The 454,492-nt window shown below is 42.7% G+C and overlaps 2 protein-coding genes, 1 long non-coding RNA gene and 1 pseudogene across 9 annotated transcripts; all 4 read left to right on the top strand.

Moving 5' to 3' along the window:
* The first annotated feature begins 41,722 nt into the window (after window positions 1-41,722).
* Window positions 41,723-366,079, top strand: TRIO (trio Rho guanine nucleotide exchange factor). 7 transcript variants are annotated; one of them, XM_045566321.1, is made up of 57 exons: window positions 41,723-41,897; window positions 158,435-158,509; window positions 163,966-164,080; window positions 170,384-170,576; window positions 173,389-173,901; window positions 175,427-175,549; window positions 179,126-179,317; window positions 186,825-186,956; window positions 195,065-195,295; window positions 209,124-209,246; window positions 219,864-220,055; window positions 235,620-235,789; window positions 236,840-237,014; window positions 240,456-240,651; window positions 241,435-241,601; window positions 243,456-243,575; window positions 245,326-245,517; window positions 245,997-246,146; window positions 250,017-250,131; window positions 253,329-253,444; window positions 255,463-255,585; window positions 258,963-259,157; window positions 259,258-259,373; window positions 260,165-260,231; window positions 260,844-260,953; window positions 261,843-261,912; window positions 262,531-262,620; window positions 264,525-264,617; window positions 266,843-266,954; window positions 268,645-268,835; window positions 270,792-270,893; window positions 274,357-274,499; window positions 275,082-275,181; window positions 287,002-287,245; window positions 320,220-320,512; window positions 321,980-322,150; window positions 324,730-324,825; window positions 329,134-329,282; window positions 330,428-330,494; window positions 331,910-332,013; window positions 334,004-334,073; window positions 336,059-336,148; window positions 336,711-336,803; window positions 337,547-337,597; window positions 337,819-337,896; window positions 338,842-339,033; window positions 341,183-341,360; window positions 344,121-344,872; window positions 348,867-349,114; window positions 354,544-354,682; window positions 355,541-355,568; window positions 355,779-355,941; window positions 356,212-356,333; window positions 359,550-359,628; window positions 361,347-361,547; window positions 363,025-363,163; window positions 363,758-366,079. In XM_045566321.1, exons 1-57 carry the CDS (start codon window positions 41,741-41,743, stop codon window positions 364,304-364,306), a joined length of 9,255 nt encoding a protein of 3,084 aa, XP_045422277.1. In that variant the 5' UTR covers window positions 41,723-41,740; the 3' UTR covers window positions 364,307-366,079. The 7 variants fall into 7 exon arrangements, with proteins under 7 accessions (XP_045422277.1, XP_045422280.1, XP_045422282.1 ...); XM_045566322.1 differs by lacking the exon at window positions 41,723-41,897 and adding an exon at window positions 89,537-89,548; XM_045566323.1 differs by lacking the exons at window positions 41,723-41,897; window positions 158,435-158,509; window positions 163,966-164,080; ... (1 more) ...; window positions 173,389-173,901; window positions 175,427-175,549 and adding an exon at window positions 177,400-178,819.
* On the top strand, window positions 214,064-214,178 carry LOC123648763 (annotated as a pseudogene).
* A 36,597-nt stretch (window positions 366,080-402,676) lies between the features above and the next one.
* On the top strand, window positions 402,677-429,446 carry OTULINL (OTU deubiquitinase with linear linkage specificity like). The gene is made up of 8 exons (XM_045565950.1): window positions 402,677-402,822; window positions 420,785-420,944; window positions 421,032-421,063; window positions 421,169-421,260; window positions 422,029-422,178; window positions 424,211-424,339; window positions 427,420-427,689; window positions 428,493-429,446. Exons 1-8 carry the CDS (start codon window positions 402,759-402,761, stop codon window positions 428,664-428,666), a joined length of 1,071 nt encoding a protein of 356 aa, XP_045421906.1. The 5' UTR covers window positions 402,677-402,758; the 3' UTR covers window positions 428,667-429,446.
* A 1,901-nt stretch (window positions 429,447-431,347) lies between these two features.
* Window positions 431,348-445,841, top strand: LOC123648384. The gene is made up of 3 exons (XR_006738600.1): window positions 431,348-432,831; window positions 436,882-436,923; window positions 445,811-445,841. It is a non-coding gene; the product is annotated as an uncharacterized LOC123648384 (long non-coding RNA).
* Window positions 445,842-454,492: the final 8,651 nt, after the last annotated feature.

Raw genomic sequence — 454,492 nt, forward strand, 5'->3', positions numbered from 1 at the left:
CGGAAAATGTCTTTCATACATCAATTACAGAAAGGTTTGAAATGAAATCCACCTCAGTCAGTGATACCACTATTTAGCTCTACGCTAAGCATAAATTATGTGTAGCTCACCATATACCAAGAAAGAAGGCAAGAGGAGAAAGAAATTCAGTGCCTGCAGAGGATGGGGGAAGAGAATATTCTACTAGATAATTGATTTCTTGAGTAATTTCTCAAAATTACTTCCTTATTGTATATGGGCTCAATAAACACTTTTTGAGTAAATGAAAGTTGAATGAAAAATAGAAAAATGGGAAAGGGAAAATGAAAACTAACTCTATTTACTTCTATGTTTTACAAAGGTAATTAAATGGTACTTGGACAACAAACTAGGGATAGAAGGGAACTTTCTCAACCTGATAAATGGTATCTCTGAAAAACGCACAGCTAGCGATGCTTGGGGGTGCATCAGTCATGTGATAATCGTGAGAACAGAGAAGCTGCCCCAGAACCACACCTCTGGAACCACCTGCCTCCAGGCTTCTCATAAGGTGAGATTCCTTAATAAACCCCATTGTTCAAACCACACTCTGTCAGACATGCTGTTTGTTACAGCTGAAAGCCTCCTAATTGACAAATTTTCTCTTAAATAGGTATATTTGTGAATTCTCACAAAATTACATGCTCAGTCCTGTATCAATGTTCCTCTTTAGAAGATGAGATAAAATTGATCAGAGGACAGGCCTAGCACCAGTCAGTTAAAGGTGTAAGAAGGAAGCACTGTGCTCCACAGGAGAAACAGCCTTCTGTCTGTGAAATGGGGCACAGGGCGGGCCAGCCTTTGCCAGGAAGCAAAGGTGCTGATGGGCATCGCCTGTCAATGATGCCAGGCAAGCATCAGGTGGGGCCTAAACTAGAGCGTCTATAAAATTCTAAATTCTGTGTCTTAATTCTCATGCAAAAACTTCTAAGATCGTCCACTCATTTTCATACAGAAGATTAAATCAAGCAGCTCTGCTTCCAGATATGTTAATATTTTATTACTTTGTCAGCTTGGGCTCGAGCTAACAACCAGGAATGAGCTCTTAATTGGTTTTATATGATTCTTCGTGAAAATTTGAACTATATCGTAGTGTTCACCATTTAAGGTAATTTGATAAATTATTTTAGAAGTGAACAAGAAATAAATCGTGCTAGAAAAGCAGACATAATAGTTCTGAAAGGAAATTATCATTTTTCTTCTTTAAATTGTTTATCTTAATAGAAACCAGGAAATGTGTGAAAATACCTACAATTGTTAATGCTATGATGGAATCTCTTTATAAACCTGTAGGTGTGGGATTTACACTTGTCTCATAATTGTTATATAATTCTTTATATATATAATTGTTTTAAACAGCATGATTTGACCTAAATCAATGTAAAATTTAGCTATGAAATAATAAGACAACTTCAAATCTTTATTTCTGATAGAATTAATGCCACAGAAGCAGGTTTAACTGCTGCTGTTGTTTAATGTTCAGATGTTATGGTCAAAAATAGTTAAAAAGCAATCCACTTCAGAATAGTGATGTGAGCTCCATGTACACATTTATTAGTGCAACAATTATACCTGATGAAAAATTATTTTTAAAAAAACAAAAGAGCCATTTAAAGTCTCAGGAAATTTTCATAAGGAAATGTACTAAGGAAATGAAGAACTATGAACATATCCAATGTATCTACTCATGGTAAGAATAGCAAGAATCTGTGGCACTTAAGTCACAATCTGCTCCCTCTACCCATCTCAGCATGATGAAAGCTCTATTCCCAGTGGGTATGGCCAAGAAGATGGAGCTCACTCTCTCCTCAGCTCCCACTAAATGGCTTTGATATCTTGCTAGGAGGGGTTGGCCACCAGCATTTCACATATCTGCCCCCAGATCTGTGTTGAAGAGGCTGAATCACAAGTGAATATGGCTGAGAAGTCAGAGGCTCCTTTTGCCCATGAAGCCCCCATTTGTAGGTAGGGTAGAGGTTCTAACCCAAGTGCAACAGGCTGAGAACATAAGAGCCCCAATTGTCCTCATCCCAGTTCGCTCATGGGTCAGAGGTCCACACCAAGAAATGCAATCTGAGAGGACCAGAGGCTAGCACCTCCACCCAGCACCCTGCTCCTAAAGCAGGGGTGTCACTCAGGGAGAAGCACACCATTGCCCCTGCCTTCAGCCTACAGCCAAAGCCCAGAGATTTTGCCAAGGAGGAGAGACAGGCTATAAAACAGAGCTCTAAAATATTCCCCAAAAGAACTAACTATATTGGAAACAGAGGCTGGGAAAATTCAAGCCTAAGGGTATCCTTAAAAAGCAATGGGGATTTTGGTGGTAAGCAACTAAGAGAAGACTGGTAGCTTCATGAGAAAGAAAAGCTAAACCATAGGCCAGGTATTTCCCAGAGAAAACCAGAAAAGAGGTAGTTAATAACAGAACTCTTGGGGTCAGAACAAACTTTCAAAGACTGGCCTTAGAAACTACCCCTGGAAAGAGGTCCAAATTTAACTGGATTTGACTGTGGAGCCATTTATGCCCCTAAGACATTGTCAAAACAGTAGAGTAATCAGCCAGCTATTAGTGGAGTCTAAAAACTGGATGTGATACCAACAGAGACAGTTTAGCTGAGCAATCAGGAGAAATGGCAATCAAAGAGAGCCCTCCTAAAACTACTGTCATCCCAGGGTGACTATGTACATGCCCAATGCTGTGCTGTCTGACATCAGATGCTTCTCACTGCAGGGAAAGTAGGCTTCACTTTAAGGTCCAGCCAAGACATTAAACAAATAAATAAGCAAACAGCAACAATAAGCCCTGGAGTTGGAAGGAATTGATATCCAAAATTGCTACAAGATATTAACTAAAATTTCTCATTTTCAACAAGAAACTATGCTATGTGAAGAAATAGGAAAGTCTGACCCATACATGAGGGTGCTGGGCGGAAGGAGGCAACAGAAACTGCCTATGAGAAGATTTAGATGTCATACACAACAGAACAAGACTTCAAAACTGTCATTACGAATGTGCTCAAAATGCTAAAGGAAACCATGCTTAAAGAAGTAAAGGTACGATGATAATGTCTCATGAAATAGAGAAAATAAATACAGAGAAATTATTTTTTTTTAAATTTGTTATTATTTTTTTCTGCTAGCCTTGGATTTGGTTTGTTCTTCTCTTTCTAGTTCCTTGAGGTGTGACATTACGTTGTCAAACTGTGATCTTTCTGTGTTTTTGATGAACTTCCTTCTTAGCACTGCCTTTTCTGTATCCCAGAGATTTCAGAAGCTTGTGTCACCTTTGTTGTTCAATTTGAAAAAATTTTTTATTTCCATCTTGATTTCATTCTTGACCCAAGGGATTGTTCAGCAGCAAGTTGTTTGATTTCCATGTATTTGTGTAGTTTTGAGAGTTCCTCTTGGAATTGATTTCTAGTTTTATTCCACTGTGGTCTGAGAAGATACATAGTATGATTTTTGATTTTTCTAAATTTGTTGAGGCTTGCTTTGTAACTTAACATATGATCTGTCTTGGAAAATGTCCCATATGCTGATGAGAAGAATATATATTCTGTAGTTTTGTGGTAGAATGTTCTATAAATGTCTGTTAGGTCCATTTGTTCTAGAGTCCCATTTAAGTCTAGTATTTCTTTGTTGATTTTCTGCCTTGATGATCTGTCTAGTTCTGTCAGTGGAATGTTGACATCCTCAGCTATTATGATGTTGCTGTTTCTTTCTTTCCTTAGGTCTAGTAGAATTTGTTTTATGAATCTGGAAGATCCTCTGTTAGGTGCATGCGTATTTTAGAATTATTATATTTTCTTATTGAATTGATCCTTTTATCATTATATACTGACCATCTTTATCGTTTTTTACCATTGTTAATTTAAAGTCTATTTTATCTGGCATAAGAATAGCTACTCCTGCTTGCTTTTGGTTTCCATTTGTATGGAATATTTTTTCCACCCCTTTACCTGAGTCTATGAAAATCTTTTCTAGTTAAATGGGTTTCTTGGAGACAGCATATATTTATGTTGTTTTTTTAATCCGTTTTGCCAATCTATACATTTTAAATGAGGCATTTAGACCATTTACATTCAATGTTAGTGTTGATATGTGACATACCGTTCTGGTCATTTTGTTGCTTGTTACCTAGTTTCTTTGTTGTCTTCCTATGTTACTGTTTTATAAGAACTCTCAGTTTTAACTTTGCAGTGTTTTTACACTGGTGGGTATGGACTGTTCTGTTCCATGTATAAAGCACTTTTAAGCATTTCCTGTAGGGCAAGTATAGTGATGACAAATTCCCTTAGTGTTTGCTTGTCTAGGAAAGATTTTAAATCTCCTTCATTTTTAAAACCTAGTTTTGCAGGATACAGAATTCTTGGCTGGGAGACTTAATAGGAAGACCCCAATCCCTTCTGGCTTGTAAGGTTCCTGCTGAGAAGTTTGCCATTAGTCTGATGGGTTTTCCTTTGTTAGTTACTTGATGCTTTCATCGTGCAGCTCATAGGATTTTCTCCTTCACTTTGACTTTGGCTACACGATGACTATGTGCCTTGGTAGTATCCTGTTTGCCATCAATCTTCCAGGTGTTTGACAACCTTCTTGTATCTGGATGTCTAAATCTCTAGCAATACCATGGACATTTTCCTCCATTATTCTCTCTAATAGATTTTCCATGCTTTTTGCTTTTTCTTTGTCTCCTCCAGGGATACTTATGATTCTTATACTTGTTTGCTTTACCTAATCCCATATTTATTGGAAGGATTGTTCACTTTTATTGATTCTTTTTTTTTTTTTTTTTTTTTTCACTTTTGACTGACTGGGTTAATTCTAAAGCCTTATCTTCAAGCTCTGAAATTCTTTCTTCTGCTTGGTCTAGTCTGTTAAAACTTTCCACTGTATTTTGAAATTCCCTAAATGACTCTTTCATTTCCAGAAGTTCTGTTATAGTTTTTCTTAGATTATCTATCTCTTTAGTGAACTTTTCATTAATGTCCTGATTATTTGTGTGTGTGTGCGTGTGTGTGTGTGTGTGTGTGTGTGTGTGTGTTGGTTTTCAACTGTCTCATTGATCTTACTTGCAATCTGTATTCTGAATTCCATATCTGACATTTCCTTTTGGTTGGAATCCATTGCTGGGGAACTAGTGTGATCCTTTCAGGGTGTTACAACAGCCTATTTTTCATGTTGCGAGAGTTCTTATGCTGGTTCCTTCTCATCTGGTTCCTTCTCTCAGCTCCAAACTAATAGCTTTGTGGTATACCTGGTCTCCTCTGCTGGGAACACTGTTGCTCAGTGAAGAGAGGGAGAAGTCCCTGGATGGCATACCTGAGTGATGCTCCAGAAGGTTGACCAGACAGGAGAAGGGCAGATGCACTGTGAGCCTGTGATACTGCTGCTCTCCTGCATCTCTCTGTTCCCCTGTGGTTGTCACAATCCAAGCAAGTGCTGGGAGATATTCGTGTGGAGGAGTGGGCTGGTCCCCAGGCCACTGCTGAAAGCTCAGATGGGGACAGAGTCAGTCCCTCTCCATGGAGGCAGGTGGTCATGGGGTTTTGCTTTTCCTGGGTTCCCCATCAGCAGCAGCAGTGGTGGCTGGGTGGGGCTACCTAGGTGGTGGCAGTGGGTGCCTGGGCTCTGGGCCTCCACTCCACCCAGGCCAATGGCAGTAGCAGTCAGGCAGCACATGGCAGCATTGGTGTTCACCCAACCCAGGTCTGTAGTGACAGTGCTACCCAGGTGGCAGACACCAGATAATATCTTGAACCCACAGAAACAAATGAAAAGAACCAGAACTGGTAAACAAGAAGGTAAATATAACAAACTATAAATATTATATATGTTTGTTTTCCTTTCTTCTCTCAGTTTCTTTTAAAGACGTGTAATTATATAAAGTAATAATTATAGCACTGTACTTTTGGGTTTTTACATTGTTGAATTGTTATATATTATTTTATAAAAACAAGCAAGAGGGAGCAGAGCTATGTAGGTATAGCATTTTTATACATAACTGGAATTAAGTTAGTATAAATCTGCAATAGATTCTGATAATATATATGTGATCGCTAAAGAAACCAATTTTCAAAACTCAAAAAATTAGAAAAAAGTTGTTAAAGGCATTAAAATATTGCACAAAAAAGTACTTAATACAAAAAAAGAAAAAGATAGTTGGTCACATTTAGTAATGCAAATTGACACTGGGCAACCCAGCTCCCAAAAAATTGAAAAGTAATTAATGAGAAGATGCTTACCAAAATTTTGGTCCAAGATCCTGATAAATTCATGTGTATGTTTTACAGTACTAAAGGAAGGTACATTTCTTTAAGGATTTATCCTTAGGAGGGGAACCTACTGTTTATTCACATCTTACTTGTCACCAAGGGGATGATATAATTATGTGAATTTCTCACAATGACACCACTCATGAGCAATGGAAGTGGAATTCTTGAACAGGAAGTAAGTAAAATGACTCAAGACCTGTGATAGTATGGAGCCTACGTGAGCTTCTTCACACAGGATTCAGGACTTCTCCGTCTTGGTACACATCGCGTGTCTGTAAACAAGCTGCACTATTCAGGGAAGAGAAATTAACCCCACACGCTTTCATGGAACTTTTGGCCAGTTCAAAGGCATGTGGTGCCCCAAAGCTCTAATTGTTTTACAGAAAAGGAGCAAGCATTCTCTTTTAGAATGCTGAATGACCTTGATAGGCACCTTAACCTCAGCAGAGCTTTGAACAGATAGTGGAAATTACCACATTTCTTCCAGATTAGACATAACCAAAATCCCTTTTTGGAGTCATCAGTAAGGAATTTGCTTAATAACTGAACCTGTGGCCTCTGGTTTCCCCGTCAGTGGCAGGACTAAATAAAGACAAAGATGTGGACACAGGCAGGGGACAAGGGAGGCTACTTTGTCCCTGACTTTATTGTTCTGTCTCTTTTTTTTTTTTTCTCTTTCTCTTAGCCCTTCTTATCTATTTATAGAAAACAAAATTATCCCTTAAATCTGAATGCATGAAAGGAACATGTATGAATGCATATCTTAAGCAGACAGTTATGCAAATGATTACAGAATAATACAATCAGATGTCTGAAGCAAATTATTTTCATTACCACCAACCCATGGCAAGATTCCCTATTCTACTTTTAGATCTACTTGTGGTCTTTTATCTCAATTTCATTTTTATAACGTTTTTCCTAGTTTATAGAGAGCTTGCCTTCTGTATGTTTCTTATACAGAAGAAAAAAATCTCCCTCTGTATCTATTTCTATAGCAAGATTTTGTGGGAAATTTTGCCTATCAAGAAATATCCTTTCAATTTTCACTCAAACAGAAAATCAAACTGCTCTACAGACCTACTGTAACTCCCTTTACAATTTCACAGTCTCATTCGAGCTTCATTTAAGAAGTGACTTTTTTTAGAGACCAGAGAAAACCTGACTCTGCTTTTCAAATAAAAGTACCATGAATAATGAAAATGTAGGCACATTCAGGAAGCATTTGAAAGGTTTAGTTGGAGAAACTATTGATCAATCTTCATACTATTTCCCTGAGCTTCCCTCAGTTACCTCAGTTCGTCTAGTTTTGTTAGTTTCTTTTTCATTTCCAGTAAAATCCTTAGTCTTTCTCATTTTTCTGTGGTAGATTAAATCTATGAGTGGAAATGAGCACTTTTACTTATCTAGTTGGTGTATGTTACGCTTTCTGTATCTGTAGAATCATATATTTCACCAGTTCTAGAAAATTCTCCAGCCATTATTTCTTTTTTAAATATTTCCTTTACTTCATTCTCTCCATTCACCCCTTCAGGAAATATGGGAGAGTGACTCAATTTATCTATCAGATCTCTTTTTGTTTTGAAAAAACACAATTCTCTACTAGAGTAGGTTTATTTACCTTACTGAAGTAAACTATATTTTAATTATTAATTAACGCAATTTAGAAATGACCAATTGCAAGTTCAGTTCCTTGCTGACCAAACTAACTAACTTCTTATGCTTTACCATTTCCTAATTTTAGGTAAACTTTATTGTGGTATAATTTATACAGAATAAAATTCACAAATTGTAAGTGGAAATAGATAAATTCTTATAAATGTGTTCATCCATGTAACCAATGCCCCATGTAAGATATAGAATATTAGAAAGTTTCCCATGTCCATTTGCAGTCAATCAACCTCCACCACCATGCTCTAGTCAACCACTGATGTGATTTCTATCAATATAAATTAGTCTTGTCTGTTCTTGAATTTCGTTTTGTAAAAGAATCATACAGCCTTCCTTCTTTTGTCTCCAGTTTTCTCTTTTTCAGAATAATGTGTGGGAGATTCACCCATATTGTTGCATGAATCAGTAGTTTGTTCCTTTTTATAAATTAGTATTCCGTAGTATGAACATAACCACAATTTGTTTATCCACATACATTCCATGTATCATTCCATACACCTAAGTAATCTATATTGTTACATTGTAAAATTACATATATTCAATATGAGAAATGTTATACAAAAAATTCTGATAGCTTCTAACTGGCTTATCTTGCTCCAGTCTCCAGTACACTCTTACAGCAAAGATCAATCTTCCCTTCACCCTGACAATCTTCTATTACACTTTGCCCTTGTTCCCTGCTGGCAGCAATCCCTCTTGCTTCTCAGTTTTTATGTCATATGATATACCACTTTCTACTCTGTGTTGTGGTTACTTACATACATGTCTAATATCAACTACTAGACTCTAAGCTGCTTGAAGTCAGGATCCAAGTGATACGTACCTTTGTCTGGTGCACAGCACTTACCTGCTGCGTAGGTAAGTCAGCAAGTGAATTTCTCTATTCAAAAGTAGCTTCAGTGGCTCCCCATTTTTAGCTTGTGTTTAAAATCTTCCACAACTAGCTCCAACTTAGCTTTCCAGCTGCATTCCCATGATTTTTCATGCATAATACCTCTTCTCCAGTTAAATTCATCTATTTACTGACTTCCATGCCTTTATCTATGATGTCATTCCAATACACACACGCACACACACACACAACCCTATTCTCCTCACCTCCCAAACAAAGTTAGAATCTGCAGGCTCGTGTTTCCAGGACACCCCTCCACCATCCATCACCTTGGTCAGCAGGGACCACAGGAATAAGCAGTTGCAGATTGTGCCCAGGAGGGGGAGGCGTGCCCATAATCTCTCACTAAATCTGAGGCCTTTCTGTAGCCCGGGGAATTTTAAAGAAGCCACATGTTTAGAAAAACCTCTTATAGATTAAAGAAATAACAGAAGTTCAGCTATCTCTTTCCTCTAATCACAAATTGAGTAATCTCTACTAACCAAAGCACAGTAATTTAAACCCAAATAACAAAAACAAAATCCTTTGACCATTTTTAATTTCTAAGAACCCCAGTCCATTTGCATCCTTTTTTTTTTTTTTTTAATCAATAAGATGTAGTCACAGGTTGAGTGTTAAATCTGTGTTGTTGAATCCGGAACCAGTAATGGGAAGTTGAATGTCTTGCCTTTCTTAAGCAGAGATCAACCTTCTCCGGTTGTCTAGTGGTTAGGACTTGGCACTCTCTTAAGCAGAGATCAGTTTAAAAGAAAATAAACATCTGTACTGCCCACCTCTTCCCTCCATTTAGGTTTTAAAAATATGTTTTATAATGGTTTACCAAATGGCAGTTATTTTTTATGTACTAGGTTTAAGATACCACGGGATTCGGATTGACTTGGTGTTAATCATTGATTCACACTGATCACAACCCAGAAGGGAAGAGTCGTGAAACACACAAACTGTCACACCACAGGGAACAGAATGGTGGCCCAGCCTGCTGTCTGTCACACAGGGACAGATGGATTTCACAGAGAATTAATAGAGTTCAGCGTTTTGTAAGTTTCTAAATTAATGAAACTGGAAGAGATCGTCCCATTTCATAGATGAGAAAATTAAGATCTAGAGAGATCAAAGTGCCTTTTACAAGAGACCACAGCCAGTTAATGCTGAAACAGAGACTGGAATCCAATGCTTCAGACCTGTTTTTCCCAGGGTGTTCGTCATCTGCAAACACCATTCATTGCTCTTCCTTGCAGTGTCAGCAAGAGATAATATCTGAAAAGGATCATTTCTGTGCCCGGGTCCTTTAGAGACATACTAAGAAGGTGATGTGAACACCAGATCAGCTTGAATAATGCCTCTCTAAGGAAGCAGCCAGACTGACAGCTTCCTATAGCCGCCACATTGGCACCTTTTAAAACGGTACTTGTGAGAAGAATCGTCAAGGAAGAAAAAGCAAAATCCATCCACAGTGAATACTGCACGTGTCAGCACACAGCCTATTCACTTCTCCTACAATTATTTATGGGTGGAATAAGCAGCCGGAGTGTGTCATTATACTAGGCAGTTATTTGTCCCTTGAATCTAAAGAGTATGCCTACAGGTCACATTGCATCAGAGGTAGGATGTAAATGCTAAAATCTATGTTAAAATGACAGTCCTTAATAGCAGTGACATTCGAAGCTTACAACACTTTTCGTGGTGGATCTCAAAGCCCTTGGCAAATGTTCGTGACATTTCAACACAGTGTTGCTCTGAAGGAGCAATTGTATTGTGATCTCCTTTCTGTAAGTCAGAGAAAAGAAAGATAATTGCGTGTTCAAATCTATCTGGCAAGTTTGGTTTTTAGCCCTAACATTTTTATTTTTAATTATGTCTTATCTTATAAATTAGCTAAAAAACTTCTCGGGAATAAGTTTATATAAATTCTAATTAAATAAATAAAATGACTGACTTGGGATCCAAACTCAAAAGTCCTGTGCTCGTTCAGAGGAAGCACTGTCTGTCTTTTCTGGCTTCCTGTCATAGAATTCGTACCAAGAACCCCCATAAAGCATCATCTGAAGTGCCAGGGGTGGAATGTGTGAAGCAACCCACCAAGGAATATGGCAACTTAAAGAGAAAAAATACAGAAGCTAAAATTCCCTTCCCTGAAATATCACTATTAAAAATTAATCCAGGAATTCAGGCTTGGGATGAGGTAGGAGGATGGGTGGGAGGGAATTAGACAGGAAGGAGAAGCAGACAAAGACTGTTTAAATATTTATGATTTTTATTTGAAATCAGAGAAAGATTCCCTACTTTCAAGACTTGAAGTGTCATGATAATTAAGCACTTCATATATTTTATATTATACCTGATGGGTTTTGACTTCAAAGGCTTAAAGGGCAAAGCGTCAGATGACACACAGCTTTCACTGCAGCCCCCTGGAAGCATTCAGCCTCATCACAGAGTGTTCAGCCTCATCCTTCCAAAGGAGTATAACACCCTCGGAAGGCAACAGTTTCTCATCTCTAAAGTGGTCAGTGAGATGTAAGTGGAACTTGTTGGGTAGGGCCTCTGGAAAAATTTCTAAAAGAGGGCTGACTCAGCTATGAAAGAAGCTTTTGTCATCTCACCCATGTCTCCTTCTTCCTGCCTGGACTGTGGACATGATGGCTGGAGTTCCAGCAGCCACTTTGTATCTTGCAGCACACCTTGAGAAAGGAAGCCACACTCTGAGGGTGGTAGTAAAAAGATTTAAAAAAAAAACAACTTACATACCTGATAACCATGTTGATGTCATGCTCACCCTGAACTACTTAATTTGGTATTTCTTTTACTTTATAGAAAGCCTCTTACTTGAGTTTTTCGTTATTTATTCACTGATACAGCCAACTCAATGGGTTTAGAGTGTATATGATCTTACTTTCTCTTTAAAACTGTCTTTGACTCTGGAGGAAGCACAGTCAGTACTGTTTTCCTTGTACTTCTAAGATAGGTCCACCAAGGCCTCCATTTTAGATAACTTCAGAGGACATCATTTATATTGTGGGTCATTGGACACCTCTTGCTTAGGTGACAGTGTGAATAGGTCCTCAGGACCCTGTGGTCCTGTCTCACCCATTTTCATGGAATTCCTGCTTACTTTTAATCTTCTTGGGGTTACATCCTCAGGTAAACAAGTAAAAATGTTACTTTAGATTCAAGTATCAGTTAAACAATCTTTAATACAATCTGTGGTTTTATACTCTCATTAGGGGCTAATTTAAACCAGATTTCTCAAATGTGCAACCCCTGGACCACTTTGGCACATAAAAGAATACCTTGAACTATTAATATTTATCACGCTTCTTTCCACAGTGCAAAAAAAAAGGTAGAGGGAGAAAGAAAGAAGGGAAAAAGGAAGGAAAGAGAAAGTTACCACATTGAGTGGAATGGAGCACATGTTATTGACCATAAAATAAGAGATATAGGGAAATTATTTCCCATCAGAAACAAAACAATAATGATGGCAATAATAATAAACAACATTTATTGTGACACATAGCTTACTCTATGTAGCCATTGCTCCAACTTCTTTATGTGTATTAACTCATTTAATCTTCAAAACAAGCCTCTGAAGTAGGTATTATTACCATTATTATTATTGTTATTACAATTATTATACTTACTGTACAGATGAAGGAATGGTGAAACAGGAAGCTTAAGTGACTTGCCCAGAGTCTCACAGTTGGTCACTTGTGGAGTCAGGATGTGAAATCAGGTCTATCTGACACCCCCTCTAGCCCTCTGAGCACATGCAATTATCAATAACTACCACACCATACTGCCCCCAGTAGTTTAAAACAGGCAACGTCGTACCACAAACACTAGGACTGGAAGATCTAGACCACACACTCCACAAGGAAAAAGGTATTTGTGTTTTGTTCACTGCTCTATGCCCAGGGACTAGAACACTATTTGGCATGTAATGGCACTCACATAATTACTCAATGAATGAAGAAATGAATGAATGAATGTGGAAAACTTGGCAGTACGCCCAGGTGGGGGATCTAGTATATGATTATGGCTGAAGAATTGCTTTTTGGAGTTGCTATAAGCAGATCTATCCAAGGAGAGACACACCCATGATAAAGCTGTGTGGGGTGCACCATCTTCAGGTGTAACAAATCCTTAACATCCAACCATCTGCAGGAAATCATTACGATACCTTCCAGGGAAGGCTTATAAAGGACTTTCTATTACACTACCTTATTTAATCCTCACAACCACCCTGTGAGGATTTATTCCCACCTTATGAGTCAGAAAACTGAGGCTCTAGTGACAGCCAGAATCTGGACGCATGTCCTCTCACCCACCCCTGCACCATGGGCATTTACCCTGGACGGTCTTGGCGGTCGTGGGGTCAGATGCCCTCTGACCACTCACATCTCACTGCCCCATCCCCTTCGTATTCATGGCCTGCATTTACAGCTATCCTTGGCTCACAATCTAACTTCAAATCTTAGCGTTCCAGGTATATCTTGTGGAGTAGCAAACCACCAAAAAAGTTGGCTTAAACAATAATTTATTTTTATTTATTTTTATTATTTATTTATTTGTTTTTATTTATCTCGCACGGTGCAGTGGGTTGACTGGGGTCAGCTGAGTGGTTCTTGCTCGAAGGACATGAGTGGACGTGGGTGGACATAAGTGGACATGAGTGGATGTGAGTGGACAGTAGTGGACATGAGAGGACAGCAGTGGACATGAGTGGACTCGAGTGGACACAAGAGGACAGTAGTGGACACCAGTGGACATTAGTGGACATGAGTGGACATGAGTGGACAGCAGTGGACACCAGTGGACATTAGTGGACAGTAGTGGACATGAGTGGACAGCAGTGGACACAAGTGGACATTAGTGGACACGAGTGGACGTGAGTGGACATGAATGGACCAGGGTGGATGTGGTTGGACATGAGTGGACATGAGTGGACTAGAGTGGACTAGGGTGGACATGGTTGGACATGAGTGGATGTGAGTGGACATGGGTGGACATTAGTAGACGTGAGTGGACGTGAGTGGACATTAGTGGAGATGAGTGGACACGAGTGGACATGAGTGGACTCGAGTGGACACAAGAGGACAGTAGTGGACACCAGTGGACACCAGTGGACATTAGTGGACAGTAGTGGACATGAGTGGACAGCAGTGGACACAAGTGGACATTAGTGGACACGAGTGGACGTGAGTGGACATGAATGGACCAGGGTGGATGTGGTTGGACATGAGTGGACATGAGTGGACTAGAGTGGACTAGGGTGGACATGGTTGGACATGAGTGGATGTGAGTGGACATGGGTGGACATTAGTAGACGTGAGTGGACTAGGGTGGACGTGGTTGGACATGAGTGGACATAAGTGGACATGAGTGGACATGAGTGGACATTAGTGGAGATGAGTGGATGTGAGTGGACATGAGTGGACATTAGTGGAGATGAGTGGAGCCTGATAGCTGGGCAGCGCTGGGCAGCCCGTTGGTCTCGCTCACGTAGCCTGCAGGGGGTGACGGCTCAGCGAGGGCCACGTGAGCCTCTCCCTGTGGCTTGGATTTCTCATACGCAGTGTCTGGGCTTCCCGAGGAGCGTCCCAGGAGCAAGTGTTTCAAAGGGCGGGAAGCTGCCAGGCCAGCGAAGGGCTGCGCTCAGAACGGTCACAGCGTGATTTCCGCTGCACCCTATCTAACAGAGCAGCCCTGCGGCCCACCCAGATTCCAGGGTGTGGAGACATGCATTCCCTTCTCCTGATGGGCGAGTGGGAAGGTCATTTTTCCAAAAAGCATGTGGGATGGGAGGTGTTGTTGCAGCCATATTTGGAAAATATGATCCGCCACATTTGGCTTCATCATTAACCTGAAACTAAGCCACGCAGTTGCAGATAAATTTCCATTTTCACACTGTTATTCTGTGTGTAATTGGGCACGGAATGATGTTCAATTTATTTTTTTTAACTGTTGCCAAGGTTACATTTTGGGCCTTAACTGTAATTAGCACATATACTTTTATGCCTTCCAAAGCTATTCTAATCCAAACAGGTATTTTTGCCCAATGATAAGAGAGCTTGTGGGGTCCAGGGCATGGGTGAAGCTGCCATCATTTAATTTACACTCACGGTAGTCATGCGTACCCCTGGTCAGTTTCCAGCCTCTCAATTTGGCAAAAATATATAAACCAATCAATACAAATTCATCATAATAATAAACACTGTTTTTTTGTTTTTTTAGTTCAAAACAACCTCTCTTTCCCACCTTAGGGTCCAATATTTCTCACCAGCACCCATGTTCCAATCAAATCAGACTTCTCACCCCACACATCCTGGCCTCATTGATTTTGCTTTCTCGACCTCCACCTTCCCCCATCCCAGCTCTGATTCTACTCTTTCGTCCTCATTTATTGAAATATTAAAATATGACTTCTTTCATGGAAGATTCAAATTCCTCTAGATTGCCTTTCCTAACGTCCCTGCCAAATGAGCCTGACCTTGCTTTTTTTGAACCTCTGTAACCCTTACCTGTCACCTCTGATGACTCCTACCTTGTCTACTTGGAGTCACAGTCCTGTCTGGGCTTGCCTGGTTCCCTCCCGGCACTGCTGCGCCAATTCCCTGAACGACTCGGCACAGCCCCTCCCACGCCACAGGTGCTCCACGAATATGCCTCGAATTGGATTGAACCGCTGGGAATGTCACTCTCATTGTACTGTCAATTTCTCTAACGGCCTAGGCTTCTAAAAAAAACTCACTCACCCTCAAGGAACTTTCTTCATTCACACTCATCCACTCATTAATTCAGCAAATATTGACGTGCTGTAGTCTGAGTGCCAAGACAAAAGAATGTTTTAACATAACTCTGCATTTATTTTAAATCATCCCTTTTGCTACAAGCAACATTCTCTTACCAAAGGAAACAGGCATCATATGTCATATGTTTACTCCAATTTCTGCTCCTTGAAGGCCACAAGAGATGTCCCTTGGAGCTAGACCAAGGGCTGTCCACAGAGGCTGAGTGCAGCTTCCACCGCAGGAGCCGGATTTCCCACCTTCTGCCAACATGCCCTGGGCAGGCCAGACTTTGGGCTGCCCCCCAGTGTTGCTTCCTCTGATCACATCCACAACAAGGGGACTTGCTCACTGACCCCTCCTGATTCTGATTTTGCTCCATCCACGCTGGTGACCCCCAGTGTTCCTCACAGGGCTCCTAACCCGCTCCCCTCCCTGGGTTGGTCTTTGCTGCTTTCTCACAGGCTGGTCTTTTACTCCAGGGGAAAGGACAGCAAGAAAAGTGCCAGCTCCTTCATGGATACACCGGGTTCTCCAGAGAAGCAGAGTCAAGAGGCTAAATATAGATATATGCGAGGAGAGTTTTGTTTTGTTTTAAGAGAGAGGGTATTGCTTTGTTGCCCAGGCTAGAGTGCCCTGGCGTCACCATAGCTCACTGCAACCTCAAACTCCTGGGCTGAAGTCATCCTCCCACCTCAAGCCTCCCAAATAGCTGGGACTACAGGTGTGCGTCACCACACCCAGCTAATTTTTCTATTTTTCATAGAGACAGGGTCTTGATATGTTGCTCAGGCTGGTCTAGAGCTCCTGACCTCAAGCCATCCTCCCACCTCAGGATTATGGATGCTGGGATTACAGGCATGAGCCACTGCGCCCAGCCTAGGATGGTATTTTTTTAGGGGAATTGCGATTATGGAGGCTAAGAAGTCCTATGACCTGCCATCTGCCAGCTGGAGGACCGGAAAAGCTGGTGGTGTGATTCACTCTGAGTCCAGAGGCCTGAGAACCAGTAGTTCCAAGTGCAAGGACAAGAGAAGATGGATGTCCCAGCTCTAGAAGAATAGAAAATAGAAAAAGTAGATTAGTAAGATAGAAAAAAGGTGAATTCATTGCACTTTCTATGCCTTTTTATTCTATCCGGGGCCTCGGCAGATTGGCTAATGCCATCTACATTGGTGGGGGCAATCTTCTTTATTCAGTCTACTAAGTCCAATGTTGATCTCTTCCAGAAATTCCCAGAAATAATGTCCTATCAGTTGTGTGGGTATCCCATTATCCAATCAAGTTGATACATAAAATTGACCATCACAATGCAGGACAGTCAGAAAGGCCCAATTCAAGGTGGGACGAAGTATTCGAGTATATAAAGGCAAGTTATTTCGCTGCTCTGGGCCTCCAATTCCTCAAGTGAAAATGAGGATAATAATAGTCCCTGTTTCTTACTGGTCGGGTTGTTGAGAGCACTCAGTGGGATAATGCACTAGGGCATTACAACCAGGCCTGGTGCATAGTAAGCAGCCCATAAATGTCAAATTTTCTTCTTGTTGTTAAATTATCGTTGTCTTGGGTCATGTTTCTCAGAAGCAGACCCTGAGAAAGGGAAGATGTGATTTTAGAAAAAGTCCCAGGAAGGGCAACTTCAGTCTCATCCCCCAGGGGAACTCAGGAGAGCAGGGGAACCCTGGGGGAAAGAACTGCCTGGCATTGCCAGCTCTCTTCCTCGCCAGCAAGTCAGTTCCAGCAGCCCGAGGCAGGCCTCTGAGAAGAGTGGCAGGTGTAGGGGAGGGACAAGCAGAGGTACAGCGGGGACCCAGGAAATCTGGTGAGTGCTGTGATGGGCATCCCAGTTGTCAGCTGCAAAGTGGTACTGGGAATTCTCTTCTCGGATTGGCTTTTCACTCTACAGCCTCCATTCTCTGTTCTACGTCCTTGCTCCTTTACCATCAACAGCTTGTTTATTCATTCAGCAAATATTTCCTAAGTCCTGCCATGTGCCAGGCACCGTGGTAGGATTTGTGACCATCTCTCTGAACAAAATAGGCAAAAATCCCTGCCCTCACAGAAATATTCAGTGGTAGCAAATTTTACCACTTTTTAAAGTAGATCTGGTTTTTAGAAATAGCCAAAAGTCAGAGAAGATGCAATTAATTCTATAATAGCAATTTTCACCCAAAGTAAGTTGTAATTATGAATTAACAAGACTGACTTTCCCCTAAGCCTATTAAATTAATCTTTTCCAGGCAATAATTTTCAGAGGACTTCTTTAAAATAATACATTTTTTAAAATTACATAGGTATATAATCACTCTGCCAGAAACTTGGAAAATAGAAAAAAGTAAATTAATCGCTTATAATTTTCACTGGCTTTCCACAACTACTATTAGCATTTGGGGGTATTTTCTTCGTGTCTGTTTTTCATGTCTATTTTTTTTATTTGAAATCATTTATGTATATTCATGTCTTCCTTTCTCACTTCATATTTTACCATAGTGCCACAGTCTTTATAAACCATATTTTAATGACCACATAATATGATAATACGGCATTCTTTATTTACTCGTTCCCCATTGCTAGCCTTTGGGGTTGTTTGTAGTCTTTTCACTATTAATTAGTGAATTGACTAATTTGGAAAACAATTCCGAAAAGGGAGTTCCAATTATGTGCAGAGAAGTGAAACTATAACTGAAATGAGTTCACCAACTCCCAGGGAACTCTCTGGAAGGATGACTCTGATCTGGATATATCAGGTTTGTCATGTTGGTTCAAAAAAACAAATAATCTTACCCAGCAGTTTCATATTTCACGTGTTTGAGGCGTTCTTTACACGTTCACCGGGCGGCCTCCAGAAGAAGAATGCTCGGAATTTGATTTTTATCTCTACCCCATTGCACCACAGAGGTGACCTCCTAAACCTCCCTTAAAGTCCTCGGCAACCCTTAGAGGCAAAGGACCCGGGAGGCAGGGTGGGCGAGTGGCCTCCCGCGATTTGCCAGCGTTATTCCTGCCAAGGCCTCAGCTGACCCCTGAAGGGCCCTTGCTGCGGTTTTCCCGGAAGGGCCCCCAGGTCTAGATGTCACTGGTTTTTCGGAAGACTCTCCAAGGCTTCAGACATCTGTTAGACAAGACCGAGGACAAAGACAGCTGGGAGAACCCACAAGGAAGGAAATCCCACTGTGAAAGGAGCTGCCTGGAGTTCCTTTGAAAGCCACAGTTAACTATTGTTCCGTTACAAAAGGCTCAAGTTGAAAGCTGCTGCTGATTCCGGGGTCAGTCTCTTGGCCCGTGGCAGAGTTAGAGGGAGGGAAGGGACACAGAAGTGTCTGTGTCCCCAAGAAGGGCTGCCAGCGGCTGACGGAGCAGCTGATGGGCTGCTGCCAAGAGCCAGGGCCCCCTCCGGAGAGGGCCCGGCCCCCAGGAGACCACGCCAAGGCACAGACAATGGCCATTAGCTCTCTGTGGCTTCTGCCTGCCTGGCATTGGCATTTACTGCAGGTCCCACACTGGTGGGTCTAGATCTCCCTGGAAACTCTAGTAAATCGTGGTGAAAACTTTGCAACAGCCACCTGCGCACACTCTCAGACTGGATGAATAAGCAAAGCGTCTGACGTCCACTCTCCCTCTTATAAAGGCCTAGGAAAAAAGAGGACAAGTTTTAAAAGTATTTAATATATGAACTGTTCAAAATTGGGTACACACTTTCGTGGCCGGATGCCTTATCATTTTCTCTGGCAGATATGTGGCTTCGACGTGCATAGCACTCTAGGCGAAGAGAACAAGTGTTTAGTGGAGAGAAATGGGCATCATAGGAGTATTAAAAAAGGAAAATAATCTCCAAGCTGCTGTCTGCAGCACTCTTTCACAGTTTCTGCGACTCATCAAAAGGCTTCACGTGACAAGTGATACAGTCCCCAGAGTGGGCCACGAGGGCAAAGGGTCAGCCTGGGTGTTGGCATCGAGGAGAATACAGTTAGCGTTGTCCAGGATTAAAACTGGGAATGACCTCACGCTTGATGGGTTCAGCCTAATATTTTTTATCTTTACTCTGGGTTGAGAGAGAGGGCAGTTCCTTAAAAAGCACCTCCTAAAAAGAGACAAGGGAAATCAGGTTAAAACAGACACTAACACACAAACCTTTTCTATACCACCATGCGTAGAATTCTAGGGCTAACATATCTTACCACCTCCTTTAAGGAAATATGGCTAAAGAAACACCCAAAGGACCTTGTGATAAGAAAATCTGATCCGTGAGAAGCTGAAGACCACCTTGCAGGGAGGGAGGCACACTAGAGCTTGCTCCCTGCAGCCGCGGCCAGGGGCTGTGTGTGCTGTGAAGGGTTTGGCTCAGCGCTGGGCATCCGGAATGCAGCAACTTGCAAAGACATAAAGGACATTTAGCATGGAAGAGTCTCAGAAGGTGCCATGATATGCAGCTGAAATGTAGAAAGCATGCTCTGGTGAAGGTACATCTGTTGTTAAGATGCTCTTTGCAAAGGGCTGCTCCCTCATACTCTCCTAATGTTGCTCCTCTTCTTTCCAACCATCCCAACCCTCCCGGGACTGGAAGCCAAGGGTGTGCATCTCCAGGGGCAACCTGGCCCCTGCCAGCCTGCAGGGGCATCAGCCAGTTCACTCAGCAACTGCCACACCTGAGTTCTGTCCCCGTGCACCCCCCAGCCAGGGACGGCCCAGACAACAGCACAGGACCTGCCAGTGCCTGAGGGTGCAGAGGCAGCATTCTCCCAAGGCATCCTCAGGAGGTCACTCATGGGAAACACAGCCCCAGTGGGGTAACCTCTAGTCGTTATTACATATCAAGATGTAGCTGAGAACTGAACATCCTTCAAACCCCTCAGGAAGAACCAGATCTTCCAATGAAGGACTTGTTGGAAAATTTCCCCTCCTCTGTTGTTTCCAAACAGCATTGAATCTCTTAACTGTTGAGATTCTTTGATCAAAAAAGGCATGGGAGAAACAATACTTCCATGCAGGTGTGCCAAGCTCAATGCTAGGTGTTTTCTGCCCTACAGTGGAAGTGAAAGGCTTTCCCATGGCAAGATTGCCAAGCAAGAGTGAGCAGTGGCGCTAAACGGGCTGCGATCACACTCCCTCAATTGTGATGATTTTTTTTCCTGAAAGTTCTGCATTTCTACCATTTTATTTTTTTGATAACTATCAGAAATATTGTCATATTGCCACCTAAAGTATTTACTCCAGATAACAAATTCTCAGACTGTATCTGTTATGATAGAACTCCAAGGAAAATGAAACTCAACCCCGGTGCAGTCAGCTCCCTCTCTGTCATGAGCATTACCTTGTTTTCTAGTTTCCGGACTTGTTTTCATTTGTTTTTTCTTTCATCTGATAGGAACTTGTTGCTTTTTTAAAAGTAACAAGTTTTTAAAAGACCTGGGTTCAAATCAAATCAAATCATCACTTTTAATATGCCAACATCTGTTATTTCATTATGGCGCTGTGAGCATAATCATCACCTACAAATCTCTGGGAAAACAGGCAGTTGCAGCATTTAAGTAAAACAGATATTAGCCGGCCTGATACTAGTCCCAGACACGAGTAGGAACAGCTTCCTTGCTCTGAAACTAGCCTGTGGAAACACGGGAGAACAGGTTTCTATTATCTCACAAGGGTATTGCTTAGTGCAGATTTAATTCAATTTAAGCGTCCCATCATGGTTGTTGTAATACAACTAGTTCTTCATTTCCATCTTCATATAGTAGGAGTTCAGAGAGAATGACCTTTGACATCTGAGTGGATGGCCTGTCTGTCTGTTCATCTTTTAGTAACATGAAGACAGTCAGATATTCGTCAGCTCCAAGACAGGCTCAGTAACAGTCTTGGCCAACCTCAGGGAGCTGGATCAGCGTGGATCAGAGGTTTCTTGAGTGTGGCTGAGGAGGCCAGGGCTGTGTGCTCCCAAATCAATGTGTATGTGGCCCCAGGAGGGGGCAAGACCTCGGGCAGGTGACCGCTGAAGGCTGTCTGCTGACGGTGCTCCCAGCAGCCGGGGCAACAAATCTTTCACTGGAGGGAAATGAAAGGGTGCCACGCAGAGGCCACCATAACTGTACCGTCCATCTGGGAGACACACACAAGAGCAGAGGTTGTTACAATACACTGTGACGGGAATAGGACAGAATTAAATACGGGGCTCTCTGGGGACGTCTAAGAGACTTGTACGCAGTTTGGGGGGTGAGGGAAGCTTCTGGAGAAAGTTTCATGCAACTGGGCCTTGAAGGGTGCAGCGGGCTGCAGAGGGAAATGCACGTGCTGAGGGCCGGAGCGTAAGTCGCTGGGTGTGATGGGGAGACGGGGACGGCAAGGCCGAGGGGAAGCGTGGTCTGCGGACTGGAGATTAAGGCAGTCAGTAGGGAGCCACTGAGGGACTCCGAGCAAGCTGGTGGCAGGCGTAGGGGTGCACTTTGTGAAGTTGTGACAGTCACAGTAGGGTGAACAAATTGGGGGTAACCCTAGGGGAAGCGTAACACGTTTGAGTGTTGTAGTAACCCAGGTAAGGGAGGACGGCAACCTGTGGGACGGAAGGATGTGAGCAGGTCAAAGAGAGATTCGGGTGGTAAAATCCAGACGGTCAGGTGCAGGTTGGGATCCAGGGGGTACAGATGAGGGAGGGGCGGGCTGATGGCCAGTTGTCTGGTGGGGACCATGGCATTCTCTGAAATGAGGTTTGGGGAGGGCTGACGACTTCAGTTTTGGACACATTGAGTTGAGATGCCTTTCAGCTGTCCAGTAAGCAGCTGCCACGTGTGCCTGAAGCTCAGGAGTGACTCCTGCCCTAAAGATGCAGGCTGAGCAGTCACAGCATCTACACGGAAGAGAAGTCCAAGGCACGGATGGGGTCTCCCACGGGTTTATGTAGACAGTGAGAGGAGACGGGGGTCTAGAATTCCCAGAACTACAAGGAGCACTGATGTTTAAAGAACGCTTGCAGAGGAGAAGAGTCTGTGAAGACTGGAGCATGCTGGGAGGAAAAGCAAGGTTTAGGATAACACACGCCAAGAGAAGAGAGTAATAATTAAGGAAGCCTGGTAAACCATACTGGGGTTTGCGGGGGACTCAACAAATCCTTCCTGTTTTCCCTAATTGCATTCTGACTTGATTGAGAGATAAATACGGGAGCAGGTAGTTGGAGAAATGACTACCCACCTTTGTTACTGATAAAGCTGATAATGGCGGCTGTGGCTGAGGTGCGTGGCAGGAACTCCCCAGTACTGGAACCTGGACTCCCTCCTGGGCCGCCACAGGCCCCCCCACATGGGGCATGGACGAAGCGCAGGGCAGAATGCCAGCTCCCTGCAGCAGCTGCTCCCAAGAGAAAAGGAGGGAGGCAAGACTAGGCCTGCCCATTTGCTCCTCACAGAGTCACCAGTCAGGGAAGTCGACCCACACGGAAGGAAACACCAGGACTGGGAGGAAGCATCCCCCACCCTCCCCTTCACACACATACAGTTGAGGACTGGAGGGGTCCGTTGGGTGATGCTGGTGACAGTGAGCTGCATGGAGGGGTGGGTGGAGGGCCAGACTGCAGCAGGTGAGAGAGCAAAGGGAAGGGAGGAATGGAGACAGCCAGAGTGTTGTTGTGATGATGACTCCATAGCGTAGAGCTAATGTCTGCAGAGTTTAATTTCACTAGCACATTTTAGGATCATCCAGCCTTGAGAAGCTGAAATAAGGTCCAGATGAACTTTCTAGGGAAAGATACAAGAAATAAAGCCATGAAAATGTGTTTCCTGGGGCTTGGGCCGGTGGAAACCACCTGGGGTCAGACCATGGAAAGCCGATGAAGAATTGGGAAAGAGCTCCGGTGCCTACAGCAGGTGTGTTTCTCCTCAAGATGATTCATCGTGTCAGAGCCATGAAAGGAAGAAAGAGGACACAGAGCCCTTTGGGAAGTATTTAAACCAACCAATCCACCAAATAAGCAAACCAAAAAACCCCGCTAAATTGAAGAAAGAATATGTATTGGTAAAAAGGCTGTGCTTGCTCACAAACAGACCCCCAAATTTCAGTGGCTTAGCAACAGTAACAGTGTGATTTACCCATGTCACAGTCTGCTGCAGGTCGGGTGGCTCTGCTCCATCTCGCAGCTTCACTCTAGGACATGTGGCCTCCAAGGCAGATGTGATGGGGAACGGAGAATAGAGGCTCTCAAACAGGGGTGTGTCTACCCCAGCAGAGTATAGGCGCATGGCCTCACCTGACTGCACAAAAGTCTAAGGACTATAGCCTGTGGGCCTTTGGAGGGGAGAAAAATGGACACTGATGAGCACCTGCAGAATCCATCACAGAATAAAAAGCTCATGCAAATAAGGTGATTCCTCACTGGCCTTGAAGAAGTTTTTTTCAATAGGCATAAATGTTTAAATAAGTAAATACCACTGATATGGGGACTGTGGCCCACAGCATGAAATCATTAGCAGCACGGTCCCCAGCACACAGGGGTCCATACACATCTACTGACCAATTTAGCTAATGCCTGATATGTCTTGACACGTAACAGAGAAAACAGCAGAAGCAACAACACAAGGCTTTTTCCCTCCAAAGGTCAAAGCGTTCAGGTTTTGCCCTTTTCTTGCTCAAGTTTTCCCACATCCTATATTTTTGGCTGCTGGTTTCTAGGCCATAATCAGGGCAAAGAAAAGAGATGCTTAGATAAGCAGAGTAGCTCAGCTGGGTTAGATTTCGCCACTAAAAAGTCTTGGTTGGTACATTTGACTTTGCCGTTTCCTTTCTTTTCGGAGGGGAACGTTAGGAACGGAATGTGGCTTGCAGGGATGTGTGACCACACTGGTATGGCCTGGAAAGGGCCTCAAAGGCCCCTAAAACCTCTTCCATGTCTGCTAATGTGGGAAACCTCTTTATAACACTGTTGCATAGGGGAAAGTAATTGAAGAAAAGGTTTAAATCATCTTGAGGGAGGCAATCGCTTGATTAACATCCCTGCTTAAAAATAAATGACAAAAATCAGATTTTGCAATTTCAACAGACATTTATTGAACATTTACTAAATTTGCAAAGCATTGTACCAGACAGAGTGAAGGATATACAAAATAAATAGGCTAGTCCCAGCTCTCAAGGAGCCAGTGGGAAAGACAGTCATTTAAACAGCTCATTAGATTATAAAGGAAAGTGATTCTGAGCAGAGTGAAGAGAAAGTCAACATAAAGTGGGGGGAGATGGGTGCTCACCTCAGACCACCAAGAACAAAGGCCCAGAGGTGGCCACAGGGTTGGGGGAAGACTGTGGGACAGTGGGTGCTCTGTGGCTGCCCCCCACCAGCCCCATATGTATGGGCTGAGGTCTTGGTCTGCCTGGGTCAGGATGTTCCAGGGACATTTCTGTCCAGGTCCCATACCAGGTGTGGATCAAGTCCTTGGAATTGTGGTGCCCCCGGGACATCCTCAGACATTCTGCCTGGAGCAGGCTCCAGAATGTGGATTTAAAATAAGGGCCCCCAAGAGATACTGAGGTTTGGGACATTAACATGGTGGATAGTTAACGTCAGCATAAGGAGTCTGAACATCATTCTAAATGGCAGGAAGTAAATTAACATCTTTTGAGAAAGGGTGGCACAACGCAGCCTGTCCTTTGGGAAGCTCACTGGCCGTGGTCAGAGGAGGAATGGTTAAGGTGGACCTGCAGTGTGGAGAAGGCCCAGGGGAGCAGCCCTTCCCTGAGAGACAGGCAGCCTCCCCATCTTCCCCCATGCAATTCTCCCAGATCTCCCTAGCCTCAGGCACCTGAGGAGACAAATGACATCACATGACTGAATATCAACTTTCACTGGCTGGTCAACTCACCACTCTAACGCAGCATCCCACGTTCTTGCAAAGCAGCCTGCAGCCCCAAGTACTTGAAGGAGTTCCAGGCAATCTCACGGGTGTGTGTCCCCACCCACCAGGCTCAGCAGGCCCTGCCTCTGTCCAGCGCACCCCACCTGCTGCCATGGTCCATCCTGAAGCCCCACCCCTTAAGCACCCAGCCCAAGCCCTGGGGAGGCCAGTGCCAGGCTGTGGGCTGCATAAGAATGAGGACAGAGGACCACCTTCCTTTTGCATTAAGGGGTCTCAGACCCACATATTACTTGAACCCAGATGTGTAGCAGTTTGGTGACCAGCTCCTTCAGTTTCCACTCATGGTTGACCCTCTCCTTGGGATCCAGATTTGCATCCGGGAGGCTGGACTGAAGCTCATTCTCTGCTTCAAATCTGTATTCTCTGCCTACAGTTTTACTCCTGGTCCAACCTCATGGTACCTGGATCTCTCTCCCTTGTGGATAAGCTCTGGTATCAGAGGCTCCTCAGATAGGCTCTGCCAATTGGGCACCCTACCTCTTTTGTCAGAAATACCCTAGCAGTGGGCACAGCTTGAGTTCTCTTTCCAGGTGGTTTGTTAAAGATGTAAGGTGTCCAGTGAATCACCTAGATGTGACTACGTGACTAAGCCTTCGATATGCTGAAATCTACATCATCTGACCAGTCACCATTGGCACCACGTGTCTCTTGTCAAGGATTTCCAGTTTATATTCATAAAATGGGGGTGTTGAATTAGGTAATCCCTCTCAGCTGTAAAATTCTTAACAAATTAGAAGGCTAATGCAACATTCCAGACATAAGATGATGAATACCTGGAGAGAGATGTATCAAGGAAAACAAAAGAAAAGTCACATAATTAAGTAAAAACAACAGGCAACGTTCACTGAATCTTCACTACGTGCTACATAGGCCGTATTCGGCTGTTTAATTGAAAACTCAGAACAACTGTGTGATGTAGGACATGCTGTTATCCCCATTTTACAGATGAGGAAGCTGAAGGTAGGCTTCTATGTTTACTCAGATACAGTAGTTAAGTTGGAATTTGAACCCAATTGTGATTTCAGAACCATACTCTTAGTTGCTATGCTACACAGCCTCTCAAGATTTTGGTGAAAATGGAAAGCCCTGAATCCCTGAAAGACAAAGTGGGTTCATGGCATAAAGGAAGTTCAGGAAAAAACAGGAACCGTGCTGGAGTCTGTCTTTCCCTTGTTCACAAGTCAGTCCGGTTGGTTTGTGTGTCTATCCGTCTGCCTGTCTGTACATCACCCAATCACCTGTCAATCTCTCCATCCGTCCATCCCCCACCTTCTTCAGAAAAAATCCCGAGGAGACTCAGGGTACACAGAGAAATAAAAACTTTTAAAAATAAGGACAAAATAATAAAAACCACATAACAAAGGGGAGTATATTATTGTAAAACTGGATGCAAATAAGCACATAACTTACTTCTGAGCATCTTGACTTCTAAGGTATAAAAAGAAACATGGTGAGTTACACAGTTTGCATTCGCTCATAAAAGGAAGCACAGCCATCTGTCAGCAGAGACAAACTTTTCTACTACCAAAGCCTGAAACGGCGAACACATGGGTCTTTATTTATTAAAGGAAAATTAAATAACATAAGGCCAGCATCTTCAAATGCAGATGAGTCCCAATAAAGTCAGAGCGCCTAATGTTAAATCTTCATTATTCCTGTCGGACTCCAGGGTAATATAATCTGGACATGCTCTGTCTGGAGTAGTTTCTACAGCCCTGGATGGAGGAGGCCCAGCAATGTGTGACCTTGTGCTCCCCTGGAGCTCAATACAGTGTCACCTTCTCCTTCGCACTGGCTTCTCCTTCCTCCTGCCTACCTCAGGAAAGAGAACCACCTGGGGACGCCAATTAGATAATGTCAGAGAGAATGAAAGAGACAAGAAGGCAAGACAACAAGGGAATGTCAGGGACTCGGGTGGAGAGGAGTGCATGAATGAAAGAGCATGGCTTGGGAATAGTTTCAAATGCCAGCCCCACCACCTTGGAAAAATCACATTGATATTCTTGCTTCTCCAAGGTTGTGAAGAGCTGGGAAGAGCTGAGCAGAGGAGTCTTGCTGAAAGGACATAGCCGGAGATTCCCTCTGCAGGTGGAAGGTACCTTCCTGAGTCTCTTCTCAGAAAAGAATCTTTGCACCAAAGAGCAGGATGGAAGGGAGGTGCAGGGAACATCTCCTCCTACCTGGGAAGGTGCAGCTGCTGGCTATTTTGTGTGACGGCTTTTGCAACGTGAGAAAGGTCAGTTCCTCACAGTCAAGAAGTGTTATCCAGGCACACTTCACCTGCCCTCAGTGTCCCAGGCCATTGGTAGGTGTTAGAAGCTCATCTTGAAACCTGAAAGTTGACTTGATCCACTCTCTTTTGGAGTCTCCTTTTCATGAGATGTTGCAGGTTTCCAGCTATCATCCCTGTTTTGCCTCCTGGTGGTATCTTTTGAATACCGGTTTGAAAACCAGTATTCCCGCCATTGGACAGCAATGTGGATGCCTGCTTTCCCTTTCTGTGGGGAGAGTCAAGTACCAGCAGTTCCTTCCTACTGCACCTCTGCCAGCCATTCTTTCTTTGCGTTGCTACTGTTGTTGGCCTATGTGGACCTTCATTACTAGACTAGTGCTCCACAACCGTGTTCATGGCATGGCACACATAGAAAATAACATTAGGTACTCAGTACACTGGGCTTATCCAGGCTGGACACAAAGGGCTCTGGCCACCCAGGCCCTACCAGGCTGCACTGGTAGGTGCAGGAGCCAATATATTGACATGCTTGCCACCCAGTCTAGGACACACCAGTTGCAAGCTCTGATCTGGAGCACAGAAATAGCTACTTGATTCTCTCCCCTGTCACTGGTCTCTTCCTTCCATCCACATCACGGACATTGGCCAGGCTCATTTTCCCCAATTCAGCACATTCTCTGTGTTGTGTTACTGCTCACCTCACAAGCAGTGGCTCTCCACTATCCACTGGGGCTTTAGAGGTCTTGACCTGGCAGTGAAGACCTGCCCCAGTGTTGCCCGGATTTGTCTTTCCCAGGCTCGTCTGATCTAGATTTGAACTCAGTGCCTCCTCCATACTAATGCCTCTGCCTTCAGCATGCCGCTCTCTTGGGGAGTCTACGCCCCATCTTCGTCATTCTCACCTACCCTTCAAGACCTGGATCAGATCATGCTTTCTCCATGATGCTGTCCAGTAACTCAGCTTCTAAAGGTAATCAACTAGGACTTCATTTTAACTTCTTTTTGAACTTTATGGACCAGTGCTCCCCAAGTCTTCCAGTCTTTCCAGGTGTCACCCCTGTTCTTCCTCCTGGTGGTATCCCCTGGGTTTGAAAACGGTGATTCTAGCCATTGGACAACAGAAAGGTTTAAATAGTCAAATAAATTCAGGAGGTGCTGAAGCACATATTCCCTTCTTGGGGATGCTAAGCACACATCTACTTAAAAGGAATTTGTTTAATTTGTTTTAAACCTCAGTTATTCACACTTATTTCAGCAGGGAGCTTTTTAACAATAACACTTATTAACTTCCTGTGGAATGTGCTCTAGGGAGCAGACTTTGGGAAACACAGCTGAGACCTCGAAGGTCATATCCAAATAGGCTCCAGTTTCAAATTTAGTTAGCTCTTTTTAAGTTCCAGGTAGTAAGAGCTAATTAAATCTGATCACTAAACTAGGCAATTTGACCTTCCTATAAATAGCCTCTTTCCCAGCCACACTTGATACTGGAAGAGAAAAGAGACAGCAGTGGTACTCCTCACTCAACACGACCTTACTTTCAGCTCTGTGTTTGGAACTCTGGCAGAAGTTTGCTAGGATGGATGTGAGTACTCAATTCCAGTAATAATAGTAGTAGCAATAATAGTCAATAATTTGCACCTAGAATGTGCCAACACATTGTAAATGGGCTTTTTCAGCCCTCACAACAGCACTATCAAGTAGCCAATATTTTTATCTCTTTTCTACAGACAAGGAAACTGAGGCACAAAGAGATGAAGTAACTTCTCCAAGATTGCGCATCTAGGGAATAGCAGAGCCCGCATTTAAACCCAGACACTCTATCACCAGAGTCTTGCTCAGAGCCACCTGCTATGTTTCCTCCGCGAGAAAATCAAAGTCCTTCTCTGCCTCACACAGGGAGGGCGCACTTGCAGGGGTGCATAAGTTAAAATGACACAGCGATGGGGTGATCTGATGCCTTCGTTATGAAACTCTGCCTAAATGTTTACGGATGTCTATGCTCAGAAGTCCAGGTTCTCTTTATTACACATGGGTAGCTTTATCTTCATCCTTTATTTAAAAGATCCCAGTGTACTTATTCTTTGTGCTGTGAGTCTTGGTCTTTGGACAAAAGCAATAAAATTCTGACCTAGGAGTTCTTCCCTCACCACCCCACTCCAAGAGGTGTTTCCTGCTTCTCTGAGATCCCTTGGCATTCATTTATTGTGTCCTCTACTCATTTGAACATATATTCTGTTTTATAATCATAATTGTCAAGTGACTGGGTCTTATCTCTCCAACTCGGACTTGTCATTTAGAGCTCCACGCACAGTGTCATGTTCAGAGAGGTGCTGAGTGTCTGTTGACTGGTTTATTACTCACAAATGCTGGAGCCATTTCATGATTGTACCGAATGTCCTCCTTTCGCTCATGAGATCTGCTCTCCGCCGTCCTCCCCCTGCCCTGTCCTCAGAGGCTGAGCGGTGGGGCTTGTCTGCAGGCTCCCTCGCTCTCTGGCTCCTGCCTGCTGCACCCTGGCAGGAGATGCAAGGCTGGGAGGAGAGAGGTTGGGGTATTTGTTTCCCTGGCTTCCTCCCTTGCAAGCTATAGGTTGTCATGACTAAACCACTGTATCCAGAAACTGTATCAAGCACCCTCCCAAGAGCCATTTGTTAGCCTCATAGTCCACAATCTCCAGGAATGGCCATTCTTCCTCAGGTTCTGTTGTGATCCTCTTTTGCCATTCTGCTACTTCTTGGCACTAGACTGAAGAGTGAATGTAACCACCAGCTGCACACCCTACAGAAGGCTGCAGAAACAACTGGAGATACTTCTCCTTTGGGACAGGTATCCCTACACTCTTCCTGGCTATTGGAGGGCTAGCACCACACATTGCAGCGGAACAAGGACAGCCTTGGTCATGGGAGAATCCCAGCTGGCCCCATGAGCCCGTCAGTGAGTGGTGAGGTCCGTGATGAGACGTCTGAATCTCATAGTTATTGGCATATTTTGCCCACTGGGAGGGATCCCTCAGGAGAGCTTGTGTCACTGCTGCAGCCCATTTATGGCCAGTTTGACCTTTTTGTCACATATTTTAGGGCCTGAGAATTTCCTGAGACCCCCTGACATTCTACTGCTTTGTTTTGAATTAGCCAGAGCCAAAATCTATCAGATTGGATTTTTATTTACTTATGTTTAAAGAGCTTTATTGAGATATAATTTGCATACCATATAACTCACCGATTTAAAGCGTACAGATCATTAGGCTGACATGGTGGCACAAACCTGTAGCCCCAGCTACTCAGGAGGCTGAGGTGGGAAGATCACTTTAGCCCAGAAGTTTGAGATCGCAGTGAGCTATGATTGCACCACCGCACTCAGCCTGGGCAAAACAGTGAGAGCCTGTCTTTAAAAATTAATTAATTGATTGATTGATTAAATTAAGGGTACAGTTCCATGCTTTTTAGAATATTCACAGGGTTATGCAACCCTCACCCCAGTCTAATTTTAGAACATTTTCATCCCTTCTAAAAGAAACACTGTACACATTGGGAGTCACTCTCCTTTCCTCCTGACCTCAGCCCCCGGCAACCACTAATAAACTTTCTACGTCTATGGATTTTCCTATTCTGGACATTTCATATAAATGGAATCCTACAGCATGTGTCCTTTCCTGTCTGCCTTCTTTCACTTCACATAATGTTTTCCTGGTTCACCCACATCTAGCATGTATCATGCTTTTATGATTGGATAACATTTCCCTGTATGGGTATACAGCATTTTCTTCAAACACTCACCAGTTGATGGGCAGTTGGATTGTTTCCACTTTTTGGATATCATGAATAATGCTGTTATGAAAATTTGTTTACAGGTTTTTGTGTAGATATATGTTTTCATTTCTCTTGGATAAATATCTAAGAGTAGAAAAGTTGGGTCATATCGTAACTCTATGTTTAATTTTTGAAGAACTTCCAAACTATTTTCTAAAGTGACTGCACCATTTTACATGCCCACCAGCAATGAGTAAGGGTTCCAGTCTCTCCACAGCCTTCCCATTGGTTACTGGCTGTCTTTTAATTGTAGCTATTCCAGTGGGTGTGAAGTGCTATGTCTTTGTGGTTTACATTTCCCTGGTGGCTAATAATGCTGAGCAACTGTTCATGTATGTATCGGCCATTTGTATGCAATCTTTATGTCCACAATTCCCTGTCCAAAACCTTAGGAGCCAGATGGGTTTCAGAATTCTGACCCTTTCTGAAGTTCATTAAAATTAAAAAATTTGTCAGATATGGAAAGGTAACACAGTTCATAGACTCTAAAATGTTTAATATCCCCAGTAGGCTCTAGGGCAGCAAACCATAACCACACTGTTCAATATTTCTGCTGCAAAAATACTATGATTCAATCTGGGATAAAGTGTATATAGCCTCACATGTTGTTAAGTCAGTTTTACCATCCAATGAATTACCAAAAAAATCTGCTTTTCAGAACGTTTGGATTTGGGATTATGAAGAAGGGCCTGAGCACTTGTGCCTGCTCCCGGGTTCCAGTGAAGACTGCACTGTAGGCAGCCACTCAGATGCACCATCACTGCTTCCCCATGACTCCCACAGGCGTTGTCCTCTTTAGTGCAACTCCTCAGGGACCTGCCTTGGGGTCCAGTGGGGAGATGAGTACAAGGACAGGGCCCCAGGTCACCCCTCCTCCCTGATCTGACTTTGCAGGTTGCTCCACCCCAGGCCTGAGTGGCATTCTCAGCCCAGCCCTGTGATTGCCTGAGGATCACCGAGGTCACCTTGTTTGTCCAGAGACAGAGATGCAGCTGGTGGTGTTCCCAGGCAAGGGAGGGGCTGGGGTTGTGGGGAGGGTCGTGATACATAGAGCAGGGGTGGGTGTTAATCCCTGCAATTATGCCATTGGAGATACCTCCATTGCACTTTCTAGAATCTTTACCCCTCTTGTAGAAACACAGAAAGGCAGAGAATTTGGCTGATGCTGAAATTTGGCGGATCAACAGTGTGCGAGACAATCAGAGCTAGGAGAAGTGTTCTTCAAATGCTTGGTTAAGCTCACATTCATAATCCCCTGTAAGTTGCTCTTGGTCCTTGGCTCCCTGTTGCCTCAGCTGGCCCAAGGGCCAGTCCATGAGAAGCAGAGATGATTAGCTCATTAGCTGTCTCCACACCGCTGACTGTGAGCCACATGAGATCTGTCCCAGGATGTGCAGAGGGGCGCTCTGCCGTCTCCCCAACTCTGTTCCTAAGCCATAGCCACTTGCACAGTGAGAGTCTGTTTGCCCTGAACCATCCCCTGGAACTGATTCATGTTCTAGTGAGGTGCTTTTAGCTAGAGACCACCCCCCCCAGGTGATTCAAGGCAAAGGGAGCTGGAGTGGGGGAGATGCAGGCCTGGTGCTCAGGCCAGAACAACGGCCATGCTCCTGTCTCCCCACTCCCTGCTCCCGTCCGCCCCTGCTCTTCCCCTGCCGCCCAGCTGCTCCAGGCCGTGCTTCCTTTCTCCACATTTTCTAATTCAGATAGGAACAAATTCGGTCTAGCTTGTCTTGAGGGGCTTTCTTGCCCCTTGATGAAGGGAGGTAGGGATGGAGGAGGGGGCAGGTAGGGGTTATGTGATAGAACCAAAACCTGGGAGCCAGGGGAGCCGCTACTTTCCCTGGGGAGGTGGTTTTCTTGAAGGCAGCAGTCAGGCAGGCAAGATTCATTTCTCTAGCTCACCTGCCCAGGATTACACAGCTGGTCAGGGTCAGAGCTGAGACTGAAAACCAGCTCTTATTGGGCTTCTTCTCCCTCCACAACAATATCTACCCTGGCATCTCTAGAAGAAGATGTCAGCTACACTGGTTTTGGAAAGAAATCCAATCCACTCATTAGGTTTTCTTGCTGCTTTTCATAGCCCATCATTTATTTTACCCTGGGGCCAGAAAATAAATGAACAGAAAGTAAAAAGAGGCCTGAGGTTCCACCCTAAGAAGTGATTTTCAGATTGTGCCTATATTCTCATCTCTTGGTCCCTGTGACCTGGCAGGTAGGTGGGAGGAAGGGGGAAGTTTGTAGGCAGTTCCTCTCGGTTTATAAGGGAAGAAGTCCTATGGGGTGTGGCTGCAGAGCATGTGGGGTCAGCTCTGCGGGCAGTCAACAATGACCAGGCCAATTCCCAAGGGTCATTACCTTGGCAGGGGTATCCTTGTTCTCCTAGCCCTGGTAGGGGTCCCATTAGTTGGTGTGGTGGTCCTCAAGCATCTTACAGAGCCTTCCACCCTGGAAGATAACAGCAGCTGGTTTCCAGGGAAAGCCCCACTACTATCTTTTAAAAAGCTTTTATAAACTTCTGCTTTATTTCCTAACATTCTGATGAGTGCACATAATCTCCTACTTTCAACCTAAAATCACTTGGAATCTTCCCACACAGCAACTCACATCCACGATCTCATTCTGATTAAAAGGCAGAGTCCTTACAAAACACCTAGGAGGTTTTATGCGATAAGGTTCCTGAACCTCACTGACTGCAACTCCTATTTTCCCCCATACCCAACCACAGTGGTGTCCCCTCTGTTCTCCACATAGTGGGACATGCTCATACCTCAGGGCCTTTGCACTTGCTGTTTCTGCTCCCTCAAGTCCCCTTCCCCCAGATACACACTCGTTTCATTCTCTCACCTCTTTCTGATCTTTGCTCAAATGTCCCATCAAATGTTGCCCACTGTCCTGTCCCCCACACATCTCCCCTTTTCCTGTCTTATTCTTCTTCATTGCACTTATTATCATTCGGCCATGATGCATTTTATTGTTTGCTTGTGGTCTGTTGCACCTCACCTAACCTCAGCTAGCAAGTAAGCTCCGTGCGGGCACGAACTATGGCCTGTCGTGTTCACTCTTGCGAACGTAGCACTTAAAAGAGTGCCTGCCACATAGCAGGGGTTCAATATGTGTTTATTGCATGACTAAATCAGGACTTCTAGGACAGCCCCAAACTGGACGTGGAGTCTTTACATGGCTTCCTGTGTGCACTAGGAGGCCTTACGTGAGTAATCAGTGACTCTAAAATAGAAAAATCCTCACTGCTCCTGCAAATGCACCAGGGTAGATTTTTCTCAGGTTGTACCCTGGATAGAAGCAGTTAGACCAACTCTAGGCACAAAGTCAGTGCCTTTTTTACTGGTGCCTTCCATTGCTCTTTTCCTCCTTTTATCCCTCATTACCCTGGGCCAATGCTCGGCTAATCCGCTAATCTTCTCTATAAGGTATTAAGTGATAAAGGTTTAAGGCGTTAACATTCCCAGGAGTATTTATCCTTTAAAGAGAAATCCAGAAGTCCAAAAGTTGGCCAGGATCAGAATGAACGAATCTCACCAGGTAGAATTTCAGGTCCTGCAGATTTTGGGCTGGGGGCTCAATCTGGATTTCTTTCAATTACTGGCCAGGAACAGAAAGTCAGCAAACAGTTCTTAAGCAACAAGCCTGGAAAATTGTCAATTTGAAGACAAGGCAGCAAATATAGACATTTTTCATTTTCCTATACACCCCTCTCATTTATATACTAGTAATAATAAAACCTTGCAACTTCCAAATTTTAGCTCATTTCAAAGCTAAATCTATCTATCTTTATCTTTTCTTTGTTTATTCCCAAATTGCTGTGTTTCCTTGTTACCAGATCAAGAACTTTATTAACTCCAATCCAAAATGCAGGCTGGCAAAAGCACTGGTACACACACACACACACACACACACCCCTTTTGTCCTCTGTTCACCTCCTGCCCCCTGTTGCTTTCCCAGGCTCATTCCACTTAATCTCCTCTTCCACCTGTCACCCAGTACTCTTTGCTTGATTTGTGTAATTCAGATTTATTTCAATAACTAGAAAAAACAATGGTGTGAAGGAGCCCAAAAGACTCTTTACCAATTAACCCTGAAGGCCAGTTGGCAATTTGTGGGGCTCCATGCCTGTGAATAGGGGTCCAGAGCAGAAACACAAGGCTCTGGCTTGGACTTTTCTAGCTTAGTTGTCTCCCCAAATCAAGGAAAGCCAAGAAGTTGATTCATTTGAAGTCATTTGTGAGCAAACTTAGCATGGCCTGGGCTGAATTAGACCCCGCTCCCCTCTGTGGGGCGGGGGGGTTCCTCTCCTTCCACATGCTTCTTAATCTGGCCCAGGACCCACCAGGGACTCTCAGGGCACCTCAAGTCACACCTACACCCAGAGCTGTTTGGCATAAAAACCCAGCCCTGGCCCCAAGTCCTGCTTACTTTTTACACTCAAGTCCTTGGTAAACTAGTCAAGTCTAGAAGTTCCAGGTATCTTTATGTTCTTTAGCTCAAATTTAGAGTTAAATTTCCAAGTTCTGGCCAGAGGTCAAGCCCCGTATCTCGAGTTATCATCAATACATTCCCATGGCACGTCCTTACCCCTCTGTTTACTCCTATAGCTACTCAAGCTAGAACTCTCCGCATTCCTCTGGATCTTTTCTTTAGCTTTATCTTAAGCACCTATCAAATGTCACCATAATCTCTCCCAAGAATGACAGTTTCACCCAAGAATTTGGAGGACTAGATAAATATGTTACCTTGTGTATTAGTTTCCTACGGCTGCCACCACTGTAAGTACCACACGCTGAGTGGCTTACAACAAGATAAATGTATCGACTCAGAGTTCTGGAGGCCACAAGTCTGAAATCAAGGTGTTGGCAGAGCCATGCTCCCTCTGAACCCTGCAGGGAAACCCTTCTTTGCCTCTTCCTTGCTTCTGCTGGTTTGCCAGAAACCTTTGGTGTCCCTTGGCTTGTAGATGCATCAGTCCAATCCACCATCTTCATGTGGCATCCATCCTGTGCGTCTGTCCTCACACGGCCATCTTCGTATAAGGACACCAGTCATACTGGATTGCTCCAGCATGACCTAAGTCTCAACTAATTACACCACAATGACCCTATTTCCAAACAGAGTCACATTTGAAGGTATTAGGGGTTAAGACTTCAACATAGCCTTTTTTAAAATTTTTTGCAGTGTAGGGGGCTTTAGGAGACACAATTCAACCTACAACAACTTGTAAATGAGTTAAGATATTGTTTTTATATTAAAATAAATACAAATATATGAAGACAAGGAAAATAATTCCCATGCATTTCTAAGAAAAAAACAGCAACTTCAAGGACATGTTCATCCTGTGGTGGCTACTCGAATCCCCTCCCAGACCATCAAGGGTATAATTTTCACCTTTTTCTTCACTCTCCCCAATCTTCAGGGTTTCTTTGGTGGGAAAGTTTGAGAAGCACTGATAAAGAACTGTGGCTGTCCTATCAGTTAGGAACGGGTTTGCCTGAGTATAACTGACCATCCAACTTACAGCTGCTCAACTGAGTAAGGGTCTTCTTTTCCTTATGTAGCCAGCAGTCTGGCAGTGGGCTGTTCACTGAGCCACATGCACCACATGCTCTGTCCTCATGTTCACTCTCTCAGGGTCATACAGTGGCCTTTCCATCTCCAGTGTCTTGTCGGTGTTCCTGAGAGGAGAGGAAAAAAACCAAAAGGCATGCACACGCTGCCCAGCCCCTTCCACTTACATCTCATTGGCCAATGCCCTGTCCCATGGCCACCAGAGCTGGGAAATGTAGTTTTTTAGCCCAGCATGGATTCTGATAAGGAGAGAAAGGATATCGAGTAGACAACTTGCAGTGTCTGTTCCATCTTGTTTTCCACATTTTGCTTTGTGCCTTACGGCCTGGTGCAGCTCTAGGCACACAGGAGGCATGCCAATCCCTGTGATTGCAAAGGATCACCTCATCTTGGGGACAAGATGTTAAATGCAAAACATGTGAATAATATAACGTGGTAGATGATTAAATGCCAAAATGACTGGTGCTGCAGAATGCAGAGAAGGGAGAGATCAATTTGAGTTATGTAGGAGCTTCATGAGAGGAGATGAAATTCGAGCTGAATTTTGAAGGTTGGGTAGGATCAACAGCAGCTGTCATGAAACCCTGTTTAGATCCCCTACACATGCTCAGATGGCAGAAGGGAAAAACCTGTGTGCAGCCTCTCTCTCTTATTGCAATTTGGGTGAGTCTGCACGTAAGTCCCACACTCCAACACAATTCTTCTATATTGAGTTCTTGGAACTGACTCTACCTGAGATATAAGAATTGGTCAATATCTGGGTCTCAACATTAGAGAGCTCTTCTTGCCCCAATACATGGCATTCCCTGCACAACCCAATTACCAACACCCTTAACAGTCATTACCACTCACCACATTCCCTTTCAGGCCAACTCCCATCACTCAGAACTTGCCTCCACCCAAGAATCCTCCAATATGAGTAGGCCTTTTCCAGTTGTCACTTCCCAGATACCACCACTAAGGTATCGCCAATCTTTCTGTAGCTGCATATCATCCAATCTGTCCCCCTTCTCCAAGCAGTTTTGAGTTTTTCAAATTCCTGACCTTTCTCCACCATTTTGGCAGCAGAGAAGGGACTCTGTATTAACTGTCTGCAGGGTAGGGTCATTATGGGAGGGATGCAAAGAGAAAGAAATAGTTGGCACTTGGCTTCTGAATTTTGAGATACTTTTGGAACCTATGGCAGAGGGAATAATTGTTCTTGAACAATAATTGTTGAACATCAAGAGCTGAGTCTATTGAAGAACATAAATGTTATGCAAAAACAAATAAACAATAGATTTAGAAGAAAGCATAACAAAACTGGGGTGAGTTTTTCTTCTTGGAGAGGACATAAATATTCTTCAACCTAGGGGGAAGGGAGGTGGATAGCATTAAACCCCGACAAGTCTCTGAGAAAAGAGCCTGTGCCCCGATAGGCTTGAGGGCTCTGACAGCAGAGACTTTGGCCCTGTTTTCTAAGGCTGGATGGGGAGGAAAGGGCGGGTGGTGATGTTTCAGCACTTCAGCAAGCAGCTGGATACTTTCCTGGGAATAGCTCAGGAGGGGCACTGATGGCCAGCCAACCTCCAGAGTTCCCATGGTTGGGTGGAGAGGAAGCAACAGCAGAAGGCGAAGCCTTAGCAATGCCTGCAATCCAGACATGGTGTCAGGGTGGAATGACAGACATGGGGCACACATCTACACTGGTGCCAGCAGAAGCCCATGATGGCCAGGGACCAGGTACAACCTCCCCACTGCCACCCCGAGTGAAGCCTCTGGGAGCTTGGGTACAACCTTGGGGACATAGTGAGGGGGCACTTAATTGACAAAGAAAACCCCCAAGGACTGAGTTTTCCCTAAACTAAAATTAAGCTTTCTGCCAAGGGGGAATGGGAGCTGGAGACAAATTAACATAGAGAAAAATAAGAAAAAGAAATATTGTCAGCACACCTGGGCTGATGGCCTGTAAAATTTGGATCTATTACATTTTTTTTTGGAGATACAGAACATCTATTTTTAAAATAACCTTTTAAATAAACTTTTATTTTAGAACAGATTGACATTTACAGAAAATTTGTAAAGATGGTCGAGAATTTCCAAATACCCCACACCCAGTTTCCCCTATCATTAGCAACTTTTATTGGTGGGGTACATTTCTCACAATTAAGGAAACAATATTAATTTGTTATTATGAACTAAAATCCGTATATTACAGATTTTCTTAGTTTTTACCTAATGTACTTTTTGGTTCCATTGCATTTAGTCATCCTGTCTCCCTAGGCTCCTCTTGGCTGTGAAAGTCTCCCAGATTTTCCTTATTTGTAATGACCTTGACAGGTGTGGGGAGTACTGGTCAAGATGTTTGTAAAATATCTCTCAACTGGGATTCATCTCATGTTTTTCTCATAATTATACTGGAGATGTGGGTTTTTAAGAGGAAGACCACAGAGATAAAATGCCAGTCTCATCACATCATATCAAGGGTACATACTATCAACATGCCTTGTTGTTTCTCATGCTCACCTTGGTCACCTGGCTGAGGTAGTGTTTGTTTCCAGTGGAAAGTGACTCTTTTCTCCCTCCTTTCCATTTTGTGTTCTTTGTAAATGAGTTACTACGTGTAGCCCACAGTTAAGGAGAGGGCAGTTCTGTTCCATCCCATTGAGGAGGGCACAGTATCTACATAAATTATGTGGAATTCTTCCACATGGGAGATCTGTCTCTGCTTCCCCATTTATTTTACTCAATCATTTATTTATATCAGTACGGATTCATGGAGGTTTATTATATACTTTTGGTTATAATCAAATATTGCTTTATTTTCTTGCTCAAATTGTTGCAGCTTTGGACACTGGGAGCTCTTTAAAGCGGCTCCTGTGTCCTTTTGACATATTCCCATCATTGTTGTTGATTTAAAAATTTTTTTGGGGGTGGGGCCTTCCTTACCTTCTGGTAGAACAAGATGCTCCAGGCTCATCCTGAATATTTCCCATTCAAGTCCTAGAATTAGCCACTTCCTCAAGGAACCCTGGTTCCTTTTATTGGAGAATGGTATTAAAAACAAGATCTGAGTGTCAGCTGTGTTTGTGGTTATAAGAGTGCTGTTTCTAGACCCACTCAACTGGCAAAGCAAGGAGATCCATGTATGTGTACTACCCTGTTATCTAGAAGTCTTTGTATATACCCACCTATGTCTATATTAAGCCAAACATGAGTTCATAGATGTCTCCAGCACTAACTCAGTACCACGTGCATCACTCCAGCCTCTTCTTGTCTGTAACCTCCCACTCCAACTGTGAAAGACCTGGTGGCCGTCACCCACCATTTATTTATTTCCAGTATTGTGTGTAGCGATTTCGTCATCCAGTTGTTTTCTCTCTCTTGTTTCTGTTTTCCCCAGCATTTGATCCTTTAACCTCTGACACCCACCCCTTTACTCGCTTTGTAGCCAGCGCACAGGCGTTTTGTACTTGAATATTCATCCAGCGCTGATTTGACACGGATCTTCCGTAAAGGTGCATTTCCTTTGATCTCCCAGCCCCCATACATTTTGGCGGGGTAAGGATGGAGGGGCTGGGAATCCGAGGTCCGGTAGCCCGAGGTCACTTGGGAGCTGGGGATTCCCAGAAAGGAATCTCTTTTCACTGAAGAGGAGACTTGCACCCACAGGAGTACTGTGGCCTCGGGGATGCAGCCGTTAACATGTTTTCATAACCTTTGTTCATTCAACAACTATTATGGAGCCCCCGCTGCGTGCCAGAGCCGACTCTGCGCCAAGAGGGACACAACACCCCAGCGCCCGAGTCTCCCGGCCCCGCGGGAGACAGAAGAATGAAACGGCGGCAGCGTTTGGAGGGCCGCGCTCCGACGCTGGAGCCAGCGCCCCGGCGAGGGGCGCAATGCCGGGCCTGGGACGGTCCTCCGAGCTGGCTAGAGCGATCCTGCTCCTCTCAAGGCTTGCAGCTGCCCAGGCGAAGGAGAAGTAGCCAAGCAGGACGCTCTCGGGGCCACCCAGCCGGCCGCCCGGCGCGGCCCCACCCATCCCCGCCAGGCCCCGCCCCTCCCAGGCAGGCCCCGCCCACCGCCGAGCCCACGCTCGGGCCCCTGACGAGGTTCGCCGGAAATTCCCGAAGCCCCTCTTTTTTTCCTTCCTCTCCTTTCCCTGCTCTCCCTTTTCCTTTCACCCGGGTTCCCTCCGCCGTGATTTCCCCCTCCCCCTCCTTCCTTCCCCATTTGAAATCAAGATGGAGGCTCGCGGCTGCCGCCGGCGCCCGTGATCCCGGAGCTCCCGCCGGCCACGGGCCCCCGCCCTCGCGACTGCGTGTCCGGCGCGGTGCGCGCTGCTGCCCGCGCTCCGGCCGGCGACGCCGAGGCCGTGGCTCCGCGCCCCCGCCCCGCGGCTGGCTCGCGGCTCCCGGGCGGAGTCCTCGTCTATGTGGGCGCGCTCCTTGGGCCGAGCCGCCGCTGCCGGCCCCCGCCGCCCCGGGGCTCTGCGTCCGCGCGCCGGGCGCGGGCAGCTGGGTGCTCGGCGCCGCCAGGCCCGGCGCGGAGCGGGCGGCGCGCGGCGTTAGGGGCGCGGGGCCCCAGGCGGGCGCGGCCGCGGGCGCCGCCGCAGCCATGAGCGGCAGCAGCGGCGGCGCTGCCGCCCCTGCCGTGTCCTCCGGCCCCGCCGCGGCGTCCAGCGCGGCTGGCTCGGGCTGCGGGGGCGGCGCCGGCGAGGGGGCCGAGGAGGCTGCCAAGGACCTGGCCGACATCGCGGCCTTCTTCCGATCTGGTGAGTGCAGCTGCGGCCGGCTGGCCCCGGCGGCGCTGCCCGAGCGCTCGGCCGACCCCACCGCGGAGGCGCCGTCCGCGGGCCCTGGCGCGCCGGTGCTCGCCGTCTGCCCGCCCGCCGGTCCATCGGGGCTCGCGTGCGCTCACCCGCGCCCTCTGCACCCCCGCGCTGGGGCTGCCTGACCCACCCCGGCGTGTCCCGTTGCCGGCGCAGCCCCTCGCGCAGCGGCTCGGCGAGAACGCCGCGACTCGCCTTGCCTGCGCCCGCCCCTCGCTCCAGTGTAAAATCCCCGGTCTCCCGCCACGGCTCCCAGGGTTGGGCGCCGGCTCTTTGTCTCTTTCGCTGGAGGGCCGGGGAGGCGGCGGCGGGGACGGCGTGGGCGGAGGGCCCTGCCCCGGAGGCCCGGCGGACCGGGCCGGGGCCGCTCCCTGGCACGGGAAAAAGCGGTCTCTCATCTGTGCCTGCCTCTGGCCGATTTGTACCTGGACCCTGCTCGATCCCATTAGCAGCCAGGTTTCCTTACTCGGTCCTCTAGCCTTTTACCTCACCGGCCCTCTGTCTACACTTCTGTGAAACGGGGCAGCCATGGCACCCGTTGCCCAGGGAGGGGAGGACGGTGGCCGAGCTGAAGCTCGGCGGGCCGGGCGGCGAGGTGAGCCATTGTCTCCGGGGGCGGCCCGGAGGATCATCTGGGAAGCTGGTGGCCCCGGGGGGCGGCGCGGGGCCGGGGCACGGCGTGGGTGGCTTGGAGGCGAAGGCAGTGCCAGGTGGCCCGGTGTCCACCCAGGCAAGGAGGGGGTGGCCCTGGAAGAGGCGAGCAAAGCGACCAGCCTGCGGGAGGGGCGCGCGGCGCAGGGGGCGTGACAGGGCGTCCCCGGTACCCCGGCGGCGGCGCCTCCTCCCGCCCCAGCCCAGATCCCGCGCGAGCCAGGCCCGCGTCCCCGCGTGCCGCGTCCCCGCGCCCAGTCCCGTCTGCTCGCGCGTCGGCGGAGCAGCAGCAGCAGGAGGCGGCGGCGGCGGCGGCCTTGGGGCCCGCAGCTCGGAGCGCAGTTCCGAGCGGGTGGGGAGGATGCAGACTCCGCGCTGGAGAGCCGAGGAAGGCGGGCCAGGTCGGGGCCTGAGAGGCCTGCGGGCGGGTAGAGGGCGTGTGCGGGGGTGCTGGTGGCGACCCCTGCGGGGACGGCCGGGCTGGGAACGCTGACGGGCCGGGGTACCGGCCTGCTCCCGGGCGTGCGCGGGGGAGGCCAGTGGCTCGCGGTTCTCCATGGCCTCTTTCAAAATCAACTCCCCAGATTCGGTGAGGTCAGTTCGACATTCCGGGTCACAGGGAACAATTGAGGCGGGAGGGCGATGGTCAGAGCCAGAAGTTAGCAGTGCCGGTAGATAGCTGGTTTAGCACTGTTTTGCATTGGTTTTCTTGATCTTTGCCCACGTGAGGTTAATTTTGACTCATTTTAACAGATTGGTTGTGTCTGGGAGTGACACACTGCAACTCTCCAGTGTCAGCTTGAGGTTAATATACTCTCCAGTGCTCACTCTCCTTGTGAGGTCCCTGCAGAAAGCATAGGTTTAGGAAAACATGAGCTCTTTCAACTGAAAGCCTTTTTTTTTTTTTGGTGTGACTGGCCAGGTAGAGCAGCCCTGTCTTACCTCTTAATAGCAGAACTGGGATGTATTCCCTTCATGCCCTGAAGCTAACTAAAGTCTAGCCTGCCTTTTTCTCTCTCTGCCACCTGTCACAGAATAATAGATTCTGTGCAGAATTCAGCTCTCTGTTAGAAAGGCTCCTGTGCGCTAGAGATGGAATTTTTGGTGCTTGTGATTTCTTACATCTTTGTTATGCATAGTAGAAAAATCACTTCTTTTGCCCCTAAGAGCCCCAGAAGACATCAGGTTGGACTGGATGGACACCCACAGAAAACTTGCTCCCTCTCAGTGTGGCTTTCCCCAGGAGTTATCAATTGCTCTTGGCTTTGCCTAGGCCTGGGCTGCCCCTGCTGCCTGGGCTCCTGTTCATGTTCAGTTTGGGGCAGAACCAGGTAATGTTGCTTATTGGCTTGCTCCTTTCTTCAGTCCTCCAAAATGACTTGACAAGCTTCTCTTGTAGTTGTTTGACTTAGAATCAGGAGCCAGGGCAGAATTTAAGTAGCATTATTTTGCAATGTCCCATCACAGAAGCAGACTGGAATATCTCTTTGAAGTGCTTTTCCCTCCTTTGGGCAGCTCTGAGTCCCTGACCTAGATCTTGGCTCTCACTTATGGGCCTGTGATGTCTAGCAGGGGGCAGAGAGGGGCTATTCTTTTGGGTGGGTAGGGTGAGGGTGGGGTGTGAATAATTAGGGCAGACCGTCCAGGAGGACCCTGGGTGGGGACTTCATCTAGGAGAGCAGCTTAGGAGGAGGACTCAGTAGAATAGAGCAGCCCAATCCATGAGTAAAATCTGACTTTCTTTCCTAAGATGCAGAAACACAGGAAAGTAGGTTCTCATTGTGTGGGGAGGACAGATCAGGGTGTGTGTTTGAGCTTGCTACTAAGATTGCCAACGTGACCTAGACAAGGGCTTCCTATTGGCTGCCTTTCCTTTCTGGGCCCTGAAAGTGTGTTTGCTTGGCTGCCTAATTTTCTTTCCTTCTCGCTCCTCCTGCATTAAACTTTATCTTTGTAGCTGCAGATTGAAAACTGATACCAGTGGTGGAAAGAAAGATTTCAGTTTCATAGAACTTTTTAACTTTTAAAAGCAATTCAAAAGTAGAATTAGCTGCCTGGTGATTTCTCCAGTACTGGAAGTGCTCAAGCAGAGGTGCTGCCACCTGCCAAGGTTTGGAGTTGGGCGCTGGGGATAGGACTCCTGCCTGGAGGGGGATCTGGGTACATGGCCTTGGGGGCTATTTCTCTTTCTCTGTAGACTTCGGGGTTCCCTCCAAGCCCCCAGTGCCTAATCGTGTTCTCCACTTTTCTTTGGGTAGTTTAGGGCTCCAGAATGGTGGTGACCTTTCCCCTCTGCTCTGTGTCACCCATGGCCTGCCTAACCCAGGATCTCACCTTCTATGCTGTCATTTTAGTCTACACTCAAGACCTTGGCACAGAAACTCCCTATTCATTTTGAAGATCCTGATCACCCATTTATAGACTTGGCAGGTAGTATGCAGGCCAATTAGTGTTAAAGTGGGTTGATTGAGTTGAAATGTGGGTAAAATTGTGGTAATGTGTGTTAAAGAGCAGCTAAAAGACTGTGCAAGTGTTAGTGAATTTCAAAGTTCTCTTTTCTCCTTTGCACAGAGCTCAGCACCAAAAAAGATAAAGCAGATTTCAAAGCAAAAGGGGGAAAAGGACATCCTAGAAATTAGCTAGTCTAGTCTAGTATTTTTTTATTTTATAGATGAGGAATCAGAGTTCTAGGGAGGTTGCATGACTTGCCCCCCACAGTAGAACTTGGGTAAATGTGGGTTCGGGGCTGGGAAGCTTGCCCTAATCTCTGGTGCTCTTTCCCGGATGCCTATCATTGCCAGGATGTTGCTTACATTAGTTCTCAACCCTACTGGGACCAATCACTTTTATTGCCAATCTATTTTGGGGCTCTGTTCTTGTGGCAATAAATCATTCTTTCAGAGCTCCCTATTTAGCCTTGTAAGAGTGTGTATATGTGTGGAGGGGGTGCTTACATAAATGCATTATTTTTAACCTGCCTGATATGCTTTAGGTTGGCGTTAAGTGAATATGTGGAGAATAAAGGTTTGTGGTTATTCTGAAGCATCATGGCCTGTCATGCTGGATTTCTTTCATTATTAAATCTTATTCTGCACTCCTCACTGCAGCCTTTCTCTTTCCAAGGCATATATGGAGAAAATCAGGTCTGTTACTTAGGGAGCAGCGCACATACCTTTATATGTTTTAATATGTTGGTTTCCTCGCGGAGTATCAAGGGAAGGTTTTCTTTGTATTTATGCTTTTAACCACACTTAAGTAGCTGGTCTTCAAGCTTGCCATGCTACTTCTGTTGACGTTCAGAAGCCACTTCTGTTGGCATTCAGAAGCCTGGCAGCTTTGGTCATTGTGAGCACCAGTAATAATTACTGTATTATGAAGTAGGTCCTTGTTACCCTCAATATTTTGAAAAGGAAAGCTGAAGAAAATGTAATTTAGTAGTGAATGATGGTTTCTCCTTTTTAGGTGGCACAGGCAGTTTTAGAGGAAAGCAAGATTTCTGAAAATAATTCTGTAAGTGACTTTCAAGACATCAAAGAAGAACAATAAAATAATCACTGAAAGAAACTTTTCATTGAGACCTCATAAACTGACTTAATGATGTAGGATATTGTATTTTTTTTCTTTTTGCAATTTAATCATCAAAGATTCAAATGAAGATTTCAAGAAGCCATTTTAATCATTTAAATGATTAGCCAAAATTTAAATGAAGCCAGTGATGTTCAAAATGAAACGTGGGGTATGTGTTTGTGTGTGTGTGTATATATATTTTAAATTTCTTGAGACAGGGTCTCACTGTGTTGCCCAGATTGGTTTCAAACTCCTAGGCTCAAGAGCTCCTTCTACCTCAGTCTCTGGAGTGGGACTACAGGCCTGCACCACCATGCCCAGCTTTTGTTCTTTAAATGTATATTAAAAATATGTAATTAGGATTGTCTTTTTTAGACCTTTTAAATGTGATAAATTTGGAATTTGTTCCTAATTGCACTTGAAGCTGTCGTAATCTAAATCAGCTGTATTTGGTATTTATTTTAAGTTAATTTACCTGACTCCTCCACTGAGAAGATAAAATTTTATCTCATTTCCTTGGCAGAATTCCAAAGAAAATTCAAATTCTTAATCAATAGCCACACTTTACTGGCTAGTAAAATCACTTATGTTGCTAGGGATGAGCTGTGTTTTACTATAAAAAGCAGTCATAACAACCCCCCTCAGTCCTCAGTTCTGTAATGAATTGGTTTTTATTTCCTCAAGTGCATTGTCTTGACTAAATTTTAATAGTGCCACTGGCAGGAAATGGTAGCCACTCCACGGACAGTGAAGGAATGGATTTGAGTGAGAATCCCACCCTATTTTGGTGGGAGGCAGTTGCTCTGACTCCCTTACCTCATTTCTTCCTCCCCCACGAGGGTGAGCTGACGAAGGTGCTGCTGTGATTGTCTCGTGGGTGGGGACGCTGTCTTTTAGTCCCCCCGCCCGTTTAGGCTGATGGGCTGCAGTGACCAGGATGGGCCCCCAGCTGGAGCAGGTGAAAGTGGGTTTATATGGTGCAGCCACAGAGTTCTCTCGTCCTACTCTAGATTCTCTGATGAGCTGTTCGGTGGGGCGGTAGGAATGGGGAAAAAAGCACGATCGGGAGACTTCTCAGCGACCTGTGCACTTGGAAATGTGGCTGCTGCATCATGCAGCTGGAGCCATTCTGGGAATTCCTGTGGGATGGGGGGTGGTTTGGGGAGGGAGGTGCAGAGGGGAGTGGGAAAGGCCCCATGAGGCCCCTTGCCCTGTACTGGGCCCCTGGTCTTACACCCCCTCCCCCAAAGAATAGGCCTTTGCGCACCTCCTCGCGGTGGTTCCCAGTTCCCTGCCAGTGACGCTCAGAGGGAGGTGCTGACGGGGCTCCTGTGTGGTTTCCCGGCTGTTTGACTGTATTAAGCCTCACGCAGAAGCTCTTGGTCATGGGAATCATGCTCTCACATTTAGTGGTTAACAAGTAAGTACGTTCTCATTTTCACCTCTCCTTCACTAATGGAAACTCTTAATTGCTTGCTGAATAGCTGTGTTGTTACCCTAATTTCCTCTTTTCTGCTCCCTCTCCAGGTAAGGCAGCCCCTTGAAACCCAAATTATTAACCACCTGCCCTCTGGGGAAGGTTATACGCTGAGGGAGGGAAAGCCAGAGCCAGGCTTTTCAAGCATGAGGCTGAGGGCGCTGAGGTTTCCCCCTTCTGCTCACGTAGTATTTGGTCTGATGGCACAGGGGCCGTGGAAATGTAAACCTCATTTTGGTGATAAATGTACTTGAATGTTAGATTATTGACCATTTTAATTAGCTGCATGTCTACTCTTGTCTGGGGTGGGGAGTATGGCAGAGTAATTTGTAGTGCACACCTGGTGTTTTGGAACCATCACCCTGTTTAGGCTTTGTCATAAGTAAGTACAACATATTTAGCAGTTACAGTAACAGAAAGCTTTTGTGAAAACGTAGTCAATACAAAGACTGGATTCTAGATCGAGGGTACTGTGGGTTCACAGTGGCCAGGTGAGTTCATCAGGCTTATTTTCTTAGTCTGTACCCCTGTTATGGAAGGGGATGAATTGTAAGAGGTTTCTCTTAAGGAGGGGTTTCTGTAAGCAGTGGCAGATTTATTTGCAGCTCCGTGGACCTCCCTTCCCTTCAGTTCCAGGAAAGAGGTACATGGGATGCTGCTCCACTGCCCTGCTGCTGGGGGCCCTCTGCTGTCTGCTGTTGTTAGCATTAAAGCTATACAGGTGTGAACAGATAAACTGTAGTACATCCTTGCAGTTAATGCTGAGAGAAGAAGGTGGTCTCAAAAGCTACATGCCATATGATTCCATTTATTAATATATGATGTTGTCAGAAAGAACTGTAGTAACAGAGAACAGCTTGGGTGTTGCTTGCCTGGAGTTGGGTTGGGGGAAATTGTGGCTACAAAGGGGCAGTGGGAGGGGTGGATGGAGAATGGCAGAACCGTACACTAAAAAAAGCCCATTTAACTGTATGTTATTTTAAAGTAAAACATTAAAAAATGGCTGACAACAAACTGGGAGAAAAATCTTCATTGCAGACCAAAGAATTATATATATATATATATATATATACACACACACATATATAAAATTAATAAAGGGCTTCCTCAGATCAGTAAGGAAAGACAATACAAAAGGAAAGTAGGCAAACAGACAATTCAAAGAAGTACAAGTGGCCAACAAATAAATATTCACCCTTATTTGCAATCAAGGAAATGCAAATAAAAACAGATACCAACAAAAACCAAAGCCAATAGAAGCCATGTAAGTAAACTTCAATGAAATTGAGTTATCCTGGAAAGATTTTCTATTGATTTGAAAGATGGTAATAATTGCACTCAGATTGCCCTATGTAGGACCAAGCTTCCTGTAATTGCTCGGGGTAATCTAGGGAAACCCCAAAGACAGAGATGGAGAAATAAAGATCCTTTCCTGGGATTCTGTAAGAAGTGTTAACTTGGGAATCCATCTGGCATACAAGTTAAGTCTGCTGACTTAAAAGACAAACAGTCTTTAGATAAAGGATAGTCACCATTTTTGCTGCTTCAAATTTTCCTACTTAGGATTTTTGCTGCTGTCCAGACAGAAAAAGACAAGTAGCAAGTGCAGGATGGTCTGCAGTGCCTCACCATTCATTCCTGGTGTTAAAGAAGGAATTTCTAGGGATAAGTTTCATGTCGGGGTAGGGCTTATTCTTGTATTAGTATCTATATGATGTCATTTGCCCTTTGTTCTTGGGCCTTCATGTATATAATTGACTAGCAACTACCTATTTCATAGTATTGATGATTAATTAATGAATTTGTAAAGTGTTAGTCCCCCCTATTTAAGACTCACAACCATAAAATAAAGCTATTCTTGAATTTGCAAAAAACAATTCAAATGTGAAAGTATAATCCTCGAATATTTTTAGATAGTGTTTGTTGGTGCTTGGTTTTTCTTGGGGGGGGGGGTGCATGCATGTGTACATATCTTAGAAAAGTCATAAACCACCCCACTTTGGAATTCTGTGGAATAGGTGGTTTCAATGCAAGAAAGAATGAATATATTGGAGACTAATACTTGAAATCAATTTTAAAAGAACTCTTGTTTCCTAGTATATAGGAAATGATATGTGTAAATGACATGAATGCTTTAGGGCAAATGTTTTAATTGGAATTTGCAGATTATACATATGAGATGTCTTTAAGATGTTGGTCAAAGGTGTCTGTGTGTGTGTGTATATAAATTGGTTTTCATTGTTTATTTTTTTCTTCCTCTTATCACACTGATCCATCCACATAGTCAAGATCACGGTGATTCCTTTCTTTCTTTATTGCTGCTGCTGTGGATAGCACCGCTGAAACCTGTGAGAGGACACTCCTGGGTAATTTGGACTCTGAAAGTTTTACATTTTCTTACTTGCGTTTACTTTTTTAGTTCATCCTTGTTCTGCATGACAGATATGCCAGGGTCTGCAGGAATAACATAAAAAATACATATTTTTAGTAAGCTTCATTGGCTTAACTTTTAAATGATAAGGGCCAAAAAGTGCAATTCCTCAATTTTTTGATTCTGAAGCTACCATGCAAATATTGGGAAGCAATACTTTGACTAGAACGTTGTTATAAATATTTCTGCTTAAGTAGTCAAACACACAATGGAATCTCTGCAGTTTAAATTGCCTAGTATTTTGACATCCACATAACAAACAAATTCATCATTATTCTAATTCTAAACAAACAGATTATTCTTGTTTGTAGGTAGCTTTTTTAAAAATTAAAATTCATGACTATGAGAAATTCTTCCCCACGCCCACTCTCCTTTCAGTACCACAGTGATGAAAGCTGGCACGCAAGGGAGCATTATGAGCTCAAAAACCAGATTGTACAGGGGCAGGATGTATTTCACACTTTTATTTTGGAGTCACTTCACCTCCATCTAAATTTCTGTGCACTTGTCCTAATATATCTTGTGTCCAGGAGCCTGGACAACTGGTGCTAATTTGATAGTTTCAGGCCATACATTTTCTTCACAAGTCAGTTCAGGTCAGTGTACCCTGATAGGTTGCCCATTTGAGAGCAGCTCTTTATGAGAGAGGCTTCACTGTAGGGTCATTTAGTGCCAGCATTTTTGTTAGCTGGTCAGTGTATTTCTTTTCCAGTATTTAATTGCAAAATTTGCAGGATTCATTGTTAGGCATTTCTCTCATATCTCATGGCATTGTTTATTAGGTCCAGTCTCAACTGCTGAATGCCGACTTCACAGTGGGGTTCAACCTGTTTATGGGGGGAGCCCTGTCTCCTGAACCAAAGAGCCAGAAACCTTTGACTGTGAACTTCATGTAGGATTGAGGTAGAATCACCATAGATTTCCTTTGACAGCCTACAGTGTGGGTATGGAGCCTGCCTTTTGGAAAGTAGGATGACGGGAAGTCTTGCAGTAACCTGCCCCTTGCCCATGCTGGCTGCATTCTTGCTATACTCTGAAGCTGTAGCAGTAGCGACCAGGACCCCTGTCATCAGGGATGAGATAACACTTTGGGAATGCTGATCTGTAAGCCAGTAAAATAAGTGCACCCAGAGTGTAGTAACCTGCTTGCAGTGCCACAGGATGAGACTTAAAATATCATGTTTCATTTCCTTTTCTTTCAAAGCCATTAGTGCCAATACTGTCCTCCAAGGAAACCTGGCAAAATCTTTCTCTTAACTGTTGTCCCTTCTGTTGCCACCACTGGTTACCATCTGAGTGCCTATGATTTGCCAGGTACTGTGCAAAGTGTTTTATATACTTTCTCTCCTATAGACTCAAATCCCCCCTTCAGCAGGTAGATGCTATTCCCATGTTGTGTATGAAGATGTCAGCTTCTCGTGAGGGTAAATGACAGGCCCCAGTTGGCTCCTCTTATTAGCGCCCGCATGGGATTTACTCCCAGGGCTGCCAGATCACAAAGCCCCCCTACCTGCCTGTCCCTGCCTGATGGGAGGAGAGAGTAGACATGACCCCAACTCTGTACAGCATCCCAGAATGCCCTGTATTGTCATTTTTAAATCTTTAACGTTGTATATGTATATTCTCGTCTGCTGAGGATCAAAGCTATAATTTACAAGTCTCACACCAAATAAAAATTGTGTGAAAGATTCCAGGATTTAGCAAGTATTTTTCTCCTGTTGGTTTGGGCCCTGTATTTAAGTTTTCTGTGCCTTTCCTTTTCTCACCTAATTAAAGCTGATGTTACTTTTTACATAAATAACTCGAGTAGCCCCAGCTTTCCAATTGAGGCGTGTTGGCTATGTTGAGTTTTACTGAATCTCACTGTCTCATACAAAATCGTGGTTGAAATGTTGGCCCTCTGTTTTCTTGGCTGTCAGGACTTGGACTTAAGTGTTGGATAGGAAATCTCTGTGGCCGTTAACGGGGAGTACGGGAAGGGTGGGGAGAGGCTAGCCAGGGAGGGACGTTTCTCAGCCCATTGCTGTGTGTGTGACACATTAGATTTCCAGGGCTTCCTTTCTAACTTAGGAAAGGAACAGGGCTGGGGTGTGGGAGGGCAGGAGGGAGGCTGCTAAGCTGCTTTTTTGAGGACAGTTTTGTAAAGTGGGTGTGGTAACGCCTGGGTTCTCTATATATAGCTATTTTGTTGCAGCCACTCATTTCTTTGCTATTATTTATCAAGATGTGCAAGTAGATGATGCTATGGTGGGCAGTAGGGTTTTTTCCTTCCCACTACTCTCTTTTAGCTTAGACAACTCTTAGGCACGTGTTCTAGGTTTTTCTATTCGTGGGATGCATTTTTGTCAGTCATACCTCATCTGGTCCCCCTCATAATGGATAGCACGATTTTAGAGGATGCTTTCTCAGGCTTGTACCCACATAAAACTTCTAAGCTATGGTTTTCCAGCATCATTTCCACATTGGAAGCATGTTTAGTTTTTCTGTGTGTCTCTGTAACTCCACATTTACCTGGGAGTTTTAATATTTCAGTCAGAGGATGATTGAAATGCTGGTCTCTTGAACGTAGGCACTGTATAATCAAAAGATATATTACATTCTAAAAATTTACACGTTTCATTTCCTCCTGTTTTACCCTAGGAGTTTCTGAAAGTTTCAGTTTTTTTTCATTTTTGTTTAATTCTTGCCTTTTGAAAATTTCTAGAATTAAAAGAATAGGATTGGCCTACTGTGTAATGTGAGATTGTGGGCTGCTTTTTACTTGATATATTTTACCTGCTATTATAATATATCTTTTATTTTAAACTAATAAAAGTAGCACAAAGCTCAGATCCATATTAACGTAGTTGAATTGTGATTTTGCTGTATTATTTTTGGCTGTTTAGTTGGTTCATGTCTTCAGTGTTGATAACATTTAAAGTTATTTTGGGGAGGGGCTTGACTTGGAGAAGTCAGATTTCATGTTCAAAGAAGCAAGAATGCAGACTGAGTTCTGCAGTTGTTGCTGTTTCCCTACATTGGCTTATCTTCCTCCCCCTCCCTCTCTCCTTTTCCCCTCAACCTCTCTGGAGATAGATAGATAGATAATTTACATACTTTCTGATTCTGAACCTTTTGAAAATAAGTTATAAATGTGAGGATGTCCCTTACATAGTTTGTTATACATTTTCTAAGAGTGAGGACATGCTCTTACATAATGATCAAAATTGGGAAATTAATTTTGATACAACATTATTATACAAATCTACTAACTTTAATACAGTTTCATCAGTTGTTCCAGAAGTGTCCCTTTTGGCAATTAAAAAAAATGTGGTTGAGGACCACATAATGCATTTAGTTGTTGCAGCTCACTGCAGTCTGGAACTCTGGGCCTAGCTATCCTCCTGCCTCAGCCTCCAGAGGAGCTGGGACTACAGGTGTGCATCACCATGCCCAGCTAGTTTTTAAATTTTTTGTAGAGAAGAGGTTTCACTATTGCCCAGGCTGGTCTTGAACTGGCATCAAGCAGGCCTTAAGCAGGCCTCCCACCTCAGCTTCCCAAAGTGCTGGGCTTACAGATGTGAGTTGCCACGGTGCTTAGCTGTTTCCTTTAATTTGGAATATCTTAGCCTGTCTGCCTTCTTACTTTGATGTTTTTGAAGATTATAGGGCGGTTATTTTGAAGATCCCCCCTCAGTTTGGGTTGCATGGTTCATTTTAGCAGAGAATGGTATTTAGAAACACGATCTAGGCACTAAGTGTGCTCATTGCTACAGAGGTGTCATTGCTTCTAGAACTTCTCAGTGGACAGAGCTAGGAAGAGTGTGTGTATGTACATACACACAGATACATGCACATGTACAGAAATTACACATGCACACAGATTAAAATCTCTCTCTGCACCTATCTGTCTATAATAAAAACCAAGTGTTTATACTACTCATGTCTCCAATTCCGGTTCAACACCACAGGGTGCATTTTAGTCTTCCCTTTTCCATATTTGTAATTCTCTTCTCTGACAGTGAAAAGCCTGGCTCCCTTTATCCTCAGTATCTTAACTTATGTACTCAGTCCTAGAAAATGCAGAAAATGATTTCAGAATGCTAACCCAATACGCTGGTGATAAATGAACCTCCATCTTCAAGTTTAAACTGTTCAAATCAGCAGTTAGTGGTCAGCTTCTGTTCAGCTCAGTGCCTTGTCAGTTAGTCATCCAAACAAAACAGATGAAGTCATGCTCTGCAGCTCCCCAGAGGCGTGTTTAGGAAAAGAGCTGCCAGACTCCATCAACAGCTTACTTTCTGGTGATGCTGAAGCACCACATTGAAAAACCAGGAGTTACCAGAAAAGAAAAAGATTAATTTCTAATAGGTAAAGTTTATGAACAGGACACCTGTTGTGGGAAAAACAGTTTATCATCTTTATCTCAATGTAGGAATTGCTGAAGAGAAGCAATGGAAAGGAAAGTGTTGAGCTAATGACAATGAATAATGAGGTGTCTGCGTGTGAGAGATGGGATGGGAATGGGTGTGTGAGAGAGAAGGATGGGGTGGGAACATCTTTTCTCAGGAATCCAGAAAGTTCCACAACTAGGGAGAGACGCTGAGTTCACATGTTGGAGTAAGTCATGAGTCATGACTTGAAAGAGTGTTGCTGCCCTTCATTGACTAAATAGTTCTTCCCAGAAACCACCTGCAGTGAATTTAATGCGGCTATGTCTCTGCTTCAGTGTGGGATTTCTGGGAAGTGTGTTTGTCTACACTCAGTTCCAGAAATTGTGGAACAGTGGGTGAGATTGTATGGGTCAGGAAAAGTGTTTGCTGTTCTGTGTTTTTTTTACATTAAGTGATGACATGGAACATAGGTCCCTGATTTTGGGAGACAGTCTCAATTTCATATATTATGTTTTGTACTTTCCACGAATGTTGTTAAATTGTGTTCTGGAAACTTTGGTCTCTGTACTTCTAGAAGCCCTTCCTTCAACTATACATTTTAGCAAGAAGAGTCATAATTTGCTTATTAATATTTTAAGGGGGAAGGCTTTTGATATTTAGAAAATTTGGAGAGTAAATAAATGGTTGGGGGAGTGGGAATGACTTCTGTGTCAGACGTCCTGGGGAAAGTGTTTAGGCTTGATGGAGATGTTCTGGAATCAGTGGTGATAGTTGTATACATTGTGAATGTACTATAAACCACCGAATTGTACACTGTAAAGGGGGTGGATTTTATAGTATGTAAATTATTTGTCAATAAAAAATGAAAAGGTCATGGCTAAATTTGTAACACATTTCAGATTTTGAAATAGCTTCAGCTGTTGAGTGTTTACTACATATCAGCTACTTAATTTTCATACCTCTCGGCACAGTAGGCAGTGATATCCAATATTATACCTAAGGAAATGAAGCTCAAAGGGATTTTTGACTTGTTCCAGATCAGGTGGCTATTAGGGAGAGATACAAGGTTATTAAGTGCACAGCACTAAAGGTGGGCTCAGGGCTCTGGGTCGGAGCAGGAGTTTGCCTGTTGGTTTCTCCTCCTCTGACATGCATCTCGTACTGAGGTCTTCTACTACATTCAGGGGAGTTTTCTACTCCCCCCCACCTTTTTTGTGGTGTCAGGAGAAAATGAAATCACTCCTATTTGAAGGAGGGGGGTTGTGGATTAGATTTGATCAGGCTTCAGTTGTGATTTGATGGCATTTGGACATTTTGTAGAAAACCTTGGATTAACTTTTCAGGAAGTCTCAGTCAAAAAGAAAATGAGAAACTTTGCTTTCCTATAGATTGTTTCAGATCTAGGGATGTATTTTGGGACAGTGAAGAGCACAGCTGAAAAAGTTGAAGCTGATGATACTTCAGTTTTGTTTTGTTTTTAACAAATATTCTGGGAAAGTTGAAGGGAGAGGCAACTTTCTGCTGTGCTCCTACTGAAAATGATCTTAACATTAAAAATAGAAGCCAATTTTTTTTTGCTAGTGTGAGTTTTATATTCTTGAATATTGGAGTCACCTCTGCTCACTAGCGTATAGACCGAGACATAGAGTACGTTGTTAAGACTCTAAAACAGAATTCTATTAATTTGCATAAAATCACATATGCTCTGTTGCAAAAATTTTCATTGTGCCTGTTTTAGAATTGAGTTGACACTTCATACAGAGTATTCTAGCTTCACTTAAAAAGAGACATCTCAGAAAGAAGAATTTGTGTGGCTTTGAAGTTACTTTTGGGCACAGTCCTTGAAAGAAATGAACCACTGAAGACTTTTGTTCTTTGTAGCATTTTGAAACCTTCTCTTCTGATTATATACATTAAAAACATAAAGCAGGTTGAGGGTTGTCTGCTGTGTAGAAGGCCTGCAAAGGGACCAGAGGTTTGGCAGAACAAGAGCCTCTTAGCAGTGTCTCCTGCCGGGTTGGTAGCCTTTTTATGATGTTTGGTTTGTCATCTTTGTTTCCGAGTTTCAAATGCCTAGCTCAGAATTACTTAGCACTTGAAGTGGTTTTCGCCTTCAAAGGACTTTATGGGCATTATTTAATATACATGACACTGTAATGAATGAGCTGTTTATCCTTTGAGCAGCGTCAATATGCCAGGTGGCATACAGCTGGATAAGATAAAAATAATACTCTGTCCAGTGGGAGTTTGTAGTCTAAAGAGGCAAGATGATTAGGCAGATTCTCTCTTTTGGCCTCTTTTAAAAATGTGCCGGGGAATAATGTAGAAATTAAAATGATAACAGATGATCAACTAGCTCAAGTCTACCTAATTGAAATTGCCCTCAAGGTGAAAATGAAATTTGAGATGCTCTTAAAAAGACATAGAGTACTAGCTCCCATTTATCACACATTTATTGATAACACACACTATTTTTTGTGTTACAGGTGAGGATTTTGGTGAGACTAGGTCAGAATCATTCTTTACTGATCGCTTTCGACTACTGAAACTCCTCTTTTTGTTTGTATGGTCCAAGAGATGGTGCTTTGTAACCAAGTCCCCACGTAAGTCCCAGACTCAGATTTCTCAGTTGCAGACCAGATCAGTCCATTCTCTGTGGCTGGGCCAGCCTGCAGGGAAACTAGGACTTTGTGCCCCGTTGGCCTCTGCAGCCCCCGTCACACACCCTGCTGTGTCCCATGCTCTTGTACCTGTGTCTGTGTTTGCTGTTCCCTCTTCTTGGGTTCCCTTCCTGACTCAGCTCAAGCATCACTCCTTTTGGGAGGCGTCACTTGTTCACCTTGTCCCAGCCTCCTAGGGCTGGTCCGTGTTGGCGTGGCACCTCATACAGGACTGGATTTGGGCACTGATTCGGTTTGGTTGTAATTTTTCCTTCACTTGTGAGTGTGAGCTGCTGGAGCCTCTGACCTCAGTTGAGGCACCAAGTAGAAGCAAAGTAAATGCTTGTTATGATTTACATCTATGGTTCCTTAACTCAGACTTTATCAGAATCACCTGGAAAGTTTTAAAAAAATACAGAATCCCTAGAGATTCTGATTTAATAGTTCTAGAATAGGCTCCTGGAATCTGCAGTCAAATGCTCTACCCCTGAGCTATTCCCCCAAGCCCCTGGAACCTGTATTTTGAAAAAGCATTATTGGTAATTGAGATGCACAGCTGGGTTTAGGGACCACTGAGTTATGCCAAGGCACCTGTGTTAGCTGTGGGTTATGGAAACATGGCCAATTTTGAGTAAGGTGAGATAAATGTAATTTCAAGAAATCATTCCATTCACATATCTGAAGGAAATGGAGAAGGAGAATGCAGTCCACTTATGACGGATATGCTTTTTGGAGGAGACAGTCCTGGCTCGTGGAGAAGCTTCCTACTCTGTGAACAGACTGAAGACAGAATTGGCCCTCCAGACTCTCATTTGAAGTCACCGTGTTGCCATAGAGATGTTAGGTAGTGTTGAAGGAGATCAGAGAGATCCTATCGTAAATTATCAGAACAGATGGCTTGTAATTTAACACTCTCCTAGCCTGTAGTCCTTGTCCTGATACTTGAGAACATCGAAAATATCAGTTTTTACTTTGTTCTTTTACCTGTAAAAATGGCAGAGTTTGTATTTTGTAAGACCTAAGATGAGTGTTATATATGCCACATAACTCAGTGTGACGTAGTGGTGGTGTAGGTGGGGGTTAGTTAGAGCATTTTAGGAGTGGCCAGCCTAACTCTGTTTTAGAACCCATGTGTAATTTGTTACCTTTGTTCAGTTGTACTTACAGATTTCATACTCTCCCTTACTGGTTTAATAGCACCAGACAATTTTTATCTCCTGGCTTGATAGTAATTGAGATGTGGTCTCAGATCTTTGCTTGCAGGAGGAATATTATATGGTCATGTAGATTTGGGCAACATACTCACTTCCAGGTTGTTTTTATATGTGATCAACCAAATAAAGGGTATTTAGAAGGAGATCTCTTTGTAATTTTTTCTGTTTTTCTGTTCTAGCCTGGGACTGATGTGCAACTTTTAAAGATGGTATCCTTTGTTAAGGACAATCATTGTGTCTTGCTGGGAGCTGCATCTTGATTGCAGCTCTGGTAGATACACACACACACACACACACACACACACACATGTTGCTTATCATTAACATTGTGCAGATGCCCAGAGTGGGCATGTACCTCAAACACTTCAAATTAAGGAAATGATTAGTCTATTAGTGTAATTAAAAAACTCAGTAAAACTTACCATATTTTTTAAGTACTTGTGGTTATGTGTATATTAACATAATTATTTCAGATTGTTTTATTCTCACATGCTTAAAGTATTCAAGAATCTTAACAGGCTCTCCCTACATACATTTTCATAAGCCTCATTTCTCAAGTGTCATACATTAACAGTTATTTGCAAAGGAAATTAACCAGTAACTTTTACAATCTCCAGACAATTCCTGGTTGCCCTTGTGTGAATGTATGTTTTAAACCGAATCTAGACATTCACAGAAGTGAGTACTTCCCTTTGACTCCTCAGCCCACATAAATACTTTTTACTAGCCTATGCTGAGGGTGGTTTCTGAAGCCACTCAGCAGTGGGACACAGAGGTCAGTTGTGAGCCTGACTCTGTTGTACGCAGTAATTCCTCCATTATGATGACTCATTCGGGTGACTTAAGTCCTTTGACACTTCTGTGTCAGTGCTAGAGATTTTTTTGGCGAAAAGTACCTGGTAATTATATCAAAAAGCATCTGAAAAATGGTCTTATCAGAAGGGCTCAGAGCCTTCATAGGAGCAAGGGAAAAAATGTGGGAATGAGCCATAATTTCTTTGATGAGCATGTCATGTGGTACAAGGTTGGCTTGACCTCCTGTCCTGAAGCAGAGTGGGCTAGGTCCAGCTTGGAGAATGGGAATCAGATTGCTCCGTTACTGAAACACCTGGCCTGAGGATAGGCTGTGTGGCTCTGTGAAACCATGCGTCGGTGGTTGTGGTAGTGAGGAGAGACCATGTCTGCTCAGGAATCCGATTTGTATAGAGGGCAGAAAGGCTCTGTTGTGCCCAATCCCAGAATCTCATTTTCCTGAGATTGCTTCAGACAGTTTTGAACAATGACCTCTCAACCTGCTAGATTTAGAGTCAACAGGTGTAGCTCTCTATGATCTTAGTTTTCATTACTCTGAAAGTCTAAACTTTTACCTTTGGTTAGAGTTTTGTCCTTCTCAGCTAACCTGCTGACAAGTGTTGGTGTGATGGTCTTTTTTTTCCCCTCTGTTAATTGCCTTGTCAGGAGGAATTTCCTCATTGGAATGTCAAATTCAGCTTTTCACATGTAGGCCCTGAAGTGTCACTGTCATTTTGCCTGTTGAGTTACTTTAAAAACACCAAGGGCGTATGAGGCCCCTGGGAACCATGGATCTGGAACTCATACTGGCTGCAGGATGGATGGCCCGAAAGGGAACGGTCGGTTCGTGGACACACGGGCTGTGGAGCTGGCTGTTTCCCGGTACAGAAATGGCATTCGCAGGAAAATAAGTGCACCAGAGCAGTCTTCCCCATCTGCACTGCCCCTTTAAGCTTCCCTGTAGCTATATTTTTGTTTTATTCTTCCTCTGGATTCTCTTTCTTTCTGAGTCTCTGTGTCTCCATGGACCCTTCAGAGGGACTTTCCTCTTGTTTAGGAGAGTGACTCACCCAAAGGTCAGTGTCAGCCCCAGCCCTTCCCAGAGAGAGCCAAGTCTGCCCAGAAGTAGGCTCTTCACAAAGGCCTCTGAACCCTATAAATAGCTGCTACAGATGCCCTCCTGCAGAGCTGTGTTAACGCTACGTGGTATCTTTCTTAACCTTGTGTATCTGGGTTTCCCAGCCTCCAGGGGCCCCTCACTCCATCCAGACCTGCTGAATTAATGAATGCCTTTCTTTCCTAAATGGACTCCTTCTAGTTTTGACCCCTCTTTTTCTTATTTCTTCCTTTTTCCAGCATTTTTTTTTTGTTTCTCTTTCTTGTTTGACACTTAAGAGTGACAGTGCCACTCAAGGCCATTGCTGAAGTTTACTAGAGACAGTCAGAGATACGTTTGATTTTGGGGGCAGGAATTTAGGGGGCTGCTCCCTGTGGAAAGTCTACTAGATTCTCCATCACACTTAACTGCAGACTTAAGCTGGGAGGGAAGCGGACCTCTCGTCGGCCCCCCTTCCTCCTCCGCCCCAGGCCCCCAAGGCTGAGCCCCGTCTTCTGCAGGTCCCTTCTTGTTTCTCTCATGGGCCTCTTCTCTCTCTTTCTGCTTGATCCTGCTCCCCTTTAACCACAATTTTTATCTAATTTAAAATTTGCATTTCATGATGATTCTAATAAAGTTGGCTTAGGAAATAAACCTGATGGTTCTATATTGGGGGTAATTTAATCCATTTTCCTAAGCTGTGTGGTATATCCTTCGAAAAACAATTTGGCTCATGGACACCTGAGCATCATGTAATTTATTCTCAGTGTTTTATTTTCCAAGCTGTGATTCACATTGAGGGTAAATCTCACTCTTAGTTGTGTCCCCAGCACCCAGCACACGCTCAGTGCTTAGTGTTTGCCGAGCGAATGAATGAGTAGATGCTGCATCCCCAAACCCGGTGGCCAGTTTCTCTTTCTGACAAAGGACGTAACTATTGAGTCAGCACATTTGGGCTAGAGGCCCGGATGTTTTTATGGTATAATGTTCTCTCCGGTAGAAATTTGTGAGAGGGGGAAAAAAAAAAGAGGAAAGGAGAAACAGGTTTTTGCAGACGGGGCATGTGTGTGTGTGTGTGTGCATGCAGGCGAGCATGCTTGTGATATGGACATGGGCCGCAATGGAGACAGGAGGTTTAAGTAGAAGAAACTGCCCCTTTTCTCGGTTGGCTGTGTTCACGTTGCTATCAATCTGTTTACTGCTGTTTACTGTTAATAATTAGTTCAGTCCTCGAGCTTCCTGCCTCTGGTGCTTGGACTTGGGTCTTCTATGTAATCTCTCAGTCTCTGGATTGACCAAGCTCACCGTGGACCCTAATCAATATTTGCTGACTGATTACTGGGTCTGTGTGGTCACAGTGGAGGGTGAAGAAGCATCCATGATCAGGTTTCCTTTGAGGTTTCAGATCTAGTTGCCTCTGAATATTCATACGTTAACAATTCTATTTCCTAATGAGTAGATTGTGGAAGGATAACCTAGGGGGAGCAGAGCATTGGTAAGATTTTCTAAGTTCTTGGGAGTATTTTTATAGGTATGCTTTCCATAAGCCAGTTAAGAATGTTCCAGATCCTGCCCTGTCCCCCATGTCCCATATTTCACTGCCATTTTTTGGGGATTTCTCCCCAAACACCACCAACCCCCCACCCCCAGCTTTATTTACATGAATCTGAAAGCAGGCCGCAGGGCTGTTTAAAATCAAACACATCAATATGAGGCCAACCCAGTTTTTCATAAATAGGTCAAGTTGTTTCTACAAAGTAGAATTTCAAAAACACTCTCTTTAAAGGAAAAGTATTTTAAGGAAATACGCCCAGTGTTTAAATCTTAACCCTGCTGGTAGAGCCTGTGATAACACTAGCCCTAGAAAATGCTGATTTATGGGTCCTGCCTTGGAAGAACTGAAGCTTGCCCCAGACATTACTAAGGGGGAAGCCTGCTGCGGGATGTGGTGTGAGGCCCGGGATCGGTGTGAGCGAGAAGGCCTGGGTGCCTCTGTAAGGAGCTCTGGGTGCCCTAGAAGCAACTCAGTCTGACCTGACATCTGGAGGAGCCATGACTAGCAAGCAGCCTTTGCCTCAAGCACAGTTTTTTGTCCAGTGGAACAGGTATTTTTGCTTCACCTAACTGTAGGTTTATTTCTTACTTAATAGAGAGAGACTTAAATCTCTCCCCTAAGTTCTTTTTATTGATGATTGTGCCTTTAATCTACATATGAGAATCCACTGATGATCGTGTGACACTGGCAAGTTAACTCAAGCCATAGCAAATCAGGAGGGGAAGATGCCAAGGTGGGGTTTACAAGGTAGTTCTTCAGATGTATCTGAGAATAGATACCCTTAAAAAATGTTAATCATTTCCGGCATGATCCTTGGAAAAGTTTCTAGAACAGTTTGAAAAGAAGCCTGAATAGCTGTGAAAACTGGCTGTGTTCACAAGTGTAAACATTCACAGTCTCACACCCAAACATGTCATCCTGAAATCAGTGAAATGCTTTATCTCTGATTTCACAGGCCTTATCTTCCATGAGAAGTGGATGCACCATGTGTTTAATTCATGAGCAGGTATATTTATGTGCTGTTCTTGCAGCCTAATGCAAGAAATACATTTTAAGAAAAGTTTACCCTAAAGCCCCCCAAATAGGGATGGTCCCACATAGGTGAACTAAATAGAGACTCTCTGCAAATATATTATTAAAATAGGAGATTTAAAAATATATTTTTTTAAAATAGGAGATTCCCCAGTGAATCTGAATATTTGGCAACAGAATGTGACTTACACAGCCTGGTATGAATGTATTCATTTTTCCTTGTACTGTGGTTGATTTTCAGGAGGATTGATGTCCAGTTTATTGTTTCTCTGTAGCAGAATAACTTGCTTTGTATTGCTCTGGGTATTATTTTCTAGTGCTGGAAGTGTTTACGCATGCATATCTTCTTCCTGTTCCTTCTGATTTGGAATTCTGCCCTTTGAGGTAGTGTTCAGTTTGTCCAACTTTATTTGGCTTTTTTGACTTGGTGAGTTGATGGATTGATTTATGCTATCATTTGCAGTTTAAACATTTCAATCCATGTTACTATATGTCCCTCTGTGGCCATCTTTTTCATTTTAATTACTGATCTGTGTTTCAGGCTGCGTTTTGGAATAACAATGTTGAGATGTGAATTTATTGTTGGAAGTGCCAGCAATGAACCCAAGTCTGTCTGGTGTTCCCCTTGTCCACACGGTGGGAAGAGAGCCATGTAGCAGGGAGGCCTGGCCGACTTTCCCACACATCTGACAGCCAACTCTGGTGTGACCTCTGTGGTCACAGTGTCCTCAGAGCCACTACTTACAGGGTTAGTTTTTTGACTATTACTGTTTGATTTTAACTTTTTAATTGGGTTATTTGAGGTGAATGCATGGTTTAAGTTTCTTGTTCTTTGTGTTGGACAGAAATAAAGGGAAATTTGAGAAGTCCTACTCTGCTTTTGTTTATTAACTCCATTATATTCTTAATGGGCAGTAAGACTGCCTTTTTTGCCTCTTTAGATGGAAGGTTCCCCATTTTTATTTTTACATTATGTTCTTCCTTATACAGTTTTCTTAAACAGTACAAGAGTTGTGTTTTTAAGAATGTATTCCCACATTTCCATTTCCTTTACTTTTGTAGGACAGTATCGTTTCTGATGATCACTAATTGGTATGTCTGAATACCTCCCCTTTGATTCCAGGTATTATCAATAGTGACTGAAATAAATAATTTTGCTTCAAAGATGGAACATTTGGGTTACCGTTTGGGCTTTACCACTGAGTCCCAGGAAATAACTTGCCTTGTTTCACAAAATCTTATATTAGTTTCCCTTGTGGATGATTATCAAGTCTTTGGTGTTCTTTGTTTTAATCAAATGGAGCGCTTGAGTTATCATAAAACACATATCAGTGAAATGCAGTGTAACTTCTTTGCCATTTTTCTGTGCAGTGGTGGTAATAAAATTGTTTTTTAAACCTCTTGATTATGATTTCTTGTATTGGACTCATCATGAGTTCTCAAAAGAAGGGTCACCCCCTAGTAGATTCAAATCTACCTTTGGAAAATTAAAAGTAATAAGTACTTGCATTTTAGGATTAGCTTGAAAATATCTGTAAGTTGACAGTACTTGGATCATACAGTTTTGTTGTGACCAGCTGTAGAGTGATTCAGTAATTAGACAAAGTGTTTTAGAAAGGCTGTATTACTAAAAACAATGGTAGCCAGGCAGGCAAAGGAGCAAGTCTGTTAGAAAAGCAGGGTTCCAGGTGATGTGATGGAAAGCGGGTGAAGTTGGAGAGAGGAAGAGGTGAAGGAGGTAGGAGGGTGTGAAATCAGGCCACTTGTCATGCACTTAGGGAAATGACTTATAGACCTCATTTATACTCCTCCTGGGATGAGTTTTCTGTATTTTACCCAAACCAGCAATCTCTGTTGTTATAATGTATTTCTTTTTTTTTTTTTTTTTTTTGAGAGGGTCTCACTCTGACGCCCTGGCTAGAGTGCAGTGGTATCACCATAGCTCATTGCAACCTCTAGCGCCTGGCTCAAGCGATCCTCCTGCCTCAGCCTCCCGAGTAGCTGGGACTACAGGCATGCACCAGCTAATTTTTCTACTTTTTATAGAGACTCCATCTTGCTATGTTGCTCAGGCTGGTCTTGAACTCCAGGCCTCAAGTGATCCTCCTGTCTCAGCCTCTCAAAGTGCTAAGATTACAGGTGTGAGCCACCATGCCTGGCCATAACATGTTTTGAAAGACTAGTTTTGCATTAGACATATAAAAGAGAATAATAGAAAAGTTCCTTGTGATAGCTTTATAATGTAGATAATAGTTAGCTTTTTTCTTTTTAAATTAAAAATACAATGGAGAGAGTGTAGTAGCTTATATATACTGTGGTTAGAAAGTTTTGGTTCTGTTTAAAAATTTGATATGTATGTTTTGCTTTCAGTAATCTTTAGTTAGTCACTGAACTCTTCATCCTTCAGTTTAACCATTATTTAAGACAATCTTTGGTGCTCAATCATGCATCATTTACTGAGCATCTACTATGTGCTAAGCAAAAACTAAAAGTAAAGCTCTTAAAGTTGATTTCAGGTTTCTGAAAGAGAATATTATATAGAGAGAAATATATTTATCACATTATTCAGCCATTTACATTGAAGATATTTGAACAAAATGTAAGTACCTATTCAGTTTTAACTTAATATACAATTTCAGTATTAGATAAAACAGATGAAGATGGGATATTAACAACTCCAAATAATGAAAAATCATTGAAACTTGACCCTATTTCACCATTCCAAGTCTTAAATTATATCTAGCCTAGCCCTAAAACCAAATATCCTGGGATATTTGGCGGGAGGATAGAGAATTGGAAATTTTTACAATCCTAGAGTGTTAAAGATACGAAGAATGTTCAGAAGACTCAACCAAGCCTGACTTGCTCAAGAAAATAAATAAATCAAACATCTAGTTTGTCACTATTTTTATTTACGTGATCTCAAATAACTAATTTATATTCAGCAAAAACTGTAACCATAGCGAACTATTACACTGTTGTAAAAAGAAGCAAAATATATGGCAAAAAAAGAAGCAAAATATATTGACCAAAAATTTCTTGCCATCATGAGAAAAGCCTATTGGCTAAATCTCTCATCGTTCACTATAAGTAATCACTACTTTTGACCAAAACTACAGGCATGCAAATCTAACTTTTTCAATGTTTGAAAGACTCTAAAATTGCACCATTTAAGGTAATGCTGGCTAACTAAACTTCGTAACATTTGAGTGTAGACCATAAGCTGATGAGCCTGAGGTCAAAGTTAGGCAACTGTAACTTACTTAGGATAGTGAAGGACATAGGTAGAGACTAGCCAATAGCTGTTCTGCTGTCTTATCACTGGTAGAGGGGCAGATAGAAATCTGCAGAGATGGGGCAGGTAGCTCCGGGATGACATTCTAGTGGATCTGAACCCCACTGTGTTTAAGGACTACTTAGCTGCTGTTCCTGGGTGTTTTCCAGTTTTAAACTTCCCTGGTTATGAGATTTAAAAAGCAAGAGAGAGGGGAAGAGGACAAAGGGCAGGGGGAAGATGATTGGTCATAATTAGATATGTGGGCCTAGAGTAGCCTTTCAGCCAATTTGGGTTGTGGAACACTGCTGAGTGTTTCTGTGGCCAGTTCTGTAGCTACAGGAATATGTTTATGTATGCTCTACTTTCCATTTTTCAAAAGTAATGAAAGATTTTCTTGCAAACAAGGTGTGACAGTCCTCTAACTTTTATTTTGGGGAAAAAAATCTTTGCAGGCAGCACAACCCTTTTCCAGAAAATGCTTGTTTTGGAGGAAACCCATCATCATCCATAAGGAATTATCAGAACTGTTACGGCCAGGTGTGGGGTTGGTGGTCCCTCTTTTCTCCTTCCCCTCAGCCCTTAGGAGATCCAGGAACATTGTTTAAATTACTTGAACACTTGTCTCTGATGCTCACATTGGCTACATTCTTAACTAGCTCTAAGAACACTAATAAAAATCACTTTCTTCATTTAAAAAAGCAGTAAGTCCCAGGTTTACCCGCTGGGACACTAGGAGACTCAATTAGGAATAATTAGATAAGGATTGGGGGCACCCTTCATTTCAGTAAGAACAGGATTGTAGCACTCCACACTTACGGCAGACTAAGAGATCAACTTTGCCTATCTATACTGATATTGTAATTTCGGTTTTCTCTGTTTTGCTTATTGCTAATTATTAGTAAATGCAATAGCACTGAGACAAAAGCACAGAGGTTTTGTTTTGCTTTGTTTTCCACATATGAATTAGAAATGTTTGTCTCTGTGACTCGTCCTCCTGTAGTGGTAAGTATAAATATAGAGCCACATGCTGTTTGTATGTCTTGGCTGTGCCCTTAAAATACAGTAGAATGCTGCCAAAATAGCCAGCAGTGAAAACCAAGGGCTACAAGTAAGCTTACAAAAGGCTGTTGTAGGAGAGTAAGACAAAAAACATGTCTGCTGACATTTAGGGTCACTAAGGTACTGATTCTTCATGTACTTTTTAGAAAAATCCATTTTATAGTGCTGCTGGCTTATAGAAAAATGAGCTCGAGTTGCCATCCAGCCTACTGATTTAACCCTCTGTGGCCGTGGTTGTTAACAGTTCCCACGCTGAGTGGTACATGCACAGTTTGCCCTGTGTTTTAAGGGCCTGACTTAGTTAAGCCTTTTTTGGCTGCTGGAACAAAAAGGAGAATTTATTTTCAGAGTATAGGAGCCTCTCAGTTAACCCAAGGGAGGTGGGTGGTATAAACCTGCCTCACCCCAAGAGGAACTGCTGGGAGTAGAGACCAGCAACCCCCAAAATAGCTGCTCTAGGTTTGTTTCTGTTTCCTGTTTCTCCCTAGGGATCTACTTCATGCCTGCCTATCTACCCAGTCAACTTCACCTCACTTTCACAGTTCAAAAAACGGACTGACTGGCAACTCTGAAAAGTTTCAGATTTCTGATGGTCACATTTTGGGTCAGGAGTCCATGTGGTCAGCTATGGTCAGAGGCACACACAGGGCTGCTGGCCTGAACCCTTGCCCGTGAGAAGATTCTATGGTCCTGGTTAAGAATTTGTTCTTTGATGGCTTTCTTAAGACCTTTTCTCCAAAGATAGAGATCTGAAAGCCAAATAGGTAACAACGTGTCCAGAGTAAGAGATTTTAGCTGGGAGTCAAGACTGATGAATTTGGATGGGAAAGAAACTAATTCCATCTTTATTTTCATGTAACAAAATACAGTTTCCCTCAATTATGAATGTAATACAGTGGTTCCAGTAAGTAGCATCCATGACTTATCCCCCATGGATGCCCACAGGTATTTTCACATTACACTTGTTATTGCCGATCTCTCAAAATATCATTCATGCTCCCCACTGCATCAAAATTTCCGTACTTACTAGACTGACTGTTAGTTCTTTTTATATATAATGTGTGGTAAAGATTCATACTTACTTTTAAACCTCTTGATTATTATTTTTTAAAGTATAATTGGCTTTTCTGTTTGTTTATTTTTTATGCACTTAAAAACAGAATAATTTTCTGCCATGAGTTAGAAATGTACCACTCCCAAAAAATTGCTAGTTGGAATTTAGATCACAGTTTTCTCTGTCTGACCATCAGGATTCAAATGTTTTCTAGTTTTCCAATTTCATTTTAGTTTTCTCCATTCTTTACTTAGAACTTTGTTCCTTTCCACAGTCTCTATTTCCTTTTATCCTTTAACATCTTATAGTAGTTTTCATTTTTGTTTGTCCTTTGCATAAATTGTATATTTTTTGGAGCTGAAGATTCTAGATAATTATAGTATTAACATTTAAAGATATACCAGGATAAAACTAGATCTTGGAGTATAACCTCAAGATGTGGAAGCACGATTATGATTTGCAAGCCTGTTTCTCAATGCTTAGGAATAATGGTACTCAGGTAAGATTAAGTTCACTTAAATATACCTGGGCATCTTAAATAAAACTAATTTTATCACATTAAAAATTACACAAATATTCTGGAAACTTCCTTGTATAATGTAGCCTATTTTTAGTGTAGCTTACTATAAATCTATTTAGTATGAACTTAGCAAAATTTATGAGAGTCATGGAAGTGTATAGGATACCTAGACTATTGTGTGCTGGGTTGGGGAGACACACCTTATGAAAGAAAATTAATTCACAAAATGTCATGTTACAGTGAAAGTGTGTCGTTTGCATTGGAAATACTGATTTGTGAAGAGTATCTAGAGGTTAATGCATTTTGAGTTAACAAATATCAAGCATAGTTCTCATTTAAAAATACATTTTATGCCAATTCCTTATAAAATAGGGCTTAAAAATTTCAGCTCATGCTTTTAAAGATGATTTTAAAATTTGGAAACACTGAACTTTTTAAAAGTAACGTTCTTTTACTTACTGCCAAGTAAATGGAACAAGTCAAAACAATTTAATTCTTCTTTAAAGCATAGTTACTTGAAAATTTGGTTTTAACTTCTGTCTTTGTGGCTATTGAATATTTAATGCACACATTTACAGAGTTGATATTAGTTATAGTCGTTTTAGAAATCAAACACTTGACCATTAAATTTAGTTTTTACAGAATTTTCTTAGATAAGCACAGCCTGTTCCTGGATACTTTGTGTGCCCAGCTTTGCATACCATAGATTTTGTTCCAAGGACCCTGCCCTACAGTTTGAGAGACCTAAGCACTCATGGTTTGACAGTAGGGAGCATACGAGTGAGCCTGTGTGAGGCAGGGGATTTATTCTGGAATTCACTTGAGTGTTGATTCATGTTAAATACATGAGAAGATTTTTTATCAACTATCACATTGAAGTTTTGCTTACAGTGGCTTATATGTCACAAGTTTAAAGGGCACATTTAAATTTTTTTGGGTAATAATTGGGATATGAACAGATGTAATGGAAATTTTCTTCTTACAAGAATTTTCAAACATTAGAGGTCTTTTTACTGCCATGTGCTTCTGACATTCATGTGAATTTCATGATGCTTCTTGGTGTCTGCCCTGAAATATGCCACACTAGGATCGCACCATCCTTGCTGGGAGATTCCAAGGACAGCCCAGGATCCTTTACACTTTTAGGCCTGTTGCCTGGGGTTTACTACCAGTTAGGCAATTTAAACATAAAAACAAACAAACAGTTGACAGAGGGAGAAGGTGAGGAGAGAGAGAATGAATATTGCTGGACTGACTGCCTTCCCTTCCTTGGCCGAGTCCCAGAGCCAAGGACCCCTTGCAGAGGAAGAATCAATCACTCCTGTCTCCTGCCAAGAACTCTCCTGCTTCTCCTGAACTACCACGCTTGGGTCTCGTCTTCCTTTTGATTTTTGATTGCTGAGTATACTGGCTGCACAAACAAGAGGCTGCTTTGCATCTTTATGCAAATTTAAGACTTTCTTTGGAATGCCACAAGCCCATTATTTCAGACTAAGCAAAAAAACCAAACAGCCCTGGCTATATCAACATTATCTACTTTTGCCATTTTTATTATTTATATTTATTATTCACCATTTAATTTAGTATTGTAGATTATTGTTTGTGTGCATGGCTTATTTTGTTTTTAACAAAATAATACGGTTTTCCTAGTTCATGGAGAAATTCTTCATTTTCCCACTTCTTTTAACCATTCTTCCTTAAAAATACCTCTTTTAGGGCAGAGATTCCATTTGGCCCTTACTGCTTTAGAGTTGCCAAACAGATGCAGCCAAATTGTATGTGTGGTGCTGAGACCACACAGCAAGGACTTTTCTTTCGGTGCCCGAGTTGAAAAGGGAGGTCATTTGTAGGTGATGCTTTCACTTAAAAGGGAAGCAAAAATGAATAATGTCCAAGTTTACTGCTGTAGAGATGTTTGCTAAGGTTCAACCTTAGAGGCCCAGGGCTGTTAATCTTGTGTTCTGGGCACGTGTTAAGAGGCCTCCTGTGGTGTGGTTAAAAAGCCCCATCTCTGCTTGGTGTTTGAAAAGTGACAGATGATGCTGTCAAAGGTTGATGCTTTGCAAGCTTGACATTCTTCATTGATAGGCTGACCATATAATTTATTGTCTAAACAGAGATGCTTTCGAGAGTGAAAGAGGGTGTTACTAAAATTATTCTAGAACACTAGGTGTAAACTGCCCCTGTCAAGCCAGGATGTGTGGTGACTGGACTTCCCTGACCACGGTTTCACAATTTCAGTATAAAGAGGGTGAGAGTCATGTTGGTGACTCCCAATGATAATTTTTTGTGGCTTATCCCTAACTTGGATAAAATGGTGTCTGATTCAGTACTGGATCCATAAAGGCACAGACAGCCAGGAAGAGTGGTCAGAAGGGAGGTGCTGAGGCAGCAGCTCCTGTCAACAGTGGGCTGTTTAGAAACAGACCTACAGCACATTCAGAGAAGCCCCCTCCCCTTAGCCCTTGAGTGGCTGAATCTTTCATTTTGTGTGTGAGCTAAGTGTGACTCGAGCTGTGAATCAGGATTTGTCAGCCCTCGGGACCTGGCTTGCATCCTAACCTTCTTTAGAAGAGCTCAGAAGGGGGTCTTTGTACTTCCCCCATCCCCACTGAATCGCAGAAAGAGGGGGGTGAGAAAGCCTTTGTCACTGCCTTCCCCTGTGGAGTGAGGGAAGAGTTTTTGGTCACCCCCTCCCCATCTGCCCCCCTTCCAGTAGGGCTGGTGTCTCAGGATGAGGAAAGAAATCCTGTTTAGCAGTTAGACCCCCAGAATAAAGCCCTGGTGACTTCTTTACCATGTGTTAGAGGAATTGTTCTGTATTTGTTCTTAATTGTTCTGTAATGCCAGGTTGCAATTTTAAAATATCTTAAAAATATATTCTTTTTACTTTTTCTGCCCTCAGAATTCTTAATAGTAGTATAAAGATTTAAATAAATCAATAGCAGTGTGCATTCAAATATGTTCACATTCTCACAATCTGGAATTTTATACATATTTTAAATTCACTTGATTTTCGAAGACATGATGGGTAAATTAATGATTAACTATAATATCGATATGGTAGAGCATATGCATTAAATTCCCTAGTTTTCTGGCACAACCTCTTGAAATAACCTAGATAAAAAGCTGGTTACATGCTGATATTTTCAGTCTGCGTGGCCTGAATTTCCAAACTGATCATTACCTGCTGCCTGGAGCTTCCTATTCTCATTGGATTAAAAAAGATTATTTTGAAGGGAATGGGGCAAAAGAGGATAAGTGACTTTACCATTCATTTTTTTAACTGTGCTAAGAGTATTGTGTTAAATGAAAGCTCTCAGTATTTTTACCTAAATAAATAAGATTTGTTCGCTTTCTTAAAAATATAACCTAAATTGTACTTTTGTAAGAATCTCATTTTTAACTTTAAAAAAATAAAAAAGATAGGACGTGTGTTAGAACTTTCTGATCTTTGAATATGAAAATACAGGTAGATAGTTTTAATTTTCTCATGAAATTTATGGTTTGAGTTGGCTTATTTTCTACATGTGCTAAAATATTTAATTTTGTCTTGTGAAATCTTTCAGAAAAAAGTTAAGGTACAAAGAACATGCAAGAAAATGGTGTTCATACACATTCACATTTAGAATTTTCCTTGGTTTCATTATGTGGATTATAAAAAATAAATCAAGAATGGAATATTACAGTGCATTTTTTTGGTTTGATTCTTCTATTATCTCTAGTTCTTAGGCTCTTACCTTTTTGTGGGACATACAGCTAACATTACATCCTTTTTCTTAAATAATAAAAGACATCTTATTTAAGGGGTATAGAATGAATGTTGGTATTTTCTACAGATACCATATTTTTCTTGGATGCCTTAAAATGTGTTAGAGAACACTGAAAAGGAAAAGCCCTTCCAGATATTGGTCTGGTTGAAATTCTGTCAGTGCTTCTCTAAAGGTTTTGGCATTTTTTTGAAATGAAAGTTGGAGTGGGCTGCTTCATCCGGGCACAGACAAATCTATGCAGTTAGTTATCTGTCACCATCGCCTGTTGTTCGCTGCCCAGGAGATTCCTGGGCTGGCCCTTAGAACCTCAGAGTCTTTCTGTGGTCTGACCCATCTCAGAATCTGGGATTGTCCTCGTGCCAGGTTGTGAGTGGGTATGGGCAGGCCTGTGATCTGACTTGGAGTGTTTCTGGAGGGTGCAGTCTGTGAGGTGGCACTTGGGACCACTCACACAGGACACGTGTCTGCAGGTGCTCCAGGGTAGATGTGCTGCAGAAACCCCTTGCTGAGGGCTATTTCAGCGCCCTTTGAACTCTCTGGCTTCCCACTCCTCACTTTACTTACAGACCAACAGCAGGAGTATGTAAAGACAGATTAGAGGATTGTGGCCAAGTTCAGAGTCTGAGTGGATAGTCAAGAAGTAACAAGGCACAGTGGAAAGACAAGAAAGTTAGAAGAGTGAGTTTCATGTTCTGGCTCTGGCACGTGGGCTCATTGCTTGGCATAGTGGCTGCTGTGTCCTGGGTGTGCGCTCCGTGTGGGATAAGAATGAAGGAGCTCGGCTTCTGTGGTTTATATCCGTGCGGAGTCCACTACTTAGCCTTTCCTGCAGATTATCCCATTTGATCCTCCTACTGTCCCTCTGATGTGGAGGATACTGTTTTCTCCATTCATAGATGAGGAAAGTGAGTCTCAGAGACTTTAACCTACTTAATTTGCTTATGGGTCACAAGGCTTGTCGATATAGAAGCGATGGGGTCTAGGCCTCGCTCTAACTCTGAACTTAATGTGTTCTTTTCTTGGTATTGCATTGCCTCCCTTAAGTTTCAGTGTTTCTTCCAGCTAAGCTGTCAAATCATGGGGGGTGTGTGGAGAGGTATGAACAAGGTATGTAGAACAAAATATAATGACATATACCTGGAGCTTCCACCTGGTTAAGATGGCACAGAAAAGAGGAGATTCTGAGTATCAGGCAAATTGGGTAGGAGAAGAGGGTGGTTTAGGGCTGCCAGTGGAAACAGTCGCCAGGGACCTGGCGTGGGGGACCCCTCCCTAACCAGAGTGTGACTTTGAGTTTACCAGGACACAGCCTGTCTGCCCCTGGCTGGAGCTGGCTGGTGTGTGGTGGCCCAGGGTGGGTGGGCACCGGGGAGAGGTCATGGGCAGATCCACACAGCCAGCCTGTTCCTTGGTCCATGACTTCCTCGGCCTCCATCCGTGTGTGCCTAGAAGTGAGTGTGCGGTCAGTGTCTCATCAGGCAGACTCTGAGGGACTGACTCCCTGGCACAGATAAGAACCCTGAAGTCGAAATCCCTTTTGGGATTTACCTGATCATTCCTGATGTGTATTGATGTGTTTTGGTCCATGAACTTTGGACTGTGTATACATTTTTATGTTTACAGCCTTTTAGGGAAAGTTGTCTAATTTTGGCTTCATTTTCAAGAAATGACGTGTGGTTTCCTCTTTCTAGTCATATCCTTAACAGTTTTCTAGGGCTCATGGCAGTCATATAGCTTAAAGTTCAGTAACTGGAACACGTTAGCTTACTATTTATGAGAAAAAGGCCTTGGGATGTTTCTTACAGAGCAGTAGAAAAGGTGAGTGGAAATAATTGCTGGAGTCAGTTTTGTAAATTGTAGTAATTAGCAGTTTCTTCAGCCCAAGTAGAGAAAGCACCTGTGAACTGGGGTGACTTTGTCCTTCTTTCCCTAGACTTGAGGTTTATAATTTGATGGCCATGAATGTACTTTATGGTATCTGTTACCCCCTGAAATTACATGCAGAAACACCTATGTATGTGGGCATTTTCTGAGGCAGCGGTTGAAAGCGCAAGTCAAACTCAATGTTAAGAATAACTGCCACAGGCCAGAGACACCTCAAACTGGAAGGGGAGGACTTTTCCTAAATATAAACATAACCTTTTATTTTTAATCACCATATTCCTTATTTTTAGTCTCTTCTGTCCTTATTCCTCCACCTCCACACTCTTTAGAGGTTGAAATCTCTTTCTCTAAAACTTTATCAGTTTATTCCAATTTTGGCTGTTGGCACCAAGCATCCAGAATTGTTAAAGCTCTTTCTGCTGAGCTTTTGAAATGTGTGCTGAGAGTGATCCTGCCCCTCCTGGCTTAAGCCCTTCAACATCCCCACTTCCCCTCAGTGTTCCTCCTCTGCTGCTTCCACCCTGAGCACTGATGTGGACCCAGAATTCTAGGTCTGACCTGGTAGAACTCTCCAGAGTGTTCAGTTCCCCCTTTCCTCTTTATCTTCTTTTTTACACGTGAGTCCTTCCTGATTTGTATTTAAGAAATTATCATTTCCTACGTTAAGCATGACTTCCCACATGCCATTGAATTTCATGTTATTACTTTTCAGTTCTTTCTGTTCAAATCTTTGGATAGTGGGTTTTTTTTTTCTTTTTATCCAACACAGGAATGATTTCACTGAGCTGTGTGGCCTGAAGGTTTGGTAAATGGGACTCTACGAATTTACATGTAGAAGCTCAGTGTATGAGAAAATGCCATTGATTCAAAAGAATAGGTATTATACTTTGACATACCTTTCCTCTGATGAAATCTTACCGTTTTTCTGCATTTTGGTTTTCTTTCTAAGACATTACCTATTGGAACACTCACTAGCATTTAAGAGTTAACTTTCTCCTGACAGGTGAAGTGCTCCCTAGCTGTGAATTTGGAGTTCTGGATTCTTTTTTTTTTTTAATTCTTCCCTGATTTTCTAGGGGATAAGTAAGGAAAATGGGCCCAAATACAGCTGAGAACCTCCCCTTTGCCATGTATCTTGTTCCAGAGCAGGGATGGCAAATATCGCCATTTGTGTCCCCCGCCCCAGCACACTTGTCCTTTGTAGCACCTTTCCTCTGAGCTGGGCCAGGCCCTCATCCTCTCAGCAGGCCTCCAGGCAGCACTGGGGCCAACCAGAACAGTCTGCAGGGCGCAGGCCAGAGGCCCCCAGGAGCTGAGGAGGTGGGGAGTCCTCCCCAGGGTGAGAAGGACATCTGCTCCTCCCTTCTGCCCAGGTCTCACTCCTTGTCGCTCCAGGTTTGCTGCACTCACCTGGACTTTTGCAGGCGCTGCAGCTGCAGTGAGCGTTCCTTAATTGCCAGTTCTGTGGTGCCTGTGCTGTGCCTTGTATAGTCCTTTCCTGTGGCTTGTCCTTTCTCTCCCAAAGAGAGACCTAAACTGGATGCTTTTTTCTCTTCTTTCTTTCATAGTAGACATCCAGTAGATATAAATAATGAAAACATATGTCCTTGGAGACTTGTTTTTTTAAAAGGATGTTTAAAAGGCATCAACTTATTTTAAAAAGTACTCATTCAGAATAATTAGTGTCCCCTAAAACTTGAAACAAATTATTACTTGTTGAATATTTTTCTTTTACCAAAACCAAAATAAAACAAACCCCCCCAAAACAACCCCCCCCCAAAAAAACCCCAAAGAAACTCTAAATAATTAAAAATAGAGGGAGAAAAAATATTCAACTCTGGTACTTGACCATCAGAATCTCATTTTTTCCCCTCTATAATGGGCTTGATTTCAAACTTGGGCTGAACAAAACCTTTTGTGTTGTTCCCCCCTTCCCTGTTGCTGAGGAGGCACAAGGCACTTACCATTCCTGGCAGCACCTTTGGGATCTCTGGAGGTTGGTTGTTGGTCTCCTGGCATCTCAAGTGACAGTGCCAACTGTTAACCTTTCACAAACAGTTTCTGTTATACTTTGATTTTATTTTCATGGTAACTTTTTTTTTTTAATTACCCAAGAGGACATGGTTTCTAAGGGAAAGACAGATGCCAAACTTTAAAAATACACAGTTTTTAATCCCAGCTCCCTGATGTGTGGCTCAAGGGTTTCTTAAGGAGGACTGCTAATTGACCCTGACTTCAGACCTCCTAAGCCAGGTGAGCAGCGTCCCAGAGAATGCTGTTTTGTTCAGATGGTTGGGTCCCACATCTACTGAAAATGAGTTAGTAACCAAATGCCTTACAGAATTTATCCTGTGGGGATTTTGAAATGTTTTTGTTAAAAGAGCTTGTGCTCACCTTAGCAACAGCAGTTGTGGTTTGAGAGTTGAAGGGAATACTGTGCACTGTTTGTATGTCCTCTCAACGTGAACACAATGGGCAGCTGTCTGAAATGGTGTGTCCTAAGGCTGTGAGGCTTCCCGTTGCATGGTTTCTGTCCAGTCATTGGATCACGGAGTTTCGATTCTGCATGGTGCCCCGTGCTCTACTAAGGGCATTTGGCAGTGTTGTTGAGGCTTTGAACATACGCGCGCGCATATGTGTGTGTGTATGTGTGTGTCATATTGAGAAAATCATAAGGCTTCAGTGTGCTAGAAAAGTGATTGCATTTGCTTCCTATTAGCTCTGTTATATTATAGTTCAGGACTTCGTCGGTACGGAGGAGTCTCGTTTCCCTTGATAATTGTTTATATCCTCGTATGATCCACCCCCATGTTCTTAGAGGACAAAGTGCATCTCAGCGTCTTTTATATGCTCTAGAGATAAAGTCTCATTGTAGAACTGTGGTCCCCAACCCCTGGGCCACAGACCAGTACCAGTCTGTGGCCTGTTAGGAACCAGGCCGCACAGCAGGAGGTGAGTAGAAGGTGCGTGAGTGAAGCTTCATCTGTATTTACAGCTGCTCCCCATTGCCCACATCATTGCATAAGCTTTGCCTCCTATCAGATCAGTGGCAGTGGTGGCATCAGATTCTCATAGGAGAGCAAACCCTACTGTAAACTGTGCATGCAAGGGATCTACATTCTATGCTCCTTATGAATCTAACACCTAACGATCTGAGGTGGAGCTGAGGCGGTGATGCTGGTGCTGGGAAGCAGCTGCAAATACAGATCATCATTAGCAGAGAGGTTTGGCTGCACAATAAATGTAATGCACTTGAATCATCCACAAGCCCCTACCCTGATCCGTGGAAAAATTGTCTTCCATGAAACCATTCCCTGGTGCAAAAAGTTCGGAGACTGCTGTTGTAGAACACTTGTTCTATCATGTTTCTTTTCAGTACATACTATATGTGGGTAGTTCTTGGTATTTGCAGAAAAAAACTTAAGTGTGGTTAGTGGGGCAGACGCCCTCTGGGTGTGGTGCTGGTGCTGTGTGTCTGCGCCCTTTAAGCATCGCTGTGCTCTCCTTGGGGATTCCACGCTCTTCTGTTGCTCACTACTTGTGCTCTCCGTTCTGCGTCCTAACCAAAATTGAACTCCTTCTTTGAGCAGCGTACTCCGTGCAGTATCTGTGCCAGGCCTTGTGTGGCTCCGTCCCAGCCCTCTGTGATGTGTGACGGTGATGTCAGTTGTAAATGGGCCTCCATATTGAGTAATGCAAGTCACAGTCTGTTTGTATGAATGTGCCCTGTCGCCTTTGGCGGTTCAACATTTGCATTTAATAAAGCTTATTTGTAATTTAAATATTCTACATTTTTTTGGTGAACCATTTTGTCCTGTTGATGAGTATAGTGAAGGGACAAATAGAAATAGGAGATAACTGAGAGAAAGATCATTTATTTAAAACTATTAGTGATCTGATCTTACCTGAAATTATTTGTAGTAGAACTTGCCGTGATTTTAGTCCTGATTTTAAAATTATGAGCTTCTTTGGCTATTGGTACTTAATCCTTTTTTGCCCAATGTCCAGTACATGGGATTTTTACACTCGGAATTACTGTAAACATTCGTGGCTTTAGTCAGGAGGTCCTTTGTGTGAATTCCAATGATTATAAACCTTACTCTGAAAATGTGCCAGTGCTTTCATGAGTCCAGTGTTTGTATCAGTATCTGAGGTGAGGAGTAACTGTAGATGCTGTAACTTTCTGAAGTATTTGCACATCTTTCAATGGAGATGTGTATTTAACATGTTGATCTCTCTCCTCCCTCCAGTAAAAAGCTATTATTAAATCTGCAGTGTGTCGTACAATCTGTAGCATTCTAAGTCAAGGAAATAAAAAAAAAAAGACGATTCCCTGACATGCTTTAGGGAAAAATTGAGCAATTTTTAAAAACTCACATTTGGAAAGGATTCTTAGGCAAATGCTCAGTAGATTTTGGTGTGGCAAGGTAGCCATAAGTAAAATTATGGTTGGGGGATTGCTGGGGTGGCTGGATTTTCCTAAAATTTAAGGGGACTGCCATATCTCAAAGACATTTTAGTCACTTTCAGTGACTCTGAATCCTGAACACCTGGGCCTTTCTACTTCCCCCCATTAAATTAAGTGCCCCCCGCCCCCGCCAGCCCCTTTTTCTCTGTCCCTCTGTCCTTTCCTTCCTGCCTCTTTTAAAGGCTAATAGTGAGTGTTCTTACCCCGAAGCCAAAATAGGTAAAGTTACAGGGGATTACAGGAGAACTTGGTCCTTATTTTTTTCACCCAAATTGAGTCCTACAGACTATTGATGCAGACTAAGAAGAAAATACATAAACGTGTGTCCTTCCCCATCCCCAAGTGGGGTGGACACCCTTGCTTGGCTGTCATGGAAGACGTGTGGTTATGGAACATGGCAGCCACAATGGGTCTGCTGACTCTGAGCAGCCTCCCTGGCCCAGATTGGCCACTACACCCACAAGCACTGGAAGGACCCTGTGCCGCCTGCCCCTGTGCTCGGGCAGAGATGGCTCCCTGACTGAGGAGCAGGGAGAAACTGGGGGCACTGTTCTTGCGCCGGACACCTAGGAAAGGGTGAGAAGGGACAAAGGATAAGTGGAAATAATGACTGGGAGAAGGCAAAGAGGGAAAAAAAGCCAAATTGATGGGAAGCTGGTGGGTGAGTGACTTTTGGGCACATGGAGGATGTTTAAAATATTTTGAAGTTGATTTAATTGATGAGAAACAAGCCCGCCTGAATTTGTCTGGTTTATGATGTGGGTTTGCATACCAAAAATTTAAATTAAGTATTTTCTTACTGCCAATTGAAAGTGTCTATTTAGAAGACACTTATGTCAGGCAAGTTTTTAAGTCTTCCATTTAATAAATATCGCTGTTTTATGTTGTCTTCCCTAAAATTGTGGGTGTGTGTTAAACAGTTGGTGGCCAGTGAGCAGTTTTCACAGGAGACAGAATTTCTTTCTATGTTTATTTGATAGCTTGTATAGGGCTTGTCCATAGTTCTGTAAATTGCTTTTCCCACAAGTGATTTGGTTTAGCAGAAGGAGAGGTGGTGTGGCATTTGTATTTGACATGTATTTGGAATGCTCTGACAGAATAAAGCACGCTGTGGACAGTTGGGGAGTAACACCATGGTCTGCAGTATCATTTGTAGAAAATCGAGCTATCACATTCAGATCTGGCTTGCCCCTCTTACAAATGGGTTGATTCTTCTCATTTGTAAAGTGAAATAGACAACTGTGACTTCCTTGGTGACTCATTGGAACTTCTCAAACCTTCCCCAGTGAACCGTCCAGTTATGGGAGGTGTACATGGGAAGGGGGTGGTGAGTGTGGACCTTTTCATCTTCCAGTTAGAGAAGACCGTTTTGCTGCTCTGAGTACCTCAGCCTTCCACTGCAGGGAAGACTGATTCCTGCTTGTGCCCTAGTAAATGTTTTCAGAATATTTTTCTAGGTAGCTTGGGACCAGGGTGTTTTGAATAGCTTGTTACACAGACTTTTAAGAGGCAGACCCAATTAGCACTACTGAGTAGTGTTTAAATGTTGACTAGACTCACGAGTCTATGCTGGAAGATAAATTGCCCACTTGAGTCAAGTGTAACATTTTAAACTAGCTTTTGGTCCTTAAAACCACTTTGGGCTGGAGACAACCAGCTTCTCTCTTGTTTTTCTTGCCTAGTCACCAGCCTTTTGAGCTCTAGGCCAGCCTCCCAACACTCAAACATATTCCTTTTTTAGAAATAAAAGTACCTGGCCTCTAGGATACATGACTATGAGTCATCCAGTAGATATTAAAGAACTATAAAAACATGCTTCAAGATAGTTTTTCACTTTGTTCCAGAGCACAGTCTAAATTTGGACTCATTTGGAATTGAAGTAGAAGGCTGTATCCTTGGTGCCCCAACAGAACATTCTGGTTGATGCTGTCTTTGAGTTGCTGTGGTGGGTGGGCAGGGTCAGCTTCACCTGGACAGAGGCACGTGGGTTTGCTTGCCTTCAGTTCCGAATCAGTTGGCCTCATTTTTGCATTGGTAACCAATATTGAGACTCTTGGACACAATGCCCTGTTTTTTTATCATGACAGTGTGAAACAATACCCTGCTTTCATGGTGGACAAACCTGTGTTTATATAAAGTTTTATATTATTGCTTTGTAATATTTGGGCATATTAGACAGAGCATGAGTGCTTGGTGATACTAAGTTGTGCTAATGTGGGAAAGTTGTAAGATGAAAAAGTGACTTGTCCAGATAGCCTCAAGTGATGAATGGGAACCTGATGGTAGTATTTTATGGAAAGTCAGTTTTGGTCTTTCTTATATGTCTAAGTATAGTGTCAACTACAGTAAGTTGATAAGTACTAGAATGTATTATATCTCCCCCCTCCCGTATTTCAAAATGTAGTATATAGTATTAACAAGGGCTACAAATCTAATGCCTAGCCAGCCTAGCCAACAGTTAACAGAGGTAATAAGGATTTTTAAGAAAAAGCAGAAGTTACCAGGTGGTTTTTTGTTTTTTGTTTTTTTTTTTTGGTGGTTAGGGCTCTAAGGTTCAAAGAGAATTTCCATTCTTCTGTGTTACCATAAAATTGTAAACATTTGGGTCGTGTGCTTTTATTTATTTTTATTTCCTATAGTCTTTAGCATGATATCTGGTCTGTAGTTGGCTCTCAGTTAAGGACCACCTTTGAATTTATGTTTTTGAAAATCACTGTACCAAGGAGTGTATATAGCAGTCACCGGCAATCTTATTTAATCTAAATAAGTTAGATGTCTCCTATTCTTAGATTTTTGAATGTATGAGCTAAAATGAACGTTGTAACAGGATTTGACATTTCAATTTTTATTTTAAGTAGATCCACATAGAACTCCAATTGAATAAAAAGGTGATAGGTGATATTCATATCTGTTTTATATGGAGTATTTAAGTGGTTATTGTTATTTAGGTGTTACATTTTGTGCAGTTTCCTGATAATTAAAGTGATGAATTTGCTTATAAAACAGTGACAAATGAGTTACATGGGGAGAGAGGGAAGATGGAATTATTAAAATATTAAAAGGCCTTTCTTACAGGGGTAAATGTGGTTTTTTTTAAATTTAAGAATATTATGGGGGTACAAATGTTTTGGTTACATGAATTGCTTTTGTACAGTTTGAGTCAAAGTTACAAGTGTGTCCATCATCCATAGAGTGTACATTGTACCCATTAGGTATACCCATCCCCTGCTCCCCCCTCCCACCTGCTTGATTTCCATTGAATTTTACTGCCATATGTGCACGAGTGTTAATCTGTAAATTTCAATTCAGTAGTGAGTTACATACAGTTTTTGTTTTTACATTCTTGTGATACTTCACTTAAAAAGAGGGTCTCTCGTTCCATCCAGGTTGTTACAAAAGGTATTAGTTCACCAATTTTTTTTTTATGGCTGATGGTATGCATATACCACATTTTGTTGATCCACTCATGTATTGATGGGCACCTGGATTGTTTCCACATCTTTGCCGTTGTGAATTGTGCTCCTATGAATATTCAAGTGCAAATGTCTTTTTTATAGAATGTTTTTTTTTCCTTTGTATAAATACCCAGTAGTGGGATTGCTGGATTAAATGGTAGGTCATTTTTAGTTCTTTGAGGTGTCTCCAGACTACTTTCCATAGAGGTTGTTCTAGTTTGCAGTCCCACCAGCAGTGTATGAGTGTTCCTATCTCTCCTCATCCATGCCAGCATCAGTTGTTTTGGGATTTTTTTAATAAAAGCCATTCTCACAGGAGTTAGGTGATATCTCGTGGTTTGGATTTGCATTTTGCTGATGATTAGAGATGTTGAGCATTTTTTCATATATTTATTGCCCATTAGTCTATTTTCTTTTGAAAAGCTTCTGTTCTTGTCTTTTGCCCGGTAAATTTGTTTTGTCATTGAAGTTTTTATTTGTTCTGCCACTGAGCCAATCTTTGCTGAGTTGGGAGCAGACTCTGCTCTATTAGACTCACAGTAGGAAGCCTGGATCTGTCTGTGCCTTTTTCATTGTTATAACCTCACTTTTCTCCTTGCCATCTACGAAGTTAGACTGCAGCATCATCAAGATGGACTGTAACTTATGAATTGTGAACACAAATTTTATAAAATCACTAGTGTTTTGTTTGTAACATCTTGCAAGTTACCCAAAATAAAAATTTTGAAAAACATTTTTGGGAAAAGGAGAAACTGTGCACTTGTTGGAGTTCTGGAGTGAATATTTTGTGACGCAGTTTTCAGGTGATCTTAGAATAATCATGATAGCTGTTAGCTGCATTTGAGTGCCACCTCTATGCCATGTACTGTTCTTATTGCCCATATTACTTATCTAATAAGGGTAATATTCTGTCCATTTTACAGATGAGGAAACTGAGGTACAGACAAATTGGTTAAGTAGGCCAAGATATAGAGTTAGTTAAGGACTGGGGTGGTTTGAACCTACTTTTTGGTCCATGTTCTTAACCATTTAGCTGTAACTGCTGTGAACTAAATAATACAGTAGAAATGAATATAAATTAATACAGTTTGCTTGTATGTGGCTTGTAAAATCAGACCCCATTAGCTTATTTTCCGTGCCTTATACAGAGTCTAATGTTATGAAAGTATTTCTATTTTTGAATGATTTTTCTTTGCTTAATTTCATTGTTTTCCCCTGTACCATTGCTGGTAACTTACAAATAAGGATCAGAAAGGAAAGAGAAGAGTTTATAAGCCCATCAGTCATAACTTTTGGTTCTGTACATTTTTCTTCCTTTACCCAATGATGCTTTTCAGCTTTCTCAGTGTAATTCCTCACCAATTTCCAGGTTTGTCCTGTGGATCATATCCACAGTGTAGTGTTGTAGTGTAGTTTCACGCTTTTTAGCCTGGGAACTTTTGGGTGGAGAGAATCTGGTAATGTAATTCAAGTTGAAATACTATGAAATTAACCTTTCACGAGCCCATACACTTGTGTGCGTATTAAATATATTTTTAGCAGTTGAGCTCTGGCTCATTGTAGTAAAAATGTTTTTCCATGAATAATTCTTTAATGTTGGTCTTGAGTTTTTACCACAGATGTTACAAGTTTGGCTATGCTTCTCCGTTGAAAAACTCATGCAAATTGCCAGTTTGGTATAAGAATTATGGAATCACATTACTTCTGAATTGTATTTATTTCTATTTTTAGTATGTAAGCTATTTTTTTGTATTGTAGTATTATAAAAATGAATCTACAGGTATAAACTATTCTTCGTTAAACGTAAGCTTTAATAGCAAGTAAATGACCACCATTTACTTGTAGCATTTATCTACTTTTGAATATGTTTATAATTTTGGTGCTTCTGCTTCTGTGGTTTGAAGCACTTAGTACATATAATGCTGTATTTATTATCGAATTTTGAATGAAATCACTAGCCTAAATACAAGGGGAATGTTTCTGAAATTATCACCTCTGAAATACCCAGTATTTCTGTAGAATTGCATTGGGGAGGGTGGGGAGAAGGGTTAATCCTGAAAAACAAAAATAGCAGTCCCCCCCCCCCCCCTTTTTTTTTTTAAGACAGAGTCTTGCTTTGTTGCCCGGGCTAGAGTGAGTGCCGTGGTGTCAGCCTAGCTCACAGCAACCTCAAACTCCTGGGCTTAAGCGATACTACTGCCTCAGCCTCCCCAGTAGCTGGGACTACAGGCATGCGCCACCATGCCCGGCTAATTTTTTCTATATATATTTTAGTTGGCCAGATAATTTCTTTCTATTTTTAGTAGAGACGGGGTCTCGCTCTTGCTCAGGCTGGTCTCGAACTCCTGAGCTCAAACGATGGACCCGCCTCGGCCTCCCAGAGTGCTAGGATTACAGGCGTGAGCCACCGTGCCCGGCCAGCAGTTCCTCTTTATCATGATGTAAGTGCGTGGCATGGGAGAGCGTGTTGGATAATTCTCATCTAAGGTTATACCTGTGACCAGAGCACTGGATAAATGCATGTATCGGCACAGTTCGTTTTCATGCCTTAGGAGTGTGTTTTGTACTGCTTCTGCCAGTCTAAGCTTTAAAGAGGCCCGTAGCTCATCTGGGATCGCAGAGAGCTGCGGAGCCGCTGTTCTGAACATCTTCAGAAGACCATCCATATCTGGCACAGATGATTAGCCTTTTTTAGTCAACAGAGCTAATTTGCATAGTAGATAGTAAATGGACTGAGGGAGAGAAAAAGTTACAGGTTTGACCTAATATAGGCTACTAATTTTTGAATAGGAAAAAAATCTATTCCAGAGGGGTTGCTTCCTTAATCCCCTCTGGCCCTTGCTAACACGGCCTTGCTGGGGTGCCCGGCGCACGGGTGCACTGCACAGGCAGACGGTCCAGCTGGTGGCACAGGAGTCTGTGTAAGGAAAGCCGACATAAGGACAGAGGTCATATCAAATTCAGACAATGTGACAAAAATCCCTAAAGATCAACCACATTGGCAAATATTTAAAAAATATTTTCGGTGGGCCAGGTGTAGTGGCTCACGCCTGTAATCCTAGCCCTCTGGGAGGCCAAGGTGGGTGGATTGCTCGAGGTCAGGAGTTCGAGACCAGCCTGAGCGAGACCCCATCTCTACTAAAAATAGAAAGAAATTATTTGGCCAACTAAAAATATATAGAAAAAATTAGCCGGGTATGGTGGCACATGCCTGTAGTCCCAGCTACTCGGGAGGCTGAGGCAGGAGGATCGCTTGAGCCCAGGAGTTTGAGGTTGCTGTGAGCTAGGCTGACGCCACGGCACTCACTCTAGCCTGGGCAACAAAGTGAGACTGTCTCAAAAAAAAAAAAAAAAATTTTCGGTGAACCTGTGTGTTTTTAAGAGGTCATTTACAAAAATATGTGTGCAAGATAGATGTATTCCTATAAGAAAGCTGAGTCAGTCCGAGGGGACAGTAGAGTTGGCTCCAGGGAAGCGTGGTGCTTGTGGCCCTTGCTGCCTGTTTAATGATTCAGGCACTTGAAATCCAGTGTAAATACTGCTTAATTGAAGAGGGACTCAGATGCCTGGGACAGTAACTTGCAGAACTTCTAGTCCTTTGCAAATACCTGTCTCCTCTATCTTAGAAGAGCTCACTAAAGTTTAAAAAATTCCTGCTTAAAAAGAAGTCAGTGGCTGGCTTAGTCTACTCAGAAGTATCTGAGGACAAATTTACATACACACCCCTTCATTTGACACCTGTGGCTTTTTAAAAAAAGCCAGATAACACTGTTGCATAGTCATTTAATCAGTTTGTATCCACACAAGAGCTTCTAGGATTTCCCTCACGCATTAGGTAACAATACCCTTCCCCTGAGATTGAGACATATATAATTAATTAAGTAGCCCAATGTGTTCTCCTCAAAAGGGGGCAGCAGCAGGAAGGATATCACAGCCTCTGCGGTCACTGCTCCGCAGTCTCTTTGTCCTTGTTGGAGTCCTCAGTAGGAGGGATATAGGACACGCTGCCCTACAGTACGTTGACCATGGCCCCATGCATTGTGTGGCCGCGTCTGGGTCCCACCTAGTGGGTCAAGGCTGATATATTAAGGTTTGGATACTGTTTATCAAAAAGGCCAATTTGACCTAGTTGGTGTGCATATATAAAAATATATTTATTTATTTTATATGTATGTATAGCACTCTATATCCACAAACATTTAAATAATTTTTCTAGGAATTTATAAGAAGTTATTGCCCACAAATAGCTTGCTGGCCCTGCAGTGTACATTCAGTATTCTTTTACCACTGTTTTCAGAATGGGCACAGCAAACTGTCCACTTATTTTCATCATTAATATATAGAAGATAATTTATAATATTTTCTTAAAGAAGTGATTAAAATCAGAGTTAAAATGAGTAGGGAATTTGGTTCTGATAATAAAGTAGGTGGTAATCTGGATTTAGAGAAGTTAAGCCAACAACAGGAATGTTGCAGACTGGAAAAGATAAATTATTTGTAGAGAGTTCTTGTGGTATCTTCCTGAACCCAGTAGTTCTGCTTCTTCACCATGAAATCCTGATTTTGTTGATTAGCCTTTTTGTGTTCAATAACAACCCTAAATAGCTCATTTATTGTTTAATGTTCTCTCTTTTTTCTTTTTTATACCAAACATATTAGGGGATGTTGGCATATCAAAGGTGGAAAATCCAAGTAAAAGGAATTCAGAGAGTGATACATCTAATCTCCAGGAGATAATGTGGTTGCAGTGGTTGTATTGTAGAGAGGAGGAACATATTTAGCATCCATAATGGCAATGGCAAAAAAGGTGATAACAATAATAAAGATTGCTTTTATTTATTTTTTCAGTGGTATATGCATTATCTTATTCATATATAAAATAAATGCCCCCAGCAACTTCTTGGAAGCCTAAAGTAGGTTACCAAATTATTTGTTTTACAAACCAGAATATTTTTAAGAATGAGAGGAAGTGCTGTTAATCACTGTGCTGGGACAACAGGTGTAAATCTAAGCTGCCTATCAGGCAGTTGATAAAAAGAATATAATAGGACCCTACCTGTTCACTACACTGATGTCTTTGAACATTTACAGATCAAGAATAGAAGAGAGCAGGGTCTGCTTACTAAAAGGAGTACATCAGATCACTGACTTTATCTGGGTTGCTATTAATATTAAATTGATTGGCCTAAAATTCTATATAGACATTATCCATCCTTAGAGCTGAATTTTGAATGCCCTTACAATCAAAATTCTTAAATCTTTAGTGTGGTATCAGTTTATTTTTATGATGATTTATAATAAGTTAGAAATGGTTACTTTGCAAGGCATAGTTTACTTTGAAGATAAAGGAGTGATTATAGTTAAGGAAAAATGCCATATATGGCATTGTTCTTTTCTTAACAGCTTAGGAGATTTGAAGGACTCTGGATATTTTCGAAAGCCTTCTGTTGGTGGCTGGAATGAAATGGAGATCCTGCTGGGGTACAGCTCAGAAATCTGTTGATAATTGCTCTAATTATGAGAGTTCAGATTTGGAAAATTTGTCTGAAAAACTGCATTTCCATGGAGCTTTTATTAGTAATAATTTTGAATTAATTTTTATTGTGTGATACATATTTTTGATTAAAATATTTCTATGCAGCCATTAAATGCAGTAGAGTAATACTATAATAGTAATCTATTGTGACACAGAGGGATATTTACTATAAATAAGTGAATGAGGCAATTCACAAAACACGATTGCTATTTGCTTCCTTTTTTTTTTTTTTTTGTGACAGAGTCTTGCTCTGTTGCCCAGGCTAGAGTGCCGTGGCATCAGCACAGCTCACAGCAACCTCAAACTCCTGGGCTCCAGCAATCTTTCTGCCTCAGCCTCCCAAGTAGCTGGGACTACAGGCATGCGCCACCATGCCCGGCTAATTTTTTCTATGTAGATTTTTAGTTGTCTGGCTAATTTCTTTCTATTTTTAGTAGAAACAGGGTCTCACTCTTACTCAGGCTGGTCTTGAACTCCTGACCTCGAGCGATCGTCCCGCCTCGGCCTCCCAGAAGTGCTAGGATTACAAGGCGTGAGCCACCGCGTCCGGCCTTGCTTCAATTTTTTGTTTTGGAAAAATGTACCTGTGGACACACATACACAGATAAAATAGTGCAAGCATATATCACTAAATTTAACTGCTTATTTGAGAATTGGTGGAATTGAAATTTATTTTCTTCTAATTGATAACAAATTGACCATATTTTCTGTTTCATGTATACTTTCAAAATATGAAAACATAAAAATTAACCTGTATCCTGTTATAAAATTGGTAGTGTGTATTCTGAAGCTGGCCAGTTCTTTATGTTCAAGATAGTATTTTCAAGTAATGGAATCATTCATTACCATCTCATTCTTGTGGTTGAAAATAAAAACTAAGTATATATTGCACAGAAAATGCTTTGTAATCAGTTAGGCAGTCATTTGGTTGGCAAATGTTTTAACCATTCAGGTCCATCATTGTTTTTCAGGTCTTTCACTCTCAGGTGTCGGAGTGTATCTCATCAGACGCTTGATTATTTTCCACATACATTTATATGAATAATTCATGTGAAACTGGAGAATAAGACCTCACATTCATTCTTAACAGCCTCTATAAATACTGTGATGAGGATGCTGACCTTACTGAAAATAATAGTGATCCTTTACTGTGTGTTCTTGTTATGAAGTACCTGGTACAGACTCTAACCCCAAATCCTCGTGTGCCCCTTCACTACTGAGAATACCGAAAGACTCTGCTTTCTCAGTATTCTCAGCAAGAATGTTTGTTCTATCAGCAGTTCTCTTGGCCTGTCCAGAGTTCAGCAAGCCCTTTAGGCTCAGGAAGATAAGCTTAGCTTCTGTCCATTCAAACGGCATCCCTGCTTTGCCAAACCAGCAAGTAATTGTACCCATTACTGAGTACTTTTCTACCTATCAAAGTTCCTTAAAAATACCAGTTGTCTTTTTACTTTATGGCATGTGATTTTATGAATTGATCTGATTCACATCATTTTTATGATATAGCTTGATGTTTCCAAATATGTATAAGCAGGTAGGAGTAGTTTGTTTTTCTTTTGTATTTCTTCTTTCTTTTTCTCGTTAAAGTCTTTAAATGGAAATGAAATAAATGACGTACATATTATGTGATCTCTTATTGGCAGTATAAATGGTTTTACAATAATTGTTTTCTTTCTTTATTGTTATACAGGTGCCCTGTTAGGTGGAGAGGTGGAGAAGGGTAAGAGATTTAAGGACTTGATTAATTTTTAAATTAAAATGTTTGGTCACTAGATATCTCTAGATATCTAGCTAGTAACTTAGCTTTTTAAATTCAGGTTTCCAGGGAGGGATGTTATTCTAGGAATTCTGGTGAAATAAACAGTATGCACAGGCATATACCTGAATATTTAGGTGTTGTCAGGGGCAGAACTGGCAGTGCTAAGTAACTTAGGGTATATTCGGTAGAGGAATACTGTATAGCCTTTATTGATAATGATTTAGGTCTGTATTTATTTTTACAGAAAGTTATCCACTAGATACATGCATATATGCAACATACATATTTAACTTTTTATTTTGAAATAATTTCAGACTTACAAAAAATTGCAAAAATTATACAAAAAATTTCTATTGCTTTTCACCCAGATTTCTCAAATGTTAATATTTTACCATACTTGTTACATAATTCACGCTACCCTTTTTCTGTATTTTTATATGTCATCTAAACATTGTTTTTCTGAAACATTTGTAATTAAGGTAAACATAATGCCTTTTTGCCTTTAAATACTTCAATGTGTGTTTCTTAAAACTAAGGATATTCTTTTGCCACAATAAATGATCAAAATCAGGAAAAATCATATTGATTCAGTACTATTATCTACCTTATAAACCATATTCAGATTTTGCCAATTGTCCCAATAGTGTCCTAGTGTAGGGTCCATTCCAGGATTACACGTTGCATATCTCTTTAGTCTTTTCAATCTGAAAGAGTTATTTAGTCCATCTCTGTCAGAACTTTGATAGTTTTGAAGAATATAAGCTACTTAATTCTAGTTAATGACCCTTAATTTGGGTTTGTGTGATATTCCTTGTGATTAGATTCAGACTCTGCATTTTAGGTAGGGATACTGCAGAGGTGTTACTTTGTGCTTTGCATTTTATCAGGAGGTGCAGTGTTGATATGTCTGTCCTGTGACTGGGGACATTAACTTCGGTCGCATAGTTAACATGCCAACTCCATTGCAAAATTAATTACTTTTTTCTTTGTAATTAATAAGTATCCTGTGAGGATTTTCTTTGAAAGTGTATGTGTGTGTGTATATCTTATTTCTCATCATACTTTCATCCCTTTTTTGTACCCTTTGATGATTCTTTCCTGAAACAGTTATTACTGTGGTGTTTACCAAATGGTAATTTTCTGATTCTTTCCTGTATTCTACTTTTATTAGTTTGAATTCTACTGTAAGAAAGAGCTTTCTATTCTCATTGACTTATTTTTTTTCAGAAGGGCTCATAGATTCTTCCTTATTAACATTATTGATTTTATTACTGAAATTATTCCAGGTTGGCCAGTGGGAGCCGTTTCAAAACCTTCACCTTGTTCTGAGCACTCCCTTACTGTTTTGTCCAATCTACTTTAGTAGGGGGCGGGGGAGTTGTAGAATCATTGTTTTACTAGATTTTATCTAAACTTCTCTCCATGTCTGTATTTACATAAATTTTTAAAACTCTAAGTGAGCATTACAGAAATGTTCATGATGGTTGCCTTTGGGTTGTGGTATTACTGATTACTCTTGGGTTGTTTTCTTGGAAAAAAAATTGGCCATCTAGCATGTCTATTACTTATGACAGGGAAGAAAGGCTTTTGAAAAACATAGCAAAGATTTGTTGTGATTGGAAATCATGTACCTTTAGTCTAACTGAAATTATCTTGCATTTTGTGCCTCTCATCAGCGGGGAGCATTCATGTTTTTCAGGGTACATTATATGTGAAATGGAACACTGCCACTAAATGGCAGTCTAATGACTTGAAATAATTATCCTACCCTTAGGCATCTGGTGCCGCGAGGTTAGGTGACTTGCCCAAAATCACAGAGAATAAATTGAGCAGATATTCTGTCTCTGGGTCCAGTGTTCTTAGAAAACCCTTAATACTGTTTTTGTTTATTAACTGCTTTCTAACTGCCAAATACATATGAAATGTTAAAGAGCCTTTAGCTTAAATGTGCCTGTTCCATTCAGTGAATAATCTTCCAAAGCTTTATATCCAAAAGTTATCAAAGTCCATTTGGCTGTGGTTGAAGATTAACAACTTCAGGTGACTCTAAATTGATTTCTTGGTAGACCATAGTCATGAAATTCTGTGATCAGTCTACTTTCTAGTGTTCACCGTGTAGTTACACTATTATTCTATACTTACAAAAACATAGTTGGATTGAAAACACCAAGGCCTGGTAAGTTTGTGCCGATTATTTAAACTTGTAAACTTTCTCTGTAATGAAGACGTGTCTGTTAGGAGAAACAAGTCTACTTGTATGTGACTAAGTGACATCTGTAGAATGTCAAGGAAGCCTTCCTTAATCCTTTGACTTGCCTTGAGTCCCCTCTCCTGCCCCGTCAGAACACCTTGTACTGGTCTGTAGTACCTGCTATGGTGATAATTATGTGAAGTATGTATTGAGGTGCTGCCTCTCTGTCTTGTCCCCAGTTCTGTCCTTTGCTCTAGGCACAGAGCCTTTTTCGCACCAGGAGTGCAGGAAAAAATGAGAATATCCTTTGTCCTTTCCGAGTTGTCCTGTAGAGGTGGGGCTTCTCTTGATACTTTTCCCTTCCCCTTCTTTTCTTTTTTTTTGAGAACATTTAAAGATTGATTTCTAAAGCAGTTTTATATCATTAGTCAAGGCTTTGGTTGCAAGCAATAGAAACATCTTTAGCCAATTATAATCCTCTCAGACAGTAACAGTAGCACATATTTTTCAAGAACTATGGAGAGTCTGAGCTTCTTTACCTTATTTGCAAGCCAGAAAGTTAGCCTGCCTCAGTTGGCTGACAAAAGATATGAGACTTCTGGTCACAGTAGTCATGGTAACAGCATTTGTTTTTTGCACCAGTTCTTCAAGGCATAGGGCAACTTGCAGAAGGCCAGGTGAGACTTGCACACACAGTGGGCTGCATTGCAGGAAAGGAACCCTGAACTTAGGGGTTCCCAAATCTTTTATGCTGGACTGTAAGCATGCCTGCTTTCCTGCTCTGAAGACACTGTCTCTTTCTTCCAAGGCGGTAAGCAAACCTGCTCTTTGTTCTGGAGGAAGGCACTATCTCTATTTTCTAAGTCTTTTTGCTGTAAAAGTATCCTTGTAATGATAGTCCAAAACAAATAGTGCCTCTGCTTGAATGATGCACAGAATTGCAAGAGACCTGTGGAGAATTGTTTATCAACAATATGCATCATGGAAATTGAGAAAATGAAAGAAGAAAATGTCACTGCAATTCTACCATTCTCACTGTTAAAGTTTTGAAATATATACTTTTTGAGTTTGATCTCTATAAATATAAATGTCCATGTATACCATATGTTTTATAAAAATTGGATCAAACTGTACATTCATTCTACCTTGTGACGTGATTTTTTTCACCTGCTACTGTATCATGCCCATTTCCCTCTCCCTGCTGCCTCTGTTCTTGATGTGGTGAGGCATATTTGCTAAATCTTCTTTTTCCTTGAGCCCTGCCCTCTGCCTAGCATTTAATTGTCCTAAATCTAGACTCAGTTTTGGAGATTGAAGAGCAGAGATTTCAGATCATCTGGCTCAAGCTTTCAATTTAAAGTGTTAATTTTCTCATTTAACATAATTACATTTTACTGAAACCTTCTGAAAGCAACAATAAAACCTTAATATGGAACTGTATGGGTGGGGATTTGGGGCATTATAAAAAGTTGCTGGGCTAGCTGCGTTGCTCGGGTGATCCTGCTCCTAACTTTGTACCTTACGTGTGAGGGCCTTGGTGTCAGACACCACTAGAGTGTGCAAGCCCAGGGCCTGGTTCTTACGGCCACTTGGGCCCTGGGTGTTGCCAGTCAAGCCCATAGTTGACTGTAGTGGGCTGAACTCCAAGGGCCACTTTTGCTTTTTACCGTCACCCAAGAGCCCCTCTGGAGTCAGGCTAGTGTCAGGGGGCTAAATGACATAGAGTCTTGGGAAGTACTTGTTCAGACAGGAGTTAGTTTTTATTAATAAAATTATTCTTCCAATCAGACTCAAGTCCTTGTGAGCAGTAGCAAAATAGTTCATTTCCAGACATGTACTTTCTTGCAATTTATTAAAAGTGACTGAAAAATCTTACCTTAAAAGCACCTCCCTAAAAGTGCCCATCAGTACATGAGTGGATTAATAAAATGTGGTATATGTATACCATGGAGTACTACTCAGCTATAAGAAACAATGGTAAATATAGCACCTCTTGTATTTTCCTGGATAGAGCTGGAACCCATTCTACTAAGTGAAGTATCCCAAGAATGGAAAAATAAGCACCACATGTACTCACCATCAAATTGGTTTCACTGATCAACACCTAACAGCACATTTAGGAATAACATTAATAGGGTGTCGGGCAGATGTGGGGAGGGAGGGGATGGGTGTATACATTCATAATGAGTGTGATGTGCACCATCTGGGGGATGGACACACTTGAAGCTCTAACCTTGGGGAGTGGGGCAAGGGCAATATACATAACCTAAACTTTTGTACCCTCCTAATATGCTGAAATTAAAAAAACCCCCGCAACTCAAGGTTTTCAGTATTCTTATTTCTAGGTTCCATTAAAGGCAGCTGTGAGGTATTTATATTAATAGAATTTGCCTTGCTTTAAAAAAAATTTAGTACCATTAGATTTTGGATTATTAAGTCAGAATTGCTAAATATTCTTTTGAATGGTGTCTTTCTTGCTAAAGGTACAAAGCTATCTTATCTAGGTTTCAAGAAAATATTATTCTTTGTTGAATGGTTTAAGCTTATTAGTTCTTGGAAAATTATAAGGACGTGCTGCCTTCAAACAGTAAAACAAGTTCCAGCTTCTTGTACTGAGAAGAAACTCTTGTTACTAAGGATCACCTCCGTCCCCAATGTCATTCTGTTGACTGGGCTTATGGAGAAGAGATCACAGAAGCTTGTTGGGCCTGTGACATTCTACATCCTTTAAGACCATCTCTTTTGTCTGTTCCGTGTCGCCTCTCCCTCCCTCTGCCCCTCCCCCTTTGATCTCAAAGCTGGAGATTTGTAGAGGGATGACATGTTCACTACCAAAGCTTTGCTGGCCTTGAAGAGAGACTGATTTCCAGGTGGCATCTTGAGATGTATCTGACCTTGGGTCCTAAACAGTCTCCTTGCTAGACCTTGGTTTCTTAAGTTTGGATATTATGCTGTACCTGTGCCAAGACAGAGGTGGGACCAGGCCTCTTAGAATGAGTCGAGACAGACTTGAAAGAGGGAATGTAGCCAGTATTGGGTGGCCATGGAGTGTCCAAAGTCAGAGGCCCGGCTGAAGAGTGTCAGCCAGGGGTCTGGGCAGAGTTCTCTACTGACTACAGCAGGGTTGTGATGGCAGTACTCTGGCTGTTAGATGGTGATTTAGACTGAGATTCTACCCTGCAAGAGGGCGGGAGAACCAGCCATGACAGCAGTGTCTTCTGGGTGCCAGTCATTGTATACCAGGGGCTTGGCATACCGTGCCATTCACCCAGGCCCTCCCCTCCTCGCCCCTCCCCTCCCTGGGATCCCTTCATGCCTCCATTCTCCTCAGGGCCCTGCCTTCCCTTCTGCATCTGTCCCCATCCTTACATCACAGCGTGTCACTTGATGCAAGGGAGAGGGCTTCTCTGAACCCTCTGATTAGGTAACTCCCTCTTGGACACTTTACACCGTCCAGCCCCTAATCTTCAGTTGCACTTGTCACTTGAATTGAATACTAATTGTGCTGATTATACATTTAATTTCAGTCTTCCCTGTAAGACAGATATACTTCTTGGGGCAGGCACTAAATGTGAATTATTCACATCTGTATTTCTAGGTGCATGGTAAGTGCTCAGTAAATACTTGTTGGGTAAATGGATTAGGTTTAGTATTTTCCCCCACTGGGCCTGTATTGACCTGAAAATTGGTGGGCTGGGCCTGCAAGTAGAGATGAAAGGACCTGACAGCTGTGGAGTTGCTGAGGAAGGCAGATACAAGTGCAGTAGGGAAGGTCCTAATTGAAAAATATTGCATTTTTCAGTTCATAGTGCAGAGACAAGCTACTCCATCCAATCAGAATGCCCCTCCTCGCAGTTTCCGCTTTGGTGTGGTTATTGATGTTCAGTAATATTTTTAGTTCCACATATGAACAATTCACTCATTTTAGTGGATTAAAATCTTCTTTGTTAAATGGCTGAGTTTTTGCTGGTTTTCAAAGTTAACTAAAATTTCCATTTTCATGTTTAAATGTTTTGGAAAATCAGTATTCTTTCCAAAATAATTGTATTTAAAAGGAAAACTTATTCTGATCTGTTTATTTTTTGGAGTAAGAAGATTCTGCTTCTTGTTTTACCTTATAACAAAAGTACAATAGGAATTGAAATTATACCTAAGCCATAGAAGTTTTTTTTTTTTTTTTTTTTTTATTAAAACACACTTTTAAATAGGACTTTTTTTGGGGGAGCGGGGGGTGGGGGAGACAGAGTCTTGCTTTGTTGCCCGGGCTAGAGTGAGTGCCGTGGCATCAGCCTAGCTCACAGCAACCTCAAACTCCTGGGCTTAAGCGATCCTACTGCCTCAGCCTCCCGAGTAGCTGGGACTACAGGCATGCGCCACTTAAATAGGACTTTTAACACTAAGTTGATTACATATAACTACATTGCATTTTAATTGTAACACTTTGCTGATGTTTTATCCTGTAGTGTTTATGGATGTTTGGCAGCCTATGACTTTGAGGACTCAGAGTGGCTATTCTGATAACAGAACCTGCTCCAGGTGGGTGGGTGGGAGGGGCTGTGGTTTGAGAGGATCCGGTATCTGGGTAAAGGGAGAGCTTTTTTTAATTACCTCACTTAGATTTACTTTGAAAATATTAATGAATTAATTCTCATTTGTCACACTTGAAAACACATTGCTCATTTTTCTTGAAATATAACTTGTCTGCAAATCAAAAGGTCTACATTAAGATAAAAGCAAAACACAGAAGTGATTGATAATCTGGGCCCAGAAAATAGAGGTGGACCCGCGTAGCAGTCACATTTACTTTGCTTTGACAGTTTCAGGAAAAAAGATGAAAATAAAAGTTCTGTTATCATCCTATGAAAGTAGCATATAGACAGCTCAACATTTCTAGACAATTCTGAGGACCTGTGCAATATACAAGTTGAAGTAATTTTAAGTGCGATGGCTCGTGTTGTGATTAACCAATATCGTACCAGGTTTATTCATAACTTTTTTTTTTTTTTACTGGAGTAACCAGGTTTGATTGTCCTGTTTATGTATGCTCAGCACTGAATAGTTATTTCCCAAATTCTGATCTGTTCTCAAAGAATAACGGTTTACTGCATTAAGGATTTTCCAGAGAGTGTGCCACAGGCTGTATAGCAGGCAATTTGGAAAGAGAGATTCCAGATGGCTTTGAGTCCTGGCAGCATTCCTGTGGTATGTGTCGAAAAAAGTCTGTAGCATCCCGAGGTGATCACTTTGAAGGTAACCCAGCTAGAGTATTCATTTTGGTGTCTTTGTTAAGAATAAATAAAAGGAAAAGAAAAACAGCTTTTTCCCTTGTTTTCAGAAACAGTTTCCCCACAAGGACTATAAAAGCCTTGCAAACATCTTAATTTTCACAGTATTCTTTACAATTGAGTAGAAAGGTGATTTTTTTACACAACATATTTTCTGGTCAGATGTTTCTGATTTTGCAGTTAATAGCAGAATAAGCATATCTTGTATTCACTTGTTTTATTGAAATTATCTTTTTATATTCTTAGAATAAAAAGTAATAAATTCTAAGAAACAGTCTTTAAAAAAATACATTTAACTGTACGATGTGATGTCTGGTATCCTCAAGCATGTGAGCGGAGCCTTTGACGGGGCTTCTGTGACTGACCCTTTCCTGTTCTCTGCACAAGAAGGCCTCTGCCGGGGAACCCCACTCCCCTTGGGCTGGGCGGTCACCTGCCCCTTGCTGGGTGCTGAAGCTGTCTAAAACCTGTTCGCTTTCTCAGCAGGCTGAGAAGGGGGAGGGTGCAGGCTCATGGCTTATTGGAGAAACACAGCAGGAATGGTGTATAAAGTGCAAGGGAGAAAGTGAGCTCTTGATGATAAACTAAAACTCATAGGTTTCCCCTTTTTATTGCTCTTTTATCGTTACATTGTACCTCAGAAAATGTCTGGTACTTTTAAAATAAAAGCAACAAATGTAGGAAGACTTGCAGCTCTCTTTTAGGATCGTGATGGATGTCTTGGATATTTCTAGACCTTGATAAAAGTACTTGAACCTGTCAATAGCCTGGACTTTTAAAAGCTGCTTATGCTTTTTTCTTGGAAATGCTTGTTTGGAGTTTTGTGTCCAATTTTAAGCCAAACAAGTGTCATCTGTGGTTGTGCTGCTACTACATTTCTCCTTGACCTTGCAATAAAATACTGATTTTGAAAGCACCAGCCTGTCTTACCGAGAGGTAATTTGGGAGAGGCATGGAAGGTGCAAGGGGAATGGGCTTCCATGGTGCCAGCCTTGGGGAGCACATGAGAAAAGGGGAGCCACTTTTCTCCTTGGTCAATGGGCACAGAGGAAAAGGATGTATGACATCACTCCTCTTCTGCAAGTTGTCTTGGTCTTGATGGTCGGCAGCTTAGTGACAAACAAGGTCGTGGCACCGCAAATTACACACATGGACAGACACTGTATGGTCAGTTTCGCCCTACATGTCGTGTAGGAATGTGTGCTCAAGTGCAGTGAAAAAATATCTAATTAAATAGAGATTTAGAGAAATGAATGAGAGAGTGGTTATTTCAAGCAAAGAATTTGGAGAAAAGATTGCTTGAAACAAGACTATTGTGTATTGTTATTCCATGAAGTCCTGAACCCTGTCTCCCATTAGAATGCCATTTGGCTTTTGGAGCACAAAGGTAAAATAATGGATACAGTGTAATGTGGAGAGTTAACTAACTTAAGGGTGTACTGGTTTAGAATAGTGACCCTGACCTGGGCAAGTTACTTCACCTCTCTTTGCTTCAGTTTCCTCACCATAAAATGGAGATAACAGTGGTACTCACTCATAGGTTTGTTCTGATGATTCAACAACTTAATATTTGTAAGGTGCCTGGGACAGGCCCTGCTGCCACATAAGCATCATATACATTTTAGTGGTAATATTTGTCAGACTTGGTAGAAATCTCAGGGGCATGGTGTTGTAGCCTCCTTTTCAGTTCTTCACTTCCAATCTCTTCTTCCTGCTCTCTGTGTTTTCTCCATGGCTGCAGTAGAGACAGATGCCAGTATTTGTGGGGCAAAGCACAGTGCTTACGGATTAAGAGGGGTGTAGGGTTTTATTGTCCTAAATCATCAGCTATTGCCAGAAAAACCCACAGAACATCGTTGTGTAAACTGCAGCTGCAGGAAGTGTCTGCTTTCTGGCCTCAGCTCCGAGGGCGTGGAGTTGACTGAGCACGTCCATTGCATGCTTCCTTGGCTATTTTTTCTGTGGATTGGAAATTCTTTGGAAAATAAGAACATGTGATCCAGAGAAACAGAAATAAAAAAAAAAAATCAACATAATGAGCAGCTGTTTCGTTAGAAGTACAGCAGTAAACAGTAGCTCCTCAGCATTTGAAGTAACATTACAAGTAAATCTGTAGTTCATTACATTTGGTGCAAGATGAAGATCTATTTTATATCTGAAGTTCATTGGCCAAGGAGAGAAGGATAAAAGCCCCTAGCAAAAAGAGGAATCTTCTAGCTGTACTTGTAATTAAATTTAATTCTTGAGAAACTACATACCACACTCCATAATAACTTATTTATGTTTACTATCTGGCCACTGTGTTGTCAGAAACACAACATATAAGAATTATTAGTATTCTAAAACATACTACTGTTTCCTTCTAAAATGTACTTTTTAGAAAAAGAAACTTCTTTTTAGAAAGCTAAACATATTGCTTCGTTCATCCAGATTCTTGCTCCCTTCTTGAGGACTTTGCATTCTCTGAACCCAACTTGTAGTCAGATTCCCCAGATATTTCTTGTTCGCATAAGTTTAACTTTAAGTCTTCTCCCCATGACACTCTAAGAGTCTCTGAGGTCCCAGTAGTCCCTTTTACCTAGTGTCCTGCTACCCTTTCTTTCCTGGCATGCTTGTAACTTAATAGTTGCTGCGTTGCTCCTGAGAAATTTGTCATTCCATTTGGATGGTATCTTTGTGTTACCTGTACTGACTAAAGTCCATATTTATTGTCTGGGTGAGACGGAGACTACAGTTTGAAGTATAGTATTTTAAAGCCACTTTATTATACGTTATCCCACGTACTGCTTAGAGAATAAAATAAAATATCCTAGAATTTAAGTACCCGTTGTTTCGGTATATGTCTGTTTGGGCTTCTCTTTCTATTTATGTTTGTATGCATGTAACTCAACATAAGTATATATAATCAAATTTTACATATTTTTTAAAGATCATTTTGCAATAAAGTTTTATCACTAGTTTTTTTCTCCATCAAGGAACATATTATGGAAATGGATCATGAACCTAAAAGTTAAAACTATAAAACTTGTAGAAGAAAACATAGGAGAAAATCTTTCTGATCTTGGGTTAAGGAAAGATTTGTTAGATAAGATACAAAAAGTACAAACAACAAAAGAAAAACCTAATAAATTGTATATCAAAAATTTTAAATTTTGCTTTTCAAAATAGACCATTTGTGATAAGCAGACGTAAATTCTGGTCTCTCCAGTTAGGCGGAAGGCCAGAGTCCACCTTAGATGTAGACAAATTCCCCGCTGGAGAGCGTGCTGCTGGCCAGCTAATAAAAACTCAGTAAGTTTCAATCAGTCTTTCGTGGTTGACTTTCTCACTCTGGTCCATAATACATTAAGAAAATGAAAATACAAGCCCACAGACTAAGAGAAAATATTTGTAAACCATATATCCAGTAAATGATTTGTATCCAGAATATATATGAAGAACTTTTACAACTCAATAATAAGAAAACAAATAACCAAATTAAAAATTGAGCGCAAGAATCGAATAATCACTCAACATAGAAGATATATGGGAGGGCAAATAGACACATCAGAAGATGTTCAGTATTATTAGTCACTAGGAAAGTGCAAATTTAAACCACAGTGAAATACCACTACTCACCTGCTAGGATGGCTATAATAAAAAACAAGATTGACACCGCCAGATGCTGATGAGGATGTGGAGAAAATAGAATCCTTGTCAATTGCTGGTGGGAATATAAAATTGTATAGTCATTTTGGAAAATGACTTTCAGTTTCTTAAAAAGTTAAACATACACTTACCATATGAACCAGCAGTTGCACTCCTGGGTATCTGCCTTAAGACAAACTAAAACATACATCCACACAAAGACTTCTGTGCAAATGTTCTATTACTCCTAATAGCCAAAAACAAGACAATCTAAATGTCCATCAACTGGAATGGATGAACAAGATGTGGTAGATCATATCCATACAATTAAATACGATTCAGCAGTAAGGAACAAACTTCTGACACATGCCACACACAACCTGGGTGAACCTCAATGACTTTATGCTACGTGAAAGAAGCCAGACACAAAATACTACGTATTTTGCAGTTTCATTTATGTGAGATTTCTAGCAAAGGCAAAACTAGAGCGACCAAGAGCAGATCAGTAGTTGCCTTTGGGTCGGGATGGGTGAAGGGATTGACTGCAGAGGCACAAGGGAACATTTTGGAGAAATGCAAGTGTTAAACTAAACATGGCCTGAGGATGTCTCTATTCTTGGAGTTCTTTTGTAATGAACTGTAACCTAACTTAGTGTGTAAACTGACAGCCTAACTATTAATAAGTGTATACTTTCGTAACAAATAGCTGAGTCTCAGCCAGTCACAGCAACGGAGTCAATCACAGGTGGCCAACTGACCAGAACATGTTCAAATAAGGCAGAGGCTGAGCTGTTAGCACTTGAGCTGCTTGTGTACCTCACTTTGGTTTTCTGTCCATAAATTTTGCCTGCTTGAAGAGGAGCTCCCAGAACCTTTGCAGGTTCTGAAGGCTGCCCGACTCTCGAATTGTCCTTTGCTCAGTTAAACTCTTTTAAGTTTAATTTTTCTAAACCCTTTGCCGTTTGCTGTTCCTTCCAAGAGTTAGATGACATACTCGTTTCCAGAAGAGGAAACTGGGACCAGTGTTGGTAAGTGACTTACCGGTCTCAGAGCCAGGTGGCCAGTTCCCATGTTATGACCCTAGTACCGTCTCTGCTAAAATGAGTAAATTTTATGGTCTGTAAGTGACGCCTCAATAAAATACCTCAGGACATGTGAAGAACATGCTATGAACATCTTTTATGTCAGGTACTATGTTTGCTATCATTTCTTAAAATTTATGTTAGGCTATTTTAGATATACACAAAAGTAGAGATTAGGTAATGCCACCCATGTCCTCCTCACTCAGCTTCAACGCTCATCATGTTGTGGCCTTTCAGCTCTTTTCCCTTTGCCTCAGTTACTTTGAGGCACGTCCCAGTCATTATACTGTTTTCTGTGAATAGTTCAGTGTATATGTTTTTGAATGATTGCTTACTGTGCGAGTGCTTCTATCATGTGGGTTAATGTGGTTGCCATTGCTGGGTCAGTTAGGTGGGTCGATACATGCTGCTTTGTGAAGGTGCTGCAGCAGGTTATCTTTGTGCACGGTCTCCAGAGCGGCCACTTTTCGGTGGAGCCCCAGGGCCCGCCCTGGAGCAACTCTGTGTTGTTGGAAGTGTTGTGCAGCAGAGCTTTTTTCCCCTTTAAACAAACAAACAGAAACCTTTAAAACAGTTTTCTAAGAAAAAAAGGTTTAACAAAATTCACAAGAGAAGTAGCCCTTAGGTAGTTTTGCCTGTCTACCAAAAGCCCATAATGAAATATCCCAACTGTTTCTGTTCCGTGGAAACAAAAAGTATCAGTATTCGGAATGGGTTCTCCCCCCAACCCCACATTTGTGATTAGTTTAAGCATCTTACGGGCAAAGCTGTAGGTTTTATGGGCAAAATCTTAAGGGGGGGAAAAAAACCCACAAACCTTACTGGCCCTGAAGGCAGTATTTTAAAGTTGTCAGAAGACTTAATCAAGTTCAGGTCTTAGAGTGAGAGAAATTTGGGAGAGATTCTGCACAGAGGGGCAGGGAGGGGCAGAACCTTACAGTGTCCCCAGAGAGAGGTCCTGCCTTCCTCCCTGCGGGCAGAGCTCCCTGTGTGCGGGCCCAGCACCCAGCAGTGGTGTGGAGCTGCCCCCAGTTGGCCGAGGAGCCCAAGCCCAGCTGGGGCACAGAGGGCCACAGCCAGGCCAGGTGCATGCAGGGTGTGGGACCAAGGAGGGGCAGGTCAAACGGGAGGAGCAGGCCAACCCTTTGGTTGAAGGAAGATTAGAAGTTAGGTGAAGGGGAGGTTCTGTGTAGAAGGTCTGAAGCATGAAATGGCGCGATGTAAAGAAGCCTGGAATCACTTCTGAGGGCACTGTTTTGCCTGACTTCCTTGTTGGCAGTTGTAGAAACTGAGTTAAGGGAAACTGTGATTTGCCTGAGGCCACTGAGGTATTTGTGGAGTGGACCCAGCTGGGAGTCAGGAATGTCTTGCTTTCCCCAGGCCTTCTGGGGGCCCATTTGCAGCCTGTGGTTTGGTGGCCTGTGTTTAGCCTCTGACTCCCTGTCTAGGGTCCTTTAACTTCTGGGATCATTTATCAGAGCCCACTCAGGGGTCTCGCTTTCCCAGATCTGGGGAGACTGTTGAGGGCAGGTTATTTTGCAGTATTTGTTTCCTGTAAATCTCCTTTCAAGCCTTTTTTGCAACAATGTTTTCTTGTTTTATGATTGGGGGGAAAATCATGAAAGAAAAATGAAATAGTCAAGTTTTTATTTCAGAGTGAACCATAGATATCTCCTTTATTTTTCAACAGTTGTTATTAACATAATGGCATGTTTTTAAAGTTTCTACTTATTCTGTTCAGCCTTATTTATTATCCAGGGGTTCTAAATTCAATTAAAACCAAAATTTGGGCTCAGCAAAAACGAAGTAGATGTCAAAGAATGATACATACACAAAGAGCCCTTCTGTCCTTGTCCTTTAACCCTTTTCCTCTCTCCTTTGTCTCTCTCCTTTCTCTCCCCCTCGTCCTGTGCTCCCCACTCCCTTCCTTGGAAGTTGGCCATGAGCCCTTAGGTCAAAACTTGGGTCTATTCTCATGACAGTTTTGAGAATTGCTGAAGTTTATTCACGGTCACTTGTAGCCATGCCCCCAAGGGAATAGCCAGAGCTTTTGTGGATTCCTTATAACTAGGGGGAAAAAGTCACATTAACATTATTTTTTTGGTCTGACTTTCCAATGAGAACTATAGGTTGTAATTAAACTAATGATTTGTATTTTTAACAACTGCCAAAATATTTCCTCAGAAAAGGGAAGAGTCAGAGATGCGGGGTTCAACTGTTTCAAAAGGAACCATCTTAGAGATACGATGTACAAAGTTCAGCTGTTACTATGTATTATTAATACTAATATTAATAATTTGGGCCTCCAAAATGCTTAGTATGAATAGTGGGTAATTTAGACCTATTTATGAACATACTCAGTACAAAGCCTGTATTCTGAAATGGTTTATTACTAACTTTAAATGTATTAACATATGCAGGCATTATTATAAACTTGTCCTTGCTAGGAATTAACCTTTAGCAGAACATACTTATGTAATAATTTAAGATATGAAACAATGAAATATTTTGCCACGTGTGCCTGAAAGTATAAAATATTAGAACGTTTACCAGCTGAAGTATATATAGAACTTTCCTGTGCAAACTTGGTTGTGTCCCTGTTCTTTGTAAATTTAAGATCTGTCCTTTAGAAATAATAGCAATTTTTTTGTCACATATGCCCTCTTGGCTAGATCTGCATGCACATATCAGTAGTGTGTTCTTAAGAAACAATATGGAAATTTTTGTAGTATTCTGATCAAACAGTACTATGAAGGAAACAATTCTTGATGAAACAAAAAGAATAAAGAGAAATGTAATAGGTAAAATAGTGGTTGAAAGGTACTATTTAGGCTTATGCAGAACGCTCAGAAAGGATAGAATTATAACCAGGTGGTGTGGACCAGCTTTCATTCCCTCAAGGACCGACAGGCAGGTTTCTGAGAACCAGAAAGATTCCGGCTCACCCAGGTGTGTTGATTGGTGCATGGGCTGGTGGCACCCCCTGAAGTCACATTCCAGCTCAGCTACTGGAGCTGCCTCCTGAACCCTTTGAGAGCTGCAGCCAGCTTCTCTGTGCCCTTCTTCCACCCCAGGTCCCCGGGGGAATCTCCCTTCTGCCTCACTTGACTACTACATTCGAAGAGGGTTGGAGTTGTATGGGCTTTATCGGAGACTTTTTTTTATTAAAAGACTCCCAGTCAGTAAATTACTGCATTTGTTGAGTCCTAGGTAGACTGTGTGTGTGTATGGGGGTGGGGGAGGAGTTGCCAAGAAGACCAGTATGTGATACCTGGAAATAGAATTGTCGTGAAATGCAGAGATGCTTTTGATGCCATTTTTTCCTACCGTCAAACAGATTACTAATAATATAGTATTGTTTCTGTAAGAAGCAGCTTGACAATAACAGTATGTCTTTAATCCTTGACCAGGAAAAAAAGGAAAAAACAAAACTTTCTCCCCAATTGTATATAACCTTTATTCTTTCATATGTATTCTCTCTTATTCCTTCAATATGTATTCTCTGTGACATAATTCAATATTTGAACATGGAATGCACAGAAATCAATTATATAGGAGGAATAAGCTGATTTTTCTGGATAAAATTATTTTTTAATTCACGTATTCTGGATTTTAAAATATTAAAATCTAATATTAAAATTTTAAATATGTGAAAAAAAAGCAGTTTTAAATTCCTTGTTTTAAATGCTATTTTGCTTGCTACAGTGCACTCTTTTAATGTGCTTGTGATATTACTTTAAATGTAAAGGTACCATCGTTTCTTAAGATTATTTTTAAAAAAGTATAAATCTTCTTCTTGGTTTGGTTGCCTCATACCTTCACCTTGAAAGGAAACCAACTACTCTGTGAGAGCTTGTGTCCACAGTTCTCAGAGTCCTGAAGATGAATCACTCCAGCACCAACTCACAGAAGGTCCTGGCGGGTGTTTTCCTCTCCAGGCAAGATTCCCACACGTGCTCGGACATGTGCAGGTGCTGCTTTCATTGAGCCTTGGATGTCTCATGCATGTGGGGTGTTTTACAAAACCTGTCCGAAATTTAAATGCCAGCCTGTGCCAGTACAAATAGCAGGAGTGCCCGAGGAAGGGCTGGAATGGTTGGTTAAGAATTGTTGGCATCATTGAAGAAAAAGGAAAGAGCTGGTACCGCCCACCCCCACCCCCCGCCCCCCGCCGCCAACGACTGGGAGAGCAAAGCAAATGGCCCTCTGCTGACCAGGACAGCAAGTCCCCTGATTATAGCCGGGAAGATGGAGTTTGGCATCTTATTGCTTTATTTTTTAATTCACATATTATATTTGAATTTGGTCTGGGTCAACTTCTGAGGTAATGATTCTCATGACTTATATTATTCATTCTCTAGTTCTTTTATTTTCTACCCATCAAAAGACCATATAGGGCAAGCTGTATTTTGTCCGTGTTTATGTGAAGAAAACCATGTGCAATGAGTTGGAACTTGTGGCCTGGCCTCCTCATTTCTAATTTCTTGCTTCTGACCTGAGAAAAGTTTGCTTGCTGTTGAACAACACTGACAGTGTATGTTAGGGGAATTCAGAGCAAATTCGAGGTCCTTCTTCCTCCTAGGGGGGTCTGTGTGTGTATACACATAACTTTACAAACACTGATGAGGATGGGGAAACAAGTCTGTTTTGTACTTAAGGACAGAAGGATTTCTTTGTTGGAATGAAGGGGAAAGAAAATACAATTTTTTTCTCCCTCTCCTTCTCGTCCCTCCTCCCTTTTCTTATTCTTTCTCCCTTCTCTCTTTTAAAAACATAGATATTAACCTGGTAACTCTAGCAGCTAGCAGAGGCGAGCAGGCTACTGCAGCCTGCCTGGACACTGGTTCTCGTCAGTTGGGCACTAAGCTGTCGCACAAGTTAGCTGTGTTTGTTTCGAAATCCATTTATGCCAGGGGTATTTTTACTATATGATTTGAATATTATCTGAGTGTTATAAGATACAGGTAGGAAAAGAAAGCATTTCTATAAACACTAAATTGAATGATTTGGGATGACTTGATAAAGGCAATACATTTGAAATAAGCTGTCAGATTAAGCATGGGAGGGAATTGTAAAGAGTCAAGGAAAATTTTGTGAACATCTGTAAGCATTCTGCCCTTAGGTTTCTTCTGGAGTGTGTCTGCATTCTAATTCCATTTTAATGAGGACGACTACCAGAACTGGCATATTAGGGTTCATGCCAGTAAGATGGTGAAGAACTGTCTAGGGATTCATACTCTAGAAGAGAACCATGGTCCTGCCCTGCGTCATAAGACTGGCAGTGTGGCACCCAGCTCCTGTTGAGCAGGAGGAGGAAAGAAAACATTTAATGCATGTCTTTCTAATGACTCTCTGCTTGTAACTGACTTAGTTAAAAATTACCTGACCAAACTACTAGTGATCACTGGAGAAAGAGGGCTCTGTGCAGTCAGGCAAGCCACAGGTGGGGCTGTCACTGCTTGGGTTTTAACCATCACTGTGCTCCTACTGTAAATTGGATAGGTTCTTTATTCCTTAAATTAGACACAGATTTAGAAACTTTGAGAAGGTCTGGGTTTTAGTTGTCCTCTGCCACCCAGACAGACCAATAGGCCATGGCGTTCATGATCAGAGGCAAATACCTACAGGCCCTAAGGAAGGGGATGCGGTTGATCACCTAGGGAAGGCTACTGGAGAAGCCTTGTTTCACAGGCAGGGAAACTGAGGCTGTTTGTCCAAACTGCACAGAAGTTTGGCCATGCTAACATAAATGCAGACTCCACTATTGACAGCTCAGTAGGCATTGCCTTAACTCTTGTTTTCAGAAAGGACAGAGGGTAATCTTGGTTTGGAAATAAAGCTTTGTCTGACCAACATAGTTGTTTGCAAAGATTAGGAAAAAACACCTATTATTTAAAATTTACATCTACCATAGAGCACCAGAAAGTTTGGAAGAACATAGCAGAATGGATGAAAACCTATTATAATACAAACCAGAAATGAATTCCATTGTCATTGTAATTCACCTAATTATTTTTTAATGGATGAATTAAACTGACTGTTATATTTCAATTTAATGATATAGGACTTCATTGATTTGTCTGTGACATCAGTCAATGTACGTGTGGAGACAAGGGTATGTTCTGTTTATTTCTGACCAAGGTGAAGGAAATACCTTAGGTAATAAAACACATCTTAAATCGTTTGAACTTACTTATTGATTTCAAATCAACAGTTACGATTTTTTTCCTTTTACAGTTTTAAAAAATTGGTGTGTTAAATGTAGTGCCTTTAAAGCTTGACTTGGAGGAAGAAAGTAAAATGATGAGAAATTTATTTTGGATGAAAATTAATCTTTTATATATTTAGTTTTTACTATAGGTAATTTAAAAAGGAAGTAGAATGTCCAGTTCAATAATAAGAATGACGGAATGAATCTAGATAAAATATCCTAGATTTTCTGCACTTCTATATTGTCTTATTGGCTTTTAATTTTGGGATCCCATATCTTCCTCATAACTGTTTTAGGTTAAAAAAAAATTCCATAACAAACTTAGCTGTAAAGCATACATTTTTTTGATGATGCTAATTAAGAGGGTCCTGAATTATAACATTTGTTTCTACTACGTTTCCTTGTCTTTTGTAGTGAATTTGGTGTTAGTATTTGCTAATACATACTGTTAATGCTTTTTGGTGTATAATGACAAATTGTGATTGTGATCTGGAAGCATGTCACACTGTATTATGATTTTTATATTTTACTAATGAATATGCTAGTGATAAAGACTTGATTTTTTTCCCTTTGGTTTTATTTATTTAGACTTAAGTTCTTTATATGTGACCTTGAGAACATTTTCAACTTCTGTGAATGTTGGTTTTTCATCCATAAAATGATTTTGTACTAAATGATCTCTAAAGTTTCTTGAGCTCCAAGATCCAGTGATTCCATGAAGTGTGAGATCTTACCTGTGTACACGAAATCTTTTGCAGTTTCTCCAATGGCATGGGTTAAGTTCTACTACTCCAGAGTGTGTAGGAATTGAGAAACCAAATATAACAACTTTCTAAACAGACAACCGAGTTTTGATAATAGAAGCAAATTCTGAAACTTGGTCTTTAACTTATGCTGATTTAATTATTTTTTTATTTATTTAGTGATTAAGAATTTGTGTTCTGGAGTCAGGTGTGAATTCCGTCCCCTTCACACAACAGCTGTTTGATCTTAGGCATGTTACTTACCTTGTCTGTGCTTCAGTTTTCTCATCTGTAAATTAGGAGTACCCGTATTTACTTCTTGGTGTTATCATGAGGCTTCAGTGAAATGATCCATGCCAAGCTTGGCACATAGCAAGAACTTAACAAAGGCTGGCTCTTCAGATCGTGATTAGGAGTTTCTTTTCATGGTTGTATCAAGGCTATGTAAACATCTTTCCTTCCATAAGTTTGTCAGAGTTTATTGAATCTGCCCACAGCACCTATCCCTACAATCAGTTTGACTATGGGAACACTTCACACTCTGTTTTCTCTTAGGGAGTTTATAAGTGGGCGTGGTGCCACTGGAGTTTCATTTGTCCAGAGCCAGCCATAGAATTCACACTTGTCCAGTCATTGTTGTTAGTTTTGCCTGCTCATTTATTTATATGCTTATTTGAAAAAGGAAGTGGCACTTTAAACAATAAGTGGTTTTTCGTTTTTGTATTTGTTTCACCTTCTTTGGATTGTTAGAGCTGGCGCTGAGTACCCAGCCATTCAGGGAGACCTGAGTGGGCATTGGAGTATTGATCACTGCTTAGAGGTAACTTGTGGGCTAGTATTCTCCTCATGTTACCAACATCTAGGTACCTTATTTCAGTGCATATTGTAAGCATCTGTACAGGAGATTTACATCATACCTCTTGGTTTTTAAAGACCCTGTGTATTGTATTATTGCTTGTGTAATTCCATTCGGCATGTGCCAGTGTGTGAGCAGCATTATAAAGGCATGTGTATTTTTTAATGTGATTCAGTGATTTGGGGGAAACTACCTTTGAGAGTCCTGAACTTGGTCAGTACATTTGTTTTGCTCTTTTCTTATGACTTGTCTTGCTTAGTCAAATCCTTCCCATAACTGCATGGTAGGTAGCCAGACCAGGGTCTCATGGCTGGGAAGGGGGAGGTAGCGTTGGAATCCAGCCCTTAGCCCAGAGCCAGGCTCTTCCTTGCTCTGCCACCTCTTGCGAGAACTGTGGATGCAATCAGAAATCTCCTGTGGGGTGAGGAGGCATGCCGAGGACAGCCCGACTTCAGAGAGCAGGGCCAAGTGGTCTGGGTACGTGGGCAGAGGACCAGATTGTGAATTCTCCTCCGCTGTTGTGCACCAGCATGTCAAATGGTATAGATACATATATAGGGTCTCTGGTGATACATCCATTTTAGTATCTTTTACATACTTCATTCCTCCCATTTTTGACTTAAGGGTGTTCATTACTAAGAGTACCTAGAGCCAGGAATTTAAAAGACAGAACAAAACAGAAATCATAAGCGTCCTAACAGCCACAGTACAGTGTGTGATCCCTACACCCAGGTCGTTCTATGTCTGCATTCTTAGGCATCTTAACTGTGTCCCATCACGTAAGTACCAGGAGAGCTCATAGAAAGGAAGCCCCATGTCTGTCTCTTTCTGGGTTTCTTTCTTACCTCAGTCACAGCTCTAGTCTTCAGGAGGTGGGAGAGTTGTTTCATTTAAATGGCCACAGACCTTTTCTTCCCCTCTTTCTTGCCCTCCCCCACGCCTGGGTATAAAGTGTTCAGAAGGTTGGGAATTAGGATTCCGGTACTTTCTCTAGCCAGCCAACCGCAAATGCAGTTTGCTGCATCACTGACACACTGAATTGTTAAAATCAGGTTTCTGATTTACAGGAAAATTATCTTTTCTCAATGATGACAAGTGCACCCTTGACTAAATTAATGAAAAAATGGTAAGGGTAAACCCTGAGCAGCCACGTACATGTGGGTGCCATTCCAGAAGCATGTGCAGTGGTCGCCGGGGCCCCGGGCAGCTGTCCTTGCGTTCTGGGTCCCCAGTGTATGGTTGCCAGGGCAGTGGTGGGGCTGAATGCTCAGTGACATGCGTTCATGACACAGCATTGTAGGAGGTTATAGGAAAGTGTCTCTGTCTTTTATACTGTATTGCTAATGCTAGTGATGTCAAACAGTCTGAGGTTTGAGAAAATATTAAAAGAATAACATACAGTTTGAAATCAGGCCTTTAAAAACATTCAGTAACTTTTGGAAAGACTTGTTTTTCTTATTAAGGAAATGAGTGTTTTTAATGAGCTGATTTTTAATATAACTATAGTTTATGTATGTTCGGGTGAGTCTCATTTACCTTCTCAAAACAACTTGGATTTTAAAATAACTTTTGAAAAGTAAGATTTGCCGTGGGGGACATGTTTCCACCTTAGCACCCCAGTCATCAGCCATCAGCTTCAGTGAGTAATTAAGTGGCACAGACCCACCTTGACCCACCTTGGCAGGCTGTTAGGATGATTCAGTGACGTTGTCTGTGTAAAGAGCTTAGGATGCTGCTGGAACAGAGTAAGTGTCTAGTGACTGTTAACATAATTTTCATAGTTTTATTATGAAACCATAATGACCCACATAGAAGGCTGATATTAGGACTACAGAAGAAATATTGTTCCAGTGCTCTAGTGTCAGTTAATTTGAAAAAATTCTTAACTTTTCCAGCCATTAGCATCCAAGGGCCTGAGCTAACTGACTCCCTGAGAATCTGCTGTACCACAAAATTAATATTGAAATTAAAAACACAAAAAAGAGTAAAAGAAAAGAAAGTCTCAGTTGAGTCTGGAACGGCAGGAGGGGGAGAGGGAAGGTGGGCTTGGGCAAGGCTCTGCCTGGGGTGCTGACAGCAGGGGTCCCTGCCCCCTGCCTCTGGCAGTGCATTGCCACCTGGGCTTCTGGGCACCTCAGGGTTTCACAGCTGTGCCAGGCTGGACTCCAGGGCGATCCCCAGCCACAGGCCATTCCCCGCTTCCCACAGTGGATGGAACACCCATTATATGACACTGAAACGTGGCAGAAGATAATTTCCAAAGGCTGTGACCTTTGTAAGAGCAATAAAATCCTAAAAAGAGGACTGGAGCTGTTGAAGTGGGATCCTTGTGCAGTTGGCAGTGCCAGCAGCCACCTTACGTTCTTGGGCGTTGGAAACGTAAAGCCTGTTGCTGAGTTACGTAGCTGCTTCACCTGGGAAGCTGTTGCTTTGCACCTTCCTGTTTAGATTTAAAACAGAGTACCTCAGTTTCTGATGCTGTCAGAGGTGAATAGGCAGACTTGGTTCAAGGTGAATCAGGTGGCTCAGAGTTTGTAGAAATACAGCAAGGCCAGTTTGGTGACGTGGCATTGGTGAATGTTTGCTAAATGGAAAAGTACTACTAGGATTGTAGCAGAGCTGATGGCATGCGAAATCGAAGTGTGGGGCCAAGTGCTCTGTGGGGTGGGGGGTGGGGAGGGGTGAGAAGGATTTGCTTTCTGTACCTATAATTTCTTTCTTCAACTTTTTTTTCTTTTTTGGTTTACTCTGCAAAAAGCTGACCAGACAATTGTTTTCCTTACTCCCTTTCCCATCCCCCGCGGAGTAGGAAAGCTTCTTTAAGAGCCCTGCCCCGACTTTGGCCCCTGCAAACCACGCTTTCCTTATTCATAATGCCCAGCCAGAGGGTCTTTAGTGTCTCACTTCAGTGCTGAAAGGTTTGCTTCTTTCTAAAGTGTGCCGGACTGTCTTGCCAACTGCCATCGGAATGCTGTCCCCCGTGTTTGGATGCTTCTGTCAAAACTCGAGGCTGTCTCAGGCTGTCTTCCTAAAAGACACTCCTGGTTTGTGAATTCCCAGTTTCAGTACAGTGTCCTCACCACGCAGTGTATGTGAGACCTGGACAGTGCTGTCCTACAAAGAGTGCCCTGGCGTCCACGTGGGCCAGGTCTTCTATGGTGAGGATGGATCGCTTGGAATACCTTCAGAAATGCACGATCCTGACCACCACCTGAGGCATCAGAATCTTGGGGGTCAGGTTCCGTACTCTGTGTTACACAAGAACTTCAACTAACCTTGAACAACCATTTCTGGAGGAATTAAAATAGATCGGTTTTTCTCAAGCAATAGATTCTGACTAGCATTTTTTTTTTTTTAAATAAAAGGCGTACCAGAATAGCACAGAACATATCAGAGTTCACTGCGCATACCAAGAGTTACTTTATGAGACTGTAAAGTCAGTATATATAATTTATGTTTGTTCATGTACAGGAATACCTCATTTTATTGTGGTTTGTTTTATTGTGCTTTGCAGATATTACATTTTTTAGAAATTGAAAGTTTGTGGCAACCCTGCATGGAGCAAGTCTGTTGGCACCATTTGTCTAATAATGTGTGCTCACTTCCTGTCTGTGTCACATTTTGATAATTCTTGAAATATTTCTTACTTTTTCATTATTGTATCTGCTGCAGTTATCTGTGATGAATGATCTTTGATGTTACTGTTATAATTGTTTTGGGGGGACTATGAACCATGCCCACGTAAGACAGTAAACTTAATAAATGTCGTGTGTGTTCTGACTGTTACACTATGACTGGTTATTTCCCATCTCTCTCTCTCTTCTTGGGCCTCCCTATTCCATGACACTCAGCATTATTGAAATTAGGCCAGTTGGTAACCCTGTAGTGGCCTCTAAATGTTCAAATGAAAGGAAGAGTCACGGGTGTCTCACTTTAAATCAAAAGCTAGAAAAGATTAAGCTCAGTGAGGAAGGCATACCAAAAGCTGAGACAGGACAAACGCTGGGTCTCCTGTGCCAGACCTTTAAGCAAGTTGTGAAGGAAATGAAAAGTGCTGTTCTAGTGAACACACAAATGATAAGAAAGTGAAACAGCCTTACTGCTGGTGAGGAAGTTGAAGTGATCTGGAGAGAAGATCAAACCCGTCACAACATTCCCTTAAGCCAAAGTGTAATCCAGAGCAAGGCCCTAATTCTCTTCAATTCTGTGATGGCTGAGAGAGGTGAGGAAGATGCAGGAAAAAAGTTAGAAGCTAGCAGAGGTCAGTTCATGAGGTTTCAGGAAAGATGTCATCTCCAAAACAAAAAAGTTCAAGGTGAAGCAAGCAAGTGCTGATGGAGAAGCTGCAACAAGTCATCCAGAAGATCTGGCTAAGATAATTGATGAAGACAGCTATACTGAACAACAGATACTCACTGTAAACAAAAGAGCCTTCTGTTGGAAGAAGATGGCAATCTAAGATTTTCATAGCTAGGGAGAAGAAGTCAGTGCCAGGAATCAAAGGACAGGCCAACTCTATTGTTAGTGGTTAATATAGCTGGTGACTTTAAATTTAAGCCAGTGCTCATTTACTATTCTGAAAATCCTAGGGCCCTAACCATTATGCTAACTCTACTCTGCCTGTACTCTAGAAATGGAAGAACAAAGCCAGGATGATAGCGCATCTGTTTATAGCATAGTTTACTGAATATTTTAAGCACACTGTTGAGATCTACTGCTCAGAAAAAAAGATTTTCTTCCAAAATATTATTGCACATTGACAATGCACCTAGTCAACGAACAGTTCTGATACAGATGTACAAGATTAACGTTTTTATGCTGCTAAGATAACATTTATTCTATGGATCAAGGAGTAATTTTGGCTTTCAAGTCTTATCCTGTAAAAAATACATTTTATAAGGCTAGAGCTGCCACAGATAGTGATTCATTCCTCTGATGATGCATTTGTGCAAAGTAAATTAAAGACCTTCTGGAAAGGATTCACCATGCTAGATGCTGTAAGAACATTTGTGATGCTTGGGAGGAGGTCAAAATATCCACATTTGTTAACAAGAGTTTGGAAGAAGTTGATTCCAACCTTTATGGATGACTTTGAAGGGTTCAAGACTTCAGTGGAGGAATTCACTGCAAATGTGCTGGAAATAGCAAGAGAACTAGAATTAGAAGTGAAGCCTGAAAATGTGACTTAATTGTTGTAATCTTATGATCAAACATAAATGGATGAGGAGTTGCTTCTTATGGATGAGAAGAAAGTGGTTTCTTGAGGTGAAATCTGTCCCTGGGGAAGAGGCTGTGAACGTTGTTGAAATGATAGCTTAGGATTTGGAATATTACGTAAACTTAGTTGATAAAGCAACAGCAGCATTTGAGAAGATTGACTCCAGTAAGTTCTACTGTGAGTAAAATGCAGCATCACATGCTACAGAGAAATCTTTCATGAAAGGCAGATTCAATGTTTGTGGCAAACTTCATTGTCGTATTTTAAGAAATTGCCACAGCCATCATCCCAGTCTTCAGCCAGCACCACCCTGGTCAGTCAGCAGCCAGCCCACATCGAGGCAAGACCCTCCACCAGTGAAAAGATTGCAACTCATTGAAGGCTCGGATGACCATTAGCATTTTTTAGCAATAAAGTGTTTTTTAGTTAAGGTACGTACATTGTTATTTTAGACATAACGCTATTGAATGTTTAATAGCCTACAGTGTAATGTCAACACACTGTGTAACAGATAGTGTAAATATATGTACTAGGAAACAAAAAATTTGTGTGTCTTCCTTTATTGCAAATACTTTATTGCGGTGGTCTGGAACAGAACCTGAAATATATCTTCGAGGTGCACCTATATTGAGTTGCACCGTAAAAGGTATTTCTTATTGTGGGTTAAGGTGAAAAACGTTTGAAAGCCATGAGGATACATGATGTCCCTCAGTTCCTTCTCATCATGGCCTCCTTTTCTGTCACTTGTAGTCCTTAGCCCATGCCCCAGCCAGGAAGTCGTGTGCTCAGAGACAAGCACTCAGAGTAAAAGACACTGGAAGCTTGTAACCTGCCCTTAGCAGTGCCTTGGAATCTCCCAGGGAACTGAGGAAAATGTGGTTCCTTCCAGACCTTGTTTCTCAGTGTCTTTAGGGCAGGGCCTTGGAACCTGCCTTTTAAATAAGTGTTCCATAGGATTCTGATGCAGGTGTTTAAAAGGTTCTTAAAAGGTGGATCACCTTTTAAGAAATACTGGCCTGCCGTTTGCAGGTACTTTACATGGTAAATTTTAAACCTTGTAACAATTCTGTGAGGTGCTATTTTCTCCGCATCCCCACCGCCCCCCCCCCCCCCCCCGTACTCATTTTACAAATAAGGACATGGAAGCCCCAGTTTATTAGACCTGGTGAATTCCATAACATCACAGAGATGTAGGGGAGGCCTGGGCTCAAGCCTGGTCAGTATGGTCAGTATGAGGCTGCGGTTCCCCTATCCCTTCCCTAGTGGAGGAGATCAGATGGCACGAGATGTTAAAGACACAAGTTCCTGAATGAGGATGTCTCCCTGATCGGAAAAAAACAGAATTGTTGAAAATGACAATTTGAGAGAGAATCCTGGGCATGAAGATGAAGCCTTTCTTGGGAACAAGTATTGTTATTGCTGCTTCTGGGACAGCCTTTGAGCCCTCTGCCCTCCAGGAGTGCAGCTGGAGGTGACAAAAGAGGCTGATAGCCTGAATCCCTCCACGTGGGAGTTTTAGTCCTAGCTCTGCCCCGAACTTTGGAATCGTAGGCAATGGCTGCTTCCTGTATAAAATGAGAGTGTTATGTGACAGCATCTAGCCCCAAGAGTTCTTCCAGGTTTTAAATTCTGTGATTCTGATCTTTTGGTAAAGTAATATTTCCTGTCTTTTACCTTGATAGTGATTCCTAAATGGCTCAACAGAATGTATACAGGTCTTTTGAGCTCCTCCAGAGAAACAGTGTAGACAGAATCACATGTTGGTGCTCTGCGGTTCGGTTTAGATTTGGTTTGGGATGCAGCGAGTTTCAGCGTTCACTTTGAGAGCTCCTCCGGGGTGCAAGCCCTGCTTTAGGTTGGGAGGCCAGAGTAAATCGCCTTGCAGCCATTTCCTCTGTCTCCTAGTCACCAGGCCCAGGATCCCGGACAGGGAGGTGGAACAGCTAGCCTAGAAAACCCTGCAAGGCTTCAAGTTAATCTTATTATGTAAAGAAAGAGAGAATGATTTTCTTTCAAAACTGGACAACCCCTTCTGTTAGCGTGTAGGCGGGAAGTCCTATCCCGTGGGATTTGTAAGAACAAGAGGAAACAGCCATGTTTCCGGGAAGCTGGGCTAGTGTGCAGCTGTGCAGTCTGTGGCCCTAAAGAGGGGCTTTATTTTTAATTTGAAGGTTGTCGTCTCTCTCTGGCACATGTGCTTCCTTCGCTTTGTAAATGTGTAAAATTTTTGCCCAGATTCCTATCTAATTTTAGTCTTAATCTAAGTCAGATTATGGAGGGACATATCCTCTTACTATATTTTACAAGTATTCATTGCTTAATATTTCCAGGCCCTTGGCTTAGATCTGTAAGTGATTAAATTTGTTATGCTTGATATCCTGGAGGGTATATAAATGGAGGCAGAAACCACATTTGGCCTGAGAATAATGTTAGTAGAGATAAATGTTTTTTCAAGCATAGGTTTATTTCATATGTCACTAAATCATATCTTTATTTTGAGAATTTACATGTCTGATTTTATTTAATGTGAATGTGTCCATTTTCCATTTCTTGATTTTTTTTAGTGGAAGAAGAAACACATTATTATTATCAATTATTATTTTTTGTCTTAAAATATGTGAAGCCAAACCCTACATCATCTTCAGGTTAATCTTATATATTTAACATATTGTTTGTTTTAAATAGAAATTCTAGCATATACCTTTTTTATAATTTTTAAGGTAGAGCAAAGCTTATCAGTTATAAGCTATTTTAGAATCATTTATAAGCTATTTTAGAATATCATTCTAAAATATTTTAGAATATAAGCTATTAAAATCTATTTTAGAATTTTAGGTTACTCCTGGAGTAAGGAAGAACTCCTGTTACTTGAGGAGACACAGCTAAGTTAACCTAAGTTCACCTCTTGGTGAACACAGAATAAAGTGAAGAAAGAGTACACTAAGGGTTACACTGAGGGTGACGTAGTCTGTGATATTAGCACCATCTTAGACATTTTAATTTTATACATTTTTTAAAGCATAGAGAATAACTTTGGCAGCATGGATGGTTGTTTTCTTTCATGGAGGAGTTATTTATAAGGGGTAGTTCTAAGTTGCTAGCAGGCAGGCAATCCAAAACAAATATTAATAAATAGAACTTTATAGAAATAGCAGAGTGGAAGAACTCAGTAGCTAAAATACATTTCAACTGAGGAAAATGATTGTCTTTTAGTTGTTTTTCGGGGGCTCGACCCTGATGGATCTAGGCAGATTTATAGATACTATAAACATGGGAGAATAATGAAGAACTGAGAAATAGATACCACCAATTTTTAAATGAAATAGAGAAAAAAGTAGGATACCAGAATGTTAAACATGTATATAAGTTAAGATACTTAACATGATGTTAAATACATAATATGTATTTTTAGTGCCATGTGTACGAATTAAAGGCTATTGATCTTTGAACACTTAAATGCTGTGAGCCTGGGTCACCTCGTTCCTGAGGAGGAAAGGGTTGCCCTGTCTTGTTGGATCTGACATAGAACCCCTGAGCAGTTGCCGTGATTGTCAAAAGCCTGATGGAAATGATATGCTTCCTGTGACAGGACCCCACAGGCCACCCAAAGCATTGCCTGTCCTGAAATTTTACCTAAGTGATAGAGAACCACTGTGGAGTTGATGGCTGTAACACCCTGACCACAAATGTTAATTGGCTATTTTGTGGGTTGGAGTGCGGTGGGTGGTGTAGACAGGAGGGAGGAGATTTGGTACAGCTCTGAGGAAAAAATAAAAAGCAGATGAAATTAAACCCGTGGAACCCAAAACTAATGTAGGTGCTTGTATTATTTTCTGTTGCTGCCTAACAAATTACAGCTCACTTAGCAGCTTCAAGCAACACCACTCCTTTCTTGCCTCACAGTTTCTGTGGGCAGGTGTCTGGACCCAGCATAGCTGGAGTCTGTTCAGGGTCTCACAAGGCTGAAACCACGGGGTCGCTATTGGGGTCCTCTTCAGGTTCGTTCAGGTCGTTGACACAGTTCAGTTCACAGCAGCTGTAGGACTGAGGTCCAGTTTTCTTGCTCTCTGCTGGCAGGGGTCACTTTTACCTTCTAGAGGCTACTCTGGGGTCCTTGCTGCCGGAGGCCCACTGTACCATGTGGCATTTGCTCATTCGAGGCTGCAGATCAGTCTGACACTTTATCCTCTTCTAAAGGCCTCACCTGCTGAGGCCAGTCCCGCCCAGGACATCTCCGTTTTGATGAACTCCGAGTCAGCTCATGAGTAACGTAGTCACAGGAGTGATGTCCTGTGAGAGTCACTGGTCCCACCCACCTTCAAGGAACTAGGATTATACAAGAGACGTAGCACCCGGGGTGGATGTCATAGGGTCACCTTAGATATCTGTCCACCATGTGCTCGGTACGTGCTGGTTGAACTAATGAATGGAAGGGAGGAAGGAAGAGGGAAATTAATTAAAAGTCAGCTTTGCGTTGCTCAATGGCAGGGCCAGTGCTTCGTGCTCCTTTACCTTCGTGTCGTGCAGCACAGTGAATTTGAGTGGGTGGGGTGGGGTCGGAGGGATGGTGCCTGCAGGGGGCAGTGGGCAGTGGTGGGTGTGGGCTTTGGGCAGAGGCAGTGCAGACTGGAGATGGGCCCTCCTGCTGGGCAGGTCTTCATGGGACCAGCATGGAACGTCCCAGTCCCTCAAGCTTAGTGACGGTGATGATGTTCCTGACTGCCTGTCTGATCAGCGTCACCAGTTCAGGGGAACGGAACTTCTCCTCCTTTCTCCTACAAGATCCCAGCATTGTAGGCCCCACTAGTTCAGCTGTGTTTTAAGAACAACCCTGTGGAGGTTGGAAACTAGGTGCCAGGTACATGCAGTTTTCTGGTCATGGAAAAGACTTAATGTGGGGTGAGGGGGTCATGCTAAGAGCAGACCTTAAAGGGTCTATAGAAGTAGTTTTCTTTTGCACAATATTGTTTTATTCCATATTATGTATTTATAAGGGGCTATAAGATGTGGAATTTCTAATAATCACAGCATTATAGTTTAACATTGTCCCTGCAGCTTAGTGAAACATGACATCTTCACTTACACGACTAACCTGTTTAGGCAGTTGCCTTGGTGATCCAGTATCCTGAAAGGCTGACACACTCCCGGGAGAGGTGCTGGGGAGCGTATTTCCAGATCTTCCCAGTGACCTTCGGCTGGGAAGTCAGATGAATGGGGAGGAGAGTGGCCTCTGTAGCCCTCCACCACTCTGGCTTCTGCATTACCCTGTGCTTAAGGTAGGAGTCAGGGATGGAGAAATCCAATCTGAAGATAAGTGTCCTCAAAATGGGGAAAAACTTAATAGGAAAACTCTCAATAAACTCAAAACTCCTGGGATGTGAAGAGTTGAGGCAGCTTTGGGGAGAACATGCAGAAATAGGAAACACTGAGTTATTTTAAGAACTCAGTTTGCCAGCCAGATCTGTCTTGTTCCAAACTCCTCAGTCCTTGAGGTATTTCAGGCATTTTGGTCATTCCACCCTTTGTGGCCTTCAGGAAGTGCATGGACTCCAGCAGCTCGTACTGTGTCCCAAATGTTAAGAGAACTCTATGTGAGGACACCACTTGGAGGGTTAAAATGAGAACATTTTCTATCAGTTACAGCAGGAGGAGAAAGTGGAGGAACAACACATTTTTCACGTTTGTGATAAAGGGCGGGGCATCCTTTCGTGCCTTTCAAAATTGGATCCCGGAGTAGATCGTTGGTTACAGTGTAACCCTAGATGCTTGTTGGCTTGCCTCATTTGTGGTTGTCAAATTGAAGATTTATTTTACTAAGTGGCATACTCCAGTTTTTTATTTAAAGCAGTCAGCGGAGGAGTACTTTCTTAGTATCTATTGTGTTCTCAGTACTTTGTTCCTCTCAGCTCTGTTGAAAATGGAAAATAAAAGCTACCACCTGTGAGGAATTTGGTTGGGAAGGAAGGCCTGTGTATAAGAGATACACCTAGAGCCCCAGAGTGTTTTCCACCAAGTACAAGTTAGCAAATTGTGTTGCACTGGATATGATGAAGTCGTATTGGGAGGGTTTATGTCATCTGATAAGGATTCTAACTCTTAAATTGCTTATTAATTTAGATACGAAATTTAGGGAAACAACTTCAGCTTTGTTCTTCAGTCCCAATGGAAGGTTTATGGGATAAGAATAAAGTTAATTTTATTGTGTGATGGAAAAGTCTCTGATGAGTAAAATTAGAATCTAGTTTTGCTGATATGTAGTTGTAATATATGAAATTCACCATGAGTACGGCTCATCATTAACGCTTAGCAAAGTATTCCGTAACAGAGGCCCTAAGCATTTATGCCTGAGCTCTCCTGGGGTTCAGTGGGCGGGATTGGGGCCCTGTGTGAAGAGGCCAGGGAGCTGGGCCCATTCAGGGTTTCTCATGGCCTGTTTCCTAGGGAGGAAACCGCACCCCCCACCTCCACTCCTAGTAAAGGAAAAAGAAAAAAATGGTTTGTTTTCAAACCAAATCTAACTGCCTGGTTAGTTTGGGGGGAGCTTGTGTTTGAGTGTTTTGATGCAGTTTTCTGCACCTAGAGCTTTGATTCTGTGGGACAGAAACCCATTCTTGATGGCTGTGACAATGAGAAACCCATCCAGGGTTTGAGAGTTTATTCCCTGCTAGGTGTTCCCAATGTTCCATACCACATTGGTGAGCTTAAGCTATTTTTGAAGTGGACAAAATGATCTGCAGCCTTGAACATGTGAGCCTGTGATTGACAAAAATATGTCAGGCGTTTCAGAGTGTATATTGGGAAACAGAGGACAAATGGCTAGGGAATGTTGGATAGACAATGCAAAGCATAACTGCAGCAGCACATGACTGTGAATTTCCTGGGCTCCAAAGCTGTTGAGGACTGAAAAAAACCCTCACTGTAGTCCACCTCATTTTTTGCAGTCATGTGAACTTCTACAGTAGCAGACAACATCATGGAGGTTACATGTAGATTTAAGCAGATAATTTGCATGAGCATAAATCACATCATTTTGACTTAAGTTCTTTAGAATGAAATTGATATCTGCTTTATCACCAGTTATACTTATAGAACTGTTTTGACTTTATAGGAATTTACTTGATAGAAAGAAAGCTTTCTCTTATTAAAGTTGTTTGTATCCAATTATAATTGATAGAGTCAAGCCATCTTAATTGTATACTGTGATAAACCAAAATTAGGCAAATTTTAGATATATGTTCATGAAATGAAAGAGACTAAAATTCAGAGATATTTATTGAAGCTCAAACTATCCTGCTAATCTCAGACATCCTTCATAGTGTTTAAATTTGTAATATTGATTATGACATATGGGTTTTATATATTTTAAATTAAAAATAGATTTAAGACAAAGCATATCAAGCTATGTCTGATCTAGAATAGGAGTCAGCAAGTTTTTTTGTAAGTGGCCAGGTAAATGTTTTAGTCTCTGTCATAGCTACTGAGCCCTGCAGTTATAGTGTGAAAGCAGCCATGGAAACAGTAGTACGTAAAGCATGAGTGTGGCCAGGTGCAGTGACACGTGTCTGTAATCCCAGCTACTTGGAAGCCTGAGGCAGGAGGATCACTTGAGCTCAGGAATTTGAGACGAGCCTGAGCAACACAGAAAGACCCCTTCTCAAGAAATAATAAGTAAAAATAAAATTAAAAAAAAAAAAAAAAGAATGAGCATGGCTGTATTCCAATGAAACTTTATTTACCCACACTGGCAGAGTGGATTTGGCCCGTATACCTTAGTTTGCCAGCCTTTTCCTACAGTATTGTTGTAAGGCCTGGCCCTGGGAGGAGAGGCATCTTTTTTTTTCTTACTACTTTTGAATGAAGTGAAACTCTAAAACATGAGCAAACAGTGTCTAGCATCTATCCCAGGAGTTTAACGTAGGTTTGGGGTTATGTAATTTGACCATCTTGCAATAGTCCAGGTCAAAATGCACCTCTTGATAGGTTTCCCCAGACCTTTTAAGAAGGCACTTACACGTCTGGATCCAGGTGATTCTTCTTTCTTTATGGTAGCGGTAACTCTGTCAAACCCAGCTCCCCTGCTTATAATGTATTGTGTAAGGCTCTGTGCAATGTCCTGAAATGTAGTTAACATGTACTTAAAAAAATTAAAATGATGCTTTAACTCACAAGGAAAAACTGAAAGGAAATGTCATTTTGTAAACATTTATTTGAATGTTGGAATGCTTAGGTATGACTCTGTGCTAGAACAGGGGTATTGGAAGTGCTGGTCTGTATGAGAGTGTCGTCTCTAAATCACCCAGCAGCTGCTTTCATTGACAGAGTCTTGCTGTGGGGAAGAAAAAAAAAGTCAGCTGAATTAAAGAGGTGCAAACTCCTCTGAGCACCAGACGGTGCTAATGAATTTGTGGATGTGTGGCTAGTCTGCAGATCTGCTTTGGTGGCTGAGCTCTAGAAGATGTAATGTTTCCGAGTGCTTGTACCCATGCGTAGAATCCCCATGGACGCGAGATCCACGGAGGTGGACGGCTGATGTGTCTGTTGTATTGGTGACTTAGGCATTGTGAGCTACCTTGCTGTTGGTGACATGATTTTCTGAAGAGGTGAACAGTTCTTGGTACATTTCCAAACCAAAGTAGAGATTTCCTCCATTTATGTGATAGTTCCTTTCCTGAAAAATGTAGTGAATAAAAACTGTGCTAAAAAATGGTTTCTGTTTATGCATAAAATGGAGGTAGGTTCTAAGCTCAGGATTTTTACTTGCTGGAGAATGTCTGGCAGGATGTTGAAAGTCAGGCGAGATGTTTCATGAGAGGGTGTGGGGGGGGGCAGTGGGGGCTGCCACACACAGTTGTGGCACACACAGCCCCATTGTTGTGACAACTACAAGTGCCCCCACAGATTTCCAAATAAAAGGTGGAAGGAAGGAACCTGTAGATGAGGCTCTGCCACGGGGACAGGTGTCGGGGTCCGTACTGTCCTGTGTACTCCTCATGCAGGTGGACCCCAGAGGCCACAGAAGCAGGGTGCTCGCTGTCCGTGCTTCCTCAGGACTTTGAGTTGTTTCGCTGGATTCTTTTTTCTTCTCTTTCATTTTTAATATTTTCCTTTTCCATCTTTTCCTTTTGCCTTCCCTTCCCCTAATATTGCCCCCCATTTATTTAGTTATTTCTCTTTTGTATCATTCTCTAGGCCAAAGTTTCTCATTTAATGTTCCAACATACTGGTGAGTCTTAATCATTTTGTAAGATGTATTGAAAATAGTTTATTACCAATTATAATTAAAGCACTGGAATTTGCAGTGTGGTTTTTCTAATATCACTCACTTGCCTATTGATTTTTTTTTTTTTTTTTCATTTTTGAGCTAGAAAGTGAGTGATAGTTTTGGCTCTTACAATACTGTGATTTTGCAACTGGGGCTATTGTTAGTACCTTTCTCAGAGCGTTGTTTGAGGATTAAATTCACAATATAGTACTTGCCAATTACTCGCCAAATGCCTAGCACTTGTTTTTAGTCATCCCAATGGTAGATGTTACAAAGAAAGGGAAAACAAAGAAGTATTTTCCATGTTGCTATTGCATGGTATTTCAGCAATCCAAAAGTTTAGAAATTTTCTTTGCTTTGACAGCTGTCTCGCTCACCTTGTGACCTGTCACACTCAGTATTGCTGGGCACTTTTTAAATCGCGGCACCTACCACGTCCACTTTCCCCCTTCAGGCCAGACCCTCTGATTGGCTACGGTGGATATGAGTATTCAAGCTTGCACGGGCAGTGGGAGTGGTGTTATTTTTGTGGCTGAAACAAGAGTTAAGGTTATATTTTATGAAGCAATTTTGGCTATTTTCAATAGACGTTGCCAGTTGACCTTATGGATTTCACAGTTGAGTAGTCACGTTTACTGGCTTCTGCATTACCCTGTGCTTAACTTTCTCAAACCAGAGGGTAGATGCATTTTGTTCTTGGAGCCTCCAGGCTGTCAGCGAAGAGAAAAACTTTTCTTGGAGGTTGAGTTGAAAAGTCTGTTAACACCTATTCCTGGGCCTGCCTTGCTCTCCTGAGCAAGTCTGTTTCCAGAGGCTGCTTCCCCCCATCCTCTCTGCAGTAGAGGTATCAAGTCGTTTACCAGCTTCGTTCCTACCTTTATGAGTTTAATTTAATAACATAGTAGAACATGTAAAGTATGCAAGAATAAAATGTGTCACTGTGACCCAGTTACTTAAGACTTTTATTATGCAAAGTGATAGAAAATTATATATTTTAGTGTAGACTCATAATAAGGGATCCTTTCTGCTTTTGGGACTTGTATTTCCTTGAATTCCTGATTGTGTTCTCATGCTTTCATAGGTCATTGGAGGGTGAAAAGCAAACACTTGTTGGGAATCTATATGTACCAGATGATTCAGGCAAAAATTCTGGCCTTGCAGGTGTTTAAGTTTAGTGGGAAACATAAGGATTTAATTATAACAGCGGCAGCCACCAGCCCATGATAAAATCGTACATATTCTCTCCTTTAATCTTTATGAAAGTCCTTTGAGGGTAGATCTTGTTATCCTCATTTTGTAATGCTAGAGATTGAAGATGAAAGAGGCATGGTTGCTTAAGGTCACATGGTGGTAGGGATAGAGTTGGTTTTGCCACTGTCCTTCTTGAGTGTGCATTTTTGCTGTACTGAACTTCTCTCAGTTCCTTGAGCAAATGAGGCATACCTGCCTCTGCCCCTGCTCCTCTGGCTTCAGTGAACATGCCTTGAAGACACCCCCTCCCCCCGTTAGGTTCTGACCAACTTAGGTGTTCTCAGGCACTCCTGTTGCAGACAGGCATTTCCTGGCCCCTGTGCCAAGTCAGCATCGCCCCCCACCCCATGCTGTATGTGCCTTTAACTTCTAGTAATCCCTGGATACTCTAAATTGCAATAATGGTATTTGTTGTGTTACACGTATCTGCTTTCCTACACCGCAAGCTCTGTGAGGGCAGGAATTGTCTGTGATCGTTGCCTAAGGAGGCACGTGGCACATGGTGGATATACAAGAAATATTTGTTAAATGAATAAATGAATGGATGTTCGTACTTTTGTCTACCATGTTTTATGCTATATACCCGAAGCAGAAATTGAGAGATGCTTTGAGATAGAGGTGTGCATCCTTTGAGCGGTGGACAACAAACTTTTAAAAAATTGCATACTTAATTAGAAAAGAAAATTGAGTATATATTTTTAACATGTTTACTTAATATACATGTCTAATATATGGAATGTATTGCAAAAATTCCTAATACAGGACTTTTTAAAAGGATGAAAAAATGTTAAAACATGGAGTTTCTAATAAGTTTTCCTGTATGTCAGAGAATCAACTGGTATAGAGGACCTGCCACGCTTGCAGCTGGGGAGCTGTAGAATGTCTTAGTAACATTTCCAAGTAACCTGTTTTTGTCTGGCAACTTTATTGAGGTGTAATTCACATAGCATACAATTTGCCCGTTTACCATGTACAGTTCAGTGGCTTTTAGTATATTAATACACAAAATTGTGCAGCCATCATCACAGCCAATTTTAGAACATTTTCAACACCTAAGAGAAACCCCACTTTTAGCCTACATCCCTCCGGTCTCCCCATCCCTTCCAGTCGTAGGCAATTGCAGGCAACTTTCTGTCTCTGTGGATTTGCCTGTTTCCATAACCTGAGAGAGACGTCCGCCGGGACGTTTCTCCGCTTCTCCTGTTGCACTGAGTGATAACCTGGTGCACCTGTGCAGGCTGCTGGCCGAGGAACAGGACGTGCTTGCGTGTCAGCATTACAGTTATTCTTCCCTGTGACAGTAACCAAGAGCTACTTTCCCGTAGTACTACAGTTTGAGTATCCCTTATCCAAAATGCTTGGAACCAAAAGTGTTTCAGAGTTTGGATTTTTTCAGATTTGAGATATTTACATCATACCTTCCCCCAGTTTAGCGTCCCAAATTTGAAAATCTGAAATCCAAAATGCTCCAGTGAGCATTTCCTCCGAGTGTCATGTTGGCACTCACAATGTTTAGAATGTTGGTGCTTGGATGAATGTGGTTGTCAGGACAGTGGTAAAGAAGTACTGAGGTCAGTGATATTGAGTGGCTGCTCTGGGAGTGGTGTGACAGGGTTCATAAGAAACGGCTTGCATGTTGCCTGCAGCATCAAAGAATCAGGATTAGTGGAGGCCCGCAGCCCGGCATGTGTGCCTATGTGCTTTTGTGGTGCACTGGAGATGTTTGTGCACATGCTGTATGCACACACCTGCTGCCACCAGCAGTTGTTGGGGTGGAAATCAGCAGTTGTAGCCTTCACACAGGTGGAAGTGAACATGGAAACAGTTGAATATGAGACAGAAAACCCTCTGCATCATCACTGAAGCCATTGACCAGTGTTTAAAATGCCTTCAGTGATGCGCAAACTTAGCTTCTGCCTCTACCTCCTAGTAGATCTCTTGACTGATAGATAATCAGCTGGCCAATAGTATTCATCAGGATTTGATAGCTAGGTATTGAAAAGAGAAAATGAGTTACAAGCTGAGCCAAACCCTGCTTGCTTGGTTTTAATTTGGAGGTTGCTACTCTTGGAAGTGGAAATAATGACTTTCCTCTAATTTTTATTAGTAGCATTATTATTACTTGTCGGACAAACTTAACTTTAAAAAATATTACTCTGAGCAGTTAGATAGCTACTGGCCTCATCATGCCTGACTATGATCCACCTGAATGTGTAGGAAGTACTATCTAGGACACATTTTCCTTTTTTTTCTTAGAAACAGAGTGTCACTCTGTCACCCAGGCTGGAGTGCAGTGGCACCATCACAGCTCACTGCAGCCTCTAACCCCTGAGGTCAAGTGATCCTCCTGCCTCAGCCTCCAGAGTAGCTAGGACCGCACGGGCACCACCCACCACACCTGGCTAACTTTTACATTTTTATTATTATTTTTAATTTTTGTAGAGACAGAGTCTCACTATGTTGCCCAGGCTGGTCTTGAACTCCTGGCGGCCTCAAGCAATTTTCCTGCATTGTCCTCTCAAAGCACTGGTATTACAGCCATGAGCAGTCCAAACATCTTCCTTCTTATTTTTTGTAAATTTTAAAGTGATTATAATGTTTAGATGAAGTTAGAGTGAAATTTGCACATGAGAAAATAGAGTTTATGTCAGGTCTCTTGAAATAGTGGGCATGTAGTAGATTTTAGTAGGAATTAAAGAAAAAGGCACAGTGATTGTTTTTGGAGGGGCAGGGTGCTGGAGGTGAACTGACTACTATGGCATGCTGCGAAGAGCTTTCTGCAACTAAGGAAGTAATTAGGTGCTGAAGAGAAGCATTTCAGTGTTTTCTTTGAACTTGGGTGTTAATTTGCTCATTACTTTAAAACATGTATAGTGTCAGTGATAGTCTCTTCCCTGCTGCATGTCCCATCTTTGTGACAGAGCATCCCCGGCCTCCAGGGCTGCACCAGCCCACGTGGCTCTCGTGTGCTGCCTGCCATGATTCCTGCCCCTTGTGCTTGGGACACTTGGGGAGAGAAGGGGTGTGAATCTTTCTCCTTTATGTTCCTGTGCATTTAATTTCAGATGATATTAAAGAGAGAGTTCAGTGTCCATCATTTTCCTTTAATGTAACGTTTCATATTTAATTATTTTCTTTAAATAATTTATGAAGTGATACTTTAAGTTAAAATCTTGCAATGTAGGATCTTAATGGATTGTTCTTTACACATAGAAAATAGTTTTGTAAAGAACCTGGGAGTGCAACTGAAACGTTTTCTGCTTGGTGTTGAGTAGTGTTGTGCAGAGCTAAGAAGTACCTGGTTTCACATGCCACTTCTTTGGTACCTGGCTGCCTTGTCACCTGTTCAAGTTAATTAACCTGCATTTTCTAATGGAAAATAGGTATATTGTAGGATTAGGGGAGTTGCCAGCTTGTGGTATAACTGCAGTGAATGGTGATGCTGATGATAATGGTAACAAGGCTTTTGTTGTCGGGCTAATTTTCTTAAAGGATGGTGAGATGTTACATATAATCTGAATTTGTTGGTCATAGACTTGTGAAACAGAGCATAATGCCCAGGATGTTTTGCACACATAGTCAGTAGAGTTCAAAATATTGAAAAATTCAAATATTAAAATACTAGGAATAGTTTCAGAATATATAAATGGTATTCTGACATGTTACGCTTAAATAGTTGTTTTTGATAGAAAGTCTAACAATTATTTTGTAATTTTCTATTCTGGTTACCATTACAGACCCCCACCCCCCACCCCGTGGTTTCTCAGTGCTTATGTAAGTGTTCTTCAAAATACCACTAGTTATTCTTCCTTCTATACTTAGTTGAACTGTATTGAATAAGAATTAAATGCAGTGAATAAAATCTGCAGTGCCAGCTTTCTGTGTTCAAAAGTTTGAGTCCTTGGTCTCTTTATTGAAAAGAAATTCGCAAGCACAGCCACATGGGAGAAATAGCATTGGCCCCTAGACTCCTAGAGCTGTTGTTCACATAATGACTTATATTCAGTGGACACATGACTGGGAACTGGTTGCCAGATTTGATCCTCACTAGCCTCCTCAGGTGATGCCGCCCCGCTTTACAGATGGGAACTCTGAGGCAGGGAGCGTAGCAGCCTGCCCAAGGTCACCTAGTTGCAGAACTGAATTCTGATCAGCTTGAGCCAACTCCAAAAACCCATATTCTTTCCACTGTTGTCTGCCTTCTCATTTCATGGAGAGGATGATACAGTAACATAAGTGATTCTATGAAATTCAGAATAGAAGTACAAAATTCAGTTCAACAAACAATGAAGAATGAACAGAGAATTGTATAGGATCTGAAAGGAGAGCATTTATTTTTGATTACTAGGAAAGGCTTCATGAAGTTTGAGACTGGCCTTAAAAGAGGGATGCTTTTCAGAGGAGGGAACAGCCATAGGAAACAAAAGGAATATTTTCTTGAATTTAAAGTATCCTCACCTAATTTAGAAATTGTTTGAGAATATCCCCTTTTTCTCATCTAGACATTCCCTAAGAGGTTTTCTTGTCTCTTTAATCTTTCCTTCCTAAATTCTTTGCCTAGCTTTACTTCCTTTGCAACGTAAGTTTAGCTGTTTTTCAGGATTTTGTCTTTAGTCTGTGACTAATGATTTTTCAAACAACAATAATAATAAGTTAATGGGAATCATACAGGTTTCTGGAATAAGGTTGGTTTGAAACTAAGTGAAGCATGATGTTTATTTGCTTTTATGAACACAGTATAGTAACATTGGTTTATTCTAACAGATAAATGGTTTCTAAAAATGGGGTCGGTTATTATCTACTAAATACGATTCGGTAGGGAGATACTTTCAAATCATGAGCTTCACAGTGGGGATAAATGAAGAAAAGGGGTTCTTGGTGGTGAAAAGATTGGGAAGGACTGATGTATTTATGTCTGTGAAAGTCACTGTGAAATTTGAGCTAAGCTGTTATCCTGAGGCTGTTTTCCCCTTCTTTTACATAACAGCAGATTTTCATTCTTCTCACTCTTTCTCTTGCCCTGAACAGTTGCATTTAAGCATTATCAGCATTAAAAACATATTTGAGAGGAAATCTAAGCCAAGCATCTGTTAACCAGCCAGCCAGTCAATTTCCAAAACCCTTTCAGCTGCAGGAGTGGGTATCATTCCATGTGGTATGAGTCTGACGTCCACGCGGCCTGCCTGCCTGTGCTCTTCAGAGAGGTCCCTTCCTTTTGTAGACCCTCAGACAAGAGGGAAACGCTCCTTACATTTCACTGAAAGTGGATAGTTCTAAGTCATAGAAAATAAGATCCTAGTTATCAGTATGTGATAAAATCCTGCAAACCTCCTAATTGGTAGGTATGTATTTGAGAGGATATTAAATTTGGATTTTCCTCTCTGCTTTCCTCCTCTCTCTCTCTCTCTCTCTCTCTCTCTCTCTCTCTCTCTCTCTCTCTCTCTCTCTTTCTCTCCCCCCCCCTTTGGTACCATTGAGATGGGATTTCTTCATTAAAGCTGTTGGCAAAACCCATTTCAGAATGTAATACGATAAAAGATTGAAATTTACATTATTTTCTTGTGAATTGTGAAACAAGTTTTTCAGAGTAGCTCATGGGTCCCTAGAGTGAGTGATTAAATGACTGGTGATAGTTTTATAGGGAAGTAGAATTGCATTTCAAAATATTGAAAAAACAAAAATGCCACTTTCTATTTTTTGTCATGTATCAGTATTAGAATTAAGGCTTTTAAATCCTACTGACCTTGTTTTTGGTGAAGACTGCTAAAGCAAGTTAAGGGTTTTATTCAAAGAAGGATATTTTCCAGCTACCTTTCTTCCATATTAACTACAAATATAGGCCTTTTGGGGGGCCTGTCTATATATTCAAATTCATAATGTGTCCTTTGAGCATCATAAAGTTGCCTGATTTCATAATAGGGAATCAAATGATACTGATTTAGGGAAACGAGGTAGAAACTATGGGGTAGGCAGAAACTTCTGTAATCTTTTAGTAATTGTTTAGTATGATTGTAAAATCTGCACATAGTAAAACAAGCTACTGAATTAGGCTTTTCTTTATCAGCTGCTGTGGGAACAGTCTGAGAGGGAGTATATAGAGTCAGCTGTTGGTCCCTACTTAAGGCTAAAATATGTACTTTAAGAAAGTTCTTAGAACCTTTTAGTTAATTGAAATATTCCTATTATAGGCTAAATTTTATGTTGTGAATATAGAAACATTTTTAGCTCTAAAACTCTGATTTTAGGATGCTTTATATTATATGTCATCATTTTAAATTGGATAGTTTTGAAGAAGGCAAAACAGTAGCAACTCAAACATGGATTTGTTCACTTTTGGTTCTCGTTTCATGTCTCTTCCCCCAGACGCTCTATAATTGGATTTGCTTCTAGGTTTACATGTTAGGGTATGCCAGTTATATTAGCAATGCAGCTTGTCAATGCCAAAGATGTGGCACAAATTACATTCCATTGGAAACTTGGAACGTTTTTTGTGGCAGTTTGATACATTTGAGTGCTACAATTTTTAGTAAAAGTAAATATTATTCGAATAACGCTGTAAATAGTAATAATTATATTGACCACAGTCACTATGTGCCAGGCGCTGGTCTAAATTCTTACCTGTATTAACTCTAATCCTCATTACAGCACTAATAGGCGGATGTACCTTTTTTTTTTTTTTTTTTTTACCAATGTGGAAAGTGAGATACAGAGAAGTTAAGTAAATTATCCAAGACCACACAGCCCCTAAGTGGCAAAGCCAGGCTTTGAGCCCAGGTAGGGTGACCTTACTCCTGCTCTCTTGCATGGCCTTTACTCCTGCTGCTCTGCTAGGTGTTTCCAGTTGACTAATAGTTCTTTTCTCCATTTCTTTAATGTGGCCTCAGACATGAATATATGTATCATATGTATATAATAAAGACATGCTAAATCATTATCGTTACTTAACCGATATATCTGAGCAGGGGATAAAGGTTGTTTACATAGAACACAAAGGAGACCAATTTTATGCAGGTCTGAAGTCTTGTCAGTTCTTATGATTAAGAATATTATTAAAATTGATAGATTTTTCCCTTTGGGAATCTTCACAAGAAGACAATAAAGTGTTGTCTGTCAGGCATAGAAGACATTCTGGTTTTATAGCCATATTCTTTCACAAGTGAGTGTCACCAGAAAAAGAGGGAAACGTGGGGCCTTTTTATCTGCTATTTGATTGCCCAAGGTCAGCCAGTCCTTACCTTCCCACCATGCTTTGCATTGCTGGAGCATCAACCAGAGATGGGAAGCACAGTCCCGCCCTCTGAACGCTCCTCTACTCGGGAAGGTAAACCACAGGTGAGCCTTGTTTGTAGCACCTTGCTGGTAAGTTCCAGCAGAGGGAACTTTCAGAACAGACGCGCGCAGTGGTTGATGAGTGGAGCCGGGAAGTCCCTTTCCTCGCAGCAGGTCTTGGTTGGAGACCATGAAACCCTCAGTGTGAAGAGCTTAGTAGGAGCTCAGCCGTGTGTTGAAGGAGCAGGTGAAGAATTCCAGGGCCCTGTCGTCACTGCGATTGCTCCTCCTTTCAAGCTGCCTTTCCTCCTCTGTCTGCTCCAGTTTTCCAGGTGTGTCCCCTGCCTCTGCTGCTACTCCCCCTGTCCTCTTCACTCTTCCTCTTCACTCAGTGTTCAGACCATACCTCAGAAATGGAAGTGTTTTTTTAAAAGTCAAATTTAAATTTGATTAGAGGTTATATTCCTTAATGCCTGGAAACATCTCCCCCATTAAGTTGTTTATAGCTTACAGAGACCTTGGTTGAACTTTTTTATATTTGTGGTACTTGATTAAAAAGAGTTTCTATATCTGCTAATGTCTACTTTTATTATGAGTCTTTTGAATTAATTAGAAAATGATTTTTGGAAAGATGTTTCCAATAAAGATGATAATGATAAAACATTGTATCTTATAATGAATGTAGTATTCTAGATTCTTAAAACATTTCAGCAGAGGATAGAAGCCAAATTAGTTTTTCCCCAGCATTTGTTTTGTTTTTTTCATACATTTATAAGGCAGACATGCCCTGAAAATAATCAGATGCATTAAAAGACCATATTGACTTTTGTGTGGTGGCAGTTTTTTCTTTGTGTACATTTTTCATGAGTTTTTGTGTAGTTATTGGTTTTTGGTATAGGCATGCCAGTAGCCTAGAGCTTCCTAATTCATCAAATAGAAGGTACTTCTAGAAAAATAGCAAGGGCCTCATATGAGCTTTCTACTTGCTGTTCAACAAACTATCTCGTACAATAACAACGCCATATGCGGAGCCGTGCCCGGCAGAAGGGCTCTTCTTGGGGAGGGTGACTCAGATCCTGCAGCCAGAACTGCTTGGCTGCACTGCTCACTGCCCGACTGAGGGGAGGCAACAGCATTGTGTGCTTCAGGTCCATTATTTAAAATAAGGAAAATAAAACATCACAGGAAAATTCTGAGGTCTTTGGATAGAACACTTTAACAAAGGGATTTATTTTGCATTCATTTAAGTAGATTCCAAAACCTTAAAACTTAAAGGCATTTACAGTAAATATTGTGTGATATTTTACATTCGAAGTTTTCAGTTTGGGGAATGCACTTTGACATTGTGATTTCCTTTTTAATTTACAGCATTATAGAAAACATATAGGATTTCTGATTTATGGTTCAGCAGTATCTGCCATAAGTGGGGCAAGCATCATAGAAAAAAGGCTGTCTCTGAAGTTACAGAGAATTTAGAAATCAAATTATTTGTTCTAAGTCTATCAGAGATACTGGCTTTTCACAGTTGTATGTAGAATACTTACAAGCCAGTTTTTCTGAATTGGTTATTTGCTTTCTGTAATGTGTTTTCCTATAGAATTGTTACCGATGGTGGCTGGGCTCTCAGGCCAGCCCCAGAAATTGTCCTATCCCAGCAGTCTCCAGCCTTTGCGGCACCAGGGACTGGTTTCAGGGAAAGCAGTTTTTCCACGGACTGGGGAGCGGGGGCATGGTTTCAGGATGATGCAAGCACATTATATTTGTTGTGCAGCCAAACCTCTCTGCTAATGATAATCTGTATTTGCAGCCGCTCCCCAGCGCTAGCATCACTGCCTCAGCTCCACCTCACATCATCAGGCATTAGATTCTCATAAGGAGCGTGAAACCTAGATCCGTTTGCATGCGCACTTTACAGTAGGGTTCGAGCTCCTATGAGAATCTAATGCCGCCACTGATCCGACAGGAGACGGAGCTCAGGTGGTGATGCAGTGGGGAGTGGCTATAAATACTAGCTCTTGCCAGCCACATACCTCCTGCTTTGCAGCCCTAACAGTGCCTAACAGGCCGTGGACTGGTACCAGTCCGCAGCCTGGGGGTTGGGGACCATGCTCCTATCCTATAATGTAACTGAACTATAGTACTAGGACTATTAGAGAAAATAAGCATTGATTATTAAAATAGATTAGAAATTGTGATGAGCTTATGGGTCTATACTTGCCCCCCACTGCAGCCCACGTAGCAAGAAGCAGCTCTGGGGACTCTATGCATGCTCTGTTGCTTGTCATCAGCCTGGGTTGCAGCAGGTCCCTGGTGGATTCAGGTGGGGGCAGTGAGGAGTGGGTAGGGCTCTAATGGGAGATTAAAACCACCAGAAATGGGAGTGCAGGGAGAATGAGCTTTGGGCCTTGCAGGAGGCAGGGGCAGGGGCAGAGGGTGGGGTGTATAAGGGCAGCCAGGGTAGGCGTAGCCACAGCAACAGAGGATCTGAGGCAGCTCCAAGTTGAGTACTTTAACATCAGGAGCTTTGCGTCCAAAATTCTCTGAAGCAATCACTGAGATATTACTGACAGAGAGTTGGAAAAAGCCAATGAGTCTTTTCAGTTAGTGAAAAGATAGCAGTTGCTGTGATAAAGCTACTCTAATACCTGAGAGTTTTAACAAAAGACTTAACCTGCCTCAGGGATGCAGGCCAGGCCATAGTTCCCAAAAGAGTCGGGAAAGTTTTCCAGGCCATTCCCTCTGTTACACTATGTAATTGTTTCACTATTCTCAATTTTGGACATCTACTCACCATTCTGTAGTATATCCATTTGTCCTTAGTATTTAAATTAGATTATTGTTAAAGTGCCTTTGCACCTGTTGAAAATGCTGGCACAATTTCTCCCTTAGTAAACCCCAGAAATCTGAGCCCTTCTTTCACTGAAGTTTCTTATTTCAACTAGAACATTCTTCTTGAATGTGTGTGATAGGATCAGTATACAATTTTCAAATGGTTCAGTCTTTTTCTGAACCACAGAGTTCCTTATTCAGGGGAGTACTTGCAGTTTTCTTCACCCCTCCTCCACTTTTGAATTAAGAAAAGAAAGGCTTATATTATGTTTAAGGCAGCTGCCAACAGAAATCTCGTTTTCATAAGAGCTGTGCTTGTCATTGCTTAATGATGGTATATGTCAGGCCAAGCTGGTGACAGTTCTACTGTGATGAATTGGAGATGCCTCGGCATGGAGGGCCTTCTCTGTGTGGATGAATGGCCTTTGCAGTAGATGCCCCCTTAGTGACCATTTCTGCGCCCTGTGTGGGCTCATTGTGAGGCAGCCTCCACCTGTGCACGCTCAGGTCCTGGAGAAGAGCACAGGGGTGAAGGAGCGCAGGGGGGTGATCTTCTGACCCAGGGCTTCAGAGCCAGGCAAACTGGAGACCCCTAGTTTTGTTGTCACCACTGCCGGCCAGGGATTTGACCTTCCTGAAGCCCAGTTTGCAAGCTATGCCCGTTCCAGGTAAATGATACAGGCAGTGGAAGTAGATGCCTGTTTTGAGTGTTGAATATTTTTGGTGTCTATTTCAAGCAGGACAAGATTGAAGCTAAGCAGGGTTAGAATGTATATTGAATATTACTTGATTCTTCTGGAAAGTAACTCTTAGTTAATGGCACAATGAGAAGAACATCACTCACTCTCCAGCCCCTTGATTTACTCAAATCCCTTGTAAATTTTACTTCCCCTCTCTCCTTAAACCATTTATTTTATCTGATAAAGCAGTACAAACACTGTTTCATTGTATCCTTTGAAACAATTTAATCAGAAGGTGAAAGCTCAAAATAAATAGAATGCCTTCTTAAAATAGAAAAATAAAGTTTACATTACAGGATCAACAGTATTAACGTTCTGATACCTCATTTCTCTTAAATTTAGAACTTGATGTACTAGACATTAAACCAGGGGGAAATTCTCAGGTTTAATATCATTCAGGACTAGGAGGTATATGTGTCTGTGGAATTTACTTTGTTAATATTTTATAAGATTAAGTCTGTGAATGGGTCACATAACCACTTAGCATTAAATGGACTATTGGGATGTGGAAAGGTTCAACCAGGAATAGATTTTTCTTTTCCCACCTGTCTGTACCTCTTGACTTTCAGACCTAGAGCTGTCACTTTCCTTGTGGGTGCTAGAAGAGTCATGCTGTAGGTATTAGGAGCCCAAACCACTCTCAGCCAAAACTTCCCTCTTTCAACCCACTCAGAGCCCTCTCCCTCCCCAGGCCAGGGGCAGTGGTCTGTTTATTCTTCAGCTCTCCTCTCCCCACTCTCAGCTACACTTGCCCCCCAACCCCCGTTCCCCTTGGCTTCTTCAGCTGAGGGGTGAGGACAATGGAAAGGAAAAGGGTGACGTCTTTTTGATGGGCTGTTGTTATCTGCCATGCTCATATTCTGTCTCTATGTTTCTGTCTCTGCATCTGTCTCTTGGGTTCTTCAGAGGACCCACTCCCCACCTCCTGGAATGTTCCTAGGCCCAGTGGTGCACTCTCCTGGTGAGCTTTTACCACTTCTCTTCCGAGTCCTGCCCTGGAGGTGCCCCCAGCTCCGTCCCTATGCCCAGGCTCCTTGCCTTGTCAGGATGTGTGCCCTCCCACACTGGACCAGCACGCCAGGCCACTGCTGACGGAGCTGTTCCCCCTCCCTCCCCACACCTCAGCCTGTTGAGCAGGGACTGACACCAGGGTTGTGCTGGGTGGGGTTGACTCTCATTAAGCCTGAGAGATGTGCCCTGCTGACCTCTGCTTTGGAGCAGAAGCCAAGTCAAGATACAGAAATGTCCTGTCACTGTCACAGTTGGGGATTTGGATGCTGCTGCTATAGTTGGTTGTTTTGATGTGTGGATGTGAACCTCAGAATTATAGGGAAGACTAGTCTGAATTATGAAGAATTTTAATAATGTATAATTCAGTTATTTTCAAATGTAGCAATATACTTTAAAATGAAGTTTTCAGCATTAAGTGAAGTCTTATTAACTGCTATATCCTATTATGGTAAAATACAAAAATCTTTTAAGGAGTTTATTCTTTTAGGTTAACTTAAAAATTGAAGTTATGTTGAAGATATTCTTGATCCTTATTTTGGAAACATACTGAATTTTATGGTAGATTTCTTATAGGAAACACATATTCAATCTGTATATGACATATAAGATTTCCCATTATATCAGTTAAAATAGATCTTAATTTTGTTTTAGGACTTTATAGTCCATACTGAGAAAGCACAATATTTTGACAATAAAGTTCATAAATTAGAATCTGTGGGCTTAGATGTATTAGTAATGGAGATGGACTGTTGGCCATTTTTTTCCTGCCTCACTTTGTTTTTAGCTTATGAGTGTGGGGAATTTTAATGGATCTTGTACATCATGGTATATTGGGAAATCATAGGGTTAAAACTTGGTGTACATAACAAGTTACAATGATCAAAAGTAGGTTTTGAGGGAATCATGCATTTGTGTTTTAGCCTTCCCACTTAAATTATAGATTGTCAAACCTTTGGCAGTAGGTAACTGATACCATATGTTGAACCCTTTGTTAAGACAGTTGCTGTTGAGAAGTGTGTTGAGTGCATTTTAGTAACATTCACTGCCAATTCAGTGAGTCTTGGGAATACTAACCTTGGCTGGCAGCAGGCTGACCTAGCTGTTGTTTTGTAGAGGTAGACACATGGCTTCTCTCTCCAAGAAAGCAGTGGAAATGTACAAGAGAGGGAGGAATGGAGTCTTGCTGGTAAAGCAGACTTGGAAAGTCCTACATAGTTGATTTCTGGGGTGAGAGCGATTGTCGTGTTAGGAAGCTGATGACAGCCACCTGTTGGTTAGGCTTACCTGTTTGCTGGCCACCCATCACTTGAGGCAAATGCCAGTTTACAGAATGGGCGGAGGAGGAGGATGGCAGGCACCTTCATCATTACTTTACCTGGAAAGGTAGCTGAACTCTCTGGGCTTCAGAGGAGGGAATTGCCAATGAAGAATGTGCTTGTGTGGTTCAGGCTTCATTTAGTCCTTTCCTTATGTTCAGTTTGCTTGTGCTGAGGTTATGCAGCTGGACAGACCCCTTGGTACAAAGACCTTGTGGCTGTTGTGGCTGAGGCCGCATGGTGAGATTTATAGCAACTGTGAAGGGCAGGCATATTTGCTTGCAGGACACATTTTTTGAGCAGGTTTCTTGGTGATAGCGTCATTCTGAGCTGACTTGGCTTGCTTGTTTAATAGAATCATTTTTAAATGAGCGGAACAGCATTCTGGTCTTAGTGACAGCCCTGTGTGAGGACTTGTTTAAGAACCTGCATGCTCAAGCTCAGCGCCCTGACGCCCCGGAGCAGCTTTATTCTGTGGTCGGGGAGGACATGGAGACTGGGGACAAGTCACCTCTCACAGAACGGAAGGCTGAAGTAGCTGGATGAGAATGAATGTTCTGCTGATTTTCATACCTAGTTCATAAAAAACTTATCTTTCCCTTTTCATTTTAGCAATTATCCTGTTAAGAAACAGTATGCTTGAAAAGGCACAGAGAAGTGACGAATATGAATTTGTTAGAGAAATCCAAACTGCTTGATTGTGTCATCTTTTGGAGCATGTTTTATTTTTTGACACAAAGGAGAAATAAGGGCGATTCGCACCGACAGAAACTGCTGCGTCTGTAGCGCAGCTCTGTGTGCTGCTTAAACTAGCAGCAGTTGCTCCTCCCGCGGTTCCTCTCTGCACAAAGGAGGTGATGTAATCCCTTTAGTTGCCGGCCACGTGGCCAGCATGCCGTCACTGTCTTCACCGATGCCTTTGCACTGCCAGCACTTCATCGGCGGGGGCAACTGTGCCTTTGTAATTGAATTGCATTCCCCTTGTCCTGCCTGCCCCTCCTGGCCCAGGCAGTCCGCTTACCTGGGCACATACGCGTGTTAACGAGGACAGCCTGGCTTCACAGCTGAATTGTACTGGTGATTTTTACGCAGAAAAATGAGCAGAGTAGCCTCTTTTACAGCGCTGTGGAGCCTCCCCGTGCCCACAAATTAACAGTGGGGGAGGAGATGCTCTGTTGCCATTAGCAACCACTTGCCTATTTATTGGAGGATTGAAATGCTCAAAGCTCAGGCTTTTCCGTTCATTCCTCTGCTTTCCCATGAGTTCTAAGAGCAGCCTGTACAGTCAAGAGGGATGAAGAAGACTACTGAGTTCAGCTGCGTGTACATAGAAGCACATCCTTTGCAGCGAGGATAGGGACCCACTGTGGGGTGCTGCTGGTTTGCCTTCCTTCACTGTCAGCACTGCATCCCGTCGGGTTCAAGGCAGTCACGGCCACATGATAGCTGCCAGGAATTGTGCCCAGATTTGCTCAGCTCTGGGTTCAACACCTGACTTGCATTTTTGTACTGAATTTTCCAACGGCCTTCTGAAATGCATGACATACAGAAGAGTAAATTGCAGCCAGGAGAGGTGAAATGATTTGCTCAGGTCCTTCTGCATCACAAAAGGTGACCCTCCCCTCCCCCCCAGCACAGAAGACAGAGGAGCTGGGGGAAATACTTCAGATTTGATCCCCAGTTATTTTTTTCTTTAAAGGAAACATTAGGTTTTGAGCCTTCTTTCTCAAGAGATCCAGGTGATTCTCTTGTGAAGAGTCCCTGGGTGTGTAAGCCCCCAGCCCCTGAGGCTTAGTGACGCCAGACAGCTTTGTACTCTTGGGCCTGGCATTCTTGGAATGTTATTACAGTGATTACGTGCCGCTACCTGTAAGATTTAAGAAATCACAAGATTTCCTTGATTTCATGGTTGATGATTTTCAAAGTGAAAATGTGATTACATTAACAGAACCACCTCTTAGTGACACAGTGAAGTGGCCCAGGCTTTGGGCCCCATGCCTCTGGGGACCTCTCTGTCAAGCTGCGTCAGTAGGCTGCACACAAGGTGACAGAGATAACTTCTGCATAAATAAAAATCATAGTGCCTGAATCCCAGATTCTTAAAGTGCCTTTTCCTTTGGAGATGAAGTGAATTGGAAATGGCGAGGAGCGCTGGTTGAGGTGCAGCCTCCACGCCTGGCCGTGCACCTGTTTCTCCTTTTCCACAGCCACGTACAGCCTTGAGGGGTCAAGGCTGGACCGCCTCCCTGAGAGGGTCCCCCTTTCTTCTTCTGGGCAATGCAGGTTCAGGACTGGGCTTGGGGGGAAGAGGTGGGGCATCTTTTAATTTTCTGAGGCCTTGCCATTGCTGAGCAGTCATTGGTGCTTACATGGATCACCCCAAAGCTGCCCTGGGAGGTGGGGATGGCTGGGGCCTGGAATTCACCTGCAGGGGGAAGGTATAAGGAGTAGGGGAAGCATAATTAACAGGTGAGGCAGGTGGCAACAGAAGCCACGGGATCAGGGACAGATGATTTGAGAAAGATTGTGTCCATTTCCTCTCTAAAATTAGAGGGGAAGTTGGCCTTAGAGGTGATCAGATTTGTCAGGGAAGTGAAGCAAAGAACCGTAACACCTTGGTTTTTTTGGTGAAGTAAGAGGCAACTGTGAGGTGCGAGTCTAGGGTTGGGGAGGACAGGCGGGTTGGAGCAGCCTCAGAGGCCCGAGTGCCCTAGTGGGCTGCTAGTCCACGGCCCGTCTCCTAACCAGTACGGGATGGTCCACCAGGCCCTTGACCACCTTTGGCCAACCTGTGAGATGACAATGAAGGCTTACCAAATGATTAGGAAGGGGCTGATATATTATAAAAAAAGTCCTTCCCAAGCTGTCGTGTCTTTAGCCTTAACCAGATCCTGTAAAATATGACATTGAAATAATCAGTTTGGTATTATTTATAGTTGTTTACAAAAGGAAAAGGTTACTTTCTTGCTGTAAACTCACTTGTGGTAATTTTGTATCTTGTTCAAGATTTTGTCTCATTAAACGTTAAGCATCTTTTGTGCAGGACTCTTTGGAATTACTTTCAATATGTCCAGGCCTTTGCTTTACAGATCATGTCCATTGACAGATCTAATTGCTTTTCCTTCCTGCTAATTCTCCATTGATTCCTTTCTCAGCATCTCTCTAGCCGTGGCCTAACCAAGTGCCTGGCCACCTTACTGGACTTGCTGCCCACAGGTTCACCACCTTCTCGGAGATTTTGGTGTGTCTGCTCAGACGTGTTGCAGTTATGTGCCCACTGAGAAATGGGCCTTGTAACTAGCCAGCCACAGGATGCAAGAATGTTCCAGAAGGCTGAATTCAGATTCCTCAGGGGGTTGCGCCTGTCTCCCTGAAAGACTTCACCTGTGTTCTTGATGCAGGTCCTGTTCCGAGGTGCAGCTTTCAAATAGTGTCCTGTCTTTCTGTTGTTACCTCTTGTAAAGAGAACAAAAGATGGCAAGAGAGCCCAAGAAACTATTAAAACAATTCCTCAGACAACTGAGAAACTGACCTTTCCAGATCTGAATCACTCCCTTAAAATTGGGTTACTGTGTATGAACCAAGAATGTAGGTTTTTATTTTATTTTTAAACCAAAGGCTTTGTCTCTCTGGAGCAGATGGACCCCCAGGCTTCCCTGTAGCACACTACCAGGGCAGCAGAGAGAAGAGGCTGTGGAGCCTCACCTCAGCCAAGCACCCCTTGCGGGTGGTGTGTGGACAGGCACAGCATGGGGTGGGGGGGAGGCTGACTCCAGGGCAGACCCAGAAAGACTGGCCTGCGTGCTCCGGGCTCCTGGACTCGGGACATGGCCGTGCACGCTGCCACTGCTCCACCTCCCTGGGGCGGCCCCAGAATTACAGTCATTAGGTCAGGGAAACACCCTCTGTGTCAGCACCATCTTTAGTCACTGATGCAAACTACCCTGGTCATATCACTGTCTTTCCAGTGGTAGTTAAGACAAACATTGCTGAGGAAAAAAGGAAATGCTGATGCCACGGAAGACAGGAGCTCTGTGTTCAACAAAGGGGTAAATGTGTGTGCTGTTACCTCCTGGGTGTAGGAAGAAAGTATCAAAATCTTTTTTAAAGTACCTATTTATGGCTTCTTATTTTTTAAATGTCCATTTGGGGACATCTGTCATTACATAAAATACTAGTACAATAGTGCATATATAGTGTAGAATTGAGGGACATGTAATACAGTTCTTTAGTGATGGGATTCTTGATCAAAAGTGTTTGAAGACTATTGCCCTAGGGGAGTGGTTCTTAAAGTTTGGTCCCAGGGATCCCTTGGGTTCCCCAAGACCTTTTCAGGGAATCTCTGAGTTAAAGCTATTTTCACAATAGACATAGACTTAGCTCATTCCCACTCACTCCCTCCAAAGTGTATGTTGAAGTCCTTCGGAAGCTTACATGACATGTAACGTCACAACAGATCAAAGGCAGAAGATATGTTCTGTTAAGCCAGACATAAAGGAAGTCTCAAAAGTATAAAACAAATGCCAGCTTTCTTTCTGGCATTTTTTTGAAAATAGATATTTTTTAGAAACATTATTTATGTTAACATGTAATGTATTTATTATTTTTGAAGAAATTATTCAGATTTTTCTCAGGTTTAATTTCTAATATGGTAAATATCCATATGAGATATCTTAATATTTTATGGATAGAATTGTAGGTAATAGATAGAAGCCACATAAACCAAAGCTCTTTGGGATCCTCAGGAATTTTTAAGAGTGTAAAGGGGTTGTGAGCCTCAGACTTTTGGGAACTGCTCGCTGCCCTGGAGGCTCCCAAGGCCTTGTCTGGGCAGTGCAGCCCGGCAAAGTGCGGCCTGGCGCCTGGGACGGAAGGATGCAGGAAGTGGGGAGGACTCTGGACGGCCATGCGATCTTTCTGCTCTGTGTCTTGGTGCTGCCCTCCTTGAAGAAGGGCAGGAAGATTTTTAACTCCTGGTCTCCATCCTTCTCGTCCTGTTTCTGCTCCAATCCATGCCAGTAGCATAGGTGGGTTATTGTATATTAAATAGGGTTTGGTGGGCTCCTGTGAGACCCCGGTAACAACTTGTAGCTTTATTTCTGTGGGACAATCCATTCCTGAAGTTGAGAAACAGCAGACTTACTAACAAAATAACAAAGTTTTTGAATACAGGCCATTTGGAGGTTAGAGACTGAATTTACGTGCAGGTCTCCTCAGCAGTTCCTTTTTGGCACTTACTCTTAGGGAATCTTAATAGGAGGACTATTAGGGGAATTCGGTTCAGATAGAAATAGAAAGGGAAGCGTCTGGGGTATCCTGTTCTTTCAGTTTCAGACCTTCAGAGTAAAACACCAAAATCTAGTGAACTGTTCTATTCAGAGAGTTTAGAATCCAGAGTTGATTTCAGATTAGTCTCTTGTCTACTAATGTGCTTGTTTTCTTTTCTTCTTCAACTCATTTTGGTAAAAGGCTGCCAATAATTGCATCCTTTGAAAAAAAATACATAGACTGATCTGACAGATAATACAAGCTTTAGAGAGAATGTGGAGTACAACCATTTGGGAAATAATTTGGTATAAACTGATAAACTGACCTAGCAGTTTCATCTGTAGGCATCTCCCTAGGCCTAAAGTCAGTGGCAGTTGTTCAGGAATACATGTACAGGGCTGCTCATTGCAGCATCATTTATAGTAGCAAAAATAGGAGACAAATCAAATATCCACTAACAAGATTGCTTAAATAAGTTTATGGCATAGTGATAGAACACTGAACAGCAGTGAAATTGCACTAACTAAAACTCAGCATGCACATCAGGGTGGATGAACCACACAAACTGGGGCAAGTAACCAGAGAATGCAAGTGCAGGCCGAACATCTATCTCCTGTCTAAAGTGCTTGGGACCAGAAGTGTTTTGGATTTCAATTTTTTAAAAAATATTTGCATATATACAATGCAATATCTTAGGGATGGGACCCAAGTCTGAACACAGAAATCATTTATTTCATGTTTCACATACATCTTATATACATAACCTGAAGATAATTTTATACAATAGTTTTAATAATTTTGTGCATGAAACAAGGTTTTGACTACATTTTGACTGCATTGCATCACATGAGGTCAGGTATGGAATTTTCCACTTATGGTATCATGTTGGCACTCAAAAAGTATCAGATTTTGAGGTACTTAGGATTTCAAGTTTTCAGGTTATAGATGTTTAACCTGTAATAGGATTGCATTTACATAAAGCTAAAAAACAGGCAATGTAGCAATATATTTTGTAGTAATTGATTCATAAATGGCAAAACTGTAAAGAAAAGCAAGGGAATGAATGGTTATCCTAAAAATCAGCACAGGGCCTATGTGAGGAGCCAGGGAGGAGGCACAATTAGGGAGAGGCATGGGGGAGGCTTCTAAGGTGTTGGTAGTGTCTGGTTCTTAAATGGGGTGGTGTTTTCAAACACATATATGTAATAAATATACATGCCTTCATACAGGTCAGTCTAAGATTTTCTTCCAAGTCTGGGGCCTGTTTTGCTGAGGCTTTCATTTTAGTAGTTGAAAGAATTAAAGGAATTGATTTAAAAGCCTTTTTGTTTTACCATAAAGTGAATAATTGAATATTTAAAACCATCAGAGCTCTTAGAAGTTATTTACAATAATAGCAACCACCAGTCCTCCTCTTGTTTTGAGGTTTTGAAGGTGGTGCAGTGTTTTGGTTGGAGAGTTGACTGATGTCATACTGTGAGCTTCCACAAAACCATCTGGTCTGGCTTTTGCAAGGAACAAAAAAGGAACACTTAGTGTGGTTTTCATCACTTTAAAAAATTATTTTCAAGTGAGTTCTGCCTTTAGCAGAGCTCAGGTCAAGGGTGTGGCACTATGGGCAGTGTGCATATAAAGGCCAGCATCTTTGTCTACGTCCAGGGGCTGTTCAGTGCGGTGTTTGCCTCTGTGTCAAGGTAGAGCGGGAAGATCCTGTTTTTGATCATCTGTCATAATGAGAGATGATCGTCTGTTGAGAAGAGACCCAAAGGTAGAAGCTGAAGATGAGAGTGTGGTCTGTCTGTGCCTTCTGGCCACCTCCGCTGTCCACGTACAGTCTTCCAGGGGGAGGCCACGTGGGAGCCATGCGCCCTCTGCCCCATGGGCACCAGACAGGTTCACCCTGGCGTCTCCGCCAGATCCAGTGGTCACTAGCAAGTTCCAGGACTCAGCCGTAAGCGGCCGTGATAGCACACACCCTCTTCCTTCCCACCTCCATCCTCCAAAGGAGAAAAGGAATTCTTAACACCAGTGGAAAGGCTCCAAGGAGAGGGATGTGAAGTAGAGAGATGTCAGAAAGGGAAGGCACTTTTGGGCTATTGAAGTTTTGTTGCCACTATTTTAGTGAGAAGTGGTGGTCTCTCCTACAAAAATGAAATTTGTTCCCTTCAGGTGATTTTATGGCTCACCTGTTTCCATTCTGATTGTATTCTGCTTTGCCCTTTTCCACAGGAGGTGCCAGTGAGGGGGTAGGTGCGATAAAGGGGTCAGGGTGAAAGATCATAATGAGTGGTCCGACTTTTGGGTTGCCATACGGTTCCTTAAATTATTTATAGTCAGTTTGGGAGAAGGAAATTGCCAAGGTTACTCTACCATGACTGGGTTGACTTTTTAAAAATAGGTCTGTTTTTTGTGGCTTTTGATAATAACTACATGTCTCAGTTTTTTTCAAAATTTTTAACACACTGACTGACTGACTGCCATACAAGTTGTATTTAACTCGGGCTAGTTTTGAGCCTGGGGCTGCGTGAAGCAAAACCCTGCAGTTGGTTCGTGAAAATCTTACTTGTTGATGTTCTTATCGTTACAATTAATATTGACAATTTAATTCTGAAAACATGGATTATATTGCATATAACTCATGCACAGAAAACAATAAAAAATAACAAATTAGAAAGGATTTCCTATGGCCCCAGGAAAAATAATTTTTTTTCTAGTGTGGCAATGTGTTAAGTAAAGATTTCTTTCCTTATAGAATGTAATAATTGCAGGTAAATGGGGCAAAATTTCCAAAAATCTAGTTATTTAAAGCACTTACCAAGCTTGTACAGCTAAGAATACGCTTCTTCCTCAGATATTAATAATAAAAATAATGATAGCATTCTATGCCCTGTTTATTACAGTTCTGTGAGGTCATGTTTTAGGCTCTCCACGTTACAGATGAAGAAAGGGAGGTGTGGAGAGACAGCACGCCTGCCTGGGTGAGGTGGCTGACCCAGGCGCCCGGCTTCCAGAGCCCACGCTCCTAACCAGTCACCTAAGTAGCTCTTGACACAGAATTTCATTTTGAGTTGTGGTGCCATTGTGGCTTTCAGGTGATGTACCTGAAACTTGGAATTTTAGTGAAAATGAGTTGTGATGTGCAGTGTTACCCCTGCCCACCATGTGCTGTTCTCCTGGGTCTCCTCCACGCCTCACCTCTTGTGTGTACATCACAACTCCTTTGCGAGGTGGTTGTCTGTAGCCCTGTGTCACCTCCGTTGCTGGGTCCCTGCCCCTGGGGCGGCAGTGCACTGAGGTCTCTGTGCAGAATACTGTCAAGGTGCTCCTTGTGCCGGGAGCTGGCCAATGAGTGAGTGCCACTCACCTTATCTTAAATGTCCTTATTGCATTGCCATTTTCATTACTATACTGAGTTTAATTTGGAAAAAATGTCCCCTGTGCATCCTGGTAGATGGGACTTGTTGCCCTGTCAGGAACGTAGCGATTAAGAGATTGGAAAAAGGAGAACAGATTTCCCAGCCCACAGGGCAGTCAGCTTTGCAGAGTCCATTTGGCTCTTACTGCCCTCAGATTGGGTGCTGCAGGGCGAAAGTCTACAGATGTAAAACTGCGGGACAGTGTGACCTCCCCCACCCCCATTTCTTACTGCAGGACCCCAAGTGGCCCCTGCTTCCTGTAGCAGTGAGTGGCAGGAGGCTGTGTGCCCTCAGTGCCGGCCCAGTGCCAGTCCAGTGGCCTGCCTCATGTCCTGCCGCTGCATTGTCCCAGGTGGACTGTGAGTGAAATGGTCACCCAGTCAGAGCTGCTTCTGTTGGAGCCTTTGTGATAGCTGGATTAGCTGTGCCCTGTCCTTTCAAGACAGTGGAAGCAGATGAGGATCGCAGTCCTGCCAGGTAGGTGGGCTGTGGGGGCACTGGGGGCACATCGCTCTGAGCCTGTGCTGGCGTCCGCTCACTAAGCTCCAGCCTCCTGGGGGTGAACCACAGGCAGAGAGGCCACCACGTGTAAGCAGGTCATTTCCTCAAGTTCACTTGGGTCCCCATGCAGTGATTCCCTCCCGAGCCGGCTTCCTGCTGGTGGCTCCCAGAGATTCCTCACACCTCTGTCAGACACCTCTGTCCGCGCCACCTTGTGCATCTGCAGCTTTCTCTCTTGGCCAGTGAATGAATGTGAATAAAAATACCAAGAGGGAGACGAGCCAGTCCACATTAAATCAATTTTTATGTCAAAAATTGTTTTCTGGCAAGGTGTTGTGGCACACACCTGTAGTTCCAGCTACTTGGGAGACTGAGGCAGGAGGCTCGCTCGAGCCCGGGAGTTCAAGGCTGCAGTGAGCTGTGATCGCACCACTGCACTCCAGCCTGGGCAGCTGAGCCATACCCCATCTTTGAATTTGGGGGGTAGGAGGTAGAGGAGTAGATAGAGAATTGAAATGAATTTTTCTCTTTTTAAAAGAGATGGGGTCTTGCTATGTTGACCAGGCTGATCTCAAACTCCTGGGCTCAAGTGATCCTCCCATCTCGGCCTCCAAATAGCTGAGGCTGTAGTTTTGTGCCACTGTGCCTGCCTATTTTCTTTCTCCCCCTCCCCCTAGCAGATACTTTACTTTTCTCAATCTTCTTTGTAGTTTCTTAAATTTCTCATTAGGAATTCAGTAGGAAGGTAAATGATAGGGGCCTATCTACTAGATTTTTTTTTCTTGCTTGAAATTGAGAAATGAGCGTGTAGGGCAGGACAGAGACACCAGAGTTCATGTAAGCAAAAGAAAATACTTTAACCTTCAAAGCCAGTAAATCCTTAAAGGCTTTGGTTGACCGAATCAATATAATCTTAAGACAGTTGAACAAGGATGTTATCTTTGACCAAAGTTGGGTTGGCCCTGCTCCTTGGACGGGAAGCTGCCGGCCGCCACCCTGGTGTGCAGGCTTGCACACTTGTTGGGCAGTCAAATCTTGTTACACCGAATTGAAGGATTTTGAAGAAAACTTCCAACCTAACTGTAGGTTGCATTCAGAATTAGCTGAAAAAAGATGTTACAAAGTGCCGCTTTTGCTTTTTGAGTTTTTACTTAACTGTGACAGGATTGCTCCTACTAGGTTTCTTACACTGTTACAGGCCCTCTGGCCTCTGCTGGTCGGTGAACAGCGTCAGGTGCATCCTCACAGCATCAGGTGTTGTGCAGGTTACATTCAGGAAAACAAAGGAACAAAATCAGCAAAGCAAAGAAGGTTAACTGAAGTAACTTAGGCAAAGCAGTTATATTTAAGCTATAATGTGGATTTCTAATGATTAAACCATTGCAGTATTAATCTTTGAACATGTTATTTATATTATTATTCACTTCCATGCTTTGTGTTTTTAGTCCATAAAGCAAGGGTTTTCAACCCTTTCAAAATGGTCCAGAACACCCTTTTTTAGCTAAGGACTTATTTCTTGTGCCAGTGACAGATACGACATTTCAGTGACAAAAGTAACACTTTTAAGCGACTTTGTCTAATTAATCATAACAGTATCTGTATCGCTTTTTATAAATAACTGTACATGTATTTGCAAGATGTATTTATTTGTCCATCAGGTTTTCCTTATTGTGTACACATAGTTAAGGCTACTGTTCGGTCTAATGTGTGTTTTATTTTGCTTTAGATTATAAGCTTCTTAAAATGAGGAATGTGCCATTTAGGGAGAAAATCTCTAGGGCTTAGGAGAGCACCATGTGTAAATGTGTCCTTTATGGATGCCAAGTGATTAAAAACACAATTCTAAGCCTTATCAAGGGACTAACTAGCAGAAAGTTCTGCCAAGTTCTTTGATGTTATTAAAGATATATCTTTCTAGTGAGTTTCATGGTAGAATTAAACCCATGCTTAGTGAAGTGAAAATCACTTTTCAAACCTTCAGTTAAAAGTCCTGATGTTTGTGGCATTTGCCTTATATGATATATTAATAACAGTAAAGGAATTAACTGAAAAATTTTAAAGTGGAAATGAACCTACAGTATCTTAACTTTGCTGAATATATTAGGAGAAACTTTGCTATTTTATATATATGCAATCTAATGATTCTAAAAGCTGTATTTTAATTTAGATATAATTACTGGTCACTCAAGATAATTGATAGCTTACTAAAACATTCAGCTGTAATTTACGTTTTCCCCAGGGATGGAAAACTCATCACCATGGTGTGTATGGAAGTAGAGGGATTGATAGGCCCTGGGAAGCCTGGGAGGGAGTCCCCTGGGTGGAGACTGTAGCTTCAGTGACTAGTGCTGCCCCCTGCCCCTCCCTAGCCCCCTTCTTACCTGTCTGGTAGGAGGAGGGACTCATTCAGGGTCAGCCTTGGTGTTTTAGGGTAGGGAGGAGGTGAGTCTGGGCTAGGGGATGTTGATGTAGAGAGAGATAAGCTGGAAAAAGCCAAATTTTAAACCCTGATCTTGGTTGAGTGATGGGAATTAAGTCCCTTTGTCTCCTGGAAATTTATAGATGACTGGAGAGCTTTGGCCCAGCCTGCCCGCTTTGTAAAGTTTGTTCTGCACTTTTTATACCCACGGTCAGTGCCAAGGCAAGCTGTTGTGGGTGAAGTAGTGCAGACATCCTGGGATGTTACTGTTTGTGGATAAGGCCCTCACAGAGGCTGAACTTGTGTTCGGTTAACGTAGGGCAAACGTGGTCTTGTTGGGTGTCTGGTACTCTGCCTCAGGTTGGCCTTCTGGTACTGAGGGACTCGAGACTTCAGTATGGGCTGACACACGAAAGGAAGAAAGAAAGACGTTCAGTTTTGAGTTGTATGAAGTTAACTTGCCTTGCCGATTCCATCAGGGAGGTCTGTTTACAAAAATGTTGTAATTAAAATACTTCAAGGTAACCTTAAATTCTTGGGTGAAAACGCTACTGAATGCAGAAAGGCAGAGCTGTGAGACCTGTGTTTCCTGTTTAGAAACCACTTTGCTGAATATATTAGGAAAATATATTCCCTGAATATCTTGCGTTCCCTTTAGTAGTTGAGGTGCTGGACAAAAAGCCTCCCAGTTCTCCTCACCCAACACGCACAGTCTGTTCTTTCCAGCAGAGGAGGTTTTGTTTTGCTTTGTTTTGGTGGTGGTTGGAGCAGATAACTTTTTAAGAAGATTGTAAAAATCTCAAGGTAAAACTTTTTTCTCCTTTAAAATATAGATTGAGAATATGTAAATACAATTTTATTTAGTTACCAAATATACTAGACATAGAATGAATGCCGTCCCTTTAGCTGCTCGAAGGAATTTGTACAGCTAGTTGAATGCTTCGGAGCTGTCGCTGACTGTTGGTGACTAGAGAGATCACTGACTCTCAGTGAATAGACGGAAACTCTGCTGAGAACTCCACATTGTAGACTGCCACTTGAAACTGCCACTTGCCTGAAGCATGTGGATGTCAAGGTTTAACCAGCTCGGTGTTAAGTTCTTACTCTGTGCTGGGTGCGATGGCCACCATACAGTCGGACACAGGTCAGCCCCTGCCCTCAGGGAGCTCAGCTGCTGGTGGGGACACTGACAAGTCTTTAGGTAATTTCTGTGCATTGTGATACGGATTTCAGGTGCTGTGGGAGTGTGGAGTAGGCGTGTCTGATCCAGCAGTGGGGGATTCAGGAGTGGGGGAAGGTGAAGAAGGGTGTGTGTGTTGGGAGTGGGAAGGAACGGGGGTGTTTTAGGCACGTGGAGGAGCAGTATGTGTAGAAGGTCAGTGGAGACTGGGGATGGGGTGGGTTGGTGATGATTAGGATTCCTGGAATGAGTCTGGAGAGAAGGTAACTAATGGTGAACTGTTGAGACTATAGAGGTAGCAGATACCAGATCGTGAGGGACTATTCGAGGGCACCGAGAAACCATTAAAGAATTTTTGGAGAGTAAAATGATGAGATGTTTGTTTTAGAAACATCATTCTGGGGACAGTGGTCAAATGGATTTGAGGGAATCATGAACATCGATTAGGAGATTGCTGGAATAGCCCACATGCAAGAGATACTGGCCAGTGGGGGCAGAGAGACATAGGTGCTTCAGCTGAACCGTGGAGCCTGTGGGACTCTGCCTCATGAAAATAGGGAGTGCGAGAGAGGATGGAGGGCAGGGAGAATCCTGGGTCCCTGGTTTGGCCGTGGGGCGGATAGTCTGTGTGGTGTTCTGGGACCCACACAGTGGGGAGCAGGCTTAGGGGTAAGCATGAGGTCAGGGTTAGCGGTCAGGTGGTGACTGTCCCGGAGGCATGCAGGTGTCTTTTCATCATGGCGCCTCTTTGTTCCAGTGATGGACGGTTTCCTGCCTGACAGACAAAACCCGTCATAATCACTGCCCCGTACCTTGCCTTTGTTCTATCCCATGAACGTGTTGTGTGTTCGTTACTCTGCTTCTGCTGATGCTGTTTGCTCTGGCTGGAGTGCGCTCTCTTCTCCACTTTGCCCACTCATGGACCATGTATTTCTTCTACACTTTGCACAGATCCTTCATCTGACAGTGTGTCTTCTCTTTCCTGTCCTCATCCCTCTGGCCCCAGCATCTGTACTGCAAAACTGACCCCTCACATGTGTTGCTTCCCCGGACAGGTGGAGTTCAGGCAGGGTTCTAGATGACACTTTGTACACAGGCCCTCCCCTGCCTCTGTGCGGGCTAATCCATGCACACTGAGGAAGTCCTCACGTCACCAGTTTATACCACTTCTCTGTGGTTGAAAGCCTCTTTACCTGCCTCTTCCTTATGTAATAATCAAAAAGATACTCATATAAAGGAAAAGAAGTAGAATTATAGCTTTATTTTCCAAAGCCTTTTACGGAGTATGATTGTGATCTGCATTAAAAAGTATATCTGGCCACTGAGTTCAAAATAAGAAAAGTTTGAAAGAGGACAAGAGTGCTGAAATGCGAGATGTTTGACATGATTAAACAGGGTTTCTTTTAGTAGTCAGCCTTGTTGATTTGATATATATCAAATCATTTGATACAATGATTAAATTTTATGCCTTGTATCACTCTGGTTCATTTGATACACACTAAACTTCTACACAGCTTTCCTGGGAGGCTTCCTCTGTGCAGCAAGTTTTTGGAGTCACTCAGCATCACAGAGCCATATACATGCACACGCATGTACAAGTGTGTGTGATGGATGTATGTAGATTAGGGTGGGGTGAGTTGGGTCCCAGATTACAACCTCTTCTCCCAGAAGCATCACCCAACAGGCAGTACAGGCTCAGATAGACAGATATATGTGTTCTTTATTCTGCCATTAGGCAAACAGGATAAATTTTCTCTGTGCTGGTCCCTTGGGATGCAGAGATGAATGACACATCTGGGCACATGGTTCTTTTTTGACTTATGAGATCGTAAGAAAGTAGAACTCCCTTTATAATAATACCATTTTTTTTTTTTTTGAAACAGAGTCTATCTCTGTCCCCCGGGTAGAGTGCAGTGGTGTCATCATAGCTCACTGCAACCTCAAACTCCTGGGCTCAGGTGATCTTCTTGCCTCAGCCTCCTCAGTAGCTGGAACTACAGGTGCGTGCCACAACACTTGGCTGATTTTTCTATTTTTAGCAGAGACAGGATCTTGTTCTTGTTCAGGCTGGTCTCAAACTCCTGAGCTTAAGCAATCCTCCCATCTTGGCCTCCCAGAGTGCTAGGATTACAAGCGTGAGCCATTGAGCCCGGCCTAATAATACTACTTTTTGACTGTTAAAATATTCCCTTCTATTGATCTATTAGTTATGCTTTAAAATTAACTTCTAGTGTATGATTAATACATAATTAAAACATTAAACCAGAACAATTCTATAGATTGTTTCATTTACATTAAAATATATGTAATTGCTTAAAAAAACATTTTTTGTTATGGTCTTTTTGGTTATTTTGGCTTGTCCTTTGTATTTTATGGTTGAGACATTAAAAGCCAGAGCTATTTTAAATGGAAATTCCTTTAACCCCCTCAAATCAATCAAACTTAGGCTGCTCTTTCTTTCTTTAAGGTATAATATTATACGCTATTTTTTCTAAAATTATGTGAAGGGATAAATTAACCAGTCTGACAGTTATTATAACCATAAAGGTTATAAGTAAAAATTATAATGGTATACCAAGAAACCTCATCCATACTCTTGTGTGGTCTGGTCTGTGAACATGTCCATATTCTTGATATAAATACTTCATTTTATATGCATTTTATGAGTGTGATTGTGGTTATGTATTTATGTAAAAATAATATAAAGCATTGCATTATATGTTTTGGTTTTTTATATATTAGTAAAAATGACAGCTATATCTTTTGATTTATAACCTTGTATCTTTCTCCCCTTTAATATGTTCATAGAGGATCTAGGCTAGTTAAAATGCTTCCTTCCTACGCATCACTTCTAGATGCTTGCACAACTAAAACTCTTGATAGCGCAAACATTGTGCCGCCCGGGGCTGCAGCTGCCTGTGCTCTGTGTAGTCCTGCAGGTCCTGCAGTGAAGTGGCCTGCCTGGAGAGGGTGACGTCACCTCCCTGTGCGTGCGCATGCCAAGTGCACCAGCCACGCTGATGCAGAGACTTATCACCCTGCTCTTTGTGTTCAGGGGCACTTGTGCCCGTGAGAAGTTTCCCCTCAATTAACTAATGAGTAAAATTCGGTAATTACCACCAAGAGCCAGTACTAATAGGAAGCTCCAGCTAACTGTTTAATTTCTTTTTGGTTGTTTTAAAATACTGCTTTGTTTATTAACATACTTTTATTACTGCTACAACCTGTGTTTTTATAAATATAGAGTTTTTTTCAATCTCTTCCCATGGACAATTTTCCCATTTAGTAGATACTAAAGTGGAATAGCTGATAGGCAGCTGAGACCTCTGAAAATGGATGAGGAACACAGTTTGTCCTGAGGGCTGGCTGCCTTCTAAGGAGGTGAGGCGGACAATTCAGAACAAGGCACCAGTTCATTTTGTTCAGCAGCCCAAATGATCAAGAAATAACTATATTTTTTTCTAACACTCTTCTTGATTTAAAAAAAAAAACAACATATGTAATTTGAGGATTATGTAAGATTGCAGATTACTAGTATCTACCAGTAATCCTCTTCTAATTTTACCAAAATTATCTTTGTGGCATCACCTTTTACCTATTAGTAGCATTGGGAGACTCCTTTGTTAGCCCTTAGAAGTAAAAATATTGCTGACTTCTGGTCTGTGGCATAAAGATGAGGTTTGGGGTCTCAGAAGCATCTCTCCAAGATGTCATCTGCTGTTCCTTAGCCTCTCTGTGACCTTGGGAAGAGTGTGTGCTTCCAGGTGACAGTCATTTGGTGCAGCATAAGTTTGCTGTTGTTCAATAAGTTTGGGAACCACAGCTAGATCCTTTAATGCATGAATAAAGAAAGCATTAGGAGTTGAGCCTTATCTGCTGTGTAATCTAGAATCACTGGAATAGCACAGAAGCCATTTATTTTTAATTTTTAAAAACATTTTTTATAGTCACACACTGTTTTCATAAATAGCTCTTCAGAGCATGGAACACAGCCTGTCTTTTTGATCTGAGGAACTTTCATGGTTGGGTTCTTCCTGCTTTTTATAGAAAGTTACATGATATACTTAATCTAGTTTTCGTATTTATACTTGCTTCCTGAGTCCTTTGCTTATTGAGTGTGTTTTTTTAAGATGAAAATGGATTTAAAATAATACCTAAGTGACCATCATAATAGCCACAAACTCCGTTTCTTTATGTAGTTTTATGTTTCTGCCCTTTTTTTCTGTTTTAGAAGTATTAACTAACAATTTTAATATAAGTAACATCTTTTTCTGTGACATATTCAGCAAAAATATAGTAAAACTGGTTAGAATTTATATTCTAGTCTATTTTGGGGCATGTACATATATGACAATAAAAATGTGACACCTTTCCACACCAATTTGTCATTGACTCATGTGCTTTTCCTCCTCTAAAAAAGTTGTGAATCTTATTGAATTTGGGGGGAAATTGAGGGACTGATAGGCTAAGGTAACTACAGCTCTGAGAAGCTAAAGATCAGGTCACAAGAAGTGAGTCTGTGGCTCACAGTGGGAAATAATAGGAAAATGAGATATTCACTGTTAAGTTTTGTTTTCTGCACCCCGTTTTCAAGTCAATATGATGTTCTTCCTGTGGGGTAGCTTGGAATGTGGCCGCTCTGACTTCCATCATCCACACCATCATGGGTGTCAGAAAATAGGATTGATTCAGAAAGTTAGCAGTAATTGTCAAGAATGCTTTGGAATAACGATTCAGGTCACACAGTCCTTCATTGGGGTATCAGCTCTGGGATCAGGACATTCTTCTTGGTGAGGGCTGTGTGACTCACAAGTGGGACTCTGTTTTCCTAGTGTAGGAGCCCAGGACTGTAGGAAGTGGCATGTCTCTGAGGGCTGCGCTGTGTCCTGGCTCGTGGGAAGGGTAGGAAGCATGCATTTTCTTATCTCTGAGCAACAGAAGGGCAATCCTCTTTTCAAATACCTACAGATTGGGATCTACAGCTGTAGCTTAATCTTTCTCATGTTTCTATCTTTCATGTGATCTGCTGCTGCCTCATTTGCCTGGGTCCCATAGCTCTTTGTCCTGCCTACAAAACTTTCCATAATCTGCCTTGTTTTATAGGTATTTATAAATTTGTCTCTTTAGGGTTGCTGTGGAGCCTTGGTCCTCTTTGCACTTGCCCCAGCGCCTTCTGTGTCTCCCTCAGATGGAATCTTATTTCTAGACAAGTTCAGTGAATTCCAGTGACTGGCAGTGAATTGCTGAGACTAGATTGCATCCATTCAAGAGTTTTGAAGGAACCTGAAGATGAAATTGCAGAACTCTTGGCTCAGATGTTTTTGGCTTTTATAAATAGCCACCGTTTTAATCACTTGGTGGGTTGCCAGCACAAAGCATGGTGCATTGGAAAGGAAAACAGTCTGGGGATCTGGAGGCTTGAGCTATGTGTTGAGCCCACCCATAACTGGCTGGGTGGCACCATGCAGCCTTCCCAGGACCTGGAGGTCCTCAACAGGATGTGTCTGCTGCAAAATTTGTGGTGATTGTCAGTGTTATAGCTAAATTCCACTAACCAGGGTTCTTTGCACATGTATAAACGTTCTATGAACAGAAGGGATTTACTTAAAAAAAAAATTACACCATAAATTTACTTATTCTCTTTGCTTCTATGAATGATGTGTTATAGAGACTGAATTCTGTTATATTCTTCTTGAAGGTGTTGATTTTGTTGTTGTTTGCTTGCTTACTTTAGCAGGCAACTAATTTGGCTGGACCTAAACTTCAAACTCTCTCTCCTTTGCAGTGGATAACAGCTTAAATCTTGGTTCAGATCTTTAATCCTTAGCAGGGCTGCTTGGAATTTGCCTGGTGCTTGCTTTGGTTCATGTCCTGGTTCTTGTTTTAACATTTCCATGTGGCTTAGACTAGGCCCTGCCCTCAGGCTAACAGCCCTAATGAAGGGAAGTATACCCAGTGTCATTCCCTTTTTCCAGGTGGATCTCCCAGCTTTTGATCACTCTTCAGTGCCTTGAGAGAGTCATTTTTCATAAATGTTATCTGTGGCAGGTCTAATAGGAGCTATTCAGGCACAGCACAAGTGGAATGTCAATTCATTTTCTTTCAGTACTTTTCTTGCTTTCTAATTCCAAGTCTACCTTGCATCGGTTGTGTTACCAGACTAAAATTTTGATGTTTTTCTTGTATTATTTTAGCAAATACAAATAGAACAATTGGGATAGGGGAGTGGTCTTTTATTTTTTGTAGAGATTGTTCTGCTAACAATGATAGTTACTAGCCTTGATGAGCATCCCTGAACCTAGATTACCTCTGTGAGAGACCCCCAAGAGAAATATCTCGAGTATAAACATTTTGGACCCCAAATTCCCATGTAGGCGTTCACCCTGGTGACCTGGGCCAGACACATTTGGACTGCAAGAATTCCTTTTGCTTAGATGAATGTTGGCTTGGCCTAAATTGCGTGCTGCATGCTTCTTTTCCCACTTGGCCTTCTAAGATATTGGGGGTGGGGGAGAGTTGGTTTTTAGTGAGAAGAGGGACTGGCCACCTCTGAAGCTGGAGCAGCAGTGGGCCATCTGACCACATTAGCCATTGACATTCCTCCGGGGGGCATGACCCAGAAAGCCTAGAAGGAGAGAACAGAGAGAGAGAGCATAGCCAGTCCCCGGCTATTTATAATCCCCTCTCTGCTCTCTGCCACCGTGTATTTTTAACCAGACTCTGAAGTCTAATAGAATGAGGCTTTGAGCTCCCCCTAGAGGTTTTAGTATGCCACAAATAGCAGTTTTTAAAAAGCAATGTTGCCGTTTTCTTTGTCAGTATTTAAATTAATCTACAGGATTAAAATGAAGATTTGGTAAATGATCTGGACTGATTTGATATCCTGTCTTTTTGGGACCAAATCTTTATTGCCAGAAATGGCTGAGAGCCTTTTGGGGACATAAGCCGCCTCTGGGTCTGTGCGCAAATCATTGCTCAACGTTAAAATAGAAGATAGTTCTGTGATCATAGACTGGTGCTTTATGGAATTCAGATGTCGCCATAAGGTGATGTTACTTACGTTGATTTAATGGGTACAGAAGAAGCTACTGTGTTGGCATTGGATGGAATGGTTAAGGAGTAACTGCCACTCAAGCAACCCAGTAATTTTATTTTTTCTTTATATATTTCAGGGTTTCGAAAAAATGATGAAATGAAAGCTATGGATGTTTTGCCAATTTTGAAGGAAAAAGTTGCATACCTTTCAGGTAAAGACTAACTTTCTAAGCTTGTTTTTTTTCAGCTGCCCTGACACAGTATCAGAGTTTCAGGTACTGAATTACCTCACCTGCCACAACATGTAAAAACATTGGCATCTCAATGGATTGTTAACTGCTTTACTCTTGTAGCAGTTTTCCTGAGAAATTAGTGCCCGGAGCATTTTCTTCCAGCTAGGAGGCACAGGGAGTCGGGTAGTGTTGGTGATCAGACTGTGTTTGTATCTGTCATTCAACAAACGTGGATGTTTTGCCCCAATCAGTTAAGTAAAACAACTGAGTTTTAAAAGTCGATCATTTCAGCAAAAGTGGTGGGAAGGTGACGGTATGTAGATGTGTCCTGAATTTCTTACCTGTTTCTTACCCTGCTTCTCCTCAAGAGCTCCTCCTTTGAGGCCCTCTGGCCCTGGAGTTACTAGAACCCATGTCATGAACCATAAAGTCCCAGTGAGTCTCCACCTCCCTGTGGAAGCCAGTCCTTGGGGCCCAGGCCCTCCTGCAGTGTGGTGACCACTCTGGATCAGTCCCCTGGGCTTTGGGACACCTATTTACCCTCTCCTCTGCGCATAGACAGTTACGTTTGGGCCTTCTCTGGCTGTCTCCTTGGCGTCTCCCTCCTACACGAGCAGAACGGTAGTGGGTATTATACCTTTTGGGCACCAGTTCACCGGTTTCACTTATTACAAAAAAAAGGTTTGCAACATTTTTCTGCTCTGCTTTATCAGGAAGTAAATCTGTAGGTTGTCATGTGCTTTTAGGCTGTCTTCCTGGATGTGTTTCCCTTGATAAATTTTTATATTTCCAAAACAGGCATTTTATGCTGATCTAATGTATCTTCTTGAACACATTTCATTTTTAATTTATAACACTGCTAGCTGTTTTTATAGGTTTTGTGTGGCCTTTGGGCATGTGGTGCTGGTATATATTTAGGATGCAGCTTCCTATGGTGTTTTTGCTAATCTTGCTTTGCTTCATGTCCAGCAGTGTGTCTTGTCCCGTGGTACATACTGTCTGATAATTTGTGGAAGTAAATCTAAATCATAATGTATTTGGAAGGTTAATAGAGCATAAGAGTTTCATGAAAAGACAAAGGTCTTTCCTCTTTCCTCTCCCCTCTCCTCTTTCCTTTCCTCTTTCCTTTTTCCTTTCCCCTTTCCTTTCCGAGACAGGGTCTCACTGTGCTGCCAGGGCTAAAGTGCAGTGGCATCATCATAGCTCACTACAGCCTCAAACTCCTGGACTCAAGTGATCCTCCTGCCTCAGCCTCCCAGAGTGCTAGGATTATAGGTGTGAACTTCCACACCTGGCTTTGGGTTACTTTTTTAGAATAACTTTTTCTGAGGTGAGGTGAACATTTACACTTAGCAATTGGGAGTATTGACAGGAATGTGGGATTTGGTGCCTTGAGGTTTGCCTGGTTGTATATGGACCTTAGTTCTTCATGTTCTCGTTTTGTAGACTCTGCATTTTCCGGAAAGGGAAGGGGGCATCACCTATCTGTTTTGTGTATTCTAGCACAGGGTGAGGCAGCAGGGACTGCTGAGGCCTTCCAAGCAGGCTGTTAAAGGAGTTCTCTTAGAATCTCATTAGAAATCTCCCATGAGCCAATTTCTGGTTCTCAGGACTGGGCAGCAAGAAGTGGGGATAGAAAGTGCGGGGCTGGCGAGGTGTTTACTTTGGTTGCTCTTAGAGTGGGGGCCCAGTGGGCATCCTGTTAACAGTTTTATTGTTTAATAGCACACTTAATAAACATTAGCCATGATTTCTCTCTTACAAACTATGGTTTTAGAGCTTTCCTTTGTAAAAGGCTGCTTTTCATGGTCAGTGTGAGTTAGACTGTTCTGCAGGGGGCATAAGAGAATAGTTTTCAGTAATGTTGTAATCCAGAAATTGAAACGAGGTCTATATAGAGAAAAATATAGTTGGTTCATTGAAATTTTACTCCTCAAATCCCGTATGCCTTCCTTGCAAGTTCATTCTAAATGAACAAAAGGTGACTTCTTAAGTCATTTAAAGGACAAGAGGGGACTCTGAATCTGGCTGCTTCTGTGGCCATCCTGGGGCACATTGCTCAAGAGATCAAGTCCCCTGGAGGCTTACCTTTGAGACGAGGGAAATGAGGTTGCTGGGTTTGAGGAAATCAGCGTCACACAGACGTTTGTAGCTCTGATGTAGGACTCTTTTAACCTCTTTCTATTACTAAAATAAACCTCAGTTCATTTAGCATCTATGTTTCTATAGCAATATTCATCAGACATTTCCATTTCTAACAACTGATACCTGATAGTAGGTATTTTTAGTTAATGTGTGAAATATCAAAGGAGAATCCATTCAGCAGATACTTACTGAGTACTGTTTATGTGCTAGTCTACTGGGCAGCAGGAGGACTGTATAGTCTGGCTGGAAATAAGATGGGGTATGGGAGAGGAAGGGAGAGAAGATGCATAGTTTATACGAATAGAAATAGAACACCCTCATTCCTTTTTTTTTTTTTTTTTTTTAACTAAGACAGCATTTGGATAGGCAGATAATCCTTAATGAGCTGTAGGTCTTTGGTTGCAGGCATGAAGAGGACCATACATAGACATCCTGTGATGTTGGCAGGTGGAGGAAATGTATTTCCTGCTTTTTTCCATTCCTTGTAGAAGCTAAGGCACTGAGTTTCCCATCTATAAATCAGGGCTGACGTCCATCCTGCCTGCCTCACTGTGAGGCTGAGGGCTGACATTGGACACATACAAGTGTACCTAGTTGATGAAGTTTTTATGAGCTGCAGTGTTGTTATTTTTTATTAGTTCATGAGCAGGAATAAGAACTTTGAGCTTGTAACTTTTCTGCTGTATACCCAGACGCTATTTTCATTTGGGTGCCTCTTGTGACATTGGCAACCAATCTAAATCTTGGGGAATGTAATTTAAACAGACACCTGTGGAGTTAATTTTAAGCTCCTCAAGGTTCAGAGACCATGTTCCTCTGAACTAATACCAATTTCATCCTTTCTGAAGTGTTTTTCTTTTCACCTCCCTGGGGAGGATCAGCAGGGGGCCACTGGCACTTGCCTGTCACTGACTAAGGCACACCATCTGTTGCACCCATTGTTGAGGTTAGCATGTGAAAAAGATTCTTTGACTCTTTAAGTAGAGAATATGCAATTTTTACTTCACAAATGATTTTTTTAATGAAATTGTATAATAAAACTACCCTAGTGAGTTTTCTGAAGTTCTTTTCTAGGAAAAAGAAAAGTGAAAAAAATTTTTTTGTATCTTAAATTCAGATTCAAGTTTATGTAAGTTTTTCTTAGGACATGAATGAGAGCCTGTTTGGTGTATGTACTTGCTAGCAAGTCTTAGAGGACTTCTTGTTAGTCTACCAGCCTAGGGAAAAGTAGGAAACATACAACAGAGGTGATTGGAACTTCTGCACACAGTTGCCTTTAGTACTTAGGCCTGGGGTGAATAGAATGGCTGTGTGCAATGTGCATACCTACTGACTCCCATGCAACTGTCCTTGATTAGCAGATTTGGGATTTTACTTCTCACACCTATGTGTGCCTTGCTTTGATTGTGATACACAGTGACCAAGAGGGAGAGACTAACATGGGTCATTGGCATTTATTCTCCCTATGGAATTAAAAATTGTGATGCATTTCAGAAACATTTTAAAAATTCAGAATGATAGTCCATAAAAAATGTTAGATGCTAGCTTTCTGTTTACCAAAAGTGGGCGGAATGTTTTAATTTGGATATCATATACTATATTTTTAAAAATTAAAATTTCTGTAATGTCTTGATCTATGATATTTCTGATCAAGAAGGTTGACTCTTTTTTTAAAAACATGAAAGATGTTGGAAAGTAAAAAAATATTGAGACTGTTGTCTGTTTTATCTTAGGAATAAGAGGTATTCTGAAAAAATTAGAGCTATTGATATTACCCTAGAAATAATACCTGATGTTTTATAAGATTACTTGGTGATGATCAGTACTGCTCCTCACTTTTAATAGTACCTTTCGTTCATAAACACGTTACCCCTTAAAAAGGCCCAGGAACCCCTTATTTAGTCATCCTTTTGACATTTTTACTACTTTAAAAAAGAACTAAAGCCACTAATTTGAAAGATTATATAAGTTCTTGTCAGAGCGAAGGACCTAACTGCGAAAATGTTGCATATACGTTTTTGGAGCCTCAGTATCTTTCTTTATAAAGCTGGAATGATAACATTTCCTAACAGGGTCATTGTGAAGGTCACATCCTAAAGTGCATGTAGAGCACATGATTCCCTGCCTCGGTCTGTGGAAGCTGTAATTTGCTGTTCTCTTTTAATACCTGAATTACTGGATTTCTAAACAATGTAAGACTTCTCTAGATTGCATGACTGAACAGCACATGTGGAGTTTTAAGTATTCACAATCAGAATTAAGTTTCATTACTATTTAGCATGAGTGTGTAATCATTCTAGGAAATTGTAAAAACCATGTTGGTAAAATATGTTTTTAAAATACCATCATCTTCTGCATATCTTTTTTTTTTGGCTTTTCTAAAAGAAAAGACTCTTGTTTGTTTGCTTGTTGTTTGTTTGCTTTTTAATTTTAACTCTGCTGACAATTTTTGGTGTGCAGAAAATAATTAAGAGTTTCATATCATGACTTGAATTTTGAGATCTCCTGAAGGGAGATGATCAGAGTTGTAAAACTAAATGAAAGATCCACTTGAGAAGGCTAAATTTTCTTTCTCTAGTTTTCTGACAACCCTGACGGAAGTAATAAAATAAATGTGACAATTTCACCAAAAGTATTCAATGATAGTGATACTGTTCAATGATAATGAAGTTCAATGATAATGACTTCATTAGGGTTATATATGTTAATGAGAAATCTTTCTGCCTGCCTGTCTATCAAAGTCAAATACTCTGAGATTTGTACTTCTAGTGTATAATACAATTTTCTCAAATCCTTAAGCTAACTAACTAAATTAGTTTTAAAGTTCCTTTTAAAGTCTTGTATGCCAGTGTTTCTTTTGTGTATGTATGTGGCTTCGTGTAAGAGATGGGCAAAGCTTGACCACTGGGGGTCAGATGCCATTGATCCCAGATCATATAAAGTAGTGACCAGTGTAGTTTGAAGAACATTCGTTTCTTTTTCCTTTCAAGACTTAGAACCCAATTTGGTTGATAGAAAAGGAAGAGCTTAGAATGTAGGGGAGGGGAGAATGAAAGAGAGAGAGAAGGCATGAGGAGGGAGGTGGCAGTTTAAGATGAATGACACACAGATACGTGAAAACTTTTTTTCTATCCAAACATAAAAACTGAAGATAAAACAAAGACTCTTGCTTTTTGCAATTTCCCATTTGTGCAGTTGACTTAGGAACAGTTTTGAGTGAGTGAGTGAGTGATGACAGACTTGTTTTATCCTGTTTTTGTCTAAGTTTCTTCCCAATGTTTGTTTTTTAGGTGGTAGAGATAAACGTGGAGGTCCCATTTTAACATTTCCAGCCCGCAGCAATCATGACAGAATACGACAGGAGGATCTCAGGAGACTCATTTCATATCTAGCCTGTATTCCTAGGTAAGTTCCTTGTGGCTTGTCACTTTTTTCACACTTCCAGGAGATGTGACACTATATTCTTTAGAAAATGGCTAAACAGTAGCTTGAATTCCAAGCAAAATAGTATAAAATTAAAATCATGATCTTTCTCCTTATTTCTATTTTGTGACCGTTATTGTTGTGTGTAAAACACTTCTCAGTACAGGGACAAGAAGGTAGGTATCTTGTAATGAAGAGCTTTGTGTGTTGGCAATGAATCTGGGATACTCAGCTGGGATTTTAGGATGTTGGATGACTATCATTGATGATTCGTATACCAGTACACAGTGGGCTGGATGATCAGAAATTGGGTGCTGTTTTTGATTATACATTTTTGTCTTCATACTAAGCTTCAGTTCCTTAAAAGTAGCCTATTGATTTGTGGCATGAAGTTTGTGGGCATTAAGAAGTCTTACTACCTAATATACTGGACATCAGTTTGGGAACCTCAATCAAATTTGAGACTCTGTTAGTGACAGGGAGATTTTTAGCATGGATGCTGAAGAACACCAAGATCAAGCAATGTTTTATTTTCTGGAGAGCCCTAGAGTGGGGACTAGAGGTAATAGGAGTTGATTTGTGTGTATATTCGAGGAATTTAGAATCTTCATTTCTGCCCTGGGAATGTATTATTTGGGTTTTGTTTATAGAGCTAGCTGACCACTGGTGGAGGAAATTTCTTCCCTACATTAATATCTCCATTTAATTGTTTCAGTTGTTTTTTTTTGAAAATAGAATACTGCTCTGATATAATCCAAGGACACAGTTATGCCTGGATAAGAGATGGGGCCTGTGTTCTTGGTTGGAGGGGTGCTTTCCTATGAGGAAAGGGTAAATCCGTAGGTGCCTCCTTCATTCCAGAAAGGCACATGCTAAAGGGGACATCAGTGGCTTCCATGGTAGAGTGAGAGAAAGCATTTCCTAAGAGACTGAATTAGGATGTGTAGAAGAAAACTTGGTCATATCTGGGCTAGAGTAGTAGATAGTAACTTTAAGGAACTTGTTATGCAAGAGAATAATATAAGATGGTCAGTAACAGTGTAATGGGTTTCAAAAGGTTAAGGCAAATGTGATAGACCTACTGCGGCACATGGTTTGCAACACTGTTACCTTATTTAGGTTGACACTGACCAGGGAAGACAGCCATACCCTTTTGTAACAGATCCTTGCTGTGGCTGATGAAAGATAGCTTTTGGTCTTAATGGTTGGACCTGCTGAGGAAGTTCTTGAGTTTTTGGCTCAGGTAGCCTTTATGGGAGAAACTAGCACTGTATGGCATCAGTGATTAAGTCATGGAGCCTTACTTACACAGATGGAAACAGCCTTCCCTTTCTTCCTACTCTGGTGTTTTCTTAGATGGCGGAACTGTTGAAATCATATAATTGGAAAGGAGTTTAGAGGTTATTTACTACTATCATTTATAAATAACAATATAGTTTATAGCTCCCACTTCCTGAGTTCTTACTATGTGCCAGGTCTGTGCTCATGATGGAAAAAGAAATAGAGAAATACAAGGGACAATGTCAAAAAAAAAAAAAAAAAAGTCCCTGCCAATCAAAATAATACTTGCCATAGTTTCATAAAAACCTACCGTTGAATTTGGTATGTATTTATGTGATTTTTTAAAATGTATATAATTGAAATACTATATGTAACTTCAACAACTTTCTAGTTTTTAAACATGTTAATAAATATAAAAATGCTTTTCATTTCATTGATATAAAAAATCACTTCAAGTACATTTTGGATAATCTAGATGACTCAGGAAAAAAAACCTCTTGTGGGAAATTGTGAGAATACGCAAAAGTAGAGAGAATAGTATAAGCACCCATATGCCTATCACCCAGCTTCAACATTTATCAAATTTTGTAAATCTTGTTTTTCTATAATTTTTCCTCTGGATTTTATAATAAATCCCAAATATCATATCATTTCACTCATAAATTCTTAAGTGTGTAGGGTGACCCTCCGGCTATGAACACAGGCACTTCATTTCATTGCCTAGATTTGCTTTTGTATTTACAATCCCAAGTGATGAGAAATGCCATTTAGCTTGTCCTTGATTAATGAGCAAATAATAGAGGTGGAATTAACGTGTGAATGATGATGCATTTGCCGGGGGATAATGGAGATGGATTTCCACGTTGCCACATACGAGTGGCGACACAGCAGGTCCTCTCTGTGCGCTTCATGGCAGGAGGCTGTTTGCCTTTAGTCAGACAATGGGATCAATAAACTTCATCCACAAATTAATCGTGTGTGAACTTTTTTGGCCTTGGTGGGTTTGCTTTTATATAATTGGTAAGTCTGATTCTATGTTGTAGTTTCCGAGTGGCATAAACACAAGGTACACTCGTGTGTATATTCTGGGGCCTGCGAGAACTTTTTCTCTGTCCACTACGCCTGATGTTCTTCTGAGATTTGTCCTCCAGCCAGACAGAATCAGACTGGCTGTGGCCTGGGACAAGTGACTTAATTATTTTTATTGGTTTTCTGATCTACAAAATGTGGTAATGATCTGTACATCTTGGGGTCATTGTGAGTATTGAGTAAAATTGTGTACATACAGCACAGTGTTTGCCATGTGGTAGCTGCCTCAGAAATAGTATAATAATTTCTTTCTTTCATATTCACTCTTTTATTTTCCATCAGTTATTTTCCTTTTGGCACGCTTTCTAGAGGCAAATCAAATTGTTTGTTTGCTTCCACATGCCCTCTGGAGTTTCTGTCCCCCTCACAGTTGAAAATAAATTTGACCTGAGCAGCTGTAGGTAGTTTTGAGTGTTTAATATTACTTGGGTCACCCCTGCCCCCCTTTAAAAAACAGCTGGAATAGTAAGGTGGTGAGTTCATGTGATTAATTTGCAGTGAAACTTTCCGTTAAATGTGTGTAGGAGAAACAATAGCAATAGTTCCTGCTTGTGTCATTGGAAGTCCTGCACAGCAACGAAAATAGTATTAATCTTGAAGCATTGGTAGGTGGTTATTGCTTGAATTATATTTTATACTAATTATATTCTAGAACTTTTTGCCTTTCTTAGAATGATTTACAGTTGCTAAATGGATGAACCACTCTTATTCTCTGTTGTTTGCTAATGAAATAATATGAAGAATTTTAATTGATTTCTTAGGGTGGAAAGCTTAGTAGGCGTTCACGGTGCAGGTGGAGGAAGATTTCTCACACAGAGATTAAAATATAAAAAGTTAAGATAAACTTTTTGTCTTTTAGAAGGGCAGAGGATGAGAGAGAAAAGGGGGGCGGGAGAGCAGAGACGTGGCACAGCATCCCAGAGAAAGAGAAGGGAGTTGCCAACAGCCAGGCCAGGTGGATTGCTGCTTTTATGGGCACAAAGAGAAAAATAGTAATTGTTGTGAAGTAATGAGCAGGCAGTCGCAAGACGTCAAGTTGTCCATCTTTCTTGTTTCTTCTGTTCCTGGAGACTTGGTTATCTCTGAGAGTTAGTCAGGCCTGTCACAGGGGATGTGATTTTTTGCCCCTGAGATACGGTTTTTGGCAGGAAAGGAAGGCCTGGAGTTTGCCCGCCTGCTGTCTGGTCTGGGAGCTCCTCAGGAACACCTTTAGGCTATAGAAACAAATTGTACTGGCTGCAAGCTGGTGAAATGTAAGGAGAAAGATTTGCGTTTCCTTTCTTTTGGCTCTTTTTGGATGTTTGTGAAAACAGAGTTCCAGCAGGTTGCCTGCTAGCTTGGGAGAGAAACTAGCAGCAAAGGGTAGGGCAGCTCAAGATTGAATTTTAGCCGTTATTAGAAAATCGGGAGATTCAAGGCCGCCCTAACAGATCCATGCACGGTCATGCTTACAGAAAGATACTTTCTTCATCTAAGAATTAAAGAAAGCAGTTTGTCTTTTTTAGAGACCTGTGTTGAGAGAGGGGACCTTATTATTACGTAAGTTTTCTTTATCTCACAGATAAAATGAGGCAGTTTTGGAAAAACTGCTAAAATAACTGGTTAAGGAGTCACATTTTCCTAAGAGCAGTACCTGTGAGATAAAAGACTTGGAGCCCTTCTCCTGTAGGCAACTTCACATGTTCATTACATGCTTATAAATAGGAACCAGGTTTGGGGATGTTTGCAAGTCACCGTTCTCTTAGTGATGACTGGCCTTGAACCTGATAAAACAGATGCATTGAAAGGCTGTGCGCTCCCAGCCCAGTTCATATGCTGTTTTTATTACTTGGGAAGCCACTGGGTGGTAACAGTTTGATCATGGAGGAAGGCGAATAGTTAATCCTTGTGTAAACTAGGCAGGCTCAGTGTTCCTTTTGGTTTTGTTGTTCTCCTGCTTGTTCCTGTTGTTAAGCCTGAGTTACTCAGGATTCCGTTTAAGCTTCTTTCAAGTGGAGGGGCTTTGTAGTTTATATGCGTACTGCATAAGGCCACCTTAGGAGAAAGACAGGCTGCAAGGGAATTTATTTTGATATGGTGAAGACTGATGCTCAAAGTGCAGTGTACCAAACAATAACTAGTAAAACAAAGAAAACATTGCTGCGGTTTTATACTCTCCTGTCTTTGGCGTATGGGAGCAGAACATGTGAATCTGGAGTGGAATGCCTGCCTTGCAGGGCCGCAGGCTTCCTCCACAGAGCGCTTGGCATCCCGGCACCTGTCTCTTCCTGCTTAGGCTGTGCTCTCCCCAGTACTTCTGGAGCCCTGGAGTCTTTAAGGAATAGATTTTGTAGGATTACATGTCCCATTCGAGCCCAATGAGATCCAGAATGCTTAATTTCTGTGCCTTGGGAGACATTTCTGGGAGTCCTGTTTGCTTCTAGGTTTTGTGAAGGAGGCTGAAAACAAATGACATTTCTGCCTGTGATGTTACCTGAATAGTAACCCACGGTGGCTTGGGATGGGGAGCAGAAGTGACAGCATGATGAGTGTTTGAACTCAGTTTCAGTTCCTGTTCATATGAGGGTAGTTAGTTATCAGATGTTAATCACGTCGTTCCTGAGCAGTTTTCAACATCTGGGTGATACATTGGGCTGCTGGATTAGTCTGTCTTTTCAGGGTGATTCCCAAGGCAGAAAAAAGTCAAATGTCTTTCCCATCCTGGCAGTCCATTCCTGTTTGGGGAAAACCTCGCATTCTCGTTGAGTACACATAAAGTCCTAGGTGTATTTCCAAAGACCGTGCAGGCAGGCGTTACCTGGTTGCTGTCTGGTGCTGGCGTCAGTAGGCAGCACAGACTGCTGGGGTCCACGGTGCAGCAGTGAGCGTTGCAGTGTTGCTTCGCTGTAGGGCCACTGGGAAGCCAGTACAGGAGCTTCTGTCTGTATCACTGGTTGTAACCTGGTGAGACTGGGTGTTATTTAACCTGTGTTTAAGGACATCTTGACTCTTGTTCACTCTTTGTTGCAGATGCAGACCTGCGTTATGTGTATTTCCCACATAGTCAGGAGTTAAGACTTAATAAAACTTGAAGCTGGCTTTTTTTTTTTTAACTGTACGAACGTGGAAAGGAAGAACACAGTGGCTCCTAGCACTACCTGGATTCATGCCAAAGCCCAGCAGTGCCACCCACTGTTGCTTGCACACCATCAGTGCAACCAAGGGAAAAGGCAAATAAAGTCCCAATACTACTGTGAAACTGGATTTACCACAGAGCCCACCAGAAGGGTGTCGGGAACTCCCAGGGATGGTGAACTGTACTTTGAGAACTGCTGAGATACCTTAAGGGCCAGGGACAGGGTAAAGGGGGAAAAAGGGACGTTAGAAAGCTCTCACCATTGCCATCCACTCTAGTGGGGGGTCATTTTCAGTGCCTGTGATTCTGGGAGTCCAGGGGTAACTGCTGTCCACAGATGTCGGGTCTGTCCCTGGCCTGGGCTCTCTATACTGTCAGGGTTTTGTGCTGCTTTGTGCTCCTTTTGCCCGTTGGAGTTACTGGATGAGTGTGTGTGATCGGCCAGTACACAGAGGTGAGAGGAATGGGCTGGATGGGCGTTATTTTCTTCTGAAGAGAAGACAGGATGCAAAACCATAAATACAAAATAAAAATTGTGAAGATTTTTGAAGTTGAACCCTCTTTCAGTGTGTCACTGTTCCTCAATGCACATATAGTCCAGTTCCTTTCTTTTACGGCACAGGGAGGGGTGAGACAGAGCTAAGCTCCACAGGTGAGAGGGCAGCTCTTTCTGGTCACATCATGCAAGATGCAGGAAGCGGAGGCTGCGGCACCTGTTGGGACTCTGGCCAGACAAAGTGGCAGGAGTTGCATGCGCTGCAGTTGCAGCCTGTGTCAGCCTGTGTTTTCTTTCCCTGCAGCGAGGAGGTCTGCAAGCGAGGCTTCACGGTGATCGTGGACATGCGCGGGTCCAAGTGGGACTCCATCAAGCCCCTGCTGAAGATCCTGCAGGAGTCCTTCCCCTGCTGCATCCACGTGGCTCTGATCATCAAGCCAGACAACTTCTGGCAGAAACAGAGGACTAATTTTGGCAGTTCTAAATTTGAATTTGAGGTAACTTCCCCCAGGGTAGCCAGACCCACTGAACCAATTGGTGTGGTTTATTAAAAGCTGACTTTCTCACCCCTCAGGCTGATAATAGATTTGTAAAACCACATATTAAACAAGAACTACATATCTTAGCATACACATGATATGTTAAATTAGTTATTGCGTAAAATATAACAAAGTTGCATTCTGAGTGGATGGTTTTACCCAAGGGGATGTTAGGTTTCAGTTCTCTTGGATTTGGGTGATGGGCTGCTGAGGTGTGAGGTATTTACCTTAGAAAGAGAAGCCTGTTCCCTTGTACTTCACTTGATAAAACAGCTTTTGCCACTCAGCACAAGTGGCTTTGCACGACTACAGAGTCATTATCATTGCCTTAGTCTCGGAGATGGGGAATGTTAGGAGAAGCGCCCAACTTTAGAGTTCCTGAGGGAAAAATACAGAGATGCCTGAGTTTCATCCTGTCACAGATAATGGAGAGAATGGCCTGTCATTTGTTTCATGTATTAGGCCTGTCATTTATGAAAATGGAGATATTCCATTAAAAACTGTGCAGAGTACTGAATTCAATTAGGCACAGAAGATAGCTGTCTTTCAGACAGTGGGATAAAACAAACCTCAGTCTGCTAACTTATTCTCCTTCCCACCATAACCTCCTCTCCTTCAGCTGCCAAGGTTCTGACAAGGCTTTCGATGCAGTTAGTTGGATGAGATGATTATGGGAAGAAAGTATTCCTGCCAGCTTGAAACTTGACACATGCCCCCATTTTGGAATAAAATTGGAAAATAATTTTAATTTTCTAATAATAAATTATAATAATTTTTGGTTGAATAAATTGCTTCTTCTGGCAACTGTGCCCAAACATTAGGTTTCAGTGACTATCTTCATATATTTCAAGGCAAATTGTAATGAAAATATTAAACACATGAGACAATATTAATACTTAATCTTTAGGTTATGTGCTATACTTTTCAAAGTATTTTCACATGTGTATTACTTAAAGTTTTAAGTCTCTTTCCACAGTACTGATTTTTCTATCTGAAATCTGAATTTAGTTTTAATTTGAATTTGAGACCATACTCGGGAGGTTTAGGTGAAAGATGAAACCAGTAAGCCACAATAAGAAGTAATTTTGGAGAACAATTTATTGAGTCTTAAACTTATTTTCTTGATGCAGGATTTAAAGTGTGCTTTATTTAATTATATGTTTGGCTGAGTGCAGTGGCTCTTGCCTGTAATCCTAGTGCTTTGGGAGGCCAAGGCGGGAGGGTCACTTGAGGCCAGGAGTTTGAGGTTACAGTGATCTATGATTGTACCATGGCACTCCAGCCTGGGCACCATAGCGAGACCCCCATCTCTACAAGAAATAAAAAAATTAGCAAAACGTGGTGGCACATGCCTATAGTCCTAGCTACTCAGGAGCCCAAGGTGGGAGGGTCCTTGAGCCCAGGAATTCAAGGCTGCAGTGAGCTATGATTATGCCCCTGCACTTCAGCCTGGGCGACAGAGCTGCGACCCTGTCTTTTAAAAAGAAATCATACATATACATACATATGCACACACATTTTAAGTAAAAATAGTTCATGCAGCTTTTTGCCAGTCTAATTTTGATGTCTCCCTCTGGGCTTTTAAAGGTACCTATACCAGTTTTTTCTACTAAACTTGTCATCTTCCTTGTTACCAGCCTCTCTCTGGAAGTGATTGCCTCCACGGAGGTTATTAAAAGTCCAGCAAATGAGACAGGAATGGGCCTACAGTAACATTGTAAGCCAAAGTGCTGGATCAAGCAGAGCCCCTTTGTAGCTCTTTCTAACTGTGCTGCTTTTTGCTGTTTCTTATGCCAACCAGCATGCAAACCAGCCCTGCTCTGTTTTATCTTTTGGTTCTAGTCCACAGCTCTTGTTCCTTTACCTTTGTCTTGTCATTTAATCACCCTCCCCCCATGCTGTCCTTGAGGCATAATACTAATATTAATCTGCTTCACATTCTGGGTGAGGTTAAGAATTCTTCCTGAGACTGTAATTGACTAAAGCATTGTCACTGTTAAATTGGAAGGTAGTGCCGATTCAGTACAACACCCAGACTGCTCGGAATCGCAGTGGATTATTACAATGAATGAAATGTTCCCTGTGTCTTTAGCTCTGTGACGTGAGCCTCTGCCAGCTTTCTTGCTAACCCTTGGATATTTTCTAAATTTTTAAAAAGTCATTTGTATCCTGTCATCTGTTGCTTGGTGGGAAGTGAGGCAGGGAAGATGCATGATAAGGGTGGTCTGGTCAGAGCAGCATTCATCATTTAATAAGCAGCCCACACGCACGCCCGTGAACAAGACATTAATGTGATAGCAGAAAATAAGGAGGCTCTGCAGAGTTCTCTGCTGGGAATGAGGAGATAGAATGGCAGGGATGAGAACGGGTAGGTAGAAGAGCTCATTGATAAAAATGAAAATTTTGAATTGTCTGCTCTGGACTTGCAATTTAACATGTTTCCTGGTTTAATGTGCCTAAGATAGTGGGTTAATCTCCACATTCTTGGAAAGAAATCTCATTTCTTTAGTTCTTATGAAATACACATGGTTCTATAATTTTAGGTATTCCAACTAACATATGTGTTGCTCTCATGGATTTATCTTTCTTTCTACTGATAATGTTCTTTCATCCATATTTATTTTTATGGGGCCGGAACGAGGTATGTTACGTTTTCTGTGAATAGACTACTTTAACTTTGAACACCTGTGACTAAGCATTGCCCATTGCATTATGTTAAGACTATATAAAATTGGTTCATCTTCTCATACGTGATTTTTTTTCCCTTAAGACAAATATGGTCTCTTTAGAAGGCCTTACCAAAGTAGTTGATCCTTCTCAGCTAACTCCCGAGTTTGATGGCTGCCTGGAATACAACCACGAAGAATGGATTGAAATCAGAGTTGCTTTTGAAGACTACATTAGCAATGCAACGCACATGCTGTCTCGGCTGGAGGAACTTCAGGACATCCTAGCTAAGAAGGAGTTGCCTCAGGATTTGGAGGGGGCTCGGAATATGATCGAGGAACACTCCCAGCTGAAGAAGAAGGTGATTAAGGCCCCCATCGAGGACTTGGATTTGGAGGGACAGAAGCTGCTTCAGAGGATTCAGAGCAGTGATAGCTTTCCCAAAAAGAACTCGGGGTCAGGCAATGCGGACCTGCAGAACCTCTTGCCCAAGGTGTCCACCATGCTCGACAGGCTGCACTCGACACGGCAGCACCTGCACCAGATGTGGCACGTGAGGAAGCTGAAGCTGGACCAGTGCTTTCAGCTGAGGCTGTTTGAACAGGATGCTGAGAAGGTGAGAGGGGAGATGAGTGCCTGCATGTGGGATGGGGGAGCTACTGGGTCACTGGGTCTAGGCAGCCAGGGCTGAAGTGGTCAGGTGACAGGAAAGAGAAAAGGGGGAGAATGCAAAGCATGTACTCACCGCGTTTGCTGTAAACCAGGAGGGTCCGTTCAGAGATGACATTTAAACCTGTTTTCCAGTTTTACTCATGCCACTTTAGAGATCTTGAGTTAAAATTACTGATGATTTGGCCTAGAATGCCTGTAAAATAGACAAGAATGATAGTTTCAGTTAAAAGAGTGAAAATTTCATAGTGTTGTGTTACTGAAACCAATAATTATGTATGTGTTTTGCTAATACCTGCTCTTTTGCTCATACAAAGCCAGTGACAGAACAGCATTCTGATCTATTAGTGAGTATGGTTTTAAAATAAAAAGTGAGTAATGTGTTAAAAGTAATAGTTTCTGGAGAATACAGGCAGTAATTACCTGTGGACTCAAGTTTTATTCTTGTGCACCAGACAGACCAGCTGGTCAAAGTGAATTCTTGTCAATTACTGGCTAATTCAATCTTAGCGGTGTGAAAACAGGACACTTATTTATAGGTATGTGTTGTAAGCCATGAACATGGGTGAATTAATCACTTTTTTGTTTGAGCTCATTGAATTTTATTTTACATGGACAGGAGAATATTTTGTAAACTAAAAGACTGCATTAGAAATCTTTGATATAAAAGGACCTTTTGAAAGGTGACAATCCAGTGTTTTTATTTGGTAAGCTTTTAACATTTGTCATTGTACTGTTGTGCCTTGTCAAAGACACTAGAAAATCTTCCAGTTACTAGAAAAACAGGTTACTGTCTCTGGGATTCTGGCTCAAGTCATGATAGCAATGCTAATTGATAGTCGTTTCTATTTTCTTAAGTGTTTTCCTCGAGAGCATCCTAATTGACTTCCTTGTCGAAGTAGAAGTAGCGTCTATAAACTTCGAGATGTTACTGTTAAGTTTTTTCCCAAGTCCTTTTTATTTTTACAGTGGAATTTTATTATTTGCATATGCACAGGTTTCTGTATACTTCTCGTATTAAAGAGTGTAATCTTTTAGTCATTGGGATTGCTGTCAGTAATCTGTGGACCTAGCAAAACCCTTCCAGAGACCTATGAGTCCCTAATTTTACCTAACAGTTCTCGAATGCAAGGGTGATGTGGCAAATTAAGCAGTTTAGCATAGAAGGGAGGCTGAGCTGAATCAGATCAGAGTTTTTAATTAGCCTGGGTGATTTGAATACCTCTCTTTCCTTATGTGCCTCTGGATTCCTCCTCTGTTAGAGGAACATGTTAGATAAGATTTTCTGGTAGATCCTGAAAGTTCAGAACTGCTGACTTTTTCTTAGAAGTAAAGACTCTTCCGAGTCCAAACACCTGCAAAGTTGTCACAGGAAGGAAGTCGCCCTTTCTTTGGTTCAGCCCCATCCGTGGGCCTGTGTCAGCCTTTTCTCTTTCTGGAGTGATTCTAGGTTATCTTTTTCCTTCCGGTAGATGTTTGACTGGATCACACACAACAAAGGCCTGTTTTTAAACAGCTACACAGAGATTGGGACCAGCCACCCTCATGCAATGGAGCTTCAGACGCAGCACAATCACTTTGCCATGAACTGTATGGTAAGAGCCCGTTGGAACAGTCGACCCCGGCGTGTGAAAGTGTTTGGCCGTGGAGGGGTTTTCTGCAGACTGTGTGCTGGCACACTGGGAGGAGGCAGTATGGGGCCTTGAGAGTGGCTGTTTTGATTGTAGCAGCTAACGTCCACATGTAGGAAACCTCTAGTGTTAGAGTGTCTAGGTATCCTGTTTTAAATTTTAACAAACAAAAATGAAAGCAAGCAAACAAACCGAGTTAGACTTGAACCAGTTACTTGGATAGTTCACGTGGAAGCTTTTGATGCCAGCTCCTGTGCTCTGCTTCAGAGGAGCCCACGGGGGCTCCAGAAAAGCTTCCCTGAGGCACAGTGAGTCTCCGACCAGCTGCTGTCCCTGCGAGCTGGCCGCTATTCATGAGGATGAAAGAAGCCAGCCCGCTGCTTACCTCAAGGGCACGCTCCACTTCTCCTCAAACAGGAGATGTCCTTGCAAGTTGAACTGGAGCTCTGAGGTGTGGCCCTCGGGCTTGCTGGAGTCCCCTGGCTCTCTGAGGTCCTTGCATTTTATATTACACCCTTGGGCTGTTGTGACTCCTTCAGAATCCTGGAGGCCAGATAGAAGTCACTGTAGGACTACATCGCAAAAAACCAAAAACAAACAAAAAACCAGAATTCTGAATAGCACTTTCGTTACAATTTTATAGTTAATGTAGCCAGAATAAAACTTATGTTTCTATAGGATATGTACTTCTGTTGACTGTTAAGCTTCTAGAAATCTCCTCTTCAGGGACAAGAAGTTTTGGCTTGGACTTTAAGCCAGCCTTGTGAGAATTAACCACTCCTAAACCTTGGAACATTTGTCACAGAGCACTAATGCAATATGAAGACAGGATCTTGTTTAAATTAATTCAGTAAGATGCCATTTAATTAAAGTTTGGTCAACTAGGTGCTATAATTTAGGTCATTTCAAAGAAAAGATTTAGCAATATAAATTTTTGTAATAAATGCCATCAAAAAGTTTTATATCTGTTCTAGAGTTGGAGGTGAGAGAATTCTGGTTTAAATCATGTGGGCATAGATAAAAATTTCTTCCTAAAAAATTATAAATTTTTCAAAATCTTCTGAAACTTCAACTAATGAGAAAAGACACCTTCAATCCACTAGAAATACTAAAATATAGTCTAGAAATGAACAGAAAAATATGTTCTCTCTTCCTCTCCTCCTCAGTATTATTAGTGGCAGATTGAAGAATCAAGAGAACAGGAGGCATAATGTGCAAGACAGGAAAGTGGATGGATTGAGAGGTTTTTAATTGACTCTTCCATTTACCATGTGACCTTGGGAAAGCTGTTTAATCTCCTTGAGCCTCAGTTTCCTAATTTGTAAAGTGGGGATAATAGCTACCTTCCATGGTATTACATTATTTTATTTTCTCCGTATATGTAAAACACTAAACATAAAGCGTGACACATAGGCAGGACTCGATAAATGGTAATTATTACCAGTGATGCCATCAATATAATTCAAAATACAGTTGAAGCAGGTAAGAAACCTAAAGGTATGGGTTATATCTATTTTTTTTAGGTTTAAGTATATTTTCTTATTTTCTGCAATACACTTTTATTGCTCTTGTAAGTTAAAATTTTAGTTGAAATTAATGTGGTAGCTCAGTACCACACTCGTGATGACGACCGGGGAGCTTTCTGCACCGTCCTGCCCCTGTGCTCAGCACTTCTGTATCCATCATGGCGTTTATCTGCAGAACAAGGGCTGTTAACTGCCAGCCCCTCCTCCTGCTGTCCACAATGTTTTGAATAATTTTTGACAAAATAAAAATACCGAATACCAATATGCAAAGTTAACAGTCTTTAAAGTGTATTAGGGGATACCAACAGTTGTGCTCCTTCTACTATAACACGTTTATGAGACCTATGATGATAAGAATCTAGGTGTAGGCACTTTTAAGTGCAGGAATTGCACCTTGCCGTATGTGTGTGCAGGATACATATTTAGGCTGTGTGCCACCACACACAATTACATATGTTGTTAAGTGATGGAGAGATGGGAAAAGTATAATACACATACTGATACAGTCTCTTTGGGATATAAAAGTAACACAGGAAACTAACAAGTATGAATGAGTAGGATCAGTGGTACCTGCAATGGAGCCATCCAAAGGGATGGTCCTTCTTCAGATCCTAACAAAGAGCATCTTCTTGTGCTCTTCCTAACAGACCTTACGGATTGGCTTTGCCTCCTTAAGGATACGGAGAAAGCAAAGTTAGTAAATCTGGTCACCTGTCACTTTACTAGGGCGGAGAGACAGAGAGAAAGAATGAATGTGAGAACAGGAGGCCTTCATTTTAACTTGAAGGGTGGCAGCTGGAGCCACTCAAGCCAGGGAGGTTATCTCCAGTGAGCGTGGCCTGAGTGTCACAGCTTCTTCTTGCTACTTGACAAACGCGATGGCTGTTAGCTGATCCAGCCTGCAAATGCAGCTCAGAAGAGTAACTCTGAGGCTGGAGTCCTGTGGCTCTATAATCCCAGACGGGGGTGACTCCGCCAGGTTCTGGTTTGTATCAGAGATAGAGGATAAGGATCAATAAAAGAAGGTACGAAGGAAGAACGGACTGCAGGCACCCAGGGGTCGGTGAGAAGGCAGCCGGAGGTTGGCTCAGAGGGGGAGGGAAGGCAGAGAGGGGGACAATGTAGAGGAACCTTGGCAGGTTGGTTAGTCAGATTGGGGGACCTACAGAGCAGCGATGGGTGACAGTGGCACAAAAATAATAAATACATGAAGCATAACAACTTGGGATTTGTTGAAGGTTCGCAGCCCCCCTCCTCCCAGTGTGATACTGAACCAAAAGATTGGAGGTGGAAAGGGAAGCTCCATAGTGAGAACTTGTTTTGCAAAAAGGAATGGATTTTTTTTTTTTAAAGCTGTGCATCCCTATTTTTTGCAGTAAACTGGTGGGCTTGAAGATAGGAATTTTGACAGAGTAGAAAAGCTTTATTTAAAATTTAAACGTAGCATTGTTGTGTTTCTACCTCAATTCATATTCCTGGGAGAAAGCGAATCCATTTACAGAATATTTTCTGTTGGCACCAGAAGATGACTTGGGCTTATGTAGAAAGGAGAGCTTGTTTTCATACAAATAGCCTTTGGTTGCTAAGTACATATTTTTTAGTTTCTGGGTTCTAGTTAAAAACTGAAACATTAGGTTGCTTCGGTTCTGCGTGACTGCTTGTCAGGAGGCCTGCCATCTGGACCCTTCTCGGTGCTGGAAGCCACGGAGTGAGTAATAGTGTATTTGTGTGCACCCACTTGTGTATTTGATTGCTTTGTGCTTCACAATTATGCCATTCGGCTAGTTGATTTGTAATTTTACAGTTTTAAAAACAGAAATTGAAACCAATACTTTGAGTTTATGGAAACCAAGAGAGAAAATATGTGTAATATTATATACCAGGTGATCCTCCTGTTAAAAATACGATAAATTGTAGTAGGCTGTGTTTTAGCAGGTGCTCCCTGGGGTTCTGAGAAGGGAGCCCCCTCTTGCTTGCCTTCCCCTAAGGAGCCCTCTCGTCCTGCCTTTTGCAGAACGTGTATGTGAACATAAACCGCATCATGTCTGTGGCGAATCGCTTGGTGGAATCTGGCCACTATGCCTCGCAGCAGATCAAGCAGATCGCCAATCAGCTGGAGCAGGAGTGGAAGGCGTTCGCCGCAGCCCTGGACGAACGGAGCACCTTGCTGGACATGTCCTCCATTTTCCACCAGAAGGCTGAGAAGGTCCGTGCCTCCAACCCCCAGCCCACGAGGTGGTAACGTTACCAGAATGTTTTCTCCTCCAGTAATCCTGATGAGTGCACCAAACCCGTGGAGGACTGTAGCGTAGCACATACGGAGCGCTCGGAAGTCACTCAGCCCTGAGTTTAAATTCCAGTTTTCTTAGTCCTTATTGTGCAACCTTAGGCAAGTTATTTAACTTGTCTTTAGTTTTCTCATTTGTAAAGTAGAAATGAAAGTATATGCTTGGGTGGATTGCTTTATCACATAAATGTGGTAAATTATGTTAGGTGCCCTGCACAGTGCCTGGTATATCATAAGTGCTCATAAGTGGTAGCTGCTCTTCTGTTTCCCCTCCTTCCTCTCCTCCTCCTTTCCTCTTCCTGTTTGTTGCCTTTTTATTCCAGTTAGGATGCTTTGGCAGCAAGTAACAATGCCTACCAGTAGTTTAAACATCACAAAAGGAGAAGTTGCAAGGTGTGGGCACTTCTAGCTGCGCAGGTGTCAGGGCTGGGGTCTGCTTCTCTCAGGTTTTCCTGGCCGTGTGCTCACGGTCACAAGGTGTAGGCCCCAGCTCCAAGCAGCAGCTCCTCAGTGGAAGTGTCCACCCTGGGCAGGGAGGGGAGGCAGGGTTGGCAGTAGCTGTCTCCACCTGTCACTTTATAGTGGAAACACTGTTCCAGAAGGCTCCACCACCCCCAGCACACTTCTCCTCAGTTCGCATTGGCCAGGATTGGGGTTCACGCTCATGTCCTGCTGCAAGAGTGGGGGAAAGGGCAGATCTAGTTTTGAACCTCCTTAGGGAGGCTCTGCCAACAAGTGCAAGGATGGAAAAATGGCTTTTGGTGGGCACTTTACAGCGTCTTTCCCATTATGAAATTATATACATGGATTCTGACTTGACTTTGGCTTCACTTACTGATGTACGCTTTTAAAATTTCTTAAGAGGCGAGGCATTGGGTAGATAGAATGAACAATATTTGATAGCACAGCAAAGTGACTATAATCAACAGTAAGTTAGGGTATACTTTAAGAGTGGAAATGGAATGTTCCTAACACAAAGAAATGTTAAATGCCTGAGGTGATGGATACCCTAATTACCCTAATTTTATTAATTCATATTGTACACTATCAGAACATCACATGTACCCTAGAAAGATGTACAGCTATTATGTACCCATAATAATGTTAAAAAACAATACAGATAAATCTTGTAACTGAAGGATATAGACTCAGTTTTTCTAGAGTAGGGGTGTGTTAACTGCTTCTGATGTGTCAAATCTGGTCTGCCAGATTGATAAAAAAAAGTTCTAACAGAACTACAAAAGAAAAAGAGGTAATGGGGAATGTATGCCCCAACAGTCCACGCACCTCCACTCAGGCTAACCTGTTTAAACAAACACTGAAAGTGGCAGAATGTGAGGGATTTGCATGTGCCTTATGCTATTTGTGGAAGGTGTGCTGCACAGTGGAATATCTTTTCAAGATGTGGAGAAAAAGCACAGGTACTTTGAGCCACTAGGAAGACGTACATATGGGTAAGAGTTCTTAATTTAAAATGCAAAATATTGATATAACTTTCTCAGGGTTAATTCTGGGGGAAAACCGGATTCATAGAGATTTGCACTGACACATCTAAAGAAGGAAATAGTATCTCTTACATTAGAAACAATCTCTGTTGGAGTGAAGAAGTCAATGAAGGTAAGATGGAGGCTCCAGCTAGTCTAGGATTTTGGCAAGGCAGTCTGAGTGTTGCACAAGACACTAATTAGCAATGATCTCAACTCCAGAAGCCTTTAAGTGTATAGCAAGAGAGGAAACTGAGTGTAATATAAAGAGAAAAAAATCTCCTTAGCATCATGTAAAAGCTGTGAGTGGGGACTTGCAGGTTTCAATGGTAAGGATTTTTCTACTTTCTAACTTCATGCATTTAACTGTTAATAATTTTATGATAGGCCGGGTGCGGTGGCTCACGCCTGTAATCCTAGCACTCTGGGAGGCCGAGGCGGGTGGATCGCTCGAGGTCAGGATTTCGAGACCAGCCTGAGCAAGAGCGAAACCCCGTATCTACTAAAAATAGAAAGAAATTATCTGGCCAACTAAAATATATATAGAAAAAATTAGCCGGGCATGGTGGCGCATGCCTGTAGTCCCAGCTACTCGGGAGGCTGAGGCAGTAGGATTGCTTAAGCCCAGGAGTTTGAGGTTGCTGTGAGCGAGGCTGACGCCACGGCACTCACTCTAGCCCGGGCAACAGAGTGAGACTCTGTCTCAAAAAAAAAAAAAAATAAAAAAATAATTTTATGATAAAAGATAGACAAAAGCCCACACACACACAAAATTTTTTAAAATAACAGGAACTTCCTTCAGCATAAAATAGAACAGTCTTCATGACCCTGTGGCCACCTCTGATCCTTATTGTACGAAGTGGCAACATACTTGATCATTTGACGTTAAGATAATGTGAATAAATTTGAAGCAGGACAAGCCCCTTGGGTGAATGCAGATAGCTGGTACATAGCACAAAGAGAAAATCTCTTTCATGAACATGGTGGGATTCAGAATTGTAAATAAACCCAGGAGATTAATTGCTGTTCTGATCTGCTGGAAAATAATCTAGAAATGTGGGTGCCATGGGGCATTTATCCCCACCCCCCATGTTTTATCAAAAATTTCAAACATGCAGCAAAGTTGAAAAAGCCTCAGGTGTTCTCATTTGGGTAAAATGAGTGGGTGTGATTTATGGGTTTGAAGGAAACTGCACTAGATGAATACTGAACAGGGAGGAAAAGCCAAGTACAAGCTTAGGGCAGAGTAGCCTAATGAAGAGGGAGCCCAGCGTGTGTTCTGGACCTTGATGAAGCCATGAGGCCTGCACGAAGACGGCTAGACTGTGCAGATGGGACATTAGGACGTCCTCAAAAAGGGTTTCCTTACTGGCAAGTAAAAATGTATTGTGTCTCTTCCCCCTCACTGAACAAAAGTAAGATCTTTGAAATGCTGATGCGTGGACGAAGTTCACATCTACTAATGTAATTTCTTTTTCCTGGGAGACCCATCCCAGGAAGAGGTCAATGTTGCTCCCCCTTTTTAAATCCTTTGCCTTCTAGTTATGCTTAAGTTGTTTTCATAACTCAGTCTGGAAAAGACCAGAAACCTGAATGTCATAAGTTAGGTTTCCATCTTAGCCACCTCCTTACACCCCACCCAGTGTTTTTATGAGGAATTTAAGTCTGGTTGGGGGGACACAGGACACAGACAGGTGACCCCATGGTGAGCAGCCTCGCTGAAGGGGCAGCCTTCTCTTCTCTCACACTCTCAGCTCAGCAGCCCGGCCCTCTGTCGCCCTGGGTGTTCCTGGTGTTGGTATTTGCTTACGGCCTTATAAACATAAGTCTGGAAGTTAATGCTAGATGAGAATGACGTCTCACAGATGTTATGCCTTGCAGAGCTGTCTCTGCCCTTCTGTCTCCTGTCCTCTTCTCCAGCGAAGGTGGGATCAGAGTATCAGTTTGCGAATGTGGGACACACAACTGCATGTTAGTGAATTTACCAGTAGAGGTTGTTTAGGGACTCCAGTCTCCACTTTTCTTGGTCATGTGGTATGTCCACAGGACAGTCCCTTTATAGTAGGAAGCTTCCACAGCAAATTTTATTAGAATCACATTTTTATAAAACAATTAAAGTGACTTGATTTTGCCACACCTTAAAATCTCCTTTTTCTGTGACCTAGCTACACGGCCCAGTGTGGTAGCCAGTCACCAAATGTGGCTATTGAAGCTAAAGTTACATCAAATTAACTGGATAAGATAAAATAATTTTTAAAATGGAGTTGAATTAAATTTGGTTGCTTACTCATAGCATCCACGGTGCACATGCTCAGGAGCAGCATGTGGCCAGAGCTGCTGCCTTGGTGCAGGTGCATGTTGCCGTCACTGTGGGCAGCCTGTCTGTGCTGGCCGAGGCTAACCTTCAGAGCGAAGCATAAATCTGATCACCTTGTTTTGTCTATGACTTTAATGGCTGCTACACTTTGATAAGAGCCAAAAATAAAGTGACAACTAGTATTTGTAGAGTTCCTTAACATTTGCAGGGCTATTTAACAGGAAATCTCATTTCATCCTAAATCAATCCTACCAATACGGTAGATGGGGCTGGTGGTATTATTGCCCTGATGATCCTTTTTGGGAGTGATTTGCCCATGTTCCCAAAGCTGGAACTTGTGTTGAGGTCTATGGCTAAGTTAGTTCTTAATAATAGACTAGCACTTCCATTAATATTCTTATAAAATTTCACTTTCCATAACAATTTTAGAAGTAACATTTACTATAAACATGACTTATAGATGAAAGAGCTCATTCTAGGACGTTTCAGTCCCTTGGTCTCCTAACTCGGGCTAAGCACCTGTGCTCAGCTGAGGCTACATCCGGAGGCAGTGGGGCGAGAGATGGGTGGGACTAAAGTTCATGAGCCAGGAGGACCCTCGCTTACTCTGGATGGTGGGAGCCAGGTTGGGGGCCCCTCTCAGCAGGTAGAGAGTTGTGGAATAAATGCTTATGGGAAAGTGCTAATTAATTATTCAAGTTCTTCTCTTAAGTGTATATATATCACTCTTCCCTCATCTGCTTGCCTCTAGTTTGCAAACTGGCTGGCCCAGACTTCTTTCATCTTATTCCATTCAGTAATACTTTTAAAAATTCACCATTCTGCTCAGTATCCAAATGCCTAGTCCTGAAGCAGACTCCTGATCTGAATTCATGGAGCAGCGTGTAACGCTCCTGTGCTGTCCTGTCTTTGCCCCCAGCCTGCCAGATGCTGTATGTTCACTTATTTTGATCCACTGAGCACTTACAGCATCAGGTCCTGGGCTGGCTGCTCTGGCCTTGTTAGACTACAGAGAGCCACCTTCTGTCACTGTCTCCTAAGTGTTAGGCTGTCACTATCTCCTAAGTGTTAGGCTCTGTGCAAGACGTATTCCCCAGGTGTTGCCATCTCCATCTGGGTTTCTCAAGGTGGTAGTAGGTGTGTGAGTATGTGTGTAGGGGGTGATGTATGGTAGAGTGGTCAGGTAAGTTTGGGAACCAACATACCAGCCCCCACCCTCATTCACAGTGTTCATTCAGTGTTCATTATCATATTAAAAGTCTTAAAGAGGTTCTTTTATATGGAGACCTGTTGCATTTTGACGCTAAACTTGACCTCTGGGTGCTTTTATTTGTGAAATAACTGTTAACATCCTCTTCCTTGGATCTCTAAATGGGAATTGCTCTGCAGGTGGCATTGGGTTCAGACCCTTTGGGTGTTCAGCCTTCCAGAAAGCAGCCAAGGCCTAGAAGTTGCCCTTTGAAGTCCAGGGTTGCTGACTTAGAAATAAAGACAGAAAAATGATGCTTGTGCAGAACTTCCTGTTAAACCATGGCCAGGACTATTTCTCTCATTGGGCTTTGTTAACCCAGAAAAAGAATCCCTTTTGTACAAGATTTCCATGTGGCAAACCGTCTTTCCCTAGATATTTAGAACCTGGCTGTACTTTTTCAGATAAGTATAATTAATGCCCTCTCAGGATACTGTAAGAAATTATAAGTTACTTCTAATTATGGGAATACATAAAGCTTCTTGAATGTTTTTTCTTTATTACTTGCTTTAAAAATTGGAATTGAATATATTTTAATGGTGACTCTGATACAGAAATATAGTAGTCTGACACTTCTCGTTAAATTGTAAAATATAATTAAAATGTGTTTTCATCTTGTTCTGTCAGAAGCATTTTGATCTTTTCTTAAAAATATGTTGTAACTTTTTGTTTTGAGTGTTTTGCAGTGGAGCAATTAATTGCTCACTTGGACCTGATGATTTATTAATGATGATAGTTAAACTCAATCAATTTGTATTTGAAGAAGGTTTATAATAATTTAATAATTGGTATTAAAAGCAACAATGGAAGAAGATGGAGTGAAGTAGAGTTTTAAAATACTTAGAATCATCAAACCTAACCTAATTGACATTTATAAAACTCCCCACCCAAGAAATACTTAGAACCACTTATCAGGTGATACTTAAAGTCATGTGAATTGGTTATAAGCCCTAAGATTTTCATACAGATATTTTTTCTGAGCTAATAAATACATTAATTATAAAGGAATTTTCATAAACAATTATCATTATTAATACATTTTTTTGAGACAGTCTTGCTGTCACCTGGACTAGAGTTCCGTGGCATCAGCCTAGCTCACAGCAACCTCAAACTCTTGGGCTCAAGCAATCCTCCTGCCTCAGCCTCCCGAGTAGCTGGGACTACAGGCAGGCACCACCATGCCTAGCTGATTTTTTCTGTTTTTAGTAGAGATGGGGTCTTGCTCTTGCTCAGGCTGGTCTCGGACTCCTGAGCTCAAGTGATCCTCCCACCTTGGCCTCCCAGAGTGCTAGGATTACAAGCGTAAGCCACCTCGCCCAGCCAACAATTATTATTTGGGTGACTTGTCTATTTTAGGGTCCTAAAAATGCTGTAAGTAACTGGGAGGTTATTCTCATTATATTTTAGGAGAATTATAGTGCATTTCCTTTCTGGGCAGTTACTACATTTTAAATACTCATCCTCTGTACTCCCTGCTAAGTATAAAGACATGGAAGGAACTGGAGTAAAAGAGATTAAAACCCAGGGAAATCTGTTGATGTCTGTTTGGCCTAATTCAATTAGCTTTTTAAATTGGGCTTTCTGCACTTGCCTTTGACACTTAACTGTGATGGATTCCGATAGGCTCTCCCTAGGAACTTTGGCAGTGATTGATCAGCTATTGATAAGTCCTGGAGATGTGAGTGGCAGTGGAAAAGACAGTAGCCTGGACTGTCAGTGAGGCGCAGACTTTTCTTGTTCACGGTCAAATTGGGAAAGACCTGTATGATTCTACTGCCTCCCTAAGCCTTTCCTGAGGTTCACAATGGAGAAGTTTAGGCTCCCTTTACTTGGTCTCCTTTCAATTCCAGTGTTAATTTCCTTTTGAAAGGGTAGCAGAATGGGCTGGCTGCCCTTCCTAGTATTAGGTAAATGATTTTCCTAGACTTTTTCATTAGCATTTTAATGTCAGAGGAAAGAAGTAAGGCTGGAAAACAGCTCCACTGGGAAGTTGCATCTGCTGTTGAGGCTGAGCATTGCTGGGCAGGTAGGTGGAGTGCAAGTGAAGATTCACTAGGATGCCCCAGACAGACCCTGCAGGTTCTTACTGCTCCAGGGACATGCCCAGACCTGGGCAGCAGTCAGCCAAGGCATTCATTTTAAATGCAGGTTCCTCGGCCCCACCCCAGTCCTGCCAGAACCCACTCTCTGAGGGGGTGGAGTCCAGGAACCAGGTTTGAGAACTCACATTAACACCATTTGAGGTGGAGATTAGGCTCTGCTACATTCTTAGAAGCTCCCTCAACTACCCTAGTTTTCAAAACCATGTTAAAAAATATCCACTTCTCAAAGTAAATTGTCATTGATAGAAATAATCTTTTCTTTTAACCTTCCAAGTATATGAGCAACGTGGATTCATGGTGTAAAGCCTGCGGTGAGGTAGACCTTCCCTCAGAGCTGCAGGATCTAGAAGATGCCATCCATCACCACCAGGGAATATACGAACACATCACTCTTGCTTATTCCGAGGTAAGTGGCCAGTTTTACTTGAAATTGCAAGGCAGCATTACTTTCACATCATAGCACCAAAACCTGAAAAAAATTTCAATTTTTTCAAGCCAGGTTCTGGCTACCCATAAAAAGCTTACTGATTTCAAGTTAAACTGCAGTTTAGTTGTTTACCATGTGAACTCCAGCGTGTGTGGACAGTAAGTGATGCAGGGTGACACACAGCTGGCAGCTTGCCATGGCCCCAAGACGTTTGTGAATCTCCTTTAGGGTGCTTGTATTTTCATCTGCTAAAATAAGTGGAAGTCTGACCTTCTTGTCTGCATGTATTTAAGAAATATGTATTTTGTGTGCTATTCAGTCTAGTCCAACTCAATTTAATCTTCCAGAGTGGAACTTTTTAGAAAAAATAGTGTGGATTGCAAAGTGCACCTTTTCTGTAAGTAATTAAAGCTACTTGCTGTCTATTTTAAAAATCTAAGTCTAAGGGTTTTTTGTTAATTTAGGGTATATTACATCATTTACTGAATGTGTTCCTGTTTAATTTTCTGCTACTTTATTCTGTGCTAGGCTTTGTTGTTACAACGTTATGTAATGATTTATTTAACGCTCAACAACTCTGAGGCAAGTACTGTTACTATCCCCGCTGTTACAAATGAAGAAGTTGAGGCACAGAAATCTAACAGGTCAGCGGCTGGTGGAGTGGGATGTGAGCCCAAGCAGGCTGGCTTCATGTCCTCTGTCACCTCTTTGCTGCCTCTCAGCCCTACTACATGGTAGCTGCATGAGGACCACAACTCTAGACAGATAGACGAGTGCCACTTTGCCTGTGCCTTGCTCATCAGGCCCTTGGAGCTAGTGATGACTGTAGCTACAGACAGGTTGTCTAGGTTGTTGAGTGCCTCCCTTGCCTGTGTCTTGTTCATCTGACCCTTGGAACCAGCCTGCCTTTGTGATAATGGTTACAGTCCTGGAGGCACAGTGGGGCTGGGGAGAGATTCTGTGCGCTTGCTTTTTTTTTTTTTACAAGGTTTTCCCCCTTAACAGGAAGCGCCTAGGGCTATAATGTTCTGTGTAAATGAGAAAGATTGTTGTGCGGCTTCCAGAAGAAAGTGTTTCAAAGCGCCTAGCAGAGTACTGGGCATAGAGTAGACGTTTAATAAATGCTTGCTGTATTTAAATCTAAATCTTGATCTGAACCACATCTACACTTGTCAAAGTTTTTGGGAGGAAATTAGCCATTTGCATTTCATTCTGACAGTTCCTTTTGTGCTTCATTGCCCAGCTGTCACTCTCATGTCTTTGGGCATGGATCTCTTGACCCATGAGTGAATTAAATGGACGTGTGATTTGCTACTGCAGACATACGTTTTGGTCAATGACAGACACATATGACAGTGGTCCCATAAGATTATAATACCATGTTTTCACTATACCTGTTCCTATGTTTAGATACACAAATGCTTACCAATGTGTTACAGTTGCCTACAGTATTCGGTATAGTAACATAAGGTTTATAGCCTAGGAGCAGTAAGGCTAGACCATATAGCCTAGGTGTGTAATGGTTTCTTCTGCCATCTAGGTTTGTGTAAGTATGTTCTATGATGTTCACACACAGAGGAAATCACCTAATGACACATTTCTTAGAACATGTCCCTGACACTAAGTGATGCATGACTACATATTTGCTTCAGAATGTGGGCAATCCTTCTTCCCATGAAAGCTGGTATTTAATTGTGTGTTCCTCTAGCCACCTTTTTGCCTAACAACATCCCCCCATTTTTAAAGCATCATTTCATGTTGCTCATAGAATTAAAAAATAGTCAACTCCACATTATGTTTCTTAATTTTGCATCCAGTGTTTCTTACAACTAATTTGGTTATCTAGTTTATTAGAACCTGTTTAAATAACGATAGCCTTTTTGTAGTAAAACTGAAAATTGAACAAGTTTGTAATTTTTTTATGACATTGATTCATGAGGATACGTGATTTCTAAAAATCATCAAGTTCTTTCCTCCAACGTGCTACCTCTATGCATTGTATAATTTCAGCCTGTAACATAGAAAGTAAATGACCCTGTCACTCACTCGGGTAATGAAGTCTTCACTCATCTGCATGAATCCTTTACTCCGGAGCTGCTCTTCAGTTGCAGTGGTGGGCTTGCACCCAGCCATCTGCATGCCCTCGCCCCACCAAGATAGAACTGAATAGCCTTCGTTCACAAGATGATTGGCAGGAGCTGGGTTACAGTCTCTGCTTGTGCTTGACTTACATTGGAATAACCTTGACCTGACCAGTGTCTTCTTCCAGCCTAGCTGCCTGTTGCCCTGGGCACTTTTAGTTAAATACAGAGTCTCTAACTGTTACCACTGCATTCTATAAAAATGGGGCATATTGACCTAGGAATTTATGTTTACCTGTGATGTAGTTTCATTTGATTAACACTGGTACTAATAATTTAAAATAATTTGATGAGAAATAAACCACCTCCCAGGCTGAGATCTTAAACCACAATTTTAGCCTAAGGACATGTTTCCTGCTGAGCTATAAATTCAAGGAGACAATAATATGAACTGGATGAACTGAAAGGATCTTCAGTAAAACAGAATGAACTTTTTTGCCTTTTAAATTATTTAAATTTTGAAATGGTTTCAGGCCTGTAGGAAAGTGGTAGAACACCACAGAGAATTCCCACATTGCCTGGACCCAGGTTTCTCAATTTTTAGCATTTTTACCACATCTGCTCCTCCCCCCCTTCAGTCGGCAAATCAACACTGATACACCACCATCCTAGCCACAGACCCCACTGCTATTTCCCCAGCTGTTCCAAGGATGTCTCTTTCTCTTTCCTGGTCTGGGACGCCATCCAGCAACGTGTACTACGTTTAGTCGACATGTCTCATCAGTCTCCCTCAAGGTGGAACATTCTTTAGTCTTTCTCTGCCTTTATGTCTTTGACATTCTTAAAGAGCACAGGCCTTCCATTCTATAGCATGACCCTCGACCTCCTGGGCACATGTAGTTCTCCTCATGGGCTGGCTCAGGCCGTGCCTTCTTGGCCGGTCTGTGTTCTCCTCCAGGGGTCACAGTAGTGGGCGCGGGATGCCGACCTCTCCTCAAGGGATGCCACCCCCAAAGCCCCTACCACCCACCTCCTGCAAAAGCCTGGGACGGGACACCTGCACCCCTCCCTGCCTCATTTTCTCCATGCCAGAAGGAGAAGAGGGAGGAAAATGCTTTTATTTTTTATTTATTTTTCCTTTCCCTAAGTCAGTGTTTTTAAAATATGAGTGTCCTGGTTAAAAATGCAGCAATACTCCACCCCCAGAGATAGTGAGTCTCCATTTTTAATGGGTATCCCTAGAGATCCAGCAACTCTGATTGCAAATGATTTTACAGGACATGTTGAGAAACACTTGTAACCTTGTTATAAAGAGTCCTGGGTCCGCTGATGAGGTGTCTGTCCCACAGGTATTGAACTTCTCCTGCCTGTGAGGCGTGTAGCTGGGTCAGGGTCCTTACCGTGGGCACGTTTATAAGCAGGGCTTGCTTTTTCCTTCCCCCCCTTTCCTTTGCCTCCCTATTCCCCTCTTTCCCTATTCTCTTTCTTCTCTCCTCCTCTTTCTTCTTCCTTCCTTCCTCCTTACCTTTCTTTTTCCTACAGTGTTTTTCTTTAAACAGTGCTCATAATCTCTAATCTCTGATGATAATAAGTTTTGTGTGGGAAACCTTCCCAGCATTTTTTTTCAGGACACAAACACCTGCTTTACTATGTTTTAATTAGACCTGTCCCATGTTGCTCCTGTTTGTGTTTTAGCAACAGGAGCAGACTTGCGCCTCATAAAACGCTGGCTTGTTTCAGCTTGCAGCTCTGGGGCTAATACTGTCTGCTGTAGGTGATCAGAGGAGAGTGGTGCGGTGTAAACGTCTGAGATAAGCTGTGGTTTTCAAAACAGCATGTAGAGTAGTTATTCTTAACATTTTAAGTAGGGCAGCTCATCTGCTAGTTTCTTGACAAACTAAATTCCTAAAAATGATTTTCATCTCAGTATGCCGTGTCACCTTGTAAGCCTGAATGCCAGTGGTTTGCATCGTGCAGTGAGACTGCCTGGTAAGCACAGCTCTGGGACAGGAGCAAGGTGAAACGCCACAAGGCCTTGCCCTGCCCTGATCCCGGGTGACTTCAGGGTCTAGTTTCTGCATCAGTTTTTCAGTTTAACAAGTGTGCTGACTTAGTGTGCCCCTCACCAGGGCCTTGCGGGAATGACTGATTTGCTGCTGTGAAGCTGGTCGAGCTCCTTTTTAAAGGCACTGTATGAATGAGTGATGGCATGATCAGTTCCTAGCATGAGAGGGAAACAGCAAAACGAGTCAGCTGGGTAGAAAAGTGACTAAAACCATCTCTCTGTGGTGTGTGTGGAAGCTCAGTTCCCTTGCTGTAGGGTCCCTCACAACGCGTTGTTTGAGGGCTGCAATATTGCTGTAGGTGGCATGGAGCGCTAGTGAGCATCTGCCGCTGCATCAGAGCCGGCGGTCCACACGAGGGTTGTCTTCTCCTTACTCCAAACTCGGCTTGGGGCCTTCCTTGCAAGCACTTGAAATACAGGAGCAACAAAAGTAGAGCCTAAGTGCGATCTAGAGAACACAGTATCTGGCTTACACCAACTGGGCTGCTCCAGCATCCTGTTTCCATCTTATTTTAGTCTTTCCTTTCTGATAATCCCAGATAGAGGTGCCAGAGAGTCAAACAAGGTTGGACTGATCTGATTTTGAATAAGAAACTGAATAGGCAGAAGAAATAGAAACCAGCTTTTGGAGGTCCATCCTATAAGAACTTTGTTTAGAGAAAGAACCAGCCAGTCCTTTACTGGGGGGCCTCCCTGGGGCCTGGGAAAATAACTGTTGCTGCTAGTACATGAACTCTTGGGAGGCGACTGGCCTGCATTATTGGTGGGAGCTTCTCAGCGTAGCCATAGGAGCCCAAGACAGGTTTGACCTCCTTACCCAGAGACACAGCGCTCATCTATTTGGGTGAGGAGTGTTAACTAATGCTACAAAATAAGCTGGGTACTCACTCACTGACCCTTTTCCACTCTTTCTGCTTTATTAGAACCTTGATATGGGAATAATTTCATCAAGAGCTGGAGAAGAGAGAGGACTCATTCCCAGGCTTTCTGTGGAAGTCGCACTCTGCAGGCCATGGCAGGCCAAGCCTGCAAAAAAATTAAAGCAGTGTGGGCCTTAATCAGTGCAGACGGTGCGATTCATTTCATGTCTGTTTTGAAGGACCACCATTTCTTTGTGACAGGCTAAATGTTTTTGTGTATTTTGCCTATTTTTGTTATATCTTGGGAATACCATTTCCTAGCTCTTCTAGATCCAAAGCACTACATTTAGACCTAATTGACATATCTGTAGGTCTTTGGGTGGTTGTTGCTTTTGTGATAAAGTCTGGGTACTATTCTCTTTCCTTAGATTAGAGCAACATCTGTCCTTTGTGCAAGTGAAAAATATTCCTGCTGGAAACTCTTAGCTCTAATCTGAGTTAATGGGAAATGTAGATATCCCAGTACCAGAAATAAGAACAGGCAAGTCTGAGTGAAGTTTTATGGAACTTTTTAAAGGATGACATGCAGAAATCCAAGTTACAAATCTTATGTGCAGTTTTGATTAAAAGTAAATATTCGAGAACCAGGACATTGTTCTAGATTTTAAACAGTTAAGTTTTCTCTTAAATATTACCTGTGATATGGTAAAATTTTAAACTGCAATTACTTTTTTTGCTTTAATGAGTACTTGAATTTTTATTAAATCATTTAGATATTAGAGCACATTAGTTCAAATATTTATGAAATGTTATTCTTTGTAAAATGTAATTTTGATTGACCTTCAGGTCCCTCAGCCTGTATTCCAAGAAAAACAAAGAGCAGACTGAAAAATGAGATGATTTGATCTGTTAAAAAATTAGAGAAAAGTCCTGCTATTTGATAATGAAGGTTTATTTTCTTTTTGTAGCTGTTGTCTCTTTGTGGGTCACAGTTTGAGTGCCTAGAAGCTAAAAACAGAGTTTTAAACAAAACATTGAACTGAAGTAAATTAATTCACCTGGTTCTGTAGTTGAAGAAATGTAGAACGTCACATACTGTAAACTTACATTACTTGTTTTAGTGCTTAAATTATATATGAATTTTTTGTGTGCTATATACTTTACAATCCCTCCTTTTGTTGATTTTTTTTCTGGTCATTCTGTACCACTTATAATCATCTCTGTACAATAGGACAGCAGTCTTCATAAAACTGAAGCATTTTTTTCACATATTACTGTACTTAACAAAGACAAAGACATTTTGCTAAAAGCTACTAAAATATATATGCTTACCTTCATGTGCTTTAAATAATACTTTTTAATTGCCAAATCTACAAAAGCTATACTGAGATAAAAAATTATTTCCACAAAGATTTATTGGAGAAATGCTATATATGAACATGCATTTAGAGTTCCATGCTGTCTGGTTGTAGTGAGGACAACAGGTGTTTCCTTGCCTGGAGTCTTTACTGCCACTGTCGCTACCAGCAAGTGACAGACCAGTGGTGGCACCGACAAAGATGCTTTAATCCCTGCTTATGAATTCCCGGAAGGTGGAGCTTTGCTCAGTGAGTTGTCTTATGTTAAGGTATTCACTGCTCAGCAGACATTTCCCACCACCCCTCCACCACCATGAGCCAGTGTGTCCTTGGAAACTCATTCATGATATCTGCTCCTGAGATCTGTGAAACAGTTGCAAAGACACTCAAGGAAAGAAAGATTCATTGGAATATTGTTGCTCAGAATATTCCATTCTCAGCAGAAGAATATTAATGGTGTCACATGGATTCCTTTTGTAAACTTGGTAAAGGCTAGGAGCTCATTTTGTCATTTTGTATTGATGGTTTAAGATTCAAAACAATGGCTTGAGATAGAGATTGGCTGTCTGCCTCTGTAAAAGAAACCTAAAGGCTGGCATTGCAGGGCTAATGGGGTAGCTGTTAGTCAGAGGATCTGTAAGATCCTCTTTCTATATTGCATTTTCGAGCAGGTGGGCTGCTGTTTTTAAGATTGCCTCAGAGTAATCAATAGCTTCTGAAGCTCTAGCCGTCTCATTCCAGTTCTTGGCGGCAGGGAAGAGGAACTTGCCACCAGCAGTTGGTGTGGAGGCTCTTAGTCAGCCTGCCTCATTGTCCCGGTAGCAAGTGAGGCCTGCGGAATGTCCTGATCTCTGCCTTTAATCCTCTTCTAACTGTAGTTGTGCCAGAATGCAACATGTTTATTTTTCGATATGTGAATTTTAGACCTTTTGTGGAAGTGCTGATTATTTTTTTTTAATTTGAGCATATTATGGAGGTACAAATGTTTAGGTTACATATATTGCCCTTGCCCAAGCTTCATGCGTGTCCATCTCTCAGACAGTGCGCACCACACCCATTACATGTGTGTATATACCCATCCCCTCCTCTGCCTGCCCAACACCCAGTGAATGTTATTACTATATGTGCACTTAAGTGTTGATCAGTTAATACCAATGTGATGGTGAGTACATGTGGTGCTTGTTTTTCCATTCTTGGGATTCTTCACTTAGTAGAATGGGCTCCAGCTCTATCCAGGATAATACAAGAGGTGCTAGATCACCATTGTTTTTTCTGGCTGAGTAGTACTCTATGGTATATACATATACCACATTTTATTAATCTACTCATGTATTGATGGGCACTTGGGTGGTTTCCACATCTTTGCAATTGCAGATTGTGCTGCTGTAAACATTCTAGTGCAGATATCTTTTATATAGAATGTCTTTTGTTCTTTTGGGTAGTTGCCCAGTGATGAGATTGCTGGATCGAATGGTAGTTCTACTTGTATCTCTTTGAGGTATCTCCATATTGCTTTCCACGGAGGTTGTACTTACTAGTTAAGTTTTATTTTATCTTTCGTAATATGTGCCTTTGAGTAAAACTTTGGTGTGAGACTGTGTGTGAATGCCTGGGCATACGTGTGCCTGTGTGTGTGTGCACACTTGCATCCAAAGACAGAATCTACAGCACAGCTTGAGCGAAGCCTTAAATCTTGAGTAATTGCTCATTATTTTGTGGGCAGGTGAGCCAAGATGGGAAGTCACTCCTTGACAAGCTCCAACGGCCCTTGACTCCTGGCAGCTCCGATTCCCTGACAGCCTCTGCCAACTACTCCAAGGCTGTCCACCACGTCCTGGATGTCATCCACGAGGTGCTGCACCACCAGCGGCAGCTCGAGAACATTTGGCAGCACCGCAAGGTCCGGCTCCATCAGAGGCTGCAGCTGTGTGTGTTCCAGCAGGACGTCCAGCAGGTGGGTTTCAGGCTGTACTCTTCTCCGTGGGGAATGGCTCACGCTGGGTCGAGTTTGGGTGAGTGCGTCGTCATATTGGGAAGATCTGTGTGTAAGGAGCAGGTAGAAGATAGGATAGGAGTTTCTTTGCTGGCCACGAGTAAAAACTGGGCTTGAGAACGTGTGCACAGGCTGCCTCAGCCACTGGCCCCCGTGTGCTGAACCCAGGAGGCATCGCGGAGCCATCCTGGGGAGGCTATGAGTGGTCTTCTCAGTGCACATCATTCTCAGTTGTATTTATTTGTGAGAATAATGCTGGTGGGGCTTCCACTGGTATGGTGTTACAGTTTAAGACCTGTCTGCTTTCTGACTGCTTAAATGACAAGGTAGTCGGGCTTCTCTTCCTGCCTGGTAGATAGTGCAGTCTGTGGTGCACAGTAGGTGCTTTAGAGTTAGTAATCTCATTAATGAAATGTGGGCTTGCATGACTATTCATTCCTAAGCAGTTGACATCTCTTTTGTTAGTTGTTATTACAAAAATGAGAGTAAGTTCTGTTCCCCACCTATTTACTTCCTTACTGTGCAATAAGGATTTTAAGGATTAAAGCTGTGGGAGCATATAAAATGTGATATGGCTTTCGTGATAAATACTGGTCATATCCTTGCCCCCAAATAGAGGAAAAGATGAGGAAGGAAACGAGGCATCACCTCTGGGGAGGAGGAATTCTGGCGTTTGCAGGGACACCCCAGCCTCTAGGAAGTCGGCCTGGAGCCAGGCGATATGTCTGCTGTAGAATCACTCCCTTCTCCCTGGGCGTGAAGAGTCCTCGGGCATTGTTGAGACATGCAGGATCCCAGGGTTGCATCTCCCCGAGTGTTCTCTGAAGGTGAGGGATTTCTGCTGAATGGGCTGAGATTTTGGAGAGTCGTCCTGTGTTCTGATTAACTTGAGATGTGTGTCACTAACTGTCATCCTTCACTTAACGTTGAGTCTGGTAAGTTCAGGATACGTCTAATGGTCCTGTAGTTTTTAATTTTCGCATGCTCTGCTCTGCTCTGATTCTAATTTTATTTTTTGAGTTCTCTGAAGGTTACAGAGGAATGATCGTTTTGATATTCATGCTTCTTAACAATGCTGTTTCAGTCCAAGAAGATAATTGCCAGGGAAAGAGTATAGTGCAGGAGAGAAAAGGGTGGAGCCAGCGTCAAAGAGTTACTGAGAGAACGGACTGTGTAAGATTGAAGGCATGAATATTACGTTTTTTAATTGTCCAAAAACTTTCACAGATCATGCATGAAATGTTAATAGTTTAAATGTAATTATGGAAGGACTCCCACCCCTGCCTTGTGTCCTTTGGATCAAGTGTGATTACACTTCCGTGCGCTGGTGCACTTCCCCAGAGGGGGCCTATTTCCTTGCCTGAGAAAAAGCAGCAGGGCCCCCTGATGCTGCCCCATTTTTATGCCTTTTGGGGGTACCCAGTGGCATAAGAATAAGCCATTAGCCACCTGGAAGGCACAGGAAAGGAAGCCTTTGGGGATGGGCTGAGGGGTCTGGCCATCTCATTTGGCACCTGCTACTTCATGCACTTGAATTTGAAAACAGCAAACATGTAGAAAGGTAATTATGATAATTATGAGCCCAGTTCTTTAAGCTAGCTTTTTTTTTTCCCTGAAGAAGACATTGGGTTAGATGTCAATCGGAGAAGGTGTTTTGCGATACACATAATGCATATATTGTCCTATTAGCATTCCACAGAAAATATATATTGCCCATTAAGGGAAATGTTTTTTGTTGATTAATGATCTGGAATGGTTTGGACTTGTTATGCAAATAGGAAATTGCTATGCAGGCTTGACTCATGAAGCAAAGAGCAAAGCTGATAAGATTAATCAAAGCATACTTTGGACAATAGGATGTCAAAACCAAAAACATGTTTCTAAAACTCAAGAGATTAATAACACATAGGGAAGTTTTTGCCACATTAAGCATATAGTAGGCTTGATGAGCTGAGGATAAATGAAAAAAATAATTGTACTTTAGAAAGACATTATCAGCAGAAGATAAATTTGTAAAGACAAAAATAAGCCAATTTAGAGATACCAAGTGTTTCTTATTTGACTGTTTTGGGTGATGAAAAAGCTTTTGTAAATATTGTTGAGAAAAAATAACAACAACTTACTGAACAATAGGTATGGAATTACTACGGTTTTAGTAAAGCAACCCTCCAAAAAGGTATACACTTGTCTGTTGGAAGAACAAATGCCGATCTGTTAGCGGTGGATCGTGAGGAATGGAGAGAAGAGTGCAGGGGGAGAATGGCATGGGGAGTTTGATTTGTAAGACATGGTTAATTTTGGTATAGTGGTAGGTTTTTTTTTTCCTTCAACAAGCAGAGACCATTTTATAATTTCTGATGGAATGTGTTTGGGAAGGTCTGGGGCATGGCATAGGAGTGGGGGAGAAGCTGCTGTTGCATGGTGTTCTCAGGCGTCCAAACAGGGAAGAGGGAAGACCCCCTGAGGACTCCCCCAGGACCCACTCCGGCTGCTGCTAGATATTAGCCTTGCCTTCGTTAATTTAAAAGTAAAATGAAAACTCTTTGTCACATTTCCTGATGATCAAGTAATATACCTGTTTCCATTGGTTTGTGCTGACCATTAGAGCAACCCGCAGTAAAGGTTTGATTGAATTAGTGAATGAATAGTTGTGTTGCTGCTAAGGCGTGTTTTTTAGTGTAGAATATCCTTTAGTTTTCTGTGAGAAGGTAACATATTTTTGCTGTACTTACTCAAATGGAGCAGTAGTCATGGAAGCAGACTGAAGCAGGGTGCTAGCAGACTCATTTTTCTACCTCGCCCATCCAGTTGGCCTGCCTCTTAGATTGCTGGGATTTAGTTTACTCTAACGTGTCAGGGGAGGTGGATGACCCAAAAATCCACTCTCCTGAAGCAAGCTGACTCCTCTCAAAGAAGCCCTTCGGGCAGGGAGACCTTCTTCTGTAAAAGCCTCCTGTTTCCCCCACAGCCTTCGTGTGTGGACATCACCCCACCCCCATGGAGTTATCTCTTGGAAGAACTCCCTCCAGGTTGATGTCAGACTATTAACTAATATTCTTAAAAATGATCAAGCAAATCTAGTCCACTCTAGATTCTTCTTGTCCGCCCTCCATTCTTTTTCTTCAGAGTATCTTAATTGAATTTGTGGTGCTCCAAGAGATACAGAGGTTAATAATGTCAAACAACTGCAAGCTCCTTTTCTCAGGGAATTTATAATCTAGTAAGAGCAATTTTTTGTTTTTTTTAAGGAGGTGGTTTAACAATCTAATAAATTAGACTACAACATGCACAGATGCAGCATTTGTGTCTTTGGTTATTGTCAGGTATAATTTGCTAAGACATAAATTTGAATCATGCCTGTCCAGGTACTTTCAGAAGTGAAGGGATAAATAAAACTAGCTTTCTCATTCATGTTGTCTACCCGTCTTGCATGTGTGCATTTGGAGGGCACATATCTATATTTTGGTGATTTGTGCAAATTTGGGAGTTCCTCAGAACTTTGCTATATTATTCTCAAGCGTCAAGTATCTAGTGTACAAGGAGAAATGAAAAGGGCTATGATAGAGGTGCAGGTAGCAGCTGTCATGCTGGGGGTGCCAGGAATGTCTTCATGGAAGAGGCAGAGCTTGAGCTGCATTTGGAATGGTGAGTGGAAGGTCAGTAGGCGGAGGGATGGGCAGTAGGGATTGCAGCGATAACAGGACAGGAGAGGACAGGGCCTGTCCAAGGAGCAGCAGGTGTGCAGTGTGGATGGAAGGGAGGGATGTGGAGGAAGGAGGTGTGGCTGGGGCTGGAAGGTAACATGGGGCCAGGCATGGAAAACATGGTCCCAATGGTGAAGGTGTGGGGCTTGTTTCTGTAAGTGTTGGGCCACCATTGAAGGGACACAGACTAACCTGCATTGAATGTCAGTGTGTAGTGCCAGGGCCATGTGTGACATCTGAATGGCATTGAGCTCATCCTGTTGCTTTGTGGGTGCTCCCTAATGTGTACGTGTCTTTCCTCTCTTCGCGCTCTCAGCCGGCCTGTTGAGGGGTAGTGCTTTCCCCGGTTCCTCACCTGAGTTCAAACCCTGAGGCGCTGAGTAAACTGTGCATTGTGACCCGATGCAGTAGGGGGTGGATGGCACTCATGAATTGCAGGCATGAGACTAAAGGCCAGGAGCCTGGCTGGGTTCCATGTGGACGCCGTGCAAGCCATGGACCAGTCTTGGAGAGCGGGAATGTGAGGTGCAAAGGGCGCAGCCATCTGGGTTTTACTCACTGGTGTTTCCCAAGTGTCTGGAATAGCAGATGCTCAGTATTTGAATGAGTGAATGAGTAGATGAAGAAATTTAAGTAATTCTCCAATTTTGTTAACTGAATTTTTCTGGGGGTTAAAAGTTTCTTCATTTATTCTAGAATGGGGGAGGGCTAGTTTTGTATCTGGGAGATCTGCCTGAAGGAATGGAAGCTTTGATTGATAACAGGGACTTAGGGGTGTCTGGGGAAGGAAGGGATAATTTCAAGGCATGGGACTTTTAGAAGTGTGGTAACTTCTCTGGTAGAGATTTTGGTCATTTGAATGCAAAATGAGCATCTTTAATGCTGAATTCCAGCTGAGGGAGAGAAGTCAACATATGCCTAAGAGGCAAAGCTAAAGATCTCTGCTGTGTAGAGAAGCCATTTCACAGATTCATCTCGGGTCGCAGGCTGCAGTCTTTTAGCCTGTAAAAGCCATGTATGTGTGAGGCTTGGCTCAGGGGTTCTAGGTTAGCACCACCTGTGCTGGACCTAGCTTTTAAGTGAAGTTTGAGTTCCTGAACTCCCTTGTCCTCTGCACATTAAGTTGGGGGAGTTCTCATCCCACTCACCAGAGTCATTATGTAGCCCTAGCTATTTAACATTTTCTGCTGTTTACATTCCCACACTTGCAGTTTTGATTGTGTCTCTTGATAAGAATGGCTATGGGATCACCATCTTTGTTTCTTAAGAGTTTTCGGTTAGAATTAGGGAGTGCAGATGAGGCCTGCGCTTGGTTTGGGATTGGGAACTGCTGGGCGCAGGCAGAGGCCGACTCTGCTGATCTTCCTGGTAGGTTTGGAACCAGCGCGTAATCACCTTCTGTAGCCGTGAACACCGGAGAGACTGGACTGGAATCTGGTGAGCTTAGTAACCACAGCTTGCAAGGAGCTACAGGTTAAAACAGTGGGAGGACGAAAAGGAGAAAAGGATGATTCCTTCCCACACACCCTTCCACCCAACGTGGATATAATACAAGAATGCCGGGGTGTGAGCTAGCACCACGAGCCAGTGCGACAGGAAGCAGAGAGCCCATAGGAGGAGGGTCAGGCGGGAGTGATCAGGGGGCTGAGGTCAGCAAGCCTTTGAGCAGGCACAGGGTCAGGGGCCAGGATGCCCAGGCTTGGGAGAGCCAAGGCAGACCCCAGTGAGCGTGGGCCCCGTGCCTGAGTGCCAGCCACGTGCCCGGGTCCCCTGGGATGGAAGCACCAGGGGATTAGCTGAACAGAGAAGGTTACACACACGTGTGTGGTAACATATGTATGTGCATATTTATATGTATCTGTGTATTAACATGTATGTATTTAGAAATATTTGTAGAGTTCAATGACTAGATTGAAACTATACATAATAACTTCAGTTTCCCAGATAACATCTGGACATATGAAGATTTTTGGGGAGACAACTTTGGACCATTTTATATTCATTTCTGAACTAAGAATGGAAAAATAATTGTTAAAAGTTTAGAAAATCACTGAAAAGATTAACCAGTGGTGATAGTGATGGTTTAGTTTGGGTTTTGTGGGAATATCCGTGATGATACTATTTATATGAATAATAGCCACCCCCATTAAGCTTCTTTGGTTTTGTTAAGAGATTTCATGTGTTTGTGTAATTAAAACCAGGGTAATAGCAGGGAGAACTGGTGATTTGTGTTTGTTTTAGCAGGAAGGTAGGTGGATGGATAGACGGATGATGTAAAAGCTGAAAAGCCCGCCGGCCACCCTCATCGTTCACTGGTTTCTCCTGTGCTGCCGTCCAGCCGGGAGAGCGCGTGGGGCTGGTGCTCCCAGCACGTCACGTGCTCCTGCGGTAGTTAAGCGGAAGCATCTCTTGCATGCAGGACGTTGCAGTTCCGTGTCACACACTTGCTGTGTGTTCCTTGCCTGAGATATTTTTAAAAATAGCTTCTTTCTCCCATGTGAGCATTAGGCTTAGTCTGATTTGTCATGTTCTAGAAACCATTTTGTAAAAAGCTCTTTCCATATTAAGAATAATTATATATATATTTAGAACATTCTTAATTCTGATTTTGAAATACAGTGAACGAAGAAATGGAGAGTTTTTGGCTCCTGTGGAGGAAAATTAAGAAATGTGGTGAGAGAGCATCCTTCCTGTCAGGCAGCTGTGAAGGCTGGACCTGAAAAGGTCCCGCCCCTTCCCTTGGTCCCCAAAACCCCACGGATGTGTGCTGAGTTCTGTGTCTGTCTCATTTCACTTTAAAAAATTATGTCGTGGACATCATAGAATTTGGAGTGAGAGCCTCTCCTTTTTCAGGTGATAAAACCAAGCCTTGGAAAAGTCGAGTGACTTGGCCAAAGCTCCAGGAAGCCTCGTGGTGTCTTTACTATTGTACTTTGCTGCTCTGGGTCTGAGGACGATGCTTGATTTCTGAGCTAATCAAGAGTAAAATCAACATGTTGCCGAAGAAAGAATCTTTAAGTGGTGCTTTTCAGACTGAGGGAAGGGACTTTCCTAGAAGCAGCAGTTGCCCATGACAGTGAAGGAAAATAGCTCCTTACGGAGTTTTTTCTTTACTCCTTTTAATGTTTTGGAGTTGAGTCCCCCAGGAGTGGACCAGTGGAAAGGAACAGGTGAGGGCAAGGGCACCGTGCACTGGTGCTGGCCCCGAGCTCTGCAGCCCCAGCCCACTCCTCAGCCGCCTCGGGCCCTGCTTGCCTCGCTGTCCGGTGATCTGGTAGCTGGTGGTGACGGCATGGCTTCAGTGTCTTGCTGAGCTTGGCTTGCACTGGAAAGGGAAGGACATGACCAAGACACTGGTGTCAGGAGTACGCTATGTTTGGAGCACTCAGGAAAGAAGTGTTAGCCAGCCTAAGATAGGGTGGATTCCGGTAATTTAAACTGGATATTCCCTCACTTGTGATTTCCACTTCATAGATAAATTTCATTAATAGCACAATACTGAATATCCTCATGGTGATGCCAAACACCAGCCTTTAATAAAAATTAACATTATCTGGCGGGGCATGGAGGCTCATTCCTGTAATCCCAGCACTTTGGAAGGCTGAGCCAGGAGGATCTCTTAAGGCCAGGAGTTTGAGACCAGTGAGAGCAACATAGAGACACCCAGTCTCTACAAAAAAGAAAAAGAACTAGCCAGGTGTGCTAGTGCACACCTATAGTCCCAGGTACTCAGGAGGCTGAGGCAGGAGGATCGCTTGAGCCCAGGAGTTGGAGATTGCAGTGAGCTATGATGACAACACTGCACTCTAGGCCTGGGTGACAAAGTGAGACCTTGTCTCATTAAAAAAAAAAAAAAATCTAAGTGAAAGTGCTGTTTTTGGTCACTTACATATGTTTAGCAAATTTGAAATGATGTTGTTTAATCGATCAGTCATCTTTTGTTCTATCACTTAAATACCATTGATAGTCAAGAAAACTCAAAATGTAATATATTCATTTTTAGATTGGTTTCCTTAGGGATTTTAAATAAAGCCAACAGTGATTGAACAAGGAAGTTACTAAAATAAATGAAACCAGGTAATTAATTTTGGTTTATAGAGAATTTAGAGTGGGCATGGAGGAAATTCGTATTTTTCAACTGGAAAAAAATCTGATTTTTGTATAAAAAACATTCGGCTTATTTTAGAATTACCCTTGTTTTCTTTGTTTAATATATTTTAAAAACTGAATATAGAATCAGAAGAGCTTAATATTTTCATTTTTGTGTGCATAAAATGTGACTTAAGAGGGGCTTTCATTAATAAGGCACAAAACACTATTATTCACTATGTATTGTCTCCTTTAAAACAGTATCTGGAGTTGACAAATGTTTGTATATTTTCTTTGAATGCTCCTTGGATCCAGAGTTACCAGTAAAAATAGACTAGCTTAATGTGTTCTTGGTTGTTTTATGTCAGATGTGTTATCATAGTTTTTACAAACAAGTCTAGAGATGGAACTCTAATTTTAGAAGCATCTTAAAGGGTTTTAGGCAGTATTTACAAACTGTAATGTAATACAGTGATTTTGGAGTTAAGACCTGCATTTGAATCTCTTTTTTTTAGGCAAGTTACTTAACTTCTCTGAGGCTCAGTTTCTTGCTTAATAGGGATGATAAAAGTCCACTCTCTTTTATTTATAGCCCTGATTTTTGCTTTGGAACTCAGAATTTTTCAAAGCTTAGAAAGATAGCACAGTTTATGGTACATAACACTCCTGGCAGAGTCTGGGCAGCCCCCATGATCTAACACATGGCTAATCCTGCAGCCAAATGTACGAAAACTCACACTAAAGGGATCCATAAAGACATATAATAAGGACCCTCAGGTGAGGTTTTATTGCCAAATGAATTTTGGAACCAAATTTTGAGAAAATATTTGAAATTTCAGAGCTTTTTGTGGATAAGGGATTATGGACCTATGTTGCCCTCACAAGCCTAGCGCAGAATAGTCTCTCAGTAAAGGATGCTGATGACAATGATATGACGCATGATGGTGATAGAAAACTACTCTAGTAAGTATTTGAAATAAACACCTCTGCATTTTAAAGAAAAAATATCATTTATGTTGGTCTTCATAGCACATGTTGTTGTGAGGTGGGTTTTGTGAGATTTAGTCTCCTCTTTGATGAGCATTTAGTAGTTATTCACAAGTTCTTAAAGAAATAGTAATTACTTCGAAACATGAATCCACAAAACCTAGTGAATATTAGCTAGTAAGGGCTTACTATGGAAAATTATTTTACAGCTAGGTTATCCAGGATGGCCACAGCTCTGCTGCGGGGAGTGGCCGGGAAGGTGCCGGTGGCCAGTCCCTGAGGCATTGCATAGAGGGTTGGGAAGTGTTTGTTGATTTGCCGTATCCCAGCTTTGCTGTCCACTGTGACAGTGTCATTTCCTCAGAGGTTATTTACCTGATAGCCTGAACCTCTCTGGAACAAAAATGGAGCTCTTTTCTACCTACATGCATGTCACTTGTGCCAACTCAAAGAAGAGGCAGTAGACTAGAGGTAAGGAAGTGCCCCGAGGCCAGGTGTCCTGGGACCCAGTCCACGAATGGCTTTTCTGCAACGTAGTTGAGGGCCCTGGGTCCTGTGTCTTCATCTGTAAGAGGGATAAGGGTCATACCTACCGGTGATTCGCCGTGAGGACGGATGGCTTAGCGCACACCCAGCCTTACGTCAGTGCCTACTTCAACAGCAGGTGCTCGGATGGCAAGGTAACTATTAGTTTATAGATGATCATAATCATACTTGCCATCATCATGTTCAGTCTTATAATTAGGGCTTTGGTTTCCTTTTCATTACAAACAGAGGGTTAAGCTAAGCAATCTGTACAATTTCCTGCACATCTGACATTTGACTTAAGTGCTGATTTAAGTGTGGGTGATGCACTTTGGAGTGACCTTAACCTTGGGTCTGTCATTGTGTCCATTAGAGGGCACTGATGTACAGAGGAATGAGCCCCCACATCCTCTGAACAGAGAGGAAGGTGGTCATGCCCTTCCAGCTTTGCTCTTCTGCCTCTTTTAAAAAACATTCGGCGTATTTTAGAATTACCCTTGTTTTCATCTGTTTATTTTAAAAACGGAATATAGAATCAGAAGAGCTTAGTATTTTCATTTTTGTGTGCACAAAGTGTGACTTAAGAGGGACTCTCATTAATAAGACAGAAAACACTATTATTCACTGTGTACTGTCTCCTTTAAAACAATATCTGGAGTTGACAAATGTTTGTATATTTTCTCTGAATGCTCTTTGGATCCAAATGCTCTTTGGCCAGGGAGCCATGAGAAAGGATCAGCTTTTGCCCTTTGCATTGAATCTGGACGGAAGGCAGCAAGCCCTGTGCCAGCCTCCTTGTCCCCGGGGTTGACGTCACAGGGCAAATAGATGACAGCCACTGGCCAGTGCTGAGGTCAGGGAGGAAGCTGGCTGGGTAGGATGATAAAGCTCCTGATTTGCTAATCTTTTTATGTTTTAAATTGAAAGATTCCACAGGCATGTCTTTAAAATGTTACTTAGGTTCATGTATTGATTCAGGATCACTTGGTAAGCTGGGAAGTCTACTCATACTTGTAAAATAAGCAGAAGCCTTGTGGAGGAGTTTGGTTTTGAGTATTAGCTGGATTTTATAACTATCTGCAATTATTTTAATGAAGTGCTTGGAATTTGTACATTCTCTTTTGAATTACTTTCATGTGTGTTGGTGATATAATTTTTACCTGTTATTTACATTTCTGTATGAAGGAACCACTGATAAAAATGCTCTTCGTAACCCTGACTGGTTGGTTCATAATGGCTTTTATTTCCAACTTGTACTTCCTGAAATACTTTTCTTATGGTTAAAAAACAAATTTTTAGTAGTTTTAAAATACTGTGTTTTGCTTCTTCTAGCCTTTTCTACCAAATAATGATTATCTTTTACCTTTTGAAATTGTGCTGTTTTTTCAATTCTCTATGGAGTTGCCAGTAATCATGAGGTTTGCCGCTTACTGGTGGCTTACTTTTTCTTTTTACAGTTGAGGAATATACAGAATATACTATATAGTATTTTTTTAAAAAGTCTCCCTAGCCCCTCATGTAGATCTTGCAGGCAGGTGGACTGTGACTTAGGTGTTACTTATATACCTTTACATCTCTTCAAGCTTAAACTACTGTCTTCTGCATGGCACTGGCCTCATGCCCAGAGGCACATTCCATTAAATGTATCCGTGCTTAGAGATTGAGAGGTCTTGAAGTTCTCATTGAGACATTTCCTTAGGAATGGAACAGGACCTGTGTTTTATAAGACATACTAAGAGACTGTCCCAGAAACCACTCAGCAGCTTTACATCTGCCTCGAAGTCAGGTGGTGCATATAGCACTGCCTTACAGTGGTCTATGTCTCTCTCTTTCTCCCCTCTTTCTCCCCTCTTTCTCCCCTCTTTCTCCCTCTCCCTCTCCCTCTCCCTCTCCCTCTCTCTCTCTCTCTCTCTCTCTCTCTCTCTCTCTCTCTCTCTCTCTCTCTCTCTCTCTCTCTCTCTCTCTCTATCATCTCAAGAAAGAAATAATGTACTCAGCAGACTAGTAAAAAAGCAGTGGTGTGTGCATAGCCTGTGCCTTCCAGGAGCTCAGGTGAGGTGGAAGCCTGCCATGGGTTCTGGTGTATGTGTGGGGATGGCACATGTGCTGTATTTTTGCTGCACTCAAAATAAAAAGCTCAACCTAGATACCATCTAATGCTCGCCACTCCCCCCGATTGTCACTGTTGAGCAGGTAAGGAAGTGGAAGCTGAGAAAGGATACGGAACTTGCCTAAGAGCAGCAGCTAGACTTTATGTCTGTGTGCAGGGGGGCTGGAAATGAAGGGGTGGGAACGGGGAGCTTTCAGAAGGACAGTCAGAAGAACTGGACAACAGATTGGCGGAGTTGACAGAAGACAGTGGATCCAGAAAGAATGGCTCTGAGAGTAACCCCGGGGACAGCAGAATGACAGTACCGACAACAAAGGCTCAGGAATAAGCTATAGCTATAAGGTGAATGGGTAGCTTTGCCTGCACACCCACTGCCAGGCCTGGCTCCATCCCTACCCCACATGTCCTGTGCTTCTAATCTCAGCTTCTGCCCCCTCTACAAGAGTCTTTAGACTTGACAAAACAAAAGGTTTGTCAAGGTTGGCAAGCCATCTTTTATTTACATGTAATTCTGACTTTGCTAGACCCCGTGCAGGAAAGACCCTTAGGCCACCCTCAGGTTTGAAGGTCACTGATTTGGAGCGATGGAGAACAAATCAGGCAGTGGCCCTTACCAGCTGCATCTTTTTTTCTAGATATCTGTCTGCACAGCTGCTCTCTCTACAGTACAGTTAATAAAGGGCAAGGGATCCTTTTTGTAGCAAGGAACCACAAGCTAAAGGCCCCTTTTATTCTGCCATTATCAGAGCGCTATGGCTGGTCTGCTTCCAGATTGCCCTCCGGACCACGGTGTTTGCTGTGTGTGCCTCTGTTTGTTCTTTAATCCAAGATCACTTTGCTCTGCATCCTTAGGTCCCTGCTATGATTGTTCCCCAGATTCATATGTTGAAACATAATCCACGAGGTGGTGATACTAAAGAGGTGGGGCTTTGGGGAGGTGATTTGGTCATGAGGTGCTACCTTTGTGAATGGGATTAGAGCCCTTATGAAAGAGGTCCCTTCAGCCTTATGAGGGCACATAGAAGGTGCGCTCAGTGAGGGATGAGCCCTCAGCAGACACGGAATCTGCTGGTGCCTCCATCTTGACCATTCCAGTCCCCAGAGCTGTGAGCAATAAATTTCTTTTGTTTTTAAATTACCCAGTATAAGGTATTTTGTTGTAGCAGTGTGAATGGATTAAGAGAATACCATAGTTACAAACATGCAAAGTATGAGTGAGGCTTAAATACTTTAGCAGCACATTAACCAATGTACTTACATTTTTTAGTTTTTAGCTAGAGATATCACTAATTTAGGTTTTTTTTGCTGATTATCCCGTCTTCATCAGAGAGAGACAAAGTGGACATTTGACGTAGTGTAAATACAGTCATCCCTCAGTGTCTGCAGGGGTTTGTTCGAGGACTGCCTATGGTTACCAAAATCCTCACACACTCAAGTCCCGCAGTTGGCCCTGTGGAACCCAAGGATGAGAAAAGTTGGCCCTCATATACGTGGGTTACATGTCCTGTGAATACTGTATTTTCATCCATGTTTGGTTGCAGATGTGGAACCCACCAATATGGAAGGCCAACTGTATTTATTGAAAAAAATGACATATAGGGGGACCTGCACGGTTCAAACTTGTTATTTAAGGGTCAACTGTATTTTATTAGGTATTGTTGGTGTTTTGTGATTTCTCAAGTACAGAACCAGTGAACTACCCAGTCCCAACTATGAACTTTAAAACATCAGATCGCACTGCTTTGCTTTCACTTTTTCTTTAGCGTAGTGGATTTCAACCCGCAAGAATTTTTAAGTAATTCATGGAATGCTTAGCTTTTGCAGCATCTTTGTTTAAAAAATAAGTTATTCTTAAAGATCAGGACTGAGGCATATGTTATGTTTTCTTAGATTTTACTTAGGTGTTCTGAGTCTTCTAAAGAAGAGATAGAAAAAAATTAACTCTGTAGTTAAACTTAAATTGCCTGAGTTGTGTAGTTTTAAGCCTTATAAAAATGTTAACTTAAACTGGTCCTCTGTGGCTTGATAATCACTATCTTATGCAAAACCCAGCCAGTTTGGTGTCTCAGTCATGCGTAAAATGAGGTGAGATTTAATTTAATCATTATTGCATGTAACGTTTATACATAAAAAGATTTACACTTTCAACGTAGAGCTGATTAAAGTCCTGGTGGGAAAGCTGATGTAATTATCAGCTTGTAATTATCAGGTGTGTTAAATTAATATCCAGTTGTATCTTCCAGATTTTTTTTTCCTCATTTGCTTCTTGTTTCTTAGAGATTTGACAACAGAATGGGTCTCCCTTGAATACCCCTAAACATTGAACAAGGCAGGACATAGTTCTTATGGCTTATGTACCCGTATTTTATTGCAGGTGCTGGATTGGATTGAGAACCACGGAGAAGCATTCTTGAGCAAACACACAGGTGTGGGGAAATCTCTTCATCGGGCCAGAGCTTTGCAGAAGCGTCATGAGGATTTTGAAGAAGTGGCACAGGTAAAGGCTTCTGCTGTTTTATCCCATAAATACCCCAGTGGCTGGTTTTGAATTACAGTTTTGACCACATTTGAGATAAGTTAGCATTGGCTGGATGTGTTGGAGGTTATTCAGATGAGGTCAGTGCTCAGATTGCAGAGTGAAGTTGTCATCGTCCAGGCAGAAACATGATTTGTCAGTTGGCCCGTTTGTAAAATGTGATGTTCCTGAAACAGAAATATATCTTGAATATTTTTGTCATATTTGTTGTATTAATGTCTGTTGACTAATTTGTGAAATTTCAATTCATAGAGAGTAATGATCCCTTTCTGTAGTGATGGACCAGCATTGTTTGTCCTGTTTCCAGTTCTTTCAAATGCGTGTGCTTAGGAAACAGGATACAGGAGTGCAGCGTGTTCAGAGTATGGGATTTGCAGAGTGAGCGTTGGCGATAATGCTCACAGCTGTGTGACTTGGGACAAGCAGCTTAACCTCTCTAAAGGTAGCTTTCCGAGAAACAGGCCCAGTAGTGGCTCCTAGAGAGGAAGCAAGGATAAGGCAGTGTGTGGCAGCATCTTGTAAAGCTCACAATGCAGCTCCTTCTCACAGCTCAGTGTGGCTTGGGAAATGTGCCTTTTGTTGGGCTTTTTGAAAGAAAGAGGAGTGAAGAAGGGAGAGATTACAACAATGTGGCACATGCCTATATATATATATGAAAAATTTGTTTGAAAAAGAAGTGGTCTAAGCAGGAGAGATCCAAACTCAGACAGTGTGGTAAAACTGAGAAACATCAAAGACAGGCTTAAAAACAAGAAGAGAGAATTGACAAAATGACACCTGTGAGAAAGCCAACTTCTGATCAGCAACCACAGATTCCAGAAGACAGTGGAATGGAGTCCTGAGGGAAAGTAAGTCTGAACTGGGATTCTGTACCCAGCTGAATTCAATAGTGAGGACAAACTATAGACCAAGATTGAGAGAGTTTACCACTTACATACTTACCATAAAAACTAAAGTGTTTAGTAAGAATAATATAAGCACCCACTGTAATTTAAGCTCCACAAGAACAGGGACTTTGTTTTGTTCTGTTCACTTCCCTGTCATCAGCGCCTAGACAAATGCCTGGTATGTTTAGGTATTTAGCAAGTATTTTTTCAATTAATTAAGTGAATAAAAAGAATGTATGAGAAGAATGGGCTGGGATCAATAATGAGCAAAGAAATTGGGAAATATGTTTGTAGATTAAGGGATTGACCATTTAAACAAAGACAATGAATTTGGGAGGGAGTTAAAAACAAGAACTAAAGTACCAGCCCACGTTAAAAGATGGTAAGATGTTCCAAGGAGGATGGCAGGTGGCATGCTGTTTATCTCAGATTTGTTAGTTCAGGTGTGCATATTAGCAGTTTTGAATGACCACTAATAGTACAGGGATAGAAAGCATCACTTCCAAACCAGTTTAAAGGGAAAAAAATACAGAAAACCAGATAAATAAAAACTCAGGAAAATGGGTCTGGAAGAAGCAAAAGAAATCACAACATAAGATGTAGGAATTTGTCCAAAAATATCAGTATCTATACCAAATGCAAAATAGATTATACTTGCTAAAAGACAAAGATTCTCAGATTGAATATCTTTTAAAAATTATGCTATGTATTATTTCCAAAGAGAACACCTGAACATAAATACCCAGGAAGCTTCAAAGTATATAAGGTATAAGAAAATGATCTAATAGGAAAATATTAACAAAAAATTGATGTAGGAATATTAATATTAAAATAGACTTGAAAGCATAAAACATTATTAGAAATAAAGAAGATCTTCAATTATGAAAGGAAGAATATCAATATATACTAACAATATAGTCTCAAAATTTATAAACCCAAAATAAACAGGACTAAACCATGGCTATGTGAGTCAGTGTGTTTCATATAACAAATAAAGGGTTCAACTATACAGTTGTTTAGTCAGGAACTAAAATATGAGGTTGAATTACAGGATAACAAACTGTACTTAAGTCCTGTTCTGTGAAAATGCTTTTAAAATGTTACCTTCTGTACGTGTCTTTTATTCATTGATTCATTCATTCATTCGTTCATTTATTTATTTATTTTGAGACAGAGTCTTGCTCTGTCACCCCGGGTAAAGTGTAGTGTTGTCATCTTAGCTCACTGCAACCTCAAACTCTTAGGTTCAAGTGATCCTTCTGCCTCAGCCTCCTGAGTAGCTGGTACTATGCGTGCCACCATGTCTGGCTACTATTTCTATTTTTGGGAGAGACGGAGTCTTGGTCCTGCTCAGCCTGGTCTTGAACTCCTGAGCTCAAGCGATCCTCCCACCTTGACCTCCCAGAGTGCTAGGATTACAGGTGTGAACCACCACGCCCAATCAGCGTCTTCATATGTAAAGTAAAAATGATAATCGCAACCTTTCTGCCTTAGGGATCCCAAGAAACCAGAGAGAAACGATTGTGTATTCTGCAGCCTCACCCGCATACTCTATGTGTCTTTGAAGCATTTCTCTTTTCCATGTTAAATGTGCTCTCCCTACTTTCACCTGCTGGAAGATATTTTGCCTCCTTGTAGCATAAGAAATGTGGAAAATGTGCTCCTGTCTCCCCTTTATTTTTTTCATAAGATAAGCTATTGCTGTAATTACTGTGGTTTGAGGATGCATGTGAAATTTGGGTCATATGAATAAAGACTTCAGGCATCAAAGAATCTAAGAGGCAGAACTGCAGACAACCAAGTTCTAGAAATTAAGGCTGTCACCTCAAGAGGCACGTGTACACATGACTGCAGACCCTTCCGCACGCCTTCTGGAGTACTTTCTAATGTGAATCAGGATGACAGGTTCCTGAAGTTTCTCTTGTGGGTCTGCCACCCTTTTTGACCTTTCTGCCAGTTCCTTTGGTTCCTTTCATCTTAAATTAAAGAAGTATCTTCTAGGGCTAATGTTGCTCTGTCTTCTGATGGTGAGCCTATTTCCTCATGTCTAAGACGATCGTCGAAGCTGTCAACACAGGTTCTCCGGACAGCCAGAGTGGGAAAACTTTATTTCTGGGGAATGTTTGCCTGTAGGTTTCTAGAGCAGGCAAAGGGTTGAAGTAGCACCCTGCAGCGGGGGCTGCTTTTCACGCTGGTTGGGAGCAAGGCAGTTGCTGGCATGCTTCTGCCTCTCCCATCTGAGCATTGTCCTTTCTCACCATCTCTTGCAGATTGTCCCGGGACTCCAAGGGGTACCTGACCCTCTTTCCCAAAATGAAAGTGTTTAAGCCCAAATCTGAACTGTGTGTGAAAGGAGACCTTTAAATAATCACTTCTGTTCACTTTGCGAATATCTGCACCCGCTTTCCCTCCATCTGGTTTTTAAATAATCACCCACTGCATGTCAGGCACTCTGCCGGGTTGGGGGGACGAGCAGGTAGCCTTAGACCCAGAACCTGCCCCCCGCCTGGGGTCGCATGGCAAGCTGCCCGAGGGCTTTCTGTGGCAGTGCTTGATGTCTTGGCCAAGACATGAAAATTAATACAGTTTGGCTTAGCGACAAAGACAGGTGTTGGAGGCAGATGTGAAGGACGGCAGGTGGACTGTTGCGGCACGGCTGTGGGGCCTCCCAGGGCGGGGGGCTGCACACAGATGCCCACTCTGTCCTCTCTCAGGCCGCCTTCCTTCCACACCTGCCATCAGGTGTGGGCACGGGCTCCACCCCAGCACGCTGGGCCTGTTCTTACTCTCGTGTCTTGGCTTCTCCTCTCTCCCTGTGCTCCCCCCAACCCCCTGCCACACCTGCTTCCTTCATTATGGCCTCCTTCCCAGCATCCTTTTCTTCTGGCACTGAGTATGTATAGACCCTTTCCTCTCTTGAAGAACATCACTTGCTGCTGCTATGTTTTTAGGTGCCAGTTGGTTTCAGAGAGTGCTCTGCCACTGGTGCTCAGCTTCCTTGCCACCCACTGTCCAGCTCAGGCCTGGCTGATGGAGCTGCAAGCAGCAGGCACTCAGCAATCAATTATTATTGACCGTGAACTGAGACCCAGCTGCTCACAAAATTCCCCTCCTCTCTCATTAGAGTGAAAGTATCTGATTCATTCAGTCCATAAATAAATAGTGACCCCTGTCGTGTGACAGCACCAAGTGATCAGGAAAGAACAGGACAGATGTGGTCCTGCCCCCGGGAGCTCTGGAATCTAGTACATGCCAGCACACTTGCATGCAGGCCTTGCATATCCCAGAAAACACCCCCTGAACCATTTCACGCTAGCTCCGAAAGGAGTTTGCTCAGCTCAAAATTCCACCATCCAGTGGTGCAGGTAGAGGGACTGCCCTGCCAGAAAGGAGCCAGCCACAGATTAAATATGCTAAGGTGGGCCAGGGGGCTGCAAGACCTGAAGAAAAAGGGTGAACTCCCTCTGGCCCCTCCACCTTGTTTAATAAAGATTTTTTTTAGTAGCATTTTAAGCAGGAAGCGATCATGACAGGTGGCTCCATAAGCAGCCTGGCTGATTTGTAAGACCCCGTGCAGTAGACATGGTCTAGAGACACACAGTGGCCTCGGTCTAGAGGCAGAATTATGCTTTGTATTTATAGCTTCATTCATGAAAGCTCTCTAGCTCTTCCCAAAGACAGTGTGACCCCGTCTTGTTTTGGCATAGGGCGAATGAGGCCTGCTGAAAGGAGTTACCTTCATCAACCTCCCTTCTCTGCTCTTTCTATCTCTGTCTGCTTTATGTCAAAGAGAATTGTGATTAGAAGTACTATGACAGGTCATATTTTAGTGTTATGTGGGTTTTGGGGAACAGAAGTACTTTGGGAGATACCTTAAGAATTGGAACAGGGGCCTACGGACATACCACCCTGAACGCGCCCGGTCTCATCTGATCTCGGAAGCTAAGCAGGGTCGGGCCTGGTTAGTACTTGGATGGGAGAATTGGAACACAGGCATCTTTAGTGCTTAGTAAAGAGCCTTACTTGATTTTCTGAAATAAATTCACAAAGTTAGGACAAATTTTAGGATCTAGAGAGAAGAAATTTCCTTTTTACAGTTAAGTTTATGGTTAGCTACTTTCATTTCTTGGGGTTGTGTTTTGATGGTTCCTTTGTAAAATTAATTCTAAATTTGTTTTAGTTTAGAAATCTTAAGTTAGCAATTTATTTAATAAGTTTTTCTTCTAGTCAACTTAAGTAGTGAGTTGTGGCATGATGAAGTGTAACATAACAGATTCAGAAAGGAAGTTGTGAAACTTTATGGTTGAATTCATCAAAATGTACTAAATATAGATTATTATATAGAACAATTCTAGCGTTCTGAGAAGGAGGAACCCAAAAATTTGAGCCTCATGTTTACTTGGTGGAAATGAGTCATCCAGGCCAGCGTAACTTCTGCAGGCACAAGACCTAGGTGCAGCAGCCTGGGTTTCAGGATGTGTTTCAGACTCGGCTGCCGCCACCTCAGGAAGCACTTGGATCCTTTCTGCACGCAGTTTTGCAGGACCAAGAACCTCCTAATGACTCATCTGAAGAGCCATTCCTTTATTTTGTGCAGTGATTGTGAGTAGAGCTCTCCTATTAACTGAATCCATGCTAATTGATCTATTGTGTGTGGTGTGCACGGCCATAGTAAGTCTTCATGCACTCGTGTAAAAAAAAGAAATTAAAAAGACTTTCAGGTGAAGCTTTTTGCAGATGACTCTTGGAAGGGAAGATGCTTTTTAACGGTAACCTTTTACCTTCTAAATAATTATCCAAGTTAATGTTCCTTTTCAGATTTAAAAAGCCATGATTACAATATCCAGTAAAGCCCAGGACACTCTGATTCAGAAAAAGCTGGTTTTGACAACACAGAAGATGTCTTTACTATCATTAGCAAATCCCTGGCTCTGTGAGTGCTTAAACCACCTTCGTTCTTTTCTTCTTATCCCTGGAGTTCAGATTACCTTCCAAAAACAGAACCTGTCACGAAGTTGTTCTCCAGGAAGCCATTGCTGTCAACAGCTTTTCATATGAGCCGTGTAATCATCTTGTCTTCCTGGATAAAGAGCGTGTCATTTAGGACAGCAGGAAACCTTAAGTTCATTCTATATTTTTAGAAAAGAAGCAGGCCAGATAACTCCCTGGCCACCACTGAACTCATTCATCTTTTGGGAGGAGGATACTGCCTCTGGAACACATGGACATACAGAATGCCTCCACTTTTGTAGCATGCTCTAAATTTCTGATTTGGCACAGCTGTGAGAGCCTTGCTTAAGTATACTAGGCTGCCATTTTGCAGTAAGTTTGGTTCTTAATATAAGGTGTGTTGTTTTTTAGTTTTTTAAAATAAATAGTGGAGAATTCAGGGCAAATTATTTGTTGTCAAGAATTTCCTTTAAGTTGGCATGTATTTACAAGGTATCAAATCTTCTCACCTGATTTTTTTTCTTATTAAAAACACTTCTAAAATTTACTAATGTGACTCCACTGCTTTCCAATTGTATGACTATGGAAAAGTTACTCAATCTCTCTGAGCCTCAGTTCCCCTAGCTGTAAAATGATACCTAATACTTACCTTTGCCAGGTATTTATTAAATAAAACATGCCTGACACTCAGCAGGTGATCATGTAGTGCCAAGTCCCTGCCTAGCACAGTTGGATCATTCACATTATCCAGATATTTTGGCGAATGCTAGCATTGTGTCTTAAGGCTATTTAGCAACGTTTGGAAATGGCTACAGAGAGCACTGTAGGTATATTTATCCCCAACCTACCTTACCTTGCCGAACTCAGCCCACCCTGCAAAAAAAACTGTGTCTCTGGTCAAATGCTAACAGGTACAGATAGTAGTCAGTATTTTGCTTTGCCTAGGTCAATGTCACGTGGAGCTTTCTGGGTCTGCTGTTTGTGGTTTTACCATTCATCTCTGAGCCATGTACACGTGCTTGGGGAGGGAGGTGGTGAGCTGGCCTCCTGACACACTGTGCTTTCCCGTCATGGACGAAAAGATGATCTCTGGGGACCTATTTGCCTTTTAAGTGATCATTTAAATTATCTGGGGTATTTAATTTGCACTGTAAAAGTACTGGCCCATTATTCTTTTTCATTATATTTCTATTGTAATAAAACACCTTGGAAGTTTTCTATATGCAGACTTTGTTCCTCTTCAAGCCAGACAAACGGAATAGAAGTATTCAGGCCTTAAAATGCTTGTTTTCCTCCTTTCCTATGTATTGTAAGATCAAGAAAACCATCTTTTTCACTGGATTCTAAATGCAGCCTCTGGCTGTCTTTGGTAAGAAACAAGCTCTGTAGCTAAGGATCATAAGGAAGAGGAGGGTGTGAAGTGCATTTGCCTTACTGTGGCTCTTGTTTCCCTGAGTCCATCCAATTATGCAACTTGCATTTACTTCTCAAGAAAAAGAGGAAACTAGTCAGTCCTCGACCCTGGCCAGGCCCTTACATTATCTCCTTTAATCCCCATAGCAGGGATGACCCTTACCCCACAGATAAAGAACCAGGCCATAGTGAGAAGCCTCAGAGGACAGGACAGGACAGCAAGTGGAAGACAGAAGTCCAGGCTCTTCAGACTCTAAAACTTGCCCCGTCTCTGACACCTGCCTCCCTTGAGTCCCGTGAGTGAACGTCTCCTTGTGGGAGGAAGCCTGGCCCAGGCGTTAGTGGTTTCGACAGCGCCAGCTCCACTGACTGTCTTGGATAAGTTACTTCACCTCTTTGTGCCTCAATTTCCTCACCTGTGAAGTGGGAATAAAACAGTGTCCACATCACAGGGCTGTTGTGAGGCACGGAGTAAGTGCTCAGAAGGTAGCATTTCTGATTAACATGGTTTACATTAGCACAAGAGACTCTGTTCTCCCACTGCTGAAGGACCCGGGGAAGGTCTGTCCCTGGGAGGCCCGGCCAGGGGTTCCAGAGACACGAGTGCTGACCTTCCCTGCCCTTGAACCTGTTTTCTGTGAGTGTAAGATGAGAAGTGGGATAAATGATTGCTGTTTAGTGTCCCAGATCGTTGAAAATGCACTTGTTCCTTTGGGACTTTTTAAAAAATGTCTTTGCCTGCTAGCAGAGACGTAGAAAAGCTTTCAGAAATGTAATGTTTAGCTGTTGGGAGCCATTGTCATCTGAAAACCCACTTGTCAAACACGAGAGGTAAATGATTTCAAAGCTGTAGTGATGATCAATAAGAAAACAGGACTTTTCAGAAGCGCGTGTCTGCAGCGCTCTGTGTTCTGCATACAGTTGCTACACTGTAGCTTCATCCGGCGCTGAGGCCCCAGCGTGCCTGTCTCAGAGATGCAGAGCCTGGCTCCCAGGGGACGCTCAGCTGGGGGTAAGCGAGGACCTCGAACCTGTCATTCCTGGAAGAGTCACTTGTATGTGCAGCCTCTGGTGGTCAGAGGATCTTTGTGGGCAGAGTGCATGCAGAACCTCCCTAGTGGAGCCCTTAGTGCTAAGGGCTGACTGTCACAAGGAGACTCTCCTGTTGCTGGGTGCGCTGAGTCCCAGCCTCAGGAGGGCAGGGCCTGGATGAGACAGTCCCACACACACATTTCTCCCTGAACTATTTACTTTGGTGTATATTTCCTTCCAAGAAATGACATTCTCCTATACAGCCAAAATACCACCATCAAAATCAGGAAACTAACATTGACACCTTGTGTAACCCTTAGACCCTATACTGTCCTTTGTAAAAAGGATCCAGTTAAGAAACACCTTTGACATTTAGCTGTCACACCTCTTAGTGTCCTTGAGCCTGGAGCAGTTGTTTGGTCTTTCCTTGACTTTGTGACCTGACACTCGGGAAGATTGCTGGCCTGTGTTTTGGAGGTTGCAGCTCACCTTGGGTTTGTCTGGTGTTTTCTCATGACCAGATTCAGGTGATGTGTCTTGGGCAGGAGTATCACGGGCTGATGCCGCATCCTCCTCATGGCATTCCTCAGGTGGTGCAGGGTCTTGACTTGTCCCCATATGATGTTCATTTTGGCCTCTGGGCTGGGGTGGTGTCTGCCAGCCTTCTGCACTGTAAGATCTGCCTCTTTCCCATTGGAATTGATAAGCAGGACTGTGGAATTCTGTGATATCTGGTTCCTCACCCAGTGTTATTTGTTTGTTTCCGTCAGTGTGGACTCGAGGTTTCATCCTATTTGGTGGCTGGCACTCTGTGACTCTCAGAGTCGATTACTCTGATGCTCAGATTGTCCCTGATTTGGCCAGCAGGAGCCTCCTCAGGCGTCCATGCCCTACCTGAGCACTTCCTTACTTTGGGGTACAAAAGATGTTTCAGGCTCATATTGTCCTTTATCCCACCCCAGCCCTGCAACCAGCCGTTTCTCCAAGGAGCCCTGGTTCCTTGTAGAGGGGGATGGTGTTTAGCGGCCAGAATCTGGCGCTGAGTGTGCTTATTGCTGTTGGGCTATTGCTGCTCCATGGCCCTTCTACAGAGGGAGGGAGAGGGAGGCCGTGAGTGAGCGTGCGTGTGTGTGTGTGTGTGCGTGTGTGTGTGTGTGTACACACGCATGTTCACGTCTGTCTGTTGAAAACTATGTATTCACACCTAAACCTCCCATTTCTGCCCAGTGCCAAGGGTTAACTCAGTTTTCTCCTTTTCTATACTCATAACTCCCTTCTCTCAGATCAGGAAACTTGGCTCCCATTATTCCTAATGTGCTGACTTCGCCATTAAATCCCCCTGGATATAACCAGTCTCCCAAAGTGGAAGCCACCGTTGTCACCCTGCCAGGAGTGCGCCACCTCGCAGCCTCACTGCTGAGATGCCTTCCCTGCCCAGCTTCAGGACTGAGCTGTTTGAGGAGGATGAAGGGCTCAACTTGTTTCTCAAGGGAGCCAAAAGCTGACTTTCTGGGCCTGCTTGGAGGGCCTGGGTTCAGTTCTTTCCCCGCGCTGGCGTTCTCCGGCCTCTCCCAGTGAACCCCTCGCTGCGGTTTCCTGCAGTGTCACCGGCTTTAGCATACCTGCCTCTTTGAGGAACCCATTTACAGCCTTGGATTTATGGAGAATTATTTTTCCAAGTGTTCTAACCACGTTTACGCTTAGCTTTCAACTCTTTAAAAGTAGTCTGGGTACTTTTCTTTATAGTTATTTCCTTTTTCTCAAAAAACCTGTAGCCTTAAGGCAGAAAGAAGGTAAGTACAGGATTACCAATGTGAAAAGGGACAGCACCTCACGTCTCTTTGGAAGTTAGCCTTTAACTTGCACTTTGGGGATTATAAAGCAAATGTGTCATACTGAAAGACACAGAACTGGAACTCTCCACTCAGTCATCAAACTGGGAGAAAAAGTGAAGCAGGCATTTGGCTATGGGCTGTCTCCTGACTCCACCTTGGCAGAAATCTGGAAGTCCTTTCTGAGTCATGAGACAGCCAGCAGCTGCCTGCGAGTGCCCTGCCACCCCTCAGAGGCAAGGGCCTTGCCATGAGGTTCAAAGTTCAACAATTTCAAACAATATTTGAAAAAGCTGCTGTGTAGAAGTCCTAAAATCATCTCCCCCCATTATATTTTCTGCTTGATTTACGTAAGTGATCGGAAATGTCACAAATTGCCTACATGTTGCTGTATATCATGGCTCCCAGCCTGGCTGGTTTGCTTTTTATTCACCTTCTGTTTCTCCGGTTGTTCCCTTGTGCAGAACACATACACCAATGCGGACAAATTACTAGAAGCGGCAGAACAGCTGGCTCAGACTGGGGAATGTGACCCGGAAGAGATTTATCAGGCTGCCCATCAGCTTGAAGACCGGATCCAAGATTTCGTTCGGCGTGTTGAGCAGCGAAAGATCCTACTGGACATGTCAGTGTCCTTTCACACCCATGTAAAAGAGGTGAGGCATCGGGGACGTAACCCGTGGTCTGAAGGGGTCTCTGAACTCTTCGGAAGAAATAGGAATGTGGTCATACCAGGAGGAAGTGGACAAAAGGTGACAAGTTATGAGATGTAGCCCTCTAGTGCGAAGCGTGTCTGTGTGGACAGGGAAGAGCTACATGTGTGCGGGCCTGGTCTGGCTGCCTGTACTGGGGGTGTCTGTACAGAGAGAACCCACGAGTGCTGGCATGGCAGCGGAGAGGGGTGGCTCCAGAGGGGAGCAGGGAAAACAAGAAACTGAACGAGATCCTTCAACCTCGGAAGGGGACAGAGCATGTCCACTTTGTATAAATAGAGGACCTGCACGTTGTTGGTCAGACCTGGTGGGTTTCCTTCCTGTGTGTTGACCTGTCATGGAGCTAAAGTCAAGATTGCCTTCTGATTTTATGAGGCTACTAATAAAAGTGAATATTACATAATGTAATATTGAGTTTAAATCTACCAAAACCAACATGGTGTGAATAATGTTAAAGCTAATGTCATAGGTATGCTCTTGCTAATAAATTTATCTCATGATAAGAGATAGTGTGTTATCTGTTGTGTGATAAATAGGTAGGTATTAATTATACCTTGCATATATATGTTATTTGTGGTAGAAATCATATAATGTTACATTGAGGAAACTATTGTGCAGCTGTTGAAGAAAAAAGGAATTATACTAAGAATTAAAGTCCTTAGGGTAACTACAAGTTGAGTAAGGATGTCACCATAAGCATCTTATTTCTGTCTAATGAAAAAAAATTACCTGCTTCACGAAGAATCACAGTATGTTATGATACAGCCCTTTGTGTATTGGAAATGAGGGCCCTTCTGAATAATTTGGGCCGATGCATGTGGAAGCTATGGCAATAGGGTGGGAAGAAGGATCTGGGAAGAGTAGGACTCCTGGGGAAAAGTGGGAGAGTGTGAGGCCTGGATTGCCTTGTTGAAAGGCACCAGAGATCAGGGACCAGTAAATCCACTTAAAGGAAAGGAACTCCACCACCAGTTCTGGGATCTTGGGCAGTTAGTCCTCAGTCAAGTCACTTGTAACTTGACTGTTTGGACTACAGGAAAACCACACTCCCTTCCCTCTGAAACTCTGTGGGCCCATGAAGAGATTGTGGGGAGAGTATTTAGCAAGCTGCTGGGACCCCAAGAGTTTGTGCTCAGCCCTGCCTGGGCCGGCAGCCAGAGCTCCCTTGTGCAGAGGGGCTGGCACTTCGTGGGCCTGAGATGGTCAGAAGAGAAAACTGGCACAAGTAGCTTCTTTGCCTGCTCTTAACAATGCCATAACTAAAAAAGGACTTGAAAATATTTATAATGGCTGTTTTTTCCAAGAAGACATGTTAAGTGGACATTCTTCCACGGCAGTTTCTAGTTATTGTTGCACATAGCTCTAGGCTGTGAGCTCCTCACTCATCCTGAGCCGAGCCGAGATCCCTTCTGTGCTCCCTGCCTCTGCCGTCTCCTTGCCCAGCCTCCCTGCAGCACTGCTGCCAGAGTTGTTTTTCTAAAATATGAATTTTACTAGATCGTTCCCCTGCTTTTGCACAGGAGTGATTATTCTTGTATCTGGGGAGCAGCCTAAATGCCCCCACATCCAGTCTGGACCATTACTTTTCCTTCCAGCCCCGTCTTGTGCTGTATCATCCTCTCCCAGGGCCTCTCCCCCTCAGCAGTATCCCCAAATCCTTGAGGTTCCCTCTGGCACCTTTGAGAGTGGGATGTGCTGCCTCCCTTCTCTGCCCCAGGCAGTTAGCCGCTCTTCCTAGCACTTTGAGCTCTCCTGCCACACACCTGTTACGGGCACCTGTTATGGCACTTGTCGTGCCGCATTCGGTTGTATGCTGCTCTCTCTTTACCCTTAGCGTTAGTATTCAGCTTCTCTTGATCTTATGTATTTTTACACCCTTGCTGAGAGGGAGGGAGCAGGTTAAAAGTGATTGGTGTATGAGAGCAGATCGTGCCTTAGTTCATTCAGCAGTGACGTAGACCGAAGACAGGCCAGGAGCACAGAACAGCCTGGACCCACCATAGGGCCAGGGCCTGGGCAGTGACATCAGTCCATGGGTTCCCGCTTAGGCCACAGCAGGTGCCATTGCCCTGGATGCCACAGGTGTCATGGGAGAGGATGAGAGAGTGGCTGGCAGCTGGGCAATGGCCCTCGGACCAAATGGAGGGAAAGGGGCAGAGGGCAGACAGCCTTGCACCTGTAGCACCTTCTGGAGCCTGGTGCCTAGCAATGTTCTGTAGCAGCTTAGCAGTCTAGAGTCAGGATTTAACTTCTTTTTAGGACAGAAAACTCTTTCCATGAAGCAGTATTTATGATTTAGAGCACCTCTTTCACTATGTGATGGTTTTCAAAAAGCAGACACTGGAGGAAAGCATTTTGCAAAAGCTGTTCTCTAGAGACTCCATTTGGGTTCATTGGTTTTTGTGACATCAGCAGCATTTTTTAAGGAAAATTCTCATAATAAAAGCATTCCGCTTAGCAGATCATGGAGTTTGTATTGTCATTAGGCTTGGAAATTATTTAAAAATGAAAATACATTTTGTTTTCATTGGCTTACACTATAGGAACTTGTGGTATGTATGAGTTTATAAACCTAAGGAGACCTTAAATCGGTTTTAAGGGTTAAGTGGTTCACTTTTACAATTGGGGAATTTTCAGTGCATTCATCCTTTCCTTTTCATATGAAAGGTTATCACAGGCCAGGCACTGTGGCTCGTTCCTGTAATCCCAGTGCTTTGGGAGGCCGAGGCAGGAGGATAGCTTGAGGCCAGGAGTTAGAGACCAGCCTAAGCAACATAGTGAGAACCCATCTCTACAAAAAATAGAAAATTTAGCCTGTACCTATAGTCCCAGCTACTTAGGAGGCTGAGGCAGGAGGATCGCTCGAGCCCAGGAATTTGAGGTTACTGTGAGCTGTGATTGTGCCACTGTACTCCAGCCCAGGCAAGAGAGCAACACCCTGTTCCTAAAAACATATAAATAGAAAGAAAGAAAAGAAAAGTTATCGCAGTAGCAGAGAAACTAGTATAGTGTGTTTACCCTGATTTGCTGCTGCTTAAATATGTGCAACCTCTAGTGACCTGGAACCAAGGAGCAGATTGGAGCCCAGCTGGGAGTGTGTAGTAGGACATGCACGTGCCTGTGTATAAGTCGGAGCACAAACATTCAAGGAAGCTGCGCGTAGGCTGGAATGCCGCCTGATTTTCTTTTTATGTGCTTGGAGTTCACTTTTAGCCCCTGCCATTTTCTCGGTAGACTTATCCTTTCCTGACAAGCTCCAAAATTCTTCTCTATGTTCTTTCTCTGTTCTGCACAAAAGCCCTAAAACCCCCAGGAATATTTGGTAGTTTTATGCAGGAAAGAACAGTTTCTTCAGTTGTTGTGTTTTGAAACTTAGAACCAGTTTCATTAGTTTAAAACAAAATTAAAAGTGAGACAGGAGCCAAGAGGAGACTATCATGCTAGTTTTTAGGTATTTGCATAAAGTCACTGAATTATTAACATATCAGATATATGAATAATTGCTAAAATATATTACCTGAATCTGTTCTTCTCAAGCATGTCATACCACTTAAAATTACATAGCAGAAGAGAGAAAAAGTAGTTTGTCTTTTACATTTAGGCAAATTCATGAAGCTTTTTAGAAGTTACCTGTCAAGGGCTCTCCGACATAGAAGTTAGCCTTCCTCACTGCCAGGTGTTCCGCAGTGGTTCTGTTTCTCACTTCATCCAGAGTGTAGTTGCACCCTCTCTTTCTGCAGTACATTTCTGGCTCTCTGATGAACAGGCAGTAGAAAGGTGATGTCGAACAACTCACTTTAAGAAGGTGTCAGGTCAAGGTGATGTGTGCTCAGCATTAGCTCAGGAATCTCTAAGAATCCCACCTGGCAGAAGGTCGTGGTTGGAAGTCTGGTCACAGACTGGCCCTTAGACACTGTAGACAGATACCCCTGACTCTTACTCTGGTACCCTGGAGGGCGGAACCTAGGATACTGTTCCTGGGAAGAGAGAAAAGGGAGATGTTTTCTCCCTCGAGGTTGGATGCAGCAAGTGGTTGATAGAGATTTCATCCTCAGTTTCCCCTTCAAACCAGATTTGGAAGCTTTCCAGGACCTTATTTCCTCTAAAAAGAATCATGAGATGCTTAATCTCCTTCAACCAGGCTTGAAGACTGGTCCTTTGGCCTGTGTTTTTGTTTGTTTGTTTATTTGTTTTAAATATTTAAAAGGAATATGGATGGCCTAACCTAAATTTGGGGAGGATTTTTATCCTCCTCCATCTTGCCCTCCACCTCTCAGGCCCCTTCCGTGTGATTCCCTTCAGTCTTCCTGGTAGCATTGGTTCACATCAGTTGTGTGTATAATTCTCCCACTGTTTGTCCTCTGTTTACTGTCCCCTTTTCCTTCTGAATGCATTTTCGCTGTTCATTCATTCACTCACTTTTCACTCATTCCCAAGTTTGTGTCCCCAGACAACTGTAATGTGCAAGGAGATGATACCAAAGTGAGTGACCAAAGGAACGATGCACTTCTGCTTTTGTGTGTATCACACATTTTAGACATTTGTTTATTCATTTCTTTCGATAGACTTTAAGTTCCTTGAAGCCCAGGGCCATGTCTCACATTATCTTTGTGTTCTCACTACTTAGCCTACTTCCCGGAGTTGGCAGATACTCAGTAAAAGTTTGTGAGATAAATGATGTCTATTTCTAGCACATCATTCTGAGATTTAATGATAGATTTAGTGATTGAATGATATTTCTATTTTCAAATATAGCAAAAGCGTAACTATTTTCATCCATTCATACTCATTCAACTTCATTCGCAAAATTAGGTCCTGAGTTAACTGATAATTACACTTGAAATTGGTGGGTTATTTGAGGCAACCAGGTGGTGACATTGAGCTCTCCGCCAGAGTTTGTTTCTGGAATTGATTCAGTGGCCTTGCATTGAATTTTGTTCCCAGAAGCCACGGTTTCCCAGGAAAGATCATTCCCATTTGAATTGGGCTGATTCTTGCTGGGTTAAGTAAAGAAGCCTCTTGGTTCTGCTTCTGCAAACTTACACACTGAACTGGGACAAGGTTTTCTTTTGAGTAATGCCTGGGAAAAGAGGAACCTTTCATTTTATTCAGAAGTCAAAACTAAAGGCCTCCCAACCACCTGGAGGTTTTTTTGTTGCAGCATACCAGTCTGGCTTCATTTTTATGCCTAAGGATTGAGCATGCAGACTTCTTTATGCTCAGGCCAGTGCTTTTGGAGGGGAGCCTGGGAGAGAGCCTTGCTGGAGTTGGGGAGGGGTGCGGGGAAGCGGGAACGCTCTGCATCTTGGTGTGCTGAGCTGCCTTTCCTCTGGTCCTCGGGTCCTCACCCAGTTTGCTGCTCCAGGAGTATGTTGAAAACATACCCAGTGCTTTCTCAAGCAACCCCTGCTTAAAGGGCACAGATTTCTTTTCTCTTCTTTCCCTTGTGGAGCTAGAGATTCTATCCAGCTTCTGGTGGTTAAACTAAAACAGGAAAACTGACTGAAGGTGTACACAGTGCTCCTTGCATAGACTAGCTCTCCTCCAGTGGATGTCAGCCTGTTAACCTGGCAGCCCCAGCCTCCTCCTCTGGGGCTTTCCCCGGAGCTGGTCTCAGGCTTTGCATGGAAATGACTCTGTAGGCCACAGGCCGCAGTAGTTGTTTCCCTAATACCCCAGCCTCTGCTGAGCGTTTGATTGCTCCACATCTGTCGTGCAGAGTTCTCTAAAATTTGGTTCCCAACTTCCAAACCTTTTCTTTGGCCTTCCCAGAAGTAATTTTCCTGATGAGTCCCTTGTCTACATTCTCTAAGATGACTTGTTCTTTTTATTTCCTTCATTCCTATTTATATCCCACATATACATACAGATGTTCCTTGACTTATGTTGGGGTTATGGCCCAGTAAATCCTCTGTAAGTAGAAAATGTGTTTAATAACCGATAAACCCATTGTAAAGTTGAAAATTCATAAGGTGAACCATCGTTAAGTCCAGATGCTCCTCAACTTGCAATGGAGTTTCATCCTGATGAGCCCATCGTAAAGGGGAAAAATCCTAAGTCGAACTATCTTAGGTCAGGAACCATCTTTACTTACAAAGGTATGTGTCATATCTTTAAACATATTCCCCAGCTTTTTTATTGTACTTTTTATTTTAAAATAATTATAGCTTCACAGAAAATTACCAAAAAAAGAGAAATGGCCAAGGAGGTCCCGTGCACCTTCACAAAGCCTCCCCGAGTGGTGACATCTTGCATAACTCACAACCTTAGTGAGCTGTCAAACCGGGAAACCAGCTCTGCTAATAGCCCACAGAGTTTATCCACATTTTACTGGGTTTACATGCACTTGTGCATGTGATTGTGTTTGTTATGTGTATTTAGTTCTGTGTGGTTTTATCATGTATGGATTTGTGCAGCCACCACCATTTTCAACATACAGAATCCATTGTTCCGTAACCAAAGGACTCCCTTGTGCTGCCTTCTTAGAGCCATACCCAGTCCCTACCCAATCTCTAGCCCCTAACAACCACTAATCTCTTGTTCTGTTATTTTGTTATTTCAAAAAACGTTACATAAGTGGAATAATATAGTATCTAACTTTTTGAGATTAGCTTTTTTTACTCACCATAATTCCTTTGAGCTCCATCTACTTTCTTGCATGTATCAATAGTTCTTTCTGCTTCATTGCTGAGTAGTGTTTCATGGTATGAAGAGATTATGTTTGTTTAGCCATTTATCCATTGAAGGACATTTGATTTTCAGGTTTTGGCTATTACAAAAAGAGAATCTATAAACAATCTTGTCCAGGTTTTTGCATGAACATAGTTTTCACTTCTCTGAGATTAGTGCCCAAGAGTGCAAATTGCTGGATCCTTTGGTAATAAGCACGTTTAGTTTTAAAAGAAACTGTTTTCCAGAATGTATGTACCATGTTACACTACCACCACAAATGTGTGAGTGATCTTTAGACTTTTAGCATCTCAAAGTCCAGGACTGCTTTGATAAATGTGTCAATGAGAAAGGTTATGATCCAACATTTGATATTATTAGGGTGCAAAGTTTATCTTATATGATCAAATCTTAGTAATTTTCGTTTAATATTAAATTCCTTAGCGGCATTCCTTAGTTCACTGATTTCTCTATATAGAATCTTACACATGTGATTGACTGATTGATTTATCTGATATGGGTACAAATGAGCAATTAAATACCCACAAACAGTGAAAGCAAGAGGAAACTGCGAGCCTGGAACCGTGTGCTGCACCATCAGCCTGTGTGACCCAGGGTTAGATTTGACTCGGGCCCTCAGTTGCTCCCTCCTTGTGTGGCGCCGTGTCTTTATTCAGACTGTGGTTTCCAGTTTGCCATCCTGATTTAAAAAAACAGGTGATCTTCCTATGGCTGGGAGTTTCAAAAAAAAAATCAATCTAGTCATTTATGCTTTCTTTCTGTGAAAATGCAATCTTTATTGAAATAATTGAGAAAGCATATTATAGCATGACATGTCCCCTAACTGGCTGCGTGATCTGGGATGAGTTACTCTGTCGTGCCTCAGTTTCCCCAGCTGCAAAATGGGAGTAATCAAACCTCTGAGAGATGTGAGACAAATGAAATTATGTGTGTAAAGCACCTGACAGTGCTTTTCTTACAGAAGCTGCAGTAAGTGTTCTTTGTTCTTCCCTACCCCTGTTGTAACATTCTTGATACAGACAAAATAATACAGATTTTAAAGTAAGATGCAAAGACATAAATACCTAGGTCACATCTGGTCTCTGCCTCGCTAATCTACTTCTGGTGCCTTTCTTCAGAGTAATCACCTCACGCTGACCCTGTTCTTAAGATCAAAACAGAAAGCCTCTCGTGGGATGTACTCAGCTCAGTTCTGTCTCCAGCTTCGGTCCCTCAGAGTGGAGAAGGCTGTGAGAAAGAATCCTCACTCAGGGTTCCATTCATATTGGCAGAAATTATTTTGTACACATCACTGAATACTTTTGATCCCAGCAAAATCTTCAAAATAAATAAATGATTTTTTTTCACCAAATAAATATGTAAAATATTTGTGTTGGCCAGTGGGAAAAGAGTGATGTTGTGATATTGTCTAAAAGGAAAATCCTTTTGTCAAAATAATTTATGTAAAACATAGTTTCTATAGAATGATTTAAACTGTGATTTAAATTCATGAATTTTCTATTTGTTAATACTGCACCAGTATTTTCAAGTATGGAAAATCTTTATGACAACAGGGAAATTAGAAGTTATCATGGAAGATAACATGGCATTCCAGTATACCTGACACATCATAGCCGTGTAGTAGAGGTTTATTGGATGAATGAGTTAATAATGCATTACCTTCGTTTGTAACTCAGTGTTACAATAGGTACTGAAAGCATAAGACCATCTGCCAACTCCAGATTTTATAGTTTCTTGTAAAGGGTTACCTCTAAATGGAGAGTTGTAAATGTCTGCTTTAATTAGCTGTTTGTAGATAGCACTTGATTAATGTAATATATAAGGTGAAGAACTTTAACACAGGTCAGGAAATGCAATGTTATAGGTCTTAAAATGCCCAATTGAAACTGGACACACATATGGTAGTGCTGTTTACTTGTTAAATTTCTTTTTAAAAGGCACTTTAATATTCTTGGTTCTTATTTTGATACTTAGCTTCATACACTAAATATTTTATTATGAAAGAATCATGGCAGGTCTTTGGTTCAGTGAGAGAAGTAAACTATGCATATGTATTTCTGGCCTGTCTTGCCTGTACTGATCATTGTTGTTCTTACTGAACAGGTAGAGAGGTTGGTCACCAGCAGTATATCAGCAGGGATTTTGCTAGGCCAGCTTATAAGCTCCACATAAACTAGGCTTGGAGAGACTGATAAGGCTTTTTTAGTTTAGTTTTTGTTTGTTTCCTCTTCCTTTTTTTTAAAGTATCAAATTCAGAACCAGAAGATCAGGGAAGGTTTGGGCTTGTGCTAGGGACCGTGATGTTGATGGATGACAGTAGACTTCATCAGCTCTCACTCTCTTTCTCCTCCTCAAGGAGACTGCTCTCCAGACAGGCCGGGAAGCCAGAGCCCAAAATGGGAGAAGGCTTTATAAGAAAAGAGTTATTTCTCCTAAGTGAGTTCAAGTCTATTCCAGGACAAATTAGATCCCTGAGTACTAAAAGAACTTGATAATTAGACCACTCAATTAGGTATGTCAGTCTTCAAGGAACTGTGGGAAAGAGGAGACACCAGAGACTGAAAACGCATTGTGCTTTTTTAATAAGGTGGACGTCAGCACATTACTTAGGTTGAGATTAATCCTAGTCGGAATTCTAGAGCTGTTTTTCAAACTGCCAGCACAGGAACAACTTAGAGCATGTTAACTTTATTTCATTCTTTACTAGGTTTCTGGTTTGGTGAGGGGCATGCTGTGGAATTAGTGTGTGGGCATTTGCCCAGGCCTTTCAACATCTATTTTGTAAACAGATAGGAAAGAAAATACGAGCTGCCTGTTAGTACAATCACTAGAATTAGGCTCTTGAATGGCTGTGAAAAACAATCAAGTGAGGGAGGGTCAGTGGAATCAAGACTGGCCTCCTCCTTCCATACTGACCTCCAGGTCAAGATGCCAGGAAGAAAGTGTTTCTGACAGTAGGACGCTACTCATACCCAGTATGTGAGCAAGGGAGTCACCTCCAGTCCAGAGCCCCGACTGGCTCAGACTTGCTGATGAAGGTAGTGATGGGAGATGACAGACTCATCATGTTACGGAAACTGCAAGTGGGTTTCAGTATAGGCCCAGTTGCTCATCGTACGAAGATCCAATTATAGAGGCAGTGAGGATTTTCAAGGAAGAAAGGACTTTTTTGATAAGAAAGATGTCTTGTTGGGAGAGCAGGAGAAGCTGCTTCAAGTCGTCTCTCCAACTGCAGGAGATAATGGGCTTTTTAAGAAGGGGCCACATGCCTTGGGGCTGGTCGTGGTGTCTGCCTTCCTTGTGGGCATGTTGTGGAGGATGGTGGGTCTTGGCTTCAGGAAGTCTGCCCAGGGGCCTTCCGAATCTCAACCCCTTTGTCTTGCAGAAAATCCACAATGTCTGGGAAACAACTCGAAAGGTCAAGTACTTAGTTAAGGGAGAAGATTATAGAAAACATGTGGGGTCACTGAAATGTATTCATGGAGCCAGTTACAGATGACTCTCAGGTGGACCTCCTGCAGGACAGACTAGTTTATCCCTTGGTGTCACCTTCTAGCAGGGAGAAGACTCTGCAGTAGTGTCTTTGAGCTAACTCCATCTAACCTGTTCAGAGCTTCTATGTCTGCATGTGACATCTGGAGAGATTGCTCATCCAAACTCAGGCATCCTGAAAATCTTGTTGTGTTGAGAGCTGTTTTTCTTAAAAATGGACAGATTGCTACAAAGCGAGGACAGATCGATGCCGTAGCAGAAATCATTGTTGCTGCACTAAAACCCTGCAAGTGAGACTGTCAGTGCAGGGATTGTTCAGTGGATGATGTCAGCAGGGCGGGAGGAAACGTCCACTGTCACATTGCATGTCTCTGTCCCCGTGCAGACAGCCTGTGGGTGGCTGGACTGGTGTGGCAGACACGCTCACCAAAGTCTAGACCAGTGTCTGTCAATACGTTGGATGGTGGAATTAGGATCCCAGCAGATCTCAGCAGTAATAAGTCAAAATCTGTCACAGAAAATTTCATTCATAGGTTTGAATATAAGAGTCTGTTTTTAATCAAAACAGAATAAGGACCACATAGGTGACAATACCATGTGTTGAACAAAGAAATGGCTTTGCATATGTCAGTTGACAGAGTCCACAATATTGTCGTGGCCCCAAGTTGTCAGTTGTCATGACCAAGAAAGGAGTCATCGTGCTCTCTGGCTGCTGTTGGGATCATATGGGTGTTGCATTGAGTCCCCTAGTTCTGGAGAGGGTCGGAAGGAGAGTGAGCTGGAAGGAGCCCCAGGTCATGGACAGAGTTCTTAACATGTAGGGCTGCCCTGAACGTGTTCCTGTGTGTATTCTGGTTTCTTACATATGTTTGCTTTGATAGCATTTCATGATACTGACTGTGGCTGACCCTCTGTTCCCCTCGCCTCCACCCTCCGACACCCTTAATACATGTTCTTTCATCATAGTAAGGGATTTTTATCCCACCCACCCAGGAATAAAAAGGTGTTCCTCCAGCCCTACTCTTCCTTAATCAGGGCAGCAGGTGTGTGCACCCTCAGCACAGTTTGGCATTTCAGAAGCATTTCAGGAGCATGCTGTACATAGTGGGAATGGTTCTCTATTTATCCCTGTTTCTTTTCTTTCTTTCTTTTTATTTTATTTTTATTGCATTTTATTTTTTGGAGACAGGGTCTTACTCTGTCTCCCGGGCTAGAGTGCAGTGGCTTCATCATAGCTCACTGCAACCTCAAACTCCTGGGCTTAAGTAATCCTCCCGCCTCGGCCTCCCAAAGTGCTAGAATTACAGGCGTGAGCCACCACACCCGGCCTTGTCCCTGTTTATTGAATCACATTTTACATGTGTAAGTGGCTGCCCTCTGAAATTCCACCTGCAAGCTGCCACTGAAACTACCTACTTCTGACTGCTGCAGCTCCGGGGAGCTATGGCTTTCATACTTCCCCTGCTGGCCTTGTGGCTCACCCATCCCCACAAGTGCCCGAATGATTGTCTTTGTCAAAAGCAAGAGTAGGGAAACAGACACCAATGGTAATAGCTTCTGTTCACCACGTGCTTGTTTAAATTCTCTTCTACCAGACACTCTGGCCTGCAAATCCCGTCTCGGTGCTGGAGACAGTCGGCAGCAGCTCCAGTGGCCTCCAGGGGGCAGCGTTACCTAATCCTGTGGCCGCTGACCCGCCCATGGTTCTGAGAAGTAGAATGCAGGTTGCTGTGAACTTTCATAGAACGCAACTCCTCTCTTGCTGTTGGACAGACATTTAAGTTTTAATTGTAAATTAGCAGCATGCACAGAAGTGCAGTTGTTTTCACTCTTAGGAAGTTAGTGATGAGAATACTGTAGGCATCCTAGAGACTTTTTCACATTCCTTTATTCAGGAGTATTGTAGATATCATATGTACCGTTTTAAAAGCTTAAAAATAGACTTTGTTTGAATGATGTTGTATTAGGATATATGTCAGTTCATCCCCAATTGACATTAGAAAGGACCTTTACCTAACACTTTTTTCTCCAAATTAAACAAGAATATTTTCTATAGGACCAGATAGAAAAATTTGAAAGGAGAAAAGGTTTTTAAATAATTTTAAATGTAGCCTTGCTCCTTCTGCCTCATTTAGTTTTCCTTTTGTCAGCCATGGGGTCCCAGGATCAGTTCCTGTGTGGTCTCCGTGGCTGTGGCTCTTTACTGGTTTCACTGGCCCGGCCAGGCAGGTGAGCAAGTCCCACCATGGACACATGTAAAAATGTCCAAGATGTTTTAGGGAATAAGCTGGGTTTTTTTACCAAAGGGGGAAAAAATCCACCAAGTGGAAGGGAAAAGGTTTGAAACCCAAATACTCATGGCACTTCCCCTAGAATTGAGAGGCAGTGACTTCTATAGACTCTGACAGATGAATCCTGGTACCTTTTCCTCATACTGTACTATTTTTAGCAGTAGAAGATTTAAATGTGGGATGATGTTAAGCTTACCAAACTAAGTGACGTGTTTTGAACAATTGGTAGAAACCTGGATATGTTTTGAAAAATATCTATAGAAAGATTATTTTAAAACTGTGATTTTTCTTATTATAAGAGATTTTCTTAGAACTAACATTTACTTATTTCTTCACTCTACGTGTTATCTCATTTAATCTTCCAAGCAACTCTTTGAGGTAGACATTATTACTATGCCCATTTTATAGATGAGAAAACTGAGACATGGATCCAGGCAAGTAACTTGCCAAAGGTTACACCCCAGGAAATGTTAAGCCAGGATGTGAACTCTGGCTTCAAAACCTACACTCTTAATCATTATTCTGTATTACTTCTTATGAGAAGTGTTCCATTTTAAATTTCACTCATGAAGAAACATTAACTCTTAGGCTGTTGCGGTGGAGTTATATAGAAGCACACCTGTGCACTGGGCATCAGGCTAGTTCTAAGGGTCATGTTTTATCTTCTCTTCACCAGCGTGTAAAAGTGAGACTTGTTAAAATGGCACCATAAATGGTATTTTTGGTAGTGTTTGTTGGAGAATAAGAATTCTGCAGACGTCCCCACCCAGACAGGTAGCCTGTCCCACAAGTTGGGTCCATGAGTGAGGCCTCATGATGCATCAGGGGACAGGCTGCTGAGCTCCCAGGCAGGGGCCCTGAGGCACACATGACAGGGATTTAGGGTGAGGGCCCAGTGAGCCTGTGCTAGGGGCCTGACCTCCCCCATCTGAGCAGGGCTGCGAGGGTGGGTGGGACACCTGTATTCAGGGGCTCTGTTAGGAGATGTATCTGGTCCAGGACATGCAAATACTCTACCAGCTGTCTTAATTAATTTTGTTGTGTTTTGCTGATTTTGCTATGTTTTTCTTGTAGGCTTTTAAAAAAAACTTGTGTTGTTTTCTCAACAGATTTAAAAGAAGAGACACTAACTAATTTCTATTAGTGTTATCAGAATCTAGCTCTTAAAGAGGCAGTGCAGCTAAAACCAGAGGCCAGCATTGGCTCCAGCCTGCAGTGGACCTGGCTTCTCAGTGCGCAGAATGGCAGCTTGTCGCCTAATGCGTTGGACACCTCCCACTGTGATGCAGATCCAATATTTGTGTCAGACTTGCCTCCTTTATCTTTGTTCTCAGAAATATTTCCTCTGGTTAGATTAGAGTGAAAGAAAATATGTTCTGAGGGTCTTTTTCAGATGTGCATTTGATTAAATCGTGGCCAGGTGTGGTGGCTCAAGCCTGTACTCCCAGCACTTTGAAAGCGGAGGTGGGAGGATTGCTTGAGGCCGGGAGTTCAAGACCAGCCTGGGCAATAGCGAGATCCAGTCTCTACAAAACATAAAAAACTTAGCTAGGCGTGGTGCCACATGCCTATAGTCCCGTCTACTCGGGAGGCTGAGGAGGAGAATTGCTTGAGTCCAGGAGTTTGAGGTTGCGGTGAGCTATGATGATGCCACTGTGCTTTAGCTCAGGGAACAGAGCAAGAATCTGTCTCAAAATAAAAACTCTGACCAAAAAGCAATACATACTGTGCGATTGCATTCCAGTTCTATAAATTTTTAAAGAAAATGAAAGCTAATCCATAGTGGCTGAAAGCAGACTAGCAGTTGCCAGGGAGGGAGGATGACAAAGGGCATAAACTTTTGGGGTGAAGGAGATGCTCCGTCTCAATAGCAGTGGACTTTTGGGTGCAGACGAATGTCACAACTTACACTGGACCTTAAATTTGTGCAGTTTATTATATGTCAGTTGTGCCTTAATAAGGGTGTTTTGTAAAAAGCTAGCTGGGAAACAAAAGACCAAATGCAAGTGCAGTTTCTTTTTGCAAGTACAGATTTGACTTATGAGCCCTAAAGGTGGCAACCGTTGGACAAAGGGTCAAGGCCTCAGCACAGTGGAGGTGGCTGTCCTTACCAGACATGAAAGATGCGTGAGATGACTCCACTATCCCTGAGGAAGCTGAAAGCAGTTTCTCCACATACAAACCACCACCAAGCCACCAGGGCCTGCTCAGTTTAATTGATTGTCTTTTTTGGTTCCCTGAATAGTACCCCCGAGATCTGGAGGCGTTAATGGACTTCCAGGAAGTGGACGAGTGCTCTGGTCCCCGGCTCCGCCCGGCCTAAAGTAGCCCTTGCCGCTCCTGCTCTAAGCGGTCTTTGCTCGTCCAGGTCCCCAGTGACATGTGTGGTGGTAGTGGCAGCACACTCTCTCTGTGGAGGCGGTGGGGCCCAGGCTGGCGTGGTTCCAGCAGGGCCGCGGACCCCTGCCAGGCTGGGCGGGGGGGGCTTCTCCCACCACGTCGTCTGCTTCCTTCTGTTCTGGGGTAAAGCTCCAACCTCTGAGTGATGGTTTAATAATTAAACATGGATTGTAATGCCCTTGCTGAAAATAAAATAAAGCTGTCCATCTGCTAAGTGAGCGAGACGTGTCAGAGAACGCCTCTGACCTTCGGTGGACGTTTCTGTTGTCCGAGGGGCCTTTTCTTATTTCCGTCGCGCTCAGGATTCGGCCTCGGAGGGATGGGAAAGAGCGACTTCCCTTCCCTTTCCTTTTTCTCTTTTGTGACAGTCCGCCCGCCTCACTGCCTGTTTGTTTTTTCGCCACGCGGCGGTGGCATGCTGCTTTTGTTGTGCGTGTGTTCCGCTGGCAGTCGGACTGTGGGAGGCCCCTCCCTCCCTCCCTGCCTGCCTTCCTTCCTTCCCTCTGGGAGTGGTCTGACAGCCTTTGCCTTCCCGTGTGTCACACGCCACTCCACGCCGGGCACCCTCGGACGCCGGGCGGCCCACCTGGCTGCGCACCCGGCCGGCCTGCTCACCGCCCTCTCCCTTCCCCAGCTGTGGACGTGGCTGGAGGAGCTGCAGAAGGAGCTGCTGGACGATGTGTATGCCGAGTCGGTGGAGGCCGTGCAGGACCTCATCAAGCGCTTCGGCCAGCAGCAGCAGACGACGCTGCAGGTGACCGTCAACGTGATCAAGGAAGGGGAGGACCTCATCCAGCAGCTGAGGTGGGCCTCATCCCTTTCCTCTGTCTCAGCACAGAGCATCCGGAATCCTGCTAGCGATCCCCCTTCCTCTTTTACTTTTTTGAACAATTAGCGCTAATTCTTTGTCCAGCTAGGTGCAGAACAGATAGCGTCTCTGAAGGCAGAGGGGTGTGACAGCTCTCCCCTCTGTTCTTTCTTCCTTCTCCTCCCTCCCATGCAGTTTAACTTCAGAGTTTTTCCCATTACACATTGACTAATAAACCTCAGAATTCAGCTTTGAATATTTCTTCTTAACACTCCCCTAGTAATTATTGAAATTTCCTTATAAACCAGATTACTGTGAACCTCACATCCTGAGGCCTGTCTGGAGTGGAGCACAGTGGAGCATCCTGCTCTCAACTCCAGGCCTAGGCAGCTGCAGGGCGGTTCACCCCTCCCTCCGGCGCTCCTTGTGGCAGGAGGCGGGGGCAGTGCTGGGGTTGGAGGTTTTGTTTCCCTTGGAAGCAAATTCCTTTTATTGGGTCAGGGGGACCATTTACATAAATTTAACCTCCCCACTGTATGATGCAGAGGACAGTTTTATTGAATTCTTGACTTGATAACCTTACATGACGTTCCCTTTGCTAAAAGAGAGGCAGGCAAAAGTTACTTACTACAGGCTTTACTGATTGCGTTAAAGTTGACCTCCCCTGTCCAACATGGCTTTGTCATTTGTACTAAACAGGTATCATCTATTCTCTCTAGTTAAGGAGAAAAGTGGCTAAAACTAAAGCCCTACTAAAGTAACTTTCTGTAATTATTAGACTTCTTACAAGAGTGACTGCAGAAAATGCCAGAGAAGGTCTTCAGCACACCCTCAGATTTGGCAGTACTGCTCAGAGGAGGAAGCCTAATATTGTTTTGCAGGAGGGGCAGCGTCTTCCATTTTCTGAGACGGGCAGTCCAGCTTCCTGCCGGCTTTCTTCCCCCTGAAGATTTGAGTTGCCGGATCTGGTATCTAACAATGTGAGACTTTCTCGTCGGTTCCTGTTTGTCTTGCTAACCCCATTTCCCTCGTGTGCCTTCCCGCAGGGACTCGGCCATCTCCAGTAACAAGACCCCCCACAACAGCTCCATCAGCCACATCGAGACGGTGCTGCAGCAGCTGGATGAGGCGCAGTCGCAGATGGAGGAGCTCTTCCAGGAGCGCAAGATCAAGCTGGAGCTCTTCCTGCAGCTGCGCATCTTTGAGAGGGATGCCATCGACGTGAGTGTCCCTCCTCTGACACCTGGGGCCCGGCCTTCCCTCTCTGTCCTCTGCCCTGTTCAAGCCCCGTGTCCTCTTCCACCCCCCACCCTCTGCACAAGGAGGAGGGTGAAGGAAGTGGGCGGGGGGCACGGGGAAGTCGTCCTGGGCACCTGGGAGGCTCCCTTGCTCGTCCCTGGGCGGCTGAGGGACTCTCAGCTCTGGGCTCTGAGGTCAGAAACTGTAGGGAAGGCAGCTTGGGCAGCAGGACAGAGCAAAGCAAGTGATGAGAGTGGAATGGATGGAAACAAGCACATCTGTCTTCTTGTCTCCGTGTGTTTGAGCCTTGCTTGGGTCGAGCACAGCACTCCTGTGTCATTGGAGCAGAGCCGTCGACTTAGGGTGACGATCCTCTCCGATCCTGTCTCCCTTCCCCACCCCCTCTGCCCCTTCCCCCCTTTCTCTTTCCCCTCCAGAGTGGGAATAATCTTAGCCTGTGCGGATAGCATTTTAGGTTGTAGGAAACCCAATTTTTTTTCCTCATTTCCTCAGAGATGTTCTTAGATTATAATTCTTAAGTAAAAATTACTTTTGCACCTTATATGTGAATAGAAGAGAGAAGTATAGGTTCCTTTTATCTTTCTTTAACAGAAAGAGGGTAGTTCTGAATTCTGTGGTAAGGAAGATGTTTTTTTCTGAACGTAATACAGCGCAAGCAGCAGCGAGTATCATCGGGTGAGACTGTGAAACATGGTAAAAGGAGCCAAAGGCTCTTCAGCCTGGGGAGACCTGGTGCCTGGCAGCTTCACAGAGCTGGTGGCAGTGACTGCCCGCAGGCCTCCTCTGGGTACCTGTGAGCTGCCTTGCTGGCACTTGTGACAGCCGACGGCAGTCTGTGGAGCACACCCTCTCCATGTTTACTACTCGTTCGTGGCTTAGAACTCCAACCGTGCTGGGAGGGCACGCGGACCCAGGCCTGACGTGCTGCCCCAGGCAGGTGCATGGCCGGCCCTCGGTCACCCCAGCTCAGGGGAGGGGCCCTCCGCCTGCAGTGGGCCTGTCTGTGGGCCCCACCCTCAGGGCAGTTTCCACCAGGCCAGCCTGTGCAGGCCTCTCCGGGTACCTTTGGGTGGCTGCTTATCCAAACCTCCAGCACTGTTTTCATTAAAGACAGACCTTGGATCTTTTCATTGTCATCATTTTAGTTACAAGAAAGGAGTCAAACCTGCTCAGATGCCCTCAGAGTCATGACCTTTAGATTCATGTGAAGCCTGGCAGCGAAAAGCCACCTGCCTGCTGGTTCCTGCCCAGGGAGGGCCCACTGTGGCCTGGGCCTGGATCAACAGAAGGCCGAGCAGGCCTATTTTCCTCCCGGATTTCAGAGGACTTGCTTTTGCAAAAAACTTAGCTGCTTAATATATATATTCAATTAAGAAATACAAAGCAATCAGAAGTATTAGTTGGAGGTTTTTTTTCTAGGACATTTTGGTATTTGAAAAAAAAAATTGACTTCATTTGTCTTAATGCTACTTTAAAGGGAAATTTTTTTAAATTATATTTCCCCTTTATTGAACTAGATCAGGAAACAAAAACATATATTTTCCCCAGGCTAAAGCCACAGAATTGCGTGCCCGACCCCAGGTGAGAGTGTCCCAGAGCTGAGGAGTGTACCCCTGTAGTTCAGTGTCAGGCCAGCATCAGGTACAGTTTAAAAGCTTTTAGAAGGTCATGGCCTGAGAACCTCTATTCTCTAATAATCTCTAATAATCCTGAAATGTGAAAATCTGAGTAGTTTAGGATTTGGCTGCAGTTTCCTCTCCTACCTGGGAAAATGCCACATCTAACTGCCAGTAGGAAGCACAGAGTTACATTTATGGTAGAAATCCATCTGTTACTTGGTTAATTTTTTTAAATCCCCATATCTCTTGTCTTTCAATTGGGATAGCATCTTCATCTTTCAAAGGTGGATCGAGGTTTTCAATTTTCATACTGGCTTGATTTGTACTCATGGATAAAGTGAGTTAGGACCCATGGGAAATGTTATTCCACTGAAGGATGTAGAATATTCTTTCACAAGTTTTTTCCTCCTTTCTGGATTTTATAATTTTTAGTCTTATTTTTAAAATTATATCATGAAAGTTTTCAAACCTATCCAGAGGATAAAGAGGATAATACAGTGAAACTTCCATATGCCTGTCACCCAAATTCAACAGGATTTTACCACCCTTGCATGCCTTCTTTTGTTATCTTTGTGCTGTAGTATTTTAGAGAAAATCTTTGCCGGTTTATCCTTTCATTCCTAAAGACTTTCCTGGGTATCTCTAAGAGATAAGGCCACTGTCTTGCATACCCATGGTCTACTGACCGTCTCCCCAATGTAACAGTCATTTCTCCTTGTCTCCTGACTCCCCACTGTGTTCAGATTTACCAGGTGCCTCAAGCAGAAGGCACGTGGGGTTGGCTCTTGAATTTGAGGGTCAGTCTCATAATCTATAATTGTCTCTCCTGCCCTCCGCCTTTTTTTTCATGCCATCATTTGTTGAAATAGGTTAGTTGTCAGAGCAACCAGGTCTCAGATTGTGCATTTGTTCACTTGATTTTTTCTAGGTTGTTTAACTGTTTTTCTTTCCCTGGCATTTCTCTTCATTCAGAAGTTAGATGCAGAGACCTGATTAGATTCAGGTTCTGTTTTTGTGCAGAAATACTCCATAGGTGGCACGTCATGCATCCCCCTGTGAGAGGGCACATCCTGTCTGATCCTCCTTATTTAGAGATGCTGAGAAGACTGGTCTGCCTGTTCAGGCAGTGGCATCCTGGTCCTCCCGTGGTTAAATTCCCCCTTCGCCTTTCGTACGGTAGTTACTATGCATGAATGATTGTTGCCTGGGACAGTTATTTTACTAGAATATGAAAACAGACAATTTTCTATTTTTATTCTTTCTACACTTAATATTAAATAGATGGATTAATTTGTAAAGAGGAACATTCCTTCATCATGAAATGTTTAAATAATTACTTTTTTTTAAGCACTAATTTTCAGGATAACAGTTGGTTTCCTGTCTACCTCTAATAGACAACAAAGACTTTTTAATTTTTTTTTTTGGCTGTTGAGCTCTTCTTATTCTTTTTAAACTATCACTAGGAATTAGTGGATTTTTATATATTCTATGTATTTTATTCAGTTGTGATAATTTTTCTTTTTGATTATCTAATTGTCCCACTATGGCTAGTGTGAACCCCTTCATCTGGCTTCTGTTTCCATTTATTTTTTTTATTATTATTATTTTTTTAAAATAGCTATACTGAAGGGTCAACTTATATACCACAAAACTCATCCATCTTAAGTGTATAATTTCTACGTCCTTTTGACACAGCGAGTCTCTTCCTTACTTGGCACAGTGAGATGTGGTGCCATAAATTTATTTTTTATGTCAGTCTTAAACAAATACTTTCCTCGTTCAGATCATCTCCGACCTTGAGTCTTGGAATGATGAGCTTTCTCAGCAAATGAATGACTTCGACACAGAAGATCTCACGATCGCAGAGCAGCGCCTCCAGCACCACGCAGACAAAGCCTTGACCATGAATAACTTGACTTTTGACGTCATCCACCAAGGGCAGGATCTTCTGCAGTATGTCAACGAAGTACAGGCTTCTGGTAAGAAGGGCCCTTCCATTCTGTGTCCCTTGTGGTTACTTCATGTCGCCATGGGAATTCAGTTTATTGCAATGTGACGACTGTAAATTTTGTTAGCCCCTATGGTATAGATACTAGAGATACCTGTTCTTTAAAAGGAAATGTTTAGCATTTTTTTCCCCATGTAATACAGTCATGTTTGGCATTATGGTTAGAGTATTACCCATGGTACTCTACTATATTATTTTGAGAATGATTGACTTTAATTTTACAAAATGATATGTTGTATCTCTGTGAATGAAATATAAACCCCAAGAAAATAGTTTCATGTTCTCTATTTTTTCTTAGTTTATATTTTACCAGCAGATGTCACTATAGGCTCAAAAATGTAACTATAGCATTAGAAGCTTCCTTAGCAACAACCTGCATACTGCATTACTCATTGTCACAAATTAAATACTTACTAACAAGTAAACTGTGTATGTTGAATTTAACAACAAAAACAAACTGAAATTAATTCATTTGTGAAGGCTGCTACACGTTCACTAGTTCTCAGTGTGGGAGTAGGAGCAGATTGATGGGAAATGGGTTTGGTTATCGAGACATCCTTTCGCACACACACGCTCGAGGCAGGCGTAAGTGCTCTTCTGCTCGGCTGTGCCCTCCTTGAACCTGCCCTTCAGCGTGTGGCTCGGCCCCAGCTGGGCAGGTCCCTCGCAAAAGCAGATTGTGTGCCAGCCACCGTTTAAGAACAGAAGGTTGAAGTGCTAGCCGAATTCTAGGATTTCCCTTCGATGTCCGCAGGCGTGGAGCTGCTCTGCGATAGAGATGTAGACATGGCGACTCGGGTCCAGGACCTGTTGGAGTTTCTTCATGAAAAACAGCAGGAGTTGGATTTAGCAGCAGAACAGCATCGGAAGCACCTGGAGCAGTGCGTGCAGCTGCGCCATCTGCAGGCAGAAGTGAAGCAGGTAAGCAAACGACTGGACGCGGGCGAAGCTGTGCTACAGACGCCCCGTGAGTGATGGCTCTTCCTGTAGCATTGGGGAAGATCGTCCCGCACAGATGACTGTCCCAGTATGTAAGATAACTGCCCGCCCCCACCATACAGCCATACCTAACGTGTGGCAGCAGAGCTGGTGGCCTGCACAGCTGGCTGGCTGCTCGGTGATGGAGAAGGCTTCCCTGCCCGGCAGGGGTAGCACTTGAGAGTAGTAGCATCATTAGCTTGTTTGTTATTGGTCGTGTCTTGCTTGAAACCCTGAGCACATTGCTTCCTGGGCTAATAACTGTGATTTTTATGCCAAATATTGTCATGATCTGGATCAGATCACAGACTATGAATGGCTGGAGCTTTTCTTGTGTTATCAGGATGGCAAGGCAAAATAAAAATGGGGCATGTGGGAGGGGTTGCTTTTGGCTCAGTGCTGGTGGGATTCCATGCATTGGTACGCCATGTTATCCAGTAAGCAGGGCATCTGCTGGTGAAAGTGGCTTGGTGGAGGGAGATAAGGCTGTGGTGGCCTGGTAGATGCACAGAAAGCAAATGTTTGGCTGGAGGGAACTTAAGGTGCCACTGGACCGTGAGTAAGGTGTGGTGCAGAAGTAGGTGGTCTCACGTAGAGCAGAAATACTATTAAATCAGAACTGTTTAAAGGAGCACCTGTTGATCTCCCACATGCCATCAGTATGGGTATTTTTACATACAAATGAAATAAATATCATGACCTGATAATAAAGTGTTCCCTTGTGCCAAAAACAAAATAACTCATTTAAGAAATGAAGGAGTAAATTAATGTATTCCTTAGGAATTGCCTTTTCCTATAACAGAGACTAAAAAACACTGTCTTGAAAAAGGTGTCTCTCCACATGATGAGTCAGGATGTAGTAGATGGCTGATGTCCCCATGATTGGCCTGAGCTCTTGGTGACGGGTAGCCTTTCCCTTCCAGTTGCCAAATGGCTATCGTAGCTCCGACTTTCGCCTCCATAACCCCAGCATCCGGAAGTGGGAAGCACAGCAAGAAAGAGGTAGCAGAAGTATCAGAAAAGAAATATTTTCACAACTTCCCCAGCGACTGCAGCTTTGATCTCATTGGTTGGAATTGTGTCATACCTATAACCAAGCTGTGACAGGAGCTGAGAAATGGTTTTATTTTTAAGCTCTCCCCCAAAGTTGGGGTTTTCTGAGTAAATGATAAGAGGAGAATAGGCATTGTGTGGGTCACTAGAGGTCCCTGCCACAAATAACTATCCTGAATGACCTCCCACACTTTCTGTGGCTTCTGCTGTCAGAACTGACTTCTCTTTTTGTTTGTGTGTAAAGTTGAGAATCTCACAGTTTGACCCTGAGCATCGTAGTGCAGTGTAATTCACACTTTGGTTATTGTGCCCTTTAACACTGATGTTAGATTGGAAAGTAAGTGACTGAAATAATTGTTTCCCCTTATCAAGCAGCTTGCCAATTTTTCAGACCTAAAAATACTGAAAGGGAATGAAAATACTTTTCTTAATTATCAAGGAATTGTGTCCGTAGGTTTTCTGATATGTGGTCCTCAAGCTATTTTAACCTGTGGACAAATACTAACAATCCACTGGACCTTCCACCTTTTCATTTCCTATTCTCTACTAAAAATAACGGAGTTAATTTAAAATATGTAGTACTGGGGATCAGACACCATTGAAGGACATCAGGCCATTGCCAGTAAAGACATCACATTTCATAACTGCCACTAGACCACCTTGCAGGCTCATGTCCCATCCCTGGTGGTCTGCAGGATGCTCTGGAAAGTCCACTGCTTGGACTTACCCTGTGTAACGTTTCAGGTGCTGGGTTGGATCCGCAATGGAGAGTCCATGTTAAACGCCGGACTTATCACAGCCAGCTCATTGCAAGAGGCAGAGCAGCTCCAGAGAGAGCACGAACAGTTCCAGCATGCCATCGAGGTAAGAATGCCTGGTCCCGTCTCTGTGAGTTGGACCTTTCTATCCTTAGGGCAAACGTACTAAATCCCTTAACATGGCACTGACCTTGGGAGCCACACGGAGCTCGACTGGTACAGAGGGTCACAGGACCCAAAATGACAATGCTTACAAATCTACAGTTGATTGCGGGAGAAGGGAACAGTATGGCAACTGCAGTGAAGGGAGGATGCACACTCCAGCCAGACGGCCTCAGAGCCGGGGTCTGGAGAGGGGTCAGTGGGCAGGGAGGGTTCCTATTGCTCTCCCACTTCATGGTCCCTGGCAGGGCACACTTTCTCCAATCAGAAACACCTCCGAACAACCGGGGAGCCCAGACTGGAGTCTCAGCTGATGCTTTCTGTCTTGCTGGTCTTGTAGGCACATTCCCACTATGTAACCAACCTCAGCAAAGCAGAGTGCTCTGGGGGTCTTACTGTCGATCCGAAAACAGTGCTGACGACAAAACTCACACCCTTGCTTAAAAGCAGCGTTGTTCACCTGGACACGAGGGTCAGTGCTGTGGCAGAATGACTCAGACCAATTCCAGGCCTGCCCAAATTCACCCTCAGGATGTGGAATAATTAATTTTTTAGGATTTTTTGCAGGGTAGAGGAACATGAGCAATAGTTCTGATTGGTGGTCGCAAGGTAAAGTCAAAGAAAAACAGCATTTGATTGTAAAAAACTTGTTTCCTGCTCTGTTTACATACATATTGTGAGCCAGAGAAGAAAGCTGTAGAAGTCACCACTAATTTATTCCCTGGGTTAATTTACTTTCAATTACCTGTTGCCAGTGGACACACATTAACATTTCTTCCTGAGGCTTAAACTCTGGGCATCTTTTGAAAACTGTACACTGTGCCCATAATTTCTAGTAATTAAATTGCAAATACTAAGTCATTGTCTGCGTAAAGGCTGGAACTATATTGTTTATAATATTTTATGGGATCATTCTCAAGTTTTTGGGTGAAATGCAAGATTCTGATATTTTTTTTAAAAAAAGATCTGTGTGCACAGAGACCCATGTGCTCCTCTGACTGTCCCTGCCCCCACCCAGAGTTCTAGTTTTTTGCTGGAGAGAACCTGACCTCTCTGCCCCTCGTGGGTCTTCTAATGAGGACAGATAAGCAAAGTTCCTCCTGGACTTGCCATGTCATTTTCATAGATTTATCATGTGGCATTGACCTCCAGAGAATAGTCGGTTCGTCCTTAGCTTTTCATTAATTTTTTTCTTGTCTTCTTAAAGTTAGTAGTTCTTGAAAACTTTTCACTGGGGTCCAAAGTTAAGTTGAAAATGAAAATTAAAAGAAAAAAAGTATTCATTCTGGCTACCTTTTCTTCACTTGTTCATTTGCCTCCAGTGGCTATTATAAGAGGGATCAATAGGAATAATGAACTTGGAACATTTCAACAGCTTTTTGAAACAACATTGGCTGTTAAGGGTCTTTGCTGCTGTTTCTCAGGCTGAGAACCCCACAACTGAGACCCATTCTGGGAAGTCTTACTGTATTTCACCCTTCATTAGCTCATTTAAATATAAATTTAGTTGTTGCTGGGCATAAAAACTTTTTTACTAAACTATCTGGTGTGCTTTTAGAAGCGTCCTGGTAAATATTAACTGAAGTTGTTTCTGCAGACTCACGATGAGCAGAATAACTGTAGCCATCCTGGCTCCTTCCCAGCCAGTGGGTGACCCCCTGCTACATAAACCTTCCCTTGTCTTCTGCCGCTAGAAGACGCACCAGAGTGCGCTGCAGGTGCAGCAGAAGGCGGAGGCCATGCTGCAGGCCAATCACTACGACATGGACATGATCCGAGACTGCGCCGAGAAGGTGGCCTCGCACTGGCAGCAGCTCATGCTGAAGATGGAGGACCGCCTCAAGCTCGTCAACGCCTCCGTCGCCTTCTACAAAACGTCGGAGCAGGTCAGGGGGGCGGGTCCCTTCCTTGGGCTCCCCACTGACATTTTATCTCGAGATTAATTTTATTAGACAACTCAGTCATTAAGAACGTGTCAGTCATTATGGAACCAGTCCATTGCAAGTCAAGCAGGGAAAAGACATTCTGGAATTAAGATTATTCTCGCTTACCTTCCTTGTCAAAGGATGGCAAGTGGGAAAGTAGCTGAGACGACACCTCTTTTCCACTTATTTAAATGTATGACCTAAAACATGTCAGAGAGAGGCAAGATATTGAGCTTTGGTTTTGTTCTTGTTCTGAAAGATCCACCTGCTTTCAACCCTGTGTTTGTCCTCAAGTCAGATGGAGCCCAGGGCTCCTCCTTATGTTCTGGGTCCTCCCGGCAGCACTTTCATCCCCAGAGCTGGATTGAAAGTGCTTCCCAAAGATGCCAGTCGGTGACGGCAGATGCAAATCTGAGCCTGGAACTTTCTCCTGCTCATAGGTGTGCAGTGTCCTCGAGAGCCTGGAACAAGAGTACAAGCGAGAAGAAGACTGGTGTGGTGGAGCCGACAAGCTGGGCCCCAATTCCGAGACAGACCATGTCACCCCGATGATCAGCAAGCACCTTGAGCAAAAGGAAGCGTTCCTGAAGGTACGGGGCTGGCTTTGTGGGCACTGGTGCCTCACTGAGCAGTGCAGGCTGCAGTGCTCCTGGGTGCCCCTTGCGTGTGGCACAGTCGTGGCTTTCCAAGGGACCCCCGCCCACATACCCCACGGCTCTCACCTTGTGTGGAAAGTGATTGGGGCAGTGTCGCATCAGTGAGAAGTTAGTTGAAGAAAGAAAACCTTAAACTCTTTCTCATGTGTGAATTACACTTGCTAGCTTTCAAGGAGGAAGAGCTAGAAATCTGTGTAAGGATTGATTAGAAGTCACAATATCAAATGATGCTGGAGACAGGGTGATTGATTGGTTGACTCATTGATCGATTTGGTGAAACGTAATGCCTATAGCTTAAAATAATCCTCTTTTGGAAATTCAGCCTTTGGAATAAAGATCGTGTCTCAGAAGAGGTGTGAGCACAGTGTGGAGCAGACACAAAGCCTGAGCACCTTGTGGCTTACTGGGTCACTAATACCTACTCAGGAAACACCTCCCACTGGGGTAATTTGATCACATGCAGACCAGAACTGGGGGTTTTCTCTCTGACAAGCTTTAAATAAGGAATTTTTCTAGACTGCTTTGTCATATTTTTATAATATGTCACCTTAGTTACACATAAGTCACAGATGTGCTTCGAAACAATTAGATTTTTAAAGTGGTCACAATGTTTAGAAACATTTGACACCGAGTGCTTCCTCATTGCATTCTTGCACTGAGAATTTCTGAGATTCTGCTTGTTACCACCACTCAGACCGGTTAAGATAGGTGTGGGGTTTACTTTCCCTCATTGCTTTATGAAGCTTATTTTCTATCATTGCTTTAGCATTTGACCCCTCTGACACCATTTCCTGTGAGGTTGAACAATTTTTGTTTTGTTTCTGAAGTTGATTATCTGACAGAGAGTTGTTTTAGTCTTGGAAAATAAATTGTAACTTTGAAAATTATATCTGGTAACTTTTTAAGTAAGTCAAGGTGAGAAAGCATTGTTGTTTCCACAGTCACTAACTGTAACTGTGTCAGACCAGACCTTGAAACTCCTGCCTCCAACTCGTTACTGCTGTTGAAGTTTCTTAAAGGCCCACCACTGTTAGGATTTTGAGTTGGAATTATAATTTGTCTTTTTCAAGAATCCATTTAGGATAAAAGAAAAATGAATACTACTAAGTTGTAGTAATTAAGAAAGATAATTTAGGTAAAATTGCTAAACAAAAATATAGATGGTCCCTGACTTACGATGGTTTGACTTAAGAGTTTTTAAGTTTACCATAGTGTGAAAGCAATTCACATTCAGTAGAAACTTTATTGCAAGTACCCATACGCCCATTCTTTTTTTCACTTTCAGTACATTATTCAGTAAATTACATGGGATATTCAGCACTTTATTATAAAATTGCCTTTGTGTTAGCTGATTTTGCCCTACTCTGGGCCAATGTGTATGTTCTGAGCATATTTAAGATGGGCTAGGCTAGACTATGATGCTGAGTAGATCAAGTTATTAAATGTATTTTTGACTTATGATATTTTCAACTTATGATGAGTTTATTGTGATGTAACCTCATTATAAGTCAAGGGGCATCTGTAATCACAAGCCTGTTTGGATTCCTTTGTTCAACCATAATTTTGTAGTGTTTGTGTATAGGATATTTTAAAAGCTTATTATAGAAATTTAAGGATATGTATAAGTAGAGAGAATTCATAATGAGCCCTCATCCACTTTCAGTGATTATCAACATATGGGCATATGCCCACCTTCAGTGGATTATTTTAAATTCTAGATATCATATAATTTTATTTGTAAATATTGTAGTATATATCTAAAGATTAAATTCTGCCTTTCTGAAACATAACCACAATACCATTATCATATCTATAAAATTAGTAGTAATTCTTTAATATTATCTGAATTCTAACATTGTAAAATTTTTCTGGTTGTCCTATAAATGTCTTTTTACATGTGGTTTTAATCAGGATTCAAACAAGATCCACATATTGATTTGGTTTGTATGGCTTATAAATCACTTTTAATCTAAACAGCACCCACCTTTCATTAGTGTTTATTAATTGAAGAAATAGGTCATTTATACAGTGAAATTTCTCCCATTCTGGACTTTGCTAATTGCATCCTGTGGAGTCATTTAGCACCATTTGTAGTCTTCCAAATTTCTTTTAGATTGAGAACCTTGGTCAGAGTCAGGTTTGAGCATATGTATGTGTGTGTGTGTGTGTATGTGGTGGTATGTATGTGGTGTATGTGTGTGGTGGTATGTATGTAGTGTGTGTGTGTGTGTGTGTGTGTGTGGTAGTGGTGCTGGTGAGCTTAGAATACCTTGCTACCTGTGCCTGTACTTCCTGTTGCACTACCTCAGGGGACAGGCACATAATGTCTGGTTCTCTTTTTTATCTCTGTGATATGAGGATGTATCAGTGGTTCAAATGTGGAGTGTCCCATTCGTCCCTGCGTATTTCCCCACCATGTTTTTGCCTACTGGGTTTAGCAGCCAGTGATGGTATTGTTTCATTAGGAGTTGCGAAATGGTGATATTCTAATTCTGTCATTCCTTTGGCCTCAGTTGGCTACAGTTATTTCCTCAGGTACTTGGTTAGTCTAAAATAGAGTTTGTACAGAAAAAGCAGAGTAAATGCTTGATCCTATTTTCAGGGTAATGAATTGTTGCCATAGCAACCTCTACATATGACTTTGTTTTAGTCTCATCATGGATTTCAATATATTTGGTATGTTTCAGGCAATCACAATCTTTTATCTTTTCATGTTCTACTTGTCCCATTCGTGGGAGCCCCTTCAAGTCAGGCTGCCCAGATGTCCTTTAGACGTAATCCTAGTGGTCTTTGGCATCTTCCTTGCTGTTTGGTATGACAACTTGAAATGCCAGGATGATTGGTAGAGACTTTGTGATGTATTTTTCTCCTAATTAAAAAAAATATATATCCTAGCCTGAAAAATCCTAGAAACAATGACACCCCAATAGTACTGAGCATCCCTAGTGCCCAGATTGTGGTCTCTACCATTTACCACTAGGAACTCCTTGCAGAAAAGATTAATTCCAGATCTGAGATAGGAAATGTACAAGGTAGTTCCAATTCAAATATAATTAAGGTTTTTTTCCTTAACTATTTCATTTTATATTTGTATCCTTTTTTCTTATATAAAACCCTTATTTTTTAATATACTGATGAAATTACTTATTTGGTTTATCCTACTGCATAAACAGGTAATACCAGTTACCTGTTACTACAGTAGCACCACATAACAAACTGCCCCAAACTCATTGGCTTAAATCGGGGTTGGGAACTATGAACTGAGGTCTAAGTATTGCCCCATGTGTTCATTTACATATCATCTGTGGCTGTTTCATCTACAGTGGTTGGCGTTAAGGACTTATGATGGGAAGGCAGAGACTGTATGACCCCCAAAGCTGAAAGTGTTTACTGTCTACCCTTTAGGTACAGCTTAGGGGGGTCCTGTGGCTCAGGGATCTCCCAGCTGAGGTCCAGGTGCTGCCTGGGGATGCCGTCCCCTCAAGGCTCGGCTGCGGCAGGGCTTCTCTTCCGCTCGGGTTAGGCCAGTGGCTGCCCTCAGTCTCCTGTGTCCCATGGGCCTCCCTATAGAGAAGCTTATAACGTAGCAGCTGGCATCTTTAGAGGAAGGGCTTTGGGACAAAGAGATTCTTTTGTGATTGATAATAGTATTTAACCTGTGCATTTTCCAAACCACAAGTTGGCCAGATAGCTGTTTTACCTAAAAGACGTATGTGAGCCGTATGATGTTGTCATCCCTATATACTTAAAACACATGTTTGTGTAAATTAAATTAACAACACTTTGCTCTCCATTATTTCTCAGGCTTGTACTCTCGCTAGGAGGAATGCAGATGTCTTCCTGAAGTACCTGCATAGGAACAGTGTGAACATGCCGGGAATGGTGACGCACATCAAAGCTCCTGAACAGCAAGTGAAAAGTGAGTATGGCTGGGACTTGGCAGGTCAGGATGTCTAGCAAGCAGTGAAGGAGCTGACTTGACGTGTGCTAAACTCTGGATTTAGGGTTTCGTTTTAAATGTCCACCTCATGTTAATGAAGTCCTCACTAATTATCTTAGTTTAATAATAAAGTATTAAACAAATTTATGGGCTGATAATTATTGAATAAATTGATGAATGTAAACAAAAAAATGTAGATTCAGGATGATATTTATTGCCATTGGTTATTTTGTTAAAGTGAGTAAAAATATAAATAAGGAAAAAAATGAAAACCAGAGTTATCTATAGGCAAAATATTTTTAAAAGTTCAAATCAAGAAATTATGTACCAATATTATGGCTATAAAGTGTTATCAATTTTTTATACCTAAAGCATGCTTAATAAAAAGCAAATTGCAAAATAATATTATATGCTTTAATATCATTTCAGTATAAAAATCTATAAAACCATGTTTGTATATCTGTATGTAAATGCATAGAAAAAGGTCTGGAAAAGTGTATACCATATGGAACTAACAGGCTTGGTGTAGACGGAAAGGTGAACAGATGAGGAAAGTAAGGTACAGAGTAAATAACTCCTTGACCAACGTCACACAGCCTCAGTTGAGTTTTATAGGAAAAAAATTGTGATAATCAGTTAACCCATGATTCATCACACATATTTTAAAACAATATGATTGGCAAAAACTTTCTATATTACATTCTACTCTCTGTTCACCTGATTCATCTGTTATCACAGAATAATTTTCTGTCACACTAGCAAGTTCTCTAAGTTCTGTCAGTGAGACTTATATGTATTAATTGTTGGGCTTTTCTTCTGGGAAAATGAGCAACTAACAAAAGCAACCATTTTTCTGCATGAACAAGTCTTTAGTGCCAGCAAGTTATTTGCATTGATAATCAGTTTACTTAGCTCATTTTCTATAAAAATAATTTCCTTTCTCTCCCCTCTCCATATTGCTTTTGTTTGTTGGTTGTATTCTGTTTTCTCTGATCAAAGGTGTTATGGTCTTTTCTAGGTTGTATTATTAATAGTTTGGCACGTGTATTTGTGGCAAGAGGAGGGTATGTTTCATTTATGCACTCGCTAGGTACTCATCAGGCACTTGCTATTGTGTGTCACAGTGCTGGAAGTGGGGAGGATTAAAATAGAGATGTTCTGTTTCTCTCACAGTCCACTTGGGGGTGAAAGGTTCATGCTCGAGACAGTGCAGTAAATCTGTGTAAGTGTGACAGTGACAGAAAAGACAGAATAACCCCGAGGCACAGGCAAGGAGTCAGAGCACATGGTCAGAGGGTCCCTCGGAGGCGAAGGAAGCCCCATGTCCAGGGGGCGGTTCCCACTCTGTCTGCTGCTGGCTTGCCGAGAAGTACTGCCGGCCCAGGCAGAGACTATGGAAATGAAAGACTAGAAGAAACCCATTGGTTCATATTCATGTTCATGTGTGATATTCTCATTTAAGTGGTAGCTTAATTTTTTGACAGACTTCAAATTTTTAAGCCTTAAATTTTTTCACTAAACTAGTTCATCTTTCAGTGGAGTAAAGATAATAAAACCTGTTCACTGAGCTGGTATGTAAATGCCGTTCTTTTGTTTCTCAAGTACTCAGCCTGCCAGGAGCTCAGTAAATATTTGTGGAAAACTTCCTGTTTTTAAGTTTTCTCCGATATACTAAAGAAGTATTCTGAGGACCACTTATGTGATTTGCAGTTGCAGTCTTAGGAATTTTTTTCTTAAGTTGTTTGTTTCATAAACTTGTAGAGTAAAATATACTTACTGTAAAAAAAAATCCAAAAATTGTATAAATATATGTAAGTTACCTAATTCCTTTGCCACTGGTAACCACCGCCAAGACTCTTGTGCATCCTGTGTATGTATATAAATGTAAATATGTAGAGAAATGTAGGCATGTATATTCCACTCACACATCTCGCTTTTTAATTTTTTACAAAAATGGAACTATATTCCCTTGCACCTTGCTTCTTTCACTTAACAGTATCTGTTAGTCATTTTTGTATGTCAGAATTTAAAGATCTGCTGTCTTCAATTTCATATCCAATATAACATTTCTATAATGGATTTGACCTGTCCCCCAGGCGGCAGGTCGTACATTGCTGCCAGTTTTCCACTGTTCGGCCAGCGCTTTGGTGTCTGAACATCTTAGTGCACGTAGTGTTGAATACTGGCGTCGGCACCGTTGGTCTGAAAGACAAGTTCCTAGTTCAAGGACATACACATTTTCAGTGTTATCACCTACTGCCGCGGTGCCCTCTGGGAGCGTTGTTCTCAGGTTTTCTCCCTCAGTCATGCAGGAGCATAATCGCCTGTTTCTCTCACCTGTTCTGGCAATGGATAGTATCTGTCTTTGCCAGGAAAACCGTGAAAGATGGTGTCATTGTTTGAATGAGGCTAAACATGTTTCTGTATATTTAGTGACCATATTTTAAAAACTGTAAGCTGCAATTTTATATGCTTTGCTCATTTTTCTAATGGATTGTTCATCTTTTTTCTGTTGACTATTAAGTAAATTACATCTGTGTTTTATATGGTCCCAGTCTTTAAATTTTTTGTGTAATATTTTATGGTGGTTATTATTTGTTTGTGACATTTTAAATCTTTGTGTAATAAGTTTTTTTTTTGCCTTTCTGGCTTCTTGCTTCTCTGTTTCCCTGCTTCAGTCCCTTCCTCTCGTAATGGTTTATGGTTTCGTTTTTGGTTATTTTTTTAAAAATCACCTTTGTTTTCTTTTAGTATTCCACCATTTTAACATAATCTTTAATATATATGAAAGTCTATCTACAGGAAGGTTTTAATGGTCTTGAACCAAGTATCTAATGCTGGTGTTTTTTTTAGCCATTGTCAGATTGCCCCAGCAGGAGATAAAATGTACATATCCCACTAAATCCAGCTAACTTGAGGTATTACATACAGACCGACCTTAAGTTTCCAGTGATCTCTTTATTGTAATGTAATAAATCATGATGAGACAATGAAGAGAGGTCTGGTCGACATGCTTATGGAGAACCTTGGACAGGAAAGCAGTGTGGTTGTTCAGTTAATGCTCTGTCTTGCTACAACATTTGCATAAAAATCTGAAAAAAAATGTACACAGGATTTTTTAGGTGTTTTAATTGGTTGCAAGCACCAACACACATCTTTTCCTTTTTTTCTCTCAGATATCTTGAATGAGCTCTTCCAGCGGGAGAACAGGGTATTGCATTATTGGACCATGAGGAAGCGGCGGCTGGACCAGTGTCAGCAGTACGTGGTCTTTGAGCGGAGCGCCAAGCAGGTCAGCACGCCCGCGCCTGGCACGCCCCGCCCGCGTCGCCTTGCTGGGCAGGGAGGCGGAGCTTGACATTTCAGCCCCCTCGAGCCCCGCTATCTAATGGCAAACAGTACTGCCTTTTAACAGTTTCTTTTAAAAAGAAAACCCTGAAAATCCCTCAGCCTGGTAAAATATGTCACCTGGGAAAAGGGTGATTTCAGCCCTGGGCGAGTGAGCCACTCAGGTTTCCCCCGCAGCCTTTACCTCGTATTTCAGTCAGCCACGTACAAACAGTAACTATGGTGAGGACTGAAAAATCCTTGTGGAATCTTGGTTCTGTGCTTGTGTAAATACAATGGGTGGTTTTTCGTATGGCTGTATTTATATTTTCAAGACAAAGCTTTATTTTTCAGATAAATCAAGCTAAATTTAAGAAACGGAACAGAATTTCTGATAATACATCAAGGGATACATTTAGAATATCCTCCTTCTTAAGGTCATTTTGGGATAAAGTGCTCCTGCCTATGTTGTCAGTCATGGAAGATCATTTTAGTGTAAAATCTGGGTGACCCCTGTCTTAAACATTAAGATTTTTATCACTCTTTCTGGCCTTAATAGTAGCATAAGAATCCATAAACTGTTCATCGTGAATTTGGGGATTGGGAGGGAAACAGAAGAGAAGGCACGTTCCCCCAACACCTGTGTGTGGCCTGGCCCCAGGCCGGGTGCTGGGTGTGTGCCATCTCGTGTCCTCTGTGTAGATGACCCCAGAGTCCCCCAGGGCCCTTCTATGCTGTTGGTCAGTGTTGACCCACATCCTGACCTTGACTCAGCCCTAGACTGTCTTTCTGAATCCACTTCGCAACTTAGTATACGCCAGCCGGAGTAGGCATCCCATAAAATCTTTTTAGCTCAAGAAAAATTAAATTTTCCTCAGCATAGGTTTCCCACTTAGGGAGCAGATTTTGTTCCAGTTTGCTAATACTAGTCTCAAAGTGAGCGGCCTGTGCCAGACTGGAGGTCCCCGGGGTTCGATGGTCTGGGTTCCTGGGCTACGGGTCTGGAGCCCTGACTCGGCCATTTGTAGTAGTTGAGGTTTCCTTTGCATTTTTTCCTGCTAAAATGCCACAAATGCTGTAATGTATCTAGTAGAGACAGCCAGTGTTTCTGTCCCAAGACCAGCAGATTACAGTGGATAACTGAGAGGTTACAAAGGCAAATGTCAACTCTCCACTTCTTTATGCTGCTTTTCCTCAGCATGGCCTTGTTAGGGGTGTATGTTTAAATAAGTCTGATTTCACTTCAAATATATAAAAATAGAAGAAAAAATTGGCTGCCCTCTAAACACTTGAGACAATATATGACTTAGAACTGTCATTCTGTTGCAATCTAAACCCAGCTGGTTCTCTTCTCTCCAAGTGGGGTCACTTCTCTCTTCCAGCTAGAAGGGCTAAGTCATGTCTCTGCCCACTGTCTTCCCAGTGGTAGTTGATGAAGAATGTGGAAGGGTCCTCTGCAGGAGCTCCCCCAAAAGCATGTGAAGTGGGTACATACCTGGGTGCTCCAGCTGGACACAGGAACCTAAAGTTGTAGAGTTGAGAGCTGGAAATACACATCTGCTTTCCATTTCTTTTTTTAATTGTAATACCCCAGTAAGGTTCTAAAATTTCCGTAGCATGAACGTCTGGATATTTAGTCGTGTGAGATTTTCAAACCACCCCTTTACCCGCACCTTCTCAGGATTCTTGAAAAAGGATCTTAGTTGTGGTTTCTTTTCTTTTATTGTACTTTTACTGTGCCTTTAGGTTCATGGTTATAAGAAACTCTTGAACTTTTTATTGTTGCTACATAAGTGACACGATTATAACTTTCTAGAATGTCTTTTTTTAAAAAAATTTTGGAATTGATACTCATTTCAGAAACTTGTCTCTCTTCGAGGGAGTGTTTCTTGATGCGTGCCAACCTTGCCTTGTGATTTGACATTTAAAAGTCTCTCGCAGATGTTTAGCCTGTGAACATTGTTTCATTCCTTCCCTCTCCAGGCTTTAGAATGGATCCATGACAATGGCGAGTTCTACCTTTCCACACATACCTCGACAGGTTCAAGTATACAGCACACCCAGGAGCTACTGAAAGAACATGAGGAATTTCAGATAACTGCAAAGGTAAATCCAGATTGGTGCTGGACTTCTGTTCAGTGGCCTGTAAGTCAGCCTGGGTTTTCCCAAAATAACCTAAAATGGGATACTGCAGGAAAATGAGGGATTTCTCAGAAACATCATTCGAATAATAACTTACGGAATTGGAGAGACTGGGTGAGCCAGTGGGTTGTTGCACATTCACTGGGTGGCACTTCCTACCACCTTTCACAGCTGTCCCCTCACTGTCCTCATCCCTCCCCCTTCTGTGCCTATCTGTCCCTTCGGTATCTGCAGGCACCTCCCTCTCTTTCCTTTCATTCTTCTTTGTTCTTTTCATTATTCCCTTGCTCTCTTTTCTTTCTTGCTTTCTTTACCAAGGTATTTTCTGAGTACTTGCTATTTTTGTAAAACACCATTGGGTGTTATCAATTTTACTTTTATGTATTTGGTGGGTGTTGTCTTTCGTTGGTGGAAAATGTTCCAGTAGTGTTACTTGCACTCAGTCCCACTATGAAGTTGTCTATGTTTTATGGTTGGCAGAGTTTATGTCAGCATCTCTGTTAATGGGTGTTCATAGACTTAGAGAACTGGAGGCATTTTCACTTTTCTCCCGAAAATCAAAATAGAATTAAATGCTTAATTAAATAGAATTAAATCTTTATGGCATATGTTAGTAAGTACAAACTTTTAAGGAGATAATATAAGAATCCACATATTGACATGAATGTTTTCCCCATTAAAACACATATCTGCAGAGACTGCCTCCTTCTTTTAGCCCAAAACAGTTTCAAAACTCTTTTAGGGTTACCTTGTCAACCTGTGGTGTTTTGTTTCTCAAAGTTTTTGAGTATACATCCTTTGTATGTTTTCAGAAGCACCTCCATTTTTGTTTTTCTTTTCTTTTTAATTTTAGAATATTACAGGGGTACAAACTTTTGGTTACATGAATTACTTTTGTACAGTGAGTCAAAGTCAGAAGTGTGCCCATCCCCCAGATAGTGTACATTGTACCTGTTAGGTGTGAGGGAGAAAAACACATATACACATACATGCAGTTGGTGGTTCATCCGTATAAAATGTCTCTGGAGTGATCCCCAGGGGGGCTGGTGACAGTGGAAGGTGGGGTGAGGAGAGTTTTCACTTTGTATCTTTTTAAACTCTTTTCTTGAATCCTGTCAATGTATTTTTAAAATACTAATTAAAATAAAAATTTACCGAGATATGAAATTTTTATGAATTAGCAGATTTGTTGTACTTAATTTTTATCACCATCTATCATTCAACAATTATTTACTGAGCACCTACTGTGTGCCAGGAATTACTGGGCTTATGGATTGCACATTCCAGTTAGAGACATAGACAATAGCGTGATAAATGAGGGGGGAGGGAATCTCACACACTCTCTCTCTCTCTCTCTCTCTCTCTCCCTCTCTCTCTTTCTCTCTTTCACTGTCTCTCTCTCTCAAGAAGAGAAAAAAACAAAGACATGGGGGCAGAGAGGGTTGCAATCTCTGATAGAGCGAGGGAAGGCCTCTTTGAGAACCCTTTTGACTATCTGATTAGCATTTTTTGCTTCAGTGAAGTTTATGCGCCAAAGATATATCAATCTGCTAGGCTTCACTTGTAGGAAATCTTTCATGTTGTATGTAGTGTCATGTAATCAGTATCAGCCTGTTGGTGTTATATGCAACAACTGATATATTTTATGATGTGTGTATAGAAATCTTTCTTTAGCTTCTTGGTGTTTTTTGTTTTCTTTTTTAATGTAGGCAAGCAGCTTGCCTTTTTTGTCTTCATTTTTGTGTCCCAGCACTTTAAACACTAAATAGCTTTCTTAACCTCTTAAAGGTATACATACACATAGTTTACAGTGCCCTCCACAGATGGCATGGGTGACAGTGGAAGAGATATCAATAAGCCACACAAGCAAATATCCCTGGCCTATGGAGGTGACATTCTCACAGGACAGAGACAAGCAGTGATCCTAACAGATACATTGCACCCTCTGTCAGAAGGTGGTGTGTGCTGTGGGAAAAACCAGAGCAGAAGGGCAGTTGGGCAGGGGGCCAGCTGCGGTTTCTAGGTGGTCCGAGAGGGCCCGCTGGAAGCCCATTGAGAAGGTGGCCTCTGTCTGAGCAGAGATGTGAAGGAGCCATGGAGGCGTCTGGGAGAAGAGCATTCCAGGCAGAAGTGCCCGTGCAAATACCCAGGGAGGGCTCTATCCTGGAGCCGGCAAGGTCGCTAGGCAGCGGCTGCTGAGGAGTGCTGGCAGTCAGTGGTCCTGAGGGTATTTGTGTCTGAAGTATCTTGACAGCTGGCTTCGCAGCTTGCCCAGTGAATTCCAGCTGAAAACTTTCGTTTCACAAGCTAAGGTAATTTACCTGCGTTTTGAGCTCTGACTTTCTTCCTTTGGTGGATGGGAGATTTTAAAGTCAGTTTCCTGAATATTCCTCAAAAAGATTTACTAGTTAAATAAAGCTTAATTGAGAAAAGCAGGTTCCACAGCGGAAGAGTAACTTACATCTTTGAAAATGCTAGGGGAATGTTGAAGGGGGCATAGTAGTATTAATAATAATAATTAGTAATAATAACCAGTGAAATGGATGTGAAGAGAAAGATGTTGGGAAATCAGTTCAAATTGCCGTATAGTATCTGTAACTGTTATTTTATGGCTGTCTTTACCTTTATGACGAATAATAAAGTATACTTAGTAAAAGATCTTTTCTCCATAAAATGAAATAATCATCTTGCGAAAGAGAGAGTTCTCAAACAGCAACAAAATTTAAAATACCTCTATGAAGATACCTTCCTGACTAGTGAATTTCCCTCCGTATCTCCTGAGAGTTAAGAGAAGAAGTGAATGTGTTGTGGGGGAGCTTCGCCAGGTTCGTTGAATGCCTCCAGGAGCACAGCCTGCGCCCCAGGAAACTGGAATGTCACACGGCCACTTGCTCTAAAAGGGCTGAGGGTCTAACTGGGCACTTAGAACAAACTGGTGCATAAAGCAATGGAGGTGCCATCCGCACAGCTGCTCTGTCACGAGCACATGTGTGTTCAGCAGAGGAGAGGGATAGAATTGTAGAGAAGCTCCTCAGTGAATGTTCCTCCTTTCATTCATTCTGCAGACTCCTCCTCAGCATCCCCCAGATGAAGACACTGTTGAAAGATACTCTGGACTTTTTCTTTGAGGTCATGAAAGTGCCATTCATTGTGGAAGAGCTGAGGAGAGCCGGCTAGTCTAGAACCAGGGAGGTGGATTGGATGGACTCGGGGCTTTAGCCTAAGTTCCTACCACCAGCCAGTTTTTCCCTGTTGAGAGCTCAGAGTTGTAGGCAAGTCGCCACTATGTTTCTGGCAGTTGGGTTCATTTGCTTCACAATACTTTCCTGTTGTTTTTGCAGCAAACCAAAGAGAGAGTAAAGCTATTGATACAGCTGGCTGATGGCTTTTGTGAAAAAGGGCATGCCCATGCAGCAGAGATAAAAAAATGTGTTACTGCAGTGGATAAGAGGTACAGAGATTTCTCTCTGCGGATGGAGAAGTACAGAACCTCTTTGGAGAAGGCCCTGGGGATTTCTTCGGATTCCAACAAATCGGTAAATTGCCTTGTACAAACTGAGTAAGTCATGGTCTTCTTCCTGATTTCCCTCTTTACTGATTTAATTAACTGAGTTCATCGGCACTTTTATTCCACAGAGTAAAAGTCTTCAGCTAGATATCATTCCAGCCAGTATCCCTGGGTCAGAGGTGAAACTTCGAGATGCTGCTCATGAACTTAATGAAGAAAAGCGGAAATCTGCCCGCAGGAAAGAGTAAGCCTGTCTTTAAGAGTCTATCAAGAGTCATTGAAAAAGTGAAGAAAATGTCATTTAGACAGAGAATTTTGTGTGCTTTGAAATCAAATAGCACTGAGACTTTGTTGCTCTGAATGTGCTTCATTTTTTCAGCATAGAGTTCACTGTGGTTGCTCTCCCCTTATCACCTAGTTTAGAAACAGTGTCGTGTTTTATCCTTGTGCCTTTGTTTCATATGGAGTTGACGAATTGTTATTATTAGGTAGTAATACTAAGGAGAGAAAAATTAATAGCACAAATTTAGGTGCTTTAAAGTTGCCAGTGAGTAAACTACTGTATGTAAAGAAAGACAGGATTACTCTAACCCAGTGGTTCTCAATTGGGAGCAATTTTGTCCCCCTGGGGACATTTGGCAATGCAAGGAGACACTTGGTTGTCACACAATGGGGAAGGGGAGGGGAGCTGGCATCTAGTGGGTGGAGACCAGGGAAGCTGCCAAGTGTCCTACAGTGCAGAGGACAGACAGCCCAACAACAGAGAGTCACCCAGCCCAAAATGTCAGTGGTGCCGAGCTGAGAGATCTGTAGGTGTCTCAGTAAAATATTTTCAAAAATCTTTTTTTCCCTTTGAATTAGAGGCTGGATACTACTGTTCTGTCTGTTCTTGATGTACCTCTCCAAAACCATTACTTTAGGACCAAAACTTTTAGACTCTCTTTATTCTTCCATGAATTCATAAAAGTGGATAGTGAAATAAACACGCGTCCTGACTGTGAACTACACTCTGCTCCTTGTCTTCCTCTGTTTAAGGTTCATAATGGCTGAGCTCATTCAAACGGAAAAGGCTTACGTAAGAGACCTCCGGGAGTGTATGGATGTAAGTAAGTTTTGTTTGTTTGTTTATATTGAGTATAACCTTGCTACTTTATTCTCACCTATTGGTAGTTCTTAGAATAATCGCAATTTTTTGGTTATTTTTGAAATTTAAAGTGTGCTTAAGCAGCCGGTTTCATGTTTCTGCACTTCTGTGGAGTTCCAGGCTTGTTTTCCACGCATTACAGAGATGATACAGCATTAATCCTCGCGCTCCATGTATCACATGATGGCCTGACTGACATTCCCTTTGTACAGAATTTTACAGCAGCTCCAGAGAAATGTGCCTACTGGTTATGATTGGCAACTAATACTCAGTAGTGTCGTGGATATTTGTTGTACTGTGTGGAGTAGGTTAAATCCGAAGTCTGAGGCTGGAAATATGTTTAGAGTTAAGCTAAAAGTGTAGGAACCCTTCTCTCAAGTATTAACAGCAACTGAAGGGCTTTTTTAGAAGAGTTTTTCAGGTTTTGTAAAAGGTTCCATTCATTCCTTCATTATGTTTTCATTCATACGTTAATTCTGAGAATGTGTAAATTTACAGATGTCAGGAGTAGCTATTTCTTGGAAATTTGGTGTTGATTTTGTCTAATCCCCGTGTTTCCCTCCCGGCCAGACCTACCTGTGGGAAATGACCAGCGGTGTGGAGGAGATCCCGCCTGGCATCGTGAACAAAGAGCTCATCATCTTCGGAAACATGCAGGAAATCTATGAGTTTCATAATAAGTGAGTGGCCCTATCTGTGGGGAGTAGTTAACTCGTGCAGTCTAGCTACCGTGCTGAGGTGTCATAAGAAATAAAAGTTTCCAGTTGAATTAAAGCAGGTCTCGATGATTTTGTTGTAATTTGAATTAAGTCTATCAGCCTTTCTACAGAAAGACTGACATTCTAGAGACTCTTTTAATAACCTCAACTTTATATTTGTACCGATTTTCTACAGAAATAAGATTAGGAAAGCTGTGGAAATGTGTTTGTGGGAGCCTGACTTCTTTCCAGCCCGGTCATCAGCTGCTGCCTCAGTTACTTCTCAGGGTTAAAAGACAGCAGAGCCCCCCACGGGACTGCGGGCCTGTGGTGTTTGTTTGGTCTTTTATGAATAAGAGGGAGGGGAGGGACTGAGGAAGGAACAGACATGTAGTCTGAACAAATAAGATGTACTTTCCACTGGCCACAGGAGGTGCGTGATTTTATTTTTAATATCTTAAAAAAGCAGCGGCAGCAGAAGTTCCTCTGGGTGGGGTCTGTGCGGCCCACTGCCTGTGGTGAGATGACACCAGGGTCGCAGCTAGTGGGGTCTCCTCAGTCCCCTGCCCCTACCCCTACCCCAGCAGAAGGCACAAAAATGCCAGGTGGGTTTTTCCATTGAGGATTTATGTCCCTAAATTTTATCCTTAGCTACTAAACACTAGCATTTTCCCAGAAGTAAGCTGCTAGGTTAAAATTCCTGTTAGAAAAGGTTTGAAGGCTAAACTGGTTAGCTGCTTCTAGTTAAGAGCTACACATTTTGTTAGTTCTTAAACTCCAGAGGGCACAGATTTTTCAATTCCTAGCATATCTCTCTAATAAAATGTTTTTAAAAACGTTCATAATATGATAACATTTTCATTCTCTGCAGTATATTCCTAAAGGAGCTGGAAAAATACGAACAGTTGCCAGAGGATGTTGGACATTGCTTTGTTACATGGGTAAGGAAACCTCAGCTACTTATTCTCTGGTATTGGGCGGCATTGAAGGACGTTAGAAGGGATGTTGTTTATTTCTTTCAAGTCACCATCTTCTGATATCCGTACATGCAGAGAAACAGACTGCACCTCAAGGAATTACATTCTACATAACTAGAATTGCTAGTAGTTATTATGGAATGAGTTGTTTAATGGCAGTAGAGATGATTTGAAATAGAATATTTAGTGATTCGGGGCGCTCCTCAACCCTGGGGGTTCCCTGATAGATGAGTGCCCGGTGCTGATCCGGGGATTGTCCAGTCTGGAAGGGAGGCAGACAAGCGAACCAGGGGTCGTGGGGTCGTGCTGTGAAAAGCCTACAGCCAAGGTTTACACACACGGCTATGGGAAGAGTGAGGGCAGGTGTCCAGCCCCAACTTGCTGGGTAGGGGAGGCTTTTGGAGGTGCATGGTATCAGGAGGATACGTTTCTTATTTCAGTAGCTCTTTTGTAAAAATAGAGTTTCTTATATTTGAGGCTTAAATTTGTTGTATCCACACAGCTTCTTTCCTATATAAAAGTTTATCATATTTGTTGCAGTTTGAATGAGATATTCTAATTTTTATTTATTTTTGAATATAGGCAGACAAGTTTCAGATGTATGTCACATATTGCAAAAATAAGCCTGATTCTACTCAGCTGATTTTGGAACATGCAGGGTCCTACTTTGATGTAAGTAGTAGATTCCTAAAGAAGCTGTGAAATTTTCCAAGTTATATACATAAAATGCAACATTACTCATAACTTTCACCCAAATGGTGGTGCAGTTGTTTTATTTTCATTTTTATCATGTTTATGTTGGGATAGTCTTATATTTTCTTCTGTTTTTAAAAGATTCTATTCAAGTACTAGAAGCCTTGTATCTTATATATTATATCATATATATATATATGATATATATGAAATTCAGATTTTAATGTGTACACATGTTTAATATGTATATATGTTTGTATGTCATTACTTTATATATTCAATTCATTAATTTTTTACATATAATATTGTGCACAGAAGATATAAACTATTAAGTTAAGCTGCTTTTCCCTCTCTATAACAAAAATAAATTTGAATCGTGTTATTTGTTTTTCCTGTGTTAATTTCATTATGTTATGGATTTCCAAAAGTAACCTACCAATAAAATTTTACAAGTAGCAGTGTAACAACTAGGATTAATTAGAAGGTTCATTAATTGCGTTCTCATCAGAGTAAACAGAGATCATCTGGGGAAAGATATTGCAGGAAGGTTATTTAGCACAAAAGGGATGGAGCCTTATGCCATGATACACAGAAAGCTCTTTGGGTTTCCAAAGCGTGGTCAGATGTGTGCACAGTAAAGTGTGCCTGCACAAGTGTCAGAATCTGCTCTTACCTGAAAGTCTGGGAACTTAGGAAAAAACTTTAGTTTCTATCTGTCAGATGAAGCCCTACCTGGAGATGACCCTATTTTAGTTGTCATTCCCATGACCAGTAATTATATATCACTGCCTTTGTAAATATGAAGCCTGCTCCCAGCCCAGTGTGGCCTGTTCTTTTTAATATTTTACATGACCGTAGATCTTTGCCATTAGGTGAAACCCAACACCATGGCTGCACGCAGACTTAGTATTATTTAAGGCCTAAGCAGTGAGAGCATGTGGCACATTTAATATTTGGAATCAAAGCCATTGTAAAAATCATTGTGCCCTAAAACATCTTTAACAATATAGAAATCATGCTTTTCTAAGAGATTTCACAAATTATATGCCTTTAGTATTCATTGTACAGTTGCTTTATTTTTTAAAGAGTCTTTCCATTATAACTTACTCCATTCTCCAAGACACCTGTTACCCTTCGATTATACTTCTTTCTGGTTATAACCATTATTGAACATCTGTCAGGTGCTCGTTTAACTCTGAGCTTGGCCATCGGTGCTTAGCGCAGACTGACCAGGGTGCCCGCCTTCACAGTGAGGCGTACAGAAGGCCAGCAGATGGTTGTGTGTAAGGCAGTGGTCCCCAGCATTTTTGGCACAGGGACTGGTTTCCTGGAAGATAATTTTTCCACAGACCAGAGGTGGGGGTGGGAAGGGGCAGAGCTCAGGTGGTGACACAGCGATGGGGAGCGTCTGTGAATTCAGTGGAAGCTTTGCTCACTTGCGTACTGCACAGACCCCCCTTCCGCCATTCTTAAGTTTCATGGAAGACAATTTCCACAAAAGGGCTTGGGGAGGCACGGAGCTCTGCAGCCAGGGCCTTAACAGGTGGAGGACCAGAGGTTGGGGACTGCAAGTGTAAGGGACATAATTACAAAATGCACAGTGAAGCTCATGGGGTGAAATGTGCCACTGACCAATAATATAGATCCTCCCTTTTACCCACAAAGATCTTCCCTTTCCAGAGTATCTTCCCTCCTATGCAAGAGTAAAGTTTTAGATGCAAAATTTTTGTTAATATTCTAACAGCCTTTTAGAAAAAGGAAACTTTATTATTTCAACAGGATTAAACACTTGTCAGGTACAGTATTGGAAAAGTAATGTGTTCTCATTGCCGTTTTTTATTAGTGTACCCTACAGTAAGGTGTTTTTGTTTTTTTTTATACAGGAGATACAGCAACGGCATGGATTAGCCAATTCCATCTCTTCCTACCTTATTAAACCGGTTCAGCGAATAACGAAATATCAGCTCCTTTTAAAAGTATGTGTGGAGCATCTTCAGCCTGCAAAGTTTTATGAATTATGCATTACTATTTTGACATTTTCTCTATTTTATGTATATCACCCTGAATTTTTTGAAATGATTCCTAGTAAATTAATGTTATTTTGTTATTCATTGCCATTTATTGCCCTGCCTAATTTCTCCTTGCAGCAGTTAAATAAGAACGTATTCCTTGGTTATGCACCCAAACTGCGCTGGCTGACCTTAGTCTCTGACATAAAATGAGATCCGAATGAGGAACTGTCATTTCTTGATATTGTAATGCCCTTAGTTCCTGGTGTGGCTTGCTGACTATAGCCATCTGCTGTGCCTGATACTTTGTTGATATTAACCTCACAACGATGGCTAGTCTGCAGGTGGGGAAATAGCCCCAGAGGGTAGGAATGTGCCTAGAATCATCACCAATACCTGTTATATGGGCTCAGCTTTGAACACAGGTCTGGCCAACGCCCAGGTTTCCCACTGAAACCATGAAGAACCCACCCCCAGGTAGCTTCTTCTCGGTTATTGTCAGTCATTTATCACACACACCTTATAGGACATGTCACTCATACAGGTCACAGGTATTTGAGTCAGACTTAGCTCTGCTTTTTCTTGGTTGTGAATGTTTATAATTAAAATCACACTTGCAAAAATCTAATCGTGATTAGTCTTGACAACAGGAAGGTAAAGAAAACTTAGACTTTGTGCTAAAAATTGTCACAAAATGCATTGTAGATCATCAATACACATTTTCTTGACAACATAAAAATAATTTATAATCCCCATCTGGTGAAGTTTACCATACTATTTCCTTGGCTGGTAAATTTTATTAAGCATTAGAACATAGAAAGCATCCAGTGACAGTATTTTATGACTCCTGCTATGTTTCAGGTGCTGTCCTAGGCAGTACAATAGGGAGATATGGTGTAATTGTTCTAGATATAAAAGAAATTCAGAAAATGGAGTTATGAAACTTTTACCCTTTTTGATAGTAAGAAAAATCTAGAAACAGTAAGAAGTGGCTACATTCTCTTTCACTAGGAAAGCTCTCCTGTACTTTCATATCAAAATTCCATTAAGTGATTTTATGACCATCACTGTACAGAAACACATAGTTGCTGTGAACATGAAATAAAAAGTCGGGAGGTTAATTTGTTTATATTCAGATTTGCCCTTTGCTTTCTAATTCTGCAAAGGCAGTTTAGCTCTTAGTGTCCTCAAGATTTAAGGATTTTGTTTTTAACATGTGGTTCTACTAAACTAATATTTAAATTTATAAACCCTACTTTATTTTGCGTAGAGGTTCTTCAGGAGAACAGTAAAGAAGCTACATGAAGCTTCCCAACAAGGAAGGTTTCCTACCAGTGAAGTTGTCAGCCTCAGTACACTGCATTTTTAAAGCAGTGTTTACCAGGCTGCTCAGAGTAATAGATAAACACCATCTGGTCGTGAGTGAAGGTATTTGTCTGGTGACTGAGTTACTCTAAACTGTCCAGTGTGAGACCAAAGCTGGCTGCAGGGTCACGTTCCTCTGGTGTTGACTACCAGGACACAGAAAAACTGTTGTTGCTGTTACTGACTGATAATAATCATTAATACACCAGGAGCCCACCAGAATGTGAACTTCTTGTTCCTGCTGTCATTCATTTACTAGCAAGTGTTCCTCTAAATAGCTCTGAAATGTAGTTACGTACATAGAGCTTCCAGGGAGGTGTAATTCAACCATTAGAGCTTTTCTAAACATCCTACACACAAAGGAAATTCATTTTACTGTAGGAGCTCATGTGGCGTCACTGTCAGCTGCATGGTGTAGCTGTCCCAGATTGGATGGGGCGTTTTGTTAATGGCACCAGGGTTTGGTCATGCTGAGATGGTGTGGTAGGCATGCAGCTGGACTCTGGCAGGACCATCAGCTATAACCGGTAGCTGATTAGCATTACTATACTAATTAAATATTTGTATTTATTATTTTTGAGGTACACTAAGTTCATCTTAAACTATATGTGCATCTGCTTTACCCTGATGTGCTGATTTGAGCAGAATAAAAACTGCCATCCGTTGATTGAAGAGGTCGTAATTTGTTTTCTATGAGAATATATGCCCAGTTGACCACAGTCTGTTTTTATCTTAAAAACTATGGGTTTTCACAGACTCCTTCATTTCTGCAAAGGTCTTGTTGATGGAGCATTCTGCAGCATTTACCCAGGTCTTGGTCTTTACAGGAGCTCCTGACGTGCTGTGAGGAAGGAAAGGGGGAGATTAAGGACGGCCTGGAGGTGATGCTCAGTGTGCCCAAGCGAGCCAACGACGCCATGCACCTCAGCATGCTGGAAGGTAACTGGACTCCACGTGGCCCCAATACGCATTTGCACAGTTTCTACTGATGCTGTTTGTAAATGGATTTCCTGAATCTAAATATCTTGGCGGTATGCCTTTCTGTTTAGTGAGTGGTTAAGAGTTTAGATGTGAGTGTCTTCTTTTTTTTAAAGAATCAGTGTCACTGCTTTTTTTTTTTTTTTTAAGGGCAACATAAATGCTTCTACCTTGTTGAAAGCCTTTTCTTGTCCCTTAACTGGAAACAGCCTCCCCACACTCTGAACTCCGTAGCACTTTATCCCACTGGCCTGAGGCTGCCTGGCTTCGCTGTGAGATGAGTGGGTGGAGGGATAGATCGAGCCCCGAGACTGGAAAATCCTTAAAGGGGCTTGTTGCTTCCCCATCTCTGTCCTGTGCATCACTTGCCTGAGCCTTGAACGTAGTAGGTTCCAGATACTGCCTATGCAGTTGAATTCGGTGTGTAACGTGGTAAAGAGGAAATTAGATAAATATGTTCAAAAATTATTATAGCAATCTTAGTTTCCATGAATGCTTCTGTTTAAGAAAGCTTTTTCTGTGTTGAAAAGCTTAGCTCTTAACAAGTTACACAGAATTGTTTATAAGAATTATTTATAAATAATCCTGTTCCAAATGCTTTTGCTAGCTTGTGTCGTTATTATCAGTAATATTGAGCAATATATCAGTTCGCACATAGGCGCTGCTGTGTGTAGTGGAGACCCAAAACTCGGAAGCCAAGTGAGACCAGTTTTTCTTTGTCTGAGGTAAAATGCTGAGCTCGTATAACAGCTCTTCATGACGGCATCAAGGACTCAGGCTATGTTCCAGCTAGTTTCTCTCCATCCCAGATGTTGTCCTATTGGCTCTGTATAGAATGTTTCAGGACCATGATAACATTCCATCTAGCAGGAAGTGGGAAAGGAGGGCAGATGGGCAGAGACTACCAGTCGTACCCATCGCTGTCCTCATTGCCTGGCTGCTCTGAGCTGCGCAGGGGGGCTGGGGAATGGAGTGCTTATTTTGAGTGGCCCTAGAGGGAGCTTCTGCTGTCAGGGAAGGGAAGAGTAAGGGGCAGCCAGTGCCCCAGGTGTCACTTTACTAAGCCCTGGTGACTTCAAGTCCAGGTGATAAAGCAGGCCATATCCTCCAAGAGAGGAACAGTGGTGAAGGCCAGCGTTTGCCATGAGCATGGCTGGTTCTCATGCAGAATGTCACAGAAGAGGGAGGGCTCACCAAGGACAGGCAGTGGGGATGTCTCCAAGGAGCAAGACCGGATCGGTCCTTGAAGAAAGGCTGGACTTGAGTTGAATGTCTGGGAAGGGTGTGCCGGGCTGAGGAAGCAAAGGGACTTGGGATTGAGGCAGGAGTGTGGGTGGGGGCTTAGAGAAGAGTGGGGGGAACTCTTCCAGAAGGAGGGGGAGGTTTGGAATGGTGTGGGAGAGGGCTGAAGAGAGGTAGGGAGTTCAACTACATCTCAGGTGGTGTGAAGGGAAAGTATATGCAAAGTGGTATCTTAGAATTATCCTTTGTGGGACAGGTTAGCAGTGGGGAGACTAGAGTCAGGGCAACCCAAATCTGAGGTTTAATTGATAGGCATTTTGCAAAGGTTGAAGCAGTAATTAATAATGCTCTCTTGTGCATCATTTATTTTTCTTTTAAATTGATTTGCCTACTTTTTTTCATGTTGTAGGGTTTGATGAAAACATTGAGTCTCAGGGAGAACTCATCCTACAAGAATCCTTCCAAGTGTGGGACCCAAAAACCTTAATCCGAAAGGGTCGAGAACGGCATCTCTTCCTTTTTGAAATGTCCTTAGTATTTAGTAAAGAAGTGAAAGATTCCAGTGGGAGAAGCAAGTACCTTTACAAAAGCAAATTATTTGTAAGTATAGGTGTCCAGAATCGTTAAGTCTAAACTAACACAATCGCAACCTTTTTGTAGGTGAGAAAAAATATCATTTCTTGCCCTCAGTTTAACTTCCCAATCTATCCTAAAATGTGAAAAAGTCTGAATTGTAATGTTTTCATCTTTGGTGAAATTCTGTCACCCTTGGGTCCACTAGAGGGCGTGCTGGAGTTTCATAGACTTAGGAAACCGGCCCTTTATAAACCCCGGATCATCTAACTGTGGCATAAGGAGACATTTTATAAGTGAATTTAGATCACTTATCTCCTGTGTGCCTTAACTAGCTTTATAAATACATTGATCATATCAGATTATGATTAACTGTAAACTCTCATTATAATTAATTTTTCATCCATAAACATTGGTGTACATTCAAGCACCCTTACCAGGTAGCTCCCTGTAGATTTCTTAGTGATGAGATTTGATATTTTTTTCATTAAAAATAAATTTATGGAAAATAAATGCACAAATAAAGTTATAGTTCTTTATAGTAAAATATCATTATTAGACAAAATATATGAAAGCAAAAATGAAGTTTGAAAGATTCACAGCCCCACCTACGTGGGGACAGGTGCCCTTCAGTGTTCGTCTGATCCAGCGATGCGTTTTAATTCTTATTTTACCTGTCAGCGTACTTCTTGGCAAGAGAAATGTACCCGGTGCCATTTTGTTACTACTAGCCAGCTTAACCAGTATCTTTATGATACTGCATGTGTACAGTCAGAAAAGCCCGAGACCGGTGTAGTCCCCTGGGCCCACTGTACTTCCGTCCTCCTTAGCAGGCCATCTCTCAGGGGCTGGCAGCGCAGAATTGCTGGGCAGGGTTGGGCAGAGGGAAGGATCGGGTGACACTAAGGAGAAATCACCATCCAGAAAAGAGTAGAAAATGGCAATGGAGTTGGGTTTCTTTGTGACAGATCACTTATATTAATAAATATTGGTAAATGTTTGCAGTTAGGACAACTTATACATTTTTATGATTGTCGTATATTAATTAAATTCCCAAAGTAATAAAATATCCCCAAGTATGGAAATCATCTTAATAATAATCTGGAATTTGCAGGTTCCAACTAATGGTTTTCATACCGTTTTCTTTGGCTTCTGTCCTATTTGAGATTGTCTTTTGGATCACAGCTTGCCTTACATCATTTTAGGTCACATTCTGACTGGAGAGAAAAAATGCAACGTTTCTGGCTAGTAATTACACTAGCTGGCTTTAATCTGCCTTTAGAGACCAAGCTAGGCTGTTTGAGAAGCCGATACATCTTCACTTAATTTATCTTTTAAAAGTTAAGATTTCCTCAGAGGCCACCTCTGGAGCTCTAGATTATGAATCACTTCCTTTGCTGGAAGGAGAATGCGTCAGGGGTAAACTTGACTGAGGGGGAGGGGCTGAAGATGTGGGCCTTCGTCTGTGCTCTTCCGTGTTCTGCATACATCACAGGGCGCAATTCTGCCTCTTAGCCCTTAAAATTATTAGTGAAACACTAAAAGTTAATACTATTGATAAATTGGAAAATAACTGAGCTGTTAAAACAGCTACATCATTAATGCTGAAAATTCATGGTGGCAGCCCTTTCAGAATTAGGAAAGACTTATTTTGTTGCTTATAGGATTGAAAATAGTCAAATCTTGATTTTCTAAATAGTAGAATTTTCAGATGTTTTGATTTCCTTCCTCTGGATTTTTTTGTTTAGTGACCTGTACCTCTAAAGTGCTCAGAGGAAGTAAAAGATGAAACCAACTTTTAAGAACAAAATCTCTAAATTTTCTCATTTTAACTAAAATGAGACCTAAGATTGCCCATCAGTGTAAAGGACTGTGTTATTACCAACATGACTGCAAGTAACCAAAAACGGTTTTCTTAGTCTCTGTTCTATATCCTGCCAGAATTTTACTGTCACCTAATTATATAATTGTCTTTTTATCCAGACCTCAGAGTTGGGTGTCACAGAACATGTTGAAGGAGACCCTTGCAAATTTGCACTGTGGGTGGGGAGAACACCAACTTCAGATAATAAAATTGTCCTTAAGGTATGTTCACTTGAAGCTGGGGAGTGTGTGTGCGGAAAGCTTATTGTGGCCGCTGGTGCCTTCTTGGCTGTTGCTGAAGCATGTCATTTTGTGCGTGTGTGGGCATGTGTGTGTGTGCTCTGTGGGATTGCTGACTACCAGAAAAAGCATAGTGGAATAAACTCAGTTAGGTATTCTGAAGATGAAGAACTTGAGCTGAACTTTCGCTTGCTTCCTAAAAGAGCAAATGAAGGAAAGGTGTTTTTAAACTTCTCCCATTCTTCCTGTCTTAGAATTAGTTGATTCTATAAGAGATGCAGGATGTTGGGGTATTGGAAGAACAAGATACAGACCAATAACTCTCATTGCACACTTGACCTTGAATTTCCAAAGGGAAAAAGTCCCCTGGTGCATTTGTGAGGGCCTTTGACAGGAAGTTGAGGCCAGCTGTGCCAAGTGTCTTCATGGAGCCCTTGGCTCTTTTGGCTTAATAGTTTGGGGCACAGACAAAAGGGGAATGATTATCAATGACAGGGTTTGGTACTTTTATGTTTTAAAGTTCAGCAGCACTCAGGGTGCTTTGGGGTATATAGGCTTTGGGGGAGGAAAATATCTCTGGATATTTGATTTGAACTGTCTTGGTGATACTAACCTCTCTCAGGAATGGTACAGGACTCTCAGGGGGTCTTACATACTTTCCTCCTCTGCATTTGAGGAAATACAGATGGAACTGTCTTTTTATGCCATCTGGAAAAACCATAAGCAGCTTCAGGATGTTTGGAGGAAGATGTAGCTAAGATCTGTAGAATGCTGGGAGACAAGCCAGAAGGGTAATGATTCTCTGGTTTGTGAACTTGCATGTTACCTCTTGTGTCTCTTGCATACCTTTTCATCTCTCTTCGGTATTTCCAGTGACTGTGAGTTATTCATCTGTGCGTTTCTCTTTCAGAACCTGTTCTTTAGTGGAAGCCATTGTGTTTTTAAGATCTTTGTTCCCATGTAAACAATGGATTGTTCTGCAGTGAATATATGATTACCAACCCAGTGTGTTCTTGTTAGTACTGGCATAAAGCCCTCTACAATATAAATTGCACTGATAGCTAAATTTAAATTACTGAATTTTTCTAAGACATAAAATTTTTAAAGTATACTCAGGACCTTGAAACTTGCAACTTTATATGAACTATCCAGATTAATTACAGTGGCAGAGACCAAAAGGTGCTTCTAAGAAATAGTGCCAGATATTTTAGCCAGATATGGACTGTTTTCATTTAGGACATAATAAAATGCTCAAGATACAATTGAAGGATAAGGCTTCCTGCAGGCTTCACCAGATGAAAGTTTTCTAGGGAATTTTTGGATAATATCTTTCTTCCAAGGAGATACTAAAGGAAATGATGCCCTCTTGAATTTCAGAGATTGCTTTACAGTGGTGGTGGTAGTGATGATGGAGATAGTGGTGGTGAAAGTATAGTTGCTGGTGGTGAGGGTGTGGACGAAGGTAGTGGTGGTCTAGGTGATGGTGGTGGGAGTTGAGAGCGTAGATGGTGTTGGTATAGATGTTGGTGGTAGTGCCGGTATAGATGGTTGTGGTGGTCTAGGGTGGTGGTGAGGGTATAGACGAAGGTAGTGGTACAGATTTGGGGGGAAGGTCCAGGCAGTGGTGGTGATTAGGGTGCAGACGGAGTGGTGATATGGTGGTGTGGATGGTAATGGTGATGTCCTAGTAGCCGCAGAACAAAAATTTGGTCTTTTTTGCTTCTGTAGTCTGGAAAGGAGAATTTATTTCTAAGTCCTTACTTAAACAGATTGGGACTACTAAGAGTATGAAACAGATTACTCCCTTCTCTTAGCCAGGTAGGATTTTTTGCTTAACACTTTGGCTGTTACCTTTCTCCTATTATTTCTGAAAAAATGGACATCTTTTTTTCTTGTTTAATTTTTTTAAGGTTAGTTAAGAGAATTAGTTTCCATAAATGTCATGATCAATTTGTATGAGAATTCTTTTTTATTTCTGAACCATATTAACAGTTTTCCTCGGTTGTTTCCAAACTCTGCCCAATGTTCTTTCACGGGTATTTCTCTTTGTTTAACCTTCCAAATATCGTAATCAGGCATTTAAATTCCAAAAGATTTGTAGTTTTTAAAGTTTTCTTTCCTTGGACACTTACTTCACATATGAACCCCTGTTCCCTTAAATTCCAAAAGATTTGTAGTTTTTAAAGTTTTCTTTCCTTGGACACTTACTTCACATATGAACCCCTGTTCCCTGGGCTTTCTGCCTTCTCCCTGCCTCAGCCCGAGGAGGCATTGGTCTCCCCACTGTCATGCATCAGATCTGCAAAGAGGGAGCTAGAAGCTTCCTTTATCCTTCTTCCATTTCCCTGTCACTAGCCTTAAGTAACTTTACAGACATACCCTCCACTTAAAACATTGTATATAGAAAGAGAGTTATCAGATCAGTTTTAATTTCCTTTCCCAGCATGGGCTTTGATTTTCTGTTTTTAAGAAAGGACACACAATGAGAAATGTTGGGTTCTCCTCCCTTCATGATCTCATCTGTGATCCCACTGACAATTATTTTAATCATTTACAGGGAATTATGCTTATATCATAGGAGGTTGATGTTTTCCGTAAGGAAATTAGAAAACTGTTAGTAAGGCCCAGAACATGTAAAAAGAAAAAAGAAAAAAAACACCTCCTTTGAGAGGCAGAGTATAAAAAAAAAAAATCTGGAAAAAGTGATGTCATATGTGTTCATTCAACAGATGCTATTGAGTTTCTACTCTGTGTCATTGTCAGGAAACAAGTCTCCGAAGTTTTGATGGCATTGGGGGTGAATCCACCATGGGTGATTGGCAGCTGGTGACCTGGGCACATTGCTTGCTGTGTCTGTGGGTGCCTCAGTTTCTCATTTATAGAACGAGGATGACGGAGGCCCCTACCAGAGAGCCCTTGTGGGAATGAGTGAGAGATTGCCCGGGAAGCACTTAGCCTGGCATAGGGGGAGGGAGGGAGCAGAGTAAGGGTGGCAAGTGCTGTTCGTGACTCCAGCAGATGAGGCAGGAGGTCACAGGGATTGGTTCAGTGTCCTGCTGACAGTTTGCGAGCCCCTGACCAATGCACGGCAAAGTCTTTGCCTGAGTAGCCTCCAAGACGTTTTGGTTTGTGGGTGGCTGTGTTTGCTTAGTTGGCCAGGGATGCTTAAAAGATTTTGGGACTGGAGAGTGACCTATTATTAGAAAAGTCAGAGATGTGGAATAACGTATATGCTATAAGATAAAAATGGTTTTGATGAAAAAATGTTTTAAAATAGAGTCATAAATATTTATTTGGTGGCAAATTAGTAGGATGTGGTTGCTTTTCTCCTGAAAAGTTATTTTGAAAATGGGAAAGTCAAGGAATGCAGGAGACCAGAGGGTGGGCAGCGCAGGGCCTGGAAAGGGTCCTTCTGCGTCCTGAGTGATTCTGACCCCTTGTTAAGGCTTCCAGCATAGAGAACAAGCAGGACTGGATAAAGCACATCCGCGAGGTGATACAGGAAAGGACGATTCACCTGAAAGGAGCCCTGAAGGAGCCCATTCACATTCCCAAGACAGCTCCAGCCACGAGGCAGAAGGGACGGAGGTGAGTGCTCCAATGTGTTTGCAGGTTTGTTGGTCTGATAGGGAGGGAGCGAGGCAGGGTTAGCTTACCATTTTTCAAAAATCATTTTTCTCAAACGTTTTAAAGGAATAGGTTTTTAAAACTACCACTTGTATATAACATCATTCTTGGTAATGAAACTGCTTTGTCAAGACAAGAGCCTCCATTGGCTTAAAGTAAGTGAAGGCCTGTGTGCGTCTCCTTCACCGTGCCCCTTTCCCACCCAAGCGCTATTCAGTGCACGTGTGTAAATCACACTGTGACCTTGGACAAGTTACATACAGCATCCAGACATTTTTATTTTCTCGTTTCTAGAATTGAAACAATCCTATCAACCATATTTTACAATGGTGAGAATTCAGTGGAATGATATATTTTAGACATTTAGCACAGTGCCTAGCAAAAACCCCATGCTTGATATAGAGTGATGTGTCATCGTTAGCATATGGTGGTGGCGGGCAGTCACCAAGACTGACATCCACTTCTTTAAACGAGTCGGTTATTTCTCCAGGGACTGATGGAGCCCAGCAGTGTCAGGTGTTAAAAGTTTCTTTATACTGCCAGGGATGGAGAGGACCTGGACAGCCAAGGTGATGGCAGCAGCCAGCCTGATACGATCTCAATCGCCTCCCGGACGTCTCAGAACACACTGGACAGCGACAAGGTAAGCTGTCCCCAGCACTTTCTGTGGGGAGGTGAATTTGGCTGGCCTCTGGTCAAAGCAGCCTCTTCCTCTCTGTAACTGACAGTTCATCATCATCATTTTCAAACATTCGCTGTGTGCCAGGAGCAGTGCCAGGACCCCGTGGGCTCAGACTCTGGGGGCTCAGGATCAAAAACCTTGAACCCTGAGGATTCAGGAGAAGCCACTCACTCTTTGCAGCACAGTTGCAGGCTGTGAAGACAATGTGCTGAAGCTTTGTGTTACTCTTAAGCAGAACCTATCATGTGAAATAGAGTCCTACACAGAACCCCAGTATACGTTGTCCCTTAGTCTGTTTAAGATGACGAGCGCTCCTCCAGTGATTCAGAGAGACACAGGAAGGAAATACTTTATTACTTACAGGTCCTGGGCTTACACGGAGGCCACACACATGGAGAGAGGGGGACCCGTGGGCCAATGCCTTTGTTTGGTCCAGGGCATTGTCCAGACAGGGAGTGATAATGGATGAGTTTAAAGCAAGCAGGCATGAGTTTCAGGAGGTCATGTTGTGACTGAGAGGTGGTCACTGCGGTGTATCTGCACAGCCCGTATGGGGTATTAGGGTGAGCGGGGCTTGTATAGTAGCTTACATCGAGCTGTCCCATCTGTCCCATAGGGAGGTGGTCACCAGGAGGAAGTTGTATAAGGCGGATGTCTGGATCGACCGTGTTGGAGAAACTGGGGGTGGGGAGGTGGAGAACTGGAAACTGTGTCAAGGGTGACTGAGGCCTGCTTCTAGTGTGAGAAAGTTAAACTTGTTTTCAAAGTGGATGCTGAGGCAACATAAAGCCATAAGAAACATTACAGCGTAGAAAAGTGGAGCTGCTCTGGTGGAAGCAGGGTACCCCAGCATCCTCGCCGGTGGTGCCTTTGTAGAACCCTGGGGTGTAGCTGGGGTGTAGCAGGGCACAGCTGTGAAAGTGATGACCACTGGGAGGACAGATCTGATTTTTATCCAAAGTTTATGTGGGTATACCATCTTTGAAAATGGCCTGTAGAGTACATGATTTCGTCTTGGTAGAGTCCAAAAAGCCTACTGAATAAATTGACAATATAATTTCAAATCCTGGGTTTACCTGATGGACAAAAGACCAAAACACTCCTCTGGGGAAGCCAGTGGGAAACATTTATCTTAATGAATCTTCTGTCCTGCCAAGATGAGCATCTGCTCTATTCCGTTTCTGGAATGCAGAACCAAATTCTTCTTTTAAAAAATTGACGATAAATAGGGGTTTTGTTTAAATAACCATCAACTCAGAATTCCTAAGTTTCTTACCCTCTGACGAAGGCTGTGCTTTGTTACATGAGACCTGATCGTGGGACGCAGGGGTCTGTTCTTTGCACGTCGTTTCCACAGCCCACTCGTTCATAGGAGGGAGCGAGGCCCTGGCCCCGCTGGCGTCAGGAAACAATTGCAGGCAAAGGACGGAGTCCGTTATGTAGGGTTGTTTCAGATGGTGTGTTTCACGGTCCCAGACTTTGGTCTTCTCTCACTTGGTTTTGCAGAAGAATTCATGGTATTTAATGATGTAGTTTCTAGGACAGAAGTAAGTAAATTTAAAATATTGCTCTGCTACAATGATTTCATTTTCAAAATCCTTCTAGTTTGAGTAATTAGGTCTTTTTTTCATTCTACTTTTTGAGTTCACTAAATAATAAGTCCTAGGACTTAGAGGTCTTAAAATAACAGGACTGGAGGATAAAAAGAATGTCTCATTTTATTTTGTTCATGGCCCTATGTATTCACATTCAGCAAATATTTCTCACCATTAGTAAGAAGAAATAAGATAAATGACATATTCAGGCCTTTTGGTGCCTGACAGCATTTCTCCCTGAGGCCCCACCCCATAGCTATTTACATTAAAAAAATAAAGTTTGGACCTGGAAACTTTGTTAGAATAATATTGATAATTTTTATTGTTGTTGTTGTTTTTCAAATAAGCAAGGCGATTGAGTTATCAAATCAGTTTACATTGGATTGCCACCTGCAAGAAAAGTCAGAAATGGTCTGTGCTTGGGTGTGAAGGGGAATGACCACCTTCATCCAGGGTGTTTTGCAGTCTCTCCTTGAGAAGCACCGCCATGCCCAAAATTTACATTCTTATAAACTCTCTTGGATTTACTCTGGATTTACCCTAGAAAGGAGTTCAAAAGTTTATTAACAAAAAATAAATTATTTGGAGGAAATTGGCAAAGAGATAAATGCAAAAGTTATACCTTGGAAGGTTCATTAAGACTTTTGGAGATTGGTCCAAGAAGCAAAGGTGCCTTGTTTCTTCAGGTAGTTTACGGATAAACATGTGGCAAGGAGGGTTTGGCAATCTCGTTCTGTGTTCTTGGTTCTTGGTGCGCTCTTGGCCAAAGAATGAGAAGACACTAAAGTAAGGCAAGCGAGAAATGAGGTTTATTGAGGAGAGAAAGACAGGGTTATAGAGCAAAGCAGAGGTTTACAGAGCAAGATACGTACACCACAGATGACTACTGGACCCGTCACCGCAGCAAAAGAGGCTTTCGTTATGGTCTGGGTCTTCTTTTACAGTGTCTGCATAGGGACCTCCCCGTGGTTCAGATGTTGTCATGGAACCAGTTTGATGGACAGTTGGGAGTTACATGACCTACGTCTTCTGCACTTGCAGATCTCCCAGGAGCCTCTGTGAAAGGCCATGTGAGGGGATGCACCACAAAATAGATTTATTCTTAGGTTGTCCTAAATTGCCTTCCATACTCTTTTGTACCTGTGCCATTTGGCCTGTGTGCTAGGGAGTCTTGTGCATTCTTTTGCAGTTGGTGTGCTAAGCTCTGATTTATAGATTGGTAGGGCATTCCCTCCTCCCTCGGGTATGGCAGTACTTGCGACAGGATTAAGGAGGGGCAGCACCAAGACAGGGGCCTGGGGCCTGCCTTTGTCTTTCTTCCCAGACCGGGCAATTGCTCAAGGCAGCACCAAGGCAAAGCACCCACTTTCATCCCTAGGAGACCTGGAATCCCTCAACATCTACTTAACGCTTGTACCCAGCAGGGGCCTGAGATAGAAGTGCCTAGTGCTGTGCCTGGCTTCCTGTGGTGTGGAGAATTCCTTTGCTGTGCTAGTGCACCTCCCTACCCCCAGCGAGCCCTGGCCCCCCGAGGCATGTGGCTGACTGGGATTCACCAGGGGCTTCCATGGAAACGAGCCTCTATCCCAGAGTTAGGAATAATGAAACTAGCACTACTTCAGATCTCTCATAGCATAATAGCGCTTATGTGAACTTGGAATACAGGAGATTATATTTGTACCCAATGAGAGAGGAAGGAAAAATCACTAAGAGAAAAGTACAGGTTTGCAGTAGTGGGTAATTTTACCCTGGGAGTCTACTGGGATATGAGAATTTTAAAAGAACTGCCTATTAGATATTTTATCCGTAAAGATAATTCACCAGTTTCTGTTTACCTCATCTAATGAATGTGTTGTCTCTCAACTTCATTCCTGAGCTCAGAAATCCCCAAAGGGTCACCCCTGCCAGTTCAGCCATTGCCTCCTCCACCCAGGCTTCTGGGAGGTTCTGGCTGAACCCTCAGGGTGAAGCTCACCGCACAGCCTGCCACTCGGCCACTCACCCTGACATTCTCACGGCTCCTCACCGTCCTGGAGGGATGACACTCCTGACTCACCTTTTGAAATGGACCTGGCATGTGCCCTTCAGTACCCCTCGCTGAGACCACAGGTCCTCAATAGGCTCGAAAGCACAAAGAAGAGAGGCAGTGTCTTCCTGCACAGCGGTTGTCTTCAGTTCCTGGGATCTGCATTTGGGATGAGAATAAACAGCGTGTGAAAGAAAGAGAAGTCAGAATTTGGAGTTTGGAGAGGACGTACCCATTAGGCCTTATAAAATGGAAGGAGTGTGTTTACTGCCACCTGTGGCCTGCGTTTGTACGTGCTCTGCTTTTGCAGAGTTTCATTTAGCCATCTCCCAGTTTATGCTTCTGTGGTGAAACATTTCAGGGTCGTTATCTGAGAGAATATGTTTTCAAAATTAGGGACTCCATCCTTTCCTGAGTCAGTTTGTAAAATGCACTCTGTCTCTGAACTAAGCTTAGCCAGCAACTCGTCTCCAGTGACAGTAACTTCGTAGGTCTCAGGGTTCTTTCCGCCCTACATATTTCAGGTTTAAGCAGCCTCTGATAACAAAGGCAGATGGAGCTGGCAAGGGAAGTTACTTACTGACATTCTGCCTGTTTGACTTAACTTATGATGTCTGTTATGAGTTAGTTGTTATCATGGAATTTGGTTCCATTTCAGAAACTGGGTGGGGGGATGTTTTGACTCAGTCTCTTGGAGAATTCTTCAGGAAAAAGTTATCTGCCAGGACTGTTAGTAATTCTCAGATGAGGCACAAAAGGTTTAAGAAAAGAGTACATAAAGGAGGGGCTCCGGAGACGCCCTCATTCTAGGGAACGCTGTCCGCAGAGCTGGGTTAGCCTGGTCGCAGACACAAGCCACACACACCCAGGAGCACATCTCCTACTCTGCAAACACCAGATTTAAAATAAGCCATCTCTGTTCCAGAAGTGAGTTTAGCACCGATTCTTGCTGATACTCATGGTACTTAGGCTGATAAAATGATCTTAGGAAAATATGATTTGGGTTCCAAAGAAATCAAATGCTTTCCAGATTCTTATCTCATTTGTCCTGAGCGTATCTCCCTGAGGTGGGGAGAAGAGGGCTGGCCAGGCCTGGGGCACTGAAGAGATCGCAGGCCGCCCAGCAGCGGGGAGCAAAGCCAGAAACGGAATGTGGATTTAATCATCTGTCGTTTTCTAGACCACATTATTTCACACTAGACGTGAATTTGGAACTGAATATTTTAGTATACCAAAGAAGCATCTTTAAAAACCTTTCTCCCACTCTCTGCTGTATTAGTCTGTGATTTATATCACTTAACTAAAATTTATATCATGAGGAAAATAGAAAGTGTGGAAATCACCGTACGGTATCATAGCACAAAGCATCTTGAAGCCAAGATGGAAAAGTCGCCAAGGCTAAAGGAGGTGTCCTGCGGAAAAGCTGGCCCGCGCCCCCAGGGCCCGGGTTGGAGCTGTCTCTTGGATCTGAGGCAATCTGGTTCTCATTTTTAATGAGTGAAAAATTCAGTTGAGACTGATACTTTGCATGAATTCACCTTAAGCTTATAACACGAACGTATGAATCCACATATTTAAAGCAATGGTTTCAGTTACTCTTAATGAAGCTATTGCACTGTGCTGGGGACATGGGGCTCTTGTAATTGTAAAAGTCAGTCAGCTTTTCCTGTCCGGTGACATTCTATACTCTGGGAACTTGGCTGGATTTAGATAAATTGCAGAGTTGAGGTTGTATGTAAAGTAGTTAATGCCAGTACATTTTAAAATATGGCCTAATTCAGGGTCTTGAGAAAGGAAATATATCTACTTAAAATGCTTGCATTTAGGCTGCCGAGGTTGTCCTGCATTCTTGCCTTCTGCCTCCCTAGTTGTATGCAAGGTGCAGAAAGGCGCTGCCCGGCATGAGGGTAAGATTGCACCCTGTACTCTCCCCACAAGTCGGAGTTGCTCAGAGAGGAGACGCCCCACCTCCTGGCCTGTCCACAGCTCTGAGTTTCCTAGAACCTCAGGTAGGTCTGCACCCCTGTAAACAAGAAATTGAGTCATTTAATTCAGAAGCCTTTCTGCAGAACAGTGCATGGTTGTAATCTCCTCACAGAGCACTCTGGACCTCAGTTAACCCTTCTCTACTCAGAGCCTGCGTAGCAGTAACAGGGTATGTAACACGTCAAGAGCGGATGGTTAAGGACGAGGACGTGCTCACCAGCACACCTTTGGCCTCTCTGCCTTGGCAGCTGGAGGTCTTGGGCAAGTTACTTAAGCTCTTTGTATGCCTCAGTTTCCTCTGTAAATGGGGACGATAATACTACTGCTCATTCCATAGAGCTGCAAGCATTGGAAGCATGGAAGTATTTAGAACAGTGGCTAGCATGTTCTGAGCACCAAATAGTAGCTATTTCTGTGTCTTCATTATAAAAATGGCTTCCTCCTCCCTCCCTCCTGGGCCGTTGGTCTCTGTACGGCCTCATTTTCCTCCCTCTGGGCACTAGGGGTGGCAATAGATTTAGACGCTAATTGTGCTCATTAGGAATTGGAAGCTGTACTAAGAATGAATTGCTCTGTGTTAGTGCCTGGCTTCCTGCATTTTGGTGTCCAACAGCAAAATACTGTGTTGAATGGGACAGTTACTGCAGAAGAGGGAGACCTGCTTAAAGTGTTTTTCCAGCTATTCGTCTTTCATCCTACTGAAATTAGTGGCTCTGTGGCCACAAGTATATACAATGACCTCATAGTATTCACAGGGTAGGTTCACTTATTCTCAGATATTTATTGATCACCCACTGTGTACCATGCCCATGATAGGTGTTTAGGGCACAAGAATGAACATAGGAGACAAATCCCTGCTCTCGTGGCGAGCTCTGAGTGATGGATTACATGTGATGTTTGCTTCCTTCTTTTACTCATCTTTGTTTTCTATTTTTCTAAATGGTTGTGGCTTTTTGTAGTATTGTTTAAGGTAAGTTTTTTAAGTACTCGCATAAAACCACAAAATGAATGTAGTCTCTGATAACTTTAGTTACCCAACCAGAAAAACAAAATCCTCCAAGCTGAAGCACAAAGCTTCAGTTCTAAGAAAAAGCAGATTTAAAATAAATAAATGAATGAGGTTTGGTTAGAAATGTAACAAATTAAAAGTGTTTATTAAAATAGTAGAGCACTAAAGTGCTTTGTAGTGTAAATTTTATGTGACAAGCTCAAAGTTTCTATTGAAGATGATGATGAAGTTTTGATTCAGGCGTGAAGCAGGTGGCTTATTCCGTTGCTTTTCCTTCCTTGTGAGGGGCCCAGTCGGCTGGTTATCATCAGCTGGTTAGTGTGTTAGTTCTTCAGATGGGTGTCCTTCCATTAAAGATAAAAAGGGACATTTCAGAGTAAGTTTGCTGAATAAACGATTGCTTTGGTCACTCAGGAAATGCAGCAAACAGGTTTCTTTGAGTAGCGCCCGTGTGCCCGCGTGGCCTGTTGTGGCCCTGCTGTCCTGCGGTGGTGACCGTGAGCGGCTGCCGCGCCGGGCAGGCCGACCTCTGCGCGCCTCGGAGCCGGGTCCCCAGGACCTGCCCTCTATCTGATGTGCCTGCGCTTCTTAGTTGTTATCTTTTAAATTCAGCCGTTTTACATCTCATACTCCATTCCAGTTTGTGCAGCACACTCAGCCTTGTGTAACACACAAGCCTTCCAAGACTTGCTTTCACATGAGAAAACCAGTGTGTGGTCATGGGAGTGAAGAGTAGAGGAACTGACATCCCCAAATTCTGGACTCACTCATGCTTTTCTGGCTACAATGTTGAGTGTGATAAACTACTGGTTTTGGAAAAGTTTTTCTCACAGATTTTTTTTTTTTTTTGCTTTTTTTTTTTAAATTGTGGTAGAAAACATGCAACATAAAATTTACCATCTTAACCATTCTTAGGTTCTCACAGATTTCTTTTTGTGCCCCCAGTGTGTAGGAGCCTGTCGCAGTGGCCCTCTTTGAAAGTCTGAGCAGCAGATTTTGGTGAACACGGCCTCGTGTCACCGGCGTTGGCGTGAGTGCGGGAGCCCGTTCCTCCCGGTGCCAGGGCGGCGCCCATCCGCCCCGGCCTCCGTGGAGCCGCCCGGCAGAGAAGCCTGGGCGGGCGAGATCCTGGGGTGTAATGGCATTTGTTTGGGAGGTTGTTCTGGCTGCCTGTGGTCGCCTCTTTGTGTGACCGTTGCCGTGATAGAGCTGTGCTCGCTAATCCCCTTGGGCCAAGGAATCGAGTTTTTGGTCTACTCTGTGTGAAGCCTTCGCAGAACCACGAGACCCTTTGTGAGGTTTCCGAGTGACTGAACCGGAGCGGGCTGTAGGATGTGACCGTTCACAGGCGTTAATACACTTTGTTCTTTAAGGGAAAACAGATTTTATGAGAGCACATTCCCCCTTTCCTTTTGAACTGCTCTCAGAAAATCGGCCAGATACCCACCTGCAACTGATCTTTACCACATTAGACTTTGGTTCTGGAAGTAGAATCATTTGCAGCGAGGACTGCATCATCCACCACACCAGTCACAAAGAGCCCGAACTTGCCCCGGAGCTCATCGTGGGGCTTGGGAATTCAAGCCAGGGCTTGCTGTTGTGCACCAAGAGCTCCGTGTGCTTGTCAGATGAAGCTGCCTCACTATGGTCCACCAGGGCAGGGGGTGCTCCCCAGGCAAAGGGAGCCGTGACCCCGCCACGGGGTGAGAGCTCCCCCGTCCATGGGTCTGTGTCAGTTACCTCATTAAGGGGGTGGGGTCAGGCCAAGCAATGATAGGACGTGGTTTCTTCGGAAAACATAAAAAGTAAAATCCCGTTCTGTGTGGCGATTGTCGAAGGTTAAATGGTCACAACCAAAGGTGAGTATTGCATTCTTTTGGGTGAAACATACCAAGTTGTTTATTTTCAGTTATTCTGGAGAAAATTCAGGAAAGGAACGTGCATTTGATTTGGCTGATTTGTCCGTGTGTCTGGGTCACTGGAGTTCTCCTCGTGGCCCTCTGAAGAGGGACACGGTGTGGCCCTTGGAGGACGTATGTCAGTGGTGCCTCCGTGGCCTGAGGTCCAGTTATGGCCATTTCATTGTCCTGCTTATTAGTTACCAAGTTAATTTTTTAAAGGTGAAAATCTGTCTTCTGATATCCGTTTCATAAGATAGAAATTGAGATTTTCATAAATTGCAATCCTAAAGTAAATGAATGTGATAGGAAGCACATATTAAAGAAGTCCCTAAAATATACAAAAGTGAAAAAAATACTGTGAAAACTTCCACAAAATATGGTGGTTGGAACAGAAGAGTGAATTTTTATACTAGATAAATGAAATGGTAACTCTTTCAGCATAGTAATGGCATTGGGTCACTGGGGGTGGAAATGTCCCTGGAAGCAAGACATCCATCATACTTAATAGTATATGATGTAGTATCTGAACTTTGCTAGTTAAGAGTTCAGTTCTTAAAAGGCAGTAGTGATTTGCATTGCTCCCTCAAAATAGTTATTACAAGTCCTTTATGTACACACAAAAAATTTTTTAATTAGTAAGCCTCGTTTTAAAAAGACTTTTTTGTAACAAGAGGTTTAACATATTCAAATGTGAACACTGAGACAGAAATCCACGGGGCAGCTTTTCTCTAGGCTAGAAGACAGCCATTCCCTTAGTGGTTTTGTTCCTGTCTGTTCTCGTGGGCAAAGCCAGTGGATTGATTGGGAGATCTGGAGTTTTTTTTTTTTAAATGATAATCTTAACACTGTTTGAAATAATATTCTGGTACTGGATTTTCTTAACAAGTTCTCAAAAGCATTTAAAAAAGAATTTTAACTTTGTATATGAGTCTTTGGCAGAACAAGCTCAATTTCTATTTCTTATGCTCGGTCAAGTACACAGATGTTTCTAATAGTTTTGATTACTCTATAAGGGGCTAAAGAAATCAGTGCCAGAAATAAAGTCCAGCTTACTTCTTCCTGGACAGCCGGTCTCTCCCCTTCCCACCCTTCCCCCACCTGCAGAACACAGCTATGGCTTCGAGCAGTCTGGAAAACTAATAAGACTCTGCCGAGCAAGGCAGGCAAGGGGGGGAGATAGTGTGTTTCCCAGGGTCCAGCAGTGGGGGCTGCTGGAGGAGTGTCAGGGAGACCCAGGGGGTTCCTGGTGGGGGGTTCTCAGAGTGCAGGAGCTCGGTGAAGGGGTGAAGGAGCAGGCAGCCGGCACCTGGGAAAGCTCCAGCAGAGCCACAGAGGACAGGCAGGGCAGGCCCCGGGGGGCCGAGGCAAGCTGGACTCTGTCGGGCTTGTAGACTGGTCCTGTCCTCCCCAGAACAGGAATCATCCTCTTCTTTGTTAGGGGGATTTACCACTTCCATGAATGTTGTAGGAGGAAAGCTCTTTTCCAGTTCAGGCCTCTACCTTCGACCTTTTAATGTTAGCATCTTTGATTGTTCACAGAGACATGTGTAAAACTTAGCATGATTTTTCTGCAGAGAAGTTTATAAAATTTAGGAGGGGATTAAACATTAATGAAAATTTTCTTTGTGGCCTGGCAAAGATGATTCACTTAGTCTTGTTTTGCTCTTTGTGTTTGTCTAGTGGACATGTGTTTCTTATTTTAAATATCTAACTTTCTCTTAAAAGATGGGCTCTCAGAGCAGGAGGGCATTCAGCAGCACAGAGCAAGACAGACGCACGTCTGGCCCTAAAGCTTGTGAGCCTGGGAAGGGGGTGGGGGCCCGGTTGTGGGAACCCTGAGTCCTGTGCTAAGCAATTTGTGTGTAAGGCTTTTGAATAGGAGGATGACATGTTTGAATAGAAGGATCCATGTTTTTAAATGGTCACCTGGCAGCAGGGTTTAGGTGGCTTAGAAGGAGAGTCCCGGTGGAGTGATAGGCGTGGGGTGCAGAGGAAGGGAGGGATCAGCAAGCCACCCCGACAGCAGCTTGGCAGCATTTGGAGGGGAAAGAGTGGGATTGTTTTAGCTCAGGTGGTGACACCGTCACTCAAAGGCAGCACTGGAAGAGACCCAGATGGGGGCTGGGGGCACCATGAGTCATGCCCCAGCTCACTGCGTGGAGGGACAGGGAAGTAGGCCCAGCTGCCCAGCATGGGCCTGCTGGTGGGACACACACTGGCAGTCATCCATATGAGGGTGTGGTCGCAGAGCCCATGCAGGGGACAGCAGAGAGACAGGGAGCTTGTCGTGGAAAGACGCGAATGAGCCTGTGAGCCCTGTCCCTGAGGAGCTCACAGGCCGAGGGACGACACTCAGGGCTCAGGCCACACATACCAAATAGATAATGAGAGGGCCACGTGCCTTTCTTACAGGCAGAGATCATGGAGTATGTGTCATGTGGAGTTCGTGGATGGGCGTCTAAGGGCCTAGGAATTAGTGGAGTTTCAATAGGCAGAAATGGGAGTGAGCATAGTGAGAGAAGAGAAGGGAAAGGGATTTCAGGCTGAAGGAACAGCACACGCGAACATGGGAAGGCCAGGAAACACATGGCACATGGGAAGTGAGCCTGTGTCCGGGCGTGTCGAGCGTGGAGTGGAGTCTGAGGGCAGAGGGCGGGGGTGGCACGCCAGGAGACCCCTGGAGGAGTCCGCGGGGAGATGGGTGTGCGTGGCTCCGTGTTTCAGGGTCACGAACCCTTTGCCTTTCCCTTTCCCACTCTTGTGGCTGCTGCTTTCCTGATCCAAGCGACGCTTAAAGAGACCACATGCTGCAAAGCAGGGAACACTCAAACACCAAGTCGGAACAGAAATTGGGAACAGAACTGTGTCTCATTTTATCACCATATTTCACAGTAATTCCCCAAATAACCTTCAAGCAGAGTTTTTATTAGTTTGCTATAAGTTAAAAAACGAGTATATAGCACTTTGTGAAGAGGGAGATAGAATGTCTCAGGTACAAAACTTTGAAAAATCATATCCAATTCCGATGGTGAAACGCTTGGAAAATCGTAATTATATATTCACATATGAGAAAGTCCATAACTGTGTGATTCCAAAGGGAAGTGAAGGGTGCACAGCCTCGGAGCTCTCACTTGGGTGGCAGGTGAGGCTTTCAACCCACCTGTGGGATGGAAGGTGGCATTGCTGGCTGAGGTCACAGCTCCACCGTGAAGACCCCGTGGCTCACCCCTGCTGACCAGTCCGCTCTCCCTCTGTCCCTCCCAGCTGTCCGGTGGCTGTGAGCTGACGGTGGTGATCCACGACTTCACGGCCTGCAACAGCAACGAGCTGACCATCCGCCGCGGCCAGACCGTGGAGGTGCTGGAGCGGCCGCACGACAAGCCTGACTGGTGTCTGGTGCGGACCACTGACCGCTCCCCCGCGGCAGAAGGCCTGGTCCCCTGCGGCTCTCTGTGCATCGCCCACTCCAGAAGCAGCATGGAGATGGAGGGCATCTTCAACCACAAAGGTAGGGATCCACAGAGACAGGCGGCAAGTGCCTGCTGGAAGTGGCACTGCAGCCTTTGTCTCCACGGCTTTGCTGCCTTTTAACGCGATCCTCCGTGTGAACCACACGCATTGTCACTGTCTCTCGGGGCATATTCTAGTCCATCAGCAGCTGCAGTGGAAGTGAGGATGTCACCTGTTAGTCAGAAATAAGAAATGATTTCCTCACTTCCAAGGGTGATGTAGTAAGGCATGACATCAGTTTAGAGAAGAGGAAGGGGGGTGCTCTTTTCGGGCCGGTGTCATTCATAAATGGAGAAGGAAGAGAGGGTCCTGCTCTCCTCCAGGTGATGCCGCAAATGGGGATCAGCATCTCCTCAGTCAGGGTTTCTCTTGTTCAGTCTTTTGTTAGTGATAAATTCTATAAAATCAAACATGCAGACCCTGAGAGTTAAACCACCCCATTTTTCTAGCTATGGAAACAAAAGTGTCTAAGGACATCCCAAATTCCACGAGCTATCAGCACAGAGAGGGTATTACGCCAGGCCTGAGAGAGGTTGGGGCCGAGTGGGGCAGGGCTCAGTGCTGGGGTTCTGCAACTGTGGCCTCTTGAAAGAATTGCTTTGACATGGAAATAAACAGCAGGGCACTCGAACACAACAGCATTCGGCCTTCTTAGGCCACTCGTTTAGCTAAGGGTACCTGGAGCAGGACTGCTTTGGTGCTGTATCTGGATGGAGCGGGAACGGCTCCCGTGGAGAGATGAGTCGTTATCCTGAATGTCCACCTGCAGCTGCTGCACAGACCCGGCTGCTGAGCCCTGGAAACATGGCTAGTCTGGGTTGAGATGTTCTCCAGGCGTAAAGTACACACTGTATTTTTAGCATGAAAAAAGAATGTGTACTTATTTTATTGTCATTACCTGTTGAAAAGATAATATATTTCATAGAGGGGTTAGGTAAATGTATTATTAAAATTAATTTACCTATTTGTACTTTTTAAAGTATGACTACAGTGCTGGTATGGTCTTTCATCTTAGTGAAAAGCTAATTTGAGACTTTAGGTCCGTTTAAGAAACATGGGTCTATCTGTAGCTTCTAGAAAAGCACAGAATGGGTAGAGTTTATAGGCTTTGAAACACACTGTGTCACATTGTTCACTTTTCTGCAATACTGGCAAATAGCCAACTCTTTCAGATTTAGGAGTATGCAGTTTGTTTTTCCTTCCAGAGAGAACATCACTGTACTCTGCCATATTCCGTTTCTTTTAATTTTGGAACGTTCCAGTTGCTCTCTTCCTTTATCATCTGTGCCCTCTTTAACGTTGGTCGTGATGCCTCCCGGAGGCCGTCCCCTGGCTGCCGAGGGTTCGTCATTCCGTTGGGCTAAAAGAGGCAGCACAGGATGCAGCTACTGATTAGCTCTTCTCATTAATTACAGGCCCAACCGTGTTCCAGCTCCCTCGGGGCCTAGACGTGAACTTATTGTTACCTCAGTAAGAAACAAGAAGAATTAGGCTATTATTTCTGCGGAAATCCAAAGAGAAAAGCAGAGAATTTTGAGATTTTGGCCAAAAGCCGAGGTGCCCTCTTTTATTTCTGGCGAAGCTGCCTGTGTGTTTGGAGCAGCCGTGGGCTCCCCTGGGGTGGCCCTGAGTTCAGATAGAGATCTGGGCTCTGCTGTCTTTTAGCCCATTGCCAGCGTGTTTCCAAAGTTGCATCATGTATTTTAGTCCTTGAGTTTGAATGGAAAATAAAATACAGCTTTTTTTCAAGTTAATCTGTTCTCCAGAGGAGCCCTGGTAAACTTAAGCATGCTACAAAATAGCGGTTGTTCTGAAAGATTTCTTCGTGGGCGTGCCTGTCCCGTGGTGTGTTCCTTGCTTCCTGGCGTTCCCAATTGCAGGCTAGCCAAGGGGAAAGAACTAGTTATTCATCACACTTGAGTTTCTCCTAAAAACTTCTGGTGGAGGTTGGATTTTCAGAACCGTTTGTCCCTTTTTTCCCCCTTTTTCCCCCTGTAATGCAAGGAAACTCAAGTTTCCTTACTGCATCAGAACCAGATCAGCGACAAGCGTAGATCAGGGAAGGGGAGATGCACCTGTAGGCTTTGGACAAGCCTCTGACAGAGTCCTGTCCAGGTTCAGGAAATCAAGTGTCTTGGCCAGAGTGTCTGTCTAGGAGACCCAAGGCCTTCATCTACATGTTGGGGCAATGAGGGAGGAGGATTTAGGAGTGGAGCCCAAAGACAGACACTCAGACTCTCGGGGGCCAGAGGCCTCAGCTGCCTGAGGAAGCAGGAGGCCTTGATTTGCTTCTGCTCATCCCCACCTGCTCCCGCCCCCTCCTGTCCTGTGTGTGGAAGGAGCCTGCCTTTATAGCCCAAATAGATCCGTGCGTGCTGGGCTGTCGGAGCCTGCTGTCCGTGAGCATCCGCCCGTCTAGCATTGCATTTTGAGCCCCTGTTCATTGTGAGAATCCTTCTGGGCTTGAAGGACACAACAGTGAGTAGGTTAAATGTGGCCCCTTCTCTTTCCAACCTTGGCATGCATCATTTTCTGGCTGGGTCACACCCTCTGGCAATATCAGGGGAGCAAGTGGTCTGCCTCTCCCACGCTTCCAAACCCAGGGACATCATGGAGCTGTCTTGTCTCTTCTCACTTGTTCATCTTAAGTGTCTCTGATTCATACTGCTCTGGCCGTCCAGACAGAAGGAAGGAGCACACTCCCTAATCTCTAATTCCAAAATTTTCTCAGCCATAATACCTCAGTAATTTTTCCATAATTCTTTAGTCTAACAACTTAAATTTCCATAAATTTCAAATACGAAAAACTCACCTGTTGAGGTCAAGGTCTGTTTGCTTGTGGACAATGAGCTATTTTAATGATTGCAGTAAGTATAAATACTTCGATCAGCCAAGAAGGCCCCAATGCTCGCTGTGAGTGGTGCTCGGGTTCACTTGGTGGTTTTGAGGCTTGGCTAGACTTGGAAGTATGAACAAAGAAAAAACTTGGAATTCATGAGGACCAGGTTTCTTTCATCTAGCTATGTATTCTTAAGGTGATTTGGGGAGAGGATAAAAATACAACTTATTTAAAATGAACAAGAAGTTTAATTACACAATTTGTTTTTCAAGGAAATAATTTTGTATCTGAAACTAGACTTCCCTGTAAGCATTATTCCATTGAAAAGTGCTTCTGATTTGTGGGAAAAGCTTATTTTTGAAGGTTGCTGTTGACGCATTTTTGCAGAGAGACAGCCTTGGTGTTTGATGGCTCCTTCTGGGCTGGCTCTGGGGACGTTCTTCTTCACAGCACCATAGTCACAAATTAGACAGACTCCAGGTGTGTTGAAATAGGATAAGGATTCAGCAAGCCCTGGTGCTCTGCTAGCCTTCCTTGTGTTTGGTTGGTGCCGTCCACCGTTACCCTAGAGTTGCTGGCGTTGGGGCCCAGGCGTGGAGACTGCATCTGTGCCCCACAAGTCTCAGGTGCAGGCCGTGCCAAGGACCGCGGGTCTCCTTACGCTCCCGGGGACATAGGCATTGACTCACTGTTGACATAGGTGTCACGTCATCACTTTGGTCTCTTGGTAACTCCAAGTGACCTGAGGCAGTGGGCCAGTGACGGTGGGTCACAGCGGGAGAGTCAGACAGAGGCCTGTGCGCTGGGGATTCCCTCGCTGGAATCTGTGTCCGCAGGTGTCGGTGGAGCCGTACGTGCGGCTAGTCTGTGATCCTGCTTGTCAAGGTCTGGGGGTGGGGGGTGGGGTGGGTTGGTTGGTTTCTAACTTTAAAGTTACAGATTTTATATAGATTTATTCGCTGGGACTATTACTCAACATTCCTAGAAATGGACTCACTGTTTATACCAGGGGTTACTCCTCAGAATCACTTGTAATTTCTTAAAATGTATGAATGAGTGAGCCCAGGCCCTGTGCCTGGAGGTTATGAGCTCCAAGTGGGTGACCACGGGTATAACCGCTATGTGAATATAAAATCAGGCGTGTGTCCACTAAGACCCCAATTGCAGTGTGTTTGTGTGCCTGTTGTCCCCCCTCAGGCTATTTCCTTACCCCACCCCAGGCCGTGGGAGGCTCTGCCTATTTGCTGATGCCCCCATCTCTCCATCCCTTCCCCATCCCCGGATTTGGGAGGTGGCCAGGTCTCTCCCGGTAGCTCCCTTGTCCCTTTCATATCCCCCCTTGCACAGATGAGACCAGGTGACAGGACTTTGCCAGAGGTTTGCAGATGATGGAAGGGAAGACTCTGGAGGCTGCCAGCTGTGGCCACTGTCAGGCACCGAAGCCCAGGCCCAACTGCCTGCACTCCCAGCCAGCCCCCAGCATGGAGGCCAGGCCAAGGCTGCTCAGAATACAAGCAGTTACCAAAGACGACCTCACCACCATCCAAGCCACTTTCCCAGTTCTCAGGACAGCGTCAGCCCTTCATCAGCCCAGGACAGTTGACAAAGGGACATCCTGTCCTCGGAGGAGGAGCTCACCTCTATTCTCAGGGCTGTAGCCTCATCCTCTGCTCCTGCCTGGGCAGTCACACCAGGATGGAGGTGTCCAGCATGGGTCAGTTCTGAGACCAGGGTTTTGCAGTCTGAAATGACACATAAGTGGTCCAGGCTGAGCCCCGGAAGCCAGGCCCCGGTCCCTTTCTGGTGCCTGCTCTGACATAAGCCGATTTCATGCTGCTGACCCACCTTCTCAAGCTTCCAGGTCCCAGGAGCAGCCACTCTAACAAGGACACACACACGGCCACCAACCCAAGTACAGCCTATGCTGAGCAAAGAAACTGCCCGTCCCCACCACCACCCAGAAAGCGCCAGCTTGCAGAGACCAAGACCTCTCTAGAAGTGTCTGTGACCAGACACAGAGCTGTGCGCTGAGGCCTCTGGCATCTCCCCAGGTGTGTATCGGAGGACTTGGTTTAAATGTGTTCGCCCCATGTGTGGTCTTTCCCAGATCACGAAACGCACTGCCCAAAGGTGAATCTAAGTCTCCTTAGCTCCGTGTGAGACTGAAACTGCTTATGGCTTCTAAATGGCCTAATAAATTTTCAAAAAATGTAGGGTTCTAAAAAGACTTTAGCATCATTAAAAAGTTTAGTTGAATATATTGTGATTCTGGTATATTTAGACATTTGCTTCATACCAAATTGCCACTGTTATCAGAAAACACACCACAGGCACACTAATGCATAGACATTTCAAACCCATATCTGCCTACATAGTCTTAAAAATATATATACTGGAAGATCTATACACAGTTCTTTTCATTAGCTTAGAAAAGAGCAGTTTTATTCTGTTTGAACAGCTACTAATGCAGATCCCTGTGGGAAGAAAAGCTGAGGAACATGGAGTTACACCAAGAATTAGAAACAAAGACATTGTCCCTCTACTGAGTACTGTGTATCCAAGACTAAAAGATCAATCCAAGACCTGTGATTAAGGAACGTTTTCTATGTAGCGTGTAATTATGGAGCCACACAAGTGGGCCATTACTCTGTTCAATGCTGCATGTTTGAGGTATTTTCATGTTCCAACTTTACATTAAAGTGTTTATGAAAACAGGACAAAACCATCAGCAGGTATTGACACTATCCATATTAGATCATCACAAAATTATATATATGGAAGAGTCATAAACAGTGAATCAGAATCGTCTTCCCACGCTGCGATAAGTGGCCAGGACACAGTGTTAAGGGCAAGCGGTAGAGTCAGCGGAGGGGCTCACCAGGGAGACCGCAGAGGGGACTTGCTGGGGTCACTCAGGGGCCAGGCAGCGCTGGCCGCAGGAACGGGACCGCAGCGCCCATGCCTGCCTCCCACTCTCGGGAGTCCTGACATTTTTAACTGCCTCCTTTCTGACACTTTATGGATATCAGACTTTGCTATTTATTACGTAAACTAGTATTCCCTTTTAAATGTACTTGTTCTAATTAGCATTGGCCGAAGCTGTGAAAAATTAAAGAGGTGATGTGTTTGGTAAGAGATGGCTTAAAAGTTCAATGTGCTGTTTTTCATTAAGTGTTTTGAGAATGAACAGATGCTATAGGTGGAGGGAAACAATTGTATCATACGTTTGAACTTGTTTCCTGATAGTGTTTATCTGGCTGTGGCCCTGAGGATGCCTGAGGAAACAGCAGCCAAGCACCTGTCGAGAAGTAGGTCCCAGACAAACCAGAATATGGTTTGCCTTTCGCCTTGTGCTCCCTCCTGTTTGCAGAGAAGTGTGAGATGAGATTTTGTGGTTATGTTGTGTTCTTAGAGCTAACTTTCCCATAACCAGAATTTTTGATAGATTAGACTATAGATCCTCCTAACTGAGCTGAAATACAAGGAGAAAGGAAAATACCTTAAATGATTCTGGCTTATTCTGAAGTAGCAGGCCTTGAAAGTCTTTGACCAAATCTGATGGAGGCCATGGTACCTTGTCCCAGAAAAATGTCTAGTTTACATGCAGTTTCAGAGATGCCACCCATATTCAGAACTTTTTCCTAAGTAAGAGAAGAAATAACATTTTTAAGACTTATAAATTATTTTCAGATATTTTACATGGTTCAAAAATAAAATACGAAGAGGTATAAACTGAGAAGTCTTGTTCCCATGGTCCCGTTTGCCATGTTTTGATAACCATTTTTATTAATTTCTAGCTTATACTTCCAGTGTTTTGTCAGATAAATACAAACAAATGAATATGTATTCATTTCTCCCTCTTTTTTCCCGACATAAAAGGTGGCATATTTTGCCCATAGCTTTTATCACCTGACTCCATACCAAAACATACAGGCATGCCTTGTTCTTTTTAATAGATGTTAGTACTTCATTTGTGCATGTCACATAGTTTATTAGCCAGTGCACTACACAGGGACACTTGGGTTGTTTCCAGGCTGCTAATTATTATAAACAGTGCTGCAGTGAATAACTTAGCATGTATATCATTTGGTTCATGAGCAGGTGTATCTGTAATATGGAATCCTAGAAGCAGAACTGATGAGTTAAAGGATAAATGCATTTATGGAAAACCAACTTTTAGAGAAGACTCACCTGAATCATAAACTAACTGCATCAGTAAAAATCACAATAAAACATGCCATACAATGACATGTGCTTTTGTATGTACATATTTTAAGTTTCTATAGCAGCCATGATATTTGAGCTGTACTGAACCCCTTGAGTTCTCTAATTTTACTTTATCCACTTTGAAAAATTTGTCCCCTTTGAATGGGTAACTCTTTAAAATCATTCATATAAATTAAATCATGAGTCTCTGTGACTCATCTAGGAGATGAGATTTTGATGGACATTTTCCCACAGAACTTGTACAGGAACATGCAGTGGAAGGTTTATATAAATAATAGTTCACCAAAAGTTTTGTGTTTTTATCTTAGATTTAGCCAAAGAGTACAAATTAGGAGTTTTCCACGTGAAAATAAATGGTGGTGGTTTCCAAAGAACAAGTAACTTCTCTTCCCTCAGTCTGTGTATAAAAATCACTTTTGCGATGTCCCTGTGTGCCTTCCATGCATACAGGATTCCCTATTCTTGATACAGTGCTGTCGGTGGCTTTTATAATGGGCTTTAAAGTCTCTGTATAATCTCTATACTTTCCAAGGGATTCAGTTTCTTATCATGAACATTCACAGTGAATTTTGAAAAATACAATTTAAAAAGCCTTCCTAAATCTAACTTCCTTCCTTCTTTGCTGACACTACTGAAGGCTTGTGGAAGGGACAGAGAGGGGTGTAGAGAAGGGCCGACCTCTGGCTGTCACCCCCATAGCCGGCCCTTCCAGGAGGTCCTCGCTCCCCTCTCTGGTGTTCTGTGTGGGTTCAAGCTGGGCTGCCCAGAGTCTTCCGAGATACTTCAGGGTCTGAACCGTTACCTTGTGGTCTGACCAACTGTGGCCGGAGGTGTCAGGCAGATTGGTCATTCCACATCACTGACTATTCAGGGGGTCGTCATTTTCCAGAAACTTTTCTAGCTAAACACAGGACGAGAGACCCAGGGTGTTTATTATTTGAAGGGCCCTTTCAAACATTTGGGAGGACAGTGAACAGGCCGTTTGCTGTGGCTGCATCGCATGGCAGCTCTGGAATTCTTTATTATTTTTAATTGTCAAGAAATGTAGCCCTGTGTTCAGCTGCATCTTTTCTCTCCCCCACCCCTTGTCATGAGTCTGTGGAACTTCGAATTCACTAGAAGGAAAGGATATGAAAGTTGTTTTCTTAGATACAGACTACTTTCCTACTGTCTCAAAAATATATAGACCATTTCAGTCCCGGATGGTGGAGCACATTGTCATCAGATGGGGGAGGAAGGCTATTAGTCTGCGAACTGCCAGAACAAAATTCCAGAGTCTCGGGGCTTCAACAGCAGATATTTATTCTCTCACAGTTCTGGAGGCCAGAATTCTAAGATCCAGGGGTCAGCAGCGTTGGTTTCTTCTGAGGCCTCTGTCCTGAGCTTGGGATGGCCACCCTCTTGCTGCCGCTGCCTCTGTCCCTCTGTGTGTCCCCTGGTGTGTCTCTGTGTACAGACTTCCTCCTATTTCTTATAAGGACAATAGTCAAAACAGGATTAGGACCCACCCTAAGAGCCTCCTTTTAGTTTAATCACCTCTTTAAAGACCCTATCTGCAAATGCAGTCACGTTCTGAGGTACTAGGGATTGGAACTTCCGCATGTGAATTTTGGGGCAACACACTTCAGCCCACACCAAGAGGCCTCTTGGAATCTAGAAGATTAACGGTGGTGACAGCTAGGATGTGTTGACGACTCGCAGTGTGCCCGCCACGGGGCTGCTGTTCTCCACATTTCATCCCAAGATACCTTCATGACAGTATGTAGATGTACACCGTTTTCATCCCCAAGTTATGAGAGGAAGAGGGAAGCACAGAGAAATTACATAATTTAATCAAGCACAGCAGGTGATATAAAATGAGATTTTAAAAACAACAATCAGATGTCAGAGCTTAAGTTCTTGACCACCATCCCTACTGCCCTCCATACAAGTCGAAAGAAACCTTTGGTCCAGGGAGGAAGCAGAAGCTCAAGAGACAAACCCGGCTGCCCAGGGCCAGACATCATTTATGGAAGAGCTGATTCTAGAAGCTGTGTCCAGGGTTCGCTGCACTTGAGGCTATTTGCTCCCTGTGGCTTTGCACATTCCTGAGAGGCCATGGCCCCTCCAGTGATGCCTCTCCAGGAAAAGGATCAGTTTTCAGTTTGAATTATGATATGATAATTCCATACACCTTCCACTGCCCAAAGAAGTCATCTTAATGGAAATCTGTCCTTTTTTTCTTTTTTGAGGGGGGGCCACTTCTCTCCTCTCCCGCCTGCCCCAGGTTAATCACAGAACTTTACTAACAGTGGGTTTGTTGTGAATGAATAAATAGAAGAACCAGTCATGAAGTAGAAACCATTTTTTCTTTATCAGTTTGCATCTAGGAGAAAAAGGTTTTTGTTCCACAACCCTCATCTGCCCCGATCCCAAAATCAAAATCAAAATCAGCTGCTTGGTCTCCCTCACTCTTCTTGAAAGAGCTGGGGAATTGAACTTCCTGTCAGCCCTTCCCCCTCACCCCTGTGAATTTGTGATCTACATCTCTCACTCTCTGAAGTTTAACAGAATTGGGACATCAAAAGCACATATTGGCTGTCAAAGGTTGGCTACATGGCTCTAATTTTTTGAGCACTAATGTTTTTGTTATTTTTTTGTGAGGAAACCATCTCATATTGCAGTTCTGCAACTAATCCACAAAGCCAGTGCAAACAGAGAATGTCACATAGTGAGTTAAAGCAAAATGTAAAAAAGGAGTATTTGAATGTTTGTTTTGTGCAGAAAGGGAAAAACTCACATAGTTTGTGAAAAGATAGTAAATAAAGCCATGAAAAGGAGCCTATCGAATTCTTGGCACCTGAATGAGTGTTGACTGCCCCAATAAAGGTGCTTTTGTGGATTGGCCACTGTGCTAGAGAGCAGCAGGAGCTCGCGTGCTGAATGGAGCCCTAAGAAGCAGGGGTTTCGTCATCCCGATCCCTCCAGAGCAGGAGGTATTATCTATGGGGTAGAGAAACCGGAGAAAACTTCCTGTGAACAGGAGTATCTTTGTGCGTGGAACCTGAGAGACGCGATCTTGGTGGTGCAGCTGCTTGCGGCCAGCACTGTGGACATATTGTGCAGAACGGAAACGCACAGGGAAGAAAACGAGGGCCGGGGAGGTGGCGAAAGGAAAACAGTCCAGAATTGCGACTTTAATAAAGTGGTATGGCATTTCAAAGGGCCAGCATGCTCAGTGGCAGAACTGTGTGCTCCTTTCAGTAATGGGGGTTTGAGAACTGGCTCAAAGACAGAATACTGAAAATTTGTCAGGGTTATTAATAACATGGTCAAGTCTCAAGAAAAAAATGACTAAGTTTTTAGAGAAAATGATAAATAATATTTGTAGTAGTTACATCATTTAAGATCTAATCTCAGAATTTAGCTGATGTTTTATACATCTGATCTTTTGCTTTTGATTTTGGGGATCTTTTCATCCTATATTAACTGCCTAATTGTTCATAGGTTTATTAATCAAAAAGCAATATAATATCAATAGAAAGACTTGAGGTCCTCTGGCTCATCTTAATTTTAGCTTTAAGTATACTTATAGTCCTCATTTAAAAAGCACCATCTTTTACTATTATTTTAGACCTCCTTTGGCAAAAATGATCTGTCTCTTATTTTTATGGGCAGATTAATAACAGTCAATTGAATATTGAAGTCCTAATTTTAAATACTTAAGAAATAATTATCACAAGAAGGTTACGTGAAAAGTGAATTTTTTGGCATTAACTTTGACCATGACCATAAATTTCTTTTCTGCCAATCTAAATAAAAATACCTTTATTTTCATGAGAATGAGATTAGCTGTTGCTTTTGCCCCACAAATATGTGAAGAACTAATAATTTTGTGTTCCTTCATATTTTTTTAAATCATCCCTTTATTCACAGATCCTTAATTTGCCTAATATGTTTCTTTTCTGCAAAAGATCTTCTCTGACTTTGCCTACTTTTTTCTGGTGACTTTTTCATACTCTCAATTTCTTAAGCTATTAATATTTGCGATTAAATAACACTCACTTTTTTATTCAAAGAAAAATTTTATTTTGAAATAATTTTGAACTTATAGAAAAGTTGCAAAAATCGTACAGAGAATTTCTGTACACCCTGTCCCTAGCTCCCCCAGTAGCAGTGTCTCACGTGACCATGGCACAGGGGTCCTAACCAAGACGGGAGCCCTGACGCAGTACTGCTGCCCTCTCCCCAGCCTCAGCTCCGATGGTGCTCTCATGTCCTCTTTCTGGCTCAGCATCCAATCCAGGATCCACATCATACTACATTTCCTCCAACCTGTGGTAGTTCCTCAGTTCTTTTTAACCTTTCATGACTTTGACAATTTCAAGACATACTGTTCCTTTATGTTGTAGGATGTCCCTCAATTTGAGTTTATCTGGTGTTTCCTCTTATTAAATTTAGCTTATACATTACGGGTAAGAACACCACCGAAACTGTCGTGCCCTTCTTAGTACATCATATCGGGGACATAGAAGATCTTGATGTGTCTCCTCGCCAGTATGTTGACCTTGATCGGTTGGTGAAAGTGGCGTCTGCAGTATTTCTCTGTGGTAACAGTACTGGCTTTCTCTTTGTAAATAATAAATGCCATATGGGGAGATGTTTTTAAACTATGCAACTATTCTATTTCTCATCGACTTTTACCCACTAATTTTGGCATTTGTCAACAGTTCTTGCCTGCAACAATTATTACTGTAGTGTTTGCTCAATGATATTTTCTGTTTTCCTCATTCCTTCTAAATTTATCAATTGGAATTCTTCTGTAAGGAAGAGCTGTTCCTCTGCCTCATTTATTTGATTATTTATTTGTGTCAGTTGGAGTCATTTATAATGTTTGTTTCTGTGGGTCATAATCCAATATTGTCATTATTATTTTTTTCTTATCAAATTGTTCCAGCTTTGGCCATCAGGAGTTTCTTCTGTATACTGTTGACATGCTGCCATCATGTTTTGAGCACTCTCTTACTGGCACTATGAGATGCTCCAGGCTCATCTTGTGTTTTCCCTGCTACAGTCCTGGAATCAATCATTTCTCCAAGAGGCCCTCCTGGTTCCTTTTATTCGAGAATGGTTTTAGGAAATAAGATAACTAAGATCTGGGTACTAGGTATGCTTACTTATGTTAGCACCATGACTTTAGGCAGACATATATGTGTACCAACCCATGTATATACAAACTTTTTGGTTGATTGATTGGGACAGGATCTTGCTCTGTGGCCCAGGCTGGAATGCAGTGGCTCAATCACAATTCACTGCAGCCTCAAACTACTGGGCTTAAGAAATCCTCCTGCCTAGGTCTCCGAAATAGCTAGGACTACAGGTGTGTGCCACCACGCCCAGCTATATTTTATGTTTTATTTTATGTTTTATTTTATTTTTTGTAGAGACGTGATCTCAGTATGTCCCCCAGGCTGATCTTGAACCCCTGGCCTCAGCAATCCTCCTGCCTCGGTCTTCCGAAGTGCTGGGCTTATAGGCGTGAGCTACTGCATGCAGCCCACAAACATCTATATTTATATTCTCTGTCACCCTACTTCCCTCCCTGCCCTGTCCCTCATGTTTGTTTGTGTGTGTGTGTGTCAGAGAGAGAAAGAGAGAGTGAGCAGCCTCACATCAACCTGAAACCTCCAACTACAGTCCAACAACAAAGGGTTATTCTTAATCTTCCTCCTTTCCTTATTTGTAACCTTGTTCTCTGACAATCAGACACCTGGATCTCATTCCCAAAATATACTTATTTGTTCAATCCTAGTCTAAAAGTTCTATTTTTTGGAAATTGAATATTTTCTTTACTAATTATGACTTGACTTTAAGATACAGCTTCACCTATCCTCACTGTAGTAGTTTCAGAATTGCTAACCCATACTCCTGTGAGAAACAAACTTAATTTTTCCCCCCTTGGTTTTACAATATACAGTCAAAATGCTGTTTTTCAAAGTTAGTTAGGTTTTTTCCTCCCCCCCAAGTCAGTGTGATCACTTTCTTCAGCTACATCCATTTATCACTGCGTTTCTATTCCTTTGTGCACTCACACCCCACACACTGCTGTCATAACAAAGTACCACACACTGGCTGGTTTAAACAACAGAAATTCATTTTCTCACAGAAAATTTATTTTCTGGAGACTGAAAGTTAGGGATCAAGGTGTCAGCCGAGTAGGTTTATTCTAAGGCCTCTGCCCTTGGCTTGCAGATGGCCACCTTCGCCCCGTGTGTTCACATGGAATTCCCTCTAGGTGTGCCTGTCCCAATCTCGTAAGGACACCGGTCACATTGGATGATAGCTCACCCTACTGACTTCATTTGAACATAGTCACCTCTTTAAAGCTCCTGCCTCCAGATACAGTCCCGTTCTGAAGTACCCGGAGTTAGGACTTCAGCTTGTGAATTTGGGAAGACACAGTTAGTTCAGCCCATAACTGCCCCCATCCTGGTTGATTTTAATTATGTATTTTTGGAGTATGTGAAATATAACCATAATTCCAAGGGTCAGCACTCAATTTTCTTAATATAGATAACACACATTTGCATCTTCCCGCCATCCCTGGCCTTGGGTCCTCATAAACAGACGTTGTGTCTTTACAGCACTATCTTACACAGTGGACCTTCCGTTCTTTTTGTGGCATTTTTAATTATATGTCCAGCCATCAAATTCAAGTGTCAAAAACATATCAAAAACACCGGCAAACAGAATTTCTTGTTTTCTTTCACAGACTCCCTGTGTGTGTCGCACGTCTCCTGTTCTCCCAGGCGCCTGCCGTGTGCGTCTTTACACGCCGCTCACCCACTTTGCACGTCTCTCCTCTTTCTCTGCAAAACTGGACTTCGTCTGTTCTAAACTGATCTCACCAGTCCATTCCTTTTCTGGGTCCTGGTCATTTAAAATCCAGACTTTTGTTGTCATTTCCTGACCACCTCTCCTTACTTGATAATGTTCTCATGCTACAGATAGACTCATTAAACAGGTAGAATGAGATTAAAAAGCCCAACGCTTGGACTTCATTCTACCTTTTCTCAAGCCTCTCAGTGGCTTCTGATTTCCTTTCTGGTCACATCCCATTGCTATTTCTCCTAAAACTTCTCCAGGTAGCTGAAGTCACCCACCTCTGTTCTCACCTCCTCCTCCTTCCCACCCTCACAGCCATAGCTTTGAACCAGCTTTTCTTCCCACAGTCTACTGAGGTTACTAAGCCCTGAGTCTTTTTCTTCTGAACTAAATCTGTTCAGACTCTTAGATTCCTGATCCTGCCACCACAGCAGAAATAAGCCGTGGAGTCCAGAACTCGTCTCCTCCTCCTGTGTTTGCCTCAGCTCTTTCCCATTCGGCTCATTCACCAACCTCAGCGTTCCTGCCACATCCCGGTTTCTTGTCTAGTAGATTAGAGTGTCGCCCTTCAGGGCAGTCACCTGGTACCTTTAATCAATATAATGTATCTTCACTTACTATGTAAAATGCCCCATCAGGTGTGAGTGCCCCGCAGTCCCTCACTTCCATGGCTGGAAGGAAGAAGGGGATGAGAAAGGCTTCCTTCTTCCTCTTCTGCCTTCCTCCTGCTGGGCTACATCTCTCTGACAGATGTGGACTCGAAATTTGAAGAGACCAGCCCCTGGGGAAACTTCCCATACATCTTTAGCCAAAATTGTTTTATTCATTTTTAAGCTTAATCCTTTTCTCTTTCATATCAAACTTACATTACACATAAAGTGATTAATTTCCCTGACAGCTCTTTTTTTATTTTTTAATTAACGGCCTTTGCTTGGCAGTCTGTATTTTTGGAAAGGGACAAAGTAAACTATTTAATAAAGGTTGTAGTAAATGAAACCTAAGAATGTCAATTAACTTGATTTCCTTTAGGTCATAATTTTTAGTGCTTTTTTGCCAAAAAGAGAGGAGGTTATTTGGTAATAAAGTTTTCTTTTCTTGCATAAAAAGTACTCTGTCCAGAATACTGCCACTCTCTTGGTCCTGGCATAAATACATCATCTGGATCTATCATGGGACCATTTATAGGGAAAGACAACCTTATGCTGTACTTTTGGTCTTGTAAGAAGAATCTGAGGCCTAATGTGGGCCCATAAATGCCAAATCCCCCTCTGCAGCAGTTTGTATGAGAGAGTTATTACAGTATCGGAGACAGTTTTCTTCGGGTGCCCTGGATATATCATCTTGTATTTTATAGTTGTTAGCTGTCTTAAACTCAGAAAGAAACTAAAAGTCTGTGCTGTTTTCTTTCTCCTCTGAGAATTTTTGAAATTTACTTTGCAACAAATGTAGGGGATAGGAAGAGGAATGAAAATTTATTTTTTTTAACGAGGTAAAAAAGACAACATTCTTAGAAAAGTCATAAAACAACACAAAGGAAATCGTTTATACTATCAGGTTCGATCAAGCAGACATGAGAAGAATTATTAATATAAAGAACTCAGGACAGTGTATAATTTTGTTATGCCAAGTGTAGGCTTCAACAAATAACACCTCCTCAAAAATATTTTAACTAATTAACTAAGGGCCACATTACAATTTCAGATATATAGAGAATATTCGAGGCAGCTCTACCTCAAAACAAGAGGTGGGCCATCAGAGCCCAGCGTGGAGGGTGCTGTGTGTGCTGCTTGGCTCCCGAGGAGCAGGAGAGAGTAGAGTGCACGCACTTCCCTCCGGAGTTGAGAAGCCAAACTCTGGGATTCTCCCACACTGGATATTCCCCTTTGTGCTGTAGGAGACAAGGAGAGAACATATGGAAACTTTCAAATAGTAAGAATTTATGTAGGCTAAGGAAAATATCCAATTTCTGAGGAAGACTAAAATGAGCTTTTAAGATATACTTTACTAAGAACGCCTTTACAAATCACATGTAAGGATATTTATTTTCACTTGCATGGCCACTTCCTGTAAGAAGAATGAAGATATGTTTTTAATAAGTAAAGAGTGGCATTGCAGCACAGTGATGTAACCAGTTGGCTATTAGACCACATTACATCTCTCTCTTTTTTTTTTTTAAATCAAGTCACATCAGGCAGTGCTGTTTGTTGTATGTCTCAGAGAGGACCTCCCTCCAGATGCACACAAAGCCCAAGTCAGTGAAGCTGCACAGAGAGCCCTGCGTGGGGAGGGCATCTGTCACTCTGCGTTTCCCTGGCTGAGGAAATTGCAGCTCTGGCTGGTGCAGGAGAGGAGAGACATCTGGTTTCCAGGGTGCCTTAAGAATTTCCTTGAGCTCCAATTAGAGTCAGTGTGGTAGAATGTAATCCTCTGCGCTGGATATTCCCACATGTGAAACTCAGCGGCAGCGCTCAGGAACCAGCCCAGCAGAGGAGCCGCTCGGCGGGGCCACGGGCTGGCGCCAGCAGAGCTGCCCGAGTCCCCGTCTGTGCGTGCCTGTCCCTGGTGCGTCCCAGTCTGTGTCTGAGCGTCTGGTGTTGCTGCGAGCAGGCTGCTTCGGCTCCGCGGAGGTAGGGTAGGGCTTCGGAGCCTTTGGCCTGCAACCCGCCCCCGTCACCATGCCAAACGGAATGAAGCCGGCGGACACGCTGGACTCGCTCTCCTCCGTCAGCCCAGCCTGCTGCGGAGGCGGGCAGCCGGGCACCTGCAAGTACTGGATCCTCGACCTAGGTACGCGAGCTCTCTGCGGAGGCTCGGGCCACGCTGCTTTCTCTCTGCCTCTTTCTCCTCGGGTGGCCGCTTGGCTGATTGACGTGTGCTTTGAAACAAACGTTTTGTGTGCTCTGAAGCTGAAATGCATTATGTGCCGACCGCCGGGCGTAGGGGCTGTGTGGGGATGGTTTGGGGGGACCACCGGGAATGCGATGAGACACCGAGAACAGGGCTCTGCACAGCCGCTGTGTGTCAGAAGGCATTTTTAATATCTGGGGACTGCTTTCGATTATCCCTTTTTCTTGTAAATGGCATATAAACAGTCTAAAGTAATCTGTGCTACAAATTGCCGCCTTATGATTTTAGTTTGGTTTTATGTCTGTTTCAGGTTTAATTTTGTTTGGGGTTTTTCAGACTACTTAAGAAAATGGCAGTGTCCTGGCATTGGTATGTGGATTCTCTGGCTCTGTCTCGTAAGAACTGCAGCTGTATGATAAGATGATATAAAGTTATGTGGGAAGGAGTGTGTGTGCCAGACTCTGGCTTTATACACAGAACTGGTGAAGAGATCATTTGACAGGTAGATAAAGCTCTGCTTTGAGAAAAAGGCAATAGGATACAAAAGAACCAAGGTGAGGGGGGAATTAGGTCTGCGGATCCCTGTAGAACTCTGCCCCAAGATGCTCCAGAGGAGGCCGGCTTCCATCAGTAACCTTTGACATCTGTGCAGACCCTGTGGCCAACAATGTGAGTTTCACACAGGCTGCCACCTGCATACCCGCAGGGAAGGTTTCTGCCCGAATTTTGGTCCTGGCCTGGTTCACTTTTAACCTTTGCCTTCACTGTCCTGCCAGCCATTATTCACATACGTGTTTCAGAAGTGGGCGGCGAACGTGGAGCATCAGGGGGTCTGGTGCAGCCTCCTGGGCACTTCCAGTGTATTGTGAGCTCAACAGAGAGGGTCTGATGGGTTGGAGGGACCCACCAAAGAAGGGGAGGGGTATCAGACCAAAAGGGGGACACAGAAAATATGCACCCAGCATCTGAAGGGGAAGGGGCACTGTTAACTCTAAGTGTTTGTTCATGGAATACCGGAGAAAACCAAAATTATCTTTGATTAATGGGCCCTTTGGAGGTAAGCCTTGGCTGTGTGAATATTGAATTTGTTATTCTGGCTGTAGTTTTTTGGGTCATATTTATTTATGTTAATTATATTGTTCCAGAATGTTCTATCTTGAAAGATGGAACCACACCTCCCTGTCTGCAGGTGTGGAAGCTGGGTGGGTCCCTCAGAGGCTCTGTGCAGTAGGAATTCCTCTGCTGGGTGGGTTAAAGTATATGATAAATATGATCTCGTGATTGAAAATACTAACTTCTGTGCAGCGAAAAGAACAATTGGTAACATCAAAAGTCTGATCTAAAGTCTCAGCCGCTAGCTCGCTCTGGGTCTTGGGGAATTGCCTTCTCCGTCTAAACTTCAGTTTTCTTTGTCTGCAAAATCAGAGTGATGATAAAGCGTCCACCTCAGGGTATCATAAATGCCCCCAAAGTTTAGATCAAAATATTTTAATGAACAATTTTGCTAAGGAGTAATGTATCTTAAGAAGATGTAACATTCTTTCTGCAGAGGGAATTTTGAATCCTACCAATATTTTAGTTCCTTTGGAATTCTTCTGAAGGCACATTATTGAACTTGCTTTTTAAAATACTGGAGGATGATTGTGCTATTAATATTACATATTTAGATTCCCTAGATGTATTTTTGTTCTGGTAATTCTCAAACTATTAGGAAACTTTAGGTGATATTCTTCAAGCTGTCACCACAAAATTTTTTAAGCTAACACAGATTTGGAAAGAAATGGGTGATGCGTGGGATTTCCTGAAAAGAAAAACAATTCACTTCACAGTAGAGGATAGATGACAGAAAGCAAAACTCTAGTTGGGGGGTGTGTGCGTAGAAAAATAACTGTCCATCCCTTTCCAAACCTTATAGTAATTTCAAGACAATTTCCTGAATGTTGTTATATCAGAATGATATTTTAATATATTCTATTCTAACTATTAAATTGATTATGGGGAAATATATATGCATCAGATTTGAAAAGGAAAAATGATTTTGGGTAATATCCAAGAAATAAATCCCAAAGTAACTTTACAAAGCCCATCAAATCAGAGTGATTGCAAAGCCATTCTCACACCTGCAAGCAATCTGGGGCTTCATTTGTTAGAGAACTTTAGGAAAAGGCAGTTTTTCTGCTTCCTGACATAGTCAGTGGGGCATCCTCCTGTCCAAATGTGAACCAGTCTTGCTTGGAGCAATCTGCACAGAAGCCTGTTTCATTTGCTAAGGTTGCCATCAGCAGTAACTTACACAGCCATGAGCTAGGAGGGTTTTACTGCTAAGCAATTGTTAGGAAAATAACTCAAGAGAGGCTAAAGTCTGTAACAGTCAAGAACTGTAAATGATCTTTTATGACGAGGGTTCCAATGGGAGAGCCCAGTTCTACTGATAAGATAGTGGAACTATTGGATTGGTTCTCATTCTGAAATAAGTACAGCCTTTTATAGGACATATGGAATCCATTACAGTGCTGTACATATTCCCCTGACTCAAGCTAAGGAAAACCATCATTTAGTGACCCTCCTTAACATTGAACAGATCCACATACAAAGTGATCTGTGTGCTTTTACAATTCTTGAATTCTCTTCAAGCCTTTTTTGATTTTTTTCTTTTTTGGTTGGGAGTATGGATTCTCACCAATGCAATTTTTGTTTTTATAAATTAAAGGAAAACATTCCAAAGACTAAATATAGGATAAAGAAATATCTTTGCTTAAGCATGTAATATGAACCTGTTCTGGAAGTATCCAAGTAGGTTAACAGCACTGCCTTAGCTCATATTAAAGATGTCGGTGCATAAGATATTCAGTTTCTTGTGAATAAACAGACCCACAGAAGTACTCATCACAATAATTGTATTGTTTCCATTATGAAGACTGTTTGTTTCACACAAGTTGCTTTGCAAACTAAATTCTATCTCAAATCATTTTTGCCCCTTAAGTATCTTTAAATGAGTCAGAGTTCAAGACAGGATGTACATTATGGTGTAGTGGAAATAGTGCATTACTGTAGAAGCCAGAACCCCAGTGTTCTTGTCCCTGTTCCCCCAACCCATGTGGCCTTGGACATAAACCCTTATCAGTCTCACTGAGCAGCAGTTTCCTTATCTGCAAAAAACAGAGAGAGAAGAGAGAATGCTTGCTGCTGTGGTTATTGTGCTCTCCAAAAAATCTACTTTAGAAGTTATTCTTAGTTCATTTAAGCAAACTCCATCTTTAAAATAATTTTAAATTTGTTTCCTTACTTCCAGGGAGGGGGGAAGTGTTACACATTGAATTTGCATATATTTCCAGCCAAAAACAAACAAACAAACTTAAAATTATTTGGTATTGTATTATAGCCTTTATAGGATGAAGATAAAAATTTTGAAATATTAAAACTTTTTAAAAGTTAATATTAAAAATAGACTGAAACCTCCCCTCAAAGTGCCCTAGAAACCCCAAGTTCCCAGGTTAGAAGCCGTCAGGCAAAGTGACCTCCCCTAGTTTTGGAATGCTTTCCTCCTCCTTCGCCATAATCTCTCTTTGGTATGTGCTCTAAAAGTTTCTCTCTTCAGCTAGGTTTCAGGGGGAACACAAATTTATGGCTTTTCATGCTGAAGAATTTCCTCCAGGTGCTCTAAGTTGGCCCCTGGGGTGAGTGTGCAAGTCCATAAACACGGCAAGTCTGCCTGGGAGCGTGGGGTACTGAGCCGTGGGATCTGTCCGTGGAGGCGTCCTCCATTTCCGCTTCCTGTCTCCAGGGATGGGCGGTGGGGTTCAGCGGCCACAACCCAGATGCTCCTGTGAATCTTTGCAATTCTCACTTAAAACCAGACAATTGTAAGCGAACCACATAACCCCCAGAATATCTAGTTTCACTGAGACTCTATGTGCCAACTGTAAAACAATTGGGAAATTCACAAAGGTGCGGAGCGGCAGAGGGCAAGTAGCACCCATGGGCAACCACTGATCATATCTGGACACATGTTCTTCTAGTCTGTTTATATGTAGAACGATGCCACTTTTATTGATACTTTAATACTTCTAATATCTGCCTGTAAGAACTCAGTCATATCCATTGTCCCTTTTCTCAGATCTGCAGTTGACACTGGTTTCTGTTGTTGCAGCTGTAGATGTAAGTCCTGCTGTAGGGAAACGGACCTGCACCTATCCGCCTCGGAAGACTGGAGTTATTCTTACATGTATGGATGCAGCCTTGAAAAACTTCTGAGACAAAGTATATTAGCCCTAAGGCAACTTCCCCTTCCTCTTTTATCTCTTAAAGCTGGTGGATTATTTTAAGAAGTCGCCCAAGGGCCCAGAAGCACACGAGTTCAATAAGGGACTCGTTAATAACAAAAAGGGAATGTGCTTATAATGATGTAGGAGCTAAAAATGCTGAGTTTTTCCCTTTGTCTCACTCCAGCCCCTCCCCAGCCCAGGGCCCACGCAGGGGTCTGGGTATTTCCCGCTGATGCCTCCGGGCTGTGGCAGAGGCTGTGCCTCTCAGCACACGGCTCTGAATCCAGCCAAGGACAGTCGGGGCATTAATTGGCGTTCATAGCTGAGGCGTTTTTTTCATTCCCTTTGTCTCAGAACTGCTTTGTTTCTGCCTGGAGTAACTCCAGGCCCCCTTCCCTCCTTCCTTCCTGTCTTCCTTCCTTCCCACTGCAGTTACTCGCAGCTTGAGCAGCTTGAGCCGCACAGACGAGGGCAGGCGTCCTTCACGGGACCCCTTGCTGACAGGGAGGTGCGGAGATTCCTAGAAAGCCGCTCTGGGAGCACGGCATAGCCAGAGCCTTCCACTCCGCCGTGGGATATGGGACAACTTCAGAAGCAGCCCTGCCAGCCCTCTTTTCTTTTGTTCTGTAGGCGTTTATTGTTGTGCTGGTTTTCATACGTGATATCCCAAAAAAGTGGAGGGCAATCCTCAAGAAATTACAAAATGATAATTTAAAAAATAAAGTTCAGTGCTGTTCAGTGCTTGTGGGAGGGTGGACAAGATGGCATAAAATCAAACTAGGCATGGTTGTGGGATCACAGCCCTTAACCCTTTGTGTGCGTGGGGAGCGGACTGTGGTTTGCTGAGTGCCCACACACACCCTGGGCTTTGACGTCCTCCAATCTGGTAAACATTTTAATCCTGTTTTCAAGGGCTTATTAGCTTTAGTTGGAGCAGCATTTTGCTTTCAGTGGAGGTGTTCCTAAAATACAATTACAAAAGGAATTCCTTATTGGTTAGGGCTTTTGTTTCTTGTTTGTTTTCAACTAAACAACCAGGGACTCTAGAATATGATGTACTAGATGTTTGCTTTGTGGTTTGGGGGGGAAATCATCTGGTTCCTCATTCTACACAGCTGTGACTCTTCCTAAGCTAATATTCCATCCCCTGAGACCCTGAAACTTTAGCTAACCTGCGCCGTATTGGAGATGACGTGAAGAGTGATAGTACTTGGCAGGCTCAGTGTAGAGTATTCCAAGGCCAACTCTCTTCTTAATGCTGTATAAAAATGAGTTCAGTGTTGTGTGGCTCCATGAAAACATTTATAACTTAGCATGGTTTATAGCATATATGTATGTTCTCATGCAATTCACACACTTCCTGTAATTTAGGTAGAAGACTTCCATGCTGCCATTCTGAATCTGGTCTTAAGTTTTAAAAATAATAATAAATTTATATATGAGTGAAGAAAAATTGGTCACTACCTAAAGTAAATCAGTCATGTAGTTTAATCCACTACCTGCAGAATGCTCTTTTAAACCATTTTGTATGGGAGGGCGTTTTTGTGCCCCCTGCTTCATTTAAAGACATGTTTCAACTTTTAGAAAATCTATAAATAGCCCCCCAAAAACATCTTTGGTTTCCTCTTTAACAAAGCAGCCTGAGTTATTTCACTTTTTCTCAGCGAGTAATAGGAAGACATCAACCAAAAGTAGAAATATTCATTGTGAAGAATATAGTTCCACATGTAAGCCTTCTTCAAATAAGAATAGATCTTTCAATACTAACATTTTGTGTATAATGTCAGGACTTATTATGCCCATGAGTTAAATATTCATGTTTCTTAACGGTTTCAGAACCTCTGAAAGGCAGAATCAGATGGACCGAGTGGTATGTGAGAGCATGTGATTGCTTATTTCCTCCAAAATTAACTTTCTATTCCTGTAAATGATGATTGTCTCTTCAGGACAATAATAAATACTGTATTGCGTTGGGAGTGACTTCCCAAACAGAAATCAGGAATCAAGAACCCATTATTTTATAACAAAGAGAACTTCATTATCCCCAAGTTGGCAGTATACTAAATACTAAATGATCTGACAAACATAGGGAATTTGGGGTTTTTTAATAATCTTTCTTTGTATAAGTGATATTAATCTTAAGTAATTCTGTGAAAAGAACAACCATTTGACTTGTTGGGAGCACAGAAGATCTCAGCATCTGAAAACTCCAAATGAATAGAGAGAGGAGCATTCAGAAGTGCCTGGTTTCTGAGCATTTAAACAGACCAGAGCCCAGAGCGGCACTGTGGGTTGTCACCCTGCAGTATGTCACTCGTTGCCTGCGTGGTGGTACCTGGTAGATGTGGGGTCACATGGCAGTAGGTCTCCCCAGAGCGGCCCTAGTCGTGGGCTTCTACCTGTTATTCCATCGTGTGAGCTGAGAAGCCGTCCCTAGAGCAGCGGCACAGTGGGGTTCGACGCAGGCAGTGGGGCCACTTGCTGGCTGGAGAAGTTTCCGCATTTGAAATCACCCTTCATCCTTCCAGTTTCCCCCAGCCAACGCCGAGGAGCCATGTGGACCGCACATTAGCAGGGCCAGGGTGGGTCGTGTGCCAGAAAGCCTTTACACACGGTCGTCTTCAGCAGGCAAGATTTGTATGTGTGTCTTTCTGGTCTCATTTTTATGGGATTTTTTTTTTTTTTTTAAGCGTCTTTCTTCCATCCAGCAAGGCTATCTGCTTGTCCTTTTGTAAATGTCAGGAATGAGTCCAAATCCCCTCCCAGTCATCACTGGCAAGACAGTTCCTCGGGGATTTTTTTCCCTTTGTGACAGCTTACACTTTTGGTTGCAGAAAAACCCTGCTGTTCATCTCCCAAAAAAATATATTTTAGGGGCTGACTCACATAAAAAGCAGTGAAGATGGCCCTGTCCTTCCAGGAAAACAGGAATATGGGCTAGAAACCCTCCTCAAATAAAGCCTGTATTTGTCCAGTGTAGAGAAAAGATCACATTGAAAAGCAAGCCCCAGTCTAAAAGTAGGGTTAAAAAAGAAGAAAACTTTTTTACAACCTAGTTATTTTTTATAGCTATGGTTTTGAACAGTGTTTGGATGTCTGCCAGGGGAGCAGTTGACCCAGGCATAGGAGGTTCTCCCTGTCCCGCCTTTGGGGGGAGCTGGGCGAGGAGGCCGAGGACAGTGCACCCTGGCAGCCTCCTCTCTGCGGGAGGCCGAGTGCCTGGGGAGCGGAGGAGGTCCTGGAGGGGCACGAATCGCATTGACCATAACTTGATTTTTATGTTGGCCTCTTTTCACTACGGCCGCCCTCTCCAGTGTTTCCGTCACATGCAGAACAGTTATTAGGCTCGTCCTTTCCTGGAAGCCGACAGCCTCATCGAGAGCCGTCCACCAGCCGCAGATCCACTTGCTCCTAGAGCGTCCCTGACCCGCCAGGTCCTCTTTTGTTCAAGGCACAAATAACTCATGTCTCTAGATCCATGTTAAATTTCTTACAGTGATCTAGACTAACCCATCTTTTTCTGTTATCCACCATCACTAGTGACTCTTCATCTATTTCACTTCTGAGGTGTTTTAAATTTCCACTTTGGCAAAATGTGAGATTGTATGTATCTGATCAGGCAAGCAAAGGATTGTGCCATCTGTTTTCATTTTTATTTAATTTCCTCACGTTTCATTATTGGAGATTTCAGTGGTGAAAATAAAAAGAAAGACCTTTAAAATGAAATGATTTCCTGACCAGAAATGCCACTAGGTTGGCATTCCGCTTTCAAGAATAAGCTAGAGAGGAAAAACGATGTTTGAAGTCTCACATTCATTGACATAGCCACATTTTCCAATGCTCACGTAATGTTTTCAGTGTTTTCAGAAACGACACTGAGAATGTAATGTATAGCATTTGGAGATTCTCTAAGAGTTAAAGACCAGATTTGTACTTGTGACTTCTGTTCGCATGTTCTGTGAGGGTGGGTCTACGGGACAAGCTTCGCATCTCTAGTGTCCCTTGTGCTGGATTCCCTTTTCATGACATCATAACTCGCTAAGACCAGAGCCCAGCTGGGGAAAGTGCTGTGTGTGTGTGTGTGTGTGTGTGTGTGTGTGTGTGTGTGTGTGTGTGTGTTCTTGCTTTCAGTTTTCACAAAGAAAAAGAGCAGTTGTTTTTCACGAAGGTGGTTTAATTGACACCAGTGATTATATTGTGCTCTGGCACTCAGGGATCGCCCTGAGGTGGCCGCTGGTGAACACTCCCATGTGAATTCGTGGGAGGGGACTGCACAGGGAACAGTGGAAGTGCTGGTCGTTTATGTGCATTTTCTCAGGCAGCAAAGGCCACGTGTTCTTCATTACAGCATGAGTTGTAGCCGTGCTGTGCTGGGCCTCTGGTTGAATCTAGGGATTATTTAAAAAAAAAAAAAGCTGGGAAATTTAACTTTCTCCTTTGTATTTGAAATCCAATACAAAGTTCACATTTGTGCATTGAGGACCCACTGTGCACCAGATTGTGAAATATGTAAAAGTTGGTCATTACCATCTCCAGAGCTCGTTCTCAGTGCGCGTCCGGCTTTCTCAAAGACCGATTCCCGTGCTGATAGGACATCGGCATGACAGTCGCAGCCCAGAGTGAAGCCTGGAACCCCGGCATGTGCCAAGAACAGAGAACTCAACTGAGGACGACACGGCGGGCGCCCGGTCCAAATCTGGTGTTTCAACCCCTGAGGTTTCCTGATTTTGCTGAAGAACAAATCAGGACTTAGTAGCACTTACAGACAGAACATAAGTGAAACGTGTGTAAGAGCAAGGTAACTGGAATGAAAAAGTAGAAGTCAATCAAGAAACATTTTCAGATACTTTATTCACAAGCAGAAAAATATAGATTTAAATTTTGAGAAATATTATAAAAATATTTACATCTATATTCTTAATCACCAAAAGGGTAACCATATCACTGGGCGGGTCAGTTTCTTCTTCATTACCTAAAATTCCCCATGTAATACCCCAGCTTTGTCTTGTTCCTCATCATCTTAAATTAATATGCGTAGCCCGTGAGGCATTTATAATCACTATGGAAAACGAGGAGAAGATGTGTTCCCTGGGAGTTGCATCTGGAGGAATAAGTTACAGATTAGCTCACTTTTTATGAAATCTGCGAGAGGATTTCTAGTGCACTCTGGTTTTTTTCTTTATTCAAAAAAATGTTACCATGATTCCAAAGCAAGGAAGTAAAATCCAGTTCAAAAAATGTAGAGATAACAATCATTTACCCAGAAATTTTGCTCTAGAATATTTGAACCAGCTCAGTCCACAGTCATAAGCATTTGCTTGTTCTTTGCTTCCCTAAGTGATTCCTAGATGTGATTTTCACACGTACATTACAACCTCCCTGGCACGGTAGAAGAGCTTCCTGAATAAAACATCATGTGCTGCATCATATTCTTGACAAGATGGAGGTTTGAGAAACACCCATAGGCCAAGTACACTTGACTGAACCCTGACTTCCCTGTTCCAAGACAGTCTGACAATTATTTTCAGACATTAGAAGCCGCTGCCCCAAAGTGTCCTTGAATTATCTTTCTTGAGCATATAGCAGTAACTGCTAAATAAGCATTCCTTTAAGTCCTTACAACTGGAATTGTCAGTTAGCCCTTGGCTTAAGGTATTTGCCTCTGAGTTATGCTTATCCTGGTTAGAGCGCATTGTTCACCCGACAGGTGTTTTGAGCACCTACAGTGGACAGCACGATGGGGATCTCTGAACTAGCTAGAACCATTTGGGGACACTGTGTGGAGGGAATGTGAAATGTGTGACAGGTGTTTATTGGACACTCTGCCACTGTTGGACGTGTGCATCTGTGTGGTGGCCCTGCCTCGTCAGATATGACGTGCTGTCATCGTTGGCCATGGGTGTTCATTTGGCTGGCGTTACAGAGGTGAGGGCTGCTGTCACAGCAGAGGCACGGTGACCGCGCAGAGCTGTGCCACAGCTGTCGGGGAGGCCAGGCCTTTACGGCCCAGCTTGTCTTTCTTCCCACTCTGGGCCAGGGTGCTTGTCAGTGTGAGGATAATCTCACCGCTCCACTTCGTCCTGCTTTCTTCCTTGCATTATGCAATTGGTTTTTTTTCTATGCAAAAATGTGAGTATTGCTTCATATTTATGTTAGACTATAAGTTTACAAAGACCATCTTCAACCTGTTCCCCCAGCAGCCTGGTAAGGCCAGAGGAATCACTGTCATTTTACACATCAGGAAACTGAAGCAAAAGAGGGCTGTTGGCTCATAAGAACCCACCCAGTGCGTCGTGGCAGGGGTGGGATTGGAACTCCAGCCCCATGGCCTCGGCCGTCCATTCATCTCCAGCGTGCTCACTCAGCAGGTACTCACTGCGTGTGCCAGGCAGGCTTCAAACTCCAGATACACCGCATGAACAAAGCAGCAGAAAGTCTGCCCTCCTGGAGCTTATATGCTGTTGAGACTGTGAAACAAAAGAAATGCAGAGATTTGGGTGAAACATTTTTAAATCCAGGGGCTGGAGTTTTTAATTCAGTTTACTACCATACTCAGCAATCTAATTGTTACTCTAGAAGACTTAGAGACTTCTTTAAGACTTCTTACCCTTGTGAAAATGAGGAGAGAGTTAAAGTGAAACACAATCCTCCTTAGCCTACAACTAACAGGATATGGTCCATTTTCCCTTTTTTTTTTTCTTAAATTAAAAAAAAAAGTGGTCTTATTAATCACAGATGTCCCAGATTTACAGACGGGGACTAAAGGAGGCTTCTCGCCTGCTGGCAGCGCCGGGGCTGTGTGTGTTCCTGCAGTGGAGCTCCTTCCTGTGGGGCCGCAGGTCGGAGCTGTGCTTGCCCCTTTTTCTTCAGCTTTTTTCTTCTTTTATTTTGAAAAGGAATCTAGTGTGGACTTTGCATGAACTCTGACTTCAGCAAAGAAGCCATCTATGTGAGGATTTTTCCCTCTCAAAATAAGAAGGGATCAACTTCAACTGATTTTCTCTCGGGGCTTCGAGCAGATCCCAGCAGCTCTCTCGTGTACACAGTGGAGCATCTTTTTAAGTGACTGTCACGTGCTGATGGTCTCTATTTATGCTGAAGTTTACTGTGTCCTCTAATGAGGGAAAAGTTGTTTTTAAAAATAGAAACAGAAGGAAGTGACTCATCTAGGTTGCTTCATTCATTCTTCACACATCTAAAAATGACTTTTAGTGTGTCCCAGACGCCATGCTAGGCCTGCGATTACAGACCCAATGGTGATTAACGTAATTCCTGTTTTCTGGGTACTCAGTTTATATGAATGTAGCAAAGTAAGTTTTGCACTGCCATGGAGTTCTGGATGCCCCAGCCCTCTGACATTTGTAAGCAGGACTTTACAGTTTATAAAGCTCATTCATTCCCACTGTTTCACTTAATCCTATTACAGCCCTGTGAAATGGGAAGACTCAGATGCTGCAGTGTTTGCCGGGGGCCACAGCTGTGGAGTGGGAGCGCCAGGCTCGCGCTGACCCTCTGACACGACCAGTGTTCTTTGTGACATTCTTAATTGGTCGTCCATCTGGACCTTGGATCAGTGGGTCTTCCCAAGCTGAAAAGAGCAAGGCAGGCCTTGTGGGAACAGAGGCATTCTTGTAGACAAGAGTTGGTGATGGGGGAAAAGCGAGACTGAGAGCTGGCTCTTTTTCTTCCAGGAAGGTAGAAGTTGGGGGCAGGCAAGAGAGGGGTAACTGAGGATGGGAAACAGGAACAAATCCAACTTCCTGGAGTAACAAATAGGTCATTCATGGTATTTCTCTGGTCAGTTCTGTCCTGACCCCTTTGTGCCCCTGCACCGACGCCTCACGTGGCGGGTGATGCTCTTGTGCACTTAGCCCGGCTCTACGTTGTGAGAAAACAAAGCATAATTCGGGTGAGAGGTAGGGTCACTATAAGGACATGGCCTTCATCTGCTTTGAATTATTATCTTAGAAGTAAATAATGCACAAACTCTGAACTTGACAGTCAGCTTGACCTGTAGTTTCTCCCGTAACTGATCAGGACGTACCACTAACTCGGGACATCACTGTTCAGGTGGCTGACTTAAATCATCAGTCAGTAGGCTTATCCTGGGAGAAGGGAAACTGGGAATAGCCTGCAGCTGGTTCATTTGCTCACCTGTTTGTCATTTATTCAGCACACACTTATTAAGCGCCAAGGCCACCTGCTGGCAACTGGGCCTGCAGTCGCAAACAAGACATGGCACCCTCCCACACAGAGCCTGGAGTCCAGGGTCGTGGGCGGCTTCCTGACTTCACAGTTACCCAGCTAGGAAAATGCTGTCACAAACTGGTTACACGGGGCTCTGACCAACGGCTCTCCTCTTGAGGATTACCCTTGTTGCTGGGCTGAGCCGTCCACAATCAAATCCTGAGCAAAAAGGTGAGGACAAGATGCCAAGAGGAAGGGAGCATGCCCCCCCGGACACAGTGTGGGTGTCTGGGCAGTGGGGCTCATGGGCACTAAACAGCCACCAGGCCCTCTTCTGGGGAAAGGCAGCAGTGTGCAGACCAGTAATTTAAGATCTTCCCACAGAGACCTAAGAATTCTGCAGCTCTGTGTTTATTGTGGGATGCATGCTTACCTGGTGCCCAGTAACTTTAGAAACCTTAATTCTACTAGAGATAAACATTAGCATATCTGATGTAATTCAAAATTTGCAGCAGAGCACTTGGTCTAGCAGGAAAAGTCTGGTTTTCAGATCACTAAAAATAATAGCACATAGTTTATTTCATTCTGTTAATGATGGCATTATGTTTAAATAATTTTTAAGCTTTTGAACTCCTGATTTCTGCATTGTGTCGCGCCCCCCCCCCCAGCAAAGCACATATGCATGGGCTGTTACAATCCACTGACTTAGGCAAAAGGAGCTTCTGTAGTGAGAAGAAAACAGTTTATTTTTTCAGGGAGAATCTAACAGCATAAAGAATTGAGCATCCTTGTTAAAAACAAAGTGGAAAGAGAAGGGGTCATAATTTCCCCTCTACATTTGCAGACATCTGAAACAAAACTTTTTTTCAAGGTAAAATAAAAAATTCCACAAAATTTCCTTCTAAGTCTGTGATCGCTGCTAGCATTTTTCTAAGTCATGAATATTCCAGTGAAGTGAAATAATGTCGCTGCAGTGATTTGATAAGTAGTTCAGGGAGAAAATTGCCTATTCCCTTCAGAATAGCAGAGTCACAGAATCCTTTGCATTTCATCTGTGGCACTGGTGAGCTCCTACTTCGGGCGGCTCTGATCCTCTGGGCTCCAGAATGGATGTTTGGCCCATGCCACGTGTCTGATGCTCGACCTGCCAGAGCAGGAAATCTCTCTTGAACCTGCTTCCCAAAGTGCAAAGGACCAAATGCTATACAGCTGAGTCCATGGAGAGAAGCTGGGAAATGACATATCTAATTTCTTTTTCTTTTTGAATCATTTTTCCAACAACTAGCTCCTTTCCCAGGCAAGGCTAAAAAGCCCTGGGAGTCATCCTTACAAAGCCAGCTGGGTGCCACGAAGCATTAGTAATTGACTGCAGTTCATTCTGTCACGCGTGCAGAGGCCGCTGCATCTGCTAACCGACAGGGAGGTCTGTATGCCTCAGGGCTGCCCTGCATCCCTGCCCGCACCGCATGCCCTCTTCCGAGAACACCCTTCCTTCTCTGCAGCCCTGCAGGCATCACTTGGGGTTCATATTATTCGCTGCATTGCTCCCATGCCAAGTTCCCCCACATGCTCAACTTTTAGGCTCAGGAAGGTCTATGAAGTTGGTTTTTTGGCTTAGGTGGCATTCCCCGTTACTTCCGATGTGTAAATGTTCTGCCTATGAATGTTAAGACCTGCATTTTACTTAGTTTTGTTACAGTAAGTGAGCCCGGGTCTTTTTCCTGCCTCCACTTCACCCAAGGCACAGCGGAGCTCCTCGGTGAGCCCGCATCACGCCTCTCGCCTCCACCCGGGCACCTCCCTCCCGGTTCTTTCTCTTGTGCGGTTGTTTGGCTGAGTGAATGTACGTCAAATAAGTGACTGTCCTTAAAATATGGGCTGTGACTCAGCTTGCCTTTTTTCTTTAGGCTGTTGGTTTCTGATGTCTGTGTTCAATACTTATGTGTGCCTGCTGTAAGCTGGGCACTGGGCAAGGCCCTGGAAGTATGTCAGGTCCCAGACAGATGAGGCCTGTCACAGATCTGACGTGCTCCCGACACAGTTCATGGGTCGCTTGGGCCCAGCTCACTCAAAGGCTGGCATCAGCGCTGCCTCGTTCACGAAGCCTTCCGTGATTCCTCCTCCTGTGTCCCCTTCTCAGCTCTAACAGAGTTTGTGCCGCGCCTGTAGTGTACAATAATTACGTGATCCAGAAAACACTATGAGGGGGTCCTGTGGGTGAAGAAACTGGGTGTTGTTCCTCTCTGTCCAGGGCAAAGTCCAGGGCCCACCTCTGAGTCACAGCACAGGAATGACTGAAATCCTCTGCCTGCTGCAGCCGGTCCAGTGTCCTGCTCATAGCTGTTGCTCAAAACTAATAACGTATCATCTCTCATGTGGATTGTTCAACTCTCCTCTCCTCTTTGTCCTCCTGTTGTCACTGCACCAAGAGTTCCTGAGGCCAGAGACTGTGGCCGCCTCTTTCAGCCTTTACCCTAAATCAGCGCCTGAGAAAGTCCCTAGGAATGGTTTTAACTTAATGATTTCATTCTCTCCTGCCTCTTCCAGACCATACCTAAGGAAAATGAGGCTGATGTGGAAATGTTTTATATGACTAAAATAAACACATGAAGAAATGTATGTGCACACATATATGTGCACACGTACGTACATACAGAGGGGAAATGGTTACTGCTCTTTAACAGATATTGATTGGTTTTAAACCACAGTTTCCCTTTGAGAAAAGTCTAGATTTTTAAGAATGAGTGATTCTGCTTATATTGCATCATATGTTTATGGAAGATTATACCCTTCACCAGTCTGTGTCTTGGGCCGAGGAAAGAATGGGACAGTAATTAGAAGGGCATGTGCTGTCTAGTCCCAGCGTCGGGAGCACTTGTGGGAAAGCGCTGCCGACTCTGCATGTAATCACAGGGGTTTTAACCCAGCGTGGAAGGGGCTCCGGGGCCGCAGAGGTAAATACAGGTAGTGCAGGTGTCTGTACAAAACAATATTTTCAAAGATTAGTTTTAATTATTTTTAAGACTTCAAAAGACTTGAGAAAATGACAAGCACAGTGAATGATCATCATCTGCATCGTCCTGTTTCGTGAAGTGAAGCATTTTATTGCCTGTCGTGGAGGTGGAGCCCCGAGTCCAGAGCTCAGCAGGGGCCAAGCGGTGTGTTCAGGTTATGAGGTAGACCTCACCCGACTCCGTGGATTTGTTGAGCGTCCACTGCTACCTAGATTTTGTGGTTTTTTTCTCTTGAAAAATCATCAACCCAGGGTTGACTATATTTAATTTTTGTGATCTAGTGAGAAGCTTGATTTGGATATCTTTTTTTTTTTTTAGAGGCTTTATAAAGACTCTCAGGGCCTTTTAGCCTTGCCTGGGAAAGGAGCTAGTTGTTGGAAAAATGGTTCAAAAAGAAAAAGAAATTAGATATGTCATTTCCCAGCTTCTCTCCATGGACTCAATGCCCCCTTAGAGCATTTTGGTTGAGGATGGCTTCTCCTCTCACATTTCTTTTTAAAATGTGGTGTTACTTTTGTTAATAGAGATAACTTTGTCCTGACTGCGAGCAAAGACCCCACGTGCCTTGTGTGGTCTGGCTGGAGCAAGAGGCCGTGGGCGGCTCCTCCAATCGACCAACCAACTGCACCTTCCAGATAGGCACTGTTTGTCACAAAGTCTCTCCAGGGCAAGCCTATACCGTTGTTATATGTCATCTGTCACCTAGCCCCTCTTCCTTGTCGCCCGCAGACTCGCTGTCCGTTTCCAGTAACGACGCCAGCCCGCCCGCCTCCGTGGCCTCCCTGCAGCCCCACATGATCGGGGCGCAGAGCTCCCCGGGCCCCAAGCGGCCAGGCAACACCCTGCGCAAGTGGCTCACCAGCCCCGTGCGGCGGCTCAGCAGCGGCAAGGCCGACGGGCACGTGAAGAAGCTGGCGCACAAGCACAAGAAGAGCAGGGAGGTCCGCAAGAGCGCCGACGCCGGCTCGCAGAAGGACTCGGACGACAGCGCGGCCACCCCGCAGGACGAGACCGTGGAAGAGGTGAGTGTGCCAGCGAGACGGGCTTGGCTGTCGCAGCCGTGGAAGGCTAGAAACCGTCCCACGTTTCTTGTCATTGTTTTTATGCAGTTGTAGGAGCAGCCGCTTGTCTTATGAATAAACTGATTTGGTTGTTTTTTGTGCTTACCCTGACATTACCGTTAACATCTCTGCTTAGCAGGCTGTTAGATTAAGTGGGGACAACATGAAAGACTATTGGAACAGCTGCTTCCCTGGTAGCACAGTAAAAGTCACCGCACCAGGAGCTCGTGCCCCAGGCTCAGTCGCCACCACCCCCAGTCTCCCACCCCCTTCCCCAGGCCAGGAGGAAGTGGGCGCAGAAACCCCTCTGCCCTCCCCTCCCCACTCCAGCAGGAGGCAAAGCCAGGAGGCACCGAGTAGAGCCGCAGAAGATCTGAGTAGTCCCTGAGGCCAGCACGAAGGACCATGGCAGGATTTTACAGGGAGAGCTCAGATTTGAAACTTGGAAGGGCTTGTGGAATGTTTGCATTCTCTAATTATTTTTCCCAATATGTATGCTTACAGCTTGTCCTGAGTAGAAAATACCCAGTTGATTTACTCTGCTGACTCAGTAGTAAATACCAGGTTATTCCCTTGCCACCAAAGATAAATGCATGTGGGTCAGCTAGGGATTTTTTTTAATTTCCTTTTGGTTGGGGGGCGCTTTAAATTATACTGCAAGAAACAGGATTCCTTTGTGATGCCTGAGATGATGGTGGTCGTCAGTGAGGGGCCCTGCAAGTCATTAACTTGGAGCCCTCCACCCCCAAATCCCACATGGGCTCAAGAAAGCACAGATAGACAGAGACAGGTTCAGATTCATATCATTTCATTTATTTGGCAGATATGTGTTTTCTGCTGGGTTTTTTCCTGGGCATATTTTGGCTATGAGCTTTCTCACTGGAGTATGTGGGTCATTATGTACTTATGTATCTGCTTTATAAATCTGTATCCCCTTAGTAAAACTAAAACAATTTTTTTCTAAAAGCAAGAACAGAGGGAAGGAATATGTAATTTGGATTCTTAAAATGCATCTTGGGTTATATTTTTTTATGCCCTTATTATTTCAGTGAATTTTCCTATTGCAACATACCCAAAATGAAATTGGCAGGCTGAATCACATGAGAGTTGTGGCTCAAATGTTTGACCCTTTCTTATTGGCTTCTTGAAAATGAGATGTGTTCAGAGCCTAACGGATAATGTTGACAGTCCCTTCAAATGACAAAGTCAGTGGCCCATGCCTTGCCCAAGTTAGTGAGCAAGGCAGCTGGGTTGCAGGAAGCGAGTGAGATGTTACCATCCAGGTCAAGAAGGGCCGTTTCCTGATTCCTGCAGTCTGTCTCTGTCCTCACCGTGCTTTTCCAGTTGACCGTTAGGACCCAGTGCCTGTGAGTGGGCCTGGGGAGTCGCGGCCTGGAATATAACCAGCAAATGTTGATTTGCTTCCAGAGAGGCCGGAACGAAGGCCTCAGCAGCGGCACCCTCTCCAAATCCTCCTCCTCGGGGATGCAGAGCTGTGGAGAAGAGGAAGGTGAGGAGGGGGCCGACGCTGTGCCCCTCCCCCCGCCCATGGCCATCCAGCAGCATAGCCTTCTCCAGCCGGACTCGCAGGATGACAAGGTAGGGAGCACATGGGCCAGGCTGGACGTGGCGGGGGCCGGGGAAGGGTGCCATGACTGCCCTGCACAGGGGCAGGGCCCTCTCGGGAGCTGCTCCACACCAGCCTTCTGTGAGGAGACAGGATATTCAGAGGTGTGGAAAAGGGCCCCCGGCGACGTGGTGCTTTTCCAGGCAGAGTCAGCCTGGTTGCACCCCAAAAGTGTACATAACAAAGCCATTGAGAGTGAGCAGTAGGTCAGCACGTGCAGTTTCTCATGCACGTGTGGGTCAGTGCATTTTTAATGAGGCTTTAGTAATTGGTTCCTTGTAAAGTAATTTTAAAGTTTCCCAGTGTGTTGGCTAGAGTCCCTGAGAGCCGTCAGAGAAGTCTACCTAAACGCATCACTGAAAGATCAGTTGGCCACCTTGTTCTCTCTGTGAGGTGTTTTTGCCACATTCTGTTTTAAGATGAGATGATTTCACTGTCCACTTACTGTTTCCAGGATGGCAAGCATTAGTTTGTAGGATCAATACACTACAGTGTGTGCGTAGTTGTCAAAGTACAGAAATCAGTTGAAACCATGAATCTCCTCTTCAGGTATATGCAGAGGTGTTAACCCAAGTTAATTTTTTTCCTTGAATTCTTACATAATCTAAACTTATTTTGCAAATCCCAATTGTAGAACCTTAAAAATAAAATATCAAAAAGGAACCTGATAAATATAGCTGCACATGCACTAGCCCATTGTGCCCCTGAAAACTGTCAGGTATTAAAAATCGTGCTCCAAAGTCATTACTGGGCTTTTGTTTTTTGGGTTTTTTTGTCAGTAACTTAAGTTTTCTGAATAAAACAGATGTGTTTTCAACAATTTTTCTCCATCCTTTCCCTTTTTCCTGCCCTTCCTCCCTTGTCAGTAATAGTGCAGTCATTTGCTGGGTTAATCACCCTGCATTTTATGACCCAGGATCTGCCACAGCCCGTGGTTGGCAGCTGTGAGGCCAAGTCACGTCATGCGTTAGTCTTAACCCAAGGCAGACACTTCACAGCCCCTTCTTTGTAGAAATCTGCTTCCTCCTCCATTTTCAACACGAAGCCCGTGCACGTTAGGTGCCGTGGTCTTGGAACAGTGGCCGGAGCTGCAGAACTTAGCTTGGGTTTGGGTCCTGGAGTCTTGTGTGCGCAGAGTGACAGCCAGGACACGGGGACTGTGTGGTTTCACTGACATTTCCCAAGCTATTTTATAATACTCTAAGCCATACCTTTTTTAAAAGCAGAAAACTAAAATTTGTTAAATCTGGTTGCTTATCCAAACAATGAGGGGGCTGGGCCTTATTGACTTACTCACCTAGTGAGGAAGTACTTTCCTCCATGTGAACAGTGAATTGCACTATATTCCTGTTGGCTAGAATCATTTACTGGTTATCGTGTTACCTCATTGGATATTATCAGTAGCAGTTCGTCATTTACAGAAATCTGTAGTGATGTTCCCAGACAGTATATTACCCTGTGACTAATTTTTTGTTTTGTTCTGTTTTCTCTTTTTGTAAACTTTCACTGCAGCATTATGTTGATTTGTGTTCTGTGTCTGTTTTGGCTCAGTTTCCTTACCTTTCCATTTGAATTTTTTTCTTTATTTTCTTCACCCCATATTCCATATTTCATTAGAACAAACCAACATTTGTTTTGCAAAGTGCACATTTTGACCCACACATGTAAAAGCCTCGTTGTAAATGTATAAACCTGTATCTGTCTGCTGTGAGAAACGCATGGCTGGGACAGTAGCCGTGTGCCGCATGCATCTCTGCTGTCCTTAATATGAAGCAAGGTTCATATTATGCCCCTCTAGTTCCCGATTAATTAACAGTGCAAGTAATCTGCAAACACCTTGTGTTTGCTAATTACTGAAACTCCAGTCTAGTAGCCCCTCCCCTGGATTCCCTGACTGTCCACCCTGTTACGCCCTCGATTCTAGCCATAAGTGGCATCTGATAGGTTGTGAGGCCTCAGCTCTCCTGTACTCTGCACTAATCATGGGGAAATGGATGGCACAGAAAATGGTGAGCTCGTCCCCCTCCTCCCCTGTCTGGTCACCGCACCCTGCTCCTTGCCTCTTTCTCGTTTCTTTCTTTTCTTAATCCCATAAACACAGTAAAGCCATTTTTAGTATCCTGTTTTATTTCCTGATTATTCGAGGATTCACTCCTTAGACCTTAAGCCTCTCATTCTTCTGTAGATCAGATTCTGTATTTTTTCTCCTTAGCCTAGAGCCTCGCCAGCAGTTGTGAAAGTTACAGTTAGAATATTCCCTGGCCCAGTCACCTCTGAAAAACATTACGATGTTACATGACTGCGGATTAAAAACAGACATTGTCTGCTTCCCACATGTATCCCAGACAGGTTTTATTTAATGTTTCGTGTCAGAATATTGTAAATTTAAAAGGATGACTTTAAATAAATGCAAACAAAGACAAACTTGTGGTCTTTTTGTCTGGAATTACTTTTAAAAAGAGCTCGAGCTTGCAGGGGAATTTACTGTCTGTCCAGTTACTAACGCAAGGCCTTCGCTCCCCCCTCCTTTTTTTCTTAACTTCCTCTGTAGGCCTCTTCCCGGTTATTAGTCCGCCCTACCAGCTCCGAAACACCGAGTGCTGCCGAGCTTGTCAGTGCGATTGAGGAACTCGTGAAAAGCAAGATGGTAAGGCCTCCAAGAGACAGGCTGAGCTTTGGAAGCTGCTCTGATTTGCTATTTGCAGATGGGTTTGCCCTCATTTGTGGTTGCTCTGGGCTGCAGAATGTGGCTGTGGCTTATTGCACAGGTTGGGCGTCCCCCACGCCACCCTCACTTTTGACCAACAGCAAGTTTGGGGGTCCCCACAACCACCCTCAGGTTCACGAATTTGTTTGAAGGATTCACAGAACTCAGAGAAGCCATTATTCCCACAGTTGTGGTTTATCACCATGCAAGGGCATAGGTTAAAATCAGCCGAGGGAACCCCTGCACGGAGCAGTGCCAGGAGAGTGCCAGGAGAGTGACTTCCTGGTGAAGAAAAGCACTGACTGCTGCCAGCAGTGCTGGTGTGGCAGTTTGGATAGAGTGTTGCCAACTTTGACAGCTCACCGAAGCCTTGGTCTTGGGAGTTTCTTTTGGGGGCTCAGTCACATGCTCATGGTTGACTGCTCTGTGTGGCTGACCTTAGTCTCCTGCCCCTCCAGAGATGGAGGTATTGTCACACTGTTAGCATAAACTGTCTGTCTTGGCCTAAGAGCCCCAGGTATGCAGACATTCCGGGGCCTTAGAGGTTCCCTTGCAGGAGCCAGGGGCAAGCCTCTTACTGCACACGTAATTGACTGCAGCCATAGCAAGTGGTGTCAACTGCGGTCTAAATACGTGCCCAGGGGCAGCAGTACCCACAGATAGGTTCAGAGTTTTCTTTTGCTGTCTCTGAGATCTTTCATTTGGATTTACAACATATAAGAGAAAAGGGTTTGCCTTAATAAATATATAGGGGCTTTATTCTCTTAGTGACCTCTTTGTTACCGGTTGATCAGTGTGGATTCATTGACTCAGAGCCCAAAAGTAAATGTTGATTCTTTGAAGTTAGACAGGCACACACTGCTTCTGATTCAAATTGATTAATTTCTATTTCTCTAGTTTTCCTAACTATGAAATGGAAAAAGCACTAAGAAACCACTAATGGTAACAACTAATATACTACCAAATTCTACTACCTTGTAAAGGTATTTAACATCTTTTAAAAGCCACCCCCCCCCCCAAAGTAAAAGCCCTCAGCCTCTCCTACCAATCCAGTCTCCAGTGGTAACCACTGCGAACAGCTGGGCATGTTTCCCTCCAGACATTTTCCTTGCTGGTGTAGGTATATACTCGACACGTGCATGAGTGCATGCTTTTTCTTTCAAAATGGATTTATTCAATTTTTAGGATTCTAAGACTTAATATATCTTGAGAATCTTCTCATGTCAGTACATACATATTACCTCTTCCCCTTTAATAGCTGTAATATTCCATTATATGGATTCTATGGTAATACCACTGAGAGCTTAATCTAATCCAGGTGCTATTCTAAGTGTGAGCATATATTAATTTAAATATACTCCCCCACAACAACCTTATGAGCTAAGCATGCACTACTGTCCCATTTTACAGATGAGGAAACTAAGGCATGCAGAACATTTAAAAATTTGGCTAGCTACTAAGGGTCAGAAACATGATTATACTGTAATTTATTTAAATAAATTCCTACTATATTAAAGTTCCCAGTTTTTCACTATTATAAACATCCATGTTCATTACATATTTGTGGTCATATTTGTAGGGTGGATTCCCCGCATTGGAATTGCTAGATCAAAGAGTGTATTTCTTTCAAGTTATGTGTTTTTATCTTTTTGCATTCGGGTATTAACTAGGTACCAGATATATCATTCCTATTTCTTCTACCCCTAAACAGCCTCTAATGAAGCTAGCTGACTGGGTCAAATGGGAATTATATAAAGAAACTATTCAGACTGACGTATGTCACCCTGCCATAGCTGAGAATTTCTCCCTGGGCAGTCACACTGTGTTCTAGAAAAGACACAATGAGCTTTGAAGTTAGACAGGAAGGTTGCTAGGACTTGGTAGCTAATTCTTCAGTAGTCAAGAATTTGGAGTCACACCGATACGAACTGAATTACAACCACATCCTTGGTGTCTCTTTAAGAAATAAGTTGTTTAAATGGTTGAAACAAAGGGTACTTAAAATGTATCCAGTGAGTTTTCAAGCGTCCTTAAACATTTTTTAAAAAGCCATTTATACACGTCACTTAGATGATCATTAAAATCATTCTCGTCTAATAATTGAAATGGTTTCCCAGGGAATGCTATGAGGCAATGCTTTGTCAACCTGCTGGTCATTATTCTGCAAGTATTTAAGTTGTATTCTGTTTTATGTGGTCTCTGATTGATTTGTAATTAATTCGAGTGGACTTCCAAATGGAGGAGTGGTCCCTTCCAGCTCTTTTTATATTTTTATCAGTGAAGAGAAAAGAACCCCAAAGTCAAGTTGAAACAGTCACTGGGGTGATAGGCTACTATTACTCTATTGCCAACGTGTAGGAAAAATGCACAATGTTTAAAATAACTGCGTAACCATTGAACACCTTCTCTTCTCTCCTCCCCAACCAAATAAATCAATATGTAGCTTCTGATGGATAAACAATTCGGTATTCAAATCCAGTTCTGAAGGCGTGTCAGCCTCGGAAATCTCCCCCAAGAAAATGAACGTGGATGACTAAGGGTCCACAGTGCAGTGGTTTATTCTCCTTTCTCAATTCTGAGGAATTAAACTTTCTCAATTTACTCAGCTGAAACTGAGCGTCATTAATGTGACAAGGACATAGAACCATGCCTGCCTCTCCATCAGGGCATCTGCACCCTCTCAGGTTGCCCCTCGTGGTCAGGGCCGGGGAGATCGGAACACAGGCAGCCAGGGGGCCTGAGACTCCTTTGTTTCAGGTCCATACAGACCTTCCACCGGTTACAGAAGACAGGTCCCCAGGGACACTGATGAAGTCCATGGCTTCACCTCTTTGCTCTCTCCTGGAGCCTTTCTTGTCTTCCTGTCTTCTTGTTGTTCAAGTGAACAGAATTCAGTCTAACAAGTTTCAGCTGTCCAGACAGGCAACAGGGCCCAGTGTTCGCTCCTTGCTCTCCCCTGGGGCTCCTGTCAAAGACATGCCTGAACTGACAAACATGAATCAAGCTCTGCCGCTTGACTGTAGAACCTTTGCTTCCAATAAAGGTCAGTAGCTAAGCAGTGCAATTTATGGATCAGACTGTGCTCCTTAACTAAATGTCCTGTTTCTCAAAAATAAGAGCAGCAATTGATGTGTTTTTGTACAGTTCTGTGGGTTTTGTTTAGCAAGATTGCGTGTACAGACTTTATGTCCTCAAAGCACTGCTTCGTGATGAAGTGAGATTCAGTCTGTTACTGTAAAGGGGAGAAAATAGGAAAAGTATCAGAGATTTTAATTTATTAATATCATATGTATTGGGTGTTAAGTGAAGTATTAAGTGTTCTTGCATTTTGTATTATGCTATTTATCCAAAGATAAGTTAATCAGATGTTTCCAGTTCAGTCATTTCTATATATCCAGCTAGATGTTTGGAAATTTTAAAAGAACTATAACTCCTTAGGGGCTTTGTGAATCCAGAGAAAGCAACAAAATTAATGTGTACCAATCAGGAAGCAACTGCTAATCATTGTCGCATTCATCCAGGGAGAGAAGTCATCAATATTCAACTCATAGATTTACTGAACCCTTTCAAAAATTTGTGTGAGGTTCTCCAGGGGATACAACAATAAAAAACAATCGCCTGCAGAAGCCAAAGTCCAGTGGGGGAGGGAGAGTTCTGGAGAAGTAGTTGAGACCAGCATGAATACTACTTCCTGGAGAAGGGATAGAGTGGAAGCTGTGAGATGGAGATTAATTTTAGCTGGGTAATCTGTGTGCGTTTAAGTATGAGTCAAGGCTTCGTGGATAATCAAGGGCAACCAAATTTGTTTAAACTATAGATTGCTGATATTGCTACATAGCCCACCAACGAGGAATGTGGGTGCCATGTCCAGGGGCTGGACTGGCCTGACCCACGTACTTCTGAACTGCTCACGCTTTCATTTGGCAGGAATATAACCAAAAAGAAAATTGTTAGATTTGAAATACGTGATATATCCAAAAATGAATACAGTGCTCTGATGTAAGCAAGTGTATCATTTCTAATTATGTGGTAACAAGGAAGAGGATACATATATAAATTCACCATCCTCATTCTAACTTTCCTCTTTTACCCAGCTCCTCTGACTCCATTTTTTTTTTATTAAAAGTAGAGTTTTTTGTATTGAAAATACTATGTAATTTCGCAAACGTAAAGACTTTATAATCTTACAAACACATCTTCTGACTTTGGAGAATTTCTTATCCTACCGATTATCTGAATCTCTTCTAGGCCCTGGAGGATCGACCAAGCTCACTCCTTGTGGACCAGGGAGACAGTAGCAGCCCTTCCTTCAACCCCTCAGACAACTCCCTTCTCTCCTCCTCCTCACCCATTGATGAGATGGAAGAAAGGAAATCCAGCTCCTTGAAGAGAAGGCAGTAAGACAGAAGTATTCTCATTCTCATTGTTCTCTGGCTTCCCTCCTGTCTTTGTCACCTTCAGAATCGTGACTGGGATTCATCTCTGAATTAGTGCAGTGGGAGCTCCAGGGTCTTTGGTTGAGTAATTGTACGTATATGTGTAGAGGACGCAGATCCTCAGAGGGGTGTAGTAAGCCACAACTGCAATTTCTCTTGTCTTATTCTTATGTTATGCTTTATAAGAATGATCTAGACAAAGATACCTTCTGCCACTTACGGTGAGGAACTGCTATACTTTTTATTGGATATATAGTCGTGAAAGAAAAAGAAGGTAACATAAAATTAGAACCAGTCCCCAAAACTTGAATATATTTTGAACATACCTTAGTGGTAGTGTTTCTCAATTCTAGTAAAGCAGCCCATGGTAAAAGAGTCCTGAAAAATGTTACAAAAGGTTTAAAGTTGCCTTTGGCGAATAGGATAAACTGTAAGCTGCATGAGGACAGAGACCTGGTTTTATCCAGTGTTGTGTCCCCACAGCTGAGGCGCTGGGCACATATTAACACTGATTCCCTCGCAAAAGGCACCAGCATGAGGTTGGTCAAATGAATGCATGAACAACAAAGGAACCTTCTCAGGCCAGTTGAGGTTGTTTGCTATACCGATAAAGTGATTATTATCTAAGTGGCTTTAAACAGTTACTAAACCTTACAAACAAAAACACGAGTGATGTGATCAAATCCAAAGCTTTAAACATCTGAGTTAAAAATTGTTCTTATATGTCCAATAAAGCTTAAATGACTTAATCTTTTTTTTTAAAGCTACTTCCTTTAATGTCATGGCTTTATAAAAAAAAAAAAGTCACGTCTAAGTTTCTCTTTCCTGTCTGTATATGCCATCAGAATCCCGTAGGGTGAATTCACCCTGATTGCACTATGCCCATGTGCCTAAGTGTCTCTTGACCTCCGGAGCTCTCAGGGGTCACCCACTGAAACCTGTAAGTGATTTGGGACACTCAAGAATTTAAGACCCAGTTGTGCAAATTTGATATATTACTGTTCAGTCCCAGAAGGAGTCTATCCTGACAGGAGCAAAGGTGCAAAAGAATTCATTTAGAAAACAGAGTTTGGATTATAAACACTATTTTTTCTCTCTCTTTTCAGCTATGTTTTGCAAGAATTAGTGGAGACAGAGCGTGACTATGTACGGGACCTTGGCTATGTGGTTGAGGTGTGTATTTTCAGAGGTTTAATAACCTAGCATTAGCCCTAAGGGTTGTCCAAAGAGCTATTGTTTTAGACATTTTAACACTGATTCCCTCTCAAAAGCTTTACGAACATTTTTGGAAAAAAAAAAAACCGACAAAATATTTCTGAAAAATAAAAATTAGCTAATTAACCATCTGTATCAGTTGTAAATGCTGCAATTAAGTTTTTAAACAAATATATCCAATTGTTTGTTAGACCGGGAGTCTCACTTTTCTTTCACAGAGTGAGTATCACAGAAATGAAAACATATTGGTTGAAAGAATTCAGCACAGCTCAGCTGTGGATCCACTTCCATCCTGAGTCCACCCAAGTTCAGAGCTTGGCCTATGACTATACCAAGTCATGTACTTAAAGTTTTGCATAGAATATGTCGCCATTTTCACTTACCAGAAATTGCTGGGCACTGTGTAGCCACAGGATAACTACTGCCTTTTGTACAGGAGCAAGAGCTGTTTCTAGGCTAATCTCTGCCAGTAAGTTCAAGACACAATCATATTAATAAACTCAACTCATCAAAAAGCTATTTTTATAATGTAAATTTCATCATTTATTCCTTCAGCTTTGCAAATATATATAGGAGAATACTTTTTGGGTGCATATCCTGTTAAAAGTCACAGCTATTACAGTTAATTGGGTAACGTAAAAGATTTAACATACTTGATTTGTCTATAGTCATTGTTAACAATAAGGAACTTGAATACTTAAAAGGTTCTTGTATAGGCTGAATTAAATAGGAGTTTTAAACCACATTTTAGTAACATACTTGATCAACTTTTGTCAAAAAATCAATGTATAAGGAGAACATTGTTAAATCCTTATTTAACAGTTTACATAGTCCTAGCTACGCAGGAGGCTGAAGTGGGAGGATCCCTTGAGCCCAGGAGTTGGAGGCTGCAGTGAGCTATGATCATGCCACTGTGCTACAGCTGGGCAACAGAGCAAGACCCTGTCTCAAAAGTAATAATAATAATCCAAAAAGAAAAGGAAGTCTTTCTGTTTATATGAGATACAGGCTAAAAACAGAGGAAATATGATTCTGACCAAATATTAATATTTACTATTTGCAAGCTGATAAGATTATTTATTTTAATGAAACCATTTACATTTATTTAAACTTCAGTTCCTTAAAAGAATTTTGATCTGTGAAGGCTAAACAGTTCAGGGAGAGAAAAGGACAGCCAATGAATATAATGGTGTGTTTCAAATACTAGTTAAGCATACTTTTCGTATAGGGTTTCTTGTTTGTTTTTAAATAAAGAATTGGTTACAAGAAAGTACGTGTGTCTGTTTTGTCCTTTGTGACTGTTAATCAATAAGCCATTACTTGACTCAAACACATTCCATGAAATAAACTTAATTTTAAACATTCAATTGTAGGGCTACATGGCACTTATGAAAGAAGATGGAGTTCCTGATGACATGAAAGGAAAAGACAAGATTGTGTTTGGCAACATCCATCAGATTTATGACTGGCACAGAGAGTACGTAAACACATGTCGTGCTGCGTGGTGTGCAAAGCCTCAGCGTGTGCTCAGCCGCGCCAGGCCAGGCCCGCGGTAGAGGAGATTTATTCTTTTCCTTTTATTACTTGTGTAGCCTCCTGGAGGGAGCCGGTGCAAAGGAAATATTGATGTACTGAGGAGTTTTATAGTAGCATTTCAGTGCACGGGGAAGAGTCTCTTCCACATGCTGGTCCTGACCTTGAGCCATTTGCCTCACCCCTATGTGCCCCCATTCCTCGTCTACCCACCTGCATCATGACATTACCCACCTCATGGGGTTGCTGGGAAGGATGACTGCGTTAACACTTGTAAAAGCACTTAGAACATCTACACATAGTAAGCGTCAATAAGTGTTTCTGATCAGAATTGCAGCCATCTTTAGAATAAATACAAGTTATTATTAAAGGATTTTGAAGACATTCATTTGTCCAACTCAGTTTTAGTGGAAAAAGTAGACTCGATTGCCCATGAAATTCAAATTTAATCGCAGTACCTTGCCCACACCTATCCTAATGATGAGGGGACCCACGTGGGGGCTGGTGCTGCAGCAGCTCACCTCGGCACCACACGCCCACCCTTTGGGCTACCTCGCTTGTAATTTTAGAAATCCTTTCATCATCTGAGGATTGCTTCTGGCAGCCACTGGTATTACAGTAGAGTGTTCCAGCTGCACCGTCTGCCGTCTGCTCCCTTACCGGGGCGGGCCTCCTGCTCTCCTGTCCTGATGCGCCTTGCTGCTCCCTCTGCCCAGAGCCTGCTGTTATCGCCTCCAGAGCCCTGCCCTTGCCCTAAAGCTCAGCTCAGTGCTCACTTCTCCATTAGGCCTGGACGTGCCAGTCAGACACGCTCTCCCCCTGCAGACAGCAGAGAGAATGTGCTCTTTATTACTATAAAATTCTACACGGATAGGAGGAGGAATTCCCATGGGATTTATCAAGTAGTGTTTTATTATTTGTGTACTTATTTTTCCTAATAGAATGTAAAACCTTTTAACCCAGGTACACTCTTTATTTTCATATCCCCTGTAATGTCTAATTTAGTTGGATTCACAGATAAATGTTTGATCAACTTTAGAAACAGTACTCCAGTTTATAGTGAAACCAATTCAAAAAGGGATATCTGTACTATTTAGTGTTCTATTCCCAAGGCTGGTTTTTAAGGCTGTGGAGGGAAGGACAAAATGACACAGTGTTCCTGGGATAATCAGAGAAATTGCATCCATAAATGCTGTCTGCCACAGTGTCTGCAGAGCTGCAGGGTAGGAAATCCCTTAACACAACATTAATTGGCCTGGTGGTTTGCAGGTTAATAAAATACCAAATACGAATACATGTAAGTGGTGATTAAGGTAGACATACATCTTAAAGACAATTGCAGCCCAGAAGAAATGAAGAGCAGTTGCCCTACTGCTATTTTGTTACCGTAATTGTACCTAATTTTAATCTTAAAGGGAGCTAATGTTTATAACCTAGATGTTGATTTTGATAATATTTGAGGAAACTTCATAAAGCTGGCACAGGTAACATATTTAGTGTTTTATGTCTGTTGTCCAATTTGAGCCTCTAAAAATTATTATAGAATGAATACGAAACTCAGAGGTATAAAGACAAGTTTTCGAAAATAAGAAATGACCAATTGCTTTCAACCATTTTATTTTTTACTCTGTATTCACCCCAGGATATTAGCACTTGTGTCCTTGAACAAAATGAGACAAAAATGCTCGTTGTCCAAAGGCAAGGAAGATTGCCAGTCAAGGGATGCTCCCATCCTGCCTTATCTTCCAAAACTGAGTGTCCCTTTTTGCTTTATAGCCTAATCAGATGTTTTCTGTGTATGTTAGTATTTGTTAAGCATATGCTTTTCACTTCCCAACTGCTCATGTCAGAGCAAACTATTTTGAAAATGTAAATGCAAATCTAAAATTAGAAGGCCAAATTGGAGATGGTTCTCATATTCCCTTTCCTATCAGCTTTTTTTTAGGAGAGTTAGAGAAGTGCCTTGAAGATCCGGAAAAACTAGGATCCCTTTTCGTTAAACACGTAAGTACAATAGCATCGTTTATGTTCTGTTTTGATGTTGTCATCTTTAGTCATTGGTGTGTCAGATTAAGGAAGAACTCATACTTTACAGAGTGCATAGGAGTAAAATCAAACTGTACAGTGTTAGTGAATTAGAATTAAAATCTCTTTTTTTACATGACAGTTATCTGCTTTCCTGGTTACTTGGCCCCAGCTGGCTATTTGGCTAAAAACAGTACATGTTGGTCAGAGGGGACCAGGGCCAAGCCTGAAGCAGTAACATTTGGGGACATCTATGGGCGGACAAGTATTTGGTGAAGACGTATATATACTTACAGTGGGTTTAACATAATACCCAAATATATGTGTATGTCTAAAATAAATATATTAGCATTTAAGTTTTTTAGTTGGGTTTCTTTTTTTTTCCAGGAAAAAACAACCACCATTTTTTTTAAAAAGTTAGTGACAGGAGTTTTTTTATTTTTTGCGTATGTTGTTAATGTCTGACTTGATCAAAGGCAGCTGGATTTTTGTATCTGCTTTTACATTCAACCTATTGTTATATGTTTTTTGTTTAAAGTATAATAAAAAAATTCCATCCTCACATATATGTATAGTTAGAAAGGGACAAAGTATTTTAATAGCCTTTTCAGAGAATTTTAGATAGTTTTTTTAGATACTATACCAAAATTTGACAAGTGATAACTTCTTAAAGGTTAGTTGCAACACGGACTCTGAAAACCTACCGGTGAACTTCTCCCCCACTGTGACATTAAATCCATTAAACTGTCTTGAACTTCGAGGCTCTTTCAGCCATGCACAGCCTTATGCCTTCATGCATCGGTCAGTGGAAGACATCAGTTCACTTAGGCAACCTCTGACGTCCAGAAATTGACACATTTCATTACATAATATCCAAAAATCAGACTTTTTAACATCACCACCCATCTTTTCAGAAAAGTTTTTAAATATTGTCAGTTTCACAGTGGCAGATAGATACATGTTTTCCAAGATTTTAAATTTTTGCTTGAAAGCTGGAATTTTCATCATTAACAAATACTGCCAGTTGTCTGCCTTAAAACGACAGGCTGATTTCATTCATGTTCAAGAAAGCATCTACCAGATACCAAAGCATAAATAATTACAGTTTGTTTCCATCATTCTTTCAAGTAAAAATGGTGGTCCATAAAAAGAAAGCATTTAGGTCAGCCTACAACTTGATCCCATAATTGTGTCTCCTCGAATCGAGACAATATATTCACCAGAAATAATATGTGGACTTCCATCTTGTCACAAGAATGTTAAAAAAGTATATACTCATTGGTTGAATTTTAAGAAAATGAACAATTTTTATTTATCAAGGACATTCTTAAATGAAACTGGCATTTTTTTATTGCAAATCTGTGGCAATGAGGAACATGTGCAGAGGTGCCAGCAGTTTCACCCGCCACTGGTTTTGCACATGACTACAGATGTCAGCACAATGGAAAAGGCGGATGACACCTTAGTGTTGTTTTGAAAATAGTTCTGAACTAATGGAGCCACTGAAAGGCCTCAGCGACCCCCCAGGGGTCTGCGCACCACCCACTTGGAGGATTGCTGGATTTGAGGGAAGGCAGGATTTGAGATTAATGGGCTTTGCCTCCTCTACTAAAAACAGCCAGGCTTACTAGGACTGGCCAGAGTTTGGAGGGATGGGAGTAATTCTTCCTTTAATATTAAGAAGTGTATCCTTTTGGCTGCCTCTGGTATTTGCTGTATTTGGTACTAAAGTGAATGAAGGGTTTGGTGTATGTGAGGGAACAATAATGAAGGACTGTTTTTGGAGCCATAGACAGAAGACTGGTCTATGTCATGAACCCAGAATGTGCTCCCGAGAGATTTAGAAAAGTAGCTTGGTTTTAAGAGAATTCCCTTTATGAATGTGCTGAAATATGCATGTGCTGTTATATTCTAATTGAACTTCTGATTGTTTTAACCCATGTGTTTGCCTTTTTCATTCCTAGGAGAGAAGGTTGCACATGTACATAGTTTATTGTCAAAATAAACCAAAGTCTGAGCACATTGTCTCAGAATACATTGATACCTTTTTTGAGGTAAGACCAAGACAGAAACAAAGTATTTCTGAATCTTTTCTTGCAACTGATTTCTAAAAATTAAAGTATTATTGGTTTCCCAGGAGACTAAGCAGTTCTCAGAAAATTAGCCTAAGTGATAAGAATTCTGAACCTATATTTCTTTCCTGTAAATATCAGAGAAATGGGTATGAATTCAGTCTATGGTGGTACCACCTGGCATTCAGAAGACTGGAGCAGTTGTTAAAGGTTTTTATCAGTGTTAAACTTAAGCCTCATTAGAAATTCAGAATAATTCTTGATCTAAACTTTTAGCCTAAAAATATATGTTTGTATGAATAAAAGAAAGCAATTGAAAAAAATCCCTTGAGCTTGAATGAGTACTTTGGAAAACAGCTTAGAAAGGTTAAAGTATAAAACTTGGAAATTTTTGCACTAGTTAGTTTTAGTGCAGAGTGGCTTTTATTTCTTACTACTTTTACTGACGATGTTGTAGTTAAGCTGTTCTAACGATTACAAGGACTAAAAAAGTGCCCTTTAATGAACATCACTTTAGATCTTTTTTTCTCCTTTAAAACCGCAGGATTTAAAGCAGCGCCTTGGCCACAGATTGCAACTCACAGATTTGTTGATCAAACCAGTGCAGAGAATTATGAAATATCAGCTGTTACTAAAGGTGAGGAGATTGGAGGTACAAACTGCAGTGTCAGGAGTTAGTTTGGTGAGAGGACAGGACTCAAAGTGAGAAGGAAGGTGAGCAAGTCATTTGTATAAGAAATATGAAGCAATCTTGTTGCTTCTGATTTTAAATGTTTCAAGGTAGATTCTTAAAAATGTAATAAAACACCTTATACTGTTTTCTCCATTTTTTACTTACATCAAGTTCTGAATCAAAATGCCAGTAAAAGTGAACTTTTATTCGCCACCACAGACCTCGGAATGCTAAGGATTTTTCTTCAGCTCTGTCAGCCTTAAATATTTTCTAAGCTTCTTGGAGCCTTGGATAAAAGTAAATGTTTAATCCCTCTGTCTTCCTCTCCACTGGCTTAGGACTAGCCCTTGATTGATAAAAGTTCTTCAGCACGACTAAAGGCAGGGCCACATATTTTTCCATGATAAAAATGACTGCTTAAATGTATGGAGGTTCCTTCATGTATGAAACTCAGTTCCTGGACATAAAGAGGGACAAGAGCTTGTCTTAGATTAAACAGGAACCATTAGATCTGGTCTGATTTTCTGTACCGCAGCTTGAACCCCACATAAGGGGAAACCTTCTCACTGTGTTACTGGAAGAATAACGTGAGAAACTGGAACTAAAGCACTGAACCCAGTGCCTGGCACAGCGTGAGCAATCAAAGAGATTAGCTGCTGTTGCCCTCATCACCATCATCATGTCCTCCTCTCCTTTTCCCTTGCCAGGACTTCCTCAAATATTCCAAGAAGGCCAGCCTGGATACATCAGAATTAGAGGTACTTGCATCGCTGGCTATGCCCACCCAAATCCCTGCCGGGCTCTTATCCTAATCCCGAGTGTCTCCAAGCAGGGAGGCCTGGCCCTGGGAGGGGGTCTCTCTAGCACGTCTGGATTGCCCTCTGCACACCAGAGGGTGGGAGGGAGAGGAACTGGGTTAGTACATCAGATCTTCCCTAGAGGAGCTTGAACTTGCACTGTGCTCTCTTCTTGCCCGCAGAGAGCCGTGGAAGTCATGTGCATAGTACCAAGGCGGTGCAACGACATGATGAACGTGGGGCGGCTGCAAGGATTTGATGTAATGTGGCTCTTGCTCTTTAAAAGGGTCCTCTGCCTTCCATCCCTTTCTTTTGTCTTGGATTATGTCTCTCCACATGTGGAAAGCTGATCATTTTTGCTTGGTTTTCTGCTTTATCTCACTTTACTTCAACCTGATTGATACTTTCTTTCAACTTTTTTTTTTTTTTTTTGATGCATTTGATTTGCTTTTTTGGGACCTTTCTCTGCTCAAAACCTCGTGGCGGAAACAAGCAGGACTGTGCTTTGTCTCTTGGGCCCTCTACTGTTGTAAGAGCTTTCCCCTGTATTTAAAACCGTGGCAGCTACGGATACAGTAGGACCCGGGAGCTTGACTTTAGGGTTACTGTGTTCCTTGTTAGTCCAGCATGCTTCTGTATGGGTTGCCAGACTACTCATATTACATATTACCTATTATGTGTCCTAAAGGTGAATCCAGAACCAGATCTCTTTTTTTAATTTGACTGTTGAGTAAGGAGATGGGAGGTTTTACTTTTCTTGCCTACTGTGTTGCTAGGGTCTAAAGTTCTAGTGCTGGGGTTCTCTTCAGCATGCATAGAATTGCCCGGAGGGCTCCTGAGACACAGATTCTTACACACGTCTGATTTGTTCCTGCCGAGTGATGCTGTTGCCACCGGTCCAGAGACCACACCTTGAGAACAGCTGTTCTAGCGTGAATTAGACATTTTTAAGATCCTAACATTAGTCTCTAATTGTAACTGAGGCCAGAGGTTTAGACAAAGGTTGACAAGAATTTTACTTAGATAATTGTTGTTTGGGGCTAAGAACTCATTACAGTAAAAGAAAAAAATTTTAAGCTCTATAAATTAATAGAAGAAAAAATACATTATTCTGTGGGAAGAAATGTATAGAAAAGAGAACTACAGATAACTTAGAAAGCAATGTTTTTTTCTCCTCTTCCTTTGCCCCCTTTTTCTTGTTTTAGGGTAAAATTGTTGCCCAGGGTAAACTGCTCTTGCAGGACACGTTCTTGGTCACAGACCAAGATGCAGGGCTTCTGCCTCGATGTAAAGAGAGGCGCGTTTTCCTCTTTGAGCAGATCGTCATATTCAGTGAACCACTTGATAAAAAAAAGGGCTTCTCCATGCCAGGATTCCTGTTTAAGAACAGTATCAAGGTAATGTGTTTTGTGTATGTTTTCTCAAGTACCAGTGCATGTACCTGTCACGCAGATAAACGCTTTCCTTTTTGATGGTGACACATACTGATGCTTGGTTTATTAAGTATTTAGAGAATTTTCTAGTCCATTTCAGAACCTTTAATTCACCCCATCCCTCTTTCTACTTTCTGGGTTCTTGAGTGGCTGATGTCTTGCGCACTCCTCAGTGTGACTGCAGCCACTCATTTTCACCAGGACGAGAAGACCTTCTCTTGTGGTGTTCATGCACCACCTTCTCTATGACCATGGAAAACTTGTTTAAATTGGGGGCACAGATTTGGAGTATTGCTCTGTAGCCAGAGAAAATAGCTAACTCAGTGTCATCTTCTGTTCCTCCATTCAACAAGGAGTTACTGAGCTGTCAGTGTGAGGCATGAGTGCTCTAGGACTGGCCCAGACGGATGCTCCCTCTGCCCTGGTGTCGCTTGCCCTCTGATGGGATAAATAAACAGACAAAGAAAACAATTGCAAATGGCACTGAGTTCTGTAAAGGAGACAAACCAAGGGTGAGGTAGAGGAAAGCCGGGGGAAAGACTGAGGTCCCAGCAGAAGATCCCTGGGAGATGCATGTGTCCCCCTCCTCCAAGTTCTTTTTGCCCTAAGCCACCAGCCCAGTGAGGGACAGGGAACCTCTCAGACCCTCCACACCCTGCAGGCCTCCTGGCACACAGGCAGGACATTACACCCTATCCCATCTGGCGTCCCCCTTAGGCTTCCGTTGTCTGTCTCCAACAGCCTCCCTGCACCTGAGCCTGGTGAGGCTCTGTCCATGGGCACAGCCCTTAAGCTAGGGGGTCCCCTGCCCACCACTACCTAGGAGGGCTTCAGAGGCCTCTGCATGAAGCTGGGCTGTGGGCCCTTCCGTCTCATACCACCTTGCCACCCCTCACTCTGAGGCCATGTCAGACAGACCTTCCATGCGCTTCACTACACCTGCACTTTCATCACCTGAACTATACATCCATCAGCTGAACTGCATCATCATCCGGACTGCATCCATCTCCTGAACTATATATATGCATCCATCTCCTGAACTACATCCATCGATCAGCGGAACTACATCCATCACTGGAACTACATCCATCAGTCCCCAGAACTACATCCACCACCTGAACTACATCCATCATCTGAACTACATCCATCACCTGAACTTCCCACCCATTCTTTTCACAAGTCTCTTGACAGAAAATCACTCCAGAACCATAGGAATTCTCTATACATTTTTTCTTACATATTCTGCTGCTTCTATAAAGTTATTGGATGTGTTTTAATCATAATATCACATATACTTTTATAACACAGGTTTTATTGAAATATGGGATTTTTTAATGGTGTCATTTTATTCCCTGGAACGTGAGTGAAGGATGAACACTGGGTCATCATAGAGGGGTTTTGGAAACAGGTAATCTCAGGCCCACATTTCTAGTTAATTGTTCAAACTATTAGTTAAACTCCTGATAATCCCCATGTACCTGAGTTAAAAGACACATGGAAAGACTTCACAATAATGTTTTCTGAGGAAGTAAAAATGGAAGCTCTATCAAAAAGTGATTGTTTAAGTTTTGATGTTGGATAAACTTCACTTTGCACTTGGCCAATTGGGGATAAATATGATTTGATTTTTTTATTGTGGTAAAATACACATACCATAAAATTTACTGTCTTAATCATATTTAAATGTATGTCTAGCCCAGTGGTATTAGACATTGTTATGCAGCCATCACCATCATTCATTTCCAGAACTCTCCATCATACAAAACTGAACCTCTGTACCCATTAAATATTAATTCCCCAGTCCCCTCTCTCCACAGCCCCTGGCAACCCCTGTTCTACCTTTTGTCTCTATGAATTTGATTATTCTAGGGACCTCACATCCTTAGAATCATACAGTATCTGTATTTTTGTGACTGGCATATTTCACTTAGCGTAATGTCCTCAGGGTTCATCCATGTTGTAGCATGTATTGGAATTTCCTTCCTGATTAAGGATGAATAATATTCCATTGTGTGCAGATACCACATTTTATTTATCCTTTCATCAGTAGATGGACACTTGGGTTGCTTCCACCTCTTAGTTATTGTGAATAATGCTTGAATTTTTTTTCAAGGTGAGTTGCCTTTGCCTGGAGGAAAATGTGGAAAATGACCCCTGTAAATTTGCTCTGACATCAAGGACGGGTGACGTGGTAGAGACCTTCATTTTGCATTCATCCAGTCCAAGTGTCCGGCAAACATGGATCCATGAAATCAACCAAATTTTAGAAAACCAGCGCAATTTTTTAAATGGTAACATATGTTCTGTTACTAGATATCTACTTCCTTTCCCTAATGGACACATTTCTATTTTTCTTCTCTCTCCATTACATATTCACAGTGTTGACTGGGCTTAGCACTTCCCGCACACCAGGTGCCATCTGTATATTGCTTGCACTTCCCGCACACCAGGTGCCATCTGTATATTGCTTTATTTCATCTTCACAGCCACCCTTGTGGCAAGTACTGTTGTCCTCGCCACTTGCCAAGGCACAGAGTGAGTTAGTAATTTGCCCAGAGTCCCACAAGTTGATGGTGGCAGAGTCAGGATTTGAAGCAGCTGTGTGGCTCTCAGCGTGTGCCCCTCCCAACTACACTGTTCCGTTGTGTCCTGCACAGAATGTGCATGAGGGCCCTGTCCTAGGAGGAAGAATGAGCAAGAAGGACATAAGGAAGTGGCCAAAGATGTTGGAGACATTCATGAGTGTATTGCATACCCACCCCTCCCTTCTCCACTAAAAAATGAGAGTGTCTTATCCTTCCCAGCTTCCATTACTTGAGTGATTATAGAGGAGCTGCAAACACAAAGGGAGCAGCCACACTGCTCTTACATTGCTTCGTAATAGGTGTGACAGCTCTTTGAGGCTGCTGGCGTCTACTCTGGTTTTAATTTGGTGCTCAGTGAAGAACTTTGAGAATTCAGTCAGAAGTTGCATGTTCATTGAATCTGTCTTTTCTGTGCCCTTTTCTTCATATTGTGCATCTCTGTGCTCAAGTCCAGTAGGATGTTGTAATGTTCTCTGTCCCAAGAAAACCACCTCCACACCCTGCATGGCATTCAAGAGCCAGGAACATAGGCACTCATTGAAAAATCTAAAGTCACTGGCATTTTTGGGCCAGTTGGAATCAGCTGCCTGGGTGTTAACTCTAGGTTTCTATTGAGCTTGCAAATGATAATTGTTTACATTTGCAGTTAGAATTGTGTGGATGGAGGCAGGAGGTAGATAGTTCCTGTGGAGGTAGAAGGTTGAGCTCCTGTGGCTGTGAGAGAATGTGGGTCTCTTTAAATGTGTTGTTCTTAAGTGGTGCATTAAATACCAGTCAGTAGCTTGGCATCAGGAAATCTCTAAACTTTTACCATTGTCTTTAAAATAAAATGAACTGCCCCCAAACTGCAGGCATGATTAGGCTATGGTATTAACATTTACTTGGCACTCAGTCTTGTCGATAATCATGCCCTGCCGTGCCCAACCCCTGTACGGGTCTGGCATGTTAGGGACTGGGCCACAGAGCTCTGTCCCTGCCTACCCACCACCCTCCCCAAATACATGGAAAAATTGTCTTCCATGAAACTTAGGAAGGAGGGAGCGTACAGCAGGAGGTGAGTGGCGGATGAGCCAGCAAGGCTTCAAGCTTCATCAGTATTCACAGCCATTCCCATCATTGGCATCACTGCCTGAGCTCCACCCTCCATGGAAAAATTGTCTTCTATGAAACTGGTCCCTGGTGCCAAAAAGGTTGGGGAACCTCTGATCATACCTGTTCCAGAGGATTAAAGGAGATCCGAATGGATGGGGTGGGAGCTGTGGACACATCCTTCTCTTTCTGGCTCTCTCCTTACTCCTGTGAGAGGCTGAGGCAACACAAATTGTAGACTGCCTCTGGCTACAGGGTACTTTCCTACACATGCCCGCTGCTGGGGTCGGGGGCTGGGTATCTGATTATGGTATTTCTCAAAGGCTGTAAACTGTAATTTGTGATAGTGTTTCCATATATCTTATTTGACATGATTCCTGTGTTTTTCTCCAGATTATGTGAGAAAGCTAAATCACTAAAGTCACAGATGGGACAGCAAGGGGCCTTGTGGAGCTCCTTTAACACGTTAACTGCCATGTGAGTTGTATTTAACTCATGCTAGTTTTGAGCCCAGGGCCTGTGAAGCATATGTAACTCATACATCTATTCACCTTGGGAGCCACGAGAACTATTTTTCAAGTTGCATATAACTCATGCACAGAAAATAATAAAAAATAACAAATTTTTCATTAAATTAGGAGGATCGTTTTGTTTTTGAAGTTTTTATTCTGTTTTCATAATAAAACACCATGGCTCCAAGGAAAACTTTTTTCTTCTGTGGCAGTCAATGTGTTAACTTCCCTTGTGTGGTTTATTCAACCGACAAAAGAGAGGTGGTCTATAAAACCACCTCCAAGTATGGTAGCCAAGGGGTTAACTCCCAGCCTGTTTCTTGGACTAACTACTCCCTGGTTTAATGTAGTCCTTGGAGAAAGTCAGGCTAACCTCTCCCACAGTGGGAGCCAGTTGGTGCTGCAGGCAGTCTTGGGTGACTGTGCCCTAGCATGGCTCTGGTCTGCCCGTTGACACTGGCCATTTGCTGGGATGCTCTGGGTAGATGCCGCCCCTTTCTCTGTGGGATGCCAAGGCTCTGCTGGCCTGCTCTCGGGGAACTGAAGTGTCATTCCTCAGGCCCCTCCCTCACGCTGCACTTCTGCCTGCTGTCTGTGGACTGCTTCCACACCCCCATCAAGTCGTTTTAACTCCGTAGTAAACAGGACAGTAGCATATTGCTCACTCCTTTACTGGTGGATGGTGCCAGTCTGTGGCCTCCAGATGTGTGCGCTGCGCAAGGTCCTGGTGACCGCAGGCTGTCTTGATGACTTGCCCTGTGACCAGCCCGTGGCACGTCTGAGCCCAGCGCTCCTTCCGATGCCTCGTGTTCCTTTTCCCTTTGCCCTGACCAGTCTCCTCTGCCATGTCTTGCTTGTTTTCCAGCCTTGACATCACCGATCGAGTACCAGAGGAACCACAGCGGGGGCGGCGGCGGGGGCGGGGGCGGCGGCGGGGCCCCCAGCGGCGGAGGCGGCCACGGCGGCCCCGGCGGCGGCGGCACCAGCGGCGGCCCCGGCTCGAGCAGGAGCAGGCCCTCCCGGATCCCCCAGCCTGTCCGACACCACCCCCCTGTGCTGGTCTCCTCTGCAGCCTCGAGCCAGGCAGAGGCAGACAAGATGTCAGGTATGTGCACCCCCGGCCCCTCACTGCCTCCCCCCGGTGGCAGCCTGGCCTTGGAGGCCGGCCCCGGCCAGCCCTGCAGGCCGCCCCCCAGCGGAGACGCCGAAGGGCCCGAGCGAGGAGCCGAGCCCATCCCCAAGATGAAGGTGACGGACAGCCCCCGGAAGTCGGCCGCGGGCGCCAAGGACGCGCGGGGGAGCCCGGGCTCCCTGCCCCTGGGGAAGCCCAGGTCCGGGGCCGTCTCGCCTCTGAACTCTCCGCTGGCCACCGCGTTCCCTTCTCCTTTCGGCAAGGAGCCCTTTCCCCCCAGCAGCCCCCTGCAAAAGGGGGGCTCCTTCTGGAGCTCCATCCCCGCCTCCCCCGCCAGCCGGCCCGGCTCCTTCACCTTCCCGGGGGACAGCGACTCCCTCCAGCGCCAGACGCACCGCCACGCGGCCCCCAGCAAGGACACGGACCGCATGAGCACGTGCTCGTCGGCCAGCGAGCAGTCCGTGCAGTCCACCCAGAGCAACGGGGTAAGCGCCCCGCCGCCTCGCCCCGCCAGCTCTTCTAAACCTCCTGTGTCGCCGTCGCTGTCCTCGTACTAACTCCGGCTCTCCAGCGCTGCTGCCGCAGTAATCGCCTCGGCCACGCTCTCGGCTCTACTAACTCGCTCCTTGCTTTGTCCGTGTCTCCTTGATGAGGGAAGCAGATCGTTAACCTTCTGAATGCAGCACCTTTAAAGCTTTCAGTTTTCCAGCCACCAAATATCCTGGAACTTCCTTTTCGGTTCCTGCCTTCCTCTGGCAATTTTTCTCAGGAGGAGCCTTTTCCCGTTCTCTACCTCTTACTTCAATTGAAATCTGTACACTTTAAGCTTTTTGCTCATCGCTTGGTTTTGCTCTTTTACACCTTATATTATATTGTCTTTGCGGCATTTTTGACTCATTTGCTGGAAAAAAAATCCCTCAAGAAACTTCCAACAGCAACTCAAAGCAAACAAAGCTGACAAAATGGGGGGAAGGAATCTATCCAGTGGGAATATTTTACTGCACCCCAAGGTTCGCTCTGGAAGAGAGACTGCTCTGGGCAGCTGGCATCGTGGCTCCTGCAGGTGGCGGTGCAGCGGAGCCCGGGGAGGAGCAGTGCCCTGCATGGGCAGCAGGGCCACAGCGTGGGCTGGGGCATCCCGCCTCTAGGCCGGCCAGAGCCACTTTACCCTGCACTCACTGGTTTTCTCAAGTAGAAGGGTTGCTATGATGGGTTTCCCCCCATTTCGTGGCTTCCTCACTGTCTACCCACCTGTTCCCTACAGGGCACCTGGCCTGGCCCCTAACACTTTCCTGAAGGCATGCATGAGTGAATAGAACTGTTCTAATGAGTGTATGTTTGATCACTTTATAAATTTTTAAATACATTTCCCTAAAAGGGATTGTGTTTCTCTTTATATATATTAAAAAAAAATCTGGCTTTTGCATGTCTCTTTCTTCTGGACTCCTATTAATACCTTGCTTGGTTTACTCGGTGTTACTCTTTCTTCCTATTTTTTGTTAACATATTTTGTTAAACTCAATTTTTGTATTTAATGGAGAAAGAAATTAACAAAATGGGTCATGATACATTTATTTACAGCTGAGTATTATTATCAAAAATAAGCATCTGGCAGACATCCTACAGAGCGTCCCAGTTAGACTAGATATGCTCAGTGGTCAGGTTAGCGTCAGACCTGGGTTTCAGTTGGGAAAAGCGATGCAGACAACCCGTGACAAGTGGCACCTGCCAGCGCTGAGTTGAACACTCAGGATGCAGACATGGCCTTACAGCTGTGACCCTCATGAAATCCGCCAGTCAGCATCTCTCGTGCTCATCCTAACCTGGACGCTTTCCCATCCAGTACAAGCGGAGTTCTCAGAGTCCGAGTTTCGGAATGAATACATCAACTGCTCCAGCGCAGGAGCCAACACTGGTCATCTCTGGATGGTGACGAGTAAACGTGAAGAATGGCCGCAGCCCGGCTCCATCCCAGCATGCTCCCTCTGAGACAAAGGTGTAGGATAAAGGGGGCATACGTTCCACGAGTTTTAGGTTTGGAAAGTTGCCTTTGCTTTTTCTCTTCCTCTTCCCACTTTTTCTTATGTGGTGAGTAACCTGGAAAGGGAAATTGCTGGATAGTGTTTCAGATGAGTCACAGTGCCGTACAGAGATGCCTCAGAGGCTGGGAAGATGGCCAGAGGTCCAAAGTGGGATTTGGACCTCCAGAACCCTTAAGTATTTGGTTCAAAGGAACTGCCACCTTGCCTAGCCCCGACCCATGTGCACTCCTGTCCCCCTGGCAGCTCCTCAGAGCCTCCCTCCTCCTTGACCACGTCTGTCAAGCTCTCTTTGGTTACAGCCAGTGGTTGTGCCTAACCCACAGCCCAGGTCTCTCTTCCGCCTTTAAATGGGCATCTTCCGCAAAGTTCTGCTGAAAGCAGCAGTAGAGTAGGTGTGGATCAACCCAAACTGACTGTGCCAGCCGCGCTGTGGTCTGGCCTTTCAGCCTGTTTTGTTGGGCAGCAATAAAAGTCCACACACATTGGAGTCACTGCAGCCCTGCCTTTCTCTTGCACGCCAGGTGGTCCTGTGCAAAGTCACTAACCTCCCACGACAAGGGACTGATGACCATGTCCATTGGCAAGGCAGTTGTGTGAATTAACCAAGATGGATTTCAAATGCCTAATACATGGCCTGGCATGCAGGAGGTGTTCTGAAAATACTCATAATAATAGCTATTATTACTGTGGTAAGATACTCAAATTATGAGATGTAGCCTGGTATGTTACCAAAAGCACCTGTGCTGAAGATGTTTTCTGTTTATATATTCTAGCAAATTCAGCTTTGTAATCTCAAGACTTTGCCTTGTAAGTCAGCATACCAGAGCACATGCTAAAGGTATAGAAGTGTATAGATGAGCGTGCACAGGCCGAAGCCTGGCGTGTAGCACCTTCACAGCGAGGGACCGCAGGCAAGAAGTGAGCCTCCATGGAGACGGGCACAAGGAAACAGACCCCTCCTTGGCAGAGACAAGAAACAAGAGCTGAGCAGTGCCGCTGTGTCTTAGTTTATCCACGGCAGGCCTAGGTTCATAGCCCTGGCCCCTGGAATTCCCAATGGCTGGCCTGTCGGCTTTCCTGCACTTGGTCTCATGAGGAGAGCAGGAGAGTCTCTTCTCACTTGTCCCCTCGGCTGGCTTCGATCTACTCCAGCATATCCTGCAGCACCCAGTAGACCCAGGATGAGCAGCAGTACGGCGGGGTTGACTGACTGGTTGCATCTGCACTGACCCAGGATCTGCCCAGGGCGTCTGAGAGCCCAGCAGAAGCTGGCACCTTTGGAGTCCTGACAGTCGACGAACATCCCACAGCATCACCAGTGGGAGCTTCTGGGAACAAGGCACCAGATGCCATTTCCACATCTTGGTTTGATAGAGGGGACTTGGGCAAGATGTCGCTCAGGTGCTGGCAGGGCCTCAGCTTTCTTCTCCTCCCCTCGGAACAGTAGGTCACTCACTAAATGAGAGCCTGACTCAAAGACTGCCGTTGGTGTTTCTTCTGCTCTGTGGCTAGTGCCACTCAGTGTGTGGGCCCAGGGACGGCCTTAAGGAACCAGCTTTGCTTTGCCGTGGTAGCCTTGCCTCGTCAACTGGGCCACTCAATGCCTATTGAGTGCCTACTGCACGTCAGTCACTGGCCAGATATCAGGTGCCACCAGGGCTGCAGAATCAGGGTGGGGTAAGCATTCCCACCCCAGGTCTGCTCCTGAAGTTTGAGTTGAGCGGCACTGTGATGCTATGTGATGTGTTCCGATGGCAAACAGTACCTTGGGGACACTTGAATCATGCAAGACGGCTGCCCACCAAGGGATGAGTAATGGAAACAGAGCAAGCATCCATAAGAAGAGAATAGTAGTTGGTTTTACTTTTCAGTGGTTCCACCATCTTCATTTTGAAGGGAAAAGAGGTAGAAATTAGATACGTCGGCAAGTGAGCATGATTCTGGAATATGCGTTTCCAATGAGCGTTTTGTCTTGAAGATTTAGGGACTTCTCCATTATCTGATCTGTCAGTGAGACAAAGAGCAACTCTTTGCAGCTTTTAAATTTAATACCTTAAAAAAAAAAGAGTGATATTCACAATGACATTGCTTTGTTTGAGTTAGGAATAGCCCAACATGCTGTCGATGTGAGGACTAAGGTGTTCCCGTGAGCATGCAAGGAAGATCAGACTGATAATATCAAGCTCCCAAAAGTAAAGTGTCATTATTGTGGTGACTTCATTTTAGATTGTCCCTAAATTGCTTTCTAGAGAAATCTTACTTTCAATTCTTGAAAAAGATGCACAAAGTTAGCTTGTGTGAAGGAAAAGTTAAGTGTCTCCCTGCCTGTCTGGGGAGCCCTGCACTGGGCCATGGTGCACAGTGATGCGTGATTGTACATGATTAGGTCTCATTTCAGTTCCTCTCTGCCTTCTCTTTTTCATCTTATTCTCTACAGAGTGAAAGTAGCAGCAGTAGCAACATCTCCACCATGTTGGTGACACACGATTACACGGCAGTGAAGGAGGATGAGATAAACGTCTATCAAGGAGAGGTCGTTCAAATTCTGGCCAGCAACCAGCAGAACATGTTTCTGGTGTTCCGAGCCGCCACTGACCAGTGCCCCGCAGCCGAGGGCTGGATTCCGGGCTTCGTCCTGGGCCATACCAGTGCAGTCATGGTGGAGAACCCCGACGGGACTCTCAAGTGAGTGCCTGATGGTAAAGCTGGCGCGGCAGGTGGTCACGGAGGGGAGGGCACCGCGCAGATGAGGCACAGAGACCCTGGAGAGGATGAAGCTTATTGAAGGGCAAGCTGTGTCCGTTAGTGCAAGCTCATCTCTGAGCAAATGTGCAGCCCTAAAGGGAGGATGGGTGTCCTCCCATCTCCCAGACTAATCCTGACAGGTTCTTTTAATAACCTGCATTTAGAAACAAACAGCTTTTTGAGGTCACGAAATAGGGCACTAGAATAATTTAGTCCTGGGAGGTCTTGGGTGGGGAGTGAGGACTTTCTGAGGACCCCGAACTCGTTTTCAGGGGTGTGTTGGGTTGACATCTGTAAGCCATAGGTAAAGACCTGGGTGACGCCATTACCATCACGCTTTATATGCTGGAAGGTTAATTCATTTAAGAAACTTGAAACCAGTCTTGCTGCACTAAACATTATTTTAAAGAAAACCAAATTTGAGTATTGGTTTGTAAAACTCTTCCCTTTTCTGAATCTCCTTGAAATGTCCACTACGATAGAGGCCCAGCTAGATGGTTTCTGGAGATGGAAGCATCATAGGACTTTGTAACTTTGATGTCCCTAAAAGATCAGACACGGTTGTGTCCTCCCCATGCAGGGCTGTACCCTGGCCTGGGTTTGCAGTGTGGGCTATGCCAGCATCTCAGCAGCTCCCTGTGCCTCTAGGCTCGTGCCCCACGGGGAGGCTGGCTCCAGCTCAGGCTGCAGAGGGCCCCTCTTTCTCCAGGACAGTCCCTTGTCCTGTTTGTCTTTGTACAGAAATAGTTTTTCCTAGTACATTGCTTAGGAATCCCATTTGACAGCTTTCTGTATGTCAGTCATACCTCAAGAAAGTAGTTTAAAAGAAGGCAAGCTGAAGAGAGAAAAATCCTATTTTATACTTTGTTGCCTTAAAATACATTCTTATATTCTATGTTCATAGGGTTCTCTACAGAAGTAGAACCAAGAGGGTGTGTAGATATAGACACAGAAACAGACATACCTCATTTTATTGTGCTTCGATTTATTGTGCTTTGTAGATACTGCATTTTTTTTACATACTGACGGTTTGTAACAATCTAGCAACAACCAAGTCTGTCACTGCCATTTTTCCAACAGCACATCATCACTTCCTGTCTCTGTCACACTTTAGTAATTATTATAATATTTCAAGCATTTTGATCATTATGATATCTGTTATGATGATTAGTGATCTTTAATGTCACTATTGTAATTGTTGTGGGTACGTCATGAACCACACCCCATATAAGACAGCAAACTTAATCAATAAATGTTGCCTGTGTTCTCACTGCTCCACCAATTGGATTCCCATGTCTATTCCTCTCCTCTGACTCCCTATTCCCTGAGATGCAGCAGTATTGAAATTAAGCCTATTAGTAACCCTACAATGGCCTCTAAGTGTTCAAGGGAAAAGAAGAGTCGCATGTCTCTCACTTTACATCAAGAGCTAGAAATTATTAAGGTTAGTAAGAAAGACATGTCAAAAGCTGAGGTAGGTTGAAAGCTAGGCCTCTTGCACCAGGTAGCCAAGTTGTGAATGCAAAGGAACAGTTCTTGAAGGAAATGAAAAGTGCTACAGCAGTGAACACATGAATGATAAGAAAGGAAAACAGCCTTATTGCTGATATGTAGAAAGTTTGAGTGGTCTGCATAGAAGATCAAAGCAGCCACAGCATTCCCTTATGCCAAAGCCTAATCCGGAGCAAGGGGCTAACTCTCTTCAATTCTCTGTAGGCTGAGAGAGGTGAAGAAGCTGTAGAAGAAAAATTAGAAGCTAGCAGAGGTTGGCTCATGAGGTTTAAGGAAAGAAGCCATCTTCATAACATAAAAGTCCAGGGTGAAGTAGCCAGTGCTGATGAAGAAGCTGAAGTTATCCAGAAGATGTAGCAGAGGTCATTGATGAAGGTGGCTACAGCAAACAACAGATGTTCATTGTAGATAAAGCAGCTTTCTATTAGAAGAAGTTGTCATCAAGGACTTTCATAGCTAAAGAGGAGTCAGTGCCTGGCTTCAAAGCTTCAGAGGATAAGCTGATGCTCTTGTTAGGGGCTAATGCAGCTGATGACTTTAAGCCAATGCTCATGAACCATTCCGAAAGTCCTAGGGCCCTTAAGAAAAAATTATGCTAAATTTACTCTTGTCTGTCCTCTAGAAATAGAACAACAAAGACTGGCTGACAGCACATCTGTATTACAACATAGTTTACTGAATATTTTAAGCCCACTGTTGAGACCTACTGCTCAGAAAAAAAGACTCCCTTTCAAATATTACTGCTCATTGACAATGCATCTGGTCACCCAGGAGCTCTAGTGGAGGGATGTAAAAGAGGGTTAATGTTGTTATTATATCTGCTAACAGAACATCCATTCTGTAGCCCATGGATCAAGCACTAATTTCAACTTTCAAGTCTTATCATTTAAGAAATACATTTTGTAAGACTGTAACTACTATAGGTGGTGATTTCTATAATAGATCTGGGCAAAGTAAATTGAGAACATTCTGGAAAGAATTCATTCTAGATGCCATTAAGAACATTTGTGATTCATAGGAGTAGGTCAGAATATCAACATTAACAGGAATTTAGAAGAAGTTGATTGTAATCCTTATGGATGACCTTGAGGGGTTCAAGACTTCAGTGGAGAAGTAACTGCAGATGTGGTGGATATAGCAAGAGAACTAGAATTAGAAGTGGACCCTAAATATGATGTGACCGAATATTTGCAATCTTAGGATAAAACTTTAACGAATGAGGAGTTGCTTCCTATGGATGAGGAAAGAGTGGTTTCTTGCTATGGGACCTACTCCTGGTGAAGATGCCGTGAACACTGCTGAAATGATGATGAAGGATTTAGAATGTTACGTAAACTTTGTTGATAATGCAACAGCAGGGTTCAAGAGGATTGACTCAAACAGCATCCCATGCCACAGGGAAATCTTTCATGAAAGGCAGAGTGATCAGTGTGGCAGACTTCATTGTTTTAAGAAATTGGGCAGGGTGCAGTGGCTCATGCCTGAAACGCCAGCACAGGTGTGGGGAACCTGCGGCCTTAAGGCCACATGTGCCCTTCTAGGTCCTTAAGTGTGGCCTTTTGACTTAATCCAAATTTTACAGAACAAATCCTTTTATTTTTATTTATACATTTTTGTTCATTTATATTTTTATTTTATTTTTAAAATGAATGTGTTTAAGATAACCAAAGAATAAGTTTCAACAAAATAATGCTTCAGATTGACTGGCACAGTTAGAACATTAGTAAGCCATAAGGGGTAAACTGACAGCTACTATGCTCATGATTTAGTTCTAACTGGCACCACTGCCACACGAGGCCGGTTGGCAAGAGTTTATGGTGGTTGAGTAAGCCAGTCTGTTATCAGCCTTTGACAACAGAGCACTGCATTTCTGTTTGAAGTGGAATTTGTGAATGGTTGCATAGCTTGGCAGTATTTTTTAATTCTGTCTGTTTAACAGCCCATTATGTCAAAGATCAAGAGAACACTGAAGAAAGAAAGCACATTTTTTAATGAGGATTGGGGAATAGCAATGTTATCTTGTTTCTGCTAAAGATAAGATTATTTTTGCAACTGTGTTGTAGAAATAGAAAAAAAAAGAAAAAGACGATTTGCTTGCTTCGTGATACTGCAGTATCAACATTAAAGAAATTCAGTGCTCATCAGCATTATGACACTCATGAGGACCACAGATATTTTAAATTAGAGGGAGAAGCAGGAAAGGTGGTATTGCAGAAATCAAAAGATGCAAAAGCAAAGATAGTTCTTTCAAGCAGCAATAAGACCTGGAAATAATGCCACTGAAGCAACTTATAAAGTAGCTTATATACTTGGGGGCAAAGAAAGGGAAGCCATTCAGTGATGTAGAAATTGTGAAAGAATGCATGGTCGAAGTTGTAGGATACTTAGACCCCGATACCGTAATAAGTAAAAATAGCTGCCTCTTTCAAGGAGAACCATAACTGATCAGCAGCATGAATTAGCCTTCAATTTAACAGAACAACTTGATGTAATACTTCAAAAAGAAAGAATGTATTATTCAATCACTTTGGATGAATCAACTGGTACAACTGACTCAGCACTTTATTCAGTCATAACAGAAGTTTTTCTTTGCTACAAAGAGTTACTCACTTTGGGCACTCTTGCAAACAGACTGGGGGAATAGATATCTTCAGCTACTTTCAAGATAAATGTCATGAAGTTGGACTGAATTTGGTAAATTTAGTGAGTGTATGTACAGACGGTACACCTTCCATGACAGGAAAACATGAAGGGTTTATTGCACAGATTTAAAAAAGCATCAACAGATCTAATGCACTCATTTCTTTTCATTGTATTTTGCACCAGCAAAATCTCTGTGCTAAAGCTACTATTTTAAGTGACACTTTGCAACAAGTTGTAAGTATTGTTAACTATAATTGTGCAAATGCAACACGGCATGGTCAGTTTTATTTCGTAACATGCTGAACTTGAACAATGAGGTATTCAGTGTAGATTTGCCATACCATTCTAAAGTGCACTGGCTATTGCAGGGACAGGTGTTAGCCAAAATTTTATCTCTGCGAGCACAGACAGTTAAATTTGATGAAGAACATAAGAATCAGCAATGTGAAGTATTGAAAGAAGACCTCTATAGGAAAGCAGCATTTCTGTGTGATGTCATGTCAAATCAAAATAACTTGAATATTTCTTTGCAAGGTAAAAATAAGTCTATATATGATGTGGCAAAAAATCCAAACATTTTGGGAAACTATCTTTTTTCATGACTTGCTTTATTGTGATGGTCTGGAATGGAACCCCCAATATCTGCAAGGTATGCCTGTACGGACATGGGTTTATTATAAGGAATTGGCTCACAGTTACGGAAGCTCCAAGTCCACATCTGTGCTCAGCCAGCGAGCCAGAGACCCAGGAGAGCCGATGGCGCAGATGAAGTCTGAAGACCGTCTGCTGCAGAATTTCCTTTCTGTTCTCTTAAAGCCTTCAGCTGACTGGGTGAGGGCCACCCACATTAGGGAAGGGTATCTGCTTTATTATTGCAATTAAAATATTAATCTAATCCAGAATCATCCCCACAGAAACACTCAGAAGAATGTTTGGCCGAATAGCTGGGCATCCTGTGACCCAGTAAGGTAAAATCAGTCATCACACACTCCTTTCTGTTTTAATCTTTAAAATTAGGTTTAAGATGATTTTATCTTCTGGGTTCTTGAGAATGACAGAAAAGTTTTCTTCAGCAGAGATCACTGTTACTGAAGGACGTTCAGCCACCCTGTGTGCATATAAGTTGAATATTCAGCCTTTCTCTAATGTTTCCAGGTACCATTTGCTGCGTGTGGGAAAGGCGTAAGATTAACAGTGTGTTCTTTTCCCCCTAGGAAGTCAACATCTTGGCACACAGCACTCCGTTTAAGGAAAAAATCTGAGAAAAAAGATAAAGACGGCAAAAGGGAAGGCAAGTTAGAGAACGGTTACCGGAAGTCACGAGAGGGCCTCAGCAACAAGGTATCTGTGAAGGTGAGTTTCAGGGGCTCCAGGAACCTGCATTCATGCTCCGTGAGCAGGAACGGTCAGGGAGGCAGAGACCTCGGAGACCTGGGGCCTGGGTTTGCTCCTGTGTAATCTCCCTCCTGCCACTCCGCCCCTGCCCTGTGAGCTGCACCCTGCAGGGCCTTTTCTTGTCAGGGGGCCGGTCTGGGACTGTGCTGGCTGGCACGGGGATGCGTGCGTCCTACAGGGAAACAGGTAGACACCTGCACACCTCACCAGGTGCACACATGGCTCATGAAGAACACAGTTGGGTCCCCGGGTGAAGCACAGAAACTAGATTGTCAGAAACAGAGCGCAACGCAGCTGTGGCTCAGGCTTCCCTCGGTGTCCTGCATAGACCAGAGGGGAGTGCCCAGCTGTGAGGACACCTCTAGGTTCTTTGGCTTTCACAGATTCCCGTGGGGGTCTCTTCAGTCAACTTTAATCCTCTGTAATCAGATTGCCTGAAGCCTGTGGGGGTTTTGCCTGGAGAAGAAGAAAATACCTCCTGAAAGGGACCCTGAGCACCGTGGTCAGGGCACCGGCCATCCTGCACTAGGAAGGTGTCCGGGGACCAGCTGAACTCAGCCTGTAGGATGAGAAAAATTAATGTCTCTGAGTTTAAGCCGGTTTTTTGTGTGTTTGTGGGTAGGAAGGAAAAGACTCACCCAAGTTAGTGTGACATTCACCTTTCAAGTGCAGTGAAACGTGGTCTGTTTTGATTGCTACCCAGGCAGGCCAACTTCTGCCGATCTTTTGATGATAGATGTAGCCCCGGAACGAAAGTAACACACCTTAAAATAGCTCATGTTTTTGGTTAATACCTGTTTGCATTTTCCATTCCAGCTTCTCAATCCCAACTACATATATGACGGTGAGTCCTGTCGTCTCTCTCTGCTAGTCTTGGGGATCATAGATCTGTGGGCATGTTTCAGAACGCTCGAGTGGAACCTCTGGAGATGGGTTTTCGGTGGCGCTCTGGGCTGGGGTAGCAACTTAGGTCTCGTTAGTGTGTCAGGGATGAGTCGGGGGGTGTGGGAGAGGAGCCCAGGGTGACTGGCCTCTGCCACCCTCTCTCTTACAGTTCCCCCAGAATTCGTCATTCCGTTGAGTGAGGTCGCGTGTGAGACAGGGGAGACCGTTGTTCTTAGATGTCGAGTCTGTGGCCGCCCCAAGGCCTCAATCACCTGGAAGGGCCCTGAACACAACACCTTGAACAACGACGGTCACTACAGCATCTCCTACAGGTGAGGGAGGCCCTCTCTGGGGTGGGTTTTGCTGGCCAGGAGCACAGTCTTGTTATGTGGGGACTGGAAACTCCTCCTTCACCGTGGCTGACGTGGCGGATTTCATCAGCCACCTTGGCACCCTCGTCTGTCCGTGAGGGCACACTTCATGCCCGGGTGTGTACCCCATCGGTGTGGAGCTCCTGCCTCCCTGTGACCCTGCGAGAGAGGTCAGCACTGGTGGCAGGTGCTGAGCTTTCTGACGCCAGTGAGTTCTCCTGTGCGCTGCAGTGACTTGGGAGAGGCCGCTCTGAAGATCGTTGGCGTGACCACGGAAGACGACGGGATCTACACGTGCATCGCTGTCAATGACATGGGTTCAGCCTCGTCGGCGGCCAGCCTGCGAGTCCTAGGTAAGCTGCGCCACGCGAAGGGTCCTCTGCCTGAGGGCACAGTCTTCCAAGGGTCTCTTAGGACCGAAGTACCCCTCACATTTAATGTGGCCTGAAATATAGAACAACAGGTCACTCGTGGGGCCTTCCAAAGAGTTGCTTGCAAGTAGCAGACCACAGGCTGGGATGTCACAGGAGAGTGGCCTCTCAGTGCCTCGCATAAGGTCAGGGGAGCCACCAGGGCTCCCATTGCTGGGAAGGGGCTGGGGGCCTGTGCAGTGAAGGCCTCTGGCTGCCCACCGTGGAGCACCTAGGCCTCCCGGGACCAGCCTCGGAGTTAGAACAAGGTGCTTTTTGTGCTCTTAGGACTCAAAAATGCATCCTTGTATCCAGCTGAATCTGGATCTACCCTAAGTTGGTGTCACATAGAATGGAGGTAACAAAGAAGGAAAGGAGGTGGCGTGGCTGAGCCCCGGCCCGTGCAGGCTCTGCGCCTGTCTGAGAGCCTAACAGAGACCCTGCAGGTGGTGTGTCCGCCCCGTCCCCTCGGTGAGCCAGGCTCAGGCTTGTCCGGAGCGTCCCGCTAGGACGGCGTCCACCGTGGGGCCTGCCCATTCTGTTCTGAAGACCTTGTTCTCTCTCCTCAGCTAAACGCTCAGCTCCTTGGGGCAGAACAAATTTCTGCCGTTACCCTTGACATGGGCAGGTGCTCAGAGGGCAGCTGTGCAATCCAGGGCAGCTGAGCATTCTCATCCCCCCAGGACTGGAGAGCTGCTTCCAGGAGGGAAAACAAAAATCCAAACTAAAGGGCAAATTGAGTCCGGGAGCACCCTGTGTGTGGACAATAGACAGAACTCGTCTTAGAACTTTTGTCCCAGATCATCTTAATTCTGTAGATTTAACCTCATTAAATCAAACAAAGGACTTGTTCTGATTTTTTGGATCATAGCACAAGAAAAAGATCTTGAATTTGATAGTAAAACATCACTGATTTTTTTTTTCTGAGGCCTGATTTTCTGATTTTAAAAAGACATTACAGAAATTATAAAGGTGATTGTTTTGTATTTAGTATATCGCTAGTGAAAGCTAAGGGAGTTGAGAGAGTCATAAGACTATTTCTACTGTGGAGATGCAAGTGGGAGAATAAAGGAAAAGGAAATGCATCATTCTTTCTATCACAGTGATCCAGCTGCAGCCCTTACAGTTCTTCAGAAGAATCATCTTATCACAGACTGTTCCAAGAAGATCTTCCTATTTCCAAATTGTCCTCTGTGAGAAGCCATTTCATTTGCAGGCTTCCATAATCTGGCGTTTTGTTTTAAATCTACAGTGGCCCCTCTCCTGTCTGTCCGAGGCTGCTCCCTCTGCCGTAGCTGTGTGCAGCGTGGGCCTCCCAGAGCCCCGGTCCTTAGTCACGCTCAGAGATCAGGGAGTCCGGGCCACGCGAGGAAATTCAGAGGCCAGAGTAATTGGTCCTGCAGCCACGAGGACACACACAAGCTCCCATAACTATACCCAAGAGAATGACACGAGCAGAGAGCCCCACTGTGCCACAGGCCAGGGCCACGGTTGCTGTTGGGGAGCGTGAGAAGGTGTGATCTGGAGGAGCCGCGGGGGCCGCTGCTCGCTGCACTGCTCTGTCTCGTGTTCTGATTGGCGACATGTATGCTTGATGTACGTCACTGTATATATGTAATGCTTGACTAAAAACATTTATTTAAAAAGCCATAACCAAGCCCTTTCAGTAAAAAGAAAAAAAAAAAGAGGAAAAAATATTGTCTTTATGTGGGTAAATGTCCAGTATTTCTTAATGGGATTTGGTAGAGTTTCAGAACTTCCTAGTAAAATAACTTTATTTTTATAAATAAGATGATCAGTGCTTAATCACCTATGTGATAGAAGCCGTGCCGTGATTAGGAGACCCTCAGCCTACGGGTGCTGTGAGTCGGTGGCACAGTCAGAAGTCCTAGCCTTGCCATTTTTAAAGGAGTGCGAATGGGCTGACATCAACGGAAGAGACCGCAGTGGATTGTGTCCTTTGGTTTAAGGGACCGAAGTGCAGTCGTTGCCGCCTGTGTGCCCTGCAGGGAGCACTCGAGGCTGTGTGTGCGGACACTCTTTCGGGCTCTGGGGACCAGAGAGGCAGCTCAGACGTGGATGTGTTACCGTCACATAGTGGCTACACGCACAGCCTTGACAACAGTGCTAGTGGCAGTGCGTGGCACCCACAGGTGCTGCTCACCGGCTGCAGGAAGACGTGATTCCCAGCCGTGAGTGAGGCAGGGAAGGCCCATGAAGGGAGGTGACATCGTCCGGCAGAGCCTTGAAAGATGGATCAGATTAGACATTAAGGAAATGCATTCCTGGTGACAACGTGGGCAGAGAGGAGGGAACTGAGATGAGGGTAGGAATGAGAAAATGCCTCAGCTGGGCTGGACCACAGGACAGGGGAGAGGACAGAGGAGGAACTGAGTGGAGAGAGGAGCCCAGCAGAGTAGGGTCAAGAGTGTCGGGCAGCTGCGATGGCGGCTGTGCTTCCCGGAGCTGTCTGGCAGCTGGGCCACTCGGCCGGGACTCACCACCTTAATGCTTCTTTTCACAGGAAGGCTGTAGAAAGATGCTTTATGTGCCCGTGGACATATATAACACTAGGTTCGTTACTAACAGGTGGCTTACAGTTGGCCCCAGCATAATAAAATTCTGTGTTTGCAGTGTATTTATGATTTATTAACGATCTAAAGCCGTGTGAATGTCAAGTAAACATAGTGAACGCTTGCTCTGGTGGCTGTGAAAGGCGTCGCCAAGAGGAGGGACCAGCCCGGCTGTGAGGCCGTGTGGCCCGGCCAACAGGAGGGACTGTCTGTAGCAACAGTGTCCACTGGAAATAAAATGAGAGCCACATATGCCATTTTAGATTGTTCTAATAAGCACATTTTTAAAAGTAAAAGTAATTTTACTAACATTTAATGTAATTGAATATATCCAAAGTATTTCCCTTCAACATGAATCAATATTTGAAAACATTATTAGTGAGATTGTTTTAGATTATTTTTTTCACACCAAGCCCCGATGTGCAGTGTGTCTTCTACACTCACAGCACATCTTCGCTCGAGCGAGCCACGTGTCCGGTGCCCGTGGCCACGTGTGCCTGCCGTTTTGGACAGTGCGTGACTGTAGACTTTTCACCCAAGAAGCTCCACATAAAATGAGCTCAGGGAGGTGCTGCTCTTCTTGCAGGTCCAGGGAGCGATGGGATCATGGTGACCTGGAAAGACAACTTCGACTCCTTCTACAGCGAAGTGGCCGAGCTCGGCAGGTACGACGTGAGAGCGGAGTGTGAGGCGGAGCACACCGCGGGTGCACACGGAGAGTGTGTCTCGCCTGCCCTGTGGCTGAATCGTAACCCCTAATTGCCTTCAGACATTAAACACTGGGATATAAGCAAGCCGTTGCCAGCGGGGGCTCCAGGGGAGAAGTAAGGCCCGTAGGCCACCCACAGACGGGAAGAAGTAGCGCATCTAGAATAGGACTAGCTCTGTGCCGTCCTTGGGGAACTCAGAAAAGAGCCACTCAGGCGCTTCTTGTAGGACTTAATTCTCTCGTTCCCGTTGGGTTTCGGTTGTGCATAGAGATTTAAAGGAATTACGTTGTGATTACATTAAGTGTCAGGGTCTGAGAGAGGATTCACCACAGTGGGGCTGTTTGTCCTCACGAGGGGAGGGAGGCCAGGTGGTGGCTTGGCAAGTCCCCTCAGGCAGCCCGCCTCGGGGGACTGTGCCGCCCTGGCCACACAGCATGCACTCGCGTCCAGGCATCTCGTCCCACGTGGCAGGAAGAGCCAGGTCATAAAAGCGTGACAGCTTTCCCTCGTCCCTCTCGAAGAGCTCGCTGACAAGCTCCAGCCAGCAACATCCTTGACGTTCGTGTGGCCATAACTGGCTGCAGGGCTCCTATCAGCACATCTGTCCATTATCTGTTGCCGTGTCACCAGTCACACCAGTCCCCGCTGTCTCCTAACAGTGGTGACGTGTGTCCCCTCCCAGTGCTGTGGGGGCATCAGGCAGTCATCGTGTTGCCCTCTCCTGGCACACCTGTGCCTGCCACGTCAGAGGCCTTGTTGGACTCTGGCCTCTTTCCACGTAGACTTTCGCCCTGGGCCTCCTCACGGGATGGCAGAAGCATCTGGAAGAGCAGAAGTCAAAGCTGCAGTACGCTGGCGGCCCAGCCTCAGCAATGAGCAGCCACAGTCCCCTGTGTTCCCTGGGTCAGAACCAGTCACCAGCAGCCCAGATTGAAGGGGAGGAGGGGACCTCACCTCTCAGGGGGAGAAGTGGCAAAGCGTGGCCACCTCGAACCCCCATGGCCTGCCCCTGCCGCAGGTTTATTTATAGTCCTCAGGCGTGCAAGACACACCCGGCCCCCCTTGGCCCCCAGCCCTCCCCCTGTGGTGGCAGCAGGCCCAGGATTTTCACCCGGACCCAGTTGGGACGTGGTGAGGGCCCTGGGTGGTCCGTTGGGTACAGCGCCAGAGGCCGTGTGTCCTGCCCGCACCCTCGCTCCCCGTGAAGCCAGCTGGGGCCGTGACCGCAGCGACGGCCCTTTGGAAAAGCACCGGAGGGAGCGGCTGCTGGGACGCGCCAAGCGCTTCGTCCAGGCTTCCCCCCAGGGCGAGAACGAAGGCAGCTGCCTGGCGGGGTCGCCGCACGGAGGCCTCACTCCGTCACCTCTGCCACGGCCAGTGGCCAGTGGCAGCCCTAGGGCGAGGCCTGCCCAGACACAGGATAGGAGGAGATCGAGGCTGCCCAAGAGGGGGGCTGGCAAGTCACATGGCTGAGGGAAAAGGCAGGATTTGGGGGCCACTGTGGCATCACAGCCCCTACATAGAACAGCCAGGGGAGCAGGGCCTTGGGGACAGGGGTTGGGTCACCACAAGGTGGAGGTAGCCCCCCCATTGAGTCCATTTAAGGGTAACAGAGTCTGTCTCCTTGACATATCAGAGTCCTCTGAAAATTGTCTTCCTGACATATTTTACAGGGGCAGATTCTCTGTCGTTAAGAAATGTGATCAGAAAGGAACCAAACGAGCAGTGGCCACTAAGTTTGTGAACAAGAAGTTGATGAAGCGTGACCAGGTCACCCATGAGCTCGGTATCCTGCAGAACCTCCAGCACCCCCTACTCATCGGCCTCCTCGACACCTTTGAGACCCCCACCAGTTACGTGCTGGTTTTAGAAATGTGCGTACACACCTGGCTCCCTCCCCTCTCTGTGGTCCTGGCCTCAACTTCAAGCGGTTTTGTTGCCTGTGTGTGTGCTCTAAGAAGAATAGAAACTGGGTTTTTAGAATTCACAAAACTCTTAAAAAAATATTTGCTATGGGAGATCTCAGTTTTAGACCCTTCCAGTAGTGGCAGAAAGAAGTGTGGTCCTCGACAGGGGCTGCCCGACAGGGGCAGGACACCCGATGTACCCAGATGCGCCCAGGCTACGGGCTCTGCTGGTTCTCAGCCGATCCAGAGATCCCCGGTTTCTGAGGAACAGGGGCGTGTTTTCCAGCCCCTCTCCCTGGCACGGAAAGCACACGGAAGGCGGCGGACTCTGGCCTGGTCAGACCCAGCCTGGTCCCGGGCCCTGCTCTCCCCTCATTTCTCAACTTGGGTGTCCCTTAAAAATCACACCGACTTCAGAGGGTCGTTGTGGGGCTGAAATGACATGTGTGAGCCGGCGTCCCAGCCTGGCCTGGCCTGGCCTGGGAGCTGCAGGACCTGGGAGGGCTTCTTTGTGGCTACTGAGAACCAATAGCTACTGCTCATCTTCCCCGGGGATTTTTAAACTAGAACTGTCACTCAGGTCCTTGTCAAAAGTCTCCTACAAGGCCTTTGTTTCTGGACTCAAATTTCAGTGCTTTTAGCCGTCATTTCTTTTCTCTGGGAAACTGCGTGGTTTGGCTGCAGCATACTGTTAGCAGGATTCATTTTCATAAGAGATTGCTACCAAATGCTCACTGGTTACTCCCCAGTACCAGACTGGTTGAACCATCCTAGAACTTTCTGCTGTCCAGGCAGAGGGCAGCCCAGCCTGTGTTCAGAGAGACCAGGCCCGGACCACCTCGGCTCGGATCTGGCTCCTCCGCTGACCAGCTGCGGGCCTGGGCAAGGGTTCATACCTTCTGTGTGCCCCCGTGTCTTCATCTATAAAATGGGGACAATAAAGCCCTCTTCTCAGAGAGTCAGGAGGATTAAATGAATTGATAGAAAGCACTTAGTCCCTGGCACATGGCAGTGCTGCACGAGTGTTCTTTAAATATTAAAAGTGATTTCGCAGTAGGAAGACTTTTGAGTCCAATGTTAAGCACTTGCTGTGTTGCCTTATCATCTGGCTCTTTACTTACACCATCTTCCCATGGCCCGTTTTTCAGATGAGGAAACTAAGGCTCAGGGAAGTGGGGCGGGTATCTGCCTTCTCCAGCAGATACTTGCAGAATGTGCACTGTGTCTCAGCCCCACTGAGATTGCCAAGCCATGTTCCCCACTCGCATCTTCACAAGAGAGCTGTAAGAAGTCTCCTCCTTACCCGCTCCTGCCTCCTGGTAGAGGAATAAATACAATCCTGAAATGCCAATAAGACGTTCACGATGGGGACAAGTCCCGCGTGTTTATTTCTTAGTGGCCCAAACAGGCCTGTACCTTGACGCGCTCCTTCCTGCCTCTGCAGGGCTGACCAGGGTCGTCTCCTGGACTGCGTGGTGCGATGGGGAAACCTCACTGAGGGGAAGATCAGAGCGCACCTGGGGGAGGTTCTGGAAGCCGTCCGATACCTTCACAACTGCAGGATAGCACACCTGGACCTAAAGGTTGGCGGGGCCCGGGGCAGCACAGGGAGGGTCTGACCACACCCGGCTGGGCCACGGGACACGCAGCCCCTCTTAGCTTGTCCTCTGCAGCCAGGCCGGGAGCCCCCGGGGGACCAGGGAGACGTGAAGCGGGGCAGGGAGTGGGAACACTGACTCCAATCTCTGTTCCCAAGAGTTGGCAGTCAGCGCTGCACCCAGCCAGTGAAACGCTGGGCGGGCACTGGAGATCCTCCAGCCTTTCTGGGACTTTCTGAAAGTTCCTGTTTCGCTCAGTGGCTATGGGTGCTTCTGCGGTCACGTAGCCAAGGAAGAGAGTTTTCCTCTTAGCTCTGGGAGGAAAAACGAACGCCCAGCTCCACAAAGCGGCCATGTTCACTTGGGCTGCTCGGCGGTGAGACTTCCAGGGAGAGCTGCGCCCGTCACACCTTCCTCCTCCTCACCCCGGGCCTGCGCGTGTGGGCTCATCCCGCGTTGCGCGTGAGCAGTTTGTTCCAGTTGACGTTCTTCCTGCCTCCCCGTAGGGTCCGAGGACCATCACAGTAGCTTAAGACTGGGGTGGTTTGGAAATGACGGTTGTCTTGTCCTGTATTCTAGCCTGAGAATATCCTGGTGGATCAGAGTTTAGCCAAGCCAACCATTAAACTGGCTGACTTTGGAGATGCTGTCCAACTCAACACGACCTACTACATCCACCAGCTCCTGGGGAACCCCGAATTTGCCGCCCCCGAAATCATCCTTGGGAACCCTGTCTCCCTGACCTCGGATACCTGGAGTGTTGGAGTGCTCACGTACGTGCTTCTTAGCGGCGTGTCCCCCTTCCTGGACGACAGCGTGGAAGAGACCTGCCTGAACATTTGCCGATTAGACTTTAGTTTCCCAGATGACTACTTTAAAGGAGTGAGCCAGAAGGCCAAGGAGTTCGTGTGTTTCCTCCTGCAGGAGGACCCTGCCAAGCGCCCCTCGGCTGCGCTGGCGCTCCAGGAGCAGTGGCTGCAGGTGGGCACTGGCCCCGGCAAAAGTGCAGACGTCCTCGATACGTCCAGACTGACTTCCTTCATTGAGCGGCGCAAACACCAGAATGATGTTCGACCTATTCGTAGCATTAAAAACTTCCTACAGAGCAGGCTTCTGCCTCGAGTTTGACCTGTCCTGAAGTTCTTTCTCATTCTCTTTCACCTGCCAATCAGCTGTTGATTTGAATTTTGAAGAGAAAACAAACAAACGTAATGATCAGCTGCCGGTCTGTTCGTCGTGTGAAATTGCATTCCAAGTGAGCTGTGCTCAGCAGTGCTTGGGCTCAGAGCTGCGAGCTACGCTGGGGTGGAGGACCTTCAGTTACTCTCTGCCGGAGGCAGAGATCGCATTGCTGTATCACAGTATTTTATTCAGGTTTCTGCAAAAAAATAAAAAGATACTTTTTTAAACAAACATGAATAGAATTTTGCAAATTTAACATTTTCAAGATTTATTCAAGGAAACAAAATGCCTATGTTCAACCACTGGTGTTAACGAACAAAACAAAGATACTGTGCATCTCTGGGGAAGACGCACCCAGGTGGCGGCCACGGCCTCGTCTCGGGCTCCGTGTCCAGCCGGCTCCGAGCTTTTCCAGCCGCCTCGTCTGTGTGTGTCTCACCCGGACACCAGCCAGACTTGGCTTCTGGAACATGCATTCAACCTCAAACTTTTGCATAAAATAGAATGAATTGTTTTGCTCTGATGAAATGTAGGCCTTACTTGTATATAAGACTGTTCCTGCCTTCGGTCTGTCATTTCCCACCTCCCTCCCCCGCCCGCCCTGGGCTTCCTCTGGGGGTCTGAGGGTCTGTCCGTCAAATGCAGACTTCAGGTGGGGTCCTGCCCCGCGGCCCCTCCCCCCCCAGCTGTCAGTCAGATTGTTGAGCAGTATACAGTCAGATGAAAATACTGTAAATGCACTCATTGGGGTTTTTTTGGTTTTATTTCATATCATGTGCAATGTTGTGGCTTTAACATTTTATGCAACTATTTATGAAGACCTCTGTTGTACCTGTAATAAATATATAGAAAAAGCACATACTTCGTACAGTGAGCTTTATGGTTTTGTGTGAGTGTTGGGGTAGGGGGGCGGGGAGGGTGGGTCGTAGCCCTGTGCCATCTGTTCAAGGAGACTGAACTCTTCGTGAAATTTGTCGGTTTTAAGGACTGTAAAAAGTTATTTCATACTCTGAATATAAAACTGGATAATAGGGTAATGTTTTAAAATTAATTATGCTATTATTCAGAATGCCAAAGTATTATTTTTTTTCCCAAAATCAGTCTGGACATTTACTACTTTTTAGACTTTTTGACGTTCAACTTTCTGTACAAAAAAATTGGCTGGATTTTGAGCTTTTGGTAAGAAATAAAAGCCAATTAAGCACTGGCCGCCCTGAGGCTGGTACCCAATGCCCGAGTCACTGTGGCAGAATTCACGCTGGTATGGGGAGTCCCTTCGACATGAGAGGCTAGGTTTCTGGGCACGCTTGAAGTTTTCTGGATGTCTTTTTATCTTTGTTATGTGAAGTACACTAAAAAAGAGACCAGCCTGCTTCCCAAGCCAGCCAGACACCTGGGTCTTGAGCCATAAACTGGCATAGTTAAGCTTTGCAGCTTCCAATGTATTTTATTTATTCTTTTGTTGGGTTTTTATTTGTTTCTTCTTGTAAAATTGTACAGAAACTTTTTAAAAGAAATTGGATTCAAAAACTGGATGTGTATCGTAACCTCATAACTTTTATTTGTGTATTGTTTCGTTTATTATTTCAGTTAAATTTTTACATTATTTTGCATGTATATTTCTTTGTACAGAGACCTTACATGTTTACACAGTATGATGTGATGTAAATATTTTATTTTGCCATCAGTTATTTTAAAAAATTAAACATATTTGCTTGATTTTTGTGTTAGGCTTTTTATTTAAATTGGTCACTATTAAATCGGAAAGAGAGATGGCTGAGAGTGAGACTGAAGCACAGGCCTCATGGGTGGGAGGGGGCAGAACATTCTATACTGGGAATCTTCTGTACACACCCAGAAATGGGAGTTGCCGTGACTCCTGCAGACTGGCACAGAAACCACACTCCAGACCACTGGCGGATAACCAGGGTGTCTGCCGACTGTTCACAGTGGCGTTGTAGCTCATCCAGTTAGAACATCTGAGCACCTCGTTCCCTGAGGAATGTAGAATCGTAGCAAAGGGAAGAGCTGTTTCGTCCCAGCCTCAGAAAGCAGAGTTAACATTGTCCAGATACATTCTGGAAAACAAAACGCTTAGTTTCAAGCACCATATTATGAATAAACCAAAGATCCTGCATGTGCGAGAAGGCTCCCCAGTGGTGGTCGTCCCTTGGCCCCCAGCTCCAGGGTCTACCTGGCTCTGGGAAAACTTGCAGCCACAGCCTGCCTGCAGGCTCTGCTGCCAATACGTTATTTTCCCTGATGACCTACAGTATCATCTCTCTTATGTTGACTCTTTCTGGCCTTCCTTCTGGGATGGTGACTTTGATTCTTCAACACACCATAAAGAACAGGTTTCTTTTCCATATAATCGCTGAAATCCTGAACAGAGGACTGATGTGAAAGGACGTTTGTGCCAAGTCTCTAGGTCAAGGGGGAGCCAGCTCCCTGAGGTATGCGCCCCTCCTGAGTCCCAGGGGTCCTGTGGAGGGACAGGAAATGGAAGGTTGGTTCTAATCCAGCCCCGCAGGGCTGCGTCAGGCCAGAGGGCGCCGCCTGGCCAGCTCAGGGCCAAACCTCAGCAACAGGAGAGACGCTGGCTGAATGACGGAGACATGCCTGTGAGCTCAGCAGAACCTACGACTACATGAGTGAAAGGTACTCAGGTGTTTGGTCTGTCAGGATCACTATCTAGATTTTTTTTCTCAAATATCAAGGTGTTTTACATTCTGCATGTTGCTATTTATACATCTTTTAAGTCCACAGATTCTTTTTAGCCCTAATGGAGGTAGGGAGGTTGCCAGTATCTTAGCAGAATCATGAATATCATCTTATAGCAGGTAGCAGGTGTTAATCTGAAAGATACTAGACCAGGGTTCCCCAACCTATGGTGAGTTGTATAATTATCTCACTATATACTACAATGTAATAATAAGAGGAATAAAGTGCACAGTAAATGTAATGTGCTTGAATCTCCCCGAAACCATCCCCCACTCAACTTCCTGTTGGTGGAAAATGCCTCCCATGAAAACAGTCCCTGGTGCCAAAAAGGTTGGGGATTGCTGTGTTAGACCATCTTGGACCACTAGAAGGAAAGATCCTTTAAGCTGTACATAATTCTTTATGTGAAGTTTTGCATTATGAATTCAATTTCTTTTGTTGTTGTATTCAAATTATTGCATACTGAGTGAGTTGTGAACATTTGTGCATTTCAAGGAGTTGATCATGTCATGTCTAGTGAATCAATTATTGAAAAAAATGTTAACATTTCCAATTGTAATTATGTAATTTCTCCTTTCGTCTCATCAATTTTTGCTTCACATATTTTGCAGCTCTATTGTTTGGTGCACATGCACTCACGCTTACTTTGTCTTCCTGGTAAATTGACCCTTTTATCATTGTGTAATATCCCTTTTTATGTCTAGTAATTTTCTTTACTCTGATGTCTACTTTGATAATAATGTAGTCACTCCCGCTTTTTTTTAAACTAATGTTTCCATGACATGTTTTTTTCTATCCTTTTACTGTCAGTATATATACATACCACTATACATAAATTTCTTTTAAACAGCATATAGCTGCATCATGTTTTTAATCCACTCTGCTCATATGTCTTTTAATTGGTATAGTTAGATCATTTACATTTAATTTAACTGTTGATAAGTTAGGGCTTAAGCCTGCCATTTTATTTTTTAGTCAATTGTTCTTCTCTCTGGTCTCCATTTCTCTGTTCTTTTGCCTGCCTTCCTGTGGGCTGCGTGAACATTTTTAGAATTGCATTTTGATTTACTTTGTTTTTGAATATATCTCTTTGTATAGCTTTAGTGGTAGCTCTAGGTATTACATTAAATATACATAACTCATCCATCAGTTATGGAACAGTTCATTGGTTTCATTATTTTACCAGTTTGAATGAAATATAGAAAACTTACCTCTATGTCTTATTACCCTCCTCTGTTTGTAATTGTTTTAAATACAGATGGTCCTCAAGAATGATATTTTGACTCTATGATGGGTTTATTGGGATGGTAAATGCATTGCATTTTTTGTTTGTTTGTTTGTTTCTATGAGACAGAGACTCACTCTGTTGCCTGGACTAGAGTGCCGTGGTGTCAGTCTAGCTCACAGCAACCTCAAACTCCTGGGCTCAAGCAATTCTACTGCCTCAGCCTCCCGAGTAGCTGGGACGACTACAAGCATGCGCCACCATGCCCGGCTAATTTTTCTATATATGTTTAGTTGTCCAGATAATTTCTTTCTATTGTTTTTTGTTTTTTTGTTTTTTTTTGTAGAGACGGGGTCTCGCTCTTGCTCAGGCTGGTCTTGAACTCCTGAGCTCAAATGATCCACCCGCCTCAGCCTCTCAGAGTGCTAGGATTACAGGCGTGAGCCACTGCGCCTGGCCAGAAGTCTAGATTTAAACTCAGGTAAATGCATTTTAACTTATAATATTTTTGACTTATGGTGAATTTATTGGGATGCAATCCCATGATGAGTTGAGGAGCATCCATATTTCCTCTACACACATTTAGAAATACATCATACAATGTTATAATTTTCACTTCAACCATCAAACATAATTTAGAAAACTTAAGAGTAAAAAGAAAATGTATTTACCCATATTTTTATTCTTCCCATTGTTCGTTCTTCCTTCCTGATGTTCCAAGATTTCTTCCTTCATCCTTTCCTTTCTATTTAGGGAACTTACTCTAGCCATTATTTTAGGATAGTTCTGCTGGTAACAAGTTCACTTAGTTTTGCTTCCTCTGAAGACATCTTGATTTCTCCTTACTCTTCTTATTCTTGAAGGATACTTTGGCTGGATGTAGAATTCTGGGTTGACAGTTCTTTTCTTTCAGCACTTGAAAAACACCACGCCGCTTCTTTCAGGCCTCTGTAGTTTCTGATGAGAAATCTGTCATGCCAATTGCTTTTCTCTTATAAGCAAGATGTTTTTCTCTCACTTTCAAGATTGATTTTTTTTTTTTTGTCTTTAGGGAAATTTAATCCTAATGTGTCTTAGTATGGATTTATTCACATTTATTCTGTCTGGAATTTACTCATATTCTTGAGTCTGTAGGTTTATGCCTTTTGCTCAGTATGGGAAGTTTCCAGCCATTCTTTCTTCAGTTTCTTTTTCAGCCTTGCCTTCTTTCTTCTCTCTTTCCAAGGCTCCAGTGAGTGAGCACTAGATATTTTTGTTGTGGTCCCACAGATCTCTGCAGCACTACTGCTGCTCTCTTCTTCCTCCTCCTCCTCCTCCTCCTCCCCCTCCCCTGCCCTTCCCAGCCCTCCCTCCCCCTCCTCCTTCAGCTATTTTCTCTCATCGTTCAGATTGGGTAATTTCTGTTTTTCTATCTACTCCAGTCTGCTGTTGAGCCCGTCCATTGAATTTATTTCATTTATTATATTTCTAAGTTCCAAAATTTCATTTGGCTTTCCTTTATATTTTCTGTTTCTTTGCTGAGATTTTATTTATTTCAGGCATGTTTATAATTGCTTCTTGAAGGATTTTTATCATGGCTGCTTTAAAATTCTTATCAGATAATTCTCACATCGCTGTCATTTCATTCTTGGTGTCTATTGTTTCTCTTTTTCATTTAAGTTGAGATTCTCCTAGTCAATAGGATGAATGATTTTGAAATGGGGCTATTTAGGGTATTCAGTTATGAAACTCTGGGTTTTAGTTACACCTTCTGATTTAGCTGGCTTTCTTTGACCCCACTGTGCCAGGGGAAGGGGGGGGTTGCTGCCTTATTAATGGTGGGAGGGCTGTGAGTTCTACCAGGCCTCCTCTCGTTCCACCCTAGTGGGAAGGGGACGGGGCCCTTGTTATTGCCGAGTGGGAGTGGAAGTTCCGGCTCCCCACGTAGTCTCCACTGATACCAAGGGGACTGGGGAGTCTTGTTACTCCTCAGCAGGGGTGAAAATCCTGGCTCTCTGTTTGGCCTTTTCTGACACCACCTTGGCAGGGGTCAGGGTGCCCCGTTACAGCCAGGCAAGGTGGAAGTTTAGGCTCCCACTAGTCTTTGGTCATGGAGTGAGGGTGGGGGCCACAGTTTTTTCTGTGGTGTTTGCCTGGAGAAGAGCAGTTAGTGTCTAAAACTTTTCTGTCTTGCTAAGCTGCCCCTTTCCTGGTCCTTTGTTTAGAGAGAGCAAAGTTTTGTTGGGACCTTTTTTGTCCGTACCTATCACATCTCCAGGTCACTGGCTTCTTTAGCTCCAAGTCCAGAATGTATGTGGCAAAAAGAAATACCAAGGAACTCAGTCTTAAGTCTCTAGAGGATCTGCTTCCTTCTCTTCACCTCACAGAGTCTCCTTGTGTTTGTTTTATGTGTAATGTCCAGAGGTTTTCATTGTATAATAGTAAGTGGAGGAATAGGGAAAAGTCCATCTACTCCATCTTCCCAGAAGCGGAAGTCCAGTATCACCACTTCCTTTTGTGTTTGTTAGTTTTAGGGTTACGTAACATTGGTCTCATGAGATAGGTACAAAAACAATTGCTTGGTCTTATTTTGAAAACCAATTTTATCAGTTATAACAAAGGGAGACTACACAACTCAGAACTGTCAGAATTTAAGCTCTTTGTACATTTCACTGTCTTCTACCTTTTCTGCAGACTCATTTCTTATTGAAGTCTCACTCAACTGCCAACACTAATATTTTACTATTAGCGCTATTCCCCAATGACCAGACCGGAACAAGCGCAAGAGGGTAGCTGAGGAGAGATGGTGAGGAGGGGCTGGCCAGGCCTGCACTGCTGGTGCAGAGCACTATTGGAGCGTGTGCAAAGGCAGCTTGCTCTCCGGAGGGGAAAGAACTGAGTCTGATAACTTCTAGAAGAGGGAATGCAGTGCACTGTCTAACAGAAGTTTTGAGAGGACAGAAAAAAAGTGAAGTCAGAACAGGGTTTCCAGGCTCCGACCTCGGGTTAGGTCCTGGTGTCAGATTACTCTGGCAATGGCAAGTGGTGGGAGAGGCCAGCATGATTCTCAATTCTTGTGTAATCCGAGGCTACAGAACATTTGCTTCCTCGGGTATCTCTTCCACTGGCCATTTCTTATTTACAATTCAAAAATTTTATAAGGGTTTATCTTTCAGTCTGTGGCTGTCACCCTATTGGAAGCCCAGGTCAGGGGCTTATTTTCAGGACTGCTGGGTTTCCTGGTACATTTTCCTGCTTTCTCTCCCCGCAATATATTGAAGGGCTTGCAAGGCAAAGTCTCTTGTAAAAGCCCAAGAAAAGTAAAGGCTTTAAAACTAATTGCCTCATTTATAATTACTGCTTTAGAAAACATGCATCTGGCTGGGCGCGGTGTCTCACGCCTGTAATCGTAGCACTCTGGGAGGCCGAGGCGGGAGGATCATTCGAGGTCAGGAGTTTGAGACCAGCCTGAGCAAGAGTGAGACCCCATCTCTACTAAAAATAGAAAGAAATGATCTGGGCAGCTAAAAAGATATATAGAAAAAAATTAGCCGGGCATGGTGGCACATGCCTGTAGTCCCAGCTACTCGGGAGGCTGAGGCAGAAGGATTGCTTAAGCCCAGGAGTTTGAGGTTGCTGTGAGCTAGGCTGACACCATGGCACTCTAGCCTGAGCAACAAAGTGAGACTCTATCTCAAAAAAAAAAAAAAAAAGAAAAGAAAAAGAAAATATATGCATCTATGTTGAAAGTTAAAAACATCTTTTACTCAGTTTTACCTGATCCACCCATTTCTTTTTTTTTTTTTTTTTTTATTTCAGCATATAACGGGTACAAATGTTTAGGTTACCTACACTGCACTTACCTCACCCAAGTCAGAGCTTCAAGAGTGTCCATCCCCCAGATAGTGCACACTGCACCCATTAGGTGTGTATATACCTATCCCCTCCATCCCCTCCCACCTGCCCAACACACGATGAGTGTTACTACTATATGTGCACTTAAGTGCTGATCAGTTAATACCAATGTGATGGTGAGTACATGTGGTGCTTGTTTTTCCATTCTTGGGATACTTCGCTTAGTAGAATGGGCTCCAGCTCTAACCAGGATAATACAAGTGGTGCTAGATCACCACTGTTCTTTGTGGCTGAGTAGAACTCCATGGTATACATATACCACATTTTATTAAGCCACTCGTGTATTGATGAGCACTTGGGTTGTTTCCACATCTTTGCAATAGTGAATTGCGCTGATCTATCCATTTCTTTCCAACTACATTTGTTCCTAATAATGTGCTTATACAGGAAAGACTAAGTCAGAACAAGTGACATAAAAACAGGCTTTTGAGACACACCCTACTGATAATTTGAGAACTGCCTACACTGCTGGATTGTTAAGATATGGTAATGACCAGGTTTCCATATGTATTTTAAAATGCTTACACCAAAAGAGAAAAGATGCAAAGCATCAATTTTTTGCAAACATGAAAATTACTTCCCTGCACCAAGCTCACTCGTCAATGCCAAGTTTTTGAAATGACAAAGATAAGGATAGAAAGTTCAGTGGGGAATAAAACAAAGCATCCCTCATATATACATCCAGAGATAAATAATTGAAGTTTTTTTGAAACCAGGGTCAGGGCTGGAAGAGTCAGAGTTTAAGGAGCACCAGGAGTCAGAATGGGTCCTGAGCCTCTCTCCCTTTGTCCTGTCCCTGCAGCCATGTTTCTTCCAACGAGGTAAACACGCCGTGCTTTGTTAGTCTTGAGCGATAAACAAAGCCACACACTTGTACACAGCACATCAAACAATGTCCTACGAAAGGAAAGAGCGCCTAATCCATAAAGTACAGCAACAACGTGGAAGGAAACCAAGGCCTTTAGCCAGGGACAAGACTCAAGAAATATGTTACTGGGATACACAGCCAGGCAGGGACTCTGGAGTAATAAATAAGATACTGGCACCGACGTCCCAAAACGCAGCCGCAGGCTTGTCAGCCCTCTCCTCTCTGTCTTCTCCACTGAGTTGGTGATGAAATTGCAATTCAGTGTTTGATAATGAAAGCCCAATGCACAAATTAAAACATTTAATGTTTAAATATCCCATTTATGAGTTTGAGTTGTTAAAAGAGTTTTTCTTAAGCTAAAACTAGATTTGAGCTTCATGTTCTCATTTGGCCAGAAGTCCTACAGCAGCAAGCTGTAACTTGGCAGAGGAAGTTCATTAGAGTTAAAAGAGCCAAGGAATTGAGAGCCCAGGACGTGGAAAGGGACATCGATATTCTTGATAAAGCCATCCCGTGGGGCCAGGGCATGGGGTAGACAGTAACAGATGGGTAAAGTGCTCTCTGTCTCAGCTCAATGATAGGTGACCAATTCATTCCAGTTGCCTGGCATGTCCCCAGTTTAGGAGCCCTGGAAATCCCTCAGTTCAGGGCACACTGGGACAGCTGGTCACCCTTCGGGTCTGTGGACTGGAAGTGGTTAGCTCTGTGCACAGCAGCGTCGGCAGGCTGCTCTCCAGACCTTGCTGGGTCTGAGTCTGCAAACCAGACGCTGAATACACACTTCCAGAAGAAAAGGGTGGGTGGCGGGAAGGGGGGGTCATTTCCCAAACATAGGCCACTGGTCCCTGGTGGAAACTATTCCAACAAAGGTGCTGTTTTTGAAAACCCACTTTTATTTGGACAAAGGCTTCTTGAAAAATTCCTGAAAATGCTTCCTGTTTTTCATTAAGGAGATCCCTGGCACATTTCCATGGGCTTTCATAGCGCCTTCTTTAGTTGAGACTTTGTTCTTTTCTCTCACACCACGTTAAAACCGAAACAAAAATCAAAACATTCCCCGCTGCCCTGCATGTGGTACTCTTGAGTTCAGTTTGAGACCCTTCCTCTGAAAAGCAGAATGGGCTCAGCCCCTGTGGCCCAGAGCCTCGGGCTAACTGGCCCGTAGTCCCTTCAATCTCAACAAAGGCAGGACTTCAATCTCAACAAAGGCAACACTAGGATCGTGTGAGCCACAGGCTTTCTGACTCAAGGGCCAGAGCGGTACTAACTTTTGCTCACACAGCAGGGGCTGTGAGCCTGGCTGCCCACGCCTGGGAACCTGAATCACCCGGCCTTGGTCAGCTCGGACACCTGTGGAGATGGAGCACCTGGAGACTAGAATTGGAGGTCGCCTGGAACAAGCAAGACCCTGAGACCTTCTCTCTGGGACACAACCATCAGTGCAATTCCCCAAGGCCCTTCCTCACGCTCCATGGGGTTTTCTCTTCCAAGCGATTGTCGCTCATCTTGGCTGCACACGTCTCATCAGCTCACTCCTGACCCTCCAAGCTGGCTGTGGAAGCTTCCGCCCCACCTCTAACTGCCTCATCTCTGGACATTTCTCCCACTGAAGTTTCTGAGAGAGGGAGAGATAGGTTGGTTGATTCCATATCTTAGCTATTGTGAAAAGTGCTTCAATGAACAAGAGAGTGCAGATATTTTTTGTTTATATACTGATTTCCTTTCCTTTGGATATGTACCTAGTAGTGGGATTGTTGGATCATATGGTAGTTCTATTTTTGGTTTTCTGAGAAATCTCCATTCTGTTTTCATAATGACTGTACTAATTTACATTCCCACCAACAGTGTATAAGAATTCTCTTTTCTCCACATCCTTGCCAGCATTGGTTATTTTTTGTCTTCTTGATAATGGCCATTCTAACTGGAGTGAGATGACATCTCACTGTGGTTTTAATTTGCATTTCCCTAATGATTAGTGATATTGAGCATTTTTTCATTTGTAAATCATCTTTTGAGAAATGTCTATTCCAAACATTTACCCATTTTAAAATCAGATTGTTTAATTTTTTGCTGTTGAGATGTTTTAGTTCCTTGTATATTCTAGATATTAATCCCTTGTAGGATGAACAGTTTGCAAATATTTTCTTCCATTCTGCATGTTATCTCTTCAATCTTTTGACCATTTTCATTGCTGTGTAGAAGGTTTTTAGTTAGATATAATCCCATTTGTCTATTTTTCCTTTTGTTCCTGTGCTTTTGAGGGAGGTCTTCTCCGTAAAATCTTTGCCCAGATCAATATCCTGAAACATTTCCCCTGTATTCTTTTGGTGGTTTCATAGTTCTGGGTATTGCATTTAGGCCTGTAATCCATTTTGAGTTGATTTTTGCATATGGCCAGAGAGAAGGATCTAGTTTCATTCTTCTGCATATAAGTATCTAGTTTTCCCAGCACCATTTATTGAAAAGGGTGTCCTTTCCCCATTGTATGTTCTTGGTGCTTTTGTTGAAAATCAGGTGGCTGTAAATATATGGATTTATATCTGAGTTCTCTATTCTGTCCCATTAGTCTATGTGCCTGTTTTTATGCCAGTACCATGCTGATTTGGTTACTATAGCTTTGTAGTATAATTTGAAGTCAGGCAGTGTGGTGGCTCTAGCTTTGTTCTTTTTGTTCAGTATTGCTTTGGCTATTCAAGGCCTTTTGAGGTTCCATATAAATTTTAGGATTGTTTTGCCTGTTTCTGTGAAGAATGACATTGGTATTCTGACAGGTATTTCATTGACTCTGTGGATCACTTGGCTACTATGGTCATTTTGACAGTATTAATTCTTCCAATCCATGAACATGGAATGTCTTTGTGTATTTTTGTGTCCTCTTAAATTTCTTTCATCAATGTTTTATAGTTTTCTTTGTGGAGTTCTTTCACTTCCCTGGTTAAATTTATTCCTAGGTTTTTTTGTTTTTGTTTTTGTTTTTTAGCTATCATAAATGAGATTGCTTTCTTGATTTCTTTTTCAGCCAGTTAGCTCTTGGTGTATAGAAACATTACTGATTTTTGTATGTTGATTTTGTATACTGCAACTTTACTAAATGTGTTTATCAGATCAAATGTGTTTTGGTGGAGTCTCTAAGGTCTTCTAAATATAAGCTCATGTTATCTGCAAATAGGACAATTTGACTTCTTCCTTTCCAATTTGGATGCCATTTATTTCTTTCTCTTGCCTAATTATTCTAGCTAAGACCTCCAGCACTATGTCGGATACAAGTGGTGAAAATGGGCATCATTGTCTTGTTTCACTTCTTAGAGGAAAACCTTTTAACTTTTCCCTACTCAGTATGATGTTAGCTGGGTGTTAGTCATATACGGCCTTTATTGTGCTGAGATATTTTCTTTCTATACCTAATTTGTTGAGAAGTATGGTTTTTTAAATCATGAAGTCATGTTGAATTTTAACAAATACTTTTTCTGCATCTCTTGAGATGATCATATGGTTTTTTTCTTTATTCTATTGATGTGATGTATCATGTTTATAGATTTGCATATGTTGAACCATCCTTGTATCCCTGGGATAAATCCCACTTCATCATGGTGTGCAATCTTCTTGATGTGCTGTTGGATTTGGTTTGCTGATATTTTATTGAAGATTTTTGCATCTATGTTCATCAGGAATATTGGCCTATAGTTTTCTTTTTTGTTGTGTCCTTTTCTGATTTGGGTATCAGGGTAATGTTGGCCTTGTAGAAAGAGTTCGGAAGAATTCTCTCCCCTTTAAGTTTTTCAAACAGTTTGAGAATAATTTGTGTTAGTTTTTCTTTAAAAATTTGATAGAACTCAACAGTGAAGCCGTTCAGTCCTGGGCTTTTCTTTGTTGGGAGACTTTTTATTGATAATTAAATCTTATTACTCTTTATTCATCTGTTTGGCTTTCCTGTTTCTTCCTGGTTCAATCTTGGTAGATTGTATGTGTCTAGGAATTTATCCATTTTCTCTTGGTTTTCCAAGTTGTTGGTGTATAGTTGCTCATAATAGTCTCTGATGATCTTTTGTATTTCTGTCACATCAATTGTAATGTCTCCTTTTTAATTTTTTATTTTATTTATTTAGATATTTTTTCTTTTTCTCTTAGTCTTTCTTTTTTTGTCTGACTCAATTATTTAAAAAGACTGTCCTCAAGTTCTGAAATTCTTTCCTTTTCTTGATCTAATCTATCATTGAAGCTCTGGATTGTATTTTTTTCTTTTATCCATTGAATTTCTCAGCTTAAAGATTTCTGTTTGGTTCTTTTTAATGATATCTAAGTTTTTTACATTTTTTTTACTTTTTTTTTTTTTTTTTTTTTTTTTTGAGACAGAGTCTCACTTTGTTGCCTGGGCTAGAGTGAGTGCCGTGGCGTCAGCCTAGCTCACAGCAACCTCAAACTCCTGGGCTTAAGTGATCCTACTGCCTCAGCCTCCCAAGTAGCTGGGACTACAGGCATGTGCCACCATGCCCGGCTAATTTTTTCTATATATACTTTTAGTTGTTCAGATAATTTATTTCTATTTTTAGTAGAGATGGGGTCTTGCTCAGGCTGGTCTTGAACTCCTGACCTTGAGCGATCCACCTGCCTCGGCCTCCCAGAGTGCTAGGATTACAGGTGTGAGCCACCACACCTGGCCTGATATCTAAGTTTTTGATGAATTTCTCATTCAGATCATGAATTGTTTTCCTGATTTTGTTGAATTTTCTATTTGTATTCTCTTGAATCTTGCTGTGTTTCCTTAAGATCATTAGTGTAAATTCATTTTTTGGCATTTTATATATTTCTCTACTTTGGGGTATATAACTGGATAATTATTTTGTTCTTTTGGAGGTGTCCTGTTTCCTTGTTTTTTCATTTTTCTTGTGTCACTATGTTTATATCTACACAACTGGTGGAATAGTAAGCTCTTCTACTTTTATGGAGCAGCTTTCATAGGGAAAGACTTTTTCCTGTAGATGTATTCTGTATAATGTCCATTGAGTAGGGTGATTTGACTTCAGTTCTGGGTGGGTGCAGTAGCATAGTCTCCATGTGATTTATTCTGCTGTAATCAACAACAGTTGTGTGTGCAAGTGCCTTATTGGCCTAGGATGTGGAAGCAGTGGTATGTCATTGCTAGGGGTGGGGGCTGTTGGGCAAATTGGTTCTCAGAATCTAGTGGTACATGCACTGGGTGTCACAGCCCTGCTGGTCATGAGGATGATGTTGCCAGTGATGACAGGTGCTGAATAGGCCAGTCTGCAGTCCCTGAGCAACTTCTTTGGTCAAAAGAACAGGGTCGCTGGTGGTGATGGGTGCCAGGCAGGCTGGTCTCCAGACCTGAGGGGTATATGCAGCAGCTCCACTGGTTGACGGTGCAGTGTCATCAGGAGGCTGATTCTCAGGCCCTGAAGAGTATGCATATTGGCTCTCTAGTCTTGAGGGTCAGCCTCCCCGCTGTGCTGGACTGCCTGTTCCTTGTGGTGTAGGGCACTGAGTGGGCTCAGGTGCCACAGTCATGGCTATACCCCTGTGTCTAGCTGGGGTTGTAGCACTGCAGCCCTTTGTGTGGGCAAGATAGGATGAAAGTGGGGCCCTAGGAATGTGGAGCTGCAGGGGCTATTGGGCCCCAGGGCACAATGCACTCTAGCAGTGGCTCTGTTCCCAAAATCACACCTTGCATCCCAGGAAGTGGTGGGACCCAGCACAAGTGTCTTCTCTAGAGCAATGCAGCCTCATGAACTCCAGGCAGCTCCTTCTATTGAGCTCAGGGATTGTGAGGACCGTGGGGCTCTCCTGTAGCTAGGATTACAGGCAATCACAGTGTAATGAGGACCACTGGGGTTCTCTTACCATCTCTACAATGGGGAGTCCCTCTTGGCTCTGGCCCAATCCTATGGGTGCTTCGCTTCCTTCTCTAAGCTGCTATGATGCCGAGTTTCTGTGTTTCAGAAAGTTTTGGTCACTTCAGTGCTGAATTCCAGTGTGCTCCCTTAGACTCTCAAGTAGACTCTCTATTTGAAATGCAGTTATTTCTTTGTTGTTTTCATCCTTCTTTGTGGAGGAGACAAGCGTTGGGCACCTCTAGTCAGCTATCTTGATGACATCTCTGATCAATGTTTAAAAATTATTATGGGTACATACTGTATATCTTTGTAGGGTATGATCAATTTTTTAAATAACTCATAGCAGCTTGATTTATAACAGCACCCACTGAATTACACTCATAAAGAGTGTAAATAAATAAATAAGTAGTATTGGCCAAGAATATCTGAACCCAGAACACAAAATTAGAAGTAAATACATTTTTATACAGACATTTGTAATGAGCGCCTTTTGTTTTTGTTTGCCCAGTGCCTCAAGTCTGCTTATTCTGGAAAGAGAACCCTTCGTTCTGTGGAAACCTACTCTGCATGGCCGGCTCTGCCTTTTCCTTCACCCGGGTGACGGGTGGGTGGGTGACCCAGTCCCAGCCAATGAGAGTATTTTATCCCTGCAACCACAGGATGACTAGGGAAGCGATGCCGGGCCTGCCTCTTCCTGGGAGTTTTTGTTCCAGGGCTAACAGGCACAACTGTCTCTTTCTATGCAATTGCTAAGCCAGGGGAACTGAGTCCAGAGAAACCATGTGGAGAGCCTCCAACTGTTTGAAAACTGAGGCCAAGCAGAGACATGTGGAGATGTCAAGTGGAGAAAGAAAGGGGGAGAGAGGGAGAGAGATGGGGTTAGAGGTGATGATGATGCAGTTTAAACACTAGATCCAGCCACGTCTAAAGCCAGAAGCAACCCCGATGTCTTAGTAACATGAGCCAATAAATTCTCTTTTTTGTTTAAGCCAGTCTGAGTTATGTCTTTATGTCTCTGTCACTCACAGCTGCAAGAATCCTGGCTAGTTCGCGTGCATGCATAAGTAATAACTTGCACAGGTTATTCAGTGGGTGCTGTTATAAATCAAGCTGGAGGTATGATGATAACCAGTGTGCCCAGAAAAAAATAGACTTTAGTCTCGTCCTGTTTATAGCTCCTTCTGTGTGCCCCAGACCACGTGGGTTTGCAGGACCACTTCCTCCTCAATGTTTGCACAGAAAACAGCTCCTCTACTGGGCTGTTTTGTGTCACATCCTGGGTAACAATGTTAACCATCCACTTTCATTGCTACATGCCCAGTATTCTGTGGCCTGCAATATTGTATAAAATTACAAATGCATTTTCCCATCACATGCACACCATTAAACTATAGATAACATCCTACGGATGCTTTTTCATGGCTAGGAATTGTATATTTTCCTATGAAATATGACGTCTTTTTTGCAGACATTTTATGGCATAATAGCAATGTCGATCTGGACAATATAAGCCCATACAATCCCTGCCAGATTTTCCAGGCACTAAAAGTTAGGTCTGGACCCTTGGAAAGGTGTGGACAGCACTGCTGAGCCCGTCCTTGCACTGCCACTGCTGACCAACGGGCAGCCCCTCGAAGAGGAAATTCGGCAGAGAACATTGCATGATTATTTCTCAATTTCTCTTTGGTGGAACATTTGCCAGAAGGTTGAGGGTGAAGAATACTCTAGAAGATCTGGAAAGACACCTTGCTTTGGCCCCAGGAATAAACCAGAGACCTCTAATGGAAAGAGGAGTCCAGAGCAGGTGAGGTCAGAGCAATGATGCTTTACTATCTACAGTTTTTGAAGCTTCACACAAAACATTATGATCATTGGCTGAAAGGGAAAGATGTGGATTCAATGACTTCCCTCCCCCTATAAGCACACAGGGTACCTGTTGGAATTGCACTCCTCGTTCTGGGATTCAGGTGACAGGGCCAGAGGGGTCAGTGGCTGATCCTCCCAGGTGTACGGAGTGGGGAGTTCATGGTTACCCCAACACCGGGTGGTCAGAAAGGCTGATGGTGCCTGGTCTCCATGCCGGAGCTAACCGCAAGCCTTTCCTGGGTCCACAGAGAAGGATTCAGAAGTAGCTCAGGGCTCCACTCACTCCCTGCTTGCCAACTTCTCCCTCCCAACTAGGAAAGTTTCCATCATTAGGATGAAATGAGTCAGCTATTTTGAAATGCCTGCTGAAGAATTTTCCTCTCTGCGCTCCACCCCACTCCCTCCTCCTCCTTCTTCCACTTCTTCTTTTAGTTCTCCTCTCCTTCTTCCACTCTTTCTCCTTCTCCTCCTCCCCCTCCTCCTCCTCTCTGGGCAGGCTTTCCTCGGTTGAGACCATGCCACGAGGCCAAGGTAGGAAAGGAGCAGGAGCTGGTATAAAGGAAGTCCCAACAGACTGGAGGGGAAGGGGAGATACTTCATTGGTTCTTGGAGTCAAAATCCCAGGGGTATAGGATTGGAAACACCAAAGTAGGTCAGACAGGTGGGGCAGCCTAGGGAGGGTGCAAGGAAACATCCAGATGGCAAGGTCTGGGGAGTGTCCAACCCTGCGGATGCATATGTCAACCCAGGTGCTTCTACATGCCACCATGAGAGGGCCTGACCGGACCAGCGGCCAGCAGATGAGCGGGACAGGAGGCTGCAGAATGCCCGTACGGCCCAACCTGAAGCCACCCATACCAGCACCTCCCCCAAGCAGCAGGTCTGGACACGAGTGGGGAGGCTTTGGCATCAAGCTAGATCAACCACTCTGCAAAGGAGACAGGCGAGAACATAAAGGAAATGCCACAAGCCAGAGACCCCTTAGTGGCCACAGCTTCCCTAACCCCACCAGATTGGGAGAGACGACCCTTGAGGAGGGACAAACAGGCCTGGTAGGGAAGTCACACTTCAAATCGACTTAGTATTTACCTCTAAGGACAGTGAGTTAACCCCAAAGAGTGTACATACATCAAACAAGAAGAACCTGGGTCCCTTTAATTCAGTGGTTAGTTCTTCAACACATGTATTGAGCGCCTACTGTGTGTGCCGTGCTGGAGATTCAGCAATGAGAGAGACCAAGTCCCTGTCCCTGTGTGGCCCATATGTCTTCAGGGGAGATGGAAACATATTTGGAAAGATGAACAAAGAGTGTTATTGGGCTAAATTGTGTGTCCCCAAAGTTTTTGTGCTGAAGTCCTAACCTCAGTACCCCAAATGTGGTTGTATTTGGAAATAGGGGCCTTAAAGAAATGATTAAATTAAAATGCAGCCGTTAGGTTGGGCCCTAATCCAATATGACTGGTGTCCTTATAAGAAGAGATTAGGACACAGGGACACACCAGGGATGTGCTCACACAGAGGAAGGGCCTTGCGAGGACCCAGCCAGAAGGGAGCCGTCTGCAAGCCAAGGAAAGAGGCCTCAGGAGAAGCCCACCCTGCTGGGACTTCGCTCTCGGATTTCCAGCCTCCAGAACTGAAGAAAATAAATTACTCTTGTTTAAGCCCTTCCATCTGAGGGATTTTGTTCTGGCAGCCGAGCAAGCTGATACAAAGAATCATTGTATTATGAGAATATTAGCAAATAAATTTTAAAATATGACTCAGGTGGCTACAAGTAGGGCAAAGGGGTAAGAAATGGCAGTGAGGGCTATTTAGACAGGGTGATGGGGCCAGATGGGGCACACCTCTAAATGTCGTGAGGCAGCAAGCCACTAAAGGTGTGGGGGAAGACATGCTGGTGAACAACAGGTGCCATAGCCCAAGGTGTTCAAGTGACAGCTTTGGACTTGGGGGCAATTCTTCTCGCTTTGTCCTGGAAGAATGCGGATCTCCCCCACCCTACCTGTGCAAACAACTCAATTCTAACTCTTTCCTCAAGATATAGCTCCAATACTGCTTACGGTATTTCAGACTGACCACTGCGGCCAAGATTAAACTCTCCATCTTTGGAATTTCTAAGCCTGCTTAAAAATACAGGCAGATCTCAGAGATACTGCAGATTCAGTTCCAGACCACTGCAAAAACAGCGAATATCACAATCAAGTGAGCCACACGAATGCTGTGGTTTCCCAGTGCATATAAAAATGATGTTTATATGTACTATAGTTTATTAAGTGTGCAATAGTATTATGTCTAAAGAAATCAGTGTGCACATCTTAATTTAAAAACACAGGTGGACCCCGGGGTTACAGATGAGATATGTTCCCGAGAATGTCTTGAGGTTGGATTTGTGTGTCACTCAGGTCCCTGATGAACAGCACATATATGGGAATAATAATAATAACAATACTAGAATGGCTCACATGTGGTAATGATATACAGTGTAATGCTGTAATAATACTAATACCCTGTGCTGTAATAAGTTACAGAAATTATTGTGCCCTTTCTGTTAATTCAAACAAACAGAACATAAAAACAAACTCAAACAAAAAGTTTAGATAGGAGAAATTCAAAAAAGAACATTAAAGGTTAACACTCACGTTGCATTGACACTAGGCTAATAGGAGTGTTATGCTTATTTTGATCTCACCAAATCGGGAATAATCTTTCCATTTCAATAATGAATCCACTACGCTGTGTAGTAACGGCTGATGCTTTCACTGGAGCCCTGCCCTCCTCACGTTCCATTATTCTCGCTTTATCCTTTATCATTGTCCCCGTAGTCTAGTGACTCAAGCCTGATGCTTTCCCAGTGGATGACGGCGTCTGGCTTTTCTCTGAACGCTCAATTATTTCTACTGTCGTTTCCATTGTAATCACCTTTCTCTTTGCTGCAGGCTCACCTGGACTTGCGCTTCAGAGGCTGGGTCGGAAGGGTAAACACAGACTCACAAAATCGAATGAAGTTAAAAGCAGAGCGAGGCTGCGCCTGCCACCGTGTAAACAATGAGACTAGGCGGGACGTAGGATGCTGTGCCCACAGACCGCCCATGCCGTGCAGGTTTGTTTACATGTGTGGGAGAAACTAGTTCCCAGATTATTAATTTGTTTAATTATAAATTATCCTTAGGGGGAGCCTTGGGAGCCCGTTGGGAAGTACGGATCGCCCTGAGTCAGGTCGTCCGTGACCCGGGCACTGCTGTACTTCGTTGCTGTAAAATGCTGACAATTACCTGAGCCTTCAGCAAGTCGTAGCCTTTTTGCTGGTGGAGGATACACGCTGCGAACAGTTGTCTGTGCGTCTTGAAAGGCCCGAGAGCACTGGTGATTCCAGTAAGTCGCTTTGGGGAGAGCTTGTCCTGTGCTGGGCTGGAGCTGGTGACTGAATCCACGGAGAGCGATGGGAGGAAGAAGGGCTGAATTACCCAAACTTGGTTTAACATTCCACCCTTGTGTGATGCTGCCGCTGTCCGTAACCCACGCAAAGCCTAGAAGACGTGCTATGTATTAGAAGTGGGCCTAGGCTAGGCAGTGCCTGCCTTTTTTTTTTTTTTTGACACATTTGCCAGGAATATTTATACTTGCACGTATGTACTTGAAAGCTTATTTAGATAATGTGAAAATTAAGGGGAAACATTACTTGAAAAAAAAAATCAAACATAATGTTCAGTTAAAAAGAAATTCCCTTGTACTAATTCATTGTATCCTTAAATTCGGCCAGCGTGGCAGTCCATGCTCCCTCCTCGCTTCTCTTTTAGCTCCCCTTCCCCCCAGAATCACAATTAATAAAAATTGTATTGACTTTTTTGAACTCTAATTTTTTGCAAAGTAACATCTAGCACAATGCTGGGTACGCGATTTCATTCTTTATTGTGAAGGTTTTGCTTTTTAAAAGCAATGGTGTTCTCATCACCCTGGCTGGTTATGACACACTCCACAAGCACCCGTCTAAACATTCTTACCTTTTTAGGCAGAATATCAGTCCCTGAAAAATTAATTTTAAGTCTCCTGCACATAAACACTTTATGGGAACAAAGTTACACCCAAATACCATATCCCAACTTAATAAAATCTTCTCTTTGAAGATCTTGTACTCTCTCATTTATTGCATGTTGTATCTGTAACTTCTGGCCAACAACAACAAAATGCTATGTATGAGGATTTTTCATCACATTTCATTGTTGTGTTGAAGGGTAAATTATTAGCCTCGGAGGGATGGCAGACCGATGGCAGTTGCAAGAGAAGTGACCTGGGCAATGCGGTAAGACTGGGTTTTCTGGTTTGTTCATACTCCTTACACACTCCCAGTTTGTGTGCAAATTTTTGTTAATATTTATATGACCACCTCAGAAATGTTAGCCAGTTCCAGAGGACTAATAATCATCTGATTGTCATTTATCCCCCCACCCCTGGCCACTAATCTGATTGTACCTGAAAAAGAACCCTAAAGAATAGGAGCTACACCTGAGCTTTAGCTCACACCTTCTAAACAGAATCACCTGGAAACTTAAAGCCTCAGAAACAGTGGTTCCACTCCAACCTCAACCTTCCAGGCTCTGGGGCTGGTAGCCTGGAATCTGGGTTGGGTTTTCCAAAGCTTCTCCACCCCCAGATGATTCCGATTCAATTCAGGGAAGCACTTAGACAGGAAGACGTTGTAAAACAGTGCCAGTCCTTTTGGGGTAACTTGTCCACGTCCACGGCATTAAAGCCGGTTTCTCTGCCTTACGTGTGAACTACTGAGTGCCCAGCTGGGGTTTCCTTGACACCGAAAGGCAATGCTGGGGATGAACCCAGACACCCAAACGCACAGGGAAGGGACCTCGTGGGAGAGTCCTTTTAGGACCCCCTGCACCCCTCACATCTGTCCCTTTCCACCTTGGGTGATTTGAGGGGGCAGCTGGAGAAAAAGACACCAGGCAGAGATCACAAATGCCAGCACTGGTCATGAACACGAAGAGCCCACGAAACCCCATTGTTTCCAAGGTGGGGCTGGTGTCCTCACTCCCTTTCCACGCACCAGCCTCAGTTCTCCCCCTGAAGATTCCCTTTCTGTTTGGGCACGGACAAACTGCACATGTGTAAGCTGGCTCGGGACAGGGAGAGGGGACACCCACATGCCAGGACCCCTCCCTGGGATTGAAGCACCCCGAGCCTCTCCTCCTCTTTCTTTTTCTCCCCAGCAGAGGCCAAAACCCGCCCTGGCTGGAGTGGAAGGTCCGTGCGGCAATGCGAGGAAACTCTAACCACGGAGGAAACTCCAACCCCCGAGGAAACGCGTGATTCTCGGACTCTGCGATGGCATTGAAAATGTCTGTAAGTTACGGAAGTTGCCCATTTGCTTCTGACCTTTCATGTTGCATAAGTGGATTCCTGCCACAAAAAAAAAAAAAAAATCGTCAAATTGTAGTTTTCAAACTTAGTACGGTCACAACAGTTCTACATTCTAACTTTTTCACTTGTAGAGATTTGGATCATGGATTTTCCAAAAGGAAAGAGGGCTTTAGAATACATTTCCACCTGTGCAAGTTGATGTTTTGAGTGTTGTCTTTGCACACACAAGGCTGCAGCTGACCGCAGGAGGCGGCCATAGCAGGTGAGGGACTGCGCCAGGTTTGAAAACACAAGCCTCAAGTCAGCCAAAAAAACAAAGCTGACTTTCTGTGGTCTCTGACAAGCTGGTTTTTTGTTTGTTTGTTTGCCTTCTTAAGGAAGCAAAGAAAAAAGAAAAAAAAAAAGTGTCCGTGCTTAACTCTAAGGATATTCAGCAACAGGACATAGGAATACTTATTCCACAATTCACACTTTTTTCTTCTCTTCTAGTCACTGCTGAACTGTTTTATAAGACTGCTTCGGAGCAAACCAGTCCGAGCCAACTGCGCGCCCAGTGTGGTAAAGTCAGTTCCTCTCTGGTTTCCTGCAGGCCCTGCAGGGAGAGACCCCTGTGGCCTCTGCCCTGTCCCACCGCGGCGCTCCCCTCCCGTTAGAAAGCCAGCCTGAAGTCCTTCATCTTTGCCATGTGTTTTCTGGTCAGGGGTAATGAGGTCTCTTTCCTGCCCCACCTGCCATCCTTTTGTTTGCCCAGGATGCCCCCCTGGCAGGCAGCCCGTGGCCGGGGGCCAGGACGGTAGCCGGAGCCGCAGAGCTGGTGCAGGTGGGGAGTCCGGAATGGGTGGGGACATAGGACTTACCAGAAGGTGGAAGTTCGTGCTGCCGACCTCCCAGTAAAACTCACATGGAGCTGAGGCTCTCCCCTCTTCATTCAGAGTCCGTGCAGGGGCGCCCACGTTGGAGCCTGAGGTTGCTGGCTGGGACTGAGGTCTCTTGTGCCCTAAACTCCTAGAAATGTGCGCTGGTGGGAGACACCCTGACCTCTAAATGGGTCAGGGAAGCGATGACCTCATTTAAATGTTCTCTTTAGTTCTTCCACACAGGGGTGAGGAGACAATGTGGGAAGGGTGAAGAGAAACAGGGCCAGGGTCTCAGTTATGTGAGCTAAGAGGGGAGACGGACACAGGGGGTGGTCACGGGACCTCACCTCGCTGAAGGGTCAAGAGTCTGATTTTTCTGAGCTTTGCTTTGTATTATGTGGCGCCAACTTAAATATCAAGATTGTGTATTTAGCTGTTATTTTTTTTTTTTAAGATTACTGGAGAAGTGTGTGATTTGAGGGCATTCCAATGCTCACCAAGGAGTCGAGCGTTGAGACCGCAGACTTGCAAACTTTAATGACAGCATCTGGGAGGACATAAAGTGTTTCTGAAGCCTCATGACCTCAAGCCTGCAGGAGGGAAGCCAGCCCCACACCCTCACTACCCTAGTCTTTGGCCTTAAATTTATGCCAATTCCTTTAGATTTAGCAGCAATATCTGAGCTATGAAGAGTCGAGAAAGGCTTCAAAATGTAAAACACAGGACTTGTTTATAGTGAAAATAAATAACATTCATTGAATGATTATTATGCCCCATGAGTGTGCTCCAGACTTTATATAACTTAATTTCCAACAATCCTATATAGGTACTGCTGTTATCCCTGTTTCACAGAGTTAGAAACTGAGGCAATAAAAAGGTTAAGTGACTTGGCCAAGGTCATCTAGTTACTAAATGATAGAGTCAGGCTTTGAACCCAAAGCCTCCCTCTTAACCATGGCATTATTGCCATTTATATGAGAACATGATTATATCCCCAATAGAATTATTGTATCTTATCATATCTAATATTAGCAGAGCCCACATTATTGAATGCTTGCTATGTCCCCGCCAAGCATTCAATCCTTTATTCAATCTTGTTAACACCCAACAAGAGAGGCATGATGGTGATTCCGGTTTTCTGGATGAGACCTGGGCGTCTCAGGAAGGCTGAAGGACTTGCCCATGGTTGTGAGCAAGTCAGAGCTGAAAGCCGTGTACACTCCCAGGGTAAACACTACGCCCCAGGGCCTCATGACGAGGCTAGTCTCATGTGGATTGACCAAGGCCTTCCTGCTCAGAACCGTGTTGTGAATTGATATGCATTTCTGCGACAGCCAACCTGTGGTGCATAAATTAAATTTCTTGTCTTGGGCCTCAGGAATCCAAATGGCCTGTATGAAGGTCAAACTAATCACTCTGGCCCAGGTAACTCCATGCATAACTCATCATGCAACATGGCTCTTAACATATGGAATAGAAGCATGAATATATGGGTTGTTCTTGAACTTTCTAGTTGTCCTTCCTTGCTGAAGGCGTTAACTGAAATGCATCTGCCTCTAATTCACACTTTTCCAGCCAACCTGGATTGACATCTTATTTAAATTACTAGGCTATATCCTGCTCCCTAAAGAAAGGGACTGTTCTTGTTTGACTCAGCTTCAGTTGTTGCAATTTTGGTTTCTTTGTCTATAAAATGAGATTCATTCTAGAGCCCTGTGCTCTAGCATTATGTGCATTCACAGCTGTGTGTCTGGTAATTCTCTGCAAGGATTCTTTCTGGATGGAACAGAACCATGGGACAATTTCATGGTGCTGTGAGTTCTCAGTGTGCCTCTTGAAGAGTTTGCTCAGGCAGTATTTACAGTTAGTATTGCTGCCAAAGATACCACCTCAAACTCAGTGATTTCAAGCCACCACCGTTTTATTATGCTCATGGACTTTGTGAGCCAGGAATTTGGAGAAGGTATAGCAGGGATCTCTCTTTGTTCCACGATAGATGAGGCCTCAGCTGAGTAGACTCAAAGGCTGGGGGTGGGGGGTGTGACTTGACAGCAGGGGGTCTAAGGCATATCTTAGTCCCTTCAGGCTGCTCTTAACAAATGCCTTAGACTGGGCATTTTATGAACAACAGAAGTTTATTGCTCATAGTTCTAAAGCTGGCAATTCCAAGATCAAGGCACCCGTGTCACCAGATTTAGTGTCTGGTGAGGGCTTGCTCTCTGCTTCAAAGATGGTGCCTTGCTGCTGTGTCCTCTTAGGGCAGAAGGGGCCAAAAAGCTCACTCTGGCCTCTTTTACAAGGCAACAATCCCATTCACAAGGGCCTCGCCCTATATAACCTAATCATTCCTCAAAGGCCCCAACCTCTTAATCCCATCACCTTGGGGGTTACGTTTCAACATATGAATTTGAGGCAGATACAAATATTCAGAGCACAGCAAGCTGCATTCGCTCTGTGTCTGGCACATGGCATGCCTGGGGGACCTGCCAGCTGGAGTGCTTACGTGGGCTCCTCTGTGTGACACAGCCTCCTCCCCGCACGGCAGCTGCGGGGTGGTCAGACTTCTCACAGGGTGGCTCAGCAACCCAAGTGTGAGTATTCCAGGGAACATGGTGGACATGCATCGCCTTTTATGACAGCCTTGGAAGTCACATGGCATTACTTCCTCAATAGTGTGTATATTTTCCACACGCTGACCAGCCCACTCAGATTCAAGAAGAGAGATTAGACCATACTTCTTGGTGGGAGGGTGGCAAGATGGCATCATAGAATGGCACTGGGACAGGAGACAGTGTTGCAGCCACCATTGGAAATCTGCCATGAGTGGAATAGAGTAAATGAGAAATCACAGGATCCCCTTGCCTGTTAAGAAAACCAATGACCTCAATTCTGAAAAAGGAAAACCAAAAATAATTCATTAAAATTTTAGAAGGAAAGCCAGCTTTCCTGTGTTCCAGCCTTGCATGGTTCTTTGCGAAAGCTCATAGGATACGTAGAGCAAGAGTTACAGAAATACAGCTGATGAATCCCTAAAATAAACACTACAAGCCATTGCAATGGAGCATTAGTAGGCGAGAGCTCGTAGATGGCTTGGAACATGAATTTATGAGAATGAATAGGGAATTAGCAAACGCTGCAGGGTTAGAATGACAAAAGGAGACAATCTGAACAGGCCCCAGATACGGGCGTGTTCCTGGCAATGGATTCCATGGTAAGCAGTAATTATTACTTAATACAAGAATAACACTCTATTAAATATGTAATTATGCTTGTTATATTTTTTAGGAATAGGTAGATTTTTGTAGTTTTTGCCTGCCTGTGAGTCCTCCCCCTTTCTTCTGATAACAGACTGACCTGTCTGCCTGAGAACTGTTGATCCCCTACCTGGTGGGACTGTTAAATGCAGGGCCCACCCCTCTCCACCGGGCTCATGATCCAGGTTGGCTCCATGCAATGATGTACACAATGAGTGGCACAGACTGTGTGTGCGTGCATGTGTGTGTGTGTGTGTGTGTGTGTGTGTGTGTGTGTGTGGTATTGGGGATTATCATGGCTGCTGAGAGAGAATTGCTTTTTTTTGAGACTGTGTGTGCTGAGGATCACATGAACTGGATGTGTCAAGAGACAGAGACTGAGAGAGACAGAGACCAAGAGAGTACTGACACGATGTTTCCTGAACTATTGGGAAACAGTTACGCTCGGAGCCAGAGCTAATTGAGTCAATGAATTTCCTTTTTAACCTACACTAGTTCCAACTGGGATTCTGTCCCTTGTAATCACATGGTCCTGATTTACACATTAGTATAATATATAACAACACCCCACACTGTGGATCTCACCACTCTCATTCAAATCTTTTGCCCTCGTACGTACGGTCCCCTGGGTGGAAAAGCTCCTCTTGGTGTAGTCGGAGGTGGTGATCAAGACCAGGGAGTGCCTAAGTCCTAACGCCCGCAGGGTGCTGGAGTTCTGCCTGGGCAGACAGGCGAGTAGGAACCCTTCCTAGTGGCTCACGCAACTTGAGAATATATGATATGTACTCTTGGCCTTGGGGCCTGAGCCGATAGTATCACAAATGTCCCTTGCATTACTAACAGGACTTTGGTGGGCTGGGTTCATAGAGAAAGCATTGCAAGCAATTAAAAATGGAAACTTTCTTTGTTTTTCTCCGGTGCTGATTCATGCACTCGCATTCATAGCTATAATTTTTAAGATGTCTAAAATTTTATGCACTGAGATCTCAGCCTCCCCGTGAGCTGGAAGTTCCAGGGCCACTGCTGTAACAAAGACCTCTCCTTGCATTCCTGTGAAGTTGTAAAGAGGTCGCTTTTAACAAAAACTCCTTTTTCTTGCCTTTTCTTACCTCTGCATCATTAAGACTCACTGTATTTGCAGAGACTTGTGGTTGAGGGAGGCATATGTATTTTGGTTCTTGTACCTATTTGCTGACTCATTTTAATGGAATAAGATAATTGATTTATTCTTAAGATCAGGGACACAACCCACATTTATGGCTTCTCAGGGACTACTAATTATCTGTTATCTTTTTCCAAAATACAAACTTGTTTGAAATTTATATCTATACTATGCTAATATCTATGTAAACTTATATATATATAATAACGGTACATATGTTCTTTAAAACCACATGGCTTTTAAAAAGCTTGTAGCAACAACAAAACCCCTGAGCTTCTTGCTCTAAAATTTCAACTGTTTTACATAATTCTTATGGTATTTCTTTTCATATTTCTAACTAATGTGCTCTTTCTACTCTTTTATCATTTTAGACATTATCTTTTGACTTCCTGTTACAATAGATGAAAATTTGTCTCTGTTACTCTCTCCCTCCCAGGGCATTTTGATCTCCTCCCATCCTAGCAATATAGTATGTCACAATTTTTTTAACCTTATTATGATATGTCAATATTGCTCATTGCTGGGCCAAGAAGTGTAATGTAATATGTTTCCTTTCTTGTACAACTGTTTGTTCTTCCTGGAGTTCATTGTCTCATTTTGTTCCCTTGAAGGGTTTTCTATGTACCTGTATTTAATTTTTTTTCCAAGTGCGCCATCAGCTCTACCAAGTGCCCAGAATATTATTTTCCAAATGTTCAAAGGCATTAATAAATAATCAACCCCATTTTCCTCCTTGGAGCCCTCCGTTCCAGACCCCTCTGGCTTCCTGTCCCAACCTGGGCCGATTGCTCTCTACGCCTGCTGTGTAGCTGTCATCTTCTGACTTCCCTTGGCCACACTCTGTGGCGTTATCCAGGTTCTCTGTCTCTCTGTCCGTCTCTGTCCATCTCTGTCTCTCCAAGCCTGGGTCTGCCTGGTGTCTGGCTTCACACAGTAAGATGGCTGTGGCCATTGTGGCCAAAGATCCTTCCTAACTAGCAACCCGAATGAAAAATGACTTCTCTCTTCTAATGTCCATATTCCAACCCCAGGGAAGGCTCCAGCTGGCTCTGTGTGGGTCATTGGCCCTTTCTTCACCAGAAGAGATTGGGGTACTGTGATGGCCCTGTGATTGGCAAGGGGACTGAGCAGATTCACCCACATGTCCACTGCAGGGCTGAACCAAGAAAAGACAGGGGGAGGGGCATTAACTTGGCAGCTGGGGGCCAGGGTTCTACTCTTGGTTGCACCTATTAAGCACTTGGCTGACCTTCAGAAAATGGATTGGCCTCTTGCCTCTGCACCCATTCCTTTGAAAAGAGGGATCTAGGTTTGAGTTTGTAATGTAACCCAAAATTCTAAGGTCTTACACTCTGTCCAGTAACAAATTGTAATATAAAGGGTGCTTTGACTTGGACTTAGTTATAGATCACAAAACAATAATGGAAAATAAAACCGGAACCAGAGAGGAAATGGTCCAAAACAATGGCTGACATGGATGAAACTTTTACTGTGGATGGGCCAGGCATTGTTGAACACTTTATTTGGATTAACACATTTTTAATTTTCAAGAACTCTTTCTTGTTCTCTGATCCATTTTAAAACATCCTGTTACATCTCTGTGCCTCAGTTTCCTCATCTGTAGAATGGGGATAATAATCTTATTGCCTTTGTGAGGATTAAATGAGATGGTACATGTTAAGCACTGAGAAGTGACAGGAATATAATAACCATTCAATAAACTTTATCATGATTATCAAACTATTCTTCTTGTTGGTTTTCTCCATAGTAGGCACTTTAGGGGAAGTTTTCTCTCTCTGCTAACTCACTGACCCCTTCTCCATCTGCCTTCCCCTATCCAAAAATGTTTTGCAATTTCTTTTACTGCCAGTGTATCTTTGATTTTCCACGTCCTTCTTTTTTAATTGGTCTGGTCATTTTAGGGTAGAAAAGGCAATTAATGCACTCACGCAATCTGACACTGTTAACCCCTGTCCACCAGTTTTTAGCTTTTGGTAATTAAACATATTTTCTTTTTTTGATCTTGTTTTATTTAACCTGTGACATTTTTAAAGTCTCACAGTTAATTGTGTGAGCTTTCTTTTCCTCATCAGTCGAGTGTGACTAATTATATGTAATCTCCAGCCTGGCGTCTGGAACATGGGAAGGGCTGAATGAATATTTGTGCTGCACCCTCCCATCTTTATTTTCTTTATCTTAATGCATTTCATGGTTTCTGGCTGTGGGTAGCCACTAATAAGCTTCATTCCAAACCAGGCAAGGTGGTGGAAGCAGTGCATCTCCTCTCACCCATCCAGAAAGACATCGGTGAACAGGGTTTATTTCAGCAGGGTTTAAATCATGGGCAGAGACCGCCGGCAGGGCTGTGTATAAGGGCGTCCTGTCATATGGTGCAGTGGTAAACCATGGGTGAAGGTAGGAGGGGGAGAGTGAACCAAAGGATTCTTTGTTGGTGTGTTGCCCAAGAAAGGGTAGATCATACCATGACTTGGTAACGTCCAACAAGGAGCTTCCAAGAGCTCTTGTCATTGACTCACTCATTCATTCATTCTGCAAATATTTATTGAGTGATTACAAAGTGCCAGGAGCTGAAGGTACCTCAGTGAGCAAGACAAATGAAGTCTGTGCTTCCATGAGTGCCCCATGCCACTGGCATAGGGTAAAATAGCTTTGCCTAACATCAGGAATTTTATTCAGTATCACATAAATGTCATATCAACCCAACAGTTCTTCCTAACTCTATTCTGTATTGCTAACCCCTTCCCTCACCATGGAGGGTGAAAAAGCCAAGTCTTGCTTTCCCAGCTTCCCCTGCAGCCACAGTAGTCTCATGACATCATTCTATGCAATGTTACTTAAGCAATTGTCTGCCGAGGGGTTTGGAGAAGGAATTTGCTTTATCTGAGGGAAAGGATGCATGCAGCTGGTGCTGCCTCTCCCCCTTCTTCTTTCTCTGCCTTTGAACATGATGCTTCGAGCAACATGAGCAACAGCCATCATGTTGGAAGGACCAAGAGAGTCACAGGGTTGAGAAGCAGAACCAATACCAGCCATGCAGACTTATCTGAGACCCTTATTTATTTTATCTACCATAATTTAGGTTTGTTGTTAGTCATAGCTGAAAACATTGTTAACTGACACATCAAGATAGCAATCAACATAAACTCTTTCCCTTTTCTTTTCCTTCTTAAAATGAAACCTCAGAAGTTTTCCCACACTAATTAGTTTTCTAAAAGTTTAAATTGCCATTGACTAGTCTCTTATTTAATATTTTTGGCAGAACAATAAACATCTCTCACTTAGGAATCACTGTGGAGTAGAAAGCCAATCTGGCATCAATTAACAAAAACTCCTTTAATGTTCTTCAAAATATGAATATTCCAGCTCAGATGCAAAATAGGGCTTTGACAACTCCAAGAACTGAACGTGCCTGCTCCCTTAAGCCTCAGAGGTATAGGGATGCTCACTCTAACATACAGGTTGGAAAAGGAGGAAGATTCTATAACCAGCTCAGAAAAAGGAAAGAACACAAATCTAGCAGAGACACAGACCTCGTAAACAATACCCAAGTCCATGAGGCTTGCTGAAAAACCATGCTTGATCATTGTAGGATTAAAGTTCCTCTTGGAAAGTCAACCCAGAAAGTCATGTGTTGCAGCAAAGGATGGTACAATTACAGAAATCCTAGTATTATAGGCCAGAGCTCAGCAAACTATGGTCAGTAGACCAAATGTGGCCCGGCACCTGTCCTTATATGGCTTGTGAGCTAAGAATTGTTTTTACTTTTATAAAGGGTTGAAAAGTAATCATATGAAGAATCTTTGGTGACATGTGAACATTATGTGAAATTTGAATTTCAGTGCTCCTAAAGTTTTATTGGAGCACAGCCAAGCTCATTCATTTATAAATTATCTCCAGCTACTTTTGTGCCACAACAGCAGACTTATGTGGTTGTCACAGAAAGCATATGGCCTGCAAAGCCTCAACTATTTACGATCTGGCCCTTTACAGATAATTTGCCAAGTTATAGAATTTAGGGCCTGAGCAACGACCTGTTTCACAAGATATAGCAATAGTGTATTAAATCTCAATTATGACTCAGATAAAAGAATCGGAGCAGAGCAGCTGGATTCTCTATATAACACAGTAAAGTCCCACAGTTTCTTAGGGGATAGTGTGTTAAAATAACATTTAAAAATTAGGCCAGTAATAAATAATTTTGGAAAGTTTGGAAAATACTAAAAAGTATGCAGAAGAGAATAAAAATAGACTTTAATCCCATCACCCATAGATATTAATTATTAATATTTGGGGGTTATTTTTTGTACATAAATATTTTTGTATGAACTTTGTCTACATTATATTAGCATTGTTTCAGTTGCAACTAATAGGAAACTTACCTTAAATAAGGCTTAGGCTAAAAGAAACCAGAGTAGAGGGGGATTTGGGGGTTTATATATCTGCAAGACAGGGGTGTACTGCTTCAGGTACGGCTGAATCCAGGAGCTCAAACAATGTACCAGGGCCTTTTCTCCACTTCCTCTGTACACATTTCATCATCAGGCAGACCCTTTCCTCACAGTGACCAAAGGCTGCAGAAGTCCCCATCACACCTCTAATCCACACAGTAGCAATCCTAATGGGAGAAAAGGCAGAGCATTTGTTTTCAAAAGGAAACAAATAAAATGAGTCTTTCCAATGTGTGTCAGTCTGTTTGGGTGGCTATAATAAAATACTTTAGATGGAGTAATTTATAAATAATAGAAAAGTTATTTTCACAGCTCTGGAGGCTGGGAAGTCTGAGATCAAGATACCAGCAGATTTGGTGTCTGGTGAAGGCCCACTCTCTGCTTCATAGATAGCATTTTGTTGCTGTGTCCTCATGTGGCAGAGGGGCTGAAGGAAGGGGTGGAGGTGCCCTCTTCAACCTCCTTCATAAGGTTGAATCCTGCTTATGGGGGCCCTGATCACCTCCCAAAGGCCTCACCTCTTAAGGTTATTGCATTGGAGATTAAGTTTCAACATACGAATTTAGGCAGGAAGTGGCAGGGGGACACCAACATTCAGACCATAGCACTGTGTCATTCAATAGATGAGACTATGAGTTTTCATTGCTGCCTGCTACTTACTTATTTAAATGCACAAGTTTTAAACCAATCGGAGGAAATTTTCATCTCAGAATTATAATTCTTGGATTAGATGGCGTCTGAGAAATCATCCAGTACATTCTCTTCTTTTTACAGATAAGGAAGTTGAGGCTGTACAGGATGAGCGATTTCCCACTGTCATTCAAGTAGTTGATTGTGGGCAGGCAGGACCAGAAGGTTCCAAGATTCACCCCCTCAGCCAGCTGCTCTGTCTTAATATCAACCCGGAAGCAAAATTCTAGGCCAGAGAAGCAGCCAGCTAATGGAGTGTGCCAGCCCCAGGGATCCTCAAAAATAAATTAGTCAGAGAAAAAGAGAAAACTGGTTTTCTTTCCCATTCCTGGATTTACTTTTAAAAATGAGGTGGGCTGGGGGAAGACAAAGCCAGAAAGTCTGCTGGCTGTTTGTTCCTCTTTGACTAAACATAAAAAAAAAAAAACTGATTTGTTGACGCATTAGAGCTGCAAGTCCAGGAAAGTATCCAAAAGGTTTTAGAGATTGCAGCTCTCCATATATTTTTACTTAATTGTCAGATCATTTGGCAAAATTGTCTGTTCATTTGAACATTTCGTGTGGCAAGGCTCCTGCTGTCCCTGCAATCTTAACAAACGTACCAGGCATGAAAGAGGAAGTGTCATCCTTTGGAAGGCGAACTCGTTGACAGGATGTCTGAGTACTGAGTCCGATTTTAGAGGAAGCAAAGGAATGTACCTGCAGACGTGCGGAGCATGGCAGAGCTCTTGGAGAGAGGCATCATTCCCACAGTGAGCAAGTCCTCATCATGTGGCCGGCAGACATTGTGCCGGAGACCCAGGGGAGACTGGGATCAATCTCCTTGCCCTCCCTGAGCTCACAGTCAAGTGTGGAGGGAGACAAGGATTTAGACAAGTGCCTTGCAGGGTAGTAGGTACAGGGTACTTACGAGGTGTGGTGGGAATAGTGGGCTCACCTGGGAGGGTGAGAAGCCAGCCTGCAAACTCATCTCGTGCAGTCCAGAACTGCTTCCCAAAGGACAGCAGGTTGAGTCGAGTCTGGAAGGACCAGTGAGAGTCAGCCAGGTAAGTGCACAGTCCAGGTAGTGCAAAAACCCAGGTCAAAGGCCTGAGATGGTGAGCGAGCACAGCTGTGTGCAAACTGCAGGCAGGGCAGGTGTCAGGAATTTGGGAAAGAGCGAAGCCATCTGATTTGCTAAAAAAAAAAAAAAAAAAATTTTTAAATTAAGGAAATGCTAAGTTCTGGTCTGGACCTACACAAAATCATGAAGTTCTTCGCACACACCACCCCCACATCTTTCAGTTCCCTTTATGGCTCCAAGCTGACCTCTTTTATCCCTCCAGCCAGCTCTTAAGCCCTCTTGGCACTCCCCCATCAACATCTGCTCTTAGAAAGTGCCAAGGCTTGTTGGCACTGAGATGTGATTGACTAATAGCATAGTTATAATTTAGTTGAGTGATTATGTTACATAGTCAAAACATGTTTTGTAATTATTTTATTATTAATCAAATTCAAATAACATTTTATAATTATTTTATTAATAATGAATATTATTTTTCAATTAAAAACACATTTTGAATTGTAGCCTGAGGCTCCTGCTTAGGTAGGTTAAGACCCCAGTGTAGGGAGTTATGAAAACTTCTACCAGTGCCGGCTGGACAGCTTCAGGATTCTGTGACTGCCATGTCAGCCCCTCCTGAGGACCCTCCTGCTTTCTCTGTTCAGGCTTCACACCTTGACTCCCCATCCTGCCTTGTCCTGCTGGATTTCTCAGCTTTGTTTGTCAAGTGCCAGCTTGCATTTAGTCTCACCCACTTGCAGCATTTGTTCTCCTTCATGCTGTGACCCTGGACACGAGGCATCTCACCCATTCCCTGACTGCATATGGCAGGCTGGGCCATGCTTGTCCCAGCCACTGCTTATCCAGGAAAAAGACCATCCATGGCTTTTGGAGAATCATGGGAGTTCCTGGGAGGTGATATTTTTTAGAGGATGCTTTCTGTATGGCCCTGGAAGCTGGGTTCAAATCCTAGAATGTCATTTACTAGCTGGATGACCTGGAGCAAGATCCTTTAACCCATTTGTGCTTCAGTTTCTTTATATATTGGGAATAATAATAGTATTTACCTAAATTGGGAGTTGTAGAGTTGATGAAGGACTACATTTAGAGGCTGGCACTTTGTAAGTGCTCAACTTCTATACACTGTCCTCTATTAGAAAAGCTGACCCTGACTGCTTTGACTTTGTGTAAATAAGAAGCAACATATGCTCAGCATATGCTCAGCATATGCTCAGAAGCTCATATGCTCACTTCCTTTGCAGAAAGGAAGTGAAAAGATAAGTGTTTCCCAAATTCTAATTTTTATGGATATCAACAGTGATGGCATAATGTTTTAAAGACTTGCAAATGGAAAATGAACACATAAAAAGATGCTCAGAACTTCTTACCATTAGGGAAATGCAAGTCAAAACAACAATGAGATACCACGTCACACTTGCTAGGATGGCTATTATCAAAACAAACAAAACCAGAAACAAGGATTAGAGAGTATATGGAGAAATTGGAACCTTCATATATTGTGGGAATGTTTTCTACTGTGGAAAATAGTATAGTGGGTTCTTCAACAAGTTAAACATAAAATTACCATATGACCTAGCAAATCCACTTCTGGATATCTATCCCAAAGAATTGAAAGCAGAGACTTAAACAGGTATTTATACACCTGTGTACATATTAGCAGTATTCACACTACCCCAAAGTGGAAGCAACTGAAGTGTTCATTGATGGATAAATGGATGAACAAAATGTGGCATATACATGCAAATGGAATATTATTTAGCCTTAAAAAGGAAGGAAATTATGACAATGCTACAACATGGATGAACCTTGAAGACATTACACTAAGTGAAATGAGCCAGTCACAGAAGGACAAATATTGTGGGATTCCACTTATGTGAGGTACCTAGAAGAGTCAAGCTCACAGGGACAGAAAGTAGAATGGGAGTTGCCAGGGCCTGGGGGGAGGGAGGAATGGGGAGTTGGTATTTAAGGGGTATGGAGCTTCCATTTGGGAAGATGGAAAAGGTTCTGGAAACAGGTGGTTGGTGTTGGTGATAGTTGTACAACAATGTGAAGGTACTTAACGCCACTGAAGTGCATGCTTAAAAATGGCTGAAATGGTAATTTTTATGTATATTTTACCACACACACAAAAAGACAATAAATTTGGATAAGGACAGTTGGAAGTAAGTACAGGCTGGAAATTTTCACTGATTATTAGTATGAAGTCAAATCATTGCCTTCACTCACACATTCACTCATGGTTTCATTCAATAAATATTAAATAGGTGTGTTCCATATGCCAGGCACCATTCTTGGTATGAGAATTATAGCAACTGACCCAGTGCCTCTCTTCGCAAACTTCCTATTAGAAGGAGGACCTTTAACCAGAAGTCTGTCTACCAAGCAAGCTCTCAGTAGAAGTGAAGATTGCAATTATTGCCCAGACAAAGGTGTAATGGGTTCCACTGTTCTCAGAACCACTGTCAGCTTCTCGTAGTCTCAGGCTGACATGGACATGAACGAGTGACCCTTGAGTAAAATGAAGGGTTTGACGTAGCAGTGGAAAATACTCTTTGCGTTGTCTCCAATGGCTCTGCATGTTCTCATTCCATTTTCAGAGTTCAAACGGTCAAAAAAACTTTATGAAAACAAGAACTCTAATTAAATATTTGCTAGGAACAACTGACCATTTGTTTTCTTTCTTCTGATTTGGGCTGTATAACAACCCTCCATGCAACTAACTAGAGTAGCTGTTGCCTTAGCCACTCATTCTGAGCTCTCCAGAGGCACAAGCAGGTGGCTTCTGGGTACAATGCTAGGCACTGCCTTTGTTTTCAATAGGTGTAAGGTGGATATTTTGGTGAATGCAATGATTTGTGTCATTTCAGCTGAGACTGTAGCCACAGAGGTCTTTGTTGAGTGTGATCTTTACCTGACTGCACACCATACTCTCAATTTATGCATTCATAAATATTCAAGCTCTGAGTTAGGTACTAGGGAATCCAGGTTAGAGTTCTTGTCCTCCAAGAGCTCACAATCCAGGTATTTAAAAAAAAAAAACAATAACTTTGTAATTGTTAACACGTGTAGTAAATCACACATGGGTAGACCAGAAAGCCAATCAGAAATCTCTATATCACATTCTTGTCTTTTATCTGACAAATGTTTATACAATGCTTATGTACCAAACATTTTTAAGGGTTTAACACATATTTAGTCATTTAATCCCCATGAAACCCCCATGAGTTAGATACTCTTATAAACCCCATTTTAGAGATGAGGAAACTGAGGCACAACAAGGTTAACTAACATGTGAGACCATGTGGCTAATATGTAGGCAAGCCAGGCAGTCCAGCTCCAAGGTTTAGGTCTTGCCTCTCAGCTTTTGGAGTAACAACAGACATTACAGCCAACCACAAAATCCTAAATGTGAATTAATTGAAAGAATTTTAGGCTGAGTATAAACAGCTGTGTTCATAAATATTATCTTGTGGGAGGAGGGGAGGGAACTGTCTAATTTGTTTGTGGTTAAAGGACTTAAGTAAATTTTGTTTTATTATACCACAAGAAATTAGTCCTGGTCTTTTCAGTTTCTAGAATAGACAGTTTGTACTTGTCACTGCTCATAACCTTGTTTAGGTTTAATTAGGCCCAGCGATTTTGAATCATTTATTTTGTACAAGTAACATGGCTCTATACACGCAAGCGATGGTTTATGGCTGTAGAAAACTACCCCTTGATGTTAAAAATCTGATTGGGATAAAAGGGATTTTTTTTTTTTCCCTAAACATGTTGCAGAGTTTGGGAACATTTTTATTATATTCTGTGAATCATGGGTTGCAGAATGGTTAGGCGGTTGAGAGGTCAGACCTAGGTTCAAACTCTGTACTAGCACTTCCTGAACCTCAGTTTCCTCATCTGTAAACTGGAGATAGCAGCACCTACCTCACTGGCAAGTGTGAGAATTAAATGAAATAGTACACGGGAAAGGCATGCAAAGCACATGGCCAGCTGTCAGTAAACGGCTGGCATTATGTTCACTGCTGTTGCTCTGACGCAGACTTGTACTGGAGCGGCCCAAGACGTGTGATCCTTCAATCCTTTGCTCTGAGACTCAGGAAAGGGAGGAAAGTGATTCAACTACGTGTAGACATTGTCCCAAGGCTGCTGAAGCCGCAGAAAATTCTAGCCTGTTCTCCACATCTTTCTTTAGTTATGGAATTCTTTTTCAAGAGGTGCCAAAACATTTCACATGCAAGTCTGTTTGTCTCTGGAATTGTGCATATTGGAGAAAGAGGAAGTGTTCACCAGGATTTTCATTTTCTTCCTTTTTCTTCTTAAAACGGGCCCATCTGACTAGGAAATGGGGGTGGGGTGGAGAACCTTGTGCGCGCCCTTTGATAGTTGAGCTGTTTACTTTTACAGTCAGCTACTCCCTTGTATTTTTCTTTTGATAAACCATTTTGTAAGATGACTAATTTTGTCAATAATGCACATATTCCTGATCCTAAACTAAACTGTGAGTTCGAAGGAAACATAACCCCGGTTCTGCTGACCCGGGGAGAAAGAAAGATCAGAAAATGTCCCTAATGCAGTGGAATAGGCCCCGGGCCGCAGCTCCATCTGGGTCGCAGTCTCGCCCTCCCAGGCCGCGACCGACCAGGGCGAAGGTCCGGGCGAGCTAAGGGGGCGTCCCGCAGTCTTGGGGAGCAATAGGGTCCCGGTGCCTCTTCCCCCACGGCCAGCCCCTCCAGGTTTCTTTGCTTCCCACACGGAGGCCGCGGGGTCGGTCCAGCTGGAACTCCCGGGACGTCTCCCGAAGAGTAGTCCCGGGAGCCGCCTCCCGCCCCCCTGCCGAGCCCCGGGCGCCCCGCGCAGCCCCTGCCCGCGCCCCAGACGGTGTGCAGAGGCCCCACCCCCTGGGCCCCGCCCCGCCCCATCTCGGCCTCTGATTGGAAGCCCTGCGCGTCAGTCGTCGCCCGGGGCGGGAGCGCGGACGGCCGTCCCCGCCCAGCGCCTCCGCGCCCGCCCGCCGCGGGGAAGCGAGCCCGGGCGCCGGCGGGTGGCCGCTGCGTCTGACCGAGCCGCCGGCCGAGGCTCCGCGCCCGTGCAGCGCGCGGCCGGCATGGCGGCGCCGAGGAGCCCCCCGCGGGCGCGGGAGCAGGAACGGCCTCGCGCCTCCGCCGCAGGTGGGCCCCGGGCGGGGCGGGGTGACGCGCGGGGCGCGGGCCGCACCTCCACCTGCGGGTTGGAGCTGCGTCGGGCCGGGGGTCGCAGGGGACTACGGAACTAGCTGCCCTCGGGGCAGAGCGGTTTAGGTCGCCTGGCTGGGCGGGAGAGGCTGGTTGCTGGAAGGAAGAAACCCTCCGTACGCGGGGGGTGGGGGTCCCACGGAGCCGCGGGGCAGCCCGGGCGGGGGCGGGGGCCGGGGGCCGCCGAGAACTCGGCGGGCGTCGGAGGGAAGTTGCCGGCTTTCGCGCCTTGCCGGCAGAGGATGTGGCGCACACCTTCGCAGGCTTGCTAACGACAGAGAAAACGCGGGCTTAAAAAAAAAAAAAAATCCACCCCGGACAAGAGCAGCAGCAAAGTGTGGCAGCAGGTCGCGCTCGCAAGTCCTGGGTGTCGGCGTCTCTGCCCTCTGGCTTGGTGGCTGGGCCCTCGCCCGCTTAGCGGGGAGGGTGCTTCCTTGGCCAACTTCAGGGAAGGTGAACGTGGCCGCCTCGCAGTTTGGAGGGAACGCATTCCCGTGGCCCGGCAGGGGTGTGAGCCCACTAGGGAGTTGTGCGGGGCCGCAGGTACTGCAGCGTTTGTGGGAAGTTGTCAGGTGCTAGGAATGCTTATTAATTGCCCTTGGCCCAGCAGGAGCTTTTAATTCACACAGCAAGCACCGTTCTGGGAGAAAGGACATGAGGTGTAGACATCATTCTGCCCAGGAGTGTCTAGGTAGAAGTCACAACTGCTCTGTCCTCATCCAGAAAAGAGGGCGTTGGGCTAGCCGATCCCTAAGGCCCCTCCCAGTCTACAATTCTGTGATTGAGTTACCTCCCACACTCATTTTTCAACCTTTCTGCACCTTGGGTTATTATAGAATTAGCTAAATATTTCCTGTGGGTGTATTCGTTTGAACTTTTTATTCTGTTATTTTTTTTTCCCCTCCTCCTTGCCTTAGTTTGGCAGAGAAAGGAAAGTTGGAAATCGGGGTAGGAGCACAGCTGGAAAAAGCTGGTTTGGGAGGTAGAAAGGTGCCTACTCCCGGCTTAATCACCGGTAATTTTTCCTTTCTCTGCACCAAGTTCAAGGCGTGCCAGCGCTGTGAGCCTAGGGAGGTGAATTCTTTCCAGTTGTGGGACCTGCAGTTGGTGTGCAGCAGAGGAAGACTGTGATTCAAGGATCAAGTTATGGAAAACTTTTCTTCTCCAAAACATAACCTCTGAAGGCTTAGGAGCATAATTCTTCTTCTTTGCCAGTTATGTTTGGCCAAAAAACAAAACAGTTTTAAAATCAATTCCCAAAGCTAAAATGGGAACAGCTTTCTTATCTACTACCTCTATTTTGGCCAGAGAGAGACCGAGATTAGTTTTTGAGAGAATAGCAAGTAGTACCAGGTAACATTTGACAGTAAAAGCAAATGGACAACAGAAGAAAACCCACAGAAGAGGTAGGGGTGGAGTTTTTTTGGTGCCATATTTTTACTCTTTCTTGTTGAAAGTGTTTGGATTTGGAGAATCATGGACTAAGCACCTGTGCACAATATTACGGCAAAGACACTGTCTGAATCAGAATATTAGGTGGGGGAAGAGGCATTGAAGATCATTTAGTGCGGTGCCTGAAGCCCAGAGAAGACACCATCACCTATCAGGCAGGGGAGACCTGGTCTTACAGTGTAATAAGCTCACAATTCGAAGGACACTTTAGACTTCCGTGTTTAAGGAGGGAATGTGTGCACCACCCCTCCTCAATTGTCCTGGCTCCTGCCTCGGGCCTGCCTCAGGCCATTAACTGTCCCAATTGGTTCAGCTCTGCTGTGGTTCTCTCCACCACTGCCCATCTCCATTTGTTTAGTGGTGACCTTCAAGTTTTCATCCATGTTCTCCGGAGCCACAGGACTCCTTGGTGGTCCTTAGGGGCTGGCGCTGGGAGAACAGGAATGCTCCGTGTGGAATGAGGAACCTATGGGCCTGGTTCCCCGACTCTAGCTATACTTAGAGCAGCTCTGCTTTTTGTGTTTTATACTGCTATTCTAGGTAAGATTTTGTTTGGGGAAAAGGGTCTAATGCTAAATCAAAAAATTTAACAATAACAGTAATGACTACTTTAGTGCTTCTTGTGTCTTAGCTCATTTGTTACATGTAAAGTGCTTACAACCAGTTGTTCATGGTTCATAGTAAGCACTCAAATGTTGGCTGACGCTGGTCTTATTATTATCACTACCTTATACTATGAAGTAGCTGTTATTTTTATCCACATTTTAAGAAACCACATTACACACAAACTTGTACAAGGTCACCCACCTCCACATAGACTTCTCTGCTAATTCAAAGGTGTGTTCCTCAATAGTCTGGATTTTGTTAATCCAAAGCCATTCAAGTGGGAGTGACTTTATGTATGAAACACATGTTTCTCACCCACCGAAAGCAGTCTTTGGCCTGTTCCCATGCGCAACCACAGGTAGTCACTGGGCAGGCAGGTGAGTTTATCTGGTGAGCATTTCTGTGTTCCAAAGGAGAGTAGGCAAATGGGAACCAATAATGACCCAGTGACTGGCCAGTGGCAATAGAAGCCATGAGAGTGTGGGGTGAACACACTCCCTCCTTGACATGGACTGCCAACGGTGTGCTAAGAATTGTGAGCTTATTCTAGATGAAGTGCCTTCAAGGCCTTTCTTTGCTCTCAAGGAGCGGAACAAGGAATAGAGGGGGCGCTGGTGGTGGGTAGTGCGTACCCAGGAGAAGAGGAATGAGTAGCTGTGGTTCTTCTGTGTGCTAATTGTAACCTTAAAGAGAAATATTTTCCTTCTTTAAGAAATAGTTTGAGGGCTTAGGGGAAAAACACACTGCAGCAAAAAACACATGCATGCAACAGAATGCTTAAAACCAAATGCTCCATACATAGTTGATGCATTTTTTGCTGCCTGTTGACCCCATTTTTATTCTTTTACATTTCTGTAAAAATGAAATAATTAAATACCAAATAAAATGTAATTTCTGGTGCCATATGTTTTATCTAAATAGAAATCTTGACTGGTACAATTATTAACTTGAAAATGACCTTTTACCTGGCTCAGGTCCCAGGTAGACTTAGCTTCATCTAGGAGACGTTGCTGGTTCCCCAGAGTGGGGTGGGTGCCCTCCTTTGTGCCTGTAGCACCCAGTGCCTGTCCCTGTCACAATAACAGTGGGCATTTGAGTTCTCTTTATGGTGGTGGGCATGGAGACATGACCGTAGATAGCCTTACATGATCTTTACGATCACCACTCTTGATGCTCAGAATGGTCACAAAATTTGCTTAAGGTTTCTAGCTATTGAGTGGTGGCCAGGATTCAAACCCTAGCATGGGACTCAACAAATTCTAACAGATTCTTAACCATCTGCTTGCTTCTGTCTCCTGAAATAGAGTTCTGGCTTCTACCTGAGAGTTCTCCATAATTTCCAATATTACTTCATCATATTTAAGCAGTTCTGAATTAAAGTTGGGTTATCATTTTTATACCGTTGTTGCTTGAGATAAGTCTCACAGATCTGGGTACAGGAGAAGAGAGATTATGAAAAAGTTTTCATTACTGAGCTAAAACTTCCTATATATGTGGTTCCCTATACGTGGCTATTTTAAGTCTCAACTTTTAGAGGAATTATTGAACTACAGGGTGTGCTGTACATAGGGAAAATGGGAAATTGTAGCTAAATGCATCTTAATTTACAAAATATTCATTACGAAATTTTCCCTTTGTATGGAGACCTTTGGGACGCCTTGTAGTATATTTGACCAGAAAATCTTTCCTTTCTCTCCTGTCCATGTGAGTCCCCTGGTAAATGTTCAGTTACTGGGTAAGACAATCTGTTTTCAAAATTGAGGTTGTATACACATTTATTTGATTTGTAATTAATTTAATGGAAGAACATTTAAATGTTACTTCACCATAAATCAACAGGAAAAAGTTTTTGTATATGTTCTCATTTTTCCAATAACCTTTGTTCTAGTAATCTGTGGTCCCCAACTCCCTGGCCCCACACCGAGCCCTCTCCCCCATCCGTGAAAAAATTGTCTTCCGTGAAACTTAGGAAGTGGGGCACAGCAGAGGGTGAGCCTCCGGCTGAGCAAAGGCTTCATCCACCTTTATTTATGGCCGCCTGCCCATCTGTCTGTGGAAGATTTGTCTCCCATGAAACTGGTCCCTGGTGCCAAAAAGGTTGGGGACCGCTGCTAGTAATATTCCATTTTTTCATTTTCCCATTTGATTGGAGCCAGAATAGATGGGTGCCGTCATGTTTAAATTAAGAGGATGATAAAATGTTTATGTTCATTTCTAGGAGACAAAGGACCATTGTTAGTACTGTTGCTTGGATTCCTAGGTAATAAACAAAAATTCGGAAACTGTAGCATGTAAAATTCTGTGCTTGATAAATCTCTAAATTGAGAATTTAATAGTAAATCTTTTGTTGATGTAACCAGGTGACTGTGACATTGAGTGTGGAATTGTTGGATGAGTAGACACATAGTAATTTAAAGTACTTTATTAGCTCTTTCTCCTCTTGTTCTGTTACTGGTTTTTAATGAATATTACAGTTAGTCTTGTAGCTCCACTGGCACAATTGGTTAGCATGTGGTGCTTATAAGGGTTAGTCTTCTAGCAGAGGGAGCAATGATGTAACTGGAAGTCAGTTCATCAAGAGAGTCCTTCTGCAGTTCAGAGAGAAGTAGAATTTCATTAAATGCCAAGGGTTGACTGTCAAAAAAAAAAAAAAAAAGAGAAGCATACCACCCTCTCCTGTACCATCACAGTGGAGATAACCTTCCTCTCTCTCTCTGCTTGGGACAGCCTTGGTGGGTGCAAACCAGTTCCTGAATGGCTCAGGAATGGAGACAGGCATTGGAGTTAGTGGTGGAAGCTTATCGGAAGGTGTGCTTTGAACAATTTGTTTGGAGACTTTTGGGACACGCTGTAGTATATTCGACCAGCATATCTTTCCTTTCTGTTCTGTCCATGTGAGTCCTTTGGTAAATGTTTAGTTACTTAGGAGGACAATTTGTTTTCAAAATTGAGGTTGTGTACACATTTATTTGATTTGTAATTAACTTAATGGAAGAACATTTAAATGTCCTTTTGCCAGGACATAGAGCAGCGGTCCCCAACCTTTTTGGCACCAGGGACCAGTTTCATGGAAGACAGTTTTTCCGCGGGGTGGGGGGTGGTGGACCTCTGCAGCCCAGTCCCTAACAGGCCGTGGACCAATACCAGGGGTTGGGGACTGCAGGTGTAGAGGGTTCTCCGTAGCATTTAGTCTCCCAAGTTTAAGAAAAGTGAACTAAATTCCTTCCTGCCTGGTAATGAGAGAATTTATCCCTAGGTCTTAGAATAATGCCTGGCACATTGGCAGTGTATGTTTTGACCTGTGGCAAGAAGGCCTCGCAGTTAGAGGAAAACTGAGTTCTCTATGTCTTTCACATCAACCACTTGGACAGGTGGAAATGCAGAAAGGCGGATGGGAAGGCGGGGTGGGAGCATGGCAGGCCAGTGCCGGTGCAGGCTGAGTGGAGCCGGCCTGTGCTGGTCAACGGGTGAGATCCACTGTTTGTCATTTTACTTGGCATTTACAAAATGAACTTGGAGGTCAGTTTGTAGCGGAGGATTAGTTGGCCACACAGCTTAAAATGGAATAGGAATAATTAATATAAATGTTGGGACCCTCAGTCTTGTACCTGAGACAGTGCAAGTCACAGGTGTATCGATTTCTTCCTATGAGCTATGAAAAGTCATTTGAATTAAGAGCTTATTAGATCAGTTCTATCCATTATATATCCCTCCATTTTGTTTTTAAAAATATTTGTTAAACTCAATTTGGGGTAGTTAGCTGCTTGTCCTGATGGAAGGCTTGTACAGCCCATGCTTGTTGCTCTTCCTTGCACTGTCCTGCTCTTCTCCCATATGTAATCAATTCATTCATCCCGAGAAGGTACGGTCCTCCCTCTTCCTCCCTCCAAGTCTCCTCAACATTCCTTTGTTTTGTTTTTCTCTCACCGTGTTGTAGAAACTGGCCCCTTCCATGGAAGCCTTTTGCGGAAAAGGCTCTTTACCACAACTGTGCTTTCAGGTTGACTGGCTTAACAGGTCTGTGGACCCGAGCACGAACTTCTGACATTTGCCAAGATCTTATGTATGTTCTGTACATACTTAGGGCATCTTTCCTATGGTGCAAGCTTTGAGTACATTTTGAGTTTAATTGAACGTCAGTTATTTCACAACTATTTCAAATCCTGTGCCTTGTGCCCCGACATGACTGTCCCTCCAGCATAACTCTGAAACGTGTTAAAATAAGGAGGCCTTTGGAAAGCAAAGGCAAATGGCAGTTAGTGGCCTGGCCTCCTTGTGTGTGTTCATAGGGGAGGAAGCTGAGGTCCAGAATGGCTCAACTCTCTCGGAGACCAGACCTGAGTTCCTGCCTCCCTGAGTTTCCTCCTCTTTACCCTGAAACCATCCTGCTAGGTGACCACTTCACATTCTCACTTCCTGCTTTATATTTACAGGGTATAATTAAGGGAAGAGAAAATGCACTGGTGGTTCATTATTCCTGGTATACATACGTTAAAAGTCAGAAGGGACCATCAAGGTAGAGGCTGTTAGTTGGATTAGGTATGGTGCAATAACAGAGCAACCTCAAATAAGTGAATGTGTTTCTTTCTCTCACATCAAAGAGAGGTAGCTCCCCAGGCTTGGGGTGGGCTCCTTCCACTTCATTTGTCCACTGTGCAGGGCTTCCTTGCCCACTGTCACCTTTTGGCACAAGATGACTGCTGGAGCATCATTCATCACACTCACACTGCAGCTAGTAGGGAGGACGAAGGGCAAGGGACACACACACACCGCTCCTGACAGGCCCTTCTGAAAAGTGCACTTCTTGGCCAGATTTCACTCACACAGCTATACCCAGCACCCAGGGAGGATGGAACCAGCCTTTATTCCAAGTAGCTAAGTGCCCAGCCAAAAGTCCAGGTTCGATCTTGATGGAAGGAGGAGAGAGAATAGACTCTGGGGGAATCTGGCAGTCTCTGTCATGGGGACACATGGACTGGATCCTGACTACTTGGAGTCATTTCATTCATTCAGCAAATATTTATCAACTGTCTTCTGTGTGCCTAGGCACCAAGAACGCAGAGAGAAAACAGAAACGGCCCCAGTCCTTAAGATGCTTACTGTCTACAAGGGGAGACAGACACTAGTCAAACACAAACACAATTGTATAAACTGTGACAAGTGCTGTGAAGAGGACACCGTGTGCTTATGAAAGAGGAAAAAGAGGATTTGCTCAAGCCTGGGGGTTGGGAATGGTCAGAGAAGTGACGTTTGAGCTGAGAGCTGGGGAATGAGTGGAATGAACTAGGCCACGGGTGGAAGAAAAATGTTCCAGACAGAGGGAAGAGCACGAGCAAAGCAAGGCGGGGAGGCAGCAGTGAGCTATTGGAGGAACTGAAAGCTGTTTGTCCTCTTGGTGCAAGAGGAAGAGATGACAGAAGAGGGAGGGGTGAGGGTCAGGCCGAGAGGGGCCCTGAGTGGGTGACCAGCCATCCCCACTTGTCTGGGACTTAGGGATGTGCCGGGATGTGGAGCTTTCAGTGCTGAATCTGGGAGAATCCCAAGCAAACATGGAGGAGTTGGCCACCCTCCCTGGAGGCCACGTTAGTGGTCAGGTTCCTTTCTTCATTATTGATTTCAGAAAAGTTCATTTTTAGATAGGCATATCTCCCTCCATAGAAAAATAATTGACTAGTGAAAGTAGCCCCTCATGCTGGCCAAAGGGAAAGGGGCACAAAACAGAAGCAACACTTACTTGCAGTTGGATTACTTGACTGATGGGATTTTTGTTTATCTGGCCTGATTTCTTCTAATGGTAACTTTGGAAATTAATTGGCATCTGGTGATATATTTGAGATAACAGAAACGGCCAAGGATAGAGGGTGCCCTTACTCTGTAGCAGTGTTTCTCAACACTGGCAATGTTGGAATCACCTGGGGACTTAAAGACAGCTACCTAGGCCTCAGTTCAATAAATCAAAATCCACAGGTGGAGCCAGGGCTCCATAACAGTGCCTCTCAGCTGTCAGTGTGCATACGAGTCACCTGAGGATCTTGACACAGTGCAGAGTCTGCTTCCATGGGGTTTGAGAATCTGTAGTTCTAAGAAGTCCCCAGGTGGTATTGATGTTGCTGCTCCAAAGACTTTGGGTAGCCATGCTCTATAAAGTTTGGTGAGTTTGCTTTTGGTTTCTTTTTGGGAGAGCAGCCTACAGGCCTATGTCAAGGTAGCTGGGTCTGTGAGAGGAGAAGGTAAAAGACTTAGGGAGGCGGCCAGGGAGGCTTCTGCGGTGGGGCTCCATCAGCAAGATCACACTGAACCCAGTGGGGGCTGATCTGGGCTTCCCAGTTGGTCCCAGGGGTGGGTGGGAGATTACGGCTCAGGCTTGGCTTGGAGCACTGCCTGGTGCCAGTATTCTTGGTTACAGAAGAACCAGCTCCCAAGGCTTCTGGCCAGGCTGGTACCATGACTGATGACCACTTTTTACCTTTCTCGCACCTCGGTAGGGGCCTTTCCAGCTCACACCAATGACTTCCAGTATGCGGGTCTTCCCTACAAATAAGAAAAGCCATGGGGAAATTTTTAAGTCAGGGGTGACACATCCACTGAATATTTTAAAAAACAAACCCACACTGGCTACAGAGTAGAAAACAGAATTAGGGAAGGGAGGCCAATAGAAGGATTAGTAACTACTAGCAACAGTGCCCAGATGATTCTGATTAATGGAAAAATTAGCTGCGGGTTGAAAGTGAAGAGTGGCTTGTGTGAGAGTGTACCTTTAGTCACCGTGTTCGTAAACGATTTGTATTAGGATGTAGAAGTCTAACGTGACAGGCCTAGGAGTTGAGTGAGAGCATGTGCCACGAAGCCCTGGCAGGTTGGAGCAGTGAGCCAAACCCATTGGCATGCAATCCCGCAGGGAGAAACGTCAGGCCTGACTGGGTCTAACAGGCACAGAACTTGCACACGGGATCAGGATAACCACTTGATTCCCACATTCTGAACTGACATGGGAATCAGAGATTTAAAAAACTTTTAGAGTCAGCTCAATGACTGATAAAATCCACATGTCTTAGTTGTATGGCCAGATGGGCTTACTAGTAGTGCTGGAGCTGAACTCACCTCTAAAACCCCAGGCCTCCCTCCCGCGGAGAAAGCGGGTCAGGGATTCCTTCTCTGCAGGCAGGTCTGGAGGGAGAGAAGGGGAGAGGCTGAGCTGAGCATGCCCAGGAGATTCTTCTAAACCTGCCAGTCCGATCAGTCTCTGACTTTCAGGAAGGAGTAAAGGAGGGGGTGCGGGGCCAGGGCCCTGCCTCCAGGAAGGCCCCTTCACCTGGAAACTGGAAGACAGTGAAGATGGGGACATACCCCAGCGCAGTACAGAGGACTTTAAATCGACAGCAGGCTGAATGTGAGGCTATGGCTTTTTGGTTTTTTGTTTGTTTGGAGCTATGTAATATGAATATAATCACAGGCTGCATTAGTTTGAATGTATGGTCTAAAACAGGATTCAGCAAGCTATGGTCCATGGGCCAAATCTGGCCTGCTGTTTGTTTTATATGGCCTATGACCTAAGAGTGGTTTTTAATTTTTCAATGGTTGGGAAAAAAATCAACAGAAGACTGTTTCCTGATGTGTGAAAATTAGATGAAATTCAAATTTCAGTGTCCATGGGTAAAGTTTTATTTATTAGAACACAGCTGCGTCATGTACTGTCTGCTTTCCCTACATAAGGGCAGAGTTGAGTGGTTGGGATAGGGACCCTATGGCTGATGAAGCTTGAAATATGTACTCTCTGACCCTTCACAAAAAACTTGCTGACCCCTGATCTAGAAAGAAGGCGGCACCATGTTGAATTCTGCCCTGGGGGGATCATACCCCCAGGAACTCATTCCCTGTGGAATGAGTTCAGAGAAGAGTGACCTGGACGATGAAGAGACCCCCAAACCATACCCTGTGGGGACTGGTTGAGAAAGTGGGAGATGTCTAACCTAGAAGAGGAAAATATGCAGAGTGGAAATGACAGACTTTCAGAGTTTGTGGTTTTGATTGTTTTCATTCTTGGAAGAGAATTACTCAGGGGAAGGTAGCACGTACAGCAGTTGGTTTCAAAGGGCACTGTGAGACAGAACATGGGGTTCCAGGTCAGACTTCTACTTGTTTTCTCTGGGCTTCAGTTTCTTCACTTAAGAAATAAAATGTGCTCATGACAGCTCCTCAGAGGACCAGATCCACAGTGAATTAAGAGTCAGCGCTCACCTTACTGGTGGTCACAGGCTAGTGGGGGAGACAGTCATGAATACTCTGAACTGGCCGCAGTGGGGATGAAGTGCTCAGGGAACACAGGGGAGGCCTTGGAGAACGAGTAGAATTCCAGCTCCTGCAGCTCCAAGAACTCTGCGATTTCATGAAAGATTTAAAAGGCTGCCATATGCAAAAGGAATCAGACTGTTCTTCATGACCCCAAGTGGTAGATTCAAGTGTGGCTACAGATCTGATCACATCAGCCCCTTACTTAAAACCCTGCAGGGCCTTCCCTTGCTCTTCAGTTAAACATCAGCATCTTGAATGGGATCTTCAGGCCTCCCCAGCCTCCTGTCACTTTCTTCGCTTGGCGATCTCCTGACGGTCCTTGGATCTCAGCTCAGCCTCACACCGAGGGAAGCCTTCCCCGACCTGGTCGAGGGCAGATTCCTGTGTTCCGTCACCTGTGGAGCTGCTGCCTTGTCCCCTGGCATGTTGCCTTCATGTGCTCCATCCCCACTGAGGGTCCATCAAGAGTCCATGCTGGGAGAGGCCAGTCTGTCGTGTTCATCTTGGCACAGCACCTGGCCCACCTGGCTTAATCTGTGTTCATAGAATAATGATAGCTGTTGATCAATAAAGAGGGAAACATTCCAAAAAGGAAATGGACTACGACCAGGAGTGAGTTCCCAGCTGAGAGGTCTGTAAGCACTGATTGGATGACAGATGGTGGGGAGATTGTAGTAGATACTCAGCTGAATGGTTTACATTGGGATAATGCTTTTTTGTTTAATTTTGTTCCAACCCTGTGTTCCCACCACATGTTGGCCATTAGGGTGACTTTTGGCGGTTATTGAGGATACAGTGATTTGTCCAAGGCCCTGCAACTAGAATATGGCAGAATGAAGACAAGACTCCTTTGCTTGTTTTCCCAAACCTATTGTCTCTCTCAGACCAGGGATGCCTGTGCGGTTGGATAAAGTAGTCCTGAGTTCTGTGATTTCACAGAAGGAATTACAACTTGCTCTTTTATAGTACCTTATCCCACCTACAGCTTTTGTGTTCTTATAGTTAGGTGGGTTTTAAAAACACTACACACAATTAGAAAATTAAACTTACCTTTAAGATGTGTCCGTCAAAACAAAAACAAAAACCTCTGAGCTATGATGTTATTAAAAGTACACACACAAAATCCTCAGCGTTTGGTAAGGAGCAGTTTCCTGTTGTGTTTACTGGGACTTTTCAGTTTAACAGGAGCCTCGTGTGAAACGTGCCCCGTCCTGTGGGGACAGTGCTGACAGTGTAAGGAGGTTGCATGACAGGCTACAGTTAAATGTCTGCGGGTCATGACTTTCAAGATAAAACCTTCCACCTGGTTCTCTTCCTCGGTGATACTGATCTTGTAGTTGTTGTTTATTGTACTTTACTGAGTGGAAAACTTGTTTCTTAATTGAACAGCATTAATGCCTCAAATACAAGAGTTTAGAAAGTCTTTTTGCCATTTCAAGGGTTTATTAAGAGGGTGTTTTTTCCTGTATATTTGCCTCATAACTGGTATAAAAACTGAACCTATGATTTTGCAAGAACCAAGACAATTTAAGCCATTCTTTCTCACTGCTGTGCTGACTTCTAAAAATCTTTTGAGACTCCGTGTGCTCCAGATTACTTAGAAACCTTGATGGCCTACGAGGATTGCTCTGTGTGTTTTTCATTCTGTCTGTGTAGAGCTTAATTTATTAGACTAATGTGCACTACTTTGCTTTATTCTCAAGCCTCTGAGTTCCTCAGAATTAAGCAATCCATTCCCACACTGAAAGCTGCCAACTTCTCTCTAGAGCCACACTGAGGCCTAATGAGAAACTAAAGCCTCTGAGACAGGTGGCCTGCCGGGGAGTGGAGGTCAGCCTGCCACCTGGGCTCCAGGACGCGCTCACCCTGGGGAGTGCAGCCGGAGGCTCTGTTTGCCTAGACCAGCTGACCAGCAGCCTTTGCTCTCAGGAGGGCTCCTGCCTGCAGACCAGGGGTTCCCTGAGGGGACAAGTGCATCTTTTCACTTCACCTCCTCCCTGCCGGTGGGAGGAAGTGTGAGGATGAGGTGAGGGGCGGGGAGGAATGCATTCCCAGCCTGTCCCTGTCCTCTCCACTACCATTTGGCTTTAGTTTACTCCTCTATGTGGCACTTCCTGCCCTTGGTTAGAATCACCCGAAAGCCACATTCCCCTTTTCAAAGGGAGCAGGGTTGCAGACACCTCAGATGTGCCGTGACCTCTGCATGCTCACCTCGCCCCGTCTTCCCACCTCTCTTGCCGTGGAGAGAGTGTCTCGCGGTCACTTCCTATTCCATCAGTCTCTCTTCCCTCTCCTGCCGAATCACCGTAATATGCATTGAAGCAGGTAGAATAGGTGTCGTGTTTATTAAGTGTAGTGCTTTTACCTTAAATGTTTTTAGTAAGGTGATTTCACTGTATGTATATGTCTTCGCTTTCTCTGCTACCTCAAACATCCAAATCAAATTGCCTGTTATGTCCTCCTAGCTCAGTCTTGATAGCCTCCTCTAGCTCCCTCAGTAGCCCTTGACCCACACCACCTCTGCTTCAGGGAAGGGAAACAAGCTAGAGGCTGCCGGCAGCGTCTGTGTGCAGAGAGAAAGCGCCGTGGTGCTGGTGCCGGATGTGAATAAGACTGGGAGAGGAGGTAGACGAGGTTGAAGACTGTGCAGCCCCCCTGTGCGGAAGTAGAGATAGTAAAGAATTTGCTATTCGGGACCTGGAACAGCACTGGAGGTTTGGGAGGCGAACTAGATGCTGCTGCGTTTCCATGAGAGAGAGACTGTGACGTCCTGGGAGCCCGGGGCTCCTGAGGCAGCTGCCGTCTGCACAATCACTCGGTTTCCGGCTCTTCAGTGTCTTTTAGTTTTGTTTTCAGGGTTTTGGTGGTGTTTGTTTTTTTTTTTTTCCTTTTTGGTTTCCTGTTTTAATGTTTGAATTACTTTAGCTTTGGGTATATTGTAGAGAATGGAAAAAAAAAACTAAATAGAATTTTACCACAAGAAATGGTGCCCCCGTTTTATTTTTATAGTTCTAGCCAGTGGTCTCCTCTGCCATATATAGTTTGTGTGATCACAGACCAGATTGTAGTTTCAGGTATTCACATTGTTGATTTCAGGAGGTTCTGGTGTGATTCCTCAAGGAAATCTTAACTACTGAGCATGACTTCTGCCCGTGTGGGTTGGGGCCTCAGCATGCTTTAATGCTGAGGACTGGGCATGGGGGGTGCATGAGACCTAGTTAATATACTTCCCAGTGTAGCAGAAGTGCATTATGCTGTGCATACAGCCTCATATAAGCTACCACCCAAGTGGTTCAGTTCAAAAGGATTGAAAAGAAATTTCTTTTTTTTGTGATTCTTGACAGGCATTGAAGAGGATCAAATCCATAATTCCTGGCAACACTTCTCTTTTCTGCCTCTTGCCACCTGCACTTCCTGGAGATCCTTCTTTGCCAAAACTTGCCCCCACCCCCAATCCCTTTTCTTTTTATTACATAGAATGGCTGAATTCATGGGGATGGAATGTTCTCTCCTTCCTGTTTCTCTTCCTTGCAGTCACCGAGCCTCAGGACCTCCTTCAGTGGGCACCCACTTCTGGGGCAGGGAGTTGGGCTGGAGACTGCAGAATTCTCCTTGGCAGGCTGACAGAAGGGGGAGTCCTGTGAGCCTTCTGATGTCCACAATTTTATCCCCTCTCAGCCGTATTTGGGGAAATGAGATTCAACTCAGGAGATCATCAAAATTGTCATTATGATACTATTTTGTGAGGTATCTCATTACGTTGTTTTCTTCTCTCGTCATTTTTAAGTTGTAATCCAGTTATTGGCCCAGGCAGGAGAAAATCTTTTTTAAATTTTCCTTTTAAAGAGTCTTAATTTTACATGCTGTAGCAATACTGATTTGAAGATTTACTCGGTTCCGTAATTCAGAGGCAGGACAGCCAAGTGGTAAAGTGGGAAACTTCTAGCATCATGTCTTTGTCTGTTTTCTGTTGTTACAACAGAGTACCACAGACTGGGTAATTTATAAAGAAAAGAAGTTTATTTCTGACAGTTCTTGAGGCTGGGAAGTCCGAGAGCATGGCACCAGCATCTGGTGAGGGCCTTCCTGCTGCGTCATAAACAGGGTGGAGGCATCACAGAGAGAGAGCAGGAGCATGTGTGTCACTCAGCTCTCTTCCTCTTCTTATAAAGCTACCAGTCCCATCTTGGGGCCCCACCCTGATGACCTTGTCTAATCCTAATTACCTCCCACAGGCCCACCTCCAGTCATCATTATGAATTTGGGGATTAAATTTCCAGCATGTGAAATTTGGGGACACAGTCAAACCATAGCACATTGCATGGCTCCTGTTTTGGGATTATAGCTCTACCTCTTCCTGGCTGAGTCCCATTATCTAATCTTTTTCTCCCTCACAGTTTTCTCATCTGCAAAACAAGGGTGATCAGAGGACTATCAATAAAAATATTAATTAGTATTTTTAGGGTACTTATGGTGGGCCAGACATTGTGCTAAGCTCTTTCCCAGCATTTCCTTTGCTCTGTCTCCTATGTTGTGATTCCATGATGATAATAAGAGCAAACATGCACTGAGCACTCACTGTGTACCAGGCTCTGTTACGTACTGTCTTCATTCCTAGATTCAGAAACTGAAGCTTGGGGTGGTGAAGTCGCTTGCCCCAAATCACATGGGAACCACGAGGTCAGACTCCAGGGCCTCACAGGAGTCAGTGAGATAATCCCTGTGAAATGCTTAGCTCGGGGCTGGCACATAGCAAAAGCTTACATTGTTGCTATTTTAGTTATTGGTGAAGTCATGCTCTTTCCTACTAAAACATTATACTTCCTCCCCTTTGACTTAGAAGCCCCACTCCTAACGTTATGAGTGACAGCTTGTATCGATGCTGTACATGACTATGTGGCCATTGCCTGCTTGCTTACATGTGACCTCACAAGTCCCGCAAAGTACCCCCCGCCCTGCCCAGATGGCTCCCTGGTACCCACGCCAGCACCCCTGTGATTGCACTCCCTCGCCCTTCTTGGCTTGAGTTACTTGTGGGCACATTGGGTAGAGCAAGGCCAAGAGTGCAGGCTTATGTTCTAGGGTTTTTTCCTGATAAGTCTATGATATCACTATTTCTTTCTTGGATTATAGGTGGAGTTTAGTTTTGAGGATGAGGGCAGGATGCTAGGGAAGAGTATGTGTGAGTGGGGAAAACTGTCACCTGCAGCGGGTCCCCCTGGAGCCCTGGGCAGCTGCAGGAGAGGCCCTGTGCTCCATAGAGATGGCCCTGGTTCAGGTGGCTCATGTCGAATTCCTTGAGGAGCTGGCTGGTAACTTACACGAATGCAGCAGTGTAGATGGAGTCTGTGACAAATAAAGCACGTGCCCATGGAGGGGGAAGCAGCCAGTCCCGACTTCAGTGACTGCAAGCCCTCCACGCCCACACACGAATGAGCACCACCCTGTGGGAAGTAGGAGGATGCTCTCAGAGGCCCTTCAGAGAAGAAATGTGCGTGGCCAGTACGTACAGGAGAATCCTAGTCTCACCAATTACTACAGAAATGCAGCCTCAAGGGAGAAATTGAAACCATCTGTATTAAAATAACGTAGAACCATAAGGTATAAATAGAAATCTAAGTCCGTGAGCCTTTTGGGCTGTAACAAAATCATAACCAGTATCGGGGTTTAGGGGAATAGGTGCTCTCCTACCTGTGGTGGAAGCGTCAGCCGACAGAGTTGTTTTGGAAGGCACTGTGCCAACATCTGTCAAAACTAAAAATGTGCACACCCTTTGATCTAGGATTTCCTCTTGAAAGCATCCTTTAGAAAAAGCTGTCATGACTCTACAGCACTGTTAGAAAAGAATATACGCCACAGCATTGTTTGTAAAAGTGAGAAGTGGGAACCCAAGTTTATCAGTCAGGCAGTGCTTACATATAGGACAGTCTGTACTAAAATATTTTGCATTCATTAAAAAGATTATTATAGATTCATATGTTCAGTACTGATTTGAAAAGATGTCCAACTTTAGAATGATGAAAAAACTGTAAAAGCATGTTACATTCCATTTTTTCTAAAAAATTTTTATAGCTACAACAAATTATGTATCACATAGACAAAATTTTAGTTTTCCGTGAATTTAAGGATTTGCTGAAAATATTGCACATGTCAGAATTTTCAGAGTCGGGAAATCAGTCTGAATTAATAAAAATCTAAATTACAGATATAAAGCTAGTAAAGCTTTATGTTTTTAAACATTCATAAAAAGTTTTGCCAAATTTCTAGGTGGGAGTAATTATATAATGATTTGAATAGCTAATCAACTATTCTAAACAGATAAGCACTTGTTTTTGAAAATGTCCTTTTAAGTAATTGTAAATGTATTTTTTTATTTGCTGGCAAATTCTTTCTTTATTGAGAGTGTAAATGCACATCAAATATCCAGATGACAAAAAAATGCTAAAATTGTAGATACTGTTTTAAGTAATTGTAAATGTATTTTTTTATTTGCTGGCAAATTCTTTCTTTATTGAGAGTATAAATGCACATCAAATATCCAGATGATTAAAAAAATGCTAAAATTGTAGATACTGTGTTGATGAGGCTTTTACTATAGTTAATCACTGGAATTTTACTAAATCATGTGCCATGGAGGAATTATTTTGCAATGACTCTGAGGAGATTTGGCCACTATTCAAAGGTCCTCTTCCTCATTTGTACTTCAGCATTTTACACGTCCAAACATAACATAGTGGGGAATCTACTGAACACAGCAAAGTGTTACAACTGCACCCTTTGAGCTCTCTAGGACTGCTAGTTTTCTCTCTTGTCAAACCAGGAATCACAGTATATCTCATAGGCAGTATATCTCTAAATCCATCTCATGACTCTTGTTTTTAAGTGGTCTACTTTCTGGAAATGATGTCTGTGTGCCTGCTGTTTGAGTCACTCATCCTGTGCTGCTAAAGTGATGCCATATGTTATGGGCTATAATGATTCAAAATGATAAAAACGGGCAGAAGTGGATATCGGAGGCATCACTAGAAGCTACCTGGTTTGATTACCTGCAGTGTACCAGGGGCTTAACTGAACCCCTGTAATTGTGTGTGGATTCAACAGAAATTCAGCAAGAACCAAGTATGTGCCTGGCATTGGGCTTCTGCTTAAAAATTTAATTTTGTCTTTCTCTAGCAGGGTCACTATTTTAACCCTCATTTTATAGTCAAGAAAATTCAAGAGAAGAGGAATTAGGTTGCTGTACTAACACAGCTGGATAAAGTAGTGGAAGCAGGTTTTTGAATTCAGGTCTGAGACATTCTGAAGCCCACACTCTTTGTATTTATTATTCTCCTTTAATTTTGTGGAACAGAGATGTTATATGTAATACTGATTATGGGAAGACTAGGTGTTTCTTTAATTTTTGAATACTTTAAAAATATTTATGTAAATCAATGATAGACACTTTACAGATAAAATTATCCCATCTCTATATTTTTCTTTTCTCTTAAAGCAGACTTGGGTAATTGCCTTTTTTTTTTTTTTTTTTTTTTTTTGGTAATTTTTTTAGGAAGTGACCAGGTTCATCACTGGATACTACTTACAAGCCAAGCCTTGGGTACCATCTGGAGACTAGGAAAGGGCTCCGTGATGTTGGCAGTTTCATTTCTGGGGGCCGCCCTCTGCTACTTCAGGAGGCTACATTTATACTTAGGGCATCGGCTGAAATGGTATGTCATTATATCATCTTTAAATTTCGAATATATGCTTGCTATCCAAAGCAGAATTTTGATATTATTGTTCCCTTTATTTTTCAGGTGGATTGGATATCTGCAGAGAAAATTCAAAAGTAAATATTTTCATTCATATGTTTCTTTATTCTTAAGGTCCAGAGGGCTCAAGAAGGGAGAGGAAAGGGAAAATTAACCTGCCTTTTATTTTTTATTTGGTCCAGGGAACCTCAGTGTGGAGGCAGAAGTTGATTTACTCAGTTATTGTGCAAGAGAATGGAAAGGAGAAACACCTCGTGCCAAGTTGATGAGGAAGGTGTGTCTGTTTATGGAGGTTATGGAAGACATAGAATTTGTCAAAATCAGGAAACATTCCATTCTCCTTTGCTAAATCCAGACATCAACCAATACCAAAATGTGATGCAAATAACAATTGTGGCTTTAATTCAAAAGCCAAACAGCTGCTAGACGTTGGCTTTGGGTCTTTTACCTAGAGCTTATGTCTTCAAGGACTTAGGTAGATTAGGCCTATAATTTAGGAAACTTGATCATTGTGCTCTTTTTGGCTATCTCCTGGCCTCTTAAACATCTGCATGTACAGTGGAGACTGTCTTTGAAGGGATTGTGCACCCTGACATAAAAATATTTTGAGGATTTTTAGAATTTTCCATTAGACTAATCATGATAAATATTCCCAGCAGTGCTGCCCAATCTTGTCACTAGCAAAAGGAAAAAAAAAAGTGGTGTGTGGTGGGGAGGCGGAGGGGGACATTTAAAGTACTCCTTAACATGGTCTTAAAAGTATATAGTATTTTTCACTGTGGTTAGGTTGCATCTATTATGTGCCCAAAGTGATCTACCCTGGTCAATCCATCCAGGATTTCTCATCTAAAATATCATGTCACAGACCCTATATACATGAGAGTCACTTTAAAATTACATGTGGTCATATTCATAATTTATCATTGTTTCTGTTGTCCAGTTTAGTTGGGAGGAACACCTCACTGAAAATGCAGTGAATTCACTTTCTTTATTCTCTTGTCCAGTGGAATTAATCAACAACTTTCTCTTTTCATACTATTAGGCTTATGAAGAGCTATTTTGGCGGTATCATATTAAATGTGTTCGACAAGTCAAGAGAGATAACTATGATGCTCTCAGATCAGTGTTATTTCAGATATTCAGCCGGGGCATCTCCTTTCCATCATGGATGAAAGAAAAAGACATTGTTAAGGTATGTCTTCACCCTGGAAACTCAGGAAATGTCATGTTGACAATCCGCAACTCAGAAACTCCTGGTCTTTGGGTGGCTTTGTGCTCAGGGGATCATGAGATTAAAGAAACTTTTAGAGGCCATTTAACCCAATCCTCTATCTCTCATGTCAGTTTGCAAATAAACCATCTCAGAAAGATAGTCGTGCTCAGTGTTCCTTTTTTTTTTTTAATGCCACTATCTTTTCTTGAGGGGTTCTGTCTTTTTTAAGTAAGGTAATGTAGTAAAATTCACTTTTTCACTCTATAGTTATGAGTTTTAACAAATGCATACAGTGTGTAACCACCGCCCAAACAATTCTCTTGAATACCTTTGTAGTCAATCCTTCTCCCACCCTCAGCCCCTGGCAATCGCAGATCTGTTTTCTTTCCCTCTAATTTTGCCTTTTCCAGAATGTTATATAAATGGAATCATCTAGTACGTAGCTTTTTGAATCTTCCATCTTAGCATAATGCATTTGAAATTCATCCATGAATTCCTTGGTGAATTTGTAGTTGGTCTTTTTTTTACTGTTGAGTGGTGTTTCTTTACATGAATGTAACAGTTTGTTTATTCATTCCCATGGAATGTTGAAGGATATCTAGATTGTTCTCAGTTTTGGGCTACTATGAATAAAGCTGTTATAAATATTCTCATATGGGATTTTGTATGAACATTAGTTTCCATGTCTTTTGGGTAAATACCTAGGAATGAGATTGCCTGGTTGTATGCTAGGTATATGTTTAACTTTATAAGAAACTGCCAAACTGTTTTCCAAAGAGGCTCAGCCATTCTGCATTCCCACCAGCAATGTGTAGGAGTTCAGTTGCCCCACATTCTACCAGCATGTGGTATTGTCAGGTTCTTTGTTTTTTTAGCCATTCCAATAGGTGTGAATTGGTATCATTGTGCATTTAGTTTGCATTCCCTAATGAGTAATGATGTTGAGCATATTTTAGTGAGCTTATATGCCACCCATATTATCTTCCTGGAGAAATGTCTGTTCAAATCTTTTGCCCATTTTATACTGGGTTGCTTTTTTTGAATTATTGAGTTTTGAGAGTTCTTTACATATGTGGAATATAGTGCTTTATCAGATATGTAATTTGCAGATATTTTCTCCAAGTTTGTGGCTTGTTTTCTTATTTTCTGAATGTAAGGTAGTACATTCTTGATGAGTAACCTTAATTTTTATTTTGAATGCAATATTCATAATCTAGGATGTATATTTAAGAATGGAAGATCAAAGAAATATAAAGCACATGTATTTAGAGGTACATGGGTTCTATTTCCTTAATGTCTTTTATTTAAACTTGTTTTTATGAGTTCCCTTTCATCTAGCAAATGCTTGTCGAGTGTGTGCAGTGTGCTAGCCCTGTTGCTGTTGCTGAGGACAGAGATACAAACATACACAGAGGGTTGTATGGGCTCAACAAGCTGAGTTGGGTAGGAAAACATATTGGATACCTACAAGGGATTAGATTCTTATATACGCCACAATCTTATTTGATCCAAACAAAAGCCCTATAAAATGGACAATATTATTCTTAATTTACAGTGGAGGATGAGGCTGAGAGTTGAAATAATCCATGCTGGTTAAGTAATCTCCCAGCTGGTGAGTGACAGCTAGATTTGAACCTTAGAGGGCATCATTCTAAAATCTGCCTGTTTCCTGAGGTACTATACGACCCTAACATCATTTGGTTGAAAATAATTTCTAAAGGGCTACAGCTGTGAAGTTTGGTAAGTATTTTATTCAAAAAGAATATTTCTATGGACACAATTCTTTATTTAGGTTTTTATCACTTGTGATATTATGAAATAAGAATATGATCTAAAAATCACTTAATCCACAAATTAACAAAAGACTATATGCTTTTTACTTAACTGTTGTTATAGTCCTTTTAAATGGAGATTGCTAGATGAGATGAGACGGTGTGCTGTGTCATATTTCGAGTTGTGTGTAGTAAACGTTGAGATACTAATCATTGTTGGCATCTGCTTCCTTTTCAAGCTTCCTGAAAAACTGCTGTTTTCACAAGGGTGTAATTGGATTCAGCAGTACAGTTTTGGTCCTGAGAAGTATACGGGTTCAAATGTGTTTGGGAAGTTACGTAAATGTGTGGAATTATTGAAAACACAGGTGAGTGTTTAGGGGAAATAAGGAGAAAAAGACTAAGAAGAAAAGCCTAAATCCCAAGTATAGCCAGTTTTCTCTAATATCAGGCATATCATTCTATGTTAGGAAAGTAAGCAATGCAAGCAGAAATGCTTTTTCTGGTCACTAATGATTTCCTTTCCTCGTTCTTCTTTCCCCTTCCAAGTAATGAATGACAGCAACATTGTTCTACCTGATAATTAGGCCTCTTATAGGATAAGGAGGCTTCTATGGGGTAGCCTGGAAACCTTACCAGTCATATACCTTTGTTTCCCCAGAAAAGTGTGGTGCAAGATCCAGACAAGGTGTTCAGAAATGTTTTTCTGGAATGCACCTATTGATAACTGGAATGGCACAGATGTAATAATTTGACTAAGTTCTTCCTGCCTTTTTTATTATTTTTAATTATTGTGAGTACATAATAGTTGTATGTTTTTTGGGGGTACATGTGATGTTTTGATACAGGCATACAATGTGAACTAATCAAATCAGAGTAATTGGTGTATCCATCACCTCAGGCATTTATCATTTCTTTGTGTTAGGAACATTCCAATTCTACTCTTTTAGTTATTTTAAACTATACCCTAACTTACTGTTGATTAGTCACGTTGTTGTGCTATCATATATTGTTCAGTCTAACTATCTCACTATAATTTGCACTCATTAACCACCCCCACATTATCCCCCCTTCCCCACTACCCTTCCCAGCCTCTGGCAGCCATCATTCTACTCTCTGTCTCCATGAGATCAATTATTTTTAATATTAGCTCCCACATATGAATGAGAACATGTGAGATTTGTCTTTCCATGTTTGGCTTATTTCTTTTAACATAATTGTCTCCAGTTTCGTCTATGTTGTTACAAATGGCAGGATTTCATTCTGCTTGTGGTTATAAAATATTCCATTGTGTATATGTATCACAATTTCTTTATCCATTCATCCATTGATGGACACTCAGGTTGATTCCAAATCTTGGCTATTGTGCATAGTGCTGCAATAAACATGGGAGTGCAGGTATCTTTTTGGTATACCGAATTACTCTCCTTTGGCTGTATACCCAGTAATGGGATTGCTGGATATATGGTGGTTCTAGTTTTAGTTTTTTGAGGAACCTTCATACTGTTCTCTGTAGTGGTTGCACTATAATTTACATTCCCACCAACAGTCACGAGGGTTCTCCTTACTCCACATCCTCCCCAGCATTTGTTATTGCCTGTCTTTTTAATAAAAGCCATTTTAGCTGGGGTGATGTGATATCTCATTGTAGTTTTGATTTGCATTTTTCTAATGACTAATGATGCTGAGCATTTTTTTATATACCTGCTGGCCATTTGTATGTCTTCTTTTGAGAAATGTCTATTCAGATCCTTTGCCCATTTTGATTGGATTATTTGATTTTTTTTCCCCTTGAGTTGTTGGAGCTCCTTATATATTCTGGTTGTCAATCCCTTGTCATACAGGTAGTTTGCAAATATTTTTTCCTGTTCTGTGGATTTTCTCTTTGTTGACTGATTTCTTTGCTGTGCAGAAGTTTTTTAGCTTGATGTGATCCCATTTGTTCAACTTTGCTTTGGTTGCCTATGCTTTAAGGATGTTACTTAAGAAGTCCTTGCTCAGACCAGTGTCCTAAAGCAATTCCTCAATGTTTTTGTTTAGTAGTTTTCATAGTTTCAGATCTTAGCTTTAAGTCTTTAATCCATTTTTTTTTTCTTTTTGAGACAGAGTCTCACTTTGTTGCCCGGGCTAGAGTGAGTGCCGTGGCGTCAGCCTAGCTCACAGCAACCTCAAACTCCTGGACTTAAGCGATCCTACTGCCTCAGCCTTCCGAGTAGCTGGGACTACAGGCATGCGCCACCATGCCCGGCTAATTTTTTCTATATATATTTTTAGTTGTCCAGATAATTTATTTCTATTCTTAGTAGAGACAGGGTCTCGCTCAGGCTAATCTCGAACTCCTGACCTTGAGCGATCCACCTGCCTCGGCCTCCCAGAGGGCTAGGATTACAGGCTTGAGCCACCACACCCGGCCTTTAATCCATTTTTTATTTGATTTTTGTATATGGTGAGAGATAAGGGTCTAGTTTCATTTTCTACACATTCTTTCTGCCTTTTAATAATGACACAGATTTTGGATAATTTGGAATGAATCGTGAGCCTACCATCAGCTAGGTTACGTTGGGTAATATCTTAACCTTCCTGAGCCAGGCTTTTCTTATCTGGAAAATAGAAATATGAATAGTGTATACCCTGTACGGATATTCAGTGACTTAATACACATCAAGTGCTTTAAACTGTGCAGGGTACCTGGTGAGTGTTACAGAATGCTGGCACTATTCTTTTCTGGAATACCCTTTGTATAACTCAACTATCCTAAGCAGTTTTAGAAAACTGATTGCTTATTACAAGTAGGTGGTACTGTTTTGAAAAAATATTTTATTTAAACTAATTTGTTAATGTAAGTTTTATATAGGTGTGTATATATGTATGTGTCTACATATGTATATATATGTATATGTGTCTGTCTTAGCTTGGGCTGCTATAACAGCCATATAACAAAATACCATAAACTGGGTGGCTTAAACAACAAACATTTATATTTCACAGTTCTGGAGACTGGAAGTCTGAGATGAGATCAGGGTGCCAGCAGGGTGGGGTTTTGGGTGAGGATCTTCTTCCTGTCTTATAGACAGTCATCTTCTTGCTGTGTCCTCACATGGTAGAAAGAGGCTTGTTGGTGTCTTCTTATAAAGGCACCAATTCCATTCATGAGGGCTTTTCCCTCATGACATAATCACATCCCAAAGGCCTTACCTTCTAATACCATCACTTTGGGATTAGGGTTTTAACATATGAATTTGGGGGAGACACAAACATTCCATCTGTTGCAATATACTTGTGGTTTAAAAAAAGGAAATAGTGCCAGAAGATAAAAAGTAAAGAGTTAAAAAGATCCAGTCTCCTCTATTAATCTTTGGATTATTTTATAAGCACTTTAAAAATTACGCATTGGTGTATATAGTCATCTTTACCCTTCTAAATTTCACTTTTACATCTGTGTTTTTAGTGGACTGAATTTAATGGAATTAAAGATTATCACAAGAGAGGTTGTATGTGCAACATCCTTTTTTCTGATGCCATTCTGGAATATAAACTTTATGAAGCTTTAAAGTTCATCATGCTATATCAAGTCACTGAAGTTTATGAGCAAATGAAGACGAAAAAGGTCATTCCCAGTCTTTTTAGACTCTTGTTTGCCAGGGAGACATCATCGGATCCTTTGAGCTTCATGATGAATCACCTGAATTCTGTGGGCGACACGTGTGGACTAGAGCAGGTAAATGGGGTGGAAGAATCACGTGTGTTTGATTAAGGATGTTATGTATTCAGCTACTTGAACACAAAGGTGTTTGGGGGTCACTTACAGCCGTGATATAACCAACTGGACAGAGGTGGTTGGTTGATACTATTGCCCCTAGAATGAGGAAGGGAGGAGTAATAACCCTCATCACCCTGTGCTGGTTGCTCTGTGTCTCCCCAGACCTGGCAGAGAGAGCAGCCAGTTCTGGGAGCCTTTCTGACCTCTGTGCTGCTTTCTCAGATGATAACAGGTTCTCTCACACAGAGGTTCACCAGGAAAAAGTCCAGCTGGAAAATGAGATACCATCGGGAAAGCATTTGGTTACCTATTGCAGATAAAATAGAAATTAATTGACATTTTCTTAAATCCAGAAAATGCTTTTATCCCCATAGGAAAGGGTTTCTTTTGTGTTGTTTTGCTTTCCCAGAGGGTGAACAAAATTATCTAACGTTTTTGCACAAATTGATTTAAAATGATAGGTTAGAAAACAGTGCAGTTTTCATTGTGAGCGTTCCTTTCTTTTTCATTAATTTTTTTTATTCAAATAGCTTTTTCCTGTGATTTCTTCATGCTAGTCTCAAGAGATGTTCCTACGCTTGTCCCCTTCCTTCCACACAATGGACATTTGTTCCTAGCTCTGTGCCCACTCAGTGGTTCATGGGTAGGTCTGTCAATAGTAGATTATTTCATAAACTGCAGAGGAACACTCCCCCCTGCCGTGGTGGGAGGCAGGAATTTGAAAGCGTGTAGTTGTGACCTCTCTTTCATCTCATCCCCAGATTGATATGTTTATACTTGGATACTCCCTTGAAGTAAAGATAAAAGTGTTCAGACTGTTCAAGTTTAACTCCAGGGACTTTGAAGTCTGCTACCCAGAGGAGCCTCTCAGGGAGTGGCCAGAGATCTCCCTGCTGACGGAGAACGACCGCCACTACCACATTCCTGTCTTTTAAGTCTGCTGGGGCCAGGTGCCCGCACTGGCCAGTGGCAGTGGTCACACTTGAAAGTAAAGTATTTCTCTAAAACCAAAGCTACCGTTTCAGCCATGGAAGGAATTAGGACCTTTTTCTCCACAGTCACAGGTATACTGCAGGGAACAACGCACGGATGGTTTGCCTTTATTTTTCAGTGATTTCCTCCAAAGCAGCTGCACTGAAACGTTTGGGGGTTGGTCATTGGACCTTGTCCAAAAGGGATCTGGTCACTTGACATGATGGCAGGCCTTTGAGAGCACAAGGAAGTTTAATATGGACAACAGGAGGAAAGCAAGAAGAAAGCAAGTAGGGAAAAACAGCTAACATGGAGAGAATTTATCCTTTACGTTCTTCATTAAAAATCTTATTTTTGACTGATTTTAGATCATCATAAACATGGGCTTATTTCATAAGCATTACCTTCCCAGGAGTCTTTGTTGTATATTAATTTTCTAGAACTACTTGATTAACTTCAAAATTATGTGTATGTGTGTATATATACATATATGTTTACAAAAACACATGTATACATGTATAGTTTCTATATATACACATACATGTAGACACACAAATAACCACTACTTTGTAATGTTGTGCAGTTTGTTTTAGATCTCTTTACATTTTTTTGTTACTGCTGTATCTGGCCAGCTTAATAGGTTTTATTTAGACAAAAATAAATAAATTCCGTAGATTAAAGCAACTGAATGACAGTTATTGAACTGTTGGAAAAATATTAAACTGTGGTCTATTTAATGTGTATTTAATGTGTTGAATCTCATTATGGTGGGCAGAATAATTGCCCCCACCAAAGATGTCTGTGTCCTAATCCTCAGAGCCTGTGAATATGTTGGGTTAAATGACAAAGGAGAATTAAGGTTGCAGGTGGAACTAAGGTGCTAATCCAGTGACTTTGAACTGGGGAGATTTTTCTGGATTCTCCACGTGGGCCCAGCATAATTAAAAGGGTTCTTAAAAGTGGAGGCAGGAGTTGGAAGAGTGTCAGATTCAGAAGGAAATGTGAAATACAGCAGAATGGTTAGAGAGAGATGCACCATTGCTGGCTTTGAAGGTGGAGGAAGGGGCTGTGAGCCAAGGAGTGTGGGCGGCCTCTAGAAACAAGAAAAGACAGGGAAGCAGAATCTGCCGTAGAGCCTCTGGAATGAACATAGCCCTGTCAACAACTTGATTTGAGCCCAGCGAGGTCCGTGTCAGACCTCTAACTACAGAACTGTAAGATGATAGATGTGTGTTTAAGCCGCTAAGTTTGTGGTAATGTGTTACATACAGCAGCAACAGAAAACTAATATTCTCATGCTAACTAATTTTTGGTCATCTTTATTTTAGAAGTATTTTTCTAATTTAATTTGGTAATTTTTATTTTAGAGGTACTTTGTTAATCTGTTGTCAGTCTCAATAATTACAAAATAATTTTTAAAATCTTAACATAGCACTTCAAACTCAAAAATATGTTTCTAAGAGTGACTTAACAAGATATTTTGCACTACCATTTTCCCACGTGTTTATATTCTACAATAAATTTAAAAAGCGGTGTGTTAAATGCTGTGGTGTATGAGATTAACATTCTTATTCTTTTGCAGTGGGGATGATCAGTTGTGTGCGCTGCATAAGCCAGATGTTCCATAGTGAGGTGTTCCCACTGTCATCTGGTTTTCTGGTTGAAGATTAATTAACACAAAACTCAAGTTCTTAATTGACTTCTACAACCCCTTCCTGTTTGGAAATGTCTGTGTTTTATATAACCTGGTCATTTAATGGACAGTGTCAGAAGTTATCCCTTGATGTGTTACCGTGACCACAATGGCACAAACTCTACCCTTTCTGTCCATGGGGAGACACGGCAGCCTGGCACCAGCTGCTGTGGCTGATGTTTGTAGAATTGCTGCTCTGAATTTTTGGTTCCACTCGAGCTATCCGGGGACCTCCCTGGCATTTGGGTATGACCACACATCTTGGATCTCCTTACCCAGTGTCATTATTTCCACATCAATCCAGGACTGAAAGGAAAAACTTTCCATAGGGATTGGCAGCCTTTAGCTCTGTGACATCAATCAATGCATTATGCTTATCCTAACTATGTGTTGGAGGTGAGGGGAGTGGGGCAAGAATTCTTAAATAGAAAACCAAGTTGTGAAAAAAGACATTTCAATACAGTGAAAGTAAAAAGAAGACATTTAAATAGTTGCTATGTTTGGGGAAGGCATCAAAACAGAAGGGTTTCAGGGAGGAGATATTGGGTGTTGTTTTCTTTTGTTTTTTCTTTGTTTTTATTCAGTTGTGTAATGGACATAACAAACTAAGTAGCCAGACGGAACTGCCTATAAATTAGCACCACTTTTAAATGCCAACAGTAAATTGGAGGTGAACTTCCTGTGTGATGCCAACATTGAAATATCTTCCAAACCTTGTATTTTTAAATGATGAGAGAACTGTAGTAAAAATGAAAATGTAAGGCCTTTGTCCTTTTCTGATTTTAGAATAAGTTTCTCTCTTAAATTTTGGCCATATGTGACCATACTGAGAGGTTGTATGAATATTAGTACAAGACTGACTTTTATTGTGGTAAAATATGCATAACATAAAATTTATCATTTTAACCATTTTTCAGTGTACAGTTCAGTGACATGAAGTACATTCACGCTGTTGTGCAACCATCACCACCATCCATCGTCAGAACTTTTATCTCCTAGACTGACTTTTTCCATAGGAGGCGACTTTAATAACCCACCTGGTACCTGGATTTCTTTTACTTTTCACACTGTCTTTTAATTATCCTCTTCTGGATATTTCCTCTGGGCTTAAAAGGCCCTCTGTGGAGAAGTACAACATAAGGGAGGTTTAGGTGACCAAATGGATCAGGAAAATCATGTTTATCTCCCAAAGTAAAGCAACAACTATGGGTGACTTTTGGGTTCAACTTAGGAACACTATTATTTGAAAGTCCCCAAGAAACTATTAACTCCAGGTCACCCTGGTGACTCGAATTTCTTGGATGTGGGTCTTCATGGTCTCCAACCAAAAGTCATTTCCACCCAAGAGGGGTTCAGGTGAAAGCCCCAGGGCCTTCTCTAGGGTACAGGAGCACCCCAGACTGAGCTGGTTGTAGGACGGGCTCAGCGCCCTAGAGAGAAGAGCAGCCCAGATCAGGGGACATTTACATTGATTTTCCCAGGACATTTCTACAAATGGATTTTGGATGGAAATGTTTGTTATTGTTCTCAATCAGGTGATTTTCTCCTATTTTAATGAGACCAAAGAAAGACTATTTTAATTCTGGCCAAGCTGGTCTTGGGGATTGAAAAAAAATCTAACTTTTAGGAATACTCTGGAAATGTTGGAATTCTACATCTAAGTAGGTAAATGTTTTTAATTGATAACTAACCCAATATGTGAAAATCTATACAAACATGAATAAGAGGATGACTAATACTGAAATTAACAACAGTTTTCTTTTAAATATTAATAGCAAATTCCTAAAACTGTATGATTCTGTTTATAAGAACGTGTTTCACACTGCTTGGCAAGACCAGTGACTGTGTAAAATTAACTATATATATGTATTTTCCATGGATCTAAAACTTTAACTGTCTATAGGGTTGCTTGTCATAGTTGAATATTGTTTAATTGCTTTATAAATATTATTGATTATATTTTGATATATTTTATAGTCATTCACTTTTTTAAAAGTTTTAATTTATTGATAACGTAGTCATTCGCTTTCTTTCAAATCTTATTTTTACCACAATATGTTTCATAGCTAGACACAAAATTAAATGGGTCCAAATTGAACAATTGCTTCTATGTTATTGGTTCAATATGGTTGGGTCTTCCTTGATTCCCTTTTGTTTCAATCCTGTCATATTCCTTTAGGCCAAGAAAATGAAAGCTTATCTGGATTATACTTACGCTTAATATCGACATGGATTATAAGTGAGTGGAAAAACCACTCACTCATATACTCAGCCACCCTGGACTGAAGTGCTCTGTGGAACAGCCAGAAGTGTCCACGACGTGTTTGCACCTGAAGCTCGTGGAATGTGTTTGAGGAGCCTCGAGCTCTGTGCAGAAACTGTGGCCCAAGAGCCAGGGTGGAAGAAGGCTGGATGAGCAGACCACACGTGGAACGGTAAAGTTACATTCCTAGCTGGTACCTCTGGGAGAATACCACTCTCTGTTTAAAAAATCAAATTTCTGTATATAATTGATCTATCGGTCCTTATAGTCAGCATCATCAGGTCGTAGAGTGTTACTTAAGTCATTTTGCTGCCTCTGAGAATGAGTGTCATTCACTTATTTTGTAATAATTGTGAAGTTTAGTCAAGAGAATTTCCTTAAAAAAAAAAATGCATGCTTAAAGTATTTTCATCTTCGTCTAGATGGGTTGTAAAACCCATTTCTACTGAAGGAGAATTTTAAAACAGGAACATATTTCTAAGAAGCATCCCTAAAGTACAGAAATATTTTTCCCCATTGTACACAAAGAATATGTTTTCATTCCTAATTTATAAAACCTCAAACGGAACATCTCAATAGAGAGTGGTAGTTAAAACTGAGTATCAGCATCTTAGGATTCTGTTTCACTCACGCACAAGTTTGAGCAGGTGGAATGAGGCACAAATCGGTGACAACAGAATGCCTTGTGGACAGTGTGTGACCCTGCCCATTATGCCTTATCATACATCAACAAACTCAGGGACAAACACAAATGCCTGGGACTCTCCTGGCCCTATTTGCTATCACCACTGCCACCCCCAAAGACAGAATCTGGGGTGCAACTTGGGAGCTACGTCAAGTGCATGTTGCTTTCGTTTCCTGCTCAGCATGTACACGGACTTCCCTTGAGTGCGGACTTTTCTGTTGAACCAAGAGCTTCATGGAAAGGACCCTGGGGTGAGGTGAGGAGAAGCTGCCAGTACAAACTGATGAGGAGGGCAGAGACCAGAAAAGCTGCTCGAGTGTGGGCAAGTTTTAGTGTGATGTGATTCCAAGTAGAAACATCTGTGACTCTCTTAAATAGAAAGGGGCAGAGATAAGGGGATGCTTGGTGAAAATAGTGTTTGTTGTAACTTCTTGGTATCCTTGTGGGTAGAGAGGAAAGACAAATATTTACATCTCTCTTCTGGAAAGCTACCTTTAGCTGTAGTTAAACATGTGGGGTAAGTTGAAAGAAAAGCCTAGCCCTGGGGCGTGTTTGACCTATGTTTAATTCATCAATCTGCAAACAGTAAAATGAGTCAAATTAATTTTTCCACTTGGTTTGTATTTCACAAGGTAACAATGGAATGCTTCAGTCTGCTCAGGAGACCAGTTGTATCAGTAATTGCATTTTGGGCTGTCCTTCCTGTATGTCTTTATAAGTGCAGGCAAATTGAAAAATACTCTAGACTTTGTACTGTATGGGAAAGGAAACACCACGTGATCTTCTTTTTAAAGTATAAGTAAAGTGGCTTTTTCCTTTTGAAAATTGTAGTAGAGCAGTGCTTTTTAAACTATGCATGGTGAACGATGAGTTTTTAAAATTTCTAATCTTTTGCAGTCTGGTACTTTTGTAAATACAATAAAAATGTTGCTCCGAGATCAGATTGCTACAAAAGTTTCTAAACACTTATTCTCAACTTCTGTACTTACTCTTACAGAGTGGTAATAAAGACTTCACAATGTGACATTGGCCTACAGACCACACTTTATGAGCACTGAAATATGAATTTCAGGCAAGAATGAGCAGATTCTGATGTTATTTATCTGGGTGACTGAGATTTTGCCCTGAGTGGGAGGGCAGTGCTTTGGGTTTTTCTGCTGTTATTGGTCCAGCCAAGGCCACTGTGTGAGGTTGTGTGGGGTGTACCTTGCTCAGTGGTACCTGAACGAAGAGGTGAATGGGGGCTGAGACTTCTCTCCAAGCCATGGCCCTTGAGGGAGGGGACAAGATGTCCACTGCATCAGAGGAAGGGGTGTCTTTTCTACCAATGAGGCTCAGTCCACTGGCCAAGCCCTGCACCAGTACTGGGTGTGTGTGTGTGGGGGGGGTGCCTTTTCCTAATTTGCATAAAGGCCTATTTGGCAGGAGTTGGGTAGGGGAAATCCTACAGACTGAGGACAGGAAGCACAGCCAGTCCTCACTGGAAGTTGGCTGAGACCTGTAAAGTCAAGAATTAAGGTTACCAGCTGCGTCCCTCACGGTCCCTCAGGTCTCGTCTCTCAAGATTACTCTGCCTCACTCTGTACATCTCTCTCCTCTCCCTTGGCTCTGTCACTTTGGCTTTCTCCATGTCTATCCCCCACTCCTCATCCCGGGCATGTAAGGCTGCTCCTACCTCTGAACAGAACTGCATCTTAGTTCACTACTTCAATTTTTTGAAGCAGAATCTGATCAGCTCAGCCTACCTATGGCCCTCGAACCATGTGTCCCTCTCTATCCAATAATCTGTGGCCACTGTATGGGGAGAGGGAGCCCCCGGCACAGATTCCCAGTTTCTGGGAAGTGGACGTGAGCAGGACCACACCTCAAACCGTATCTAATGCATGTGCATGTTGGGCTTTTCACAGCTCAGGTGTGCACACGATTGTTAACCAGTTCATTAGAGAGGAACAAAGACAAGTGCCTTGTGACACAGAAGTCTTAGGGTAGTAGTCACACAAGGTTGCCCTGTGAAGTAGTATTCTCAATGGTCAGAGTAGAAGATGGAAAGAAAAAGTTACAGTTGCCCAGAATAATTCCCGTCATGGGCAGGTTTGTTGATGGTGGTCTGTTTAAATAGCTTAAAAGATACTAATGTGCTGTTTTTAAAATGCAAACAAAAGCTCTGTGAGCTTTATTGTAGCACTTTGATGGAAAATGTATTACAGTTCTCTTTTGTCCTCTAAACGTTATCTAAGCACATTTTTAGCCACCTTTTAGCCTGAAGTTGGTTAGCTATGTTTGCAAAGCATTCTGGCTCCAGTACTTGAACTTCATGTTGCAAACTTTGGATCTGTCATTGTCAGCTTCCTCCACGTTCCATGATGACTTCCTTAATTTGTTGTTCTCTTTGTGCCATGGGTAGTGAGTTCTTACCAGCAGTGAGAAATTAGCTCCTCCACTCTTAAGCATAAGCACAAAGGTCAAATCTGATGATCTGAAGCTTCACACACAGAACTCCCAACAGCTCTATCACAGGCTAGTTTTATGTTTACTCTAATGAAATATTCCGCTCCCCCAATACCTCTTATGACTTCTACAGGATATTATATTTGTTAAGGTACATCCTGGGGCCAGGAAACGGAACAGAGTACCCAGACTCTTAGAAAGGTAAACCAGGCAGTTGTTTTCATTGGTCAGAATTGCATTTGTGGTTTTCTAGACATTGATGTAAATAAAAATAAGTCTTTGGAAGGCCTCATAGTGGATATCAGAAAATATAGTTTGGTATTGTAAACTATCCCACAACTAAAGCTATTTCTGGATCAACCTGTGTTGGAGACATTAAACATATCTATATTTCAAGGATCGATGCAAGTAAACTAAGCCAAGAGCAGAGTTCTATATTTTCTTTTGCTTTGTTTTTTAAATAAATGCACAGAAAAGAAGATATTTCTTACAAGCTAACCATCAGCAACACCTAGTGGAATGGGAAATTGTATTGAACAATGCTATAGAAATGACGGTATCAAAAGCAGTCATACTTACAGCTTCATTCTAATAACCTCAGTCTTCATGTTAAAAATCTATACAGGAAGAAACAAGTCCCTTATAGGAAAGACATTGTTGGTACTATACCCGTAGTTACTCCAGTTCAGGAAAAAGGAAGTAAATATGATGAAATAATTTTAAATGGTTCCAAAGCCATTTCCTTACTTTACTAAACCATCTCCAGATAATGGGATTTTCTAAGTCAATTATTATGTTAAACAAGAGGCAGTGATGAAAAATTGTAACCAAAGACATTTTCAGATGGATGAAACAAAATAGGCTTCTTCAGATATGAACTGGAAAGGAACCTCTCCACATAATGTCACTTTAAAAAGGTTTGTAAAATCTAGGAATGTAAGCAGACACATAATGTTAAGGGCAACCTCACAAGAATTTTAATAGTGTGTTTATTGTTTCTCAAAGTACTTCTGCGTAGACTGCTAGTCTTAAGGAAATGCAAAGTTATTAATAGATTAATGCAATCTTTAATATCATTTAATCCCACAGGAACCAGGGAAGATCGTCATCATCTATGGGGCAGACCCAAAGGTTGTCAAATCCTTATCTATGGAGAGAATCAAGTATCATACTAAATTATGAACTTTGTGATTAATGATCCATTACCTGGCAGCTACTTTTCTTTATAGGAGCATTCTGTTTCTTAGCATCAAGTCACACTTTTGGTCCCTCTATGCAAATGTGCCAACTTCACATTTTCCAGTCCCTTACAACAACTCTTTGGTCTTGAGCTTTACTGTAGTGGAGAGATGATTTTATGAATCTCTTGCCACGAGGTCAAGCCAGGGAACTTCCACATTATCCTTTCAAGAGAACCAGCTTCCAAAGTGACTTCAGAGACCCAGAAGGGTCACACCTTAGTAGTAGAGCTAAACTATCCCATAGTAGAGGCTATTTTAGACCCACCCTTAAAAAATAAAAAGAAGCCATGAAAGGATTGAACAAATCTGATCTTCTAGTAACTTAACCATCTTCTGGAGCAAAGCCACTCTTTAAAGGAAGATAAAGTTCAGATACTCAAAAAACCTAACAACTCAATGTTCAACATTCAATTAAAAATTACTAGATATGCCAAGAAGCAGGCAAATGTGACCCATACTAGGAGGGGAAAAAGAAAACAGTCAATGACAGATGATGAAATTAGTATATTGAAGACTTTGAAATGGCTATTACAAATATGTTCCAATATGTTTAAGGATATTTAAAATAATCAGAAAATGTATTGAAGATATTAAAAAAGAACCAGATGGATCTTCTAGAGATGAAAAATATATCTGAAATGAAAAGTATACTACATGGGATTAACTGCATCTTAGACATGGGAAAAGATCAATAAACATGGAGTTGTAGCAATAGAAAGGATTCAAACTGAAACACAGAAAAAGGATGAAAAAAATGGATCTTCAGTGACTTAGGGGTAATGTCAAGTGGTTTGTTATGTGTATAATATCTGGAGTCCTAGAAAAGTGTGTTTGAGGGGAGGTTAGGCAGTTTATTCCAAATTTGATAAAACTGAACCCACAGATCCAAGAACCTTAATGAACCCTAAGGAGGACAAACATACAAAAAGACCACAATGAAGCACATTGTAACTAAATTTCTGAAAAACAGTGATAAAGAGAAAAATCTTAAAATCAGCCAGAGAAAAAGGCATATGAGGTATAGAAGAACAAAGAATGAGAGCAGATTTCTTTTCAGAAACGATGCAAGTCAGAAGACAATGGTATGACACCTTTATGTTACAGAATGAAAAAAATAATATTGTCAACATGGAATTCTATATCCAGCAAAACATTCTTTAAAAATTTCACTTTAGGCTGGGCATGGTGGTGTATGCCTATAATCCCAGCTACTTAGGAGGCTGAGGCGGGAGGATTACATGAGCCCAGGAGTTCAAAGCTGTAGTGTGTGATGATCATGCCTGTGAACAGCCATTGCACTCCAGCCTGGGGAACATAGACCCTGTCTCAAAAAAAAGTGAAATAAAGGCTTCTTAAAACAGACAAAAGCTGAGAGATTGTCACTACCACATCTGCACATTAAGCAATGTTAAGGGAAGTTCTTCAGACAGAAGAAAAATTAAACCTTAGATCTACACAAAGTAATGAAGAGCATAAGAAATTATAAGTATATAGGTAAATATGAAACTATTTCATTTTTAATTTTATATATTTTTATTTCAAACTGTTAATTAAGGGGGTACAAGTTTTATTACATGGATATCTTGTATAATGCTTAACTCAGGGCTTTTGGTGTGCCCATGACCAGAATAGTGTTCATTGTACCAAATAGGTAAGTTTTTATCCCACATCCATTCTTCTGCCCTCTCCCCTCCTTGGTTTCTCCTGTAATTTATATCACTTTGTGCCTGTGTGTACCCATCTATAATATTAACTCCTACTTATTTGTGAGAACATTTGGTTTTTCATTCCTGAGATACTTCACTTAGGATAATGTTCTCCAGCTCCCTCCATGTTGCTGCAAATGACATTATTTTATTCTTTTTATGGCTGAGTAGTACTCCATGGTATGCCACATTTTCTTTATCCACTCATGAATTGAAGGGCACTTAGGTTGATTTCACATCTTGGCAATTGTGAATTGTGCTGTGATAAACATTTGAGTGTCTTTTTGACAAAATGATTGGATTGAATGGTAGCTCTACATTTATTTTTTTGAGGAATCTCCATTCTGTTTTCCGTAAAGGTTATACTAATTTTCAGTCCCACCAACAGTGTATAAATGTTGCTTTCTCTCTGCATCTGTGCTAGCATCTATTGTTTTTTTGACTTTTATATAATGGCCATTCTGATAGGGGTAAGGTAGTATCTCATTGTAGCTTTAATTTGCATTTCCCTGATGATTAGCAATGGTGAGCGTTTCTTCATTGTTTGTTGGCCATTTGTCTATCTTCTTTGGAAAAACTTCTGTTCATGTCATTTGTCCACTTTTTGATGGCATTATGTCTTTTTTTCTTGCTGATTTGTTTGAGTTCTTTGTAGATTCTGGATATCAGTCCTTTGTTGGATGTATAGTTTGTGAATAGTTCCTCCCATTCTGTAGGTTGTTTATTCACTCTTGATTATTTCCTTTGACGTGCAGAAGCTTTTTAATTTAATTAAGTCTCATTTATTTGTTTTTGTTGTTGCTATATTTGCTTTTGGGGTCTTAGTCATAAATTCTTTGCCTACACCAGTATCCAGAAGAGTTTTTCCTATGTTCTCTTCTAGAGTTTCTACGGTTTCATGCCTTACATTTAAGTCTTTAATCCATATTGAATTAATTTTTGTATAGGGCAAGAGACAGGGATCCTGTTTCATTCTTCTATTAATACATGTGGCTATCCAGTTTTCCCAGCACTATTTATTAATAAGCAGGGCATCCTTTCCTCAGTGTATGTTGTCTGCTTTGTCAAAGAGCAGGTAGTTGTAGGTTTTATTTCTAGGTTCTCTATTCTGTTCTATTGGTCTGTGTCTCTACTTTAATACCAGTACCATGCTGTTTTGGTTACTGTAGACTTGTAGTATAATTTGAAGTCAGATAATGTGATGCCTCCAGATTTGTTCTTTTCACTTAAGATTGCTCTGGTTATTCAGCTCTTTTTTGGTTCCAAATGAGGCTTAGAATTATTTTTTCTAGATCTGTGAAATATGATGCTGGTATTTTGATGGGGATTACACTGAATCTATGAATCACTTTCGGCAGTATGGACATTTTAACGATGTTGATTCTACCAGTCCATGAGCAGGGAATGTTTTTGTTTGTTTCATCTGCAATTTCTTTCATCAGTGTTTTGTAGTTCTCCTTGTAGAGGTCCTTAATATCCTTTGTTAAGTATATTCCTTGGTATTTTATTTTCTTTTTGGCTATTGTGAATGATACTGAGTCCTTTATTTGACTCTCTGCTTGACTGTTATTAGTATATAGAAATGCCACTGATTTGTGTATATTGATTTTGTAACCTGAGACTTGGCTGAATTTATTTATCAATTCCAGAAGTCTTTTGGTGGAGTTGTTAGGGTTTTCTAGATACAAGATCATATCCTCAGGAAACAGGGATAGTTTGACCTCCTTTTTCCTGATTTGGATGCCCTTTATTTCCTTCTCCTTTCTCATTGCTCTGGCTAGAATTTCTAATACTATGTTGAATCGAAGTGGTGACCATTGTCTTGTTCCAGTTCTTTAGGGGAATGCTTTCAACTTTTCCCCATTCAGTATGGTGTTGGCTGTGGGTTTGCCATATACAGATTTTATAATTTTAGGTATGTTCCTCCTACACCTAGTTTGTTGAAGGTTTTTATCATGACGGGGTGCTGGATTTTATTGAATGCTTTTTCTCTATTGAGATGATCATGTGAGCTTTGTTTCTATTTATGTGGTGAATCATGTTTATTGATTTGCGTATGTTAAACCATGTTTGCATCCCTGGGATGAAACCCACTTATCATGGTGGATTATCTTTTTGCTGTACTATTGAGTTTGGTTTGTTAATATTTTGTTGAGGATTTTTGCATCTATGTTCATAAGGAATATTGGTCTGTAGTTTTCTTTTTTGTGTGTGTCCTTTCCTGGCTTTGGTATCTGGGTGATACTGGCTTCATAAAATGAGTTCAGGAGAATTCCCTCCTTCTTAATGTTATGGAATAGTTTCTGTAGGATAGGTACGAGTTCTTCTTTGTAGGCCTGGTAGAATTTGGCTGTGAATGTGTCTGGTCTGGGGCTTTTTTATGTTGGCAGATTTTTATTACTGCTTCAATCTCACTGCTCATTATTGGTCTGTTCGGGGTTTCTGTTTCTTCCTGATTCAGGCTTAGGCTGTTGTGTGTTTACAAGAATTTATCTATATCCTCCAGCTTCTTTAGTTTGTTTGCATAGAGGTTTTCATAGTATTCATGGATGATATTTTGTATTTCTGTGGCATCACTTGTAATGTCTTTTTCATTTCTGATTGTGAGGTTATTTGGGTCCTTTCTCTTCTATTTCTGGTTAATCTGGCTTGTGGTCTATTGATTTTGTTTGTCTTTTCAAAGAAAAACCTTTTTATTTCACTGATTCTATGTATTTTTGTTTGTTTGTTTGTTTTCATTTCGTTTAGTCTGCTCTGAGCTTTGTTATTTCTTTTTGTCTTCTGGCTTTGGGGTTGGCCTGTTCTTCTTTTCTAGTTCCTTGTGATGTGCCATTAGGTTGTTAATCTGTGATCTTTCTGTCTTGTTGATGTAGGCATTTAAGGCTGTGAACTTTCCCCTTTCGGGTTTCTTTTACTGTATCCCATAGATTTTGAATGCTTGTGTCCATTTTGTCATTTAGTTCAACGGATCTTTTGATTTCCATCTTAATTTCATCATTGACCCAAGTATCGTTCAGCATCAGGTTGTTTAATTTCCATGACTTTGTGTAGATTTGAGTGTTTCTCTTGGAATTGATTTCTAGTTTTATTCCACTGTGGTCTGAGAAGATACATGGTATGATTTCAAATTTCTTGAATTTGCTGAGACTTGTTTGGTAGCCTAAAATATGATCAGTCTTTGAAAATGTGCAATGTGCTGATGAGAAAAATGTATATTCAGTAGTTTTGGGGTAGAATATTCTGTAAATGTCAGTTAGGTCCATCTGTTCTAGAGTCCTGTTTAAGTCCAGTGTTTCTTTATTCATTTCTTGCTTCAATTATCTGTCCAGTTCTTTCAGTGGAGTGGTGAAGTCTCTGACTATTACGGTGCTACTGTTTATTTTTCACTGACTTTGAGAATCATGACATCACACTCAAATTAGCATTTCAGCCTCACCTAGTTGATATCACCAAGACACCTAAAGAACTACAGATGGGATTGATTGAGCTCTCAGTAGATGACATTTTAAAGTCATTGTTTGATGCTAAGAAAGATCCAATTAAAATATGGAAAAATGCAGTAGAATACCCACGCCTTTGACAACATGCCCCCAAAATGCTTTCTTGCTTTTCAGCCAAATATTCAAATGTTGTTCTCCAAGAACAGAGTCATTAAAATGTTAGTTAACTTTAAAATTAACAAATAGTTGTCATTTTTTGAAATTATGAAATACATAAGTTATCAGTAGTTAGATTTTTATAAAATAATGTTACATTTTTAAGTATATCTAATTGAAGTTTCTTGAATGCGGCCTTATTTGATTACAGCTAAATTAATGTGGCCTTCCAACATGACAAGGCTCCCCATCCCTGGTCTAGCACATAATATATTTTGTTAAATGAATGGATTAATGAGGTATTGTAGCAGATCTTTTGTTTCCTAGTCAAGTGCTCACAAAATGTACATATTAATATAAAAGCAATCATGGTTGCCATAACATACAGCAGTGCTAAAAAGAAGAAAAGTGTAAAAAAAAATGTTAGTTTTGGAAAACCTGCTGATCTGAGTAGCCTTTTGTATGCTGCCTTTGAAGTTTGGCGTTTGTGGGGAGCTGTCCGTGGTGCTGATGAGGATGCAGATACTAGGTCAGATGATGGCCTTCACCAATTTTTGCACATATTTTTTCCTGGGCTATTACCCATTGCAACGCTGTTAATAAAAAATACTTTACCAAATATTTTTTCTTATGTAAACATTTGAAGAAAATTTAAAAAATAACAGCCTTATTGAGTTATTTACATACCACTAAATTCACATTTTAAAATGTATAATTCAGTAGATTTTAGTATACTCACAAAGTTGTGGAACCTTGACCACTAAGTTTGAAACATTTTTATTAGCACAAAATGAAACTCTGTATCCATTAGCAGTCACTCCTCATTCCTCACCCCCTTAGACACTGGCAACCACGAATTTACCTTGTCACTATAGATTTGCCTGTTTAGAACATTTCATGTAAATAGGAATCATACAATATGTGGTCCTTTGTGACTGGATTCTTTGATGTAGCATAATGTTTTCAAGGATTATCCGTGTAGTAGTATGTATCAGTACTTCATTTCTTTTTATTGACAAATAAAAATCCATTGTATGGATATACTACATTTTATTACTCTATTCCTCAATTAATGGATATTTGAGTTGTTTCCACTTTTTGGCTAATATGCATAATGCTGTTGTGAACATCCATGTACCAGTTTTCGTATGTACATGTTTTCAACTCTCTTGGATACATACCTAGGAGTGGAATTGCTGGGTTATGCGATCTCTTTGTTTAATATTTTGAGGAACTGCCAAGCACCTTTCCAAAGCAGCTGCACTATTTTATTAATACATTCTCACCAGCAACGTGTGAGGGTTCTCATTTCTCCATATCCTCATCAACATGTATTATTGTCTGTCTTCTTGGCTTTAGCCATTTTAGTGGGTGTGAAGTTATATCTCATTGTGGTTTTGATTTGCACTTGCATATCCCTAATGACTAACAATGTTGAGCATCTTTTCATATCTTTATTGGCCATTTGTTATCTTCTTTGGAGGAATGTCTATTCACATTCTTTGCCCATGTCTTATAAGTGGAGTTATTTTAATTGTTGAGGTAAAAGAGTTCCTTACATATTCTGATACAAGTCCCTTATCAGATATATGATTTGCAGATATTTTCATCTATTCTGTGGGTTGTCTTTTCACTTTCTCGATTGTGTAAGAGACTATTTTGAACGTTTTTAAAAACCCAGCATCTATGCTCTGAGTAGCTCATTTCACATCATAATCATTGGGAAATACTATATGAAAGAAAATTCTTAATTGTTCTTGGGTAAAATACTTAACCGTTGAAACTGGATGCTGCAGAGTGTGTGACATCTGTGCACTGCAGAAGTGGCACGCCCTCAGTGTTGTGCTTTTTCTCATTATACTGCATCTACTCTCCTCTCGATTAAACAAACTGCTTGCAAAGGAGAGCCAGAAAAAAGGGAAATGGAAGCACATAACTATTTTCTATCCTGGTAAGTATTATACTTCTGTTTTCAAAATCTGGTCTTTGGCAAGAAAATATATTCCTTTTACACAGAGATTAAATTATTTTGTAATTGGAAAACAATACCTTCTGCAAGAGTTTTTTCCCTTAGTGGAAAGTATAATAAGAAAGTGAATCATTAGTCAATGAACCAAAATCAGTTTTATTCCCTTAAAAACTTCCAAATGGAGTATTTATCCAGCACCTGCAATGAGTTGAAATAACATCTTCCAACTCTTGTAGTGCTAAGCTGAAAATATTAATATAGCTCCCCTTTATTGGCAGTTCTCTACTGTGTGGCTAAGGGAATGTTCTTCCTGCTAAAAACAAAAATTGATATCAATATAACTGAATTATTCAAACATTTAAAATTTAATTTGTTCATAAGAGTAAATGATATTTTTTCAAATGCCTGTTAGACAGAAATGATAGTGATATAATAGTTCATGGACCATTTCATTTACAAATATCAAATTCCCAACCAATTTACAAAATTTTAAATTCTTTTGCCCTAGTTTCTTAAAGTTAAGGTCATCTGAAGTACTTTTAATATTTTATCCAAATAATTCTCACCTAGATTTATTTTTTAAAATAGGGAGGGTGAGGGATAAAAACTTACCTATTGAGAACAGTGAACACTATTCTGGTGATGGGCACACCAAACACCCTACTTAAGCATTATATGAAATATCTGTGTAACAAAAACATGTATACCCCCTTAATATTTTGAAATAAAAAAACTACATAGATAGTAGAAGTCAGAAGAACTGAGTTCTATTTTAGATGTTACTGTGATCTCTAGAAGATATTAAACTGCTGCTTTAATTTTCCATCTCCTGAGGATGCTACATGAGGGATTAAATAAAACTGGCCTTGAACTTTTGTTTTCCTTAGCCATTGTTTGTTGCTGGGTTATGAAGAATTCACAGTCTTCAACAAAAACCCTAATATAACTTGGGCTAAGAAAAAGGCAGGTTTAAAGGGTCTCTTCAGTCAAGTCACCACTTTGGTCATTACCCTGCGCTACATAATCTCAGGGATGAGAGCATTTCAGAGGCATTGGCTCTGCCAGCCTCCATCTCCTCTCATTTGCCACACATCTCAGAGCAGGCACACAACTGCCCAAGTTCGCCTGGAGTTCACATAGCTTTTGGGAAGGACTCACTGGAAGTTATGACACCTGGGAAACAAAAGTTCTGATCACCTGGTGGTCTCAATAACCTCTTACTCCCGGGATGTCTCCTAGGGCAACAGTCATAAGGACACTTGAAATTTTGCCAGCGCTAACATCCATTAAAGGAACGAGGAGGAAATTACATTTCAATAAATTTTATTAACTCCAAATGAACCAAGCAAACATTTACTTCTTGTTTACAGTGTGCCAGGAACCAGGCTAGGTGTGGGGATGCAAAGATAAATGATCCAGTTCTTACTCAAGAGGAGATCACATTTTACTGGGAGACCAAATGGAAAACAAATACTGATAAAACAATTTTATATCTATTTACATTAGGAACCAACAGAGATGGAGAAATTAATTCTCACAGGCAACTGGAGAGTGGTAGAAGTTATAAGTTAAAAGGTAGACTGGACCAAATTGTAAAGAGCCCAGGATGTCACATCAATAGTAGTCAATGAGGAACAGTCATTTGAATTTTACATTAATAGTAAAAGAATGACTCAGATGGAAGTATGAAAGATGAGAACTGATCAAATTAAAAAGCTTCTGCATAGCCAAGGAAACAATCAATGGAGTGAATAGACAACCTACAGAATGAGAGAAAATATTCACATGCTACACATCTGATAAAGGGCAGATAACTAGAATCTATATGGAACTCAGGAAAATCAGCAAGAAAAAAACCCATTAAAAAAGTGGGCAAAGGACATAAACAGAAACTTTTCAAAAGAAGACAGACTAATGTCCAAGAAACATGAAAAAATGCTCAACATCTCTAATCATCAGGGAAATGCAAATCAAAACCACAATGAGATGTCACTTAACCTCCTGTGAGAATGGCTTTTATCAAAAAGTCCCAAAACAATAAATGTGGGCGTGGATGCAGAGAAATAAATAGGAACACTCATACACTGCTGGTGGGACTGCAAACTAGTACAACCTCTGTGGAAAACAATATGGAGGTACCTCAAAGAGCTACAAGTAGAACTACCATTTGATCCAGCAATCCCATTACTGGTCATCTACCCAAAGGAAAAATAAGACATTCTATAATGTAACTGAAACTCATAATCTGGAAATGACAAGGTCTAGGGTATAGCCACTGGACAAGTTGATGAAAAGAATTTGAGACCACTGGTGAGGAGGACATTAAGGACTGTGAGTTTCAGTTGTTTGTCTGAGGGACAGTTGAAATGAATAAGTCTGTGGTTTGAGTCCTTTATAAATGTTTGAGAGTGATCTCGAAGAGTAGGCAGGGGCCAGAGTAGCAGCAGAGAGGCCCACAGCTGGCCAAGGCGAGGGCCTCCCAGGAAGAGGAGGGCTTCAGAGGGCAGGAAGAATCTACGTTTTTAATTTCAGCACTTGGCAGTCCTCCCAGCAGTCTAATGAGATGCACCCAGGGCAGGAAATAGACTTTCTTCAAGAAAACCAGCTGTGAAGAGGCTGCACTGGACTCCTGACTTGATCCATGCTGGCTGTAGTTTGCTGTGAGCCTTGTTTCTCTACATACTATTCACAGTGGAAATCAATCCTTTACAAAGAAAACTTTAAAGACGCTTTTCACACAGATAAAGGAAGAAGATTTCTCTAAGTTTTCTTCACCCCAGACTCTGTGCTAAAACTCTTTAGGCCATAGATTGTGGGGAAGAGCCATTGGGCTGTCAGGAACTGGCTGAGGAGAGGGGTTTCTGGTGCCACCTAGTGTCTGTGGTTGGATTTATCCACAAAGCTTTGGCTATAAATTATCTAAAAAATAATTTAAGGCAACTGTCAACTGCTGGTTGAATTTGGAAGATAATAGATAGCTATTAAAACACCTAATATTTTTCTCTCCCCACCTGGAAGATTTCTTATCTTGGTCTTTTGATTACCCTGAGAACCAGACCAATTCAATAAGTTACTTTGTTAGATAAAACAGAAATTATGACCTAGTTAAGTTTGAGGTTACTTAAAATTAACATGTTTTGTAAGGCCTTGGATCACCTTGTATGGTGGAAAGATCACTAGGCTTGGTGCTCTGATGATTTCAGGTCTTAACTCAGTGGGACAGTGTATACAAGGTGCTTCATAAACTATAGAGTACTAAGCAAGTGTCAGATATAGCTGTAATTTCACAAACACTGTTCTAGACTCTTGACACACCTCCCTTCTAATCCTTTCAACATACCTATAAGATAGGAGTTACTCTCCAGATTTTACCTCTGAAGAAATGGAGGCTCGGAGAGGTTAAATAACTTGCCCAAAGTCACATAGTTTTCTCTCTGCTACACTACATGGTCATTATCATAGTGATGTAATGAATTAATATTAAACTAGTCAACAGAAATTTATTAAAGAGCACTATGTACCACTGGGTTAGGAATAAGGTATATAAAGATTAATAAGTGTTATGGCCTGAATGTTTGCATCCCCCTAAAATTCATATTTTGAAGCTCTAACCTCTAAAGTGACTATATTAGGAGATGAGGCCTCTAAGGAAACGTTATTAGGGTTAAATAAGGGTTAAAAGACACTTGCACTCAAATGTTTATAGCAGCACAATTCACAATCACAAAGATGTGGAATCAACCCAAATGCCCATCAATACATGAGTGGATTAATAAAATGTGGTGTATGTATACCATGGGGTACTACTCAGCCATAAAAAAATGGTGATCTGGTATCTTTTGTAACAACCTGGATGGAACTGGAGCCATTCTTCTAAGTGAAGCATCACAAGAATGGATAAACAAACACCACATGTCCTCAACACTAAACTGGAACTAATCAATCAACACTTATGTGCACATATGGAAGTAAAATTCAAGGGAAATCAAGCAGGTGGGAGAGGGAAGGAGGGGATGGGTAAATTCACACCTAATGGGTACAATGCATGCTAACGGGCTGAAGGGCACACTTCTAACTTTGACTCAAACTGTACAAAAGCAAATTATGTAACCAAAACTTGTATACCCTCATAAAATTCTGAAATTAAAGGAGTTTCTGATTATAGAAGGTTATCTTTAAGTGATTTCCACACTGTATAAAAACACATTAGGAACTGCACATATGTATATACATTTACACCCACATGCCTACACACACACACACACACACTGTGTTAAATGAAAGCACAGAAAACCAAAGCAAAAATAGGCAATGAGATTACATCAAGTTAAACAGTTTCTGTACAGCAAAGGAAATAACTAACAGAACAAAGAGATAACCCCTAAAATGGGAGAAAATATTTGCAAACCGTCCATCTGACAAGGGATTAATAACCAGAATATATAAGGAACTCGAAAGCAAGAATACAACCCAATTTAAAAATAGGCAAAAGATTGGAATAGACATTTCTCAAAAGAAGACATACAAGTGGTCAGCAGGTATACGAAAAAAATGCTCAATAGCACTAATCATCAGAGAAATGCAAATTGAAACCACAAGGAGATAGCATCTCACCCCAGTTAAAATTCTTTTTATGAAAAAGAAAGTAACCTACGCTGGTGTGGATGTGGAGAAAAGGAGCTTCATACACTGTTGGTTGGAATGTAAATTAGCATAGCCACTAGGAAAAACTGTATGGAGGTTTGTCTTGGTCCATTTGTGTTGCTGCAAAGGAATATCTGAAGCTGGGTAATTTATGAAGAAAAGAGGTTTAGTTGACTCACAGTTCTGCAGGCTGTAGAAGAAGCATGGGGCCAGCATCCGCTTCTGGCAGGGGACTCAGGCTGCTTCCACTCATGGTGTAAGGCGAAGGGGAGCTGGTTTGTGAAGATCACATGGTGAGAGAGAAGGCCAGAGCGAGAGCAGAGAGAGAGAGGGAGAGAAAGAGAGAGATGTACCAGGCTCTTTTCAACAACCAATTATTGGGGGAATTAAGAGTGAGAACTCTCCCAAAGAATGGCACCAAGCCATTCATGAGAGTTCCACCCCCACCAGGCCCCACCTCCAACATTGGGGATCAAATTTCAATATGAAATGTGGTAAGGCCAAACCATATTCAGCCTATAGCAAGGTTCCTTAAAAAACTAAAAGTAGGACTACCATATTATCCAGAAATCCACTACTGGATATATATCCCCCCCAAAAAGAAACCAATACATCACAGAGATATCTGCACTCCCTTGTTTGTTCCAACACTAATCATAAAATAGCCAAAATATGGAATCAACCTAAATGCCCATCAGTTGATGAATATATAAAGAAAATGTGGTGCATATATACAGTGGAATATTATTCAGCCATAAAAGAATGAAATCCTGTCATTTGCAACATGGATGGAGCTGGAGGTCATTATGTCAAGTGAAATAAGCCAGGCACAGAAAGACAAATATTTTCTCACTCACATGAGAGCTAAACAAAGTGGATCTCATGAAGATTTACAGCTAGACTTGTGGTTAACCAGAGGCCAGGAGGGTAGAGGGGGATGGAGAAAGGTTGATTAATGGGTACAAATATACTGTTTGATAAAAGAAATAAGACCTAGTGTTTGATAAATCAGTAGGGTGACTACCGTTTACAATAATCTATTGTATATTTCAAAATATTTAAAAGTGAATAATTTGAATATTTCTAGCATAAAGAAAAGACAAATATTTAAGGTGATGGGTGTCCCAATTATAGTGATTTGATATTTACAGATTATATGGTATTATCACATATACCCTGAAAATATGTACATCTATTATGTATCAATAAATTAAAAAAGAAAACATGTAAAATTTTCTATTAGAAACTTCGTTTTAAAGGATATAACTTCCATTGTATTGTAAGTATTGATAATTTAAAATAATCTCATCACATGACTCTTAAGCTTCCACTAGAAATCTAAATAACATACTTATTAGAAATTCTCTTTCATAAACAACTATAATTTTCCTTTCTGCTTCCCATTTCCAGAATTTTATTTAATGCAATATATTTTTATGTTTAAAAGTCTTTATTAAAATTATTTAGAATATTTATTATGACAGTAAAATTTGATCAAAATAAGAGATTATAAATTCTGATAATTTTTACATATACATAGGAAAATTTGTGTAAATCTCTTTCAAAATCTGTAGATGAATGCAATTTATTGTTAGAAAGAGATAGGACTGAGTTTCAATACTGTTCCTATTTTTGGATTTTATAGATGTATGCACTGAGAAAGACTCTTTTCATAAATAGATGGGGATGGAGTTTTGTTATCACAAAATTCTTTGAATTCCTGAATTGCATGACAAAAATATCACAATAATCTCTCATGAAATATTATTCTTAATCATCAGCTAACAACTTTAGACACTCTTTCAAATTTGTTGAAAGCAAAGAGTTAGAAACCACCTGAATTGGAAAGGATTGATTATGCAGTCATTAGAATTAATCACCTTCTCCATTTCTGGGAAGTACCATAAGACAACCATCTCACTTAAATCCTCATTCTAAGATGAGTGCTAGGTAATGAGTCTGTCACCTGAATTACATAAGATACCACCAATATTTTTACCAATATTCTCTGCTTTGTTCTCCCAGGACTCCCTCAGGAGCAAGGCATCTTTGAGTGAAATTAAAGGCTCAAAATTTTGAGCCCCAGAGAAGTTAAAGGACTTGCCTAAGGTCACAGAGCTAGTTTTCTCTCTGTTACAATCCATCATCCTTACCACCCCACTCTACAACATATCTAAGCCAACATATTGGCAAAAATATTCCAATTAAATACCAAAATTCCACCCTTAATGAAAGAAAAGGAAAGGTATGAAGCCAAATCCAAGTTTTTAGTGTCTTACTGGAGGCTTCTCTGGAAGCAGTATTTAAGTTGTCCATTTGTTTTGAAGCTCCAGAACAGCACCATCCAATAGAAATATAATGTGAGCCACATAATTTAAATTTTTCTAGTAGCTATATTAAAAAAAGTATAAATAACAGTTGAAATTAACATTTTATATAATGCAGTATTCCCAAAATTTTAGCATTTCAACATATAATCTCTATAGAAAATTATAAATGTGATTTTTTAGGGGGGCAGTCCTAAGTCCTTAAAGTCCTATCTATATTTTCCACAAACAGCAAATCTTATTAATAATTCTGTCCAGCTACATTTCAGGTGCTCAGTAGGCACATGTGACTAGTGGCTACTGTATTGGACCATGTAGCTCTTGAGGCACATGCCATAGTAACATTTCGGATGACTAAGAGATAATCTTTTAATTTTGTTAAGTAAGACTACAGTGAACATGAAGAAAGCGGTCAGAAAGAACAGGCCTGTCCATGCCCTCATGCACCTGTGAAAAGTATCTTTTACCCTAGGGCTTCTGCTGTACAAATGTATGAAGTGGCACTGCTATACCCCAGGAGATAGCAGTACCTGAGTTTGAAGACCACTATTTTAAGATGGATTCTAGCTGCCAAAGTCTTTGGCAATGAGGCAATGATGATAAAATTATACAATCTTATCTTCTGAAAACCTAGTCCACTATCCTCCTAAAATCTGGACCAAGAAAAAAAATGCATGACACAAAATATTAGCAGAAGATGTAGAAAGCCCTTATTACTTTGTCAGCAATATTCTGGTATGGTTTCTTAAGGTAAGGTTGACAACCTACTTTATCACAGAGAGTTTTTGGTAATGGTAGGGTGATGCTTTTCTCTCTGTGATGGAGATAAGATTGGGTTATGAGAGAATCATTAAAATAACATCAGACTAGTTGAGGAGGTGAAGGTTTCTTGTAAGTGACAAAGCGTTTCTTCCTTATTTTTATTTTCTTAGGAAACATCTACAATTTGCCCCTCTCTTTAAGTTCCAGTGTGCAGTATGAATGCTTCCTTTCCAAAGAACCTCATATGCTTGTCCTCAAAGGTAAGTGTAGAGAAGTACTTTGCAATAACACTGTCTTAGTCTGCTAGTGCTGCCATACCAAAAATACCATGACTGGGTGGCTTCAACAACAGATATTTATCTTCTCATCATTCTGGAGGCCGGAAAGGAAGATCAAGATGCCCGCTGATTCAGTTTCTGGGGATGGCTTTCTTCCTGACTTTCAGATAGCTTCCTTCTTGCTGCATCCTCACATAATGGAGAGACAGCTCTGGTGTCTCTTCTTCTTAAAAAGACACAGGATCCGTCAGATTAGGGCCCCAGTCTTATGACCTCATTTAGCCATTATCACCTCCTCACAGGCCCTATCTCCAAATGTAGTCACATTGTGGGTTAAGGTTGCAACACAGCAATTTGGGGGAGACACAATTTAGTCCATAGCAAATACTAAGGTACTAACGGTGTAGAATTCCATTTCAGAAGCTCTCCAAATAAAGATCATCATCTGCCTGGATAATTTCTTTAGGATGAAATTCTGGTTAGCTAGAGGCAAATGACTGTTTAATATTTTCCAGAACTCCAAGTCCCTGAATTGTAACAGCATCATTCTTTCTCATCTCCTTATGTATAAAATGGTTTCATTTCCATGATAAAATAAATTTCATTATGACCCATACTTCTCCCAATAAAAACTCTCAGGGAAAGTCTTGGGGGTTTCCAGGTAGACAACATTACAGCAAGATATTGTTTCTGTTGGGCTATTTCCTCTATTTTTTTCCTCTATAATTTCTTTTAGCCTCAGAATGGCAAAGTCAGAGTAGAGTTTTTTTTTTCCCCCTTCTCTAAGTCAATTTTTTTAAATGGGCATTTCATAATCGAGAGGCATGTTGGATAAAAGAGTCTTTCAAATTAATACTTGGGTATTTTTTTTATTTCAGCATATCATGGAGATACAAAAGTTTAGGTTATGTATATTGCCCTTGCCCCCTTTATCCCCCCCCAAGTCAGAGCTTCAAGCATGTCCATCCCCCAGATGGTGCGCATTGCACTCATTATGAATGTATACACACATCCCCTCCCCATCATCTGCCTGACACCCAGTTAATGTTATTCCTATATGTGCTCTTAGGTGTTGATCAGTGAAACCAATTTGATGGTGTGTACATGTGGTGCTTGTTTTTCCATTCTTGGGATACTTCACTTAGTAGAATGGGTTCCAGCTCTATCCAGGAAAATATAAGAGGTGCTACATCACCATTGTTTCTTATAGCTGAGTAGTACTCCATGGTATACATATACCACATTTTATTAATCCACTCATGTATTAATGGGCACTTGGGTTGTTTCCACCTCTTTGCAATTGTGAATTGTGCTGCTATAAACATTCGAGTGCAGGTGTCTTTTTAACAGAATGTCTTTTATTCTTTTGGGTAGATGCCCAGTAATGAGATTGGTGGATCAAATGGTAGGTCTACTTTCTTTAAGGTATCTCCACATTGCTTTCCACAGAGGTTGCACTAGTTTGCTGTCCCACCAGCAGTGTATGAGTGTTCCTTATTCAATAAGTTGTGCTGGGAAAACTGGATAGCCACATGTAGAAGACTGAAACAGGACACACACCTTTCACCTCTGACAAAAATCAAATCAAAGTAGGTAACAGACTTAAACCTAAGGTGTGAAACTATTAGAATTCTAGAAAAAAATGTGGGAAAAACTCTTATAGACATTGGCCTGGGCAAAGAATTTATGAAGAAGACCCCAAAGGTAATCATAGCAACAACAAAAATAAATAAATGGGACCTGATCAAATGGAAAAGGTTCTGCACAGCCAAAGAAACTGTCACGAGAGCAAACACACAACCTACAGAATGGGAAAAAATTTTCACATGCTACACATCCAATAAAGGCTCATAACTAGAATCTATTTAGAACTCAGGAAAACCAGCAAAAAAAAAAAAAAAAAAAAAAAAAATCAAACAACCCTATCAAAAAGTGGGCAAAGGACATGAACAGAAACTTTTCAAAAGAAGACAGAACAATGGCCAACAAACATATGAAAAAATGCTCAACGTATCTAATCATCAGGGAAATGCAAATCAAAACTACAATGAGATATCACTTATCTCCAGTGAGAATGGCCTTTATCAAAAAGTCACAAAACAATAAATGATGGTGTGGATGCAGAGAATACTTGGGTATTTCTAAAGTAGTTAATTTCTAAGTGAAATTTCTTCAAA

Source organism: Lemur catta, chromosome 12, assembly GCF_020740605.2.
Source record: "Lemur catta isolate mLemCat1 chromosome 12, mLemCat1.pri, whole genome shotgun sequence".
Classification (NCBI taxonomy): Eukaryota; Metazoa; Chordata; class Mammalia; order Primates; family Lemuridae; genus Lemur; species Lemur catta.

Coding starts and splice junctions, on each gene's coding strand:
- OTULINL (XM_045565950.1), top strand. CDS start 402,759: ATGGCGGCGCCGAGGAGCCCCCCGCGGGCGCGGGAGCAGGAACGGCCT. Junction 420,945..421,031: donor TTAGGGCATCGGCTGAAATG/GTATGTCATTAT, acceptor TTTATTTTTCAG/GTGGATTGGATATCTGCAGA. Junction 427,690..428,492: donor ACACGTGTGGACTAGAGCAG/GTAAATGGGGTG, acceptor TCTCATCCCCAG/ATTGATATGTTTATACTTGG.
- TRIO (XM_045566321.1), top strand. CDS start 41,741: ATGAGCGGCAGCAGCGGCGGCGCTGCCGCCCCTGCCGTGTCCTCCGGC. Junction 243,576..245,325: donor AGTTCCAGCATGCCATCGAG/GTAAGAATGCCT, acceptor TTCTGCCGCTAG/AAGACGCACCAGAGTGCGCT. Junction 259,158..259,257: donor CTTCGGATTCCAACAAATCG/GTAAATTGCCTT, acceptor TTTATTCCACAG/AGTAAAAGTCTTCAGCTAGA.